This window comes from Elephas maximus, chromosome 4 (assembly GCF_024166365.1).
Source record: "Elephas maximus indicus isolate mEleMax1 chromosome 4, mEleMax1 primary haplotype, whole genome shotgun sequence".
NCBI classification, from domain to species: domain Eukaryota; kingdom Metazoa; phylum Chordata; class Mammalia; order Proboscidea; family Elephantidae; genus Elephas; species Elephas maximus.
Genome location: NC_064822.1, coordinates 50,879,453 through 51,456,168, shown reverse-complemented (window position 1 = coordinate 51,456,168; position 576,716 = coordinate 50,879,453). Strand labels below are relative to the sequence as shown.

Below are 576,716 nucleotides of genomic sequence, written 5' to 3'. Positions count from 1 at the left end.
ACCCTCTACAAATCCCAGCTTTAACGGGCTGCTAATCAAAAAGTTGGCAGTTCTAATCTGCCAGCCGCTCCTTGGAAACCTGACACAGCAGTTCTACTCAGTCCTATAGGGTAGCTTTGAGTCGGAACTGACTCGATAGCAATGGTTAGAACCATATTAGACATGCAAAATATCATTTAAAATTCACAACTCTCTTTGTACAGATAAATAAATTAAGTAAGTTGCCCTAAATCACATAGCTAGGAAGTGGTGGGACCAAGATTGAGCCTCATCTAGTCTAATTACAAGGCCCCAACTTTAAATAGGGTACACTATGCCATCTCACCTAGAAGATTTAATTACGTGTATAAAAGCTTATATAATGAATAAATATGCTAAAGACACAGTCTAGTGGGATGCACTGCAAGTCAGAAGATTTCAATTCTGCCTCCTGGTTTTTCACCAACTGACTGTACAACCTCAGAAACGTCACTTACTTCATGGGGCTCAGCCTCACATCCAGAAAATGCTGACCTCTGAAGCTTATTCCAGCTTTAACTTTGTCTCTGAGCAAGAGTTTAGTTTCCCACTGTGATAGTCTGTTCCCTCTATAAGATATATTATCAAAGTATAACTATTATATAAGCCATGATACAGTTTTGCCTATGTGATTGCAAAGCTCCTTCCTTAACAGAGTTAGATTAGCTCCAGGGGAGTTGGCATGCTCTTTGCAAGTTTGCAACGCTCAACTCGTACCTTTCCTCCACTCCATAGCTGCAGGAGACAGCAAGGAAGTGGGTAGGAGGTTTCTGCATTAAACATGTAGGGATAATGTTTCTCAGGTCAGACAGCCAAGCAGTGGGGAAGCCAAGCACAGAAACCATCGTTCTTGTTTGTTTGCTTGCCTGCTAATCTAACATCCTCTGCAAACTGTAATTTCTCTCGTGTCTCTTCCCTTTCTAATCCTCAAGAACATATTGCATAATATACATTAAAAAAAAAAAAGTTGCCATACAGTTAATCCTGTCTCATGGTGACTGCATGTATTTCAGAGTAGAACTGCACCTCAAAGAGTTTTCAATAGCTGTAATTTGATTGAAGTGAATCTCCAGGTCTTTCTTCCAAAGTGCCACTGGGTGGGTTTGAACCGCCAACCTTTTGATTAACAGCCAAATGTGAACTGTTTGTGCCACCCACGGACCTATACACATAAAAAGTATATATGTACATGAAAATCATAAGACCCTAATACACATTTCACACTGTCACACTTAAACATCAGCATTGTCTTGTCATCCTCCAGAGCTGTAAGTGGTACGGGTGACAAATAGTCAGGGACAGAAAACTTTTGATGAATGAGCAAATTAAGGAAGGAACAGGTTAAGGGCAATAGAGCCGTGAATTGAAATGCCACGCACATGGATAATGTCTGCATTAAAAACAATATGACAATATTAGTCTCATTGTTATTATTTTAGGACAACGAGGAGTGATCACACATTATGGAAGTTAATGACATGTGACGAAAAGGAAATTGCTCAGAAGTGTCGTGAATTGACCCCAAACACATGTTAGCAGGATATGACACTTAGAATACGAAATAGGGATGATGGCCCGTAAGATCCTGTGTAACAAAAACTCCTTTCCTTTGACATTAGGGCTCTGCCAAGGAAAATTGGGGGGAAAACGTCCTTAGGGACAAGAGCACCTGTGCGACTACACTTGCAGAGAAATCTGCCGGTGATGATGTAGCGTGAATTTGCTAATAAAAATGTTTAGAACCGGGGGGACGTCAGCATATTCCAAGCATCACTGATTTCCGTGCTGTGGCTTTTTAAACAAAAATCCCAAGACAGCCTTTGCTACAATAGCCGAAACTGAAAACCCACATCCAAACGTGTGAGGTCTTCTCTTGAACAGGCCCCTGGGGCTGTCAGTTTTCTAACCTGATGAGGATAGTTTCCTTATTTTGTATATGAAAAAAATTGAGATGCAGTGAAATCAAGACTTTCTCATAGTTCTTCAACTCAACCAGTTGCCGTTAAGTCGACTCCCACTCATATAAACCCCATGTGTGTCAGAGTAGAACTGTATTCCACAGGGTTTTAAGTAGCTGATTTCTTGCAAGTAGATCATCAGACCTTTCTTCCAAGGCATTGCTGAGTGGACACCAACTACCAACATTTTGCTTAGCTACTGAGTGTGTTAATAGTTTGTACCACCCAGGGACTCCTGCTTCAACTACTAAGCATTTATTGAATGTGCAACCACCAGCGATAGAGTCAAGAATAGACCCCAGGATTTCTGAAATATGGTATGCCCACTAAACCGCCAACCTAACAGTTACAATCTTCAGCATCACTTTCATGTTCCCTGAAAAGAATTCCAACTACCTACACATGTGAAGTGCATTCGAGTACCCCTTTCCTTGGGCGAAGAAGCCCTGGTGGCATAATGGTTAAACCACTCTGCTCCTAACCAAAAGGTTGGCAGTTCAAACCCACCAGCTGCTCCGTGGGAGAAAGATGTGGCAGCCTGCTTTGGTAAAGGTTTATAGCCTTTGAAAGCCTATGGGACAGTTGTACTCTGTCCTACAGGGTGGCTATGAGTTGGGATCAACTCGATGGCAGTGGGTTTGATGATTCTTAGTTCCTTGGGTGAATTGAAAGGGTTGTGGAATTCAAAAAGACCTGTGACTTAACAGCGGCCTTTTTCTACTAAATATCATGAAGAGTGCTGAAGTAGGCAAGAAAACAATTAGCCTTAGGAATAAAAGTCAGAAGAAATAATGCGTTGTGTGAATTTAGTTACTGTTCTTTCCTTACTGTGAACATGCATTGGTCTAGATCCCTTTCTGGATTAACATGCTTTAATATGTTGTTGTCTCTTAGGTAATTTGGAGGAACAAACAATACATTTCACTCTCACACACAAGCAGAACAAAATTACTACCCCTGCCTTCCATCTAACAAAGTCTTTTCTTGAGTCTGTTTAGTAGCTAAGGATAACAGCAAGGAATGATCTAAGCACAGAAGTATATTGCCTGATGTAATCCTCAAAGCACCTCCCGATGGAGGCAATATTGTCTGTACTTTACAGAGGAAGAAACTGAGGCACAGAGATGTGTCAGTTCTTTCTCTGGGTGACATAATTCACAAGTGGCAGAGCTAGGATTTGAACCCCGGTAGTCTAGCTCTAGCATCCACCCCCAAGCATTTCACCAGGTTAAGTGTTACCTCCGGTGTATTGCTAGTGATTTCTCTCGGGATCCTCCCAGTGTCTTACTACTGTACATCTATAGGCCTAATGAGGTGCCGTTTTCCTTTTTCCATTTTTAAAGAAACTTTTGTTGCTTATGTTCTGGTTTATAATTCCTGGCAAAATATGCATTTTGGGCATAAAACGTGTTCTGAGTGACAAAGGCACTAAGAAGACCATTGGAAACATTAAGGCCAAACACAAATCCTCTGGGGCTATCAAAGTGGGTTTTATTTCCCAATAAACAGGCTTTGATCATTCACCACCAAGCAAAATGGAAACACCAGAAAATTGTGTGGCACGAACACAACGACCAGGGCTATATAACCCAAGACTGTCTAGCATGTGGCCAAATTTATCTTGAGTTCTCTGTAAGAATTTTGCAATTTGGAACCTGGAATCACACAACAAAATTGCTCTAAGCCCTGAGTGAATTATTGACAATTCATTACCTAAATAACCTCCTCCATTTCACAGATTACACTCCATCTAGGTTATCTGTTCCATATAACAAGTTCTCTCATCTCGATTTTATCTAATCCAAGTGGCAGCATCAGTGCTCAAAGAAACAGGGGGAGAGGCATAAAGGACACCTGAGAGTCAGGGACTGAGGTTTGGAGGCTGAAAATGGACAAATCAGTTATTGCAAAGGAAAATCAGTCTTTCTGATTTTACTGATGGGAGCTTTTTAGTTTGTGCTACTTGTACGGCTCTATGAGTATCCATGGAGAATGGGGATGTTTATTTGTACGATGCCAATCATTGCCATGAGTAACTAGGTTCTTTGGACGGTGTACTGTTTCTCATTATGCACATTGGAACAACAACTCTCTAAGGATATTAGAACTCAGAATTGTAGCAGTGTACAATGCACCCAGGAATGCTTGAGATGGAAATGAGAGGAAGTAATGGAATGGACTTTAAAGCCCAGCCTGCTTGGAGCTAAGGATTAACTTTAAGTGGCTTAGGTCCAGCCCTCAGAAAGCCCCTATTTCTCTGTTCTGAGAGTTGTTGAATATAACAACCTAAATGGTTGAACGTGGATTAAAACATGTTAAAATATTTGGAAGACACCTTTACTAGCAGAATGTGACTAATCATCCCTCCCTATGCAAAAGTGACACACCTTGGGAGCTTTGTCACCCATCCAGGTACTTAAAACAAATCCCATTTTCTAACAAACAGGGTGACTCTCTGAAAAGACCAAGACAAGCAGTATTGGAGTTTGCTTTTCAGTTCCATTTACGGTGTTGTCATCTTGTTGTAGACAAACAAGGAGAGATTAAAATAAAGATATGGCTTGGCTAACAGTTAAAAGAACATACACACATAATGGCCTTTCTAAGAAATTCCAAAACACAAAATTCCTCCCTAAGTAGTTACATTTAGGAGACTATTATTTGTGTAGCAAAGTGGTTAAGAGCTATGGCTGCTCACCAAAAGGTCCGCAGTTCGAATCCACCAGCCACTCCTTGGAACCTTATAGGGCAGTTCTACCCTGTCCTATAGGGTCGCTAGGAGTCAGAAGAGACTCGACGGCAATGAGTTTGGTTTTGGGTTGATTATTTATGTCAGGAAAGGATGCCTTGGTTTGAGCTAAGTGCATTTAACATATGATTTAATTGACACAATTACAGCTTGGCAGACAAAGGATTGCATAAAGAGGAGAAGAGCAGCAACAAGCCAAACAGTTCTCTCTTCCTATTTTACTTCTCTTGCCTTTGATCATTCGCCTGCTGAGGGTGTGCTACTGGAGGTTGGTTAGAGAGGATATGTTTGCAGGTCTATGTAAAGAACTACTTGAGTTTAAAAATGCACCTGGAATGAAATCAGGAAATGAAAGTGTCCCTATTGTCTGCCTGGAATCTGGCAAAAGACTCAACTTCCTATTTATTCCTAGAAGCCAAAAAACTGACCCCAAACCAAAAACCCACTGCTGTCCAGTACATTCTGATTCATAGCAACACTATAGGACAGAGTAGAACTGCTCCATATGGTTTCCAAGGCTATAAATCTTTACAGAAGCAGACTGCCACATCTTTCTCCCACAGGGTGGCTGGTGGGTTCGAACCGCTGACCTTTTGGTTAACAGTCAAGCTCTTTAATCACTGAGCTACCAGGGCTCCTAAAAAACTGAACAAAAGACTGAAATTTACAATGTTGCAGTCACTCTGAAAATTGAACAAAATCTTCTGGGTAGTTAAATCTGAAATCAGCTAAAAACTAAGCCCAAATTCAACTTTGTATCCATCATTGGGCCTAGTAACATATTGGCACATAACAGGGTGCAGTAGCTTCGCCCAGTGGTAAATTATTTCCCCAGTCATATTAATAACTAATTGGATTGACCACAGAACCAACCAATTCATTTGTGAATCCAAAGATGATTAAACAATGATCGGTTCCCGGTGATGAATATGACTTACTGTGAGCGTCAGACAAGCAACCCAAAGCTAAAAACACAATGTAAAGAAGAAAAAAAATGTAAAGACTATATCAATGTCAGTTTTGGTATTTACTGTAGAAATACAAGTTGTTACAATTGGGGGAAACTTGATGAAGGATACATGGGACCTCCCTGTAAATTTTCTGCAGCTTCCTATGATTCTATAATCCTTTCAAAATAAAATGTTTCTGAAAATACAATATAAAAGTGATCTAATGAAGATTAAGTCCAGGTGCTACAGGAACTTGGAAGAGGGACCCCATCTGTGTGTGCAGTTGGGAAATACAGGAGTGGCAGACCTCACAAAGTGTACACGTGTACACCACACACCTGTTACATACATCACATCAGGAAACAAAAGTTTCGTACTTTTACTATGCCTGATACTTTCTGATATTTTTCTACTCTATCCTATTTCACTGTTTGAAATGCTAGGCGGAACCTAGTAAATTGATTTAATGACTCACCAATGGATCATAACCCATAATACAAAAACCACTGGTTGAGAGAGAGGGAGAGAGAGAACCTGGCTCTGTAAGGATGGAGTGGAATAGAGGATCACTGAGGATATGAACTGTGTTTTGCAAAATAGGAGAAGTTCAGAAGAAAGTCAAGGACAGGCAGGGCCTTCCTAGCAAAGGGAATGGCATGAGGAAAGGAGTGAGACAACCTGGCATGCCCGGGGTGCCTAAAGTGTGAACAGAAAGGGACGGGGTATAAGAGACAGAGTTAATGAGAGAGAAAGGGCCAGGTCATGGAAAGTATTCATTCCATTGTAATAAATCTGGACCTACAGGCCAAAAGTCTCCTCCAAAGGACTTTAATCAGAGGCTAATGACAATTTTTTGTGCTTTAGAAAGATCACACAGGTCATTCCCTTACTGGTTAATTCAGTTAAGTATTTGTTGAGTTCCTAAGATGTTCCAGGAGCTTTGCTAGGCACACAGGTAGGGCCTATGATGGTAATTTAAACCTGAGTCAGTAGGGGCAGTCAGTACTAAAGTATAGCAGTAGGAAAGGATTCCAGGGATGCGATGGAGCCTGGAGAACACATAGTTGTGATGCAGGTGTGAGGGGAGAGGTCTGAATGAGTCTTAAAGGATGGAAAAGAGTATGACAGTTGGGAAAGAAGGGACGGTATTGCAATGGCTTGAAAGTATGAAAGAGCACAGCAGATTCAGGGACAAAAGAAACATTTAATGTGGCAGTATGTGGAAGGAAGTTGCAAGAGAGGTGCTGGAAAAAATGATTCAATCCTGACTTAGAGAGACTTGCTAGGTTCTTTGAACTCTATCACGAAGTATGTGGAGAAGCATTAAAGCTGCAGATGTGGGGGAGGATTTTTTTTTTTTTAATGTACAAAAATCAAAATTAAAGAGAGTAGTAAATAAGAAATGGAAAGAAATTACTAAGAAACCAGCCTACTTGTAGGCAGTATTTTAGATTTGATAGCTTTTGTTTCTCACTGTGTTGTTATTGCTTAAATGATTGTAGTAAATGGCTTGATCAGACACTCCCCTCCAGAATTTCTAAAACCCACAGTTACAAAGGAGTCAGGACACTAATGAGCAGAGCCTGTTCATTTTGTTGGTAATCAAAAAAGAATTAATCACCTACGAATACAGGTAACAGGAAACCCTGGTGGCATACTGGTTAAGAGCTATGGCTGCTAACCAAAAGTTCAGCAGTTCAAATCCACCAGGCACTCCTTGGAAGCTGGATGGGAGCAGTTCCAGTCTGTCCTGTACGGTCACTATGAGTCGAAATCAACATGACAGCAATGGGTTTGGTTTCTTGGAATACATGTAACACTCATTTTCAGCCACAAACGATCATATTGGCAAGTGTCTTTGTTCAAGCCTTTCACAATAAGCTAGAAGAGCAACAAAGTTAAAAGTATATCATAAATTTCATGAGACCAGCACTCCTCTTCTTGAAATGCAAAGTATTTTTCAGACATGGGCTGATAGTTTACCCTGAAGCTTGGAGCTGGAGCCATTTTAAATCGGTGGCTGGCAGCCCAACCTCTGAAGGGGTGGTCACATCAGGGAAGACATGGTGCTATCATCTATTCCTGGGAGAGGCACCAAATTTCATTGGCATTGGATTGGCTAGGGGCCAAAACTACCACTGGGCTCTCTCCTGGAGCTGAGAGAGGAAGCTCCTTACACTGTCCCATATCCCACTTAAGGAAGTGGCCCATGTACAAGTTATTGACCCATGGAATTTGATGGCTGGAGGAAATTTAGTCAGTTTACCACCTACTACAGCTTGAAATCTCAGTTAAGCAACAAATTCAACTCCCAAAACTCTTTAGTGAACACCTACTATGCATTAAAAGAGCACAGAGTATAAGAGCTCAGCTAGCAGCAGTTGGTGGTTCTAACTTACCAGCCACTTAGTGGGAGAAACGTATGGCAGTCTGCTTCCATATTGATTACAACCTTGGAAACCCTGGGGCAGTTGTATTCTGTTCTACAGAGTCACTATGAGTCAGAATCTACTTGACAGCAGTGGGTATTATGCAATTAAATCAGTGCAGAATAGCGTAATATTTTCTTCCCCCTGGTGCATGAGAAAGTACATTGGTACGCAAGCTGGTAATGAGAAAAAGAGGAAACAGGTTATCAAGAGGCATGGGCTTCTGTCTTGCTTAGGTCACTTACTAACAGAGTGACCACGGTCATGTCATGTTGCCTCTGTGGGCCTCAGTTTAGCTCTAAGCTAAAAGCACCTTTGGCTTTTACATTCTGCAAGTCTACAGAGTACAATCGTGAAGCCAGAAAAGAGAACTCAAGCTGACAATGTCCAATTTTCTTCAGGGTATTCCTGGAAAGTTAAAGAGTAGAAGAATGTTTTGTTTGGAAAAAGGACAGAGAGTGCTTGCTGGCATTTGAGAGAGACAAATGTAGTAGGGGATCATGTTTTCACTCCTGTCACTTGAATATGCAAAGAAAACGTCGTCTTTGATTTGATCAATAAATAATCCGGACTCCTTTCAGAGCTCTTAATTATTTTTCAGGAAAGGAAAGTACTGTCTAATCCAATTAAGGAAACCCTGGTGGCATAGTGGTTAAGAGCTACAGCTGCTATCCAAAAGGTCAGCAGTTCAAATCCACCAGGCACTCCTTCAAAACCCTTTGGGGCAGTTCTACTCTGTCCTATCAGGTCGCTATGAGTTGGAATTGACTCAACGGCAACAGGTTTTTTCTTTTTTTTCCAATCCAGTGAAAACTCAGATCAGCACATCATTTCTGAAGTATCAAAACATTCAAAATGTTTTCTTTTCATATTTCAGATACAAACCAACCAAACCCATTGCCATCAAATCGATTCCTGCTCATAGCTACCCTACAGGAAAGAGTAGAATTGTCCCATAGGGTTTCCAAGGAGTGGCTGGTAGATTCAAGGTGTTTCAACAAATGGATGCAGTACTGGAAGTGCTTACTCATCTATGCCAAGAAATTTGGAAGACAGCTAACTGACCGATCAACTGGAAGAAATCCATATTTATGCCTATTCTCAAGAAATGTGATCCAACAGAATGTGGAAATTATCAAACAATATCACACTCAAGTAAAATTTTGCTGAAATCATTCAAAAGTGACCGCAGCAGTATATTAACAGGGGACTGCCAGAAATTCAAGCCAATTCAGAAGAGGATGTGGAACCAGGGATATCATTGCTGATGTCAGATGGATCCTGGATGAAAGCAGAGAATACCAGAAAGATGTTTATCTGTTTTATTGACTATGCAAAGGCATTTGACAGTGTGGATCACAACCAATTCCAGAATACTTAATTGTGCTCATGATGAACCTGTACATAGATCAAGAGGATACTGCATGATTTAAAGTCAGGAAAGTGTGCATCAGGGTTGCCAATGCCTTCAGTGCAGCTTGGGCCTCTTTCTTCAATACCATTGGTTCCTGATCATGTACTACTTGCTGAAATGGTTGAATGTCAACCAATTCTTTTTGGTACAGTGGCTCTTTGTATTACTTCCATCTTCTTTTGATGCTTCCTGCGTTGTTTAATATTTTCCCTGTAGAATCCTTCAATACTGCAACTTGAGGTTTGAATTTTTTCTTCAGTTCTTTCAGCTTGAGAAATGCTGAGCCTACTCTTCCCTTTTGGTTTTCTAACTCCAGGTCTTTGCACATGACATTATAATACTTTGTCTTCTCGAGCCGCCCTTTGAAATCTTCTGTTCAGCTTTTACTTCATCATTTCTTCCTTACAATTTAGCTACCCAACGTTCAAGAGCAAGTTTCAGACTCTCTTCTGACATTTATTTTGGTCTTTTATTTCTTTCCTGCCTTTTCAATGACCTCTTAGCAATGATAGATAATTTTAATCAGTCATAGTCTTTAGCTGTGCTGTCAAAACTTTATTGATTGTGTATCCATTAATTAATATGTTTTGAGTACATACCTCCAAAATGTGTATTTAAAATTTTTTATTTATAGGGTATATGTCTGTATGTGTGTGTGAATATACATGCTAAATAATGTGTTACACATTATAAAATATATGAAAAATAGAAGTGTTTAAAAGATGAGATAAAAATAAACACAAGAGTTCTAATAATTTCTTCCGGCAACTCTATGCACAGTCCTGTGTGCCTGCTGGGATGTGCAAACTCCATTTTGGAAATCATTGATCTGTTTGAACAAGTAGACATGGTCTCTGATCAGATGTGTTGGAAAAATCCAAGTGACAGACTGATTCTCACACGATGCAGAACTTGGGCTTTTGAAAACTGAAACACAGAAATTTAAATTGAGTCTGCACCCTCCTTCAGATGCTTCAGAGACAGCTAATTTTGGCAGTGTGAGTTTCCTCTTCTACTATGCCTCTCTGAAGAAAAGCGTATAATCTAGACAGTAGGAAGTTAAGAATTTTATGAAATTTAATGAAAGTATAAAGTCGAACAACTATATCCAGTTGCCTTTCATAAGATTCCCATTCAAGAGAATATAAACCAAGAATAACTTCACAAAGTGAAGCAAAAAGAAAGCTTTAAAGCCCATCTTCTTGTTCTAGAAGTCAAGATGTTAGAACTAAGAATGACCAGGAAAATTTGAATAATGTAGCACTGGACTGTCAGAAGAATACAAACAAAAGGAAGGACCTGGGGCAAGAAAACTTAATTTCTTCTCATGGTTCTGCCATTGATTAATTATTTGATTTTATATTTTTTATCCGTAAATGTAATATCCATCACAATACTTAAAAATTCAGTGCAGTGGGAAAAAAAATTCAAATGTCAGACTCAACTACCTCAGCTTGGTGAGTGTGTCTAGTCATTGAATCTCCTGAAGTATCTTCTGCATTGTAAGTACTTGAGGAATTTTTACTGAGCTGGTTTTATTTAATGAAACACCAACATTTATTAACGCTGAGTCACATAGGACACCAACATGACGTAAGTATTGTGTATCTGTTGTAGGTAAAGTACAGAGAGGCCAGCTCACATAAATCCATCCTGGGGAGGGGTAGTATGTGTAGGAGTTGTTATTGCTAGTTGTTTTGCTAGTTGTTGTAGTTAGTTGCTGTCAAGTTGATTCTAACTCATGGTGACCCCATTGTGTGCAGAGTAGAATTGCTGTCTAGGGTTTACAATGGCCAGGGCCTTTCAAAAACTGGTCACCAGGTCTGTCTACTGAGGCACATCTGAGTGGGTTTGAACTACCAACCTTTTAGCTAGTAGTTAAGTGCTGAACTGTTTGTGCCACCCAGGAAGGGGCTGGAGTGGAGTGGAATGGAAATTAGACATTAGAAAGAGGAAGGAGGGAAAACAAGGACAAGCTAACAAGACTCAGGCAAATCAAATCAAATACCAACCTGAATCAGGGCTGGATCCTCAAGATGATGAAAAGGTTCCTCAGCTACATCGTGACTATCTACTGAGTCAGCCTGTGTACAAACACATGAATCCAGTTATGCAGGTAGATAGACAGTGGCTCACCTGCAACCTGTTGTCTGTCAAGGCCAATGACATCACTTTGCCATCCTCTTTCAATACCCCCCATTCCTAAACTACTCTTGAACAATTTTCATTTTGCCTTCTGGGTAACTTTCCATATCCATTTCAGTTTCATTTCACCTATGCAAAATGTCAATGGTTTTTAAAAACACATAGACCCTATTTGATTTATCCCTGGATCCTGCTTTTTTTTCTGACGCACTATTGAGCCCTTGACTGCAGCAAAACGATGCTTCATTTTTATTTCTACCTGATGGAATTTACTTGGCAAATATTGGTCCTGCCTCTAGGGGAAAGCTGGTCACATACATACTAAAAAATTTGTAGACGGGGTCTTCTCCTGTTTACTAGAGTGCTGGATTTGGGGAAGTAAGAGGAAGGGGGATTTATTGTTATGGAATAAATATTTCATAACAACATGAGGGGAAAAAGAAAGAGTAATGGATCATGGAAGGCATTTGCAATATTTTTCCAGGGGGACAGGTAGTATACTGCTAATCATCTAGGGCGATGGTTCCTAACCTGGGGGACTCAGATCCCAGGGAGGGCGTGAAGTTATTGGAGGGAGACATTTAAATCCATATAAACAACTCTTTTTACCTATGAACTGAAGAAGTTATGTCTTAAGTATGCAGAGTAATTTCTAAATTTATATGAATGCTGCTGTGCTCAATAAACTACAGATAATTTAAGAGAGGTAAACAAAATTTTAGTAGCCTGTGATCAATCAAGGCAAACAGAAATATGACTGATACCACACAGAGTTCTGCAAAGTGTTTCCATTTCCAGAATGCAAACAACTATGTCAGGGGTGTAATGATAAAGATACCAGCCTGGAGGGGAAATCAGTCAACTTCCTCTAGTTTGTAATCCCACTCATATGAAAGCCATTAAATTTTCCTCATGTTGGTATTCTTTTTTTTAAGCTGAAGAAATAAAATTATATCATTACTCAGCACTTAAAATTCCCTAAGGGGGAAAACCCTCAGAACTTCCTATTAGGCATTCTTTCTATATATATCACTTAAACATTGGGGGTGAGGGAAATGAAATGAGACAGAGTATATTTTATTTCATTCTAGGGTTGACTCTTTAGACTGGATAGAGCAATTTTCATTCTCTTTTAAGATTCTAGAGTGAAATAATTGATGATATTTATAGGAGGCATCAGCCTTTCAGCCTTGAACAAGCCTTCAAATACTTAAGACCTTGTATTAAAAGCACAGTCATAGGATACCTTAGGTGTTAGAGATGGTAAATGTACCTGATATAGAAACCATGTTGATAAAGAACCTGGGGTTCAGTCATGCATCAGCAGTTGACTTCCAGATTGGCTGGCTGACTATAAAATGGGGTGCCTTGGTTCTCCCACATATAATTTCTCATCTTCCAGCAGAGTAGCCTGGGCTTTTTCATTTGGTAGCAGGTTCCCAAGAGCAATAAGTAGGCAAGTCCCAATGAACAAATGTTTTTCAAGCCTCTATTTGTTTTATTATCGCTAGTGTCTCATTGGCCAAAAGCAAGTCATACGGTCAATAGGAAGGAAACAGATTCTGTCTCTTTATGGCAGGACTTGAGAATTGTGGGCATTTTTACAATCTACCACACACACTTACCACAAGCCTACAGGAAGCATCACATTCACAGTGAAACATCACACCTGAGATCAGTATCAAGACAAGGTTGTCTGCTATCACCACGTCTATTTAACATTAACCTGGAGGTTCTAGTCAGAGCAATAAGACAAAAAAAATATTTTAAATATATAAGAATAGGAAATAAATAAAACTCTTGTTATTTGCAGACAGTATGATTGCATTTGTAGCAATCCAAAAGAATCCACGGATTATGTGTGAGAATTACCAAGTGAGTTTGGTAAGATCACAGGATACAAGTCAATATATAAAAATCTTTTTTATTTCAATATACCAGAAAACAACAATGAGAAAAAAAAATTTAAAGATACTGTTTATAAATCATCAAAATCTATAAATTGTACAGGAATAAAACTAACAAAAGATATTCAAGACCTCTAAATAGAATACTACAAACTTACTGAGAGAAAAAGGAAAACTAAACAAACCGTTTAATTAATTAACATTAGAAATCTCAATATTGTAAAATGTCAGTTTTCCTATAACTAACCTATAGATTCAATGCAGTCCAGTCAAAATCCCAAAGTGTTGTTTATGTGGGTATAAAATGGAAAGCCTATTCAAAAATTTATTTGGAACTATGAAAAGCCAAGAATATCCAAGGCAGTCTTGAAGAAGAAGAACAAATCTGTAGGATGAAAGCTCATGACTTCATATAAAGGTAAAATAATTAAGACCTTGTGGTACTGGTGCTGGGAAAGACAAATGGGTCAATGGAACAGAATAGAGAGTTCAGAAATAGCCTCAGTCACTTAGTTAATGATAAAAGCATCACTGCAGTGTAGCAAGGAAAGATGGCCTTTTTTAAAATAAATTTTGCTCAGTTAACTAGAAAAATGAACTTTGACCCCTACCTCATGTCATATACAAAAATCACTTCACTGTGGATCGTGTCTACGTGTGAAATGTAAAACAATAAGCCTTATAAAAGAGAGCAGAGGCGAAGGTCTTTATGGCCTCTGTACACAGAGGTTTCTGAAACAGGGACATAAAAAAACACTGAGAATAAGAAAAGACTGATATACTGGGCTTCATTAAAATTAGGAGTTTGTTAGTCAAAAGGCATTAAGACCACTAAAAGGTAGGCCACAAAGCAGGAAAAGATTTTTGCAACATATATATATCTATATATATATATACACACACACAGCAAAGAACCTGTATCCAGAATATATAGAGCAATTCCTACAAACCCATAAAACCAATATTCCAATCTTAAAAAATGGGCTAAAGACTTGAATAAACATTTTTCAAAGAAGATATCCAAATGGTCAATAAATATGTAAAAAAGTTACTCAACATAAAACCACAATGAGATACACATTCTTCAGAATTGCTACAATTACAATGACAAACAATAGACATTTTGGTAAGAGCATGGAGCAACTAGAATTCTCATATACTGCTGGTGGGAGTGTAAATTGGTATGACTACTTTGGGAATCTGTCTGGCATCATCTAATAAAGCTGAAAATACATCTACCTTATTTTCCAGCAGTATCTCTCCAAGGGATAGAAACTTGTCTATGCATCCATACTGGATCGGATAGTATGTAACTAAAAGATATATATAAGAATGTCCCTGGAAATGCTATGGATAATAGCCAAAGATGGAAACAACGTAAATATGAATCAACAATATAGAACAAGTGCATAAATAGTATAGTCATGCTTGTTTTGTTGTTAGGCATCATCAAGTCTATTTTGACTCATAACAACACCATGTGACAGAGTAAAACTGCCCCACAGGGTTTTCTAGGCTGGTTATCGCTATGGGAACAGATCATCAGGTCTTTTTCCCAGAGAGCCACTGGTCAGGTTAGAACCGCGAACCTTTCAGCTAACTGCGAATGCTTAGTTGTTGTGCCACCAGGGCTCCTTAGTATAGCCATAAAAGGAACTAATAAAAATGATAACAGTGCTTCAACTCAGGTAAATGCAACTAGTTGTGGGAAAAAAAATCTCACAAATACTTCAACCTCTCAGTCAGGAAGAACCCAGAGGACACACACTTTATGATACCATCTATGTAAATTTCAAAATTAGGGAAAATTATTTGATGGTAATAAAAGTCAAGGGAATGGTTTTCTATGGGGAGGTGGGTGTGACTCAAATGAGGTCTGCATGCTGGTCATACTCTATCTCCTTATCGGGGCAGTTGGTCCTGTTCACATTTTGAAAATCCATCAAGCTGTACATAGGCAATTTATGGATTTTTCTGTACATGGGAAATGTTTCAATAAACGGTTTAATTTAAAAAAATGTGATGGAAAGCTCGTTATCACAGTGTCTCAGAGTGGCTGCACTGTGAAATGCTGAAACTAAGATGATCACTGTTTTTCCTCAAAGCAATCCAAGATTATTAGAAATTCTCAGTAGCTAAATTCAGTTGTGCTGACATGTCCTGTGACGTGTGAAACTTACTCTTAAGATGGTCTGCAATCCTAAAGACAAAAAGGGGTGGGTTGTCTCAGTAACATGAGAATAAACACAAAGAGAGAGCAGTCTGAGCAGGCCAGTATCACAGGAGGATAACTGATTGGTTTGGAGCTTGAAAAACCATCTTATCACCTTTATCTGCAGTTCAAGCAGGGCTCAGCTCAGTTACAGACAATCCTTAGGAGAGGACCATTTCAAGATACCAGTCCTGGTCTTTTGGAATCCTAAAAGGATATTCTGAATATAATGAGTCCCAAAGGATCAGTAACCTTGAATTCCAAGCACCATACACTGGATCAGACATTATATAACCACAACCAACTTTCTGTCAGTACTTCAAGCTTAAAATACACCACGCACACACAGAGAAAACACATTTATTATATCAAAGCCTTTATTGTAGCCATTTCATGGGGCCCATTTCCTCTGTGAAACTTCAAACCAATTTCCTTGGGATGCATTTAAGATGACTCATCCCCATTTTCAATCCATTTTCCCCATTCTTATTGAAGACCTTTAGCTTGCCAGTACAGAAGACCTGGTTTCCCTGTGCGCACTCTCCCTCTCATTTTCCTCTTTTGTTTGTTATATTTTCTTTTTAGACTTTCTGATGAGGAGCAAATTGTCTGAAACCTGCTGATGAATTATTTGTTTGCTTCATATCCTTCCCCCAAAAGTCACATCACAGCAGATGTTTCCAGAAAATGCACTTTCTTCATTACAGTCCATGTGGCACACTGATTTTAAGAGACTCCCCCTCTTCTGAAATTCATGTAAGTAGCTACAGAACAGGATTTTTGGGTTCGGTGGTGGTGCTGAGGGGTGGCTAAAGGCTGGGAAACCCTGGTGGCTTACTGGTTCAGTGCTACAGCTGCTAACTAAAGGGTCGGCAGTTCGAACCCACCAGGCGCTCCTTGGAAACTCTATGGGGCAGTTCTACTCTGTCCTATGGGGTCACTATGAGTCGGAATCGACTCCACGGCACTGGGTTTGGTTTGGTTTTGGTTTTAGCCATCTCTAACATGCTCCCTGGAGTCCCTGGGTGGTGCAAACAGTTAAGCACAGGGCTACTAACTGAAAGGTCAGTGGTTGGAACCCACTCACAGGTGCCTTGGAAGAAAGGCCTGGTGATCTGCTTCTGAAAGGTCACAACTATGAAAACCTTATGGAGTGCAGTTCTACTCTGACACCTGTCAGATTGTCATGAGTCAGAGTTGACTCAACAGCGACTGGTCATGTGTAATGTACGACTCACTTGGAGTTCCTAGCTCCCCCACACTGCTGTCAAGCCCTTTAAGACATCCTTTATACAGAAATTCTGGTTTCTTCACTGTACCCCAGTGGACTAGGAATTCCTCACAGTCTGTGTTGAAATAACACTCACACAATGAAACCAAAGAAAAAAAAACTCATTGCCGCCAAGTCAATTCTGACTCGTAGCAACCCTGTAGGACAGGGTAGAACTGCCCCTAGGGTTTCCTAGCAGCTGCTGGGAGATTTGAACTGCTGACCTTGTGGTCTGAGTGTTTAACCACTGTGCCACCAGGGCTCCAATCACTTGATAGAAGTATTAAAAAACAAAATTGTGGACAGGTGAGCTTTCCCTGTATTCCCTCTTCCTACATCCTTTCTCCCTTGGTACTATCTGTTCTATCCACGTCCTTCATAGCTCAGGCTTCTGATAACTCCTCCCTCTAAGGTGTTTGTCATCCCAGGATTTTAGGTGTGGAAAAGGTTTCATTTATTGATTCATTGGTCGATTCGTTCATTTCACAAATATTTACTACATATTAGCTGAGCTAGAGGCTGGAAATCCAATTGTGAGCAAAATGCCCAGAGTCTAGGGGAAGAGGCCTCATTATGAAATGCTCACAAAGAAATGTGTAATTGCAACTATTTCAAGTGACATAGAGGATAGGTGGCATCGTTAAAGTATATTTCATTTTACTTAACAAATAACTTCAGGGTACTTGCAATGTGCCAGATGCTGGATTAAGTGCTTTTCAAATACTAACTAATTTAACGCTCCTAACAACTCTGTCATTGTTACTGGGTGTCATCAAGTCGATTTCAACTCACAGTGACCCCATGTGACAAAGTAGAAGTGCTCCATAGGGTTTTCTAGGGCTGTTTTTTTTTTTTTTTTTTTTTTTTATGGAAGCAGATTGCAGGTCTTTTCTCCTGGGAGCCACTGGGTGGGCTCTAACAGCCAACTTTTCATCTAGCAACAGAGCTCTTAACCATTGCACCACCATGGCCCCTTACCTAACAACCCCAGGAGGGGCGTATTATGTAAATTCCAACATACAACTGAGAAAACTGAAGCATAGAGAACTTAAGTCCCGTAGAGTCACACAGCTCAAGGTAACACAGCCAGTGTGTGGCAGACGCAGATCTGGAGCCCAAGTAGTCTAGCTTTGGTGACTGTGTTCTGCACACCTATGCTATGCTTGCTGCAGTATAAGGGGTATACCTCACTGTGGATTCCCTGGGTTGTTCAAAAAGTTAATGTGCTCAGCTGCTAACCAAAATGTATGAGAAGGTTGAAGAAGGTTGGAGGTTCCAGTCCACCCAGAGGTGCCTCAGAATAAAGGCCTGGCAATCTACTTCTGAAAAAGTCAGCCATTGAAAATCCTATGGAGTTGTTCTCCTCTGACACTCGTGGGGTCACCATGAGTCGAGCTGACAACTGATTTACCTCCTAATGGAGGTCAGGGAGGCCTTCCCTGAGGATGTGATGGAGTGGGGAGGGGGGCATGTGAATATGCTGGGAGAGAAAGAGGGCCGAAGTGGCTGGGACCCAAACACATGAAGGATAAGTACCAGGTGAGGCTGGAGAAGGAGCAAGGTGTCTTAGGTTGGGTTCTCTAGAGAAGCAAAACCAGTAAAGCATATAAATATACAGAGAAAGAGATTTATATCAAGGAAACAGCTCATACCTATTGTAGCGGTTGGAACACCCAAAGTCCATGGATCAGGATAGAGGCCCCCCCAGTTCACAGAGCTGCAGAAGCTGGTGACTCCAAGATCGGCAGGTCAAAGACCAGGGCTCCCGCTCATAGGCTGTGAAGGTCAAAGAATTCCCAAGGTGAGCAGGCAAGACTGAAAGTTTTCTCCTGATTCACATAGCTCCAGGGGCTGGTGAACCCAACATCGGCAGGTCAGGGAGCAGGACTCTTGCTTGCAGGCTATGAAGATCCAGGAGTGCCAAGATCGACAGGTAAGCTGCTAGCTCCTCCCAGGAACCTGAGGTCAGACAAGAGGCAGCTGCTGGATCCAAAACAAGCCAAAACACCTTGGCAAGGTGAGCAAGAAGGAAGTAGGCGGTGGAGGGCAGAGAGATGAAGGCTGAGGGGGCAGTGAGCCGCCGCAGGCCCTGCTGCCACCGGTACCACTCAGCAGATTCCATCAGGGGGGTGATCACATATCAAATTTCAATAGGGAAGTGATCACAACATTATATGACTGCCAAAACACTGAGAATCATGGCCCAGCCACATTGACACACAATCTTAACCATCACACATGGATTCAGACAATGTCAGTTCTTTTTGGCTTCACCAGAGAAATGTCACTTTGGTAAGGACATTTTAAACTGGTGCCAGGCTACTAGGTCAGTGCGCAGAGAAATTCTGCCCCACCTTCCCAAGTCCCCCGCTCCAGGTTTCTAGCAGCTCAGAAGCCAAAAATGTCCCTAACCCTTTATAAACTAACTGAAGTTCTATGTGAATATTTCTCACCTTTAAAAGAATGACCCAGAAGAGTGCAAAAATGAGAGGCCAGCAGTCTTTCCACCCCTGCCTTGTATCTTGCACTCCCTTGTATTTGCTTTGCCCCCTTGCCAACCCCACTGGTTGCAAGCCTTGGAAATTATTACTTTGATGACGGCAACTTACGTGGGTTTTTTTTTTCTTTTTTTTCCTTACAAAAAGAAATCATTTATTGAAGCAATTAGACAACCATCTCAATAAACCAGAATAAAAGAGTCTGGGGAATTAAGTCTCATGGAAAATGTTTATTTTACAGATAGTTTTTTACTATTTTGGTCATTAGTAACATTACCAGTATTTTCGTCATAATTAGTAACGTTTTAACCCAACAGAGGTTCAGTTCCTCCTAAGGGCAGAGCCCCAGAATGGGGGCACCGACAGGCAGCCATGCGAGAGGTGATGGTGCCGGAGAGCATCTCACTCCGTCGAGCGCGCTTGCTGTGGTCCACCCAACGGGGTGGCCATGTTTCCCCTCAGAGCCCTTCAGCTCAGCAGGAGAGACCTGCGGTGGCTCCGCAGGGTTGATCTGGCCCCTCGGCATCATTTTACTAGACGAGGGAGCAGAAGGATGAAATACTATGAACAGGCTATGAAAACGATCATGAAAGTGTACCTGTTCTAAAGAGGCTGAGGCAGCAAAGCGCACCAGTTCTGTGTGGAGATGTGAAGTCAAACCGCCTGGTATGAATCTTGGCTCTTGACCGATACTGTTGACTCAACCCCGGAAAAGTTGCTTAACTTCTTTGTTTCTCAGTCTCCTCATCTACAAAACTGAGAAAATAGCAGTTCCCACCTCATAGGGAGTAGGAAGGATTAAATGATTTAACAGAACATAGGTGACGTGCCTCCAGCACAGGTGTGTGCAATAGCATGTAAGTTTCAAGAGGGAATGGAGTCTGTGTGTCTTGTTCTTCAGTATGTCCTTGGTGCCTAGAACAGTGCCTAGCACTGAACAGGGATCTGAATAATCATAATAATACCTGTTAGTTGTTGTTAGCTGCTGTTGAGTCAATTTTTGACTCATAGTGACTCGGCGTGAGAGAGTAGAACTGCCCCATAGGGTTTTCTGCTATAATCTTTATGGGAGCAGATTGCCAGGCCTTTCTCTCTCAGAGCCACTGAGTGGGTTTGAATTGCCAGCCTTTTGGTTAGCAGCCAAGTGCTTAACATTGTGCCACACAGGGCTCCTTAATACCTAATATTATGCAATGCTAACACTGTGCCAAGCCCTGTCCTTAGTACTTTATATATATATATACACACACACACACATATATATGCATGTGTGTGTATATATATATACACATATACATACATATAAATAAATAAATATATAAATCATAGCTAGTCCCCACACTAACCTATCAGGTAGGTAACAATACCCTGTTTTTCAGATGGGGAAATTGAGACTTAAAGAAGTTAAGTGCCTTACCCAATAAGCTTCTCACCTGCTTAGTTGCTTCCTGCTGTTGGCATCACCCCTAAGGCCCCACACTTCACCCAAGATGAGAAGGTATGAGGCACACCACCAGGAAGATTTAGAACTGAACCTTCTGTGTCCGGGAGAGACAGACAGACAGAGTCAGAGACACAAAGAGAAAGAAAAAAGGGAGAGTGAAAAAGAGAAAAGGAAGAAAAAATTTTCAGAATCAACAAAGCAGTGTTTTCTTGAATCTCCACTGGCAGCTATTGAATGAGGAGTGAGGAATGGCTGCCATTATTTTGCCAGGTGCCCCTGGGTGTCCACTGAGTGACCGGGTTCCTCACTGAGGCCTCTGACTGGGAATTTTCAATCTCTTTCCAGTTAACTTCAGACCCCTGTCTTTGAACCACATTTCCGTTTGTTAAATAGCAATGGCCACGGTACATGCCCCAGAATGGCACCATTCCTGGCTTCTAAACCACCTAGACAAAATACTTATTGAAAGTTAATGATAAAGATTCCTAGAGCAAGTGAAAGAGTCAGGTACTGGAACATAAAATGAACGTTCCCCTGATTGGCCTCTAGATTGAAAACTCAGTTGTTAGAGTATGCTGGAGCCCTGGTGGCATACCAGTTAGGAGCTATGGCGGCTCAAATCCACCAGCCACTCCTTGAAAACCCTATGGAGCAGTTCCGCTCTGTCCTATAGGGTCACAATGAATGGGAATCGACTCAAAGGCAAAGGGTTTGGTTTTTTTGGTTCCAGAGTATGTTGGAGTTTATCCTTTGCCTTTCTCTAGAATATCTTGCATGGCAGACATCAACCCCTCATCTCACCCTCACAGTTTTTATTTTCTTCTGGCTGGAGTTTTGAACATTTCAATAATAAGATGAAAGCAATGGACATTTTCCCCCAGAACAAAGCATGCACAATTTTGCAAACAATTTCATGAAGTTCATAGGTCTCCTGATGCCCATTCATATGCTCTCCTGGGGCCCATGGGCCCAAGTTAATAAACCCTACTGTCTGTGAAAGAAACAACACTTTCAGTGGTATTATATGAATAAAACATCAAAAATGAACATCACATAAATCCCTCCCATAATTTACTCTAAAGCCCTCAACTCTATGAACCAATATATTAGAGTTTGAAGGTTAGTATAATCTGGGACAACCTATTTGCTCTTCACAATTCTTCAATGGAGGAACTAAAGTTTTTGAGGTAAGCTTTCAATATATCAACTCTAGAAAACCGTGGGTTAAGTTATGATTGTTTTCTCAATTTCAAGGGATGGCATATTTCTGAGCGTTGTTGGAGGCAGTACTTCTTGCCCAATTCTTCCCCTTCTTCTGTGGAGGTAGCTGCATTCGCACAAGTCCTCTGGCCTCTCTCTAGCCTCTCACTCCTTCTCAGAAAAAGAGGGTAATAGTGGTGAGTCTGGAAAGGAAAACTAGACCTGCCTTTCTCAGAAAAGTGGTGAGTCTGGAAAGGAAAACTAGACCTGCCTTTCTCAGAAAAGTGGTGAGTCTGGAAAGGAAAACTAGACCTGCCTTTCCACACCTTCTCTTGGGAGGATGCCACCTACAGGGTGCACACCTTCTCTCAGTAGGAAGTTTGCAGCAATCCAGAGGTGTGTGACTGGGTGGATAATTCTATTTAAACAGAGTGAATATTAGGAAACCCACTTAGCCATAGATATAAGCCACATCCTCCAATATTACTAGCTTTGCCTGTAGTAAGGGCAGTATTTTGAACACATATTTGCCTTACTCTTTTATTCCCTTTCTCAATTGTTTTAGAAATTGAGTGACGAGTAGATGTATTGTTTACTGGGCCTCTAAAACCCAATTCTGGTCGAAGGAACTTTCTATTGAATGCGTAATCCAGTCTTTCTATTAGGAAACGGTTCAAAGCATCACCTGATGAAGGCATATTTAAAAAAAAAAAAAGCAACAGTTGCCTTCAAGTTGATTCCCACTCATGGTGATCTTATGTATGTCAAAGTAGAACTGCTCACAGGGTTTTCAAGACCGAGACCTCTTAGAAGCAGATTGTCAGGCCTTTCTTCCAAGGTGCCTCTAGGTGGGTTACAACAGCCAAGCTTTTGGTTAGTAGTCAAGCACTATAAACATTTGGCCACCCAGAGATTCATTGATAAAGGCATGTAGATGCTGTCGAATTGATTCCAACTCATAGCAACCCTACGTATAACAGAACACAGCACTGCCTGATCCTATGCCGTCCTCACAATCATTGCTATGTTAGCATTGTTGCAGCCACTGTGTCAATTCATCTCGTTGATGGTCTTCCTCTTTTTTGTTGATCTTCTACCTTACCAAGCATGATGTCCTCCTCCAGGGACTGGTCCCTCCTAATAACATGTCCAAAGTACATGACGTGAAGTCTCACCATCCTCCCTTCCAAGGACTGCTCTGGCTGTACTTCTTCAAAGACAAAATTATTCGTTCTTCTGGCAACTAATGGTATATTCAATATTCTTCGCCAACACCACAATTCAAATACATCCCTTTTTCTTTGGTCTTCCTTATTCATTGTCCAGCTTTCGCATGCATACACGGTGATTGAAAATATCATGGCTTTGGTCAGGCACACCTTATTGCTCAAAGTGACATCTTTGATTTTCAATACTTTAAAGAGATCTTTTGTAGTAGACTTGCCCAACTCAATATGTCCTTTGATTTTTTTTTTAATTGTTTTGTTGTACTTTAGATGAAGGTTTACAGAGCAAATTAATCTCTCATTAAGCAATTAATACACATACTGTTTTGTGACATTGGTTGCCAACCCCATGGCATGTCAACTCTCTCCCCTTCTCAAATTTGGGTTCCCCATTACCAGCTTTCCTGTCCCCTCCTGTGTTCTCGTCCTTGCCCCTGGCCTGGTATGCCCATTTTGTCTCGTTTTGTTTTATGGCCCTGAGTAATCTTTGGCTGAAGGGTGAACCTCCGGAGTGACTTTATTACTGAGCTGTAAGGATGCACAGGGGCCATACTCTCTGGGTGTTGTTGATTTCTTGACTGCCTCTCTCATGGGTGTTGACTGTGGATCCAAGTAAAATGAAATCCTTGACAACTTCTATCTTTTCTCCATTTATCATGATGTTGCTTATTGGTCCAGTTGTGAGAATTTCTGTCTTCTTTATGTTGAAGTATAATCCATACTGAAGGCTGTAGTTTTTGATCTTCATCAGTTGGTGCTTCAAGTCCTCTTCATTTTCAGCAAACCAGGTTGTATCATCTGAATTCTGCAGGTTGTCAGAGTCTTCCTCCAATCCTGATGCCCCGTTCTTCTTCATATGGTTCAGCTGCTTGGATTATTCGCTCAGCATACAGATTGAATAAGTATGGTGAAAGGATACAACCCTGATGCCCACCTTTTCTGACTTAAAACCAATCAGTATCCCCTTGTTCTGTCCAAACAACTGCCTCTTGGTCTATGTACAGGTTCCACATGAGCACAATTAAGTATTCTGGAATTCCCATTCTTCACAATGCCATCCATAATTTGTTACGATCCACAGAGTTGAATGCCTTTTCTTAGTCAGTAAAACACAGGTAAACATCTTTCTGATACTCTCTGCTTTCAGCCAAGATCCATCTGACATCAGCAATGATATCTCTCATTCCACATCCTCTTCTGAATCCGGATTGGATTTCTGGAAGTTCCCTATCGATGTACTGCTGCAACCATTTTTTAATTATCTGCAACAAAATTTTACTCACATGTGATATTTATTAATGATGCTGTTCAATAATTTCCACATTCTATCGGATCACTTTTCTTGGGATTGAGCATAAATATAAGTCTCTTCCAGTCAGTTGGCCAGATGAGTTGGCATAGATAAGTGAGCACCTCCAGTGCTGCATCCATTTGTTGAAACATCTCAGTTGGTATTCTGTCAACTCCTAGAGCCTTGTTTTTCACCAATCCTTCAGTGCGGTTTGGACTTCTTCCTTTAATACCATTGGTTCTCGATCATATTGCTACCTCCTGAAATGGTTGAATGTCGACCAATTCTTTTTGGTACAGTGACTTTTGATGCTTTCTGCGTTATTCAATATTTTGCCCACAGAATCCTTCAAAATTGCAAGTCAAGGCTTGACTTTTTTCTTCAGTTCTTTCAGCTTGAGAAAAGCTGAGTGTGTGCTTTCCTTTTAGTCTTTGCACATTTCATTATAATACATTACTTTGTCTTCTCGAGCAGCCTTTTGAAATCTTCTATTCAGCTCTTTTATTTTATCATTTCTTCCGTTCATCCATTCCTTCCACTCTACAGTCAAGAGCAAGTTTCAGAATCTCTTTTGACATCCATTTTGGTCTTTTCTTTCTTTCCCGTCTTTTTTAATTACTTTTTTTGCTTTCTTCATGTATGATGTCCTTGATGTCATCCCACAACTTGTCTTCCGTGTTCAGTGTGTCAAATCTGTTCTTGAAATGGTTTCCAAATTCAGGTGGGATATACTTAAGGTCATATTTTGGTTCTCATGGACTTGTTTTAATTTTCTTCATCTTCAACTTGAACTTGCATATGAGCAATTGATGGTTTGTTCCCCAGTTGGCCCCTGGCCTTGTCCTGACTGATGATACTGAGCTTTTCCATTGACTCTTTCCACAGATGTAGTTGATTTTATTCCTGTGTATTCCATCAGATGAGGTCCATATGTATAGTTGCCATTTATGATATTTTAAAAAGGTATTTGCTATGAAGAAGTCACTGGTCTTGCAAAATTCTATCATGTGATCTCCGAGATCATTTCTATCACCAAGGCTTTATTTTCCAACTACTGACTCTTCTTCTTTGTTTCCAACTTCCACGTTTCAATCACCAATAATTATCAATGCACCTTGATAGCACTTTTGAACAATTTCAGACTGCAGAAGTTGGTAAAAGTCTTCAATTTCTTCGTTTTTGGCTTTAGTGGTTGATGCATAAATTTGAATAATAGTCATATTAACTGGTCTTCCTTGTAGGCATATGGATATTATCTTATCACTGACAGCATTTATACTTCAGGATAGATCTTAAAATGTTCTTTTTGATGATGAATGCAACACCACTCCTCTTCAATTTGTCGTTCCTGGCATAGTAGATCATATGACAATCAAATTCAAAAGGGCCAATACCAATACCAGTCCATTTCAGTTCACTAAAGCCTAGGATATCAATCTTTACGTGGTCCATTTCATTTTTGACATTTACAATTTTCCTAGATTCCACGTTCCAATTATTAATGGATGTTTGCAGCTCTTTCTTCTCAATTTGAGTTGTGCCACATCAGCAAATGAAGGTCCTGAAAGCTTGACTCCATCCAAGTCATTAAGGTTGACTCTATTTTGAAGAGTATTTTGAGCATGTTCCAACCTGAGGGGCTCATCTCCTGGCACTATATCAGATCATGTTCCACTCCTATTCATGAGGTTTTCATCAGCCAGTTTTTACAGAAGTAGACCATCAGGTCCTTCTTCCTAGTCTGTCTTAGTCTGGAAGCTCTACTGAAAACTGTCCCTCATGTGTGAACCTGCTAGTATTTGAAATACTGGTGACATAGCTTCTGACATCACAGCAACAGGCAAGCCACCACAGTATGACACACTGACAGCTGTGTGGTGGCGATAGCCTCTCTGAAAATGTTAAGCAGTACATGATGCAGTAGCTACTAAGTGCATCCTGGGACTGGATAACCTGAGTATACCCTGGATATACTTTGACTAGATGGGCCTCTAATTCAGGAATTTAAGTTTTGTGAAAGACTGTAATTTCATTCTTAATTCTTTCAAAATTAATTCAGATATGTCCACATTTCATTACATATTTTGCTATTCAGGTATGTGTGCTCCCATTTTAGGCTTAGGTTTACTATAATAGACCTGCACCATTTCCCCGTTGCTTTCCAAGACTTATCAACCTGAGGCTTTGTTCTGCAATTTGTTACAATTGTATCTTGGTCTTTAGGTGAGAAGAGCTTTTGCAGCTTGATTGGTTCCCTAGCTGTCATCTTCTTCTTTCTTGGCCTAGCTTTCAACTCGTGGTTAGCTGTTCCTACCTCCCCGTCACATTATGGTTTCCTGAAACCGTCACCTTATCTCAACCAAGCAATCATACTTAATTCCACTTCCGCTTACACCTCCATACTTAAAAATAAAAGCAAAAAATAAATATTCAATATTAAGTATATAACATGAACTTATTAACAAAAGGAAAACAATAAATTAATGCATCATTCCCTTCCTTAATAATTCCACTAGTTCCTGAGACTCATTCTGGTCTATACATAACCAGTTCACATGTTTGGACTTACTTATCTAGTCCATTCAGTCACTATGTAGTCTTATCAGCTGTTTGCCCTTTACTTAAATGTTATGTTATTGGTTTGGTTTCAAATTGATGCTACTAATGGTGATTAACCCCTGAAATGACCCTGCTGGTGGCAGAACATACGAGAGTTTTGGTTGTTTGATAGGTTGGTTGATGGCATTAGCTACTAAGCTATGAAAAATATCTTGCTTAATTCTGTTACATATCATTATTACTCATTATGAAACAACTGGCCGTGGAACAGATCACGGCAGAGAGGTACTCAGGTCTGGGGGACCCTCCATTTTCTTAGCATGCCATTCCCAAATGAAGTCCACCCTGCATTCCTTGTGGGGTGTTTGAGCAAAATTGCTGGCCACGCCCAAAACCACATATAAACACAGATATGTCACTGTCCTCAGTGCTAAAAGAGGAGCTAGCAAAACTAATATCTCTCATACCCTAGGCCATGCACTGAATTTATAAAGCAATCAGCAATACCAATTAAAATGGTGAAGATTACAAGGAAGTCATTTTTCTTACTCAAGCCTGAATTCTAAATTCAATATTTCCTTTAGTTCTTGATATACTGCTTCTAAGGTAAAGTATTTTCTCCAAACTTACTTACTTGCTGATTCTGAGGAGAATTAAATAATTGGATTTGTTTAGGAGAAAAATTGCATCATAAGACTAGAATATTTCATGCTTGCTCCTTTAATGAAAAACACCACAGTTCTTTGTGCTGCATGTTAGCTGTTACACAACCTGGAGCAAACCATTCGCTCATTTGTTCTTCCCTCAATATGTCCATCTGAACACAAGTCAAATGAAATTGTTCTTATTTTCAGGCATTTCATGACGTGTAATGGAAGAATGGTGAATAAACTAAGATACATCACTACCATTTAATGGCATGTCTATATTTTTCACTGGTGTCAATGCTCCAAGACTACCAAATCAGTAATCCATCCTGAGAAAGACGATCCTGCGTCATGGTGCTTTATTTCACCGCTAGAAGATGAAAAGAGCGATGTTAAGCACAACATTAAAATTAGGATCTTCTGTTTGGAGAAGTGTCAGGTGCTTCTAAGAGTTGGGCTGTTGAATACATAGCACCTAGTTCCTTCCTGATGATAGCGGTGGGATCAGGCCAGCAACGATCATGGTGGAGGTGGGCAATATTTCACTTGCCAGTTGAGTTTGCAATAACCCCAGGCTGAATGTATGGTAATTGTAACATTTAACGTTCTATTTCTCATGACCAGGAATGAGTTTTTACTGCAACGATAGTATCAGAGGAAGCTGAAGTCTAAACATAAAAAAAAAGATGAACACAAATGGCAAATCGGCATCTAGGCTATAAAGAAAATGGGGAAAGTCTTGTAAACACAGCAGATTGTCTGAAAAATGAAAATAAAGCTACATCTGTGTTTTCCAGGTTTTAAGAAGCCCCATAGCCAATTTACAAAACCATTGATGTGTAAACTTTTAGTGATTGAATCCAAATCTTGGCTTTTTCAAACTCACTGCCTATTACCTTCCTTGTACAGAGACTTTTCCTTTTTTTGTTAATAACATCAGCTCTTGTGGTATTGGGAAAACTTACAAAACCTTTGAAAATCCTAATAATCCACATGTTGGGAGACATTCCACTAGCCAAGAGAACAACGTGACCAGATGAAATGGAAGTCCAAGAACAAATTTGCTCTGTGGTTTATTCTAGAACTTGCTTAACCTCTCAGATTTGGTTTCCATGATTTAAAATAGGAATAACCCCCAAACTTTCCTTTAAATGGTCCCAATTAGGTCGAGTACAGCCATTCTAAGCAGCACTGACCCTCCACCTGACACTGAACAAGATGAAACGTTCAGATAATTGTCCTTAAGTTTAACTTTTAATCTAGATGTTCTGGCATCAAAGTGGATTAAACCCAGTTTAATAAGAACCCCCCAAAAACCTAGATGTTCCCTGGGTGATAATAATCTTTAACAATATTGACATTTGTCTGAACAATGTGATTAACTACAAATTCCATATCTGAAAGTACGTTTTTCCAATGAATATATACCACTCAATTCTTAAATGATTTGAGGATTTCTCTTCTGCTTACACGTCAGGTTTTTTACACATTCAGAAGCAGAGAGAGTTGTCATCCCAAAATAGGTCCCTGCTGTTTCATAAATACTATGGTGAGTATTAACAACTTGTCAAAAAATATTAAAGAAATTTTAAGGATTGTTTTATGAATGCAGTTCAGTTTGACAACCCTTTCATAGTCAGAGTAAGTCTGGAGAAAAATGAACTATTATTTAACCATTCATTTTTATTTTTCTTCACTTGTAATTTTTGAGTGTTATAATTGGCTTTTGTTTTTTATTGTTCCATGTCATACATGTTTTTTTTTCATACATAGATGAAGAGATAGATGAAGGTGGTTGAAGATGCTCCACCTTACGTAAGTCTAAGAGTTTAGGAGCACAGGCAGGGGATTCTCAAATCTCAGGGCTAACATCAGGAGTAGACTTCAGTTCCCCCACAAACCATATTAAAAAGTACCCTAAAATCTCATAAAACCCAGTGGTTCTCATTCCCGGCCACACGTTAGAATCATCTGGGGAGCTTTTCAAAATACTGATCTCCAAACCCCAACATAGACTAATTAAATCAGATTTTCTCATTCCTGTGACAGCCCAGAGTAGTCATTTGAGACATAGAACCCTTTATTATCACCAAGAATTTTCAATCTGTGATCTTCCCCTCATTTTTGGATTACAGAATAAACTACTGAGCAAGGCAATTTTTTAACTTCATTAGTGTTTAAGTCTCATCGTGAACATAGGCCAGATGATTCTTTCTGAGTATGGAACTCTGATATCTCACAGTGTGTGGGAATCCAAAATTAGGATTGAATCCCTGGCCCAAACCTTTTACCTTCCATATTGTCCTTAATACCATCCCTGAGGCAGTAAGTTTGAATGACTGTTCTCCTGGCTTTTCTGAACACTACTTTAGATTATTGTCCAACCAAAACCAAACCAAACCAGCTGCCACTGAGTTTACTCCAACTCATGTGTGTCACAGTAGAGTATGCTCCATAGGGTTTTCAAAAAAAACAAACCAAACCCACTGCCATCAAGTCGATTCTGACTCATAGCGACTCTATAGGACAGAGTAGAACTGCCCTATAGAGTTTCCAAGGAGCACCTGGCAGATTCGAACTGCTGACCTTTTGGTTAGCAGCTATAGCACTTAACCGCTACACCATCAGGGTTTAGGGTTTTCAAAAGGCAATTTTTTTTTAGAAATAGATTGCCAGGCCTTTCTTCCAAGGTGCCTCTGGGTGGACTCCAACCTCCACCTTTCTGTTAGCAGCTGAGGGCATTAAGCATTTGCACCACCCAGGGACTCTAGATTATTGTACAGGTGAACTAAAAAGAAGATCATTACCATTAAAGATGTCATGAATCTTCAAAATTCACCAAAAGGTTGCTTGATTGGGCCTATTTGACTCAACTCTTTACCAGTTTATCAACTATAGTCTAATCAAAGAGTAACTAATTTTCTTTTAGAATGCCCAGTTGCAAGTGTCTTTGGGTGATATAACAATAAAGCTCAGTATCCTTTTGTTATGCTGAAGGGACAAAGTAAAGAATAGGTTGCCTTGACAGGACTTAGAGATGCAAGGACTTGGAAACTAGTTCCCTAGAATGGTGTTTCTCAAATCTGGTACACTTACATATAACCTAAACAGTATGTAGCAAAAAATACTCTTACAATTTGCTATTCATTCTGATATTTTATACTTTAAAAAAAAATCCTGATTATGATATTAAATTGATTTCTTTACATACAACGAGTCACAATTCTCAGTTTAAAAAAACTCTTCTTTGGGAAATTCGATTATGGAATGGGCATTAGGTCATAGCAAAGATGATACTGAGTATTATTGTTCTTTAGGTTATGTAGGAAACCCTGGTGGTGTAGTGGTTAAGTGCTATGGCTGCTAACTAAAGGGTCAGCAGTTTGAATCCTCCAGGCGCTCCTTGGAAACTCTATGGGGCAGTTCTACTCTGTCCTATAGTGTTGCGATAAGTCAGAATCGATTCGAAGGCACTGGGTTTGGTTTTGGTTTTATGTTACATATAATAAGGACATCGTGATTTTGTAAGAAATGTCCTTATTTTTCAGAGATTTAATGAAAAGTAAATCTGGATGCTCCTGATTTATTTATTAAAGACAAGGAGGCTCACTCCTTTCCTTGTCTTGGTGGGTTTAATAGCCTGGCTCAGCTACGGTGTGAAGAGACACCAAGGCATTGGATTGAAGGCAACATTCCTGCTGCACAAGGCTGGCCCAGGCAGGCCTTGACCCTCAGTATGAATGCCCAGTAGTAGTATTGCTGGGTCTAGAAATTCCTCAGCATGCTTCTTGTTAATTAAGGAAACCAGGCATTCCCTACCTCCTCTTTGGCTAACCTATAAATAAATATGTAGCACAAATAGGGAGCTGGGCTTTCTCTGTCTGTCTGTCTCCCTAGGAGTCCTATCTCTGGTGTACTTCCAGCCTGCTGGCCAAGACAGGCCTCTCTGCTAGAGCTTTGGCCATGGTCCTCCTTGAATCTCAGTGCCTGGCTTATGCTACGGAAAATTCAGAGTACGGAACTTGTTATGCACTCTGCTACTTCTCAGCTCATAAAAAACCTGCCAATAAAGCCTATGATATATTTGCGTCATGTGGCACTAGTTACCCCTCGCATGGCAAGATGCCTCCTGAAGTACCTGATGCCTGGAGTTTGCTTTAAAATGCTTCAGCAAGAAAGAGAGAAAAAGGGCAAATGAGGCCCATTGCCATCAAGTCAATTTCGACTCATAGTGACTCTATAGGACAGAGTAGAACTGCCCCCATAGGGTTTCCAAGGCTGTAGTCTTTACAGCCACATCTTTGTCCTGCAGAGTGGCTGGGGTTCAAACCATCAACCTTTCAGTTAGAAGGTGAGCACTTAACCATCATGCCACCAGGACTCCTTGCCAAATGAGGTAAATGTGGCAAAATCTTGATAATGGTTGAATCTGCATAAGGAGTATATGAAAATTCATTTTACTATTCTCTCTATATTTGTATATGTTTGAACATTTTCATAATGTAAAGACAAAACAAACAAACAAAGAACATTGTCCTAAAATCTCATGCTTGGACGTTGTATCATAACTTTGAGATTCTCGGAGAAAGCTGTCAGTGGATTCCCAAATTATCATTTGCTGGAAAAATACACACAGAGAGGAAACAGAATAACCTATATAGTAAGAAAACTTTTATCCAGAAGCCTTTATTTATCATGTCTGTATTTACATGGTAACACAACAATAATTTGGCTGTTCTCCTATTCTCCTTTGTATTCTTTCATTATAATCTACGTAAACAATCTCTGCAACTGAGTAGGAAACTGTTTAAGGGCAGGGGCACTGGTTAATTCCCTTTTGTTTTTTTCATAAACCTACCAAAAAAAAAAAAAAAAAAAACCAAACCCAGTGCCATTGAGTCGATTCTGACTCATAGCGACCCTATAGGACAGAGTAGAAATGCCCTATAGAGTTTCCAAGGAGCGCCTGGTAGATTCAAACTGCCAACCATTGGGTTAGCAGCCATTGCACTTAACCACTACGCCACCAGGGTTTCCTTCATAAACCTACCACTTGTATATTGCAGGCATTTTTACAAATATGTTTTAATTGATTGAGTTAAGTAAACTTACTTGTAGTTATTATAGTTTTAATAGCAGGCACATTTTCTTTTACACTTTTATTTCCTTGGAAAAAAATGATTATTTACATACGGTGAAACGAAAACTCACTATTAATCAAAGTTTTCAACCGGAATGCCACCACCCTGCTTGTCCGATGATAAGAGTTACAATGCGTTGAACATTTACTGAGTGTCAGTCATTTTGCCAGTCCTTTCTGTAAATTATCCCATTTAATCATCAAGGGAACCCCTTAGAGCAGTTACCATCAGAGCCTATTTGACAGATAGGAAAACTGAGGCACAGAGAGCTGAAGTAACTTTCTCAAGGTCACAAAGCTATTTAGTGACAGCCAGATTTTGAACCCAGGAAGACAGGCTTATGCTGGAATTTTTCCTCTTAGTTATTATAGACCTTTTCCTGCCCAGTCCAGGAGAGGGGGGCCCTAGAAAATGCTCCTAATACTGTATTTGCATCAACTAGGACTTTTGTTTGGTCTGTTTGGCACTGACAGTTGGCTGCATAGAACTGTAAAACCAAAAACCAAACCCAGTGCCGTCGAGTCTATTCTGACTCACAGCGACCCTATAGAAACATACGTTATAGAAAGATGATCTAACATCTGTTGGGTACTGAATGTACCAATCACTATGCTAGTGGCACCACAAATATTATCTGATTTTATCCTCATAAAAACTCCAGTGGAAGAGGCTTTATTAATCATTATAGTAACAATAACTCAAATTATCTACCTAAATGCGGGAGGCAAAGGGAGTCCTGGTGTTTAGTGATAGCTGTATGGCTGAGTTTGCTCCAGCTGTAAACTGAGGCTAATCAAGGAGGCTAAGATGAGTCTAAGCTCATGGCCATGGCTGCCATCAGTGAGTAAATGCATGAGGAGAACTTCTGAGATAATTACTAGAAGGGACAGGGACAAGGACAGAGTCCCTATGAAAAGCAATAGAATTCGATAAATGGAAGATGAGTGCTGAGCAAAGAAGAAACCACAAACAAGGAGGAAAATCAAGAATGCAGAAGTAGAACCAGAAATAGTAATTTTGTAAGAAGCAGAAATGCTGACCAGACAACGGAAGGAAGAAAAACCTCAGTGGATTGGGAATTTAAGTGTCCCTTCAAATTCTTTTTTTTTTTTTTTTCCAAATTCTATGATATATAATAGAATAAGCATCTCTAAGGACAAATTAAGAAAAAAAGAGGCTATTATGGATTGGATTGTGTCCCCCCAAATGTGTATCAATTTGGCCAGGCCATGATACCCAGTACTGAGTGATTGTCTGCCATTTTAAGATCTGATTTGATTATCCTATGTGTTATGTGTTGTAAATGGTAACCTCTATGATGTTAATGGGAGCCTTGGTGGCACAGCGGTTAAGAGCTTAGCTCCTAACCAAAAGATCCACAGTTTGGATCTACCAGCAGCTCCTTGGAAACCTTATGGGGCAGTTCTACTCTGCCCTATAGGGTCCCTATAAGTAGGAGTTAACTCCAAGGCAAGAAGTTTGGGTTTTTTAATGGTATTAATAAGACAGGATTAGAGGCAGTTATGTTAATGAAGCCGGACTCAATCTACAGGATTAGGCTGTATCTTGAGCCAATCTCTTCTGAGATTTAAAAGAGAGAATCAAGCAGAGAAGAGAGGGATCTCATGTCGCCAAGAATAAAGAACCAGGAGGGGAGCACGTTCTTTGAACCTGGGGTCCCTGCACTGAGAAACTGCTAGACCCGGGGAAGATTGGTGACAGGGACCTTCTCCCAGAACTGACAGAGAGAGAAAGCATTCACTGGGAGCTGGTGCTCTGAATTTCGACTTCTAGCCTCCTAGGCTGTGAGAGAATAAATTTATTTTTGTTAAAGCCATCCACTTCTGGTATTTCTGTTATAGCAGCACGAGATTACTAAGACAGAGGACATTAAAAAAAGAAAATCCCATTTCAGAGAAATAGTCCAATAATGTCATCAAACAAATGAAAAGAGGTTTTATATGTTTGCTCTTATGAGTTGTACTAGAAGCTTCTGAAACGTGATGTTAACAAATTTTTTAAGAATCTTAAGATGATAAAAGAAATTACAAGTCAAGCTACAGACTTTGGGAAAATATTTTCCAATCATGTGGTTTTTGGTGGGAGGGAGAAATAGAGGATATGACAGAATGAATCTATTTACTTACCTGTCTCCTTGGGAGTAATACTCCATTTCCTAAGGCACTGTGGGCCTAGCTCCCAAAACTATGCCTAATGCACACTAGATCCAGTGAACATTCATTTTTGCCCAATTAGAACTGACCAAGGCAAAATAATTCAGAGGCCAAAGATGTCTCACAGATAGAAAATAATGGTCAGTCATTTATATCACAAAACAATCAGCAACTCCCTTCACAGCAGGGTGAATATTTCTGAGATGCTGAATGCTTCTTGACACTGTAATAGATCTTGCTGACATTTCCCCATCCTTGTATGATATTTCTACAAGAATCCCTTAATGTCTGTCTCCACCTCCTACCTCCTCCCCACAACAAAAGGCGTTTCAAAAATAAACACTCACACACACACACACACACACACACAGACGCATGCACACACACACGCACACACACCCAATGTGGTAGGTTATTATTATTCACAATTTACAGAGAGAGACAGTAGTACTGAAAGGGCTTAAGTTACAGTGCCAGGATTCCACCCCAGGGGAACTGGCTCTCGCCACCTCATCATGCCACCTCTGGAAATTCCACAAAGGCAGTTATGTTCATCAAACACTGTCATCATTCCTGATCCTCTCACACCACCTTGCTTTCTTTATTGGGCGAATGCTTCCTCTATCTATAACCAAATGAGTTTTATGAACATATGTTTTTAAACAGTCTTTTCTCTTCAAGGGAGTCATAAACTTAGTTGTTTTTTTTTTTTTTTTTTTCCTGATTTACTTGATTCAGTATTACTTTGAAAGAGCTTCACCTCACTGAATCAGATTTGTCTTCAGAAAGTGGGTGAGGAGTGCTGAGGGTGTCCTAACAATATGGGGAGACTTGCCTGGTTGCTCTTGGTGGATAACAATAGCAATAGCTCTGAAAGACTTAGCCCTTTTAGATCGATGCACTCTGAGTTTTCTTATGAGAACCTTCTGGAACATTTATCTTGTAGTCTCATGACATTTCTGGTAAGCTGAAGCCTCAGAGATGAGAAATATGGTGCTGATGGAAGGAATAGAGATGTGCAGAGACTGCCAATGTATTCTCTCAAAGATGTCACACACATAGGAGACTCTGACTCAGAGACTCCCAGTCCTGATCCTCATCTCCTAGTCTAACCACAGCTCCTACCATTGATGAACAGCTTCCCAACTGATGCTTCAGTTATCCTAAATTCTCCATGAAATTAACAGAAATGTCTGCATTAATGTATATACCACCGTGTCCCCATTCCTGAACTGTTAACTTAGACAGAAAGTTCTGTCTCTCACTTATCGTCTTAGCCATTTGTTGTTGCTTACGTGACCTGTCGTGTTGGGTCTTATCATCTTGCCTTCTTCCTGATTTGTCATGGTGTACTTCATAGGGGCAATAGTACCCAGGGATCATTGTCAGAACTGGAGATTTAAAATTGAAAGGCCAAAGAAATAACAACTATGCAAACGTTAAGGTCTTCCTGGGGTGATGCAGATTAATCCAATTCCTATAAGATAAAAATATAAACCAGAAAGGCAATGGAAGCTAAATAACTAAATATATTGTCTACTTGTGTGCACTGGACTTCTGGGCTGGAAAGTATAGGTTTTCTACCATTATCTAATGATGATTATGTTTTAAACCAAAGTTTCTACCCCCTAGGCAATGTAAAGTGTCCTATAAAAGTTACAAGGATGCAACCGTCCTCACTGGCCTCTGTGAGGTGGAAAGACATGCGTATGAAATCCTCCTTCACTACCTTCCAAATTACTTAAGCATTTGCTGCGTGTGGTTCACTCGTTAGCCCCAGAGGCACATCATTTTCCTTTGTATCAGTCATCTCTTAGATGATCCTGTTTTTCTAAGTAACAAATACTTATTTTTAAAGCGTATGCTGTAAAAATATTAAATATACATACACCTACACTTTGACTTTGACCTATTATTTTTACTTTTGAAAATGAGACTAAATAATAACTGACTCATTTCACTAGGAGTTAGCTATAAACATGTCACTAAATTTTCTGATTTTTCAGTTCAACAACATTGGAATTTTCTGGTGATAATGAATTATTAAAGGGTCCATGGTCAGGAAAATGTCAGTGCTGCTTTCCTGAAGTGACATTATCTCTCTTCAGAACGGGGTTGTTCAAAAGATAGCTAGATCAGTGAGAGTTAAGGAAAACATCATCTAATTTTGTTAATGTCAAAAGTTTCCTGAAGTTCAAGTGATTGATTTCTAAATGTGTGTTTACGCAGCAGTGTCCAAATACTGGCAAGAATAAAAAATAATATCAAATGCAAAGGGAACTTAAAAGTGTATAGAGGGGAAAGAGATTTGTTTCTAAAACAACTTGCTGCTAAAATTAAGGACCAATGAGAAATTAATGACAGCTACCACAGGCTGATGGAGATTGGTGGTTCAGTGATATAATTCTTGCCTTCAGTGTGGGAGACCCAGGTTTGATTCCCTGCCAATGCGCCTCATAGACAGCCATCACCTGTCTGTCAGTGACAGTGTGTGTGCTGCTAATTGCTGTGGTCCTGAACAGGTTTCAGCAGAGCTTCCCAACTAAGACCACAAACTAGGTAGAAAGGCCTAGTGATCCACTTCTGAAAATCAGCCAGTGAAAACCCTATGGATCACAATGGTCCAATCTGCAACCAATCATGGAAATGGTACAGGACCAGGCACCATTTCTTTCTGTCATGTGTAGTGTCACCATGAGTCAGAAGAGGCGTGGAGGACAGCTAACAAAGCAACCACAGGCTAGAATGCTGCAACATAGTATCAAAGATGGTTGTCAATTTACTCTCGCTGAAGATCTTAAAAGATAATCACCATCTACCTGAGGCAATCCATCAAAGATTAATATGTAGCCACAGCTCTGCCCTGCTAGTGTATTAATTGCTCATGTCAAAAAGCATGGGGCTTGATGGAGCTTGAAGGCTCCCTGGGGAAAGTCTTCTCTATACAGAAAGCAACTGGTGAATGACTAAGTTTTGCACAGGAAATCCTGCATGTAAGTGTAATAAGGATTCAGAGAAAAGAAACAGCATTGGAGGCAGGAGCAACCCAGGAAGATAGCTGGCCTTGGAGCTGAGATTGGAAGAATGGGCAATATTTAGGAAGGAAGAAGCAGCAAAATCAGGTGGTTCCTTTAGTTAGAAGGGTTAGCACATGACGGGCTCAGAGGACACCAAGAAGTGGAAATAAGTTGAACAGATAAGAAGGAACACAGATGGCTCAGAAAGCAGCAGAAGTATAAAGATTACATGGAACCAGCATTTGGTGAGCCACCACAGTTCTTTGTTGGGGTGTGGCATGATAAAACAATATACTATCATGACATATTCATTAATTCATTACTTCATCAAACATCTATAAAATGCCTACCAGGTGTGCAGTACTGTTCTAGATGCTGGGGATACAGTAGTGAACAGTACAGATAAACTCCTTGTTCTCATGAACTTATAGTCGGGGGGAGAGAATATGCAAACAAATTATACATATACATACACATACATGTGTATATATATAATTTGTTAGCAATTATGTATATATTTTACATATGATGTTATATTTTTACATTTATATATCAGAGTGATAAGTGCTATGAAGAAACACCGAGCAAGGTGAGGGAGAGAGAGACTCTTTTAAAAAGAGACTTTTTTAGATTAGAGGCACCAGGGAAAGCTTCTCTGAGCAGAGACCAGAACGAAGTGAAGGAGCATGCTCAATGAACATTTAAGTAAAAATACTGTAGGCCATGGAAATGGTGACCGCAAAGGCCCTACAGTGGTAGCATGCCGGTGTGCCTGGGGAACGGTAAATTGGGCAGTGCAAACAGAACCGAGGGGCAGGGGAGGGGGGATTGGGAAAGAGTGTGAAAGCCCTTGTAAGGACCTTGGCTTTCACTGTGCGTGAGATGGGAAGTCATTTGGAGGGTTTTAAGCACGGTGGTGACATGCTCTGTTACATTTGACCCTTTCGGCTTCTGTATGGAGCGCATACAGGCGAGTAGCAAGAGCGTAATCAGGACACTCAGTTAGGATTCTGTATTAGACCAAACGTGAGAAGAAGGTGGATTGGACAGAGATGATATCAGAGGAGGAGGTGAGACGGGGTTAGATTTTTGCTATATTTATAAAGAAGAGCTCAAGGCTTTTCTGATGGATTGGGTGTGAAGAGAGATAGAGAAATCTTAAAAGGCCAGTCTGAGAAATCAGAAGTTTGGCATTGCTATTTACAGAAGTGTGGACAATTGAGGGAGGAGCTAGACTTTTTGTGGGGTATTAGGTGTTTTTCAAACTTAGATTTGCAGAAGTATGCAGCTTAGACTGGAGCCAAGAAGTTGACCTTATTGTACTCACCCATCTGAGATGTGGTGATGGGTCTACTGAACAATTACTGGACAAAGTAATGGAAGATAAACAAGGGAGGTTTCTCTACAGTGAAAAGACAACGCATGCCAACAAATTGAAAATAATGAATCAACAAAAAATGTCAAAGAAGACTCCAGATAAGAGACAGAAAAAAGTGTGGGGTGATACTGTTTCTGTCTTGTTAAAATGCAAAGGAACAGAGGAGGGGACAACTGTCCCTTTTACATCTCCATTAATATGTGAATCTAATAATTCTACTTCTAAAATGCAAACTTATTTAACTGTTTTCGTATATTAGCAAGACTTGATGGTAGCATTTTGTTGTAAATAGTGAAAAGGGAGGACTAGATAGCATGTAAATAGGGTCCGGGAGTCTTCAATAAATACAGGTTCATAAACGCAAGTTTTCAATCACTTTTTCAATCACTTGAATCACTTTTTCAATCAAGTTTTCAATCACTTGAATCTGGACAATTAAGCCTTTTGTACAGTTGGATGAGCTGAAGTACGAAGGTATTTCGTACTTCAGCTCATCCAACTGTACAAAAGGCTTAATTGTCCAGATTCAAGTCTCAAGGTTGAGGTGAGCAGAGCATGCAATCAGTAAGGGTGTTAAGCAGATGAAATTCATGTTTTATATGTAATAATGTCTTCCTCTCCTTCCTGATTCTGGAAGACAAAAAACAAGAGAGCAGAGGGATGGAGCACGTCTCATGCACAACAGGTTGTGTCTTATAAAGCAGAATTCATCAAGTAGGATGAAGGTTCGGGAGTGCTCAATAGTTTTAGCCAGCAGTCTCAGGTAAAGTTTAATGTCATATATTAACATCTGCAAATCATAAACTGCAGGCAGAGCATTTCATGGCCCTCTGCTGGTGCTCAATCTCTGTACATGGAATTGTAAAGAATAAAGATAAAACATTACAAAAATGAAATCTATGCAGAGTTGGACAAAATTATGAAAAATGTGAAAGCAGAGAAATCCACTGCATGACACAATAATAAATATCACAGACACTCATATATATTTGGTGCATATCCAAAAGAAAAAGAAGAAGAATTCGGTTCTTTCTATTTCTTTAACTGTTATTCATGTTTATCTCCATACAACGTAACCAAAAAAAAAAAAAAAACAAGTTGCCATGGAGTTAATTCTGACTCATATCAACTCTATAGGACAGTGCAGAACTGCCCCATAGAATTTCCAAGGAGCACTTGATGGATTCTAACTGCCGGCCTTTTGATTAGCAGTCGTAGCGCTTAACCACTACGCCACCAGGGTTTCCATGACACAATATAACATATATTTAAATTGCTCTTCAGCAGTAAGAGGCTGTTTTGCCCATAATGTCAGCATCACAGAACTACCACTGACTTTATCTGAAAAACTGATGGAAGCACTGTACAATGTTTCACCTAATAATTTAGGTAATGTCACACTTAACAATACCCATTTAATCCCAGGCAACAAGGGTCAGAATTGCCAAGGCTGCTCCAACCACATTACTCTCAATATTTGTTAAGATTGCCTCCCAGTAGATGGGTCCCACAAAATGGTGGAGGTCACAATCCTTGATAAAAGCACAGAGAAGAGACTTTCAGATCAACCCATCATAGAGCAATAGGTATACAACTTACCCCCCTCCACTAAAAATTACTATAATACTGAGGGGGAGGGGGTGGAAATGTTTTCAGGCATTGGACTGCAGACAACATAGGCTGTGATTCTTGAGAAAAGGAAAAACTGACCATGTGAGTTCCAAATTCACCCCCACTTTCTGCCTATAGGCATTTTCTAAACCATAGTACTGAAAAGGGGAGCAGTGTTCTCTCTGGGCAGAGAAAACAAAGATCAGAGTGTGGGTCTTCTGAGGCAGTTCAAATTCGTGGGGCAGAATGTGAGAGAGAAATGAGCTCTGTAGAGTAGGAGTTCCTGAAATCTGTGTTTGGGTCCTCCTTGAGTCTTTGGCCAAATGCTAAGCTGCACATGTGCAGGATGAAACTCTCCAAAGTCTGCTAGAAAACAGCTATGATGAAAGAGCTCTGTAAGCTGAATGGCATTTTCACAGGTGACATAGCATTGGGAGATGTTAAGTTTCCACTAGCCAGAATGGAGAGACCGCAGAGAACACCCTGGGAACAAAAATCCATCCTGGGAATAGAGCTATTTTAGCCCTCAACTAAGGTCTGCTGTAGACCCAATCTAACAAAGCCTAAAACAAACTCTAGAGAAGATCAACTGCCTGTAAGAGAAGAAAAATCAACACCTTTTAAAGGAAGACAACAAATTCATACTCTCTACAACATAGAATCTACAATATACAGCATTTAATACAAAATTACTAAGTCACGTGAAAAAGCATGAAAATGAAACACATAACCAAAGGGGAAAACAAGGTTGACAGAAACAGACCCAGAGATGACACAGATGTTGGAATTAGGAATTTAAAATAGATTTTATACATATCAAAATTTTAAACTTCTGTTCATCAAAATGCACCGTTAAAAATATTAATAGGCAAACCATAAACGGAGAAAATATTTACAATACATATACCTGGCAAGGGTTTGTATCACGAATATATAAAGAACTATAAATCAATAACAACAACAACAACAACAAAAGACAACCGAATAAAAACTGGGCAAAAAAAACTTGAAGAGGTACTTCAAAAAGGAATATTTACAAATGGTCAATAAGCAAAACCAAATGTGTTCAATATCATTAATCATAAGAAAAATATAAATTAAAACTACAGAAATATACTATCCTCCCTCCTGAAGGTCTAAAATTAAAAAGATGGCAATACTACCCAATGATGGCAAGGCTGTGGGCACCAGGACTTTTATACATTGCTGGATGAAAATGTAATATCATACAACCACTTTAGAAAATAAAAAATAATAAAAAAAATCATACAACCACTTTAGAAAATAGGTTTGGTAATTTCTTATAAAGTCAAATACAAACCTACCCTATAACCCAGCTTTGTTTTTCCGAGGTATTTACACAAGAAAAATAAAAACGTACATCCACAAGAAAAATAAAAATGTACATCCACAAAAAACATGTTCATGGATGTTCATAGCAATTTTATTCATAAGAAGGAAAACTGGCTATGACTTAAATGCCTGACAACAGGAGGATGAACTTTAAAAAAATATGTCAGTGGAATACTGTTGTTGTTAGGTGCGGTTGAGTCAGTTCCAACTCATAGTGACTCTATGTACAACGGAAATAAACATTGCCCGGTCCTGCGCCATCCTCACAATCATTGTTATGCTTGAGCCCATCCCCGCAGCCACTGTGTCAATCCATCTTGTTGAGGGTCTTCCTCTTTTTCACTGACCCTCTACTTTACCAGGATCCATCTGACATCAGCAATTGTATGCCTGGTTCCACAGCCTCTTCTGAATCCAGCTTGAATTTCTGGTAGTTTCCTGTCAATATACTGCTGTGGCCACCTTTGAAAGATCTTCAGCAAAATTTTACTTGCGTTTGATATTAATGATACTGTTTGATAATTTTTGCATTTGGTTGAATCATCTTTCTTTGGAATAGGTATAAATATGGGTCTCTTCCCATCAGTTGGTCAGATAGCTGTTTTCCAAATTTCTTGGCATAGACAAGTAAGCAAACCCAGTGTTATATCCGTCTGTCAATTCCTGGAGCCTTGTTTATCACTAATGCTGTCAATGGAATACTACTCAGTAATAAAAAAGAATTAATGTTGATATGCATAACTTTATGATTGATCCTTAGAATGTGTTGAAAGAAGACAGAAGCAAAAAAGGGTATATCATATGCTTTCATTTACATGAAGTCCTAGGAGAGACAAAATTAACCTATGCAGAAAAATTCAGAATAGCGGTTTCCTGGGCAGAGGTAAAGGGAATTGATTGGGAAGGATCACAAGAAATATTCCTGGGTTGAGGTATTAGTTACAGAGACGTAGGCATTCGTCAAAACTCACTGAAGTATACACTTAAGATCTGTACATTGCACTGTACATAAATGATATTCCAGGAAAAGAAATGGGAGGCTCATTCAGAGGCAAGTGCATTAGCCAGAAGGTAGCAGGCATGAGGGAATGGAGATGATGCTGTGATCCATCACAGAAAAAAAAATGGCATCAGGAACCCAACCTGAACTTGTTACTACCAGTTCAGTCCAATTCTCAGCCATGATAAGGAACCAGTGGGAATCTAGTCTAGGAAAAATAAGAGAAAGTTGCAACTTTGAAAGTGTTGTTGCTGTTAGGTGCCGTCAAGTCGGTTCCGACTCATAGTGACCCTATGCACAACAGAACGAAACACTGCCTGGTCCTGCGCCATCCTTACAATCGTTGTTATGCTTGAGATCATTGTTGCAGCCACTGTGTCAATCCACCTCACTGACGGTCTTTTTCTTTTCTGCTGACCCTGTACTCTGCCAAGCATGATGTCCTTCTCCAGGGACTCATCCCTCCTGACAACATGTCCAAAGTGTGTAAGAAGCAGTCTCGCCATCTTTGCTTCTAAGAAGCACTCTGGTTGTCCCTCTTCTAAGACAGATCTGTTCATTCTTTTGGCAGTCCATGGTATATTCAATATTCTTCGCCAACACCACAATTCAAAGGCATCAACTCTTCTTCGGTCTTCCTTATTCACTGTACAGCTTTTACATGCATATGATGTGATTGAAAATACCATGGCTTGGGTCAGGTGCACCTTAGTCTTCAGGGTGACATCTTTGCTCTTCAACACTTTGAAGAGGTCCTTTGCAGCAGATTTACCCAATGCAATGTGTCTTTTGATTTCTTGACTGCTGCTTCCATGGCTGTTGATTGTGGATCCAAGTAAAGTGAAATCCTTGACAACTTCAATCCTTTCTCCATTTATCATGATGTTGCTTATTGGTCCAGTTGTGAGGATTTTCCTTTTCTTTATGATGAGGTGTAATCCATACTGAAGGTTGTGGCCTTTGGTCTTCATTAGTAAGTTCTTCAAGTCCTCTTCACTTTCAGTAAGCAAGGTTGTGTCATCTGCATAACTCAGGTTGTTAATGAGTCTTCCTCCAATCTTGATGCCCCGTTCTTCTTCATATAGTCCAGCTTCTCATATTATTTGTTCAGCATACAGATCAAATAGGTATGGTGGAAGAATACAACCCTGACGCACACCTTTCCTGACTTTAAACCAATCAGTATCCCCTTGTTCTGTCTGAACAACTGCCTCTTGATCTATGTAGAGGTTCCTCAGGAGCACAATTAAGGGTTCTGGAGTTCCCGTTCTTCGCAGTGTTATCCATAGTGTGTTATGATCCACACAGTCAAATGCCTTTGCATAATCAATAAAACACAGGTAAACATCCTTCTGGTATTCTCTGCTTTCAGCCAGGATCCATCTGACATCAGCAATGATATCCTTGCTTCCATGTCCTGTTCTGAATCCAGCCTGAATTTCAGGCAGTTCCCTGTCGATATACTGCTGCAGCCATTTTTGAATGATCTTCAGCAGAATTTTGCTTGCGTCTGATATTAATGATATTGTTCTAGAATTTCCACATTTGGTTGGATCACCTTTCTTGGGAATAGGCATAAATATGGATCTCTTCCAATCAGTTGGCCAGGAAGCTGTCTTCCACATTTCTTGGCATAGACGAGTGAGCACCTCCAGCGCTGCATCTGTTTGTTGAAACATCTCAATTGATATTCCATCAATTCCTGAAGCCTTGTTTTTCACCAATGCCTTCAGAGCAGCTTGGACTTCTTCCTTCAGTACCATCGGTTCCTGATCATATGCCACCTCTTGACATGGCTGAATACCGACTAATTCTTTTTGATATAATGACTCTGTGTATTCTTCCCATCTTCTTTTGATGCTTCTGCGTCGTTTAATATTTTCTGCATGGAATCCTTCACTATTGCAACTCGAGGCTTGAATTCTTTCTTCAGTTCTTTCAGCTTGAGAAACGCCGAGCATGTTCTTCCCTTTTGATTTTCCATCTCCAGCTCCTTGCACATGCCATTATAATACTTTATTTTGTCTTCTCGAGAGGCCCTTTGAAATCTTCTGTTCAGTTCTTTTACTTCATCAATTCTTCCTTTTGCTTTAGCTGTTCAACGCTCAAGAGCAAGTTTCAGAGTCTCCTCTGACATCCACCTTGGTCTTTTCTTTCTTTCCTGTCTTTTCAGTGACCTCTTGCTTTCTTCATGGATGATGTCCTTGATGTCATTCCACAACTCGTCTGGTCTTCAGTCACTAGAGTTCAATGCATCAAATCTATTCTTGCAATGGTCTCTAAATTCAGGTGGGATATACTCAAGGTCATATTTTGGCTCTCGCGGACTTGCTCTGATTTTCTTCAGTTTCCGCTTGAACTTGCATATGAGCAATTGATGGTCTGTTCCACAATCAGCCCCTGGCCTTGTTCTGACTGATGATATTGAGCACAGAGGTAGTCAATTTGATTTTTGTGTGTTCTATCTGGCGAGGTCCACGTGTATAGTCACCATTTATGTTGGTAAAAGAAGGTATTTGCAATGAAGAAGTCATTGGTCTTGCAAAATTCTATCATTTGATCTCTGGCATTGTTTCTATCACCAAGGCCATATTTTCCAACTACTGATCCTTCTTCTTTGTTTCCAACTTTCGCATTCCAATCGCCGGTAATTATCAATGCATCTTGATTGCATGTTCGATTAATTTCAGACTGCAGCAGCTGATAAAAATCCTCTGTTCTATTGAAGTGCAGAGCAGCAATTAGGGGTGTTACCAACCAGAAATTCTTGCTGAAAAATAAAGGTCCATTTGGAACAGGGCTGCACCTCCGTCAAATAAAACTTAATAAGATATAAAGTACAATCATTCTCTGCAAAAATTGGCCATGCCAATGCAATGCCAGGAAAATTGCACCTACCCAAGAATAGTAAGTGTAAAGTAGATCAGACAAGGGTTTTGTCCTTCCCCAGGAACACCCAGCAGAGCTGCTACATTGTATCCTTAAAGGACACCTCTTCTGCCCTAGAGGGAGAAGCAGCAATGACTACTTCTAAGTCCTGCTTGCTCACTAGCAGAAAGTCTGAATATGCTGCTCAGCTGCCCTCTCGACCACTCCAGGCAAAATATGGGGTAAATTGTACATTGCTATAATCATATTCCAGGTTTTGATTATTAATAGGTGTTTGCAGCTGTTTCTTCTCATTTTGAGTCGTACCACATCAGCAAATGAAGGTCTCGAAAGCTTTACTGCATCCACGTCATTAAGGTTGACTCTACTTTGAGGAGGCAGCTCGTCCCCAGTCATCTTTTGAGTGCCTTCCATCCTGGGAGGCTCATCTTCCAGCAGTATATCAGACAGTGTTCTGCTGCTATTCATAAGGTTTTCACTGGCTAATGCTTTTCAGAAGCAGACTGCCAGGTCCTTCTTCCTAGTCTGTCTTAGTCTGGAAGCTCAGCTGAAACCTGTCCTCCATGGGTGACCCTGCTGGTATATGAATACCAGTGGCCTCTTTAAAGTGTCGAAGAGCAAAGATGTCACCTTGAAGACTAAGGTGCACTTGACCCAAGCCATGTTATTTTCAGTTGCATCATATGCATGTGAAAGCTGGACAATGAATAAAGAAGACCAGAGAAGAATCGATGCCTTTGAATTGTGGTGTTGGCAAAGAATATTGAATATACCATGGACTGCCAAAAGAACGAACGAATCTGTCTTGGAAGAAGTCCAGGCAGAATGCTCCTTAGAGGCAAGGATGGTGAGACTGCATCTTACGTACTTTGGACATGTTGTCAGGAGGGATCAGTCTATGGAAAAGGACATGATGCTTGGCAAAGTACAGGGTCAGCGGAAAAGAGCAAGACTGTCAACGAGGTGGATTGACACAGCGGCTGCAACAATGATCTCAAGCATAGCAACAATTGTAAGGATGACGCAGGACCAGGCAGTGCTTCGTTCTGTTGTGCATAGGGTCGCTGTGAGTCGGAACCTACTCGATGGCACCTAACAACAACAACAACAACATAATCATATTCAAATAGCACTTACATTTATCTTGTCATTAAACTGCACTGAAAACGATGATGTCTTGCTCCCTTTTTAATTTATTAACCCCAGATATCTCTTGATGCACCTTTTATTATGATATCACAACTAACCAAGAACAGAACAGTGATCTCATATTCAGAATTTTTTGGTCTCTGAAAAGCATATTTAAATATGGAGGATTGACCAAATGTGTTTATCTGTTCACCCAACCTAGCCCCGCAAAATGGAAGAAAGTAAATGATAATGATATTAATTCATAGGGTAAAGGAGATGGCAAATATGAGTAACAGGGAACAAGACATTTCAGTAAGTTTTTGGAAGCCATAGAATGAATGGTGGATTGGAACAGGGCTTAATAGTACAGAGAGGCAACACTAAATACTTGCAAACGGGAGCTACTTATGAAAGGTAACACATTTTTCCTTACAGAGCCCTTGAAAGGGGAAGTTCTAAGAGAAAACATTGGACATAAGCACATAGCTGAAAACAGTAGGACTTGTTTCAAGACTGCATTTAATATCATTGGACATCCCCCGCAGTATTGCTCACCCAAACCCATGCAGCTGGGTCAGCACCCTTCTTGTCTCCCCAGCAGAGACAAGAGGGCCTTAGCTCCAGGAAAACCCCTCTCGTGATCTCATAGATGCTTTCCCAGGAAGCTAAAGACTAAACCAAGAAAGAGAAAAGCATGAGATGGAGAAACGAGACCCTAGGGCGGTGGCACCAGTAAGTCCCGGGAATTCAGCTCTGTGCCAGGTCTAGAGAACAGAGAGCTTGGAGGAGCCCTCCTGTCCCCAATCTGGGGAGAAGCAGGGCAGGTGAAGGGAGTGGAGGGCAGAATAAAACTGATGGACTGTTTGGACCTGTGTTTGAGCATTTGGCAAAATGATTAGTAGCCACGTGCCAGATGTATGAGAGCATCTGGAAAGAGTTAGTGATAAGTGCATAAAAACTAAGCAAATGGAAAAACAAGGCAATCATTAATTCCAAGAATAACAAGTGGTGTAAGATAAGAAATGCGATCAAATGATACCACTTGACTCATTAGTAAAAATCGTTGTGTAGCGTTATTTGATTAATGGGGCCAAAATTTGACATATAACTCTATTGAGAAAAAGGGGGAGAGCAAGAAAATGGGGGTGGTGATAGTGTGAGAGCTAAATCCTCAAACGCACACACACACACACAATAAAGAAAAAGAGTGGTCAATAGATATCTAAAATTCATAAATTAATAAATAGAAGTATGTGCATATTATTTAGAAATATAGAGTCAAATACTGGAAAAACTAAAAGGTTGAAAACGGCTTCCTTAGGGGAGAATGGGGATGGAGAAGATTAGGGCAGGATGGAGGTGTTCTCAGAAAATGCCTGCCCATATTCCCTTAGCCCTCACCTGCCAGTCCCTGTGATTCTTTGTTTGAGGGGTCTCTCTGGCTGTGCTCAGCCTGCACTTGGGGCAGGCCAGAAGAGCTGGCAAGTGGTTGGATACCCCACCCCAGCAACCCTCAGAAAAGTGATGAATGGGAATTGGAAGATAAATACTCCACTCCCTCAACCACTGTGTGGATCAACTCTGAGGTGTGCCCTTGACTGTCTCCTGGAGACTCCAGTTGCACATGGTGTTATCCTGCCAATTAACTCTCACTGAGTTGAGCACTTGACTACTAGTCAAAAGGTTGGCAGTTGAAACCCACCCAAAGGTGCCTCAGAAGACAGGCTGACAATCTTCCGAAAGGTCACAGCCTCGAAAACCCTGTGGAGCGGAGTTCTACTTTGCACACATGGGGTCAATGAGTCAGAATTGGCTCAAGGACAACTAGCAACAAAAACAATGCTCCATGAATTGCCTTCCTCCCTCTCCTTTCCTCACTTCCCACTTCCCTACTGGTGTTGCCTGGAATCACCTCCCAATAAACCACTTGTACTCTAATCCTTGTTGCAGGGCCTGCATCTCAGGGAACCCAAACTAAAACAAGCTGTTTCTCAGTATAAGCCTATCAGAGCTACAGGTATTTGATTCCTTAGCTATGTGCATGTATTACCTGGATAAAGATAAAATTTAATTTTGAAATCGTATAAGGATAATCCAGTGGAATTATGCCATATTGCATCTATTATAATATTAATTACTAGTTTATATATAACTTAGGTGAAGTTGCAATGGGTTCATTATAACATTATAGGTTCAATTAATAAGTCAAATATGACAGTTTACTGTTGGAATTTAAAATAACCTCCTACTACATATTACCTGGCAGTGCTGCCTTCTGAATAAAAACCTAAAAAAGGTAGACTCTTATTCCCAGCATGCCAGACTAGAGTTTTCGGGCAATCGTCTGTGGTGCCAAAAAATATGTTTTCCTGTGGTTTTTTCTCAGTTTCCACATTTGTTCCTCTGTTACAACTAGTATTTGTTTGTTTGCTTATTTCTTTTGTTCCCTCATAGGTTGCGGGAGGTGTCAACTAAGTGTGATGGCACTAGTGCTTATAAAAGTGTTGCTGCTTTGGGAGTTTTATCAAGGACTGAGTGAATACTCTGTTGATTAGGGTTTATCAGCTCCCTGCAACCCCAATCTTTCTATATAATAGCATGATGTTAAAACTTCTAAAATACTCTAAGGCTTATACTCTGATAGTTTTTAATTCTTCATCAGTTCATATAGAAAGAGTAATCACTTAACAGCAGAACCCTATATTCCCATTTGGTACCAAGGGACTCCATTTATTAGAGTGTGGTGACCAAGCCAGGATTGCAGCTCACATGATTACAGTGTGGTGACTGAGCCAAAGTTACAACTCACAAGATCCAGTTAAGTTTGTTAGCCAGGACTGACCAACAATCCAGACTAAAAAAACTAGCACAAAGACACTCATATCCATGGTGATAGGAAGACCTCAACTATCAGAATATCCTCATCTATTTATTTTGCTAATCCCAGAATTTAACAGCTCTTGACCTACCTTGCTAAGAGCATCATTGCAGAGAATGTAAAGCAAGTTATATGAGCTTACATGTAACCACTAACTAAATGATACACAAAGCAGCATCAGCCCCTAAAAGTAGTGTCCAGGAAGCTAAGAGCCAGAAGAAACTATAGCTCATGAAAACTTCCAAGAAAAAAAATAGAAAGGTACATCTTTTAAAATAAAGTTCAAGGAATAAAACTAAGTGGAAATAGATAAGCCCACGGCTTGATAAAATTGATGCAATGCCAACAAGTGTCAAAGAGAAGCAATAGCTACTCAACTCTAAATTTCTGGTTTTCATGTAGGAAAATGAGCAAACATTATTAAAAAGGAAGAAATGCCTGATAAAGGAGGAAACAGAAAAAGAGCTCCTACACCCCTTCACTGACTTCAGATCACCAAGCACCTATCATGGAGAGCTGAAGTTAGTGAATAATCTTACATATTTGGTCTCGGAAGTACTAGCCACAATTATTAAGAGAATGGGAGACAGGCAGAAGACAGATGGCAAAAAAAAAAAAAAAGTTATCCGAGCCCTTTAAAAAAGAAGCAAAGAAGAATTTTAGGAAAGATAAACAGGTAAGTCTGGTGTGTTCGAGAGGAATTCTAGAACAGTTCTCAACAGGTGATTTGGTATATTATTAATTAATACAAGTAGTTAGGAATCAGTCATTTCAGGGAAATGTAAGCAGTCTGGTATATCTTAATTTCCTCCAGGCATCTGATAAAAGCTCTTATTATATCTTTGTTAATGAGGTTGAGAAATGAACATTGGCTGAGAGCTAATTAGATGGCCTTGAAGGTGGTGAACAAATGGGTGCACACGAAGAAGGATGAGTTATTGAAGTTAACCTTTCAAGAGGCAATTAATGGTGCGGTAAATAATCATGATTAAGAACTTGGGTTTTGGATAGGCTTGTGGTCATCAGCTGGTTGGCTCTGGCAAGTTCTAGAACCTCACTCACTGAGTCTCAGTTTCCTCTACTGTACATAAATGGGCGTGATAATAATGCTAAGATCACAGGGCTGCTGAGGATGGTGAAATGAGGTAATCCCTGTAACTATTCAGTGCCAAGTATATTAAACTGTAAGTGCTCGCCAACAATCATCTCACGTGGTTTGTATCTTTGTGAATTTGAAGAAAATGGGCTCAATCATCTTATAAATCCTTTCACTTATCTGTGAAGAATCGAGCTGAGAAAGCTTAACCTCAAACAGTTCTACCCTACCATGATGTCTGCAATATAGAAACCATTTCATAAATGAACTTTTTCAACTTCATGTGGGCTTTGCTCCCTTTGCTCTGTAATTCGATACAATTTTATTTTGTCAAGCAGCCTAGGTAATGCAATCCATTACACTCTTGCTACTAGCCAAAAGGTTGGCCATTCAAACCACCCAAAGGCGCATTGGAAGGAAGGGCTGGCAATCTGCTTCCGAAGGATCACAGCCTTGAAAACCCTATGGAGCACGGTTCTACTTTGCACACACTGGGTCACCATAAGTCGGAATCAAGTCTACCGGAACTGATTCAGTTTTTTGGTTTTTAAATGAGAAAGGAATTTGCAACTTAATTTTTATGTCTATTTTCACATATTCATAAAATAGGTGTGGTATCTGTGGGAGTGTTTTGCAGTTACATAAGCTCAAGCATAAAATCCTGAGCAAAAATGCAAAGTACCCAATTCTCTCCTGAGAAATGGAACAAGAATATAATCAGAATTGAACCACTTGCCTTCTCTAGGGAGTCCCTGGGTGGGGCAAACTGTTAATGCACTGGGCTGCTAGCCAAAATGTGGGAAGTTCAAGTTCACCCAGAGGTACTTCTGAGGAAAGACCCAGTGATCTGCTTCTAAAAAATCAGCCATTGAAGAGTCTGTGGAACACAGTTCTACTCCGACACAGTTGTGGTTTCCATGACTCAAGTTCTACTTGATGCCAAATGATTTGGTTTGGGAGGGGGTTTGCCTTGTCTAGGTAGACACAGAGACCAGCCCCCAAAATCCCATTGCCATCAAGTTGATTCAGTGCTAAGCTAAAAGTATAGTCAGCCAAACATCGTGAGGTTGTTAAAGGCTTCTGGTAAAAGCATGGGCCCCCAAGCAGATGGCCTGGACTTCAGTCCCAGCTCCACCCTCAGCCTTGCTACTTTGGGCAAGTTATTTTGTTGTTGTTGTTCACCTCCATCCCCCCATCTGTGAAGTGGGGATAATAATCTATGTTTAGGACTTAAACCACACCTGACACATAATTGCTCAGAACTTGTTCGCTGTTCCTACTGGTGAAACTCATCCTGGCCGTTCCAGCAGTACCATCCTTGCACCTTTTTCTCCATCAAGGGTTCTTTCCCACACTCTCCCTGAAGGGTTTCCATTCAGGCACCAAATTTACTGCTCTTCCATCAAATCTGTTATCAGGAGAGAAATGAGGTATCAGTCATTTATAAGGATTATGAATTTGTCACACAGCAATGTTTTCTTTTTTAATGTTTGCTTTTTAAATCATCATCAGTAATTGTGAAATACGAAGCTCCACTCACTGCTAAAGGACATCAATGAGCCCAAAGGGAATCGTTTTAGGGAAGAAGAGATCCTTTCCCAGAGGGCCCGAGAACATACTCTGGGGGCAGCTTCTGAGAACATACTCTGGGGGCAGCGTGGACAGCCAGCCAGTTCCTTTGCCCAGGACCAAGGCTGGCCTGGAGCAGAAACCGTGGCTACTTGCAGCAATCATCTGTGCTGTCCTCCTACCCCTGGTCCTTAAGGGGCCCTGAGCAGAGCTGAGTAGCACATCAGTACCTGTCAGTGCCTTGGAGTTGAAGTCAAAAGAGGAGGCAACGTTTCCCTCTCTCAAAAATAAAGATGATATTTAATTTATACAAAACAGTGGACCAGCAAGGGGGTTCTTTTAACAAACTCTCTCTGATATTGCTTTCTATTCAATGGCTTAATAATTAATCAGGGGAAGGAAAGTTACATTTAAAGGAAGTGGATGGGAAATCGATGAGTAAATGTACATCGCTGACTGTGAGAATAAAACAGGCTTCGGCAGCCCAAGCTATGAAAAGCTCCGTTGCAGACATGAATCCATCCAGAGCTGCTCCCTCCTGCTTCCCCACTGTGCAGCAACCATCTGGGCTGAAGAGCTGCAACATTTTCTTATTTGTCACATCAGTAAGTAAATTCCCAGCCCATGAATTAAAAAATAAAAATTAAAACTGATTTGTTTCCGTTGGGCAGCCGTATCTTTGTCTTTTCAAAAGTAAAAAGTAGCAAAAAAAAAAAAAAAGAATAGAAAAAGTAGCAATTCCATTCCCCAACCTCTCAATACCTCTACTCTTTAAAACATTGACATAAAATGGTGAAGCTTAAGAAACATATACTCATCACAGAAATATTTCCAGATACTTCTGGTGAGCACATTTAGGATGCATCTGAAGCCACGCTCAAAATATCGACTTTATGTTTCAGTGAATATCAAGATTTATTGTCCCTCGATGCAATTATTGACCTTCGCATTGCCACAGTCAATATTTTCTGCGCTTCTTACTTCGATAAATCTTGATATTCTCCCAAATGAAAATTCAGTGCCAGCTATGACTAAACTAGCTTAAAGAAAGAAAACTTAGGAAGGGCAGAATACAGGAACCGAATAGCTCCATTCTGTGCTTTCTCAGAAGGGGTGCCTGTTCTGATCACCTCTTACTGCCCCCATTGGTGAGGGATGGAGCATTTTCCTAGAGCTCTGGGGATGGCCTAACACACAACACCTTACACTGGACAGATGAGATGGACGGTGGTTTATTAGTCACAAGTACAGCCTTAGACAGGGAGGAGGACATGCAGAGGTAGGTGGGAGCTGCACTTGGGAACAAAGTGAGCCATCAGGGGCTGTGGGAGGCAAGAGGGAGGGGTGGCACCTGCTTCCCATGGGAAAATACTGCAAGTTGGTAGGTAAGTGAAACCCATTGGCTTGAAGAGCAGGTGGAGTGCTAATAGGGAAACTAGCTGGGTTGGGGTCTTTCCTGCTGGATGGAGGGCATAACTGGCAAAAGCAAGGAAATTTGCAGTTAGGTCTTTGGAGCCCGTGAGGCTCAAAGATGTCAAGACAGCGCATGGAATTTTAGGCTTTACAATGCAGGACCTGGTTAGCAGGACAAATCCCAGAGAAATTTAAGTGGGTGTGGTTTGCATTCAACATTGTCCCATCTCCTTTCTCAAGTCCCTACTTCTTCTATGTATTCTCCATTTAATCCATCCCTAGGTCATAACTCAATCAAAAAGAAGCAATCACTCAGAATCTGTCAGCTTGACATACTGGAAAGAACTTGATCAGCTTAATTACAGCTAATGCCCGACTATGGCTTAATGAAAACTCCCCTTGATATAACTTACTCCTATATTAATATTTTTTAAATGCAGAATTTTGCATATAGGGACACACTCACACAGAACTGTTTTGAGAAGGATGCATAGGATATACTCCATTTTATGGGTGGAGCTCCAAAGAGCACCAGATATTTCTTCAAAGTCTAGATAACCTCTGAACTCTGTTAGAAAGAGTGGAAATCTTGTGTTCCTTAATAAATCTCTAAGATCTATATGTGTCTTCTATTAGAAAGTTAAGGTACGCTCCTTCGCAGTTGGTCCTGATCATCCATGTTCAGAATTGGTACAGAAGATTTGGGACAAAGTGAGAAGAAGAGCAATTAGAACCACCCCAGAGAATAATAATGTCTGGAACATGGAACACACTTTTAAGAAGACCTAAATAAATGGAAGGACATTCTGTGTTCATGGATTGGAAGGGTTAAGATTATTACGATGTCAATGCTACCCAAAGCAATCTATAAGTTCAATGTAATCTCCGTCAAGATTCCAACATCCATCTTTGCAAAAATGTAAAAGCCGATCCTCAAATTTATATGGAACTGCAAGGGGCCCCAAATAGCCAAAGTAATCTTGAAAAAGAAGAACAAAGTAAGAGGACTCACACATCCCAGCTTCAAAGCTTCTGTAATCAAAGCAGTCTGGTACTGGTATAATGATAGACATGGAGTCCAGTGGAATAGAATTGAGAGTCCCTAAATAAACCCATACATCTTGGATCAACTGATTATTGACAATGGCACTAAATCCATGCTAAATTCAATGGGAAAAGAACAGTCTCTTTAATAAATGGTGCTGAGACATTTTCCACATACAAAAATGAAGCTGGACCCATACCTCACACCATATAAAAAATTGAATTCAGGAGGCGGAGCCAAGATGGCGGACTAGGCAGACGCTACCTCGGATCCCTCTTACAACAAAGACACGGAAAAACAAGTGAATCGATCACATACATAACAATCTACGAACCCTGAACAACAAACACAGATTTAGAGACGGAGAACGAACTAATACGGGGAAGCAGCGATTGTTTCCAGAGCCTGGAGCCAGCATACCAGTCAGGTACGGCACAAGCACAGAGACCTGCTCCACCCCCCTGAACTAACCCCGGGAGGGGGACTAGCCGGTTCCACGGGCGGCGTGGGACGCAGCCGTTAGGAGAAGTCCCCGGGAGGCAGTGACTGATCTTGGAGCAGAAAGAGCAGCACCCGAGCCGGGGAACCGTCCCACAGGGATTTGGACTGCACGCAGGTACGCCATAAACACGGAGAGTTGCTCCACCCCCTGAACTAACCCCGGGAAGGTGACCATCCGGGTCGCGCGGGCGGCGTGGGACGCAGCCGGTAGGAGAAGTCCCCGGGAGGCAGCGACTGGTATTGGAGCGGGGAGAACAGCGTTCCAGCCGGGACACTCGGTCGCGGCACAAGCACGGGGAGCTACTCCACCCATCTGAACTAACCCCGGGAGGGGGCCCACCTGGTTCACGGAGGCGGCACGGCCACGCGGCTGGAGGGACGAGAAGTCCCCGGGAGGCAGCGACTGATTTTGGAGTCGAGAGTGCACCGTCCCAGTAGGGGAGCCTTGACGCTGGGCGTGGGGCTGGAAGCGGAGGATCTGACCGTGACTCCAGCGGGCCAGACCCCCCGGGGGCAATCTCCACACAGACAGCACACATAGGCGACGCGCCCGCGGGAATCTCAGATATAATAGTCTTTCCAAGCAAGACAAGCAACTCTGGCTATATTCTGAGGTGCTACTCTCCTATCTCTCTGTTCCCTCCCCCACCCTCCCCAGGCGGCTTCATTAACATCTGAATAGCCTGAGCCAGAGGGAGAACTCTGATAGGGATCTGACTGCAGTTTTTTTTTAGCGGATTTTCTGGAAAAACTAGTTTCCCAGTGATGGCTCGGAGACAACAATCCATATCAAACCACTTAAAGAAGCAGACCGTGACAGCTTCTCCAACTCCCCAAACAAAAGAATCAAAATCTTTCCCAAATGAAGATACAATTTTGGAATTATCAGATACAGAATATAAAAAACTAATTTACAGAATGCTTAATGATATCACAAATGAAATTAGGATATCTGCAGAAAAAGCCAAGGAACACACTGATAAAACTGTTGAAGAACTCAAAAAGATTATTCAAGAACATACTGGAAAAATTAATAAGTTGCAAGAATCCATAGAGAGACAACATGTAGAAATCCAAAAGATTAACAATAAAATAACAGAATTAGACAACACACTAGGAAGTCAGAGGAGCAGACTCGAGCAATTAGAATGCAGACTGGGACATCTGGAGGACCAGGGAATCAACACCAACATAGCTGAAAAAAAATCAGATAAAAGAATTAAAAAAAATGAAGAAACCCTAAGAATTATGTGGGACTCTATCAAGAAGGATAACCTGCGGGTGATTGGAGTCCCAGAACAGGGAGGGGGGACAGAAAACACAGAGAAAATAGTTGAAGAACTTCTGACAGAAAACTTCCCTGACATCATGAAAAACGAAAGGATATCTATCCAAGATGCTCATCGAACCCCATTTAAGATTGATCCAAAAAGAAAAACACCAAGACATATTATCATCAAACTCATCAAAACCAAAGATAAACAGAAAATTTTAAAAGCAGCCAGGGAGAAAAGAAAGGTTTCCTTCAAGGGAGAATCAATAAGAATATGTTCTGACTACTCAGCAGAAACCATGCAGGCAAGAAGGGAATGGGACGACATATACAGAACACTGAAGGAGAAGAACTGCCAACCAAGGATCATATATCCAGCAAAACTCTCTCTGAAATATGAAGGCGAAATTAAGATATTTACAGACAAACACAAGTTTAGAGAATTTGCAAAAACCAAACCAAAGCTACAAGAAATACTAAAGGATATTGTTTGGTCAGAGAACCAATAATATCAGATATCAGCACAACACAAGGTCACAAAACAGAACGTCCTGATATCAACTCAAATAGGGAAATCACAAAAACAAACAAATTAAGATTAATTAAAAAAAAATACACATAACAGGGAATCATGGAAGTCAATAGGTAAAAGATCACAATAATCAAAAAGAGGGACTAAATACAGGAGGCATTGAACTGCCATATGGAGAGTGATACAAGGCGATATAGAACAATACAAGTTAGGTTTTTACTTAGAAAAATAGGGGTATATAATGAGGTAACCACAAAAAGGTATAACAACTCTATAACTCAAGACAAAAACCAAGAAAAACGTAACGACTCAACTAACATAAAGTCAAACACTATGAAAGTGAGGATCTCACAATTTACTAAGAAAAACGCCTCAGCACAAAAAAGTATGTGGAAAAATGAAATTGTCAACAACACACATAAAAAGGCATCAAAATGACAGCACTAAAAACTTATTTATCTATAATTACCCTGAATGTAAATGGACTAAATGCACCAATAAAGAGACAGAGAGTCACAGACTGGATAAAGAAACACGATCCATCTATATGCTGCCTACAAGAGACACACCTTAGACTTAGAGACACAAACAAACTAAAACTCAAAGGATGGAAAAAAGTATATCAAGCAAACAATAAGCAAAAAAGAAGAGGAGTAGCCATATTAATTTCTGACAAAATAGACTTTAGACTTAAATCCACCACAAAGGATAAAGAAGGACACTATATAATGATAAAAGGGACAATTGATCAGGAAGACATAACCATATTAAATATTTACGCACCCAATGACAGGGCTGCAAGATATATAAATCAAATTTTAACAGAACTGAAAAGCGAGATAGATACCTCCACAATTATAGTAGGAGACTTCAACACACCCCTTTCGGAGAAGGACAGGACATCCAGTAAGAAGCTCAACAGAGACACGGAAGATCTAATTACAACAATCAACCAACTTGACCTCATTGACTTATACAGAACTCTCCACCCAACTGCTGCAAAATATACTTTTTTTTCTAGCGCACATGGAACATTCTCTAGAATAGACCACATATTAGGTCATAAAACAAACCTTTGCAGAGTCCAAAACATCGAAATATTACAAAGCATCTTCTCAGACCACAAGGCAATAAAACTAGAGATCAATAACAGAAGAACGAGGGAAAAGAAATCAAATACTTGGAAAATGAACAATACCCTCCTGAAAAAAGACTGGGTTATAGAAGACATCAAGGAGGGAATAAGGAAATTCATAGACAGCAACGAGAATGAAAATACTTCCTATCAAAACCTCTGGGACACAGCAAAAGCAGTGCTCAGAGGTCAATTTATATCAATAAATGCACACATACAAAAAGAAGAAAGAGCCAAAATCAGAGAACTGTCCCTACAACTTGAACAAATAGAAAGTGAGCAACAAAAGAATCCATCAGGCACCAGAAGAAAACAAATAATAAAAATTAGAGCTGAACTAAATGAATTAGAGAACAGAAAAACAATTGAAAGAATTAACAAAGCCAAAAGCTGGTTCTTTGAAAAAATTAACAAAATTGATAAACCATTGGCTAGACTGACTAAAGAAATACAGGAAAGGAAACAAATAACCCGAATAAGAAATGAGAAGGACCACATCACAACAGAACCAAATGAAATTAAAAGAATCATTTCAGATTATTATGAAAAATTGTACTCTAACAAATTTGAAAACCTAGAAGAAATGGATGAATTCCTTGAAAAACACTACCTACCTAAACTAACACATTCAGAAGCAGAACAACTAAATAGACCCATAACAAAAAAAGAGATTGAAACGGTAATCAAAAAACTCCCAACAAAAAAAAGTCCTGGCCCGGACGGCTTCACTGCAGAGTTCTACCAAATTTTCAGAGAAGAGTTAACACCACTACTACTAAAGGTATTCCAAAGCATAGAAAATGACGGAATACTACCCAACTCATTCTATGAAGCCACCATCTCCCTGATACCAAAACCAGGTAAAGACATTACAAAAAAAGAAAATTATAGACCTATATCCCTCATGAACATTGATGCAAAAATCCTCAACAAAATTCTAGCCAATAGAATCCAACAACACATCAAAAAAATAATTCACCCTGATCAAGTGGGATTTATACCAGGTATGCAAGGCTGGTTTAATATCAGAAAAACCATTAATGTAATCCATCACATAAATAAAACAAAAGACAAAAACCACATGATCTTATCAATTGATGCAGAAAAGGCATTTGACAAAGTCCAACACCCATTTATGATAAAAACTCTTACCAAAATAGGAATTGAAGGAAAATTCCTCAACATAATAAAGGGCATCTATGCAAAGCCAACAGCCAATATCACTCTAAATGGAGAGAACCTGAAAGCATTTCCCTTGAGAACGGGAACCAGACAAGGATGCCCTTTATCACCGCTCTTATTCAACATCGTGTTGGAAGTCTTAGCCAGGGCAATCAGGCTAGACAAAGAAATAAAAGGTATCCGGATTGGCAAGGAAGAAGTAAAGTTATCACTATTTGCAGATGACATGATTATATACACAGAAAACCCTAAGGAATCCTCCAGAAAACTACTGAAACTAATAGAAGAGTTTGGCAGAGTCTCAGGTTATAAAATAAACATACAAAAATCACTTGGATTCCTCTACATCAACAAAAAGAACACCGAAGAGGAAATAACCAAATCAATACCATTCACGGTAGCCCCCAAGAAGATAAGATACTTAGGAATAAATCTTACCAAGGATGTAAAAGACCTATACAAAGAAAACTACAAAGCTCTACTACAAGAAATTCAAAAGGACATACTTAAGTGGAAAAACATACCTTGCTCATGGATAGGAAGACTTAACATAGTAAAAATGTCTATTCTACCAAAAGCCATCTATACATTTAACGCACTTCCGATCCAAATTCCAATGTCGTATTTTAAGGGGATAGAGAAACAAATCACCAATTTCATATGGAAGGGAAAAAAGCCCCGGATAAGCAAAGCACTACTGAAAAAGAAGAAGAAAGTGGGAGGCCTCACCTTACCTGACTTCAGAACCTATTATACAGCCACAGTAGTCAAAACAGCCTGGTATTGGTACAACAACAGACACATAGACCAATGGAACAGAATTGAGAACCCAGACATAGATCCATCCACGTATGAGCAGCTGATATTTGACAAAGGACCAGTGTCAATTAACTGGGGAAAAGACAGCCTTTTTAACAAATGGTGCTGGCATAACTGGATATCCATTTGCAAAAAAATGAAACAGGACCCATACCTCACACCATGCACAAAAACTAACTCCAAGTGGATCAAAGACCTAAACATAAAGACTAAAACGATAAAGATCATGGAAGAAAAAATTGGGACAACCCTAGGAGCCCTAATACAAGGTATAAACAGAATACAAAACATTACCAAAAATGATGAAGAGAAACCCGATAACTGGGAGCTCCTAAAAATCAAACACCTATGCTCATCTAAAGACTTCACCAAAAGAGTAAAAAGACCACCTACAGATTGGGAAAGAATTTTCAGCTATGACATCTCCGACCAGCGCCTGATCTCTAAAATCTACATGATTCTGTCAAAACTCAACCACAAAAAGACAAACAACCCAATCAAGAAGTGGGCAAAGGATATGAACACACATTTCTCTAAAGAAGATATTCAGGCAGCCAACAGATACATGAGAAAATGCTCTCGATCATTAGCCATTAGAGAAATGCAAATTAAAACTACGATGAGATTCCATCTCACACCAGCAAGGCTGGCATTAATCCAAAAAACACAAAATAATAAATGTTGGAGAGGCTGCGGAGAGATTGGAACTCTCATACACTGCTGGTGGGAATGTAAAATGGTACAACCACTTTGGAAATCTATCTGGCGTTATCTTAAACAGTTAGAAATAGAACTACCATACAACCCAGAAATCCCACTCCTCGGAATATACCCTAGAGATACAAGAGCCTTCATACAAACAGATATATGCACACCCATGTTTATTGCAGCTCTGTTTACAATAGCAAAAAGTTGGAAGCAACCAAGGTGTCCATCAACGGATGAATGGGTAAATAAATTGTGGTATATTCACACAATGGAATACTACGCATCGATAAAGAACAGTGACGAATCTCTGAAACATTTCATAACATGGAGGAACCTGGAAGGCATTATGCTGAGCGAAATGAGTCAGAGGCAAAAGGACAAATACTGTATAAGACCACTATTATAAGATCTTGAGAAATAGTAAACCTGAGAAGAACACATACTTTTGTGGTTACGAGGGGGGGAGGGAGGGAGGGTGGGAGAGGGTTTTTTTATTGATTAATCAGTAGATAAGAACTGCTTTAGGTGAAGGGAAAGACAACACTCAATACATGGAAGGTCAGCTCAATTGGACTGGACCAAAAGCAAAGAAGTTTCCGGGATAAAATGAATGCTTCAAAGCTCAGCGGAGCAAGCGCGGGGGTCTGGGGAACATGGTTTGCGGGGACTTCTAAGTCAATTGGCAAAATAATTCTATTATGAAATCATTCTGCATCCCACTTTGAAATGTGGCGTCTGGGGTCTTAAATGCTAACAAGCAGCCATCTAAGATGCAGCAATTGGTCTCAACCCACCTGGAGCAAAGGAAAATGAAGAACACCAAGCCCACATGACAACTAAGAGCCCAAGAGACAGAAAGGGCCACATGAACCAGAGACCTACATCATCCTGAGACCAGAAGAACTAGTTGGTGCCCGGCCACAATCCATGACTGCCCTGACAGGGAGCTCAGCAGAGGACCCCTGAGGGAGCAGGAGAGCAGTGGGATGCAGACCCCAAATTCTCATAAGAAGACCAAACTTAATGGTCTGACTGAGACTGGAGGAATCCCGGCGGTCATGCTCTCCAGACCTTCTGTTGACACAGGACAGGAACCATCCCTGAAGACAACTCATCAGACATGAAAGGGACTGGTCAGCGGGTGGGAGAGAGACGCTGATGAAGAGTGAGCTAATTATATCAGGTGTACACTTGAGATTGTGTTGGCAACTCTTGTCTGGAGGGGGGATGGGAGGATAGAGAGAGAGGGAAGCCGGCAAAATTGTCAAGAAAGGAGAGACTGAAAGGGCTGACTCAAGACGGGGAGAGTAAGTGGGAGTAGGGAGTGAGATGTATGTAAACTTATATGTGACAGACTGATTGGATTTGTAAACGTTCACTTGAAGCTTAATAAAAGTTATTATAAAAAAAAAAAAAAAATTGAATTCAAAATGTGTGAAGGACCTAAATTTAAGAACTATACCCGTAAAGCTCTTGGAATAAAACATAGGAGTAATGTGTTGGGACCTAGTTTTTAACAACGGATTCTTAGATATGGCAACAAAAGACAAAACAGGTAAGTGGGACTTCCTCAAAATTAAAAAGCTTTTTTTTTTTTTTTTTAGTTGTGCTATAGGTGAAAGTTTACAGAGCAAATTAGTTTCTCATTGAACAATTAATACACATATTGTTTTGTGACATTGGTTGCCAACCCTTCGATATATCAACACTTGCCTCTTCTCCACCTTGGGTCCCCATTTCCATTTGTCCAGCTTTCCTGTTCCTTCCTGCCTTCTCATCTTTGTTTTTGGGCTGGTGTGCCCATTAAAAAGTGTTGTTCATAAAAGGACTTTATCAACAAAGTGAGGAGACAACCTAAAGATTAGAAAAATTTCAGGGAATCATATATCTGATAAGGGTTTATATCCAAAATATATAAAGAACACCCAGAACTTAATAACAAAATGACAAATAACCCCATTAAAAAACAGGCAAAGTACTTGAATATACATTTCACCAAAGAAGAAATACTAATGGCCAACTAATACATGAAAAGATGTTCAATGTCATTACGAATTTGGAGAACACAAATCCAAACCACAGTGAGATACCACTTCATGCCCACTAAGATTGTTGTTGTGTTAGGTGCCGTTGAGTTGGTTCTGACTCATAGCGACCCTATGCACAACAGAAGGAAACACTGCCCGGTCCTGAGCCATCCTTACAATCATTGTTATGCTTGAGCTCATTGTTGCAGCCACTGTGTCAATCTACCTCATTGACGGTCTTTCTGTTTTCCACTGACCCTGTACTCTGCCAAGAATGAAGTCCTTCTCCAGGGACTGATCCCTCCGGACAACGTGTCCAAAGTATGTAAGACACAGTCTTGCCATCCTTGCTTCTGAGGGGCATTCTGGTTGTACTTCTTCTAAGACAGATTTGTTCATTCTTTTGGCAGTCCACGGTATATTCACTATTCTTCACCAGCACCACAACTCAAAGGTGTTAATTCTTCTTCAGACTTCCTTATTCACTGTACAGCTTTCACATGCATATGATGTGATTGAAAATACCATGGCTTGGGTCAGGCGCATCTTAGTCTTCAGGGTGACATCTTTGCTCTTCAACACATTGAAGAGGTCCTTTGCAGCAGATTTGCCCAATGCAATGTGTCTTTTGATTTCTTGACTGCTGCTTCCATGGCTGTTGATTGTGGATTCAAGTAAAATGAAATCCTTGACAACTTCAATTCTTTCTCCATTTATCATGATGTTGCTTATTGGTCCAGTTGTGAGGATTTCTGTCTTCTTTATGTTGAAGTGTAATCCACACTGACGGCTGTAGTTTTTGATCTTCATCAGTTAGTGCTTCAAGTCCTCTTCACGTTCAGCAAACCAGGTTCTGTCATCTGAATTCTGCAGGTTGTCAATGAGTCTTCCTCCACTCCTGATGTCCCGTTCTTCTTCATATAGTCCAGCTTCTCAGATTATTTGTTCAGCACACAGACTGAAGACGTATGGTGAAAGAATACAACCCTGATGCACACCTTTCCTGACTTTAAACCAATCAGTATCCCCTTGCTCTGTCCGAACAAATGCCTCTTGATCTATGTAAAGATTCCTCATGAGCACAATTAAGGGTTCTGGAATTCTTATTCTTACAATGTTATCCATAATTGATTACAATCCACAAAGTCGAATACCTTTGCATAGTCAATAAAACACAGGTAAACATCCTTCTGGTATTCTCTGCTTTCAGCCAGGATCCATCTGACATCAGCAATGATATCCTTGGTTCCACATCCTTGTCTGAAACTGGCCTGAATTTCTGGTAGTTCCCTGAGGATGTACTGCTGTAGCCGCTTCTGAATGATCTTCAGCAAAATTTTGCTTGCATGTGATATTAATGATATTGTTCTATAATTTCCACATTGGTGGATCACCTTTCTTGGGAATAGGCATAAATATGGATCTCTTCCAGTCAGTTGGCCAGGAAGCTGTCTTCCATATTTCTTGGCGTAGACGAGTGAGCACCTCCAGTGCTGCATCTGTTTGTTGAAACATCTCAATTGACATTCCATCAATTCCTGGAGCCATGTTTTTCGCCAATGCCTTCAGAGCAGCTTGGACTTATTCCTTCAGTACCATCGGTTCCTGATCATATGCCACCTCTTGAAATGGTTGAACATCGACTAATTCTTTTTGGTATAATGACTCTCTGTATTCCTTCCATCTTCTTTTGATGCTTCCTGCATCGTTTAATATTTTCCCCATGGAATCCTTCACTATTGCAACTCGAGGCTTGAATTCTTTCTTCAGTTCTTTCAGCTTGAGAAACGCCAAGCGTGTTCTTTCCTTTTGGCTTTCCATCTCAAGCTCTTTGCACATGTCATTATAATACTTTGTCTTCTCGAGAGGCCCTTTGAAATCTTCTGTTCAGTTCTTTTACTTCATCAATTCTTCCTTTTGCTTTAGCTGCTCGACTTTTGAGAGCAAGTTTCAGAGTCTCCTCTGACATCCATCTTGGTCTTTTCTTTCTTTCCTGTCTTTTCAATGACCTCTTAGTTTCTTCATGTATGATGTCCTTCCACAATTTGTCTGGTCTTCGGTCTCTAGTGTTCAGTGCATCAAATATATTCTTCAGATGGTCTCTAAATTCAGCTGGGATATACTCAAGGTCATATTTTGGCTTTCGTGGACTTGCTCTGGTTTTCTTCAGTTTCAGCTTGAACTTTCATATAAGCAATTGATGGACTGTTCCACAGTCAACTCCTGGCCTTGTTCTGACTGATGATATTGAGCTCTTCCATCATCTCTTTCCACGGATGTAGTCAGTTTGATTTCTGTGTGTTCCATCTGGTGAGGTCCATGTGTATAGTCACTGTTTATGTTGGTGAAAGTAGGTATTTGCAATGAAGAAGTCGTTGGGTTTGCAAAATTCTATCATTTGATCTCCAGCATTGTTTCTATCACCAAGGCCATATTTTCCAACTACTGATCCTTCTTCTTTGTTTCCAACTTTCTCATTCCAATCGCCAGTAATTATCAATGCATCTTGATTGCATGTTTGATCAATTTCAGACTGCAGCAGCTGATAAAAATCTTCTATTTCTTCATCTTTGGCCCTAGTGGTTGGTGCATAAATTTGAATAATAGTCGTATTAACTGGTCTTCCTTGTAGGTGTATGGATATTATCCTATCACTGACAGCATTGTACTTCAGGATAGACCTTGAAATGTTCTTTTTGACGATGAATGCACCACCATTCCTCTTCAAGCTGTCATTCCCAGCATAATAGACTGTATGATTGTTCCATTCAAAATGGCCAGTACCAGTCCATTTCAGCTCATTAATGCCTAGGATATCGATGTTTATGCATTCCTTTTCATTTTTGACGATTTCCAATTTTCCTAGATTCATAAAAAAAAATTCCAGGTTCCAATTATTATGGGATGTTTGCAGCTCTTCTCATTTTGAGTGTTGCCACGTCAGCAAATGAAGGTCCCAAAAGCTTTACTCCATCCACGTCATTAAGATTGACTCTACATTGAGAAGGCAGCTCTTCCCCAGTCATCTTTTGAGTGCCTCCCATCCTGGGAGGCTCATCTTCCAGCACTGTATTGGACAATGTTCCACTGCTATTCATTAGGTTTTCACTGGCTAATGCTTTTCAGAAGTAGACTGCCGGGTCCTTCTTCCTAGTCTGTCTTAGTCTGGAAGCTCAGCTGAAACCTGTCCTTCATGGGTGACCCCGCTGGTATCTGAATACCGGTAGCATAGCTTCCAGCATCACGGCAACATGCAAGCCCCCACAGTACAACAAACTGACAGACACTTGGGGGTCCACTAAGATAGCTATGATTTAAAAAAACAGAAAACAACAGGTGTTAGCAAGGATGTGGAGAAATTGGAATCCTCATTCATTGCTAATTTGAATTGTAAATGGTATAGCTGCTGTGGAAAACATTTTAGCAGGTCCTCAAAAAGTTAAATGTAGAATTACCATATGACCAAGAATTCCACTCCTATGTATATACCCAAAAGACTTGAAAGCAGGAATGTAAAGAAATACATGGACACTGATGTTTATTGCAGTACTATTCACGGTAGCCAAAACATAGAAACAACCTAAATGTTCATCAACAGATGAGTGGATAAACGAAACATGGTACACCCATATAATGGAATATTATTGAGCCACAAAGAGAATGAAGTTTTCATACATGCTACAACATGAATGAACCTTGAAATCATGCTGAGTGAAATAAGTTGGCTACAAAAGGACAAATATTGTATAATTCCACTTAGAATTGGCAAACGTATAGAGACCAAAGTTCATTAGTGGTTACCAGGGGTGGTAGAGATTGGGAAAGAGGGGGTCATTGCTTAGGGGCACTGAGTTTCTGTTAAGGGCAGTGGAAAAATTTGGAAACAGATAATGGTGATTGTTACAACATGCCACACACAATGTCACTGAATTGCATATGTTAAAACTAAAAAAAGAAAAAAAAAATTTTTTAAACCTCCTACAAAGTGGTTTCAGGCGTGAAATGAATATTTTTCCAGAAAAAATCATTCTTTTTTTCTATTTTGGCGGAAAGACATCTTCAGAAGCTTGTGATTGTACACAAGGAAATACATGGTTCAGAGTTCAAACAAAGAAAAATGCTTGTGAAATGAATAAAACATACAAATCTATATGGGTCTGGGGACTGTTTGAGCTTTTTAAGATGAAGGTTGGTGTCATATTCACACAGTAGCGCCACAAAAGAATTAAATAAGAATTTGCTCAGCCTATACTGGATAAAGGAGCCCTGGTGGTACAGTAAAGGTTGGCAGTTCAAATCCACTAGCTGCTCCTTGGAAAATACATGGAGCAGTTCTACTGTGTCCTATAGGGTCTCTATCAGTCGGAATTGACTGAACGACAACAAGTTCGGATTTTTTGTTATACTCGATATAGGGAACATGATGGCACATTAGTTAAGCACTTGGCTGCTAATCAAAAGGTCAGAGGTTCAAACCCACCAGCCGCTCTGTGAGAGAAAGATGTGGCAGTCTGCTTCTGTAAAGATTTACAGCCTTGGAAACCCTATGCTATGGGGTAGTTCTACTCTGTCTATAGGGTCGTGGTGAGTCAGAATTTGAATCGACAGCAATGGGTTTGTTTTTTTACACTGGATAAAATCAAAAACCAAACCCGTTGTCGTTGAGTTGATTCCAACCCATAGTGGCCCTATAGGACAGAGTAGAACTGCCCCATAGAGTTTCCAAGGAGTGTCTGGAGGATTCAAACTGCTGACCTTTTGGTTAGCAGATGTAGCTCTAAACCGCTACACCACCAGTGTTTCCTTATACTGGATAAGTACTCCAATTCTGGCTATAAGAATTAATTCAGTGCCCCAAAAGTTTTGCTTAGAAGTTTTTCTAAAATTAGGTTCATTTGAAGTTGGTTTTCAGTATGAATATTTACACGTCTGCTAAAGAAGTCCCCAGACCTCATTAATTTTTTTCTTCTTAATTATTGCTTTTTGTATACTGAAATTTCTTCTCTAAACCTACATATACGTTACGAAAAATTTTCAGAGTTCAGTGATTTGCTGAACCAGAGTGTTGGAGAGAAAACACTAGAAATTATCTACTTCAATTTGGTCATTTTACAGATGAAATTGTGACCTCTAAAGCTGGCAAATGTAAACAAATTTATGTTCTATTACCTGAGAAAGAAGGAGCCCTGGTGGCATAAATGTTAAGTGCTTGGCTGCTAACAGAAAGTTGGTGGTTCAAACCCACAATTGGCTCCACAGGAGAAAGGCCTGGTGATACGCTCCTGAAAAGATTACAATCAAGAAAACTCTATGGAGCAGTTCTACTCTGTCACATGGGATCGCTATGAGATCAAAATCAATTCCACCACACCTAACAATAATAACATCCTACTCCCACACATTCAGCTGGATAGAAGGGGTTAAAGACAGAAAATGCAGGAATTTCAACAGACAGCTCCCTTATGGCAGCATTCTAAACGTGCCTAAAGCTGTTGAGAACAAGCGAATCAATCAAGTTTTAAACGTGACATTTCCAACCATCTACGTGCACACTGTATGGGGATAGTGGTGGTTCAGTGGTAGGACTCTCCCCTTCCACGTGGGAGACCTGGGTCTGATTCCTGCGCAGTGCACCTCATGAGCAGCCACCATCTGTCAGTGGAGGCTTGTGTGTTGCTATGATGCTGAACAGGTTTCAGTGGAGCTTCCAGACTAAGATGGACTAGAATAAAAATCCTTATGGATCACTATGACCCAATCCCCAAGTGATCATGGGGACTCAGGAGCATTTTCTTTCTTGTGTGGAGACACCACGAGTCAGGGGCCACTCAACAGCAGCTAACAACAACAGCAGCAAGTGCACTAGATTTTCCTTCATTTTTTTGCACATTTCCCTCCATTCTTACTAATAAAAGTATTCAATTTTTGAATAAGAGGTTAGAAGAAGTGATTTTCGAAAGCCAATAATATTGATCAACTGTGCATTCATTTCACAGTGTTTTAGGAGGAAGTGAGTAGTTAGTTTTATAGTGAATCCCTAGAAGGAAGGAAGCATTTGTCCCTGCCCAGCTTTCCATCATCTCATGCATAGTGTTAGAAGTATACAGCATGAAATGTTAGGGGTGTACGGCATGCAGTGTTAGGGGTGTACGGCATGCAGTGTTAGGGGTGTACGGCATGCAGTGTTAGGGGTGTACGGCATGCAGTGTTAGGGGTGTACGGCATGCAGTGTTAGGGGTGTAGGGCATGCAGTGTTAGGGGTGTAGGGCATGCAGTGTTAGGGGTGTACGGCATGCAGTGTTAGGGGTGTACGGCATGCAGTGTTGGGGTGTACGGCATGCAGTGTTAGGGGTGTACGGCATGCAGTGTTAGGGGTGTACGGCATGCAGTGTTAGGGGTGTACGGCATGCAGTGTTAGGGGTGTAAGGCATGCAGTGTTAGGAGTGTACGGCATGAAGTGTTAGGAGTGTACGTCATGCAGTGTTAAGAGTGTACGGCATGAAGTGTTAAGAGTGTACGGCATGCAGTGTTGGAGTGTACAACATGGAGTGCTAGGGGTGTACGGCATGAAGTGCTAGGAGTGTGCGACATGCAGTGTTAGGAGTGTACGCCATGAAGTGTTAGGAGTGTATGACACGCAGTGTTAGGAGTGTACGCCATGAAGTGTTAGGAGTGTATGACACGCAGTGTTAGGGTTGTACGGCATGAAGAGGATGGTTGCGCAGCATGAATAATAGGATTAGCGTCGCTACATTGTACACCTCAAAAATCTTGAATTGGCAAATGTTGTATTTTATTTATACATATATAGTTTTTACAATAAAAGGTATATATACTTATATGTGTTTTTTACCATAAAAATTATATATAATTTAGATAATATTTACAATATAAATTATATATACTTATTTAGATAATTTAAAACAATAAAAATTATATATACTTACATATAATTTTACAATAAAAATTGTATATGTAATTTTTACAATAAAATTAACTATGTAATTTTTACAATAAAAATTATATATATCTATTTTATATATATATAATGTTTACATCAATAAAAAGTCATTAAAAGCATACTTAAAAATCAGGTTCATTAGCCTCAGATAGAGCAGATAAAGGCAATCTGGAGCTGACTTTTTGAATCATCTGGTAAAATACCTCAAAACAATCCCAGCAAGAGGCAGCAATGTCTCCACAGCTGCAGAGAATAAGAACTAGATATCTGTGTTTATTGTCATAACAGACAAAACAGAGCAAACGTGGGCTGCTTCTTCAATCACCTACCGCAATTTAAAGGAGCTAGACAACAGAGATTTTTTTTAATCTACAAAGTTACTAAGAAATACAAAGACGTTGCCAAAATAGAGTAGCCGGCTGGCTTTCTTTGAAAACCTGACAAAATGCATTTATCTGCGTCATCTTGATGTCTTCTACAGACTCTCGAGTTGATAAACAAACAGGAGAGAACATCAATTCATCCATTATTTTCAACTGTGCTTTCTGGATAAACGACTGCCTGTTACACAAAGCTAGGAAGTTGCTCTTTGATGGTGTTCACGTTTGATTAAGAAACTCTGTGCTCGGCAGACCCAACTACACCAAACCGTTAATTGCTTTTTAAAGCAGAATTATGACACTTTTAACAAGCCACATAGCTTACAAAGCATTGTTGGTGTAGATGCTCTCATTCAGCTCAACTGTCTTATTTTGAGATTTGGGTCCCTAATTGCTTATAAACCATACTGTTTATTGAGTATTAACTCTGGCATGGTTGTTTATTATGGGAGCTTATTGCTTAATGCCTATAAAAAGCAGCATAAATGAGCTACTCTGTGCCCGGGGTGTCTCCTCTCCCCAAAACGCACAGACACACTCCCAGGCTCACAGAGCCACACTTAAGTTCATCAGCTGAAAGAAGCAGAAGTATTTACAGAATTTAAAAAAAAAAAAAAATTTTTTTTTTTCAAAGCTTAAGTAGCGCGTTGCTTGGTAACCAGAAAGTCCTCTGTTGATACACCAGCGTGTCGACCATACATTTTCTTCCGTACATTACCTACAATGAAAAGGTCGGTGACCCAAAGAAATATCAGATTAAGTCAAACTATTAACTGGACAAATGCATTTAAAGTGCTCTTGTACCCTGGTTCCCTATGATTAGTATACATTATGTTCTGCCAAGGCAAGCATGAATCATTAATACGTTGAGTCGGCTGCTGTCTGCAACGAAACATAATAACTCAGCGCTGAGTAATGCAGTGTGTTATGTTTGTAAGATGTGGAGCCTGCAGTTTGTGTGATGTACAGTGTTGTTATTTTGTGGTAAGGACACAATCTCCTCCCCCCCCCCCTTTAGTAAGTGGTATTTGTCATTCCCTTAAAAAGACAGAAAAATCTTTCACGGGAAGAAATGGTTACGCATTCTGTATCCGCATGGGGGAGGGGAGAGTAACTGGGCTCATAAATAGTGTATTGTTTTTTGCTCACTCTGTGAAGTTTGTGGGTTTTTTTTTTTTTTCTTCTGCTTCGTACAGTTTAAACTCACATCTAATAGAGACTCATGCCAGGAGAATCTGAATATGCAAAATTAAAGAAAGGCAAGCAATCTCAAGGCAAAATTGCAGTGATTTATTTTGAACTCTGCTCTCTCCTTGTACTCTCTTTTCTGTGGCTGGGCTCTGGAGGCGGTTGGATTTAGTTTGAGAACCCTTAAACCGGCATAGTGTCCAGCTTTGTTTTCTCCCCAGTAGCTAAAACCAGGAATCTAGTATTCTGAGAGCTCAGCCATTTATAATTTGACCTTTATTTGTACAAATTAAGCTTGTAAGGGCAGAAGTGACAGCATGGGGGACCTTGGGTTCTGATACTGCCTCAGTTCCCCAATGAGCATATTTAACAGGTAGGAAAACACTTGGTAGTAGGAAGGAAAAGGCTATGAGGGGAGAGAGGGCAGTAAGATTTGCTGTAGACCCTGAACTCTAAGACTTTCCCTGGAATTGACTCCCACCACCAACTGGGAGCAAACCATCCTTACACTCATCATGATTGGGTGAACTGCAACACAGTTCAGATAAGGTCGGTTCAACAGACATGTGCTGAACACCTATGATGTGCTAAGCCCAGTGCTAAGATTACAAAATGGCAGCCACACTCTCAGCCCCACACATGGGCCACAGTGGCAGAGATGGGGGCTGGCTCAGTTGTACAGTCACATGAGAATTCTCTACTTTGTTGAATAACACCAATCTATCTAATGTCATTTTCTGAAAAGTGAGTTCCACCCCTAGTTCTTAAAAAAAAAAAAAAAAAGACATTTATTTTTCTATGGAAGTTAGGAAGAAAAATCCCCCAACAGAGGGACTGGGTAATTTGGAGAGAAACTTGGCAGTTAACGTAATGAAATGCTGAGCAGTGTTCTATAACCCAGAGGTTGCTAGCCTTACTTTTTTCGACTTTCTCTTTTTGCTTTTATTTTGCTTATTCACCTCTGCTCTCTTTGCACAGTACTGGAGTCCACAGAATTGGGGAGCTAAGAGGTTCCCTGCCTCTTAGATCAATCACTAGTAAGTCCTCCAATGTTTAAAGATATTGTTACTCAGTGGCAGCTTTCAGAACTCAGCTCTCTTTCTTATTTTCTCTGGACTGACAGTAATAAACACCTACCATTTGGGGCTGCCATTCAAGAACGGATATACAGGAGACCCCAAATCTCTCAAATTAGAAAGTTTTGGCTAGGTAAATCCAATATATTTCCTGTGTTAGTTGACTGGGAAGTTTAAAAATCTATGATGAATTTTTCTCTATGGAAATCTATTGATGATGTCGAGTCGACTTCGGCTCATGGGGACCCCATGTTTTACAGAGTAGAACTGTTCCATAGAGTTTTCTTGGCTGTAATCTTTGCAAAAGCAGATTGCCAGACCTTTTTCTTCAGTGTTATTGGGTGGGTTTGAACCACCAACCTTTAGGTTAGCAGTTGAGCACAAACTGTTTGTGACATCCAGGGACCTACGAAAGCTATCTTTACCCCCACAAATGTGGCAGCCATAGGCATGGCAACATTTCAAATTATATTTGTTTTTATGACCAGGTAGGCTATAGGGTCTCTTTTAGCCAGAATCGACTTGATGGCAACAGTTTTTTGTTTGTGTTTTTAGGGTAATGGCCAGACTAAAAACTAATGGGCTTTAGGGTCTATCTTGGCTGTAAAGCAGTGTAAGTAAAGGACCTTGTCTTGCCATTTTGCCTTATTTCTCTTTTGTTAACATCAAGGGGATCTATTTGGAATAGAATGCTGGTTTGCCAGTTAAGGGCATTGGCATATGAACATGGAATTCATTCTGAACATAAAAGGAAATTGAGAATGACAAAGGAAGGAATTTGGGCTGAGAATAAGAGGAAGAGCTGGCATTAATCCAGCTAGAAGATCCACACACTGATAGGAAAATGTGATCTCCAGTAAGTCCTTCATTCCATTATGTGTCTGTGTGGTGGGGGCCATTATAACTCCTTTTCTTATATTAACACTCAGAAGAGAGATCATAAAACAATACAGTGTATTTATTAGGGCAAAGAATGGAATGGAGACTGATGAATGTACCAGGGAAGAATCATTAGCAAAATGACGAATTAAAGTTCTGTTTACATTTCTATTGTGATGGATCATCACTTGTTAGCTTAAGTAATCCCCATCCATTGATTACAGCTATCAGCATATAAAAATAATTGTCTAAGCCTCAACTGGCGTAAGGTTCTAATGTGCTCATAGAAACTCAAGCACATTATCATTCACTGAAGTACTGATGACTCCAAGAGAATGAAGAAGACATTCGCTTAACCAAATAATTAGAGTTGTCCAGGAAGGTGAAAATAGGTCTGCTGTTTATGAATAGGTCAATTTGTATTCTTTGCTAACATGCATCTGCTTTTCCCCTTCAGGTCTGTAAAATAAAATACATGTAGTATCCTCTAGTAAACCTCCCTCTGACAATTTTTAAAAGTGCAGAGAGAGGGACAGAGAATTGAATTGAACATAGATAATAAAGATGATGATGATGATGATGATAACATGACTGGTTTGCATGTGCTGTAAAGTGGTATCTTTTATGTTTTCTTGGACACTAATGTATACAGTTGAAATCTGAATTGATATAAGATGAAGAGTGGGAACAAGAAAGCAATGCCCTTTTTTGAGATGTGCTTTGTTTCTGAAGAAGCTATGCTGTCCCCAAATAGGGACACTGGTATTTCAGTATCTTGTTAGCTATCCTTTGAGCCACTGGGCTTGCTACCCCAGTGCTGTGGTTTGGGGTACTGTGGGAGGAGAAAGTGGAGAAAGACGAGGCAGTCATATGGCCAAGTGAGGAGAGGGCCAGGGCTCCATCTTGAGTTCCCCATTTGTGGAGGTCAAAATAATGGCACCTCAGAGATGTCCATGTCCTAATGCTCAGGACCTGTGAATAAGTAACTTCACATATTTGCATTTTACACAGAAAAAGGGATTTTACAGGTGTGATTTAAGGATTTTTTTTTAATTAATTTTTATTAAGCTTCAAGTGAACATTTACCATTCCAATCAGTCTGTCACATGTAGGTTTACATACATCTTACTCCCTTCTCCCACTTGCTCTCCCCCTATTGACTCAGCCCTTTCAGTCTCTCGTTTCGTGCCAATTTTGCCATCTTCCCTCTCTCTCTATCTTCCCATCCCCCCTCCAGTCAAGAGTTGTCAACACACTCTCCAGTGTTCACCTGATTTAATTAGCTCACTCTTCATCAGCATCTCTCTCCCCCCGACTGACCAGTCCTTTTCATGCCTGATGAGTTGTCTTCGGGGATGGTTCCTGTCCTGTGCCATCAGAAGTTCTGGGGAGCATTGTCTCTGGGATTCCTCTAGTCACAGTCATACCATTAGGTATGGTCTTTTTATGAGAATTTGGGGTCTGTATCCCATTGGTCTCCTGCTCCCTCAGGAGCTGTCTGTTGTGCTCCCTGACAGGGCAGACATCGATTGTGGCCAGGCACCAACTAGTTCTTCTGGTCTCAGGATAATGTAGGTCTCTGGTTCATGTGGCCACAATGTCTCTTGTGTTCTTAGTTGTCGTGTGACCTTGGTGTTCTTCCTTTGCCTTTGCTCCAGGTGGGTTGAGACCAATTGATGTATCTTAGATGGCCGCTTGTTGGCATTTAGGACCCCAGGCGCCACAATTCAAAGTGGGATGCAGAATGTTTTCATAATAGAATTATTTTGTCCATTGACTTAGAAGTCCCCTCAAACCAAGTTCCCCAGACCCCAGCCCCTGCTCCGCTGACCTTTGAAGCTTTCATTTTATCCCGGAAACCTCTTTGCTTTTAGTCCAGTCCAATTAGGCTGACCTTCCTTGTATTGAGTGTTGTCTTTTCCTTCACCCAAAGCAGTTCTTATCTACTGATTGATCAATAAAAAGCCCTCTCCCACCCTCCCTCCCTCCCCCCTTTGTAACCACAAAAGTATGTGTTCTTCTCCGTTTTTTCTATTTCTCAAGATCTTATAATAGTGGTCTTATACAATATTTGTCCTTTTGCCTCTGACTCATTTCGCTCAGCATAATGCCTTCCAGATTCCTCCATGTTATGAAATGTTTCAGAGATTCGTCACTGTTCTTTATCGATGCGTAGTATTCCATTGTGTGAATATACCACAATTTATTTACCCATTCATCCGTTGATGGACACCTTGGTTGCTTCCAGCTTTTTGCTATTGTAAACAGAGCTGCAATAAACATGGGTGTGCATACATCTGTTTGTGTGAAGGCTCTTGTATCTCTAGGGTATATTCCCAGGAGTGGGATTTCTGGGTTGTATGGTAGTTCTATTTCTAACTGTTTAAGATAACGCCAGATGGATTTCCAAAGTGGTTGTACCATTTTACAATCCCACCAGCAGTGTATGAGAGTTCCAATCTCTCCGCAGCCTCTCCAACATTTATTATTTTGTGTTGTTTGGATTAATGCCAGTCTAGTGGGTGTGAGATGAAATCTCATCGTAGTTTTAATTTGCATTTCTCTAATGGCTAATGATCGAGAGCATTTTCTCATGTATCTGTTGGCTGCCTGAATATCTTCTTTAGTGAAATGTGTGTTCATATCCTTTGCCCACTTCTTGATTGGGTTGTTTGTCTTTTTGTGGTTGAGTTTTGACAGAATCATGTAGATTTTAGAGATCAGGCGCTGGTCTGAGATGTCATGGCTGAATATTCTTTCCCGATCTGTAGGTGGTCTTTTTACTCTTTTGGTGAAGTCTTTAGATGAGCATAGGTGTTTGATTTTTAGGAGCTCCCAGTTATCTGGTTACTCTTCATCATTTTTGGTAATGTTTTGTATTCTGTTTATGCCCTGTATTAGGGCTCCTAGGTTTGTCCCAATTTTTTCTTCCATGATCTTTATCGTTTTAGTCTTTATGTTTAGGTCTTTGATCCACTTGGAGTTAGTTTTTGTGCATGGTGTGAGGTATGGGTCCTGTTTCATTCTTTTGCAAATGGATATCCAGTTATGCCAGCACCATTTGTTAAAAAGGCTATCATTTCCCCAATTGACTGACACTGGTCCTTTGTCAAATATCAGCTGCTCATACGTGGACGGATTTATATCTGGGTTCTTAATTCTGTTCCATTGGTCTATGTGCCTGTTGTTGTACCAGTACCAGGCTGTTTTGACTACTGTAGCTATATAATAGGTTCTGAAATCAGGTAGAGTGAGGCCTCCCACTTTCTTCTTCTTTTTCAGTAATGCTTTGCTTATCCGGGGGTTCTTTCCCTTCCATATGAAATCAGTGATTTGTTTCTCTATCCCCTTAAAATATGACATTGGTATTTGGATTGGAAGTGCGTTATATGTATAGATGGCTTTTGGTAGAATAGACATTTTTACTATGTTAAGTCTTCCTATCCATGAGCAGGGTATGTTTTTCCACTTAAGTATGTCCTTTTGAATTTCTTGTAGCAGAGTTTTATAGTTTTCTTTGTATAGGTCTTTTACATCCTTGGTAAGATTTATTCTTAAGTATTTATCTTCTTGGGGGCTACTGTGAATGGTATTGATTTGGTTATTTCCTCTTCGGTGTTCTTTTTGTTGATGTAGAGGAATCCAAGTGATTTTTGTATGTTTATTTTATAACCTGAGACTCTTCCAAACTCTTCTATTAGTTTCAGTAGTTTTCTGGAGGATTCCTTAGGGTTTTCCATGTATACGATCATGTCATCTGCAAATAGTGATAGCTTTAGTTCCTCCTTGCCAATCTGGATACCCTTTATTTCTTTGTCTAGCCTAATTGCCCTGGCTAGGACTTCAAGTATGACGTTGAATAAGAGCAGTGATAAAGGGCATCCTTGTCTGGTTCCCGTTGTGATTTAAGGATTTTGAGACGAGAAGATTATCCTAGATTATCTGGGTAGACCCAATACAATCACAAGGGCCCTTAGAAGAGGGAGACAGAAGGGTCAGAGTCAGAGAATGAAATGTGATGACTGAAGCAAAAGCTGGAGTGATGTGGTCATGAACCAAGGAATGCAGATAGCTTTGACAGGCTGGAAATGGCAAGAAAGAATTGTCCCTCCACCAGCAACAATTGAAAGAGTACTTTTAAAAAAGTCCATGCCCAATAGCAATAAAACCATGAAGTGCCTGAGAATAAATCTAACATAATGTCTGGAAAGCAATTTGGCAAAATACAGTGAAGTTTAAGATGTACTTGCTCTACACTCAGCAAGAGCACTTCTAAGTATATACTGAGAACCCCCACACTTGGGTTACTAGGAGTAAGTGTGGGGTGCTCACTGAAGTAACAATTGTCAATACACACAGAGACAGAGAAACACGCGCAGACAAAAAAAACAACAGAAAAGTCCATACTCTACAGTCCCTGGCTTCGCAAGTAGTTAAGCACTGGACTACTACCTGGAACCTTGGTGGTTTGACTCCACCCAGAGGTGCCTCTGAAGAAAGGCCTGGAAATCTGCCTATGTAGCACAGTTCTACTTGGCAACACATGGGGTCACCATGAGTTGGAATCGACTTGACAGCAGCTAATTTGGTTTTTGGTTATGCAGTAGGTAAAATGAATATTTTAAATCTTTATGTATCAATATAAACAAGCATTAAAAATTTAATGTTGAGTAAATAAAAAAAACACATTGCAACCCACAGTTTATCCCACAGTTTATGGATTTGTGTCCAATTTTGAAAAACATAAAATAATAGGGTACATGCTGTTAATGGATATATTTGATGAATATCTAAAAACATAAACAGCAACACACCAGCATCTGATTCTCTCCAAGAGGGAGGAGAGAGAATCTGATGGAGGAGGAGGTGGCCTGGAATTGCCTGAAACATTTTCTTCTTTTTAGCATCTGAAGCAAAATGAAAAAATGTTAATATTTATTGAATATGGGTGGAAACATATGGTTTGATATGTTATGAAATATTATCATATATTTGAAACTGTTCATGCTTCATAAAATAAACTAATTGGTTTATTAAAAAAGAAAAGAAAAGAAACCATTGTTCCCTAGAGCCTCCAGAAAGAAAGAAGCTCTGCTGACACTTCAGCCCAGTGAGACCCATTTTGAACTTCTGACCTCTAAAACTGTAAAATAGTAAATTTATGGTGCTTTAAGCCACTGAATCTGTGGTAATTTGTTACAGCAGCAATAGGAAACTAATACATTAATCCCGAGACGTATGGACTATGTATCCTGCCCGTGTCTGTAAGCCCAAAGTTAGGCTGTGGAGGAAAGATGAGATTGGGAGTTACAGGCTTGAAGAAGACAGCTCCAATATGGAGTAAACAAGTGCCTGCCCTAGAGGAATAGGACACAAGGCTGCCAGCTTGAGTCTGGCTAGAATACGTAGCTAATCTTCCAAGGGAACTAGCAATGCTCAAGAGAGACCTGGACACCAGGAACTAGATCCCTCTTAACTGAAGAGTCTATTGAAGCCACCACCCATTCATACTGAGCTTAAAGACAAGGGAATAAATCAGGAGAGAGGACCAAAGGAAGAGGACTCCAATCTTACCATAAGCAGCCATGTGAAGACGTGTCTGTTTCCCCTTCTCCTATTCCCAAGACCTCACAGCAGAGGACTAAGCAGGGTGAGGGGAGTGGTATGAAAAAGCCAACCGTATCTCTCTCCAATCCAAGCCTCTAGACTAGAGCCACCAGGTTAGCCTTGGGAGTTGGGTGTTGGAGGGTGGAGAGTGGAGAGTTAGAGGAGGGAAGAAAGGAGAAATTTGCATTGAATGTGAGATTAAGATTTTAAAATAAATGTAACCAATTCCTGAGATTCAATTGCAAATGTTTTAATAACAGAAAGGGACAGAAAAGTTAGGGGAGTTAGCTGAAAATGTCTTAGGGGACATTGCTACCCAGAGTTGGTAGCAGCAATTGGAATAAAACCAATTCATGGTTATATCTCCAATAAAGTGAAATTCCCAATTAAACCTTTTACTTGATGCAATAACCATTATTCAATAAGGCAAATGTCTCAGTGATAGATTATCAAGCATTGGAGAACATATATGGTAAGAAGGAAATTAAGTCAAATAGGATAGCAAAGTAGTTATGGAAGTTCTAGATTTAATTCTCAGTGTGTGACAAAACTTTTAACGGCCTACCCTGTGGCCATATACACCTTCTCCCAGCTTCCTTGCTGGTAGGACCCACCTCCACCCATAAGAACTGAAACTACTAGGTATTCACTTTCCCACGCTCCCTGCCTCCCTTGAAGCTAGGACATGGATGGACATGTGACCCACCCCAGCCAATGAACCAGAATGAAAACTTTCTGAGGGTTTGGGGAGAATTCTAAGAAACATTTCACTCCTTAATAAAAAGAGTAATAGGGGAAATGCTTCTTTTCTTCTTTGGTCATAGCTACACATTATATATGGAACTGGGGTAGTCAGGTTGCAAACATGAAGGCATGAACCTAAGATCCAAGCCATTACACCAAGAATGGCAGCCCCGAAAGATGGAAGGAGCCCTGGTTCTGGAGGACATCAGCAAGCCACAGAACCAACCTGAGACCTGCCTGCCTGGACACCGTGTTATGTTGAAAAATAAATATACTAATTGTTTAAGCCACTGTTAAAACGTGCTTCTTTACTTGTATCTGAAAACATCCTAACATATATGTGGCCTTTACGAGACTCAAAATTATAGATTGGACTAAATTGTGTAGCAGTTTCTCTAACTGGAGTTGGAAATTACAGGATCATCAAACCATGAAAGTTTAGGGCCAATTGAACCTTAGAGCTCATTTTATACATGAAAAAAACAAGGGATGAAGGATTAAATGATTTACATCTTTTCTGCCTCACCCAGGTCCTGGGACGGTTTACTGATTGAAGCTCACACTCCAAGCCATCGGTACTACCCTAGGCAGAAAAAAACTTTTGAACCAAAATAGGCCAGGAAAATCCCCATGATTTGCTAAATATCATTAAGCAGAATTCACAGGTAGTAATTCAGTGATGTTCTTTCCTTCCTTTCTTGCTCCCCTGAATGCATACATACACTTTCTGGAAAAATCCACATCTGTGATTCAGGTCATCCCTCAAGCTTCTGAGGAGATTGAGGAAATAGGAAAGATTACCATTATCCTTTTGATAGCCTGTCCAAGACTGTACATATGAAAAAGTTATCTGGCCTAATTGTACACAAGCTAAAAGGAGTTATGAACTAGATACCAGGAATAATGCTGATAATCATGATATCAATGTGGTATTTATAAATTGCAATAGATATATATAGATATATGTGCTCAGAATTACCTTGTGAGATAGGAAAGAAATTTTCTTTTTGCCAATATAAAGATCAAGGAACTAAGTCTCAAATGCTGAGGATTCAAACCCAGGTGATCTGATTCCAGTTCCAAGCCCAGTTTTTCAGGTTGAATAGGATCTGCCTCTTTACTCCCTAACAGGAGTATCCATTGCCTTCTAGCCAATTCCAACTCATATCGACTTTCCAAGGCAGTAATCTTTATGGAAGCAGACTGCCACATTTTTCTCCTGTGGACCAGCTGGTGGGTTCAAACCATCGACTTCTGATTAGCACCTGAGCATTTCAACCACTGAGCCACCAGGGCTCATCCAGAAGTGTATAGTTATACTATTTTAGAAATAGCCTAACAACATTATTTAGCTGGGACTGAAAAAATGCTTGAAAGATTTTAACATCCTCCGTGGAAACCACTCAAGGGAAACTCAAGTCCCTTCCCATGCTTGGAAGAGGGTGTTGTTTAGGTTCATTCACAAACTGCAGTCAAGGGAGGGCAATAAGACTGGCCATGAGTCAATAAAATTTGTCTCCCTTATCCTAAGTGCTCCTTATAAACAATACAAATTAATGTTCTACTTCATAAGCTTGATGCCTGTACAGTTGCTTGTTATTATGTAAATGTATCATGCATTACAATCAGCAGTGTCAAGACATGAGAAATTGTGCTCCCAAGAAGGGAGCTTGGACATAGGAAGAAGACAGAATAAATTCTTTAGAAAAGGAATGTTGCTGTTAGTTTGAATTTGACTTTATTTATTGGGCAGTACTGGGAACACTTAAAGTAGGAGAGAAATGTTTATTGCCAGTAACAATAACAATAATGAACCTGGCATGTTTTGGCCCCTTAGGCAAGGACTCCCTGATGTAAAACCTGGTTCTCATTGACTTCTTCATTACACAAGTGCTCAGGATGCAATGAGGTTAGCAATGATTTCATTAAGTACGAACCATTCCTGAGTGGTACAAACAACAGTTAATATGCTTGGCTATCCAACAAAATATTGGTGGTTTGAGTCTACCCAGAAGTGCCTTAGAAGAAAGCCCTGGCAACTTACTTCTGAAAAATCAGCCATTGAAAAGGATTTGGAGTGCAGTTCTATTCTGACACACATGAGGTTGCCACAAGTCGGAATCATACTCAATTAGTTCATATTCAAGGCACTGTACTAGGTACTGCAGGCATCTTTTGAGTGTCTCCCATGTCCAAGAATCTTTATTATCATTATTTCTAATTTCCTAACGACTCCTCAAGGTAATTATTATTATCCTCATTTTAAAAAGATGTCACTTTGAGAACTAAGGTGCACCTGACCCAAGATACGGTATTTTCAGATACTTCATATGCATTCGAAAGCTGGACAGTGAACAAAGAAGACTGAGGAAGAATTGATACCTTTGAATTGTGGTGTTTAAGAAGAATGTTGAATATACCATGGACTGCAAGAAGAGCGAACAAATCTGTCTTGGAAGAAGAACAGCCAGAAAGCTCCTTAGAAGTGTGGATGACAACACTTTGTCTCACATACTTTGAACATATTATCAGGAAGAACCAGTCCCTGGAGAAGGACATCATGCTTGGTAAAGTAGAGGGTCAGTGAAAAAGAGGAAGACCTTCAACGAGATGAACTGACACAGTGGCTGCAACAGTGGGCTTAAACATAACAAGGATTGTGTAGATGGTGCAGGACTGGGCAGTGTTCTTGTCATAGGGTCTCTATGAGTCAGAACCAACTCAAAGGCACTTAACAACAATAATAAAAATTTTATAAAAATGGGAAAAAATGGTCAAAGAAGTTAGAAGCCTTGCCCAGTGTCAAAAGAGTCTCTGGATGGTAACACTCAGGCCTTTTGCAAATACCTGGAGGTCTCAGACAGGGTGCCTATCCTTCTAGAACTTGTACTTTTAAACTCACATGCTTCAAAAGCTATGAGAATATCAACTACCACAATCGGTAAACAGGCTTAAACATCATAACAATACCAGTGGGGTAATACTACTTCGAATATCAAGCATGACTAATCTGTTGCTTCCTTTAACAGAGCTTCCTTAGGTTTTATTTTAAGATGATTTTAACACACCTCCTGGAAATCACTCCTCACTCTGAGGAGACCATACCAGTAAACAGTTGTCTTTAAGGCAGCTCTGACTCATGGCAACTCCATGTGTATCAGAGTAGGATTGTGTGCATAGGGTTTTTAACGGCTGATTTTTTTGGACGTACGTTGACAGGCCTTTCTTCCAAGGTGCCTCTGGGTGGACTTGAACCTCCAACCTTTCAGTTAGCTGCTGAACACGTTAACTGTTTGCACCATCCAGGAACTCCAAGGAGACTACTGAGTTGATTCAGACTCATGGCAACCCCATGTATTACAGAGTAGAACTGGGCTCCATAATTTTCTTGGTTGTAATCATTACGGAAGCAGATCACCAGGCCTTTCTTCCACAGCACGTATGGATAGGTTTGGACTGCCAACCTTTAGGTTAATATCCAAGAGCAGACCATTTGCACCACCCAGGGACTTTGAGGAGACTATTGTTAGCCCTTATATGGCCTTTGAACTTTAAATAACCTTGGCCTAGTCTAATACTTTCAGAAGATCAGAGGCACAGCAGTTACAACTCTCCCTTGGAAACAGCATGTCTCACAGAAATGCTTCATAATTAATTTCATGGAGGGCCACCTGATCCTGTTCAATAGCATTTATCGCATTATGAACTCTATTTTTGTTTGTGTGACTGTTTGAAGTTTGTGCCCCACCTAGATTGTTAGCTCCCTGTGGGCAAGGATACCAGGGTTTTGCTTAATGAATTCCCAAAGATCTTAAGGCTTCACTCACAATCATCTCTCATCCACATTTGGGAATGAACGAATGAATGACAGAACCAACAGTTTCTTGCAAATTATAATAAGCCCGTGAAGGATACGTAGTGGTGCATCTTATTTTACAGGTAAGGTACCTGAGGCCTGGGGAGACTTAATTGGTCAAAGACCCTGGAGCTGGTAAATGGTAGATCTAGGGCTCAAGTCCAGAACTTCTTTTCAAGAGCCTTTTCCCTGTTTTAGATTCTATACATCAAAGTCTTAATTAACTTTTCCCTTACTTCAGACCCTCTAAACCCAAGTACTTAACCAAAGAAGCAAGAATATCAATGGGAATTTCAGTTGGTTGTTTCTTGGATGATCACGGAACAAGACCAAGAGGTACTCAGGGTCTGGATTCAGGTGCTCCTAATTTGGCTGAGCTAAGTAAGATTCTTATCAAGAATAACCCAAAGCGTAGGCATGTGAGTATCAGGTACAACCCTCAAGATGTGCGTAGCATACGGTTTGATGATCCTTGTGTTTTAGGGTAACCAAAATGGGTTCATGGTCCTCAAATTCATCCTTGGGGAGCCTGAGCAAGGGCATATTGCAAAAGACCACGGCTTCTTTTTTTTATTTTCCCAGGTGGGTGACCCAAACTATTCAGAGCTAACGGTCAAGATCTATCATTTCAAGCTGCCCTACCATGATGTGGTAAAAGCTGGAACATGGACTCTTTTAAAAGTACTTCTACAGTATTATGTATCAGTCACTTGCCTTATTCACTCTGGCCTCTGTTATTTTCTCATACTGATGGCTCGTATTTCAATATGTGCCCTGTATTTCAACACCTGAGCTTTGTGACTCCTTGCCCTTTGCTCATGCATCAAACTCCATGTAATGGTTTAGAAGATACAAGTTTAAGTTGCAAAATAAATTCACTCCTCATTCCACAAGACTATGATGTCAGCTTTCAATGACCCTGTCTCTGTTACTTTTGTTGTCCCCTCTGTGAGAATGTCAGCACTCTCCTCCTCTTCCTTCTGTTCACCGATTTCCCTGATTGCTCCAGCCTTGCTTAGCAGCCATCTCCCCTAAAATCCTATAGCCCATAACTAAGTCTTAAAATGGCCGTGTGGAGTCATGAAAAGCACATTGGCTTGGAGTCCAAGGGACTGGAGTTTGAATTCTATCTCAGTCACTTAAACTATGTGACTTCAAATAGGCTGTAGACCTTGTTGAGCTCCTACAGTTAATGCATCAGAATAATAAGACTTATTTTTGTTTTAAGAGTAGTAGAAATAATGTGCACAAATGGACTACTCAGCAAATGGCAACCATCATTATTAACTAGTCTTAATAATGTCTGACTGTCTTAGATGGTACACTACTTACTCCAATCCTCATGTGTCCTCAGTGAGAAGGAAAGTTCTAGAAGGCAGGGTACTTGTCTTTCTTTTCCTTTGTATCCTGCAGTATTAAGCACATGGTAAATGTGCTTCAGTGAACAACTAAATTGATGCAGTTTCAAATACCTGATTTGCTTTCTCAAAATGATTCTTCTTGTCTGTCGTTTAGACATTGACTTTTTTCCCCCTTTTCTTGAAATGTTACTTGGTGTTCTAAAGAGTCAGTTTTACGTCCAAAGGATAACAACAATTCCCTGTGGAACATGCACCCTGCAGGCTGACCATGAGGAGTTATGGGTGGGTCCAGATACAAATACTTTTTTTGCTCAGCCCCCTTTACAACCAACATTTGTGCCAGAAGGTTATTTCAAATCTGTGACCATAAATCTTGTTGATCTTGGTGATCTTCAAGGAGCTCAAAACAAAAGGATCCAAGGACAGGTAGAAAGTGAAAAGACAACCCACAGAATGAAAGAAAATGTTTGCAAGTCATACGTATGTTAAGGATCTAGTATTCAGAAGAGATAAAGAACTCTTAAAACTGAACAATAAAAAGACAAATATCTAATTAAAAAATGAGCAAAGAATTTGAATAGACATTTCTCCAAAGAAGATATACAGACAGCAATAAGCACATGAAAAGATGCTCAACATCATTAGTCATTAGGAAAACGGAAATCAAAAACACAGTGAGATATCACCTCATCCCACTAGGGTGGCTATTCAAATGAGAGAGAGGGAGAGAAAAAAAATAACAAGTTTTGGCATGGATGTGGGGAAATGGCTGGCAGGATTGTGAAAAGGCACAGCTGCTGTAGAAGAGTGCTCGGCAGTTCCTCAAAAAGTTAAACATAGAGTTGCCATATGACCCATAAATTCCACTCTTAGGTATATACTTAAAAGAATTGTAAACATAGGATCACATAAAAACTTGTCCATGGATGTTCTTAGCAGCATTATTCATAATAGATAAAAAGTGGAAACAACCTAAACATCCATCGACAGATGAATGGATAAACCCAGTGTGGTATATCCATACAATGGATTATTCTTCAGCCATAAAAAGAAATGACGTTCTGATACATGGTACAACATGGATGAATCTTGAAAACATATTGAGTGAAAGAAGCCAAACACAAAAGACAACATATTGCATGATTCCATTCATATGAATTTTTTTTAGAATGGGCAAATCCGTAGAGACAGAAGTATATTAGTGGTTGCTAGGGGATGGGAGAGGGAAGAATTGAAAGCGACTACTAAAGGGTATGGGGCTTCTTTCTAGGGTGATGGATACGTTCTGGAATTAGATAGTGGTGATGGCTGCATACCATGGGAATATACTAAAAACCATTGTATTGTATACTTTGAAATGGTGAATTATATGTTTTGTGAATTTTATCTAAATAAAAAATTGTCAAAAAAAAAAAAAAAGAAGCATCTGCCCCATTATCGCCAAATCTGCCTTGTCTAACTTAACCACAACTGCACTCCCTATGGAGGCGGTTATTGAAATAGTGCATAATTTTAGCCTCTTATCTTTGTGGAATAAGAATTACCCGACAGGGGTCCAGGCCCTTCTCATTTATTCATTTTACCGCTTCTACGATGCTGCACAATGTTGCTAAATAAAAATGCCGCTAACATCTTCTCTTCCATTTTTCCTGGGGATGATTCTGATATTAAACGCAGAGAGGATAGCACATGTGAATATTCAATAAATGTCACCAATCAGGAATAAATGTCACCAGTCAAGAATAAGAGTGAAGGAAATACAAGCAAGCAGACACCTTGCCTAAGCTCTGGAAAAGACAGGAGAGTAGGTGGGTTTTTGTTTCTTTGTAGTTTGTGTTAATTTATTTTAAAGATGCAAATTCTTGCCACCACATGTGCTTTAAGAATCCTGTATTTCGTGTTCAAAATGGCCCTCAGAAAGTCCCTGAAACCAAGTCTGACCTTCCACACTGGCAGCATAGGCAACTGGCTACCAGCGCGCTAAGTGCTAAGAAGAGAAAGTACAGAGAGTTATGGGAGTGTATAACTCAGATAATCCGGGACCCTCATTTCATGTTTAACTCAAGTCTTCAGATTAAGATTCAAGGAGAGGTAGGTTTATATTCTGGAGGAATACAGCCCTTTTTCAGGCACTGTGCTAGGAGGTTCTATGTAAATTGTTTTACATAAACCCAATTTTTCTTTTTGGGGGGGGCTTCTAGAAAAATCTCTGCCTCCTCATCCCACAGCTTCCAATTCCTGACCCATGACTGCATATCCTCCTTACATATATATCCACTCTTTGGTTAGGGTCTTTCTCCCAGGAGGAAGTAACAGCTCAGTGACAGTGAAGGATGTAAGGGGTGAATTTGTTAGGGGAGAAAAAATGAGGACACTATATTCCCAAAAAGCTGTGGCAAGGGGCACTTGCGCTGCACCTAGAGTTTAGAATTTCAGAAGACAGACTTTATTTACCTCACCATTTTGCCTAAGACTGGCCCTACCCAGAGTCTCCAGAGAGAGAAGATGACCTCAAGTTCCAGACACAGTACATTCCCACCACTTCCTGCCTTGCTCTTCATTCAGCAACTGTTAAAAACAAACAAACCCACTGCCTTTGAGCTGATTCCAACTCATAGGACTCCACACGTTACAGAGTAGAACTGCCCCATAGGATTTTCCCGGCTGTAATCTTTACAGAGGAAACCCTGGTGGCATAGTGGTTAACAGTTACAGCCTTGGGTCGGCTGTCCAAATCCACCAGGCACTCCTTGGAAACTCTATGGGGCAGTTCTACTCTGTCCTATAGGGTCACTGAGTCTGAATTGACTCCATGGCAATGGGTTTTGGAATCTTTACAGAAGCAGATTGCCACCCAGCTACTGGGTAGGTTCCAATCACCAATCTTTAAGTTGATTGTCAAGCGCAAACCATTTGCACCACCCAGGGTCCAGCCAGCAACAGTAAACTGCTGTTTCCCCTCACAAAGCATGACTCTTTTTTTTTTTTTTTTTTACCTTCTTGCCTGTGTGACCTTAGACAAATCATTTAACAGTTCTGAACCTCGGTTTCTTCTTCTGCCAAGTGGGCAAAATAGTACTATCTCAGAAGGTCATTGTTATTGCCAGGGGCAGATTAACCAGTAAGCAAGGTACATGCGGGCTTATTTGTGCTCACTTACTAACCTGTAGTGCACAATTTCCCAAAGTGGTGAAAAACAGGTGAAATTGTACACTACAGATTAGTAAATAAGCACAAATAAGCCTGTGTGTACCTTGCTTATTGGGTAATCTGTCCCTGGTTGTTGTTCTGTACTGTCAAGTCGATTCTGACTCATAGCGACCCTAGAGAACAGAGTAGAACTGCCCCATACGGTTTCCTAGACGAATCTTTACAGGAGCAGATCACCAGAGTGGTTGTGTGTGTTCAAACTTCCCACCTTTCCGTTAGCAGCCAAGCATTTAACCACTGCAATCAGGGCTCCTTACAGAAGGTCATAATGGGCATTATATCAGATAATTTATATTAAACTTCCCAGTACACTGCAGGTGGTCTCTGAAACTCCTTTCAGTTCTATCATTGAAAGCCTTAGACATTTGTCCCTTTGCTGGCTTATGCGATCCACTGTGCTATTCGTTGAAGTCACTCATTTCTCCTTAACTAATCCAAAGGAATTTCATATGAAGTAAAGTGCTGGCCTGCAGCTAGGTCTCAAGGTAATACAACAAGGGTGTAGTAAAGAAAGAATGATTCAGATGTTCCTACAGAAAAAATACTGAACCAGGGAAGAGACTGGAGTTCTCTATTGGCAGAAAGAAATTAAAATGAAAGTACTTTCCCACATTCCCTAAAGAAGAGCTGAGCAAAATGAGGAAATCCATTGAAGGTAACTCAATAAACCCATTTCCTTGAAGTCGGATTTCTCACGTGACCCTTTCAGGCCCTAAGTAGAGATTATGATTTGGCCTATTGACCCAGGATCCCTCCTTCTTTGGTTCCCAGAAATTTCCCACCGCGACTTAAGAAATTGGCAGTTTCCTACTTTTTGTGGCAGGTTTCAGCCAGAGTACAAAGCAGAGAAATTTATCTGTAAGCTTTCCCACAGGATCCTTCGATCTATGTTGTCATTGTTGTTAGGTGGCGTTCAGTCAGTTCTGACTCACAGTGACCCTATGTACAACAGAACGAAATATTGCCTAGTCCCGTGCCATGCTCACAATCATTGTTACACTTGAGCTCATTGTTGCAGCCACTGTTGTCAATCCATCTTGTTGAGGGTCTTCCTTTTTTTTGCTGACCCTCTAATTACCAAGCATGATGACCTTCTCCAGGGACGGATCGCTCCTGATGACATGTCCAAAGTATGTAAGATGCAGTCTTGCCATCCTTCCTTCTAAGGAGCATTCTGGTTACACTTCTTCCAAGACAGATTTGTTCGTCGTTTCAACAGTCCATGGTATATTCAATATTCTTCACCAACACCACAATTCAAAGGCATCAATTCTTCCTCGGTCTTCCTTATTCCTTGTCCAGCTTTCGCATGCATATGATGTGATTGAAAATACCATGGCTTGGGTCAGGTGCACCTTAGTCTTCAGTGTGACAACTTTGCTCTTCAACACTTTACAGAGGTCTTTTGCAGCATATTTGCCCAATGCAATGCGTCTTTTGATTTCCTGACTGCTGCTTTCACAGGTGTTGATTGTGGACCCAAGTAAAATGAAATCCTTGACAACTTCCATCTTTTCCCTATTTATCATGATGTTGTTTATTGGTCCATTTGTGAGGATTTTTGGTTTCTTTATGTTGGAGTGTAATCCATACCGAAGGCTGTGGTCTTTGATCTTCATCAGTAAGGGCTTCAAGTTCTCTTCAATTTCCACAAAGAAGGCTGTGCCATCTGCAAAACACAGGTTGTTAATGAGCCTTCCTCCAATCCTGATGCCCCATTCTTCTTCATATAGTCCAGCTTCTCAGATTATTTGCTCAGCATACCGACTGAATAGGTATGGTGAAAGGATACAACCCTGACACACACCTTTCCTGACTTTAAACTATGCAGTATCTCCTTGTTCTGTTCAAAAGACTGCCTCTTGGCCTACGTACAGGTTTCTCATGAGCACAATTAAATGTTCTGGAATTCCCTTTTTTCACAATGTTACTCATAATGTGTTATGATCCACACAGTCGAATGCCTTTGCATTGTCGATAAAACACAGGTAAACATCCTTCCGGTATTCTCTGCTTTCAGCAAGGATCCATCTCACATCAGCAATGATATCCCTGGTTCCGCGTCCTGTTCTGAATCTGGCCTGAATTTCTGGCAGTTCCCTGTCAATATACTGCTGCAGCCTCTTTTGAATGATCTTCAGCAAAATTTTACTTGTGTGTGATATTAATGATATTGTTTAATAATTTCCACATTCTGTTGGATCACCTCTCTGTGGAATAGGCATAAATATAGATCTCTTCCAGTTGGTTGGCCCGGTAGCTGTCTCTTCCAAATTTCTTGGCACAGACAAGTGAGCACTTCCAGTGCTGTATCCGTTTGTTGAAACATCTCAATTGATATTCCATCAATTCCTGGAGCCTTGTTTTTTGCCAATGTTTTTAGTGCTGTTTGGACTTCTTTCTTCAGTACCATTGGTTCCTGATCATATGCTACCTCTCGAAATGGTTCAACGTTGACTAATTCTTTTTAGCATAATGACTCTGTATATTTCTTCCATCTTCTTTTGATGCTTCCTGCATCTTTTAATATTTTCCCAGTAGAATCCTTCACTACTGCAACTCGAGGTTTGAATTTTTTCTTCAGTTCTTTCAGCTTGAGAAATGCCTAGCGTGTTCTTCACTTTTGGTTTTCTATCTCCAGCCCTTTGCACGTGTCATTATAATACTTTACTTTTTCTGCTTGTGCTGCCCTTTGAAATCTTCCGTTCAGTTCATTTCTTCCTTTTACTTCAGCTGCTCGACGTTCAAGAGCAAGTTTCAGAGTTTCTTCTGACATCCATTTTGGTCTTTCTTTACTGTCTTTTTAATGACCTCTTGCTTTCTTCATGTATGATGTCCTTGATGTCATTCCACAACTCGTCTGGTCTTCGGTCATTTGTGTTCAAAGCATCAAATCTATTCTTGAGATGGTCGCTAAATTCAGGTGGGATACACTCAACGTCATACTTTAGCTCTGGTAGGCTTGTTCTAATTTTCTTCAATTTCAATAGGATGAGATAATTCAATATCACTGCCTTCCTTTACTAAGAAACATACACACATACTGAAGTTATATGTATATTTTCCAAACATATGTTTTCAGTTTTAAGAGGGGAAATAAGTTGTAAACTTTTCATTGTTTTGCACTCAAATTTAATGTTTTATCTTACAGGCACCAGCAGGATCATAACTAAAACGAATGAGCACAGATGTGTTAGGCACCATTAAGAAGAGACTATCTCCTTCCTCTCAACCTTGTCATACACTGAGGAAATTAAGGGAGGAGTCCTTGGGTGGTACAAATGGTTAACAAGCTTGGCTGCTAAACAGAAGTTTTGGAGGCCACCCAGAGGTACCTTGGAAGAAAGGCCTGGCAATCTACTCCTAAAAATCAGCCATTGAAAATCCTATGGAGCACAATTCTACTCTGACACACATGAGGTCACCATGAGTTGGAATCAACTTGACAGCAAGTGGTTTTATACAGTTAATAAGCTGCAAAAAGAAGTATCTCACTCCATATCATGTTCTTCTAAACCTCACTTAGATTGTATGTGAAATGGTAGACAATAAAACAACCTTTTTCATAAGAAAGTATGTTTTCTAAAAAGTTAATGAAATTCCAAGCAAAATGCAAAAAGAAAGGTATTAATAGAAAAAGATAAATAAATTACGACAAAATAACATCTATGTTAGGGGCTTAGCTTGAGCAGAAATGTGAAATGACTATATTTTCTTTAGTCTTCCACCCTCTTTTTAAGTTCCATCTCCTCTTCTACCTGATTTCCCACATGGCTGTCCCCAGTACTTCAGGGTTACCCAGGGTTCTTTCCCACACAGCTTTTCTTCTCCTACTAAAGCAAGGGCTGACCTCTGTCTACTCTCTAATTTTTTTCTCCAACTTCTTCCTAAAGAAAAGATAGGTAACTGTCAATGTAGCTCACCTAGTCAATGAGTTAACCTTTCCCAGGCAATGTAATTGCTGGCTGTAAGTCTGCAACACTGGAGCACAAAAGGGAGGAACCACACTGGTCTCCCTCACCACTATACCCTTAGCACCGAATGAGTGCCAGACATACAATCAACACTCATTATATATTTGTACTAAAATTTATTTAAAACATTTCCAAATTGTGTGAACTTCCTTTCACATACATTTTGCACACTTGCCTAATTGCTGTCAGGGACTAAATTCCTGGGTGGGCATTGCTGGGTCAAAGTGTGCATGTGTTAAATTTTGGAACATACTGTTCACAGACCTCCAGCCTGTTTGCACCAATTCCCACTCCCACGCACAGTATATGAAAGGACCTATTTTCCTCTTGCTTAGCAACTCTAGGTAGAACACAGTTAAGGAAATACAGCGCAAAACAGAATTTCATCTTTTTTCCAGCCACACCTTTTGACTCTCCCTGCCAAAAAAAAAAAACAGATTCCACATACAGTTTTTAAGTCCACTAAAACCTTTGGAAATGACAAATTATGGCAATAATTAAAGTTATTATTCTCCTTGGATATATACCTCTCTTTGCTCCTGAAAGAGGATGCAGAAAGTTAAAAAAAAAAAAAATTCTTTTTTGTTCTCTTGAGGTTTCCTAAAGTGTCCTCATACTTAATTAGTGATGCCATCTTGTTGAGTTATCCATTTCTTCAGTCACATGCTGAGTGATCAGTTGTCATCATACCCCAACCATAACTAACATGGTAAGTGTCCAGAGGAATAGCACACTACTAGTATGATTTTTTTCCACTATTCTCTATACTGAACAGTAAAACTTCATAATTAAAATGCAAGAGGCTGAGAAAAATTGGGCTTTGAAGTAACCAAGTACATATTAGATGGAGGTTTTATGAAAAATCTTAGAACATGCAGTTGACCAGGAAAAACAGCTGTTTTGAAGAATGACTATGCTGATGCTCAATGGTGTTTGTATTTTCAAGGTATCTTTAGTCTCATGTGTTAATGAGGATGATGATTTTTTAAAAATTTGGCAGTTCCTAAGGAGATGCGGAAACCCTGGTGACGTAGTGGATAAGTGCTACTACGGCTGCTAACCAAAGGTCGGCCATTCAAATCCACCAGGTGCTCCTTGGAAACTCTATGGGGCAGTTCTACTCTGTCCTATAGGGTTGCTATGAGCCGGAATCGACTCGACAGCACTGGGTTTGGTTTTGTGGGTTTTAAGGAGATGCAAGGAAACCCTGGTGGCGTAGTGGTTAAGTGCTACAGCTGCTAACCAAGAGGTCGGCAGTTTGAATCCACCAGGCACTCCTTGGAAACTCTATGGGGTAGTTCTACTCTGTCTTATAGGGTCGCTATAAGTTGGAATCGACTCGACGGCAGTGGGTGGGTAAGGAGATGCACACATAACAATTACTGCAAGGGTACATGCAAGTTGCAAAGGCTAAAAGATCCTGCCATTCCACGTGAGGTGAATAGAACTAACACCCTGCCCCAGCTCCATCCATGCTACCCAATCCTAAGCAGATCCTCCCCAGGGGATGTACTGCTGAGCAAGAAGAAAAGGCAAATTCTTTGCCCTTGGGCTTTGCTAAAAGTACTCCCATCTGAGAAACTTTTGCAAAATGTCTGCAGAACAAACTGAATCAGACTGGCGCTTCTCTGAACTTTGAAGACAGTGACTATTTCAGCTTCAAAGTAACCATCTTCATTAGACTGTGTTTTAGCTTCAAAGTCACCTTTTCCCTGCACATCAGATCTTCCTTCCACAACAGGGTATGTTCCAGTTTCACCTTTATCTCCCCTAGAAGACCTAAGAACTCGATGAATAATCGTTGGATGAATGATGGATTGCTTGTCATGTCAGGCTACCTATGTAATTCTCTACACCACTCTTGCAGTCCTCCACTGAATGTGTTTGGATGGGTCCCTCCCCCCATCCCTAGGATGCAACCAAGTTAGATGGCTGCTATTTCTTTTTAGAAAAAGGTTTGACTCATGGCACCTGTGGCTGCAGTTAAGGTTAGGATGAGTCTTGGTGTTGTAGCCTTGGAATGGCTGTTGAGGCTCTGAAAGAGTCCCTGAGAAACTCTTTAGGAGACAGTCTGTTTACCGATCCAGTGTTCTCCTGCTAGAACCATAATTACCTGCTTCTGTGCACTGTAGCAATAAATGAAGAAGTATCATTCTAGGGCTGATATGATATCTGTTGTCAAATATTGGGAAAAATATCTTGATGCACAGGAAATAGATGTGTGGAAATTGAAAAGGCAAAACACTAGTCCATGGACTGGAGTGATGGGCAGGCAGCTTTCAGCTCAACATAAGGTTTTGATAACAATTAGAACTGAAACAGTACACTCTCCATCAAAGAAGGTATTCAATAAAGTTGAGTTAAGATAATGCTATTGCTTTAACAAATAACCTTCAAAATGTCAGTGGCCTAACACTGTGGAGGCTTCTTGCTCACATCTTGGTCTGATGTTGGTGGTCCTGGTTAGCTAGTCCTTTCTTCCATGTGGTGATTCAAGGTCCCAGGCTGTCGCACCTTGTGGCATGGCCCACTTGAGTCTTAGAGTCCTCTGCTTCCAGCCAGTGGAAAGGAAGTAAGAATTGGAGGAAATGCAAACACTTCTTAAAAGCCCTGGCCTGTGTTCGTACTGTGCACATCCACCACCAAGGCCTAATCACAAGGCTGCATCTGGATGCAAGAAGGGCTGGGAAATGTGTGGACCAGCTGGACAGCCTCCTCCCAGTAATGGCAGCTTCATGTGGAAGAGAAACTCATCTTGCCACCTCAGCCTCCTTACAGATTCCTGCATACTGAGTAGGAAGCTGGGCTAGATTATTGCTATGGTTCCTTTCAACTCTGATACTTAATTTAATTAATTAAACAAATATGAATTGAGGGCCTACTCTATCCATGACTTATTGTGTCAAGAAAAAAAAAAAAAAAACTTTTTAAATACTTAGCAGTATCACGTGGAAGCTTACAATCTAAAACGGAAGATAAGACAAACACCCCAACCAAAACCCAGAGTCGTTGAGTCGATTCCGACTCATAGCGACCCTATAGGACAGAGTAGAACTGCCCCATAGAGCTTCCAAGGAGCGCCTGGCGGATTCAAACTGCCAACTCTTTGGTTAGCAGCTGTAGCACTTAACCACTACGCCACCAGGGTTTCCAATGATGTTACACAGCATAATGTGAAATGAGAGCTATAAAATACTATGGAAATTCAGAGGAGAATGAGGTCACTTGAAAAGTTTTCATTGGTGGAAATTGCTTCAGTGACGGGCCTTGAAAGGACAGGATTTTAACTTGTGGAGTTGAGGGAAGGTCTTCAGGGCAAAAGAACCAGAAAGTGCAAAGTCATAAAAGATCTTTGGATCTCCCAATTTCTATTACTTTGCTTTTTTATATGCCTATAATAATATATTTTGCTAGTATAAGTGGATAAATGCTTTAATCAACATTATCATAGAAAACAATAAATGGTAGTTACTAGTAGCTGTAGGTGTTAGAAGTATTTAAAATAAAAGGTATTATGGGTTTGTTTATTTCACACTTCATAATGGAATCATACCTGAGGGCCCTCAAGCTCCCTTAAAGTTCTTTTGCTATTCAAAAAGACAACATTCACAGACTCACCATTAACTCAGTTTAAATCTGCAAGCAACAACAACAAAAAATAATTTTCCTTCGAATGATATAAGTCATTACTTCCCCTGAATTGCTGGGAGAATCATCCCAATTCTTGACTTAGTTTTATTACTGAAGACTAGACACCAGTGTCCCAGATTAGGTCACTTGGCCTTCATATACCTTGTTCATTTTCTTGATAAATGGAAATAATATCCAGCACCATCCATGACAGAATGAGATAATGTCTGTGAAGTATATTGTGCTCCGTGCTAGAACCAGCACCTCTCCCTGCCCCCAGACAATTTCAAACAAATATTTCAATCCTATCTGAGTTTATTGGTATAGGTTTAAATCTGAAAAGAAGCTTCATAGAGTTTTCCTTATTTAATCTGCCTGCTATCAGCTCAAGGTTTCCATACTCTCCTTTATAAACTGATTCACCCTACAAAGAGGCAGGAATTACTGAATCTTCAGGCATGCTTTGCTCTTTCTAGCCTTGCCATACATTATAGCTCAGGGGCTTTAAACCAGTAGCTGGGCTTGACAAGAATCAGCAGCAAATTTCAAACCCTCAAAGCATCCACCCTAGAAGACGACCATAAAACTTAGAATTAAATACTCATTTCCAGGCCCTCAAACTAACCAGGAATTTTCAGTGCCAGGCAAGGAATTAACAAGAAATGAATCAAGCAGAGTTGAAGCTGGGGCTTCAAACCTGTTCAGTTCCAGTTCGAACCCCTGCTAAGAAGTTGCATTTCCACCCCAGATATACTGAGTGCGTTCATTTGTCAAGATCCCCAGGTGATTCTTATGTATAATAAATTTCGAGAACCACTGCTCTACTAGTGGTTCTCAGAACTGGTCCCTAACCAGCAGCTTTAGCATTGCCTGGGAACTTGTTAGAAATACAAATTCTCAGCAGGGGTTCGAACTGCAAATGTGGTTTGAAGCTCTGGTTGAAACCCATTATTCCCAAACCAATTTTAATTTGATAGGCTAGACGCATATTTTTTAATATAAGCATTCAAATTGAAAGTAAAATTTGACCTGAAAATTTCTGGTATTAAAATGTTTCAGTGAATTTTCTTCCACAGATCTCCAGGAAAAAATATGGAACAGCGGTCTCATGTTCTCCTACAGTCTAGGACTACTTGAAACATGAAGCGAGTTAAAAAGATACGAGGGCTGAAGAATGAAGGAGAAAGTGTCAGGAAGTAGAGGTGGATTTTATTTCACAATTAACTAAAAAGAAAAAGTTAAGTTGTTTAAAAAAAGTTAAGTTGTTACATGGTCAAAATTCAGAAAATCTCTGAAGAGTTACTAACAGAGAATGTGTAATCATTGAGTCTACTCTATAGATTTGTTTGTGAAGATGAAATTAGAGAACGTGTGTGAAGCTCTTAGCACAGTCTGGCACACAGTGAGTCCTCGGTAAATCAATATTTTATCAATGTCACCTATGCCAAAACCCAGGAAAAAGGGCTGGCTCTTATTTCTCTCACTGCCCATAAAACCTCACAGGTGTGTTATGGAAGTAAGTGAAGTGACCAAATATATATATATATATTGCCGTTGAGTTGATTCCAACTCATAGTAGAACTGCCCCATAGAGTTTCCAAGGAGCACCTGGTGGATTCAAACTGCTGACCTTTATGTTAGCAGCTGTCACACTTAACCACTGTGCCACCAGGGTTTCCAAGTGAAGTGAGGGGGCAGGAAAAAGGCATATTTGTGCTTGTGTGTGTGTCCGTGTGTTTAAAAGGAAAATGAATGGGTCACGAGATGTGTCTGAAGCCTGATTTAGCTACTTACTCGCATAAATGTTACAAGACCAATGTCAGATCTCTTCTAGTCTGGTCAATGACAGGTTACAAAATTGTATTTCACTCCACCCACTTAAGTTCCTTTTGAATTCCCAGCTGTACGGAATGATCTTTCATTCCCAATCCCAAAATCTGTACATTGATACTGGCCAGCTGTTAAACAGCTATTTATTTCTGAATCAGGTCTGGTCCCATGACAAGGTCAACAAAACACTATCTGTCCTCATGACCAGCACTAGGATGGAGGCTGTCCTGTAAATGGTCTTCCAGGAGATGTTGGGAATGTTTTCTCAAGCTCTGAAGCCAGTGAGAGATGGGAAGAGTGCATTCATTTGTCTGTTGATTTGTAACAGGTAAGGGCTTTCTATAGTTGGAAACAGAGATTCTTAGTGGAATCCCCAGAACAAATTATTAAGTATGTTTACTGAAAGCAGTCAGAGTACACTTGGTGGACACATGGCTCCTTTTTGTTAATGTCTGCATTACGAATAGTGGCTTGGGTTTTTCCAGAACAGCAATATGCTCATTCACAGTCCCAGCAATGGTTCTAAGGACCTGAGAGTGAGGTAAACAAAGGGCTCGACCTCGGAAGGCCTTGCCTCTTTCACCTCACTAGGATCTTCTGAGCCAATCACATTTTCCAGTTATCAAGGACAGCCTCTAGGGTCCAGCAAATCTCTGTAGTCAAATACTGAGCCACCTACTCACATCCCACATATTGGATAAGACCAAATATGTACATTAGAAATACATAGCCCCCCCCCCCAAAAAAAAACAAAACAAACCCAGTGCCATCGAGTCGATTCCGATTCATATCAACCCTCTAGGGACAGGGTAGAACTGCCATAGAGTTTCCAAGGAGCGCCTGGCAGATGTGAACTGCCGACCCTTTGGTTAGCAGCCATAGCACTTAACCACTACGCCACCAGGGTTTCCTAGAAAGACATAGATAAACTAAAATAAATAAGCCAAGTTTTTTTTTTTTTAAAAAAAAAAGCACTCTTACAATGTTCTCCCTTAAACAATTAACTATATGAGACCAAATAGTAGTTACCCAAAAGTAAAGATGAGAAGGCAAGGAAGGGAAAGCAAGCTAGATCAATGGAAATAATGAAAATGCTGGCTCATTGTAAAAATCATAACCAATGGCGTGGAACAATTTGCATAAAAATTGTTAAAGGGGAACCTAATTTGCTGTGTAAACTATCTAAAACACAGTAAAACATTATTATTTAAAAAAAAAGTACTCTTCCAACCCTCTACCCTCCCCACATATCAGACTTCAGATATGTGTGCCTATTTGTAGTTATATTCTACTTTATAATTTGTCAGTTCTTCCTTTGTTCTTTTTATTTTTAAATTGAGTCACGATTCAACTTTTTTTCCTCCTAACAATAGTGTTTACATAAGGTTCAAAACCTACTCTATGGCCCTCTTTGGGGCAGAAAACCAGAGTCAGGTTTAATAAAAGAAGTATTTGGAAGATTTTTAATTTAAGTGTTAGGGAGTTGAAGTATTAAATTTTTCCAATGAGACATGGAAATAAAGACAGGAACTTCTTCTTCATGATTCTATTTGGGGGAAATTTAAAATACATGGAAATCATTACATTTAATGTGAGGTGAGGGCCTAGACTCGAGAAATAATAGCTGATTTTATAATATTAAGGCTGAATAGAGGCCCAGAACAGTAGCAGTCCCCCTTAGAAATCAGCCGCTGTTAATGGGCAAAGCACCAGCTTCACAGTCACGCAGACTGAAGTTGGAGGCTCAGTTTGGCTACTTGTTAATAGTACCTGAGTTACCTCAGATAGTAACTGAGACTTTTAGTTTTCCTGACCTGTAAAACTAGGATAGTAAAATTCACTTCTCAGGGATGTTATAAAAATGAAACAGGGTAATATAATTGAAAACACACAGTAGGAGCTCATAAAAATTTATTTTCTTTCCTCTACTTAGATTCGTTATTTTAGCCTCTGGATTAATGGTTCTTAATGTTGGGTGTGCATGGAAATTACTCAAAGAAATTCTCAAATCCCATTCCAGTCCACTGAATAAGGCCTTTCTAGGTGAAGTTCTGGGGCCATCAAACTCCGCAGGTGATGGTGATATGCCTTTTTTGGAAAACACACATGGGTATTTAGATGGATGAATTGATGGTGGGTGGTTTGTGGACAGAGAGATGAACCAGAAAGAAAGAGACACGATTAGGAGAGGAGACGATCAGAGAAAGGTGTTCTGGTGCCTCAGTGGTTAAGCGTGCTCGGCTGCTAACCAAAAGGTGGGCAGTTTGAACCCACCAGCCGCTCCGTGGGAGGAAGATGTGGCAGTCTGCTTCTGTAAAGATCGCGGCCTAGGAAACCCCATGGGGCAGTTCTACTCTGTCCCATAGGGTTGCTGTAAGTCCGAATAGACATAATGGCAATGGTTTAGGGTAAGAGAGGATAGGGATAGGATAAGACAGGAGTGGCGGGGACAGAAGAGAGTGAGAGAGAGAGACAGAGAAATATTGAATAAGAAAGACATTTTTATTTAATGTATCAGGAATAAGGAACTCATAAAATCCTCTTCAAAGTCAAACTCCAAAGCCAAGGAAATGATGGGTTAGGTATCTGTGTTCAAGGTTAAGGGATCTGAGTGACTCTAGAAGGTGGCTGTCATCCTAAACCATCAAAATGGCTAAGAGGTAATGTAGGGTTTTAAATAAGGAGCAAGAAAGAGGGCTTGTAGTGGGAACAGGGGGGAGTTAGAAGTACCTTTCAAGAGGAAACAGGATACTCCATTATATAGTTCATTCCATAGCATTTAAGTTCAGACATTGAGAGAAAATGTTAGAAAAAATTAAAGCCATTAGTGTCTCACAGAAGAAAACTTCAATACTTCCTCATCAGGTGCTATTCTAATTTAGATAAACTTCCACTTAAAGACAAGACATTTAGTAGATGGTCTCTTGAGATATCTCCCAGCTCGGTAGATCCAGGCTTGGCCACAGAGCTTTCAAAACTAGGGTAAGAAAAAAAAAAAAATTCAGTTTAAAAGGCAGATGTCACCAAATAAGGCAGGAAAGAAATACACAAAACTGCATTGTAGAGACATCAAACACTATTAGGAAAAGCAAAGAAAGAGGATCAGTGCACAGGGCAAAATGACATGTACACCTGATACCCAAGCAACACTGACTATAAGAGCAGACACCATAAACAATATAAATGTCCTTCAATAACTGATAGGCTAATAAATTCTGGTTCATCAATAGTATGGATTAACCCAACAGCCACTAGAAGAAGAAAGGGTATCTCTACCTATTGATGTGTAAAAGTGGTCATCATATATTGTTAAGTGAAAAACAGTACGAGTCAGATGGCTTTTTTATGGGTGAAATTTGTTGTTAGGTGCCATCAAGTTGGTTCCGATTCATAGTAACCCCATGTACAACAGAACAAAACACTGCCCAGTCCTGCACGATTCTCACAATCACTGTTATGCTTGAGCCCATTGTTGCAGCCACTGTGTCAGTCCATCTCATTGAAAGTCTTTCTCTTTTTCGCTGATCCTCTAATTTACCAAGTATGATGTCATTCTCTAGGGGCTGATCCCTCTGGATAATGTGTCCAAATTATGTGAGACATAGTCTCACCATCCTTACTTCTAAGGAGCATTCTGGCTGTACTTCTTCCAAGGCAGTTTTTTTTTTTAATTAATTTTTATTGTGCTTTAAGCAAAAGTTTACAAATCAAGTCAATCTCTCATACAAAAATTTATACACACGTTGTTATACGTTCCTAATTGCCCTCCCCCTAATGAGACAGCACACTTCTTCCCTCCACTCTCTCTCCTCATGTCCATTCCGGCAGCTTCTGGCCCTCTCTGCCCTCTCATCTCCCCTCCAGACAGGAGATGCCAACACAGTCTCATGTGTCTACTTGATCCAAGAAGCCGTTCTTCACCAGTACCATTTTCCATCCTGTATTCCAGTCCAATCCCTGTTAGAAAAGTTGGCCCCAGGAATGGTTCCTGTCTTGGGCTAAGAGACGGTCTGGGGACCATGACCTCTGGGACCCTTCTAGTCCCAGTCTAACCATTAAGTCTCGTCTTTTTACGAGAATTTGGGGTCTGCATCCTACTGCTCTCCTGCTCCCTCAGGAGTTCTCTGTTGTGTTCTCTGCCAAGGCAGTCATCGGTTGTAGCCGGGCACCACCTAGTTCTTCTGGTCTCGGACTGATGCAGTCTCTGATTTATGAGGCCCTTTCTGTCTCTTGGGCTCATAATTACCTTGCATCCTTGGTATTCTTCAATCTCCTTAGGTCCAGATGGGTTGAGACCGATTGACGCATCTTAGATGGCTGCTTGCTAGCGTTTAAGACCCCAGATTTCACTCTCCAAAGTGGGATGCAGAATGTTTTCTTAATAGGTTTTATTATGCCAATTGACTTAGATGTCCCCTGAGGCCATGGTCCCCAAACCCCCGCCCCTGCTACACTGGCCTTCGAAATGTTCAGTTTATTCAGGAAACTTTGCTTTTGGTTTAGTCCAGTTGTGTTGACCTTTCCTGTATTGTGTGTTGTCTTTCCCTTCACCTAAAAGAGTTCTTATCTACTGTCTAATTGGTGAATACCCCTCTTCCTTCCTCTCTCCCTCCCCCATCTTGTAACCATCAAAGAATACTCTCTTCTCTGTTTAAACTATTTCTCCAGTTCTTATAATAGTGGTCTTATACAATATTTGTCCTTTTGCAACTGACTAATTTCATTCAGCATAATGTCTTCCAGATTTTTCCATGTTATGAAATGTTTCATGGATTCATCATTGTTCTTTATCTATGTGTAGTATTCCATTGTGTGAATATACCATAATTTATTTATCCATTCATCCGTTGATGGGCACCTTGGTTGCTTCCAATGTTTTGCTATTGTAAACAGTGCTGCAATGAACATGGGTGTGCATATATCTGTTTGTGTAAAGGCTCTTATTTCGCTAGGATATATTCCAAGGAGTGGGATTGTTGGATCGTATGGTAGTTCTATTTCTAGTCTTTTAAGGAAGAGCCAAATCAATTTCCAAAGTGGGTGTACCATTTTACATTCCCAACAGCAGAGTATAAATGTTCAGTTTCTCCACAACCTCTCCAACATTCATTATTTTGTGTGTTTTGGATTAATGCCAACCTTGTTTTTTTTTTGTTGTTGTTGGAGTGAGATGGAATCTCATTGTAGTTTTGATTTGCATTTCTCTAATGGCTAATGGTCGTGAGCATTTCCTCATGTATTTCTTAGTAGCCTGAATGTCTTCTTTAGTGAAGTGCCTGTTCATATACTTTGCCCATTTTTTAATTGTGTTATTTGTCTTTTTGTAGTTGAGTTTTTGCAGTATCATGTAGAGTTTCAAGATCAGGTGCTGATCAGAAATGTCATAGCTAAAAACTTTTTCCCAGTCTGTAGGTAGTCTTTTTACTCTTTTGGTGAAGTCTTTGGATGAGCATAGGTGTTTGATTTTTAGGAGCTCTCAGTTATCTGGTTTCTCTTCGTCATTTTTAGTAAAGTTTTGTATACTATTTATGCCATATATTATGGCTCCTAGCATTGTCCTTATGGGGCAGTTCTACTCTGTCCTATAGGGTCGCTATGAGTCAGAATGGACTCGACGGCACTGGGTCACTGGGAGCATCGTCCCTGTTTTTTCTTCCATGATTTTTATCGTTTTAGGTTTTATATTTAGGGCTTTGATCCTTTTTGAGTTAGTTTTTGTGCATGGTGTAAGGTATGGGTCTTGTTTCATTTTTTTGCAGATGGATACCCAGCTATGCTAGCACCATTTGTTAAAAAGACTGTTTTTCCCCCCCATTTAACTGTTTTGGGGCCTTTGTCAAATATCAACTGCTCATATGTGGATAGATTTATGTCTGGATTCTCAATTCCGTTCCATTGGTCTATGTATCTGTTGCTGTACCAGTACCAGGCTGTTTCGACTACTGTGGTGGTGTAATGGATTCTAAAATCAGGTAGAGTGAGGCCTCCTGCTTTGTTCTTCTTTTTCAGTAATGCTTTGTTTATCCAGGGTCTCTTGCTCTTCCGTATCAAGTTGGTGATTTGTTTCTCCATCTCAAAAAAAAAATCCTTGGAGTTTGGATCGGAATTGCATTGCATCTATAGATAGCTTTTGGTAGAATAGACATTTTTACAATGTTGAGTCTTCCTACCCATGAGCAAGGCATGTTTTTCCATTTATGTAGGTCTTTTTTGGTTTCTTGTAGTAGTGTCTTGTAGCTTTCTTTGTATAGGTCTTTTACAACTCTGGTAAGATTTATTCCTAAGTATTTTATCTTCTTCGGGGCTACTGTAAATGGTACTGATTTGTTGGTTTCTTCCTTGATGTTCTTTTTGTTGGTGTAGAGGAATCCAACTGATTTTTGCATGTTTGTCTTGTATCCTGATCCTCTGCTGAACTCTTCTGTTAGTCTTAGTAGTTTTCTTGAGGATTCTTTAGGGTTTTCTGTGTATAAGATCATGTCATCTGCAAATAGAGATACTTTTACCTCTCCCTTACCAATCTGGATGCCATTTATTTCTTTATTTAGCCTAATTGCTCTCGCTAGGACATCCAGCACAGTGTTGAATATGAGTGGTGATAAAGGGCATCCTTGTTTTGTTCCCATTCTCAAGGGGAATGCTTTCAGGATCTCTCCATTTAGGATGATGTTGGCTGTTGGCTTTGTATAAACACCCATTACTATGTTGAGGAATTTTCTATTCCTATTTTGCTGAGTGTTTCTATCATGAATGGGTGCTGAACTTTATCAAGTGCCTTTTCTGTATCAACTGATAAAATCACATAGTTTTTGTCTTTTATTTATAATTGTCTGCATAACTGGTATGAATCCCACTTGGTCATGGTGATTTTTTTTTTTTTTTTTTTTGATGCATTGTGGAAATCTATTGGCTAGAATTTTTTTGAGGATTTCTGCATCTAGGTTCATGAGGGAAATAGGTCTGTAATTTTCTTTTTTTGTGATGTCTTTACCTGGTTTTTGTAACAGGGATTTGCTGGCTTCATAGAATGAGTTTGGGAGTATTCCGACCTTTTCCATGCTCTGAAATACCTTTAGCAATAGTGGTGTTAACTCTTCTCTGAAAGTTTGGTAGAACTCTGCAGTGAAGCCATCCAGGCCAGGGCTTTTTTTTTGTTGTTGGGGGTTTTTTGATTACCTTTTCAATCTCTTCTTTGGTTATGGGTCTATTTAGTTGTTCTACCTCTGTTTGTGTTTGTTTAGGTAAGTAGTGTATTTCTAGGAGTTCGTCCATTTCTTCTAGGTTTTCAAATTTGTTAGAGTACAGTTTTTCATAGTAATCTGATATGTTTCTATTAATTTCAGTTGGGTCTGTTGTGATATCGCCCATCTCATTTCTTATTTGGGTTATTTGCTTCCTATCCTGTTTTTCTTTTATCAGTCTAGCCAATGGTTTATCAATTTTGTTAATTTTTTCAAAAAGCCAGCTTTCGATCTTGTTAATTCTTTCAATCATTTTCCTGTTCTCTAATTCGTTTAATTCTGCTCTAATTTTTATTATTTGCTTTCTTCTGGTGCCTGAGGGTTTCTTTTGTTGCTCTCTTTCTACTTGTTCAGGTTGTAGGGATAGTTCTGTGATTTTGGCCCTTTCTTCTTTTTGGATGTGTGCATTTATTGATATAAATTGACCTCTGAGCACTGCTTTTGCTGTGTCCCAAAGGTTCTAATAGGAAGTGTTTTCATTCTCATTGGATTCTATGAATTTCTTTATTCCATCCTTAATGTCTTCCATAACCCAGTCTTTTTTGAGCAGGGTATTGTTCAGTTTCCAAGTGTTTGATTTCTTTTCCCTGTTTTTTCTGTTATTGATTTCTACTTTTATGGCCTTATGGTCATAGAAGACGCTTTGTAATATTTTGATGTTTTGGATTCTGCAAAGACTTGCTTTATGACCTAATATGTGGTCTATTCTAGAGAATGTTCCATGTGTACTAGAAAAGAAAGTATTCTTGGCTGCTGTTGGGTAGAATGTTCTGTATATGTTTATGAGGTCAAGTTAGTTGATTGTGGCATTTAGATCTTCCTTGTCTTATTTGAGCTTCTTACTCTGTCTCTTTATTGGTGCATTTAGTCCATTTATGTTCAGCTTAATTATGGATAGGTATGAGTTTAGTGCTGTCATTTTGATGCCTTTTTTTGTGTGTTGTTGACAGTTTCATTTTTCCACTTACTTTTTTGTGCTGAGAAGTTTTTCTTTGTAAATTGCATGTTCCTCTTTTTCATTGTAGATGAATTCGTTTTTGCTTGGTCTTTATGTTTATCTTGGATTTTTTTTTTAAACAAATCAGTGTTTTATTTTTACATCACTTTCCTGTTCTTCCCAAACGTCAGTCACTGCATTTTAGATACTGCTAATCACAACATCATTCCTTTCACTATGTGTATAACATGCATGTATTTCTTCATGTTTCCTCTTAACGGTAAATGACAAACTACTCAATCACTTTCATCAAAATATTAATTTCAGTAGCTGGCACCAAAATCAAAATTTGGCAGTCAATAAAACATATAGAACAAGCATATACAGCAAATATCCTCAAATTTACCCCCTTTAACACATGTAAGTATGATATTTTCATATTCACAAACATCTGAATTTTTTTGTCATTGGATAATAAGCTACTAAAATTTAACACTTAAATCAGGTAGTATTTCAAACTGGTTAGTATCAAGGAATTCTTTCATTTAATGGCATCATCTTGTTGAACGCTTTCTCTTCTGGGTGTTCTTCTCCATATCCTATCCTGTAATTGGTGGTGCTGGCTTCCCAGTGCCAGCAGTCAGGTAGGTCCACGCCTTCACACCTCTTGCCTGTGGACTGGCAAGCGCTCTGGTGGAAGAAGTGATTCCAATTTCTGCCAGCGCTCTGGAGACCACAGGATATGTGTAGCATGGGCATGTAGAAGTTCCAGGGAAACTGGTCTGACAAAGACTGGAGGAACCACTGAGACCATGGTCCCTGGACACCTGCCAACCCAGAACTGAAGCCACTGCCGAAGACCACCTTTTAGCCAAAGATGACACAGGCCGGCCCAAAAGAATTACTGTCAAAACTGAGTTGGATTTTATTTTGAAGTGTGGGATTGTTAGACTTTGTGGTTACCTTAATATTTACCCCTATTTTTCTAAGCATACACCTAACTTGCATCTCCCTATATCACCTTGATTTCCTCTCCATATGAAAGATCTATGCCTACTATATTTAGTCCCTCTTAATTGATTATTGTTGTCTTTTACATGATGACATCACTGATTTCCTGTTTTGAACTTTTTTTTAATCTTCTTTTATTTTTGTGATTTCCCTGTCTGAGTTGATATCTGGATGCTCTGTTCTGTGTCCTAACATTGTATTGATATCTGATATTATTGATTTTCTAACCAGAGAATTCCCTTTAGTATCTCTTGTAGTTTGGGTTTGTTTTTGCAAATTCCCTAAGCTTGTGTTTATCTGGAAATGACTTAATCTCACCTTCATACTTGAGAGACAGTTTTGCAGGATATATGGTCCTTGGCTGGCAATTTTTCTCCTTCATTGCTATATATATGTCATCCCATTGCCTTCTTGCCTGCACGGTTTCTGCCAAGTAGTCCGAACTTATTGATTCTTATATGTAGGTGACTTTTCACTTATCCCTGGCTGCTCTTAAAATTTTCTCTTTATCTTTGGTTTTGGCAAGTTTGATGATAATATGTCTTGGTGACTTTCTTTTGGGATCTACCTTGTATGGGGTTCGATGAGCACCTTGGATAGATAGCCTTTCATCTTTCACAATGTCAGGGAACTTTTCTGTCAGCAAGTCTTCAACTATTCTCTTTGTATTTTCTGTTATCCCTCGCTGGCCTGGTATTCCAGTCACCCCCAAGTTATTCTTCTTGATAGAGTCCCACATGATTCTTAGGGTTTCTTCATTTATTTATTTATTTATTTTTATAACTTTTATTAAGCTTCAAGTGAACGTTTACAAATCCAATCAGTCTGTCACATATAAGTTTACATACATCTCACTCCCTACTCCCACTTGCTCTCCCCCTCTTGAGTCAGCCCTTTCAGTCTCTCCTTTCTTGACAATTTTGCCGGCTTCCCTCTCTCTCTATCCTCCCATCCCCCCTCCAGACAAGAGTTGCCAACACAATCTCAAGTGTCCACCTGATATAATTAGCTCACTCTTCATCAGCGTCTCTCTCCCACCCGCTGACTAGTCCCTTTCATGTCTGATGAGTTGTCTTCGGGGATGGTTCCTGTCCTGTGCCAACAGAAGGTCTGGGGAACATGGCCGCCGGGATTCCTCTAGTCTCAGTCAGACCATTAAGTTTGGTCTTTTTATGAGAATTTGGGGTCTGTATCCCACTGATCTCCTGCTCCCGCAGGGGTCCTCTGCTGTGCTCCCTGTCAGGGCAGTCATCGATTGTGGCCGGGCACCAACTAGTTCTTCTGGTCTCAGGATGATGTAGGTCTCTGGATCATGTGGCCCTTTCTGTCTCTTGGGCTCTTAGTTGTCGTGTGGCCTTGGTGTTCTTCCTTTGCCTTTGCTCCAGGTGGGTTGAGACCAATTGATGCATCTTAGATGGCCGCTTGTTAGCATTTAAGACCCCAGACGCCACATTTCAAAGTGGGATGCAGAATGATTTCATAATAGAATTATTTTGCCAATTGACTTAGAAGTCCCCGCAAACCATGTTCCCCAGACCCCCGCGCTTGCTCCGCTGACCTTTGAAGCATTTATTTTATCCCAGAAACTGCTTTTGGTCCAGTCCAATTGAGCTGACCTTCCATGTATTGAGTGTTGTCTTTCCCTTCACCCAAAGCAGTTCTTATCTACTGATTAATCAATAAAAAACCCTCTCCCACCCTCCCTCCCTCCCCCCCTCATAACCACAAAAGTGTGTGTTCTTCTCAGGTTTACTATTTCTCAAGATTTTATAATAGTGGTCTTATACAATATTTGTCCTTTTGCCTCTGACTCATTTCGCTCAGCATAATGTCTTCCAGGTTCCTCCATGTTATGAAATGTTTCAGAGATTCGTCACTGTTCTTTATCGATGCATAGTATTCCATTGTGTGAATATACCACAATTTATTTACCCATTCATCCGTTGATGGACACCTTGGTTGCTTCCAACTTTTTGCTATTGTAAACAGAGCTGCAATAAACATGGGTGTGCATATATCTGTTTGTATGAAGGCTCTTGTATCTCTAGGGTATATTCCCAGGAGTGGGATTTCTGGGTTGTATGGTAGTTCTATTTCTAACTGTTTAAGATAACGCCAGATGGATTTCCAAAGTGGTTGTACCATTTTACAATCCCACCAGCAGTGTATGAGAGTTCCAATCTCTCCGCAGCCTCTCCAACATTTATTATTTTGTGTTTTTTGGATTAATGCCAGCCTTGCTGGTGTGAGATGAAATCTCATTGTAGTTTTAATTTGCATTTCTCTAATGGCTAATGATCGAGAGCATTTTCTCATGTATCTGTTGGCTGCCTGAATATCTTCTTTAGTGAAATGTGTGTTCATATCCTTTGCCCACTTCTTGATTGGGTTGTTTGTCTTTTTGTGGTTGAGTTTTGACAGAATCATGTAGATTTTAGAGATCAGGCGCTGGTTGGAGATGTCATAGCTGAAAATTCTTTCCCGATCTGTAGGTGGTCTTTTTACTCTTTTGGAGAAGTCTTTAGATGAGCATAGGTGTTTGATTTTTAGGAGCTCCCAGTTATCGGGTTTCTCTTCATCATTTTTGGTAATGTTTTGTATTCTGTTTATACCTTGTATTAGGGCTCCTAGGTTTGTCCCAATTTTTTCTTCCATGATCTTTATCGTTTTAGTCTTTATGTTTAGGTCTTTGATCCACTTGGAGTTAGTTTTTGTGCATGGTGTGAGGTATGTGTCCTGTTTCATTTTTTTGCAAATGGATATCCAGTTATGCCAGCACCATTTGTTAAAAAGGCTATCTTTTCCCCAATTAATTGACACTGGTCCTTTGTCAAATATCAGCTGCTCATACGTGGATGGATCTATGTCTGGGTTCTCAATTCTGTTCCATTGGTCTATGTGCCTGTTGTTGTACCAGTACCAGGCTGTTTTGACTACTGTGGCTGTATAATAGGTTCTGAAGTCAGGTAAAGTGAGGCCTCCCACTTTCCTCTTCTTTTTCAGTAGTGCTTTACTTATCCGGGGCATCTTTCCCTTCCGTATGAAATTGGTGATTTGTTTCTCTATCCCCTTAAAATATGACATTGGTATTTGGATCGGAAGTGCGTTAAATGTATAGATGGCTTTTGGTAGAATAGACATTTTTACTATGTTAAGTCTTCCTATCCATGAGCAGGGTATGTTTTTCCACTTAAGTAGGTCCTTTTGAATTTCTTGTAGTAGAGCTTTGTAGTTTTCTTTGTATAGGTCTTTTACATCCTTGGTAAGATTTATTCCTAAGTATCTTATCTTCTTGGAGGCTACTGTGAATGGTATTGATTTGGTTATTTCCTCTTCGGTGTTCTTTTTGTTGATGTAGAGGAATCCAAGTGATTTTTGTATGTTTATTTTATAACCTGAGACTCTGCCAAACTCTTCTATTAGTTTCAGTAGTTTTCTGCAGGATTCCTTAGGGTTTTCTGTGTATATAATCATGTCTTCTGCAAATAGTGATAACTTTACTTCTTCCTTGCCAATCCAGATACCTTTTATTTCTTTGTCTAGCCTAATTGCCCTGGCTAGGACTTCCAGCACGATGTTCAATAAGAGCGGTGATAAGGGGCATCCTTGTCTGGTTCCTGTTCTCAAGGGAAATGCTTTCAGGTTCTCTCCATTTAGAGTGATATTGGCTGTTGGCTTTGCATAGATGCCCTTTATTATGTTGAGGAATTTTCGTTCAATTCCTGTTTTGCTGAGAGTTTTTATCATGAATGGGTGTTGGACTTTGTCAAATGCCTTTTCTGCATCAATTGATATGATCATGTGGTTTTTGTCTTTTGTTTTATTTATGTGATGGATTACATTAATGGTTTTTCTGATATTAAACCAGCCTTGCATACCTGGTATAAATCCCACTTGATCAGGGTGAATTATTTTTTTGATGTGTTGTTGGATTCTATTGGCTAGAATTTTGTTGAGGATTTTTGCATCAATGTTCATGAGGGATATAGGTCTATAATTTTCTTTTTTTGTAATGTCGTTACCTGGTTTTGGTATCAGGGAGATGGTGGCTTCATAGAATGAGTTGGGTAGTATTCCGTCATTTTCTATGCTTTGGAATACCTTCAGAAGTAGTGGTGTTAACTCTTCTCTGAAAGTTTGGTAGAACTCTGCAGGGAAGCCGTCCAGGCCAGGGCTTTTTTTTGTTGGGAGTTTTTTGATTACCGTTTCAATCTCTTTTTTTGTTATGGGTCTATTTAGTTGTTCTACTTCTGAATGTGTTAGTTTAGGTAGGTAGTGTTTTTCCAGGAATTCATCCATTTCTCCTAGGTTTTCAAATTTGTTAGAGTATAATTTTTCATAATAATCTGAAATGATTCTTTTAATTTCATTTGGTTCTGTTGTGATGTGGTCCTTCTCGTTTCTTATTCGGGTTATTTGTTTCCTTTCCTGTATTTCTTTAGTCAGTCTAGCCAATGGTTTATCAATTTTGTTAATTTTTTCAAAGAACCAGCTTTTGGCTTTGTTAATTCTTTCAATTGTTTTTCTGTTCTCTAATTCATTTAGTTCAGCTCTAATTTTTATTAGTTGTTTTCTTCTGGAGCCTGATGGATTCTTTTGTTGCTCAGTTTCTATTTGTTCAAGTTGTAGGGACAGTTCTCTGATTTTGGCTCTTTCTTCTTTTTGTATGTGTGCATTTATCGATATAAATTGGCCTCTGAGCACTGCTTTTGCTGTGTCCCAGAGGTTTTGATAGGAAGTATTTTCATTCTCGTTGCTTTCTATGAATTTCCTTATTCCCTCCTTGATGTCTTCTATAACCCAGTCTTTTTTCAGGAGGGTATTGTTCATTTTCCAAGTATTTGATTTCTTTTCCCTAGTTTTTCTGCTATTGATCTCTAGTTTTATTGCCTTGTGGTCTGAGAAGATGCTTTGTAATATTTTGATGTTTTGGACTCTGCAAAGGTTTGTTTTATGACCTAATATGTGGTCTATTCTAGAGAATGTTCCATGTGCGCTAGAAAAAAAAGTATATTTTGCAGCAGTTGGGTGGAGAGTTCTGTATAAGTCAATGAGGTCAAGTTGATTGATTGTTGTAATTAGATCTTCCGTGTCTCTATTGAGCTTCTTACTGGATGTCCTGTCCTTCTCCGAAAGTGGTGTGTTGAAGTCTCCTACTATAATTGTGGAGGTATCTATCTCGCTTTTCAATTCTGTTAAAATTTGATTTATGTATCTTGCAGCCCTGTCATTGGGTGCATATATATTTAATATGGTTATGTCTTCCTGATCAATTGTCCCTTTTATCATTATATAGTGTCCTTCTTTATCCTTTGTGGTGGATTTAAGTCTAAAGTCTATTTTGTCAGAAATTAATATTGCTACCCCTCTTCTTTTTTGCTTATTGTTTGCTTGATATACTTTTTTCCATCCTTTGAGTTTTAGTTTGTTTGTGTCTCTAAGTCTAAGGTGTGTCTCTTGTAGGCAGCATATAGATGGATCGTGTTTCTTTATCCAGTCTGTGACTCTCTGTCTCTTTATTGGTGCATTTAGTCCATTTACATTCAGGGTAATTATAGATAAACAAGTTTTTAGTGCTGTCATTTTGATGCCTTTTTACGTGTGTTGTTGACAATTTCATTTTTCCACATACTTTTTTGTGCTGAGGCGTTTTTCTTAGTAAATTGTGAGGTCCTCATTTTCATAGTGTTTGACTTTATGTTAGTTGAGTCGTTACGTTTTTCTTGGCTTTTATCTTGAGTTATAGAGTTGTTATACCTTTTTGTGGTTACCTTATTATTTACCCCTATTTTTCTAAGTAAAAACCTAACTTGTATCGTTCTATATCGCCTTGTATCACTCTCCATATGGCAGTTCAATGCCTCCTGTATTTAGTCCCTCTTTTTGATTATTGTGATCTTTTACCTATTGACTTCCATGATTCCCTGTTATGTGTATTTTTTTTTTTAATTAATCTTAATTTGTCTGTTTTTGTGATTTCCTTATTTGAGTTGATATCAGGACGTTCTGTTCTGTGACCTTGTGTTGTGCTGATATCTGATATTATTGGTTCTCTGACCAAACAATATCCTTTAGTATTTCTTGTAGCTTTGGTTTGGTTTTTGCAAATTCTCTAAAATTGTGTTTGTCTGTAAATATCTTAATTTCGCCTTCATATTTCAGAGAGAGTTTTGCTGGATATATGATCCTTGGCTGGCAGTTTTTCTCCTTCAGTGTTCTGTATATGTCGTCCCATTCCCTTCTTGCCTGCATGGTTTCTGCTGAGTAGTCTGAACTTATTCTTATTGATTCTCCCTTGAAGGAAACCTTTCTTTTCTCCCTGGCTGCTTTTAAAATTTTCTGTTTATCTTTGGTTTTGGTGAGTTTGATGACAATATGTCTTGGTGTTTTTCTTTTTGGATCAATCTTAAACGGGGTTCGATGAGCATCTTGGATAGATATCCTTTCGTCTTTCATGATGTCAGGGAAGTTTTCTGTCAGGAGTTCTTCAACTATTTTCTCTGTGTTTTCTGTCCCCCCTCCCTGTTCTGGGACTCCAATCACCCGCAGGTTATCCTTCTTGATTGAGTCCCACATAATTCTTAGGGTTTCTTCATTTTTTTAAATTCTTTTATCTGATTTTTTTTCAGCTATGTTGGTGTTGATTCCCTGATCCTCCAGATGTCCCAGTCTGCATTCTAATTGCTCGAGTCTGCTCCTCTGACTTCCTAGTGCGTTGTTTAATTCTGTAATTCTGTTGTTAATCTTTTGGATTTCTACATGTTGTCTCTCTATGGATTCTTGCAACTTATTAATTTTTCCACTACGTTCTTGAATAATCTTTTTGAGTTCTTCAACAGTTTTATCAGTGTGTTCCTTGGCTTTTTCTGCAGTTATCCTAATTTCATTTGTGATATCTTTAAGCATTCTGTAAACTAGTTTTTTATATTGTGTATCTGATAAATCCAGGATTGTATCTTCATTTGGGAAAGATTTTGATTCTTTTGTTTGGGGGGTTGGAGAAGCTGTCATGGTCTGCTTCTTTAAGTGGTTTGATATGGATTGTTGTCTCCGAGCCATCACTGGGAAAGTAGTTTTTCCAGAAAATCCGCTAAAAAAAAAATGCAGTCAGATCCCTATCAGAGTTCTCCGTCTGGCTCAGGCTATTCGGATGTTAATGAAGCCGCCTGGGGAGGGTGGGGGAGGGAACACAGAGATAGGAGAGTAGCACCTCAGAATATAGCCAGAGTTGCTTGTCTTGCTTGGAATGACTATTATATCTGAGATTCCCACGCGCGCGTCGCCTATGTGTGCTGGCTGTGTGGAGATTGCCCCCGGGGTGTCTGCCCCGCTGGAGTCACGGTCAGATCCTCTGCTTCCAGCCCCACGCCCAGCTTCAAGGCTCCCCTACTGGGACAGTGCACTCTCGACTCCAAAATCAGTCGCTGCCTCCCGGGGACTTCTCGTCCCTCCAGCCGCGTGGCCGTGCGGCCTCTACGAACCAGTTGGGCCGCCTCCCGGGGTTAGTTCAGGTGGGTGGAGCAGCTCCCCGTGCTTGTGCCGTGACTGAGTGTCCTGGCTGGGATGCTGTTCTCCCCGCTCCAATACCAATCGCTGCCTCCCGGGGACTTCTCCTATCGGCTGCGTCCCACGCCGCCCGTGTGACCCGGCTGGGCCTCTTCCCGGGGTTAGTTCAGGGGGTGGAGCAGCTCTCCGTGTTTATGCTGTACCTGCCTCCAGTCCAAATCCCGGCGGGATGGTTCCCCGGCTGGGATGCTGCTCTCCCCGTTCCAAGACCAGTCACTGCCTCCCGGGGACTTCTCCTACCGGCTGCGTCCCACGCCGCCTGCGGAACCGGCTGGTCTCCCTCCCAGGGTTAGTTCAGGGGGGTGGAGCAGCTCTCTGTGCTTGTGCCGTACCTGACTGGTACGCTGGCTCCAGGCTCTGGAAACAATCGCTGCTTCCCCGTATTAGTTCGTTCTCCATCTCTAAATCTGTATTTGTTGTTCAGGGTTCGTAGATTGTTATGTATGTGATCGATTCACTTGTTTTTCCGTGTCTTTGTTGTAAGAGGGATCCGAGGTAGCGTCTGCCTAGTCCGCCATCTTGGCTCCGCCTCTTCTTCATTTTTTTTAGTCTGCTTCTTTACGTGATTTGATATCAACTGCTCTCTCTGAGCCATCTATAAGTTATTGCAATAATTTATTTATGTTTGCTCACTGTGTCCTATTTTCTTGCTTTGTTTTGTTTCAATACACCCAAATAGGCTACTAGAGTGCGCTAACTTGATTACTGGAGCCTTTGAAGCACTAATGACCTATTACCAGATGGTTAGAGCTGTTACCAGGTATATGTGCCTATGAGTCCATTAACTATTTTTGTATAGATTCAGCTCAGGTGTCCTGATGTCGGTTACTTATTGTGTGGTGTGGGCTCTCACCTACTATCTTAGAGGAGTAGTGGTGGTGGTTTTATGTGCTGGTTTCTGGTAGTGGCAAGGGGTCACAGTCTGAGCAGGGCAGGGTGCTGACAGCCTTCTCCCAAGTGTCAGTGAAGAAGGAGCATTTCTGTTCTCTAGAGCTCTCTGGTGGGTGGCCTCTGTAGCTGTACCTTAGGCACTGAGTGGTTTTACTTGTAAAGACTGGTAGGCACCACTATCCTCAGACTCCTTTCACGGGCAACTAGGTGGGGCGGATGGAGCCTCAGCCCTCAGGTCCTTGCTGTGGGTTGGTGAGGGCTCTGTTTAATAGGCAGAGCAGTATCAGACCTCCAAAACCTGCCTCTCCACAGCACTGCTGAAACAATTGCAGTCAGAATTCTAACAGATTTGCCCCTGCATTATAATAGCCACCTGGTTCCATGTAGGGGTGAAAGCTAAAGTCTGTGGATCACTTATGCCTGTACTGAAGCCGCTTCTGCTCTGAGCTTCCAGTTTAGGGGAGTTAGGAAGGTATTTTTTCCCTGTTTGTTAATTTGCTCCCTCTCCCAGGCCAGGAGAATGGGTCAGAGAGGGCGTGGCACATTCTATCTCAAGCCCAGGGACTTCAACTGCTAATGAAGCCGGCTGGGGTAGATGTGGGAGGGAGCAGATAGATAGGAGAGAGTACTTTCAGAAGAAGGAGCTATTAGATTTGTGAGGTAAGTTAGACAAAATCACTTATCTTGTGTCAAGAGCCCTATTTCATCCCAGATTCCAGAAGTGTGTGTAGCCTCTGTGTGCTGGCTGGGGCCCTGCTGAGATTGCCCCAAGGGGTTAGGGCTGCGTCCAGCAGTTGCCTTCTTTAGCTGAAGCAGCTTTGTCCTAAACCCCACAGCAAGATCCACCACCATCACACCAGGGGGTCGGGATGCCAGCACTTCATTTGCCTTTTTTCACTGAAGCAGATGCTTCCTGAACTCTGCAGACAGCCATGCTATGAACACGCCACAGGGTCAGGGGTGCACCACTTTGCTTGCCTTCTTTTGCTGAATCTGCCATGTCTCAGGAAACTACCAACAGCCCAGCCACATTTGTGCTAAAGAATGGCGCCAAGTAATCAGAGCTGAGGTGAGGTGCAGGCTCAGCAGCTTGTCGCTGCTTCTGCACTGTCTCTCGCTCCCCTGTCACTCAGATCAATTCCTTAGTTCTGTGTTTGATGGTCAGGGTTCATAGATTGTCATAAATGTAATCGATTCACTTGTTTTTTCGGGTCTTTGTTACAAGAGGGTTCAGCAGAAGCTTCTGACTAGTTAGCTGTCTTGGCCCCGCCTCCTTCCAAGACAGATTTGTTCATTCTTTTGGCAGTCCGTGGTATATTTAATATTCTTCACCAACACCACAATTCAAAGCCTTCGATTCTTCTTCATTCTTCCTTATTCACTGTCCAGGTTTTGTATGCATATGATGTGATTGAAAATACCATGGCTTGGGTCAGGAGCATCTTATTCTACAAGGTGACATCTTTGCTTTTCAACACCTTAAAGAGGTCTTTCACAGCAGATTTGCCCAATGCAATCTATCTCTTGATTTCTTGACTGCTGCTTCCATGGGTGTTGATTGTGGATCCAAGTAAAATGAAATCCTTGACAACTTCAATCATCACTCCATTTATCATGATGTTGCTCATTGGTCCAGCTGTGAGGATTTTGTCTTCTTTATGTTGAGGTGTAATCCATACTGAAGGCTGTGGTCTTTGATCTTCATCGGGTAAGTGCTTCAAGTCCTCTTCACTTTCAGCAAACAAGGTTATGTCATCTGCATAACACAGTTTGTTAATGAGTCTTCCTCCAATCCTGATACCCTGTTCTTCTTCATACTGTCCGGCCTATTGGATTATCTGCTCAGCATACAGATTGAACAGGTATGGTGAAAGGGGACAACCCTAATGCACACCTTTCCTGACTTTAAACCAGGCAGTATTCCCTTGTTCTGTCTGAATAACAGCCTCTTGATCTATGTATAGAGTTCTCATGAGCACAATTAAGTGTTCTGGAATTCCCATTCTTCACAATGTTATCCATAATTCATTATGAACCACACAGTCGAACACCTTTGCATAGTCAATAGAACACTGGTAAACATCTTTCTGGTATCCTCTGCTTTCAGCCAGGATCCATTTGACATCAGCAATGATATCCCTGATTCCACATCCTCTTCTGAATCCAACCTGAATTTCTGGCAGTTCCCCATTGATATACTATTGCAGTTGCATTTGAATGATCGCCAGCAAAATTTTACTTGGGTCTGATATTAATGATGTTGTCCCATAATTTCTACATTTGGTTGTATCACCTTTCTTGGAAACAGGCATAACTATGGATCTCTTCCAGTCAGTTGGTCAGGTAGCTGTCTTCCAAATCTCCTGGCATAGATGAATGAGCACTTCCAGAGCTGCAGCTGTTTGTTGAAACATCTCAATTGGTATTCCATCAGTTCCGGGAGCCTCGTTCTTTGTCAATGCCTTCAGTGCAGCTTGGACTTCTTCCTTCAGTAAAATTGGTTCCTGATCATATGCTGCCTCTTGAAATGGTTGAACATTGACCAATTCTTTTGGTAGTCCATGGTATATTCAATATTCTTCACCAACAATGCTATTCAAAGGCATCAATCTTCTTCAATCTTCCTTGACTTCACTGCAGCTTGATACTTCTTCCTTCAGTGCCATCAGTTGCTGACTATGTGCTACCTCCTGAAATGACTGAATGTCAACAAATTCTTTTTGGTATAGTGACTCTATGTACTCCTTCCATCTTCTTTTGATGCTTCCTGTGTTATTTAATATTTTCCTCATAGAATCCTTTAATATTCAACTCAAGGCTTGAATTTTTTTCTTCAGTTCTTTCAGCTTGAGAAATGCTGAACATGTTTTTCCCTTTTGGTTTTCTATTTCCAGGTCTTTGCACATCTCATTATAATACTTTACCTTGTGTTCTTGAGCTGCCCTTTGAAATCTTCTGTTTAGCTCTTTTACTTCATCATTTCTTCCATTTGCTTTACTTTATATTCAAGAGCAAGCTTCAGAGTCTCTTCTGACATTTATTTTGGTCTTTTCTTTCTTTCCTGTTTTTTAATGACCTTTTGCTTTCTTCATGTGTGATGTTCTTGATGCCATCCCAGAACTTATCTGGTCTGCAGTCATTAGTGTTCAATGTGTCAAATCTGATCTTGAGATGGTCTCTAAATTCAAGTGGGTTATACTCAAGGTCATACTTTGGCTTTGGTGGACTTGTTCTAATTTTCTTCAGTTTCAACTTGAACTTGCATATGAGCAATTGATGGCCTGTCCCTGCCCTTGTTCTAACTGATAATATTGAGGTTTTCCATCATCTCTTTCCACAGAAGTATTTGATTTGATTCCTGTGTATTCCGTCTGGTGAGGTCCATGTGTATAGTCACTGTTCATACTGGTGGAAGGTATTTGCAATGAAGAAGTCATTGGTCTTGCAAAATTCTCTCATGCGATTTCTGGCATCATTTCTATCACCAAGGCCATATTTTCCAACTACCTGTCCTTCTTCTTTATTTCCAACGTTCGCATTCCAATCACCAGTAATTATCAATGCATCCTCATTGCATGCTCAATCAAGTTCAGACAGCAGAAGTTAGTAAAAATCTTCAGTTTCTTCATCTTTGGCTTTAGCGGTTGTTGGTGCATAAATTTGAATAATGGTCGTATTAACTTGTCTTCTTTGTAGGCATATGGATATTATCCTATCTCTGACAGTGTCGTACTTCAGGATAGATCTTGAAACTTTCTTTTTGACGGTGAGTGCAACCCCATTTCTTTTCAAGTTGTCATTTCCAGCATTGTATACCACATGATTATCTGATTAAAAATGGCCAAAACGCATCCATTTCAGTTCACTAATGCCAAGGGTATCGATGTTTATGTGTTCTCTTTCATTTTAGATGATTTCCAATTTTCCTAAATTCAGACAATGTTCATTTCACATTCTGATTATTAATGGACGTTTGTAACTGTTTCTTCTCATTTTGAGTCATGTCACATCAGCAAATGAAGGTCCTGAAAGCTTGACTCCATCCACATCGTTAATGTCAACTCTACTTTGAGGAGGCAGCTCTTACACAGTTGTGCTTTGAGTGTCTTTCGACCTGAGAGGCTCATCTTCCAGCACTATATCAGACAAAGTTCTGCTGCTGTTCATAAGGTTTTCACTAATTCTTTTCAGAAGTAGTCCTTCTTAGTCTGTCTTAGTCTGGAAGTTTAGATGAAACCTGTCTACCTTGGGTGACCCTTCTGGCATCTGAATACTGGTGGCATAGCTTCCAGCATCACAGCAACACGTAAGCCCCCACAGTATGACAAACTGACAGGCACATGGGAGAAAATGTGTTTATATGTCACTTAAAAAGTTTAGAAAGATAAGCACAAGTTTTTATCTGTGATGGTCTTGGTGGTAAATAGGTGATATTTATGATGTTTTCTATGTTCCTCTTTTTTTTTTCTCTTCATCAATGGTTTCTAACTTTTTATTAATGAATATACGTTGCTCTCATAATAAGAAAAAACAGTAAACATTTTAAAATAAATTCACTTCTAAGTAATAATGAAAAAGATCACTCCATGTGTAACAGGGCAATGATCTAGCCTGGCTAGAAACGTCGCTAGGCCAAGATCTTGTCTGGGAGATGAGATAGATAAGTGGGGCAAGCGGAGAATGCTTTTCCCCACTTTCTACCCCCTTCTTTCCCTCCTACACTTATTCCCTCTTCAGGTACCAAAGCCTCCTCAATCTCAGAGCTCCGCCTGTTTCAGGACAAAATACTATCATTCAGACCAAATTTCAAGACTTACTCGGAGATATCAAAAAGGAATGCGCACCCCATCTTGTGCCTGCAGGTTCTGCCAAGATGCAACCCTTCCCTAATGGGTTAGGTAGCTCTGAGCTATATGAATTCCTAGGAGCACACACTGACCAGGAAACATGTCCTCACTCAGACCCATATCTGAAAGGGCCTATCCTGTGCTATTCTGACAGTCAAAACTGTTGCCCAGAAATCTCACTGTGACACAAAGAAAATGTGTCATGTGGTCTAAATTTTGCTAGTGGAGCAAATGACACTCTGAAAACATTAATTACCTCTCAGAATTTTTGACATTTCTCCTTTTCTTCTTACCAAAAAAAAAGTTGTCATTGGGTTGATTCAAACTCATGGTGACCTCATGTGTGTAAATAGAGAACTATGCTCCACAGAATTTTCAATGGCTGGGACCTTTTGGAAACAGATTACCAGGACTGTGTTCCAAAGGGCCTTTGGATAAGTTCAAGCCACAAACTTTTCTGTTAGTAGTAACTATTAAATGACAGTAAATAATTTGTTTTCAATGTTTCTAACTCTCAAAATCTACATTTGGTTCTTCAAAAATTTTTATCATGTACAATTATCAGATCCATTCCTGGTAAGTAATATCTCATATAATGTCAAGGTATATATATAGATATATCCACTTATGAAACAAACTTCAAAGACCTTCAATTAAGAGTTTGGTTGCCCTGAGAAACACAGCCCTTTAAGAGTTAGCTTCTACTTGGGGTTCTCCTTACGAATGCCAAAGTATCAAAAGATCAGACAGAATCCTCTTCCAGTCTAAATTCCAAATCTTATATTCCTTTATGGTGTCAGCAGTGCAGTGAACTACTTAATATGGCCCTTCTAGCCATTTTTTTTTTTTTAGCCATACCTTTTGTGACTCCCACACAGTGATTGAGTGACTCTATGCAAATAAGGTGCTTGTGGCCCACCAAGGGGATTGGACAGCTTGCTGCTAACATGTGTAAGTTGTACAGAACCTGTGATGGTTAAGGTTATGTGTCAAATTGGCTGGGCCATTGTTTTCAGTGGTTTGGCTGTTATGTAATGATGTAAATTTATGTAATGACATATCCATCTTCTGTTTTATGATCTCATGTAATTATCCTCCATTTTGTGATGTGTTATAAATCCTAGGCTCTGTGCCTGTGGTTATGGTCCCGTTTGGGAGTGAGTTGTCTGTTATGTTAGTGAGGCAGATTAGGGTGGGGTATATCTTGAGTCACCAAATCACCACCTTACTAGAGGGTATGACTCAAGTCACCACCCTTACCCCAGTCACCACTGTTACCACCCTTATTCAAGTCACACCCTTGCACCACCTTGCTCAAGTAAGGGGAGTTTCCTTGAGGGTATGGTCTATGTCCAATATACATATGAATGTTCTGACAACATTTTCTCTCTCGCTCGGGATCCTGCATCCTGCTCATCATCATCTGACTTCCATTTCTTGAAATTTGAGCCAGCAGCATGACCTGATTCACCAGTTTCCACAGCCCTGTGAGCCAGCAGCCTGCCACCTGACATGCTGATTTGGGTTCTTCATCCCCTGCAATCACATCAATCAGGAGAAGCCTCCAGCCTGATGACTGACCCATGAATTTGGGACTTGCCAGCCTCTACAACCACATGAGCCATTTCCTTGGTGGTTTGTGAGTTCCGTGAGATGTTGCAGCGAATTGCAGAACCCAAAGACAGGAGGGAAAGTACTAAGGAGAGGAGGAGTAGTAGATGTTGGAGATGATGGAGTGGTACAGCAGTTTGGAAAAGGTGGACATTTGGGACATCTTTGACCTCCCCCTCATAGAAACCATCTTTGTGCTGACCCTTCTAAAATAAGTTATTCATTCAGTGTCTGCTCTTTGTTTGTGGTGAGGAGGTCTAAAATAAAACCAACTCGGGAAAAAAATGCAAAGTAAACAAATGTTCTCTTTGGTGCCTCTAATCTCTCCTTTCTGTCTTTTTGACCTGTATGGTGGCCTCTCTCATTGCAGTGTTTTTCTTCCTTGTCTCTGTCTTCCAGTGTCAAAACATATACTCAGAGGAGAAACAGAGATCAATAACTTTTAGCATAATGGGGATCAATGATCAGTGTCCACTCTCTCAGGGTATTTGCCTTTTGAGTCTTGTCACTAATAGTAACAGCAAGAACCCCCTTACTGCATAGGCCCTCTCTCCAGAATCTTCAGGAAGGACTGCACTCCACATTGTTCTTCTCTCATCTGGATCAGGATCTCAGTTTATAATCAAGAGGTAAAAGAAAGGAAAAGACAGAGTCCCTGGGTGGCACAATGGTGAAGTATTTGACTACCAGCCAAAAGGTTGACGGTTTGAATCCACCCAGAAGACAAACCTAGCAACCTGCTTCCAAAAGGTCACAGTCTTGAAAACCCTGTGAAGCACAGTTCCACTCTGTAAAACATGCGGTCCCCATGAGTTGGAATCAACTCAACGACAACTAACAACAACAAAGGTAGAAAATAGTTTATGAAAAAAGAAAGGAGAAGAAGAAAAGTATGAATTTCCATAGGAAAGTTATGACAATTTATGACTAATAGCTTTTGTAATCACAGTTTCCCTGGTATTAGTCTCTGTGTCTGAATCTTATTTCCACAGGAATCCAAACCAGCACATTCCTGTAGGCTATGCTTTTATTTTATAGCCAGTTGTCATAATAAAATTGCCTAAGTAAAAAGGAAGGAATAAGATTCCAGAGAAGGTAGATAACGATCGTGAAGGAAAATCCCACTTCAAGCTTGAAACCATCAGCAAAAGCTCTGATGCCCTCTAGAACATACCACTAAAAAATAAATAGCATTTTTAATGTAAAGACTAATGCACAGAGGAATGCTGGGTTGTATGTTGAATAATATTACTAAAGAGTCATTACATGCCTCTGTTTGCTAATATCCACAATGCTCTAACTTTGTAAGTGCGTAGATCCCATTAGTATTACGTGTTCCTTTTCATCAGCAATACCAGGTGGAGTGGAATAAATGTTACAGTAAGAGGTTTTCGAATCTCCATCTGGGAAGCTGGGGAAAGTAGTCTTCTCAGAATTCATCAAGGCCCCAAGAGAGCCCAGCGTTCTTCAAGGAATTTCCAAGAAGATTTTAATTGGCACTCACTATCTAAACCAGTGTGAAACGCTTTGGAAATGGAGATCAGCTCTTTTATTTTATTAGCACATGTGGTTGGCCCTCCTGTTTAAGTTGAATTTAATTAAGGTGCCCATTTTCAAGAGTTTTCTGGCCTGACTTCATCACCCCTTTCTCAAGATGACATAGAAATGGCACAAGATCCTGGATGAATTTTTCAGTCATTCAGGGAAATTTAATTTAAAAGAGTTCATCTGTATGTTCCTTGAAATAAAGATAAATAAGGAAAAAAATACAATAATATTAAATCATCTCAAATGCCTTTTTGTCTCTTTCTCCCTACCCTCTGATCTTCTTAGCAAAAAAACTGGGTTATGTGTTTTTGTTGCTATTATGTGTCAAGTCGATTCTGACTCTTAGTGACCCCATGTGACAGGGTAGAACTGCCCCATTGGGCTTTCTAGGTTGTAATCTTTATGGAAGCAGATCACCAGGTCTTTCTCATGTGGAACTGCTGGTGGGTTGGAGCCGCAAACTTTCAGTTAGCCGCAGAGTGCTTAACCATTGCACCACCAGGGTTCTGGCATTTCATAGACATCCCTTTTTCCAGGAAGCCCTCTCTGGCCTTCCTAGACTAGGTCAGACCCCCTTCTGTGCGCTCCCATGGGGCCTGTGCTTGGTTCCAGAACAGCCACTGTCTCACTGTGCTGTCCCCGCCCCCAACCCCAGACCACAAGCTCCTTCCTGTAAGACCTGCATCTTACTTACCCGGGGTCTCCAGTGCCTGACACTTGCCTAGCACAGAGAAGTTCCTCAATACATTTTGTTGCATAATTGAAAAAATGTCATTTTTGGAGTAGGCTATTTTATTGCTAGTCTGGTTAGAAGGTAATTAGGGTCTGAAATAAGATAATGGCAGGGATGATAGGTGGGATTCGAGTCGAGAGATGTTTAAGAGATAGAATTGTCAATATTTAGTGACAGAACATATGGCATGATGGAGAACAGAGAGTAAACACTTTCTAGATTTTCTGACTTAGGTCAGCCCGTGGATAGTGAAATATGAATGAGTGGATGAATAAATTCTCCCAGTCATGCTCAGGTCTGGGGAGGTGGTGAGGACTGATATTGGCCTAGGAATTAGAATATCTGGGTTTCAGGACTGTGCCATAGATAATAATTATTGTAGCCTTGGGTAAGTTATGTATAGTATCTGGCCTCCATTCTTTACTTGTAAAATATAGAGGTTGGATGAGATGTTCGCTGAGGCCCCTTTGAGCTCCATCACCCTGTCACTCTGTCTTCCTTGGAGAGTGATATTGGCTCCCAGCTAACTTCAGTGCAGTAGTGGCAATTCTTCTCTGAGGGCATTTGGGAGACAGTCACAATACAAGCATTCTTAAGCATAATTTGAATGTCACATAAATGCATAAGATGACCTCCATTCTTGCAGCAAGAATGGGAACCTGCCTCTAAAGGCAAAACTGAATTTCAAACCTAGCATCCAGCAATGCAAATCTCAACCTCTGGCTTACAAAGGAAAAGAATCAGCAACTAATAATAATAACACTGTGTGTAGATTTGTGTACACATCTGCTCTTCCTGAAGGGACTTAAGATGTGTCCTCAGGGAATGACACCCACCATCTACCTAGCACGACTCAGTCCTAAGAACACACAGCAGTAGCATCCTGGGGAAGAAAAATATAAAATGAGTTTGTGGTATCTTTTCCAGGGTATGCTCACCACTGAAACCTCTACTGTCCTTGGGTGGTGCAAACAATGCATTCAGCTGCTAACCAAAAGGTTGTAGGTTTGAGTTCACCCAGCATCAACTTGGAAGAAAGGCCTGGCGATCTACTTCCAAAAACCAACCATTGAAAACCCTCTGGAGCACAGTTCTGCACTGACACACATGGGGTCACCACGCGTCAGAATCCGCTCCGCGGCAGCTGGGGGTTTATGACGTACTAGCAGAGAATGTACTTCCAAAGTCCATCATTCTCTCTCTCTTATATGAAGGTTGAATTGAAACCTGAACAATGAGGTGCTTTCTTAAGTCACATACTCTTTCAGTACAAACCAGTTTGCTTAAGCCTCTTATTCTCTACACGTATCAAACTCAGAGTGGGAAAGCACCCTAGATAGGGGACCAAAATCCAAACCCATTACTGTCGAGTCGATTCCAACTCATAGCAACCCTCTGAATATAGTAGAACGGTCCCACAGGGCTTCTAAGGAGCAGCTGGTGGATTCAAACTGGCAACCTTTTAGTTAGCTGCCAAGCTCTTAACCATTGGGCCACCCAGGAAGATGGGACAAAATATGGACCCACAATACAATGGGCAGGAGATTAGAGTGGATGCTGGTAGGCTTGTGAGACCCTTGCCATGTTGGGGAGGAAGTAGTTCCTAAGAGGTGGGAGCTCTGATTTGTCGGGGAGGGAAGAAAAGATTCTCTTAAATTCAGGAATTGAAAACAATAGATGTTAAACTATCCAAATTCTTGTAGAAATGCAGTTCAGGGTGGTGGCTAAGATCAAAGGCTCTAAAATTCATATCAAAGTTCAACCACTATTTAGCTGTGTGACCTTGGGCAGGGGGCTTAACATCTCTAGGCTTCATTTTTCTCATCTTGTAAAGCAGGAGAAATAATAGTACCAACCTCCTAGGGATGTTGTAGGAATCAATTGAGATAAAGGGGATAAAAGTGCTTAGTGCAATCATTGACATCCATAAATCCTCAATCAATGTGAAGGATTAAACTTCATATAATCAATCAAGAGGCACAAGCAAGCACAAAACCATCTTGAACCAGAAATCCCTTTTACACGGAAAACACTATAAATTTTTCTTGGTTATTTGCTATGGGTTCTATATTTTTAGACCCTAAAATCAGGACAAATGTTTCCTGAAGCTCAGAACACTTTTGGAACAATGAAACAGAGTATTTTAAATTAACACTACTAAAAAATTGGGGATACATGGTTGTCATTGTGTTTACTTTTGTTGAACTATCCCTGAAAAGAACATAGAACACTAAGGATTTAACACTAAATGAATTATTCACAATCACATGAAAATACATAGACCGAAAAACAGCCTTCCATTGAACACCATCAATGCCTTAAATTTAACCAGCGAGGTCCAGCTCTTCTGAACAGACGGCTTTGCATTTTATTGTGTGTTACTTCCCCAATGGAAGGTGAAGACAGAGCTCCCAGAGGTGTACTTTGAGCCAAGGATTTACTGTGGAAAAAACAAACAAACAAACAACTACTGCTGCCTTGATCTCCAGAAAGGAGTGCCCCACCACCACACAATTTCCAGTATTCTAGGCCATCGCCAGGGTTTGCAGAGGTGACAGACTTTAACTGCACCTTGAAGAGAGCACGAAGTGCCCCATAACCTCTGATGATGGCCGACCCTAATTCTCATATGTCATAAAAACCCTGGAATCAGACTGCCAAGGGGAGACAAAAAATCTTGACATATAAATTTATACACAAAGTTCTCATTGAGATTTAGTATTATTTTAAAAATATTCTAAGTTGTTTTTTTTTTTTATTTTAACATACGGTATGGAGGGATTTCTTTTCCTTGATGTGTGGGGAGGCTGAGCTCCATGCCCACATACAGGAAAAAAGAAGGAAAAGTAGACTTTGCAGATTTCTGAACACAATAATGAAGTGTTAAGTTCAAAATAAATATCAAAACTAATTTCCACACAGGGAAATCTACTCGCAATGTGTAACAAGGGTGGAGAAGGAACTGAAAGTGTCCCATTTCTCAGCTTCAGCACAATGCATACAAATCCCCAGGCTTGCCAGATGAATCTTTGTACAGATAGCCTTGCTTGGGTGTTAGCATAGAGATGACGGAAAGAGCAATTTCCAGAGAATATGTACAGCCTCCGTTGCCTAAATCAAATAAAATTTGAATAGAAAGCATATTTAGTAAATAATAGCAAGATTCATTAAAAGTTTCTTAGAGGAGAACCAAGTAGTGAATAGGAAGTAGAAAATGTTCTTATCAGGTTTAATCCCAAAAATTGTGTTCCAGTCATCAACTACAGAATTAGATTCAAAACCAAAGTAAGTTTCTAGAACACAGGAAGGTCAGAGTCCTAGAAAGTTGTGCTTTAGTGTCCTCTTTGGGAAAACAAGTATGCTTACTAGGGTTTAAAAGTAAAAACAATATAAAGCACTTAGACTAGTGCCTAGCACATAGTGAGCGCTTTCTACAGTGTTAGCTATTGTTTTATTATTACTGTTGAGGTTGCTGTCCTTGTTATTTTCTACCCCTCCAGGCTTGTATCTGCAGAGAGCTCTCAGTGAGAGCCACAGCCAGATGTTGCCAGACTTCAGAATTTCATCGAAGAGTAGAAGTTCAAATTTGGAATAATGTCAGAGGATTACTACTTTATAGTTTGGTCAAGTAAAGACATTTAAACTCTACCATTTAATAAAACAGAAGAACAGAATCTTGGTAAAGATTCAGTTCTGTAAACTGAATGAATTTATGAAAATCTCATATGCCCTTTTCTCATTTTGAAACAGAACAGTGAAGATTTGTTGTGAGATGCCAGAGAAGCAGGGCCCCATATTTAGGGACTACGGTGCTATAGAGGAAACCCTGGTGGCGTAGTGGTTAAGTGCTATGGCTACCAACCAAAAAGGCAGCAGTTTGAATCCGCCAGGCACTCCTTGGGGGCATTTCTACTCTGTCCTGTAGGGTCGCTATGAGTCAACAAGGGGTTTGGCTTTTTTTGTTGTTGTTCTATAGAAGGAGACTTGGTGCTGCAGGGGTTAAGTGTTCGACTGCTCATCAAGAGGTTGGCAGTTCGAATTCACCAGCCGCTCCTTGGAAACCCTATGGGGAAGTTCTACTCAATCCTACAGGGTCGCTATGAATCAGAATCAAATCGCCGGCAATGGGTTGGGGGTTCTATAGAAAGGAGTCACTGGGCAATGCAACCAGTTAATGCTCTCAGCTGCTAACGGAGAGGTTGGTGATTTGAGTCTACCCAGAGGCATCTCGGAAGAAAGGCCTGGTGACCTGCTTCTGAAAAACCAGCCGTTGAAGACCCTGCGGAGCACAGTTCTACTCTGACACACATGAGGCCACCATGAGCCGGAACAGACTGGACAGCAACTGGTTTGGGCTCTATAGAATAGAATTCCACACAAACGGGCTCTGAGATGACACAGATTACATAGATTCTAAAACAAGCATAGATTAAACCTTATTTTATCTATTTGTATTTCTTCCTGAAAAACAAAAAATTGTTCACATTATAAAGGAATTTTATCCTCTAGGTTACCACAATCATTAACCCCAGAGTTTGTACTATTTGATAAAATGGGGCAGGTAGGACCAAACTAATTCAGAGAGATAAGAAGAAATAAGCCAAGAACTAGGAGTTAATCAACACATAATCTAAACAATCTCCAGCTTTCATTTTTCCTTAACTACTTAATTGGATTATTTTGTTGTTGTTTATTTAAGGAATAAAATTTTATAGGGCTTCAGGGCAACATTCATAGGCCACTCCTCAACGTGGCTGTTATTTCCTCTGCCCCATGTAAGGCACATATGCCAAAACCAAAGCAATTGCAACTAAGGCAAAGGAAAACATGCATGAGCAAATAAGCAAAAAGAATGGAAGAAAATAGACCAAAATGCTGTTGGTATGTGTTGAGAGTAGCAGCAATTTTTCTTCTTCTTTTTCTTTCTTCATAAAATTTTTCTAATGCACCTGGAGTAATGTCATGGATTGAATTATGTCCCCCCAAAAATGTGTGTATCAATTAGGCTGGGTTACTAGAATTGTGTGGTTGTCCTCCATTTTGCGATTGTAATTTTATGTTAAAGAGGATTAGGGTGTGGTTTTAACACCCTGACTGGGTCACATCCCTGATCCAATGTAAAGGGAGCTTTCCTGGGATGTGGCCTGCACCACCTTTTATCTCTCAAGAGATAAAAAGGTAAGAGAAGTGAGCAGAGAGGGGTGACTTCATACCACCAAGAAAGCAGTGCCAGGAGCAGAGCGCATCCTTTGGACCCGGGGTCTCTGCGCAGAGAAGCTCCCAGTCCTGGGAAGATTGATGAGAAGGCTGACAGGTAGAGAAAGCCTTCCCCTAGAACTGACCTCCTGAATTTGGACTTTTAGCCCACTTTACTGTGAAGAAATAAATTTCTCTTTGTTAAAGCCATCCAGTTGTGGTATTTCTGTTATAGCAGCACTAGATGACTAAGACAAGTAGCATGCGGGTTTTGTAGTAAGGCAGACCTGGGCTTGTCATTTCTAGCTCTCAAACCGTTTAGAGGTAATTTAGCCTTTCTGAGTCTCAATTTCCTTATGTGGAAAACTGGGAATAAAAATACCTGCTCTGCCAGGTATGTAAAGTGCTTAGTCCAGCATTTAGCACCTGGTGGCTGTTTGATAAATTATACTTCGAATAGAAAATACAATTTTGTTTTATAAAATAGCTGGGTGATTTTATTTTTTCAAGGCCAACTTTATGTGGATTTTATTAGCACATTTAAGTAAATTAAGAACCACATTGAGGAACTAGGCATAGACTTGGTCATAAATTATAAGGTGGCAGTGGGATGCTGCTGAAGAGCTATATCATCTACAAGGTGGGACCACCTGCAAGTTGATAAAGAAACCCTAGCTATTATCATGGAAGTCAGAAAGTTTCAATTAAGAATTCATATTGATTTAGCTGGACCAAGGGAAAAGCCTACCAACTGTGGTAAGCTCTTGAAAATAGCTTTGAAATACTCTTTGTTCTACTCCCCCGCCCCCGACCTGTACTGTGAAAATAGCTGCTTTCCATCAGTTATTTATAATACCTGGATGGTCAGATACTATCATTTCTGAAAATGGGCCTATATTTATCTCTGTTGAGTTTGAAAAATTTCTGGATAGGAACCCTATCAAAGCTGTCACCAGTAAGCCTCATTGCCTTCAAGCAAATTGTCAGTCTGAAAGGATGGAGTAGATTACCCAGGAACCCTGGAGTGCATAGTTGGAGAAGATTGGTCAACAAGACTCGGCAAACTCTCATCACTCACCTTGTTTGTCGCAAAGAGTCAACCATGCTGAAATACTAGGTTGATTCATGGCTCACCTCCGTAGTCTCCATCTAGACTTAGAGAGATAGTTTGAAAAAGTGCAGAAGTGAATTCTGAATGCTGCCCTGGCTACACCTACCTTTTGTTCATTTAGACCAAGAATCTTTGCTAACTGTGGAATTGCGTTTGCAACTGAGCAGCAAGAACTACCTGTGTCCATCAAGTTCCGATGTGCAATCAGGGCTACATAGCACTGCCATGGGGACCCTAAAGAAAAGGCAGCAGCAGCGCTACTATTAGAAGCTACTCTTCTAGAACAATCCGACATTGACTGTTCAGCTGCCTCTCCTGAGAACTCCATCAAGGCCATGAAACAAACAAACAAGAAAAAGAATTACTTTATTCTGGCAACTGCTGAAGTGGAGTAACCTGACATGTGTACGCCTACTTGAAAACATTTCATAACTTGTCCAATTAAACATTCCACTTTTGCAGTGGTTAAGGTGTCCCCAGCTGACAATATTTTTATGGTTCTGTATAACCTTCTCATGTCACGGACATGTGGCTCAAATTTCAGTACAGGCATTAGTGGGCGTAAAACAGAAAAAGAATGACCAGTCTCCTTTTATACTCCAGGCATCAGCACCTTGAGAAAAGAGCTCATTAGCAAGAAGAGTAGAAAATCCAATTTCCAACTTACAGTCTTTCTGCTGAAAATGTTGATAGTAATTTCAGTCTTTAGTCTCCTTCTGGAGGCTGTACCTCAAAATAGCTGCGTCACCCTGGGCAAGTGACTTAACTATTCTGAATCTCCCTTCAAAAATCCCGAAATCATTATGGTAGCAGAATAGCCAAAGAACAGCCTGATCCCATGCTCACACTGAGTTCCTGTAACCCCTACATAAATATGACTACTTCCTTTTCAAAATAATTACAGGAGTGGTCATGTTGGCCTTGAGAGAAGATGGTGTCTTACAAACATGCTCTTTAACTTGTGTCAGGAAAGTCTTTTTTTTTTTTTGTTAGCTGCTGTCAAGTCCATCCCCCTCCTCCTGCTCATGACGACCCCATGTACAATAGGATAAAATGTTGCCTGGTCCTGCGCCATCCCCATGATAAGTTGAGGATTAGACCATTGTGATTCATAAATTTTTTTTTATTGGCTGATTTTCAGGAGTAAATCACCAGCCTTTCGTAGTCTGTCTTAGTCTGGAAACAGCACTGAAACCTGTTTGGCATCATAGCAACATGAAAGCCTCCACTGACAGATTGGTGGTGGCTGTGCATGGCTGGGAATTGAATCCGGGTCTCCTACATGGAAGGCAGGAATTCTACCACTAAACTACCACTGAACCATCACTGCCCCGTGCCAGGGAAGAGACTGGTTTTATTGTTGTTCCCTTTTTTTTTTTTTTTTGCTAGGATCAAGAAACATGTTTTTTTCTTTATTTCTGTAACACAAAATTCCTATGGACTTTTAGGAGAATTATTTGTGCACAAAAGGAAAGAACAAAGTAAGGGCGAACAACTTTTGTTTTCGTTTTTTCATTGGCCAGATGGTTCTAGCAGATGTTGGAAACATACAAAGATGCCTATAAGAGCCATTAGAGGCTGGTGGTGGATAAGAAGGAGCATCATGGAGTCAGCCATCTCCGCGTTTGAGCTGAAGCTCTACCTCATAACAGCTGCGTCACCTGGGCAAGTGACTTACCTAGGCAAGTGACTGACCCTCTTCTGAACTGCACAATTAATATGCAGGAGTATTTGATTCAAAAAGCTCTTGTGAAGATGCGCTGAGTTATGCATAGCACCTGATCCATGACAAGTGCTCAATAAATACTAAGCTTTTACTACTGTTAGTATTTTTATTATGGCTTCCATTCTTTGTGACATTCTTTGTGACAGCAGATTCTTGCAGAAATCTCTTGCTTCTCTGAGCTCGATGATGGGTCTTCTCCCTTCTCCCTCAACGCCTCTAGAGGGCAGTGCCATGCAGTGCCCTGTGGAGTTTCCTAATAGGAGCTGGAAGCCTAGAGAATGCCCTTCAGGAAGCCCATCTTGTAGAGTTTTCTAGGGGCTTTTGTGTGTTTGTTTTATTTTGTTTGAGATATATACAGAAATAAATCTTTATGACACAATCATTGTCAAACTCCTTGGGAAAACAGATGACAGTTTGACAAAAAATATAACGTTAACAATAATAATAATTAGTGCTATCATTATTGAGGGCCTTCTGTAGAACAGGTATTGTACCCATACGAAAATCCAAACATAATCAATTAGAAAAGAATGTTAAAAAAGAAAAAGAGTCCATTCACAATAGACAAAAAGAATAAATATAACAAGAATTCTATGAAGAAAAACTATAAAAAATAATTATAGGACATAAAACTTGAATAAAGAGAAAATTATATGTTGATGGAAAAAAACACCTAAATCATGAAAATGTCAATTTACCACTAATCAATATGTTAATTCAATTTAAATCCAATCAAAACTCAACAGGGTTTTTGAAGAACTTTACAAGCTTATCCTAAAATTAATATTAAACAGCATTGCGTCAAGATAATTTGTTGTTGTTGTTAGGTGTCATCAAGTCAGTTCCGACTCATAGCAACCCTACGTACCACAGAACAAAAGGCTGCCTGGTCCTGCACCATGCTCACAATTGTTGTTCTGCTTGAGCCCATTGTTGCAGCCACTGTGTCAATCCATCTCATTGAGGGTCTTCCTCTTTTCCACTGACCCTGTACTTTACCAAGCATGATATCCTTCTCCAGGGACTGATCCCTCCTGATAACATGTCCAAAGTATGTAAGACGAAGTCTATCCATCCTTGCTTCTAATGAGCATTCTGATTGTATTTCTTCCAAGACAATTTATTTGTTCTTCCAGCTGTCTGAGCCAGAAGTGCCTCAGAAGACAGATCTGGCAATCTGCTTCCAGAAAGTCACAGCCTTGAAAACCCTATGGAGCAGTTCTACTCTGCAAAATTGGGATCACCATGAGTATATTCAATATTCTTCACCAACACCATAATTCAAAGGCATCAATTCTTTGTGCTTCCTCATTCATTGTCCAGCTTTCACATGCATATGATGTGATTGAAAATACCATGGCTTGGGCAGGTGCACCTTAGTCTTCAAGATGACATCTTTACTTTTCAACACTTTAAAGAGGTCTCTTGCAGCAGATTTGCCCAGTGCAATGTCTTTTGATTTCTTGACTGCTCCTTCCATGGGTGTTGATTGTGGATCCAAGTAAAATGAAATCCTTGACAACTTCAAGCATTTCTGCATTTATCATGATGTTGCTTATTGGTCCAGTTGTGAGGATTTTTGTTTCCTTTATGTTGAGGTGTAATCCATACTTAAGGCTGCGGTCTTTGATCTTCATCAGTAAGTGCTTCAAGTCCTCTTCACTTACAGCAAGCAAGGTTAATTTCTAAAGAACAACAAAGGAGCAACCAACTTAGCAGCTAGCAAGATAAAGCCATGGTAATTAAGATTAACTTATTGGAGCAGGAAAAGGTAACCAAAGAGAAAAGAGACTCCAGAAACAGATCTGTGCGTAAATAGAAACAGAAACTGCACAAGGAGGTGACAATAGAGAGAAGTAGGGGAAGAGTGAACTATTTAATAAGTGATGCATGTATAACTGGTTAGCCATATGGAAAATTGACAAAAAGTCAATTTTTGGTGGACTGAGGAGCCCTGGCAGTGCAGTGGTTAAGCATTCGGCTGCCAACCAAAAGGTCAAAAGTTTGAATCTACCAGCCACTCCTTGGAAACCCTATGTGGCAGTTCTACTCTGTCCTATATCGCTATGAGTTGGAGTCGACTCGACAGCAATGGGTTTGGTTTTTGGTTTTGATGGATTGAAGCTCTGAATGGAAAAAGCAAAGCTGTATAACTTTGCAAAAAATATTGGAGAATAATACCTTTATAATTTGGGGATAGCAAAAGATCTCTTAGGAGTCCCTGGGTGATACAAATGTTTAAGCATTTGACTAATAGCCAAAACACTGGTGGTTGGAACACCGCCAGAAGTGCCTCGGAAGACAGATCTGGCAATCTGCTTCCAGAAAGTCACAGTCTTGAAAACCCTATGGAGCAGTTCTACTCTGCAAAAATTGGGTCACCATGAGTAGAAATCTAACAACAACAAAGGATCTCTTAAAGAAGACACAAAAACAATCAACTGTAAAGGAACATATTGGAAAATCTGAACAGATTAAAAGAAAATATTTGCGATATAGATAACTGACAAAGATTAGCATCAGGAATATATAATGAATTATGTTAATCAATAAAAGCATTAAAGAATATTTCGAACAGCAGCATTTCATTAGAGGAAATACACTTTCTGGTATTATTTGTAACCATGAAAACCTGTTTTAATACTGCTTATGATTTATTTTACATCTGAATGTGAAGAAAATGAAAATCCTTACAACTAGACCAAACAGCATCATGATAAATGGAGAAAAAAATTGAAGTTGTCAGCGATTTCCTTCTACTTGGGTCAACAATCAATGTCCATGGAAGCAACAGTCAAGATATCAAACAATGTATTGCACTGGGAAAATCTCCTTTGAAAGACTTCTTTAAATTTCCAAAAAACAAAGATGTCATTTTAATGACTAAGGCACACCTGATCCAAGCCATGTTTTTTCGATCATCTCATATGTATGTGGGAGTTGGGTAGTGAAAAGGGAAGACAGAGAGGAAGTGATGTTTTCAAATTGTCGTGTTGGCAGAGAATATTGAACATACCATGGAGTGCCAAAGAATGAAAAAATCAGTCTTAGAAGAAATACAACCATTAAAACCCATTTCTGCTGAGTAGAACTGTCCCATACAGTTTACGGAAGCATACTGCCAAATCTTTCTCCAGCGTATCAGCTGGTGGGTTTGAACCACCCATCTTTAGGTTAGCAGCTGAATGCTTAAGCATTGCACCACCAGGGCTCCAGAAGAAGCCATAAAGTTCCTTAGAAGTGAGAATGGCAAGATTTAGGTTCACTTACTTTGGACATCCACTACGTGTCTGTCAGTTTGTCAGTGGCTTTCATGTTGCTGTGATACTAGAAGCTTTGCCACTGGTATTTCATATACTACCACAGTCACACTTGGTGGACAAGTTTCAGGTGAGCTTTCAGACTAAGACAGATTAGGAAGAAGGACCTGGCAGTCTACTGAAAAAATTGGCTGGTGAGAATCTTATGAACAGCAGCAGCAGATTATCTGGTATAGACACACGCAAGCCATGATGTTTTCAATCACCTCATATGCATGTGACAGTTGGACAATGAATGGGGAAGATCAAAGAACTGACATCTTTGAATTATGGTGTTGTCAAAGAATATTGAATATATCATGGACTACCAGAAGAACAAACTACTCTGTCTTGCAAGAAATATAGCCCGAATGCTCCTTAGAAGCGAGAATAGCAACAATAATTATCTAATAAAGGTTCATTTTACAGATGAAGAATATAAAACACAGAGAGCGAACACTGTGTGCCCAGGTAACACAGCAAGCATCCTAATCTAGGTCTTCTTTTCCTATAGCCTATGTTCTTCTCATCATCCAACTCATAGAGCTGGAATTGCCTTGACGGCAACGGGTATGTTCTTCTCATTATGCCCTGATACTCTCAGTTAAGTGCATAAGAAAACATTTGAAAATGCAAGATGCCTTATTCATGTAGAATGAAGGGTCCAAAGATGTAAGTGGAAGAGCAGAGGAAGTAGGCATGACAGGAAGTGGGTCTAATCTGGATCTGGATGAAAAGCCACTAATATGGGGATGGAGGAGTTGTCATCCTGAAGCCATAAGTATTTATAATAGGCATTTGAGGGTCAGGAGGTGAACTGTTTTCAATAAAGGAAGAAATGCACTTCTTGGTGAACCAGATTATCTGTTTTCTGACTCATCTAGATCATATCTTGTCTTTAATCCATCTTGTTCAGTTTCCTTACGAAAACGTGCATTTGGTCAAGTCACATTTATTCTTTATTTACTCATTGAGTCATTTAACAAACATTTATTGAGCAACTACTATGCCCTAGTCACAGCCTCTTCCCTTATATATAGAGTCTGGTGCAAATAATCAAATAATTAAATAAAAGCATACAGTAGCAAGTTAAAATAAATACTTTTAAAGAAAGCAATCCTGGACTATGAGAATGTATCACAGAAGAATCTGATCTAGTCTTCATGGGAGTGGAGCGGCATCAAGGAAAACTTCTCTGGGAAAGTGCCCTTTGAGTTAAAATCTGAAGAATGAAAAGGGGCTGTCTATGCAAAAGAGGCTGAAGGTAGATGTTCCAGACAGCGTATGCAATGACCCTGTGGTAAGGGAAGCTTGGTACATTCAGGGAACTGGGGGAAGGGGGGGGGGGAAAGGAGTGGAAAATGGTATTTGGGCAGCCTTACTGGCCAAGGCTCTTCCTATGTACACTGGAGGTGGTTGAAGGATTTTAAGTGGGGCAGGGAAGTCATTTGCCAATATTGAGTTTCCTGGATAGAGAAAAATATTACCTTGTAGGTCAGCCAGCCTTGGCAGTATTGATGAATTACTAAATGCAAGCTCTAACAACAACTTTTGATGGAGACATTTGTCCAGGAAATATTGATACTTCCTCAACAGGCCACTACAGGTTTGTGAGGTAATATACTACTGAGGTAAAGCTGTCTTCCTCACACAGATTTATAAACAAGCAAGTATTTAAGAGATCTTTCTGAATGCGATGGAAATTTAGATGGCTTCATTAATTACCTGGTGGAACTCCCTTCCTTTCTTTCCACAATGGGACTGCACTGTGTATAACTCAGTGCTGTCTGTGAGGGGTAAATTTTTGTAATTGAGCCACGCACCTGCTGTTCTTTCTAGACATCTATTTGGCTCTATCTGAATAGAGAAAAAAAAAACAATCTCAGTTACCAGTTTGATATTAGAGTTTCTTGAAGTATAATTTAAAATTAGTCTTCAAATTCTTCCTCATTCCAAACACACCCCTGCTATGACCCATGACTCAATCTAACAAAGATTTGAATCTTAACAGGAAATTATCTCATTCTTTCTTCCAAATACCAACAACTAAACACTTCTAAGAATTTAGCTATTTAAAAAAAAAAAAATTGCCATCAAGTTGATTCCAACTTATGGCAGCTCCATGTGGGTCAGAAGAGAACTGTGCTTCATAGGGTTTTCAATAGCTGGTTTTTTGGAAGTAGATTGCCAGGCCTTTCTTCTGAGGTACCCCTGGGTGGAATTGAACCTCTGTCCTTTCAGTTAGCAGCTGATTACATTAACCGTTTGCATCACCCAGAAGTTGGTATCTACTTATAGATATATTAAGTAACCCTTAATCTTTTGAAGCGATTAATGCAGGACATTCGATTGCTCTGCCATTTATATGTCTCGAATTAGTACCACTTGACAGTGGCACACGCTTAAATTTATTTGCTGTGTCAGATGTTAAACCACTTGATACTACTTCGCAGCAGGCTTGATGTATGACGTGCACAGGTTTATAATACTTGAAGGCAATCAGAAAGTTCCCTTTAAGAGCATTTGCTTTTTTCGTCGTCATTACCAACACCACCTCCGTCAACCCATTATGCTCACCGCAGAAGTCTTGAGAATTTACAATAACTTACAGTTTCTACTCAGAGGGTCCAGTCTTACCATCAGCAGAGAAATGAATACACACACATAATCTTTCTTTAATTAACAATTTAAAAAATGGCTAATACTAGGAAACATATGTTTGAAATTAAAACTTGCTTCCTGCTCAAATCATCATGTTTTCATTCAGCTTTGTCGGCAAATGACAGAGCAATTTTGAGGGTCTGATGGTGTTAGCTGACGGTACTCCGGACGGACGACTCAGCCAGCGGAATTTTCCAAAGGAACTGGCAGACCCTTCTCTGAATGAATTTTTCACGTTGACTTCTTTCTTTGGATTTGAAACTAGAATGACTTTTCCATGACTTGCTTTGAAAGTTGGTTCAAATTATACTTCCTCAAGGCTACAAATGTGCACTCCTGTGAAGTGTATCACATCACACCTCAAACTGCAGTCAGAGGGTGAGGGACTGGAGAAAAACTTTGCTGACTAATAAGTGAAGTTTAGACTTGTATCTGCTCCTGTGTTAGGGTAACAGATGGTATCGCCATTGTCCAAACCTCGCCTCTCTAATCATTCATTTGTGTAAATATACAAAAGTCAGTGGCAGACAGTTATGAACAATTTACAGATGGAGAAACTCAAGGAGAAAGTTTAGTAATGTGTGTGAAGCCCCACATTGTCAAGGTCAATGCTAGGGCTGTAATTTAGAAGATAGAGCACCTAATTCATTCCTTAACTACTTAAATTCTCTGAGTTTTAATATCTTCATCTCGAAAATGAAAGCAGTCACATCGAAACCTAGTGTTAATTTTATAAGAAATAATGACATGATTCCATACAAGCCCCCGGCACAGTGTCTGGTACACTGTAAGCAATCAATAAATGTTAAATGCCTTCTATCAGTTATAAAAATATATATGTTCAATACCACCCATCTTTCAGAGCAGGTGCACTCTGAAGTAATGTTGCTTGCTCCAATTATACCAAATTTGAAAAAAGAAGTCAAATTTCCAGATTTCAAGAAGAAAACATATTTTTAAGGAGTAATGATTAGGGTCAGGGAAAGGAGCAATGACGTTGTAAAAATGCTTGTGTGAGCACATATACCTTCTGAAACCCATCTCCAGGAGTTGGTTGGATTTACTAAACCGGGTAGAAAGTAAAACATGCTTAAATTTGATTTCATCACCAATTCCACAGAATAAAAGAAGAGCAAGGTATAGATGGGCAATCCTGAGCTGAGAGTGTAAATAGTCAAAGATAATTGAGGGAATTCCCTCCTGTGGATATTTATAAGTGTATGGAGTGTTAAAGGAAGCCCTGGTGGCGCAGTGGTTAAGAGCTCAGCTGTTAGCCAAAAGGTCGGCAGATGGAATCCACCAACCATTCCTCAAAAACCCTATGGGGCAGTTCTACTCTGTCCTAAAGGGCTGCTCTAAGTCAGAATCAACTCAACAGCAACTGGCTTGATTTTGTTTGGTTTAGAGCGCTAGGTGAATGGGTAGGCTACAGGGGTTGCATGATGCCCTGAAATCCTATGTGAAGTTCCATATGCATTTTCTAGGGAGATGATCCATACATTTCATCAGAATCCAGAGCGATGAAAGACTCCCAGAAAGTTCAAAATCAAAGATTTATCCTTTAGTCTTGGCTGTTTCCAATCATGAAGCACACACATTAGTCTCCTCATAGCTTCTGATGAGGTCTGGAGCCTGAAAGAACTTGTGGGGTCCCATTCCCTATTATTCTCATCTTTCCAGAATGTTCCTGGCATGGGGAGTCAACGGCAGTGGAAAGAAGAAACTAAAATCAAGCATTGTCAACCTGTTGATATTTTAATATGAAAATCACTGAGACTAGAGTGACTTATACAGACAATGTTTGCATGCAGATTCATAGTCCTGCTCTGTTATACACTAGGAGGTAACCTTTCGTGAACTTCTGATGAAATGTTGTTATAAGGAATTATTCATTGGAAGTTATATTCAAAATCAATATGAGAGTTCAAAAGAGCTCTTGAGTGGCGTCAAGTGGTGGTTCTTCATTAACTCATTCTGATAGATGGAGTAACTCCATTTTCCATTCTTGCCTCCATTTCCTCACCTGAAAAATTCAGGTAATAGGCCAGATGGTCTCTAATGTCCCTTATAGTAACCACCACGAATTACTGGGGGTCCACTCTATTGTATGCCAGGCAGCTGACATAAATAATCATGTTTCCCCTAACCCTCACAAGGCAGTATGACTCATCTACCCTCCAGGTCTGGAATTCTATTATGTGACTTGTATAAGATACTATGTCTTAATTGCAGAACCCTAGGAGCCCTGGTGGCACGGTGGTTAAGAGCTCAGTTGCTAACCAAAAGGTCAGCAGTTCAAATCCACCAGCTGTTCTTTGGAAATCCTATGGGGCAGTTCTACTCTGTCCTATAGGATCACTACGAGTCAGATTTGACATCAAGGGGTTTGGTTTTTTTGGGTTATGGAACACAGTTCTACTCTGACACACATAGGGTTGCCATGACTTGGAATCCACTCAATAGCATCTGTTTTACTCTCAAAGTATATATGTGTGTATTTTACTCATAAATTATACATATACACACATATACAAGTTACTTGTAAATTATATGTGTATACACACAACGGTATTCTCATATATTATGTATATTACAAAATATGCACAGATAGAAATTTGAAAGAGATGAGCTGAAATGTAAATTAATGTGTTGTTTAATGGAGTTACAAAATTGTGCTCTTACTAAAAGCAATTATTAGTAATATTTTAAGGAGAGTAATATGGTTGAATATATATCATTATTTTTTTTAATTTTGGGTTAACACTTTGGGATTTAGCAATTTACTGGTCTGTGTCTAAAAATAAGATCCCCTCATTTCCCTGTGTGCTTTTAAGGGCTGTGGTAACCTAGGTGGAGAAAGCCATTGGCTTGACCTGAAAACTTCAATTTTCAATCCCTTCCACCAAGCATACCATGTTTGCTGAACTCCATCTACTAAATTTCTCTTTTCCTGATGCCAATCAACTGTTTTTATTTACTAATCAAAAGTTGCTGCATTTTTATATTCTCAACAAATGGGTTTGAAATGCTGTGAAATTCTTCTGTTTAAAATTTTTGAATTGGCTAGAAAATTCTGTTTCTAAGTTTTATTTAAGTATGAAAATATGAAAGTGTCTACAAATGATTCACTTAAACCATTTTCCTCAAAAAAGTCATGTAATGATAGAAACATTTTGCAGCAAGCATTTTCTTCTTTTCCCCCCTGTTAAGTTACATTTGCCACAAAAGGGCAGATGAAGTGCATTTATTACTGAGAGGTAGCAAGATCAGATAGCAACTTTTCATCACAGGAAAGATCATCAAGTTGGAATTCTTGTGTTTTTGCAAAAAAAAAAAAAAAAATGTGTATCAGAGTAGAACTATGCTCCATAAGGTTTTCAATGGTTCTTTTTCAGAAGTAGATTGTCAGGTTTTTCTTCTGAGGCATCTCTGGGTGGACTCCAACCTCCAAGTTTTCGGGTAGCAGCTGAGGGTGTTAAGTGTTTGCACCACTCAGGGACTCCATCCATACCCTACACTTGGACATTGGATGATAATAGTCTTTCCATTGCACCCTCAGGCCTCTCTAGAACCCAAGATTCATTGCTCCTGAGCTTAACAATTATAGCAAAAGGACATCCTAGGGAGAGGATCTCACTCTAGCTTCCATCTTTCCTCTGTCACCTCCTCTCCTGTCCTCTTCATGGAATAACAGCCTTGTGGTTCTCCTTCATAGGCTTCCTTTGCCCAGCATGGTGGCCTTACTGTGCTATCCCTTAAAGCGATCGTTTGTACACGTGTATTTATAGCTAATCTCCCTTTTAAAGTCTATCTACATATTAAAATCCGAACCACTTTACAAATCAAGGAGCAAAAGCAGGGTAACAGCTTCTCAGAGGATATCCAGTAAAACTTTTTAAACTTCTGTCCTATTTTCAAAAGGTCACAATGTAATTAAAAAAAAAAAAAGAATTGATCAGAGAAAATAGCAGCTGTGTAGAATGAATACCTTTTTCTGTACCCACTAAACTGTGATTCATTTAAAAGCAAAGGTCTCTTGAACTAATGAATAGCTATTAAAGTTAAGGTCTGTGCAGATAATAGCGTGTAGGTACAGTTGAGAGAGTTCTGAAATATAGGTATGCTATAGTTGAAACTGGGGCTTCCAAAAAGCTTTGAAGACCAATGACCTCTGTTTACTTATAGAACAATGAAAGTTTGTAAAACCTCCCTTCCAATCATTCACTCTTTCCAATAAACTACAGGCCTTCCCAGTACAGCCCAGGAACTGCAGCAGAGAGCTTTTCAGTCCAACACATGCATTCATGTAGCACTGGGCGCGGACTGGCGTAGTAGTTTATGTTTGAGGGCTGACAATCAGATTAGATGGAAATCTAAGTCCCTCTCCAACCCCATCAATCTGCTTTATAATAATAACATGCTGTTGTTGTCAGTTGCTATGGACTTAGTTCCGACTCATGGTGACCCCATGTACAACAGAACGAACCTTTGCCCAGTCCTGCACCATCTTCAGGATCATTGGTGTGCTCGAGAGCATTATTGTGGCCACTGTGGATTTCGAGTGCCGGACTCACATGCCAGCACTCTATCAGGCAATATTCTGTTATGATCCATACGGTTTTTATTGGCTGATTTTCTGAAGTAGATCGCCAGGCCTTTCTTCCTGCTCTGCCTTAGTCTGGAAACTGCTGAAAACTGTCCACCATGGATGACCCTGCTGGTGCTTTAAATACCGGCAGCCTAGCTTCTTGCATCATACCAACACGCAAGCCACCACAGTACAACCAACTGAGAGATGGGCGGTGGTGTAACAAAATTCAAGCCCTTTTAAATCAATTTGCTCATCTATGAAATGCAGGCATATGGAGTCCCCTGCTTTTCACCACTTGGATTAGTTTCCAAGGGCCGTCATAACAAAGTACCTCAAACGAGGTGGCTTAAAACAACAGAAATGTATTTGCTCACTGTTCTAGAGGCCAGAAATCAGAAACCAAGGTGTCGGCAGGGCCATGCTCTCTGTAGAAGCTCCAGGGGGGAACGCTTCCTCACCTCTTCTAGTTTCTGGTGGCCCCAGGTATGCCTTGGCTTGTGGCAGCATGACTCTAGTCTCCGCTTCCATCTTCACATGGACTCTGTCCCTCTCTGCCTGTTAGTGTCTCTTCTCCGTTTCTTATAAGGACATCTATCATATTGGATTCAGGTCCACCCTACCCCAGTATGACCTCATGTTAACTAATCACATTTGCAAAGATGCTATTCCCAAAGAAGTTCACGTTCACAGGTACAGGGGGTTATGACTTCAATATACCTTTTGGGGGGGGATGAAATTCAATCCATAATATCACTCTTTTGATATTGACAAGTAAATATCTACACTTCTTGCTGACTACACCCACTTATTCAATGATTTTCAATCTGTAATCACATGTTCGAACTCATAAAAGACAGTAAAAATGCAGTGTACTTTATGGCAATGCACTTTTAACAGATGGCAAAGTACACAGAGTCCTACAAAAATGGGAACCACATGAATATCAATAGTATTTTTCCCACAGAGAGGTTCTGAAAACAACTAGGAAAAAAAATAATAAGCATGACTCTAGTGGGCTAGAGACTGCACTTCCTGAAAATCCCCAGCTGAAGACTTTGCTCAAGGTAAACATGTACGTATTGAGCTCAACTATCCATGTCTTTCAAAAGTCAAAAACGGTGTGTGTGGTGAGCACTTAGAGCACCTCATTCAATGTTCATTCTTCTTCCTTAATTTCTTCATCCAACAACAGGTTATATGTAAATAGATTTAGAGTAGAAATCTAACTTCCTAAACCTTAGGGTTACAAGTCAGTAACTCATTATTTATTAACCACTTACCACCTACATTTTTATAATAAACAGTAAGATAATTTTTAGAGGGTATAATTTAGAATGCTCCATAATAGTTGAGAAGCCCTGATGGTGCAATACTTAAATGCTGGACTGCTAACTGGAAGGTCTGCAGTTTGACCCCACCAGTAGCTCCATGGGAGAAAAGACCTGGAGATCTGCTTCCGTAAAGATTACAGCCTAGGAAACCATATGGGGCAGCTCTACTCTGTCATATAGGGTCTCTATGAGTCGGAATCAACTTGATGGCACACAACAATAGTGTTATGAGACATTTCTAGTTCAGTGGTAGAATTCTCACCTCCCATGGAGGAGACCAGAGTTCAATTACCATATTTTTAGGCAAATAATGTGCACCTTCTACTTTGTTTGCCAACTTCATCCTCCTCCTGAGAGGTATTTTCATAAGCCCTGCTATGCCAATTTTTTTTTGTATGTTACTGTAAAAAGAAAAAATTAGCATAGCTCACTTACAAAAATACCTCTTAGGAGGAGGGGGCAGTTGGCAAACAAACATAGAGAGTGCACATTATTTCCATAAAAATATGGTACTGCCCAATGGGTCTCATGTGCAGCCACCACCCTTCTGTCAGTGCGTGTTGCTATGACACTGAACAGGTCTCAGTGGAGCTTCCAGACTAAAACATACTAGGAAGAAAGGCCTGGCTAACTACTTCTGAAAATCAGCCAATGAAAACCCTACGGATTACAACAGTTCGATTTGCAACCTATCATGGGGATGGTGCATGACCAGGCAGTGTTTTGTTCTGTTGTGCTTGGGGCCACCATGGTTCATGGGCTGACTCAATGGGAGCTAACAACAACAACGATAATAGTGTCAAATCAGTTCTTGGAAACAGACATCATATTCATCGTATCGCAGAATTTTAGAGCTGGAAAGAAACCATCTAGGTTAAACTTCTTATTCGACCAATGAGAGAGAGAGGTGAGAAGGCAGCCTCAAAGTCAACCAATAGTGATTGTCCCAGGAAAGACTCAGTTCCACTGAGCCTGCAACCTTCCCTTCACTACACTGTTTTCTGATAAAAAAAAAAAAAAAATCCTGTTGCCATCTAGTCAATTCTGACTCCTAGTGAGCCTATAGGACAGAGCAGAACTGCCCTACAGGGTTTCTAAGGCTGTAATCTTTACAGAAGCGGACTGCCACATCTTTCTCCTGCCAAGTGGCTGGTGGGTTCAAACCGCTGACTCTTCAGCTAACAGCTGAGCGCCTGACCACGGTGCCACCAGAGCTCCTTAAACATGTACTTAAAGGATCTAAATTATTTCTCTGTGCCTCTTTCTATCACAAAGTCAATTCCTAAAAAAAAAAAAAACAAGATACCAAGGCTATGAAAACCTATTTTGTCCACCTCCTACACACACACACACACTATAGAAAAAAATACCTTCTGCTGTTTACACTCCCGAATTCACTGTTCTATTTCACAATCTCACAGGAAAATTTCTGGCTCCTGGCAAGTTTGACATAAATCCTGGAGCATGTAATTGACACTGTGTGCTACGAGGATCAGAGACTTCGGTGGGATAATGGACAATGAGCCCATGAAGGGCGATGTGACTCATACATCCGATCTGCTGAGGAGGCTTGTAGGTCTAGCACCATTCTGTTCTGTTCAATGAATTTCTTCTCCTCTTTCAAAACCCTGCTCAGTGACTGATCCTCCTCGGCAAGGGCTTTCAACCACAGTATTATTTCACAGTACCCATCTCAAGCCGTATTAACGTAAGTAGAGGCGATAGGGCTTTTGTTGTTGTTGTTAGTTGCCATCGAGTCGACTGTGTGGCTACAGAGATCAAAAGACATCTTTCCTGATTTCTAGATTTCACTCTCCTTTGAAGGAAAACTGAATTGAGATTTAGGTGGTTAAGAGCTCGGCTGCTAAGCAAGAGTTCAGTAGTTCGAATCCACCAGGTGCTCCTTGGAAACGCTATGGGGAAGTTCTACTCTGTCTTACAGGATTGCTGTGAGTCAGAATCAACTCTATGGCAGTGCGTTTGGTTTCTTCGTTTTTTTTTTAAGGGAGATAATGAAGTACAAAAGAAGAGAGGGCAATTGTCTGTGTCCACCTAAGGAAGTCAGGAAAATCTTCCCAGGGAGGTGATGTTTGAGCTGTCAGCCAACAGTCAAGCAGACAGAGGGCAGCACGGACAATGTGAGTAAGACCTGGAGGGATGCTCCGAAGCTTGGGGAATTACAACTAGCTCTAATTCTGCTTCACTACCCATCTGTCAGTTTATCGTACCGTGGTGGCTTGCATGTAGCTATGATGCTGAAAGTTATGTCACTGGTATTTCAAATACCAGCAGGGTCACCCATGGTAGACAGGTTTCAGTGGAGCTTCCAGACTAAGACAGACTAGGAAGAAAGGCCTGTTGATCTCCTTCAGAAAAATAGTCAATGAAAACCCTGTGGATCACAACAGAATATTGTCCCATATAGTGCAGACTGGGCAATGGACACCGATTCCCTCTATTGTACATAAGGTCTCCATGAGCACCACCAACAACTAAGATTGCCAGGGGCTGATTTGGAAAGGAGTCCCAGGAAATGAGGCACCAGGTAAAAGGGGGTGAACCACCACTTCTTCAGTAGTTTCTCTTTTCACAGAGCACTTAGCCCCCAAAGGCCAAACATCACTCAATATGTTTGGTTTGTTGCTGAAAGTAGATTTCAGAGTTCCTAAACGTCTTTGAAACTCAGCTCCCATTCATTTATGTTGCATGCCTCTCCTAAGGACTATGGGGAATTGGTTGCTGGCTTTCTGAATACCACCCTCAGGTTCAAAGCTGCTAAATTCTTACAAGTACAACCAACTCAGCACAGAGGGAACATGAGAAGCATCCCTTTCCCATTCAATGAAGAGCTTTGCAGGGGGCGGGGGGTTTGTCTAACTCTTCTTAATGAAACACGATTTCCCATTTCAAAGAACAGAGAAGAAAAGCTTTACTTTTGGCAATTATTTCTTAAAAAAGCTAACAAGTAAGCCATATTTGTGGGCTTGTTTATGCATTTTGTTTTAGGAACTCTGAATTCTCCTCAAAATATAGGATTTTTTACACAGTTAAATGTGGGGCGGGGGAAGGTTGGTCAGTGGTTCATAAAATTGAAAGTATGTGAACAACATTTTTCTGAGAATACCGGAATCTTCATATCCTTAGTCCAGGGCTATCTGGGAGGAATGGAAAAAAAAAATCTGATATCTTGGTAGGATCGGGTACAACATTTGTAATATCTTTTAGATAGAATACTTCAGTTGGATTCAGAGGAACCGACCTACAACTCTTCGTATGGACAATCTAGGTCATAGAAAGAATGGATAATATAGGCCACAGAAAGAAGGATGAATTATTTAGGCTGGCATTTTTATAGGATATCTGACAAAGCATAACATCAACATCATCCCACAGGTCTTTTATTCGCTGTGCAATCATGCTGGTTTTCTTTTTCTTTTCCTCTTTTTCTCCCCTCCTCTGCTGGGTACTGCTCAGTATCTAGCTCTGGCTTAAATTTTAAAGGCAGTAATTAAGCCCTAGAAACTTCTGGTGCCAGAGCTGTTCTGCAGCACTATTAGTGTACTGTAAATCACCACCCTCTCCCCCTTGGGGCTCCTTCCCAGAAGCTGTCAGAGACAACTCCGTGTTTATGGGAGAGTCTCTTGACGCTTTATACTCATTGAGATAAAATTAAGTCAAAGAGCATTCAGTTAAAATAGCAGAGTAATTAAATGAGCTGTACGGTGTCCCTCCATTTAAATTGCATCAAAGACTTAAAACTGGGGGAATGAGAATGTGGGAGCCATTTTCTTGCTGAGCAATTCTGGGTTTCTGCAGATACTAGTATGCTAATTAGGTCATGGAAGACTGGAGACTTTGCAGTCTCTTCTGTGTGTGCTCAAAAAAATACCCAGGCACTTAAAGGCCCCAGTGTCAGGTCAGAAAGTGGATGAGAATTGATGGAGCTCTGAACTACCTGGTTAGAGACCCAAAAAGGAAAGAGTGAATACGGTCCATGGTCTCAGGGAGTTTACAGATTAGTGGGGAAACCAATTCAACAAACAAGGGTACACTGAAGAAAAGAGAATAAAAATGATGCTGGAGGCTTGGCTCTAAGTTGGTATTAATTAGGGGGAATTTGAAACATTTTGATAGCCATGAAAACCAAAACCAAACCTGTTGCCATCAGTTTCAACTCGTGGTGATGCCATGTGTGTCAAAGTAGAACTGTGTTCCATACGGTTTTCAATGGCAGATTTTTTTTGGAGTAGATCTTCAGGCCTTTCTTCTGAGGTGTCTTTGGGTGGGCTCAAACCTCCAACTTTTTAGTTAGCAGCTAAGCACGTTAACCATTTGCACCACCCAGGTACTCTGGAAAGCATCTCGTCTGGAAGTCCAGACCAGGGCTTCAAATTAGTTAGAACTGATTCAGTCATGGCCAATGAAGTGAAAACAGAACAGACATGAATTGTTAGAAACTGGGTTATCCAGAATGATAACTGGAATGGGAAAAAGTATGGGTTGAACTCCTGGAATAAGAAACTTGGAAGAGGTGCAGTGGGCCCTTTCAGGAGCCTGAGGTGAGAGACGGATTATTGGCAGGACTGTGGAGAGCAACACACACTCAGATTGGCAGCAGGGTTGTCTGCCGTCTTTGAGCGGGGCACCACTGTGTCCAACTCTGCTCCAAATCCAATGGGCAAAAGATTTGGTTGTTATGCAACATGTACGCTGCCCTTGTTTTCTAAGAGGGAGATTTAGTTTCAAGCAGGACGTTGACCCATGATTTTTCCTGTTCCAGTTATCCTGATTCTCCTAAATTGTAAAAATTCGGGTCTGTTCCAGTTTTGCTTCCTCAGTGATGACTGAACCAGGAAGAACCGGTTCGAAACCGTGGTCTGGACTTAGTGGTTTTTACTTGAAGATTTTCAGTCACATACCTTCTCCAAGGTTGCCTGGAGAGGTTAACACGGCTGGTAGTAGCAAATCCTCCTCAAATCACACTGAGACTTTTGTTGCTGTTGTTAATCAATCACCCATCTTCAGCTCAGCTCCACGGGCATTGCACATCTCCACATACATTTATGTGGGGACTTCATCAACGTACTTCTTACCTGGCTGTGCTGCAGGTGTGGGTGTGCACGTCATCCTCTATCAACATTCTTGCTGAAGCCTGATAGGTTAGCTTGCCCTCTTGTTCAGTGTAACTTGTAATCAGTCTTCCTCCAACCATTCTCTGCATGCCCCACCTCATCTTTTGCATTCCAACCTTCAAGCTGGAGCCTACCTTCTCCAATGACCTTCTCTGACCGGCAGCCTCCCACACACCCCAGAATGCACCATATTCAGCTTTTTTAACCTGAGCCAATTGTCCTTTCTGTTCATTGATTTTGGCACTCTAATGTGTTGGTCTTTGAGAATTAGTGTCTTTCATTTTTCACATGCTGTTTAATACTGCAATATCATGCAATAGTAGGTATTTATTGAGTTAAATTTAAATAATTAGTTCATGATAAACAATTTCTGAATCACACACTCTAGTATATTTCAAAAGTACATGGTTTACTATATTTTAATTTACTCCTATCCACTTTCAAGAAGCCCTGGTGGCACAGTGGCTAAGTGTTCGGAGGCTAACTGAAAGGTCAGTGGTTAGGATCCACTGGCTGCTCTGCAGAAGAAAGATGTGGCAGTCTGCTTCCATGAAGACTTACAGCCTTGGAAACCTTATGGGGCAGTTCCACTCACAGTGTTGCTATGAGTCGGAATCGGCTTGATGGCAGTGGGTTTTATCCAGTTTCATAAGTTTAATTCTACACAGTCCACCGAAAATTCACAAAACACTCCCCGTCCAGTCGAGCATTTATTTTGCATGCATTTTAAGCATTACAAAAATAAAGTAGGGAGTAGACATCTCTGAGATATCCTGGCAGGATCTGCTCTAGTTTTGCCAAGTTCCTATTAAACTCTAGCATTCTGCTCTTGATTAGTCTTTGGTTGATGACTGGCTTCTGCGTGTATCAGAAGGCACAGGAAGTCTCCCTGATTAAAGCCAATGTTGACTTAATATCTGGGGGCTCCGTGATGCTTGTGCCCTTGTAGCTACTGCTTATACTGTTGTTCCTGCTTAGAACTACTTTTGGAGGAAATGTTCGGAAATCATTGCTATGCTAAGCACATTCCTTTCCCCTGGCATTTGATACTTGCCTGAGCACTCAGGACATGCTTGACTACAAAGACGACGGCCACTTGGTACGCCCTGATGCTTTAAGTCTTGCCTGTGGTACAGTATGCCAGTTTCAGCCTCTTGCCTGTCTCCACAGTCCAGAAGTTTCCCTTGGGCTGACATACTATCTCTGTAAATATTAAATAACTCATGTTCAATAGAAAAAGTGTCACTGAAAATCATAAGATTCCAGCTTCATATGGGAAGAAACAAAGATTTACACAAACCTTTATAGGAAAGAGTGACAAAGACAGAATTGGTAGTTGCGAGCTGAAAGTAAACCAAGAAAGTTTGCCCACTCCAAATGTTACCTGGTAAACCTGGGACATGAATCCTTGCTTTGACTAAGGCAACTTCAGGCTACCCAGATGAATCAAGGAAGGAAGTTCTCAGTGCCTCCAAGTTTTAGATATTTCCCTTCAGACTTCGTATCAGATTTCCCACATTCATATTGATACGTTTTCCCTTCTTTATATCGTTTCACTGTGGGAGAAAACTGATGAACAGTGAAGTTGATAAGACAGGATCTTAGAAGACGGAAAGATGAGTAAGCTGTTTGAATCACCAGGAGTAGACTGTGAGGATCGATTTTGCAACGAATGCTTTGTGAAAATGAGAAAGCAACTAATGTGAACAACTCTGATTCCAGCTGCCCTTTGAATGGCTATGAACACCTAAAAAGCAGGCCTGTGTGCTGTGCTCACTGCATCCCTCATAACACTGAGCCTGGGGTCTTGTAAAAAGAAAAGGCTCATGAAAGTATTGTTGAATAAAGAATGAATTAATATTATCATCACCACCAGTATTGGATTTCCATCTCATATTCCACAGCTAAACACAATAAGACACAATCTTGTTAAGATAAAATCAAGGTTGGAAAAAACATTTACGGCAGAGCTAAATTTCTCTATTTCTTTAGGATCAAGATTATTACCTATAGTAATAGGCTGAGAACAGATTAGAAAAATTCCCTAACAAAAATAAGGGTCAGCTTTACAGTAAAAAAAAAAGGTAGAGTGTCCAACACAATACATAGACATTTTAAAAGATTTTATGCCATTGGTTGCCAGAGAATTTTGGTACTGCCTGATGGCACTTGTAAAATCTGAACTTTAAAAGAATTTTATAATTCATTTTAAACTTAATTTTGTTCGTTTGTTATTAATGAGAAGTACGCGATTGTGATAAAAGAGCTTCCCAACAGCAGCTACCCGGCGATTACACAAACTCCATTGTGTTACGCAGTTGTTCTTTTGCATATCTCATTTACTCAAGGGGGAAATATTATAATTTGTAATTTCTGTATTGCCAGATTATTGCGTACTCTCCAGGGATTACTCCCTCTATTTGTTTGGAATCTGTCAATTTCTGCACAATTTAGGAAGACAATATGACTTCCCGAACACCAGAAGACTCTCAAAGGGCTGCATTTCAGTTGAAAATTGAGAAGACTGCAGTTATTTCTCAGGAATACAAGCTCGTCACTGCCATTTGTTAAGCCATCTTCCCATTCCATTTTCCTTCCCTTCCCTGAAGTTTAACTATTCGATTTCATCTTGCTACAATAAGATTTTCAAGAATATAATCTTAAATATTATTTTAATGCAGAAATAAGAAATGGGGGGAGATGCAGTTATTATACCTTTGCTATATGTTGCCATTGCATTATATATAGATTTATGTGGGAATTAAACGCAGTAACTCTTTTGCAAAAATTCACAATTTCCGCAGCATTTAACATACTAGCCATATAAACAATTCACAAAAATTATTAAGCTGGAGAAACTCTAGTTTGCCCTTGCTTGTTGTCCACACTTAGCAATGTTCTCCTCAGCTCCCACCTAGCCCAAGATGTTCAAATACCGTTATACTGCTTTCACATCGGCCCATTTCATTTTGCTTTGCGTCATCAAGTTGTTCATAAGTTTTGGCAATTAGTAATCGTGAAAATCTGTTTGTTTAGTTCCATCCAGTCAGCAAGTATTTATTACATGCCTACTAGGAGCTGAGTACTAAAAATACTCTTTTCTGCAATATTCTGAGCTGCTGGCTTGTGGGATTCTTTAAGGATTTTTTAAGCTTCTTTCTTTAAAGTTCTAGTTCTTCAAACTAGGGAGCATAGATCAATAGAAAAACAGATGCTTTTGAGCAATTTCTTATGTGTTCAACACTGTGGTTAGGCACTGCACATGTGTAGCATATTAAAAAATTATAATATAAACATATTTAAATGTGGAAGCAATCTATTAGCTATCTATATGCTAATAACCAACCAGTTGCTGTCAAGTCCGTCCCATGGGTGTCCGATTAAACTGTGCTCCATAAGGTTTTCAATGTCTGATTTTTTGGAAGCAGATCACCAGGTCTTTCTTCCAAGGAGCCTCTACATGAACTTGACCTTTTGACCTTTCAACTAGTAGCCCATTGCTTTACCCATTTGCACCACGCAGGGACTCTGGCTTATTTAAGACGCTGTCTTCAGTGGGAATATATCATGGAGGTTAAGTACATAAACTTTTGAGCCAGACTCAAGTGCTTGATCTGTCAGTTACTAGCTGATGACTGTAAGCTAGTTATTTAAGGAGCCCTGGTGGTGCAGTGGTTAAGAGCTCGGCTGGTAGTGAAAAGTTTGGCAGTTCAAATCCACCAGCAGCTCCTTGGAAACCTTATGGGGCAGTTCAACTCTGTCCCATAGGGTTGCTATGAGTCAGAATCAACTCCATGGCAATGTGTTTGGTTTTTGGTCTAAACCTCAGTTTGGAGTTCCTGGGTGTTGCAAATGAGTCCATCTAGAGGCTCCTTGGAAGAAATGCCTGGCGATCTACTTCTGAAAAATCAGCTATCGAAAACCCTATAAAGCTCAGTTCTACTCTGACATACGTAGAGTTGCCGTGAGTGGGAGGTGACTCAACAGGAACTATCGTTTTCGTGTCTCAGCTTATTCATCTGTAAAATGGCAATAATAACAGCGAATGCCTCATAAGGCTGTCGGAGGATTAAATAACTCCTATAAAGCATTGACAGACAATAAATCTAGATGGCCCTGAAAGCTTATTTTGCAAGTTTAGCAGAGAGCTCTCTCCGAGGGTATGAGTTAGCTCAACGGAGAAGTGATGCAGCTCTTCATCTCCCAAGACCCCCCTTTGTAAAAGGACCATTCATCCCACTGTTACATTGTATAGATGTTCTGGCCCCAGAACTAGTCACTCATAATTTTTTCATTCTATTCTGTCTTTTTAATTCATAAGATCAATATTTAAATATACTTAGCTATGAGTCAGAATTGACTGGATGGCAACAGGTTTGGTTTGGTTTGGTTTGGTTTGGTTTGGTTTGGTTTGGTTTGGTTTGGTTTGGTTTGGTTTGGTTAGTGTGACTAATCTTGTTTGGAGATTTTCTGTGGTGCCACTCATACTCCAAGCTCCCCACAGGAGCAGGCTGATCTCTCCCAGATGAAACTCTCTCTTTGCCCTTCTCTGTCCTATCCTGCTTCCCTCACTACCTTCCAGGCTTCTCCTAAGAGATTCACTTAAGAGAATCCCCAGCTCTGGCTTTGCTTCTATGGCATCTTGGCCTAAGACATGCCCATTTCATTCTTTCTCTCTTTCTCTGCTGACCAGCTTCTTCTACTTACCCACCAGTGTTGGCATGTTCAACTTGACCATGGTTTTGGTTTGCCGTGGCACCAACCTCAAGTCTATTTTTTTTTAACCGATGTAACAATAGTCTCTGAGTCTCTTGGCTCAAATTTTTAGAAAATCAGATTGGCCAGGTACCAACCAATAACTCAGTCAGCTCTGGTCACATGACACAAACCAGGGGGTATAGGTACAACAGTTATCAGAAAAGCTGTGGTGCCTGGGGTATGTACTCAAAGAATATATTTTGTATGGCTTACTTCTGATTCTTCCATTAGAACGCACATGCCTGAGGTCAAGGATTTGCCTTTTAATAATGCCCATACACAATAGAGTTCATGATACATTTTAAGTGTTTATAATATACTGAATAAATGAATCAATAAGTGAATCTTTCCATGACTAACCTCAGCCCACAATGATCTTTCCATTCTTTGAAGTCTTTTCCTGCACATAGGTTGTATACCATGCAATGAAGCATCAGAATACATAACATTTTGTGTTATTTTCCATTTTTTCATGTGTAAGATTATCTTATTTCCCTAAATTTTCAAACCCTCTAATCTGTTGAAATTCATTTCCTACATTGGATAGTACATAATAAGTAATTCATTTATTTTTGTAAGCAATTATGGAGTGCTAGGGAGTCGGAATCGACTTGACAGCACTGGGAATGGGAAGGAGGTAGGCAATGTGTTGGATTCTGGAGATTCAACAAAGAATGAGATACATTTCCTACCTTCAAGAAACTCACAGAGTAGCAAGGAAGGCAAGTCAGTAGCCAGAACTTAAAATATTTTGGGTCCTTGTGCATCTAAGAGGGTTACAGCCTCGGTATTTGTTGTCCTTCTTTCAGAGGTAAATAAACAGGAGCCCTGAGAGTCTCCCACCCCACATCCAACCCATCAGCAAATCCTGACGGCTGTGCCTTCAGAACAGATTCAGAATCCACCCACCTCTCACCCACACCCCACTGCTAGCACCCTAGTCCCACCCACCACCATCTCTTTCGGTTCTTAATGCCTAGAACAGCACCTGCCACATAGATGTGCTCAATTAATACTTCTGAATGAATGAGTAGGACAGGCTGCCTGGGTTCAAATCACATGGTTACCACTTTAGTAGATATGTCTCCTTGACCAAGTGACTCAGTCTGGATATAATAATAGTGTCTGTTCCTTGAGGTTGTTAGGGGGAGTAAATGAGTAAATACATGTAAATTTCCAGAACAGTGCCTGACACAAAGTAAGTTCTCAATGAATGTTGTTGTTGTAAAAATGCAAAAACTTAAAAACATCCTGGGATAAAGATAAGCACAGAGTTTTGGGCAAACAAGGAGGAGGGAAATATACCTCATATTGCCCATTTCATAGGCTGTTGTGAGGACCGATATATAATAAAGAATCTAGTACATGGTATTTGCTCCATAAATGTTAGCTCACATAATCTTCACTGCTTCTTCTCCCAATCTTTTCTGCAGAAGACTCTGTTGCTAGAAGGTAGATTAAGCTGTTTTTATTAAGATATGTTGCACTGGTAGGTATGACTGATTGATGTAGTATTTTTAGGCTAAAAATAGGCCTTATTGTATTAACTTTACTGTATGCCTCCCCAACCCAGTTTGATCATCCTGAAAATAGAGGGAAAACATCTCTCTCAAAATGTCTGCATATTAATTCCAACATAGATTCCTGCTCTCCTATCTCATAACTCTTAGAGGAGTGAGTAAGAACAGTCTGGATATAGAGACACTGCATTTTAATCCTGACTCTGACACTTAATTGTTCTGATCATGGTCAAGTTACTTTTATAAACCTCATTTTCTCAGCTGTAAATGGTGAAAAATAGTACCCACATCAAAGTATTATTGTGAGAATTCAAGAAGATAATGTATATAAAGATCTCAGCTCATTCATTTATTTGACAAACATTAATCGAGCATTTATTCTGTTCTAGATGCTAAAGGGAAACCCTGGTAGCATAGTGGTGAAGAGCTATGGCTGCTAACCAAAGGGTCAGCAGTTCAAATCCACCAGGTGCTCCTTGGAAACCGTATGGGGCAGTTCTACTCTGTCCTATAGGGTCTCTATGAGTCTGAATCAACTCGATGGCAACAGGTTTGGTTTTTTGGTTTAGATGCTAAAGAGGTAACAAAAAAAAAAGAGATGAAGAAGAAGAAGAAGAAACACACAAAATTACCTGCCCAATTTTTTTTTTCATGGAGCTTATATTCTAATGGGGAAGAGAGAAAATAAAATAAATTTATAGTGAATTTTTATATGTCTTTATATATTGTCATTATTAGTTGTTATCAAGTAGATTCCAACTCATGGTGATCCCACGTGGGCAGAGAAGAACTGCTCCATAGGGTTTTCAAAGCTGCGACCTTTCAGAAGCAGATCACCCCGCCTGTCTTCTGAGGCACCTCTGGGTGGGTTTCAACAGCCAACCTTTCAGCTAGTTGAGCGCTTAACCATTTGTACCACCCCAAGGACTCTGTATATTTATATATAACTATAGTAAAATTTGTGATGTGTTAGAGTGTGTAGGAAGGACAAAGAAAACAAAGTAAGGAAGGGGAAGATGAAGTGGAAGGAAGGGGAGTTGAAATTCAGATAAGAAGGCCTATCTGAATAAAGACTCAACGGTGTAGTGCCTGGCACAGGTAAATACTCTGTAAACTTTAGCTCTCATATTATTATATGTTTTTGTTTATTCCCCTGGAGTTGGAGCACAATGTTGGCCAACTTGTCTTCGAGTATATTGATCTGAGATGATGGCTTGGATTTGTCACACTTTACTTTTGTGATTAGATTTAGTTTCATTCATATTACTGGTCTGTGTTACTGACTGCTGCTGTATATTTTTTCCTCTCTCCTTGTGCAGCTCTGAAAATCACATCTGAGATTTCTTTTCTGAAAACAAACATCATTCCCTCTCGGGCAATTTTGCCACCAAATGACTGACTAAAGCATCTGATTTTGCGTCTTTCATAAGGACCCATTCCCATGAAAGGACTACTTTGCTTTCCACAGTTGTTTCTCATTAGATGCTAAATTACATAAAAGAGTGTAATGCTCAAAGCGGTTCCATGGGGAACTGCTTCCTTGAATGTGGTTAGTGGTGCTAATAGAATTTGTACAGTTTGTTTTAAGGATGAGACATTTACCCTATTATAGAAGACGACATTCTAAATGACAATATATACCAGATAGAAATATTTAGTGTCAACTTATTTGGTGACTGAGTTAACACTACAAGCAGAGAGTTCTGTGGGCACAGTGGAGAGGGTTGTCCATGGTGGCAGAGAAGGTGAAAAGAAAGGAAGGATTCTTTCCCACCTCTTCCAGCTAAACAAAATCTCTGAATTTCTAAGACAAGAAAGAATTTAATCTGATCTTTCCTTTTGTATCGTCTTCTCAAACTTTTGACCATGTCACTCTCAGCTCTGGCCAGTAATTATTTATTAATGGTCTACAGTGTGGTCCCACTATGCCAACTGCTGCGTGATCTTGGGCAAGTCACTCAACTTGTCCAGGCCTCGATGGCTTCTTCTTATAAAATAGTAATGAAAACTCTTAACCTGATGGAACATGTGATTCTGTGATTGAGAATTTTGTGAGTGGAGCTAAGATTCAGTGACATCAGGAACCAGATCTTAAGGGGCGTCTTAGATAGCTGGAGAGAAAATGCTAACATGTGAAGAAATATCACCATTGTAATCAGTTGCTAAGGTACAATGATATCAATGTTTCCAAAATGGATGACTCACTCCTAATGGTTCAATAGTCTGTTATGGGTTGACTTGTTTCCCCTCAAAAGATATGCTGGAGTTTTAGCCCCCAGTACTGTGAATGTGACATTGTCTAGAAAGAGAGTCTTGAAGATGTTATTAGTTAACATGAGGCCATAGTGGAGTAGGGTGGACCCTAATCCAATATGACTGGTATCCTTATTTAAAAAAGGAAAATAGATGCAGAGGGAAGATGGTCATGTGAAGACAGAGGCAGAGACTGGACTGATGCATCTACAACTCAAGGAACACAAAGGATTGCCAAGAACAGCCAGACACTAGGAAGACATGAGAGAGGAACTTTCTCTAGTCTTAAGAGAGCATAGCCCCATTGACACTTTGATTTTGGACGTTTAACTTTTAAATTTCTGTTGTTTTAAACCACCCAGGTAGTGGTACTTTGTTACAGCAGCCCTTAGAAATTAATACAGTCTCAATTCAGTACTGTTTTAGCACTAGTACATGAGATTAAGTATGTTACGTTGGATGTGTGTGTGTGTGTCAAGGGTTAACAAGTTCCTTTTAATCTTTTTCAAAATAGAAATATAACTGTCATTTTTTTCAGGTAACAAATAATTTTCATAATTCTGTAATTCCAAGAGTAAATTAAACCATGACCATTTGTTTTACATTCTTTAAGTTTTTTTTAATGCAAACATCATTATAAATTATGTATGTGTGTATGTATTTCTTATACAAAAAAGGGCTCGTGTTGTGATATCATTTGATAACCTACTTTTTTATACATAATAATATCTCACAGGTACAGTTTACTCTTTAAAAAAATAAAAATCCACTGTTTCTTTTCAGCATCTGTACAGTGTTTTAACATACTGCTATATCAGAATTTGGAAACCCTGTGGTGTAGTGGTTAAGTGCTACGGCTGTTAACCAAAAGGATGGCACTTCAAATCCACCAGGCACTCCGTGGAAACTCTATGGGGTAGTTCTACTCTGTCCTATAGGGTCATTATGAGTCGGAATCGACTCGATGGCAACAAGCTTGGTTTGTAGGATTTTTTTTTTTTTTACGTTATAATTTATTTAAACAATCCCCTATGACATATATTTAGGTTTTTCTAATTTTCTCTATTCTAAACAGCACTCCAGTGAGCATCGTTACACATGTATTTTTGTCCTTTTATTTATTTGTTTTTATTTCCTTAGGATAACTTCCTAGGTTAAAGCGTTAAGTCAAAGGACAGGCATACTTACAATTTTAACGCCTCTCAAAAAGTCATGCCAACTGATACTATCAGTATAGGACTGTGATTCTTTTTATACGCTTTCATTGGAAATGGTTATAATTGCTTTTTGATCTATGTCAATCAAGTAAGAGAAAAGAAATTGTGGCTTGCTAATGCTCTGAGAACCCACATGTCTGCCAGTTTGTTGTACTGTGGGGGCTTGTGTGTTGCTGTGATGCTGGAAGCTATGCCTCCAGTATTCAGATACCAGTGGGGTCACCCATGGAGGAGAGGTTTCAGCTGAGCTTCCAGACTAAGACAGACTAGGAAGAAGGACCCGGCAGTCTGCTTCTGAAAAGCATCAGCCAGTGAAAACCTTATGAATAGCAGTGGAACATTGTCTGATATAGTGCTGGAAGATGAGCCCCCCAGGTTGGAAGGCTCTCAAAAGATGACTGGGGAAGAGCTGCCTCCTCAAAGTAGAGTTGACCTTAATGACGTGGATAGAGTAAAGCTTTTGGGACCTTCATTTGCTGATGTGGCACGACTCAAAATGAGAAGAAACAGCTGCAAACATCCATTAATAATCAGAACCTGAAATGTACGAAGTATGAATCTAGGAAAATTAGAAAAATGAAATGGAATGCATAAACATCAATATCCTAGGCATTAGTGAGCTGAAATGGACTGGTATTGGCCATTTTGAATCAGACGATCGTATAGTCTACTATGCTGGGAATGACAACTCGAAGAGAAATGGTGTTGCATTCATCGTCAAAAACAACATTTCAAGATCTATCCTGAAGTACAACACTCTCAGTGATAGGATAATATCCATATGCCTACAAGGAAGACCAGTTAATACAACTATTATTCAAATTTATGCACCAACCGCTAAGGCCAAAGATGAAGAAATAGAAGATTTTTATCAGCTGCTGCAGTGTGAAATTGATTGAACATGCGATCAAGATGCATTGATAATTACTGGCGATTGGAATGCAAAAGTTGGAAACAAAGAAGAAGGACCCGTAGTTGGAAAATATGGCCTTGATGATAGAAACAATGCCGGAGATCAAATGATAGAATTTTGCAAGACCAATGACTTCTTCATTGCAAATACCTTCTTTCACCAACATAAACGGCGACTATACACATGGACCTCGCCAGATGGGACACACAGAAATCAAATTGACTACCTCTGTGGAAAGAGACAATGGAAAAGCTCAATATCATCAGTCAGAACAAGGCCAGGAGACGACTGTGGAACGGACCATCAATTGCTCATATGCAAGTTCAAGCTGAAACTGAAGAAAATCAGAGCAAGTCCACGAGAGCCAAAATATGACCTTGAGTATATCCCACCTGAATTTAGAGACCATCTGAAGAATAGATTTGATGCATTGAACTCTAGTGACTGAAGACCAGATGAGTTGTGGAATGACATCAAGGACATCATCCATGAAGAAAGCAAGAGGTCACAGGAAAGAAAGAAAAGACCGAGATGGATGTCAGAGGAGACTCTGAAACTTGCTCTTGAGCATCGAAAAGCTAAAGCAAAAAGAAGAATTGATGAAGTAAAAGAACTGAACAGAAGATTTCAAAGGGCATCTTGAGAAGACAAAGTAAAGTATTATAATGACATGTGCAAAGAGCTGGAGATGGAAAACCAAAAGGGAAGAACAGGCTCGGCGTTTCTCAAGCTGAAAGAACTGAAGAAAAAATTCAAGCCTCGAGTTGCAATAGTGAAGGATTCCATGAAGAAAATATTAAATGACGCAGGAAGCACCAAAAGAAGATGGAAGGATACAGAGAGTCATTATACCAAAAAGAATTAGTTGATATTCAACCATTTCAAGAGGTGGCATATGATCAGGAACCAATGGTACTGAAGGAAGAAGTCCAAGCTGCTCTGAAGGCATTGGCGAAAAACAAGGCTCCAGGAATTGATGGAATATCAATTGAGATGTTTCAACAAACAGATGCAGCGCTGGAGGTGCTCATTCATCTATGCCAAGAATTATGGAAGACAGCTTCCTAGCCAACTGACTAGAAGAGATCCATATTTATGCCTATTCCCAAGAAAGGTGATCTAACTGAATGTGGAAATTATAGAACAATATCATTAATATCACATGCAAGCAAAATTTTGCTGAAGATCATTCAAAAAGGGCTGCAGCAGTATATCGACAGGGAACTGCCAGAAATTCGGGCCGGTTTCAGAAGAGGACGTGGAGCCAGGGATATCATTGCTGATGTCAGATGGATCCTGGCTGAAAGCAGAGAATACCAGAAGGATGTTTACCTGTGTTTTATTGACTATGCAAAGGCATTCAACTGTGTGGATCATAACAAACTATGGATAACACTGTGAAGAATGGGAATTCCAGAACACTTAATTGTGCTCATGAGAAACCTTTACATAGATCAAGAGGCAGTTGTTCAGACAGAACAAGGGGATACTGATTGGTTTAAAGTCAGGAACGGTGTGTGTTAGGGTTGTATTCTTTCACCATACCTATTCAGTCTGTGTGCTGAACAAATAATATGAGAAGCTGGATTATATGAAGCAGAATGGGGCATCAGGATTGGAGGAAGACTCATTAACAACCTGCGTTATGCAGATGACACAAGCTTGCTTGCTGAAAGTGAAGAGGACTTGAAGCACTTACTATTGAAGATCAAAGACCACAGTCTTCAGTATGGATTACACCTCAACATAAAGAAAACGAAAATCCACACAACTGGACCAATGAGCAACATCATGATAAACGGAGAAAAGATTGAAGTTGTCAAGGATTTCATTTCACTTGAATCCACAATCAACAGCCATGGAAGCAGATGTCAGGAAATCAAAAGACGCATTGCATTGGGTAAATCTGTTGCAAAGGACCTCTTCAAAGTGTTGAAGAGCAAAGATGTCACCCTGAAGACTAAGGTGCACCTGACCCAAGCCATGGTATTTTCAATCACAACATATGCATGTGAAAGCTGGACGATGAATAAGGAAGACCGAAGAAGAGTTGACGCCTTTGAATTGTGGTGTTGGTGAAGAACATTGAATATACCATGAACTGCCAAAAGAACGAACAAATCTGTCTTGGAAGAAGTGCGGCCAGAATGTCCTTAGAGGCAAGGATGGCGAGACTGCGTCTTACATACTTTGGACATGTTGTCTGGAGGGATCAGCCCCTGGAGAAGTACTTCGTGCTTGGCAGAGTACAGTGTCAGCGGAAAAGAGGAAGACCCTCAACGAGGTGGATTGACACAGTGGCTGCAACAATGAGCTCAAGCATAACAACGACTGTAAGGATGGCGCAGGACTGGGCAGTGTTTCGTTCTGTCGTGCATAGGGTCGCTATGAGTCGGAACCGACTCGACGGCACCTAACAACAACCACATTGCTCTGATCTGCCTTCTTTGAATATTAAAAATAATGTAGATTTTTCATATGCTTGTGGACTATTTATACTTCTTCTCTGAATTTCCTGTCCAGGTTCTTTGCCAACTATTTTTTTGTTTCGAGAGTCCCTCTGGCTTAGTCATCTAGTGCTGCTATAACAGAGATACTACAAGTGGATGGTTTTAACAAAGAGAGTTTATTCACTCAGAGTCCAGTAGGTTAGACGTCCAAATTCAGGGTGCCGGCTCTAGGGGAAAGCTTTCTCTCTGTCGGCCCTGGAGGAAGTTCTTTGTCATCAGCCTTCCCTTGGTCTGAGAACATCACAGCGCAGGAATATCAGGTCCAAAGGACACACTTTCCTCCTGGCACTGCTTTCTTGGTAGTATGAGGTTCCCCTTCTCTGCTCCCTTCCTTTTCATCTCTTGAGAGATAAAAGACGGTGTAGGCCACACCCCGGGGAAAGTCCCTTTACATTGGATCCTCTTTAACATAAAGTCACAATCACAAAATGGAGGACAATCACAAAATACTGGGAATAATGGCCTAACCAAGTTGATACACAACATTTTTGGGAGAACATAATTCAATCCGTGACACCATCTTTATCATTTGTAAAGAGCTGTTTGTGTATTAATATTAGCCTTTTGTCATAAATAATGCAAATATGTTTCTAATTTGCATTTACCTTTTTTCAATTTTTTACAGTTACATTTGTTATTTTATTCTGCTTTAGTGTTATATGAAGGCTACTGTTTCATGAAAACATTCTCCTATTTTTGTACACTTCCATTATTGTAACATTTCAATTTTTAACTCTTTTTTAATCTATTTTAGCTTAACAGCTATAAACCAAAGCTGGTGCCGTCAAGTTGATTCCGACTCATAGTGACCCTATAGGACAGAGTAGAACTGTTCCAGAGAGTTTCCAAGGAGCACCTGGTGGATTCGAACTGCCAACCTTTTGGTTAGCAGCCATAGCACTAAAGCACTATGCCACCAGGGTTTCCTTAATAGCTATAGGTGCAATAAAGCTATTGTAAGTATAAATATGTGTGTAGTATCTTGGTAAATAAAAATGTAAGCATTTATGTAGCATTTTATTACTTTAAAGTATCAAATATTACTATTTTTTAACCCTCAAAACAGTTTGAGATTTAGTTTAGCATCATTATTGGTAGATGAAAAAAAATTAGACTCAAAATGATGAAAAAAGAAAATAGTTACTGCCACTTCCAGCCATAAGGAATCAACATCAAGAATCAATCTCCTATTGTAAGCAATTAGAAAATAGAACAAAATATGGGAAACAGCTATTGTCAGACCTACAGATCACAGTAAAAGAATGAGGTGAGCCCCTTGATCACCTAGACTTTCTGTCTAGAGACATCCCCACACTGATTCAGGAGGATGTTATGGATTAAATTGTGTCCCCCAAAAGTGTATGTCAGCTTGCCCAGGCCATGATTCCCAGTATTGTGTGATTGTCCACCATTTTGTCATCTGATGTGATTTTCCTATGTGTTGTAAATCCTACCTCTATAATGTTAACGAAGCAGGATTAGAGGCAGTTATGCTAATGAGACAGGACTCAATCTACAAGATTAGCTTGTATTTTAAGTCAATCTCTTTTGAGATATAAAAGAGAGAAAGGAGCAGAGAGACAGGGAGACCCCCTTCCACCAAAAACATAGTGCCAGGAGCAGAGCATGTCCTTTAGACTCAGGGTGAGAAGCTCCTAGACCAGGGTAAGATTGATAACAAGGACCTTCCTTTAGAGCTGATAAAGAAAAAAAGCCTTCCCTGTAGCTGGCACCTTGAATTTTGACTTCTAGCTTACTAGAGAGAATAAACTGTTTGTTAACGTCATCCACTTGTGGTATTTCTGGTGTAGTAGCACTGGATAACTAAGACAGATGACCAATAGTTCTGGTTTGTCCAGGACTACCCTGGTTTTAGCAGTTGAAACTCCTGTGCTCTGGGATATCCCTCTGTCTCGGGCCAACTGGGTCGTTAGGTCCCCCTAAAAAAGGAATTCAAACAGATCCCATTGATCTCACTAGCTCATGAATTCAGAGACCTAAAAGACTAGAATTTGTGGAGCAGAGTAGTGAGAGATGGAAGCTATGCAGAGAAAGGGCTCCAGAAATCTTTAGAGAATCTCCCTTGGGTCTTTGGCTGAATTCCAATCTGCAAACACATGGGATTTTTTCAAGTTTCCACCATCCCAGGTAGAAAGGCATAGGGCATTCAGTAGAGACCACAGAAAGTTCACGCCTTAGAAGGGGGGCCAAAGTAGATCTAAAGTCCTAACATATCCTGCAAGAGCTTAAAAATAAGACTCAAAAGGATAAAGAAGCACTTCCTAGAAGGAAGGAAAGAAGTCCAGGAACCATGAGGTTTTGCTCTACTTTCCAGAAGTCTGTGTCACTTCTTGGAGTTACACCCTGCACCTAGGGCCAAGTTATTCAACCTGCCAGAGCATCCGATGGCTGTATCTCTTTAATGTTCCTGTGACCTTGCACTTCTCTGCCCCCTTGGCAAGGCTCTTCATTGCCTTGATCTAGAAGTTCCTTGGTTTCTTTGGAGAGTGCTAACTGTTCAATTAAGATCCCATCTAAAGATCTAGAATTTTTCCCCATGAGCTCCTGACAACTTCATTCTTCCTTTCTCAATAATTTCCATTCCTTCCTGATCATATTATTTTTATGGTGTTGATTTTCTTGCTTTTCTTTATAGTTTTGTCCTTAATTATGAATCCACAAAAATAAACAGTTTAACTTTGGAAACTGCCTATTTTTGGACTCTTGTAGAAACAGAATCATAAAGCAACTATTTTGTTGTGTGTGGCTTCTTTCACTCAATATTATTTTTAAATATTCACTCATGTTTTTGCCTTAACAATAGTTCATTTTCAAATATTCTATGGTATACTATTACAGAAATATGCCACAATTGAGTTATCCATTCTATTAGTGATAGACGTTTTGGTTATTTGGGGCTTTACAAATAACGCTTTTATGAACACTTGTGCATATGTATACTGGTGTGTGTAGTCATGCACTTATGAGAGTGTATTTCTAGGAGCAATTACCACTTTTAATTGTCACAGCGACCAAATTGTTTAGATACTATTATTATCCCAAACTTGCAAAAAATGAAGTAGGAGCACACAGATGTTAAATAACTTGCCCAAGTAATAGATCAGGAATTCAAATCCAGACAGCCTGACTCCAGACACCCCACTCTTAGCAATTATTCTATTACCCTCTTCCCATGCTCCATGTCCACCAGTCATCTGTCAGTTTTTTGTACTTAGGTGGCTTTTGTGTGGGTATGATGATAGAAGCTATGCCACCGATATTTAAAATACCAGCAGGGTCACCCATGGTGTACAGGTTTCAGCAGAGCTTCCAGACTAAGACTGGGAAGAGCAACTTGGTAATCTACTTTTTTAAAAATTGGCCAGTGAAAAACTTACAAATAGCACAGAATATTGATACAGTGCCAGAAGATGAGCCCCTCAAGTTGGAAGGTACTCAAAATAAGACTGAGGAAAAGCTGCCTCCTCAAGGTAGAGTTGACCTTAATGACATGGAATAAAGCTTTCAGAACCTTCATTTGCTGATGTGGCATGACTCAAAACAAGAAGAAAGAGCTGAGAATATCCATTAATAATCAGATCCTGGAGAATATGAAGTATGAATCTAGGAAACTGGAAGTTGTCAAAAATGAAAAGGAACACTTGAAGATAGATATCCTAGGCCTTAGTGAGCTGAACTGGACTGGTATTAGCCATGTTGAATTGGAAATCATATGGTCTACTATGCTGGGAATGACAAACTAAAGAGGAATGGAGTCACATTTACTGTCAAAAAGAAAATTTCAAAATCTATCCTGAAGTACAATGCTGCCAGTGATAGGATAATATCCATACACCTACAAGGAAAAACAAGGAATAATACGATTATTATCCAAATTTATGTACTAACCACTAATGGCAAAGATGAAGAAATTGAAGATTTTTACCAACTTCTGCTGTATGAAATTGATCAAACATGCAATTAAGAGGCATTGATAATTACTGGTAATTGGAATGTGAATGTTGAAATAAAGAAGAAGGATTAGTAGCTGGAAATTATGGACTAGGTGATAGAAATGACGCCAGAGATCCATGACAGAATTTTGCAAGACCAATGACCAACCCTATTTATTGGAAATACCTTATTTCAACATCAAAAATGGTGTCTATACACATGGACCTCACCAGATGAAATACACAGGAATCAAATTAACTACATTTGTGGAAAGAGATGAAGGAGAACCTCAATATCATCAGTGGGAACAAGGCCAGGGGCTGACTGCAGAACAGATCATCAGTTGTCCATATGCAAATTCAAGTTGAATCTGAAGAAAATTAAAACAAGTCCCCAAGAGTTAAACTACAACCTTGAGTATATCCCACCTGAATTTACAGACCATCTCAGGAATAGGTTTGACCCGTTGAACACTAATGACCAAAGACCAGACGAGTTGTGGGATGACATCAAAGATACACATGAAGAAAGCAAAAAAGGTTATTAAAAAGGCAGGAAAGAAAGAAAGGACCAAAACGGATGTCAGAAGAGACTCTGAAACTTGCTCTTTAACATAGAGTAGCTAAAGCAAATGGAAGAAATGATGATGTAAAAGAGCTGAACAGAAGATTTCAAAAGGGGGCTTGAGAAGACAAAGTAAAGTATTATATATAAAGAAATGTGCAAAGAGCTGGAGTTAGAAAACCAAAAGGGAAGAACACACTCAGCATTTCTCAAGCTGAAAGAACTGAAGAAAAAATGTGAGCTTTGTGTTGCACTGTTGAAGGATTCTGTAGGCAAAATGGGGCCCTTGTGGCACAGTGGCTAAAGAGCTCGGCTGCTAACCAAAATACCGACAGAATGTACCAGCCACTCGTTGGGAACACTTTGGAGCAGTGCTACTCTGTCCTATTTGGTTGCTATGAGTCAGACTGAGCTCAATGGCAACGAGTTTGGTTTTTGTATGGGCAGAAGATTGAACAACGTAGGCAGCATCAAAAGAAGATGGAAGGAATACACAGGGTCACTGTACCAAAAAAGATCAGTAGACGTTCCACCGTTTGAGTAGGTAGCATATGATCAAGAACCAACAGTACCGAAGGAAGAGGTCCAAGCTGCACTTAACGCATTGACAAAAAACAAGGCTCCAGGAACTGATAGAATACCAATTGAGATGTTTTAACAAACGCATGTAATGCTGGAAGCACTCACTCTATGCCAAGAAATTTGAAAGACAGCTACCTGGCCAACTGACTGAAATAAATCTGTATTTGTGCCTATTCCAAAGAAAGGTGATTCAACAGAATACAGAAATTATTGAACAATACCATTAATATCACATGAAAGTAGAATTTTGCTGAAGATAATTCAAAAACATTTGCAGCAGTACATCGACAACAAACTGCCAGAAATTCAAGCCAGATTCAGAAGAGGACGTGGAACCAGGGATATCATTGCTGATGTCAATGAGTCATGGCTGAAAGCAGAGAATAACAGAAAGATATTTTCCTGTGTTTATTGACTATACGAAGGCATTTGACTGGGTGAATCATAACAAATTATGTACAACATTGTGAAGAATGGGAATTCCAGAACACTTAATTGTGCTTATGCAGAACCTGTACATAGAACAAGAGATAGTCGTTTGAACAGAGCAAGGGAATTCTGTGTGGTTTAATGTCAGGATGGTGTGTTTCAGGGTTGTATCCTTTCACCATACTTATTCAATCTGTGTGCTGAGCAAATAATCCAAGAAACCACACTATATGAAGAAGAATGAGGCATCAAGATTGGAGGAAGACTCACCATCAACCTGCGATGTGCGGATAACATGACTTTGCTTGCTGAAAGTGAAGAGGACTTAAAGCACTTATTGATGAAGATCAAAGACTACAGCCTTCACTATGGATTACCCTTCAACATAAAGAAAACCAAAATCCCTATAACTGGACCAACAAGCAACATTATGATAATATTGAAGTCATCAAGGATTTCCTTTTACTTGGATCCACAATCAACACCCATAGAAGCAGCAGTCAGGAAATCAAATGACATAGTGCATTGCGCAAATCAGCTGCAAAAGGCCTCTTTAAAATGTTAAAAAGCAAAGATGTCACTTTGAGGACTAAGGTGCCCCTGTCTCAAGCCATGGTATTTTCAATAGCCTCATATGCATGTGAGAGGTGGAAAATGAATAAGGAAGACTAAAGAAGAATTAATGCATTTGAATTATGGTGCTGGTGAATAATGCTGAGTATACCATGGACTCCAGAAGAACGAACAAATCTGTCTTGGAAGAAGTATAACCAGAATGCTCCTTAGAAGCGAGGATGGTGAGGCTTTGTCTTATGTACTTTGGACATGTTTTCAGAAGGGACCAGTCCCTGGAGAAGGACATCATGCTTGGTAGAGAGTCAGTGATAAAAGAAGAAGGCCCTCAATGAAATGGATTGACACAGTGGCTGCAACAATGGGCTCAAACACAGCACTGATCGTGAGGGTGGCACAGGACCAGGCAGTGTTTCGTTCTGTTGTACATAGGGCTGCTATGAGTTGGAAATGAGTTGACCGGACCTAGCTACATGTCTCATGTCCATCCCCCACTAGACCAAGTCTCAGAAGAATGCTATTTTATGGTAAGGATCTTTTACTTATGGCACTAGCATAGTGCTTGGCACATAGCATGGTACTTAATATGCTAATTGATTGAATGCATGGAACTCTGCATATACTATAAGGAAATACTTTAAAAAGCTTGTCCTTTTGCCTTGAAGAAAATGCACACTTTTTCGAATAGAAACAATTTAGAATTAATTATTTACTTTTTTAAAAACTTTGAACAAAAAGGTCATTTTTTTTTTTTTACAAGTTATTATCAGATGCTATGGTCCACCCAGAAAACCCAGTGCCGTCGAGTTGATTCTGACTCATAGCGACCTATAGAACACAGTAGAACTGCCCCATAGAGTTTCCAAGGAGCACTTGGTGGATTCGAACTGCCGACCCTTTGGTTAGCAGCCGTACGCTAACCATTACACCACCAGGGTTTCCAAGAACTGTTTCCACCTGGGTTTGAACCAGGGACCTTTCGCGTGTAAGGCGAAAGTGCTGACCACTGCACCATGGAAACAAAAAATATGGAACGCTTCATGAATTTGTGTGTCATCCTTGCACAGGGTCCAAGATAGCTTATTATCAGAAAATAATACTTTTTTTAAATGTGAGAAAAAGACTCAAGAGAGAGAATATCAAAAAACTTATGCAATAACTAGTAAAGGAATGCTAAAGGCTTAAAGTTTATTACACCAACTCTACAGGGCAATCACCCAAAGTAAGGATTTCCGAAACCCATTAGATACCCTCATTTCTTCTAACGGATTGTAAATTCCTTGAACACAAGAACCAAGTATTATTCTATTTTATTTCTCCAGTTGCTCCTAATATATAGGTAGGCACCCAATTAATGCTTACTGAATTTAAATGATTCCAATCTCTGGCTATAAGACTGTTCTTGTGTTGGCTTCTTCGTAGAAGCTGGCACGAAATATCAACTTAATTTGAATGGATTTTGGTCATTGTGTACTCACATTCCTTATGTAGAGGTTTTAAACCTTAACTCTATCCTCTAAAAGTGAACTTTTAAATCTCTTGAGCCTTAATTTTCTCATCCATAAAATGGCATATAATCAGGTAATTTATGTAGTTCTTAGCACAGAGCCCAACACAACCCAGGGCCCAATCATCGTAGTATTCTAATCACCATTTTATAGATGAAAAAATGAAAAAGTAGATAAATTAATTACCTGATGCAGTTCATACGATTAAGAGAAGAATACACCTGCATGTCAGACCTCCTGGTTTCCAGATTCTTCTTTCCATTGGATTGAAATGGGGATAGCCCCCTGTCCCTGAGCCAAATCTATGCAAACATATACGTATAACTATTCAAAGTCAAGGTGGAAGTCCTTACAATATCATTTTATCCTGTTAGTATGTGTGTGTATGTATATATATATAAATGTATGTGTGTGTGTGTATATATATATAATGCATGCATATAAATACACACACATACTTACAGGATATATATGTTTGTACGTATGTATATATGTATGTACATATACATACGTATGTATATATATGTGCATATATATGTACGTATGTATGTATATTAAAAAAAACCCAGTGCTGTCGAGTCGATTACGACTCATAGCGACCCTATAGGACAGAGTAGAACTGCCCCATAGAGTTTCCAAGGAGCGCCTGGTGGATTCAAACTGCCCACCCTTTGGTTAGCAGCTGTAGCACTTAACCACTATGCCACCAGGGGTTCCATGTATGTATATATATATATGTACACATATATACGCATACAAACATATATATATAACATATATATATCCTGCAAGTGTGTGTGTGTATATATATACACACACATAATACTTACGAGATAAAATGATATTGTTAGGACTTCCATCTTGACTTTGAATTGTTAAGTGTATCAGGTAAAGATTCATTCTGATGTATTTTGACTACTGTGAAAATAGATCAAAATACAACTGCTTTGAAAAAAAGTCAGCAAGAATCTCATAGGTAAATGCCTTGCATTTATTATCAAATGTGCTTCCCAGGTGCCTGTCTCCACACTAAGGGGTTCTTCAATGGACTGGAGCAAGGGAGGGGTCTAAACTGGGGGCTTAGAATCCATCTTCAGACATTTCCTTCAGCCATCATCATTTTCTAAATGTTTGAGTTTCTTGCTAGCCCTGGTGGCTCTGTGATTAAGAGCTATGGCTGCTAACCAAAAGGTCAGCAATCCAAAGCCGATATTTGGAAACCGTTTATGGGGCAGTTCTACTCTGTCCCATAGGGTCGCTGTGAGTTGGAATCAACTTGAGACGGCAACAGTTTTTTTTAATCATCATTAAAAAAAAAATGTTTGAGTTTCTTTCCTGCATTTAACAATTTGAAGATTTCACATAAAAACCTGGTTCCCCTTGGACAATCAGAAGGTAACAATTGGCCCATATTCTTAGGGACAGCTGCCTGAGGACAACCTCCTTCTTAGGCAGGCATGTCCTCTCCAGTTACCCGTGGTCCCAACCAGCCTGCTATACTCATTTAAGTTTCCTGGCTGCCCCTGGAAGTATTTGAGTTTTTAGTCCCACCTCTAAGGCCAGTAACAAGGGTTAAGGGAACTGAAAGGAACATAAACATCATTTCTTTAGCTACGGCTTGAACTTTCGTTGTACAGATATCAGCCCTTCTTTGCTTGCTAGCTATTTCTCTGTGTTTTACATCTTCTCCTAGATGGCTTCTCCTCTTTAAGAGATGCTCACAAAGTAACATTTTTTTCCTAGTGTATCTACAACAGTGGATCCCACTTAGTAGGTATGAAAACATTTTTGTTATATGTATTAACATTTTCTCTGGTTTATCATAAGAGTTAGATTCATATTTGCTTAAATGTTTCACAAAATGTTTTCATTTGAATGGATTATTTGGACAGCATGTTATTGTTAAAAAAAACCCAAAAAGTTATTGTTACTTGCCATCAAGTCAGCTCCAGTGCTTGGCAACCTTATGCATAACAGAATGAAATGTAGCCCCGTCCTGTCCCTTCTTCAAGGTCATTGGTATGTTTGAATCTGTTGTTGTGGCTATTGGGTCATTCCATCTCATTGAGGATTTGCCTCATTTTTGCTGACTCTCTGCTTTACCAAACATGATATCCTTTTCTAATGAATGGTCTTTCCTCATGACATGTCCAAAGTAAGCAAGCCAAAGTTTCACCATCCTTGTTTCTAAGGAGTGTTCTGGTTGTATTTATTCTAAGACTGATTTGTTTGTTCTTCTGGCAGTTCATGGTATGCTCAATATTCTTTGCTAATGGCAGCACAGATGAGCCCATTTACATATTAAGGATGTCAGTTTCAAGTGGGGCAGTGGATAGGAGGCACGTAGCACAAACATCTGCCTTTACACAGAGTCAGTACTTAATCAATTATGCCAGCAGAGGGGAGTGAATCAATTTGTCCAAATTGTGATAAGTATAAGTATTATTAGTGAGTGCTATATATAGAACAAAACAGACTCGATCTCACATTTACACCACTCCAACTTCATAGCTCCCAGCTACAGAGATTTATGACAAGAAGTCAAAGGGGAAAACATGCAAAGCAGTTTTTTCAAACCTTTTGTAAAAAACAGCTAAGGTTTTACTAAGAGTTAAACTATGCAGGAGAGACATTTAGAAATGTCAACTTGCTGAGCATTTTGGGAATGGCAACTTCAAAGAACTTCATGCCAATATGAATTTTCATATGCGCTAAAAATCTCATTTCTAAATAGCCTGAACAATACAAAATTTAGCTTCATTCTGAGAACAGTCTAATATCACCTGCTGCTTGGGAGAATTTTTTTGAAAGGTAATATTGGAGAGACTTGCAGCACCATGATTCTGTAAACTTGAACTTGGACACATCTTCTCTGTTTTAAACATAGCACAATCACAGATAAAAGAAGAAAATCTTTAACACATGGCTAAACTCAAATTCAAGGTAAACATCTCTGTGGATTAGAAAAGGTCCAGAAACACAAAGTGGTGAGTGGGGCTGAAGCCAAAGGCTCACTGGGCTCAGAGCAGGACCAAAACAGTTGTAATGGGAGGCTCTGTTGTTGTGGGGGAAAGTGATTCAGGAGAGGTGGGGCATGAGCCAGGCTCAGAGCTGGAAGCTAAGGGCTGAGGTGAGCCTCTTCCAACTGTAAAACATGGCAGAAAAAGAAAGGCTGTCATACAGCCATTGGAATGTCATACATACAATGGAATGAGCGTGGAGAGGCAAGAGGATAAAGACATAGCTTAACTACTACTGGAAGGTGAACCAAGCTGACCACTGGCTTAGTGGCTGTCTATGCAGTAGTCCCAATATCATCAAGACACAGGAAAGGCCGCTCCCAAACAGTGGAAGACTTGGTTCTGTTCAGTTGACATACAGGCTAGTTAGAAGCAAATCTAAAACTGTTAATTCAGTAAACAGAAGGGGGAAAGAGGAATAAATACAAAAACAAGACAAAACCTCCCGCTCAAAAATAAAAAAAATGTTGAATACTAATACCCCAAAAACATAAAAACATCTAATGCCAAGAAAAAAGGCCAAAATAACAGGAAGAATGGAAATTCCTTTCCTATGAGTTCACCGAAGCTTCTGGATAGGCTATTAGCATATAAAAATCAAGAGTTCCTGGTAATAGCAAACAAAACATAATATGGAAAAAAAAAAGATAATCAAAAAACCATAAAAAATATAGGGAATATATTTAGCAAAATATGTACAAGACTTCTATGGAGAAACATAACAACCATTGTAAGTCATATAAAAGACATAAATGCAGAATTATACCAGCACCTGGATATAAAGATTCAACAGGATAAAAGGAGTCAATTCTCCCCAAAATTTTCCATAAATCGGATGCAATTTCAATCAACATCCCCAAAGAGTCTTCTATGGAATTCAACAAATTGAGTAAAAAATTTATAATGAAGGATAAAAGATGAAGAACAGCCAAAAAAATTGAATAAGAAGGGATGACTTCTCTGACCAAATATCAAGGGTTATTACAAAGTCACAGCACTTGAGATGGCGCGGTAATAGCATAGGGAAAGACAGACCAATGAAACAGAACACAGAGCAAGACAAAGACCCGCAGATATACGTAAACTCGAATATGACAGAGGTGGAATAGCAGGTCAATGAAGAAAAGTATAATTGAAATAGGATGGGGGAAATTTAACTGCCTCAAACCATGTATTACCATACCATTTCTACACTTATCTTATTGTCAGTCGCTATGAGTTGGGATCAACTCAATGGCAATGGGTTTGTTTTTTTTTGGTTCTAGTGTTGGCAAGGCTGTAGAGCAGGGATAACTCGCATACATGCGCTACTGGCAGGAGTGTAGACTGGTACCACTGCTTGGGATAACACTGGCAATACTATTCAAAAAACTCATTCTTGGGAGAATGGACAAAGCAAAACATAGATCTCTAATAGAAAATAAACAAGAATTCTTAGACGTTCTCAGGGTAGAGAAGGATTCTTAAACAAGAGAAAAAAATGAAAATGATAAAGGAAGAGATTGATATATTAAAATGTAAAACTTCTGGATTATGAAGGATAAAAGAAAAGGCAAACACAAAGTGGAGAAACAAATTTTCAGAACAAGCAGTTATATGGGATTAATGTCAAGGATTTATGCTGCTGTTCTTAGCTGCCGTTGAGTCGGCCCCCAACTCATAGCGACCCCGTATGTTACAAAGTAGAACTACTCCATAAGGTTTTTGTGGCTGTAATCTTTACCGAAGCAGATCACTAGGTCTTTCTCCTGTTGAGCCATTGGGTGGGTTCTAATGGCCGACCTTTTGGTTAGCAGCTAATCACAAATCACTTGCACCACCCAGGCTTCTCAGGAATTTATAAAGAACACCGATAAGTCACAGGATGAGAAAGAGGGAGAGAGGAAGAGACATGAATGAGAAATTGTAACGTTTATGAACAGGTGATTCACAAAAGAGAAAACATGAATGGCCAAGAAGCATATGAAAAAAATGCTAAACTTTCCTAGTGATGGGTGCTGTTGTTTTGTTAGGTACCCTTGAGTCAATTAGAGAAATGTAAACCAAATCTATGTTGAGTTACCATTTCCACACTCAGCAGACTGGCAGTAATTGAAAACTCTGCTAAGAGCGGGTGAGGGTGGGGAGCAGAGGTAGCCCATACACTGCTGGCAGGGGTGAACTGGAACCACCATTTGGGAGAACACTGGCAACATCTGGTAAAGTTGAATAGGTGCCTATTCCATGGCTCAGCAATTCCGCTTTTAGATATATCCTTTAGAGACACTGCTACATATGTGCGTAAGAAGACTTGTCCAAAGATGTTCATGGCAGCATTCTCTGACATAGAGAAAACTGAAAACTTAAAGGTCCATCAAATGAGAATGGATAAGTAAATCATGATATTCTCAATGGGATATATGCAGCAGGGAAAATAATTAGAATTGGAGATACATATATTAACATGAATCAATCTCAAGAACATAATTTTGAGCAAAAAGAGCAACTTGCGGTATGATGTAAGTAGTATGGTAACACTCATTACAACTTTTAAAACCAACAAAACAGTGCTATACATTATAATGGATATATACAAATGTAGTAATAGTATAAAAATCACGCCTAGGAACAAGACACACCAAAACCAGAATAGTGGTTACCTCTAGGATATGAAGGAAACCGTGGTGGTGTAGTGGTTAAGTGCTACGGCTGCTAACCAAAAGGTCAGCAGTTCGAGTCCACCAGGCGCTCCTTGGAAACTAAGGTGGGGCAGTTCTACTTGTCCTATAGGGTCACTATGAGTCAGAATCGACTCGACGGCAATGGGTTTGTTTGTTTGTTTTCCTGGTATATGATGGAGTGAAATACAGTCACGAAAGAGATAAAGGTAGTTTCAAGTCTATTTATATGATATAAAGTATATAAATCTGAAACAAAAATGGCAAGATGGCAAGCCTTTTAGAAGCTAGGAGGGTGGTGCGTTCACATTTATGCTGAATTATTCAAAAATTATTTAACATTTTATAATAAAAATATTAGCTCTATTTCACAAAATGATTACAAAATAAGTTAGTGAAAAAAACACTAAATGGTTTTTCATTTATGAAAAACTCCTATTCGTTTAACAACCATTCAATGGTTGTTATGATATAAACAACTTGATTTCAATATTGTGTTATAAATACACGCAAATATGAAAAAGTAGCAACTGGACAGTGAGATAATGGAGCAATTTAAATTAATAACATCTTTTACTTTCCAAATTTTCTATAATGTACACTTATTACTTTAATAGTCAGAAAGGAAATTTAAAATTTTAACCTCCAATTCTTATTTTAAAGTCATTCCAAAAAGGATTCATGTTTAGAACAGTACCAATTACACAAGATTGGTAGGCTTCCCAGGCTCCAGATGACTGCTGGATTACAACAGAATATTTTGCCACTATTATTTGTACATTGCATATGTGGGTCTAATAATGTTTTTGTGTTGTTAGGTTCTGTTGACCTGATTCTGACTCACAGTGATCCCATGTGACAGAGTAGAACTGCCCCATTGGGTTTTCTAGGCTGTAAACTTTATGGGAGCAGATCATTCTGTCTTTCTCCCGAAGAGTCGCTGGGCGGGTTTGAACTGCCAATTTTGGTTAGCAACCGAGAACTTAATGGTTGTGCCTGAAACGCCTAATACCTTAGCCTAGTTCCATAACAACATCTTGAGGAAAAGCTTACAAGCTGATGCGATATTGGGAGGAGAGTATAAACCCAAGCTGAGGAAAGTGAGGCATGGAAGGAGAGAAATGACACGCAAAGAGGTGCACTATGAACCAACACACCCTGGGTCAGCAGTTCATCTGGGGAAGGGATGGAAATTATTGCTAGCTACTTCCTGTCTCTCATTGACCAAAAATTGCCCCATGGGACATTACCTCCCTAGCACTTCCAGGTTCTGTCACATTAAACAGCCAAATTGCACACTCCAACACTTCATCTGGATCCAGCAACGGTGGGAGAAGCCAAAGGTTTGATGGGTTTGGTGCAATTGGTCTTGTGGTGCCTGTGGTTCCCACTATGGTGGGTGAGATAGAGGTGATACTGGAGCCAGGCCTCACCCTGGAAGAGGCCAAGACAGCTAGCAGAGTTGGGAGATGAAGTAACAGCATCAGTGACTGGGGCTCTCCATTAAACTAGTATCTAAAAGCCTAGGAGGCAGTTGATGCTTAGTGAGTCTGGAGAAGCACATTAATTGATCCAATACCACCCCTCCCTTGTCGTACTCAGATGTACTCACACCCTCCCATAACATCCAGCTATCATGCTCTGAGGACAAGATGCCTTCATTTCATTGCCAAGAGGGGTAGTGTAAATTCAGTTCTTCATGGTGGTGGACAGTCACCCTCTCCTACAAAGAGTTAACAAGGGTTAACAAACCAAGCTCCAGTTTCCTTTGTTACGAGTACAAGTACTGCAAATAATACTCATCAACCCTTTCCTTTATCACAAATTATGGATTTTCCTCACCTTCGGCTAGCTCACTGGGTCATCTGGATTTTTTTCTGGTGAAGTGATCCAGACCATACTCCCAAATCCTTAGCTGCCCTGTCGTTGTTGGATCGTGTCACAATTATTTACTCAGTTATCCGTGATCACATTAACACTAAGAGATGCCCCAGTGAATTCCCTAGGTTTCAGATATATTCTCTCCTGCTCCTATTGTGCAGTACCACATCTAGCCCCATCACCCAGCCCTTCTAGTCAGCTGCTGATGATGCCAGATCCTGTACCCCATGGTGTGGTATTTTATTTCAATCCAGAAATGGCTGGAGGAGCCCAGGCTTTCAAGGGTTTGATTGGTTCGGGTCTGGGTGCCAGAAATGCTGGAGTTCCTGCTGAAGTGGGTGTGATGAAAGCAATGGCAGTGGTGACCAAGACTTTCCAATGAGTAAGTGGTCTTGGGCCCAGGAGCTGATGCTGCCTGGTAAATCTGGGGATCCAAGTCACCTACATGCTAGGCAATCTGTCTGGAAACGAAAACCAAGCCCATTGCCGTCAAGGTGATTCTGACTCATAGCAACCCCATAGGGTTTCCAAGGCTATAAATCTCTACAGGAGACTGCCACATCTTTCTCCCACAATCTGCCTAGAATTACACATTTCTAATCCTCCTATCACTTGTGTATGGACACGTGTTACCACCTATCTACACTTTACAGAAAAGAACACTGAGAATTTGGGTTTACACACCTGGCAAGAGGTAGAACCAGTATTTGAGCTCAAGAGTATTGAAAACTGCAACATATGCACTCTTTCTCCTAACCAGTCAATGTGCTCTATCCTGGTCTCTCTTTCCCTTCACACCTAAATATAAGACATCTACCATTCCAAAAATTCCAAGCAGAACATGACAAAAACTATCACAAGACAAATTTTGGAGTTGGGTGGGAAGGCACGGTGGTGGTGGTGGTGATAACCATGCATTGATTTGACTTCCGAATAACAAAATAAGAATTCTGCTTATTAATGTGAAAAGCATTTAGTTATATGAGTGCACCAAACAAAATGGCATTGACATAACAAACATTAAATAGGATGTTTTGCTGCTCAGGCTGGGGCTGACATCATAAAACCTCTTGATGAAATTAGTCCCTTGTATGTCTTCGTGGCCCATCTATTAACTTGCTGTAGTATTTTCACCCCATCAGTAAAATGTTCAGGCTAACACAGGAGTCACCCAATGTGGTGTCCATGTAAACAGTATGTTTTATGGTAGTCTGTGAACCTCCAGTCAGCACTGTGCTCCCTCATAGACTTAAAACAGCAGCAGCACCAACCTCCAGTACAGGCAAGTAAATTAACTATATATACACCTATCATTTTCTTTTTAAGTGTCGCTTTCATAGACATAAAGTAGTCTTTCTACTAAAGTACCAGGTAATCACAGAATAACTAAAATGACTGAAAATGGGAAGGTTGGAGGTGATCATGTGAGAATATACAACAATGTTTTAACAACAAAAAAGGATAAATACAAGTTCCTTAAACTGCAAGTTCCAGAGCAGGTAGGTGACGGTTAAAGGTCACAAAGAACTTTGACACTCATGCTTATTATGGTAAAAAACTCCAGAACAAAAAAATCCTAATGCAAACTCTAAAGACAATATTTAGCACAAAGACACAAATACCACCGCAGAATTTATTTGTACTTTATTAGCAATGTGGCTTACAATTTCAAGTAAAAAGGGTTCTTTTCATTAGAATAAAAATTAAAATATAGCTCTGATATAGATTTTCATTTATTTACATGGAAACATATATACAGAATACAATCTTACAGCAACTAATCACATGCCCTTTATCCTGTAAATTTCAAGAGTAAAAACACCAATTTTCCCCTTTTACACACCAAAACATACACAAGATATGAATCAAATTTCAATACAAACTATTCAAACTGTAATGCAAAACAGTAAAAGGGCTTTCAACATTCACGACTAGGGGTAGTTTATGCTTCTAGAACCCATGCTAGCTCCCATTTTGAACAAGAAACAAAATAATCGTGCTTTTCTCTCATTTAAAAAGTCTGTCTCGCATTTCCCATTGTAAGATGGTTTTCAGCAATCCACTGTCCTAGATCTTCACTTTTTCTTCTATGCGTCTCTTTGGCACTGCTCTGCCTTGGTTACGTGACATCACTTACGTATTTACTGGTGCCAAAACTTTGCCATTTAAAACAAAACCAATAAGGTGGAAAAACAACAGCCCAGGAAACTGTTTGCATTGTTATTTATCATTTAAACAAGTTCAACCTCAACCCAAGGCAACACCCTGTGTCAGCAGTTGTAATTTTTAAGTAAATCAAGTGGGTCAAATATAGCGCAATTTGATTTTATCATATTGGGTTTTAGATAAAAAACAACTCTAGTTATAAAAGCTAAGAGCATCAATCAATTTTAAAGTTCAATCAAGTTAAGCAAAGTAAAATGATTTTCAGAAAACTTTTTAATAGAAAAGAACAGTGAACAAAGAAGAGTATCACTGAATTCTAACAGGTGCCAACATTACTTTCCCCTGCTATTGAATTATTGCACCGGAACGACACAGGGAGTATGTATCTCTCCAATAATGTCTTCTTTAGAAACTTCAGGTACTTTAATTTACTATTTTTCCCTTCACAGAATTTCACGCTCGATCACAGTTTATTAAAGACAGAGTAAGTGGAGCCTAGATTCATCATCTTGGCCAAAATGCAGCTCTGGTGTTCAAACTGCATGAAGATTTTAACACTACTGTGTTTTGTTTTAGTTCTATGTACAGAAATAAATATAAATGGGTGCTCTACAAAATGAGTATGAAAGCCCCTAGTGCTTCCAAAACTAAGGGAGAACAGCTCTTAGAAAGGGGTGTTTGGTATAAGATAAAATGCAAATCCCAGAACTTGCCTAATACAACGCTCAAAACTCTATGAGACAAACTAGGAAACTGCGACCGATCTGCAAAAAGGCTGATGAAAATCACCCTTCAAGAGATTGCAGTAAGGGTCCAAGGTGGCAGTGTTCAAAGTCTGGATCATTTTCATTGATCAAGAAACAAATCAAAGAGAACACAGGAAACGATCTTTCAAATAAGGTAAAGCAACCTTCTAGCTGTACAGCTCAAACACTGTGTGAATCAAACTTTAGTCAAATGGATCTAATTGTAAAAGTGACAGGTGAGTTCTCCATGCTACGGAACTCCAGAACTTCGTAGGGAAGGAAACTGTGTTTTCAAAAAGCAAAGAATTTCTTCTGTAATGCTAGTAGTACCCTGCTCTTTTGTGGTTTTATGTTTATATTTTGTATATAGGATATTTCTACAACACAGCATATGTGTAGTCAAGAAATCAGGGGCGGGAAGAAACTCCTTTAGTTTTAGGGAGGGATTAAGCGATAGACTCCTATCATCAAAGCTCTGGTAGCACTTCTGTTTCTCAAGCTGTACACACTGCCAAGTGTCTGCTTGGCTGGGAGGAGAACAAACACACTTCTTGCCAGTTCTAGGAGATAATGAGAGGCATGACATACAGAGGACCGGGTGCAGAGAAGAAAGGAATTCGGTCCCAAAGCATTACCAGAGAGAAGAAATGGTGGCACACAGGGAAGGGATGGTGGGACACCACTTGGAGTATTCAGACTAAGAAAGTTTTGGTTTAGGGGCTGTGGTGGTACTGGGGTATACGTATAAAATAAATTTTCCCTGTCACAAGAGACATGGACACAACACTGCAAAATATTCCCTGGAGGTTGGCCTTGTCTTTAAGACAGAGGTGAATCCTTCTGAAACAAATAACCAGTAAAACCAACTGCCATTGAGTTGATTCCAACTCATGGAGCCCTCATGTGTATCAGAGTAGAACTGTGCGCCTCAGAGTTTTCAATGGCTGATTTTTTGGACGTCTATTGCCAGGCCTTTCTTCTGAGGTGCCTCTGGTTAGATTCCAGCCACCAATCTTTTGGTTAGCATCCAAGAGTATTTTAAACTTTTGCATCATCAAGGAACTATAACCTTTTAATTTTGTAACAGAATTGCTACTGATGTGAAGAAATACTCCCAGGATCACAGAAATGCCCAAAGAATCTAAGCTCAGGGGGACACTGGCAATACTCAGAGGAAAAGCATCTTCTTGGTCCTAAAATGTTTCCTAGCTCTCCCTCAGGGCTGGGGAGATTACATATAGATAACCTTCACGATGACACCTAGAGCTGGGCCGCCTTCTGCCTGTGGTTACGGCCATCTCCTCTTTACCACTCACACACAAAGCTGAAGGTGAGGAACTGACTAGCATCGTGTAGGTAGCTAAAGTAAACTGTAAGGTTTAAGGACAAGGAGAGTCTTGGGCATTTGGCCCCGTGGGAAGCTCTCCAGCAAGGGTGGCTGTATCCTGCTTGAGGGCTTTGGGCACGAGGCTCTAGCTCCTCTGGGCAGGCTTCAGAGATTCTCCTGTGTTCTATTTACTCTAACATAGCACCTCTTCCTCTGTGCCATGACTTGAAAGGGCATGAGAAGGTGACATGCGTTCTGAAAATACAATGTTATGCTGTAGCCACCACCTTCCTGCATCCCTGTTTCAAATGGAACAGAAACAGCTCAGCTTGAAAAGGCCACAGTGAAGGATAAGAAAGGAGTCCATGCTGGAAAAATGCCACAGATCTTGAAATGGATACCCTTTCCAACCATTTGACAGAGTTTAACTCCACAAGACTGACTGTTTAAGGCCAAAAGCATGTGGCTCAGAAGGCAGGGGTGGGACATTGAGAGAAGATCAAAACCTTAGAAGGAGAAATCTGCAAGCCCACCACGGATTACCACGTGCATTTCCATCCTGACAGTGGTACCTGCCAGCACCCAGCACTGTTGGAGACACTGCTCCTTCCATCAGAGGTCCCAGGCAAGTCCATTTGTCTTTAAACCACGACTGTAGAAATTACCTACATGGGAGACCAGAAAGCCTCAACCACAAAATATTTGTTTTCTATTTTCATCTGGAACAGCTAACAGAATACTCAGCAAGATCAGCACTAGTAATCAAAGCGTTCCAAGTCTGATAGGCACTAATGCCTTGAAGTGTAGCAGAAATATGAGCAGCTAATAAAAGCCCACCACATATTACTGGAATTATCAAGACTGTAGTCGAAGAGAAAAGATCAAGGTAATGATTGTAAAAATGCAACAGAAGGGTGCGAAGCCTCTGCTTTTAGTGTCAGCTTCTGAACAATATGAAGATTTAGTTTTCTTGCATAACGTTATAAAGGCATTTTTTTTTAGGCAACCACCATCACAACAAATTATAGTAGTCTATTAGGAAGCATCGGCATTTAAATGAATACATGAACTCATTCACGGAAATACACAGATGAAGTGCTTGGCCAAAAGACCAGCCAACCTCAGAGCCACGCATCTCTCTGCAAACGTCTTAACTTGGCTTAACGAACATGGCCCAAGACATTTTAGAAGTAACCTCAAAGCCAGTGGGAGCTTCGGGAACGACAGTTATAGCTGTTCAACACCGTCCTTTTTCATTTTCTCATTTGGCCAATCTGGAGTCTCCCCTTAAAGGATGAGCAGGATGGAGTCAAGGGGAGACATGGATTCACTGCTACACTCCAAACTGTTTACAGAAATTAAGGCCTAGAGAAGACTGAATTGTACCCAAGGTCACAGAGCTAGTCCTCAGCAAAGCCAGAATCAGAACCGGGGCTGGCTCCAGGTCCAGTGCTCGTTATGACACATTATGCCAGAAACACATGCCTCATTATCCTAGTGTATCAGTGGTGTGCCAAAGCTGAACAAAAGTGGCGCTAAAAGGGAATCTCTTGTGACCTGCTGCAGTGATCCTTCTAAAGGGATGCACCAGTTTATGAAAAGCTTTCCTTAAATCTCTTCGCATTCTTGCTCTCTGATATTAAGCTTTTCCTTCAGTATATCATTCAGTATCTCTCAGGAGACTAAAGGAGTTACTCCCTGATATGGTAATAATTAAAATATAAGAGATAGTTGAGGTTCAATTCAAGTCTGCAAAGAGGACTTGTCTCTATAGACTTTCTAGACTTGAATCACTCAAGAAAACGGTCTCAGTGCAATGAGATGCTGGCCTGTCTTCTCTCCCCATCCTACCTAAACAGCACCCCTGACAGACGATGGAGGTTTAGTTCATTTTTTTATAACTACATTCTGAAACACCAATTATATTATAGCGTGTCTGAGAAATGAGTTACCATGAAGATCAAACTGCAGTGACGGCACAGGTCACTAAACCAGTCACACAGGTATCAATATGAAAGAAGCATCTATAAATGTGCCTGAGAATGGTTATAGCAAAAACTACCAGCAAGGTATCCTCCTTGGTCACATTCAGAAAGACACCAACTTTGCCTTGGTTTTCAAAGGAATGTGGGCCTTGGTTGAGGAAACCTTGTTGAGTGGAAGCTGCCTGGCTTGGGTAGGGTAAAGGCAAGATGTGGATATACATATAAGCTCTTCCATATTCTGGCAGGGTCTGACACAGAACTTTAATTTAAAATCTCCAGAAGCTACTACTATGGTACTATGGTGTGCTTTAAAAACATGGAAATATCAAATAGGCTGGTGGATGAAGGAGGTCTCTGTCTTTTTGCTTTTCAGTGATACCATTTCACATATCCCAGAAAAATAAAAGTTACAGTCCTGAAAACTCTCACAAAATACCGCACCACAAAGGTCATGGGCCAACTCCTGAGAGGTCGGGCTCAGTTGGCATACTGGGCGTAGAACGCCACTTTCACTCTCTCGATCTGATGGCACAGCTTGATGGCAGGGCCCAACTTCAGCTCCATACACTCCTGCACTGTAGGAAGCGTCAGCAGTAGCAGTGCCTGACCATCGATATCCTGCCAGAAAGTAAGACCAGGTTAGAGAAGAGGCAGTGTGCACCAGGAGAGACTGAATTTGTCATAGTAGGCTTGATCGTGGGTGCCAAATACATCAATGGGTGGCTCTTGCTTTATTCAATTCTGAAGTGTGCTGGCCAGAGATATCAACCTGGCTTCATGATCAGCTAATCTTTTCGGTCAATAAAAATCTTTCTGCTTTGCCCTGAGATAAACTTTAAACCTTAAACCAAAAATATTGCCTGAAGTCTTCTTAAAACCAAACATGGTTTAAGTTAACTAGTAGAGAATGTCTGTCTTAAGCATTATGCTCTTTTAAAGGTCTATCCATATGGGATCAAAGTGACAACACCAACTTGAAAGATTAGATAGGAACCTTACAGGGCAGTGAGTTTATGTTAATGGGGGAGGAACAACTTGGAAAGGAGGGTGAGAAGGGTCACACAACTCGAAGAATGTAATCAATGTCACTGAATTGTACATGTAGAAATTGAATTGGTACATATTCTGCTGTGCATATTCTCAACAAAAATGACAAAAACAAATTACGTTAAAAAAAAACTTGCTAATAACATTTTGGCTACTCTGAAATTCATATACTCACCTTAGAGGGTACAAAGATCTGGAACAGGCAGCTACTGCAGGAATTCTTTACCCATCTTATCAACCATGCACTTGCGGGAAGAGCCACCCCCAGCCCAGTCCTTCCTGTGCTTGGTAAGTGCTGAGACTTACTCTGAACACTAGAAAAAGGTTTCTTTACTAAAAGAAAAAGCTGCCTCAATTCCCTGCCAAAGTCTGACATTTCACAATAAGGGTGGGTGAGAAGATGCTAAAGACATATACGCCAACTACACAACAGAGTTTTCCACAGACGAAAAACCCATGCATCTAGACACACACACCTACATACATACATTACCCAGAATAAGACGTTGCTTATATACAGGTCAGCTTCCCCTGTTTTGTCTCATTTAGCCCTTCTGTATCAATACACAGTGTCCACAAAATAAAGACAGTCATTAAAAGACTGTTAAATTGAATTTGCCACATGAAGAAAAGCACAAAGGCTCATCTCAAAGCTTTAAGATGATTTCATTGCGTGTCTTCATCTCTTATCAGCTTGCTTCCTATAATAATCTGGTTTATTTATGTACGTGCCAAAATGTAGTTTGACTGGATTACTGACTTTAACCGCAACTTTTTCTCTTCCTATTTACCAAGATGGTCTTCATATTCTAAAAGAAATAACTGAGGCTCAAAGAGGCTATAGGTCTAAAGTTATGATAAAGATCAGTGGCAGAATTAGAGCATAAATTAAACTTGTTGTTGTGTGCCACTGAGTTGATTCCGACTCACAGCAACCCTACAGGATAGAGTAGAACTACCCCACAGGGTTTCCTAGGCTAAAATCCTTACAGAAGCAGGTTGCCAGGTATTTTCTCCCATGGAGCAACTGGTAGGTTCAAACTGCCAACCATTAGGTTTGCCACCAAGTGCTTAACCATTGTGTCACGAGAGCTCCTTAAATTAAATGTAGTATTCCAGAATTTCTGCCACTTGGAGAAGGAATATACCAAGGACTACCATAGCCAAAAGATTTAACCGTCATGCAGACAGCCACAAACAGGTTAGATATCTCTCAGACATCACCTATCAAAGAATTTCATATAAGTAGCTTGTCTTCTTAAATTAGTGACTTATTTCACTGTATTGAAAACATCTAAAGCAAAAAACCAAAATCTGCATAAACGTTAGCCTTGGGAAGACTACTGTTAAGAGCAAGCAGAACTAATCATATTATCAATTCCAAAAGCCACTTTGATATGCTAATATTCCCTAATGAGCACAGCATTGATAAAAATTAAGCATTAAGTTCAGAAATATCAATACAAGTACAATTTATTATTTTTAAATTAAAGGTGAGTACTAACTACGATATATACAACAAAACGCCATGTCTCAATCAAGACTCAAATTTGACCACGTCAAACCTCAAAGTAGAGAGGTAAGTCTTGTACATATTTTGAAAGTAGGAGGTAAACTAATAAAATCATCAATGAATGTTTTGTGTTATATTTATATCATTTTTTTTTTTCTTTTCCTATAGTGCTTTTACATGTTATTTTCCGTTTTTTCAGAAAATATCTCTAAGGCCGATTGTAGTAGTAACGGGTAACTGCAGGTACTTAGAAATGAAGTGTTTTGCCCAAGGTCATGAAGTAAACAAAGGTATCCACTAGCCTGGGACCTATTTGCTGACTCTAGTTTCACAGCCAAAGTACACAAATATTGCATCAAAAGTGGGCGGAGAGGGCAATAAACTATTTATATGACCCTTTTTGGTGGCTGATATGTATACCACATTCAAGTGCAGAAGTCACTCATTTATTCACTCAACAAACATTTATTAAGCATTTACTAAGTGCCAGGCACTCTGATGACCACTAGGGCTATCACACGGAACAAAGCAAAGACCCCCTTTCAAGTTTTTTTAGGAATCTGAAGGGAAGCACACAGGTAAACAGATCATTATGATATAGGGAGGTTAATGTTACCACAAGAATATGGACACAGAGCTCGGGACTCATATATAATATGGGCTTCACATGCAAAGGGGGAACCAAGCCAGTCTTACAGGAGTCAAAAAGACTTCAGAGATCAGGGGATGCCTAAACCGAGACCTAAGTGACCGGTGGAATCATTAAGGTGAAGAGGATTTAAGGTACACAAGTAGCTCACTGGAATACGGAATTCAAAGACACGAAAGGGAAAATCATGATGGTCACAGACAGCTGTGCTAAAGAACTTGGAACTTATTCTGAGGTTTGTAATAAGAAGTCACTACCTGTTGCCGTAGATTCTGACTCACAGTAACCCTACAGGACAGAGTAGAATTGCCCCATAGGGTTTCCAAGGCTGTAATCTTTGTGTAAGCAGACTGCCACGCCATTTTCCACGGAGTAGCTGGTGGGTTCGAACCACTGACCTTTCCGCTAGCAGCCGAGTGCTTAACCACTGCAATACCAGGGCTCCTTAAGTTACTAGAGGACTTAAGGAGCACTGGTGGCACAGTGGTTAAGAGCTTGGTTGCTAACCAAAGGTAGGCAGTTTGAATCCACCAGCTACTCCTTGGAAACCCTATGGGGCAGTTCTACTCTGTCGTATAGGGTTGCTATCAGTCAGAATTAACTTGATAGCAACAAGTTTTAGAGGACTTAAAGCAGAGAAGTGATATTTTCAGATTTGAACTTCTGAAAACTAATACTGGTCATAATGTATTAGGATGAATTAGAAGGCAGGGTGGAGAAGGTATGAGAGACTGAGGCAAGATTTATGAAGAGGTGATGAGACTGAGAGAGTTGAGAAGTATGATTAGCTAGAACTTGAGGGCCACCTCTGGGACTCATTAAAGGGCACCATAAACCAATTACAAACTTGGGAGAAAAAAAATTGCAACATATACAACTGACAAAAGATTGCAGTAGTATCCACAATATGCAAGGGACGTCTATAAATCAATAACAAAAAGGTAAACGATTTAAAAAAAAAAAAGGCAAATGGCATGAGTAGAAATTTCATAAAAGAAAAAAAATGGTGAATAATTTAGGAAGAGATGTTTAACTTCATCAGGAATTGGAAAAATGCAAATTAAATTCACAATAAAAAACAATCTCATACTCACAAAAATTACAAAGTCTGACCATACCAAGTTTTGGCCCAGGAGTGTGCAAGGAGGAGCTTTCCTACCCTACCGGTGGAAATGTAGATTGGTGCACTACTTTGGAAAAGATCTTGGCATCATCTGGTAAAAGTACGTAAGAGAAAATAAAATGAGGGGACAATAATCACAAAATTCAGAACCGTATTTACCTCTGGTTGAAACACAGCCGGGTACGGTAGGGAAGAAGGCCTTAGGCAGACACAGTGGTACTGTAATGCTCTAGCATTGACCTTGGAGTCCCTGGATGATGCAAACGGTTAACACACTCATCTGCTAACCAAGCTGCCAGTCCACCTAGAGGCACCTCAGAAGAAAGGCCTAGCAATCTACTTCTGAAAAATCAGCTATTGCAAACCCCACGGAGCAGAGGTGGGAAAGAAAAAGACCTACAGAAATTCTGAGCCCTGGAACACATACCCCAACTTGGGGGCAGAGTGAAAACATCACAGAGGATGTACATTTTAACAGGGCTTTAAAGAATGCATGGGCAGAGGGTTTTGTCTGGCTTGTTGCTTCCCTCTGCTCTCTCCTCAGTATCTAGAAAAATGCCTTTGGCACACTGTAAGGGCTCATTAAGCATCTGTTGAATGAAAGAATGGGTAGACCTGGCTCAGCTAACCTTAAGAACAGTCAACAGATGGGTAAAAGGAAAGGGTGAAATTATGGGCTGGTAAACAAATATGGACAGAAATAAAGGAAAAAAACTAGTGGACTCCCTGCTCGGCTTCTGGCTCCTGTAGGACATGTGGTGTCTGTCAGGTGAGCCAGAATGCGCTCCCCTAATGCTTTCTTCAAGGAACCCTGGTGGCACAGTGGTTAAGTGCTTAGCTCCTAACCCAAAGTTTGGCAATTCAAACCCACCAGAGGCTCCGCAAGAGAAAAGACCTGGCCATCTGTTCCCGTAAAGATTATGGTCTGGGAAATCCTGTGGGACAGTTCCATTCTGTCCTACAGGGTCGCTACGAGTTGGAATGGATTTGATGGCACAGAAAAACAACAACAATGCTTTCTGCAGCATGCCCCACTGGGCTGAAAGAGAGTCAAAGGAGAAGCCCCAGAGAATCCTCATTTTTTATGTGGCTCCTACATTGGAAGAAATGAGAACGAGGAGGGTTAACTGTATTAAGCTGTAAATACACTCAGAATAAAAACCCACAACCATGCAGCGGTGAGGGTTAATTCAAGGTCTCCAAATCCCCAAATAGAAACTTCAAAAGGGCCACTTCGCTTTCAGTCTTTTCTAAGTCAGACCAGGGCCCTTGCCCCCTGCAGGGCAGACTTTGTGGAACAGACACGGAAAGTAAATGCAGTGTTTATAGAGCTTTAAAGGTCACTGACTCTTTTCTATACAGCCACAGTGTTTATCCTGGGGGATGCCAGAGTACCTTAAATCAACCATGAAGACATTCCCAGCTCCAAATATGGAGAGTTTGATTCAATTCAATAAACCATCCCTCCAACACCAACTATATGCCTATAGGGTTAAGTGCACTAGATCTGGAGACTAATTAATTGTGTACTCATTACCACAGTGGCTGCTACTGTTTAAATTCTAAGCTCAGTTAAAGGGTAAATGAGAAAATTAAGGCATACGGGATGCATTTGTTACTGCCTGGTACAATGTTTAGCACACAGTAGATGTTCAAATATTTCCTGAATTAATGTTGCTGTTGTTAGGTGCCATAGAGTGGAGTTTCGACTCACAGCGACCCCATGTGACAGAGTAGCACTGCCCACAGGGTTTTTGAGGCTGTAATCTTTATGGTAAATCCCTGGTGGCATAGTGCTTAGGCACTCAGCTGCTAACAGAAAGCGAAAGGTTGGCAGTTTGAACCCATCACCTGGCCGCTCCACAGGAGAAGGATGTGGCAGTCTGCTCTCGTAAAGATTACACCCTTGGAAACGCTATGGGGCGGTTCTACTCTGTCCTACAGAGTCACTGTGAGTCGGAATCAACTCAATCACAATGGATTTTTGGTAATCTTTCTAAAAGCAGATCGCCAGGTCTTTTTCCCCTCAGAGCTGCTGGGAAGGTTTGAACTGCCAACCTTCTGGTTAACAGTCGAGTGCTTAACCATTGTGCCAGCAGGGTTCCTTTTCCTGAATTAACAGATGCTGCAAAAAAAAAAAAAAAAATTTTTTTTTTTAATAACATGTCTGAAATAAAGTCAGGCCTTGAGATTAAGTGTTAAAACTGCCTAAATATTTTAAAAACTGGGTCAAGGAGTTGAGAGAATGGCATCCCCTGATATCTTTTGGAAAAATATGCTGTTTTGATCTGTGTTATCATTTACTATCAGCCACACACACCATGCCTGTGCTCCTGTGGTCTCCCTCCATCCTCTCAGTCCACCACCTGCTCCAGCAGCCTCAGCTCTACCCCACTTCACTCTTACAATTCTGCAAAGACGCCACTTGATTCTGCATTTACTTAGCTGAACAAGGCCTCCCAGCCTGACACCATTCTCATCACCTCCTAAGGCTCTGTTCCATGTGATCTCGACCCTGCCTTCTCCGTTTAAACCAACGTCCTCTCTTCTGCTACCACCATTTTATTCTTCTGTGTGCTGTTGCCAATTGTTTCTGTGTTCTGTTGTCCCCATTTAGAATCTGTGGGCCATCTTATCCATTTTTGTATTCAGACAACTTTTAACAAACTGCCCCCCAGACAGAGGTTATTCTGTACATTCTTGCTGAAATAAGGAAGAGTCGTACACATGACAGGCTACAGGGAAATCAAGAGCCTTCTCAATTATCAATTCTCTCTAGATTAAGGGGAAACTACTCACCAGCAGGTCTTCTGCTCTGACCACGCTCCCATAGTCCCTAGCACAATGCATGCACATAAATAAGTGCCCAAATAACAGCTGATACACTACAGAGGAAGAATAAGGAAAGGATGGAGATCTAGAGGCAGCACTGTGGCAAGGATTAACACAAGTTCTGGCATCTGACAGCTTCCTTTTATTTCCTAGGTCTGAAATCTCTAGAATCCCTGGTGGCGAAATGGTTAAGAGCTTGGCTGCTAACCAAAAGGTCAGCAGTTTGAATCCACCGGCTGCTCCTTGGAAACCCTATGGGGCTAGCTTGGAAGTCTTTTCTCCACTCCACAATGCATATATTTGAGACGTCTCCTTTAGAAAGTATAGATGAGAATTATAGAACAGATGAAGCTCAGGGGCACGCAGCATTTTCACAAAGGTGAAGACGTATTTCTATCAGAAGGCAAGTTAGCAATTTAAAAATGTGCTTTAACTAGAGAATTTAGAATGGTGTTACTAAAAAAGGGAGTAAAAAACATTAAAAAACAACAAGCAAATGCCATCTGCCTGATATACTCCATTAGTTTTTATTTTTAATCTATAAAAAGGTATAAAACCAAAAAAACCCAGTGCCGTCGAGTTGATTCCGACTCATAGTATGAGTATGATAAAAAGGTATACAGGCTATAAAAGGACTATCAGACTTTTGTTTGAGTTACACAGTATTATTGTAGCAAATAAACTATGAGAAATAACAAGCTAAACACTAGCTACTGGTGTGGGTATTCCTTAAATTACGCTAGCCAAACTTGCCCTAGATTTTGGGTATAGTTGCTTCAAACGAAAACTCATGAGATTAAAAAAAGAACCAAGACCTGGTTCCACAATAAGCTTTCATAAAAGATTATCTGGGAACTTCAACATAGAACTTTTCAAACAACTATATTCGCTCTTTTGTTTGAATAGAAAACTACCTTCTCAATAATGGGAGTATACTTTTCTCCAGAAGAGCGAGGATGTATACACATGTATATAAACACAAAGATTTTTGAATATGTGACATTTATATTTCGGTTTACCTACAAACCTTCCATGGAACAAAGAAACCATAGATATGCCATCCCAGTCCAGTTGAGGGTTAGAGAGAGAAGATCAGAAGTGTTTTGTGCCAGCTATTTTTATTTTTTTATTTTGAATCACAACTAGACTATATTCTTGGGAAGGATACTGGAGGGGTCTCAGTTCAATCTCATTCTGTTCTTCATACCCTCACTGAACCCAGGAGAAGGCTAGGCACACAGGACAAGGTGTTCCATTACTTCTTGTGTATCATGCCTGGTAAAAAGTCCGCGACAGAGAGAATTGCACAGTCATGCAGAGAGTTGTTCAGGCTGGATGGAACCAATGAGAACGATGATCAGGGGCCTCTAAATGGTACTTGTCTTTATCAAATCAGATACTTCCCTCTCCTGCCTGACACACACTCATTCCTTTTCTCCTTGGACTTTCCAAAAGAGAAAAGTTAAGAGTGCCTTTTTGGCCCTACTTCTTTGTGCTCAGCCGGCAGTAGAAGTGGACACTCTAAAGTTTAAGAGGTATCAGTTTTGAGGAGTGAAATTGTGAGGTGAGGTGGCACACTCCTTGTGCCATGGACACAAGAACCCGAGAGGCAATTTCAAGCATGGGCATTGTAAAATGGACAGACATCTAATCCACATATTAGAACGTCTTCTCTTTAAGAGCTGGTTTTCATGTGTCTCTTGGGCTTCACTCTATCCCATGTGGCAGTCCTTTATACATCTGGGACCAAAAGAACTGAGGAGAAAGCAGGAACTAAAATTTGTCTGCATAGAAACTCACATTTGCAGACAGATGCAGATTAACGCTAAACTATCTGATTATTTATAGAGATTTTTCACTCTGCTTTTTATCTGGGAAGACTTAACGAACAATTCAGTCTTATATTTGAGGTGGGGCGAATGGTAAAAATGCAGTTTTTCTGTATTTGAGCCATTTATTCAGCCCTGGAAACCTTGGTGTCTCAGTGTAAGAGCTACTACTGCTAGCCAAAAGGTCGGCAGTTCGAATCCACCAGGCGCTCCTTGGAAACTATATGGGGCAGTTCTACTGTCCTATAGGGGCACTATGGGTCGGAATCGACCACAATGGGTTTGGTTTTTTTGGAAGGAGCCCTGCTGGTGCAAGGTTAAGCACTCAGCTGTTAACCAAAAGGTTGGTGGCTGGAACCTGCCCAGAGGCTCCACAGGACAAAGATTTGGCAATCTGCTCCCACAAAGATTGCTGCCTAGAAAACCCTATGGGGTGGTTCTACTCTATCACACCGGGTCACTAAAGTTGAAAATTGCAGCAATGGCACCTAACAACAACAACAAATGGCTACCATCTCTGGGTTCTCAACTCGTTTTCCATTCTTCCTAAATGATGTAAAACAGAATTCCTGAGTACTGACATGTTGAGAAGAATATGACACCAAGAATAAGATCATGCCTCTGGTTTTCAAACACCAAAATTTCACGTTGCCAGTTGAAACATACTAGATTTAGCAACATGCCTATCAAATTGCCACTGGTGTGGAAAAACTGTGTTAGCAGTTCAGTGACATCAAAATACTGGTTGACTGACACATCTAACCCCTTATCCCTCACGCAGCAGACTATCTGTAACCAGCATCCACTCCAGAGGGTCTCACAATAGGGGTGGGACAGAGATGGGTAGTTGGAACACAACTGGGCAAAAGAGGAGGATGACAGGCAGGAAACTGTAAGAAGTCAAGGAATGCAGGAGGAATTCTATCTTACAATCCTGCTCATTAGTAGCTTTTGTTTCAGTTCAAAAGAAAAAAGCTATTTTTTTTTTTTTTCAAGGACTCTGGAGACAACACACCAGACCTCAAAGTTGATTTTTATAAATATTAAAAAAAAAAAACATTGCCATCGATTCGATGCTAACTCATAGCGATCCTACAGGACAGAGTAGAACTGCCCCACAGGGTTTCCAAGGCTGAACCTTTATGGAAGCAGACTGCCACATCTCTCTCCCACTTTATAAATATGCTCCTATATAATTCAGAATTGCTGGCAAATCACTTAAGGTTAAACACAGAATTACCACAAATGGACTGCTAGTTTTTAAGAAATGAGATATGATAAAATACACAGCATAAAGCTATACTCAGTGCATTAAAAAAAATAGCAAAATTAAATTTATTTTGATACAGAGTTCAGTTTAGGACTTGGCAGTTCCTTAATAAGGAGGTATTCAAATCTGTCAAAGCAGAAACAGGTGGGAATGCTTTAAACCTGAACTAAACCTGTGAAGTATGCTGACATTTTTTTTATTAAAGTAAATCACTAATTTGGGTAGTTTGTCTCTGATTCATAAAAGGTGAACGAATAGGCAAAATTTTATTTAGACTTTTAGTTACACGTGTGGAGTTTGCTGCATAATGTACATGTTTGCAGGATGAAATTATAGCATATACATTTTTTCAGCAGTTGCCATAACATTTCAGAAGTAAAATGTATGCATTCCAGTAAAGTTTATAATTTTTGCAAATGCTCCTGGTGATTATGATAATCTCTGAATTTATAACATCCAGATGAGTGAGTGCACATAGCTATTATCCTTCCACATACTGTGATTTCTCTCAATGGTGAACAAAGCCTTTGGTCACCTTCTAGTTCATCTAAAAGCTCATATAACACCTGCAGTGACCCACCGGAGACCATGTGCAAATCAGAACCCTGGCATTTGGGCTACAACAGGATGAATTAGTAAAAATTAGTAATTAATGATCTGATTGAATAGAAAAGGAGTCAAGTGCCCACTCACTTTAGACAGCCTAGTGGGCAACAGCCTTTTATTGCAACAGGTAAAGCTGCCTAATGGAAAATTTAAAATTAAATATGAATAAGACAATTATCAATTAAACCCTACCCATTTTTCTCTTATAAGAGAAATAAGTAGGTATTTAGAACCAAGCTTTTAACCGAGTTAGAAGAGCAACTGAGAATGAGGGACTTGCCCTTTGCTTGATTCTAGAAGTGATAAATGCGCCAGAACATTTCATTTCTTAGAAGTCTTAGCTTAGGAAGGCATAAAACTTTCTGAGATACTGTTATAAACAGCCAAGGAAGACTTAGTATACACAGTATTTTAGTCTTTTTCTCTAATCAGCTTTGCTGTCACTTGCTTGCTTATTACTGACAACTCTGTACAAGGTTGTCACCGCATCTGCCTGTTGTTAAGCTTTCACAGCACAGTCTTCAATTTGGAATCCAGGAGGTAAAATCTGCCGTTTGTTTGATGATAGGGCCAAATGATAATGTTTCTCAGTTAATACTGGGCATTTTAAGTTTTAAAATAAAGTAAAACAAAACTTCAGACTAGTACAGAATGCTATGTTCCATCCTTTTGAACCTAATAATGTGCATAGCAGAACCTCAGTCAGTATATGCTGAATAAACATATGAATGGATAGATACAACACTGGCATATTAAAATCTGTTTAACTAGGATGTATCATGTCTTCGAACACAATGCTTTTTTCACACTGCCACAGTTAATAAGTATCAGGCTGGGAAATGCTACATTAGGCAATGTTTTAACCAGGACTTCAACCTATTGCTTTATTTTGATTTTCCAGATGGAGATGCAGTACTGTCAACAAGCCCCAAATCACACAGACTCTCACATTTCTCACAATTCTCTTTCCTTTTCTGTGTGTTTTAAATGAAGGGACAAGCTCACCATCCAGATTCCGTATGTCTAACGAAGTTGCTCCTGTTTGTCTGCTTTTAAGTTATCACCCAGAGAAGAAGTACAGCTAATGTCAGACTGTGAGGTGGTGACTTTCACCTTCTGGGTAGATTAATATGCGTCACAACCCTCTCAGAGGAAAGTAGTTTTTTACATTCTCCAGAGAAGTCCAGGAGGTAGAGTCGCTAATCTCATCGACCACTAGAATCTTCCTGCCCCTAGAACAGTGCCTAGCATGCTATACCAGTTGCTGCAGAATTGACTCCAACTCATGGTGGCCCCACGTGTGTCAGCGCAAAACTGTGCTCCATAGGGTTTTCAATAACTGAATTTTTCGGAAGTAGATCACCAGACATTTCTTCGAAGGTACCTCTGAGTTGACTCGAACTGCCAACCTTTCATGAAGCAGACGAGTGCTTTAATCTTTGTACCACCCAGGGACTGCGGCATACTATGGACACTTAATAAATACATGCTGAATGAGTGAATGGGGGCCCAGAAAAAGGTATGCTCTAAGAAAAACGTAACAGTTTTTCACCTGCAAAGTTAGAGACGTTGGATAAATATTAACATCCTTTCCATCTCAAAAGTGCTAGAGTTTTACCACTAAAAAGACAGCATGCTCTAAAAGTTTCGCTGCTATCAAGATATTAAGGAAAACTTCCTACAATTTTTTCCTTAAATGAAACATTATATCAGAGAGTTGAAATAACATCAAACCATGGTGTGAAGGAGAGGAATAATATATAGCAGAATCACCATACCTGTTCCTGAAATATTTTGGCCAAGGGGGCGCAGTCTGTCAGTTTAATAAACCTGACCACATCCGTCACCGTCCACTCTAACGGGTTGCTCTCCAGAACAAGTCTCTCCTCCTCCTCTTGTTTTGTTTCCTACAGAGGGAAAGCAAACAGGAGATCACTACTTCACGGCCTGTTCAGTCTTTTCTAAAACCGTTTGGGCCTGAGCCAGACTCTCCTGGACCATGAGTTCTCTCTTCCCTTTGGTCCCTCATTAGGCATCTTAACAAGCTTTAGGGATTTTCATCCTCTCGGGAATTTCTTATCAACTTGTCTGGGTTATGGATTCACCTTCAATGACTTGTGTGCCTTTAGAGGTAGAAAAAAAAAAAGACACAGTGATAGCAGTTCTTGAATCCTAAGTTCAAGAAATCGTGGGCCTACTTATTAGTGAAGCATCTCTGATCAAAAAGAGAAGAGGAGGGATAAGGGGCTTATCCAAACAAACACAAGGGGGAGAGTCTCCCCAGTGCCCCCATTTATTTTTCTGACGATAGTGCCAATTACTTTTTCAGCTGATCGCATTCACCCATGGGTTTGAGGGAGACCTGATACATTAACATTTTATATCAATCCAGAGGTATCCTATAAAGATAAACGGGGATGCAAAATATAAGGGCAGCGATGGGAGATGCTGGGATGGGATTCTGGAAACCCAGTCTTCAAAGGGACCTTGACCTGCTTATTCCCAGCACCTAACTGACTCATGACTGATAAGAATCACTTGCCATTTTAAAGCTTTCCAGAAAAAGAGATGATATTACTTCCCTTAGAACTCCATTCTGACGTTTAATGAATGACCTGCTCTGTCAAGATGTGAAATCACTAAGCTTTTTTGCCCCTGACTTAGAAGCAAAGCCAGAGCAGCTGCTAGTGTTTTTGATACTTTAAATAAGTCTCCTGAAATCAAAGATCTGAACTCTAATGCTTTTCCTTCTTAAAAATGAGAGATAAACACTGTACTCCCTAAAGTCATCCAGGCATGTCAGTTCAAGGGCTCCTTCTGCGGAATTTACCTCTGCTCCTTCTTGTTTGGCTGGCGTGCACTTATCTTCCCCTGCACAGGAGGCAGTTTGTGCTTTTCTGCCCCTCCGAGTTCTCTCCACCGGAGGGCGTCGCTCTGGCTCTGAGCTGCTTCTCAGGGTGACCGCCCTCCTGGGCCGGGTAGAGGGAACCTCCACGGAGGAGGTGTCTGTCTGGTCATCCCGGAGCTCTGAGCCAGTTTCCTCACTTCCTGTGTCATCTTCCACGACATCTGGGTCTTCTTCTTCACTTTCCTAGTAAGATGAGAAATGCATTTATAGGGTTAGGCTAAAAAGAATCTTTGTAAACAAAATATGGTGGACTGAAACTATAGTCTGAGTGTTGGGCTTTAATCCTAGCTCCCGTTTTCCTTCCCAGGTGGCCCTGTGCAAATCACTTGGCACTGTTTGTTCAAGGAGGCCTCTGAAGACTGATTCTATTAACTCAACACAGCACTTTCCTAGCTAAAGTTGTTGGAAATGTTAACCGTCTTCAACAAATGAGGAAAGGGATCAATGTCACTAAAGAATTTGTGAGGAGGTTGTTTAATGGGAACCTGAACTGCTGTGTAAGCCCTCACTGAAAACACAATAAAATATCAAAAACAAACAAACAAATAAAGAGGAGGGCTCTCGTGATTTCCTGTTTCTAACTGCCCACCATCAGGGCTTCCACGGCAGCCCCCGCTGTAAAGCAGTCACATTTGCTGACTAGAGCTGTAAGTCAAAATCAAATGTTGGAAGGTGCTTTTGAATAGAACATACCTCCCCTGACAGTGTCGTGAAGTCTACAGTAGAAGATCTCCGTTTCTTCTGCACAAAAATGGATTTTCGACGTTTCCTACGTCTGGCTGGTTTAGGAGGGCCGCTTTCAACGCTGTTTTCACCAATTGGGGGCTTAATGATCTTCTTTCTCTTTCCATAATAATAGGCTACAGGGAGAACGATGATTAAAAACTTTGTGTAAAAGGCTAGACACACACACATACATGGAAAGAGAGAGGGTAGAGAAGAAGAGAGGAAGAGAAGGAGGTGAGAGGGAAAAAGAAAAGGAAAGAGAGACCATCCTTTCATTTGGGGCAATATAAATTTGACATCTCATTTATATGTCAGGAAATAATTCTGAGAAAAAATTCCACAGAGAGGAGGCATTTCTCCAATGCCCTCTCGTTTAGATAGTAAAAGAGTTAAACATGTGCACAGTTCTTATAGGATTTTCTCTCTGCTTCCTTTCCCTGCCCCAAATACTCCCCACTGGAGTGTTCTAACAACTGTTCTCCAAGTCTGAATCCTAAGAACAGTCAGTGACCACCTCTGGGAGTGTCCTTGTCATGACTGATTTACCCCATCTCTTGATCCAATCGAGACAGAATGGTGACCTTAAACACAGGGCAAATCAATAAAGCACCATTTTTCTTTTCAAATACTGTTCCTTATCTATTACATATTTTATTCTCTTATTAAGTGGAGGTTCATTACTTATAAATTCTATGTTGTTCTTGTTAGCTGCTGTCGAATTGGCCCCTGACTCATGGTAACCTCACTGCCCCCTCTAAATTCTACAGCAGGGATATATATTAACATCAACACTTAGGGCACTAATTAGAAAATTTATAAGCTTTCAATAAAAATTAATCTACTTTATAAATTACATGTATAACCAACTAATTAAAACCACTAATAATCCAGTATTCAGTTATGATCATGATCACGACAGCTTACTCACTGACCAAAGGCTCAACTCTCTTACTATGTAACTTCCATTATTCCATAAAAGAACCAGATTCAGCAAAGGAACCTTTATCTATGGATGGAGTGAGCCAAAAGAAGAACTGAAAATGAAGACATTCAAGTTTACAGTGGCCTCCCCACCCTTCACACTGAAGCATGGTTTCAGCGTATCCTCACGGCTGTGCCATGAGCTGTGTCATATAAATACGTTACCTAACCTTTCTGGACCTCGATTTCCTTTTATGTAAAATGAGATCATTGGGACTAACTAGTATAGGCTTAGAGGGGACAGCGGTGGTTAAGTGAGAATTCTTGCTTTCCATGCAGGAGGTTCCGGTTTGATTCCCAGCCAATGCACTCCATCTGTTGGTGGAGACTTGCAAGCTGTTGAGATGCTGAACAGATTTCAGGGGGGCTTCCGGACTAAGACGGACTAGGAAGAAAGGTCAATCTACTTCCAAAATGCAGCCAACAAAACTCTATGGATCACAAAGGTGTGGTTTGCAACCGATCATGGGGATGGTGAAGGATTGGGCAGCATTTTATTTCATTGGGCTTGGGGTCTCCATGAGTTGGGGGCTGACTGGACGGGAGCTAACAACAACAGTGTAGGCTTCCTTCAGAACTAAAATTTCCTATTTCCCATTCTTCACACATGAATTTGGTCCACAAGTATGGCACTTACAAAAACTGTTAGGAAACCACATCATCACAGCCCTATAGCTCAGAGAAAAGTACACCTGCTGTGGAAAGCACCTGCATGCTCTAATCAACCTCTTGAAGGGGAAGACTGCACAAGAACCTGAAATACCATCCCACCTCCAGTTCTCAGGGGACCACATTCCTTGGTAAGCATGACTGCTGCTGCTTCGTGGTTATCTCTAGGTACTAAGTACAAATGAATAAGCACTTTTTCACACCCAGAAAACCCAAGTGGGCAAACCAAGTCTGGTGCAGCCTGATTTTTTACGGGAATCCAGAATTGGTTTTACTGAATGCAGCTGAAGGTGTAGTACATTTTTAGAGGCTTAGAATTAGACTGGGTGACCAATGTTCTTACTGCTCTCAAGTCTATCTAAGTAAAGTTTTACTATTCTCCTACCGGTGCTTTAAGTTTAACCATTAGCAATCTTCCCTGTAAGATGTCCCAGAGGATTTTAGTATTTTGAAGTTTTATAATACCAGATTCAGAACAACTGTTTAAATTCATTTCAATTGTGTTTGAGTTGTAATAACCTGCCTCTCCCCATGTCCTGAAAGTACAAAGAAGCCCATTTTAAAGACAAAGAGTCAAGGCCAAGTTTAGCCCTCAGTCAACTCCTTTTTTATTCAGGAACATCTGTTACTGAGTGGCCTGCTTCAGTGACTCGCTCCTTTGGCCACATGTAATGTGATGTGGAGACAAGTTCTTCAGGGAGCACTATGACCTGCTCTCCCAACACACCCATGTCTCATGTAAGTGAACATGTGTGGACTGAAAGGAACTCAACGTGACAGAAAAGGTAGCTTTTTGTAGGACTGGGAGTGAAACACAGATTTTACAATTCTGTATGTAACACATACAAAGGTGCGCCTGACCCAAGCCATGGTATTTTCAATCGCCTTTTTCATATGCATGTGAAAGCTGGATAATGGATAAGGAAGATCAAAGAAGAAGTGACGCCTTTGAATTGTGGTGTTGGTGAAGAATATTGAATATAATATCGTGGACTGCCAAAGGAAGGAACAAATCTGTCTTCATCTCACATACTTTGGCCATGTTATTAGGAGGGATCAGTCCCTGGAGAAGGTCATCATGCTTGGTAAGGCAGAGGGTCAGAGAAAAAGAGGAAGACCCTAAATGAGATGGACTGACACCGTGGTTGCAACAATGGGCTCAAGCATAACAACGATCATGAAGATGGTGCAGGACCAGGCAGTGTTTCGTTCTGTTGTACATAGGATCACCACGAGTCGGAACTGACTCGATGGCACCTAACAACATACGTATACATATAATAAAAGAAAATTCACACTCTGAAGAGTGTTTCAAGTATATTCAGATTCTTGGTTGTGACAGACAAGTTGACAAGTCACAGAGGGCTGCGGCTCATGGAGCATTTACCACATTGGGTCCTAGCAGTCAGCCTGAAACACTGGCTGACAGAGCAAACTGCCAGGTCACTGACTGGGATGCAGTCTACCCCTTGGATTAGTGGTAAATAAGGCAAGATGTAGAAAGATCAGAAGTTGACAACCAGAGAGACGGTTTTCAGGGCTTGAGATATCTGAGGTGGAGGCATCTGGGAGTGGCTAAAGTAGGTGGAGAAAAAGGTCATCAGAGTAAAGGAAGGGCAGGTTTTGGAGAAACCATCAACAGAAGGCCAAAACCAAACCAAACCATAAAAAGGTAAGCCAGTTGCCATTGAGTCAAGTCAACTATGCGTGTCTGAGTAGAAGTATACTTTTTTCAAGGCTGTGACCTTTCAGAAGCGCATCTCCAGACCTCTCTTCCAAAGTGCCTCTGGGTGAGTTTGAAACCCTAATCTTTCAGTTTGTAGCGAAGAGCTTAACCTGTTTGTGGCACCCAGGGACTCCATCAACAGAAGGCAGGAGCCACTAAATGTGATGGTGGAGGACAGAAAAGGCAAGTGCTGAAGACTGGGAAAGGCCAGAGCAAGAGTAAAATTCAGGTGGTAACAACTCTGAATTCCAAGTCCTAGTGAAGAAGCAAAATGGTCGGGAGCAAATAAAGTCATGATGGCTTCTGAATCCTCAAATTACTCCACTAGAAACAGTTTTGAGAAATGTGGTATAAGCAGGAGAGAAGTAGATCAAGTCAAGGATGCTTCCTCTGGGTAAAGAAGGGCAGTGATTACTAACCATTACTAATAATTACTTTTATCATGCTTTTCTTTCAGCCATATCATTTTCGAAATCAATTGATCCACTGGAATTCATGACAGTATATACATTTTTAATTTTTTCTTTTCCAATCGTCCCCATCCCTTCCTTATACCAGGCTAAAAACAAGTATCTTGCCACAGCAAATTTTAAAGAATTTTTTCATAGAAATTCCTATGAAAAACTATGTGAAAGGGTCTGAGGGGGAAAAAAATTAAAAAAAAAAAAAGGTCAAGTACCTCAGTTTAGGTCTAGGGACCAATGATTTTTTTCATTATTTGTACTTAACTGTATTTGGTTTTCGTATGAATGGAGCAGTTCTCAGGGCAGTTTTCAGAAACTAGCACAGGACTGAACAAATTTGGACAGCATTCTAGCTTGGCACAAACTCGTCTGCAGAAATCTGCTACTTGGTCAGATGTTCGCACAATCTTGACCACTGCCCTGTAGGTTTTGCCTCTGTACCTGGAAAATAAGGAAGGAAAAACAATGGCAAGACCAAGTTATTATTCAGACTGATTTTGTACAGTATATCCCAAAAGTAACCACTTCTATTTTCTAGCAACAAATCATATTGTTAATGATCTCCATTTTGTTTTATAGTTCCCAACTATCTCACAAAAATATTTTAAGAAATGCTTAACATCGTATACATGTGATAACAATGCTAAAACATAATCCACTGTAATAAAGATTTCCACTTAGCATATTCTCATTGTGTTATACATAATACCAAATATTAGTAGTATATGGTACCTGCCTAATAGGCATGATTCTCAAACTAATGATAATGAAATATAATATGCATCTTCCTGCTGCTGTAATATTTAATTTTTTGGAAAATATGAGTGCATAAAGTACCATGATTCTGCTTTGGAAAACATGCAAATTCAGAACAATTAAATAGTATCTTTATCAAGACCGTATATCATATTGTTGAAATGGGGGCAATTTCCATTAATCATAAATGGCATCTGTGCAGAAGAGCAATAGGAATAACCACCTAGTCGGCAAGGTCATGTTTAAAAGAGAAACACAACGGATTTTAAGGCGGGACCACAAAAACCAACCAACCACAGCAGCCCCGAGTGAGAAATCGGTGGAGTCCCTAAGGACTCCCTGCAATCATGAGCTCAGCAGCCAGCAGCTTTGGTGCTCAGGGAAGCATGACGGGCCTCAGATGAATTATCAATAGTTAAAGGAAGAGACTTCTGTATTTTATAAGTATAAAAGGGGCAACGCGAAATGATCAAGTCCTTAAACATACCTGGCCCATTAGGGCAGCCACTCATCTCACTCACTGGGTTGGAAATGTGACAAACCGCTCAGTGAACAACAACATGCTTCTGGAGAAGCTAGCTGCACTTCCGGTCTCACCTGTCATGCCTTTTGGTTTCCTCTCTACACAGCAGTCTAATCAAGGGGCCTCACTTTCAAGCCACAGGGGGAAGGGAGGGATGCAGACAGGGGACCCCCAGACAGTTTGTCAACCCCTCAACACATCAATAAAGCTGTTTCTCCTTGTGATCCCAGCAGCTGTCACTTCCTGTGAGTTTTCTCCTTTCTTGGCTTATATTTTCTAATGATTCTTTGAGGTCAACCTTAGGTGGGTTTCTCTTTTCTTAGGGGGAAGACCAGTCTAAACAAAGGACATTGAAGTTTTCACAAAAACTTTTTCAATGCATTATAAAACAAGATCCGGAAATGTGAACATCTTCTATAGTATCCACAATGTACTGATTTTAAGGTATGAGAATTCTAAAAAGTATAACTAATATGCTTACAGAGATGGTTACTTTACTGCCATAAAATTTAAGTATTAATTAAACTCTTATGTCTTCCCTAGGGCCTGGTAAAAATAAGTCCAATGTTTTCCTTCTTTGGAAAAAAGCTCAACTACTTAGTAAAGGACTCCCTCAGTGGTGTAAACGGTTAAGCCAGTCAGCTGCTAATCAAAAGGTTGGCAGTTCAAGTCCACCTGGAGGTACCTCAGAAGAAGGCCTAGCAATCTACTTTCAAAAATTCAGCCACTGAAAACCCCACAGAGTAAAGTTTTACCCTGACACACACAGGATCACCATGAGCCAGAATTGACTCAATGACAACTTTTTTTTTCCTTTAGTGAAAAAATTAAAATTACCCTCATCCCCCAACATGATAAAGAATTTGGAGTGAAAGTGCTTCAAGAATCTAGATACTGTCATCTGTTGCTCAACAATTTGACCAAAAAACTTTCTCCTGCCCAAGAAAAACCACATGCCATAAAGTCATCAACATAAAACTAGACACCAGATCTTCTGGAAAGCAGATTGATGAGTTCTTTGTTTGAAACAGGTACTTAAGTTCTCATCCAAATCTCTATGATAATCACATAAATAATGCCTGCCTGAAAAGCTGAACACTTGGAAATAACTGTTTGAATTACCATTCGATTCATTTTTTAAACTAACATTGGTGCAAAATAATTATAAATCTTTTAGTTGGCAACAGATTATAGATCTCTATCTAGGCTCAAGTCTCACTAACGTCAGAGTTTGCTGAAATTAGAACACATCAAAATAGCTGTGCCCATTAAGCTTTGCCCTTGATGTGTGCCCCCAATTTTTAAGTTAAAATTTTGAACAACAGATTTATTTTCCAGAAAAACAGCATATAGTGGTAGCTTTGGCAGATAACACTTGGATTAGTTTCTGGAAAACCAACCAAAATCAGAAGGAATGAAACTACCCAGGTAAACCGACATTGCCAATTCATGAGGTAATGACATGAAATCTTTGTCAAGCCTGCTCTTTCACAAACACATTCAGGTCTCCATCAGTCCACTATAAAATATAACAGGAACACCAAACATGTTGTACAAATGAGTGTAAAATAAGATGGTTGTCATTTTTGTAATGCGCAAACAATTAAATTCAAAACTGGTGATCTGGTTCACAAAGAATAATGTGATGACAGAAATAAATGCGATAACTTCTACTGAGCTTATTTCAAAATTTTTTTAAATTATCTTTTTGGAATCTGGAAAAACATGCTTTTTTTCTCTTAATAACTCATTGTTTAAAATATCAACAGCAAAAAAATTTAAGATTCTAACTTAAAAAACTACATTTTATGTTTATACACTGAGCTTTCATATTCCAGCCCTTCTCTACTCTTTTTTTCCTCAATTTCTCTGATGTGCCAACCTTGACTTTCTATGTAGTAAGAAAAAGCAATCCTTTGTAGATAAGATCATGGTTTAAATCCTATACCCTTGTACAACTGTTGATTTTTCTAGGACCTCTCTTGACCCTAGATATAGAAGCTTGACTCTCCTTTCCCCTGAGGAGGGCCTCTATGATTCATTTTTGGGTGATTCTTGCCTATTGCTTTTATTGTGTTCCGTAATAAAAAAGGCCTGACTCTGTGAACACAGTCTCTCTCTCATGTTTTGGGAAATGTAGAATAAATACATTTTATTAGTACATTTTCCCTTGCAGTTTTATATACTACAGTGTCAGTGTTCCAAGGGCTGTGTACAGAAGAGCTCAATATCAGGATTCTTTCTTCTTTTTTTTATTGTTGCAAATCAATATTGGGATTCTCAAAGTCCCTTAAAAAATAACAGCAAGAGGTAAAAACAAACAAACAAACAGGAGAAATATGGAAACCAGATGTGAATTCAAACTGTGGAACTAGGGCTCAGAGACAGGCATTTATGTTTCCCAAACCTCCAAATAACAAAGCAGATATATCCGGGGACACATTGGAGAGAGGCACAAAGAAAGGGAAAAAATACCCACAGGAAAAGGAAAATCTCAAAAAGTATAGCTTTTTTGGGGGGCTAATTTGGGATGATTCAGTGGAAGCAAGCATTTTAGTGAAATCTTGTACAGCCAGGAGAAGCCAATCTAAATTTATGAAAATAAAAGTTACAGTGTAGACAAAAACGAAACACACTTCTTTCCTCTTCCTTCCCTTTCTGAAAAGTTCTGTCTAAAAGCCATGGTGGTGGTAGAGGGGTAGGGGTAGAAGCTGAGCAAGGAACATGTACAGGTGCTGGGGGGAGGGTGAGGTGCCAGAGCCTGAGCCAGGGAAGGAGGGCGCGTGCAAGAGGGCACGCAGCACAGGGTGTCGGAGCCCGAGCAGGGTGAGGTGGGCGACACCGGGACACGCCGCTTGCATCTCCTGTCAGTGAAGAACTTGCTGCCCCAGCTGCTGTGAGTACTGTTGGCAAACGGCCTTCAGTTGTCAGTCCCTTTAGTTTGCCTCAGCTGCAAAAAGCTGCCTGTTCCCTGCCTTTCTCAGGGACAGCCCTATCCAGTGACCTACCTAATGGCCCAACTTGGGACTACCCTGAACCTCTAACTCAAAAGCTCCTCAAGGGCTAAAGTTAGGCTCGATTTCCCCCTCTGTTCAATCCTGCATCCTTCCTCTTTCTTCCATGGGTAGGTAACAAAGGCTTATTTTAATAAACATTCTGGGAAGAACGACACTCAGGGCATTAGCAGAAGTGAGCATACCTAATGCCAGATCATGGTTTCTAAACACCATTTAGTACAGAAACAAACAACAACAAAACTAAGGCTTCTTAGAGAAATGAATACCAGAACTGGGGCTGGAAAAGGACAAGACGAACTGTGAACATCTTGTTGGGTCAGAAAGTGAGAAACTATCAGAGAATGAGGGAAACGTGAAAAGGCCATAAAAGCTAGCTTGATGTAGCTCCCACTGGCCAAATCTGGGATAATCTGAGAATCAAAGTAAATAAGATAGTAATGGATCACAATCCATTGAATAAAAGAGGAGCCTAAAAATTAATTCATTGATATAAATAAATGAAGAATAAATTGCAAATTTGATGAGGAATGCGATATTTACATAGTGTCAAGGTATCTCCTCACAAACTACCTTTACAGTGGGGAAGTTTGGCAGTTACCACCTTAATGAAGTGATCAAAGTTAGCATAACCAGTAATGAGTCAAACTGAAACTGTGTGCCCAGGATAGGATGTAATGAGAAGAATACAACATCTCTTCTGTGATATTCCTGCTGAACATGCATAACCTGAATCCAATCATGAAAAACGTCAATACCAAAAAAGCTGAAGTGGTATTTTATAAAATAAGTGGCCCATAACCTTCAAAAGTATCAAGGTAATAAAAGTCAAGGAAAGTCTGAGTAGCTGTTTCAGAAGGAGGGAAACTAAAGAGACATGGCAACCAAACACTATGTGATTCTGGACATGTGTGCCATAAAGGACAATATTGGGATAACTGTTGAAACTTGAGTGGAATCTGAGGATTAAATGGTAATAATGTATCAATACAGTCTGAGTAGTATGAGCCATTAACATGTTTGGCTGCTAACCAAAAGGTTGGAGGTTAGAAGTCCACCCAGAGGTGCCTCAGAGGAAGACCTGGTGATCATCTTCTAAAAATCAGCCACTGACAACCCTATGGAGCACAGTTCTACTCTGACACACATGGGGTCGCCATGAGTCTCAATCAACTAGACAGCAACCATTATTTTTTAAATGCATCAATATTAAATTTCTGATTTTGATAGCTGTATTGTGGTTATGTCGGAGAATGTCTTTATTTGTAGGAAATACACAATAAGTATTTGTAAGAGAAAAAGTTTATTCTGTACTTGCACCTTGTCTAAGTTTAAGACTGATTCAAAATAAAAAATTTTTAAAATAAATAATAACTGTATGTTCAATCATAAAAAATGACTTACTGATACATGCTACAACATGTGTGAACCTTGAAACCATCACAATGAGTGAAAGAAGCTAGATATAAAAGGTCACATATTCTATGATTTCCATTTCTATGAAATATCCAAAACAGGCAAATCTATAGTGAGAGAAAGCAGATCAGTGAATGCTTTACGGATACAGGGTTTCTTTCTGGGGCAATGGAAACGTTCTGGAACTAAACAGAGATGATGGTAGCACAACATTTGTTGTTGTTAGTTACTTCAGATTCATGGCCACCCCATGGGTGTGAGAGTAGAACTGTGCTCCACAGGGTTTTAAAGGCTGTGACCTTTCAGAAGCAGACTGTCAGGTCTGTCCTCCGAGGCACCTCTGGGTAGGTTCAAACCATCAACCTTTCGGCTAGTAGTCAAGCCCCAACTGTTTGCGCCACACAAGGACACCCCCAGAATGCCGCTAAATTGTAGACTTTAAAATGTCTAAAATGCAAAAGTTTTATGTGCTGTATATTTCACCACAATAAAAAAATGTAGTTTTATCATATAATTCAAAGTTTATTAAGCTTAATATATGATAAGCTTTCCTTCGAGTAAGTATTTTTTGAGTGCTAGTGGCTCGGTACAGGCAAACACTTTCAGTTATTATTGCAGTGTGGAGGAAAACTGTTTGGAACACCGATAAACTGGCTTATTTTGGAGATGGTCAACAAATTAGGGCAATTTTTTCCATACTAAATATATAAAGATATTAGACTATTAAGAAATACAGGCAACAGGCAGTTCTAAGATTTTACCCAATGGCTGGGATGTAATGGTATGGCTGCATTTATATAATACTGTAAATTATATTTTCTCAAGGACTCTACATCATTTGATCCTTATACAATCTTCCAAGATAGTATGGGTAAGTATTAGTAGCTCCAACTGATAGACATGGAACTGTGGGGTGGACAGATGGATGGCATGCTCCACATCACGCAGAGCACCCAGGTGAAGGTCCAAAGCAACAACCCTAGTCTCATTACTCTACTCCTTATTGTACCAAAAGTACAAAAATTAAGACTCTGTTTAATGTTTTATTTACCATAAAAGGCTTTAAAAAGGTGTTATCAATGTCATAATTTTACAGGCGGGATATGAAAAGAGAAGTACTCAAGAGCATGGGATAATACTCTTCACTTTATTCTGTCAATGTGAGTCCTGAGGGAAAACCACTCAGCCATATCATTTATTAAATAGCCCAACCAGGTGACTGTAAACATTAAGGTAAGATTCTTAAAGTATGTATTACAAGTTCTGAGAAGAAAAGGAGGAAAATATTAAAAGAGACAACCAAGCTAGAAGAAAAATCCTTGGCCTGATTAATCATCTCAGAAGGAAGGAAGAAGGGAACAAAGAAGTTAAAGATCACTGGACTGGAAGTGATAAATAGCAAAGAAAGCAAAAAAGATGGGGGAGGAGAGAATTGTAAGGAAGGTATCTAGTAAGAAAGACATTCTTCATTTCAAGCAGTCCTCAGGGGCTTGAGCATCACTTTTTTCCTCAGCACTTTTGGGTTACTGAGGTTCCATAGATATCTGAAAGTAAGAATGTAATCTCTTCATAGATTGAGCATATAAAGAGGAGGTACTGAAGCCGACACTATTCTCAGAAGTACCCTGTGAAAACCCAGACCTTAGCAATAAAGGAAGCTATAGAACAAGAGAAACAACATGGAAGCATGCTCTTCTTTGGTTGTCAGAGTGGGATGACATGAACTTGGCTTAATTAATATCACTCAATACGAAGCCTGGTGGTGCAGTGGTTAAAGCTCTCAGCTGACTCATATCATGACCTTTTCACAAAATCTTATTAGGTAGCAATGTGGGTGGGAGAAGAGGACAAGTTTCCAGTTCTTCAAGCTGAATTCACATCCTTGAATACTGAAGGAAGAATTAAAAGAAGCTCCACATGCCATAAGCAAATCAGTCTCCTCCTTAAGCAACTGTAAGGTATAGTAAGATAACAAGGCTTTTCGTTCACTGGTCACATCTTCTTAATCATCAGGCACTAGGGTCAATACACTGGCTCACTGGCCTTTGGCCTGGATATGATACTGACCCCTCCAAAATTTCTCTCTTCTTTCTCCTTTCCTGCATTTCAGGTAATGCAGAGCACAATCAATGATCTTTTCCATTATCAGTGGAAATGCTGTACAATAAATGGAATGAGTGTGTGTGTGAGTGTGTGCATGCATGTGTGCTTGCATGGGTGTGTGTGTGTGTGCGTGTGTGTGTGTTTACTTCTAATTCAAACATCCTAAAGCGGTCCCTGTTGGAACTAGAAACACCAAACCAATAGTCTGATGAACTTAAGTGCACACATACACATGAATTCACTCTTCTCTTAGTATTAGATTGGTTCACATGCTTTCTTAGTGTAAATTTGTACCTTACATTTTCAGGAAAGCAAATAGCACAAGTCTGAGCAAAGTAAACAAAACTGAACAAATGAACAAAACGAAAACCTTTCTCAGTGAGAAGTCCCTTGGTTTGAGCCCAGAAAAAACCCAGTGCCGTCGAGTTCATTCCTATTCAAAGCGACCCTATAGGACAGAGTAGAGCTGCCCCATAGAGTTTCCAAGAAGCGCCTGGCGGATTCGAACTGCCAACCCCTTGGCTAGCAGCTGTTGCACTTAACCAATACGCCACCAGGGTTTCCCCCTTGGTTTGGGAATCCTTTTTTACATAAAGCACTTTACAGTCAAATAGTATATCTTACTAGTCATAAAATATGGGCATAAGTAGAAAAAAAATTCAAATAAAAGCACATACAAAAGTAGCCATTGCTTATGAAAAAGAAACAAAAAATATCATTTCCATAGAACTGACCATGTCTCACCTAAAAATGAAGATCTGATTTTATCTCCTTGCTTCTGCCTAAGTGATACTGAAGTTTAATTCAGGTGACATTATACCAGGTTATTTCCTCTTTAAATATTCTGAATAGCTGTAACAAAGGACTAGGAAAATCTATTAAGTTTCTACCTGGCTCTTATTAAAATTACCATAAAAATCATTCTAGGAAGAGTTAACAGAGTCCTTTTTTTTTTTTCTCAAGAAGACATATTTAAATATCTTTAGATACAGTTTTTTGCTTTTTTTTAAATTCCCCTAAGGTATAGGCTAAACTCCTCCTCCTAAAATTCAAAATAATGTAGGTCAATTTAGTACACTTAAATTCATCGGCAAGAAGGAATTCTCTCTCTCGGAAGAGCTGAAATGAACATTATAATCCATTTGTCCCTTTGCAGCTAGTATATTTTTACCTTTTAATACATGTTAAAGACTAATAATATGATAGGCTCCTTACACGTTGTTCAAACACTGCAGTAATTTCTTCAGGAATAGTGTAAAAGGCATGGTTGTTGGATAAATAGGAAAAGTCACTGAGAGACAACCGTAGGTGATAGTGTTAGTTTTTATTATATTTACAGGTCAAATACCTCTTCAATGGCACCTCCATCCTCCCACCTAAATGGATCTTAACTCTTCAGTGGAGGGGGTTAAAAAAAAAAACAGAAATCCTAGATGCTAAGTGACAGCAACCACATCGCCCTATGGACAATCTCATGTCCTTTCTTCCTGAAAACAACCTTTGTAATTATAATTCAGCAACTACAACCAAGACAACTGAATACCTTACAAGCAGGTCTCCCCTCTGCTAAGCTAATTTATTCATGACAGAAAGCATTTCTGCCTTTCAGCTAAATGGAAAGAAGCCAGATCTCTCTCCTTCCATTTGCACCAAAGAAAATAGCAAAGTTGTCAAGATCTAAAAAGTTGTCATTTTATATCAGAAGGAATGAGGTGACTCAACATGTAGTATGACAACAGGAATGCGCCTACTGACTGTAAACCCATCATCATTAGCAGCTTTTTTTTTTTTGAGACGCTACTGTGACGTAACACACTTGAAACCCAGTTTAGACAGACATTTTCTCATTAAAAGTTGCTGTGTAAAATTTTGCTACGGAACCTACTGTCATATTTGATATAATAGGTAATACATTGCTTTTACAATACAGCAGGGCTGGATTTCACAATGTCTGTTTTGATTGTATCAGGCTGGATTTAATAAAATTTCTGATCGGCTTGGTAACATGAAAATGAGTGCAAACTCTGCAAAATGAACTACCCCTGTCATTTTTGTGTCCGGCACAGGTTTCGGGCTGATTCAGGAGCAGGGGAGATTTTAGTGGAATTTAAGATTTTTGTGGTTTTACTATTTCTATACCCACTAGGTGTATTTTCGGACGTACTGAATTTTACAGAGAAGTTTTAAAACGAGAAGAAGCATTTCTCCATATAAACACCTGCAAAAGTTTTCTGCCACTACTAATAGGAATTGACCTTATAAGGAAATGTTCTATTGCTGATGACCTCTCCCTTGGGTAGAATGAAAAAACATGGAACATTAGACACACACACAAAAAAACCTGGTTAATTTTTCAAAGCCTAGGTGAAGCTCATTTACGTATTTCTTTGGAAAGAATGAGTTGGAGTGCTATCTTTCACTGACATGCCACTTAATAAAAATAAACTTGCTATTTACATATCATATTGTATAAATTTAAATATGTTTACATATATTGTGATTTGGCAGAGTATCGTTAGACCATAATGACTTACAATGAATCTAAAATTACGGAGATGTTCAAAAAAGACACCAGAAATGCTGAGTTGATTGCTGACGAGGAATTTTGAAGAACAGTACAATAAGCCTCAATATCTCCACTCAGTACCAGTATGAGTTAACGATAGAGAGAGATATAACCGGCCATACAAATTAATATTCCTCAATTTTCTTTATGCATCAGATACATGCCTTCTTTACAGGTGAGCTGAGATACACTAGCCATGGAAGAGTGGTCCACTCTTTAAAAGAGCATCATTTTCCAAACATTACATTTAAATGATATTTAAGAAACGGTCATAAAACAAGTTGACCAGTCAGATCTATTCTATTTGAAAAGCATAATAAACATTAAAAGCCCTCTCAAAACATTGAAGCTATTATAAAACATAAAGTTATCTTGAAAAATGTATCTTTTCCTATGTACCTCCCCAAAACTGAGTTCAAGCACAGTGATCCAGTTCAGGCTCTCAATTTCAGAGTTCAAGAAACTTAAAGCAAAGCAAAAACAATTCGCCTACTTCCAAATAAGGAAAAAAGGGACTGCCCATGTGTCAACCCAAAGCCCACTGACTGCCATTTTACATAACAAAAGCCACACAAGTGTATTGGTTCTTTTTATCTTCTAAAACTGTAAATTCCCAGAGCAGAGAACATGTTTTTGGCATAAACTCTCTACGGTATCAAATTTTACTAAACGTAGTAAATATACTATAATAATGAAAAGGGATAGCCTCTCTATAATTTTTCCCCTTTTGATCAAATATTCTACTGACCCTGAAACACAGTGTTTTTATTCTGAATGAACCATTCTGATGTTTAACATAATAAAGTGTTAAGCAAATCTCTACTTTAGAAGTCCTAAGGCTTACAGCAACACTGTATAGCAAAAACGTCAATAAATCTATATATAGTACACAGAACTGCAGAGCAACAGTTCTTCAGTTTGTTTCCATTTCTCTGTGCTATGTTAAAAAGAAGAACAAGAAGTTTCAAAGGAGCAGGGTCAGTATTTTTAAAAAAAAACCCTTGTTCTCCAGACGGAAAAAACTTACTTTGCCTTCAGTGTCTCCTCCTGGAAGTTCCAGTTTGGGTCTTCCACCAGCTGTAATTCTCTTAATACCCTTCCAGGCTTGTAAGCGGCATTGATTATCATGCTAAGAACCTGTTGGAAAACAAAATAACTGTAGTGAATTTCAATTGGATTCATTCCTACTAGAACAGTAATGCTTTGAAAACCATACCACTGGCACTGGAAGGAGTGTTCGCTGAACACCTGTAGGAAGTAAAGTACGATTATCAAGTTTGATAGAACATTCTGCAGATGAACACTCAGTTGGCTCACCACCAATGGGATAAAACTGGTGGCAAAATCTCGTCCCTCTGGCTAGGACAGTGCCACACCAGGGGGAGTGGCCGACTCTCATGAACTCTTCCGCGTTGCAGAAAAACTAAGCCATTTCCTCCAAAGAGGAATTTATTATTCTTCTACAGGACTGCTTTCCATAGGATAGGGTATTGGGAATTTTATTTTATTTTTAAAAATAAATTTCAAATGGGAACAACGAAACTGAGTCAATATGTTAATGCCAACGTTTCCAGAGAGACATCGCATCCTGGTAAGAAGGGTAACAAATTATTTGCAACTTTGCTCAATTTACCTGTTGCCGTTGAGTCGATTCTGACTCCTAGCAACCCTTCAGGACAGAGCAGAACTGCCTCATGAAGTTTCCAAGGAGCTTCTGGTGAATCTGAACCGCCGACCTTTTGGTTGGCAGCTGTAACTCTTAACCATTGTGTCAACCAGGGCTCCTTGACTCAATTTATAGATATTTAATACTAAGACAACTCTCTCTGGCGTGTATTTTAAAAGAGAATCTGCACCGTCTTAACCCATTTGATACACTATTTCCTCAAACTACCCCTTCACTCTCAAGCCTCTAGTCCAAAAACATAAGCATGTGGTCACTGCCCATTGTGGGGCTCCCACAAGGACGAGGCATTTCCCTTTTCAACTGCATACTCTGGGGAGATAACACATTCCCATCCTTGCTAACTTCAACATGCTTCTCAAACGAAAAGAACAAGGGATAAAACCCCTGGGGCACTCACCTTTCAATAAACAAATCACCATTAGCTATTAACATTTATGAGTTCTAGCATACTCAGGAGCTGCTGCTATTTGGAAGAAAGCTTGAAGAATCTGAAGGTACAAAGCAGCATACAATGGAACACACAGAAGACCTCCAGTGTTCAGTTCCATGAAATGAGCAATTGTTTTTTTTTTCAGGCACTAGGAACACGGAGAGGAACAAGACACAGTACCCACCTCTCCTGAGGTTTCTCCCAGTCTAGAAGAGGTATAGATGAATAAGCCAGGCCATGAGCACACATTTCATGTTTCAGAACAAAATGCCAATGAGAGAGTGAGGGGGAAAAAAAAAAAAAAATGGACACGGGAGCCTGGAATTATTGCCAAAGCACCCACTATTTTTTGGAGGAGACCAGGACAATACAAATGGACAGGAAGGCAATGAAAGTACATCATGGGAATTTTCATGCTGCAGTTTTTCACGTATCTGATGCACCTTTGCAATGTAACCAACCTGGTTTACACCCTGATTTATTTCTAAAAAACAAAGTCTTCTCGTCTCATAACTAAGGATTCAATTTTAAAATATTTTATACTATGGAGACAGCATGGCAATTGTCTCTTCTTTGCAGGGGTTCCAAGGGCCTTGTAACTCCCCATCAAGAGTGCACGGCTCAGCAGGCGCTAAGCGGCCATGACAATGCAGTACAAGCAGTTTCGGGTGTGTTTATGTTTTCCGTATTAGAATAATCATCTGATCTTACTGTCAGGGCAACTTACAGAAACTGAGTTTAAAAATAAATCTAATTAAAACTGGCTGAAATAATGCACAAAGTGTTTATCAACAGACAATAAAATTTCAACTGATTGTTTTCAGTATTATTTAGCTGAGAAAACCCCAGAGCTATGTGCTATTTGCTGCACATCGACATACATTCTCTGACTGAAAAGAAAATGCCTTCCTGAGTTCCATTCAGTCTGGGAATAGGCAGCAACTTAGTTGAAAAAGCATCCAATACTGAGTATTTGACAATGAATGTATCCCATGGCTTTTCCTGATGCCACATGATTTGTCTCCAAATTTAACAAGCTCTCTATCACACTTTGCAATTGTGATCTGAATAATTTTTATGGATATGACATCTTAATGTACTTTAGTTACCACCATGAAAAGAACATGGACAGCCATTATTACTATTCAGAATTAGACTGTATTATTGTGCCTTGCAAAACAGCAGAATTCAATGCATTATGCCCTTGATCAAGGAGGGAAGCATGGATCCCGACCCTAAGCAACTAACAGGATCTTAGGTGTGAGGCCAGTGAGCACCATTCCCAATAAACTCGTGTGAAGGTTTGGGTAACTCAAGGAGGAAATTCATGCTTTAGAGAGCAACGTCTCACTGGGTTTCTTGAGAGTTCACGACATGTTTGTTAAGAACATACTTCTAAAAATAAATTCTCACAGATTATTAGAACAGAAACGCAGTAACCTTTGTAGTTGGCCAGATCTAGGATCAAATCCCAGCTGCACCTCTCAGGAGCTATAAGTCTTTGGGCAAGATGCTATATTGCTGGGTGAAAACCCCAAGTTTTGCTCTGCATGACTTGTTACAGCCAATAAACAAGAGGCCAAGATGGGAGGTCAGAAAGAAGCCTTTATTTTCTTGGACAAAGAAAGGAGCAATGGGGACTGCTGTCTCCAAGACTGCTCAAGGCAGCTTGGGAAAGTGGGCTTTTACAGAGAGCAGACAAGGCAATGCAAATTCATCATGAATATTCAGGATTGACCTTCGTGCAGGCACTCAGAGCTTGGGAATGACTAGGCATTTTCTTTAGTCAAGGGTTTGATTCTCCAGGATGGAAGAAGAGGTCAATTTTTCTTCATTAACATGTTGAATCTCCACCCAGAGGTGGGTTGAGGCCATCTATGGCCCATTCTGCTGTGATCTTGTCATGGACAATTTCAGAAGAATGTGTGGCCTATTCTATTTGGTTTAGGGGGATAAGCCAGAACAAGTGTCTCTTAGAACGGTTGGGCTCTGAGGCTGCCTTTGTCTCCTTGAATTGCTGAGCTCTGAGACTGCCTGTCTCACTTAAACTTTGACTTTCCTCATCTGTATAATGGGGGCATTGCTATTTACCTGGTGCATTAGGATGTTATAAGGAATAAAAGAGATAACATCTTGGCATACAAAAAAAAATGTTCAAAGGAAGCCCTCTTCTCTCTATCAGAAATGAAAAACACCAATGCAGTCCTCATCAACCCATAAAGTAAACTCTCTCCTATCCCTTCAACCTTTCTGTCCCACTGGCCTGTGGCTGCTTCAGTTCCACATCTTTGAAAAACAACTCTCCTAAGAAGCTCCTTGACTTTTTAGCTATTGCCCTCTTTTCAGAGATCCAAGCCTCTCATTTGTTTAAACTTCTAAATTCTTCATCTTCAATTTAATTGTCAACCTTCCAAAATCTGGTTTCCACTCTAACCACTACACAAAAATGCTTTGAAGAGGTCACCGATGTCCTAATTATCAAATCCAATCTGGACTTTCCTCATCACTGGATCTCTGAGTCATCCTACACTGCATTCCACTTCCCAGTCCTGAAATTTTCCTTTCCTTTCCTACCTCTGCTCTATGGAGCACACAGGTTTGTTCAGAATATAGTGAGTAGACCAGCGTATGCAGATGAGAGGAGAGGATAATCAGGGGGAGGAAAAGACAAAGAGAATAGAGTGCAGATGCTATTTTGTGTAATTTAGCAAGAAAAGAAACTCCAAACAGCAGTTGGTACAGAAGAAACTCCAAACAGCAGTTGGTACAGAAGAAACTCCAAACAGCATTTGGTAGAGAAGCCACTCAATAATGTTAGTTTCCTTCCCCTACTCTCCCCCTTTCATGTACAATGTCAGCACTCAAAAGATTATGCAAATTAAAGGGGATGTTTTTCCTCTTCACTTAGTGAAATCGTTAATACATTATTTCCTTTCATATTCACGTCCATGAAAACGTCTTCTCACAAAACATCAAAAGTCATTTAGATATTTCCATTCCCAACTATATTATATGATTAAAGTTATAACAATGTTGAAAGTGCAGGGAACCACTTAACAGGTGAGTCATTTCCATGAGTGTCGAAATTATGAAATTCAGAGTACAAATGTGGCTCCCATAGCTTGGGATAGATTGACTTAGTGGGAAGAAGAATCCATGACTTTGAGGGTTTATAATCTGTTGAATTCTAGTAACTTGGCGGTGAGGTCTCTTTGGGGTGGACTCTTGGAGGCAGACTAACCTGCAGGACAACACAAGGAAGCATTCTTTTTCTCAAGAGGGTCTGAAAAAGGATCTGGGAAAAAAGACACCCTCACTATCATATTCTGTTTTCTCCACAGTTTACCGGCTCTTTCTGTTGCTTAGTCTATGCAAGGTTCATGGTTACAACTGGCTTTTTATAGAAATCAGGACACATCAAAGGTCCCCGTGGGCCTAAAATATTTCTTCTTTGAAATTTCAAAGTTGGGTGGAATGGATCTAATTTTATAAATAGTTTTCTCTTTTAAATAAAAGGATAAAAAATTTCTCCTGCTTAATCAGTAATTTCTCTACAAATAGGGTTTCACTAGTGAATGGTATCTTATGTGGAAAGTTGCAAGAGAAATGGAAAAAAAAAAAATAACAGACTTCAACACCTGGAATTGTCAGTAAAATCAGAATCCCCATGAGACGCAGAGCAGGCAAGCAGAATAGGCAAGCGGAGTCTGTCTTTTTGTAAGAATATTTAAATGGAAATGTTAATTTTGAAAGGTCTGTTTTGGAAAACGAGCCTATAAGAGTTTCATAAGAATTGCAGCAGCTCTGCCTTTTTTTCCTCAGTTATATCACACTGACCCTACATCTCAAAGGCCTATGGTATCAACAACACTGTGGTCCCATTACTTCTTAAACTCTTATGCACGTAAATGCCATAAAAAACTGGAAATAAAAGAAGACAGGCTTGCAACAAAAAAAGAAGAACCAGGAGTCTTATCTTCTTTACAGTGCAACATAACCTGCTAATAAAGCCAGAGAAAAGCAAGAAGTAGCTATGAAAAAAACACAAAGCAAATGACTCAGAAAGTTGCCTACCCCTTAAGAGTAGGTGTTTTCATTTTGGTGCTTCAAAAACTGACTGTTCTGTGCATGTCCCAAGATGAATGCAATTGCTGCATCTAATATACCTCCGAAATGCCATCGAATGACACCTATCATGTTCATCTGTCCGTTCATGTCCTTTTTCTTTCACAACCCTTTATGATCTCATTTGGTTATTGTTTGTAAAAATTTTAATAATAACAATAATAATCTGACATATTTAACCAAGATTAGAACTCTATTGCTTTGGCCAAAATTGACTTCTACCTTTATTTAGATTCTTAATTTGATGCTGACCTCACTGGTCTGGACAGGAGGTGCTCCTGGGGACGCTAGTACCCTCCCAGATGCTTCCTTCTGCTTCTCCTGGAAGGCAAGCCCTCCCTTTTCCCCTGACAGGTTCCATATGTCATCACTTCAATCTGTTTAAGAAACCACTCTCTCAAAGGAGGTTATAATGTCAGGAGTTCTCCACCTCCCACAGAAGACCAACAGGAGAATTTCACTGTGCCCTATGCCTGAATTTACCTCAGTCATCAGAAACCCAGAAACCCTGGTGGTTAAGTGCTCCGGTTGCTAACCAAGAGGTTGGCAGTTTGAATCCGTCATGCGCTCCTTGGAAACTCTATTGTCCTATAGGGTCACTTCGAGTCGGAATTGACTTGACGGCAGTGGGTTTTGGTTTTATCAGAAACCCAACAATCCTAGAACATCCCTCCCACCCAGAATCTGATTCCCATACGGCTCTTCATTTTTCCCTAGTCTGACCCCCCTCCCTCCCAAACCCTCCCATTATGCACTCTCAGCTCACCTTACCTCACCAGCAAAATACCCTGTACGTTGAATCTCTTTTTGGAATATTCTTTTCTACTTTGTTGCTTTCTTTCTCTCTCCTACATCGCCAGTTTTTTTCCTTTCTGCTGGTCATTTCCCTTAGCCTACACATTTGCTGTAACATCTCCCACCTCAAAAAAACTAAAACAACAACTTCAACTCTCATCTTTCTTCAGCTACCGCCTCATTTCTTTGTTATCTTCTAGGAAGTTATCTACACACACTGCCTCTTCTTTCTCTCCAATTCTGTCTTGAACACAATACTATGGGGCTTCCATGTCCACAACCCCTAGAAACTGGTCTTATATAAGGTCACCTGTGAAGCCTGAATTGCCAAACAATGGACAATTCTCAGTTCTATTCTTATTTTATTGTCAGCAACATGTGACACCATCACTCCCTCCTCTCCAGGCTGTTCTATACCTGGCTCCAACTCCGGTCTCTTCTAGTTCTCCTACTTTGCTGGGTCACTCTGCCGAGTCTCTGTTGTTGAACACTTCTGATCCTCCCAACCTCAAATGATGATATATTCCGGGGATCAGTTCTTGAAATTTTTCTCTTTGCTGTCTACATTCACTCCGTAGTGGATCTGGCTTTAAACAATCTCAGCATTACCAAATTTGTATCTTCATCCCATAATTTTTCCCCAACTCTAGACTCATATCCATCTGTACTTTTGATGTTTCATAGACAAATTTAATCTGTCCAAGACAGACAGGTAAAATATGCCCTACAGGCTTCCCCTTCTCAGTATCTTCTCTCTTCTAATTGCTAACGCCAAACTTTGGGGGCCTCCTAAATTCTCTATTACTCTTACCACCCACATCTCATTTACCAGAAGTCCTCCCTGCCAGCTCTACCTTAAAAATGTATCCAAACCTGTAGTGTTACCCATCTAGGTGTGAACTACCACCTTTGCTACCATCACTTTTTTGCCTGGGCTTTTGCGATTGCTTCCAAACTGTTCCCCTTGCTCCTCCACTTATCTCCTTATAGTCCCTCCTCTATACAACAGCCAGCATGATCTTTTAAAATTGTAAATCAGATCAGGCCATCCACCTGCTCAAAACCTTTCAAAGGTGTTTCTGTCTCCCTCAGAGCAAAAACCACAGTCCTCATCTTGGCCGAGGTAGCCCTATATGAACTTGCCCCCACATACCTCTCTGACCCCTCTCCAGACCCCTCTTCTCCTTGCTCCCTGTATTCCAGCCACACCAGCCCCTGGCTCTCCTTGAACATACTGGCACAGCCTTGCCTCTCAGGGTCTTTGCTCTGTTGTTCCTTTTGGATTGTTTTTCCTTAGCATATCTTCATAGTCCACCCCTCCCCGCATCAGATAGTTCCTCACACAGGCAGGCCTCGTTAGGCCTCTACACAATAGCACCTTTCTCCCACCATTCTATGGCCTCTTTCTGAGCTTTATATAGCACTTACCACCATCTGACATATTATTTATTGGCTTATTGTCTACCCCCATTAGAACATAAGCTCCAAGGAATCAGGGACTTCATTTTTGCTTGTTGCCATACTCACAGTAGCTAGAACCTATAACGGGCCATAGCACATGCTCAACAAATATTTTTTAATTTTGTTCAATGAATTTCAATATGAGTCAATCTAGTTTTTCTACAGGAGTCCCTGGGTGGCATAAATGGTTAAGTGCTGCACTACTAACCAAAAGGTTGGCAGTTCAAACCCACTCACAGGCACCTCAGAAGTAAGGCCTGGCAACCTCCTTCTGAAAGGTCACAGCCTTGAAAACCCTACGGAGCCGTTTTACACTATACACTTGAGATTGCTGTGAGTCAGAAACGGCTCAACGGCAACTAACAACAAAATTCTTCTGTACATCTAAAATTTAACGACTGATTCACTCCAAGAATTTATCTGATAACCCATCTGAAGAAAAGTCCCTGTATGGTGTAAATTGTTAAGCACCTGACTACCATCTGAAAGGCTGGCAGTTTGAACCCACCCAGAGGCACCTGGGGAGACATGCCTGGTGATCTGCATTCAAAAGGTCACAGCTTGAAAACTCTATGGAGCAGTTCTACCCTGCACACAGGGGCCGCCCAGGAGTTGAAAGTGACTTGATGACAACTTGATAATATCTGAATAGAGGCCTGGGAGTTATCAACTGTTACTGTTTTCATTACTGCAAAATCCCTTGCTATGCTATGATGAGAACGTTCAACAAAGATACCTTGTTTCTTCATGGGCAACATGACTTAGCAACAACAACAAAAAAAAGTCGAGCTTTTCCTTTGCCAACCTTCCAAGACATTACCTAGCAACCTGCTATTTCCTGTATCGCAGACTAAGTGTGTTTGTGATGCTTTATGTCCGCCCACTTGATTGGTACGTTATTCTTAATGGGTTAGCTAATGTTCAACATCAGAGGACAACAACAGCAGCCCAAACACAACAGAGTATCTTCAAGAGCCATGGCCTCATTTTTCTTTGGTTCTGATGACTGACTTAACTGGCTGTCAGCTAGGCAAGATTCTCTGGCTGTCCCACATTATCTGAGAACAGTGAGTTCTTGATATGAGACCATGTTTCCACTGCCTCAGCAACGGCCTGCCTCAATTACACATGATGAAGACACAGCTGCCTTGAATCAAAGCTGCCCTCATTTTTAGTACATAATCATTTATAAACAGTTATGGCTGCTTTGGATTTCTTACCTTCTGAGTTCCCACATTGAGGATTTCTACTTTTTAACTAAGTGGCCCTGGTGGTACAATGGTTAAACGTTCAGCTGCTAACCAAAAGGTTGTCGGTTTGAATCCATTCAGCAGCTCTGTGGGAGAAAGACTTGGCGATCTGCTTCCATAAAAATTACAGCCACGAAAACTCTGTGGGGCAGTTCTACTCTGATACACGGGGCTGCTATGAGTCGAAATCGACTCGATGGCACCTAACAACAACAGCAGTTCTTAACTAAAAGTCATTATGAGAGGTGGCTGGAAACGAATGCTCAGAGATATATAATGAAGGAGAAATTCAAACAAAACATCACAGATCTCCCCAACACTGGGAAATAAATGTAATCAAAACAAAGAGACTGACAGAACTATCTTAACGGACCAGCCATGCAGCAGCACTATAAACTACAAACAACAATGGAAGTCAGCTCCAAACTGCCACATCCCACTCGAAACTTCCAAAACTGGGGATGACTAGGAGCGGTGATCATTTCACCCTTGGGGGGAGGGAGGTCACGTCACTATTTGCAGAAGAGCAACGCTGACTGAGGGGCGAGATCAGGAGGCCATCGCATCCACCAAGGGAGAAATTCTGAGCTTCAGAGAGCAAATACGGCTCCGGTCTTGCGTAACACCTAGGATTCCTTTGGAACCTTCTGCTCAAACCTATTTCACATGTCAGTGAAGCAGAGCAGAGTAAGCGCAGGGCCCAGAAGCCTCAGTGACAGCATGTCTGCACACACTCTTTCCACTTCAGAAAGATCCAGCATTCAACATTTCAATTCTCCACTGTGGTGCCTGAAAGCATAATTCACCTGACTGGCTTATATTTGTCATATTCTGTGGAATAATCTCAAAGTCAGAGATAATTACTAGATGCTGTGTTAGGTAGACTTCCTAAGTTTCTATTAGCCAGTGAAAAGGGGGCAGTGAAACTGGGTCCTGAGCTGTAAAAAGTGCATGAAGCACAGTGTCGAAAGTGAGACTGGAAATAAGCCAGAGGGGATCACAGAAAGGGGGCAGCTGTATAAGTAGGTATTTTTTTCTATCCTCTTACTTTCTGCAAAGCAAAAAATGGCACTGGGTTCCAAAACATCACCAACAACTACTACTGACCCCTGGATAACACAAAACTGAGGTATCCTCCTGCCTGTGTATTTGCGTGTGTATGGGCTTGTTAGAAGAGGGTGTGACTTGAGGAGAAAGAGGATAAGCTTCCCTCCTCTCTCTTTACAGAGACAGTCAGGATCCTATGGACTATAACTCAATGAGGTAAGGAACACATTCCTTGCTCACTATGAACCCCCTCCCTACCAGGGGCTAACATTCCTAAAAAACTCGTTGCCACTGAGTCAGTTCTTACCCATAGCGACCCTATAGAACAAATAGAACAGCGCCTAGCAAATTTGCCTGGCAAATGGTTCAGAACTCATTAGTTACTTATCGACTGACTGACTGAATGAATGGGTTCTTTTTTCACATACTTTGCGTCCCCAGTGCTAGGAGAGTATCAGGGACATGGCAGATGCTCAGTAAAACACCTCCTGAATGGTGAATGGCTGGACAACTTGGTACCTGAAAAACCTTAGAGAGGTTGAGGAGAGACAGAAAGAACAGAAGCAGACAGCAGTAAGTAGCACCTTGCACTCCCCATATCAATCACTTCTTCACTTTCCAGGTCCATGGAATTATTAAGACCTCAAAAGCAGATAAAACCAAAAAACCCAAATCCATCACTGTCAAGTCAATTCAAACTCAGAGCGACCCTACAGGACAGAGTAGAACTGCCCCATACAGTGTCCAAAGAGTGCCTGGTGGATTTGAACTGCTGACCTTTTGGTTAACAGCCACAGCTCTTTACTATGTCACCAGGGTTTCCCAAAAGCAGATAGAGGGGAATAAAGATCTTGTTCAATAAAAGTGCACCCCGGTCTCCCCTATGTTTCCTTTACACCCTGGTAGCAACATGCAATACCCAATAGCTACTCAAAACCCTGATATCATTAAACCAAAACTCATGGCTCTGAACCATTTCCGCAGTCAATTTTTAAAAAGTTAAATTAGTTACAACCCATTCTCCTAAATACCACTAAAGGCGTAATTGGTTATGTCTAAGCCTTTGTATCCCTTGACCAGACTGTGATGAGGACTACCAAAGTGACTCTTTTAGCTATTCATAAATGGATAGCTAGACAGAAAGACAGAGAGATGTGTGCATGTGTGTGTATTTGTATTCTCCTCATAAGGAACAAGATTCCTGCCTTGGTATGACAGAAGCTCTATCCAGTCTAATTTGATTTTTTTTTTTTTAATTGGTTGATTTCACCGTATTCACACTTGTCTTTTGTCACAAGCTTGAGGCCACAGGTCTCAAGTCAGTCTCTCTGGCCGTCTCAACTAAATGGAGTAGAAAGTTACGTCAGAGGGAAAGAATAAGCTCATGAAAGCTTATCACTTCAGAACGTTTCCTGAGTGTCCAGGTTTCAGGTTGCTTTTTCCTAAGCTGTCTCCTAAGCACCAGAAATAAGATAAAGGGAGTAGAAAACCAGGTGCTATATTTTTACCTTTTAATGAAAGTGTACAACCTGTCAGTTTTCCCTCTATAAATGTTCACCTCTTACACTACTGAACCTACACTGCCAAAAAGCTGCACATAAAACAAGGTCATCTCTACTGCAGAGCTAATACAATCCTAGAACGACTACCAGCTTAATTCATCTAAACGTAATATGCAAAATATGAAAAAGGACTCCTAAAGGTTCCCTGCTTAAAAGGAAATATTTTTTTTTTCTTTTGGCTAAAAACAGAGATTACATATTGGCAAATATTTCAAAACAAGTACCAGTTAAGAAAAACCATGATGTCCCCCAAATCTCTGTGGACCACCCTATAGTATACCACCTCCATGGCCTTTACAGTCTCTATAAACACAGACTCTATAACTCTTCCCAAATTGGTGTTTCCAGAGTCATTTTGCCAGCGGGATTTCGGTGAGTCTTCTCCCATCATGGGTCTGCATCAGAAGCTAAAGTATCTGTCCCAGAATGCACTGATGTGAGCACATACCTTCTATATTCCACTCCCCTGTTTGCTCTTGTGCCTACATAGGCTTACTCACTTGCTCTCTCTTACACACAGACATAGGCATAAATCAGCCCTAGCGCATTTTATATATATATATATATATAAATACATATATATATATATAAAGGTAAATACCTCAGGCTTGGCAATTTATGAGATTTCACATAAATTATTAAGCAAACATTTGCTGAATTTGCTGAACACCTTTGGGCAATGCACCAGAAACAGAATGGCAAAGAAGACTCATCTATCATATGATGCTAACAATCTCATAGGTGCAGGAGGCTTATGATACAAAAACCTCGTGAGTTTACCAAGGGCCCACATAGATCTGTAGTTCCTATATCTTTTGGAGACCCTGGAATAGTCATGCTGGGGGAAAGGCAGAGGTGGAAGTATTTGGGATAGAACATGACAGTGTTGGTTTGACAACGATCATATTGGACAAGGCAGGTTTGAATTACAAATACCATCATTAATTGTCTATACTTAACAGGTCCCACCTTCCATGACAATTGGGCCCAGCACCCAAGGGTTCTTAACAGGTTGGTCCTGACTTCTCCATTCCAAGGCCTGTTCCATTCTGAGCTTCCTTATGCTATTTGCACCTCTGCTTGGCCCCATGGGATGACTGGGCCACCTGCTTGACTCTGGTTCCAGCCTCTCTGAGGTCACCATCTCCCTTTGCTGTATGCTCTGGGATCGAGTTCTCAAAGTCTCTCAAACCCCACTCAAGTCTAAGGACCAGAACACTCATTAGTCTAGAAAGCAAGTTGTTATTGTTGTTAGTTGACACAGAGTCTATTCTGACTCATGGTGACCCCAGATGTGCAGAGTAGAACTGTTCCACAGCGTTTTCAAGGCTGTGACCTTTTGGAAGCAGATCAACAAGCCTGGCTTCTGAGGTGCCTCTGGGTGGGTTCGAACTGCCAGCCTTACGGCTACTTGCACCACCTGAGCAGACACATATATCTATGACCACTTTTGTGAGAAACTTCCTCCTCTCAAGCACATCTTCCTCTCAGAGTCCAGGACCCCACTGCTCACTTTGCATTAAACCTTTCCCAGTTGGCTCTGTAGCCACACCCACAGACATTATCTATTTCTAGCAGATCAGACAGAGGGAAAACTACTATGGCTTTAATTTTCTAAAGAGATAAAAGTTCTTGATTTCTAATACCACTGATGGCCTGGAAAAGCAAACATGTCTTTGCTTCAATCACCTCATTCCCTTTAAGTAAAGTGAAATTTGAAACCACACAAAGGTTCTGCTGCTGAAGGAGAAGTATTAGCATAAATATTGGCTTGGCAGAACTCACATTTTTCTTGCACTCACAGAACTGAAGCGCTTGCTTTTTTTTTTCCCCTTCCTGCCTCATGCATTTTCTGAATATCAGCAAAAAACTAGTTTTGTCATCAGAAAACTGCTTTGGCCTGGCTTTTAAACTTGGCTGCTGGTACCTACTGGAGTATTTATCAGGGATAACTACTTTTGACTTGAAAAAAAAATCATTTAGTGAAGTAAAATAGCCAGCCTCCTGAAGAGAGGCTAAACTTCCGGTCATCTTATTAACAGAGCATATCTCATTTTAACAACTGAAAAATGTAATGTGAGACAGTCTTGAAGGCAGCTTCAAAATTCCCAACAGTTCATGGTATCTCAGTCAGCTTTCCTGTTCCTTTCCTATCACTCCCAATAAAAGCAGGCACAAACACAGACAGACACCAGCGCCAGAGCAAAAATCCATCCACAGGCTGATGGCTACAGTGGACTAAAGAAAGCCAATTCTTAGTCTAGGAGTCTTATTTTATACTGTGATAGAAATTCTCATGTGTAATCCTAGTTTGATTTCTTTTTGGATGCAGTTTAATATCTGCAGGGATCTCTGATCTGTGCCAATGTATACAGTTACAGTTGTCTTAATCCTAAAAATCACTGAAGCTTTTCAGAGAGGTATGCCCCTCCCCTTCAGTCTCCATTACTCTTCAGCTACAAATTTCTCATCTATGGAGTCTACTTCCCACTTAGGCTGAGAAAGGTCCATACATGAGGTTTCAGGACATAACGACAAACTTTATTAAGGTTAGCTATTTAAATCGAAAGGAGTGCCAAACTGCTGCCGATAAGAACGTGTGTTGAAGGACCCAGTCCAACGCCCAGGCCCACAGCAGTCAATACACATTTGTGTACTTCCATGTCCACCCTTTATGTTTAAAGTGCTTCAAGCTTTCTTTCCTGCTTTGCTTTCCTTCATCCCACAGCACCAGTGATGCTCTTGTCTCCAGGTCTTATACATGCTTCTTCCTCTTCCTGGAGCAGGCTGCCCACTTCACTTTTCCCATAGATGGTCGGTAACTACTATGCAATCTCACAGCAGCTGTGCCAACCCCATCATAGCTCCTGTCATACTTGCTCCCTTGTAATATCCTATTTACTTGCGTTTCCCCCCTTTGACTGGAAGCTAATGAAAGGCAGGGGCCACGTTTTAAACATTATAGATACTCAATTCTCAATTCATATTTATGAACTGCTCTCCAAGAAATAATCACAATAGCCTGATAAATTTCGTACAGTTTTTCTTCTAAACTGCAGCCTCAATTTTCTCTCTAAAACAGTTTTTTTTCCTCTAATATGTGTCTTTAACTTCTAATACCACAGACAGCCTGAGAAAGAAAGGTGTTCTGACTTGGCTTCAATTATCTTATTCTCTTTAAGTAAAATGAAATTTGAAACCATACAGAAGTTCATGTGTTGAGGGAAAAGCATTAGCAAGTCAAACTGATGGCTCCCCACTACCCAGGGCAGGAAGTCCAAATTCCTTAGGATGCCAAAGAAGGACTTTCACATCAGTCCCCAGGTCCTACCCTCACACTGAAGCATCTTCAGGCAAGCCAGGTATCTCTCTCTTTTAAAGTAATAATTAAAAAAAAAAAAAAAATCTTTTATTTTTGTATTTACCCCCAGCCTAAGTACTTATGCTCCAGCCATACATAGCCATCTTCCTTTTCCAAATACACCTTTAGCTTCCACCTGTGTAGCCTTGCCCGTGCTGTGCAGAGTTCAAATTCTACTCACTTTGCCAAACTTGGATCAAATGTCCCTTCCTATATACTTGTCACTCCCTCGTCTCTGACCCTGAATCTAGTTCCGTAAAGATTACAGTCTTAGAAATCCTATGGGGCAGTTCTACTTTGTCATAGAGGGTTGCTATGAGTTGGAATTGATGGCACCGGGTTTTTCGGGATTTTTTTGCCCCTCTGATCCCCAAGCACTTTGCTCCTGTCTCTAGTGATGCACGTACCATACTATCCATCTAGCTTTGGATTATGTTGTCTCCCCAACAAGAACGTGAAATCCAGATGGGCAGAGGGCACGTCACATATATTTTTTGACCTAGTGCTTCATACAGTGCCCGGCTCCTAGAAGCTGCCTAACAAATATTTGTTCAATGGATAAATGGACTGTTGTGTCCAAGAAATTAAAAAACATTCATCATGGTACAGTAGTAATAAAGAAGATATATTTGGTGTCCTCTTTCTTAAGAGAAAGCAGTGATGTGTGTGGAAAAAGCAGAGATAGAGTTCCAAGAATAGTTCAGAAATTGTTCCAAAATTCCAGTCTGTCTCCAAGCACTGTCTGAGGCTAAGCTATAAAAATGCAAGAGAGAGAAAAGCCTCCATCAGTGTAATTAGGGTTCACCTCTATCTGCAGGCCATCTCCTAACAGCAAGAAGAGAAATGGAAAATAATACCACTGCGAGGACACAGTCCATGACACAAACTCCATGAACGTGCCTGATGACCATCTAAACATTTATCAAGTACCTCCTACCAGCAGGGTCCTGTACCGACTACTGCTGGGAGGTAGGAGAAATAAAAGATACCACTCCCAAGCACTCAAGAGCCTATAGGTGCTGAGCAGCACCTATTTTTAGCAATACTCTGTATCACCTCACAAAGTCCTTTTTGCTCTTCCAAGCTTATTTCAAATGTCACTTCTTCTGAGAAACCTTGCTTGACTCTTTAACCCTAAACCCTCACTCCACACACAATTAGTCACTCCTCCGTCTCTCCACAGCACTTTGCTCAAATCTAGAGTAATGTTTTCCCCTAACTCATGTGACTTACTCCACTAGACTGCAAGTCTCTCAAGGGCAGGAACAGCATTTCTCCATCTCTGTATCACCAGCGTCTAGCCCACAGGACTGAGAGACATGAAATGCTTAATCAATATTAATAGAATTTCTAGTATCTCCTTATTTTGCCCACACCGTAAATATTCTTTGACTTGTACCCGTACAAACAAACCAACTGTGATAATGAAAGTGCTTTACCTCTTTAAGAACCAGCACACATTTGCCTGGTCCCACCGACTGAGGTAGCTCTGCAATTCTTCCTTTGTTTAGGTAAGGGCCTGAGAAACACCTGTGGTTGATGAAAAGCTGAGGGCAGCAGTATTTCCCGTTGACAGTACCTGCAGTGGAAGAGCAACACAGCTGATGCTTTAGGATCATAATTCCCAGACCTTAGGGAACCAAAGAAAAACTCGGTTAATTCACTTAGTTGGCAAAACTACCTAAAGGAATTGTCAGACATCTTGGCTGACTGGAAATCTGAAGATAAAAAAGAAATGACCCAAAAGGATGGTTCTAACTGTGAGGCCCAGTGTGCTCAGAACTCATTTCGGTTCCAAATTGTGGCGCAGCAATAGAGAAAAACAGATGAGCTGCTTCTTTTGAGAAAACATGCGTTGTAGTTTAACATTAGGATGTTTTTATATCCATAATAATATCTCAGAAGTTCTGATTATTTGTTCCACTATATAACTGTTTATTATGCAGTATTCAAAACTCACAAAAAGATACAAAGACTAAGACAATGACAGCTCAGGTATGGCTATGCACCCCAAGAAAGAAAATAATAGCTACACAACTAAGTCCTACCTGCCTTCTCAAAGGTAACCATGACCCTCAGCTTAGTGTTTTTCATTTCCATGCAAGTCTATAAATTTTTATTCCATACATATATATGTGTGTATCCATAAGCAATATGTTATATTATTCTGAATATTTTTTTAATGTTCTATAAATGGTTCTTCAGCAAATTTTTGTTTGTCTACTCAATGTTACACTTCTGGTAAATGTGTAACTAAAATGTTCATTTTTCACTTTTTGTATATTATTCATTCCATTATATGAATATATAAAAAAACACCCAAAGCCTACAATCTAATTACCCACTCTCCTACTGATGGAAATTTAGTTGCTTCTACATTTTCATTACGACAAATGGTGCTGCAGTGAACGTCAGTGTAAAAGTCTCCTTTGTAATGGGCAAGAGAGTCCTGCAGGTAAGTAACCTGGAGTGGAACTTCTCAGCCACAGGACGTACATATCCTTAGCTTTACTAGACACGGCCAAACTGTTCTCCACAGTGCCGATGCATACTCCATCAGCATTGTGTGAGAGTCCCTGTGCCCACATCCAGCCAGCACTGTCAGACTTTTCCATTATGCCGATCTCAGGGATGTGAAATGTACCTCATGGTGGCTTAAAGGGGCATTTTCCTGATTATTCGTTCAGCTTAGAAAGTGAATACGGCAAGTAGTTGGTCTTGCTGTGTCTCAAGATGCCATGAAGAAAAAGTGGAATAATTAATAAGATCTCACTTTGAAGCTTCTTGATGTCTAAGAGCAACGGATGAGGTTTCACATTTGACTCACCTCTCCGCCTGCCCCAAGCTCAGCTATACTAACTGGTATTTCTGTACACACGCTGCTGTTAATTTGGAATGGTAATTTAACAGTCTAAGAATGCTTGTCCTCATAAGGATTTCAACTAAGAACCAACAGGAAAGTAGAAGAAATGTTTCTCTGGGTATAGGAGAAAAGGAGCAAAATAACAATTACAGACCATGAAAGAGTAGCTGACAAGGTTCTTCTAAAACCATTCTACTATTTGAATTCTACACTCGAGGCAAAATAAATGAAGTCCTCCGCTGCATTTACATAGACATTTTTTGTTAGGATTACCCTGCCCAGAACTTTGGAAAAAAAGGCCTACTTTTTCCCTGAAGACCAGTAAGTCTGCTCATAAAATTGCTCTCTCTACTACAAAGATAACTTGAACTAACAGAGTTCTTCCAATGGCTTACAAGTTTTAATTCTGGAATTCTGAGCAGGCTTGATTTTGGCTAGACAACAGAATTCTTAATCAAATGTATAAGTATGTTTATTATCATATTTGGTGGTCAAAGGGTAAATCACATTTGTACTCTCAAAGGTTTTTGTAAGATGTAAGACTTTATGCATTAAAAATATATATAGTTCACAACCAGCTTTTCAAACACAGAAGGTTTTAAGGAATAACTGAAAAGCCAGCAGGAACTCAAGTATTAACCACAACTACAAAAAAGCCAGTGAAACTAGCATAAAATGCTTAAAAAGAAAAAAAAAAGAAAAAAAAGGAGTGCCTAATAATGATATTTTCAGTTTTCTTCCTTTTCCACATAGTAGTCCCTGATACCAGGCCCTAACTTGACTTATAATTCCCAAGTAGCATACAGATCGTTTTCCTGCAGATTATGAGAATTATCTAGAGCTCTGACAAAGAGGCAGAAGAGGCATAGAAAATTTAACTTAAGAATTTTAAAAAAGGAAAAGAAAAAAAAAAAATTTTTTTTTTTTTTTTTTTTCTGACAAAGAGGCAGAAGAGGCATAGAAAATTTAACTTAAGAATTTTAAAAAAGAAAAAAGGTAGGTATCTGCTAATAAGGAGCACCAGGAAAAACAGAACAGGCCTCGAAGTTGAGATATACTCACATTCACTGAAAAATATAAGCATACCTCCAACTACAACAATGAACTGAGAGGGGGCAGAGGGACCTCCATGAACTAATTTACCTGTAGTGTCAGGGTGAGGGAATGAACAAAGGTCATGAGGTATTTTCTCAACAGGCACTGTGGACGGCAATCTGTGGATAAAGAAAATAAAACTATCATGGGTCGCAAACTTTAGGAAAAACTTACGTTCCAATCATAATTAAAAGTGGTCAATATGGAAATCTAAGTATAATGATAGGAAGGTGTACATCTAGGAGCAATACCAATAAGAACAAATAAAAAGATCATTTCAGAAAAGTTGTTCTCAAATTATTTTGAAGACCCTAAGGAGTTTATTGGAACATCTGCTCTCGAGTAGTCATGATCAATCAATGAGATTTTCCCAAGCCACCACTGGGCTTGTCTCTTGTTACAACAATCATAATAATGTCTTTGTATTTTAGACAGGAAGAAACATTATCTTGTATTAATTAAAGTCAGATCTCTCATCTTCAATGTCTAACTGAAGAAAACCACTTTTTACTATTATTTCCAGTAACTATGCTTGTGTAGTTTCTGCAAATACTTGAAAGCTCAGCTACAAACCAAAAGGTTGGTGGTTTGAATCCACCCAGAGGCACCTCAGAAAAAAAGCCTGGCTGTCTACTTCCAAGAGATCACAGCCACTGAAAACTCTACAGAACACAGTTCTACTCTGACACAAACGGGGTCACCATGAGTCAGAAATGAATTGACAGCAACTGGTTTGTTTTTGTTTTACTTTCTTTTTTTTGGTGGGGGGTGCTTTGTTCGGGTCATGGCCATACTAGAGAATATCTCAATAGAAGACCTATAAACTGTTGATTCTTCGATTGTGACTAGGCTTATTCTAGGAGAGAGCACCTTTTAAAAGCTTGGGGAAAAAAAAAAGTTGAATAAACATTTTTTTAAATGTAGACTTTTAGACTTGGCAGAAAAAGAGGAGTGATGGGTTCCACAGAAGAATTCATGCTGGCCGCATAAAAATGACACAGTTGAAAACCATGTGGGCTCAAAGTAAACCAGGACAAGGTATCTTGGTGTGGTCATCAATGGCAGTGTTTTTCAAAGTGTGGTCCCCATAAAGGCAGCATCAGCATCTCCTGGGAACTTGTTAGAAATACAAATTATGAGGCCAAACCCCAGTTCTACTGAGTCAGAAATTTTGAGAATGGGGCCCAGGAATTTGTGTTTTAATAAGCCCACCAGCAACTGATACACATACAGTCTTAGAACCACTTCATATCTAGGAGTTATGATTTCAAATTTGGATTCAATGACTGGTCTGTTATTTAATCTTTCTGCTTCAATGTTAACCAGATAAAAGAGAATCAAGTTACTAACCTGAGGCACTGTGTTTAGAAATGAATTTACAAAAAAACCCCACAAAACTATTATTCTCATTAAAATAAAATGCAATTAAGATTCAATTACTTTTTATTTAAATCTAAACTTTGGTACCATGAAAAATGCTGTTTTCAATTCCTTTTCCATCTGTATATTTTTATACACTTAAGAAAATAGAATCACTTAGCATAGGATGTCTATTTCAGTGACTTTTAAGTGTTTTCAATATATAAAAATATTACAAACTGTTAAAACCTTTTCCAAAACACACTGTCTCCATTTAGACACTCTGCCCTAACATTCTCTTTGTTCATAAAATTACAACCTAAATGCAGGGTAGGAAACCCTGGTGGTGTAGTGGCTGAGTGCTATGGCTGCTAACAAAAAGCTGGCAGTTCGAATCCACCAGGCGCTCCTTCGAAACACTATGGGGCAGTTCTACTCTGTCCTACAGGGTTGCTATGAGTCGGAATTGACTCAGTGGCAACGGGTTAAATGCAGGGTAACCCACAGACATTTAACAATTTAGGGGCAATTTTTTCACTTGGCATCTAATCTTCACAAAAACTTTGTGAAGCAAGCATTTTACAGGTGAGAGTATTGAAATGCATAGTATTTAAGCAACTTGCTCATGTTCCTCCAGGTGGGAAGTGGCCGAGTTGGGCATCACTCTGAAGTCTTCTGCCTCCCAGGCCTGGTCACAGAGGGATGGTTAAGAGATAGCATCCTGGATGGGGGACAGGGCAGTTTGTCCAAGTCACACCTGTCAAATGTGTGGCCCCAAGCACATCAAGAATCACTAGGAGAGCCATTACTATCAATGTATAAGTTTGGGATACATTTCAGGTATACTGAGTAGGAAAAAAAGCTTAAGAAATTACTAGCTGGAGTAGAAGTTCCTTGGGAGTAGGCACTGAATCTTGCACTTAATAAATAACAGATACATTTTACTGTCATCTTTACTAGTGTGCTTTTCATTAGCTAGCTCGCTAACAAAAACATCCACGCCTGCCATCCCGTATGAAGACACTCCATAGTTTTTCGTGCAGTTTTTAGGAGAAAAAAAAAAAACTTACTGTTTTTCTGGCTGCACAACTGCAATCTTCCTCTTCATTTGTGCTGTAAAACAGGCCAAGAGGGAAAAAAGAAAAACAGCTTGGTTAGCTAGTTGGACAAATGCATTTACAAAAATGGCTTGGTGTTAAAAAAAAAAAAAAAAATAGTGTTAGTTTTAAAGTAATTTAAATACTGAAAAATTACTTTGCTCCTGCCACAATTTTATATTAATTTTTTTTAGCATAAAATAGACTTTGTCTTGTCCGAAATGAGGTCTAAATAGAACCTAGTACATTTAATCTATCATTACACCGCCTCCTTTATTTTAAAGTGTGCTTTTAATAAAAAAGATGGTACAAATATTGTACTTTGTATAAACACAGAGTAAGAAAAATTGTTGTAAGCAAGATTACCCAGCATGATTCTTTTCCCATAGAAATTTAGTGAGTCAAATAATGTTACTGTACCAGTCCACTCCCAAATTAATACTAGAGGCATATTTTTAAAATAAAGCGTTTTATTATTTAAAGGAAGATTGGTGTCTAACAAACATGTTTGTCAAATACTGACATAAACGATGATTTTTTGGGGGTAAGAAAATGTTTAGTTTATAAGATTAGGATCACCTTAACAAAAATAGACCAGAGATTTTGGCATCTATTAATTTTGGCACAGATAATCCCGTACCTGGCCAACATAAGCATAAATTAATTCCAACAAAACTTCTAAAGCTGTTAGGGTCTAGAGGGTAATAAGCCTCTTTAAAGCAAAATGTATGTACAAGAAATGAAAATAAGAATAAATAAGATAAAACAGTTAAGAAAATGTCCCTCGCTCTTGACTTTATTTAGTATTCGATTCCTGTTATCACTATAAAGAAGTATAAACTTCATGATTTCTAAGTTTAAAATGAGTATAGAAGAAACTGTCTAACTCAGTCTTTGTTAATAAGGGTGGGGATGCCTGCGTTGTATGATAACCTGGTAAGGAGTCCAATACAATGGATCTCGATGCAAAATGCATAACCAAGAGGAAATGCTACTATGTTCCCCTTAACACATACATAACTATGTGAGAAAGGAAGAGGATACAGGACACTAAGCTGTGTCCAAGGGGCAAGGATACAGGGGACTGGACCCCCAACCTGTGACAGAACCCACAGAGGACCTGACTATTGGCTATGCTGGCTGAGAAAGCTTAGAATCTGTATTATTTTAAGTGGAAAAAAAATTTTTTTTCTTTAAAACCACTGAGAACTATTCTAAACTCAAAATTTTATAAATATTTTAAAATGAGGGGAAGCTATTGGTCTAACTGGATCAGACTCCCTGAGCAGTACAGTATAAGGAAGAGAAGAACGTTGTCTTAAAATGCGCCTCTGTCTATAATCTACTTCGTTTCACATAGATAATTGCCGATACTACTCTTAAAAACCCGGAATGTGAAGCCAACTGTGAGATGGAACCTTCTTTACAGTAATGTTCTGAGAACATAATCGTACCTATATAGTAGGATGCCAGAAAAAAGGTAAAGCTTGTATGTATATTACATAAAGAAAATACTAGGGATACAATGTATCTCACAAAAAATTAAAACCCTTTAAGTACTCACAGTTTTAAATAATACTTAGTGATGATACACATTAGGGTAGAATAATAACATCAAGATTATTAGGTTTGAAGATTTTTAAATGGTATTAATTCATGCTAATGACCTACAAAAATATTTTGCTGCATATGTGTAAACATGGAAACCCTGGTGGCATAGTGGTTAAGAGCAACGGCTGCTAACCAAAGGGTAAGCAGTTCAAATCCGCCAGGGGCTCCCTGGAAACTCTATGGGGCAGTTCTGCTCTGTCCTGTAGGGTCGCTGTGAGTCGCAATCAACTGGGTTTGGTTTTTTTGGTTTATGTGTAAACATATGTATGTGTGCACATTGCTGGGTTCTTTAGTTATTAATATCATATTTATTTGGTACTTTGTGATCAGAGGATATGATACAATGCACTTTTCTTAAAGTTCATTTGAAATCTTTCTTGTTAGCTGCTACTAAGAGTAGATTAAGTGTTTATAAATATGTCAGTAAATTGTTGGGACTAATTATGGTCTCTTTGGGGGAAAGGAAACCCTGGTGGCGTAGTGGTTAAGAGCTACAGCTGCTGACCAAAAGGCTGGCAGTTCAAATCCACCAGGAGCTCCTTGGAAACCACATGCGGCAGTTTTACTTTGTCGTATAGGGTTGCTATGAGTCAGAATTCGGTTTTGGTTTTTTTTTTTGGTTTGGGGGAAACCTCGTAAGAAAAATTAATTCTTTCCCAGAAATGGTAATACAAAACTATAGGATTTAACATACAACCTTTCAAATCAATTAGTGAATTGTATATAAAACCTGCAGTGAAGATTTCAGATATTTTATCTCCATCTCTGTCTGTGACTTTCAGTTGTCTTATCACTGTGCCTCAGTTTGTCAATCTGTAAAATGCTTTCACATCTTCATCTCATACAGACATTTAAAGATAAAGAAGATAACAAAAACTGTTGGTGCTCCCTGAAAAATCTACTACCTTTTTTGTTTTCCTAAACAACTTGGCTATACTTTCTTCCCAAAACTGCCTACTTATCCACCAAGATTCCAAACGTAATCACCCCTGCTCTGCCCCAACTAGGCAGTACTTACACCCTGCTTTGTGTGGTGTAGTCAAGGGATAAGAATTTGCTTCACACCAGCCCACAGGGAAGATATCCATAGAGTCAACATCGACAATGAACTCTGGAACAGGAGTCTGCAAACCTGCGTTGGAAAAAGTTAAGACAATAGGTACACCAAAAACAAACAGAAAAAAAAAAGAACTACATGGCACCTGTCTCCTTGAATGTTAAAAACAAATTAAAAAAGACAATAGTAGTATGGAAGATGCTACTGTAAGTGAGTCTACAGTCTTGTGACATGTTCCCTGGGTGGTGCAAATGGTTTACACTTGGCTACTAATAAAAAGGTTAGCGATTTAAATCCATTCAGCAGGTGCTACAGAAGAAAGGCCTGGCTATCTACTTCTGTAAGATCACAGCCACTGAAAACCCTATTGAGTAGAGTTCTACTTTCAAGTAGAAATCAACTCAATGGCAATGGGTTTGGGTTTATATCTACCTATCTATCTGTCCGTCCGTCCGTCCGTCTGTCTGTCCACCCACCCACCCACCCATCCATCCATCTGTAGTTTTATGACAGGCACAAATATAACACAGCAAAAGTTCTAAGGGGTACAAACGAACTGGAAGTTTCGAAAAGAAAGATATACTTCCAACTGAAAATGGGAGGAGGAGAAAGGAATCTATAAAAAATTGGCATCTGAGCCAGATATGCTGGAAGAGGAAACATTTCTCTTTTTATAGGACGAGGTTTCACATTAAGGAAATGTGGCAGAGATTGGGGTAGCGAACAACAGTGCACATTCTGAGCCCACCATGACGTACTTCACCCAACACCAAGCAAAGGTCAACACTCAACTAAAGAAAGTTAATTATAGTTGAAAGAAACTAGTAAACCTCTATAACACCAATCCTGAGCAATGAACTCATTAATGTGTCAGTTTGCAGTCACTTATTTTGAACTCAGTTTGTGGTCTACAGACTTTTGCCATGTCACACTAAAGTCGTTTGTGTAGGAATGTTTTTTTCAGTGGGCATCTGCCTAACTATCACATCCTGTTTCATAATCGCAATAATGCCTTGATTTAAAGCAGCGTGTAACAGTTGAAGGAGTCTGAAAAAGAGATGAAATCTTAACAAAAGTTTCAAGGAGCTATAATTACCGAGAGAATAACTTTGGAATCCAGCCAACTAGTTAAAAGAAGAAAATTCTACACTGAATCAATAGTTCTTAAAAAAAACACGGAGGAAAGACACTCTTGAACCAAGAATCAAAAGATAACAGTTCTATTAATAGATTGTGACTCACTGACTCTGGCTACTTAATCTTGTTGTGCTTTGGTTTCCCCCCTGAAAATCAAGATTAAAATAACACAGTAGAACACCAACTATTACATATACAGATTATCACACAACATCTGATGAACTCTGAATCATTTCCCCCAAAAAACTGTAACTTCATGAAGCTAAATACCAACAGTCAAACACAAAATAGTCCTATCCCTGAAGTTAGCTCTGCTGGCTCGCTCTTACTTCTCATCATAAAGCAGATATTGTAAAAGCAGAGTAAGTTCTTCGACAAATGTGGTTTTCTAATTCAGCGTTAAACCAATGTATCAACGAGTATAAGGCACTCTGACGCCAGATTCTTACACACATATATTATCATCACCTGTGGTCACTTGGAAATTTGATTTGTTCTCAAAGAAACCGATTATTATAGTCATCAATCTATGTTTTCTTTATGCTTAACTCTCATATCATTTGAAGGATATATAAGCTAAAGGAATTCCAACAGGTTTATACTTTCCAACAAAGCTGAATGGTTAGAAATCATTGTCTAATATTACACAACTCGACCAATATTTCACGTAATTGCCAAAGAAACCATCAAATAAAGAAGAGAGAACACATTCGAAACAGACTAAAGGTAAAGAAACTCTCCAAACTGCTTCACATGTGGAAGTAAGTCCTCCTGTCCTGAAGGGCACACAATTTTCCAGAGGACCCAAGGAAAGAGGACCATCGAAGCTGTGGTCTCCATTACACAAGGTCACTTTCTCATCTTCAGACTCACAAAAATACTGTTTCTTTCCCAGCTACTCAATGATTTTACTAACAAGATAAATTCAATTACTAGATACATTTGTATTTCCAGATTTCTGTTCAAGTACAAGTGAGATTTTCAAGGTCATTAAAAGTGATACTTCCAAAGGAAGCATAAAGTGAACTTTGTAGCTTATTCCTTCCAAAAGTACGACTTTCATCTTCCAGTGTTCAAATGTAGCATTACATTCATTCCTTGATACTCACATTTCTATAACAATGTATACTATGAGTCAGAATCATCTCCACTAATGGGTTTGGTTTTGGTTTAGGAGTGTCTTTACCACACTTTAAAATTCTTTTATCATGTTTTCCAGTCAATTAAACAAATATTTATGACTAGTACATTTCAACTACTTTGTCCTCAAGAAAGTTATAGTCCTGCCTTCCTTCTACCCCAAATCTAGTCCATTAAATAATCTATTAAATATGAACTGACAGAAATGCAGGTTCTCATCCAGGAAAATTTCCGACTCCTAGCGTCCCTATAGGGCAGAGAAGAACTGTCTCATAGCGTTTCCAAGGCTGTAATCATTACAGAAGCAGACTGTTGCATCTTTCCCCCATGGAGCGGCTGCTGGGTTCAAACTGCCAAGCTTTCAGTTAGCAGCCAAGAGCTTAACCACTGGGCCAGCAGGGCCCCTTTATGAATCTAGATAAGTAACACCTTTTATCTTTTTTTGAATCAGAGAAAAATCTTCTAAAACATAACCCAGCATTTTCTAAGGGCAGAGACCCTGCACCTGGGTCTCTAAAACAATCCATTAAAAATGGAACTCAAGACTCCTTTGTTATTTTAGGGTTGCCAATGGTGTAATGAAAAGTTGGGTGTTCCAATCCGGGCCACTGTAATAGTCTACGCAGGACATTTTATAGAAAAATCTCTTATGAAAAAGATAAGACCATTCTAAAACTCCAATCCTAAGCTATATCAAGTCAATATGGACTGTACTTACTCATTCTTGTCTAGAACCTACATCTCAAAAACCATCAGGAAGCCTAAATCTCTATCTATGGAAGTGCTTAAATAAATTATGGTGCATCAATACCATAGAATATTCTGCATCTATTATATAAGAAATCTCTTTACATATTTCTATGTAAAGTTCTCCAAGATATGTTGTTGAGTTAAAAAAAAAAAAGCAAGATACAGAACGCTATGCATATATTGTATGCTACCATTCTGTTTAAAACAGGAAAATAATATATATTTCTATGCACATAAAATAAATCTTGAAGAAAATACAAAATACTAATAACTAGCAGGTGGCTATGGGATAGGAACTGGGCAGCTCTGGGGTGGGGGAGGGGGCAGAAGCAGGAAGGAGAATCTGACTAAATATACTTTTATGTTTTGACTCTTGTAAATGAATTACCAATTTTACAACCACCACTACCACCACGATAATAACACAACGAAAGATACTCAGAGCAGAAAGAAATAGTCTCTCACATAAATATGGCATTACTATAGTGGTTAGATTAATGAAGGGCAATTAAAAGAACAACAACAACAACAAATTAAAACTAAAGTGAATCATTTCACTGCAAAGAGAAGAAAAGACTTTCTATATCCAAAAAGTGATATATGTTGTGAGAACACAGACATACGAGTATGAGGGACAACGTCATATTTGATCAGTTCAGTGTGGCTGTAATGCTAGAGGCATTAAAACAGAAAGTTATTACATTATAAGGATAACGCCCATAAGAGTAAAGATGATCACCCTAAGCAGAATATTAACATAAGAGAAAGCACTACAGCAACCCATTGGAAATACACAACCCCATCATCATAAATTGCCCTTGGTAACTATTGGTGGTTTGTGAGAGCCTGAAACTATTTTCAAATATGCACCTAAAACACTATTGCATTAGTCTCATATATTTTACCCTGTCCTAACTCTTCAACATCAGCTCCTTTACAGACACTTAAAGAACTGACTTCAAGAGAAGTCAAGTATTAAACAAAAAATGATTGTTTTAATTACCTAAAAGTGGTCAATCAGCCGTGTGTTGAAAATACTTCACCTCAACTTAATGCATAAAAATAACTAATCAAATTGTCATAAAGTACTTTATAAATGCAAAGTGTCATATAAACGGTCTATAATCAGGGTAATCATCATCATAAAAATAATTTAACAGCCACAAAGTGACCACAGTGATTCTCTATCTTTTTATCCCCGGGACTGGGGAAAGAAAACACTACACACATAAAACTATGACTAATGAGAAATAAGTGCTATTAAGCTGTCACATTAAAAGGTAAATGCTCAGTAAGGGGGAAAAAAAAGAAAAGGAAATCAAAGCAAGACTAAGGAGATTGGCTGGGATTTTACTTTATTTGCGTGTATTACATATTTTTTTAAGTGATGAGATAGATGCATGATTTTGACCAGTAATTCCAGGTAGATGATATTCAACAGATTGTTTAAAAAACACTTTTTAAGAATGCGTAAGGTCTAAAAAACTGGGCAAGCTATCTTCCCATCTGTTTCCTAATGCTGACTAATTTTCATTTATTACAGAATGACAACGCTCTGGGGAAAAAGGAAAAGCTGCCATGAAGCAACTTACATTTCTTTGTGATGAAACCAAAAATTTATATGCCGAAGAAGACCAGCAAAACGAGGAACTACTACCAAGAAAGTTAAATATGCAGAAAACGTTGAGCATCGTTCTTTTAAAGAATGGGACGCTGTGGGGTCTGGCAAATTCAGTAACAGAAGATGTCAGACGCAATGAAACTGAACCCCAGGCATATCTTAATGGCTCAGCTAGTTTCTTCACCTATAAAAATCAGGACACTTTTACTGCTGTCTGTGTTAGGTAATTAACAGCTGTCAAGCACTCTGAAAGTACAAACCGCTAAATAAATAATGACTGTCAGAGAATTTTAACCATAATGTGCTAAATAATAATGACAAAACATGGGCTTCATTTGTGTTTTCAAGTCAATAATGTAAATAAGACTGTAATCTTGTACTATGGCACAGCACCATGTTAGATACCCAGTTAAATTTAGTGATTAGGAATTACAGAAGAGATCTTGTTTTCCAGGAGCCACTCACTCAGCTTTGCTAAAGTCATGTTCTATTCCTGTAACTGCAGAAATATCACCACTTTGCCTGTCTCTACATTTTGGTTAATTCTAACTAGAGCCCACTCTACTTAAAAATTCACTAACCGAGTACTCAGCTTTTTGAGACTTTCCATTTATTTTAAATTGATTTTGAAACCTTAAGCCACAGTAATGTTTTAAACTATTTCTTGGGAATTAACAACGCAAATGACATTTGTAAAATTACTGTTCCCTACCTTTTCAAACCTCTTGGAGTACAATATTTATGAGACAATAGGCCTAACAAAACACTTCCACTGCTTTTTAAACTTGCTTACTGGGGAAATAAGGTTGGACAAGTTATTAGCAACAATTTTATGACCTTCCAAACTTTCTATACCAATGGTTGTACGAGTATGTCATAGGCTTTAAACTATGGATTGGGAGAGCCAACATTATTTTATTATTCACATCTAAGTCTTTTTTCTTATTTTCTATATATGCTTAAAATAACTATTGAACATTATGAAATCAAAAACAAACAATTATAAATCATGGAAAGCTGGAAAAACCTTAGAGAGCCAATCAATTGTAATTATTTCTGGTTGAAAGTACATCTGGAAAACATGGTCCTTTACCTAAATCCAAAAGCTGATAAGGTTCTGTTCACAAAGATACATTGTTCTGTGTATTATCTGTTCACTTGTAAATAAACTGCAGCTGTAAAGAACAACTTAAACAACACCGAAAAAACAAGTCTAAATCCTGTTTATTCTATATTTGGAGAGAAAGCCATTCTCCAGTTACTATTTTGTGAAAAAAATGAAACATCTACAGAAGAAATAAAGGGAATGACTCACATTAAAATGCAAATATATAATTGTATCCTCATAATAACCAAGACCTCAAATACGAGTTTAAGTGACTCATATTAATTTAATTGTGGCTTTAGCTTTTACGATCACAGATGTAAAAAGACCACTGTGTTCCAAACATAATTATTGCTCCAGCATCTCATTTGATGAAATTATTAGTTAAGATGAGAGCCTCTGAATGAATTTATATTTGATTAGTTTCACTTATTTAAGAACACTGAATAATTTAAGATCTGTTTAAATAAAAGGTAGGCAAAAGGGGCACTTCTGAGAAGTGCTGAATTCTTAGACCCTCTGCCATTTTCTGATGGAGACTCCAGTTCTTCAGAATTACTACTAATTGTGCATACCTTCCAGGTGAAGCCACATTAACCTCCCCTTCACACTGACGACAGAGGCCACGCAGAGTTCTCCTGGATTCGTGGGGTTTACAGCTTCGAGTTTCATGTTCTTTGAGAAACCCCTACTTAATAATGTCTGAAAGAGAAACAGGACTAACATTGAGCCAGTAGAATTCACAGCGTGATATTTTGGAGCCATAGGGCTGGCCAGAGGAAGAAACAGAAGTATACACATGCACGTGTATGCACATATTTCTTATTTATAAAAAAGACAGACTTGTTTACCTGTTCTGTTTTTCCTACCATTCATGAGTAAAAAACCATGTTTTTCCTTCTATCCTTCCTTCTTACCTATGTACCTACCTACTTACCTACCTGTGTCTATCTCAAAGAACAGCTATGGTTGGTATACAGTAGGTACCTAATAATATTTGTTAAATGACTGTGAGAATGAAAATACAAATGAATCCAGTCTCCCTTTTTCCAGTTCCATATGCACCCTTACTTCTATGGACTCACTGAAGGACAAAAATTTCTTCTACTTTCCTATATTCCTCGCTAGAATCATACCCGCGCATATTTGAGGGTATTAAAGTAGGTAGATTCAAGTTTCCATCTGTCATCATGTTTCTTCAATCTGAAAAATGTTCTTCGTATTTCTTACAGTGCAGATCTGCTGGTGATAAATGTCCCTGGTTTTCTTTTATCTGAAATTGTTTTTATTTTACCCTTGTTTGTTTTTATTTCCTTTTTAGTTCATTTTTTAAAAAAACACATATAGTAAAATTCATTGTTTTTAGTGTCCAGTTCTATGAGGTTAGAACCATTAGACAAATGCATGCAGCTGAGTAGCACACAGTCATGTAGCCATAACCACAATCAAGACAGAACAGTTCCTTTGCCCTTAAAAATATACTTGCAATGATACTTAACAATCAGTTCCTCTGACCCTCAATCCCTGTCAACCACTGATCTTTTTTTCCCTCCTAAAATTTTGTCCTTCCCAGTATGTCATATAAATGGAATCATACAATATATATCTTTTGAATCTGGCTTCTTTTCTAGAGCATAACGCACTGAAATACATCCATGTTAATGCATGTATCAGCAGTTTACTCTGTTTTACTCCTAAGCAGCGTTCTAGTATATAGATGCAGCACAGCTTGTCCTTCCATTAACCGCTTGAAGAAGATTTCAGCTGTTTCCAGTTTGGGGTGATTATGAATTATGCCACTATAAACATTCATGTACAAATTTTTGTGTGAGCATAACTCTTCATTTATCTAGATATGAGATTGGTGGATCATACAGTAAATGTATATTTAACTTTCTAAGAAACTGCTAGACTCTTTTCCAAAGTGGTGATACCATTTTTCATTCCCACCAGCAATGTGTGAGAGTTCCAGGTGTTATGCATTCTCTCCAGTGCTCGGTATTGAGTATTGTCTATAATTTTTATTTTAGCAATTTTTTTTTAAACAGGTGTGTAGTAGTATCTCATTGTGGTTTTAATTTGCATTTTCCCTAAGGACTAAGAGTGTTGAGCACCTTTTCATGTGTTTCTTTGTCATCCATGTATCTTTTTTACTGAAGTATCTGCTTTCAAGATTTTTCTCTTTATATTTGGTTTTCAACAATTTGACTATGTTGAGTTTCTCCGTATTTACGCTGCTTGGAATTCACTAAGATTCCTGAATGCCTAAATTTAGGTCTTTCAGCTAGCTATTTTGGGTACTTTTTGGCCACTACCTCTTCATATACTTTTTTCTGCATCAGTTTCTCTTGCCAGTTCTCTGGGTCTCCAATACACACTATATTGTCCCTCAGATTCCCGAGGCTCTGTTCATCATTTTTCCCCCAATCTTTTTTCTCTCTGTTCTTCAGATTGGATAATTTCTATTTTAAGGTCACTGACTCTTTGCTCTGTCATCTCCATTCTGCCGTTAAGCCCTTCCAATGAATTTGCTTATTTCAGATGTTGTTATTTCTCAGTTCTAGAATTTGTCTTTTTAGTTACTTCTCTTCTGTAATTTTCTATCTTTTTAGTCAATGAATGATGCATCATTAAACGCATCTTTACATCAATGACTCTCAAACTTTAGGGTACATCAGAATCACCTGGAGTGCCTTTTAAAAACAGACTGCTGGATCTCACCCCCAGAGTTTCTGTTTCAGTTCATCTGGGTGGAGCCGTACAATTTGTATTTCCAACAAGTTCTCAGGTAATGCTGAAACTGCTGGTCTGGGAATCACACTTGAAAACTCTGCGTAACCTCACCAAGCTTAGTTGTAACAGGGGCTTTAAAATTGTCTGCAAATTCTAATCTGGGTCATCGTGGGTTTGGTATCTATTAATTATCTTTTCTATTGAGAATGGATCATGTTTTTCTATTTCTTCATATATTGAGCAATTTTGGATTGTAATCTGGACATTTTTAATGCTTTTGTAGAGACTCTGGGTTGTGTTATAGGCCTCCCAAGAGTCTTTATGTTTCTATTTTAACAAGAAAGTAACTTCGTTGGACTCAATATACAAACTCTGACTCTTGAGCAACAGCTCAAATCTCAATTTAGTTATTGTGCCCTCATCTGGGCTGCCTGGCACATGCACTGGAATTTGTGGTTCCCTTCTCTACCTCTCTCCTTTCTGAGAATTTCCCCTAACTTTCCACCGGCTGTGGTTACCTACTTTCAGTTACCTAGTTCATCAGGCTAAGACTGTGAAATTTCAATCACTGTTTTACCCACCCCACGTGGTATCAACTGTGGCTGCCCTAAGGCTAGAAGCCTGAGGGGAGAGGGGGCAGGACAATCACCCCATGCTATTGCTTTCTTCAAAGAGTCTGCTCCCCTTGAGAATCTGGCTGCTTTTTGTTCATTGTCTAGTACCCTCAGATAACCCATAACCCATTGCCGTCCAGTCGATTCTGATTCATAGTGACCCTATAGGACAGAGTAGAACTGCCACCTAGAGTTTCCAAGGAGCGCCTGGTGGATTGAAACTGCTGACCTTTTGGTTAGCAGCACTTAACCACCACACCACCAGGGTTTCCACCCTCAGAGAGTTGTTTTTAGTATTTTGTCCAGAGTTTATAGCTCCTGTCTATGGTAGGATCAGGTCAGTACGAGCTTACTCAGTCAATATTAGAAGCAAAACTCTCCCCCTTAATATTATTTTAAATTTAAAAAAGCATCAACTACTATAAATTATAATCAGACAAGTTACAATGCTATACAAATATCTCTGTTTTGAAATACACAAATCGAGATAAACGTGTTCCTGTAAGTAACTGAGACTACATCTTTATGTAATTCGTAGAAAGAGACTAAGGTAATACACATTTATGTGTCTTTTTATATAAAGTAAAAACTGCAATTATGTCTTTATATAACCAGAGCACAATTATCCAATATATATTAAGAAATCAATTTCTTCCTTTCCTTTATGTTACTTTGGAAATAGGAATCAGGATATCCTAGGTGGGCTATTTTTCTGCAAGTCATCCTGCCTCATCCACACTTATTATGTATTGAGCTTCTTTCTGATAATAGAGCTCGACAGGCTGCCTGAAAAACCTCTAAGTGAGTTAAAGTGCATTTTATCCTACTTAATAAGGGAAAGCTACAACCACATAACCTATTTTCGTTTCAGCTCCCTGCTTGAGGGTAATTTATAAAGGATCAATAGCAAAACTGTTACTTGTGAGTTTATTTTACTAAGCATTTGGCTATGTCAATCCATTTCATAACTGCCTTTGATTGTTAAACATCCCCGGGGAAATGTCTTCCATGCATCCATTTCCATACTAGCTCTCTTCTGCTACACAGGAGATGTGTGATTAAAAAATGAATTCATAATAAGCATTCCATTAAAGAGCACTTGTAGCAAGCTAACAAACTCACCAGTAATGCAATGCATATGCCAATGGGCAGATAACAATCCTGTCTATTAAATAAACAGGGAGCCAGAAACAAAAAGGGGCATATGCCTAACAAATGCATTCCTAATGAATACACCAGCAAAGTCATTAAAGCAAATTTAATCTTGACAGCTAAACCCTGAAAGCTCACAGGCTACCTGGTGATGTGGCTACTTGCTTCACTATTAAAATGCATTTGGACAACTGTTGGACGAACGTGAGGAGAGGACAGATAAAAAGATGCCTTAGTGGAGCTATGGTTGTCACAGAGGAAACAGCTAGCTCCCTAAGTACAGAACTAGGAGGAGATGTGAGAATTTTCTGCTCAAGGCTAGAGAGTTAGGGAAGGAATATTATTCTTGTCAGGTAGAAAGCACAACCTCAAAGGGGTTTTGGGGTGTGACAGTGTTTCCATGGTCCTAAATGAAAGTCACTGAGGCCAGTAGATTCTGTGACAGGTAATGTCTACACGGTGAAAAGTCGAATAAGAATCCACTGGACTTAATAAGCCTTAAGAGCTAAGCAGCTACTATCCTCTTGATGGTCTGGTTACACAGCTGTCCCCACAGGTCACCTAAACACACACCTACAGTTCAGTGCTACAGAGAAACTACTCTCGTGGAAAGGCAATGTCATCCAATGATTGAAAGACCCCTGAATTTCCATCTTCGCCACTGGTTTGTTTCTTCATTTACGAGTACACATTGACTGAATAATCAACCTACTTCATTCTCCAAAATCTGATTTTGACTTTTGCTCAGTACTGAGTTTCTCTACTAGGCCAACCCTTTATACATCTCAGTTCTCTTATTCTGTTATCCCTGCACTACAAATTATGGATGGAGTGCCAACAAATCAGCAGTTACTGAAGCACATTTAGAAAACAAGTATTTGATTTGGGAGCATTTTACACTGTTGTAACTACAGGCCCCAAGTAGAGGGCTGCATTTTTTTTTATCCCATAAGGAATTAATTTTCATTATTAAATGCATGCTTGGCATATTAAGCTAACATTTATACCTCATTCTTAAAACAAGGATAACAATTCATATCTCTTTTTGTAGTTCCTAGGGATGAAGAAGTTTAAATGAATGATTTTATAAAATACTTTATACAACCACATCCTACAACTATGCAAGTACACATGTGTACAGACATACACACACACATTGCTATTTTACATACCACAAAAATTCCATTACTATACCAATGAGCTCTATTTGAAAAAGGTTAACAGCTTTAAGTAAGCAACAGACAGAACTGTTTGGCTAGCAACCTACAAAGCACTTAAAGACAAAAATTTAAGATCATATTTTAAGACTATACCTCAGGAGCAGAGAATCTCCTATCAATGGGCTTATTAATATTATACCACACAGCAAATGCATATCTCATGGTGGCAAAGATGGCTAGTTGTCCTCATTTTTCCAAAGTATAGAACAGTGGCTGGGAAACAGCTGCCCAGACAGAATACATTTCCTAGTCTCACTTGTAGCATGGCATAGCCAAGTGGCTGGTTCTCACCAATGGAAGGTGTCCATATCAGGCTTTAATTTTTAGAACTAGGGTCACCTTCTCCACAATCTCTTTTCCTATATGTTGACTAGATTCAAAGGATAAAGCCAAATATGGATAGAACCCATGTATCTGACTAAGCATAATGAGAAGAGCTACCCAGTTAGGAATATCCGGGACCCTTCCATAAGTGAGAAATAAACTTACCACCTGTTTGAGCTACTGTACGCTAATTAGTTGATCTGTTACCAAAGCCTAGCATCAACCTAACTAATATACAAGCAGGGAAATGAAATAGGGCTTTTCAAAATCTGTGGAAGTTTTATGATCCTCCATCACAATGTAGTTCTCTAACCTTGCTCAACAAATAGAAAGCAGCTTACAAAATCTATGGTGAACCTCTATAATAAAATTTAAAAAAGAAAAGTAAGAAATAAGCATCTTACATTTCTGAAGCAGAAGGGAGGTGCTGCTTCTGCCCCGTGCTGCTTGTGATAATCTGCCCAGTCAAAGTCCTGGCCAGAGTAACCTGTGTACAACCAGACAGAGACAAAACAGCATTAACTTAAATCTGAGGCAAATGAAGCCCTCTTAAGCCTAACAGCACTTCAGAGTTCATGAAGGTCAATTAAAACATTTTGAAAAACGTAAGGTACTATACACTTGTAAAGTCATTATCATAACGTGGTACCTGAATCCAGGTGAAGAATGGTAGAAACTACCTACAGGAGCTCAAGCCAATGGGTAGATTTGCTATAGGGGAAAACAGCTGAGAAGGGCTTTACACAAAATCCATTCCCACAATCCATTGTGCAGAAATGTAATACTTCTTTGTGTAAATTTTGAGTCCATGTGAACTTACTTCTCAGTATCTCCATGCAAACCATGAGAATCTATATTGGGAAGAAAAAAAAACACACACACACATACACACTACATAGGGATGACTTTTAAGGAGTAACAGAAGATAAAGCAGGTGGCAAACAAGCAGGAGAGGTTTTAAAGACTCCAAAGAAATGAAGGGAGAGGAAGACTATAAATTTTGCCTTAGAACTGAATTGCTGAAGTTGAGGAAAAATGAGAATGGGGAAAGATGGGCTTCTCTGGTGCGAAGCTTTTGGGGTAGATTTTTGAGATATTGAAGAAGGAGTCTGAGAAACAACTAACCATATATGCTAAACTTAATGAAATACAAATGTTACCAAAGTGATTTCTTTCTTTTTTCATTTCTTTTTTGGAGTGAGGAGGGTACAATCATACAATATATCTGCATTATGACGACCAAGGCAAAATATGGCAGAGATGAGGGAAACAGTTATCAATCATAAAATAAGAAAGATAATGGGTGTATGGTTTAAGTTAGGCAGGAGAACATGTCTTCATATGAGTATTATTTTCATAAAGGCAAATAAATTAACAAGCATGTCATGGAAAAAGAAGTAAGCTGCTAAAAGTTTTCCTGTGAACACAGGATGGCAAATGGAAATGAAAAATACAGTACCAATTATGATTAACTGAAAACATGGACAATGTCACCACGATCTTCATTTAGTGTTCTCTCTTCATTGGCTTGAGTATATTTAAAGTAAATCTAGAAGGGATTTCTTAAGTATATTTTTGACCCAAGTCTCTCAATTTCTTTTCTCCATCTTGTTATAAATTCTACAACTACAAATTCACTTAACATGGGGACTTTTAGTTACTAAATCTCACAGCTGTAGACAGGCTACAGATAACATTAAAGAACCTCAAGATACTGGTTGCCTTCTATCTCCATTTGTACACCCTGAGTACAAAACAGATACTATTTTCATTAAGTAAGTTCAATTTATATTTATCCTATTTTTTTTCTTATTGTTGTTTTCTGTTTTTAGTATGGAGGGTGTAACCAGGAAGGCAGCAGTCCTCTTCTGGTCCCAGGGACTCACCCAAGACCCTTCCATAACCCTGCACAGGTGGTCCTCCGCCATTCTATAAAGACTGACAACTGCTAACTTCCTTCCAACAAAGGATTAAGAACCCTCAGAGTTTTGAGACACCATATATTCTTTACAACTACTTTTGAAGACTCAAAAAGGAGATTCTTTAAGTTGTTCCACCTGTGCTTACCCCAACCCCCCTCTCCAGAGTCACCTTTCCAGCTGAAAGGCTATTGCCTCAGAGGCTTCTTGAAGGGACCAAACCAAGTTTCTTCTGAACATTTTTCAATAACTAAAACAGAACATGTCTTAAACAAGGTAATCCAAATTTCTTTATAATTAATATGACCCTCTGCTTTGAGTGTAGTTTCTCTGAAACTGTTTTGGCTCAAGTCTTTGCAGTAATGTGTAAGAATAGAAGAATTATCCTCAAGGCACCTCAAACTGGCAAGGAAGCACATAACAGTACAAAGGGTACTGAACCAGAGAGTAAGACATCTGGGTTTCAGGCCCAGCTTTACTAGGAACTGATGGACCAAGGTAAAAGTAAATTAAATCTTTGCGTCGGGCTTTCCTCATCCACAAATTCACAAAACAAAGAGATCTTTAAAGTCTGCCCTAGATGTTGCACGCTATGATTCTGAGTCATCATTACTAATTATTTCACTATGGCTACTTAGGCTTTTTTTTTCCACTTCTCTCTGGGGCTAATTCCTTGCCCTTCTCCTGTAAGAAAGGTGTGACAGGGTTGGAAGAGCGGGGTTATTCAACAAGGCGTTCCCCTTGAGAACTGCTCAACTGAATAGATGAATCCCTGCAACAGAAGGGTCCTATTTGTTTTGACAGACCTATTTTTTTGAAGTCAAGATCTCCTTTGTTCCAACTCTTCCCCGGACCTCTGCTACTTTAGTTAACTTTGTGAGTTGAAGAAAATCTCATTGAGATCACGGCACAGGTAGGGGGAGACTAGTAAAAAGTCTTCTATACAGATGAATAGAAAACCATTTTCTGGTAACATGGAATTTTGATATTCTTTACGCTCAGTATCTGTACAGATAAATTTTCCAATTTAGAAGTCACCCCTGTTCTCCCTACATATACACATTTAGAGGAGCTAGGTTTTCTATGACTATATTCATAACCTCCAATTTCTAATGGGCTTCAACCCACGCCATAAAATAACATGCACCATGCTTTTCTGGACCTACATTTGACTCTTCTAAACCCAGTCATCAAGTCTCTCTCTATGGGAGCCATTTTCAATCTAATAATTTCAAGATACAATCGGGTTTTGCTGGTTACCTTTCATAAACAACTATTAATTACTCTGCCCCTTGAGCTCTGCCATTTCTCTGGCCATTCTAACAATCTGGATTTCTCCTCCTTCTTCTCTTAGAGACCTCTACTCACTTTATCACTTAAAATTCTTTCCCTTTGGGCCAATAATGAACTCTCTTTGGTAAGGCAGTTTTGTGACAGATTGGAAAATAACTGCTGCATAAAAACAAACTGCTGTGGAGTATAATGGAGACAACAGGGGTCAATTATACTCATTAATCAACAAAGACAGAACAAGTATTAAGGCTTAGCTAAAGCCAGGAAAACACGTTTTAAACCCAGGAGGAAAACAGCAGAAGGGAGAAAGAAATAAAAGACAAAAAAAAACCTCCAAAAATGTAGACTATTAAAATGCACAATAAGCTGCCACGGGAGACTGTTGAGCCACATCCACTAAGTTATTTAAGCTTTTATTAGTGTTTATTCTGAATGAAGTTCCAACTGTAACAGGTCCAAAGGGGATGAGGTCGATGACCCATTTCCTTATGATCCAAATTAATTGACATAAAACAGTTCCACTCGCAAACATTACTATTGGCAGTGTAAACAGACAATTCTTTTGAAAAACAACTTGGCAGTAAAAATGTTCATGCCCTTTGACACAACAATTTCGCTTCTGGGAATTTATCCCATAAAAATAATCCTGAAAACTGAAAAAGTTTTATACATTAAGATACTCAAGGCATTACAACTTTACATCCAACAAGAGGAAATGGTATGAGACTTATCCAAGTCCATGGAAAGTCATACAGGCATGACATTGTGCACAGTTCATTAAAAAAAAAAGGAAAGGAAAAATTATTGCTATGGGTTTAGATGAAAAGACTGCTACAAACATATACAGAGTTATCAGAATTATACAAAAATATACAAAGCAAAAAGGCCAGGAAAAAAAAAAACAGGTAAGAAAAAATAGTAAATATCAAAATAATGGCTTGGGTGGTAGAACTCATGGTTATGTTTTTCTACTACCTCTTTGTATTTTTCAAGTTTTCAATAATGATCATAAATATTTCAATAATAAAAAGTATTGGAAAACATCATTTTTGCTCCATTTTAGAAGATAACCAAGTCACTGGTTAGTCAATCAAGTGTTTATTCAGTATTGTGGAATACATCAGGACTGCCTCCCAACAGTCACTCTCCTGCTGTTTGCCTGCTAACAGAATTCTGATTTTATCCAGTTTCTGGAGGAAGTCGGGCCTCTCCTCAGCACCAGGAAGCAAACTATGACTACCCACAAGCAGTCATGGTGGTTTCACGTCTTTTGCCTGTGGCTGGGGATGAAGGTGGGGGTAGAGCTTAAAAAAAAAAACTTTTTTTTTTTTCTCTAATAAAAGAGACACAAAGGCATAAAGGCTCTTCTTATTTGTGGGTTGATATGGAAAAAATATATAAAATCTTAATAAAAAACAAAAGTAGAAAAAAAAAAATCACGCCTGCCATCTATCTGGTTGGCAAAGATGAGAAAGACTAAGAATTCACCATTGTAAAGGACATTGGAAAATGGGTACTTTCATGCATTTTTTATTACAGTATAATTAGAAAAAACATTACAGATGTTAATTTGGCCATAGGGATCAAAATCTTTTATAATGTGCCCAGCCTCTATTTGTTCATTTATATATTAATTCATTCATTCAAAAATACTTGAGTGCATGCTATATGCTAGGTTCTAATACCACACCCACTGCCACCTCATAGTGACTTACAGGACAGCAGAACTGCCCCATTGAATTTCTAAGGCTGTAAATCTTTATGGAAGCAGACTGCCACAGCTTTCTCTCATAGAGCAGCTGGTGAGTTCCAATTGCTGACCTTTTGGTTAGTAGTCAAGTGCTTAACCACCGCACCACCAGGGCTCCTTGTAGTAATTCTAATACTAAGCACACAGAGGTGAACAAAACTGACAAAAACTCCTATCCTCACAGAGTTTATGTTTCTGTGAGAGGAGACATATAACAGGCAAGTATAAAAGGTCAGATGGTCAACAGTGTTCTAGAGAAAAAGCAGAGAATGGGCAGAGGCACTGCTGCAATTGTGAATAGAAGACCTCAATGAATGGCGGAAATGTGAGCAAAAACTTGAAGGAATTGAGGAAATGAGCTATATGACTCTGGGGAAGAGTGTGTCAGGGAGAGGGAACAACAAGTACAAAAGCCCAGCAGCATGCTACAGTGTTTGAGGAACAGCAAGCAGGATTATGGGGCTGGGGTGGAATGAGCAAGGGAGAGAACAGAGCTCTAAGCAAACAACAGTATCCTGTGGAAATAATAAGACAACTATGCAAACATTTGATTTCTAAAAGCAGAGTTGAAAACAACAAACATAAATTGTTTAAATAAATTATTTACCTACAGATCATGGACTCTCTACAGTCATTTAAAGTGATTTTGGCATGATGTGTCTTCAGAAATAAGCAACAAAAGCCATTTACAAAATAGTGTGTATAAAATAATTAGATAAAGTTACACAGCCAAGAAAAGAGAAATCTGAAAGAATAACAAGTTATTATTTTCATGATAGGATTATTCTAAGTAATTTATTTTAAGCTTTAGTTTTTCAAATTTGTAAAGATTGAATGCATATTAAATCTTTAAAAATGTTTTTAATTCTTAAAAAAAAAAAAAGTGAAGTCCTATAAAGTAATACACTTTCTAAAACAAGGAATGCATCTGTTCAGTAACTATTCACTCGAAGTTTGCCAGACTCTGGTTAGTTGCTGGTAAGACAGGATGAAAATGGCACATCACAGCTTTCACATGGTCCCACAGGCAACAGGGAGTCACAGACACATCTAAAAATTATAACGTGGTGAGGTAAAGGAAACCTTGGTGGCGTAGTGATTAAGTGCTACGGCTGCTAACCAAAGGGTCAGCAGTTTGAATCCATCAGGCTCTCCTTGGAAACTCTACGGGGCAGTTCTACTTTGTCCTTCAGGGTCACTATCAGTCGAAATCGACTCGACGGCAACAGGTTTTTTTTTTTTTCGGGTGAGGTAAAGGCAATAATGGAGAAGGACATGGAGAATTACGGGGAAAAAGTCCTGAAGAATCTCACCATACGTGACTGAATCTCATACAACAGTTGAACAGAATTTAATCTGTATGTCTGCAGCTCTGTGTGTTGGGATGGTGCCCTCAATGGTTAACTCTAGAGCGCCATGAAGGGGTCTTCACCTCAGAGAACGTTTACATTGTTAAAGTGTTATAATATCTTGTGTAAATAGCAAGCTTATTTAGTCTTCAGTTCAACCTCTTTTTAAAAGGGAAAGTGATATAATAATCTTCAAAGATCAGCAAACATCAAGACCAGATATAAGAATTAAAGGTAACAAAACAGAAACTATTTTACAAGAACAATTTCTTAATCCTTTCCTGGAAGAATCCCCTGAATCATTACAGCAGTTCCAACAGGCACTTTTTAAAATAAACTACTCTTTTTATTAAGGAGTCCTGGTGGCACAGTGGTTAAGTCCTCAGCTGCTAACCGAAAGGTCTGCAGTTCGAACCTACCAGCTGCTCAGCAGGAGAAAGATATGGCAGTATGCCCCCCTAAAGATTACAGCCTTGGAAACCCTATGGGCAGTTCTACTCTGTCCTATAAGGTCACTATGAGTCAGAATCGATTAGATGGTTTTTTTTTTATTTTTTTGGTTTACCCTTTTTATTGAAAGATAATCTCTCTCTTTTCAAGCCCAAGGTTTTTATTGTTTTCAAAACTACTAACATTTCTTGAACACTTACTAAGGCTAAGTACTTGGCAACATCACCTCATATGATCCTCACAACAACCCCGTGAACTAAGTATGATATACATACCAAGTGCACACGTGAGGAAGCAAGATCAACCAAACATTAGGTGGCAGAGCTGGCACTGGGAACCCCGTTGTCTATTCCTTAGCAAGTATTTCTCAACATTTTCTATATTAGCTTCATGAAGCAATTTCTGTACACCACAGGCTCATAGGCAGGAAGGCAAAAACACTAGTATGTTTAACTCCATGCTATTTGCTAAAAGCTACAATCTCACACTTGAAATCTGTCAGCTCCATATTCTAAGCTGAGATACAATTTTAAACCTTTCCTATACACTGGTGGTGCAGTGGTTAAGAACTCCACTGCTAACCAAAATGTCAGCAGTTCAAATTCACCAGCTGCTCCTCAGAAACCCTACAGGACAGTTTCACTCTGTCCTACAGGGTCTCCATGAGTAGGAATCAACTTGATGGCAACAGGTTTGGTTTTTGGTTAAAACTTACAAATTAATTTTCAATTCAATGATTCTCTGTTTTTATGTTCATGGATTAACCAAATCAAACCCAGTGCCATCAAGTCGATTCTGACTCATAGCGACCCTATAGGACAGAGTAGAACTGGCCCATAGAGTTTCCAAGGAGCGCCTGGCGGATTCGAACTGCTGACCTTTTGGTTAGAAGCCATAGCACTTAACCACTAAGCCACCAGGGTTTCCGTTCATGGATTAGTACAGACTAAAAAGAGGGGAAAAAAAGCAAAGTAGGGGGGAAACAAATAAGTCAATTTAGTATCAACACCAGCCATGCCACCTCCCTTATCTTTAGAATAAGAATTGTGCTGGGAAGTATTTAATATCGGTCACCGTGTGACAGCATACTTCTCTAGGGGGATGATCACCGTGTTAATATGAATTATGAGCATAATATTAGGAGATGCTGATATGTCACCAGGATAGAGTCTAACATCACATAAATATCAACTGGTCATAGTAAAACCATTTAAAAATCTTGAAGAATGAAATGAATTTAGAAGGTATATAAACAAGAAGGATTCTTAGTTTTCAACACTCAGGAATATTTTCAGAGATTAAAAGTGACTCAAAGAGATTTACTCGCCCAACTCTTTTTAATCACAAATGACTTTCCAAGGTGCTAGAAACAAGACCACACTTCTAAATCCAACAACAAGGTGGACTGACCAGATAGATTCCTCCCAGATGCCAGATAAAACATAATGAAAAAAAATTAAATACATAGCCAAACTTGAAAAAGAATATCCAGGTGCCAAAAAACCAAAGGGCCCTCAAAGCTAGAGCTGAGAAGTCCAGCAATGCTGTGGCAGCCCAGGGCCTTGCACAGGGACAGGAGGTGACACTGGGCTCATGGGACGTGAGCAGCAGGAACTACTATCTGATGCCCAACCCCCACTGGGCTGGCTGGTCTGTGAAAATGGGACTAGACACAGCTGGCCCACAGGGACAGAGAAACAGCAGGAATGGCAGCTACCTGTCCAAGGCTCTAGCTGAGGGGGTAGAAAAAAGAGGCCAGTGGCACATATGGATGTGGGGTTTAAATGTTAGAATTCTCTATGAAATGGACTGAGGAATTAATGTATGATTCAGTCATTCACTCCTTGAAAATCCAGGAACACCTAGTATGTACCAAGCATTGTTCTAAGTGCTGGGGATATAAAAGAGATAAAAAATGAACAAAAAAGATTTAAAAAAAAAAAAAAAAACCCTTAATTCTATGGAGCTTAGTTTCTAATGGGGAGATAGGGACAGCAACAAATTAATGCTCTAGGACTTGCGCATCAGAATAACACCAGAATACTAGCAGAAGCTAATACAAAACTGCCCTACAGACCAACTACCCCCATTCCTCACTTAGTGACTAGCTCACCATCCGACATTTTGCATTTGTGGCAATAGTAAAAAATTTACTATCTGACTATTTTGTGCTTTAACAAGGTGATGGGCATGACGGCGATGGGTGTGGAGTGTCCCCTTCCTCAAGGAGGGCCTCTGAGCAGACTCTGGGAAGCTGGGTTTGGCTGCCTAGCACCCTTCTGCTGGGCTCCTTGTCCAGCTGCTGCTCTAGGCCAGCCTCTTCCATGGCCATGGCCTCCAGGTGGACATGCAGGCATCACCAAGCCAGCGGACGCCTATTCTCGGTTCCCAGCTCCTATGCAGCCTGAGGCCCTGAATCTCAAAACTGCTGTAGGGTGGGAAAGGAGGAATGAACGAGGAACCGCAGAGGGTGTCTGGAAGAAATACATGAGAGTTTAATGATATCCAAAGTGAGCCAAATTGGGCCTGAAGCCTCCGACTTGGTGGGGCCAAGTGCGCAGCCAGGCTCCCAGCGCCCTCGCAGGAAGCCCCAGCCTCTGCCTCAGTGACTTGCCAGGTCTGGAGGGCAAAGCAGGCTCTAGGATCATGAACACAGGGTTTGCAAGGGTGGGACTAGAGCCCTGGAGGTGGCTCCCTGAGGTAAGCTCTGACCCAGAGCGGGAAGAAGGTACAGTGGTTAAGCCGTGGGCCCTCCAGTCATATAGCCCAGCTTTATCCAGCTTTTGTCTCCTTCAAGCCTCCTTCTCCACAGAGGAATAATCCTTAACTGGACTCGTCACGGTGGCGAGCACATCAGTAAATTTTAGCTGTTACTATTTCTATGATCATATTTTCTAAATAAAAAATTAAGACAAATGGATGGTCTGAAAACAGAAAAAAAAAAATTCTTCATTTTCACATAATGCCGATTTTCACATAACAACCTGGTCTTTGGAACCCAGCCATGTAGACAAGTGAGGAGTGGGTGTATTTCAATCTAGGCTGCAAGGAACACCCACAAAAATAACAGTTACAACTGAAAATTAGTTCACAATGAAAAATCACAAACTACATAAGGAAACAAACCAACATAAGGGCAAGTCAGACAAAAAGGCCTTTAATCAAAATGCTTTACCAGATATAAAGAGAATAATCACCAGGAAGCTCTAATAATCCTGAACCTGAATGCCCTAACATAGCTTCAAACACAAAACATAAAGCTGACAAATCCTCAATCTCAGAATGATATTTAACGTACCTTTTTCAAATGTATAGAGCAAACAGAAAAAAAAAGTGAGGATATTTGAACATTTGAACAATACAATTAATAAGCCTGACCCAACAGAATGATACAACAATAAATGTGAAAACACAGCTGAAAGAGACAATTACCAAAACCATCTCAAGCAGAAATGATATCTATGACTAAACTTATCATCGGTAAAGGAAATAAATTAAAAGCTAAAATACCAACTAAAACAGCACATATTCCAGATGGTTTTACAAGCTAGTTTTACCAAACCTTCAAGAATCAGATGAACCATATCTAATACAAATTGTTTTCAAAGAGGGAGCTCAGTAAAGCAGCTGGATATGCAATGAATAGACAAAAATTTCATTCACAACAGTAAGAAAAAGGATGGGGAACCTAGGAAAAATCCTAACAAAAGATTGCAAGTGATAAAAAGATAATGTAATTAAAAAGTCCATTCCATCTCTCTTAAATTAACATATAAATCCAATATGGTACCTATCAAACTGAAACAGGGTTCATTAAAGAACCTTACGAGCTGATTCTAAAATTCCTGTAGCTGCCTAGGAGAACATTCCAAGCAGAGGTAGTATTACATCCCAATGTCCTGAGGGAGGGATGTGCCCAGCAAGTTCCAGGAACAGCAGGAGGCTGGTGTAACTGGAGCAGACCCAAGAGGAGAGCCAAGGGAGATGAGGTTAGACAAGGACTAGATACTACCACTGTTGGGCACTGTAGGCTGTTGTCATGATTGTGACCTGAACACTGAGTAAGGCTGGAAGGCACTGGAGAACACTTCACTCTGAGTGGAGGAGAGATGTGTCTGATTTATGTTTTAACACGACCAATTTCACTACGGTGTTTAGAATAGACCAAGGAAAGCAGGTGGCCAGTGCAGTCACTCAGGTGAGATGTAATGGTGGAATGGATCACGATGAGATTTGGTCAGATTCTGAAGATGCTGATAGGATTCACCGATGGATTAGATGAGGGGTGAGAAAAATAGAAGAATCCAGGGATAACTCGATGTTCAGTTTTTTTTTTAATTGGGCAGCACATAGTAATTGTAATAAGCAACAGAAACCTAAACAACGTAATACATTTGTGGTAAACATACGCAAATGAAAAAACCCAAAATCACCTGCCAATATGTATAATAAACCCTATACACTATATACATAAAGTTAAGAATTTGACTTAGAAGAACTTATGCTCTCCAGTATTAGTAAAGAAAGGCATTTGAAAAAACTCTATAGCGTATTATCTGGCCCTAATGTAGAGACATAAGACATGTAACAAATGATCTCTAAGGGAAACCATAAAATCACCACCACTGTGATCATTACCACTTCTAAATATTAATTCATTTTAATTGTAAAAGTAAATACATTACACTCTCATAAGTTGGTAAGAGATCTCAATAAACAAAGCCATGATTTTTTAAAACACAGACACTTGGAAAATTATTCCCTAGAACTGTAATCCTCCAACTGCTTTGACATAGAGACCTTTCTGGACCATGATGTCATCGTCCACTGACATCAGCTGGTCCTGCTGGAGGCCACCCAGGATCCCTAAAATTACTGAGAAGGGTGGGTTCTGTGGAGAGAGTGTGGACCAGCGATATGTAGAAAGAGCATTAGATTTTGGATCTTAAGACTGGGATTTTAATCTCACCTCTGCCTCACAAGATTTGGATTTGCCAAACCATTTAACACAACTGAGCCTTGATTTCCTCACATATAAAATGACTGAGGTCTAAGGGATAATCTTTAACATCTCTTTCAGTTATAAAATCCTCTACTTTTAAATATACATATTTATTTTTGAATAGGTCATACATTCATCTGGATGAAAAGCTTTAGAAATTACAAAGGTGTAAAAAATTATTCTGTGAAAAGTCTCATTTTTACCTTTGCCCCCATCTTTCCTGCTGTCCACCTCCACACCCCACACAGAGGTAATCATTCTCATTAGTTTCTTATGTAACCTTCAGAGCTTCTTTACAGAAATACGAGCAAAGAATTATCTCTTTTATCACGAAAAATGTATCATGCCATACCTACTCGTCTGTACCATTCCCAGTATACCTTGGAGGGCTTTCTATACTGAGCAGATACTTTCTTCATTCTTTTCAACAACTGTATAGTTTTCATTAAATATATATCCAAACTATTTAACCAGTCCCCCTATTGATAGGCACTTGGATTTTTCCCCATGTTTTAATGTTATAAACAGTGCTTCAGAAAACAAAATCTTACATACATTGTTTATCTATACAGTATATCTTCAGGATAAATTTCCAGAAATGGAACTGCTGAATCAGTAGGTTAACACATCTATAACTTTAGTAAATACTGCCAAACTTCCTTCGTATAGGTTGTCTGAACTCTCACCAGCAATGTATGCAAATCCTTGTTCCTCCTTACTCTCATCTAAACAGACTCTTCCTTTTTTATTTCCTTTTGGATTCCAAGCCCATCTGAGAAGTAAGTGGCACCTCAAACCTCTGTATTATCTGAGGTTCTCTGCTAAAATCTACTCTCCCATAAGTTGCTTCCTCCCCTGAATACGCCTTAGATCTGTAAGTGACAACAAACCACACTACTTAATTACAAGCACAGTACTTAATAATAATGGGTCCTTGGCTCCCAACTTAAATTTACTTTAATACATCCTGGCTCCTGATTCAATTATTTTAATGTATTATAGCATCACATCATTGGATACCTGAGATCAATTTGGACCCTGGGGAAAATCTGACTTAGAAATTATAAGAAATGCATCGTTAGCATTTTGTTGCATTTTCAAAGCCATTTCTCAGACATTTTCAAGTTTTTGACCTCAACCACTTAGCAATACTGCACCCTCCACGTAATAACTGATTGGGAAACTGAGGTTTACAGAAGTTGACTGAGAAGCCCAGGTGATGGAGCTGTAACTGACTTCTGTGTCAAGCTAGCTACAAAGCGAGCTATTTTTTCACTACACCTACATGGTTCACAACATGAACTACTCCAGATTAACAAAAGCATTACTTTAATGACAGTAAGACACCCTCATAAGATACCCAAACCCCATAAAATTTCACAGAATACTAACCTTTGGGAGGTAAGAGATTGACTCCATTTTTAAGGCACCATTGTACTGGTAAAATCCCCAAAGAATCCATATGGCACAGCATTGAGCGTTTACTAGGTTCCGGTCTCAGATCGTCAATAGTCACTTGAAAAAAATGATTGTTAAAAACCTAAAAAAAAAAAAAAATAGAGCCAAAGGTTAATTCCTTCAAATTATAAATAATGGTAACATGAAATACTGGCACAGCTTCCAAAGGCAATAAATGTATTTCATCAAAAAGGATTTGAGTACAAACGGGTAGGTATGACAATGTATACTAAATTAATCCAACTGCTAAAAATTAAACTTGGACATTGTGATCACATTAATGAGAAAATAAATGAGTAACTAGAATATACAGAAGAGAGAGAATAAAAAAGCAAAGACTTAGAGGGAGAAACAAACAGCCATACCCCAAAAAACCAAACCCATTGCTGCGGAGTTGATTATGACTTATAGTGACCCTACAGGACAGAGTAGAATCACCCCATAGGACTTCCAAGGAGTGGCTGGTGGATTCGAAATGCTGACTTCTTGGTTAGCAGCCATAACACTTAACTGCTGCACCACCCGGGCTCCACAGTGGGAAGAAAAACAAACTGATGAAGAGAGACAGAGAAACCTTAGCCTAGATGAAAACCAAGATGGGCTCTGAAAGGTTAATCTGGAATACTGATTCCCACCATCTACAACAGAACCAAACTCCTGATATCTTTCAAGACCCTCCAAGATTCAACCAAATCTTGGAGCGTAGCTGAATCTCATTTTTCTAGCCTTATCATGCAGCACTTCTCTCCAATTTAAATGCCCTAGAAAGACCCTGTCCTGAGCCCAACAGACAATCACTCACTATCCTCACTCAAGAGATCTTGCAGGCTAGAGTGTCCCAACTACATTTTTAGTCTATCAAAACATCACACATTTTTCAAGATGCATCTCAAATGTCAATGCCACTGGAAAGTTTTCCCAATCCCTCTTATTAAAAGAAATGGCTCTCTGCTCCCTAAGTATTGCATCTTTATATTGAAAAATCCCATTCTTTTGGGGGGAGAGATAACATGTCTGTCACCCCCAGTAAAGCATAAGTTCTCTGAGGACAAAACAAAACAAAAAAAAACCCAAACCCATTGATGTCAATTTGACTCATAGCAACCCCATGTGTAGAACTGCTCTATAGGGTTTTCTTGGCTGTAATCTTTACAGAAACAGATTGTCAGCTTTTCTTCCATGGTGCCACTGGATGTGTTTGAACCACGCACCTTTAGGTTAGCTGTGAAGCACAAAACATTTGCACCGCACAGGGACCATCTCTGAGGACAGGGTCCTCTTTTTATTTCATCAGTGTATTTCCACAATGCATAGAAAATGCTTTGTAAAGAGAAATTCAATAAATTACCACTGAATATAAGAAAAAACATCAGTGGAGAAACAGAAGTAAGGCATGCTGATGGGCAAAGCAGACAGCAAAGATCAGATCAATCCCGCCACTAAACAAAGCATGATGGATTTAAAGAACCTAGTAGATAAACCAGGCCAGAAAACAAAAAACACTTTCCCAACTCAACAGACATAAACCAGTTTTTGGAACCTTAATACTTCTACTAAACTATGATTACTGGCTCCATTCATTTACAAAATATTTCTTGGAGGCAATCTAGGGTAAGGCTAAGCAGGAGAGTAAACTTGACTTCTATTCTTCTCTATGTTAATTCCAGTAAATAGTTATAAACTGCTTGAGGTTTGCCTTTGAAATTAAACTTCAAGGAGCGAAGAGTCAAACATCATCCTCCCTATATGGCCTTCCCTGACAACCCTAACTAATACAACATCCTCCCTCCCTCAACCCAACACTCCATTATCCCCTTCCCTGATGTGACATGCTATATTTATTTGCTAATTAATTGTTTACTGTCTGGTTTCTCCCATCAGTTATGAGCTCCAAAAGAGCAGGGTCTTCTGTCTGCTATGCTCCCATTGTCTAGAATAGTGCCTAGCACACAATGAATACTCAGTAAATATTTGTTATAGTCAAGTGATCTAGATTCTCACACATACATACACACTCACAAACACATATATACATTAAAAAACATATAGTTTTATAGACTACTGGCAGAATCTCTCAGTGCCACTGAACCATATAATGATGGACACTAAGGAATCTCCACGCTTATTAAAATGCATGTTCGTGTGTGCATACTTTAGAGGAAAAGGTTAATAAATTTCATCAAATCTATCCAGGTTCATGTTCCCAAATGGTTCACAACCACTGCCTTAAAGTCATCTGGTCCAGAACCCAGAGGTCTCAATACTGAAGCCCAGGGCGGTTAACCGACTTTCCCAAGACCACGCAGCTCAGAGCAGGCAGGAAAGAAACAGAACTCAGGCCATCTAAGTCCAGAATCTTTCCCTCTAAACTATACAGTATATTTCACATACATAGATGATACTGCTGTCGCCACCATCATCACCACCATTATCATCTGTTAATCTCTCAGGCTGTTTTTAAACACCCAAAACATAATCCTGCTACACTGAAAAAGGTTGGTCATTTAATACTGGGTCTACTACATGCTTGACTGTATTCTTTCCGTTTGCTTTAATGCTATTTATTTATTTCTTCAACAGCTGTCTCATGGAGAGAAGGAAAAAAATGAAATTTTCATTATGAAGAGTAATACCATCACAGTTTGTTACACCCTCCAGCACAATATTCTAAAACATTTCCCAGTGTTATTTTCTCTATTAACAATGTTCTGATACCTCATTATATGAAGATGAGTCTTGAACCTGGGGAGATACCTACCGAAGCTCTAAGAGACAGAAGCATACATGACAGGCCTTGCATTGTGCAACATGTGGTTGATAAAACAAGAAGGAACGATACACATGAAACAGAATGACTGAAGTATTTTATCTTGGGTATAAAGTGTAAGAAAAATAAAATGAAAAGGAAGGCTAAAAGTCAGTGAACACCCACTCCTCCACCCCTCCCCCCAAAAAAGAGATCTATTTAAAGAAAAAATTATTTACTGTGAACACCAAACAGCTGGCACTGAAAGTCTATCCAACTAGATAAAGGTATTTGGGCTTGAAACTGATTATAATTAATATGTCACAGTCTAACTTCATTAATAAGCCCAGTCTCCTTCAGAAAAGAAATTAGAATTAACTTTTGAGCCTCTAATTAAGTCCCCCACTGAAATGGGCAAAAAAGCCATTAACCAAAACACACATTGGCTAAGAATGCTAGTTGGTTGGTTTTCCCCACCAATGATAAAAGGTAGAAACACACATTTAGATGTAACCATACATGCCTCCATCCAGATTCCTTCTATGGGGAAGGCAAATTATTATCTTAAAGAGTGCCAGGTCATAATAAAAATACCTTTACATGAAAAAGTAATTTCATTTAAAATCTGCAAGTCTTAGAAGTCTGACTTTTCCTTTAGTCACTAGAAACAGATGAGAAAAAGGAAGCAGATATACTGACACATTAGAGTTGGGAATTTACTTTCCACCATTGTCAGGTTATTTTCAAACATAAATAGATCATACAAGCCACTATCAGTGCAGGAAAAGCAGGTTACTATTATAATGACTACAATAGGCAACTCATAAGTAGTTTGTTTTAATGAGGAGAGGAACAAACTGCAGTTTTAAAGTGATTAATGTGTGTGACTATGGCTAATAAAAGGAGCCGTAGGTGTAGCAATGGTTAAGCACTTGGCTGGTATGCTCTAAAGGTCGGCATTACTAATCCACCAGCAGCATCAAGCGAGAAAAGACTCAGAGATCTGCTCCCGTAAATGTTGTTGTTGTGTGTCATCCGGTAGATTCTTACTCAGAGCAACCTGATAGAACAGAAGAGAACTGCCCCAGAAGGTTTTCATGGTTGTAATCTTCAAAGAAGCAGACTGCCGCATCTTTCTCCCAGTGAGCGGCTGGGGGTTTGAACCACAGACCTTTCAGTTAGCAGCAGAGTGCTTAACTGCTTTGCCACCAGGGCTCCTTCATTCTATGCTACCAGTGATAAAAAGAGAGCTTAAAATAGTGCTGCACTGGAGAAAAGGCAATCTTCTTTCCATTTACTTGGTGTTGCTGCATATCTGTATATTTCATTTGGCTTTGAACTGAATGACTTATCTGATCCACTCTGGAGGCTGAGGTGGGGAGAAAGGGAGGAAAACCCACCTTAGTCACTGATGCAGGACAGATATGAAAGGGCTCACTCATATTCACTGTTTCTAGCTTCATACCAACTGTGAAGAAATGGCTTCGCAAATCTGCATGATCCTGCGGGGGAAAAGAAAAATATTGAAGGCTATGGCACTGTAAATTAACTCGGAAACTGACTGGATGATATCATTGAACATTTTAGTGGGCAACAACCAAAATCTGATTGAAATAATTAACCCTCCCATTTCAAATTTCTAATTATTGCAAGATACTGAGGACTTAATTATTTTCTGCAGGCTAAATTGCTTTTCCAAGGGAGAGGAAACAAGCCTTTGTAGTCACTCTTAAATTTACACTAAGCAAAAAAATTCACATTACACTGCTTTGATCTTCTAGGTGCTATCAACTGAAGCACAGCAGAGTAATAGAGGCAATCAGTCATCTTAAACACAGCAGAAGTAGCTTCAGAAAACGTGGCCTCTTGCTACTGGACTTACTTCATGGGGTTTCAGTTACTACCTTGTAGGTGATACAGTTTGTCCCTGTTTTCTTGTGTTTCAGGGCATACGGCTTACGGTGGTGAGCTCACGAACTTGGAGATGTCCGGACATAAGCTTCCAAAACAGCTCTGCAAACAATCCAAACCTGACCCCTACTCAATAAAGATGAGCAACACCCCCTGTTTAATAGTTGTCTGGCAGTTTTATAACCCACTCACAGCAACCTTATGTGTGAGAGATGGGGCTTGCCTCCCTTCTCAAGAAAACAAATTTCAATATACACTTCAGCTATACAGCAATAGAGGTTGGCTGGACTCTGGATACCAAATTTATCTTGCTGAGATGGAGGTCACCTCATAACTCACAGTCTGTATAAATAAAAAAAAGTATAAATAGTAGTGGATAAATAAATGTATTTGCAGCCTGCCCCTGAGGAAGTTAATAGCTGCAAATAAATTCTGCTATTTCCAAGTACATCAACTGGGTGTGAAGCACAAAATATCTAGAGATCTATCACTTTCTTTTATCTGCAAGTCTAAAGTGGTTTTCTAATTAATTCAGCATTGCCATCCTACTTCTAACTCTGAGGATCGTACACAGCCCAACTGAACAGTGCCTGCTCCCCCTGCAAAAGCTGGTCAATACAGTCAGCATCCACCATTGGACCAGAGAAGGGCAACTGCTTATAAAACAATTCAGCACTCCATTGCTTTAGCAACAAAGGTACAGACTATAAATGCCTACAGAATCACAAGGACCCTTTCGTTTTTCATTTCCCCACAGCAGTTTATAATGGTCTCTGCACTCAATAGATGTGCAATAAATGATAGACCTGGCTGAAGCAAATGAGGCCACATTCAGGGAGGGTGGATAATCAGAATGAGAATGTATGTGGTCAGGGTACAATAACTTCTATGACAAAAACTAATCGAAAGAACTGGCCCATTCTAAGTCTTTATAAATTCCATAAGAGTTTATAATAAACATTTTATAAAAATTATATGCATAAGGAAAAGCCTAAGGAAATACCTTGGGCAAGGGTGACGAGTTTCATTTTTTAATTCCCATTGAAAATAGTATTTATAGAGGTAGCTGGGAAGGATGAGTTGGAAAAAGAAAAGTACACAGAGTTACTGCATTATTAACACACACCAGCCATAACGCCAAGAAAACATTTCCAGTGCATTCCAGCAGAGCCATAAAGCACGAGTGTTAAGACTTAAGAACTAAACAGAAAATGACTAATTGACACCTGAATTAAAAGATTAAAAGTTAATGTCCCTGTCAGACACCAATGTCTCCAGTATCTCACCATGAATGGGAATTGAGTCACATTAGTGGATTTTGCACATAAATATTTTTCCCTTTTAAGCACAAAACCCTTTAACCTTTTGAAAAGAGGAATTATTCTAAAATTATAATATGCTTTCCCTACTTTGCCTGAATATACTTGACAAATTGAAGCAGTCATTATTACATTGTTTTACAATATACAAATACCCTCAAGTACTAACAGCACACTTGTTCCTACAATAAATGGACCCAGACACAGGTAATATCATATTTTAACAGGTCTTCTGCTTTCCTCTCTGCCATCAGCTGTCCTTCCTTTTGCAGCATTCCCTCACTTCTATCCACAGTTATAGGGCTAAACATTCTTGATTTTGGTCCACCAGTAACAGGAAACATGTCAACACCCCTTGGCTGCTTCTACCACCAGGGTTCTTGGAATTGTCATCTCTCACCTATTCTTCCGTTTGCTTCTCCTTTGAGTTTTCACTGTAGGAAAACTGCAGGCTGGATTTCTGCCACACCTGCTGTCTTTAATTCCCTCTTGATCCCATGTACTTGGTCTAATCTGCTCTCTGAGTTGTCGTTGTTAGGTGCGGATGAGTTGATTCTGACTCATAGTGACCCTGTGTACAACACAAAGTGAAACAATGCCCGCTCCTGCGCCATCCTCAAAATAATTGCTATGTTTGAACCCGCTGATGCAGTCACTGTGTCAATCCATCTTGTCAAGGGTCTTCCTCTTTTTCGCCGATCCTCTACCTTACCAAGCATGATGTCCTTCTCCAGGGACCGGTCCATCCTGACAACACGTTTAAAATACGTGAGATGAAATCCTGTCATTCTCACTTCTAAGGAGCACTCTGACTCTCTGATTGTACTTCTTCCAAGACAGAATTGTTCTGGCAGTCCACTGTATATTTGATATTCTCTGCCAACACCATAATTCAAAGGCATCAATTCTTCTTCGGTCTTTCTTATTCATTGTCCAGCTTTCACATGCATATGAGGAGACTGAAAATATCAAGGCTTGGGTCAGGCGCTCTCTGAGTAGAGTCAGTGACTTTCTAAGTACATTTGACCTGTGATCTCCAGGCCCATTTTAAATTCCAGGTTCTCAGTTTACTGACCACTGACTTGCAAGTCTTTAGCCAAGTTCACACTCATCCTATATCCTAGGTTCCAAGTCCCACCTGAAAGGCTCTCAGTCACAGCCCCCTTGCTCTGTTGGAGCCTCCCTGTGGCATCCAGGAACGCTGCACTAACAGTTGTCCTTTCATTGCTGCCTGATTTTATTCACAGTTGTCTAGTGAAGAATGGCTGCCTCTCCTTAGAAATGAAGCATAAAAGCTTAGGACAGCAATTTGCTCCTCAGATAACCTTCTCATTTCAGGGTTGAGTACTGTATTATAGAGCTTACTGTTAATGATTTTAAGTGTATTCTGCTTTGGCTGACTGCATCAAACCACATTTCTAGGTTAAAAGGGGATCAGATCACTTCATGTATGTATTACGTCTTCTTTTTCTTCTTTCCTGGAGGGTCTGTGTGCTCTTATGTCAATCACTGAACTTCTGAGCAGGTCTCCCTGCTCACCCATAAAATAACCATAAACATCAAAATCATAAATGGCCATGTGTGGGACAAAAATATAAACAGCAAGACATTAAAATAGTTTTAAACTATTTAAACTTATCATTATCCCAAAGGTTTAGAAACAAGTGTTCCCTTTGCCAGTCATGTCTCAGATTTCCTACATCTTAAATTACTTCCACTAGGTTTCAGTAGCAAATGCACAAACTTCTTACTTGTGGAAATGCATCTGTTTTTGTTTCAAACTACGCAAAACCCTTTAGCCCTCTTGTTTAATATACTGAAGAAAAAAAGCTAGACATTTTGAGAAGTAGCTGTATCCACACTCAAGCATTCATATTCTGGTCTCAAATATTCACATATATCTACAAAATCCTATTAAATGTGAACTCCAGATTTCAGATATGAATCTGGAAACTATAAAGCACATTTCTGTATCCTCAAGCTCTAACTTCCACTTTCTTACAGTCACTTTTGACTAACATGAAAAAAAAATCCTTCTATGACTCTGTAGAAATCCCACTGGTTTCAAAGGTAAGTCAACGTAACAGAAATTTAAAAGATTCAGATGCAAAGATGTGTAACGATTATAGTTTGACTAAATCTGCTACTCATGTTTATGATACTCATGAATGATGATGTCAGAACTTTTTACTACAAGAGGCAGGATAGTATTTTCTAAAGTGGTTTGCTGTGGAAACCTCTGGCAACTGGAGAACTCTAAAAAAACATGACAGGTAACCATGTTGTATGTACAAAACTTTCTAGGGAACACCAAACTCTCTCATTTAGTGCCATGTGGTTCACCCAAGAAAAGCCACAATGAATATTTATTGCATTAAGCTGAAGGAATGGGAAAAGCTAGATAATTTCTTGACATCCATTCCAATACCATGTTTTATCATTTATCCAATAAGCATTCATTAGGAATCACCAAGGTACCACACCAGGCTACTAGATGTTGCATGGAATAGACAAAAAACCTACGTAGAAGGAAGAAGGGAAAGACAAACATGGAATAGTTACAAGAGATCCATGCTTAGAAGAAATTTCAGAATGATTTTTGGTGTTTTTTTTTTTTTTGCTTCCAGCATATGAAAATTAAAGATCACTATGGTGGAGCCTTGCTAGTACAGTGGTTAAGCACTCAGCTGCTAATCGGAAGGTCAGCAGTTTGAGCCCACCAGTTGCTCTGTAGGAGAACGATGTGGCAGTCTGCTTCCATAAAGATTTATGGCCTTGGAAACCCTACGGGGCAGTTCTACTCTGTCCTATAGGGTCACTGTGAGTCAGAATCAAATTGAAGGCAATGGGTTTGTTTGGGTTTTTTTTTTTTTTTTAAATGGTGATGGTAGTCGAAGGATTTATAGAAATGAATCTTAATTTGGAATTTGAAAAGCATATGATCTAGACTTACGAGGAAAAAATTAAATTTAAGTAGTGAGACAGGGCTTTAAATACCCAATTGAGGCATCTGAGTCTGATCTAAAAGGCAAAGGAGACATTTGACACTTAAGGAATATAGTTCTTTTCGTTTTGTTTTTAAGATAGTTGAAGAATTCGGCATCAGAGAATTCCCAAATAAGTCAGTACACAGACTTTCTGAACTCTGTATGTGTGTGTATACATATATATACACACACACCTATGTACATCCATATTAGTATATGCGAAAAGGTACAGATCTTTTCATTTAAAAACAAACTCAATCACCCCACACTATTTCATTTGAGCTGTTAATACAGTCACAGTACATGTATTCATTGACACAAACACCCAGCTAATCATTTTCAATGTTGAGGAGAAAGAGAGTCCCTGGAGGTGATTCACAAAACCGATCATCTACTGAGAGAATGGAAAACTCACCACGGTTTGAAAGATACATTCTGGCCTTTGCAAACCTCTAGAGAGTTATTCACACCTCACAATTACTGGATCAAGAATGATGTTCCTGAAATCAGGAGGTATTGCTAAATTGTCAGTACATTTATTTACAAATATGCCTGCCACAGTCAAGAAATACCATTTATTTAATTTTACTGGAGTCCAGTTAAATTGCTTACAGAAAAACCACTTTCGTTTTACAAATGCTGGCAATGCCATTTCTATCTACATTCATCACTATACATTTTATTTTTGCCCTAAAGTAGTTTTACGTTGATCAAAAGTAAAACGTCATTCATTTTATCGGAGGACTGTCTTCCCAGGCTACGGTAACATCTCTCTTCGGGGAAACTTATTTTCAGTTCAGTGACATTGTGAAAGAGATATATCAAAACTTCCTTCTCCATTCAGGTTTCATCAGCTTTATTCTCTCCAGAACCTAAGTAGGTCTCACCCTCTCCTACTAAAATACAGTGACTCTCCACTGAGAACAAGTTGGTTAGGAATGTAATATCGAGTAAACAGAAATAATAACTACTGACACATTTTAGGAGCCCTGGCAGTGCAGTGGTTAAGTGCCTGGCTGCTAACAAAAAGGTTGGCCGTTTGAACCTACCAGCCACTCTATGGGAGAATGGCGTGGCAGTCTGTTTCCATGAAGATTTACAGCCTTGGAATCCCTAGGGGGTAGTTTCTGTTCTATAGGGTCACTATGAGTCAAAATTGACTCGATGGCAAAGGGTTTTTGGTTTGTACTAACGTATTTTAAATACTTATAATCGCTTTCCATGTATTATTTTCTCCTCACAACCGCCTACGGAGTGGTATCCGTGTTACAGTAAGGAAAGACAAAGAGGTTAAGTTAACTAAGCAACAACAAAGAGCTCATAAGAGGGGAAATGGGATTCAAACCCAAACAGCCTGACTTGGACGCCAACATCTGTCAGATTAGATAAACAGACTGGGAAGCAAAGAAGACCACCAAAAAGGAACTTTTATTTTTGATCCCTAGTTAGTGAAAAACAAACAAAACCCCACAATCTATATGTTCGTAAATTTTATTTCAAAGATAGACAGTGCCAAGTTAAAAAAAATGTTAGCTACTAATACTGGTCCTTTATTTATAACCTCCAATTTTTACAGTTAATTCATAACAGTTTTTAGTGGCTTATGAAAAAAGTGTGTCAGAGAGAATTCAGATGTTAAATCATTATCCCCAAAATATGTATATATACACTCGATCACAGCCTTCATCAATAACTCATAAATATTTTCACCACTTTCAGGTATTCTTAAACAATAAAGATTTAAGAAATGTGTTTTTGGGTACAGCAAAGTGCCTATGATGCTTCATAAGTGATCCTTCATCAACACCTACTACCTCACAATATTACCAGCGGTGACCAAGACAGGTTAGTCTGATAAACGTGGTTAATCTAGTAAATGCGGCTAGCTGCAAAATTCACACCAATTTCAATCTATCACTGGTATTTTATATACTATGTGTTAAGCAGGGATAACGGTGGTTCAGTGGTAGAATTTTCTCCTTCCATGCAGGAGACCCGTGTTTGATCTAGCCAATGCAGCCACCACTTGCTCATCTGCCGTGTATTGCTATGATGCAGAGACGAGTCAGAAAGGCCTGGCTATCTAGTCCCAAAAATCAGTCAATTAAACATCAATGAAAACTCTATGGATCACAACGAACCATTCCACAACTGATTGTGGGAATGGCACAGGACCTGGCAGTGTGTTCCACTGTCCATGGGGTCGCCGTAAGTCAGCGGCCAACTCCGTGGCAGCTAACAACAACAACATGTGCTAAGCACTAATTACACTGAATGAAGGGAAGAGTAGATGATATGGCTCCTGACATTGAGAAGCTCTCGATTTAGTTAGAAAATAACTGAGGAGTGATAAATATGGAATATTACACTGGAAAAAGAAGTATGAACAACCCATAATATATTTGGTTATTGTGGCATTACACTTCTAGCTTGTCACATTTTTTTTCACCTAAGAAATAGAGAAATAGAGATGATTAGCCAACCTCAGGGCATTTCCCTGGGTGTACTAAATAAACACTAGTTTCCCACTGCTTTAAACATTTAGCTTCTGATGACGTCTTTGCCTTTGAAGTCTTTGCCATTCCTGGACAAAGGCAGTCCGTGGTTCTGGAAGAATCGAACATAGCTATTTAAGAAACACCACTGCCACAGAGCTGCTCAACAGTCGTCATCAGCAAGTAAACGCCAACACAAATTTTTCTGGCAGAGTAATAAAGCTTTGGGGTGACTACTAAAGTTCTTTATAAAATATACAAACTATTTTGAGTTTTAATTTATAAATGGAAATGAAGAGCATTACTAAATGAAAGTCAGAAGACAGAGAAAGAATATGTGATCGTTTTAGGTTCTATTCATCACCCATATGCCTACTCGAACTTAACTAATCTCTCTACATTTATTTTAAGGGCTTAAAGAACTGCAGGTTATGCTCTTATAATTCAGTACGTGGCTAACACAGACTCCCCAAATGGGTTAAGCTTCTCCCTGTTCCTGCTTCATTCAATAAATACATCTCACGCGATATAAAAATATGAAGAATGTGACTCAGGGGAGAACGAGATCAAACTAACTAACACAACAAAATTAAAATGTACTTGGCGAAAATTTTAATGTAAAAGAAAAGCTGTAAATATTCATTCCCCTGTGCAGAAAACAAATTCTTAACCTGAGGGCCACAATCAAATGCTACCAGCAGTGGTAATCTGAGTGTCTGGCTTTAATTCTTTGGTTCTCCCTTTTAGCTTATGTTGATACAAAATAAAACGGACAAAAAATAGATAAGGATCCCCTCCAAAGTCTTTTTAAGTATCAAAATCTTCTAGTGTTTCAGACTTACGCAAAATACTGCACACTGTAATTTTTCAGTTTCAATACGCCAGTTTTTTGGTCTACAGGGAATTCAAACATTGCATACGCTTCTTTTCAAGGCCTCAATTAATTTGCATAATTTCTAAGAATAGGCTTCAGTGAAGTCAAAGGAAGGTTTTAATTAGTATTACATTCAAATTGATACATAATGAACTATGCTTTAATTCCTTTATTCATATCAGCATGACATGTCATGTTAAAGAAAAGATCCAGTACAATTTACCACATTGTTCCTCTTTTTGTTTCACCAATGACTTGGTGCTTATATGTTCATTAGAAAATTACTCTCCGAATAACAGTTCCATCTAAAAATGGCCATTAGGGTGCTGGAATTTATTAAATCAATAGTATTATTACGTTTCAATTCCATTGAACTCAATTAAATTTAGACAATGAAACATTTACAACGAAATGCAATAAAAATCTATAAGCTGAACACAACCATTTCCATTTTCTAGTTATATCTGTAAACTGCAATTTTATTTATCAGTTGGGCATTAAATACAGTTCAAAAATAACAATGAGAAAATGTACTACTATATCTTCAACTTGAACCACAAGATTTACAACGGACAATTGCAGTGGGACTCTTTCACAGTAAGTCCAAAAACTGGTATACTAGGTTGTTAAAATAAGACAAAATAGTGGCGATGAAAATGTTTTTATTGTTTAGCATTTAACACCTGAAATGCACCTTCAAGTGGCAAGAAATTCAATTTCACGGCACCACTAAGAAAAAAAGCTCATTTTGTGTTGGCTGTGCAGGTAAACTGATTACACTGTCTTTCCCCATGCTTAGTTAATTCTCTTCCAATAAGCTACAGTATTGCTTCATGTTGCCACAGCAACGCTCTATGCAGTCTCAGCGCTGTGGGCCGAAAAAGAGCATGGCAGCAGCTCTGAGGGTCAGCTTCTCTCCCTGCTTCACACGCCACTGACAGCATGTGGCTGACGAAATTGTTGGGTGCCGGTTCTGCTGAGAGCCCTAAGATGCAACTAAGCTGTTGTCATGGAAATGTGACCAACTGCCCTGAACTGTGCTGCCTCCACTCAGTCCTTATGTGGATACCACCCTTCAGAGAAAGAATTAAAAGTCGATAACGAGCCATGTTTCTAAGAAAACCAAAATTCTCCACAAAGCACAGTGACTTTTTGTTCTGACCTTTCCAAACACTGTCACAGCAGCTACGGAAACACAAGGGAGCTGCCTATCTTCTGCCACAGGTGCGGGCAGATCCCAAATTGGGCAGTGCCCAACTGCCAGGCAGCATGGAGCACAGACTGAACAGCAGCTCCAGTCTCAAGAGCCTCCTTCAAATCACAGCTTCCTTCAACTTCAGATTCAGCCTGTGTCCAGGTCAGAACAATATTCAGAAAGTGTTCATTCTCTGGACCAGGGTTTTTCAACCTCTGCGCAACTGGCCACTATTGGGATCAGAGAATTCTTTGTGGTAGGAGCTGTCCTGTGCATTGCAGGGTGTTTAGCTGAATCTCTGGCCTCCGCCCACTAGATGCCAGTAGCACTCCCCACTTGTGACTACCAAAATATCTCCAGACATTGCCAAATTCACCCCCAGTTGAGGACTACTGCTCTAGATACAGTTGAGAGAATTCAGGTATAATTAATGAGACACCTGAATTTGACGAGCTTATGCAAAAGTCACTTGATTCTTTTTGTCTCTGTCTCCAGCATTGAGTCACCCTGGAAGCTCTTCAATCCCCATGCTTCGATTAGCCATGCAGACCAACTCTTTCTGTTCTAACTCCATCTCAACAATACCTGAAGATCTGGGCTTGGCATGTGCCAGTCTACACTGCAGGTTCCACTGCCATCACTCTGAATGTAAAGTGTATAAAATTAAAAGATGCTGTTATAGGGCAAACAGTTAAGTGCTTGACTACTAACCCAAGGTTGGCAGTTAGAACTCCAGAGACATCTCAGAAGAAAGGCTTGGCAATCTGCTTTTCAAAGATCACAGCCTTGAAAACCCTCTGGAATCCAGCTCTACTCTGCACACATGGGGTCACCATGAGTCAGAATTGAGTCACTGCCAATTGGTTTTTGTTACTGTTGTTTTTCTGAATGAAGGGAATTACCACAAACACACCATAATGGTGATCACAAGACAATGTTGTACTTGTAATAGTTATTTTATACAAAATTATTTTGTAAGTTATTTTATGTAAATATAATTAATACGAAGATGAGGTAGGCTCAAGTGCTTGTTAACCCACTTGTCTACCAATGTGACAGCAACAGACTCTTAATTTGTAAGGAGTACAAATTTCAAACCCAGAGACAATTATAACCCGTCAACTGGCTGGTACTAGTACCAGATAAAAAGCTTGGAGCCCTGGTGGCACAGTGGTTAAGAGCTACAGCTGCTAACCAAAAGACTGGCAGTTTGAATCCACCAGCTGCTTCTTGGAAACCCTACAAGGCAGTTCTACTGCGTCCCATATTGCTAGGAGTCGGAATCCAATCAAAGACAATGGGTTGAGTTTGGTTTGGTTTGGTATGCAAAGACCAGAAAACCCTACCCAAGAAATAAGTAAAGCACAAAAGGACAAATAAAAGATTTTACTAACATGAGGCACTTAAAATAGGCAAATGTATAGAGGTCAGAGTTTAACAGTGGCTATCAGGAATGGGATGGAAGGTAAAAGAGGGAAATCTTTGTCTATCTTACAGTAAGTTTTTATCTATGTGGATTGAAAATGTGGCAATGGGTATTGGTGATGGTTGTACAGCATGGTTGATAAAATTGGTTTCATGGAATTACACAAGTGACTAATGTTTTATGGACATTTTTTACAACAATTAAAAAAAAAAATCCATGCTCAAACTGGGATAAACCGTAAGTAGATCCATTATCTGACACGACGAAGAGTTCAGAAGAAGGCTGGTTCAAGACTGGTTAACAGTAGTCAACAACATCATAGAGGTTCCAAGTTCTTTCCAACCTTCCTCTTCAATTGTTGGTGTTCAATAACTAAAAGCCATCATCAATAGTACTGCAACACTCTCCACTGCGGAAGGATAATTAGCACTCATGTGAATTATCCATGACCTTAAATTTGTTTTATCTTCCGTCCTTTTGTATGCTGTCCTAAGGGTCTGAAAAGGTTAATACATACTCCAAAGATGTTCCAAAGGTATGTAACATGGCACGTCAGGATTTATAACATATCAGCCCTGCCTTGCTCATTATCCCCTCACAGGTGCACCTGCAGCTGCTGAAAATCACTGGAAGCTTAGAAACAACTGAGATCCAGCAAGTAGACTAATTTCTACAAATGCACAAGTGAAATGACTAAATGTTCTGAATTTCTTTAAAGATTCGCATTGTATCTGTCACCAAAGAAAACATTCAAGCAGCTAACAGACACTTGAGGAAATGCTCCCGATCACTAGCCATTAGAGAAATGCAAATCGAAACCACAATGAGATACCATCTCACTCCGACATTACTGGTCAAATAAAAAAAAAAAAAAAAACAGAAAATAACGAATGTTGGAGAGGCTGAGGGGAGACTGGAACTCTTATGCATTGCTGGTGGGAATACAAAATGGTACGACCATTTTGGAAAATGATATGGCGTGTCCTTAATAAGCTAGAAATAGAAATATGATATGATCCAGCAATCCCACACTCCTAGGAATATATCCTGGAGAAATAAGAGTGGTCACAAGAATAGACATATGCACACCATGTTCACTGCAACATTGATCACAATAGCAAAAAGATGGAAACAACCTAGATGTCCATCAACAGACGAACGGATAAACAAACTATGGTACCTACACACAATGGAGTACTACACAATGATAAAGAACAATGATGAATCTGTGAAACATCTCCTAACATGGATGGATCTGGAGAGCATTATGATGAGTGAAATAAATCAACCACAAAAGGACAAATATTATATGAGACCACTACTGTAAAAACTCATGAAAAGGTTTATACACAAAAAGAAACAATCTTTGAAGGTCACAAAGGAGCGGAGGGGTGGGGATGGAAAAACAGTAAATAGACAACAGATAAGTGGTAACTTTGGTGGAGGGTAAGACAGTACACAATACCGGGTAGGCCAGCACATCTTGTACAAGGCAAGGTCATGTAAACTCCACAGATACATCCAAACTCCCTGAGGGGCTGAATTACTGGGCTGAGGGCTGTGGGGACCATGGTCTCCAGGAACATCTAGCTCAAATGGCATAACATAGTTTATAAAAAAAATGTTCTACATTCTACTTTGGTGAGTAGTGTCTAGGGTCTTAAAAGCTTGTGAGCAGCCAGCTAAGATACTCCACTGGTCTGGAGCAAGGGAGAATGAAGAAAACTAAAGACACAAGGGAAAGATTAGTCCAAAGGACTAATGGACCACAACTACCACAGCTTCTACCAGACTGAGTCCGGCACAACTGGATGGTGCCCAGCTGCCACCACCGACTGCTCCGACAGGGGATCACCATGGAGAGTCCCTGACAGGCCTGGAGAAAAATGCCGAACAAAATTCTAACCCAGAAAAAACACCAGACTTACTGGCCTGACAGAGGCTGGAGAAACCCTAAAAGTATGGCTCCCAGACACCCTTTTAGCTCAGTAATGAAGTCGCTTCTGAGGTTCACCCTTCAGCCAAAGATTAGACAGGCCAACAAAACAAAACAAGCCTAAAGAGACACACCAGCCCAGGGGCAGGGACTAGAAGGCAGGAGGGGACAGGAAAGCTGGTAATAGGGAACCCAAGGTCAAGAAGGGAGAGTGTTGACATGTCATGGGGTTGTTAACCAGTGTCACAAAATAATATGTGTACTGTTTAATGAGAAGCTAATTTGTTCTGTAAACCTTCATCTAAAGTACAAAAAGGAAAGAAAAAAAAAGATTGATGTTATGTACGCATAGATGTACATACACTTGTATTTGCTTCTAGCATGATCAAGAAGCTAGGAAAAAAAAAAAAAATATTAACCCTGCTGGAACCCAGAAATCTTGCCGTGAACTAGTAGTGCCACATGTTAAATATTAAGGAGTTTTAAGTCAGGTTTCTACTGTTCTAAACTCATTTTTTTTTTTACAGAACATTACATGTTTGTGTAGAAGTTTATCTGATTTGTTTATGTTGGTCCTTCTGGTATTTAAACCCATCTTTACATCAGTTTCCCCACCTAAGAAACTGCTACTTGCACTGCCTTTTCATGAAAGGTACTATGGAGACTGAAAGTACAACCCAACCTACAAAGGATGTGTGTATATTTTCAGGAGGAAAAACTGCCTCCATGTAATTTTATTGTGGTTTATTTCAAATCATCCACAGAAGAAAGAATTATAATCAATTTTTGATTATCCTTATTAGTGCATGGTAGCATGGAAAACCTGAAAAACAAAAATATGGCCCAGCAATCACTGCGAAATGCCTCTTTTGATTAAACTAGAGATTTACGCCCCCCACATCCCATATACCATGCTATTATTATCTTGCCTTCACTGCATCTGCAGGAACTGGCAAGAGTCAAAATTATCGGTAGCAAACAGAAGTCATTTGGGAGCGATAACTCTCAGGGTAAAAAACCGAAAGTTGGCTATATTCTTCAATTCTTAATGTTTAGGATGAAAGCAAGTAGCTATCTAACAGACTGCAAGCAGCAGTGTCTGGGCCAGCATAATCAAGCAATTGTTAAGTGAACTCTTTATATCTGTGTTTTGCGATTTTTATAGCTACATTTATCGTTTGACCAAGTTGCCCTCTTTATTATGTCTCTGACAAGATTTTCTCCAACGCTCATAAAAACTAGATGGCCCCTCTGGTCCTTCTTTGGTTACGTACTTCATGAGCTTCAGTCCAAGAACCCAGAACACACAAAGGATAACCACAGCTCTACTTCTCACTGCGGTAAATAGCAAAGGATGGACATTAAATAAACTGAACTTCTCTGCGATTTATCATCCCAAAGGCTTGTTTAGCAAACCTCTTCAAGTCTTTAAAGACATGAGAACCAGAAAAGGAGGTAATGTCACACAAGCCTTGCAAAGATTATAATTTTAGGGCCACACACAAGAGGACCTTTCCCTTCTGCCAGGATGCATAGTAAGGAAAACACTGGTTAAGACAGCCTTCTAGGGGCCACTGGGCAAATGTTGCTTGGTGTTATGGATTGAATTGTGTCCCCCAAAATATGTGTTGTAAATCCTAATCCCTATATCTGTGGTTATAATCCCATTTGGGAGTAGTTTTTTTTAATAAGGCAGTAGTGGTGTGGGGTGTGTCTTAAATCAGTCTCTTCTGAGATGTAAAAGAGCAGATTAAGCAAGGAAGGAAGCAAGCAGAGATGAAGGAAGATAGATGCCATGCCACATGAAGGTCACCAAGGAATAGAAGCTGAAGAGACAGGGACCTTCCCCCAGGGGTAACAGAGAAAACGAGCCTTCCTCTGGAGCTTGTACTCTGAATTCACGCTTCCAGCCTATTAAACTGCGAGAAAATAAATTTCTATTTGTTAAAGCCACCAACTTGTGGTATTTCTGTTATAACACCAGGAGATAACTAAGACACTTGGGAACTCAGAATTTAAATCTACGACATTGAGAGGATCACAGAAGGGCAAGCCATCAGTCTGACGACACAATGTTCTACTGTCAAAGACAGCCTTTCTTTAAAAGAACCGTTTGGATTTAACTTGAAGACAAGGCACTACCAACTATGTGTCACAAAAACATTTACTGCTAAATTAATCAGAAAAACCAGCTGCTGTCAATTCCAACTCATGGCAACCCCATGAGTGTCAAAGCAGAGCTGTGCTCCACAGGATTTTCAATGGCTCATTTTTCTGATGTAGGTCACCAGGCCTTTCTTCAGAGGTGCTCTGGGGAGACTTGAACCTCCAACATTTTCATTAGCAGCCAAGCACATTAACCATCTGCACTACCCAGGGATTCCTTTGTTAAATTAGTTGCTGCCAGATACTCTGCCAGGTGAGACAGGGAATTTCATGTCAAAGAAATTAAGTTCTGTGTCTACTTAGGGGGCATAAAACAAATTCTGGGAGAATCTGAGTATCCCACCTGAAGGCCAAACTTAGCCATGAGTTTCTTAGTGTTGCTGTATTTCGTTGCTGAACAGGAGAAAAAGAAATCAGTCACCACAGAAACTGCAACATCACAATCTATCATAACAGAACCGCTCACATCCTTTCTTACCCCTTTGGCTGTACCAGATGGAGTGAGAAAGAAAAGCTTTTTTCTTTGCCACACTTAATCTTCTCACTCTGGCCTTTAACCTCAGCCTCAGATACTAAAATATAAAAGAGATTCCCTCCTAAGGGTTGAACCTACAATCACACTGGCAGGTACACAATTCAAAGCTAAAAAGAACTGAAGAAATAGCAGGATGAGAATCTGCAGAATACATGATGTGTTGCACGCACTGCCTGAACACTCTTAATAGAGAGCAAACACATGCGTGGAATGCCTTTTTGGGGGGGGGGGGGCTGTGTCTGTGTCCAACAATTAACGGCCTTGTACAGCATTTTCTTTTATCAACTAGTCTTCACTCAGCTGCCCCTTCCCTTCGTTTATTAAACATTAACCTATGGGGAAAGCAAGATACAATGAAAAAAAGTATTACAGGCATAGCTTGAGACTGGATGAGACTAAATTTACTGCTTTGCCACTACTGAAAGTCCTTTATTTACAGATTTCAAGGGTTATCTTTTTACCTTATATCAGTTAAGCCTACCTACATAATTTGGGATTCATTAAGCAGCTACCTATGTCAAAGGTTGGAGCCCTGGTGGCGTAGTGGCTAAGAGCTTGGCTGCTAACCAAAAGGTCAACAGTTCAAATCTACCAGCCACTCCTTGGAAACCCTATGGGGCAGTTCTACTCTGTCCTATAGGGTCGCTATGAGTCAGAATCAACTTGACAGCAATGGGTTTAGGTTTTGGGTTTTTTTTTTTTTTTTATGTCAAAGGCAACCAAAGCTGAGCTATGGGATGGACACCCAGAGACTGGGTATTTTATCTGGATACTTAGACTAGTTACACTTTTCATCTGCTGTGAGTTCTGATGAAGTAAAATCCTCAGGTTATCATAATCATGGATCCCTTTAACTCCCACTATAGCCACAGATATTAAGAAATGGTCAGGGAGGCAATAAAAGAATGGATCGCAGCTATAGTACAAGGTGCACAGGTCACACCAATAAAGCACAACTTCTCCGCTGCCTCAAATAAAACCAGAATAACCCAAAAGCATGGGGTAGTCACTGCCCATCTACATCTCATCTATTCACAGTGATAAAGCATCCCAGGAACACGAGTGTAGTTAGTGAAAGCAACATAATACAGTGGGAAAACAAGCTAACCAGAAAGTAGAAACCAGTCATTTAATGCCCGCTCTATCACTGAACTAGTGTTCTGTTGGGCGCATTCCTCAAGCTCATTCTTTCTCTATTTATCTATTTGTTTAATGAAGAAATAATATATAACAGCAGAGCACCAGGTATATCGGGTGAGCATCTGAAGGGATAATAAGGGACAGATGCTTTCAAATGCAAACACACAGAACACATGTGAAGCAGTGTTAAGGGCAGTCTGTGATCATGTTACGCAAGAAGCAAACATTTCAAGTTTACGAGCAATGGGATTTCATAAGACATGATACACACACACACACACATATACATATATATTTTAAATGCTGAGATGTTTTCTTAATTTCATTTCATTCCTAACAGTCTTCTCGGTGTTCTCAACCAGTTCTTATTCTTAGCAAAGTTTCAACTGACCTGAGGTATTTTTAGTTGATCATGAAAATGCCAGCCTCAGTTGTGAATTCACCGTACCATAACAGTTTCAGTCCTTTTCCCTCTAGAACTGACCATTTTTTAATCAATAACTATGGAGGTTAAAGGGAGTCAAGTGCGAAATCCCTGAAGAGCTGATTCGAAAGTACAAACACACTGCAGATTTTAAACATTTTTAACAGAGAATGGACCAAAAAAAAAGAAAAAAAAGTTGAAACAATTTCACTGAGGATGGGGCAGGACCAGGCAGCGTTTTGTTCTGCTGTACATAGGGTCGCTATGAGTTGGAACCAACTCAACGGCACCTAGTAACAACAAGAAATAAAAATGGGTAAATGGATTTGGAAACCTGGTGGCATAGTGGTTAAGTGCTACGGCTGCTAACCAAAGGGTCGGCAGTTCGAATCCACCAGGCGTTCCTTGGAAACCCTATGGGGCAGTTCTACTCCATCCTATAGGGTCGCTATGAGTCAGAATCGACTCGAGGGCACTGGGTGGGTGGTTAATGGATTTTAGTGACATTACAAATTTTTTTTTTCTTTGCCATTAGAAGGCACGGTTGGAACGAAGTCAGCTGGACAGCACTTGTTTCCTATTATCTAGGAAAAAATACTTTTATTTCCATTAACTGACAACTTGGGAAATGCAGTTTCTCATTTGTAGCTCTTTTTAATGGATATGTGAGCTATCAGTGAAACTTCTTTAGTTTAACATATGCAGACAAGTGGGGTCACAGATGTAGATTACAAACTACAAGAATTGCCGAGAATGAAAAGTAATGGTAATTTTAGAAGGCTCACGAATGTCTAATACAAGTATGTTTAATTACCCATACATGCTCCTTTTCTTTTTATAATTTTTTTTTTAATTGTGAGGATAGCATAGGACTGAGCAGCATTTTATCCCACTTACACTCTGTTATACATACTAGGAGTTGGAGCCAACTCGACAGCACTTAACAACAAAATATAAAACCTAGTGAACCTAGACAACAAAATATATATAATAAAAAAACTTATTTTCTAGTCTCCCTTGGCCCTACTTTTTAAAACTTACTAAGTTCCCCAAAATTCTTTAGTTGTACCATAGTAGACATTTAGTGTGTTGGGAAACTGTCATAGTATAGGCATCACTAGCCAAAACACTGAATTAGCCCTGATATAACTTCTTTCTTCAACAATAGAAACAAACTCTGAGAGAAACCCACCTTAGCAGTTCCTTCATTAATGACAAAAACAAAAAGCTTTTACTGACACTGAGTGAGCCGCCATTTCACTTTTGTTGACAGTGGGATCCGCCACAAGTTAATCAAACGAAGTCTGCAAAGGCTGCGTTGTAGGTAAATGTGACTATGTCAGGTTTTTATCTATACTTTCAGTAAAATATCTTAAGTGGACTCTTGAAAAGATTTCATTCTATTCTGAAAGCTGATCATTACCCAGCTGTGTGAGGTGGGCACACCCGTCCTAAATTGAAAGTCAGTGACAGGCCACGCTGATTGGCAGTGCAGTCACCTCTATCCACTTCCTATTTCTGAAGAGTAAGTCAGTATCAATAGACAGATAGTTCTAGCAAATCTAATAGGTCTCCAAGTAATGAGGCTGACTTTCAGAAAACAAAATTTTTATTTCATCATTTATTTTCCAGTAAGATGAGGCGTTTTTCCCCCCTTTACTTTTTCTTTTTTTACCCATTTTATCAATTATCCCTCTTTCAATTCAGTGTACAGTTTGAGGAAATCTGCATTTTCTAGATAAGGTAAATCAGAATTCCCAGTAAAATATGGTATTCAAAAGCCATTCAGAGTGTTCTCCCAAATCAAGGGTAAATAACAGCAGGCATACTAATTATGAGCTTGTTTTTACACTGTAAAACGTATTTCCTGCCTTGTTTATATTCACAATAGAAGAGGGAGACTGCACATTAGCTCTGTCAGATAGCATGTATACGTATAGATGCATATACCAATATAGATATGAGGACACTTCCCACAAAGTGAGAAACACTTTAGCATAATGAGATTCATTCCATCAAAATATCCATTTTATCTAAAGTGTAAAAATAATAAAAAGAATGGCTTTGAAATACTGCTCATCTCCAACCATTAAATGTGCTTATGTTTGACTTGTCTCATAACAGCTGAACAGTAGGGCAATTTTCCATAACAACATGCAACTAGGATGATTCACTGCTGAATCCAAACATATATTCCTTTTACCATAATGAAAGTAACCAGAAGTAAGTTTGCCTGCTGAGAAAGTGATGATCAAATAGTGATAACAGAGAAAAATACATAAGTTCTATTTTTGGGCTCCACAGGAGAATATTACTTGCTAAAATTTCTAAAAAAACTTGAGAAGGACAGAAAATTTCTCTCTTACACTCCTTTTTTCTCAAAGGTGGCAACTGCTAAGATAGTTTGAGCCTCATCTGCCACCCGTATGCGATGTCTTTGAACTTAATTACCACCACGTAAGGAGACTACTGTACATACATGAAATGTGCCTATTGTCCTATGGAAATTAAATGTATAAATATTCACTCCACACAATGTATGTTTAAGAACGTCAAACTGTCCGTTTCTTTTCCATCTAACTGAAATATGAAAAAAACATCATTTTTAAGTCCCTTGCAAGCATTAAGAATACGTAATATTCAAATCAACCAATTTCCATTAAGTATCCATTCCACGTTTCTTGCCTTGCGCTAGGCCCTGTGGAAGATACAATAGTAGTGTTCAGTGTTTACTCTTAAAGTAATTCTTAATTATGAACATAATATTGAGTAAGATGATAATTCTCGGGTACTCTATAAAAATAATAGCCAGAATTCTAATTTCTAATAGAAAAAAATTAAGGTAAAGAAAGAATCGTATTTTGGAAAATATAAACCATTAAACACTGGAATTTAGGCAACTACACATAACAGACTGGTACAGAGAACAGCTGCTCAATAAACATTGAATGGATTAGTTAATTTGTAATTTAAAACACATTAGAATTACTAACGCTTGTAACTTTTGAGTCTTAGTATTCACAGTAACAAGGATGCACATCCGGTTAATCTGTGATTTTCTTTTTATATTAACTCAAAATTTTTAAATTCAATGAGTTGTATACATATGTCTTTTCAAATTTTTTTTTATTTATTTGACAACTATTTATTGAGTACCTAAAGAACCCTGGAGGCACAGTGGTTAAAGCACTCAGCTACTAACCAAAAGGTTCGAGGTTCAAACCCTCCAGCTGCTCCATGGGAAAAAGACGTGGCACTCTGCTTGTATAAAGATTACACCCTTGAAAACCTACGGGCAGTTCTACTCTGTCCTATAAGGTTGCTATTAGTCGGAATCAACTCGACAGCAACGGGTTTGGTTTTGATTTTTATTATGGGCAAGGAATTGTATCTGGTTCACTGGATTCAACGATCAAGAAGAACGACATGGTCCTTGTGTTCCTGGAGCTTCAAAGTTAGGCAGAAAAAGACGGACAGTACACAAAGAACTGCACAAATGGTTAAGTAAAACTGTGACATGGGCTACACAGCAGAACAGGATTCTGGGAGGGCACATAAAGGCAGCACAAGCTCACCAGAGCTAAGGACGGGGCCAGAGGTTCAGGGGAGACTTCTTTTAGAGAACTTATATTTAAGGCTAAAGAATGAGTAGGAATGAACAGAAAGAATGAAACAGGCAACAGGGCATTTGAAAACAGAAAAAAGGCCAGTGTGTATGAAGCTTCAGTGGCACTGAGGAGGGGCATGGCACAAAGTAAGACTGCACAGGGAGGCAGGGCTAAATCACACCATGCACAGTATGACATGGAAGCATGTGAACGCTTTATCCTATAGCCAAACTAGAAGGATTTTTAAAATGGGAGTGCAGGCTAAAATAGCAGACTAAAATCCACATTAATTTTACTTCCTCCTGAACTCTAATCAAAAAAAAAAATCAAAGGTACGGTAATTTTTTTTTTTCCAAAAAAAGTTACAAATTCACTCAGCAGCAATGAAAGTATGGAAGCTAAAAAGCAGATTAAAAAAGCAACTAATTAAATATATGCAACAAAGCCAAATCCTAAGCCTTCAGGAGAAAAGCCGAGAACCAACCCAATTAATACTACAAAATCCTCTTAAGGCTCAGGAACTAGTACCACTAGGTATATCTGAAACTGGGGATGAACAGGAGCTGATAAAATAAGGAGAACTGTGGGAGAACTGTTTGAAAAGCAGTTTGAGCCTTTCAAATTCTCTCCTACCTGACTCTATGAGACCAGCTGCCTATCCCAGTCCAGAAGACCAGAGATCTGTTCACTGCAGAGGATGAAATAGATGGTCTCTGGTTAGCGGGTGGGGGTGGGAAAGCAATGCTGAATGCGGACACCCCAGCCCTCCACTCCACACTCAGCTCCCAGAACACTGGCAGCCAGACCTTTAGCCCCAGGTTGGGGATGGAAAAACTCTTCTCTGGGAAATCAAGTTCCTGCTCTCTGTTATAGACCCAGCTGCCTGGATCAGACAGGAATATTCATTTTACCACAGAAATGTGCAGTATTGGCCTGTTCCTAAGAACAGGAGTAAGCCATAAAAGCACGTATAAAAGAATATATAAACCAAATGATCCTTGTCCATATTTCTAAGGGACGTCAAGTACCTTTGGGTACCTAAGGGAAGTCTAGTAGTTCATGCTAAACTTTGGCAGATGAGTCAACTGCGATAAAGCCTAATTTTCTTAAGATTCTCTCAGGACCTTGCCTACTGAATTCTCCACAAGAGGCTCTTGTAAACTCTGAGGAAAAGCGAAGCCAGTTGATTACCCAGACACTGTCCAGCTATCTTCCCCTGCTACGAGGAAGAAAACAGCCCTCTCCTTAAACAAGCAGGATCATGCTTACTTCTCATTTTGTCAAAAGAAAGTAATTTAACACTTAGGAACACATCGATAGGCGGCAAAGCTACAAAGAGAACCAAAGGAATGATTAACACAAAAGTCAGGGTACTGGTTACCCCGGCAGAGCAGAGGGAGGAACTTGGGGAAGGATACGTGGAGGGTTTCTAACATACTGGCAACATTCTGTTTCTTAAATTGGATGGTGTGTTTTTGCATTTTTATTTTTATTGCTCTCTAAACTCTTCTGAGCCCTGGTAGCACAGTGGTTACGCATTCGGCTGCTAACCAAAATGCTGTAAATTCAAATGCACCAGCCACTCCTTGGAAGTCCTATGGGGCAGTTCTACTCTGTCCTACTGGGTCGCTATGTGTCATAATGACTCGATGGTAATAGGTTTGTTTTTTTTGGTTTAAACTCTTCACATGCATTTATTTCAAAATAAAATTAATTTTTTCAAAGGAGAATGACATGATCAGATTTGCACATCTGAAATATTACGAGCGCCGCTATGAAGAGAACAGAATGGACAACAACTGTAGGAGTCACGGGAGTGACAGCGGTGAACAATGGGCTCAGGGAGTGGCAATGAAGCCCAATACGTTAGAAAAGATTAAATTATGTTTCTCTGTGTGGTTTTTACTTTATTTATTTATTTTTCTGAGGGGGGGTATGACAGAAGAGTGTAAGAAAGAAAGGGGAGAGAAAAGTATTGACTCTATTTTTTAAAAAGTACTAAGGAAATTCTTCATTGTCAGTGATTATTAACAGCACATCGTATTTATACTCTGCCTCTAATACAGAAGCCCCAAAACACTGGAAGAGTATTCAATTAAACTTTAGAACATAATTACATGAGGAGCATAAGAGGTCTTAATAAGTCCAATTTCACAAACAGGAAAACTGCTGGACAAAAAGGTTAATGATTTGCCGTGACTGGTTAAAATTCTGAGTGAGGGCTGAAGTGTAAATAAAATTCAGGAAGTCAACACCCAAGCCAAAGCCTTAAAGCCTTGTTCCATGTGGTACATAAATACTATTTTAATTTCATTTTCCACGTGAAACTTCTACTAGACTGCAGAAAGGTGCCTGCTCAGAGCTGAAAAGCAAGTTTATGTCAGTCTAATACAGCCACATTTAGAATGCCAAAGGAAAGTACCAGTGAGATCCAGCCTTCTCACCTATGCCAGTCCCAAATCAGAAGAGCTTGCTTTATGACTTCCTCTACCCAGAATTGATCTTTCTTGCCCAGAACTTAACAATATTCTGCTTCATAGAAGTTTTTACACATAGTTTTAAAAGTGTTAAAAATCTGGCAATCCATTTCATTTGAGGGGTGTTTCATAAGTCTTTTATCTTTGCATGAGCTCCTAGTAGAACGCATAGTACTCAGTAGGTGCTAAGGGCAAGTTTCTTGAGCCATTAGTAAAACTGAACCATTAAGAGAAGCGTAATTTTCTATCATTTTTACCAAACTAATAGCAAGATTAGACTTACTATACTTTCTTTGGTTCCACTGGTGGGGTAAAATGAGACTTCTATAGTGATACATTATGGAGAGAGATAGCAAGCCTAAAAAAATCTTAATCAACCAGCAGCTTATAAAATGGGCAATTACGACAATTACAAAACATAGCAAAATGGAATAGACGAAATTTTAAACATTTAAAATTAAAACTGCACAAGAAGGTAGCTTTTCAAGCAGTGGGAATGATTTGATACATCAAACTTTTTAAACAGTTTATTCTTGAAAATGGTAGACAAAGTGCTATGAGTCCACGTCTTACCTTGAATACCTCCATTGGAAGAGGAAACTTTGCAGCATCAATAAGGGATTTTTCTAGAGCATGTTTCCATTCAGATGCCATCTTCAAAGGATAGATTTCTGTATCAACAGCAAACCACACACAAGTTTAGGAACCCAAATGTTCTACTGAGTCATTCTTTCTTGAATTTTATCTTCCCAGGCTTTCATAACATCATCAGCCTCAGCAACCATAAGAGTTCACACGATGCCCACCACAACAGGCCATGTGCTAAAGGGATTTTCTGATGTTAAGTGGCAACCTGGGATCCTGCTATTAGAAATGAAGAATAAATTTAAGCATACATTCCATTGGTATTCTGTAAGTAATTTAATGGTATTAATCACATTAGCAAAACCTTTAGTAATCCATTGCCCCAAATTCCATATTATCACCCAATAAGCAATATCCACTGATGAAGAACTTCTTATCTGACAAATTTCTAAAATAGAAATGAGTCTTGTCTGGCATTTACAGTTACTACAGCATGTTTTTCACTAAATCTCTAAGCTTTCATGTGCTAAAAACAGACCAAGTCATAAAATTATTAAAAGGTAAATTAAAATCTACCAAGTTTAATATTTACACTTGAAATGTTGCTAACACACCACATGTTGCCCATATTTTTCCCCAGGTGGAGGGGAGGGAGGGATTTACGAATGGAGGTTACACTGCCTGAATGCAAAATTAAAAGAAAAAATTGTTGAACACTGTTTTTTCCTATTGCTGAAACTGCAGGGGAATTTTATGACCTGATCGCAACAGATTTAAAACCTTATCAAAATAGGATTTGCAGAAGCACTCACTGGAAGTAGATATGTTTATACCTTCACTATATCAACCCAAGCCACTTCAGACAGACAGCTAGGGTATGAATATGAATTTAAGCACAGTTAAAAGGTAACATTAAACCTATGGGGATAAATTTTTAATTTCTTGCATGTCTGCTTTTTAGCATGGAGCCATATATTTTGATCCTTACAGCTTTTGAACTCACCTTGAGAATTAAGCCCTTAGTAGGAGATATGTTTTAGTAGTATTTTCAGTCTCTTCAGGCCATTAATGAGCGCTGGTGGCACAATGGTTAAATACTCTGCCACTAACCAAAGGGTTGGCAGTTCAAACCCACCAGCTGCTCCATGGGAAAAAGACCTGGCAATCTGTTCCCATAAAGATTCCCAAAACCAAACAAAACCCATTGCCATCGAGTCGATTCCAACCCACAGGGATGCTATACAGCCTAGAAAACCCTATGGGGCAGTTCTACTCCGTCATATGGGGTCGCTATGGTCAGAATTAACTCCACGGCACACGACAACATGAAGATGTGGCTGGAACTAGCCAAGTTATCAATGCACTGTCCACTGTCATTTCAGTTACACAAAGAAACATGAAGGGCTATTAATAACAAAATGCCTTCTACTTGTGTATATTGTTTATAACCCTTTCTAGCACTTCATTTATTCTCTTTTCCCTTTAGGGCATTTTTTCCCTCAATTTGGCATTTCTATGCCAGAACAAAAATAGAATGAGGTTCTTCTTAATAGTATCTCATATATTTTCAGGCACATACCAAAAGCAAACCCATTGCCTTCAAGTCGACTTTGACTCATAGCAACCCTATCTATAGGACAGAGTAAAACTGCTCCGTAAGGTTTCCAAGGAGCAGCTGGTGGCTTCGAACTGCAGACTTTTTGGTTAGCAGCTGGGCTCTTAGCCCCTGTACCATCACGGCTCCTTTGAGGCATACGACAAAACCAAAAACCAAACCTGTTGCCTTTGAGTCGATTCTGACTCACAGCAATCCTATAAGACAGAGCAGAACTGCTCCATGAGGTTTCCAAGGAGCTCCCTTAAGGCACATAAACTCAAAAACCAAACTCACTGCCATCAAGTCGATTCTGACACACAGCGACCCTGTAAGACAGTGTACACCTGTCCCATAGGGCTTCCAAGGAGCAGCTGGTTGATTCGAACTTTTGGTTAGCAGCAGAATTCTTAACCACTACGCCACCAGGACTCCTTGAGGCACATTGTAGGGGCTAACTACAAACACTTAGGCAAAAAAAGAATGTCTCCTCTAACCTCTACAGGTGAGGGAAGGGGTGCTAAGGAAGAAATTGCTTATCACTGGGTCCCACAAAGTAGGAAATGGGACCAGTTCATGGAGGTCTATAAATTGTTCCATGTGGGTGAGAAGGATACCCTAGAATGCACTAACGGTTCAGCTCAGGGGCATTGCACAGAAATCCTAGTCAAGGGGGAGGACTTGGAAGCAGAGGACTCTTAGAAGCAAAGTCACGAGGGCACCAACTGCAGCAATGCCAGAGGGGGTCAGGAGAAAATGCTGAACAAGAGACTAGACTTTCTGACTGACATGAACAAACTCACTTTTCAAGAGATCTAGAAGGAGGCAGACAAGGACTTCAACTATGATGTGGCAGTAGAAGGATAACAGACTCTTGGAAAAAGATGGGAATTTCCAAAGCCAAGACCAAAGGAACAGCCTGAAGACATAAAAAAAAATAAATAAAGGGAGCAAAAAAGGGGGAAAAGTCTACTAGTTGGTACCCTTAGTTCTCTCACTCTGCAATCGTAATTAATTACACCCTTGAACGTGGAATCTGGGTGGGAGAGGGAGTCCCTAAGACAAAGAAGTGGATAAAAGAGTGGTTTTAAAAAAGTTGCTCAAGGCCAAATCAGTTGCCACCAAGTCATTTCTAACTCATGGCAACCCCGTATGTGCAGAGTAGAACTGCATTTCATAGAGTTTTCAAAGCTGTGACTTCTCAGAAGTAGCTCGCCAGTCTTTTCCTCCAAGGTGCCTCTGGGTGAGCTTGAACCACCAACCTTTCAGTTAGCAGTTCAGCGCTTCACTGATTGCACCACCCAGGAACTCCTACTCAAGACCAGTAGCAACGAAAACCCAATATGGCCAGGGTTAGGCTCCAACAACCCCAACCCAGTGAGATCAAGTGCAGACCCCACCTTCTCACGGCCCTTCCTGACCCCATTTTGACACACACTGGCAGAGCAGGACTAGACCAGTCAAGCCATCCCCTGAGTGCTGACTCCTCAGCCCACATGACATCATCTCTCTCTCACCACACTAGAGATAAATGGAGTAAGAAGCCTAGGTTCCAGGTGCTTTTTCTTTGTCTTCTTTCTAACGATATTACATCCTAAAATGGAATTTAACCCAAGACAAGGCATACTTCTTTTCTTAAAAGGTGAAAATTAACTGCAGTTTTGTCACTATGCTCAACCACCTGCAAAAGCTAAATGCCTAATGGTTTCAATAAATAGACAACAATATTCCTTGTGTGCATTTTATTACACAGAGGCACTCTGGTTACATCGGCAAATTTATGGACAATAAATATCACCATTAAAAGAACATAAAACATTTTCTTAACATGATCATGTTGCAGATTATTTAATAGAGTGCATCATGTCAATTTCTGTTTGTGGGAAAGTAATAAGCAATTAAAATGTGTCCCGGTTCACCTTTAACTAGAAGCCCACATAAACATGAGGCCATCTCCCTTTGTACTGTTTGGCAGGCTGTTTCACATTAAGTGCTGCAGGAAGCAAAAGTGTATAAAATAATAATCTTCGGCTCTCAGGCTAAACAAAGGCCTTGGGGGTTAAGCCTTTCTTTCACACTCCTCCCTGCCATCTCCACTCTCTCTGTCTCTAGAGACCCTATAGGACAGAGCAGAACTGCCCCACAAGGTTTCCAAGGAGCGGCTGGTAGATTAGGAACTGCTGACCTTTTGGTTAGCAGCTGTAGTTCTTAACCACTGCACCACCAGGGCTCCTTGGGTTTCTTACCAGTGAGGAAATACTAATCCTTGGTTATTAAGATCTAACTAACATCGGAAAGCAACAGCCCTTTCTGAACTAAGAAGGAAAAAGAGCCCTTTAAATTAGATTCAGAAACTTCCTAACTCCAGGAACTATCTGAAACAAGGCAAAAGGTTGAGAGGATTTCAAAGAAAATTTTTCCTTAAATCTAGAAATAGGTACAAAAACCTCAAAAAGTTTCATCTCCTCGGTTTCCACAAGAACAGAGAGAAGTTTATCTTGCTTTCTAAAACTTCAGAAATATGAAGGTAGGTGGGGCTTCTCTACACGACCCCTGGTCTAAATGATCTACTTAAACTTCTTGGAAAATCAACGTATAACCATGATGCTTGCGAATGCTTAGAGTGCCAATCACTTGATGTACTTTCTACTAGTCAGCGGCCCAGCAAATGTATAATCATCCCATTTTACAGATAAGGAAACTGGGGCTCAAAACAGTACAGAAACTTGCCAGGGGCTCTGGAGCTAGTCACAGAAGTGCAGAACTTGGAAGTTTACTGCAACTTCTTACGTTCTTTCCACCCTCCCAGGTTTCTCAAGCTGGATTCACATGTGGGCCCTTTTTAAAGGAGCAAAAATTCTCACAGACTCCAAATATAATCTTAAATGTCCAAGACTCATCCTTGGTGCCAAACTAGAGATCAAATTGCCAAAGAACATCTCTATTTTCTCTGCCTCTGTTTTAAAAAAGTTTACCTAATATAACAGGGGTAGAGGAGATAATGCAGCCATAGACATTCTAGAGGGTGTCTTCACTCTGGGTACTCCCCCTCCCACATCGGCTCCCAAAGCCCTAGTTGATTATGTGGCTTCCTGGAAGGTGAGCCAGACTTGGCCAGTTTCTTTCTTCTTTGCAGACATACTCGACTTTCTACTCAGTCAATTCATTCAGCAAATATTTACCGAGCGCCTAGTATGTGCCAGGCATTGTCCTAGGCACTGGATATAGGGCAGTGAATAAGACAAAGTATTTCAGTTATGGTGATCAGTAAAGTTCTCTCTGTGAAGGTGACATTTGAGCAAAGATCTGAAAAAGTGAAGGAATGAGACATGCCAGTATCTGGAAAAATGATGTTCCAAAAGAGAAGACGAGCTTAGTAGGTTCAAGGAACACACTGTGCCAGAAAATAAACAAACAGATGAGTGGGGAGTGTCAGGGCTACATGGTTAGAGAAGTGGCTATAGGTCTAATCACAATTTGCTTCCTGCTCAGCACTGAAGAAAAGGTGCAACCATGATTTCCAGTCCTCTACTGACAAAACCTGAATCAGTATGGCTTTTAGGAAGCTACTGCACCCGTCTAGAAGTATCTGTCATTTTACCATTTCTCTCTCTCCACCCACTTCTTCGGAGCTCTGGTGGCACACTGCTTAAGAGCTACAGCTGCTAACCAAAAGGTCAGCAGTTCAAATTCACCAGCTGCTCCTTGGAAACCCTACGGGGCAGTTCTATTCTATCCTATAGGGTCACTATGAGTCACAATCGACTCAACGCAATGGGACCCAGTTCTTCACTGAAACCGGGCTCTACCTACACCTTTGGGAGATAACGTGTCACCTTAACAGCTTTGTGTGCAGTGTGAGGTAACTTCTTTCACTCTTTCCTAACCCCCCACCCTAAGCAAGAGAATGCTATATCCTCTATCCAGGCTAGAAATCAACAAGCTTTGCCCATACTTAACTAAAACCAGTGATGATGTTTCTCACAGGTAGACAGTATAAACTCCAGTACCTTCTCAAAGGGTTTTGAAGACTGTCTTCCTGGCTACTTCCTATTACAGTAAAACCTGCGAAAGCAGGAATCTGTGTAAGGCGGAAATCTGTCAGAGAAGGAAATCTCAAATATTTTCTGCTAAAGCGAGTGACAGGAAAGTGGTAAGACTGCACCCTGTCAAGGGCAGAAAACTTGTTAGATCCGGAAAAACGAGGCAGTCTCATTGAGTGCCGGCTCTACAGGTTTCACTGTACCTCTATCTGTATTTGTTGGTGTTGTTCTTAGGTGTCATCGAGTCAATTCCAACCCATAGTGATCCCACATGACAGAGTAGAGCTGCCCCACAAGGTCTTCCAGGCTGTACTAGTTACAGGAGCAGGTCACCAGGTCTTTCTCCTGCTGAGCCGGTGGGTGAGCTCGAACTGCCAGCCTTTTGGTTAGCAGCCGATAACTTAACCATTGTGCCACCAGGGCTCCTTAACAGTTCAGAAATATTATGATCTCTAAAAAGTCAAAAGAATAAGTAAAACCAAAGGAAGAATTATAATCATTTTTAACAGTGGCAGTGACACTGGGGGTGTACAGCAGAGGGGGCACTGAAAGCAGGGAGAAACTGGCAGGGACTTATCCTCAAATCGTAGCCTTGGCATCACTATCTCCCCTCCACCACAATCCTTCAACTCTACCACTCACTACCAGTGAATGCTGCAAACTTTTCATTTATTTAGTGGTGTTTGGGAATAAAAAAAATTAGACTAATATTTTATATGCAAGTCTGAAATTTAATTCCCACCTATATTTCAGTAGTTCTACACTACGTAAGTCTTACAAGTCACACTGGGTCTTGAAATTAATTTACATAAATCCGAAGTATCAAGTTCTGTCCCCATGTGTAAAACATGGGTAGTAATTGCCTGTCAGGAGTAAGGCTCTGGTTAATGAGGTAAAGAATCCAGTTTTTCATCCCGTAACTGCTGTACTTTAAAACCTAAAAGTTGCGTTTTGAGTGTCCTTTTGCCTTTCATTTTCTTCTTCCCATATACAACATTTCTTGCTAACGATTTAAATGTTGGGAAAATAACTATCTGATGATGAATACCTTTTCCGAAGTCTGTAAGGACTCACGTGAACTCTTCAGTGAAAATGGACAACTCATGTCCAGAAAATCACTAAGACAAGTAAGCACAATTTATGCCTATATTATAAAGGCATCACATTATCTAAAAGAAGAGACCACGATCCCATACATATTTCCTAAGTTTCTACAGTGACACTTTCCATTCTTGCTTTTCAGCATGAGTCCTGTGATTTCACAGTAAAGAAACGTTACGGAGTACCTAAGAAACTAATCCTTTGCATGACTATAAATTTTTACACCAGCAAGTGTATGCTTCTCTGAAAATTTATAAACCAACTAGATACTAAACTGAGATTTAGATACCCAACTTTCTGCACATAGTGAATCTTTCCCAAGAGGTTATGAATCCCAAGGCAAAGCCAAGCTTTAGATCCTTTCTCATAACACTGACAAGCCCTTTGTTTGTCATCATAGTCCAAAATCACTCAGGGTATAAATGGACTTCTTGGCTGCTTTTCAAACATTGACAACAATAATACTAATAAAACACCATGTTACACGTCTCTCCTCCTGTCAAACTTAACACAAATGCAAACACATGGGATCCAGAACCAGGAAGTTTTTCAATTAAAGCCCTTGAGTGACAGGAAAGGCAAATGTAACTCCCTGGCTTCGTGTACTCAAGGCTAGCGCTGGCAACTAATCTGGGAGAAAAATTCTCTGGCAATTTTAATAATGCAAAGAGCCAAGTCTTTGCTCCAAATATACCAGTAAAGCTGACCAGAATGAAGATCTACAATTTCTGAAAAAAAAAAAAAGAGTATTTCTTCCTTGGCATCTTGAATTCTGTAAGAATCCAACATTTTTGTTGGCTTCCCATCAAAAGGCTGATCAGAGCAGTAAGAAGCAGTAGGGGGATGGGGTGGAACAGGGATGGGACCTGGGACTCGGAATCGCAGCACATCCTCCTACAAGCTGGGCAATGTTGGGCAAGTAGCTTAACTCTGTTTTCAGTTTTCTCTACTGTAAAATAAAATATATTCACACCAAACAATCACCATTTTTGTGGAATCAAAATAAATGAAGTTACAGATGTAAAATCATCTGGCACATAGTAAACACTCAAAAATCGTTATTTTGTAAATACTGAGATCTTTGCCCAGTTAGGTATGTCAGATAGCATAATGCACTCTTCTGTTTAATTAAGTCTGTAGAGAGTCATTTGACAGTATATTTGAAGCTAAATGAAATCTATGATGTGCCAGGAAATGAATTTTCTATTTTCTGTGCTATTTACTGGTCAGAACATACATGAAGACAAGTATTTGGTTTCAGTGTTCGAATTGATGGACGGATGGATGGACGGACAAACGGACAGAACGATGGACGAATGGTCCTTTTGGAATGTACTTCTAAGACTATGAAAATCCTTGCAGCAAAAACAGAGAATATTCTCAAATCCCAATCTATCGTATCTTTCATTTCCGAACCAGGGATTCGAAAGGAACTAGATCAACATCCCCACAGCCTGCAAGACTACTTTCTCCTCTTAAAACACTACTAATTGAGGTCTTGGGTTTTATCCTCTATAGAAAATATTCTGAAGTTAAAATACTTAATGTTCACATACTTACACGTCAGCAATAACACAGACCTAATAAACTTTCCAGAAACACATGAAGGAAAATATTACGATTTTTGCTAAAATACTTCAGAGCAGCAAAAGCTTCAACCCTTACCTGAGGGTGGGTCCATTCTATATTTATTCTCTTGACACCAACCAACTGGTCGAAGTCTGTAATCCAAGTAAAACAACCACTGGTCATAGGATTCAGTGTCCTCCAATCCCACATAGCGAAGGCGTAATCTTCCTCCAACATTTTCAATCACACTAACTATCCAGTACTGAAAAGGGTTCTGAGAATCCTGAAGTTCTATTAAGGAATCAACTGTAATGAGGTCTATAGGGCCTTTCCCTCGCAGAGGCTGTTTAAACAGAAGCAAAACTCCTTATTTTAAACTTTAAGGTTCTCATGGAAACAGATGACAGCAGAAGATAATATTTTTTCACACTATCATCCAAGCTATTGGCAAACAGTCTGGTACTTCCCTCCACCCCCATCCTTTCAACAACCATTACCCGATCCCCGTCCCTTCCTCCCACACACACTTTCATTTTACCCAATTCTGTATCCAAAAACAAAAATCACACATAAATAGAAATTAACAGTTTGTGCTAATTTCTCACCAAACAACCACACTTCCCAGATAAAACTGCATTTGTCAGATATTAGTATGTTTTTAAGAATTCTACCCAAATTTCCCTGGGGCTAGAAAACATGTAGTAGTAAAATATCTACTTTCCCAATACATGTATATAAAATGGGGCTATAAAATTATACCAGACATTTGTCTTAAGATGATCACTACTCTAATAGCCAAGGCACTCTCATACTCGGATTATGTGAGTAGAGCATGCATATGTACAGAGGACATGTCTAATACACATTCATAATCTGCTAAATTAGACTATTATGTAAAGTTATTTCTATATTTACCTGATGGTTAGCAGGTTTAGAGAATAGGTAATCACTGCCCCATCTAAGAAAACTTTTCAGCATATGTTATATGAAAAGGGTGTTTATGCTACCAGTCTTGTAGGCAAATATGTTTAAAAATTTTTTTAATATAGAAAAAAAAATTTCCATTTGTAAGGGTAAACAATCATCATTTTGATTTATTAACCAAACAATAAAAATGGGTGTTAAGATTCAATAAACAAATGCAGCAGGCAAAACTTTCACCAAACAAAACCCAGTTAACTGCATTAGGCGGTAGTTCTCTAAAGTATATACATATACGCATTTATGAGACAAGGAAAGGTTAAACTTAAGAGAATAATGATATGGTCAAAATTCATACTGTATTCCTTGTTATTTGTTTGTATTCCCTTTTTTAGGGGCATTCTTAAAACAGATTTGGCAATTCAATAATATTTCTGACAGTACATTTCTCTTCTTTCATACAGCAAATATAAAAACATTTTATCATAAATTATTTTCAAATGAACCATCAAGAGCTCAGATTAACTATTTTTATTTCAGCACCTTAAAATCCACTTAAATGTTTTCAAATATGGTTAGCCACTTCTCCTCTTGTTTTTATAAAGTAGGCTAATTTAATTATTAGTTAACTCATATATGTTCAAATCTTGGAGTTATCCTTCTGAAATGGCATACTTAATGGAGCCATGTATCACAATAATCCAAGAAACCATACCAGAGCACATATATGCTTAGTTGTCACCTCTATAAAACAGTTATTTTACAGCAATTTATTTACACTGACTAACACAGGACCAAGGCTTAAATTCATAGAAGAGTGGAAAAACATCCTAACATACTATTATTTTAAATTGCATTCACATGGAAGCAAGTTTGCCATTTATTAATTTTATCACAGATGAACATTTTTCAGTGCTGTTAGAATCCGTAACCTAAGTAACTCAGGAAAGAACAGGTAATTAAACTGTTCGGATATGAACATCTGTGTGTCCCCATGTTATCTGGAGAAGGATATATGCAAAAATGCTGCTAGATTTGAGCTCAGGTAACTGTGCTGCTTCAGATATATAAAGCTGTAAAACAATAATACATACACCTTCCAGTAAGTTGGCGGGTGCTGTCCGTGAACCAGTCAAATCACGTATGAGAAATTCTGTCCAGTCTGTGTACTTCTCTTTGATTGCTGATGAGACAAAGGAGAAAAAAAGCTTCAACACATCAACAAAATACCTCATAAATGTAAAATCAGAGCACTTTTCTATAAGTATATAATATTCAATTTTTTTTTCTTTTTTTAATTCTAAGCACAGTGCTGATGTACCAATACTGAGGGAATGAATTTATCAACGAGTAATGACTTAACACCTAATGACTTAACACCTGCCGTGTGCCCAGATTTTGGTGTGCATCAAGGAGATTAAAGAAAGGATATATGACCTCTTTAGAAATTTGCTTTTTATGAACAATAATTAACAACCACAAAAACAGAAGATATTATAAAGCATATCATTCAGGAGGTTCCAAGAAGAAAGAGGTCAATGGGGACTAGGAAAATCAGGGAAAATTTTCCAGGTAGGAAAATAAAACGAAGTCCCGAGTTATATAAAAGTTTATACAGGCGAAGAGACTTTCAGACTTGGGGGTAACAGCATACACTAATGAGAGGGATGCTTTGAGGGTGGAAATGGACAGCAACGGTACAATCATCAATCAGATGTTAAATGGTGGAAATAAAATTACAGGCAGCCCAGAAAGTCAACACAGAATTTTAGCAAGCAGGAAATTCCTGCAGAAACCCCTCAGGCAGAAGTTTTGAATGGACTCGAGAGTCTAAAACGGGGGAAACCAAGTAAGAAGCTTCCGCAATAATTTAAGCACAAAGCACTAGGGCCCAAAGTAGGGGTGAAAGCAGTGTGAACAAGGAAGGAATGTATCTGACACAACTTTTGAAAAAGAAATATCCAGCCTTGGATGCCAACATTCTACAAGTGTTTAGAACCCAAAATCTAAGAACAGTGTGACTTCTTAGCATTTCTCCCAAGTTACAAATCTCCAAAGACTCCACTAGGTTACACTGTCAGCCCCTGAGAGGCCCTTGCCTTCTGAGAGTATCACAGGATTTGCAAAATCAGCAAAAGTGAGGACAGCATATTTGCCCCGGGTTCCCATGAGCCCACACTGTGTCTCCGACCTTCACGTCATATGAAGCTCCAGCAGGCAGGTGAGCACCCCTAGAAAACATTCAAAACTTAAACTTTATTAAAGGTGTAAGACTCAAGTGACTTGTATACTGTTTAGGTTCTTCGAAGGTATGATATAGTTATTTCTGGCTCAAACTTAAGGACATGGGGTTATTACAAAAGGGAAAAACACAGTTATGGATTTGGGTTCCGATGCAGGCGGTGCTATCACTGTAGCCAATGTATCCCATGTAGGCGGTGCTATCACTGGTTATATGTCTGACTGATTTACTCAATTTCTCTTATACACTGTTCCCTCATCAGTAAAACGGCGCTAATAACATTTTCCCTATAAGCGTGTTATACGGATTAAAGAATAGAAATAATATAATAGTGCCTGACACACGCTGAGCAATTAACAAATATTAAATTATTACAATTCCTACAAATTCCAGATTGAAACTTCCAACAAACTTTTTGGCCAGTGAGAAAGGGGAACAGCAGCCCTACCTGCTATTCCAATCGTTAACCTACACATGAATCAATATCCTCCCTAAAAAATAAAAAAAAATATATTTTTTTACATGAATCAATATCCTCCCTACCTCCCACCAATTATCATAAGACCAAGAGACAAATCAGAAAAAGGATGCCAATCACATAAGCAAGGTTGGAATGCTGAACTTTCAATTTAAAACAATGTCCTAGCCGCTACCCTACTTATAACAAAGAGCAACTTTAACCAGTCATCCTCTTTTACTACTTGATTTCTTTTCTCAAATAAAATACCATCTTCCTTACTTTATACATACATACTCAGATGGAAACATATATTTGTGGCAAAAATTGTGTTCTCAGCCATCATTAGCAAATCATGTTTAATGATTTCTACCATTTTTAAATCAGCCCTACTGCATGCCTAAAGTGATTGAGAAGACCAAAACAATGGCGAGCAAGATAAATTAATTATAATTTGTACTCATCTTATGCTTTACAAAGGCCTTTCATTTATTTTATAGCTTTTGGAGTTCCTAATAATGCTTTTTTTTTTTTAATAATGCTATGAGGTGGTTGTTCTTAACTTTCGTCCAAATTCATAGAGAAAACAAGTGCCAGAGCCAATCTCAAACCCAAGTATTCAGATTTCAATCTTACATGCAGTCTCTTTCTCCTACAGTCTATGACTCTCCAAAGCTTTTACAACAGATAAATCAATCATTTAAACTGCAGGCATGATAGACATAATAAGTAAATAACGGTCTAAACAAAAGTTTAAGGAATACAACTGTACTCAAAAAATATTCATTCCATATTTTGTAATGAAATTCAGTATCACAAAAGAAGACAATTAGCACACTCGAGTGATAGACGGCCCTATGCTTGACAGAATCTATGTCTATATTCACTATAAGAAGAAAGTTCAATTTGCCACTTACAGCTTGTTTCTAATATGCATGCAATCCAAGGTAATACTTCAGTAAAAATTTTAAAACTATGCAGGCACCCTATGAAGACCTTGTACGATGCTTAAATTGTCTTGAGTCATGACAAAAGAACCCTAGAGAAGGCTCCAAAATTTACATCTTGTGAGCCCTCAGTTCCAAAGGTCCTCTAACTTTCCACTAAAGTGTTTCCGCACAAGACTATGATTCAGTGTTCACGTGCCACAGAATATATGGGCAAATTACTCTCTGTGGAAACTACAAAGGCACACAGATCATTTTCGGTTAAAAAATAGAAAGAAATCGTTCTCAGGAATTTTGATAATTTTAAAAGAAAAACTGTTTCAAGTCAACTTTTAGTTTTTAAAACTCAACTTGCGAATGTACAATAAATCTATCACAACAAATACTGTCATAAATTAAAAACTACATGTGACAAATTTACAATTTCTAGTCACTGGACTTATTTTAACCAATATTCAATTTGGTAAAATCCTAGTACAATAAAAGTTGCCTGTTAATTCCTTAGTATTTATTGCAATAGAAGCTGATTTGCATTGTTCCATTTGTTCACTTTTAACTTCTAACTACAAACAGAAAAGCTATTTACTGTAGAAACACATCTCTCTTCAGGGACTCAAAATCAGAGGAGCATGAACGTAAGAATAATCTCCCGCAAATGTAAAACAATTCCTTGCCCTACGGTCATCATCTTTTCATTTGAACTGAAGGACTGATCCACATATTAAACGTCAGAAAATCCACAGCCTGCCATGCACCTAACTACAACATCAAATGTAAACTTCTGTGGAAGGAAAAATAATAACATAACCTGCAATTTCAGGTGGAGGAAAGTTTACTCACATTGTGGGTGGGGATGGCCATTTTCCCACGTTTTTAGTTTACAGAGGGAAAATCCTACAGGTCCATAAACATAAAATCTTATCAACTGAATATCTACTTACAGCCTTCTCATAAGCATTTTTTTCAAAGCTCTATTCCGTTACAATATTATAAAAACATTCAATTATACCTTTTTAAAACTCTGAGTTGCATTCCAATAACGCCTTACTTGGGGAGAGGAAGCTACATCTCACTGAAGAAAGCAATCGTGAGCATGAGTTTCGGAAAAAGAGAAACAAAGACACATAAACACTTTTTGTAAGGACATTTAGAGATGACCCTAAAAGCCCACAAAAGCTATTAGGATTAGAATGCCATTTGTAAAAAGGGACCCAAATAAAAGGTGGAATATGACCACTATCTTTTTCAGAATTTGAGAAAACAGTAACAATGGTGGATTTCAAGCCCCATCAGGCACATGTAAACATAAATGGCCCAATGATTCATCACTTCTCAAAGATGTCTTCTGTGGAGAATGGTCTGTAGGTACAAAGCACACCCTCAGAACTGCTCCTTAGGGCAGCTCCTGAACAATGAGCCTTGCACTAGTGTCAAATGAAGACTATGTCAGCCCACGCCCCTAAACTCTTCTTCCCCAGATGCCAAGTCCAACAGCCAGGGCCCATGAGAAGACCAGCTGTTTCATGCATCTCAGTTCATTTGAAAAATGAGAAGTACAATAAACAGAAAGGCTACTTTCAGACATATTCCAGGTAAAAGAAAAGGTGTTTTAGCCATATTCCTCTGTTCTAGACTACAAACACTTAGAGGATTTTTTGTTGTTGTTATTGCCCTTTCTGGGCAAATTTCTCAACCCACTTTTAACCAATCCTTCTCTGAATTTATTCTGCCATTATATTTTCATTTACAATGGTACATTCTTGTTTTTTGTTCTTCTATAATTTTTTTTTAACAGATGCAATTTTCAAAATTTCTCATTATGGTAATTAGAGGTCTCCCTCCCCTTTTTTATTCCCTAGATTCTCTCTGATCCCTGGGGACTGTTATTACTGTTTATCTCCTTTCTTTCTCATGTCAGAGGCTTTCTTGAAGTATACAGTGATCCTGATCAAGTATCACTCTTAAATGTGAGATATCAGAAAACCTCAAGGTGAGAACTGTGTACTGGAGTGGAGATGTTTTACTCAAAGAGTGAGTGTTAGGATAACTCTCGTTCTAGGAAGCTAACTTCCAAACTAGCTTCAGTGATTCTCCTCAGACATTACTGTCAATTTCTTCTTAGATTAGCCTGAGGTATAAACATCTGGTTTCTAGTCCTCGGTTTTATCACTGAGGCAAGGAGTCCGTGGACTGTTCTGACCAGAGACATCCCATTAAGCCCTGTGATTTCAGGCCAACATGGGACTCCTACCTACCACCTAACATTCCAAGTCCCCAGTCTCAGGGGGTCTGAGGTAACCTCCTCAGCTGCAGCCCACAAGTGTGTTCTGCGCTGCAGCAGCCTCCACAATGTATCAGCACCCACCAAGCCTTTGTCAGCATTCAGGCTGCCAGAAACTTTCTGAAATTTCTTTTCTGTGCCAGCCCGCCTTTCTTTTGTTTGTTGGTTTATGGGGTCTTTTTTTATTCTTTTACAATCATTTTAATGGGCCCTCTGGAAGAAGAAGAGGTAAACAGGAGTGCTCGATCCACTGAAACTCCTTCTAAAAAAAAAAAATTCTAGCTCACAAGAAAACTAACTGGGCTTTTACAACAAGATGTTGGGCAGCACCCTTCGACTTACCAAGAAAGTATTTTTAACACCAAGTTTGCTAAAGAAAAGAGGGGGCAACAGTGAATCTGGAATCACGAAAGGAAGCATTTCTAGTTACTCTCAAGTAGAAAAAGCTACAGAGCTCTTTTGCTTGGAGGCCTTTAAAGAAAAGAATGGTACATAAATTTTTCTATAAATATACGGCTCAAATTAAATTGTACCTACACAGAGGACTGATCATAAAATGATTCAACAGGATTGGTAAGCTCCTAGTATGTAAAACTGACCACATTAGAGACTATCCAAGTTCACACGTATAAATAAAAGCATTCCTATCTTTTATAACAAATACAACTCAGATGAAAATATAACTTGTGAATGTCATCAAATTATACTGCAAAACCTGTGAGAGCCGGAACTCAACAGGACTGCCTTGTTTTTCTGGATCTAGCAAGTTTTCCGGACTTTGACAGTCTTACCACTTTTCTATCACTCTCTTTTAGTGGAAAATATTTGAGTTTCCCTTCTCTGACAGGCTTTCGCCTTACACAAGTTTTGGCTTTCACAGGTTTTAGTGTATATACATATAATTTTATATATACACACACACACATTTATATACATGCATAAAATGCAAAATAACTAGTAAAAACCAGGTCAAGAAAGTGGTAGAATATAATCCGTAGGAATAATAATATTAGCTCATTAAAAAAAAAAAAAAGTTGCCTTCCAGTTGATTCCAACTCATGGTGACCTCATGTGTTTCAGAGCAGAACTGTGCTCTACAGGGTTTTCAATGGCTCTGGTCTTTTGGAAGCAGTCACCAAGCCTTTATTCCAAGGTGCTCTGGGTAGATTTGAATTACTAACCTTTCAGTTAGTAGCCGAGTGCTTGCACTGTTTGCACCACCCAGGGACTCGACTAGCTCACATTTATTATGTGCCAAACACTATGCTAAGAAGGTTACATTTATCTTCTTATGTAATCAATCCTCATAACTGTCCAATAAAGAAGCTGCTTTATATGGCCCCACAATAAACTAATTTCAATAAAAAGAAAATCTCTTATTCTCATTCCCAATAATAAGGAAAACCCTATGCCAAGAGTAGAAGGTTAAATAGCAACCAAAACCCAAACCCGTTGCCGTCACATCGATTCCGACTGACAGTGACCCTATAGGACAGGGTAGAACTGCCCTATAGGGTTTCCAAGGAGCAGCTGATAGATTCAAACTGCTGACCTTTTGGTTAGCAGCCATAGCTCTTAACCACTGCACCACCAGGGCTTCATTAAGGAGCATAGACCTTTCTTTTTAAAGGTCTATGTGGTTAAATGCTCAACTACTAACCAAAAGGTCCGTACTTCAAGCCCACCAGCCATTCAGCAGGAGAAAGATGCGGCAATCTGCTTCCATAAAGATTACAGCCTTGGAAACCCCATGGGGCAATTCTACTCTGTCCTATAGGGTCACTATGAGTAGGAATCTACTCAACAGCAATGGGTTTGGTTTTTGGTTTGGATATAAATACTCAGGGAACCTGGTGACACAATTGTTAAGCACTTGGCTACTAACTTAAAAGTCGGGAGTCTGAACTCACCAGCCATTCCAGAGGAGAAAGATGTGGCAGTCAGCTTCCACATGGATTACAGTCTTGGGAACCCTATGGGGCGGTTCTACTCTGTCCTACAGGGTTGCTGTGAGTCAGAGTCTACTCAAAAGCATTGGGCTTGGTTTTTTTGTTTGTTTGGTTTTGATCTGTTCTCGTAAAGACTACAGCCCTGGAAACCCTATGGAGCAGTTCTATTCTGTCCTATAGAGTCGCTATGAGTCAGAATTGACTCAACGGCATACAAGAACAACAACAAATAAACACTCCCAAGTTTTAATTATTATGGCATACATACTAAATATGCAAATTATGTAGATTATTCTGAGTTTTATACCATTTATATTTCCTCTTTCACCTCATGTTATCACCTAGAAGTCTCTGCTATTTGCTTCCAATATTGAGCCTTTGTTAAAGTCTGTTCTTCAGAACAAAATAATAATATTCATTTTTGTAACCATATGAATATATTTATGCAACTGAAAGAGTTCTGAAATATTGAATTTAAATTTTTCTTCCTACAATCTACCTATGTCAAGTACTAAGGCAACTTTTTACTTCAGGTAGTATATGATTAATCCTTGTAAAAAGTGAAATATTCTTCCGTTATACAAATAATCATTCCTTCTGTAATTCACTCTAAAGTTTACCTAACATATTAAGCTATATGAAGCATACATCCATTGTCTTACGCTGATATTTTAACTATAGCATAATAATGTCTTATAATCCAAAATTAATTTTCATTAAACCTTTACATCAGGCCAAGGATATAAAATGATTGCCATGAGTATAAAATCATATAGTAATATTTTAATAATTTAAAAAATTATGGAGTCCCCGGGTGACGCAAACAGTTAACAGCGTGATTGTTTACTAACCGAAAGGTTCATGGTTTAAATCCACCCAGAGGCACCTCAGAAGAAACACCTGAATTTTCAAATTAATTTAATTAGATTTAGAATAAAAATTCCTTCCAGAGTATAATGACATTTTTTAGCTTTCTAATCTGTTTGTCCCTTCCTAACTCATGATCACATCCTGAAATGTTTGTAAACTGGTATCAAAATGGAGGATACCTGTAGTTGGTTGAACAGTGTCCCCCAAAAAGGATCAGGATGAGATGTTACTGGATTATGGTGGGCCTTAAATCCAATGAGTGTCCTTATCCACCACCAGCTGCTGTCAAGTCGACTCCAACTCATGGCAACTCCATGTGTGTCAGAGAAGAACTATGTTCCACAGGGTTTTCAATGGCTCATTTTTCAGAAATACATTGTCAGGTTTTTCTCCCAAGGCGCCCCTGGGTGGACTCAAAACTTCAACCTTTCAGTTAGCAGCCAAGCACGTGAACCGTTTGTACTACCCAGGCACTCTAAGTGTCTTCATAAGAGAGAAAAAGACACACAGAGAAGAAGGTCATGTGCAGATGGAGGCAGAGCTTGGAGTTAGGTGGTCATAAGCCAAAGAACGCCAGGAGCCACCAGGAGCTGGGAGAGGCAAAGAAGGAATCTCCCCTACAGTCTTCAGGGGGACTATGGCCTGACTGATGCTGTGATTTTGAACTTCTGAGCTCCAGGATTATAAGAGGATATAGTCCTGTTGTTTTAAGCCACCAAACTGATGAATAGGTGTATGTTCTGCTGTGTATTATTTTCGTCAGAACTAGAACTTAAAAAAAAAGACCAATAAAGAGATTTTTTAAAAAGCCATCACACTTGTGGTCATTTATTACAACAGCTCTAGTAAATTAATAAATGACTTACGGAAAATAATTCCTAATGTAAACTGTTACAAAAATTCAACTCAATTTAGCTTCTATTCCTGAGGAATCACATTATTATAAAATTGATCACTTGTTATAAAGTAGTAAAATGCAATCTCCCTGGTTAAGCTTGGCAACAACCATCTTAACACAATAGGATACACTGTGAAGAAAGATCATTATTCCAGACAGTCACTGATTTTTTTAATGAGAACAAGATCAATAGTGAACAGGTGATATGCAATGCTTACACCAATATGAATGTTTGTGCACACATATTTACCTATTTGTGTTTTCATTTACCCTAGACATTTAGGCCTCAGAGTCATATATTCAACTGCCTGCTTCACAAATCTACCTGAGTTTCTCAAAGGTATCTCAAACCTGTTATCTCTAAAACTGAGCGATGATCTTCCCATTCTCCCGAAATCTGTGCCTCCCAAAATCTTCCCCAACCAATAAAAGGTACTGCCATCTCCCTAACTACTTAAATCAGAAATCTCAATATACAATTCATCAACAAACCTTATCATTCCTACCTCTATAACACATCCATATGCACACAAGGAAGACCTGTTAATAGGACTATTATTCAAACCTATGCACCAACCACTATGGCCAAAGATGAAGAAATTGAAGATTTTTACCAACTTCTGCAGTCTGAAATTGATCAAACATGCAATCAGGATACATTGATAATTACTGGAGATTGGAATGAGAAAGTTCAAAAAAAGAAGACGGATCAGTAGCTGGAAATATGGCCTTAGTGATAGAAACAATGCCAGAGATTCACACAATAGAATTCTGCAAGACCAATGACTTCTTCATTGCAAATACCTTTTTTTCACCAACATAAATGGCAACTATACATGTGGACCTTGCGAGATGAAATACACAGGAATCAAATCGACTAGCTCTGTGGGAAGAGATGATGGAAAAGCTCAATGTCATCAGTCAGAACACAGCCAGGGGCTGACTATGGAACAGACAATCAATTGCTCATATGCAAGTCCAAAAGAAATTTAGAACAAGTGGATGAGAGCCAAAGTACAACCCTGAGTATATTACACCTGAATTTAGAGATCACCTCAAGAATAGATTTGACTCCTTGAACACTAATGACTGAAGATGAGACAAGTTGTGGAATGACGTCAAGGATATCATACATGAAGAAAGCAACAGGTCATCAAAGAGACAGGAAAGAAAGACCAAAACGGATGTCTGAAGGGACCCTGAAACTTCCTCTTGAACTTCAGGTAGATAAAGCGAAAGGAAGAAATGAGGAAGTAAAAGAGTTGAACAAAAGATTTCGAAGGGTGGCTCAAGAACACAAAGTATTATAATGACATGTGCAAAGACCTGGAATTGAAAAACCAAAATGGAACAACACACTTGGCATTTTCCAAGCTGAAAGAACTGAAGAAGAAATTAAAGCCTCAAGTTGCAATACTGAAGGATTCTATGGGGAAAATATTAAACGACTCAGGAACCATGAAAAGAAGATGGAGGTAATACACAGAGGCATCATACCAAAAAGAACACGTCGACGTTCAAACATTTTAGGAGGTACCATATGAGTGGGAACCAATGGCACTGAAAGAAGAGATCCAAGCTGCACTGAAGGCACTGGTGAAAAACAAAGCTCCAGGAATTGATGGAATACCAACTGGGATGTTTCAACGAACGGATGTAGCACTGGAAGTACTCACTCGCCTATGCCAAGAAATTTGGAAGACACCTACCTGGCCAAGCAATTGGAAGAGATCTATATTTATGCCTAATCCCCAGAAAGGTGACCTCACTGAACGGAGAAATTATCAAACAATATCATTAATATCACACACAAGTAAAACTTTGCCGAAGATGATTCAAAAGCAGCTGCAGCAGTGTATCGACAGGGAACTGTTGGAAATTCAAGCCCGGTTCAGAAGAGGACGCAGGACCAGGGATATCGCTGCCGATGTCAGATGGATCCTGGCCGAAAGCAGAGAATACCAGAAAGATGTTTACCTGCGTTTTATTGACTACGCAAAGGCATTCAACTGTGTGGATCATAACCCATCATGCATAACACTGGGAAGAATGGGAATTCCAGAACACTTAATTGTCTTCATGAGAACCCAAAAACCCAGTGCTGCTGAGTCGATTCCGACTCATAGCAACCCTATAGGACAGAGTAGAACTGTCCCACAGAGTTTCCAAGGAGCGCCTGGCGAATTCGAATTGCCGACCTTTTGGAAACCTGTACATAAATCAAGAGGCAGTTGTTCAAACAGAACAAAAGGATACCTCATGGTTTAAGTCAGGAAAGGTGTGCACCAGGGTTGTATCCTTTCACCATACCTCTTCAATCCACATGCTGAAGAAGTAATTTGCGAAGCTGGACTATATGAAGAAGAACAGGGCAACAGGATTGGTAAAAGGCTCATTAATAATCTGTGTTATGAAGATGACACTACCTTGCTTACTGAAAGTGAAGAGGACTTGAAGCACTTACTAATGAAGATCAAAGGCCACAGCCTTCAGTATGGATTACACCTCAACATAAAGAAAACAAAAATCCTCAAGACCTGACCAATAAGCAACATCATGATAAATGGAGAAAAGACTGAAGTTGTCAAGGCTTTCATTTTACTTGGATCCACAATCAACACCCACGGAAGCAGCAGTCAGGAAATCAAAAGACCTGTTGAACTGGGCAAATCTGCTGCAAAAGATCTCTTTGAAGTGTTGAAAAAGCAAAGATGTGACGTTGAAGACTAAGATGTGCCTGATCCAAGCCACAGTGTTTTCAATCGCCTCAGATAAATGCGAAAGCTGGGTGATGAATAAGGAAGATGGAAGAAAAATTGATGCCTCTGAATTGTGGTGTTGGCAAAGAATACTGAAAATACCATGGACTGCTAAAAGAACAAACAAATCTGTTTTGGAAGAAGTAAAACCAGAATGCTCCTTTGAAGCAATGAGACTACATCTCACGTACTTTGGACATGTTATCAGGAGGGACCATCCCTGGAGAAGGACAGCATGCTTGGCAAAGTAAAGGAAGACCCTCAACAAGATGGATTGACACAGTGGCTGCAACAATGAGCTCAAGCATAACAACTGTGAGGATGGCACAGGACCAGGCAGTGTTTCATTCTGTTGTACAGACAGTCACTGTGAGTCAGAACTGACTCAATGGCACCTAACAACAAGAACACATCCCAAATCCTTCTACTTCTGCCACACCATGGCATCTAGTCATCATCCACTCTCATTTGAACAACTGCAAATGCATTTCCATACTGACTCATCCCAAAGCTGTTCCCCAAAGGGGAGTCACAGTGACCAATCTTTAAATTCAATCTTTAATTTCAAAGTATCTGAAACATATAGAAAAGCAACATAGTTATGTAACAGACAACCAATACCTACTACAAGATTTAATAGATATTAGCATTTTAGCGTCACACTTAGACTTATTTTTAAGAAAAAAAAATATATATCTGTAGCTAAAACCCTATGTCTCTATCTCTCTTCCCTTCTTCCCTCCCCAGAGAAAACCAGTAGCCTCCCCATAAACTACTGCCCTGAGAAAATCTTTAAACCTTAAACCAAAAATATCCTCGAAGTCTTCTTAAAACCAAACAATTCTTTAGTTTAACTAGTAAACAATGTCTGCCTTGAGCACTATGATCTTTTATCTTTTAAGATCTATCTACATGGGATCAAATTGACAATAGCAATTCAAATGATTAGACAGGAAACTTAGGGGGCAGTGAGTTTATGTTAATCGGGGAGGAACAACTCAGAAAAGGAGAGTCAGAACGGTTGCACAACTTGAATGTAATCAATGTCACTGAACTGTACGTACAGAAATTACAGCTGTGTACATTTTGAACAACAAAAAATAAAATTAAGTTCAAAAAAGGTTCTATTCTGTCCTATTGGGTCACTCTGAGTGGGCACTGACTCAGTGGCAAGAGGTTTTTTTTAAGCCAAATATTATTTTATGTGATTCCCACGTGTATTTACAAACTTCTAATACACAGGTACATATCCATAAATGATATAGTTTTATGTGTTTTTAATAAATCATATAGAGTATATAATTTTGTAAACTGATTTGAGAAAAATATTTTTGAGATTGTATCCAGGACTACTATATATATGTGTATATCTGTATATATGATTGTTGATGTTAGCTGTCATCAAGTTGATTCCAAGTCATAGCGACCCCATGTGTCCAGAACAGAACTGCTCCCAGGCCTGTCTTCCAAGGCACCTCTAGGTGGGTTTGAACCTCTGAAGTTTCAGCTAACTGTCAAGCACATAGCTGCTTGCACCACCCAGGGACTGACTCTGCCTCTATATATGTATCACACACACATAAAAAAAAAACACATACATCTCATATAATCTACAGTACATTGTCAAAACCAGAAACTGTATTTGGTACAATATTATCAACTTACAGACCAGATTTGGATTTCACCAGTTTTACATGCACTTTTTTTTTTTTAATGTTGTGCAGTTCTATAAAATTTTATCACGTACATAGGTTTGTATAACTATTACTGCAGTCAGGATACTGTTCGACCACTGCAAAGAACCTCCTTGTGCTAACCCTTTATTGTCACAGCCCCTCTCCCAGCCCTAACGCCTGGCAAGGCTGATCTATCTGTTCCTACCCATTCTAATTTTGACACTTAAAGAATGTTACAAAAATAGAAGCAAACAATATGTACCCTTCTGAGGCTGGCTTTTTTTCACAGTTTAATGTCCTTCAGATCCACACATCTTGTTACATGTTCATTAGTTCATTCTGTTAATTCATTCCATAGTTCATGCTTTTTATTACTGAACAGTATCCCACCATATGGATGTACCAATGTTTGCTTATCCATTCATCCACTGAAGAGTATCTGGGTTGTTCCCAGTTATTGCCTTTGACAAACAATACTGCAATAAACATGTATGTACAAGTTTTACATGAACATAAATTTTACTTCTCTAAGATAAGAACCTAGGAGTGTGCTTGCTGGATGGTGTAAGTGGGAGCCCTGGTGGCACAGTGGTTAAGAGCTTGGCTGCTAACCAAAACGTCAGCACTTTGAGTACACCAGTCGCTCCTTAAAAACCCCTTGGGGCAGTTCTACTCTGTCCTGTAGGGTCACTATGAGTCAGAATCAACCCAACAGCAAGGGGTTTGGTTATTGTAAGTGTACGTTTGACTAATGGAAGTGCCAAACTGTTTTCTAAAGTGTTTGTACCATTTTTACATTGCCATCAACAATGTATCAGATACCCAGTTGTTCCATACCATCACTTGGTATTGTCAGGATTTTTCATGTTAGCCATTCTAATAGGTATCTGCCAGACTTTAGTAAGTAATCGTAAGGACTTTCACAGTTATTCTGAGATGAAAAGCCACTGAAGGGTGACATATTTCAAAAGGGTCATTCTGACCACACTTTATTATCTGACGGTAGGAAAGCAAGAGGAGCAACAGGGAGCCCAGGCAGGATCACCGCAATTATTCAGCCAACAGATCGGTGTGGTAACAAAGGAGCGGTGGAAGTGGTTAGGTTCTGTGTTTGTTATGAAGGCAAAACCAACAGGATTCACTGTTGGATTAGGCATGGGGTATGAGAATTTTTTTTTTTTTTTAAATGAGAATTAGGAGTCAAAAATGTCACCAAGCCTTTTGGCCTATGCAACTGAGAGAATGGTGATGCCATTCACTGAGATGGGGAAGGTTCAAGAGAGTCATATATTGAGGGGAGCTCCATATATGCTTATGTTCAGATGAGTATTATATAATAGCTATGTTTTTTGGGGGGGTTATGCTGCTATAGACCCAAAAATACGGCATACAAACAAGTAGCGGTTTCTCTATCCCTCTTTAAACAGCTCAAAGGTCTCAACTCAATAATCACTTCACATTGGTCAGTCTTCCTTGACTTCCATGATATACTGTTATTCTCTCCCACAGTCTTAAACTCTTGCCCTTCATAGACTGCACATAATTTTTTATTACATGTTTGTGTTCATCTGTTAATATCAATCCTCATCTGACTGAAAGTTCCATGAGGCTAGGGACCATGCTGTCATCCACGGTATTAACATACACCCAATATCTAGAATACCTGGCACATACCAGTTGTCATCAAGTCGACTCTGACTCATGGTGACCCTATGTGTGACAGAGTAAAATTGTGCTCCATAGGGTTTTCAATGACTGTGAGCTTTTGGAAGTAGACAGCCAGACTTTTCTTCCAAGGCGCCTCTAGGTAGATTGATACCTTCAACTTCTCAGTTAGTAGTTGAGCACTTAACCATTTGCGCCACCCGGAGACTCACCTGGCACACAGTAGGTGTTTAATAAATTTTTACCACAGGAAGAAAGGACTAGCTGATTAGATGGTTTTATAGACTGTATCTGTCTTATCTTTTGATGCAATAGAATTTGCTGAATTTGGATTAAGAACCAGGGTTGCTATGAGTTGGAATTAACTCAATGGCAATGGTTTGGTTTTGGTTTTGGTTACCATGATTATTCATTACGAACCTATCATTAAGATAAGACTTAACGGCATAACCACAAGCACTCACCAATGTACTGTCATTTCTTTTTATTTCTTTTTTTACTTACCTGGCTTGAAACTGCTTACATATGAGGTAAATTATCATATAAGATTTTAGTTTCAGCATATATAATCCAGAAAGCCAGGCACTTGATTATTTAATTCATCTGGCACTAAACATCTTGTGAGGCAGAGCAAGATATCTAACATTTCTCTGGGAGTTCTCCTTCTGTGTAAATAAACACTATCAGCCCACTACGCAACATTTCAGAAAAAGGCAGCCCCTGGCAACAAAGCAAATCACTAGACAATACTATGCGCCTCATCTCCAAAGGACCAACTGCTTTCTCTGAAGTTCCCAAGACCCTCTTAGCCCTAGAAGCAATCAAGATTTACAAAAGAAAAGCTACAAAGGTAGCAACTACTTATGACATTCTCACGGTGTTACTCGGCATCGTATCTTTAAGGGCCTAGATGATAAAAAGCCTCTAAAAACTATTAGAAGAAATTTAAAACCTTATCATTGTTCACTGGTTTGAAGTTTTTGTCTAACAAAATATGGAATTTCTCTCATTCTCCCCAATTTCTCTCTAGCTGCCAATATCTCACCTTTATAGACATTTCTGCTATTTCCTTTAAACATTTTTCCTGCTTTTAAAGAATACCCTTCCAAAGAGTCGGCAACCTTTTTTTTCTCTCAACAGGAAAAAATTTCCTATAGGTCTTTTATTAGCTCGCTTTGTAGAGAAATCGCCAAGACTGAATTGACATATCACACAGGTCCAGGGCTCTAAGTTTAATGGAATGAGATGCTAGCTTGTTAAAGGTTTTATTCTCCTAGGTCTCTCTCCCTCATTCTTACTACTTTCTATAACGTTACTCCCAGGACTTATGTATAAGTTTTAAAAAGAAAGAGTCACGTTTGCATAAAATTTACATGTCCTTTGTATGCATCTAATTAAAGGAGTAACTATTTTTCCACTGTTTTCAGTTACTATTTTATTATTACTATTCTAAAAGTCTTCTGCAGGTTCTCTGAAGGTCGAAAGAGAAGAACAAAAGTACTCACTGAAAAGGGGAGGTTGTATCTTAAAAGGTGCATTTAAGGAAGCCTGAGATAACCTTGTACCCACTGAGAAAGCCAAAGGACACAGGAATCCCAGCTCCATCCCCATGAGCTGTGTGACATTAGAAAAGATACTTAGCCCTCTCTAGGCCTGTCTTCCTCATCTGTAAAATAAGCTTAAAAACAGTATTCACCTGGCAGGGCTTCAAGAAAATGAAGTGAGAGAGCCCAGTGTTAGGCAGAGACTCAGTTCTGAATAAAGGAGGAGTGGGGAGAGAAATGAGGAGCAAAAAGGGGGAGAATAATAACACAGCATCAGGGGTGGGAGGAAAACAACCATACCCACTCTGATGAGCTGTTGTAGGGAAACAAACCAAATTTTAAAATATATTAAAGAGATTTTAATTTAGAAGTTACATTTTTAAATTTCCAAACTAAAAGCAAACAATTATCAAAGATCGTATAGTTGCTGCAAATATGAACAAAAAGTTGAATTACATTTTAAGTTAATTACAATTTTAGAATTTTCTCTTGCTTGAAAACTATAAGCATACTCAACTAATACACAAGGGTATTAGCTTAGTTAAAAAGATACATTTGAGGGCAATACATTTCAATTCCTACACACTGTGCTACACAAGCTGATATTTTCAATCTCGAGGACTCTCATTTCTGCCTGGCAGTGGAATTCATCCTAATGAAGCTGACAGGTGAGGTCTGCAATTCGTCTTGATGTTGCTGGTTGCAAACCTATCATTCAGAGGCCTTTCTCCCAGTAAACTATACCCAAAAAAATCCACTGCGGTCAAGTCAATGCTGACTCACAGCGACCCTATAGGACAGAGTAGAACTGCTCCAAAGGGTTTGCAAAGCTACAAATATTCATGGAAGCTGACTGCCACAGTTTTCTCCCATGAAGCAGCTGGTGGGATCAAACCATTGGTTATTAGCTGAGTGCTTAATCATTGTGCCACCAGTGCTCCTTCAATAAGTTATACTTTGCCCTTAACCAGATGAGTGCTAGATTTTTGCTTTAGAAAAATACCTAGAACTCCAGGCAGTCTGGAGAGACTGAGTTGCTCACTGATACTCTAGTATCACTGATACTCTTCCAGACTCTTCAGGATGCTCTCCACAGACCAGTCCATAAATGTGCTCTGTACTTTTTTATGAACTACATTTTAAGTACTTATTTTGGTGGCAATATATACAACCAAACATTGGTTATGTACATACAGTACACAGTACATTCTCACTATCTCTACCCATATTATCTCATCACCTTTCACTTGGGCTCTTTCCCTTAAAGTTCTCAGCTCTGCTTTAGTCTGTTGTCAGTTTAAACTCATACAGATAATTTTTTCTAGGAGCACTATGCTCAAAGCAAACATTCTTTATTAATTGGGCTAAACTGTAGTTTAATGATAGCTTCATGGGATAGTTTCAGTTCAAGGTTTAAAGATTATTTCCAGGCATTAGATTCTGGGGTTCTCCAGTCTCAATGCATTCAGTAAGTCTGGTTTCCATACGAATTTGACATTCTTCTGTTCCGTGCTCTTCCTCATTTTGATGAGGGTCCTTGATCAAAACGTTCAGTAATGTGCTCTATACTTTTACCTTCAACTCGGGGTCTTGCTACAAACCCTTACACCACAATGTCATGACTCACTCTTCTAAACTAACTCCAAAAGAGATGCTAGAGATTGAGACCCAGTCTTTGTATAAGACTCTAGTTTAACTCATACTTGGATTCTCCACATCCTGGGCCACCACATTTGGACTGGTAAGAAAAGCCCAACAGAGAGATCAATTCCCTAGTCCCAGAGAGACCCCTTACTAAAGCCTCAGCTTGACCAGTTATTACATCCTCTAAAGCCAAGGTTCTTAACCTATAGTCTATGACAGCCCTCGTGGAGCTCATGAATCCACAAACTCAACCCAAAACTGTCGGTATGTGTGTGTGTGTATTTAAGGCCTTGTCCAAGAAGTTTCAGAGGATTCATCAGATTCTCAAAGAGCTCCACAACCCCAAAAACATGAAAAACCACTGCTCTAAAACATAGAAAATATTTTTATATTAAGATAGGACTTTGAGGGAAGTCGAAAACCCTGGTTGCATAGTGGTTAAGAGCTACGTCTGCTAACCAAAAGGCTGGCAGCTCAAATCCACCAGGCAGTCTTTGGAAAGCCTACGGGGCAGCTCTACTCTGTCCTTTAGGGTCGCTATGAGTAGGAATCAACTTCACCACAACAGGTTTGGTTTTTTATTTTTTTTTTAATGAGAGAAGTCAATAAGCTGCATGTTCCTTAAGGACTACATGCTCTATCTTATTCATTAGTATTTATCCCTAGTGCCTCACAGAGTATCCAATAAATGTTCCCCCATTTATTGTGGGAATGCCACAGCACTCAGGAGCATTAAAAAAAAAAAAAAAAAAACTGTTGCCATCGAGTCGATTCCAACTCATAGCTATGAGTCGGGGCATTACTTTTATGAAAAGTGGAGAAAATTATCATCTTCCCCAAGCCAACAGACATTGGACACTAAAATCCTGATAGCAAAAAATATCTACTGAGTGCTTGTCATGTGCCAAACACTGAGCCAAGCATGTTCGCACACAGTATTTTACCTAGTGTTTCTAATCAAAGAACTAGTTATTCTTATTCTCAGCAAATAAGACTCAAAGAAACTAGGTAATGCCTATAATCACAGTTAATAACGAATATATTAAAGAATATATTTACAAGAGATAGATTTCTCTTAATTTACGTGCTATCAAAAAAAAAAAAAAAAAAACCCCACTGTCGTCGAGTCAATTCCAACTCATAGTAACCCTACAGAACAGGGGAGAACTGCCCCATAGTGTTTCCAAGGAGCTGCTGGTAGATTCGAAGTGCCCACCTTTTTGGTTAACAGCCAAGCTCTTAACCATTATGTGCCACCAGGGCTCCAACTTACATGCTGTGTGTAAAATGTCAATTTCAGAACAGCAACTCTTCCAAACGTATGTATTATATAATTAAGGGACTAAAACGGAAGCTAACCACAAATTATTTCAGAAATCCAAGACACAAACACAATTGCTCAACAAAACCTCAGACTATGAATCAGATTCCCCAAATACACATTCTGTCTTCTTTAAAAAATTTATATCACTAGGTAAGCAAATCCAGCAATACAAAATATCTTTAATTTAAAATAAAAACTCGTGTTTACCCCACCAACTACACCTCACGAAATGTTATTTACCTTAGAATGAAATAAAAAAGAGCAGTAATTTGTGAAAACATATAACTGCAATGACTTTCTTAATACAAATTTAGATAACACAAATACGCCTTATCGAAAAGTGTGTTCACACTGAATACGAACAACACAAAAAAGGATATGGAAGATTCTATCTGTAAGAATCTGATGGATTTACAATATGCAATGAAATTCCTCTTATTAAAGTCAAGTTCAAGAAGATTCAGGACATGTTTTTCATTAGAAGAGGCATAATCCATACATTATCAGTCAGGTTCACCTGAACACCAATATCATGTAACCATTCTGCAAGTAATGGACAAACTTGGTGACCTAACAGGCTAGTCTGAACATAAAACATGGCCTCAGATGTGGTTAAATGCTTTAAACCAGTTATTTTTGTGAATGCTAATGAAACACCCATGCCATCTAGTTGATTTTGACTCATAGCCAACGTATAGGACAGAACAGAACTGCCACATAGGTTTCCAAGGCTGTAATCTTTATGGAAGCAGACTGCCACATCTTTATCCTGTAGAGCAGCTGGTGAGCTTGAATTGCTGACCTTTCGATTAGCAGCTGAGTGCTTTTAACCACTGCATCACCAGGGCTCCTTTTAAAGAAGAACTGATGCCTCTGAATTATGGTTTTGGTGAAGAATAATGAATATATCATGGACTGCCAGAAGAAAGAACAAATCTGTCTTAGAAGAAATACAGCCCTAATGCTCCTTAGGAGCAAGGATGGTGAAACTTCATCTCATGTACTTTGGCCATGTTATCAGGAGACACCAGTCCCTGGAGAAGGACATTATGTTTGGTATAAAGTAGAAGGTCAGTGAAAAAGAGGAAGACCGTCAACAATATGGCTTGACACAGTGGCTGCAACAATGGGCTCAAGCACAATGATTGTGAGGATGGTGCAGGATCAGGCAGCATTTCGTTCCGTTGTACATAGGGTCGCTTGAGTAGGAACCAATTCCATGGCACCTAACAACAACAGTGAAACACAACTCTCTTCTCTCTGCCTCCCAACGGGTGTAAAAAAAAACTGAAATCCTGTCTCTGAAGCACACCAAAACAGTACTCTTTGGAAAAATGGAAACCTTGGAAAATACCACCTTCAAATTAGGATTTATAATTCAGCTATGATAGATTTAAATTCTTTCCATCATTAAATTCTGTGAACACATTATTATTAACTTATAAATTTTTTATGCCTGTGGCACAATCGTTAAGCACTCAGCTGCTAACCAAAAGACTGATGGTTCAAACCCACCCAGCAGCTCCATGGAATACAAACCTGGCAATCTGCTCCTGTAAAGATTATAGCCAAGAAACCCTATGGTGCAGTTCTACTCTTGTCACATGGAGCTGCTATGAGTTAAAATGGACTCGACAGCACCCAACAACAAGAACATTGACTTGTAGTTTACAACCATTATTGACCTGTAACTATTACTGACTTGGAAGGATATGTAATTGTGATCTGCGATCTGGAGAACAATTAAAAGAGATGACCTCACTCCTTCGGGCAATTACTCCTCTCAGAACAGTGTATAGCAAAATTCACAGGTCACATTCTCCCCTGTCAAATCCAAGGGGCTAAGGCTGCAACAGAGCAGGATTGGCTGATCCCAGGATACAACTTCTTGGAAACAGGCTAGGCAGGTGCCATGAATCAGGTAGGGTCAGAGTTCCAGCGTACAAGACAGAGAAGAAAAGACTAAGTTGGCAATAGGAAAAGCTCACCAATGACCTCAATATTGTCAAATCCAGTGGTCAATTCTCAATCTTATACTTACTTGACCCTACCAACAGCATTTGATACATCTGATGACTCCCCTTTCTTAAATAATATTCTTCATTTGGCTTCTGAGACACCAAGCTCTCTTGGTGTTCTTCCTACTTCACACAACAATACTTCTCAGAGTCCTTTACCATTCCTTCTCATTTTTGCAGCTACTAAACATTAGAGTGTCTCAGGACACAGTCCTATAACATCCTTCCTACCCATACTCATCCCTAACTGATTTTATCCAGTCTCATGGCCTCAAATACTATCTATATGCTAACAAAATCCAATTATATCTCTAGCCAGGATCACCCCTTGGAACGCTAAGCCTCATATATACAACTACTTGACATTTCCACCCACACCTCAACTCCTAATTTTTACCCCCACAGAATTTCCATTCCCATAGAATTTCCCAACTCTATAAATAATTCTATCCTTCTAGTTGCTCAAACCAGAGGCTTTGGAGTCAACTTTGACTCTAACACCCTCTCTCACCCATCTCTCTCTGTGTGCATGTGTGTATCTCTGTCTCTGTCTCTCTCACACACATACACATCACATACCATACACACACGTACACATTAACATCCAATGCATCAGCAAATCCTGTAAATTCTACCTTCAAAATACATTCAGAATTCACTTTTCTTTTTTTTTAGTGAAAATACAGACAACAAAACAATTCAACAATTTTTACATGTACAGTTCATTTAGAATGTTACATACTTCATGTTGTGTCACCATGCTATCTCTGTTCACACAGTTTTACCCTCGTTAACTTAGACTCTCTGCCCCTTAAAATTCTCATGTGTGCTTTAGAGTTACTGTTGTCATTTTGATCTCATATAGGTAATTCTTTAAGAGGGAGCAATGTTCAAGGCAAACGTTCATTATTTATGGAGCGCAACTGGTATTTAGTTTAAAGATGACTTCATGGAATAGTTTTGGTTCAAGGTTTAAAAGTTGTTTCCCAGCAACAGATTCGGCAGTTCCTCTACCCTCAATGTATCCAGTAAGTCTGGTTTCCACTAAGAATTTGAAGTTCCATTCCTCAGTTCAATCACTTTTTACCAAATCCACAACTACCACCCTGATCCAAGCCACCATTATTTCTTGCCTGGATTACTGCTACAGTCTTCTCATAGACCTCATCACCCCACACCTCATCACCCCACGGTCTATTCTCAATGGAGCAGCCAAAATAATCCATTTAAAACAAATATCATGATTTAGTTCCTCTTGATGCTTAAAACCCTGTAATTGTTCACCATTTCATTCACAGAAAAAGCCAAAGTTCTTAACCATGGTTTATAAGGCCCCACCAGCCACCACTCTGAAATCTCCTATCACTCTCCCCGACAATCACCCTTCTCCAGCTATACCATCCTCCGTGTTGCTCTTCTAATAAATCAAGTACTCTCCTGCCTCAGGGCATTTGCACTTATTGTTCCCTCTGCCCAGGACACTCTTCCTCAGTATCTCAAGGCTTGGTTCTCCATTTCACTCAGCCCTCTGTTCAAATGTCACTTTATTCTCACCTCTCCACCTTAAAAAATAACTACTCTCAGCCAACAAATCTTTGTCATTCCCCATTCCATTTGCCCTGCCTTCCTCTTCTCCGTGGCTTATTACCAACTGACAAGCTACATACATATGTTTACTGTCTCTTTCCTCTTCTCACTCCCAGAATTTAAGGTCCATAGAGCTGGGACTTTGTTTCCTTCACTGCTGTCTCTCAAGCACCTAGAACATAGTAGGTACTCACCAAATACTTTCTGAATGAATAATTCATTTCAAAGCTTCATATTACCTTAAATAAATTTGTGTATTTATCAAAGAGGGCAAGGAACTTAAAATACTTCTCTACATGTTTCCCATCTGCTCCATGATGGCAAGAACTGAGTGTTTATAACTTGTTTCCCCCAACTCCTACCACTTGGAATATGCTCAACAAATATTTACTAAATAAACAAACAAGATGGAACCTAACATAGCATCATCTTGAAGGGACAAAACCATAATACTACATTTCATATGGAAACCCTGGTGGCACAGTGGTTAAGACTTTGGCTGCTCCTTGGGAACCCTATGGGGCAGTTCTACCCTGTCCTATAGGGTTGCTATGAGTCGGAATCAACTCGACAGCAATGGGTTTTTTAAAGTTTTTTTTGTACTTCATATAAAGGTGCCAAAGGTAAATTAAACGTTCTACCAATGGCCATGTACGTGTAAACTACAACCTTATGTGTTCTCGTTTCCTGTTTATACCCCAATATACACAGCATATTTGATTAAAATTTGTTTAAAAAAATTATTAACAACAGAGGTCAAGCCCATTAAGAAGCCTCTACCAAGCTTCCTTTGTGTTAAGACAGAAGAACGAGTAACAACTCAAATGAGATGCGTTTCAGTGACCTTTAGAACTGTCCCAAAATTAGTCAATTCTTTCCAAAAGACCTAAAATGAAGAGTAAGCAGGTTGAAGTACAAACTCCCTCTAATCCATTAAGCACCTATAATTTATAAAAATACACACATTCAGTCTCGTTTCCTAGGAACTCTCCATTATACTGAGGCTTAATGTGTTGAACTAGTATCGTTCCCACCCAGCAACTGCACATCACCTCTAAGAACTAATCGCATATCATTTGTGAAAAGCATTAGCAGGAGAGCAGATTAAGGCTACGGTCCACTAAAAGACTGAAACAGCAGTAGGATACAAGGGAGTTGTAGACAGGCTTGAGCAACATGCTTATCAGCTCCCCCAAAAGTGATGTCCCAATGGGCTGTTTTGCACCCTCTTCAAGGCCAGATGAACTATCCATGCCCCTTCCCCAGATGGAGTTAAGCTATTCCAAATACCAGTATCCCCAAAGCCAAATCCTTACATCTTTCTTCTGATTCACCGACTCTTATTCTCATCTTACTGAGTCTCAGTTTTTAACTCTTTACTCCAGCTTCCAACCAGCCTCTTAGTCCTAAGGTCCGCTCTATGGCTTTTCATCCTGTTTGCTTCTATCTTATGCTTCCCCCTTAATGCAAAATTTAAAAGACCACTCTCAACCCTCATCTATCCAGCGAAGCAGAACTCCCTCCTGTGTAACCACATTATGCACTACCATAGAATCTGTCCAGTTAGTTGTTCACCTATGTACTCCATTAGATAATATGCTTCATAAGAGTGGAAAATGTCTCTCTTTTCAAACTTTCTGTGCAAAGTCTACCACAGCTTGTGGCACAGAGCAGACATCCAATAAATACTTTGTGAATGAATAAATGTATATTCAAGAATGTTTTAGATTTAGTTTAACAGAGCACTGGATGAAGATTACAAAATGTTCTAGACCTGCCCCTGTCATTAGCTATAAACTTAAGAAAGTTACATTCTCTGACCTTAATATTATAAAATTAGAGGGCTGATAAACACATTTAGTCATCCAACAATTAATTCATTAATTCAAAACACACATGTTGAATGATTCCTTGTGTCATATAAATGCACAGATATTTGGAGAGAAAATAAAGATGATTAAGACATGGTCCCTACTCTCAAGGAGTTCAATTAGGAACACAGGTATGTAAACAAGTAATGCAAAGAGGGGAAGAGTGGGCCCCAAGTATTACAGAAGCCCTCAGGCCAGGAACAGGAATGGTTTCCTATAGGAGATAGTTTGAGAACCTTGCCTTAAAAAAAGAGAAGTCCATTAGGTAAAATACTGGGGAAAAGGTATAATACCGCATTAGGAATGTCATGTGCAAATCAATATGAGATATGTTCTGACACACTAAGATCACTCTGAGAGATACTAGCGAAACGGGTCAAAAGGCTATTCTAATAATCTAAGTAAGAAATGAAGAAAGCCTGAACTCATGAGATGCTCCTGAGAAAACAAGCAGTGGTAGGCATCCTAGAAGTCACTGCAAACAGGTCCGGGTAAGGAGAGATCAGCATGGCTGAATGTCACCTGGTGCCTGAAGCCTGAACTCTATCTCCTACATTTGGTCGTTAGCAATTAGTGACCTCAGCCACAAGTTTCGCTAGGGTAGTAGGGACAGAACCTATTTATGGATGAAGTCACAAAATTCAAACAAGACATTATACTGGGAGGGTAGGGGCCATAGTTTCTAAGTTGTGCCATTCACTTTTCTTAGATGTGTAAACTGGTATTTCAGGAAACAGGATCTCTAAAAGTTAACATCTCATTCATGTCTCCCCCTTTGCCATAAGCATCCACATTCCCCTCTTTCTGAGGCTGACTAATGAGAGGGAAATACAACTTGAATGGGTCTACATTATCAAAGGAAAAAGTCACTGGGAAACAATAAAAAAAAAAAAAAAAAAAAACACAAGTCGAAAGGACTTAAACAGCCAACCTAGTACAGGTGTGTGGACTAGAGCCTCCACTGACCACAAGAATAGAGGATGGGAAGGGAAAGCAAAAGAGAAGTTTATAGGCCTCAGTGTGGTTCCAGGCACACGTAGACAACTCTGAATCAGAGAACATATGGTCTACTCAAAAACAACACAAAATAAAACGAAACTACTGGCAAGGCAATTTCGTGACCTACCTTTGTAACTTGCTTCAAGTTCTCCACTGTCAGGAAGTATTTTCTTAATTCTCCCCTAACTCTGGCACGTGCCACTTCAGCCTATCACCTTCTTTTCCCAAATCCCTGTGCAACCTACATACAGATAGTTATTTACTGCTAATAAGACACTAGGCACCCTCCCTCTTCTACTCACGTGGTTAAAATATTTCAGTAAGGTTTTTATAGTTTTTATACTTTGAATTCATCTTGAAAATTTTAATGACTATTACCCTGGTCATATTATTTGCCTCAATAGAAATGCTGTGGGAATTAATCAAAATTAATTAATCAACCGTAGAGAAAACTACCTGTAATGCTACCCCATAGGCTAAGTAGCTAAGGAGTACCCCGCAGCTCCAAAGTTGGCCATGACACTGATCCTTGGGGTAACTCTGGTGAAGTTCTTGAATTCCAGTGTCCATTCCATAAACAGAAATATTTAGGCAATTAACTGGCTTGATTTTTGTTTTTATGAGAAAGTCTAATAAAAGTGATTTATTATAAGGAACTTTCCATAGTGCTAGAATCATGATTCAAAACCATAAATCAGGTTGTTACTGAAGGAAAACTGTTCAGAAAGAACAAAATTTATGGCATGCCTTTCTCTCCCCAGTGAATAAAAAGCTGATCAGTCACAGTAGCTAAAACGATACTTGCATTTGGTTTTTAGGGACCAGTAGTAATGAAACAAACAAAAAACAAACCCACTGTCATTAAGTCGATTCCGACTCATAGCAACTCTATAAGACAGAGTAGAACTGCCCCATAGGGTTTCCAAGGCTGTAATCTTCACGGAAGCAGACTGTCACATCTTTCTCCAGCAAGGCATTAGTGGGTTAGAACTGCTGACCTTTCACTTAGCAGATGAGTGCTTTAACCACTGTGTCACAGGGCTCCATAGCATTGAAAGGTGGTATATTTTAGAGTGCTGTCTGACTCTCTCTCTCACCAACCTCAGTAACTGAACAGGAAATTTGAAATAAGTAAACTCCTTAAGGTTTTGTCCTCTACGATTCTTAAAACCAACCAACCAACCAACTAAAAATCCTTTGTTATATGATAAATATTAAAATAAGAATTTTGCAAAATATGTAAAAGATTATGCCGCTCCTCTAGCTGTCAGTAATTCACTTTGAGTGTCAGACTATGAATTCTGCTTGCTTTATTACATGAACAGGATTCATGTGGCAGTTCTTGCAAAAGCTGTAAACAGCGCCTGCACAAATTCCTTGAATTTTCCTCTACCAATTACACGAGATCAAATTATTTGTGTAAAAATGAAGCTTTACTAGTAGCAATTATTTTTAAACAATGAAATACAACAGATATTAACTTAGGGTTCTCTTTCTGTTAATGCTAAGACCGCGTTAGGTAAGATTTATAACTGCCTAACAAAACAAAAACTACAATGTCAGCCTTGGAAGCAGCCATTCATCAACCTGTGCGGGGTGAACAATTCATGCCAAATGAGTCAAGAGGAATAAATTTCCAACTTATTTTTCAGCCATTATTTCCTTTCACAGAGAGATGACGGAGTAATTTGAGGAAAAAAAAGAGAGAGAGAGAGGGATCACATCATAATATAAGCCCTTATTCAGACATTTACACTCACCACGAGCTAGAATGCACTTGCCCAATACTCACAAGCCCTTGGCAATGTTTTTCACTTTCTCCAGTGTTTAAACAACCACAACACAGTAAACTGCTGAGATTTAAAACCAGCCCGAAACACAATCTGGAAACAGCCTTGTCTTAGCTTCCTGGTGCTGCTGTAACAAAGTAAGCTGGGTTTAAAGGAGAGGAATTTTTTTCTCTCTCTCTCTCAGTGTAAAGGCCAGAAATCCAAATCAAGGTCTGGGCCACGTCAATTCCTTCCGTGGGCCTCTCTCCCAGTTTCTGGCAACTGCCAGCAATCACTGGTCTTCTTTCTTTGTACCTGGGTCCTCATAAGGAATTTTTCCCAGGTCGTGTAGCTCTCCGTCTATTCTGCCTTTTTATAAAAAGCTACTTAGAAGTGATTACGGTTAGGACTCACCCTACTCTGGCATAACTTCATTGTAAAAATGGCATGGGGGTGCCACCTGACCTCTTCTAACTTTACAAGGGGGAAGGAGACTCAAGATCAACATTTCAAGGCTGATTCCTATGAGGCAGAGGTCAGACATGCCTCCTCTCTCCACCGTCTTTACCAATTCTGACACCAACCGTCCCTCCCACAGAACTCTCTACTTCTCTGCTGGGTCGGTAATTCACTGCAATGGCCACATGAAATTCACAGACCATACTCGCGATTATGGGGTTTATTAGGGAAGTAACAGGTTACAATTGAGGTTCAGGAATGACTCAGGATACAGTTCTTCATCAGGGCAGCTTCTTTTCAGCTGTCCCTGAAGGAATGCCTCTCTGGCCATCTGCCTCCGCCCTGGTCAGGGAAGTGTTACAAGGTTCTTTTAGCTCTGCCAATAAGTGTCCAAAGACACCCCACTCCACCAGTAAGCCTCAGCCAAAGGTGCTCAATTCTAACTCCGTAGTTGACAAACCTAGCTCTGCCAAGTGTCCAGAGGTTGCCCTACTCTGTCAGCAAGCCTCCTGTCCAAAGGCACTTAGCTTTCTCACTCCCTGGGCTAAGACGCACACCACACCATCTCCTGCTAGTCTCTCCTGCCGCTGTTTCTCGGCCACCACTTCCTGCTGTCTTCAGTGTTTACAGCTCTGTCTCTCTCTCTCTCTTTTTCTGTCTCCTGGTTCCAGAAGATTCTCAGTGCAGGGATCCTGGGTCCAAAGAACACACTCCATTCCTGGCTGTTCTTCCTTGGTGGAAATGAGATTCTCCCTCTTCTGCCACTAGGATGTTTCATTTTAAGCCTAGCAGGATGGCAAAACTGACCAATCCCCTTGGTGGGCCACAATTATCTTGTTTGCACAGTCCTGCCCAATCACTTGAGCAGATGCAACAAGACCATGGCAATAAAGGTCACACGAAAGCGATTCATTGCACCACAGACAGATGTATCTGTCTATTTTGCTTTTTTTAATAAAATGCTACTCAAAACTGATTAGGTTTAAGACTCACCCTACTCTGATATAGCCTGATTAACACAACAAAAGAAATACCCTACTTCCAATCTAATTGCCATCAAGTCAATTTTAACTCTATAGGACAGAGCACAACTGCCTCATAGGGTTTCAACAGCTTTTAAATCTTTATGGAAGCAGACTGCCGCATCTATTACCCATAGAACAGCTGATAAGTTCAAACTGCCAACCTTTTGGTCAGCAGCCAAGTACTTAGCCACTGTGCCACCAGGGTTCCTTACTACTTCCAAGCCAGGTCATATTTATAGGTACAGAGGTTAGAACTTCCATATTTGGGGGGGGGGGGGCGCAAGACACAATTCAATCCATAATAAGCCTCTTTTAGTAACTACAGCTAGTCAAAATTCCTATTTTTTAGAATATTTTCTATATGAATAGAACGGGAAAGATATTTCTAGTGTCATCTTAGGGTGATTCAACAAGTAGTTATATAAACATAGTCCTAGAGAAGGGCTAGACATGAACCTATCTTGTGTGGTCATAGTACAAGGAGTAAGGTTACACGGGAACAGAGAAAATCAAAATTATTACATTCTTCTTTCATTTCAGTCCTCTTTCCTAGATGTCACTGAGGATTCTGATAAGCCTAACAGGAAGTGCTGAGAGAATAGTGGGTAGATCACAATTACTGATGTGTTCTTTACACAGATGAGAAGGGGCCACAGAAACGCTCTCCTATTGTGCGGGGATCCATGAACAGAAAGCGCTTGAGCAAATCACACATTAATAAACTTGTGTTTCTTATTTTGGTCGTAGGGAGTCCCCAACTTGCAAACTGCTTCTGTTCCAAAGGTTCATTAAGAGATTAATTTCAGAACTCCTCAACACATTTTTAGTAACGGCAATGATACTGTGAAGGATGGCTGGCTCAGTCAACCCAAGTCTACTTACATAAAATATACTAGATATTTTTCACCTACATCTATTATTTCAAATATCGCCCATCATAAAGAGCACTTCTAATTCCAAACCTTCATGCCAAAAATTAATTCAGGAAAGGCAAAGGAAATTTCTCATATGGAAAAGTGAAGAGGTATACAGGGTACCAAAGTATTGCTAAATCTACACTTACGAATAAGGTACTTCTCAAGTTCTGCCTAAAGGAAGAATGCTCTCCAGAAAGACATCTCACAATTATTTGAAAAGCGAGAATTGGCTAGTTGCACCCTTGAGAGGCGGGGCTCTAGAAACAATATGGAAGAAGGATCGATACAGTTATATGTGCCGTTGTTTGTTGTTGTTAGGTGCTACTGAGTCAATTCCAACTCATAATGACCCCATGTGACAGAGCGGAACTGTCTCATAAGGTTTTCTTGGCTGTAATCTTTATAGGCACAGGTCACCAGGTCTTTGTTCCACAGAGCTGCCAGGTGATTTCGAACTGCCAACCTTTCAGTTAGCAGCTGAATGATTAAACTTTGTGCCACTAGGGCTGCTAAGACATCCACTCCTGACTCAGAGTCTGTCTTTCTGAAAACAGAGTGCATACGTTCATGTGCAGATGTTAAATTGAAAGTTCTTTAAATAAAGAAAATTGTGGGGACAAATGAACTGCAAAAAAAAAAAAAGAATCTACTCCTGTTACTAACTAGCAATTCCTAAATCTTAAGGAATAACTTCAAGAACTAACCTAAACCAACTGATTTTTGACAAGGGTGTTAAGTCCATTCAACGGGGAGAGAAGAATCTCCTAAATAAACGCTGCTGAGAAAACTGGGTTTCTACATGCAGAAAAATGCAATGATCCAAGCCTCATATCATACACAAAAAATCAAAATGAATTGAGGACCTATATGTGCAAATTAAAACCATAAAATTCTTAGAAGAAAATGCAGGGGCAATGCTGTCAGGCCTAGCTTTTAACAACGGATTATCTAATATAATAACAAAAGCACAAACAATAAAAGAAAAAATAAATATATGCGACCACATAAAAATTAAAACCTTTTGTTCATCAAAAGACTTTACCAAAAAGGTGAAAAGACAAACTACGGACTGAGAGAATATCTTCAGAAACCATATCTCTGACTAAAATCAAATAACCAAAATAAATATAAAACTTCCACAACTCCAAAAAAAAAACAATAAGCCAATCATAAAATGGACAAAGGAACTGAATACACATTTCATGAAAGAAGACATTCAAATGGTCACAAAACACATGAAAAGATGCTCAACGTCATTAGCCATCAGAAACATGCAAAGCAAAACCACAATGAGATACCATTTCACTCCCACTAGGATAGCTAACATAAAAAAAAAAAAAGTAAAAAATAAAAATGGAATATAACAAATGTTGGTGAGGATGTAGGGAAACTGGAATCCTTACCCACTGCTGGTGGGAATGCAAGATGGTACAGCCATTGTGGAAAACAATGTGCCAGTTCCTCAAAAAACTAAAAAACAGTACTACCATACGACTCAGCAGTTCCACTCCTAGGAATATACCCAAAAGACTAGAAAGTAGAGACTCAAGCAGATACTTGTACACCTATGTTCACTGCAGCACTATTCACAATAGCCAAGAGGTGGAAACAACCTACATTGCCCAACAACAGGTGGATAAACAAAATGTGGTACATACATACAAAGGAATACTACTCAGTCACTAAGAGGAATGAAGTCTTGATACACGCTACAATATGGATGGAGCTGTAAGACACTATGCTGAGTGAAACAAGTCAATCACAAAAGGACAAATATTGTATGATCTCACTTATGTAAAAAGGCAAGAAAAGGCAAATATATAGAGAAAAAAGTTTATTAGTGGTTACCAGGAGTAGGAGGGAGGTGGGAAAGGGGGTTAACAGTGATGGAAATATTGTGTTGATTGAGGGTAGGGTTGCATAGCTGATTATGGTAATTTATGTCAATAAGTTGTACATCTTTAAAAAAGTTGAATTGGCAAAAGTTGTGTTGACAGATATATTTACAATAACAACAAAAAGTAGTTGCTGAGGCTGCTTATGTACAACCAAAAAACCTCATGGAATCTGCTTTCTTAGTTTGGAGACTTAGGGTCATGGTTTCAGGGGACATTCCAGTTAACTGGCCTAATAACATGTTTAGTGCTTCTGTTCTGCCTCTTCCATGCATACTGCCTGGGGTCTAAGCAACAGAGGAATAAGGAGAGTTAGGAATAGGAATAGGAGCAGGATATGGAATGCAATATGAACAATTGCTTCCTTTGCCATGAAACCAGAAGAACTGGATGGTCCCCAGCTGCCATTACTGAACACTTGATCAAAGATTCCGTAACAGAATGTTGATCAAAAGGTGGAAAATGCAAAACAGAGTTTCAAACTCTCATGGACTCCAAACTTCTGGAGCCATGAAGGTTGGATGAACCGCTGACACTACTGCCTTGAGATAATCTTTAAACCTTAAGCCAAAAACATCCCCTGCAGTCTTCTTAAAAACAAGTAATAGTTTAACTTAAACTAGTAAAAAACACCTGCCTTCAGCATTGTGCTCTTTTAAGAATTAAGTATGGGATCAAATTGCTATCAGCAACTTGGAAGATTAGATAGAAACCTTAGGGAGCAGTGAATTTACGCTAATAAGGGAGAACAAATCAGGAAAGGAGGTGAGAATGGTTACATAACTCAAAGAATGTAATCAATGTCATTAAATGGTATATGTAGAGACTCTTGAACTGGTGTATGTTTTGCTGTGAACAGGTTTCCCAGCTATCCAAAAGCAGAGCTTTCCTATGAAACGTTTCATAAGCCAAAATGGCATAAAGCAAAGAAGCAATTACCATTAATTTATACGGGAAAAATTTTTGAGCATTCTCAGACCCAAAAAATAACCTACCAAATAACACATAAAGCCTAAAACAACACTAATACAGTAAACGCAGGAGTGATAGGATAAAATACACAGCCTATATAGAGTAGGTGCTGAGTGTAAATCCTGGGAAGGAGCGTGGCGATGCCACTCTTGCTGTGCGCTGCCTCTTTAATGCTCGCTGGAAAACAAACACTGAATGCTATTCCTGCTTTTGGCTTTGGATTTCTTCCAGTTAGCGAAAACAGGTACTAATGTTGGTTTTTCATAAAAGCAAAGTGGCATAAACTTTAGAAAGCGGGGGATGTATGTATATTCTCAACAACAAAACATAACTATAAAAAGAAAAAAGCCCTAAAATCAGAGAGGTAAAGTGACCTGTAATTCTACTTTCAATATGTAAAGTACTTAGCATGATTATTAAATAATCCCCTAACATTTAACCCAACCAATGACACTGAAGCTAATGTTCTATGTTCCAAAACCAAACCAAACCCAGTGCCATCAAGTCGATTCCGACTCATAGTGACCCTATAAGACACAGTACAACTCCCCCATAGAGTTTCCAAGGAGCGCCTGGTGGATTCAAACTGCCGACCCTTTGGTTAGCAGCCTTAGCACTTAACCACTAGGCCACCAGGGTTTCTGGTCTATGTTCAGTAAGTTATATTTAGGTACTTAAGTTACTTACATACTCAAATAACCATAGTTTCTCCTTCTCGAAGTTCATTCATTCTCTTTTATTAAAGTATCTGTGGGTCTCCTCCCCTATTTCATAAACTCTTATGAGAAACAGGAATGATTTTTTATTCATATCCACTGTGCCAATCAAACCCGTTGCCTTCAAGTTGATTCCGACTCATAGGGACCCTACAGGACAGAGTAGAACTGCCCCATAGGGTTTCCAAGGAGCTCCTGGTAGATTTGAACTGCCGACCTTTTGGTTAGCAGCCAAGCTCTTAAACACGGCACTACCAGGGCTCCTATCTAACTCTAGCACGTAGTATACTATCTCTCACATGGGCAGTGTTCAATAAGTGTTCATTAAGTAAATAAGCCAAGATTCTTCACTATTTTAGACACTATATTGGAAAACAGGAAACCCTGGTGGCACAGCGGTTAAGTGCTACAGCTGCTAACCTAACGGTCAGCAGTTCAAATGCGCCAGGTGCTCCTTGGAAACTCTATGGGGCAGTTCTACTCTGTCCTATACGGTCACTATGAGTCGGAATCGACTCGGCAAAGGGTTTTTTTTAATTGGAAAACAGCAAAACTGGCCCCTGTCCCAGTCATGAAGGAACATCACTAAGCCATAGGTAAAAAAAAAAAAAAAAAAAAAATTAACATGCAAATAAAACAAATATATAACTGACATATTTGGGCAGCCATATGAATACTGTACTGCTGATTTATCAAAGGTTAACCCTTTACGGAAACACATACTGGGTATTTACACGGATGCAGGAGAGACAATGTGATAAATTGGGGATAGTTCTGGCCTGAACTGGGTTATATTATAAGCTCTGCCACTATCTAAAAACCACCTATTGCCATTGAGTCAAATTTTGACTCCTAGCGACCCTAAAAAAAAAAAAAAAAACTAGCTCAGGTTAAATCAATTAACCTCTCCAGATCCCTGTTTCCTCACTTAGTACAAAATGGAGGAGGAGTGAGGAAGCTGGAGTCCCTGGGTGGTACAAATACTTAACACACTCAGCTGCTAACCAAAAGGCTAGATGTTCCAGTTTACCCAGAATTGCCTCGGAAGAAAGACCTGGCAATCTATTTCTGAAAAATAGCCATTGAAAACCACGTGGAGCACAGTTCTACTGTGATTCACATAGCGGCACCGTGAGTCAGAATGCACTTGAAGGCAAATGGTAACTGGTGGTAGGCAAGCTAAACAGAACTATCTCTAAGGGTTGCCCCCATTATTGAGACACATGATTCCACTCAACTATTTCAGATAAACTTAAAATTGATTCATTTTCTAACAGATTTAGAAAGATAGCCTATATAAATTGACTAAAATTCTGCGTTTCCTGAAGGTCACTGGAACTATTATTAAAACATACCTATACCTTAACAGCGTGAAGATTCAAATTATAGTCAACAGAGTTCAAAAAGAAGCCACTAAAAATACATCAGTCGATTACAATTTAGTAGAGTAAAACTAATGTTAAGAGAATACATACAACACAGGATGCTGCAGAGCAGGAGTCTGCAAACTAAGACTCGAGGGCCAAATCAATTACATCTCCTGTGTTTGCACCCCCCCACAAGCCAAGAATGGTTTTTACATTTTTAAAAGGATGGAAAAGAATCAGTACTTCATGACATATGAAATTCAAATTTCAGTGTCATAAACAAAGTTGTTTTGGAACACAGCCACTCTCATTTGTTTACGTATTGCCTATGGCTGGTTTTGCACTACAACATTGAATTGAGTAGTAACAACAGAGGCCATATGGCCCACAGAGCCTGAAATATTTACTATTTGGCCTTTCACAGAAAAAGTTTGCCGACTCCTGTCAGAGTCCCTAGGAGAAATAGGTATTAGAAAGATGGGAAAAGGAGGGTCAGAAAAAGCTTACAATTCATTAAATTAAGGAGCCCTGGTGGTACAGTCACTATGAGTCAGAATCAACTCGATGGCAACAGGTTTTGGTTTTTCTGGTGGAGCAGTGGTTAAGAGCTTGGCTGCTAACCAAAAGGTCAGCAGTTCGAATCCACCTGATGCTCCGTGGAAACCCTATGAGGCAGTTCTACTCTGTCCTACAGGGTCACTGTGAGTCGGGATCAACTCGGTCATAACTGGTTCGGTTTTTTGGTTAAAAATAAATATGATTATAATTAATAATAACCACCAACTAATGCATGCCACTAATACCAACAGAAAGAAAAAATGGAAAGAACCAGAGAGTGAAGAAAAAAAAAAAAAAAAGGAAGAGGAAAAGAAAATGACAAATTACTAAGAAGGCAAAGAAAAAACACTGTGACTGCTTCAGGACAATCTGTGCAATGCTCTCAACTACTATATTATCATTAAGAATGCTGTTACAATGGTTAAAGTTAAAAGTGCATCTGTAATTTCTGTTGGGTATTGGGAGGAGGGGTGGGGATTAAAATCACTAGTCATATCTCCTCATTCTAAAGCATTCCTAATAATTAATAGTGAGTATTGAATACCACACACCCTAAGGCAAAATTTCCTTGAAGTCTCACAATTTAAAATGAATTTTAAACATATTCACACAAATCTTGCTTTCCACTTCATTACATATCTCCACCTGCTTTAATATAAAAATGTTTTAAAAGGTTTAGTATTAAGTTCGAGCAAGATGTGCAACATCTGTATTATAGCCTTGAGCACCACTATCACTCAATTTTAAGGAGCCCTGGTGGCACAGTGATTAAGAGTTCGGCTGCTAACCAAAAGGTCTGCAATTCGAATCCACCAGCCACTCCCTGAATACCCTATGGGGCAGTCCTGTCAGTCCTACAGGGTAGCTATGAATTGGAATTGGCTCAACAGCAATGGGTATTTTTTTTATCACTCAATGTTATCCAGTCTGAGAAATTCAGCAACATGCTAAGAGTTGGCTGCCCTTCTTTAAAAATTCATTCATACATTCAAAAAACAGTTACAAATCTTTTACAGTGGGATGGAGGAAAGACAATCTGACTCTTCAGCTGAAACCACAAAAATGCCTTTTTTCGAAAGCATAATTTAAGTGTATTAATGAGCTGACAAAAAAAGTAAAGAAGTCTCAGAACCCAAAAAACAACTGAAAGCAAGAACCTAGACAGGTGAGCTAACCACCGGAGCCATCGTTTCCTCCATACGCATTTGCTGAACCAATAGAAATTGGGCTTTGGTACTAACAGCATCATGGCGCTCTGGGAAAAGGAGACAAAGATCAAATGAAGAAGAGCGTCTAACAGAAGACTTTCCCAGTAAGGATAAGGCCCAAGACACACACACACCCCCAGAGGCTACTCCCTCAGTAAAAGGGAGAACTAAATATAACCACATTATCCCCAGGGACTGTAAGAAAACTAACCGGTTGCAATGAAGTCAATTTCAACTCATGGCGACCCCCTGTGTGTCAGAGTGGACCTGTACTCCATGAGGTTTCCAATGACTGATTTTTCTAAAGTAAATTGCCAGGCTTTTCTTCCAAAGTGCCTGTGGGTGGACGCTAACCACCAACTTTAAAGTTAGTGGCCAAGTGTGTTAATCATCTGTACTACCCACCAAACCCAAACTCATTTTATTACTTTTCAAAAAAAAAAAAAAACCATTGCCGTCGAGTCAATTCTGACTCAAAACAACCCTATGGGATAGATGAGAACTGCCCCACAGGGTTTCCAAGGCTGTAATCTTTATAGGAGACTGCCATATCTTTCTCCTGCAAAGCAGCCAGTGAGCTCAAACCTCTGACCTTTCAGTTAGCAGTTAAGCGCTTTAACTACTGCACCACCAGGGCTCCATTAGGTAACACTTATCGAGTGCTTACTACAAGCCAAAGGTGATTCAAAGTGTATTACATGTGTTAACATGTGATTAGTATTACATGTTTAATGTTTAATCATCACAACAATAGTGTAAGGCAACACACCATTACTGTTCCAATTTGACCAATGAGAAAACAGACAAAACATGTAAGGACCATTACAAAGGCCAGAATAAACAAACAGAAAAATCAGACCATTAAAGATTTCACAATCATACTTATCAACAAGGATGCAAAACATATTCAGAAACTGAATCCAACTTTATATTGACCTAGTATAACTGTAAGTTACATTTTTCCCAGGAATGCAAGGATGATTTAACATTAAAAAATCAATTAATAAAATTCATCACATTAACAGATTTAGGAGAACAATCAGATGATCACCTCAATAGATGCAGGAAAAGTATGATAAAATTCAAGAACTATTTATGATAAAACTTACAGTAAACAGGGAATAAAAGGAAATTTTCTTAATCTTATAGACACCATTCTTTAAATTTAATGTCAATTAAAACAAGGTATCCATTATAACAACTTATTTTCAACACTGGACTAAAGGTTTGAGTCAGCACAGATCAATAAATGAAAAAATGAATAAATAAACAAGAGCGACGAAACATAATACTATTCTCAGAATATATAGTTATATAAGTAGAATACCCAAAAGAATGTATAAAACAAAAAACCAAACCCACTGCCATTAAGTTGATCACGACTTATAGCGACCCCATAGGACAGAATAGAACTGCCCAAGAATGTACAGAATAGAAAAATGATCAGAATTCTTGAGAGAATTTATCTCATGATTTAGATATAAAATCCTGTTTGATGGCTATGTATCAACCACCAATGGAAAAAAAAAAATAAGTTTAAAAAGACATTTACATTTGCTTCAAAACACATAAAATAAATAAATTCCATAAAAGGTAAAAGATCCTCATACCAAACCCTGAAAACTGTAAAACTTTATATAGTAATATCACAAGCCAAGCAAAACAAAACCCATTGCCATCGAGTCAGTTCCAATTCACAGCGACCCTACAGGCCGGAGTAGAATTGCCCCATAGAGTTTCCAAGGAGCGGCTGGTGGAGCAATATCAAAGAGGACATAAATAAAATATATACTATGTTCGGGATCGGAGGACTCAATATAACAAAGATGTGCATTTTTCTCAAAATGATCTACATATTCAATGGCATTCCAATCTGAATCACCACACACTGGCTTTATGGAACTTAAGAAGCTGATTCCAAATGTATACAGTATGCCAAGAATAGCCAAAACACTCTGGAAGAACACCAACAAATTAGGGAACTTGCCATACAAACAGCAAAAGCAGTAATACTACAGGAATACGATAACAATTTTTAAAGTGCGGTATTGGAAAAAGGAATAGACAAACCAACAAAATGGAGTAGAGAAGCCATGCAAATAGAGACACTTGATTAATGGGAAAAGCCAGCACTGCATATTAGCAGGAAGAAAACAGACTTCTCGATAAATGGTGCCGGGACAACTGCTTATCCATATGGAGAAAAATGAAATTAGACTTCCACACATGCTCTCCACAAAAGCCAATTCCAACTGAATTAAAGACTTAAGTGTAAAAGGCAAAATTACCAAGTTGTTAGGTAACAATAATGAAGAATTTATTTATGCCTTCGATGTAGGGGAGGAAAAGATTTCTTGCGACACAGAAAGTATAATTGAAAAGATAAAAAATTAAGCTTAGTAAAATGAAGACTTTCTGTTCATTGAAAAGAGAGTGAAACTACAAGCCACAAACTAAGAAGAAACAAGAGTTTCTGCTATAACATCATGTGTGTGTTCCTGAAAAGCTTCCCATTTTACAAAATTATATACTAAAAATAACAGCTTATGAAAACTGAGGTTTGGAGAAGTCTCAAAGCCATGCAACATTGTAACCAAAGGACTGACAAAAATACTACTAATCCTAACAATTACATTGGAGCCCTGGTGACACGGCAGTTAAGCATTTGGCTGCTAACTAAAAAGACGGCAGTTCAAATTCACCAGCTACTCCGTGGAAACCCTATGGGGCAATTCTAGTCTGTCCTACAGGGCTGCTATGAGTTGGAATCGACTCGATGGCAACGTGTTTTTAACAATAACATTACCACATTTTAAAAGGCATATTAAATACCTAACAAATGTTACGGTAAATATAGAACTTTCACTTTTTTAAAAAAAGGGGGGGGGAGGTGACATGATGGAAAGGAATATAAGGAAAGGTGGTTGAATTAATGAAGACAAAGGCAAATGGACAAAGATGGAGGGGAGCTGTGAGATAAACACTTCCAGGCCAGAGCACTTGGTCCACCTTAACCCACAGGAAGAACAGGAGGTGAATGGGCAATGTGACAGCCCTAACCTCCCCTGCAACTTACCCATTAAGCTGTGCTAATGAGGTTTGTGATCAGCTGATATTACCAAAAACAAACCAAATCTGCTGCTGTCAATTCAATTTCAATTCACAGTGACCCTAAAGGACAGAGTAGAACTGCCCCGTAGGGTTTCCAAGGCTGTAATCTTTACGGAAGCAGACTGCCACATCTTCCTCCTATGGAGTGGCTGGTGGATTCAAAACCACCAACTTGTAGTTTAGCAGCTGAGTGCTTAACCACTGCACCGCCAAGGCCCCTTTCCATAAAGGTTACAGCCTTGGAAACTCTATGGGATGGTTCTACCCTGTCCTATAGGATCGCTACGAGTAGGAACCAACTTGATGGCGATGTGAGATCTCTACTGAAGCAGACTGCCACATCTTTCTCCAACGGAGTGGCTGGTGCATTCAAACTGCCGACTTTTCAGTTAGCAGCTGGGTACTTTAACCACTGCACCAGCGGGGCTCCTTCAGCTGCTATTACTTGGTGGAGATTCCGACTCATGGTGACTCATGGTAACTCCAACTGTGTCAAGAGTTCAGTGGCTGATTTTGGGGAAGTGAATCACAAGGCCTTTGTCCTGAGGCACCTTTCAGTTAGCAGCAGCCAGATGTGGTTTATGCTTGGGAAACTTGGGAAATATGAACCAACTTGGCTGACATAAATCCCCTATTTATCCATCACATGTGAGCTCTATTATACAAGCTTGCACCGTAACATAACACACTTGTATTGGCCACACATAACTAACAAAGGATTAATGAAGAACACCAACAAATCAGTAAGAAAAAGAAAAAATGGGCAAGGGATGTAAACAAGCACTGGACAGAAAGGATATCCAAATGACTAAAAAATCATGTGGAGAGATTTTCAAGTTCACTGGTAATTAAAGAAACTCTAATTAAAACTGCACTGATGTATCATTCTACAACTTCCAGACTGGCCAAAACTTAAATCTGTCAAAATAAAGTTTGGAGAAGATGTAGAACAACCAGAACTCTTGTATATTGCTAATGTATCCTGGTAACAAACACCATTCTGAAAAGCAGTAGGAATTGTCTAATAAAGCTGAAAGTGCATATCCTATGAATTACATTCCTAGATACATACCTTACAAAAATCTTACTCAATTTTATCAGGCCAATAGCCAACAATGTTCATATCAACAGTGTTTTCAATTGCAAAAAGTGCAGAATAGGCTTCGTACAATTAATCTTTATACAAGAGAATGTAAGACAACAGTGCAAATGAGTAAGTTACAGCCACATGCAGCAATGGGGATGAATCTCTGACTACAAAGCCAGGAAAGAAAATCAGGTCTCAGAAAAATACTGTCTTATTCCATTTATATAAAAGTTCAAAAGCATGCAAAACTAAACAAAGTTGTTTGGGAATGCAAAAATGAGCAGTAAAAATACAAAAAAAAAATCTATATTATAAATACAAAATTTAAGAGAGTCACTACTTTGGAAGTGTGGGAGAAGGGAAGGAGATCCGGGAGAGACAGATGAAGTAGCAATGTTCTTTTTCAAATCTGGGTGGAATCACTCAGTTGCATCATTAATCCTTCCATATACCTTAACACATACATTTTATAAATATTCTTTGGAGTAATGCAATACTTAATATTATCAATTATAAAAGGAGAAAACTTTAAAAATGTATTCACTCAGCACAATTATATAATGAATACTATAAAATTCATTAACAAAAGGCCCCTTCAAGGAGTTCAGTCTCTAAAATGTATAATGCCTGTGTAAGCATTTATTTCACCGTATATAAGTGTTATAGAAATCTAGCAACAGAGTATCAACTATGCCAACTTATATAATAGTAGACTGGATTTATTATTATTATTGATTTGCAACTAAATTATACTTATGTTTCTTCATCCATCAATCCTGATTTTTGTGCACAAAATAATATGTAACAGAAAACTCAGTACTGCCATATTTTACTTAAGGAAAAAATAAAGCCACCAACTCAATGTCAGTGACATTCTTTTTAAAAAAATAAAACTTTTAAAATTATTTAAAAGAAGCAAATGTACACATCCATCCAAAAGTCTGAAAGGAGCTCATAAATATCTGTTAACTGACCAATAACTATTAACTCATTATATGCTTGGTGTTGTAGAGCCCAATCATAAAGTCTGCTTTTTATTGAGAAAAAAAAAAAATTCACAAATTGGGAAACACAAGGTTGAGAGGCTCTCAACAGTTTTCTGCAGGACTAAGGGTACAAAGGGTTTTTATCGAGTACAGAAACAAGTGTAGGTGGTTACAATCATACAGGCTTGGATTTACATATAGTTATAAGACAGTAACAACTTAAACTTCCACAAGGTTAGCGGACAGATTTCCTGGAGTTAATCTAGTAAGAAATTTTTTGCTACAGATACATTCTTTGTGCTTCCCAAACATTATCTCAAGACTCTCTGGATAAACATTCCCTGATAAACATTTCTTCACAAATGGTGTTCTTGCCTCCTTCATTGTTTGCTGAGAGTAGTTAAAGCGCCATTGTTTGTTAAAGTTTCCCCATTCTTTTCTAAAGGTTACTCATCTAGCAAACACACTGCAAACTTAACAGAAATGACAACCTCAGTCTCACGCTAAAAAATCAAAATGGAGTCTGTCTTCGCACAAGAACATAGTTCTAGCTTATTAATCCCATTGCCATCAAGTCGATTCCAACTCATAGTGACCCTATACGGCAGAGTGGAACTGCCCCATAGGGTTTCCAAGGAGCGGCTGGTAGATTCAAACTGCTAGCCTTTTGGTTAGCAGCGAAGCTCTTAACCACTGTGCCACCAGGGCTCCTCTTATTAATCAGGTGCCTCAATTATTAATTTCAGGTGCTCTTTTTCATTCCTCCCTTGTGATCATGAATCTCTATATGTGATTGTTTGATCAGGACTGATTTTTCACCTTGTTACATATGGAGTCTCATCTTCAGGGCAAGCAGTCTCAGGTCGCCCAAAAAGGAGTAACTCGTCTTCTGCAAGGGCTTTTTGTTGATTTATCTTTCAACCTGTTAGACCTCAGATGCTATTTTGTCAGAGTGTCCAGGCGTACTTGTTCATCTTAGTGGAATTTGAGAGTGAAGTCAAATTAAGAGAAACAACTTGGTATTAAGGAGAGGTAAGATCTATGGAGTAAAGTCAGACTCACTTGAAAAACTGATTTCTAAGTATATAATTCTTTTCATGGGTACAGAATTTGTAGCTCTTTCAAATCTATTAAACATACATCTCATGCAGCATTTAATAATAGATAATTATAATAATAATCAGTATGACTAAACCTGTTCGTATAACAGTACGAAACCTAGACACTATTCTACTTGGTAACTGTCTTAGTCATCTAGTGCTGCTATAACAGAAATACCACAAGTGGATGGCTTTAACAAACAGAGATTTATTCTCTCACAGTCTGTTGTTGCTGGATGCTATCAAGTGGATTTCAACTCACAGCAACCCTACAGGACAGAGGAGAACTATCCCATAGGGTTTCTAGGGAGCATCAGGTGGATTTGAATTATCGACCTCTCAGTTAGCAGCCTGAGCTCTTACTCACTTTACCACCTGGGCTCCTCTCACAGTCTAGTAGGCTAGAAGCCTGAATTCAGAGTGCCAGCTCCAGGGGATGGCTTTCTTTGTCTGCTCTGAAGGAAGGTCCTTGTCATCAATCTTCCCCTAGTCTAGGAGCTTCTCAGCACAGGAACCGTGGGTCCAAAGGACACACACTGCTCCCTGTGTTGCTTTCTTCATATGAGGTCACCTCGTCTTTCCATTAACTTCTCTCTTACGTATCTCAAAAGAGAATGACTTAAGACAAAACCTAATCCTGTAGGCTGAGTCCTGCCTTATTAACACAACTGCCTCTAATCCTGGCTCATTAACATCATAGAGGTAGAATTTACAACACATACGAAAATCATATCACATGACAAAATGGTGGATAATCACACAATACTGGGAATCATGGCCTAGCCAAGCTGATGCCTATTTTGGGGGGGACACAATTCAATCCATGACAATAACTAACTAAAGATGTCTAGAAAGTGGGAATCAGGCATAGGGGTGGTGGAGTGAAGCCAACTGGCTTCTCCATGGATTTTACTGATAGCTAGCTCAACTTTTCTAGAAGTAATTAGCCCAAGTATAACATACAGTGTTAGCAACAGCACATACTCCTTGTTGGACCAAAAGGAAATCTAAAGAAATTTGATTGTCTAGGACTACTTTGACAAGTGACTGTAAAGATCTTTATTGGGTGTCCATTCCATCTGCAATATCCTCTGCAATTTTAGTCACTGTGGCAGACAGATTATGCAGAGATTTTTCTAAGTCTACTACACCATATATATGTGTGAGAGCTCTAAGGAAATGTACAGCCCTACCCAGAGTTTTCTGCTAAAGGACTGGTGCTCTGTGCTCTTTGTTCATAGTCTCTTACACATATTTTTCTTTCTAAAAGTTTTAGATTGCCAGTCCAATGGCAGCTTTCATCATGGGAAAGACTATGTAAAGGAACTCCCAAAACGCCTAGGGTGCACTGGTCCATCATGTTATATCCACCTAAAGAGGGCTATGCTCAAAAGTAAGGCTTATTACTTGTTTTTTTTTTGTTTTTTTTTTTTTTAGTAGGATAGATAATCCAGTCCTCCACATAAAAATACATACCCATAAAAAAAAAAAAAGGAGCACAAATTACGTTATTCCTGGTATAAATATTTGGGAAGGGAATGTTTTGATTAATCTGCTCGAGCCAATGTTTTGCTAAAGAATTGTTACAAATGCAAAACCATCCCATCTTTTAGAGGGTCCCAGAGTTAGTAAAAAAGGGGGGCATGAGTCATTCTTTATGCAGTCAGGTAATTCCTTTGCATTACTCGATAAAATTCCAAAGTATCTAGGGAATTCTCCCTGTTGGAGCAAATAGCTAATTTGGCAAACAACACGTAAACCTCTGCATCTTGCAAAGCAAACCCTCAAGTGTTCCATGGCCTGCTTGAATTAAAGCATGGCACCTAAGGTTGGGCTAACAATCCAGGAGAATGTCATAGCCTAACACATATGTCCCCCCCTTAAAGGTGATGTTGAAGTTAACAGTAACATTGGTTATAAGACTATAATCCAATATAAGGGACGCTAATGGATCTGAGTTCTGATGCAAAGACTTTGGGGAAGGATGACATTTCCAACGGCTAGGTTACTACCTTCGGGATGGGTAGGTTACTACCATTAGCTACTGGTGGAGCTAGTTTAACTAAGTTTAATGCTCTCTAAGCATTAGTGGGGATTATTGAAAGCAGAAAGGGAAAACTTTAAAGGAGGCCTTCATAATAAAGGAAAACTATCCAAAAATTATATAACAAAGTAAGTAGCATAAAAATGATAGCAATAATAAAGTAAGTTCCTTCAGTTACCTGCATGAAAAAAAAAAGCTAAAACCACAAGGCAAAATTAAAATACTTCCATTGTCTGCCAAAATAAAGTTTACCAAGAAATAAACCCAGGTTGACAAAAACAAAGCTATTCCAAAAGCTGTTAGTACTAAGCAGAGTGTGATGATCTCAATAATTTGAATTACCAGAACCACCAGGTAATGAAGCCCACTTGAGGTAATACAGTAAACAGCATAAGAAAGCCAGTAGGTAGAAAACAAAGTCCACAAATTTCAGCCACGTGAATTTGCATGAGGTCTTGCTCTGTGTTCAGATGTCGTCTGCTTCTGGCCACGTGGCTGGCAAGTCCAAAAACATGATTTACTTTCCTTTGGTTAAGTGAAGGGTTTAATACTTTCTAATTTAGCTACACTGGGGCTAGTAAGGAGGACCCAAAAAGGCCCCTTCCAACAAGGAACTATCAATCTTTTTTGCTTATGTCTTTGACAATATACATATCTCTTGGAGCTACATTAGAATTTTGCCCAGGCAAATCTTGGTTATTAAAAGCTTCTTTAATCTGAAAACAGTGCTTTTGAGAAAGTTTAATGATTGACAGTATTTTAACAAATCTACTTGAGTAATACGGGGATCAGCATAAGCAATGCAAGGGAGAAGGACAGGCCTCCTGGTTACAATCTCATAAGGAGAAAGTTTATGTGGGGCAAAAGGAGTAGATCTTAAACTTAAAAAGACTAAAAGGAAGAAGCAAAAACTGGTACAAATGCCAGGTGCTAAGAACTCAATGTCACCAAAAAACTCGCTGCCATCAAGTTGATTTCAACTCATAGCGACCCTATAGGACACAGAAGAACTGCCCCATAGAGTTTCCAAGGAGCACCTGGTGGACTCGAACTGCCAACCTTCTGGTTAGCAGCCACAGCACTTAACCACTATGCTACTACGGTTTCCCAACGTCACCAGATGACACGTATTCTGACCATGGGTAGAGTACTACATTCTGGAATGCACCTCACCTTTCTGATTTGAGTCTCATCTTTCTAATAGGAGCCCTGGTGGTACAGCGGTTAAGTGACTGGCTGCTAACCAAAAAGTCAGCAGTTCAAATCCACCAGTCGCTCTTGGAAACCCTATGTGGCAGTTCTATCCTACAGGGTCTCTATGAGTTGAAATCGACTCAACGGCAAGGTTTTTTTTTCCTAATGTGAAAGAAGAACATCATCATTCTCCCACCTCCTCAAGTAAGGATTCCAACCAAGAAAAACCAAACCCACTGCCATCGAATCAATTCCGATAGCGACCCTATAGGACAGAGTAGAACTGCCCCCAAAGAGTTTCCAAGGAGTGCCTGGTAGATTCGAACTGCTGACCTCTTGGTTTACAAAGGGTAATTTACTAGTATACTATTTCATATGCCAAATAGCTTAATGATGGACGCTATGAGTCAGAATCGACTTGCCAGCCGTGGGTTTTGTGTTTTTTTTTTTGGAGGGATGATAGCTAATTCTCAACTTGTTCTAATAAAGAAAAGCAGTGATACAAACGGTGAAAAGAACAGATAACCCAGGAATCACTAGCATTTAACCTTGGCATGGTCTCAAATTTTCTTTTTCCTCAATGGATCTTCTGTAGCATTCTCTTTTACTAAGTTTACTTTCAAGTTGCTGTGGATTTCCTAACTACACACTATACTAGGTCTAGGGAGGGAAAGGTGAGCCAGATGCAGGCATGGTACGAGAAGGATGTCTGAGTTACACGACTTCCCCTGAAAAATCGCAATTTAACTCTGTTTAAGAAACAAAATCCTATTAACACTCAGAATGAATATCTTCTTCCTAGTCTATCAAACACATGAATTACTAAGAACATAATAGCCCTCTTTGCATGTAACAAGATTAATCTTGAGCTAAATTGTTCCAGTGGTTACTTCTTGGTAGTTTATCTTTTACTGTGACATTCAGTTGGCTGAACTCTACAAACTAACAGATTCTTCTATTGAAGGCGACTCATAATTTTTCTATTTGCAAATCCACCTGCTAGGAATATAAAGTGATTTTTAAAAAGGAACTTGGTTAATAAATCCATCATATCATCTGTCGTCATCCAAGAGTGACTAACCCACCTGGGTTTATCTTGATTGACTTACAACTCTACCAGCAGTCACTCAGCTACACAGAGCAATAAACGATCTCCCTGCAAGCTGCTGTGATTAATCACCAACCTTCAGCTAAAGTCAATATCCCACTCACATCATGTTGACAAAAAGAAAAATTTGGTAATAAGAAATGGCTTTGCTTTATCTAGGCTGAAGATATATAAATTACAATCAGATTAAGTAGATAAAATACATGAGCTAAATTTATCTGCTGTAACTACACATGTCACAGCACTCTTTTAATGCTTCTAAAAGGATTTATGTAAGCGTTACAGTTGGTGGACAATTGAAGAAATACTAGTACAACTCCCAGAAAGATCATTTGTAGTTCGTTCAAATTATTCTTCTCACTCTAGCCATCACTAGCTAAAATCCTTTCAGGTCCCTGGCCCAGAATTTAGTTTTTAAAGCCACTTAAATAAATTGGACTACCTCAAGGCATAAGCCATGAGCAAACCATGCTATTTACTTCAGGTCAGTAGTACCGCAGAAACAGGGCTCTGTGGCTCTGAAGGAGCTATGAGCAGACCCCCAAAGCATCATCCTAGCCCTGTAAAAAACTACACAAATACTTGCTCAATCCAGTGATCACTATCTACATTTTCATGAGATAAAGGACAACGCAGCAGCAAAGACTGATATCAACAGAAGTGCTAAAGCCGGAAGTAAAATAGCTAAAATAGAGGGAAAGAAGAATATGGTAACTCATAAATTTTTCCCTATACCCTACATACCAGACAGCAGGCAAGAAAAAACTTTGTGTTCAAGCGACTCAGGAGTTTTAGCCATGATATACTTACATAAATACCCACCAAAAATTAGCAAATTAGTAGACCAGAAATGCTTTGACACTTCTTTTCTCAACTTAATGGTCTATTTAGTTCATTCAGTTTATAACTGTCTTCGTAAAGGGCTGTGAGCATATCAAAGTGGTATTTACTTAACATTACAGAGTACAAAGTTTTGTTGTGGTTATTTTCTTCCCATGGTTAATTACAAAGCCCTGAAATAGAGATATTAATTACTTATCAGCTGCCGTTGTTGTTAGGTGCTGTCGAGTCGTTGTCAACTCATAGCTACCATAGCACAACAGAACAAAACACTGCCCGGTCCTGCACCTTCCTCATAACCATTGTTATGCTTGAGCCCACTGTTGTAGCCACTGTGTCAATCCACCTCATTGAGGGTCTTCCTCTTTTTCACTGACCCTCTACTTTACCAAGCATGATGTCCTCCTCCAGGGACTGATCCCTCCTGATATGTGAGAGGTAGCCTCATCATCCTCGCTTCTAAGGAACATTCTGGCTCTACTTCTCCCAAGACAGATTTGTTTGTTCTTTTTGCAGTCCATGGTATATTCCATATTCTTTGTCAACACAATTCAAAGGCATCAATTCTTCTTCAGTCTTCCTTATTCATCATCCAGCTTTCACATGCATGTGAGGCAACTGAAAATATCATGGCTTGGGTCAGGCACACTTTAGTCTTCAAGATGACATCTTTGCTTTTTAACACTTTAAACAGGTCTTCTGCAGCAGATTTTGCCCAATGCAATGCATCCTTTGATTTCTTGACTGCTGCTTCCATGGGCCTTGATGGGGGATGCAAGTAAAATGAAACCCTTGACAACTTCAATCGCTTTTCCATTTATCATGATGTTGCTTATTGGTCCAGTTGTGATGATTTTTGTTTTCTTTATGTTGAAGTGTAATCCATACTGAAGGCTGCAGTCTTTGCTCTTCATCAGTAAGTGCTTCAAGTCCTCTTCACTTTCAGCAAGCAAGGTTGTGTCATCCACATAATGCAGGTTGTTGATCCGTCTTCCTCCAATCCTGATGTCCCGTTCTCCTTCATATACTCCAGCTTCTCGCATTATTTACTCAGCATACAGACTGAATATATGGTGAAAGGATACAACCCTGACACACACCTTTCCTGACTTTAAACCTCACAGTATCCCGCTGTCCTGTTCGAACAACTGCCTCTTGATCTACGTATATAGGTTCCTCGTGAGCATATTAAGTGTTCTAGAATTCCCATTCTTCATACTGTCATACATAATTTGTTATGATCCACAGTCGAATGCCTCTGCATAGTCAATAAAACACAAGTAAACATCTTTCTGGCGTTCTCTGCTTTCAGCCAGGATCCACCTGACATCACCTGATACCCCTCCTTTCACGTCTTCTTCTGAATCTGACTTGAATTTCTGGCAGCTCCCTGTTGATGTACTGCTGCAGCCACTTTTGAATGATCTTCAGCAAAATTTTACCTGCGTGTGATATTAATGATATTGTTCAATAATTTCGACATTTGGTTGGATCATCTTTCTTTGGGATAGGCATAAATATGGATGTCTTCCGGTCAGTTGGCCTGGTAGCTACCTTCCAAATTTCTTGGCATAGATGAGTGAGCACTTCCAGCGTTGCATCCATTTGTTGAAGCACCTCAGTTGGTATTCCACCGACTCCTGGAGCCTTACTTTTTGCCGGTGCCTTAAGAGCAGCTTGGACCTTTTCCTTCAGTACCATTGGTTCCTGATCATATGCTATCACCTCTTGAAATGGTTGAATGTTGGCCGATACTTTTTGGTATAGTGACTCTGCATATTCCTTCAGTCGTCTTTTGATGCTTCCTGTGTCATTTAATATTTTCCCCATAGAATCCTTCAGTATTGCAACTTGAGGCTTGAATTTTTTCTTCCGTTCTTCCAGCTTGAGAAATGCCAAGCGTGTTCTTCCCTTTTGGTTTTCTAACTCCAGGTCACTACACAGGTCATATAGTACTTTACTTTGTCTTCTCGAGCCACCGTTTCAAATCTTCTGTTCAGCTCTTTTACTTCATCATTTCTTCCATTCACTTTAGCTACTTAACATTCAAGAGCAAGTTTCAGAGTCTCGTCTGACATCCAATCTGGTCTTTTCTTTCTTTCCTGTCTTTTTAATGACCTCTTGCTTTCTTCACGTATGATGTCCTTCCACAACTACTCGTCTGGTCTTCAGTCATTAGTGTTCAACACATCAAATCTGTTCTTGAAATGGTCTCTAAATTCAGGTGAGATACACTCACGGTCGTACTTTAGCTCTCGTGAACTTGTTCTAATTTTCTTCAGCTTCAACTTGAAGTTGCATATGAGCAAATGATGGTTGTTCCACAGTCGGCTCTGGCCTTGTTCTGACTAATATTGAGCTTTTCCATCATCTCTTTCCACAGATGAAGTCAATTTGATTCCCGTGTATTTCATCTGGCAAGGTCCACATGTATAACCGCCATTTATGTTGGTGAAAAAAGATGTCTGCAATGAAGAAATCGTTGGTCTTGCAAAATTCTATCATGCGATCTCCAACACAGGCCATATTTTACAAAGGCCATATTTTCCAACTACCAATCTTTCTTCTTTGTTTCCAACTTGTGCATTTCAATCACCAGTAATTATTAGTGCATCCTGACTGCATGTTCAGTCAATTTCAGACTGCAGAATTGGTAAAAATCTTCAATTTCTTCATCTTTGGACTTCGTGGTTGGTGAGTAAATTTGAGTAATAGTCATATGGTCTTCCTTGTAGGCATATGAATATTATTCTATCACTGACAGCATTGTACTTCAGGATAGATCTTGAAATGCTCTTTTTGACGATGAATGCAATGCAGGTATACAAGCTATATAACTTCATTTCACAAGAAAACAAACAGTATTTAACATAACAGATGTGAAAACTGGATAGGCTGACCTGAATTCTAAGGAAGCTCCCCTGTTGGGCTAAGACAACTCGCTGAATTGTGAGGATGGGAAGCGCTCTCCTCACCTTTGCAGAACCAAACTAAATAGAACACTGAATTCTGTTCCCAAATAGAACCTGAAGCCAGCATGTTGTCGTTGTTGTTGTATGCTGTCAAGTCAATTCCAAGTCATAGTGACTCTATGGGACAGAGCAGAACTGCTCCACAGGGTTTCCAACACTATAATCTTTACAGGAGCAGATCCTAAGTCTTTTCTCTCCCAAAGCAGCTGGTGGGTTTGAACTCCGACCTTTCACTCAGTAGCCAAGTGTTTAACCATTGCATCACCATTCCTGAAAGAATTATCCTCATTATCAACTGCTTGTACCACCTCCCCTGCCAAGGTGCTGTGCCCAGCAGAACCTAACTGAGTGTATGTCTTATAAATCAAGAAAATGAATTTTAAAATACAACAGGTATAAAACTGCTACTCTCATTGCAGTACTGTGCAGCATTGAGAAAAACTTGGAGCTAATGTTCTATATTGTCTAAACGAATTATGTGGCACATCCATAGTACCCAACAGTAAGGAAGAGAAATAAGGTAGACCTAGTGTTCTAAGGTGGAAATATGGCCATGATACTGAGTGAAACAAACAAGTGACAACAATGTGCATGGGAAGGCCCCACTTTTCCAATTTTAATTTCTAATTTAAAATATATTTAAATGGTTATTTGTCTAAATACAGAATAACATCTAGAAAGATGCACATCTTCCAGTGGTTATTTCTGAGAAGCGAATGTGATGAAGAGGAAAGAGGATTTTCACTAAAATTACTATTTAGATTCAAATATACATATATCAGAACACTTAATAAAAGCCTATTACGGTATGACTTTCTATCCATTAGGGCTTATTCTTATTTCTAAGCACTAGTATTTATTTTCAACAGTAAAAAGAGGGACGAGTCCTCAAATAATAGGCAGATACCATAGGACTAATCAAAACGTAACAGCAGTCAACACTTTTAGTTGTTCTCACTTGTTTGGTTTCAAAACAACTTAATCTGCAAGCCTGATTTAGCAGTTAAATAAAAATCCACAAAAAACATTAAGAATAACAAGTCTACTGTTGCATTACTGCTACTTAATGGCAAAACCATAATGTTGAACCTCTAGGCAACTAAGCAAACACAACAAGAGATCCGTCTTTCTTAAGAATAAACAAGTACTAACCATTTGATTTCTTAACAATTGTTCAATCTCTCGGATTTGTATCTCAAGTATACCTGGTGCAGGATGCAATATTATTATCCCATTACTAGAGCTCAGAGCATGTTTCACCTGAACAATGCATAAAGAACCAGGCTGAATTTACCACCACAAAAAAATAAAAGGTCATGTAACAGATACACTAACCAACCTGTATCTGTTACTAACAAGATCAGAAGCTAGACTACCTGTATTGAAGTCCAGGCTCCTGTGTGACCTTAGGCAAGTTACTTTGCCTTGCTGAGCCTCAGTTTCCATGCCCCTAAAACAAGGGTAATAATACTCCCTACCTCATGAGCTTGTTGTGAGGCTTAATGTAAAGTACTTATAGAATACTGCCTGGAACCTTATAAGCCCCCATATACATATTTGCTATTATTAACATGATGGCCAGGTAGAGAAGTACATAAATGCAGATGATGTACACACAGGAAAAACTGGAGGTATCAGGAATGCCAAAATTTCTCAATTCTTAGGCAAACAGGATGCCAAGTTTGGCCTACTTAATAACAGAGGGAACACACACCAGAGCATGCTGAGAACAGATGATCAGCCTCCAAGGAAGCCAAAATGCATGACCTCCCTTGACATAACTTCAGTGTTTATGCAATGTTCTAATTAGTGAATGGGCCTTGGTTTTCTTATCAGAATGGCAACAAAAAACAGCAATGTTCACGGCTGGTGGTCAGAAGTGCCCGGGACAGGGTTGAAATTCAGATATGAAAGGGGGTGAAGAGCAGACTGCGTCATGCAGGAAAGATGTTACAACCAAAGGATGGAAAACAGTGATCAGGCTAGGACCAGAACAGGTGAACACATCACAAAATCAAAGGGCCAGGTGTGGGGAACAGCAGAGGCCGGTCTGCCCTGCAAACGCAGGAAAAGAAAACTCATCAGTGGGTCAGCAAGTGTCTCAGACAGGCTGGAGAGCAGCCACAGGGAAAACACACAAATGAGAGCAGGGCTGGTGGGAAGGAAGCAGAGGAGGTCAGGCAGGGGCCAAAAGGAGTCCCAACAAAGCCTAAGACCAAAGCTTAATATGTCATTCTCCTCATGATACTGTAATGGAGTTTGAATCCTGGCTCCACAATGCGCTGGCCAAGTCACACTAACCTTTTTTTTTTACCTTCATTACAGAAGCTTAACACAGTGACTCTGTTAAATCTGTCTTGAGCCATAACGTGACATATCAATCCAAGAATACCTACTCAATCTTTCTTTCAGTAAATAAAAAGCCTAGATGCTGAATGAGCACTTAATTGTGCTCATGAGGAAGCTTTACATAGATTGAGAGGCAGTTGGTGGGACAGAACAAGGGGATACTGATTGGTTTAAAGTCAGGAAAGGTGTGCATCAGGGTTGTATTCTTTCACCACACCTATTTAATCTGTATGCTGAACAGATAATACGAGAAGCTGGACTATATGAAGAAGAACGGGGCATCAGGATTGGAGGAAGACTCATTAACAACCTGCGTTATGCAGATGACACAACCTTGCTTGCTGAAAGTGAAGAGGACTTGAAGCACTTACTAATGAAGATCAAAGACCACGGTCTTCAGTATGGATTACACCTCAACATAAAGAAAACAAAAATCCTCACAACTGGACCAATGAGGAGCATCATGATAAACGGAGAAAAGATTGAAGTTGTCAAGGATTTCATTTTACTTGGATCCACAATCAACAGCCATGGAAGCAGCAGTCAAGAAATCAAGAGACACATTGCATTGGGTAAATCTGCTGCAAAGGACCTCTTCAAAGTGTTAAAGAGCAAAGATGTCACCCTGAAGACTCAGGTGCACCTGACCCAAGCCATGGTGTTTTCAATCGCATCACATGCATGTGAACACTGGACAATGAGTAAGGAAGACCGAAGAAGAGCTGACACCTTTGAATTGTGGTGTTGGCGAAGAATGTTGAATACACCACGGACTGCCAAAAAAAAAAAAAAAAAAACGAACAAATCTGTCTTAGAAGAAGTGCGGCCAGAATGCTCCTTAGAGGCAAGGATGGTGAGACTGCGCCTTACATACTTTGGACATGTTGTCAGGAGGGATCAGTCCCTGGAGAAGGACATCATGCTTGGCAGAGTACAGGGTCAGCAGAAAAGAGGAAGACCCTCAACGAGGTGGACTGACACAGTGGCTGCAACAATGAACTCAAGCATAACAACGATTGTAAGGATGGCGCAGGACCAGCAGAGTTTCATTCTGTTGTGCATAGGGTTGCTATGAGTCGGAACCGACTCGACGGCACCTAACAACAACAACAAGAAGATGCTGAGGGAAGTATGGTGAGCAAAACAAAGTTCTTGTCTCTGTGTCCTTACATTCTGGGGTAGAGGAGAGGAGCAGTCAATTGGCAAACATGTTTTATGTCAAAAAAACAAAACAAATTGTAGTCAAGTTCATTCCGAACGCATGGCAACCCCATGTGTGTCACATTAGAACTCTATAGGGTTTTCGATGGCTAGTGTTTTGGAAGTAGATTGCTAGGCCTTTCTTTTAAGGTGCTTCTGGGTGGACTTGAACCTCCAACCTTTCAGTCAGCAGCAGAGCTCCTTAATCATTTGTACCACCCAGGGACCCCAGCCCACGACAAATGCTAAAAAATAAAAATAAATCCACTGAGGTGGGGCAGATTGCAACTGTACACATGGAGAAAAGCCTCACTGATAAGGTGCTGCTGCTTTAGCAGAAACTTAAAAGTTAGGAAGAGTAAGCCATGCAATTATCTGCAAAAAGAGTGCTCTGGGAAGAAGGTACAGCAAAGACCCTGAGGTGGAAATGAAACTTGACATGCCTGAGGAATGATGAGGAAGCCAAACCAACTGAAGCAGAGTCACAAAGAAATGACTCATAGAAGACACAGGCAGAGACGAAGTGGGAAGCAGAATATATATCTGTGGATTCATTAACCATGGGCACAAAAAGACATTTTTTAACTCTGTGTCTCAGAATTTTGAGTCAAAGCAATAAATACACAAGCTGGGGGAAAAAAACAAAACAAAACAAAAAATGTCTGCTTGTAAAGAAGTTACTAAACCAAGATTATTAAACTCACAATAGTCCTGGGGTAAAAATACAGAGCTAGGAACTATACAGCTCACCTTCCAAACTCAGCAGCAATTATTCCCTCTGTGTCTGCAAGGGCATTATTTCTGCTTGCTCAGGTGAGATGTACCCAGATTTTAAACTGAATACTGTCACAACTCTGCAAACAAAGTCCCTGAGAGAACTCTCAAGCCAAGCAGCCTATCTCAAACTGTATGGGAAGCAGGTCTGTTCTTTACTTGACCTAGTCCTTGGGAAAAACAAACACTCTCCGTGAAGGTAAACTTGTTTCTGGATTTCTTAAGAAATCCCAAGTCACAGGTATGTCCTTAAGTTTTTTGTTGTTGTTGTTTGTTTTTATCTTTTTGTAGTATATAAACTATGGGAATTAAATTAGGTATTACCCAAAAAAAACACAAAAAAGAGAGAGAGCAAGCAAGAGAGAAATCAAAGCTTGACAAACCCAAGTCAGAAAGATGAATTGCCCTTATTACTTTAATATGCTGTCATACATGCCAGGCAATTTCAATACACCAAGCTTGCTCTCCTATCCTATCAAACTGGATGTCTAAGTGTGCAGCTGCTGACTCAAATATTAATTAATGACTCACTTTTATTTAGTTCTTTCTCAAAGAACTTCAGATAGCAAAAAGTTTTATTAAGTATTCTCTAGTATCTTGCCCCACCGTATAAACGAAAGCAGAATGATGAGCCGGAGGGTTACAGCCAGTTGTTCTCCAAGTCAGATAGTAAGTCAAGAGAGAACCAGGGCAGATATGCTGCTGCTCAATGATCGGAAGAATAAGTTTATACTTTGAAACCTTTTATTAGCATCTTCCCGGAGAATCATTTATTTTCTTATCAAAGGAGCCATTTCACCACAGGAAGATGAACAATTCCAGAGAAAGACTGAAATCACATTTGCTGGTAGCCTAACAACAACAACAACAAAAAGCCCACTGCCATTGAGTCGATTTTGACTCATAGTGACCCTACCCAAAAATCCACAGTGACCCTAAAGGAGAGAGAAATGCCCCATGGGGTTTCCAAGGCTGTAAATCTTTACGGAAGCAGACTGCCACATCTTTGCCCCGCAGAGAAGCGGGTGGTTTCGAACCACAGCCAAGAGCTTAACCACTGGGTTATCAGGGCTCCTGCTGGTAGCCTACTATATACCAGATCCATTTCAATTTACGGAAGTTCTTTTAATTCTCCCCACCATTCTGACAGGTAAGCAATATTACCCTCATCTGTCAGATGAAGAAAGTGAAGCTTATGGATTCTAACCTCAGGTCTACTCAGTCTTTTAGAGGCTGAAGCAGACTCAACACTTGGCTGTTTCTGATTCCAAAATCCACATCCTTTACTAGGCCAAGCCAATTCCATATACCATTCTTTATTCAGAGACTAAAATTAGTCATTTTGTAAATGCTAACTGCCCTATTACTAAATAATCAGAATTCCTATTTTAAAGGATAAAAGACAAGCACCCAGGTTCCTCTGCTGGTTGGAATGGTGAAGAGAATTAAATAAATAACCTAAAAAAAAATTCCTATTTAAAATTTCACTGAATGCTATTTTCCATAAATGATTTCCCTCAGGGCCCACCATGTGTTCTTTTTAATTAATAATATGACAAGTTTTATTACAAGATTACTTATATATAACCCAATATATATAAAACAAATTAACAATCTTTCTGGAAAGGAAAAGCGAGCTCTCATTTAAAAAAGAAAATGTGTATTTCTCCTTTTAAAAAGGAGAGGGTAACACAGAGTTTCACTACAGCATTTATGAGTGCCGAAACAGTGGTTCCGAGTAGGACAACGTCAGGCATAAAATATTCAATCTTAAAATGCACTATGAGATATTTGCCAAATGATTAAATTAACTTACAATAGGACATGGTCTCTTCTTCCTTTGAAACTTTTGTTTAGAATAAGAGTTTGTGTATTTCTTAGGATAATCACAATACTCTTTCTACATTTCATATACCGTTACTTTGCCTTGTCTGCTTCCGAAGATATTAAACAGTGAACCGCTTGGGGGAGGTTTTTATTGCTTATCTGGGATGCTTTGTACCACTTAGGACTAAGTCTTTCACACTGTAAAGTAGAATTGCTTACATTTGCAATGCCTTTTTTTTTTTTTTTTTAGAAAATGCAAACAGAGCTCAATGTCATAATGATCTCAATTATCTAATTTATGGTAAACCCCATGTAACTCCATTCAAAATTCCAATGCGGTTTTTCAGAAAACTTGACAAAGTGACCTCTGTATGTATGTGGGATACCAAACTACTATGAATAGATGAGGCCAGCACTTTCCAGACTTTTTTACATCATACTGCAAATGGAAAAAGATTATATTTGTACTCAAACTGCAGTAAAGGAGGTAGCTGCCAGCTAAAAGCAACCAGCCCTGAATAAGGACTGCCCCACATGCCCCTCAAGGAGCCCTGGTGGCACAGTGGTTAAGCGCTCAGCTGCTAACCGAAAGGTCTGCGGTTCAAACCCACCAACTACTCTGCGGGAGAAAAACGTGGCAGTCTGTTCCCATAACATTTTATAGCCTTGGAAACCCTATGAAGCAATTCTACTCTGTCCTGGAGGGTTGCTCTGAGTCGGTATCAAGTCAACGGCAACGGGTTTGGTTTTTCAACGTTCTCAAAATGCGAAAGGGGACAAAGGAGTTATTATTTAAAGCAGCAGTAATAACACATGCAGATTGATGCAGGGAAAGGAAAGCATACCAATGGAACAGAAGAGAGAACCTAAAATCACTCCCACGCATACAGGGGAACTATTCGTGACAGAGATAGCACAGCAAATCAGTGGGGAGAAAAAGAACTACTTAATGTATAGTCTTGAGAAAAAAAGGGTATCATGGAAAGAAATAACATCCTATCCTATACTGCTATCAATTCCAGATGGATTAAAGGCCTTTAATACATCAGAAAATTCTAGAAGAAATACACAAGAAAGCTTTTGTGACCATGGAATAGGTAATGTTTGTTGAGGACACAGAAAAGCATGCACATTCAGCAAAGGAAAGGTCTAATAACAAGACTGCGTTAAAACGTGGGGCGGAGGCAACGGGGAGAATGGGCAAAGGAAAACCTAATGGCCAACAGATATATGAAAAGATATAAAACCATACTAGTAATCAGGAAAATACAGATAAAAACCACAAAAAGATACCATTTCACATCTATATGACTGACAAAAATTCAGCTGACAAGGATATGGGAAAACTGGGCCTTGCATGCTACTGATTAGAGCATAAACACCAAGGAAAATAATTTATTATTCTCATCAGAGAAATTCTCTAACATGTAAACCAGAACAATCACCCAAGACTATTCTTTGTAACACTGTTTATAATAGTGAAGATCTGGACAAATACTAAACGTCTACCACAAAGAATATTGATGAATTAAGATATATCTATAAAAGACAAACGGAAAAATTATTTGTATTGATTCCATTTTGATAAAGTCTGAAAACATGTAAAACAATGTTACATAGTATTTATGGGAAAAAGAGACATGCAATATGACACATGGAATCCCTGAGTGGTGCAAATGGTTAACGTGCTCAGTTGCTAACCAAAAGGATGGACGTTCAAGTCCACCCAGAGGTACCTCAGAAGAAAGGCTTGGTGTTCTACTTCTGAAATTTCAACCATTGAAAACCCTATGGTGCACCACCCCACTGCCATCAAGTTGATTCCAACTCACAGCAACGCCATAGGGTTTCCAAGGCTGTAAACCTCTACAGAAGCAGACTGCCACATCTTTCTCCTACGGACCTGCCGGTGGTTTCTAACCGCAGACCTTTGGGTTAGCAGTCAACGGCTTTAACCACTGTGCCACCAGGGCTCCTATGGTGCACAGTTCTACTCTAACACACATCAGGTCACCATGAGTTGGCGTCCACTCAACGGCAACTGGTTACTTGATAATATAAAACATGGATGGGAAAAATGAATACAAAATTCAGGACAGTGGTTACCAATGAGGGGAAAGAGAATGGATATACAGGGGGTTTCAATTACATTACATTGGTAATCTGAAGCAAGTATGTCAAAATACTAGAATTTGACAGAGCTGAATAGGAGCTATGTGGTATTTTTTATTTTCTCCTATGTACTTTTCATACGTCCAAAATACATTTTAAGGGAAGAAAGTATAAATTGAGGAAAAGTTCCCTGAACAATGTATACTACAGAGGTAATCAAAGAAGTGTACAAGTAACTTTAAAAAAAAAAAAAAACCAAAGCCTTAGCAAGGGAATATAATTTTTTGGGAACAAAACTATATATATATATGTAGAACTCTCCTAATAGCCCATCAAGTAAAGGCTGGTTCCATCCATCGCGGTATATACATACAATGAAATTTCACGCAGCTTTAAAAAAAAAAATTTTTTTTTAATTTAAAATGCCAATCCAAAGACATTCATAAAAAATCGTTAAAAGGCAGTGTACTGAACAGAAGATATGAACATAAAATACTCTGTGTATACTTAGGTGTGTGGGTAATGTGGCCTGTCCGGGTATAAAAAGCAATCTGGAAAGATAATCACAAAATGCTAATAGTGGCTCTCTCTATGTGGTGATATTTCATGAACATCTTACTTTCTTTTTCGTCCTGTTCTGACTAATTGAATGTCTTACAATGAGTATGATCCATGATTGTAATCACACGCAAAAAGTGTGCACGTGGTGAGCTCTCTCTACAGCACATTTAGCTAATCAGAAAATAAATGTTTGCAAAACATTGCAGTTCAGTAACAATGCAATGATGAAAAAGAACAATGAAATAAGAAGAATAAGTGGCAATAATGGAGAAAAGACAGACAAGAGTGAAAACAGAAAACCGAGAGAGGAGACCAGGCAGGAGGAACTCCTGAAGCCCACAGGCTGAGCACAATCGCAGCAAAGGAGTATGCTATTTTCTGGTCTAGGTTCCCCGAGTTATTTTCCATATTTAATGTCAAGTTTACCAAACGACTAATACTACCATACTCACTCTGAACTAACTTTCCACGGAAATGGTTAATTTTACCAGCTAAAAGGAACCTATAGGAGAGACGACAAATAAATGAAATAATAAAGCTGTACCTGGAGAAGTATTCACTATATAATCTCAAAGTATTAGTGCTATTACGATGCTCAACTACCACTTCTGTGTAGTGACACCAAAGGACACATGGCCGTGGCTCCTCAATCCTATGGGAAAAATATTCTCTCTTCATTTAAACATTCTGCAATGTTCCCTTTACTATCCTGAAATGAAGTTCATAAGTAATAAAAACTATCTTAACACATAAATTTTTTTATATCAATAAAATTCCCTGATTTTAAGAAAAAGGAAAAATAATTTTTAACAAGGATGGAGCAGCAGCGGATCAGCAGTAGAATTCTTGCCATGTGGGAGACCTGGGTTCAATTCCCAGTCAATGTACCTCACGCACCCAAAAAATCCACTGCCATCGAGTCTATTCCAACTCAGAGCAACCCTATAGGACAGAGTAGAACTGCCCCATAGAGTTCCCAAGGAGTGCCTGGTGGATTCGAACTGCCGATCTTTTGGTTAGCAGCCCTAGCACTTAACCACTACACCACCAGGGTTTCCACCTCATGCACAGACAATTAAATCACCATGCACTGCCAACCGTCTGTCAGAGGAGGCTTGCATGCTGCTGTAACGCTGAACAGGTTTCAGCATAGGTTTTAGTGGAGCTTCCATACTAAGACTATAGGAAGGAAGGCCTAGCAGTCTACTTCTGAAAATCAGCCAACGAAAACCCTTTGGATCACAACAGTCTGATCCCCAGTGGATCAAGGGGATGGCACAGTACTGGGCGTGGTTTCATTTCATTGTACATGGTGTCATCATGAGTTGGGAGTCAACTGGATGGCAGCTAACAACAATTTATAATCAAGTGTGTTTAAGTACATATCAGCTACAACCTTACCAGAGGTTAGAATGTAGTAGTCAAAGCTTTTATCGACACAATAAATAAGTTGGGACTTAAAAGAAGATAGCACTAAGCTTAATATTGTTGACCCTCTTTTCTAGTTGATATTTTGAAAGAAGGGCAAGTAGATTTCTGTGCATGGTCACATGCAGAATCGTCATGGATGCAACTGGTACAAATGTACACTGATACCAGTGTGTTGAGTGTTATTCAAATACCACCAGTGACACGGTAGTCAGTGAAAACATAATTTTCTGAAAGAATGAGCAACTCTCATTAAGATTCCAAACAAAAAAGAACGATCTTCTCGGGTAGTTGCATTCCAAAATAATTCAGATTATTTTCAAACCATACAAACTATACAAAAACAACTTAGAGTTGGACTTCAATTCAAAGCTCAGTTACATACATGTTTTTCACTTTCCTATCAAGCAGGACATTACAAGGTCACATGGAACAATTCTTTACCGTGCGGCACTTTTCCATGCACTGCAGGACATTTGAAATCTGTACAATAGTGACTAACAACAAGCCTCTGCCCACAAAATGCCAGTAGCACTTCCCCATCATTGTGACAACCAGTAACTCCTCCGCAAATTTCCAAATGCCCCTAAACTGCACCAGGGTACCCTTGGGAACCACTGATCTATCTTGCTTAATAGCTTTAGCTCTGAATTCCTATCAGACTTGTAAAAAGCAGTCACAGTTTTGAAGACTGAGAACACTTCTGACATCCTGTGTAAATATTATTAACAGTATGAATGGTGATAACAGCCATTTGCATTGTCTTGAAATAAATCTTTCTTCAAATCACACAGATACCGAGTTTACCCTTTAATTTTATGAGCAGTGCATGGTAATTTAACTGTATGCCTTTGATTGACCTCAATTTTGAATCATGAAGTTAAACACCTACAAAACGGGCTGGAAAATCTTTGGTTTTGTTTTATTGGTCAAGCCTTTGTTTCCTAGTCCCAAAGCAACCTCTTTCTCTCCCAAATTTGCCCTTAAAACCAAATCAAATTCCTTTTTTCTTAGCTGAGGAAAAGTACTCTAATTTCTCCATACAATTCTCATGTAATATTTTAGGAAGGCAACTGTAAAAACAAGATAACCTTGAACCTTGAAGATGTAGCATGCTCTGGTGACTGCCAGGGAAGGAGGCACTGCCACTGTGGATCCTTCATAATGGGGGGGGGGGGGGGGGTTGGTTTTCTTTTTAATTTTTTATGAAAATATATATAACAAAACATATACCCACTCAACATTTTTTACATGTGTAATTCAGTGACACTGGTTAGTCTTCATGTTGTGTCACCATTCTCACTATCTCTACCCATACTTTCACCCCCACTAACTTTAGATGGTCTTCTCTGTGTTTTAGAGTTCCTGTTGGCAATACGAGTTCATACAGATAATTCATTAAAAAAGCACACTGCTCAAGGCAAACATTCTTTAGTAGTTGAGCTAAACTGTTTTGTTTAAAGATGACTTCATGGGATAGCCTCGGTTCAAGGTTAAATATTATCTCCGGGCAATAGATTCAGGGGTTCTCCTAATCCCAATGGGTCCAGTAAATCCGGCTTCTATAAGAATTTGAAATGTTTCCTCTTTTTGATGACGATCCATCCATTGGGCCCTTGAACAAGACATTCAGTGATTGTGCTAGGGAGTTTCACAGCCAGAGCATTTCTCCACCTCTTTCAGTTTGGGCCTTAAGTTGCCAGGGAGAAGCCTGGTTTTCCCTGCATGGAAGTATTCTCCTCATACCTCTCTTGTATCAACAAAAGAAGTTACTAGAATTGTTTAATTTATTATTATCATATAGTAAAATTAACTTTTCAGGAGGTATCCGGTTCTATGAATTTTAACATATATTAAAATTCACATAAGCACCACCACAATCAGGGTACAGAAGCGTTCCATCACCCTATAAAACACCCCCCTCATGTATCCCTTTTAGTCATACCCTACCTCCACCCCAAGCCCCTAGCAACTACTGATCTGTTTTCCACTGCTACAGTTTTGGCTTTTAAAGAAGGTCATATAAATGGAATCAACAGTACGTTAACTTTTTGAGACTGGTTTTGGTTTGTTTTTGTTTTCATCCAGAATAATTCTTTTGAGATTCTTCTAGGTTGTGGCATGTAACATGTATCAATGGTGCATTCTATTTTATTGCTGAGTTGTATTCATGTGCTCCTGCAAAGCAGGTGGTAGCTGCATCCCCTTTTATGACTCCAGCCTTGGAAGTCACCCATTGCCACTTTGGCTGGACTCGCTCGGTACAAACAGTCACAAGCCCATCCGATTCAGGCAGATGGACATGGACCCCACCTCATGACGGGAGAAGCATCAAAGAATTTTGGAGCCCTGTTTTAAAACCACCATAGCTACCAACTGTCAAGGGTCTGACAAGTCCCTGAAGACATTTGTTTGGGGGTTTCTGGGAACCGATGGAGATTTCCCATGACCATCTGTGGTGCCACCAGGGATCACCGCAGCAGCTAGAAATCTCTCTCATTCTGCCAAAAGAATGGTTTGTGAAGGTTTTATAGTGAGGGAAGCTCTCTTTATTATCCTACTTACAACCATATAACAGCCTATTTCTCAAGATTCTGCTTTTGAACAACCTGAAAGACAAATCGATGCCTTCGGCTAACTTTATAACATTTCTCATTATTTTTAAAAATACCTAGTCCAGCGAGTTCCAAGGCTGCTATTTTGAGATTCCCATAAAAATCACCAATTTAAGGTCCACCTTCTCTTCAGCACAACCCCAACATTAATTTGAACTGCATCACCTGCCTTCTTAAAATCGAACGTTAATTAATCCCTTTAGGCCCAAACGGAGGACGCATATAAGCTGAGTAAATGAGCACACCCGGCGCGGCCTTTGGACATACACCGCCCCTCCTTTCACACACGTAATCATGCAACCTCAATACACAGGGTAACCCCCAGGAGGTACATTACTCGTAAGCTTAACATGTTAATTTGTAATTATCATAATTACATAATCAAGAAAAACTCCATCAAGCCACCTTAGGTAAAGCACTTCTCTCCCCCGTTCCTCTTCCTCTGCTTTCCAATACAGCATGCCCTTTCCCTAGTCACATGTGCTTATTCAATTTTTGCTGCTTCCACAAAACCAATCTCTGACTGAAATGCCTTTTTCGTTGTCAAGAAATGGAGAAAAAAAGGACACGGTCTCTCAGCCCTGACTTACTCACTCTATTGGAAGGTCCTTTGTTGATGGGTGACTGTCAGCAGTTAGAAACCATTCTCAAACCAAGTTACAGTCCCACTCAGGCACAGCATGCCTTGGGGGAAAGCACAGCTCGAATCCTTTCCCCCATCACCAAATCTCAATGCAGCACCAAGGGTAGCTATTCTATTTACTTCCTGGAACTCCTTCTCCACTACATTCCTCTGCAACTGCTCGTGTACTCATATTTTAACACAAGTACTCCAGTCTAGCAAATCTTCATTATAAACCAGGCTATTGTATAGGCAAAAATTATACTGTGAGCTGTATCTCACAGATCCCCCATAGACAAAGATTTTGTCTCTATCTTTCATCACTCTGCAACATGTTTTATTAATTCTAAACACGCTGTCTAGCCATGAGTCTGTAGGTGTGTTGTTTTTCACTAGGAAAATAGTTCTCACTATCCATCTTAAGGAAACTCTGGTGGCGCAGTGGTTAAGAACTACGGCTGCCAACCAAAAGGTCAGCAGTTCGAATCCACCAGGTGGTCCTTGGAAACTCTATGGGGCAGTTCTACTCTGTCCTATAGTGTAGCTATGAGTCAGAATTGACTCGATGGCAATGGGTTTGGTTTCAATGGGTTATCCATATTGAACTGGAAAATCAAGTGAAAACTGTGATCATTACAATGATCTCAAAAAACAGCCTTTACACATACGTATTCAACTATGCTCCTCAATCTAATGGTCTTCACTATTAAATACAGTATGCAAGAGCAGGAAGTTATTTTAGTTCATGAAATCCAGGCATTTTCCCAGGTGAGGAAAGGTAACCAGACTGAGAAACCCATGTTGGGAGCTTTTCCAAATTAGCAACTGCTCCCATACCCGCCCACTCCAATCTCATCCATTCTGAGAGTAACTGAATCTCAGGGGGTGTCTTTCAAAAAGATCGTTCATCTATACCCAAATCCTATCCCGTGGTCACCACTGAGAACCAACGATTTACTCTGGTTCTCTCATTTTATAGATGAAGTAACTGAGGCAGAGAAACAGGGCTTCTGCTTCTCGTGTAACTCTACGTGCATTCTTGAGTGAGAATAAAGGAAAACAGTTACAGTTCTTCCAAGAACTACGTGTAACCTGCAACCTATCTTATCTAGGTAGCAGTCCGTAGTGGCTCCTGGGGCAGTTACCTATCCAGGCCACCTGTACTGATTATTGGAGCCCTGGTGATGCAGTGGTTAAGGGCTCAGCTGCTAAGCAAGAGGTCAGCAGTTCGAATCCACCAGCCACTCCTTGGAAACCCTATGAGGCAGTTCTACTCTGTCCTACAGGATCACTGTAAGGTCACTATGAGCTGGAATAGACTCTACCACAAGAGGGTTTTTAAGGGTTAAGACAACAGTGTTTATCCAAGGTGTGACAAGATAAAAGAAAATTTATAACAGTGCTATTCATACGAAGGAGTCCCTGGGTGGCACAAATGGTTAGATGCTGGACTACTAACAACAAGGCTGGCAGTCCCCCTGAGCCGGATGACTCCAAGGCAACTAACAACAAGACGACAACATTCACATAAACAGCACGTTGAAAACTCTACCGTTTATTTCTGGGTATTCTCTAATACCTTGCTTTAACTGAGGAGGGAAGGCTTAGAAAATGTTCGGAATTGTTCAGTAAGTTCATTTTTAGATTAGACTATTTTATATTTATTGTCAGAATCGACTCGACAGCAACAGGTTTGTTTTGTTTTGGTCCTTAGAAAATACTACTTCTCCCATGCTTATAAAAATGCATTTACGGAAACAAGCCCCAAAGAAAACAAGTATACTGGGCTATTTGCTTTGATTCTGCTCAAAAAAAAAAAAAATTGTTTCATTAAAACCCAGATAATAACTAAAACACAATAAAATTTAAAAAATAAACTAAAACCTGGATATCACACAAATGTAAAAACAAACATACATCTAGAGAAACAACAAAACGTTGATGTCAGCATTCAGAACTCAGCCTCATATTTCAATACCTTCCAACCCAACTGAGAGAACTCAGAATAGGCCAAAGGGAAATTATGCATAGAGTCTAATAGAAATAACTTTTCCTGATCATACTCTATTTTATGGCAATGTTATCAATCTCCCATTGCCGTCGAGTCGATTCTGACTCATAGCAACCCTGTAGGACAGAGTAGAACTGCCCCGTAGAACTTCCAAGGACTGCCTGGTGGATTAGAACTGCCAATCTTTCGATTAGCAGCCGTAGCTCTTAACCACTACGCCACCAGGATTTCCATTATCAATTTAAGACAAATAGAAGGCTGGCACAAATAGATAACAATTCAAATATTATCTTTCAAGCCTAATAATTGCTTCAAATAAAGCTTAAAGAACTTACTATAGTCCTGGCACACAAGGATACCTATTAAGTATCCATTGAATGTTGAATGAAGAGAACTTTGAGATTTGTCTGAAGAAGAGTTTTTAGAACCGAGTTGTTTAGAAGTTTCTCAGGGTTACAGTGTCCCTATAGGTTTGTACATATAATAGTCTGTACATCTGTGCTGAGGCACTCAGAAACTAAATGCTCCATGACTATCACATACAGGGCCCCTTCCACTTCTGGAAACTTCTCGCCCATACCTAATTTCCCTTTCAATGCAGTAGAAGAAAAGATATCATGTCATGTATTCCTTCTTTTCTTTCCTTTTTCTGGTCTCTCTTTAAGACTGGCAATATGAAGAGCTGGTGTTTAGAAACACTTGAAGGGAAGAAATGAGTTGTAGGACAAATAAGTAAAGAAAAGCTGGGGAAAACACTGATCTAAAAAGACTCTTTACCCTTCAAAGTTTATTTGGAAAAACTTAGTATTTAAAAACACATTTTGTTTAACAGTCCCCATAAAGAGGACAGTAGAAACATCAAGTGCCTTTACTACCATTTTATCCTTAAACCCTGAGACCATATGCTTTACTTCAGGAAACAATACCTTTAATTGATGACTATGGGCCCAATATAATGATATATAACGAGAAAAAAATCAAGTGTAATTCACAGCTGGCCCAACAGCTACTCACTGTCACATCCACCTGGCAAGGATAACCAGGATCAGGAACTCACTGTGCAACCTCAATGCTCCTTCACAATAACAAAACCACATCCAGAAACCTGACACGAAGACACAGAGTAAGGCTTGGTATCTGCCACCTCGCATTTTCAAAGTAGCTGCATTTCTCATTAACTCTCTCTCCAGCACTTCTGTTTGCAATGACTTCCCTATTCCTACTGTAGCAAACTGGAATCAGACAGTAACACAGAAACATCACTAAGATCACGTAACTTAACTAGGACTCGAATAGTGTATTCCTAAGGGTTCCCAATGATACTCAGGCCAGAAAACTGAGCTTCTAATGAAAAGCATTACCCACAACTGACATAGACAGCAGGATAAAATGATATCCATGGCTCTTCATAAATACAATAATACTGATTCAGTTCAGCTTTGAGAAGCACTCTTCTCTTTACTAACCATTTTCTGTCATCTGAAATTGTAACGCAAGTATTCTGAGATGCCTTGCTGAACTCAGTTTGACTTGTTCAACATGCAATTGGGCCTCAGCCACATCGCAGGTGCCATGCCAGGGACACAAGGAATAAACCCAGTACTTGCCCTCAAGGAGTTTACCAGGGCAATAAACACATAAATAAAAACCTGAAGTAGAGTAAAAGTGCTCCTATAAACAATCGAACAAAAACTATAGAAGAATTGAGAAGGGAACATAATTCACCATGATTTCTTTTGAACTGTTCAACAGGGGGAAAAAAAAAAGAATGTATTTTGAGATTTAGGCAAAGTTTATGACAAATTGATTCCTGAAAACATAAAGCAATATCTTGTAATCTAATGATGCCACATTTTCTTAGGAGACATGAAATATAAAAAGAGCTCAGGGGTATAATCTGCAGTTTACCTAGCGACCCCATCAGCCACACGCTCCTGGTCTAAGAACATAAGTAAGCAAGCACCCCCTCTTTGCTATGGAGAATCTGCAGATCCCCACAATTAAAACTTCAAATAAATAAATACCTTCTCATTCTCAAAAGAGAAACAGCCTTAAGAGCATATCCAGGCCACATACAAACTGCACAGAACCTTTCACTTAACCTTAGAAAAAGGAAGCCACCCTGCTCTATTTTATAGGATTTGCAGTGTTTTATAAATGAGCTAAAATCCTACAGTTTTTTCCTTTTCTTTTTTTCAACAGCAAAAATGACACTTTTTGGATACCAGGCAGAAGACACTATGTTCTTTGTACCATAAAGTAACAAAGAATTAAACCTGAAAGCAACTGGCAGAGGATTCTGAGCTTAGCCCTCTAATCTGACTCTCCTAGTTGGTATAGCTGTGCTCCGAACATTTTTGGCTATATATATATATATTACTGGATGATATATAGCCAAGGTCTTTCCACTGGTCTCTCAGTCACTATAAAGAAAAAAGAAACACCTCAAAGGGAGGACAAACCCTTCTTTAATAAGTATTTCACCTACTAGTACAAAAATGATATCAGGCAAGCCTATATGAAAATTGAAGTACTCGATAATTCAGTCCTTTTTAGTTCACTCTCATTTCCAGCAGTTTTAAAAATCCTTTATCATTTTAAATGAAATACTGCCTTAAAATAATAAAACAGTATAAAAATATGTTAACTGAATCACAAAAGCCTATTTTCCTATGTAATACTGTTTTATTTTTCTCCTCACTAATTTCTTTACACAAGCATGAGCTTGAATTCTGTCCTGACACAGTAACAACACCTAGCTCATACAAGAGGTTTACAAATATTAAAAGCCCATTTCCGAACACAAGCATTATTAGCTCAACTGGCACGAAATTGTGCCAAAGATCATAATGGCGCAGTCATATCACAAACTTTGAAGCTACTCTGGAGAATGTTATATCATATTTTATATTGCTATATTACCAAAAAAAAAAAAAAAACCATTGCCGTCAAGTCAATTCCAACTCATAGCGACTCTGTAGGACACAGTAGAATGGCCCCACAGGGTTTCCAAGGGGCAGCTGGTGGATTTGAACTGCAGACCTTCTGGTTAGCAGCCATGTCTTAACCACTGCACCATCAGGGCTCCTACGTTACATTAGTAAATTAAAATAGCAGCACTATTAGGCAGAAAAGTGAGGGACGCTGCTAGTCAGATATAAAGAGATATCAGGATAATAAATTATCAGAGAACTAAAAGAAAAAGGTAGGGGGCGCAGTCAAATGACAAATACAAAAGACTTATGAGAACGTTGACAGAGAAACACCACTGAACTTAGCAATAAGAGCACTGCTAGTAACCTGAACATGCAATTTTAGCATAAGGATGGACAGAAAATAGAGCACTAAGGATAAAATGGGTGAAGTGGAAATGTAAACAGAGGGCATTCAATGAGAAAAATCTAAGGAAGACAGGCAATTTACTGTTAGGTTCAACTATTTACAATATTAATTTCTAGAGTGCTTCCTGTACCAATTGGATTTAACCCAATGAAAAACATAAAACCGTCCATTTCAATACATTGATAATACATTCATTGGTAATGTGTACACTGACTTTGTAACAGGTACACTGACTTTACACGTACGTTGATTTCATATGTACATTGGCTTAGAAATGCAGCTTCTCTATTTCTAAATAAAATCGTGGTTTATATGAAAGCTTTCAAATATGCAAAGATGACATGTTACTCAAATGCCCCACTGACCATATGCATATCTGATCAAAATTACTGGTATTAGGCCAAAATATATAAAAAGTTGGTTACTCTCTTTCAAGAGAAAACGGTTTCTCCAGCACCCTCACTGTTCCACCAGCTTTCAACCTTGTACTGGGTCCCCTGCGTCTACCCTGAGAAAGCCTGAGGACAAAAGATGGCAGATTTCAGTCTTTAACAACTAGGATCATGATTACACATGTTTTCAGTTTAAGTTGAGTCTTGAACTTTCTAGAACACAAATTCTTGCCAGCCTGAGCTTCTAAAACACAGCTATCCCGTATCTCACAGGTTTAGGACCACAGAAAATTTTGCTTCAGTCTCCCTCGGCTCAGAGTGTTTTATTAAAGTTTTCTAATACTTTTTTGTTTTGATACCCAAACCTAGTCCTCCACGCATAAAATAAGCACCGGTAAACCAATCCAATTCCTCCCATCGTCTCCCACAGTCTAGCAATGACAATGGCTTCAGAAATGAAAGAAAAAAAAAGACCTACCCTGCTACCCTGCTATGGGTTAACCATTAAAGAAATACACTAAGCGGAAAAATTAATTCATATTAGGTTTAGCCAAAGAGAGTCATCTTCACAGTTCCTCAAAAAAACAAAACAAAACTGAGGTCTGCATGGACTTCACTGGAATTGCTTAGTTTTATGATGTTAACATCTTCTAACTTTCTACTCTATTCCTATTCCCCAACAGACCCATCCTCCATCATTCTTACACCCATTCTTCACTGGTTATTTTGTCCCTCAGAATTACAAATAACAATATATCTGGGGCTTTATTTCAGAAAGTACAAGCAATACATTCTTATTAATAAGCCAAGAACACAAAACAATGAGCTGTTTGTCTGCCACATAGTCTTCCTAGTTTATTCTTTACCATATACATTATTCCATCTTTTTCTGGCTCATCTTTAAGAGCCTAGAAAGATTTTGCTGGCCTCAGCATCTGGGAAAGGAGACATTCTTTTTTTTTTTTTTTTTAGGATGCTACCAATGCCACGCCATTTAACAAGAATTCTGAATCTTTAAAAATACAGTGTCTTTATTGTGGGAAGGCTTGTTAAGATAATATCCTATTAGTTTGAGCAAATTCACCTTTTCTTCCCTTAAGATACAGTCTAGTACAGTGGCTAGAAACATGAGCTCTGAAGCCAGAATGTCTGATTTAAATCTCAGCTCCAACATTTACTTAGCTAGAATAAGTTCCTTAAATTCACTATGCCTCCAGTTTTGTCACCTGCAAGATGGAATAATAATAGTACCTCCCTCATAAGGATGTGGGAGAGATTAAATGAGAGCATACTAAAAAAAAAAAAAAATACTTAATAAATTTTAGCAATTATTGTTGCTGTTATACTATTATTGTCCTTACAGCTACTACAGAGTTGCAACAAGTGTCTTCTCACCACTTCCTCAGAGACAAAATTAAGATTCATTGTGATCCTCAGAAGGCATGTAAGTGTGGTCCCAAGCCAGGACTATGCAGATCAGAAAATAGCACATGGAGCTGACAATATGCCAAGTTTGGGAATGTTTACTCTTGTAGAGAGCAACAATTACCACCAGCGTGTGTATTCCTTAAGTTCCCCGTATTGTTTGATACACGCTGTTCAAGCATAGGGGTGCTTACATAATTTGACATTTTCTGTGAAAGTTTAATTGGCTTTTTGTTTCAAATTTACTCAAATCAATTCCAGGCAAAAGAGTTTGATCTTATGTTAATCCTCTTAAGGGTAAACAAAGAAATGCGTATGTTCTTAAGTTTGGAAAAATTCTAAGAGTTTAAAAATACACTAATTTCCTCTTATTTTTAAATAACCAACAATTTCCATTTGGAACAAAATTTCTTTCAACCAGAAATTTATTTTTTGATAGCCATAATTGATAGGATCCTCTCTATAGCTCTCAAAACCTACTTTAATTTAAAGTTGTTAGGCCGTTTATCCTTATCCCTTGTCTCTTCTAGTCTCCACAAATTAGGCCAAGTCCTTAAAAGTCATCAGATAAGAGAGACTTTATAGGAATCTGAAGTTGATTAGAGAACCGCATACTATGCTATCTGCATTAGCCTTAAGTAGGTAAACTCTGTCATTCAGAATAAGCACTGAATAAATCTCCTCCAATGTCTATTAATATGACACGTTTCATGTCTTTTAGCAGCAAGAAATAAGCTTTCATGAATCCTCTGTGCTCTTATGAGCACATTTCCAATAGCAATGCTGCAGTTTGCAGGTGGTAGACACTGACCCAGAAAGTCCCAGTACAAGAGGAGCTAGCGTATAAGTTAAAGGCTCTCATTACCTAGATCAAAAGCTGACACCTTCAACACTAACAATAACTTTTACACTATGCTCAGCAGTCTTCAAGGCACATTGAAATGGCAGAAGTGTTATGCGTTGCAGGAAGTGGTCCCTGACAGAGCCACGGTAGTTGGGGATTATTAGTCGATGGCACTGCACTCACAACAAGGCAAAGCTCAACTGGGGAAAAGTCTTCAATGTGCCATTTTCAAAACAGACGGTAATTCTAAAAAGATAGCTTCCAGGTAAGGCGTCATGATCTTAGTGCCCTGGGCCTACTTGTGACCTCTGCTTCAGGAAGAGCAGATAGGACCATCCTGCCAACACAGTACAGGTCCCAACTTTAAAAAAACATTGTGGAACAGAAATGCAGGGAATCTTCAATTTTACTTCAGGGTACACAGAAACTAAAGGCTGTACTGGGAAAGGGCATGACTCGGTTTAACAAATGTTCTAACAGAAAAACTAAACACATGCTGGTAACTGGGCACACTGCATAACCAAATGCCAGCTTCCAAGTCTCTATGATAGAAGAGGGGTCCCAGGGTGGAACCAATGGTTAAGCACTCGACTATAAGCCAAGAAGTTGGTGGGTGGAACCCATCCAGAAGAGGTCTGCTTCTTCTACTCTGTACACGAGGTCATCCTGAGTCAAAATGACTCGACGGCAACCAACAAGATGATAGAATAAGCTCATCTCTTCTGCAAAGCCAACTTCAGAACAACATGGGGTAGCTTCATCCTTTCAACTCCTAAAAATTTCTCTAAAGGACCAACTCAAAAATTCTAACTCCAGTATTAATGTGTAGTCAGTTCACTCTGGAAGACGAAAGGTCACCCCAGAGAAGTGAGTGAACTTCTTCAGCAGCTTGGTAAGCCACTGTTACAGGCACTCACTGCTACTCTAGCTCACTCCAGGATCAGAGCTCACACATGCCTCCTATGTGTGCTAATGGTTAGTGCTAATTGTATTGGACATTTGAAAATGCAGAACATAGAAACTCTACAGCTGCTCAGTAACACAAAGCCATGGTCACAACACCAGCTGCACTCAAACCTACAACCTTTAAATCTAACATTCATTCTGGATCTACCAAAAGAAGAAAAACACATATTCTCAGTTCTCAAATCATCATTTAATATATAATAACAGCCTTAGTTTTTTTTTTCAAGGGTTGCTAATCTGATTTTAGTTTTTATTCGTTCGACAAATTTGAGGAGGTAGAAGGAGATACATTGCATTTAACTTCTACTAAAAGAATATTTTTGTAATCAATATTTGGTTCTACTTTTTAAAAACTCGTAAACAAAGTCTCCCTTTAAACACTGTAGCATCTCAATTATTTTATACAAGCATGTGTAGAATTACCTTTTAGAGACACATATTGACATATTTACAGATAGAATGATATGATGCCTAGGATTTGCTTCAAGATCACACAGACTGGGGGGAAGTGGGTGGGAGTACTGATTAAACAAGACTGATGCCATATGGGGGTTCACTATTTATCTTACTTTCTCTATGTCTACATCTCCCATAATAAAAAAGTTTTAAAAGTAGAATAGGAGGAGCATTTTGCCATTCACTAAGAAAAAGGAATGCTGTGAACCACAGCAAATAACAGAGCTACAGTTTTAATTGCGCATTCCAATACAGAGTCGAGAAGCTGGAGACTTCAGGCATTAATTCTTTTTTCCTCCTCAGTCTATTTGGGCCACAGCTCACTGCCTCATTAAGAAGAATTTACCATGTGTTCACAGTGAGGGGCTCCAAGGTCTCCAAGTGAAAGAACCTCAATAACTACAAATTGGTACTAATCTAAAGAGAATACTAACGTATATCAGTTTATGACAAGTGAACTGTGGTATTATGTGGGTTTAGATCACATTTATTAGCCTACTACCAATATGTTAGGCACACATAAACGTATATGCCTGAACAAATTTCATTCGTGGATTGAATGGAATGGGGGAAACAAAATATCCTTCTAGAAGTGCATTAGAATGAGAGTCTACAAGATTGAAGTACCCTATAGGAATGAGTCTTTCAATTATAAGAGAAAATATAAGCTTATTTATCAAACTCCAATTTAAAAAATCTAGTCACCAATGTTCATATTTCCTGTTTTACCCAAAATTATCAGAAAATGGTTTTTTTAAGCATAAGCTACTTTGATGCAAATTAAAAACAAAAACGATATGATTAACAATATCTTCTAATGAACTGTATTAGCATTTCTGGGGGGGAAAGGGAGAAAGGGATATACATATCATGGAGTGTCAGGGGGTAAAAAAGAACATTGTACCAGGAAACTTCCTACATGAGAAAACCAACATTGATGTAAGCAGAATGAACTGGTAATTCTCACTTAGAAGCGTACCATAAAGGTCATGGGGACTTTAAGAGTCAAGGTAGCAGAAATTATGACTTTTCCACCACAACTTCTACATTGGTTTCTGCTCTAAGGAATAAGAGTATCTTGGCAGAGTTATTGTATAACGCCTTCTGAGAATTCAGATGAGAAAATGTCCAGCCTTAATAATATTCCCATCCACTGACTCAAAAGATCATCCACCAATTCACAAATATTGATACGCTTCTGAAAGAAGCCATGGTTAAGTTTTGACTAAATTAGTTACAGGCTCTTTCATGCCTTCTTGAAATGGTATAATCCCTTGTACTGTTTGTATTGATCTGTCTACCTCACATGAGAGGAGGGAAATTATTTTGTGTTTGTTACAGATTAAAGTGTATTCCCCCAAAATTTGTGTCAATTTGGCAAGGCCATGATTCCCAGTTTTGTGTGGTTGTCCTCCATTTTGTGATCTGATATATATATCCCATATGTTGTAAATCCTAACCTCTATGATGTTAATGAGGCAGGATTAGAGGCAATTATGTAAGTGAGGCAGGACACAATCTACAGGATTAGTTGTATCTTGAGACAATCTCTTTTGAGATATAAAAGAGCGAAGGGACCTCATACCACCAAAAAAGAACTGCAGGGAGCAGAGCAAGTCCTTTGGACCCAGGGTCCTCGTGCTGAGAAGCTGCTAGACCAGGGGAAGACTGATGACACAAGGACCTTCCCCCAGAGCCGGCAGAGAAAGAAAGCCTTCTCCTAGAGCTGGTGCCCTGAATTCAGACTTCTAGCTTCCTAAAATGTGAGAGAATGAATTTCCTTGTTAAAGTCATCTACTTGTGGTAGTTCTGTTATAGCAGCACTAAATAACTAAGTGTTTTTCTCCCTAATACTCTAAGTATTACAAACTTTTGCATTTTATCAGTCAGGAAACTGAGTTCAATGTATGAGTGTGCCATCTTCAAAGAGAAGAGGGAACAAAGAAAGTTTTCACTTGGCTGTTTTAACTGTAAGTCATAATTAATTTTTTATGAGATATGGTACACAAATGAAGATGTTAAAAGAAAGTTGTGTGGTGATCTCAGGCAATAGCAGAAAATAGGAGGCAATAGGAGAAAAAGGGGACCCACAAGAAAAGTGAAAAAACACAGAGAGTGGGAGCCAGGAGGCTCTGCGGAAGGTATAGAAATTGCTAAAGCAAGAACCACTTCCCTGTCTGTGAGTAGAATAGGTGAACGCCCCTCAGGGTGAGGAGCCAAGAAACCTTAGAATATACCGGTCATTAGCTTTGCCATCAAGTTGTGACCCTACAGCACAGAGTAGAACTGCCCCATAGGGTTTCCAAGGAGCAGCTGATGGATTCTAACTGCTGACCTTTCTGGTTACCAGATGAGCATTTAACAACTGTACCACCAGGGTTCCAGCTAGTGTCTTATAAGAGACAAATTCCAGATTCTAGAATTTCCAGGTTCAAAATACCTTTCTAAACATTATCAAGTCCCTTCAAGACCATTTCAAATGGATAATTATCTACTACCAAAATAAGAAAATCACAGTTTAATAAACTAATGATTCCAAAAAAATAGTTGTAGACTAATATAATGATTTAGTCATAGAATAAAAGATTTTAAAAAAAAAATTGGGGGAGGGGGGAATCATCAGTATTAAACAGTTTGAGTATCAACAAGGTACCCAGTAGTAAGTAACCACAGACATGGAGGTCTGGTCTTCCCCAGGACCCCTACCTCCATCAGATATGTCTTCTTAACATGGTCTTTATCATTTGCACAAATGGTATTCACCCTTCATCAATTATATAATAACTAGAATGCAAATATTATGGAAATGAAAATCTCCTCTCTTTAGTTGACCATTTAACTCCTAGTGTCAAAAATAGTACTTGACGCTATTAAATAGTGAATGAAGGACCACTACGTAGCTGAGCACTACGTTCTCACCATATTTAAGGCAAAAAGGAAAAAGGTACTGAACATCGTAACTCTGTTGTCTTCACATCCCAAACTTCCTCATTCTCCCTTACTTTAAAACTTAAGTCCAAATGGCAGGAGTTGCTACCTAATTCTGAGTCTAACATTCGACTGCACACAACATAACTTCCTCTTTTATCCCTTTGTACGATGTAATTAAATCAAAATATTTTAAAACAGCAGTCTTGGATCTGACCTGTTTTTTTTTGCTTTCTGTACATTTGTTGGATCTTTTTGTCCCCAATGTTCTAAAATTTTATGAAGTTGTATCTTGACGAGAGACTTTTATTGATCCCTTGTACTCATCTAAGAGTTTAAAAGAGTTAACCTCAAGAAACAGGATACTGTATGCGTGGGTGTAAACAAGGGACTCTTATTTTTAAAAAAACAAGTCTTTTAAAACGGTCTCTTGAAAATACTGTACATATATACCTGATAAATTCAAGTTAAGAAAGAATTAAAAAATTAATTTGGACCCAATACGATATGCATATTTAAAAAAAACAACCTGTTGCAGTCGAGTAGATTCCAACTCATAGCAACCCTCTAGGACAGAGGAGAACAGCCCCATAGAGTTCCTAAGGCTGTCAATCTTTACAGAAGCAGACTGCCACATCTTCCTCCCGCAGAGTGGTTCGTGGGTTCGAACAGCCAACCTTTCAGTTAGCAGCCAAGTGTTTAACCACTGCGCCACAAGGGCTCCTTATGATATATGTAAGTACACAGAAATCCAGAAGTAGTAAATGATTTTATATGCTATTCTAGTTGTGATGCAAATTAAAAGCACAGTGAAAAGTGTGGTGTATCCCAACTAGTAGAAAGGCAGTAATACTGCAGGCCATTAATCTCTCGAAAAGTGAATAGAGGGGAAAGTATATATCCTATTAAATCAACAGCAAATACTGCAAGTTAAAAATGTAAGATACTGTATCAACTACAGAAAAATGCAAGTTGACCCCCAAAGAAAAAAAATTCTTTGGTCTTATATTCCAAGCATTATTATATTTTCTTTGAGATATTTTCCAAAGATGAAAAAAACTTTAAAGTTAATTAAATGAGTTGTGGCTGAGACTGCTAATTGTTTCCCAGGACCCTTTCTCCCCTACTTTCTTTTGGTAAAAGAAGTCTCCCTACCCTGCCTCGTCCCCACTCTGGAAGTTATAGCTACATAGTTGGGCACTGCTGGTAGAGAGTACATTTTCCAGCCTCCTTTCCAACTAGATAACGCCATGTGACTAAGTTCTGGACAATGGGATGCAAGTAGCTGACCCTGGACTCTGGCTTTCCTCTTTTTTTGAGGAATGTGGAAGTGAATCAAGTTTCTGCCATGCAGCTGTGTAAAACATTCAGAGGTGGCATAGCAATAAAATGCAAAGAGCCCGGTGCCTGAATAACCAAATGGAATGGAACAGACGCACCCCACCATCCCTGATCTACTCACTACTGTTGAAGGAGAGAGCAATAAACATCTAACTTAATTTGAGCCTCAGGATTTTGGGGCCTTTTTGTAATAGTAACTTCAGTTGCTTCTTAATATATAAGCCATGTGATCGAGCCCCTCAAATGAGCTATAAGCTTAAAATACAATAAAAATAAATTTAAAAATCTCAGAAAAGGGAAATTTTGAGAAAATAAAAAAAGAAAGAAAGAAGGTCTAGGAAGGAGAAAGGATACCCCTATGTTAGAAAGAAGAAAACTTAGAAAAAATGATGAAATCCCCTTGTTTTTAAAAACCACTTAAAAATCTTTATAATATTTTAACACTCAGTATTCACATGAATACAGAATAAAGCTACACTCTTTTAAATGTAAAAGGGTTTCTTCTGCTGGCAGAAAGCTTAGTTAGAGAAACTACACAGGCAAGCATTTTGAGAAAATTAAACTGGATCCAAACATACTGTACTTAAAATGTTAAAGGACAGCTACCAGCTATGTTAATAGAATTTTTAACTGACATTTATTTGCTGTTGGTTATTTATGTTAACATCCTCTCTGCATAATCCTTCACAGAAATCCACCCTAGAACGGCACATAAATACATACACTTAACTGAAAGGACCATTAACAGTACTTATAAATCGAAAGATCCTTGTACATGAGGGATCTAAAATTAATTTTGATGGGCTAACAAATTACATATTAGATGTACAGATGAAGAACGGGATTGCTTTCTTCATTTCACAAAGCAAATCTGTGGTTAAACATTATTCCAAAGACTAAATAAGGCATATAGATCATCACTGGGTTTCAGTAAAGACAATAAAACATTTAAATCAGAACAGAACTTTTCAATACATTTTTATTTTCTTTGGAGATTTCTGAAGAGCTTCGTTTTGTTTATGTTCGAGGGTGGTAGGGGAAGTGGTATGAATTAGGGGAGCTGTTTTGCTTTAGGACAGCCTCAAAAGATACCATGTAGCTTCCAAAAAAATCTGATGAACAGATGCTAATGACTTGACATAACTGTCTATTGTGAAAAAAAAATAACTACAGAATTGTTTTTAATGGCTACAATTTATTTCTATGATCCATGATGAACTTTTGGAGACTGTAACTGCTGTATAAATATGTCATTATGGGCTTTTTTTAAAAATGTGCATTGTTTAGTCAACTACACATAACACTTTTTTAGTTGATAAGAGATAATCAGAAAAATAACTACGAAAACCCTTAAAATCACATTTCTTTTCAAATCTGCAGCACTTCTCTTTGATTAAAGCTCCTTAGAAATAAGAGGCTGACTACTGAAGCCGAACAGTTGGGCCTTATTCTGTATAACATTCTATCCTTAAAGCTGTTGTAGTTATCTAGATTGGGCTAATCTTTGGAAAGCAGGCTTTTTGTTTTTTTTTTTTTAAACCCTTGAAATAAATCCTTGTCGAAGAAAAGGTAATGTCTACAAATCAAGGGCTATTTGACCTGTTCTAAAAGTGAGGTCTTTGGTACGTTGAAGTTCTCACTGCACCTGGTTATTTCTATCGCATCTGCATGTCAGCGTTTACCTTAAATGCTTTTGACGCACTATAACATCTTATCATCATGAAAAAGTTGAGACAATCGCAAGGGAGACTGGTAGGAACTGAAGTGAAAAAAGCACTGGGCTCAATATCAAACACCTGGAGATCTCAGTCCAGTGCCGTCTACTCTCCATTCTCCATCTCTCTGATCCTCAGCTTTCCCTCTGGCTCTACAGTCCCCAGGATCTACGATATTTATGAACTTCTCTATCCATTTTTAAATTTCCTCAATGAATCAACATCAACAAGGAGAATCACAGATCCCTTCCCTAGACCCAAAGATCATAAACGTGACAATCATCTAAAACACTCAATAAATAAAGGCTGTTGTTGCTTAATTTCCAACTTTTATGGAATGGAATGTGTAGTGAAGTTCTCAGCATCATCTCCTAAACTGGCTATGTAACTCTGTGGCCTTTAAGAGTTTAATCCTAAAAATAGCCCCAGGTTTGGTTCCAGGACCACCACCTAGTGTTTAAAGTAGATATAACAACAGGATGGCATAACTGGAATGCTGCTGGGAATCTCACGGCTTTCAGTCCCTACCTCTTTTATCCAGCTTTTATGTTCCTGAGCCCCTCAGAATTGAGTCCACTGACGTCCACCCCCCTGCCAATCTAGGACACCTGTGTTTCAAGGACTGCTGCTGTCAAAGTCGAAAAGTGTACGCCACTTATCAAAAAAGCAGGAAGGCTGTATCACTACCTCAGCAGCCCTCTCACACGCACATCCTGAAATTAGTCACGCAGAGCCAGGACCAGAGAGCCTGGTATTGTTACTGAGGTACCACACACCTGCTCCTCTCTAAGCTTGCCTCATTTAGGCCATCAGTTCAGGGCCCCGGGCAGTTTCATCACATTGTCCCACTTCAAAGCTCTCTCTTCCCGTCTTTGGCTAGGTCAGATCATGCCTCGACCCTTACTAATAAGTTTCTAGGCCTAGTGCCCAATCCTAGGCTCTAGATTTTTTCCAAGGGCCCCATCCTACTGATCAGGGTCTTGCTTTGTTCTTGCCAGTCTTACTCACCAGGCCAAGAGCACATGACCTGAACACACTAGGCACCTGATATGACCTTAATATTTCATCTCAAAAAGCCAATCACAACACATACCTGAACCATCTACAGAGCTTTTCCTCAACTTTGGACCCACCCAGCCACCTCTTCCAGGTCAGCTTACTCTATAACCATCACTTACCCCAATATCTGTCCCCCGCCCCACAGGCTACATTTTAAATGCCTGTCCCAAGTGCCTGGGATAGGCATTTAACCAGCATACCTCACTACATCTTGAAATATAAGAATCTTTAAAAACTATTACTTGTGTACCAAGTCAATAGCCTTAGGTTATAGGCTCACTGTACTGGCTTCAGGTTTTACCACTTTTAAATAGACAGAATAAAGACTATTTCAAACTGGGATTCTGGGAACTGTAGAAGAGTTCTACCATAATAATAGTAATAATGCATTCAACTCATAGAGCATCTAACTTTCAAAGAGTAATAGTTCTTTACAATCTCTGTTTCTCCACACCACAACCCTCTGAGGTTAGCCTTTGCTGTTGCCACCTATTTGGTAGACACAAAGCAAAAGTTTAAAGCTTTTTTAAAGACTGAGAGTCATATAAAGCAATTATTCTTCTTTAGTATATAGCAGCTGACACTTTACTATATAACAACTCCATACCCTCCAGACCTACTGATATGACTACCTGCTCCTATATATAGTAAATGGTATTAGATTGTTATTCCTTTTTACCTTGATACCTACTTTCTCCAGTTTTTCCTTCTCCTCCCTTGCAACTGGGTTACGAATTATCATTGATATGTTGATACAAGAAGGTATGACTAGCAGGTCTTCTCATCCCTGCTAATCTGCTGCTTCTGATATGTACTAGTCTTCAAAATCAAGTAACTGTGATTGTTGTACATAAGTGTTGTAAGATTAAAAATGGTGTCCAATAAATAACTTGCATACACTAGTACCAATTAGTTTTGTTTTGTTTTTAACTCAGAAGTTTTGTTCTTTATCCACTTAACAACTATGAAGCTTTCACTATGTGTAAGGCATTGTAAGAAACACAAAGGTAAATAAAATACCATCCTTAACCATAAGGACAAAGACAGAAAAAAAAAACAGCATTTATTCATTACTTGGACCGTTGGTGGTACAGTGGTTAGGAGCTCAGCTGCTAACCTAAAGGTCAGCAGTTTGAATCCATCAGTTGCTCCCTAGAAACTCTATCAAACCCTATTGGGCAGTTCTACTCTGTCCTACAGGGTCGCAACGCGGGTTATTCATTACTTTCTACAGTCTTAGCCCTGACCTAAGGAATTTATACAAATCACATTTAACATACAAAGCAATCCTATAAGGAAGCTATCATTATCCCTATTTTACAGATGTGAAGGTCACAAAGTTTAGATATCAAGTACCTAGTCCAAGTTCCACACATTTAGTTAAATAGTCGAATGTGGATCCAACATATATCTTTCTGATTACAAAACATTCACGAGGTCTTTCTTTCATAATCAAATAGGTAAAATAGATGTATCCATGAGTAATTGTAACACACAAAAAAAAAATAACTTTATTTTAAAGGAGGTATGACCAAGTTTCTCCAAGATCGCAGGAAAAAAAAAGGCAGTTCTTTATCAGCCTGCTGGAGGGTTGATACAGCTGAGGACATAGCAGCTAAGCAAGACGTCACTGTGCCTTCTGCAGCTGTATTCTATGCTCCCCATCTTAGAGTGCTGGCACTTCCTTATTCATACCTCCCTTTGTCACTGCCTATTAGGGGAGGACCATTAGGCCCTTCTTGCATCAAAAAGAGAGAAACGCGATGAGCATCCTTCACACTTTATAGCGGTCTACAGGTTACAAAGACCTTTTGCATCTGCCATCAAAGTTGCTGCTAACACTACCACTGAAAGAGAGCAAGGTCAGGTATTAATTTATCATTTTAAAGATGAGGAAATTGTGAAGCACAGAGGCTAAGTTCCAAGGTTATGTTTAGCAAGAGGCAGAGCTGAACACTAGCCCAGGCTGTCTGACTCACACCAGGCACTCTCCCGCTAACCTGAAGAGTGCTCTTACTACACAGAGGTCAGCTCTAGAAAACTGCAATTTATTTCATTTAAATACCAGCAGAGTACAGTCCAGAGGGACCTTTCAATTTAGCCACTGGCAGATCGCCACCGAAGTTAGGGGTCAGGGTTTCACTGCCAGGTCAGCCTCTAGCTCTGTAAATTTCCACCATAGGCTAATGACCCTTTGAAAATATTTAACATAAAAGAGGTATGTTTTAAAACTCAAAAAAAAAGAAGTGATGTCTCAAAGATGTTTCCAGACAAAGAGAGGTTACCCATGTTTCTAGAAATCAGAATTTCAAATTAATGTCCAACGCCTCTTAGCATACAAAGCCAAGAATGAAATGCCAAAGCAAAAAGACCAACAACAAGGAAGTCTACAAGGAGGTGCACACAAAACATCCATTTCCCAAAATAAATACTTCATCGGAGTACATGCCATCAGCAATAAGTTTATTTTATTACAAATGTGCTTATAAGAAAGGTTTAATAATGATACTTAATAATAACTATGCTATATAAAACCAAGACAGCTGTTGCCAAGTCAATTCCAATTCATGGTGACCCTACATGCTTCAGAGTAGAACTGTGTGTTCCATAGGGTTTTTGATGGCTGTGACCTTTCAGAAGGAGGCCATCATGTCTGTCTCCCAAGGCACTTCTGGGTGGATTCAAACTGCCAACCTTTCCATTAGTAGCCAAGTGTTTAACCATTTGCACCACCCAGGGACTCCAAACTAAGCCATATAACAACTCTAGACTCTGTAACCCCACCGAAGAAATACAGGGCACATTAGAACCTCCATGAGTAACTCTTCATTGAGTGATATAAGAACGTGTCTGTTTGTGTGACAACAATAGTTTGCGGACCAAAAGACCTGCTGGTAGCCATGAAGGAATTTTTACCCATCAATCCACGATCTTTCTTCCAGATTTAGTTTCCTTTATTAACAAAGAACCTGAATCCAGTGACCTAAATTTGAACTCTGAAAAGCTCAACTTTGATAAATTCTCTAAAATCCCTGAAAACTACTGAACACCTAAATTATGAGGAAAAAAATGTCTTAATGGGTAAACAAGAAGGGCTGTGGAGAAGTCCCATCTGTGAAAAACCATAATAAGGAGAGGCAAGAGGTTAAGGATGGGTTAGGACAGGTTACATCTCATCCCATCCTGTCTCCAGGATGACCGTGTGTGTGTGGGGAGTGGGGAGAACATTCACAATATTTAAGAAATTCACAAGGCTCACGCAGCAACTACTCAGGATGAACATGCTTCTTCTGGATTACACAGCCAACTATCAGCCTTAGAAAGGAAGAGAAATTAATCAGCTTCTCGGAACATCTTTCATTCAACATAGTTGTCTATGGCACTGGTCTTCAAGGTTTCTTGCTCACATGTCTCCTTAAAAGAATTTTGAAAAATTAATACTCCCTCCTCACACATTTTTGATTTGGCATTATAAAAGTTTTCATTCCTTTAGATAGTGGCAAAGGATTAATTTCCTATGTGTTGTAAATATGACATTTTAAATAAAATTGTTCTGTCAGTCCCAGAAACATACGTAATAGAATGATCTGATACCATCCATCATGCATTCTAAAAAACACATGAACACCCACTACTTTAACAGTCAACTCATAAAGCATTTCTTTTTTGCCTTGAAATCACAGATTCATTCCACATTCCCCAGACTCTTATCCTAATGTAAGATCTTTTTACTTCCAAAAGTCTTTTTATTACTCATCCTATCCTACTTCTTCGCAACAACAAAAATGTAGTACACAATTAATTTTTTTCAAGTTTCTCTGACTATAAAGCTCTAAGTTCTAAAAATATTCTTTTGATTTGGTCTATTAAAATTATTTTTAGTTCTGATCAAGGCAACATAAATACATTATAAATTCTGATGATGAAACATTTAAAAAATAAACATTTATATTTTAATACCATGGCTGGGAGAGAAGGTAAGATGCCTTGAGTAAAGGAGGATTCACTTGAGAAAGGCAGCATAGTGTGGCAGAAGGGGCACAGACTTTGAAATCAGACAAACCTGGGTTCAAATCCCAGCTCTGGCACGTACTAGCTATGTGACCTTAAATAAAGCTCTCTGACATAGGGAGGATTTACTCCAAACACCAATATTTTGTTCAGTGCCACAAAGGTGTTTATACTTCAGGGCAATGCACCATGGGAAGATCCCTCTCTAAAACAGGAGAAGGATGACTGGGATGGGGAAGGTAGGAAAGAACACAGTAGTACAGTCTCAGGTAGATCAATTTTAGGAAAGAGACAGAACTTGAGGGTCTGGAAACCGACTCCCTAAATCTACCCATGCCCAAGTACCTCTTAGAAGGACTTCATGTAAAAGAAAAAGAAAAAAGACTTCCTGTATACAAGGGGACATGAGAAACTTAACTTGAAAACTCTTAACAGGCCTACCTGTAACATTTATAGGGCCCAGGGCAAGAGTACAATGTAGGCCCACGTACAATAGGTTTAAATATTCCACAGTTGCTATCCAAGCAAACAGGCTGTTAAGTAACTACATTCTACCCTCCTACATTAGCAAATACATATTCATAATGACTAAATCAAAAAATATGTAAAAAGCTATGGTTTATATATAACTGAAAGTTGGCAAAATACCAAAGAAGACTAAATTTAATTATTATGACATTTGTCTGGGTCTTCAGTTGGTGAGCCAGGAATATCTGAATGAATAATAAAGTCTTCCATAATTCATAAATTATTGTGAATTTACTCCATAAAGCTTATTTTCTTTGCATTCATTTCACCAAAATCATTACCTACATAGTTAAAGATCAAGATTTTCCCATAATTGTGTTCTACTGAGAGAAATCATCTGAAGGATTAAAAAACTAAAATGTAATTTTATGCAGTCTACGTAATTTAAATACTTTTGTCAAAAATGTAACTTAAAGAAAATGCAAAAATCAAAATTTTAAGCTATTTTCACAAAGCTATTTTCCTTCTACATATTCTAAATTATCTATTAAAATTAAAAGTAAAATATAAATTATAATCAGTAAATACAAGAAATTTTAGTTTGGAATTTAATCTTATTAAATGTGCTTATAAAAATAAAACTGTTCACAGTTCTACTATTTAATGTCCAGTTACCAACGTAAAAAAATTAAAGTCACGCTTCATGTATGTCATATCTGTTGCGGTTGTTGTTGTTAGGTGCCACTGAACTGATTTTCAACTCACAGTGACCCCATATGAGAGAGCAGAACTGCCCTGTAGGATTTTCTTGGCTATAATCCCTACGGAATCATACCGCCAGGTCATTCTCGCATGGAGCTTAGGGAGGCAGTGAGTCTGTATTAATGATGGTAAAACAGTGTAGAAAAGGTTGTCAAGAAATGTGGCACAACTTTAAGGATGTAACCAATGTCACTGAATTGTACATATACAAATTGTTGAAGTGGTGTATGTTTTGTGGTATATATTTTTACCAAAAAAGGAAGAGCCCAGGCCATCCTCACACAGGTTTAAGTGTAGTGCTAACATCAAAGACAACTGGTCTATGATATCCTGATTTATACATTTGTTATTTCTCAGACTTGAAGACAGGCTATATACTTGTTAAACATGCCCTCAATGAAGCTGAAGGCAATTCATTGTAAAGGCACATTAGCTACAATCTTTTAAAACACATGCCACAGAATTCTGTATCCCAAAGTGCACTCACATTAGTAGAATCCCAATGGGCACTAAGAGAGTTGCAAGAAGCTATACAAATAGGCACAGAATTTAGAAGTGTTCTGTCAGCTCCTTAAATAAACCCTAATGGTACTACTGAAAATTAGGCAGTAAGCCTATGAACTGTATTATGTATCTCTGCCTCTTCTTCCTACCCATTTCATGTAGGTTTTCAAGAGATCTCTGCCCTTCACATTGGCATTTATACTTTCATAGAATTTAAAGGTAACCCATGTATTATGTTTACTCCACTGGTTTCTACCAGAGGTTTCTGCTGAGAACATCTATATTCTGAGATATCAACTGAATATTGTCTGTTAAGGCAAAAACTACTGTAGCAATTATAAGTGACTATAAAACTTTCCTGCTCCAGGGAAGGTATTAAGATGATACCAGAGGATAGCAGGTCTGTTGACTCAGCTGTAACTCTGAATCCATACCAAACCCACCTCTGTATCACAACACCTAAGCAAAAAGAACTCTGAATTGAAGTTATATTCACTAAGCTTTAACACAATTCTAAGCTCAGGAGACAACCTGTTTACAAGCCAATCATTCTCTTAGAGCTGTGATCAAACAAGGCAGACTCTCTGGAGGACCTACAGAAGCTGAAGGACTCTAGCAGGAAGCACGGTCCTGGAATGTCAAGCCATGATCGGAGACTTAGTAATAAGCAGTAATCGAGTCAGAGGCTTGTTCAGGAGGCCAGAGCAGAAACAGAAATGGATAGACAGAGTTCAGAGACACGATAGAGAGTGGACAGATGGGGTTGGGAGCTCCTGGCTCAGCACAAGGAAACAAAGAAGTTCAACAAGGCAGAGACAGGCCTAGGAATAGTCAGAGATCCCAAGAGGGCAAGCTGTGCCAAGAAAAACCTGTCTGTTTAAAGGTGACATGGTACTTTGCTTGGAAGATCTACACTAGGATCATGTATGGAAGCAAAGAGCTCCACCAAGAGCACAAAGGAGCCCTGGTGGCACAATGGTTAACCGCTCGGCTGCTAATCCAAAGATGGGTGGTCTGAACTCACCCAGCCATTCTGCGGGAGAAAAGACCTGGTGATCTGTTCCTGGTAAAGATTACAGCCAAGTAAACCCTATAGAGCAGTTCTACTCTGTCACATGGGGTCTCTAGGAGTCAGAATCAACTCAACGGTACCCAACAACAACAACCCAGAGCAGAACCTGGGGCTGGATAGGACTAAGCCTTCACATATCCAAGGCCATCATTATCAGAATCCGGAGCAGGTCAGAGCCAAGATCCCTGAATTTGCGGGGTACAAAGGAGCAGACAGATTGGACTGGGGCTCTGACAGTTCAGGAAACGAAGGATTTGACAACGAAGAAAAAATTCAGAACAAGAGCCCAAGGAAACACATAGAATTAACTCACCCTCATATTTCACACAGAATTAAGCACATACTTGATACAAATTACATATGTTGCTGGATTAAAAAGCAGGAGAAATAAATTCATTTATGACTTAACACTGAAAAGAAAAATCTTACAGTCACTGCTTTGTGCTTAGGGTTTTCATGAAGCGCAGAAAAACCCAAATAGCATCTGATACAATTTACATAACTTTACATAATCTCATGATTACCATTTGGCAAGGAAGCATCTCTTCCATTTATTTGCCTCTGAAAATGACAAAATGGAAAACATTCTGGACCCTATCCTTAAGAATCACAAGAAGCCAATGCTACAACTTTTCTAAGCAAGATGTTTCTAATATTTCAAGCCTGAACATTCTAAAAAGTCTTACTGATGCAATTTAATCAATAAACAAATATTTACTGACCCCTTGCTATCTTCAAAGCACTGATTTCCAAACTGGAAAGACTCACCCTTAGCCTAAAATCTACTTCAAGCTATATGACCTAGGGCAATTTATTTACCCTTTCTCAGCCACATTTTCTTCAAACATAAAATAACAGTATCAGTTTCTTTAGAAGGTTGTTCGAAGGCTAGGACTGAACTTAGTCACTTGGTATATAGTAAGCACACAATAAAAATATTTTATGGATGAGAGAAACTGTGTTTCACTGGAAAACTATGATGATATAAGCATGATACAATTCATGATTCATTTCTTCACTGCATAAGACAATGATCAAGGGAGTGTGTCCCTGGGTGGTACATATGGTTCATGTGCTTGACTGCTAACAAAGGCTGGAGGTTAGAGTCCACCCAGAGGCACCTCTGAAGAACGGCCTGGGGATCTACTTCTAAAAAACCTACCACTGCAAACCCTATGGAGCACAGTTCTTCTCTGGTACATGTAGGATCACCATGAGTTGGAGTCAACTCAACAGCAGCTGGAACTCAGGGAAAAAAAAAAAAAAAAAAAACCAAACCCGTTGCCGTCGAGTCAATTCCAACTCATAGCGACCCTACAGGTCAGAGTAGATCTGCCCGATAGAGTTTCCATGGAGCGCCTGATGGATTTGAACCGTCGGCCTTTTGGTTAGCAGCTGTAGCACTTAACCACTACGCCACCAGGGTTTCATGGTATATACCAAAAAAAAAAAAAAACCTTTAGCCGTTGAGTCAAAACCAACTCATAGCAACCCTGTAAGACAGAGTAGAACTGCAGCGCAGCTGTAATCTTTACAGAAGCAGACTGCCACATTTCTTCTGTGGAGCAGCTGGTGGGTTCAAACCACTGACCTTTCGTTTAGCAGCCAAGAACCTTACTACTATGCCACTTGGGCTCCTTGCTAGTATATAAAACCCATTGCCATTGAGTTGATTCTGACTCCTAGCAACTCTACACGACAGAATAGAAGTGCCCCATAGAGTTTCCAAGGAGCGCCTGGTGGATTTGAACTGCCGACCTTTTGGTTAGCAGATGTAGCTCTAACCAGTATGCCACCAGGGTTTCCTGGTGGTATATAACCAAACCAAACCAAACCCACTGGCATCAAGTCGATTCTGACCCATAGTGGCCCTACAGGATAGGGCAGAACTTTCCCACAGAGTTTCCAAGGAGCGCCTGGTGGACTCCAACTGCTGACTTTTTGGTTAACAGCCCAACTCTTAACTACTAAGCCACCAGGGTTTCCTGATGTTATATATACTCAGTGTCAAAAGACTAATACAAACACCAACCAGGGATTTATAGGAGAAAAGATCTGATTTTTTACTCATGAACAAATAGCTATTTACCATTACCTATTCAAAGGTTTTGATTAAAGGTTTTTGATTTATATGAGGACCATTAACTCTGTCTTCATTTTTTCGCTTTGTTTTTTTCATTCCGCAGGCTAAATGGCCACAGTTTCTGAGGCTTTTGTTCATAGAGCCTATTTATTTCAGGAAAAAAAAAAAAAAAAAAAAGCCCTTTCATAAATCTCACTTCTTGCTCTTTTCTGAATTCTTATAATTAGAGCATTTTTTGAGCTGAAAGACATCTTAGCAATCATCTGGTGTACTTCGGTATGTTGTAAGATGAGGCTCTGGAGTTCAGCAAGGTTAGATGACACCTCTGAGGTCACATGCACAGAGCAGCACAAGGACATCTGTAACTCCCATCTCCAGATGCCTGGTTCCATGCCTGATACGTGGGGTATAAACCCAGATGCCTACAGGGCCCCCAAGCAGATAAGAAAGATGAGTGGGGACAGAAGATCCAGAGAGCAAACAAATGACAATCTCGAAGAGGCAGGTGCCCCAGCCAACAGCTGTCACGTGACATGCAGCCCAACATGCCTACATCTGCAAGTTTTTTTAAGAGACTTAAATGTAAATGACATGATTTGTCAAGTGGTAGATGCTAAAATTGTTTTAAAATATTTTTTAAATACACACACACACACACACGCCCCTACAAGCCAAGTCCATGCAGGTCTACACCTTGCAGAATCCCCATACAGGCTCTCCCACCCGATCAGATAAGATTCAAAACCAGGTGAACTGTTCTAGAAAGTCCAGTAAGTACCTACAGAGAAGAGATTACTTTGTTTCCTACCTGAATATTCCTTCTTTCACACACCACTGTCAAGAATGACTTTTGACAATAGGACTCATTTTTTAATACATTACTATGGCTTTTAGTTCATTTACTGCCATGCATGTAAAACATGGCCCTACACCAGTGGCTCTGTGGGAGAAAAGACCTGGCGGTCTGCTCCCAAAAAGACTACAGTCTAGGAAACCCTTTTGGGCAGTTCTACTCTGTCTTATACTGTATTATGCTCTGTCACTATGAGTCAATTAATTCAGTGGCACACAACAATCCTTTCTTTTAACAGTGTGTGTGTATGTGTGTGTGTTCTTTTCACATCAAGCTATCTAATATTTAGCAAGCCCTCATTGCGCAGTGGTTAAAGCGCTTGGCCGTTAACCAAAGAAGTTGGCAATTGAAACCCACCAGCAGCTCCACGGGAGAAAAAACGTGGCAGTCCGCTTCCGTAAAGATTACAGCCCTAGAAACCTTCTGGGGCAGTTCTACTCCGTCCTATAGGGTTCCTACGCATTGGAATCGATTCAACGGCCGTAGGTTATCTAATATTTAGTGAGCCTCTGTCTGTTTTCCTCAACTCTGAGCTGCCAGTTAGGATTTTAATTTTGCATATCAAGTTTTTTAACCTATATTCTTAATTTTCTTCTTAAAGAACAAATGGACTTCCGGTTACAAATTAAGACTGCCAATGAAAATAATCTGATTGTTTGGGTTTCATTAATATTATTTAAACGGTATTTAAATAATAAAAAACAAATTTAAAACCTGACGGTCAAACACAATCCAATTTTGCTCAGAGTCTACAGTTAAACAATGATCATCAATGTATTTGGCTGCTAAACTAAAGGCTGGAGATTCGAGTTCACTGACCGGTGCCTGAGAAGAAAAGCCTGGCAATCTACTTCTGAAAAGTCAGTCATTGAAAGCCTTACAAAGCACAGTTCTGTCCTCACACTCAACGGGGTCTCTGTGACTCAGAATCCGCTGACGGCAACTAGAGAGACTGGTAAATCCTGCTGTCCAATCATCCCACAGTCACACGCACCACCTACTAGTATCTCTTATTTTACAACTAACTACAGTAAAAACACCAATTGCCCAAAACAGTCCTAGGACCAGGCTGTATAACTTGGCAGGATCTAACCGTGTAACGTAAGGCCATCTTCACACTTTCTCCTAACACTTCATGAATAAACATTCTTTTATTTGAATAAATTATATATTAACCAACTCCAGTAATTTTGATTCAACTTTGAATGGTAAATAGAGTCATTCTGGCAAGACTACTCAGTTTGCAATTCCAATTACAGAAATTTTAATAATGGGGAAACTAAAAATTACTGGCATGATTCCAAAGGCCTTGTAATTCCAATACTTTTATCACAACAATAAAAAGCACACATAAATAGCTCTCCATTCACAAGCCAAGGGGTTTTACCTGGATCTGCACTATCATACCTATTTACCTGCAATCTTACAGGACCATTTCTTCCAGAGACCCAGCAGGCATCTGCTAGAATCCCAAAACTGCCCAGCCCGAAGAGACATGAAGAGGTAATATTGCTACTTCTCAATAAATAACAATGAAACAGTCGCTGGATTAAATGATTTCCTTACGTTATCCCCATAAACAATAATTATTTGGCAGCTGCCCTTTGAAAGCTTTGCATGTGCTTATTAATAAATCAGGCCTTATTGATTTACTAAAGCCAAAACGTTTCACATTTTGCTCCTCTATTAAGAGCCAGAATCCTCCACTGTACTTAGTGATGCTGTAAAGTAGTATGTTTCTTAATACTTTTAATATGAAAGATTAGCACTGATTAGCTTGTAAGTAGGAACACTGCTCTTTGAACAGCCAATTGGCCACTAAAACCAGGTCTCTCTAAATACGTCCTTATTAATGGAGTTCTCTTACTGCTGACTGGAGCCACATCTTAATAACATATAGTTGAGCTGTTTCCTTCCTCATAACATTTAGCATAGTAATGACAGCTCACATTAATTCAAAAATTAATTTAAAATAGCAAGGCAAGAATATATGGGACTGTAAAGAACTCTGCATGCTTTGTAAAACTAGCACCTGAAGTAATAAAATTCCCCTCTTTCAATGCAGTGACACCAGACACCAGAAAATATAAGGCTACTTTGGATAATGCAAACACATCCCTAAAATACTGAGTGCTACAGCCTTAGTCTGACAAGGAAAGGTAGCCCTCTCCTTCTCCCACTGAACAGAATGGGCAAAATCACCGAACACTCCCACCCCCCTGCTCAGTCCAACTATATTTTGAGGTTGTCATCCACATGCTCATCAACTCAGCTTCCCCTAACTACTCAGTCAAGGACTAATAACTCTTAGTTCTCTGATTTTAACAGGGAACAACCTACAAGTCTTCGTTACAGGCACTCACAGCAATTTCCTAACCTAGTTTATTCCATTAAAATTTTATCACCCCCAAGAGCCACTTAGAAATGTTTCTTCTGTGCTCCATAGACTCCTGGGCTAGACTTCCATGGATCTTAATTCCAAAACAAATCCCATTCCTCATCTCTCCTGGCCTTTGAGTACACAAAAATAAATAAACCCATTGGCATCCAGTCAATTCCAATTCATAGCAATCTTACAGGACAGAGGAGAACTGCCCCATAGGGTTTCCAAGGCAGCAGACTGCCTTTACGGAAGCAGGCTGCCACATTTTTCTCCCTCGAGGAGCTGGTGGGTTCGAACCACTGATTGACCTTCTGGTTAGCAGCCAAGTGCTTAACCACTGAGCTACCAGGGCTCATGCATACAACAGGAACGGTAACACCCACTCCTGCCTTCCTCTACAAGCATCACAAACCAAGGAATTTCAGAACTAAAGGGCTCTTTAGAGATTATATACCATAACCCCCTCACTTCAAAGATGAGAAATCTGGGAGTTGACTCACCAACATAGCTAAGTTAATGGTAGAGGCAAGATAAGATCCCAGATCTCCTGGCTCTAAACACAATGCTTCTCCCTTTATACCACCCTGATCCCTAGGATCAGTAAGAAAACCTCACTATCGCCACAGAGCTTCCCAAACGAAAGCACTGTGTGTCACGGATTGCTGTAACGCGTGTTAATATTCTGTGATGCCTTTTAAGTCTAACCGCAACAAAGATCGACCAAGTACAGTTGCAGAATTTACAATGATATTAGCTCTCTAGGACAGAAAAGCACACAAACAAGAATACTTGTTCAAAAAATAGATTCTACTATTCCCTCTGGAACAACGGCCGCCGCTGGCTACAAAGCGATAATTATCCTGTACTACAGCAATCAATAAAACCTCTTGCCCCATGAACCTGCTATTTCCTGACTTTGTTCTCTGTACTACAGATTTCCAAGTCATATTGATTAGCTACTAAATTTTTTTTTAAGTTCTTTAAAAAGAGCAATAAAGAAACCCTCACATTAGCATAACCTGCTATTGTTTAAACAGACTTTACACCTTTCAGTCACATTAATGGTGAATGATTGGTTTCCCTTTTTACAGGGTTTTCCCATTTTTCATTTTCAATTTGTCATATTAAGTGTATCTGTGTCTTGCCTAATAGCACAAGTCAGTAAGATACAAATTTGATGGTGCTTCTGAAACTGTGACTGCTGCCACATTTTTCATCCAAGGAAGAAAGGAGAATTGATTAGTAAACTAGGCCCTGTTCTCAAAGAGCAGCATGGATTTTTACCAAATGAGCCCATTAGTTCTTAAGAGTGTTAAAATTCAGTTCCCTGGAACTTCTCTCTACAACTGTTCACTAGAGAAATCTATTATAAAGTGAAGCCATCTTACATCCTTTGCAAGGGCATTTAGCTACGAACGTGTCAAACGTTAAGGGTCACGAGTGAGATGATGAAAGCACCAGCAGCAAGGACAGTGACATGGCAGGGGCTGCAGCCAAGAGGCAGAGCCTGACTCTCTCTCCCTCTGTACTATCCCCTTTCTGCACCCCCGAGTATGTACGTCTCCCGGGATAAACAAACATCTGTCTGTGCCCTCCTGCGTGTGTGTGCGCATCTTCTTCTCCTTCTTGAGACCACAGGTGGTCAAGTTGTTGCCTTTTCTGAGCAACACATGCCCCTCTACGTGAGTGTCGTTCTGTTCACATGGGTCTCTGACTACACAGTATTCATAGGCAGAGTGGGGATTGGGGTATCTCTGCTTCTCTAAGAATTGTTATTTTTCCAATATTCTATCAGTACAATTAATCCATCAAGACTGGTTTATAGTTCAGAACTAACCCAGAAAAAAAAATAAAAACATTGCCATCAAGTTGATTCTGACTCACAGAGACCCTACAAGACAGAGCAGAACTGCCCCATAGGATTTCCAAGCCTCTAAGTCTTTATGGCAGAAGACTGTCACATCTTTCTCTCACAGAGTGGCTGGTGGGTTCCAACCGCCAACCTTTTGTTTAGCAGCCAAGTGCTTTCACCACTGTGCCACCAGGACTGCTTTCAGAACTAACGGGAAAATTAAATAATCATATGTTACATCTATCTTTTTACCTCAGCGACTGTTTTACTTGAAAGTCAGCTCAAAAAGTGTCACATATAGCCAATGTAGGCTGGGTCTGGGGCTAAGCTAAGCAAGCACTACCTAAAGCATTACAGTGTATTGTTTAACACAAAACTTCTTCACTGACTATCTGCTTTTACAGAACTAGAATGGGAGTTAAGAATAAAGCCAGACCCGTTAGCAACACCCACAGCACTCATCTGAAAAGGTATCCCTCAATACAGATGTTAGAAATAACATCTCAGATATAAAGATGCAAACAATGTTGACTCAAAATGCAAGGAAGAAAGGTTAAGGGGAGTTAAGGCAGTGCGTGCCTTGATAACAGCACTGATTATTTTCCTTAAGGGCATCTACTGGCATTTTAAGCCTTTGTCATTAGATCATTCAATTACTCAATAAATATTTACTGAAAACTCTTCAAGCACAGGCAGTATGTGTTAGCACTGGGGTAACACCAGGTCCCCACACCCATGGATCTTACTGTCCAGAGGGTAAAATGGACTCTAAGCAAAGAACCACACAACTAAATGTTCAAATGAACCCAAATGTCCATAAACAGATGAGTGGAAAAACAAAATGTGACATATCCATACAATGCAATACTATTCAGCCTTAAAACGGAATGAGATGCTAATACATCGGAAGCATTATGCTACGTGAAAGAAAGAAGCCAGAAACAAAAGGCCACAAAATGTATGAGTCTGTTAATGTGGAACGTCCGTAAGAGGCAAATCCATAGAGACAGAAAGTAGATTCATGGTTGACTGGGGCGAGGAGGGTAGAGAAAATGGGGATTGACTGCTAATGGGTATGAGATTTCTTTCGTGAGTGCTAAAAACGGTCTGGAACTAGATAGTGGTGATAGTTGCACAACTTTGTGAATATACTAAAAACCACTGAATTGTATGCTTTTAAAAGGTGAGTTCATGATATGTGGATTATAACTCAATTAAGAAATAAGGCAGGGGAAGTACAGTTGCAAACACGGTCAAGGCTAGAGGTACACAAGGCCGTGTGTGCATGGGACAGGGCTTGACCTTGGTTTCTAGCAGAAGAAACAGATAATCCGACAGCTGGGGGGGGGGTGGTAACTTGAGGGACAGGGGAGGAAAGGAGTTCCAAGCACAGAAAAGAACAGGTGCAGAGACCCGAAGCAAAAAGGAAAGAAATAAGGCTCTTCTCTTTCTCCTGAGACTATAAGCGGTCCAGACCTTAGCTGAGGCCAAAGCACTGGATTCAATCCATACAAATGTCACCCAAATGCAACTCTTTTTTTTTTAATAATTTTTATTGTGCTTTAAGTGAAAGTTTACAAGTCAAGTCAGTCTCACACACAAAAACCCATATACACCTTGCTACACACTCCCAATTACTCTCCCCCTAATTTTTTTTTTTTAATGACACAGCCTGCTCTCTCCCTCCACTCTCTCTTTTCCTATCCTTTTCATCAGCTTCTAACCCCCTCCACCCTCTCATCTCCCCTCCAGGCAGGAGATGCCAACATTGTCTTAAGTGTCCACCCGATCCAAGAAGCTCACTCCTCGCCAGCATCCCTCTCCAACCCATTGTCCAGTCCAATCCATGTCTGAAGAGTTGGCTTCGGGAATGGTTCCTGACTGGGCCAACAGAAGGTCTGGGGGCCGTGACCACCGGGGTCCTTCCAGTCTCAGTCAGACCATTAAGTCTGGTCTTATGAGAATTTGGAGTCTGCCTCCCACTGCTCTCCTGCTCCCTCAGGGGTTCTCTGCTGTGTTCCCTGTCAGGGCGGTCATCTGTTGTAGCTGGGCACCATCTAATTCTTCTGGTCTCAGGATGACGTAGTTGCTGGTTCATGTGGCCCCTTCTGTCTCTTGGGCTTGTAATCACCTTGTGTCCTTGGTGTTCTTCATTCTCCTTTGATCCAGGTGGGTTGAGACCAATTGATGCATCTTAGATGGCCGCTTGCTAGTGTTTAAGACCCCAGGCGCCATTCTTCAAAGTGGGATGCAGAATGTCTTCTTAATAGATTTTATTATGCCAATTGACTTAGATGTCCCCTGAAACCATGCTCCCCAGACCCCTGCCCCTGCTACACTGGCCTTCAAAGCATTCAGTTTATTCAGGAAACTTCTTTGCTTTTGGTTTAGTCCAATTGTGCTGACCTCTCCTGTACTGTGTGCTGTCTTTCCCTTCACCTATAGTTCTTATCTACTCTCTCATTAGTGAATACCCCTCTCCCACTCTCCCTCCCTCCCCCGTCTCGTAACCACAAAAGAATGTTTTCTTTTCAGTTTAAACTATTTCTCAAGCTCTTATAATAGTGGTCTTATACAATATTTGTCCTTTTGCAACTGACTAATTTCACTCAGCATAATGCCTTCCAGGTTCCTCCATGTTATGAAATGTTTCACAGATTCCTCACTGTTCTTTATCAATGCATAGTATTCCATTGTGTGAATATACCATAATTTATTTATCCATTCATCCGTTGATGGGCACCTTGGTTGCTTCCATCTTTTTGATATTGTAAACAGTGCTGCAATAAACATGGGTGTGCATATATCTGTTTGCGTAAAGGCTCTTATTTCTCTAGGATATGTTCCAAGGAGTGGGATTGCTGGATCGTATGGTAGTTCTATTTCTAGATTTTTAAGGAAGCGCTAAATCGATTTCCAAAGTGGTTGTACCATTTTGCATTCCCACCAGCAGTGTAGAAGTGTTCCAATCTCTCCATAGCCTCTCCAACATTTATTATTTTGTGTTTTTTGGATTAATGCCAGCCTTGTTGGAGCGAGATGGAATCTCATTGTAATTTTGATCTGCATTTCTCTAATGGCTAATGATCGTGAATACTTCCTCATATATCTGTTGTTAGCTACCTGGATGTGTTCTTTGGTGAAGTGTCTATTTATACCTTTTGCCCATTTTTCAATTGGGTTATTTGTCTTTTTGCAGTTGAGTTTTTGCAGTATTATGTAGATTTCAGAGATCAGGCACTGATCAGAAATGTCATAGCTAAAAACTTTTTCCCAGTCCGTAGGTAGTCTTTTTACTCTTTTTGTGAAGTCTTTGGATGAGCGTAAGTGTTTGATTTTTAGGAGCTCCCAGTTATCTAATTTTTCTTCTACGTTCTTTATAATGTTTTCTATACTGTTTATGCCATGTATTAGGGCTCCTAACGTTGTCCCTATTTTTTCTTCCATGATCTTTATCGTTTTAGATTTTATATTTAGGTCTTTGATCCATTTTGAGTTAGTTTTTGTGCATGGAGTGAGGTATGGGTCTTTGTTTCATTTTTGTGCAGATGGATGTCCAGTTATGCCAGCACCACCAAATGCAACTCTTAAACTCCTTGCCGTTTATTACGATCCTCCTTAGCAGGCTTTCAATTACACATAACAAAGTATAGTAAGAGCCACCAATCAGAAAAACTACGTCAGAACTTAAAAAAAATTCAAAATTAAGTTTGAAATGGTGTAGAAAACTCTAAAACTTACTTTTCTATGTTATTTCAAAACTAAACTGCCAATTCAAAATAAAAATATACAGCTAGGTACTAAGGAAATATTACACAAGCTCGAGAGTTAGTGTGAAAAGTTTTCAAGTACAACTGTTGCCACCATCATATAAACAAACAGAGAATAAGGTCTTGAGATTCAAATATCTAGTGATTCAGTGATTCTCGCTTATAGGATCAGATGAGTTTCTTTAATGCATGTGTAAAATGCAGTTCATTCTTTCTCAGCTTCCGGACTACTGACAGCTTGAATCAAATAAAGTCTTTGTCGCGGCGGTGGGGAGAGTGGGAGGCAGAGAGGTGAGAAGGGGAGACTGCTCTGTACACTGTAGGATGTTTAGCAGCATCCACGGCCTCTTCCCACTAGATGCCAGCAGCACACGCCCTCTCCTTCCCAGCAGTGAAAACCCAAAATGATTCCAGACATTGCCAAACGTCCCCTGGGGAAGAACATTGCCCTAGTGGAGAGCCACTGTTTTCTAGCAAAGAAACTGATCTTATCTGCACAAGCTTTGACAACTCCCTTGAGAGTGATGTCATTTCTCCTCATCTGTTTGGTTTTCTACATGTTTCACACCTTGACAGTCTCTCCACCACCAGACAGATGAAAACTTACTAGAGAGGCTTATTTAAGATGTTCTATGGTACTTTTTTTTTTATGGTACTGCTCAAAATGTCAAATATCTAAAGCAAAAGAAAAGTAACATCATCAATCAGCAAAGAGAAAACAAGACCTCAATCATTATCACCCCTTCAGTCTTCCTTTCCTACCCTCAAAAAGCAATTTGGGGATTATGCTTAAAAGCTTTCATCTCCTAAAGGCCACTGTTGGCTGAACTGTCAAATCTAGCTCTGACATCTGAATATGCACCCACTTCCCCCTCGCTCTGGTGCCCTCTAGCTAATGAAACTCAGGAAGCGGTTTCTACAGAGAAGACTCTTCTACTAAAGCAGTCATCGATTGTCTACAAGGTTCTCTCTGTCCCCACGGTGATTACAGGAATTAAAAATGATGATTGCTTGTAACTCAAAAGCCTTTGAAACATGGCCAGATTGCTGCCTGGGTGCACAGAGCTTACCGTCCGGGGGCATCAGCACCTTGTTGTTCTGTGTGCACCACCCCACCGGGTGGAGATCTGCTATCACCACATCACACCAGAAGTCGGCCCTGCGATCCTCCCCATAACCACAGTAACGCAGCAGCAGCAGCTGCCCGCACGTTGTGATGATGGTTGCCACCCAGTACGTGTCTGGGTTGTTCTTATTGGCAACTTCCAATTTCATTCCTGGCTGAAAGTTGCTCTGAATGCTGATTTCAACCTTAAAGAATAAGACATATAGGAACACCATTATTATACTAGATACATGCACGCAGAAGATTCCAAGAACTATTAAAAACACCAGATTTAAAAACAGTATTTGTTTCCCTAAAGTAGCAATATCTAACAGAAATGCAGTGGTTAAGAATTATGGCTGCTAACCAAAAGGCTGGCAGTTCAAATCTACCAGCCGCTCCTTGGAAACCCTATGGGGCAGTTCTACTCTGTCCTACAGGGTCCCTATGAGTCGGAATTTACTCAACAGCAACAGGTTTTTTTTAATGGAATATAATGTAAGCCAAAAAATGTAATTTTAAATTTTCTAGTAGTCACATTAAAAAAGCAAAGCTAAGCAAATGAAATTTTACTAATACATTTCATTTAGCCCAATATATCCAAAGTATTACCATTTTACCAAGTAATCAACTTTAAGAATATTAATGAGGTATTTTACGTTCTTCTTTTAGAATGAAGTCTTTGAAACCCAGTGTATATTCTACGCTTACAACACATCTCAATTTGGACTAGAGAATTTTCAAGTGTTCAATAGCTTCATGTGACCCATGGCTACTGTGCGGAACTGCACAGCCCTGAAGAATGTATTTTTTTTTTTTTTTTAATTAGGGTCACTCACTGTTGTGAAGTACCATCAAGTCCATTTCAACTCACAGCAACCCCATGTGACAGAGTAGAACTGTTCCCATAGGGTTTTCTAGGCTGTAATATTTATGGAAGCAGATCACCAGGTCTTTCTACAGATGAAGGAGCCTGTGGGTAGGTTCAAACCACCAACTTTTCAGTTAGGAGCCAAGCACTTAGCCATTGTGCCAGAGTAGAACTGCCCCATATGGTTTCCAAGGAGAGGCTGGTAGACTTGAATTGTCAACCTTTTGGTTTGCAGCCAAACACTTAACCACTGTACTACCAGGGCCCCAATTATAGCCTACTAACATTTACCAATTCTACCCCACTCCACCCTCACAAAAAAAAAACTTTCCAGTCTGGTGGAAAATAACATTCCAAAGCTAACATATCTGATGTCCATGAGAAGTGGCTGCTTAAAGGAGATGATAGGATTATAAATTACTTGTCTATGGATCCAATGCTATCTTTCCTTTTCATCTCAGCATATAGGCCTGGTAAGATTCTAAACCCTGAAGGAAAGACTTTAGCCCTCTCCTCCAGGATACTATATTGAGACTGAAAGGGAAATGAGAGAATTGATTGGATTAAAGAGAATAGGAGTGACTCCATACAGAGAGATACTGATAACTTCTTGGTGCAGAAAAAAGTAAAAATAAAAAAGCTGTCCATCGATGCCTCTTTCTAAAATGTCTTAAGAAAACCAACAAATCATCACAGTATCTTAAGATGTAAATGTTAAAAAGGCTTTTGGAGGATACCCATGCTGTACACCTGGAGGAGTTTTGCTATGTTTTAATATTTGGCTCTTGATTTTACTAAATGGCTACAATCACATTTGTAATAAACTAGTAATTATACTACTACGTGTATCAATATAAAAAGAGAAATGGAAATATCTACATTTATAAAGTCACACAAATTTTTAGAAAGGTCTTAAATTCCTTTTCAAAAGGACATTTAACCTTCAGAAAGAATCAAGTATTTTATTAAAATAAAGAAACCAAATCTTGACTTTCTGGGTCAGCAAAGGAGCCAAAAGGTTAAGAAAGTACTCCAGTCTGCTCATAATACTCTGGTTAAATCTCTTGCCCTGTGCAGCCTAGTAAGAAAATGTTTCTCAGAATTAAAATTTATTTCCGTTAAAGCAATAGTAATGCCTAAGATCTTGGGTTCTGGAAACTCGGTCTTCTCTTTGCTAATGATACAGTACCAAAATCTCATGCCTAAGCAAAAATCTGATAAAAACTCGTTTTTTTATTTTCCCAGACTTTACTGGAAGAAATATTGTTGATGAAAGTGACTTTTTAATTTGATTTAAATGTTTTCTGAATACTCAGGGTTATTTCCTAAATATTCATCAATCTACAAATGTCTCTAAAATGTTATGTGTCATTTCAAGATAAAAATATAAAGCAAAGTACTAAGAAGACATAACACATTACAGCTACTTGCCTAGTTCTCTGGTTTTTTATCAAATTAACCTTACCTGTCTCAGACCGTACGCGTAGAAGGCAAGGGCCACATCTAATTTTGCTTTCTTAGGCATACAACCCATTGCCATTGAATCAATTCCAACTCATTGAGACCCCACAGGACAGAGCAGAACTTCCCCATAGACTTTCCAAGGTTGTAACCTTTACGGACACCAACTGCCACATCTGTCTCCCATGGAGCAGCTGATGCGTTCAAACTGCCAACCTTTTGGTTAGCATCCAAGTACATAACCACTGCACCACCAGGGCTCCTTTCTTAGGCACATAATGAAGTTAAAACTGCACACACAGTCTCACTCACACTGAGCACCCACCCTGAGCCCAGCCACAGATTAGATGAGATGTCTTCCTGGCCAATGTGCTTTCAGGAGCCAAACCCATCGTGGTCAAGTTGCAAGAGCACGGTCCATCTTACCTGCATGAAAAATAACCAACCTTCCACATTTCCTCTTTACTTCTAAGAAATCTTGGCTGAATTTCCCTCTTTTATATTCCTTCCCTTCTTCTCATCAGTTGTTCGGCATCTCTCTATAAATTCACTTCCAACCCTCTAACGCAGATTAGAAGAAGGGGACAAAATGCTTTACGTACATGTTTGAAAGACGTGTGAGGAGCCGCAATTGCACCTGTTTCTTCCAGATATTCTCCCCAATTAAAGCCAATTTCCTCCAAGCTTGAACCTTCTTCTGTCAAAAAAGAAAGAATATCAACATTATAGTGAAGAATGGAAAGGTGTTGGCCTTTTAAGAAAAACAGAAAATCCTTAATGAAAGAGACAAAATAATTCAAGGATTTTAAAAAGACTTTATTGAATTCTTTGCATAGCTTCAGGTTGCTGATTTAGAGATCCTGGATTTAGAGATGCTGGCTGAAGAAGGGAAACGAGGAAGAAATTCTGCCTTAACTACTCTGACAAAACTAAGGGTAAAATTAGGTGCTTTTGGGTGACTGAATGAGACTTGTTTCAAAGCTTAGTTGCTACATTTTAGTGTATTAGTTTGAAATTAGCCGTTGTAGACACCTCAGTCTTTGGGAAGGTTGGAGAACAAGGTGAGGGAAACCCTTGGGAAATGAGAAAGCACCGTGATAGAAATACAGCACCAGTGCTATTTGTCCACTGGCTCCTTACTGTGCTCACAGCCGTTTAATGGAAGCTGGAGATTACAGTGTTACAGATCATTAGAGCTACAGGGGTTTTAGAGAGCACTGCATATGATGTCATCTTACGGAAAAGAAAAGTGAGGCCCAGGGGCTCTGCAAGTACGTAAGGCGGCACAGCAAGTCAGCAATAGAAACAGACCCACTGGTTTTCAGACAGGCCCTTGATGCCCACCTGGTCCAAGGCCTACACTCCACCTGCCTTCTGCCAGGATAGAACTCTCAGGGCAAGACACACCAGCAGAAACCAACAGGACATGCATTTCTCCAATTACAAGAAACAAAGAAAAACACAATCAAATGCACAACACAGCTCTTAAAATCTTAACTTCCTCTTGACCACACCCAGTGCCGTCAAGCAATTTCAAATTTGCACAGGCCCACAAACCCTGTTTCTAAAGGAAATCAAGCAATTCCCCAAACACTTAAGGCTCTACATAAGATGTAATCTGCATAATTGAAAAGCACCAGATAATGTATTTTAAGTGCTATATCATAGTTTCAAATGGAAAGAAGTGGTAAGCTCTAAACATTATTTCAACCTGTTCGCTGGGCTATGATAAGGAAAGAACATACAGTAGTAAGGGCTAACCAAATCTCCAAAAAGTAAGAGGTCCAAAAGTTTAGATTCTCTTCTCTTGAAATAATGACCAATGGATGTTCAGCCCATACATCTTCCACTAGTAACAGCTTATTGCACTGGCCGAGAATAATAAACCGTGTTTTCAATATGTTGTTAATGTTAACGTTCTTGTTATTTGCTGCTGTCCAGTTGGCTCCGACTCATGGTGACCCCATGTACAACAGAATAAAACGTTGCCATCTTCACGATCGTTGGTTTGCTCAAGTCCACTAATGCGGCCACTATGTATGTTGTGTGCCTTTCAACCTAAAAGATTCATCTTCTAGCACTGTATCAGACAATATTCTGTTGCAAGCCACAGGCTTTTCGTTGGTCAATTTTTGAAAATATATTACTAGGCCTTTCTTTCTAGTCTTTCTTAGTCTGGAATTTCTACTGAAACCTGTCCACCAGTGGTTACCTTGTTGGTATCTGAAACAGTGGTGGCATAGCTTCCAGCATCACAGCAACATGCAAGCCTCCACAGCATGACAAAATGTCAGACAGGTGGTGGGTTATTAATGTAAAAGTGGCACGTCCTACTCCAATAACTGGTTTACAATTAAATGACCAGGGGGGAAAAAGCCATCTGAAGACAAAAACCTTTCCTTTGTACCTCTCCCAACATTCTGCTTCACCCAGGGATCTATGCATTTCAAGCACAAACGTGCTCCCTAAAGGAAATCACCAATTCCTACAGCCACCAGCTAACAAGGGATGTCAGGGGGGCCAGAGCTGCTAAGACACAGTGAGTTACATGTCCGAGTATAGTGTGAGTGGTTTGCAATTGGCTGCTAACCTAAAGGTTCGAACCCACCCAGTGGCTCCACGGAAGAAAGGCCTGGTGAATTGCCTCTGTAAAGATTACAGCCAAGAAACCCTATGGAGCAGTTCCATTCTGTAACACACAGGGTTGCCACGAGTCAGGGACCAATCTGAGAGCAGCTAACAACAATACGACATGATGAAGCAAACCCAAAGACAAGGCAGCCCTATTCTGGAAAACATCTCAGGGTGTTCCCCAGCAGCTCTGCTTACAATTCTCCCCCAAACAGTGCTGGACATTTATTTTTATATCATTACCTTCAGGTTTACCAAGTTGTTTTTTTTTTTCCCCTCTGATCCACTAGTCACAGGTGTCAACTCAGCACTATTTATTTGCTAAAGTGACCAGGTGCTGTGTCTGTTTGATAGCTAACTTGGTGCAAACAAAGTCCAGGCTCCTTTACACCCTGCTTTTCTAGTCAGCTCAAACCACAGCCTCATGTGGGCCCTGCCTGTTGCCAGCTATGGCGGACACGTCACCGAGTGACCACACACTGTCACAGGAATGTAGGAAGAGCTACACTGTATCTGTGTGTCCAGCTCTCTGCTAAATGCTTTACATGCATCACCTCATTTAATCCTTCCAAGAACCTTGACAGATACTATCACCCCCACTCACAGGAAAGATGACTGGCGCTCAGAGAGGTTAGATCATTACCCAAGCTCACACAACTGTTCAGTCTCAGTCAGGAGTTCAACACAGGCTGTTTGATTTTGAAGCTGGCACTCTTAACTTCATAACATAAGCCCCTTACCACGTCATTCCTCTGCCCTCACCATGTTTTTTCTTTTGCATAGAAACCACCTCCCCAAGACCATCCCTTTCCCCACCCGGAGAATTCAAGGTAACCTTCGAGGCCTTATCAGCCTCTCTGAGTTGGTGAGCATTAAACACTCCAAAGCCAAAATCAGGCAGAGAGAAGACCCAGGAGACGGGACAGGGCGAGAGGCAGCAACCATCCTCAAAGAGGAGAATGGAGTGGACAGAGGACCTGAAACCTGTGTAAGAAAGGAAAATAGAACCCAGGGAGAAGGTGTGGGCATAAAACTCAGCCCTGTGCCTAAGGAACCAAAAGTCCTGGGTCAAGGTCCGGGATAAAAGTTTTCTGAATGGAATAGTCTCTCCTGTTGAGTGATTGGTTCCTCCACATTGAAAACATCCTAATCAAGACTGAATCGTCAGACTTGCCTGCTGTGGCCATCATTTCAGATCAGAAGGCCTCAATGAATCTCTTTATCATTACCGCCTAACCTCGATACGCTATCACTTCAAATCAGTGGTGAGGGGAACACCACAGCCTAAAGTATCAACCTCAACTTTGAGACCTTTTCTTGTAGTTCTTTACCCTTTACACGATTTTAATCTAGGTTATGAGTATTTTACCCAAAATTTTGTTTCCATGAATTTTTAATTCACTACAAATTGTATTTCCAGTCTCTTCTCCCGATATAACAGGCTGTAAAATGCTTTCGCACTCCGTCAAGTACTCACTCAAGCTAACCCTGTGGTCACAGAGTACTGCTGTGTCTCTCAAGTGGGAGTCCGTAAGAACAGAATATAAGAAAGCACTGTTGCTCTCTGTTGGTCTTAAAAAAACACCTTTAAAACTACCCCCAAAAGTCTGACCTAGAATGGGATTTAAAAAATTAAAAACATTCACCTTTTATTTTTAACGGTGCGAGGACTAGCGACTTTTAACTGTGCTGTTTTAACAATAAAACCGTATACAAAATTTAAGGTTACTCACAGTAGAGCCTTTTAAAATCTGTAACATATAGCACTTCATCAGGTGTATGTGCCCTAAGCAGCTGATTCGCTAAAGACATTTGAATGAGCAATAGATAAACACGCAAAATGTTTATGAGTAGAGGTCTCATAAACCCAGAGCAAATATTTACAGCTGATTCATAAACCTCTTAAACCCATAAACATTTTATCAAGGAAACTCTGACAATCTCCCTCCTCTGTAAATGAACTACTAGGAGGCACTTCCCCATGATGTAATGAAAACAGGCTATGAAAAGCTACTAAGAAAATTTTCACAATTTAAAAGAAAACAGGCATGTTAATTAGTGGCAATCCAGTTTTAGAAAACAGAAAAACTATTTATACAACCAGATTATTTCATAATAAATACAAAAAGAATATCTTACTCCAAAGTGACTTTACAGTGAAAAATGGAATAAACAAACTATTCATATGTCTTTTTTAATTACATCTTGGGTTCGAAAATTTTACAATCTGAAATTAGGCCAACTTTGTAAGATCGAACATTAAAGACCATAACCATGTACTATTCAGTAAAAAAAATTAAGAATTGGTAGATTGAGAATGAACAAAATCTTACCGAGCACCTTCTTTATACACTAGATATTTTTACAAAAGTGGAAAAAGAAAGAAGACAATAAATCTTTATTATTTTAACTACTAATAGTCAATTCATACTATCACGAAGTTTAGAAAACAGTTCATTAGTCAGTATGTTAAATAGGAACAATAGTATGAACAACCAGACAGGAACTGGAGCCAAGACACCAAAGCTGACTAGCAACTGCAGGATTGACCCACAAGGAAAAATTCTCTGCACATCTGCTGAGAAGAGGAGGGAAGCAGGGAGCGGGAAAGGAATGGTTGGTGGTCAACTTAATTCAAAGGCTCCTTCGGCTATCCCAACTACCCAGGTGACCAAATAGTTTTTCTAAAAGAAGGGGAAAAAAAAAGTAAAGATCACCTAGCTGGGAGAAGCAACTACTATTCAAAAGAAAGTTAGTTAGCATCAGACATGGAAGGGGCTGGACAATGGGTTGGAGAGAGATGCTGACGAAGAGTGAGCTACTTGTATCAGGTGGACACTTGAGACTGTGTTGGCATCTCCTGTCTGGAGGGGAGATGGGAGGGTAGGGAGGGTTAGAAACTGGCAAAACTGTCAGGAAAGGAGAGACTGGAAGGAGGGAGCAGGCTGACTCATTAGGGGGAGAGTAAGTGGGAGTATGGAGTAAGGTGTATATAAGCTTATACGTGACAGGCTGATTTGATTTGTAAACTTTCACTTAAAGCTCAATAAAAATTATTTTTAAAAAAAGAGAGAGTTAGAAAACAAAGAATATCGTAGAGGCACAAAATCTAAATTTTTCTAGCGAAAATGTTGACTTCTTTCCTTCCAAAATTAAAGGTGCTATGGTACTCCAGGTGATGTATTCCAAACAACAACAACAAAAAAAAAAATCAAGCTCACAATTTCAGCGTAATTCTTTTCACTCAGAGGTTGCCCAGTCTAAATTTGCAACACCACTTTATCTACAGGCTAATCAGAAAATTGTATTTAGCAGGACTGTAAAAATAATGTCAAGAAATCTCCTCATCACTATGCCAGCATACTGTTTTGCTTGCTTTGTCACTGCAACTGAAGAAGCCTAGAATTTCAGAAATCAAATTTTGGTACATTTTTCTCCTTTGTGCTCCTTGTGATAACACTGTCAATTCTGTCTGCTGGGGAGGTCTTCTGTTCCTAGGCTGCCTCATCTCTCTGCGCTCATTCCAGTCACGTTTTTCTGTTCAGGGGAGGAGGAGTCATTTGATGTCGTGCCTATTTCATTTACAGGACTTGAGTGTCAGTTATTGATCCCAACTTTTATTCAAGCTTTCCGCAGAAAATGAGGCCAGAAAAGCTAGCAATGAGATTCGAAGTCTATTGTTTCAAGCTTAAGTTTTCATTTCTGAACGATCATCATTGTAAAAGAATCACAGCAGCCAGGGCGGGAGTAGAGGGAATTAAAGGGCCCAAGATAAAAACACCCTGGAGCAATCAGGTAGGATTTTCCATTCTTTCGCCGCATAATTTTGTCAAAGAGCTGCAGACACACATGGAGATCGTTACGGGATGCAGTAACATACCATGTAAGACAGAGGAACAGAAAGAAGAAAAAGAACAAAGAATGAATCTGAGCTGTGCCTATGTCCTAGAAGTCCCATAAGCCCTGTGGCGCACGCATATGCGCTCACGGGCCTACGTGCGACGTGGATAACTGCACACGTTCGTACGTACAACGTGCAACTTGCGTACGTACGCACGTTCGTACGTGCACACGTGTGTACGTACAAAGCACGTACGTGCAATTGTGTTTACTTGCGTGCGTGCCTACGTGCGTACGTGTACACGTACATACGTATATTTACGCATGATGGATTTCCTGATGTCTTATCCTTACTATCCTGAAGGGGCAGTAGAGCCAAGTGTTTCAGAGCTCAGGCTCCAGAGCCAAGATGTCTGAGATTCAATCTTGCCTCCAACACGTTAACCAAGTGACTTAACCTTGCTATCTGAACAGTGTCCTCATCCATAAAATGGGCGGAATAAAAGCAGCTGTGTCACAGGATTGTTCAAAATTAGGTGTGTTAACGCATGTAAAGTACTTAAAAGAGTGTGTGCCACATAATTTGAACTAACGATAATAATATAGCTATTGTTCCTCACATGCAAGTCAATTTAGAACCTGCTGAAGAACACTGACTTTGCCTTCTCTTGTACATATGAGGAAACCCTGGTGGCGCAGTGGTTAAGAGCTACAGCTGCTAACCAGAAGGTCGGCAGTGTGAATCCACCACGAGCAACTTGGAAACCCTATGGGACAGTTCTACTCTGTCCAATAGGGTTGCTCTGAGTCAGAATCGACTGGATGGCTATGGGTTTGGGTTTTTTGGTTTTTTTTTTTTTGTACATATGGAAATCTCATCTGAAAACTCTTCCAGGGAAAAGACCCTCAGCACTAAGACTCTAAACAGTACTAAACATGTCACAGTTGGTCCCAGAACCAAATAGCCCCACAATTGATTCCAGAAGTGAAAATATTTTATATATTAACAGGTTAAAAGTAAACTGTTGTTAGGCGCTGTTCAGTCAATTCCCACTCATGGCGACCCCATGTGACAGAGGAGAACTGCCCCACAGGGTTTAACTGGCTATAAATCTTTACAGAAGCAGATCCCCAGGTCTTTCTCCCACGGAGCCACAGGGTGGGTTCCAACCACCAACCTTTCCATTAATAGTCAAACGCTTAACCATCTGTGTCACCAGGGCTTCTCTAAAAGTGAACTATTATTTAAAAAATAATAAAAAGTAAACTGATCAAAGAATCACACTTGATTCTGTTATCAATGGTTTAAATGCCATTGGATTTGAGTCTCTAGAATTGAAGTCTGCCTATGTTCTCTATCAAGTTTTTGACCCTACTCAATCTATTTTTTATTTAAGCGAGTCTGCCTTTGTGGTATCATCTGAGAGTCCTCTTGCAGTAGAAGTAAACATATCGCAATTCCAAGGAAAAAAGGTCAGATCAGCAACATGGGGCAGGGCGCCAAGAGCAAATCTCTGAAAAATATTAGTTCAGAGCTATTTAGAAAAACTATTTCTATTAAGGATCCCTAGTGGCACAGTGATTAAGAGCTTGGCTGCTAACCAAAAGGTCAGAGGTTGGAATCTACTGGCTGCTCTTTAGAAATTCTATGGCGCAGTTCTACTCTGTCCTACAGTCCTATAGGGTTGCTATGAGTCGGAGCTGACTTAGGTCAACAGGTTTGGTTTTTTGGTTTTTGTATTTCTAAAGACCTTAACGTCTTCCATGATTTAGGCAGTCCCCTACACAAGAGCCAGTAACTAGAAATGAAGTATATGGTGGGCTTTCACCATGACATACCCCAGCCAATGATACAATGAATCAAGCTCTAATACCTCCTCATACGTGATATAGACTCATTCTCAAGGAAAAGTCAGTACAGATGATTTTCCTGACACCAGATTATCATTAATGAGTTTCTGAAGCTACTTAAGCTCGTGACACATATTGTACCTGCGTGAAAATGAAAAGTCAATAAATACTTGGCCTTTCAACAGTTTTGAAAACGTACCATTGAAAAGGATGCAGGAGTAAGCGTCGGATGTGTTGGGATGACAGGCTACAAATAGTATGAGGAATGCTCAGAGACTCCACAAGTGGAAAAATAACCTCACTCAGCAAATGTAAGAAAGGCTTTTTTGAAATGCACATTTGTAGTTAAATAAAAATAGAATAATTAGAATGAACCCTTCAGCCTACAGGACTAAGCTGTCTCAGAAAGGAATTTACACACTTCCATGTCCAAAGGAAAATGATTCATCTTTACTGTTAGACGTAGTTGCTTCCTTACTCCTGCTTTATGTGCAGAAGATCTGAGAGGGGGAGGGCTGAGCGGATTGTGAAACAAACGCGAACATCTTTAAACACATCTGCTCATTTCAGGGTTTTCCAGATATTTTCCAGATAAAGATTAAATTTGAGAAACTTAATCTAAGAAATTCAACAACAGCAAGCAATCTATAATTGTGCCATTGATTGGTCTCATCCAAATGTACAGACAAACTTCATAACTTCTTTGGACAACAGTCAAATATCCAACTTAGTCAATGATCAACTTCTTTTTTTGACATGAATTCATTCTACCAAATGTTTATGATCCAAACAGCTCAGTGGTCCTTATTTAATTTGCTGCTATGTAAAAAACTAGTTTTTTTTTTTTTTTATGTAAATAGTACAATTCTTTATTTTTTTTTAATCCTTTTAAAATAAACCCTCTTATGTAAGTTGGAAGCCCTGGTGGCGTAGTGGTTAAGTGCTATGGCTGCTAACCAAAGGGTTCGCAGTTCGAATCCACCAGGCACTCCTTGGAAACTCTATGGGGCAGTTCTACTCTGTCCTATAGGGTCGTTATGAGTCGGAATCGACTCGACGGCACTGGGTTTGGTTTTTGGTTTGGTCTTATGTAAGTATTTAGAAAAGAATCCATTTATAAATAAACGTATAAGTTAAATATTAAAATTCAAAGGCTTTTTTTTCTTTTGAATTTCTCAAAGGAAGAAACACTTTACCACAAATTGACATGATCTAAATTTCACATTATGTACTTTGCATGAAAGATACGCTCAAGAGTCTGCAGAAGGGTTTTGTGGTAGCGGCATCTAATGTTTAGGCAGTTCCCGTTCTCTCCTTCTGGGCACATGAATGAGAATTACACATCCCTGGCTCCTTTGCAGTGCCAGGAACATCTAACATGGAGCTAGAGCATTTAATTGCTAGTCCCAGGCCCTGCAGCTCTGCTTTTCTGCTGTTATGAAAAACCCTAAAGCACCATGTTGAGATGGCAGCATTGAAAGATGGTGCAGAATGACTCTGCAGAACAGAGTACCCCACTGATCTATCGGATAGAATGTGAATGACTTATACAAACTCACTGTGTTAAGCCGTTGAGATTCTGAAGTCATATGTCATCTCAGTATAACCCAGGCTGAGGTAACATTAATTTTGAACCAAACCTTGCGTAACTTTAAAGCTACTATGTGCTTATAGATATGACGACAAATTCTAGGAACAGGCAGTATGTGAGGTTAGAAATATTGCTCCATTGTTTCCTGAATATTTTCAGGAAGATATTGGTCAATAAATCAAAAAGCCAGATAGATCTAGAAAACATAGTCCTACCTGAATCGAGATCTCCATTGCCATTGGCTGAGCTGTGATGCTTTTCCAAGGGTGAAGATGAAGGGTCTTGCATACTGGAAACTGACAAACTGCTCTCCATTCCTAATTAGTCAGTACCCTTTTCTCTTAATTCATCCTGCATAAAGAGTTACCTAAGGGCCAAAAAAAAAAAAAAAATCAGAGCACTTTAATTATATTATCATGTTTTTTTAACCTCTCCAAAAACAATGTAATCCTCTCAGAGCTGCTACCATTTCATTATAACATTTAGGATGCAATGTAATGTTGACAACAGCAAGGACCAATAATAAAGAATAAAGACTACATCTCTACACAAGATCAACAACAAAGGTCACAACATAGCAAAACCATCAATTTTTATAGGTCATTATCATCCCTCAAATGGACAAATTTGTCACTGACAAATAGAGCCTATGTTTCAATTCCAAATCTACCCTGGTAACATCAGGCAAAGCACTCTACCACCAAAACTGTTTCTTCCTCTTTGGCTCAATGTTGCAAAGCAGCAAACCCATCTCAACTTCAACATTCCCACGCTGGGATACTGCAACACTCCGGGTCCTGATGTTCAGTAAGAGACTCTGGTATGTTACAAGTGATTTCTTACCAAAAATACTTAAAGCGTCAACATTTGCAAATACTGTGCTTTTTACAAATTAGAAATGGTGGCAAGGCTTTTCCTATAATAGTAATGCTATCCCTCACTGCACTGTGATATAACTGGGGGAAAAGTGGTAAACTTACAGCCAGGTCTCAAAGAATCCTACACTCGAGTTCATTAATGTCAGAGCCCATGAGTTGCCCAGGAGCAGTCATTACTAATGAGCAGCCATTCACAGTTGTGGTAATGAGAAACAACCATGAGGTGTTTTTAAATCTTTCACTCAACAAGACTTTTCACATTCTCTTTTCTTTTGCACATAAATTGTTACATCGGCAAAAGGGCAAGAACAGATGAAGAAAAGAAAGAAGACTGCATCTATGCCTATAAATAGCATGTTTTATTACTCATATACCAGTAAAATAATTTGTGACAACACTACACTCTTCTTGATGCCTTTGAATTATGGTATTGGTGAAGAATAGCGAATATACCACGGACTGCCAGACGAGTAAAATAATCTGTCTTGGAAGAAATACAGCCATAATGCTCCTTAGAAGCAAGGATGGTGAGACTTCGTCTCATGTAATCTGAACATGTTATCAGGAGGGACCAGTCCCTAGAGAAGGACATCATGTTTGGCAAAGGAGAGGGTCAGCAAAAAAGAAAACCCTCAATGAGATGGACTGACACAGTGGCTGCAATGATGGGCTCAAGCATAACAACAATTGTGAGGATGGCACAGGACCGGGCAGCGTTTCGTTCTGTTGTGCATAGGGTCACTATGAGTCAGAACCAATTCGATGGCACCTAACAACAGCAACAGTCTTCTTAAAACATATACACGTGTACACACACACACACACACCCCCTTTGATGCTATTTGGTTTACCTTCCTGAAAAAATATTTTGAGCTTTTGCCCAAATTGAAGGTGCATAAAGGAGTGTGTTAATCATGTGAGTAATGGTAGGGAGAAAGCTGAAAACTACTGCTGCAAGAAGTAGCCAGGAAAAGACTGGAAAACGTACCAGATATACAGCACAGTAATTTAATTCAAAGCCTATTTATTTTTACCTGTTATATATAAAATATCATGGTAACACTGTGGGGGAGATACAAACCTATTTTTCAATCAAAATACAAAGCAAGAAAATACTCTTTCAGAGTAAGAAGTAAAAAGATACCTGGACTGGTTCATTAAATATCAATCAAAGCACCTTGCTACTTACAAACGTAAGTAAATAAATAAGCAAATAAAATGAAAATCAAACATACAAGGCAATTGTAAACAACTAGGAGAGTATTTTTCATTCATTCAACAAATACTCTCTAAGCATCCGACAAAAACCAACTGCCATCAAGTCCACTCTGACTCATAGGAACCCTGCAAGACAGAGCAGAACTGCCCCGGAGGGCTTCCAAGGCGGTAATCTTTACAGAAGCAGACTGCCACATCCTTCTCTTGTGGAGCAGCTGGTGGGTTCGAACCACCAACCTTTCAGTTAGTAGTACAGTGCTTAACCCACTGCACCACCAGGGATCCTTTCTCTAAGCACAGGGGCTTATTATATTTTCTGAAGCAAAAATAAGGGGATCCCTGGGGTGAAGGGGGGGGGACAGAAAATAACAAATGATGGCAAGGATGTGGGGAAATTAGAATCCTTACCCACTGCTGGCAGGACTGCAAAATGGTACAACTGCTGTAAATACTGTGGCGGTTCCTCAAAAAAATAAAAATAGAACTACCATTTGACCCAGCAATTCCACTCCAAGGTATATACCCAGGAGACTTGACAGCAGAGACTCAGACACTGTACACCAATGTTCACTGCAGCACTATGCACAATAGCCAAAAGGCAGAAACAACCCAAATGCTCATCAACAGATGAACGGATAAACAAAATGTGATACATACGTACAATGGAATACTACTCAGCCAGTAGGAGAAATGAAGTCTTGATACATGCTACAGTATGGATGGGGCCAGAAGACACTATGCTGAGTGAAATAAGTCAATCACAAAAAGACAAATACTGTATGACCTCACTTTCATAAAAAGACAAGAAAAGGCAAATGTACAGAGAAAAAAGTTTATTAGTGGTTACCAGGAGTAGGAGGGAGCGGGAAAACGGGTTAACGGTGATGGAAATGTCATGTTGATTAAGAGTAGAGTTGCATAGCCAATTATGGTAACTGATGTCAATAAGTTGTACACCTTTAAAAAGTTGAATTGGCTAAAGTTGTGTGACGTATTTCCAAAAAAAGAGCTGCTGCAGAGGCTGCTTATGTACAACCAAAAGCCTCATGGGATTTGGTTCTTTGGTTTGGAGGATTCTAGTCATGGCTTCATGAGACATCTCAATTAATTGGCCTAATAACATGTTTAGTGCTTCTGTTCTACCTCCTAGTTCGATGCATAGTGCTTGGGGTCTTAAAAGCTTGCACACAGCCATCCAAGGCAAAACAATTGGTCTCTATTCCCCTGGAACAACAAAGGAAGAAGGAGAGTCAGAAATAGGAGCAGGACACGGAAGGCATGGCTACCTGCCTCCACAAACAATTGCCTCCTTTGCAATGAGACCAGAAAAACTGGATGATGCCCAGCTACCATTACTGAACATTTTGATCAAAGAGTCTATAGAAGAACCCTGACCAAAAGAGGGAAAATGCAGAACAGAATTTAAAATTCTCATGGCCTCCAGACTTCCTAGAGCCATGTATATTAGATGAACCCCTGAAACAATTACCCTGACATAATCTTTAAACCTTAAACCAAAATATCCTCTGAAGTCTTCTTAAAACCAAACTATAGTTGAACTAGTAAAAAAAAAAGTCTGCCTTGAGCATTGTGCTCTTTTAAGTACTATCTATATGGGATCAAAGTGACAACACCAACTGAAAAGATTAGATAGGAACCTTAGTGGGCAGTGAGTTTGAGTTAATGGGGGATGAGAAGCTCAGAAAAGGAGGGGCAAGAATGGTTGCACAATTCAAAGAATGTACTCAATGTCACTGAATTGCGCATATAGAAACTGTTGAATTGTAGGTTTTGTTGTGTATAATCTCAACAACAACAAAAGAAAAAAAGTTAAAAAGGGCATGTGGGCTGAGGAGCAGAAGTCAGGATCAATGATACAAATAATTTAAGTCAGGGCTGTCCCAGAAAATATGAAAGCTATGGTTGCGAAGCAGAACATTGCGTAAAAAATACTTTCTTTGCTTTGTTTAAAAATCACATAAAGGATAGGCAAATACCATGACTAAATATCCACTTATTACAAGAATTTACGTATACTCATTATAGCACTATACAGGGCTTAACAGAGAAAACAAGTCAAAACAGTCTTAATACAGCCCTTTTGCTTATATCTCAACGAGTGTAAGGCAGAAAGCATAAGAAAATACAGTGTACATATAAGAATGACTTGAATCTAAAGACAGACTGAGCTTTTTTTTTATTGTGGTAAATACATATGTAACAAAACATTTGCCATGTCAACCGGTTTTTTTTTTTTTTACACGTACAATCCAGTGATATTAATTACTTGGTTCCCCCCCGCCCCAATAATTCAAAAAAAGAAAGCTATCTCCTATCTCCAGTGAGTCATTTGATGAGTTTAGTTCCTGAAAGCTTAGGTGGAAACAACACTAAACAAAGGAATCTGTTTAATGGATAAAGGCACTGTAAGATGGTTTAACCTGGAGGACACTGACACACAGCACCGTAATATCGAGGTTGGCTAATATGACGGCGCAATTATCAGTTTTCTAAAATAATCCGCACAATGATGTGGTAAAACTGCATTCTCCTGAAAGCATTCCTTCAAGGTCCCTGTTAAGACACGGACGTGTGATTTTGTGCATAGCTCTAGGGTCAACTATGAGTAGGAATCTACTGGACGGCAACGCCTTTTTTTTTTTTTTTTTTTTTTTGGTATCACCCTTTTAAGAAGCCCTGATGGCACAGTAGATAAAGGTATCTATTGCTAAACTACAGGTCAGTGGTTCGAAACTACCAGCGGCTCTCTGGGAGAAAGGTGTGGCAGTCTGCTTCTGTAGAGCTTTGTAGCCTCGGAAACTCTATGGGGTCCTATGAGTCAGAATCGACTCAACAGAAGTGTTTGGTTTTTTATCACCTTTTTCACAGAAATTAATCCATTCATGACACAGATACAAAATTAAATATTACCTAACACAAAATATTAGTACCCAAAGCATCATGAAGGAGCCTACACTTGGTCTAGGAAGCCATGCCTCTGAAGATTTTCTCCCCAAGAAGCCACACACGGCTGACATGAACAGTGGAGAGAGAGACTGCCAAGAGAACTTGCAAGCTCTTGTTTTCTGAAGCCTAGTATTTCACAGTGGACCCACCAATCTATCTTGATTGCCACTGGTGTTCAAGGAGCAATCTCTGAAGCAATCTGTATACAAACCACTTGTTGGTAAACAAGTGTGTCCATCCAGTCAAATATCCATCAACCGACAATGGTACAACGTTCATGGGGAGCCCTCGGAACATAAAACGAAGGATAAAATACAGACCCTGTCCATCAGGAAGGAAGTGTGATGGTGCATTTACTCCACCACCAGGAACTCAAATAAGTACTTAGAGAAGTAATAGTCACCGACTCCCTAAGAAACAAGATGGCGTGAGCACAGAAAGGCGAAGAAGGCAGAAAACTCTGGAAAAACCACCAGTGTCTGGCATGATGGGAATTTCTCATCCTGTCTGGTAGACGTGACTTTACACAAACACTGCCCTGCTCACAGCTCTTCACTAGGTAATCAATCAGGGAAATTACCAGACCCTGAACTTGCAGGGGTGAAGGATAAGCAACTGCAGGGAAAAGATAGGTAGGAAGACACTTGGCCACTACCCTCTGTCAGTTTGTTGTGGGGGCTTACGTGTTGTGACGCTAGAAGCTATGCCACCAGTATTTCAAACACCAACAGAGTGACCCATGGGGAACAGGTTTCAATGGAGCCTCTAGACTAAGACTAGGAAGACGACCTTGGTGATCTAATTCCAAAAATTAACCAACGAAAACCTTACAGATCACAACAAAACACTGTCCAACTTGCCTGCTTTGAACTCATCACCAGGAGGGATCAATTGCTGGAGAAGGGCATTATGTTTGGTGAAGTAGAGAGCCAGCAAGGGTGAGGGAGACCCTCAATGAGTCAGAATACCATAGCGGCTGCACCGATGGACTCAAACATGCCAGTCATTGGTGAGAATGACGAGGAAGTGGGCAGCATTTCATTCTATTGTACATGGGGTCACCATGAGTGGGGATTGACTTGACAGCAGCTATCTAAGACACTCGGAGCAAACAAGGGTAGACCAGGAAAGAAAAAAAGAAGGAATGGAATGGTCAGAGTGGGAGAAGGGGCAGGGTGAGGCCTGCCTGAAGGAATATTATGGAATCCTCAAAAATGATGGTCATACCATATTGGTACATGAGAAGAAACTTAGAAACATGAAAAACAGGAGTACAAGAATACTTACAGAATGACGATAGCTGTCCAAAAAAAGTACACAGGGAACAAAAAAGAAAAAAAAATAAGCCTCTATTTTTACAAGCTCTCAAATTTCAAACTTTACATCATAGATAAGAGCAAATCTATAGTATAGGAAAAAAAAATAGGTGTTCACAATGCACATTTTTAGTTTGACTATTTCAGATCTCTGCTAATGATCTTTGTCGGCCTCCCCTGTGCTGCTGTGTGTTTATTTTGTGTGTATATGTGTTTATTTTTGAGGTGTTTAAAGAACACAACTCCATCCTGTACAATAAATATAAAAGCAATGACAGTGTTCTAATGAGAAGAGACAGAGGATTACAGTGGGGAAAATAAACCATCAGTGTAGGTACACCCACTGCGGATGTGTATAGTGTTATTTGGACTTAAATCAAATGGACTCCCCAAAAGTCTCTGAAAACCTAACTTGTTGGTAAGAACCACCAACAAGTTCTGTACCTCAAAATATAAACAATGGCAGTATTAGATATGGTAAGTGTATTTTTTTATTTACCTTACCAACAGTGATTAAGTATTTTATAAATATTAATTCAATTAGTCCTTATAATAACTCTAGGATGCAGATATTATTATTTTCCCCATTTTACAGATAAGGGGCCTGAGGGGTTAAGTAACTTGCCCAAGGTCATATATCTGGTATTTGAACCAGGGCAACCTGGCTCCAGAATCCATGCTCTTACTTACAACCATTTATTTCCCTCTCCCCCATTTTCCAGATTTCCTATAATGCAGCTATTACTTGTATACATTTATGATTATCACTTTTTAATAACTGAGTACTTGTTACAAGTGAAGGGACAATGAAAAAGAAATGATACTAAAATATCAAAGGGGCAGGGGACCCACATCCTGAGATCTGACAAGGAATACTTAACACCCCTAGAATATGATTTTTTTTTTTTAATTCATCCCTCCTGAAAAGGTTCCCTAAGAGCTTGCATTATAATTTCCTTAGGAAATTCTAAAATACACATTATTTTTAACCAACAGTGAACACGGGCGTGTTCATAATATACCATTTCATTAAGTATTAATTCGACACCTAATTTATATACGCCAGACACTGGCTTGGGTACCGGGGCCAGAGACATATAAACATCAGTGGCTGCCATAAAGGAGCAATGTTCTAGTCCAGAAGTCCAAGACAAAACTCACAGTTAACTGCAGAGTGATAAGGATACACAGAGGTACAACAGAGAATTAGGAAACAATCAATAGGAAATCATCAGCAGATAGGCTTATGAGACTTCAGAGGATAGAAGAAAGTACCAAGGATGGAGGCCCCGACAGCAAAAAGCATGGCAGTCCATGTGAAAAATCACAGGGTGCCTCAATATGAAGAGTGGAGGATAGGATTATCTGGGCAAGTGGCATCATATCCATTTCTTCCCAAGTATTTACTGAGCCCCTATTAAGTGTCAGGCACTATTCTAAGCACAAAGAATAAAGAAATATTCAACAGTGGAGATTACAGTCTAATTGGGAAAAGGAGCCAATAGAAGGCAGTAAGTATTAAGGGGAAAGGGGAGAAGGCAAGAAAGAAGGTACAGGAGAGCAAGGGGGAAAGGTTACAATTATTTAGAGGATGGTCAGGTAAAACCTGAGAACATGATGATTTGAACAAAGACTTAAGGATGAGAATCAAGAGGCAAGCTGAGCCCAGATGAGGACAGGAGGATGGTTTGCCAAAATGGAGAACCAAACCCTGCACTTCAGTCTGCAAGCACGGAGTAGACACTGCAGGATTTTTCCAGGAAGTGAAATGAGCAGATGTGTTTTAGAAAAGTTACGCTGGTAGCTGCATGGAAGACAGAGGGACACAGGCAAGACCAAATGGAAACAGAGAAGCTGAAAACAAGGCAATGCAAATGAAAGTTTGAACTAAGTAGAGAAGAAAGGAAACGATGAAATTTAAGAAGTACTTAAAAGGTACAATCAACAGAACATGGTGAAAGTGTAGAGGAAATTATCCAAGAATCTCCCAATACTAATAAAATGTACTCTTTTCACAGCATGTAGTCAGGATTCCTAGAATAAATTTATTACTTCACTTTCCATGACTAGTTCTCAGCAACTCACAGAATCTATACAGTGCCCATGGAAAGAGATAGTTCTATTAATATATATATATGTGTGTGTGTACATATATATGTTAATAGAATTATATATATTCATATGCATATATATTCATATACATAAATATATAAAATGTGAGAATGGCATACCATTGCATGGAAATTTCTACTTCTTTCAATGGGATTGCAGGGGTGGGGGGGAGGAATCCAGTCTTACTGGTGACAATTGGTCCAAGAGGCTTTACAAAATAAAAACAGGATTTTAAAAAGCAAACCTTTTTCCTATCTATAACATCATAACCCAAAACAAGGCTACTTTTAAAACGAAGCATATCTCCTTTTGATTCTTAAAATATACGTAATTTTAAGTCTGAAAGTAAATGTGTCCATTAATTAAATCAGCATTTTTTTCCAAAGACATAAGAAAGTTCAGAAGACTGGGTTGTTCAGGGGTAATTTCCTGTTTTTTACAATACAGTTTGTGATCATGTGTAAAGTTCCACAATAATCAGCTCCTCTTGCCTCTAAAGCTGTTAACAGCAGAATTATGGCGCTGGAACTTCTTAAAAATATTGTCTTGGCCCAGTGAAAAGCACAATGAATTTGAAGAGTAAAGAATAACAAGGCCACTATCTAGCTGTGTGACTTGAGCAAATAACTTCTCTGATTTCCTTATCCATAAAATAAGAAGGTTTGATATGATGTAATCAATGACCCTTTCCAAATCCAACATTCTATGATCCTATCAGGCTTCTTTCTTTTTTTTAGTACTAACTGTATGTACTCTGCTTTCAGATTATCCATTTCTCTACGTGACATTTTTTAAAATAATAAGCATCCTCTCCTACCCTCCAAAACTGTTTTCAATCTGCCTCCTCCAGTCATTTGGGATGTTGGTATTCAAAGAACATAACTAATTTTCCCATTAGGCTAAGGAAAGCCTTGTTAGGAAGGAAACAGGTAAGGAGGAAGATGCATTATACAATATGCTAAAGCTAACCAGAAATTATTGGGGGTTGTTAACTATTTTGAATCTCCAGACCAGCTCTGTGCACAAGAGCTTTCTACAATGATGAAAATTTTCTAAAACTGCACTAATACGGTAGCCACTCAGCCACATGTGGCTATTTAACACTTTTAAAAAGTGGCTAATGCAAGAGAGGAATTTAATTACAACTTTAATTAATTTAGACTGGAATAGCTAGCTATATGTGGCTAGTGGCTACTACTGGAGGGCACGTCCTAAACCACTGCCATAGTATGTAAGCTGGAGTTTACTGTATCTGAGGGTCTGAAGCACGGTCCTAAATAACCAGTCATTCTTGGCTCTCTTAAATGTTTTAATTTAATAATGTCAAGCTACTTAATGGAGAACAGAGGAATTTTAAAACATAAGAAATTTCAAAAAGAGACTTAGTAGTTTTCCTAATAATACTCCACAAACGATTCATGTCAAGCTTCTTAACGCAGGTTTTTACTGAATGTGCTACATTTTTATATCGATACAATTTCAGAGGACAAGCAATCTTAGAGTAAATTCTGAATGTCATACTGAGATTATTTTCTTTTTCATTCATCTGTACATTCAAGAGGAAACCCTGGTGACGTAGTGGTTAAGTGCTATGGCTGGTAACCAAGAAGTCGGCAGTTCAAATCCGTCAGGCACTCCTTGGAAACTATGGGGCAGTTCTACTCTGTCCTACAGGGTCGCTATAGGGTCACTATAGGGTCATTATGAATTGGAATCGACTCGACGGCAGTGGGTTCGTTTTGGTTTTATACATTCAAGAAAATCACTGCACCTCAAAAATACAATCAGGCACAAGGTTTTTCTGTAAAGAAAAAAAAAGCTCATGAATGTAATTATTAATAAATTAGTTAATGGCTTATCTAACAGTTATTATAAAGGAAAAAAAAGTTTTGCTAAAGTCTTTTTGGGTCCCTAGTGGTTCAACTCTCTATCCACTGGCCTCTAACGGAACACTTACAAAGGCAATCTGAGATGGTGAAATTAGACACCAATTTAAATGCACCAAATCAGCCGTCAAAAATGGAACTCAAGGGTAACAAAATAAATACCAAAGAGAAAGCCACCTGAACAAGTGGCAGAATTAAATCTTGAAAATCTCACATGGTTTTGTCTGAACGCAGTGACACGCCACTCAGGCTTTACTTCCACTCACATGGCTGCATTTTTTTTTTTTTTTGAGGAGGGGGCAAATGAGTCACACTTTCGCTTGTCCAGTAATGTTTGCTTATTTTTCTTAATAGAAGATACACTCTTTGTAGAAATCTTGGAAAAATAAAATGATAAAGGAACAAATTAAAATCACTTTTAATTCTAACATGCAGGGATAATCACTTTTATATTCCTAAGAATTTCTCTCTCGATTTTAAGAGCTCACACAGAATGCTAAACTTTAATCCATTTTTCATTTAACATTACTTAAAAAGCATTTTCTCCGTGTCATTAAAATTCTTTGAAAAATGAATTTAAGTGGCTAAAAAAAAGCTGTTTTTTGTTTGTTTTTTTCGTTTTTCATCATTATAAACAGTGCTGTGCTGATCACCCTCAGTCATAAATACTATTTACATTTCCAACGTTTCCTTAATATAGAATCCTAGGAGTCAGAGTAGCCCACCCAGTGCCGTCGAGTCCATTTTGACTCATAGCGACCCCATAGGACAGAGTAGAACCGCATGAAATCAAAATACAGGAAAACGTTTAAGCCTTGTGGTTCATACTGCTAAATGCTATTCAGATTGCTATGCTCACACATTAACTTGCAGTGTATGAGAATGTACGTCTAAACTTAATACACTCACTAGCCATAAATACTATTTCCTTCCACCTTTTTCAGTTTGATATTCAAAAAATGGTATCCCGTCATAAAAAAAAAAAATAGTAATGTATAATTCTCGTGTAACGTCTCTGTTCACATCCCTCCCCACGGTGTAACTCCGTTATTTTTTATGAATTTTTAAGAACTCTTATCTTACAAAGTTATTGTAAATATTTTCCCCAACATAGCAGCTCCTTTTGGCATACAAAAGTGTTTGTTTGTTTTTAACTTACTCAAAGCTACCCATTCCCTTTATTTCTTCTAGGTCTTGTATTCTCAAAAAGCCCTCCCCCAGGCAAATACCAAAAGTCTAACTTCTTTGGGATTTCAGGTTTCACATTTAACTTTTTATCACTTGGAGAATTTATGCTCAAATATTTTGTGAGGTGTAGCTCTGAGTTCATTTCTCCCCAATAACAGATAGGACCAAAATCATTAAATAATCCATCCTTATCCCACTGGGTTCTTTTTATCCTGTTTTTACCATAGACCAAAATCTTACATATACAAGGCAATGTTTCAGTTTAGCAAACTTTCATTTACTTACGAGAAAAGTCACAGAAACAGGAACTATGACTACTGTTCACATATTCCCATTTCCCCTTGCCCTCTAGTCTATTCTGACCCATAAAGACCCTAGAGAACAGAGTACAGCTGCCCCATAGGTTATATCCCCATTAGTTAAGCAATAATTAAGTTTGGGGTCATACAGGTAGGCTTATAAAGGGATAACTGGCTTTTGCATGGCTTGGGAATGCAGTCTCATGATTTTATCGTGATAACACATTCTACTGTGAACAGAATATACGTTTATACGCACACAGATAGAAATTACGATGGAGACTGTTAATTGTTTCCCCAACAACCTTTTTCTCCTTCTTCTGGCTAGCCAAAATAAACATTTCTTGGCTTTCCTTGTAGTTACATGTGTTCCTATCATGAAGTTCTGGCCAATGGGATGTTTAAGGAATTAAGGTGTTCAACTTCTAGGTAAAATTCTTCAAGGGGAGGGGCATGCCTTTGCCATCCATCCTTTGCAGTCGGTCACCTTGGATCAGGCAGAAGGAGGCCCCCATGAAGAGTGAGCAAAGACAATGGAAGCTTGATCCTGAGACTATAAAGTTGCTCTGTCAGCTCCTGACTACAATTTCAGAGAAAAATAAACATATCTTTTTTACACCACACTAACCTTGGGTCCATTTCTATATGAAGAAGAACAAACGGGGCATCAGGATTGGAGAAAGACTCATTAACAACCTGTGTTATGCAGATGGCACAACCTTGCTTGCTGGAAGTGAGGAGGACTTGAAGCACTTACTAATGAAGATCAAATACCACCGCCTTCAGAATGGATTGTGCCTCAACATAAAAAAAAAAAAAAAATTTTTTTTTTTTTTTTTTTTTAAACATAAAACAAAAATCCTCACAACTGGACCAATGAGCAACATCATGATAAACGGAGAAAAGACTGAAGTTGTCAAGGATTTCATTTCACTTGGATCCACAATCAACAGCCATGGAAGCAGTAGTCAAGAAATTAAAAGATGCATTGCATTTTTTTTTTTTAATTGCATTGGGTAAATCTGCTGCAAAGGACCTCTTTAAAGTGTTGAAGAGCAAAGATGTCACCTTGAAGACTAAGGTGTGCCTGACCCAACCCACAGTATTTTCAATTACATCATATGCATGTGAAAGCTAGACAATGAATAAAGAAGACCAAAGAAGAATTGACGCCTTTGAATTGTGGTGTTGGTGAAGAATATTGAATATACCATGGACTGCCATAAGAATGAACAAATCTGTCTTGGAACCAGAATGCTCCTTAGAAGCAAGGATGGCGAGACTGCATCTTACATACTTTGGACATGTTGTCGGGAGGGATCAGTCTCTGGAGAAGGACATTATCCTTGGCAAAGTACAGGGTCAGCGGAAAAGAGGAAGACCCTCAACGAGGTGGACTGAACAGTGGCTACAACAATGAGCTCAAGCATAACAATGATTGTAAGGATGGCTCAGGACTGGGCAGTGTTTCGTTCTGTTGTGCACAGGGTCGCTATGAGTTGGAACTGACTCGACGGCACCTAACAACAACAATAACAACCTTGGGTCACTGATACACAGCCAGTCCTAATAAATATATCCTAGAAGTACTGTGCTCCTTTTTCATAATCTTGGGGTGATCATGAATCTGGAGTCAACTTGATGCAATGGGTCTGGTTTTTGGTTTGGTAGTTACGTTTGTCGCAAATGGTTAAGCGTTTAACTACTAGCTAAAACACTGGCAGTTGGAACCCACCTAGAGGTGCCTCAGAAGATAGGCCTGGCAATCTACTTCTGAAAGTTCACAACCTTGAAAACCCTACGGGACAGTTCTACTCTGCACACATGGGGTCTTCATGAGAAATAATTATAAGCAGGTTAAAATAGTATTTACACTATTACCAGCGAACTCAATAATTGCTTGTTCTAAATTTTTATCATAATCCTATCAATAATATAAATACTGTCTTTGGTTTGTTTAAAAATCACAGCTCATATTTATACTGACCAAGGTGTTTTTAAACTTCAAAGAGAATGAAGGGTGTAGGAAAATAACAGGAATCCTCTACTTTGGAGAGTCTCAGCATGACCTTAACTCCTAAGTGAGAGGGCGGCATTACCTAATCTCATCAGCTATCTCAGTGGATCTCAAACTTTTAAACTACATCAGACAAAGGCCCCATCAAAACTCAGATTGCTGGGTCCCACCCCCAGAGATTCTGACTGAGTAGATCTGGGGTGGACCTGGTAATCTCCCAGCCCAAGGACTACCGTTTGACAATCACTGCTTTATGGAAAAAAAAAAAAAAAAAAATTTATCTTGGTTATTTAGAAAGATCAAAGCAGTTCTTCACCAAAAGATACCTATCAGTGCCCTAGAAAACGCAGTATTTCTGCAGTCATTTAAATGTGGAGAGAGGAAGACTGGTTTTACTAGAAATCGTTTTGCAAAGCAAAAACTTACAGAATGCCAGTCATCTCAACTGTTTCGCAACCATCTTTCCTATACCATCCGCCTGAAGTAGGGCACAACTGTTCTCCGTAAAAGTTCAGTAAGAATGACAATATTAAGAATTTACCACGTTGATTAGTCATGGCTGAGATATTCTCTTAATAAAGTCTCTGAGCAACTTCTTTTTCCAGACACTGGTTTTCTCATAAATGAAAAAGGAACCTAGATGATATAAACTCTAGGAGTCCTTCTCATGATGCCTCTCAGTTCTTAGCAGATGATTTTTTTATCAGAGTTGTGCTTGCATGTAATTTAGAGAATCAAATAATTCCATAAGGCTTAGATTCCTCGCCCCCTCCCCCACAAAAAGAAATCAGCGCTCTCTGTCCTCTTCCCTCCCCCATTTCCTGCTCCCAGAGGCCACACTTTTAATTCTTCCAGCTAAGGGTTCTGACATTCATTTCCGAATCTCCAAATAATATGCTGTTTTTTAATTTTTCAAGGATCCCTGATGGCACAGCAGTTAAACACTCTGTTACTAACTGAAAGGTTGGTGGTTCAAACCTACCAACCACTCTGCAGAAGAAAGATCTGGCAATCTGATTCTGTAAAGATGATAGCCTTGGAAACCCTATGGGGCAGTTCTACTCTGTCCTGTAGGGTCACTATGAGTCGGAATCGACTTGATAGGAACAGGTTTGTTTTTTTGGTTTTTTTTTTCCTTAATTTTTCAGTTTTTGCCATTTTGCTTGGTTCCCAACATTCTCTCTCTCTCTCATAAGCTCATCACAGCTGAACCATGTAGTATATACCATGATATGATTACTTTTCCTTTCTTATACAACTTTTCCCTGGAGTTAATAATGATCTTGTTTTTCCATGTCCTTAGTTTTCTACATATGTTTTTTATGGGTTTTGGATCACCAATTCAAACTCAAATTTTCCATCAGTTGTCTAAATCTGCTCTCAATAAATTCAGATGCACGATATTTTATCAATTTCACCTTGAAGTAATTTCAACTAAGGTCTTCTGTTCTAACCTAGAGTGACTGCCTTCTATGCCTGGTACACAAGTGCTATCCTGAGATCTCTCCTCACCATCACCCTGAGGATTCTCTTCACCTCTCTCTTCTGCAAAATCTCCTGTTTTCTGTATCCCATGTCTTCCTCTCTCCTGGTTTTCTCTCCTTTTCATGGAGCACATTCTTAAGTAAAAAAAAAAAAAAAAAAAACTAGTGCCAAAGTAGCTTCCTAAAAAAGGGCTTAGAGGAGTAAAACTTGTGAGGCCTTATATGGCTAGAAATGTCTTTAACCTACAAATAGTTCAGGTGGGTATCAAGTTCCACCCAGAAAAACATCTTCCCTCAGGTATTGAGGGCTTTGCTCCATTGTTTTCTGGCTTCTATTGTTAAGAGTTTGATACCACCCTATTTACTAATCTTTTGATGTTCTGAAATTTCAAAAATGATGTGTCTGGTGGCAATAAACTTTTGAGCTTGAGGCCACTCAGAGACTTCCTTCAATACCACAGTCCTAGGATTTTTCTTGAATTATTGCTGATTTACTCACCTCTGTTTCCTCTGTTCTTTCATTCTAAAATCCTGTTCAATCAAACACTGGATTGCCTTTAATTTCCTTCATTTTCTCTCACTTTTTGTTTCTTTTTTAAATCTACCATCTAAGATATTTTCTCAACTTTCTCTTCTAACTCTTCTGAGTTTTATATTTTAATTTCCAAAAGTTCTTTTCAGTTCTTACAACATTCCCTTCTTCATGCTATTCTACTTTTGTTTCATGGATGCAAAATATTCTATTATATCCCTGAGGCTACTAATGATCTTTTAAGATGTTCTTCTCTCTTTTTGAGAAGTTTGGGTTTTTTTCCTCTTTGTTAATTTTTGTCTGTTTTTATATTAGCTGCTTTTCTCAGTAGTCTGGTAACACCCTTTAAAAAGCTGATTGATATCTCTGAACACACGGGTAAGAGGCTGTTGTCTATGGAATTCACTGTCTAAGTGGCCTTGCTGGGTCATTATGTTAGGAAACCCAAATGTATCTTTTAAGTGTTTTCCTTAGCCTTGTCAAATGGCACAGAAAAGGCTCATCCCATACCCCAATATATAAAGACTTGAGGTCTCCTGGCTACTCTGATTGGTTTAGCATCCAGCATCCCAAACTCACACAATCAGTTTCTTCCCTGAGATTAGACAAATATACTCTGTAAGAAAGAATATTTTCCTCTTAGCTCCAAAGCAGTAAAGACATGTCCAGCTCCTACTTTGGATTTCTAGTTATGAGTCAATAAATTCTCTTCTTTAGTTCTGATTCACATTCCATTTTTTCATCTTGATTTTGTTTTACTGAACACAGATGTCATACTAGCATTGCATCCACGTATAATGAAAGTGAAATTAACCAAACTCAAGTGAGAAAGTAAAATTTTACATTGTGATAACAAAGCTATCTTAGCATTAGAAATCATTCTTAAGTTCTTTCATTAAAGCAGGGTTCCACAACCTCACTATTTAAGAAGGGCTCACTATACTAGTGATAAAAGAAATGTTATATTTCTTTTAAAAATTACCTGATTACTCAGACTTTTCAAACTGATCAGACTTAAGGTAGCTCAAGAAGCTGTATCTTTACTAACTAATAACTCATAATCTCAGGCTTGCGACTCTAAACTGGGAAAAAGGTTTGCTGTTGTTTGTTTTTTACAAGACTCAGGAAACATCCTCTTGATAGAAAATAAAATGTAAAGGTCTAAACTAAAAGCTTATGAAATTCCAGACATGCTCGGACTGCCCTTGGAAATCTAGTATGTCTAAATCACAGAGAAAACGGCCTCATTTCACATTCCAGGAATTTCAAAATGAACAGAGGAAACCTAATCTAAGACTTTTCAAAATACTTCAATCAAAATGAAAAATCTCAGAAGATTCTGAGGGATGTGCACCAAATTTGTGACCAAGACTTGATCTCGGAAAATCACTGCTTCCTTTTTCCAAAGAATCAAGATGTAAATAACACCCTCGGATCACAAGGGTATATGGAAGAATCATATTTGTAAATGGCTTTGAAGAGGAAAAGCAGTGTTAAGTGCCAAGCGCTATTATCAACATGAGCGTCCTTCTATTTATATTCATCCTGTCACCCAGATCACTCTGCTAATAACGCCTGAGTAAGTACGTCTCCTCCCCACTCTTACCAACCAACTCTCAGCCCTTCTAAGAAGAGACAGGCCCTGCCTCATTCCATCATCAGATGAGATGAACTGATTGTTTGGGGCAGAAGGTTTATGGAATTTTGCCATCCACCATATATTCAGAGCTTGATTTACCCTGATTAGGACAGCAATTTGCTCACCATTTTTCAACCAGGCTTCATTGGTTTTCACTCAAAATAGATTGAAATCTGACACAAACTGCCGCCCCATAAGAAATGCTAATTTTTTACTATCAGATTCATACCTCGATACTAGGAAGTAAGAAATGCTGGGGATAATAGGCCGTCCAGGAGAAGATACCAGGGCTGGCAGCAGCCTACTATTCCCACAATAACATATTGTGTCTTCTAATTCGTGGTTCCGTCACCTTTTAACCTTCCAATCAAACACCATGTATTTACACATGAGTATACAGTGAGTTAAATCAGTTGTTCAAAAATGGATATGCGCAAAATAAGAAAAATAAAAACCATACACGTTGCCTGCTCCAGAGAAGAGAAAGCCCAGCGAAAAGTGCAGACCTCCTGTGCACCATCTTGAAAGTTCTTTATTTACTTACAAATATTTTTTTGTACTATTAACTACTTCGTTACTATAAAAACGGATTAGGCTTGGAAATACCCAACTAAATACTACTCTGCAACAGATCTTTGCATCAAGATAGCAGTATAGGTTTCCGGCAGCCCAGTGGTTACGAGCCTGTGCACTAACCAAAAAGTCAGCGGTTTGGCAATTCGAATCCACCAGCCACTCCTTGGAAACCCTCAGGGGCAGTTCTTCTCTGTCCTACAAGGTCACTATGAAAGGGAATTGACTCGAGGGGCAACGGGATTTTTGGTTTGGTGCCATAAATTTGCATCCAAGCCACAAAGATAAACACCATCTGTCTCAGGCTGGGTTCTCTAGAGAAGCAAAACCAGTAAAGTGTATAAATATATATAGAGAGAGAGATTTATGTCAAGGAAATGGCTCACATGATTGTAGAGGCTGGAATGCCCCAAGTTTATGGGTTAGGATAGAGGCTTCTCCTGATTCACGGAGCCACAGGGGATACCAAATCCAAGACTGGCAAGTCAGAGAGCAGGGGGCTCTTGCTCACAGGCTGCGAAGACTGATGAATCCCAAGATTCATCAGCTGCAGGATCCAGAGCAGGCAAAAGCCCAGGAGCCTTGCCAGAATGGCCAGAATGTCTACTTACATTTGATGGAGGCCACATACCCAAGGAAACTCCCTTTCAACTAACTGGCTACTCACAGCAGATCCCAACATGGCGGTGGATCACATTATGTCAAATCTCATCATGGAAGTCATCACAACATCATACGACTGCCAAAGTATATCATAACTGCCAAACCACTTGAGAATCATGTCCCAGCCAAGTGGACACACAACATTAACCATTATACCATCCTGGGTAAGCAAATGACTGAGCTACATGAAACACATGACACAGAAATGCTTGGTCATAGTGTCTCATAAAAGAAGCAGAAGTCTTAGAATTAGCACAAACATAGACACACCTGGCCCTGACATCCTGAACAAACCAGAAACATAGGATTTTCCCTTTACTTACAAGTATTAAAAAAGAGTTATTAGGAGGAATAAATTAGAGTATCGATCCAAGTGTGTAACAAAACTAAGGAAACCTGCTATTCCACAACAGATTTGTGTTTCACATCACACACGTGTACAGAAGTCCTTTTAGACCATGTGTTGTATGCAGTCACGAGAACACGAAAGATAAAGAAACCTTACACAGGATCCTTCTGTAACTTAGACATGCAGAGATAATGTCTAATAATCATTGCCTAATTTTCTGAGTGGAAAGGCCAGACAGATGCACAGCACTTATGCCTGAAAGATGCCACAAAGCTGAAGATGCCTAAAGAAGCACCTTCTACGTAGTCAACCAAGACACAAACAATGACAGGTAACAACTTCACGCAGCCAAAAGAGTAAGCCCAGCCTACAGAGCTCCGCAATCCAGTGAGGGATTCATAAAACAACTGAAAAGCATTTCAGATTTTTTATGTTTATTTTAAGCCAAAGACATAGTCTTAAACTTGGGTATAAATCAAATTTTGTAAATTATATCATTTAAATGCATGAAGGAAGCTTACTCTTTACTGGAGTGTGACCGCAAATCACTATGTAAAGTAAATAAAAACACTCTAATTTACTTTGGCTATAAAGCACACGGGAAACGTAACAAACACGACATGGGGAAGCAGAAGACATGGGCTTGTACTGCAATATAAGTTATCACTTATCGGATTGTGCTCTTGGCCTGTTAACCATACAAGCAACACTGTTCCTTATCTGCGAAACAGAAGGACTGCTCTAAATGCCTCCTAGTCTTATCGCCCCCGCAAACATTTCAGGCAATCTGGATTTTCACCTGCCTTCCTTGTTAAAACTAAGTGTATATGATTCTATAGCCATCAAGTCAATTTCGACTCATAATGACCCCATAGGGTTTCCAAGGCCATAAATCTCTATGGAAGCAGATTGCCATGTCTTTCCCCCGCAGAGTCGCTGGTGGCTTCGAGCCACCAACCTTTCGGTTAAGAGTCAATCACTTTAACTACTGTACCACCAGGGCTCCTGGCACAGTGGTTAAGTGCTCGGCTGCTAACCTAAAAGTCAGCAGTTCGAATCTACCAGTTGCTCCTTGTAAACCCTATGGGGCAGTTTGACTCTCTCCTGTAGGGTCACTATGAGTCGGAATTGACTCGACGGCAACACGTTAGTGTATATGACAGAAGAGAATAATTCTACATCCACTAGAATGGAATAGTGACTCAAGGAAGGAAACAGTCACCATGGCTTGAGTTGGATTACAAAATTTTTCATGGAAGAGGGAGGTCCTGAGCTGGGCCTTGTGAAAATAAGGCTTGAACAAGGAGAAGTAGGGAGCCCCTCAGGCTTGGGAAGCTTGGACACTTGAGAGAGATGGACAACGGGGAGATAAGCCTCACTGGTCCCAGAGTCTGAACTGGGAAATGGCCAGGACACAACAGACAGAAAAGATGTGGCTAGTTGACAAATAGTCCTAAATGCCCAGCTGGCTACTCAAAGACTTAATCTGATAAATTGTACTAAGCCACAACAGTTTAGTCAGAGAAGGATTAAAAAAAAGCAAGAGAGATGAGAATGTTCTGTGTTACTATACAGCTAGCTGGGAAGACCAAAGCATAGTTAAGTCACAGTTTTTTTATTGTTTTTTTTTTTTAAAGACAATGAATGACAAGCACCAAATCTCAATACTTTATATATTGCCTGCTACTTTACATAGAGCCATTCTCCTGCCTCCAAACAGGACAGCAGCATGGAGTACAACCCTGGTACCTTCAATTGCAGAGTTGGCTATAGTTAAATAATAGTGCTATAGACACCAGATTACAGAAGAGATGCAGAAGAAAAAAAAAAAGTGTTCTACAACTGTCAGTTTTTATGAAAATGATGGCATCCAACTGTTCATATCTCCTCGCCTAAAATCAAGAGAAAGCACACTTGGCAGAGATTAGCTATGCCAAGGCATAAGGCCTCAAAGGATCTCGAAAACTGTCATCAGCTTCAGTATTAAACCTTTTACTTAACTTTTTTTTTTTCCTTTTTAATTAGCACATTGATGTTACTGTTACTCAGAAGAGTCAGCCTAGCTCTCTCCTTGGAAATGTCTATATGAGGCAGACAGAATCTGAATAAAATATTGAATCCTTAGGAATCTCACCTACCACAGAATAAACACCTGAAAAATCATCCCTCCCCAACTTCTCCCCACCTCCAAAAAAAAAAAAAAAAAAATGAACAGCAAGTCTCTCAAACACACCCTTGAAACTCTAAAAGCCTCTTCTTAATTGGGCTAGAATATTGAAGCTGAAGGCTCCAAGCAGGGTGAACAATGACAAAATGCGTAGGATAAGGACTACGGCTTTCAACAACTAAATCACGTTGACTTGTCAGTGTAAATCTTAGGAAACAAATTTCGGCAAAATGAGCAAAACATGGCCCAATCTACGGCTTTCAACATATACCGAGAGTTGGAGCAGTGATTTTATATCTACTGCTAACGATGACTTGAACTTGCTTGTTTATAAATAAAGTAAGCATTAAGAAAAAATAATTATGATCGAAGCGTCTCTATAAGCAGATGAAGTTCAACTTAGAGAGTTAATACCAACAATGATATTTATCACTAAAAAGAGCAGACTGCCTGGAAAACTAAACCTTGGCCCTCTAGATTTCTTATCCTGACCTCCAGTCATACAACTGCAGGTTAACTATCTCCAGGTAAACCCTCACCTTCCTCCCCAGCTCCCTCTTTGTAAGATTCCTCTTCCCCGCCGCTCTGCCTTTAGACAAATCAAGTTTCTTCCCTGTAGAAAGAAATGCCCACACCACACCGCTGCTGTGCACCACTGAGTCAATTCCAACTCCTAGCAGCCCTATAAGACAGGGTAGAACCGTCCCATAGGGTTTCCTAGGTTGTAATCTTTACGGGAGTGGATCACCAGGATACAACCTAAATTTTAGCAGTGTATTTTTTGCTCTCTCCCCGACTTGCCAAACCATTTGCTGCCGCTATCTCGAGGACATGCCATTTTACGGACCATTTCTCCAAGCTCTCCACATAAATAATGTGTCTCTTTCAGAAAATGTACCAACTGGAAGGCTGTTAAGAACAGTTCTTATGAATGTCTGTCTTTTTTAATTGAAGAACTCTAACCTAAGCCACGCACCAATTGGCACCATTCATATCAAGTGACAGATCCCCTTTTATGTTACATGCCTGTGTTTTCTGTTTAGTACATAGACAAGATGACTATTGAGTACATAACGCTTTAAAAAAATTTAAAAAAAAAAAAACCACCCTGAGGTAAACATCTTTTCCAACCTGGAGATGTTGGGGAGGGGAAAGAAAAAACGACTGTGAGCACAAAAGTTTCCTCTGCAATTGTTAAGTAGGTACCTTGTAAGGGAATCAGAGGTTTTTCCCTAATAAAAAGAATATTTGTCACAAAGCTACAAAGGTAATTACACATATCTTTTACCTTGTAAAGCAGGTTTTTAAAAATACATTTGTACCCAGAAAGAATTCTATTCTGCCATTCATCACAGGAAGAAAAAAAAAAAAATCCAAACATGGGAGGGTTGAAGATTAAAGTTAAATGACTTAGTCGGGGTCACACCAACACTCTGAGCCAGAACTGTTGCTCCTGCTGTTGGGTTCCATTGAATCAGTTCCGACTCACAGCAAGCCCACGTAACAGAGTAGAACTGCCCCATAGAATCTGCCAGGTCGTGATCTTTATGGGGGAAACGCTGGTGGCATAGTGGTTAAGTACTACGGCCTATAGGGTCGCTATGAGTCAGAATCGACTCGACGGCAGTGGGTTTGGTTTTTTTTGTTTGTTTTGTTTTGTTTTTAATATTTATGGGAATAGATCACCAGGTCTTTCTCCTGCTAAGCGGCTGGGTGGGTTCCAACCTTTCAAAGGTTTCCAATTGCAGCCAGGAACTTAACTGTTGCTCCACCATGGCTCCTTGAGTCAGAACTAGGGCTCTGAAGTCCCAAGATCTGGTTCACTATAACCATCAGACTACAGTTTATTTACCTCCCCCCCCATATTAAGTGAATTTCTAAAATAATGCCAAAAGCCAGTTTCTCTGAAAATTCAGCTACCTGGATTGGGCAAAAACGGAGTTTTTCCTCTTGTGTTTTAAATGAAGGGAAATTAATTTCTACTCATATAGAGTAAAGAACCTTTGATTTGCCAGCTTCACAGCCTGAGGTCAACTGTACTAGGAGAAGGGCCTGTGACCAACTGCTCAGAACAGAGGAGGCATAGGACAGCGTTTACATAGCGCTCACATGAAAAGTAGCTTTTGATTTTTGTCTTCAGTTTTCTACAGGAGAAGAAAATAATTCAATAAAAGATCAAAAACGTAAGTTGAATCTAAAACTCTACTCAACAGTGGCCAACACTGTTTAGAAGGGAAAATCTCATTGGTGTCTTTTTTGATTTCTACCCTCCACTTCTTCGAAGACTTGAGAATGTTTAATACTTATTCTTACCCACGTTGGTGTGACAGCATCTTTCCCAGAAGAAGTGTAAAAATAAAATTGATTCATATATACATATATATTTTCTTTTCTTCCTAATCGAGATGAGATTTCAGAAAGTCAACACTTTCAAAATCTTTAATGATCAGTTCACATACCAGTGAACAACGTTCTAATCTAACCCACGAACACTGAGTATTTTCACTTCTACATTTAAAGACTGATTTACGCTTCATTTAAGAGCTCTGCTCTCCTACAGCCATCTGAATTTACATGCAACAAGAAAACTGTCTAGTCTTACTCCCTTGCAAAATTAAATACTAGAAAAAAACCGATTTAAATAACCTTGTATAATGCCTCCAAAGACTCAATTTCCTTATCAAAAAAATGAAGATAATCGCAACCACCTGTAAAGATTAAATAAACTAACGCATTCAAAGGGCTAGGCATACTATGCATCACACATAGTAGTTAGCTATCATCGAGTTGCCCCACCACCACTCATGGCAACCCCACACATAGTAATCACTCAGTATAGAGTGCTTACAATTTCAAGACTATATAAAAAACTCAAACCAATCCCATTGCTACTGAGTTGATTCCAACTCATAGTGACCCTAAAGAGCACACCAGAACTGCCCCATACTGTTTTCAAGGAGCAGCTGGTGGATTCGAACTGTCAACCTTTTGATTAGCGGCCGAGCTCTTAACCACTGCACCATAGTCAATATACAGTAGTTACAATTTCAAGACTATATAAGAGTAGGATTCAAATCCAAGCTAACTCCCTTGCCAGTTGTGTCACTTTGCACAAGTTACTTGGCCCCTCTAAAGCCTCAGCCTCCTCATCTATAAAATGCAGGTGGTAAAACTTGCATAAAAGTAGATGAAATATAAAAGTAAAGCAATAAGAACAGTGGCTGCTAAACAGATGTTTAGTTAAGTAGCTATTAGTTTTATTTTTTTTAATTATTTAGAGTAAATAGATAATTCCAAATCAGATTAATCCCACAATCCTTTCATCTTTAATCCCTAGACCTACAGACCCAAATGCTTTAAAATGAGCATCTTACAGGTGTTCATTTAAACTGTATTTAAAATGAGACGTTATAGGAACTTACACTTGGAATTTCAGACTCATAGCTTACAGTGATTCAGTTCACACTTTAATTTTTACTGAAATGAAAAAGAAAAAAAACTTGCCAAATATAGCTGAAAGTAGAGAAGGTATACTTCAGTATCTTTTTATATCTTTTTCTCAGCCAATAAAACTACAGGGGAAAATACACAGGATAAAAATGTGCTCCAAATTACAGTGAATGCAAATGGACTAAATGCACCAATAAAGAGACAGAGAGTGGCAGGATGGATAAAAAACAGGATCAGTCTATATGCTGCCTATAAGAGACACACCTTAGATTTAAAGACACAAACAAAAATGTGCTCCAACTTCACCTGCCCCACCATACTCCTCCAGTCACCACTACGGACAGTATTTTCCTACTTTGCAGAATTTACCAAATGCTTTAATAACAAGCACTATGGGTACTGTATCTACCAAAGTGTATCATTTTTTTTTTTTCTAAATCAAAAACGAATGAAACAAAGCACAAAGGATTCTTTCTTTAATCAGTGTCAAAGACATCTCTGTTATCATATGAATGGAAACCTATGTGGCAAGACAGCAAAACTTTTTGATTAGTTTCATCTTATGGATAATCCAAGTGCCCTTAAACTATCAATGTATGCTAAAGTATTACCAGTTTTCAAAATTCACTACAGATTAACCAGATGGGTAGTGTGATGGTGGCACGTTTTAACCAAACCACTGTTGAACTAAACAAGCAAACCCAATCCCTAAGAATTTTACTTGGTAACTTTATATGAATCCTGTAACATTCCTTATTATACTGAAAGCTCTAGGCTGAGGATCTTCCCATATTTACAATCCTACCTGCAAACATCTTGCTTACACTGACCTAAACAGAGCCAACACTTGTTTTAACCAAGAAGATAATTTTTCTTATGAATTAGCCCAGGAAATTTTTAGTCTTACAAAGAGGAAGTACTGCAGTGTGGTTTGGCCTAAAGGGAATGGAAAGCGTTGAACTTCAGATCTGATTCTCTCATTCACTAGGTTACCAGAAGGGCTGAAGTCATCAAATTACACTATGAATATCACCAAATGAGGTCCAAACACCATCCTATCTGGAAGTTCTACTGGAACGGTTGGATACAGAGTTCTATTTGGAACGATCCCTTTTAGTCCTAGGAACTGTAGAGCAAAATCAAGTATTTCTTCATGTCTTGTATTCAAAGTCATGCTGACTTAGCCCAGTCCGTGCCATTATTAGGGGTGGGTTGTGAAAGCTACATTTGTATATGCCTCAATTTTGATTTCTCTACACTTCACCTTGTCCAGAACACAAATGGAATCATGACCCCATGTGGAGCTTATATAATTAACAATACAGCATTTCTGCAGAGCGAACTACAACTCATCAACTGCTTTCACAGACATCCTCTCTTCTTAATGTCAACCGGGACAGCAGTGTTTTCATAACTCTTCAGAGGAGAGTCTGAAACATGAATCACTTGGGTCTATTATCACCGATGTATCAAATCACAGATTTTTTTTTCAAGATAGACATCAAGATCTTTGCATGAGAGTCAAGTCCAATGACCTTATAACAAAGCTAAGGCTCAGAAAGGTGATGTAAATTATCCAAGGTCGCACAACTAGACAGAAACATCTCTGAAACTAGAAGCCAGGCCTCCTGATTTTTCCTCTCCCTTCTGCCAGGAATCTTCTTTACAAGCTAGGGCTTATAGATTCTAGATCACTACACTGAATCCATAGGTTGACATTCTTTTTTTTTTTTTTTTTTTTTTGGTGACAAGCATAATTTCCCTAAACTTTATTTCTAGAACGGGAATAAAAAGTTGCTACGGAAGCAATGTCGACATAAGAACAGTTAGAAAAACTACAAGCTGTATCTTGAATTAGAGATCCCAATTTCGTGTTGGTAAAACCTTACGGTTTCTTATTTTAAAGTGGGTAAAAATTCATTATGACCACTACAGTTACACGAACTCCGAAAGTTCCAAATAAGGAAATACTAGGAGAGAAATTATGTTGAGCCTAGTAAACTAGAACTGGAGGTAATTCAAATTGCATAGACCACTTCTGTTCAAACTACTAAAAATAAATAAATAAAGTCTTTTACTTTGATATTCTGACAAAAACTTTTAGGTTTAAGTGTAGGCCCTAGAGAGTTTGCATTTTTATTGTATGGACTTCTTGGATCCCACGAACATCCTGTATTAATGACAGGGACTCCTCATTCACTTGCTGCTGAGAGCAATGTTTCCATCACTCTGCATTTCTTCTCAGATTTGGTGAGTCATTTGGGGTCACTGGAATGTAGAGAAAGAAGAAACATGCCACCTCAGCTGGAATGAGCAGAAATGGGATTTGATAAATGTTTAAGACTCCCAGGAAAGTAATGGAAGGTCTCATGATAAAAAGAGAACAGGGTGGAGAGGAGAGCCCTAAGGTCACCAAGGCATTGCTCCCTTCTTCAGGAATCAATTTTGGCTTTTTTTTTTTTTTTAAGTTGAGAATCATGAAGCTTATTATTTATAACTATAAGTTTTGTTTTTTTTTTTTTAATTAGCCCATGATTTCTGCAGGAAAATGTCAAGAGGAAAAACTCTCTAATCAATTACCGAATGCAGTGGACAGTTAGGCCTTTTAATAAGCACCTCCTCGCTCTACTCGGGGCTTTAACCGCACAGGATTCAGCACACAGCCGGGAAGAAAAAGAACTCACCTCCAGGAAAGCCGAAATAAATTATTACCTCTACCCTCATGTATTTTTCACCACTTGTCAGCAGTTTGTCACATCAAGTCATGGCAGGGTCTAGGGTCTAGTTCTAAGATGCACAGACACATTCAGGGTGGATCTCTTCGACACCCCCCCACACCCGCCCTACCCCCCCCCCCACACAAACACGCACACTAACCTAAACATTAGTGAAATTCCCATTATTAGTGAAACTCATCTCCCAGAGGGATGGCCTGTTTGAGGTCCAAGGTGCTTGCATCCTAAAGGAAAATGGGGAACAGTTCTCACCTCTGCAGGCCTCAGTTGGCAATTCTAGAGAAACACGTGTCAAAACAGAATAGTTGATCACACTCTCTCGGACGGGGGCTGTCGAATCCCTCTGCCACTGGGCAGTGCTTTACATTGACCCAGAGATGAGTCCTGCACCCAGCAAAAACTTTGGAGCGGGAATCGAGGATTTGGGGTGTGCATGGGTGTGTTTCTCCCCTCCTTTCAGGCGGCAGCTTAGTTCCAGCAACGAGCTGAGATAAAGGTTTCATACAGTATTTCTTTATGGCAGGGAGGAAAAGGAGTTATGTGCGCTTTTAATGCTTAGGTAGAGAGAAAGCAGCAGATCTCCTATCTCAAAGGACAGGGTAGCCAACAATTCCTTCCCATCGCCAAGGCCTCTCCCCTCCCCCACCTCTTTGCCCGTTCAATATCCGTCCCCACCCCCAAACGCATACCCAGGAAATGATGCCAAATTTAAGCCTATTTGCCGGTTCTCCAACCTGGATCCATTCACTTGGTGTAGACACGCCAATCACTCTCCCAGTTCCCTTAGCTACCGGACAAGTCAAAAGGTGAGGAAAGAGCAAAGGAGGGGTGAGAAAGAGCGGAGGGAAGGGACGATGGATCAGGATTAAAGCAGGTTCGGCTCTCATAGGAAAGGCGTATTCCCACCAATCCGCTCCGGATCAGCCGCGGCTGCGCCGCTGCTGCTGGAGCTGACAAAACGCGGCGCGGGGGCTCCGCTCTTCGGAGCGGGGGCGGCAGCGCGCGGGGCGGAGGGGGCCCCAGTCCTTCAAACGACGGCTGGCGGGGTCCCGAGTGGCAACGGAGGGGAATGTCTCCGTGAAAAGCAGAATCCGTGAAAGGTCTGACTATTGCACCGAAAGGGGAAACGAGAATCAGCACAGCCCCTAGCGCCTTACTCTTCCCGGAATCCCACCCCAACTCTAGAAATCCAAAGATTCCGAAAATTCCGAAAGCGAAACTGCAAGCAGGTCTCTAGAAGTTTGGGAACAGTTTTCCAAGCTTCTCGGCGTTGTCTTAGGACTCCCGGACACCAAAAACGCCATCAAAGACATGTACCCAGTGAGAGTGGCGATTTCTCCCACTGCCAACATCCACGTCCGCGGGGGATTTTAGTCGGTAATTTACGCGCGAAGGTACTCCAGCCCCGGACCGCTGGAGGGTCCTGAGCCCCCTCGGCTCCAGAGGCGGTGGTCGGCCTGGCTCCTACCCTCGTCTCGGTTCCTCCCTCCTCTCTCTCCTCCGCACAAGAAAGGAAAACTTGGGCCCTGCAACAATCTTGTGGAATGTTCTTTGTAATCGATTGTGTATTCACTTCCAACGGCATAGCCGGTAAAGAAAAAAGAAAAAAGAAATCGCGGGTTTCGGGGCGTTGGAGTTAATTGTGCGCTTGTCAGCGCCGACGTCAGGAGGAGGAGCGGAGGGGTTCCCGGCTGAAACTGCAGTTTACAAGCAAAGAGCCATTTTAGGCTGGTTTCTACTTTAGCAAAGCCGCCAAGGCTGCCCACAGGAGAGCTGTGCCGGGGGAGGACGCGCGGGAAACGCAGGCTGGGAGGGGCGGGGGACGTGCCGTGCGGCTTTGCCCAAGGTGGCCAAGCGCGGTTTTGCCAGAGCTTTGCCAATCGCTCAGCCTCGCCGCCCAGGTGGGAAAGGGAAATCTGCCGATGCGTCTCCAATCCCAGTGACGCTTTTCCCTCTGCCCCCACCCACGGGCATCTCGAAGGGGCAGGCCCTTCGAACAACGCGGCGTCCGTTTAAGTGGGAGGTAGAGCTGACCCTTATCGATCCCTTCTCCAAAGCCCCTGCAAATGCCCAGAGACCACGTTACTGCGGTAATTATAAACCTGGCCAGCAAAATCGTTTCTAGCCCTATGATTTAAAAACATCTCAGGGAACTTCACAGCTGCGTGGTCAGGCTCGCAGGCCGGGAGAGGGGCCCCGGGATTTGCCCTCGCCAGGCTGGCCAAGCCCCGGGGACCACGCAAGGCTACCGCGGCCGCGCGGCCCCCATTACCCCCCCCCCCAAGTCCCTCCAGCTGACACCGCCGCTCGACCTCCGCTAGGCGGCCGCGTCCTGGCCACGGGCGACTCCTGTCGGGGACCCCAGTTCCCAGCTAAGCTACCTTCCGACATACCGAGTGCCTCTAAAGCCCGGGGGTGCGTGCTTACTTTCCCTCGAGCTCTTACCGGTTCTATTTTGCTCTCAAATTCCCCTCCAGAGCCCTGTCCGGCACCATATACCGGCCAACAGCCCCTGCTCGCTCGCCCGCCACAGCCTGAGAACGCCCCACTCAGATCCACCACTATAGGAGTCCAACCTGAGAAAGAGACACTTTCTTTTGAGAACGTTTTCCCCATCCCCCATCTTCTCTATAACGCAACTCGGAAAAGTAACGAGGGCAACTCCTTGTCCCGACCCTAGTGGTCTCTCTGCCGAGGTCCGCGCGACCTTGCCTTTCTGCCTCTCCAGTTTTGCCCTCCCCATCCCTCCGCAGCGCGCCCCCCACTTCCCACCTCACCGAGGCGCGAAGAGAAGCAGAAGCCTACCGGTAAGCGCAGCGCGCCTCCCTGCACACACAAAACCCTACTGGCGCCTCAAGCCGGAATGCACTGAATACCATGGTCAGTTAGCCCTTTTAATAAGCACCTCCTTGCTCCACCTATTCGGAGCTTTAACCGCACAGGATTCAGCATACAGACCGGGAGAAAGAGAACTTGTCTCATAGAAAGCCGAAATAAATGATTACCTCTGCCCTCGTATTTTTCACCATGTGTTATCAGTTTGTCACGTCAAATCATGGCAGGATCTGGCTATAAGACGCACACACATTGGGGGCGGATCTCTTTGACACCCTCCCCCCTCACTGCACACTGACCTAAACGCTCACATGGCAGTGGTGCTTGCATGCCGTAGTCCGAGCCACCGGCACCCCTCCTACCACCACCTCTCCACCCTTTTCCCCTCTAGCAATGGACTTTATACACAGGCACTCTTACCACGGAAAAAACGAGGGCAGCTCATTCCCTCTCTTTTTTCCCATTTAATTCGCTAAAGTAGCTCCTGGGGTAACCAAAGAGAGTCAAAACTAAGGGATGGCAACTCTAGTTGGATTTTTTCCCACCTCAAAACCTTTATTTTCAGTTTTTAAAAGACACCTTGGCCCGCCATATTGAAACTGACGCGGTGTATAAATACTCATTCACCGCAGTTGTAGCGCTTCCAAGAAAACACAAGTGTGGATCAGGCTCTGAACATGTCTCCGGCAACCGTGTCTCAGCCACTTCCCACCCCCCACTCCCCCAGTGCGCCCCTTTCCCCGGCTAATCTCCTCCCGCAGCCCCGTGTCAAAATAAATAAATATATCAGGCAGTTTGAACAGTTGTTCTTTGGTGGATTTGACCAAGATATACACACATAAAAAAATAAACTCCGGAGCCAGATCAGGTTAGTAATTCTGAAAGGAGGTCATATGAGAGTAGACAACAGGAAAGCCCCAAGTAACAGGATATTACTTTAAAAAACAAAAAGATCATCCATGCTGGAGCAGGCTACGAAACTACTATTGAAAATTTCATTTTGGCTGCATAGACAAATGTTTCCAAAAGGGCGATTCCACATATATACTATTTTTAATCCCCCTGCTGTTCTCCAATCCTCCCCACCACCACCACCACCTTCTAACCCCAACACAACACACACACCCCCAAAAGAAAAAAGAAACCAAGGAGGGGAGGAGATGAGGGGAGCGAGGGATAGCAGGGGGTGCTGCGTGGCTAAAATGAGGGAACACAGGAGGAAGGTGAGCCGTGGGTGGGGGCTCCGCTGCGCGGCAGACGCAGGCTGCACACGGCGGAGAACACTTTGCAACTACGGACGTACTCCCGCAAGGCTGAGCTTTTCAAAGCGAAGAAACGCGGTGGAAGGGGAAAAGGGAAGCAAAAATGACAACCTAGGGCGCAATCGGAGTTTGGGGCTTCGCTGAAGTGGTGTCGCTTTTTTCTCCTTCCCTTCTCTTTTCCTCCTTCCCCCACCCCCGACTGGCTCGAGCTACCCTTTTTTATAAGCTGGAAAAAAAAACTGACCGGCGCACTCAACCTGCCGGCCAGAGACCTCGCGGGCGGGCTGGGCGCCTGGGAACTGCGGCCGGAGCGGCGTCCTACCTGGTGAAGTTTTCTCTACCCCTCGGTGTGGAAGAAGGCCCCGCTCCTTGGGCGCCGCCGTGGAGGGCGGCCGGGCTCGCTCGCTCGCTCGCTCGCTCTCGTTCGCCCGCGCTCTCGCTCGCTCGCTCGCTCGCTCCCCGCCCGCTGCCTTCTCTCTCGCACGCCGGCTCTCGTCCTCCCGCTCCCACTACAGTCTCATTCCAATATGGCATCCTCTCTGTGCGCATGCCCGACACTCTTTTTTAAGATGATTATTTTTTTTCTGCAGCGAACTCCTTCAATGACCTTTTCCAGCGTTTGCAAAATTTCTCAAGCCAATTAGCCTGCATTACGTTCTCGACTTGCTTTCTCAGCCCCTACCGCTAAGCCCTTCTCTCCGCATACGACCCCCCCCACCACGCCACACACTTCACACACACAAATTTCATGCTCACATTCTCTCCCTCCCCGCCCCACTCCCCCTTTCTTTTTCTTTTTTTTTAAGCTCCATGTATAATCTGCAGAAAGTTCAAATCACAAGCGTTTCAGCAAAAACACCTTCAGGGAAAACTGGAAAAACAGCATTTGACTGAACGCTGTTTTGTTTTCCTGTTTGCTGTCCCTTTTCTCCTTCGAGTAATTCCTCTGTCAATACAGCGCACGAACTTGCACTTTATGCACTGATGGATCCTTTCGAGGGGAGAGAAATCAAATTATAATAAGCAATCTTCGCCCCCCCCCCCGCCCTACCCTGAACTTAAATGAGCGTCTTCTATGGAGATTCAAACGTTTCCTTACTCCTTAGGGATGACGGGATGGGGCGGAGGAGGATTTTCCAGGGAAACATGCCCCAAGGGGGAGAAAATTAAGTTGGGGCTGCTGGGGCGAGCAAGCAGCTGCGTTCTGCTGGCCTGGGACAGGACCCAGGTAACAAAGATCGAACCGGCATCTCCTGGGACTCCGCCTGGGGCAGGGCGAGCCTGGTTAGGGCTGGTTATTGAAGGGCGGGAAAAGAATCCTTAGAGAATTTGGAGAAAAACGTGCCCCCCGGCGAGCTGATGGAGTGAATTAGAGGTGGCGTAGCCACGTCCAGAGCTTAATTTCAAGGCGGCGTCTGCGAGGCCAGCGAGCACTTTGCCAGGGGTGTGTGGGGGCCGAGCGCAGAGGACCGAGGGGAGAACCCTGTCGGGAGTCAAAAGAATTCCCGGGCCTTATTGGCAATTGATGGGACAGAGACTGAACGAAACGCCCTCAGGGCCGAAAAACTGCCAACTGCTGAGTAGCCAATACCAAGATCTTGGAAGGAGGGCTTTGCCTTTAGTAGAGAGGCGGTAAGATACTGGCTTTAGTTCGGCGTTTATCTTCCTGGGAATAGAGAATGGACACGTTTGGTCAGGTTTTTTGCTATATTGCAGAGGGTAAAGTTCTCAGAGTCCACCAATTCTATGTCCACCTCTTTCTCCCAAAGCCCCGATCCCGCCCCAGGCAGGGGGCCAGCGGTCTTCGAGGCTCCCGCGTGTTCGCAGCTCCACCCACCATGCCTCTCTGGAGGAAGGAAGGCGCTCTGGCCGCTGTGGGGCTGACCTTCTCAAGCAGGGGCTGCTCTGACTTTAGTCCTGCCAACCCAGCGCCGGCCTTGAGGACAAGTGGAGTCTGGGTTGAGAGGTCGATGCCGCTCCGAAGGGTTGCAGGCAGTTCGGGGACCTGCGATGCCGCGAGGGGAGCAAAAGCTGACCGCGCGTGGAAAGGCGCGGGAGGGGGGTCCTGCCCATGCCAGTCCTTTCCTGGACCGCGGGGCCCAAGGATGCGCCGCTCCTGTCCCCCACCGGCTCACCGCGCCCAGACCCACTGATCTATTACCACCTCTGGAGGGGCTTGCCCGGAAAAAGCTCTCGCCAAACCCTGACCTTAGGGAGCGCTCCTCCACCGAAACGATCAGGAGAGCTCAGAGATCCAGAGCGCGCACGTCCAGTCTGCGGAAATCGCATTTCTTTCAATTTTGGATTGAGCTTTAAGAGGTCTAAAACGGCTTCACCCGTCCTGTCACTTGGTTCTTACATGTCCCAACCTCCATTTGCCAGATAAATCGCTTGAGACCTAGAAGAATCAAGCGACTCACAGCCAAGGTTAAACGGCGGCAAAGTTCAAACTCCAGTCCGAGTTGGCGAACCCTCCAGGTCCCTAGTTCCCTCCTCTTAGGGACACCAAGACAGAGTTCCGACCTTTTTGTCCTGAAGGTCCCCGAAAGCAGAGACTCCTCAAACCAAACTGAACCCCGTCCCCTCCCCCCACCCATTACATCACCCTCGGGCCTCCCCCCCCCCCCCGCAGCCTCCCTTTGTACCCGCAGGCAGCTCCAAATTCAATCCGATTAACAGAGACTCCAAGGAATCGAGGGTGTGAACTCCAGACACTGTTTAGCTCTGGTCCTTGGTCTCAAACAACCCAGCCACCTCGCTCCTTCAACATACAGCTTGTCCAGTTGGGAGAGATGGGAGCGGGGAGCGGGCCCATATAAGGAGGACTTACAGCCCCAGAGACCCGATCAGCGCGCCCTTCTCCTCGCCTGTTGCGCGAGCTATTGAATGACCAAAGCGCAGAGCCCGCCGCACCAGTGGGGCGCCGGGTGGCTCTGAGTGCGGATCCCCTCCCCCAAAGCAAGCCCAGTTCGGACCCCGCTGAGCCAACAGGTTTGGCAGTGGCCCTGCAGGACGCGGGCTGCGGCGTCCCTCCTACGTGCGTCGCAGACCTTGCGGCCTCGCTCAGTCAGGGGGAGTGTGGCAGGCGCTCATTTCCCGCCCCTCGGCAGGACTTCCGGGCGGTTCCTGTTTTGAGGAAGAATCAGTGTCCACGAGCTGTGACGACGTGTGCTGCAGCCCGCCATTGCGCTGTCTCCAGGCTTGTTTAACAGTTTTAATTATTATGCACAGAACGTTATCTCATCAGAATGAAAACAAATGCAAAAGAACACTTAATGCCTAACTCGATGACTGTGTATACAATCGTCTGTGATTGTTCCAAAGTAGTTGAGCCTCTGTATGTTTCTGGTACTCAGACTCCTGCATAACTTTGCCAATGCGTCTAGAAAGCAGTGTGTAGGAGTTACGTTTTTTGTACTCATCATGATTAAGGAACAAAATCATGAAGCTACAATACACAATGACGGCATTGTTATAAAGAACCTAAACGTCGTCTATTACGAAGTTTCTGGAAGTTCAGTTCCCTTCTACTTTCGCATGGCTTTTTCCACGTGGCTTCTTAAATCTTATATATATATATTTTTCTTAAATGTTCCTTGGCTTTCTGTTTTGCATTCTCCCTCCATTCTCTTTTATCCAAGGATACCAATGAGGAAAATGAAAATTGGGTAGAAGGTTCCCTGAAACACTTAAAGTGGCCCCTTCATCCCACTGCGATACTTTCCAACTTTCATTTTTATTTCAAAATGAGACGCTTTTTGGGGACACGGGTACCAGAAGTAGGAGCCACCCTAAATCAATTAAAGTTGGGGGGGGAGGTGGATAGGGAAATCCAGGGTATTCAGTCAAGGGTAAAACCCTGGTGCAAACTGTGAATGCTTTTTCAAAAAAAAACCAAAGTAGTCATAATATCCTCCAACTCAGGGAAATTTAGCCATGTAAATCTCGCTGTGATTAACACCGTGAGATCCCACCACACATTGTTAACATTTACTAAAAATCTTGGCAAAAATAAGCTTTTAATCATACCAGCTTACTCTAAATGTTACTTCATTGTAAACAATGGCTTAACCGTGAAATTCACAACCTTTAAAAGGTAGCTACATATCTTAAATTAGGGCTTCAAGGGGGCTTTGGAATTCTTTAATATGAATGAGGCTAAATTATTTTAGAAAATATTAAAATTGTATTTATTGATTGTAAAATATTTAGATACTGTTGCATTTTTTTGATGATACAACCCAAAAGCACCTCATCAGGAATGTAAAACAACAATTTAAAAGTTTCTCTGTTGTAATCTACATGTTCCTAGGTATTATTTAACAAAAATTATTGCAAAAGAGTTGAAAATTAGAAGTATATTATTTTATGCTATTTAGAAAAAGACATATGACCACTTAACTCTTGCTGCATTAATGCGCACACCAAGGAAAAAGTTAGGCAATTTGCTATATCTACTCCATCTTCGGCATATAGCTGGACTACATGAAGAAGAACTGGGCCTCAGGATTGGAGGAAGACTCATTAACAACTTGTGTTATGCTGATGACACAACCTTCCTTGCTAAAAATGAAGAGGACTGGAAGCACTTACTGATGAAGACCAAAGATCACAGCCTTCAGTATGGATTATGCCTCAACATGAAGAGAACAAAAATCCTCACAACTGGACCAATAAGCCACATCATGATAAACAGAGAAAATATTAAAGTTGTCAAGGGTTTCATTTTACTTGGATCCACAAATAACACCCACGGAAGCAGCAGTCAAGAAATCAAAAGACGCATTGCGTTGGGCAAATCTGCTGCAAAAGACCTCTTTAAAGTGTTGAAGAGCAAAGATGTCACCTTGAAGACTAAGGTGTGCCTGACCCAAGCCACGGTATTTTCAATTACATCATATGCATGTTAAAAAGCAAAGATGTCACCTTAAACACTAGGGTGTGTCTGATCCAAGCCGTGGTGTTTTCAGTTGCCTCCCATGCATCCGAAAGCTGGATGATGAATAAGGAAGACAAGAGAAGAATTGACATCTGTGAATTGTGGTGTTGGCGAAGAATATTGAGTATACCATGGATTGCCAAAGAACTAACAAATCTGTCTTGGAAGAAGTACAACCAGAACGCTCCTTGGAAGCATGGATGGCAAGAGTACGACTCACATACTTTGGATATGTTATCAGGAGGGATCAGTCCCTGAAGAAGGACATCATGCTTGGTCAAGTAGAGGGCCAGCGAAGAAGAGGAAGACCCTCAATAAGATGGATGGACACAGTGGCTGCAACAATGGGCTCAAGCGTAACAATGACTGGGCAGTGTTTCATTTTGTTGTACATAGGATCACTATGAGTCGGAACTGTCTTAACAACACCTAACAACAACAACTCCATCTTTAAATTATCATTTGCCAGTGAGTAAAAGAATGGCTAAGAAGAGTGAGCCATTATGCTTTCTTAATACAGAGAACATCTAATGAGATATTAGACATACCAGCTTAACACAAAAGCAAAGGGTAGGAGAAGGCCAGCACCAAACACGTGAAGAATTTGTGCACTCTTCTCTCTACGCAAGGCTTTAAACCAGAAGGTGTTTTCTGCTCAGCTACTTAAGATAGTACTTTTTCATCAGCCTCCTAAGTCACTCAGTGTTAAGTCTAAAGCTACTCCTTCTCTTTTTCTTTCAACGTTTCTCCTTGATACCTATCCCCAACTGAAGCATTTGGCTGGCATACTGCAAAAAACTATTGGACTGGAAGTCAAATGATCTCACTCACTGTTTTGTCACTACTTATGTGACTTTGCGTAAGTCAAGCCTTACTTTTCTCATGGGTAAATGAAGGGATTGGACTAAATTTTCAGTAAAGTCCTTTCAGACTCTAAGGAGTATGTATTAATTTGCTCCACCTCGAGACACGAATTGCTTTCTATAATATTTTAACACCATCTTTAGCAATTTGAAATGGCAAAAATGTAAACTGTAGGCTCACAAAGAGAAAAAAAATCAAGTAAACACCTGTAGGGAAAAGATGTGAGGCCTTCCTGTCCTACTGCCCTGTAACGAAAATGTTGCTCAGGTCATCTTTCTGCCTCGTCTGGATTACTAGTGTGTTATTGTACTTCCCGTATGGGTTTTTGATTGCTCATATAAGTATTGAGCCTGAGGGGCTGAGGTAAGAGTGCCTACAAGTGTCATTCTGAGGACAGCCTAAGGTAATGAAGACTATGATGTATTTAAATGGATTAAGATTACTAAATGAGTGTAGTGTTGAGTACTGGTCCACAAAGATACATACCATCACTATCTAATAGAGCAGTTTCCTGACATTGCTAGACCTCTCAGAAACCCATTACTGCTTCTTGGATAATTTGAAGGAATTTCAGGCTTCCTTGACAACAAGAGAAAAAGTAACAGTGTACAGGGCATATAAAAAATGCATGATGTCTGAACTCTCCTGTGACACTTATTTAAAGAGCTGGGATGGTTTACCTGTGGATATGCCAGTTTTGACTGATGGCTTCTTTCTCCACTCAGGGAGATGAACATCCTGACAAAAATCACTCTCAACTACCAAAGCTTCGAGCAGGTATCACTCATGTTGTTTCATTGCCCAAACACAATCTGGATTTCTTCTCCACCACTGCATTGAAGCCACTAATCTTCACATGGCCAAGCCCACCGGCTCAAATTTCTGTAATTTGGGCGTGTATTTATATGTCCGAACCAAGTATGTGTGAATCACATACATCACTTGTGAATCTTTAAATTAAAACGAAAACCAAACCAGTTGCCATCGAGTCGATTCTGACTCACAGTGACACTAGAGGACAGAGTAGAACCACTCTATAGAAGTCCAAGAAGCAGCCAGTGGATTCGAACTGCAGACTTTTTGCTTAGCAGCAGAGCTCTTAACCACTGTGCCAACAGAGCTTCTAATATTTTAGATCTTCTTGCTTCCAGCTATAAATATATTTATAGCCTATATGAGAGGTAAGAAATTTGAAGTCCAGAGGGGTTAAGTGATAGAGGTCTCACACCTAGGCGTAGATCAAGGCCTGGATCTCAGTTATTGGATGTTATTCCTCCACTCCACTGAAGGCAGGAGAAAGGGGAGGAAGGATTTATTTAGTACCTATTTCATATCAGACACTCTTCTAGTGTTTTTACATATATGATAACATTGAATATATTCTAGCATATATTATATTTAAATCTCCTTTAAGTCATTTTAAAATATACTTAAAACACATATTCCTTTACATAAAAAGCTGGGTTCTGACCCATTGTCACTAGACTACATGTCATGCCCCATTATTTACTGTGGAGCTGAAGAGTTGTCTGAAATCATTTACATTCTTTAATCCAAGCCCCTTATGATGATATTGGCAAAAAAAAAAAAAAAACTAACACAGGGACAGCCCTGGAATGTTTTTTTTTCTCTGTGGATATTAACTGGCCTGAATGAGATTGAATTTGGCACTGTGTGAAAGTATAGAGTCCCGTTGGACTTATGACATAATATAGACTAAAATAAACAAGCAACCAAATTCCCACATCAAAATGAGGGTTTCATGTGTAAGCACAGTGGGCAATTTATATGTACCGGCTGGTTTAATAAGTGCCGAACTATAATATATAGAGATCAGTGTTGGGCACTGCCCAATCCCAGCTTTGTTGTAGCTTCAAAATCCCCAACCTATTGTTTTAAGTGTAGAATTTGCTTTAGATGATCTAAGTATGGAATAAGTAATTATTATCATGATCAAGGAAGTAATAAAAATAAAACTTTATTTAATAGATTGGTAAAGACTTGATTTGCAGTGCCATCTACTGGAAACAAATATTGACTTGTTCAGATTTTTCTGGATAGTTGGATTTTGCTTTGTTTTGTTTTAATGGAAAGAGGGTTGGGGATACTGATCTCAGTGGAGAAGAATTAGATCCTTACTATATCTGATTACAGATGATTACTTGCAAGCTCTAATTTTAAATAAACTGAAATATTTTTATAGCAAATTATGCATCCTTTGAGTGTTAGATGTTATAAAGTATGTTTTTTGAAAAGTAAAATCTCTTCCATTTTTAAAACTGACTCATTAAACTATTTTTAAACCAGTTTTTTTAATACAGCGCTATGATTTTTCTCTTGTCCGAGTAAAGATTTCTTTTAACTCTGAGATGGGTGTGATGGATGAATTCTAAGAGGCTTCAATTTGAATGTTACACCTTGAGGGGAAACACTCAAAGATTTTTCAAGGTTTTCCAAACCAATATTTTGAAGAATTAAGTATTTAAAGAATAGATATAGAAGAAAATTAACTAATGAAAAATAAAAACAAACCTCTGCTTACCTTTATGCATTTAACACATATTTATTGAGTACCTCCTTATGTACCCGGCACTGTTCTAAGATCTGAAATAAGGTGAACAAAACAGACAAAGCCCTGCTCCCATAGTGCTTACGTTTCATCAAGGATATATCAGCAATTAACAAATGAAGCTATAATATGTCACATACAGGTCAGTACAATAGGAAACAATACAAGCAAGGGGAAGTACAAAAAGTGATGATGATAAGATTGGGGGACATGACATTTTACACGGGAAGGGAGTAAGAGAAGACCTCTCTGATAAGGTGACCTTTGAGCAAAGGCCTGAATGAGGAAAGAAGTGTGTTCCAGGCAGAGAGAATAGTACTACAAAGACCTTAAGGATGTCTTGGTTCCATTTGAAAACAAATTATATAAAACTTTGATATTCAATAGCATAAACATAAGCTGTGAGCTTGTCATTTCTAAAATAAGCAAAAGTGCTCATACTCCCAGATGGGAAACTACGAGGTGATCAGTTCAAATACTTACAACAAGGGATCGTGGGTTCCAAGGGATCAAACCCATTTTCCTAGAATTTAATTAGATTCCTAGGTTGAATGGAACTGTAAAAGTCATCTGGTCTAACATCTCTCTCACACCTGACTCCTCCCTACATTATCCCTACCAAATGATCATCCAGTTTGTTTTTGAACACCTCACTCCTCACTCCATCCAGAGATAGCCCACTCTATGTCTAGACTGCTTCAACTCTTAGAAAGTTCATTGTTACGCTGAACTGAAACCCGCTTTTCTGTTCTATACTGCTTGGATGTGGTAAGAGAAAGCAGAAGGGTCTCTTCTTCCTCTTCTTGAATGGGCAGGCACCTTTATAAACAGAAGCCCCAAAAAAGGATCCAGGAATTTTGCTTATGTGTTCTGGAACCTGTGGCCTTCTGGCTAACTCTTCAATGGACTTGTAACCCTTTGCCATCAAGTCAATTCCAACTCATAGCGACTCTATAGGACAGAGCAGAACTGCCTCATAGGGTTTCCAAGAATCAGCTGGTGGATTCAAACTGCCAGCCTTTCGGTTAACAGTCGTAGCTCTTAACCACTACACCACCAGAGCTCTAGTGAGTATTATACCTGGAAATGCATCTATCTGTCATCATTCATCAGTCTGATCTCGCTTACATAAAAATTCCTCAAGTACAGGATGCTTTTTTAGCATTGTATTCATAACAGTGGAACTGTATTTCTCTCAAAGTCTTTAAGCCAAAAGCAATAGAATAGTTCACTTAACTGAAAGACCGCCATGTTTTAGCACTCTTACCTACCCTTCATTTTTTGTTTGATTTGAATCAGAAATCAGTTGCTTAGGGATAGTATTTTTTTTTTTTTAAATCTCAATAAACATACTCAGTTACAAATGCACCTGAGTAAATAACATAGTACAGTTGTTAAGGGCAAACTTCATTTGGTTAGAGAATTAATAACAACAGTTAACATTTATTGAACACTTACTCTGTGCCAAGCACTCTTCCAAGTGTTTTACATATATTAACTCATTTAATTCTCACAGCAATCTTATGGGGTGGGCGGTGTTGTTATCTCCACTTTATAGATGAAGAAACCAAGAGGCTGAGAGCAATTAAGCAACCAGCTCATGCATGCATGGCTAATAGGTGTTAGAGCCAGAATTTGTGTCCAGGCAGTCTGGCTCCAGAGCCTGGACTCTACAGTCCTAAACTACACTGTCAAATCACCCCCTCCGTTACTGATGAAAGCAGAGATTCTAGAGACTAAGGATAATCTGGAATGGAAGACTGAAGAAACTTACATCATATAGCAATAGAAGAAAAAGCAAAAATGAGAAGGATAAACAGGAACAAGTTCATAAAAAACACAATGTAAATAAAAAATGTATTGCAAATAGTTGGAATTGTGACCATGGTCTTATAGGACTAAATTTGAGAAGAAAAGTTAGGTGATGGGGATATTTGAAACGTGGCAATAGCAAAAATTAAAAAAAAAACAAAACTGAAGTTTACTGCCTGCATGTTACATACCAGACTCCATGCTAAGTGCTTGACATTCATTTATCTTAATCTTCATAAAATCTTATGAGGTAGTTACTATCATCATATCCATTTTACAAATGAAGAAAAAATACAGCTTAGAAAACTTATATAATTGTTTAATATACCCAGCTAGTAAATGGCAGAGCCATTACATTATATAACATACATACACATATACATATATATATACCTCCTCCTCACTTATCAGCTATCTCGTTCATTATCCCACATTTCACATTTATGACGATAATGAAAAATCTGCTATTGACTATTTTGTGTATTAACAATGTAGGTCTGGCAGTAACGATAAATACTAAAGTGCGAGACTAGAGTAATGCTGGCTTTGATGTGTCAATTTGACTTGGCCATGATTTTCAGTGGTTTGGCAGTTATGCAATGATGTAATTCAGCAGTTATGTAATGATATAGTCATCCTTCATTTTGTGATCTGATGTAGTCATCCTCTATTTTCGCATAATGCCAATTTCACATTATGACCTGATCTTTGGAACCTAACCATGTCAGTAAGTGAGAAGTTTATATATATATATATATATATATATATATATATATATATATATATATATATATATATATAGACACACATATATATGCATATATGTTTATATGAGTACGTACATACATATATGTATATGTATAAATATAAAACACATTGCCATCCAGTTGATTCCGACTCATAGCAACCCTATAGGACAGAGTAGAACTGCCCCATAGGATTCCCAAGGAGCAGCGGGTGGATTCAAACTGTGGACCTTTTGGTTAGCAGCCAAGCTCTTAACCACAGTGCCACAAGGGCTCCATATACATACATACATATATATATATACATATATGTATGTATTCTAATATAGCCAAAATAGTCCATGTAAAAAACATTAAGGCACTAGTAAAAGATAGATAGATGATAGATAAAAAGAGAGAGAGAGAGCTGCCATTCAGTTGACTCTGACTCATGGTGACCTAATGTATAACAGAATCAAACATTGTTCAGTTGTGCACTATCCTCACAATTGCCACCATGTTCAAGTTCATCTTTGTGGCTATTGTGCCAGTCCATCTCACTGAGGGTCTCCCTCACCCTTGCTGGCCCTCTACTTCATCAAACATGATGTCCTCCTCCAGTGATTGATCCATCCTGATGATCTGTCCAAAGCAAGAGAGAAAAACAATGTTCTGTTGTGATTTATAGGGTTTTCACTGGCTAATTTTCAGAAGAGGATCATCAGACCTTTCTTTCTAGTCTTTCTTAGTCTGAAGCTCCACTGACTCCTGTCTACCAGGAGAGATAATGCTTGTATCTGAAATACTGGTGGCACAGCTTCCAGCATCACAGCAGCACATAAGTCACCATAGTACAACAAATTGGCAGACAGGTAGTGAAGCAAAGGCTAGTGGTTATCTTTTCACCAAACTCACCGGAAGCCATAGGGAAAACCCCTAGTTCTGTTGAATCAACAGCTGCCCCATGAGGCAGGTGTTAGAATGGGAAGAAAGTGCCCTAGGAAGCCAGAAGGACTTGTATTTAAATCCCAGCTCAGCCATTATTAGTTTCTCTCTCCCTTGCCCTCTTTGCTCCTTCTCTCAATTTCCTCTATTAAAAAATGGGACTAAGAAGTCCAAGCCCTCTGAGTTACTGTAAGGATTAAAACTTTCTTCTAGAGAAAAAGGAGACTGGCACATACTAGAGGCTTAAGAAATATGACTTGTTCCATCCCCGCTTATTTGACCATCTACCACCTGCTCAAAATGTACATCATTCATGAACTTTCATGTTTAATAACTATGTATTAAATGATTGAATCAAATCATACTCCAAGTGTGTTTTCTCTACTACCATGATCTTGCACCCTGTCTTAGTTATCTAGTGCTGCTATAACAGAAATACCACAAGTGGATGGCTTTAAAAAAGAGAAGTTTATTCTCTCACAGTCCAGTAGGCTACAAATCCAAATTCAGAGTGTCAGCTCCAGGGGAAGGCTTTCTCTCTATTGGCTCTGGAGGAAGGTTCTTGTGATGCATCAGTCTTCCCTTGGTGTGGGAGCATCTCAGCACAGGAACCTCAGGTCCAAAGGCTGTGCTCTTCTCCTGGCACTGCTTTCTTGGTGGTATGAGGTCCCCAACTCTCTGCTTGCTTCCCTTCCCTTTTATCTCTTGTAAGATAAAAGGTGGTGCAGACCACACCCCAGGGAAACTCCCTTACATTAGATCAGGAAGGTGACCTGAGCAAGAGTGTTACATCCCACCCTAATCCCTTTTAACCACAGGCAGAGATTATGATTTATAACACATAGGAAAATCACAAAATGGAGGACAACCACACATGGCCTAACCAAGTTGACACATATTTTGGGGGGACATGGTTCAATCCATTACACACCCTATGTGGTCACTATTTCAGCCTTCTTCTTCACTTTGTATCTTCTATTATCTTTATCTTTGCTCCATTTCTCAATAGTTTCATTTTCCTGAAAATACAAATAAAATATTCCAAAACAAGAATGTGACCACTGATTCATGTGATTAAAAAAAAAAAGCCTAAAATTATATTCTACTCATTTAAAAAAGCATTCAGTCAACAATGTGAAAATGTCAGTTCTACCCAAAGTGATCAACAGATACAATACAATCCTGACCCAAATTCCAACAACATTCTTAGCAACATAGAAAAATAAATCACCAACTTTATATGGAAAGAGAAGAGGACCCAGATAAGTAAGGTATTACTTAAGAAGTAAAGTATTACTTATGAAGAGGAACAAAGTGGGAGGCCTCACACTACCTGATTTTAGAACCTACTATGTAGCCACAGTAGTCAAAACAGCCTGGTACTGGTACAAAAACTGACACATAAACCAATGGAACAGAATTGAGAACCCAGATGTAAATCCATCCATCTATAAGCACCTGATATTTGACAAAGGCCCAAAGTCCATTAAATGGAGAAAAGACAGTCTCTTTAACAAATGGCTATTTGTTACCCATCTGTAAAAAAATAATGAAACATGAAAAATGAAACAAGATACATACATCACACCATACACAAAAACTAACAAAAGGGAACAAAGACCTAAATGTAAAATCTAAAATGATAAAGATTATGGAAGAAGAAAATAGGGACAATGCTCAGGGCCTTAATACAAGTCATAAATAGTATATGAACCATAGCTAGCAATGCACAAATATCAGAAGAGAAACTAGGTAACTGTGAGCTTCTAAAAGTTAAACACTTATGCTCATCCAAAGGCTTCACCAAAAGAGCAAAAAGAGAACCCACAGACTGGAAAAAATATTTTGGCTATAACATATCCAACAAGGGTCTAATCTCTAAAATCTGCAAGATACTGCAACACCTCAACAACAAAAAGACAATCCAATTAAGAAATGGGCAAAGAACATGAACAGACACTTCACCAAAGAAGGCATTCAGGCAGCTAACAGACACATGAGGAAATGCTCTCAATCATTAGCCATTAGAGAAATGCAAATCAAAACTACATTGAGATACCACCTCACCGCGACAGTACTAGCACCAATCCAAGAAACACAAAATAACAAATGTCGGAGGGGTTGTGTGGAGATTGAAACTCTTATGCACCGCTGTCTGGAATATAAAATGGTACAACCACTTTGGAAAACAATATGACGCTTCCTTAAAAACCTAGAAATAGAAATATCCTACGATCCAGCAATCCCACTCCTAAAAATGTACCCTAGAGAAATAAAACCCACCACACGAATAGACATATGCACGCTCATGTTCATTGCAGCACTATTCACAATAACGGAAAGAAGAAAACAACCTAAATGACCATCAACAGATGAATGGATTAGCAGATTATGGTACATACACAAAATGGAATACTAGGCAACATAAAAGAACAATGATGAATATGCGAAATATCTCACAACAAGGATGAATCTAGAAGGCATTGTGCTGAGTGAAATAAGTCAGTCACAAAAGGATAAATGTATGATAACACTATTATAAGAACTCAAGAAAAAGTTTACACACAGGGGAAAAAAGCAGTCTTTGGTGGTTATGAGTGTGGGGAGGGAGGGGAAAGGGAAATCACTAGTTAGAGAGTAGATAAGGATCAACTTCGGTGAAGGGAAGGACAACACACAATACAAGGGAAATCAGCCAGTCTGGACCAAAGCAAAAGCATAGAAGTTTCCTAGACACATCCAAACCCTTTGAAGAACTGAGTGACTGAGGCTGGAGGATGGGGACCATAGACAGTCTCGGGGGACATCTAGGTCAATTGGCATAACATATTTCATAAAGAAAATGTTCTGCATCCCACTTTTGTGAATAGCATCTGGGGTCTTAAAAGCTTGCAAGTGGCCCATCGTATCTGGAGCAAAGGAGAATGAAGAAAACCAAAGACACAAGGAAAATATTAGCCCAAAGGACTAAAGGACCACATGAACCAGAGACCCCACAAGCCTGAGCCCAGAAGAACTAGATGGTGCCTGGCTATTACCAGTAACTGCTCTGACAGGGATCACAACGGAGTGTCCTGCACAGAGTGGGAGAAAAATGTAGAACAGAAACCAAATTCCACGAAAAAAGACTAGACTTACTGGTCTGACAGATACTGGAGGAACCCCCGAAACTATGGCCTCCGGACACTCTGCTAACCCAGAGCTGAAACCATTCCCAAAGCCTACTTTTCAGATGAAGATTAGACAGACCTAGGGTTTTTTTTTTTAATAAAACAAAAAATAACACACGTGAGGAACATGTTTCTTAGTTCAATCAAATATGGGAGACCAAATGGGCAACTCCTGTCCAAAAGCAAGAAAAGCAGGCAGGAAGCAACAGCACTGGATGAAGGGGCACAGGGAACCCGAGGTGAGAAGGAGGAGCATGCTGTCGCATTGTGGGGCTTGCAACCAATATCACAAAACAATATGTGTATAAATCTTTGAAGGAGAAATTAACTTGAGCTGTAAACCTTCACCTAAAGCACAATAATTAAAAAAAGCTTTCACATGTATCAATGTTGTACTAGCATTGTGAAACATAATTTTTGTCAGTACTTAAAAGCATAACTAATTTTAATGTCCAATTTGAAAAGCAGATAATGGTTTTTCATGTTCCAGTAGCATGTTGCTAAACTAATAGTTTTAAATTCACATAAGATGGATTAAAAAAAAAAAAACATGTTGCCATCGAGTCATTTCCTACTCATAGTGACCCTACAGGACAGAGTAGAACTGCTCCATAGAGTTTCCAAGGAGAACTTGGTGGGTTTGAACTGCTGACCTTTTAGGTTAACAGCCGTAGTGCTTAACCACTATGCCATCAGCATTTCCATGAGATAGATAAAAAAAAAAAAAAATAGTCATGGAAAAATACTGCAGAGTGAAGTAGTACAACAAGGAATAAAAAATGTAGATACTTGGATTCAAATCTTAGTGGTGTTCCTAAATAGATTCTTTTTACAAGTCAACAAATTTCTCTAAACCTCAGATTTACCATCTGCGAAATAGACATAATAACTTCTTCATAGCTTTGAGAGGATTTAGGGAAATACAATATGAACAGTAACGAGTGCAGAGCTTAGACTTGAGTGCTTGAAAAATATTTCCTTTACTTCCTCATTTTTATTTAATAGTAACTAAGTTTCCAATTCTAGCTCAAACCATGAGTGAAGGTATACCATAGCAACAGGCTAAGCCTGGATTCAGAAGGAGTCTAATAAAAGTCAAAAGATCCAATTTTAAGCCTGATTCATCATAGATCATGTGAATTCGAACAAAGGACTTAATCTGTTTTTGTCTAACACAGTCCCTTGGCAAAATGACACTGATAAAGATGGTAATCTTGGCCCTTCCTATCTCAGGCATGTTGTAAGGCAATGCTATTATCTAAGTCATAGTTAATTATTGTCTGTTTTATTCCAGTCATTGCAGTAGGCATTAGTGGCTTTCATATTTGTACTCTTATTTCAAAGTGCCTTGGGCTCCTAGAAAGAACACAGCTGCAAAAATTTAAAGTATGGGTGGTGTTTCTTGTGAATCTTTTGTCAGCGGGCCTTTACTTCTAAAAAAAAAAAAAAAAAATGTAAAATCAAAAAATTATTTGAGACAGAAATATCTCCATCTTTTTTTCTCTTGACTCTAAGTAGCATAAAATCATGCTGAATGAGTCAAAATTTTCTAATCTAAAAGAACACATTTTTTTCTTCATTCCCCTTGTAAGCTAGAAAAAAAAAAGCTCTTAGCAAATTTTTACTAAAGTGAAAAAATACAGATCTCAAAATTAATTCCATGAATCTGACACTTAAGACAGCCATTTGTGTATAGGAGGAGTACAATAAATGTTTGCTGAAGTAAGTCCTGGCTTTGGCATTGACGTGAAAGTAATCTTTATAGTCATGTGCCTCCTTTTCCACTTCTGTACAATCAATGTGTTGTCATTATCTGTAAGCCTTTGGAAAAATTACACGGAATTAATTAAAGTGCTGTTGCTTTTTTAGCTTCTTGGAAGAAAGGGACAATAAGGACTTTGCTTTTTGAAAGCAAAGGTTGTTTACATGGCTTCTGAATGACTGATGTGCTCCACAGACCATTGTTTGCCCTCTCTGGGGGTTTATTTACTGTGTTTTGTAATTCTGGAACAGGAGGAGGGAGACGCCCTGCTGGGTAGAAGACACAACCATGGACTGCTGCAGCTTTTAATAAGAAAGCTATTTTCATAAATTGAATTTTAGTGACCCAGCAATCTGGAGGATGGTGAGACCTGCAGTGCGGGTTGTACTTCTAAAGATCTGTTGATAACATGGCCCTCAAACTAAAGAACCCCAGGAGTGGATCTAGAGGCATCAAAATCTTTCTCATTTTGAGCTCTGCCATAGTACTTGTACTTAGTACATAGCTTCAAAGAATGAGTCAGATTTGAACCATCATTAATATTGCTGTTATTCTATCTTGATTCTCAGTCCTGGGCTTTTGTTGAGAGTACTTGGTAGTGCACCGGCAACTTTAGCTCGAAGCAACATTGGCTGTGCTGCTTTAAAAAGTAAGGTGTCCATCTCGACTGACACAAGTAAAAAGAAGAAGTTGTTGAGAGGCATGGGCCTTCCTCTCCACTAAAAATATAAGATACACTATTGTGCCTTCCCTCCAGCAAGCAATGAACCTTTCCATTGTATTTTATTGTGGCATTTTTAAAGTTTCGCCTGCCATCCAAAGCAATGGCCCCATGCCAGGAATTTTTAATGGTATAAATGTCATCGACAGTCACAGGACCAAGGGAGACTAGAATTTCACTATTTATCATAGGATAAATACATTCATTCATTTATAAAACAGGTATATCCTTAGACCACTAGCTTGAGGATACACTCAGGTAGCAAATAAAAAACCAGTATTGTTGTGCCTGAGCCCCTCTATTTCCTTCATGCTGTTTCAAAAGTGTGACTGTATGGAGGTTTGGCGATGGGTGGTTATAAGAGATACTTCATAAATGCCACTTTCCTCTAATTCCTTTGTGGCTATAGAAACAGCCCATTGATCCCATTTCTATGAATCTAATCAAGCCACGCTACTTTATACTTGAGCCTTCTTCACCCTAGAAGAAATTCTGGGAGCCAGGCAGGAGTCAAGAGAAGCTGGAATAACCCATCTTTGATGACATGGGCCTCGCATGGCCGCTGCCATAATTGGCCATTCCTTGGTGAAGTGTTGAGGCAGGTTCTTCTGGGACCAGCCAGTACTTAAGGGAGTGAACCCTTGGGTATGGTTTATGATCCAACTATCCCTCCTCTGATTTCAGTTTTCTGCTCTGGTATATTTTTATATTCTTTTATCATATCCTAATTCATTTTTATTTTGTTGCTGTTGTTAGGTGCTGTCAAATTGGTTCCAGCTCATAGCAACCCTATGTACAACAGAATGAAATATTGCCCAGTCCTGCACCATCCTCACAATCACTGCCATGCTTGAGCCCATTGTTGCAGCCACTGTGTCAATCCACCTCATTGAGGGTCTTTCTCTCTTCCATTGACCTTCTACTTTACCAAGCATGATGTCTTTCTCCAGGGATAACATGTCCAAAGTACATGACACAAAGACTTACCATCCTTGTTTCTAAGGCGCATTCTGTCTATACTTCTTCCAAGACAGATTTGCTTATTCTGGCAATCCATAGTATATTCCGTGTTCTTTGCCAACACCATAATTCAAAGGTATCAGTTCTTCTTCAGTCATTAATCACTGCTGTTAGGTGCCATGGAATTGGTACCAATTCATGTGACAGAGTAGAATTGCCTCATGGGGTTTTCTAGGCTGTAATCTTTAGTGGAGGTAGCTTGCCAGGTCTTTCTCCTACGGATCTGCTGGGTGGAAGCAGCTGAGCCTTAAACATTGTGCCACCAGGGCTCCTTAATTAATCACTAAAGACAGAAACATCATTTTTTAATGTATCAGCATATTAGTAAACTGCTACATTAGTGGAAACTATAGTTAAGAGCTCAGCTGCTAATCAAAAAGTCAGCAGTTCAAATCCACCAGCCACTCCTTGGAAACCCTGTAGGGCAGTTCTACCCTGTCCTGTAGGGTTGCTATGAATTGATATTAACTCGATGACACGGGTTTTTTTGTTTTTTATAGTTTAATAGGAATTTATGATAATTTCACATTGTACATTTGAGTTTTGTTTCAGGAAACATATAGCAATGTGGTGTAGTGGTTAAGTTCTATGGCTGCTAACCAAGAGGTCAGCAGTTCGAATCCGCCAGGCACTTCCTGGAAACTCTATGGGGGCAGTTCTACTCTGTCCTATAGGGTCACTATGAGTCGGAATCGACTGGACGGCAGTGGGTTTGGGTTATAGCAATGTCCTAGTCAACTGATACTGCAGGGTGCTTTTGGTCCCACCTTCAAAAATTAGAGCACGTGTTCCCTGCTCAAAACTTTCCAATGATTTCCCATCTGACTCAAAATTAGATCTAAAGTGCTTGCTAGAGCCCATTTGCATCCCTCCCCCCTCTCCAGTTCAGACTGCGTTGTCTGTTGTGCTCGCTCACTGTGCTCAAGCCATGCAGGTCTGTTGCTATTCCTTAGACAGGTTGAGTTTACTCCTTTCTCAGGGCCTTTACATTTGCTGAAGGATCCCTGGGGGCACAGTGGTTAAGAGCTCAGCTGCTAACCAAAAGGTCAGCTGTTCGAACCTACCAGCCGCTCCACAGAAGACAGTTGTGGCAGTTAGCTTCCAGTAATAACTTACAGCCTTGGAAACCCTATGGGGCAGTTCTACTCTGTCCTCCAGGGTCACTATAAGTAGGAATCCACTCAGCAGCAACAGGTTTGGTTTTGGTTTTGGTTTTGATATTTGCTGTTTCATCTGCCTGGAATACTATTGCTGAAGACATCGGCATACTTGTTCCTTTATTTCCTTCAGGTTTCTGCTTCCCTGACCACGCTACATTTTAAAATACTCCATCACACAAAGCCCACGTATCCTGCTTTATTTTCTTCGGTGTACTTATCATCTTCAATATCATATTGTTATTTTTTATGAGTTTATTGTCTCTCCCACTACAATCGTTCCATGAAAGTGGGGACTTTACCTTCCTTATAGCTAAACCTCAATACCTAGAACAGAGCCCAACACACAGCCTATTTGTGAATAAGGCTGAAATGAACATACTTGCATAAATTATATATTTTACATAACCTGAACTAGTTCGTAAAGCGGGAATGTATTTCAGTGCAGCATGTTTTCTGAATACTTGAGTAAGAATGAGATGGTGCTTATTATAGTCTAGGAAGGCTCTTGTATGTGAAAAACCATTTTGCCTAATGAAAAAAACAGGTTCATTTGTTTGACCCTTGCTATGGTTCCAAAAAGAACTTGAGGCCAAAACTGCAAATTGTCTTCATTTCTGGCTGAAGCTTTCACCATCTAAAAAAAAAAAACAAAACATGAAAATGTTTAAAGTACTTTTTGCTTATATAGTGTGTGTATCCAAAATTGTGTATATCTTTTAGTGTATTTATTTTTCCAGGAATGGATCCATTGCTTTCATCAGTGTGCATGTATTCCAAAGTAGATTACAGGCATTATCGCATTAGTTACCTTAATAGTCCTTTCTGGTTATAAGGCCACTTTTATAAACTAGCACTTGTAGACAGCGAATCCTGAAAAATAACCCATTAGAACTGAAGAAGGCTGGTAGCAATAAGGGTTGCTGTTGGATGTTAACTCAAATCTATCTAGTAACTCTACTGTCTTAGAGGGTCATAACTCAGCATCAAGAGATACATGACTTTCACTTGTTGCACCATTCAGCAGAACATGATTCTAAATGGAAAACTTGCAAACTTAACTGTCAAGAAATTGGCTTTCCATTTAATCCAGTTGTAAGTTAAGTATCTCAATAGTCATCTCAATGTTTTTGCAATGAAAGCCATGCCCTTTCTCTTATTTCGTAGGTAAGTATAACTAGAAGGAAGCTGGAGCGTTAACTACACAAAAAGGCAGCTACAAAATACATTAGAAAAGCATAATAATATACACCTCTTTGGTAGCTAATGCCTAGTCTTTAACAACTCTGTATTATCATAATTAGACTTGCATGGTGTAATGCAAATAACACTGAACCACAATTTAGACCTTCATTCTGCTTCTTGTTCAGCCTCCTACCAGCTACAGAATCTTGAATGAGTAACTTCACCTCCTTCAATCTAGGTTTCTTTGTGTTTAGAAGGAGAGAGCGTGACTACATTCCCGTTTAAAAACCCAACAGTGGAATACCATGTAAAGGTAAAGAACAATGATGAACCCATGAAATATCCCACAACATGGATGAATCTGGAGGGCATTATGCTGAGTGAAATAAGTCAATCACAAAAGGAAAAATATTGTATGAGACCCCTATTATAAAAAAACCAAGAAAAGGTTTACACACAGAAAAAAAAATTTTTTTGATGGTTATGAGGGAGGGGAGGGGTGGTGAGGGGAAATCACTAAGTAGATAGTAGACAAGTGCTAACTTTGGTGAAGGGAAAGACAGCACAGAATATAGGGGAAGTCAGCACAATTTGACCAAGGCAAAGCCATAGAAGCTTCCTAGACACATCCAAACACCTTGAGGGACTGAGTTACTGGGGGTGAGGACTGGGAACCATGGTCTGGGGGGGTTGGGGGGGGCATCTAGGTCAACTAGCATAACATAGTTCATAAAGAAAATGTTCTACATCCTATTTTGCTGAGTAGCTTCTGGGATCTTAAAAGCTTGCCAGCAACCATCTAAGATACCTCTATTGGCCCCAGCATGTCTGGAGCAAACAAGAATGAAGAAAACCAGACACAAGGAAAATATTAGTCCAAAGGAATAATGGACCCCATGAACCACAGCCTCCAGCAGCCTGAGCCCAGAATGACTAGATGGTGCCTGGCTACCAACACCCACCACTCTGACAGGGATCACAATAGGGAGCCCCAGGCAGAGCTGGAGAAAAATGCAAAACAAAATTCAAATTCACAAAAAAATACCAAACTTACTGGTCTGATGGGGACCGGAGGAACCCCTGAGACTACAGCATCCGGAGACGCTGCTGACTCCAAACTAAAGCCACTACGAAAGTCCACCTGTCAGCCAAAGATGAAAAAAAAAAAAAAAAAAACTTATTGCCATGAGTTGATTTGGACTCCCAGTGATTAGACAGGTCTGTGAAACAAACAATAACACATATGAGGGGTGTGCTTCTTAGTTAAATCAACGTACCAAATGGGTAACACCTGCCCAAAAGCAAAGGCAAGAAGGCAGGAAGGGACAGGAAAACTGGATGAATGGACACTGAGAACCCAGGGTGGAAAGGGAAAGGGGGAGAGTGCTAACACATTGCAGGGATTGCAACCAATGTCACAAAACAATTTGAGTATAAAATTTTTGAGTGAAAAACTAATTTGCCCTATAAATTTTTACCTAAAGCACAATAAAATTAAAAAATAATTCAATAAATAACCCAAACCAAACCCACAGCTGCCCAGTTGAGTCCAACTCATAGAGGTATAGTGAAGGGGAGCAGTGGGGGGCACTTGCACTAGGACACAAGTCCCAGGGGACACCAGACAGGGCAGATTGACCAGAAAGGTGACTGAATGAGGCAGCCAGACAAGAGGAGGGCAGATGTTTCTGCTGCCACGTAGCTGCTATCATCCTGTATTCATCTTGAAATAAGAGGGTGGGGACTCAACTTAGAGATTGCCCCTGGCTACTCCTTATACTCCCTAGGCTACGGGCTGCATAGGGACCCTGTAGGACAGGGTAGAATTGCTACATAGGGCTTCCAAGGCTGTAATCTTCACCAAAGCAGGCTGCCACATCTTTCTCTCACAGAGAGGCTGCTGGGTTTGAACCACTGACCTTTCCATTAGTAGCTGAGTGCTTTAACCGCTATACCACCAGGCTTCTAAAATTCCCATTAGGCCTTATAAATCTAATACTTTCCATTTCTCTCCTCTACTTAGGTACAAGGTGTTTTCTAAGCTTAGAGATCTAAAAAGCTATTCTGATCCCTTTCAAATTCCACACCCAGCCTCCCATTAGGGAAAACATTAATTTTGATGTTGACTGCTTACGAGTCCATTAGCAGAAATAACTCTAATGCCGCTTCAAAGATGAAGTAAGGAATTTCCTTTTAGAAAGCAGAAAAACAAATATAAAATTCAACCAGTATGTCAATCATAATTTATTGCCAACATGCAATCTCATCTTTTCCAACATTTCCCTACTTGACACACTGAAGATGGTACTTGAGGTAAATACCCTCCACCCCTTCCAGTCTTGGAGAGGCAAGAGTGATTTTATCCGTTTCCATCCTCCATAAACCACAATGCACCTCTCTTCCATGGAGGGAGAATTGGGGGAAAATAGGCCACTTCTTTAACTATGCTCCTTTTCACTTTCAATTTTACATGCATATCCTTTACCCAGCAATTGAGCTTCTGGAAGGGTATTCTAAGAAAATAATAGTACCGTCACACAAATGTACATGCACAAAGATGTTCGTCAAGAGCTGTTGAAAATACTATCCACAGGGGGGTTGATTAAATCAACTAAGGTACATGCATAAAGCATAATACAGACATTAAAAATTATGTTGTAGATTATATTTGTGGACTTGGAAAGTATTTTTAAAGCCCTGTGCATACCGTCATCTCATTTTTATAAAAAGCGCCTTTAGAAGGAATCTGGAAACATGTTACCAAATTGTTCAGTGCATGGTACCATTATGAGTAGTTTCATTTTCCTCTTTATAACGTTTCTGTACTGTGTTATGTCTATTACCACATTCATCTGTTCATTTTTTAAAAAACTTATTTTTAATAGATAACACTTGCACATAGTACAAAATTTGAAGGCTATCAAGAAGTAAACAAGAAAGATTAAGCTCCCTTCCTTTCATGTTCCCTTCCAGAAGGCAATTGCTGTTACCTCTGTCTTCTCTAATCTTCCTGGAAATAGTGTATGATTTTCCATGTATTTTACAATTAAAAAAACCAACAACACTAATTCCATTCTGAAAAAAAAAGAATATATTTTTTAAGAAGATTAAGTCTTAGGTAGTTCAACTAAACAGAGGAACTGAAGAAGTAATACATGGATTTTCTTCTTTATTTTGTAGTTGGGCAGTGGGCAGGAAATACTGAACATATTACCCAACTTAAGGTAGGTAATAGGTCTTCTTAATTATATTAAATTTATTTAAGTACATATTTTTCTCCCCCATAACCCTGTACATTTTTTGAGGGCACAATTGGTGTCACATAACCTTGAGTCCTCTGCAATGCCTATACAATATGAGATCAATTAATCAAAATAATACTTTGTTATTAGTTATCAAGAATTTATAGCTTATAAGTCTTTATTAATAGTAGAGGTGGTTATGATTGTTAAAATAATACTTCATGTACAGCTAGCTGGAAATATGTATTTGCTTAATAAATAAATGAATGGTCTGAAACAAGATTTAACAGTTGGATCTTGAGTAGTAATGTTAGCAAACTCTTATACTCCTTATGTGCTAAATGGTGGCGCAGCAGTTAAGAGCTCTGCTGCTAACCAAAAGGTCAGCAGTTTGAATCCACCAGCCGCTCCTTGGAAACCCTATGGGGCAGTTCTCTACTCTGTCCTGTAGGGTTGCTATGAGTTGGAATCCACTTGACAGCAACTGGGGAGGGGGCGGTTATGTGTTAAATATACTTCTAAACACTTGGCCAGTATTAACTCACTTAAACTTCTCAATAGTCAGAGGAATTTTTTTTCCTATTTTACGAATAATAAAACCAAGGCACCGAAAGAATAATTTGCCCAAGGACATCGTATGGTCGTAGAGGGCAACCTGACCCAGGCAACCTGATTCCAGGGTTGTGTTCCTAACCCCACAGAGCACAGCCTTTTATACTAGTAAGCCAGTATCTTTCAACTGAGTATCTTAAAGTATTTCATAGTGAATAATTCTCTCACTGCTTCCATAAGGTTCTTGACACCAATGTAATTGTAGCTGTAGCTGTTGTTATTAGGCATACGAATCTCAATATCATTAACAGAATTCAGAGCTCTGAATCACAGCCATCTAGACAACACACCCTCACCTGAACACTTTAAGAGTTGCCTCATTTGCAGGTGAGAAACAGTAATCCAAGAAACTGAAAGGATATATAGTGAATATTTGTAATTTAATGGGGGTGTTAATTGAGTATTGGAAGAACATTTAAGGTTATCATAGAGAAAGTGGCTGGAGAGTGAGGTAATTGTGTAAATGTCAGGGTCTGTGGTCGTAAACATAGGTGAGTTGAATTTGTTTCCTGTGCCTGTGGTCTTTATTAAAACTTGATTCTGTCCAGCATCTAGTAGAGATATCAGAGAGACACTACAAAGAATTAAAAGTTAAAACTGAGGCAGACCTTTCCCAGGGTGATTAGAAAGGGTAACAGGTAGTGTCCTGAATTCAGGTAAAGTGATGTAGAAAACAGGAATCCTTGGGTCATTTAAAAGAAATATATCATTTTAGAGACGAAAGGAAAGACATGAATTGTTATCATCACCCACAATATGGCCCTTGGACCAGCATCATCAGCTGTTACAAATGCAGACACTCAGGTCCTATTCCAGAAAAAAAAAAAAAGACCTACCTAATTCAAATTTGCATTTTAACAGGATTCCCAGATGGTACAAATGCACTTTAAAGTTGGGGAAACACTGATCTGGTTTAATCCCCTTATTTTGCAGATGAAAAAACGGAGTGCTATTTAGGAGTCCAAGCTCACAGAAAAAAAAAAAAAAATTTTTTAATGGTGATGAAAATACACATAACGAAACATCCTCCATCTCAACAATTTCTAAATGTACAATTCAGTGACATTGATTACATTCTTCAAGTTGTGCAATGATTTTTGTTAGCCTTTTCCAAATCATTCCACCACATTAACATAATCCCAAGACTCGTTAGCAAAAACTCCCCTGTTCTCCCTTCCTGTTATCCCTGGTAACCACTAATCTTTGGTTTCTATACATTTGCTTCTTTCCTATAGGTGAGATTGTACAATATTTGTTCTTTTGCAACTGATTTATTTCCCACAGCATGATGTTCCCAAGGTTTGTACAAGTTGTAATATGCATCAGGCCTTCATTTCACTTTATGGCTGGCTAGTATTCCATTGTGTGTATATACCACATTTTGTTTATCCGTTCATCTGTTGATGGGCATTTTGCTTGTTTCACCCTTTTGGCTATTGTGAAAAGTGCTGTTCGCATGACTAATTTTTCATACACCAAAAACCAACTCACAAGAGTAAAATTCAAATAGGAAAACATAGGGGAACTAACACAAAATTGGTCTGCATATTTGGTTGTAAACTGACCTCTCTGTGTTAGTAATTTTTTTGTGATCATAAGTGAGTTTTACAGCTGATTCTAAAATAGGAATAACTTTAGTTTCTACGTAATCAGTTGAATTCCATAATTAACAAAAAAAAAAATTTTTTTTTTTTTTTGTTAATTAACATACCCCTATAAAAAAGCAAAGACTTCCCGTTGAAGACTAAGGTGCACCTGACCCAAGCCATGGTATTTTCAATCACATCATATACATGTGAAAGCTGGACAATGAATAAGGAAGACCAAAGAAGAATTGACGCCTTTGAATTGTGGTGTTGACGGAGAATATTGAGTATACCATGGACTGCCAAAAGAACAAACAAATCTGTCTTGGAAGAAGTACAACCAGAATACTCCTTAGAAGCAAGGATGACGAGACTGTGTCTTACATACTTTGGATATGTTGCCAGGAGGGATCAATCCCTGGAGAAGGACATCCTGCTTGGCAGAGTACAGGGTCAGCAGAAAAGAGGAAGACCCTCAACGAGGTGGATCGACACAGTAGCTGCAACAAGGAGCTCCAGCATAACAACGATTGTAAGGATGGCACAGGACTGAGCAGTGTTTCCTTCCGTTGTGCGTAGGGTCGCTGTGAGTCGGAACTGACTCCACAGCACCTAAAAACAACACCAACAACATACCCATCCCCGGAAACCCTGGTGGCATAGTGCTTAAGTGCTGAAGATTTCATTGTTTTGTGTACCCATTACCCATCACAGTCAAGTCGATTCCAACTCTTAGCAACACTACAGAACACAGTAGAGCTGTCCCATACGGTTTCTAAGGAGCAGCTGGTAGATTCGAACTTCCAACCTTTTAGTTAGTAGCTGAGCGCTTAACCACTATGCCACCAGGGTTTCCAATATATCCCCCCCCCAAAAAAAAAAATATATATCCCTAGTGAAAAATCCCTAGCCACCCTTAAAATCCAGCTGCTACTTCCTGGGCAAAATATATTTCCTCAGTAAGGATAATATTTCCTAACATTTTTTTTTCCTCCAGCCCTCAGGTGCAACTTAAAAAAAATTAGGCCGTCTTCTCCATGATATGATAATTACTGCCATATTTAAGATGCAATTCTCTTCTAAAAATATAAATGCTAAAAGCAACATCTTAGCTGTACACTATGATTATCCTTCATTTCAATTTCTCAATTGATTTTCCAAACAGTTCCAAATCAGCTGGGTATTTATTAGAGGAATTTGTTGTTGTTGTTCCTTTTGAAAAAAGACGCATTTATATTTTCATCCACGGGAGAGAGAAAACAATTGTAGATTTAAACATGGTTGATCTCAGTTCTCACCTCTTGGTAGGGCTTAATGATTAGTTAGTATATAGAAGTAGATTGAAAATTGAAATAGCTACTTACGTGCTTAAAGATGGTAATAGAGTATAATAGTTGGCCTGAAAAATGTGAGACTTGTTAGTTTACATTAAGGCTGAATAAAAAAATCAGTTAATATCCAACTCTGAATTCTTATCCAGGTTGTGTATGAGACTCTTGCTAGATTTGCCTGTATCCTGTAACAGCATCTATCAGCCTTGCTTTTGCAACACATTTCCTCTGTGCAAAGGATTCAACTGGTAGTTTTTGAGCTATTACAGTGTACCAGGCACTGCCCTAGGTGCTTTTGCTTACGTTACCACACTGACTGCTCAGTCAGGGTTTATTCAAAAGAAACTTTATTCTCACTTAAATGGCTTACTATTTAAGAATCCCTAATTTCCTCTGTCTAAAAAAAAAAATGATCAGCATATTGGGGAAAATACACAGACTTAACACACTTCTAGGACCATACGGATCCACATGGAATACAAAGCATTGTCTAGCAGTTCACAGTGCCTGTAGTAAATATAAAAAAATAATAATAATTTTTTTAAATTTTTTAATTTTTTGCGGAGGAGATTTTGAAGCCATGTGAGAAATTAGCATCAGAGCTGGCATTATAATCCGGGAGCAAATCTCTCAGGGTTTTCCTCCGAAAGGATCCTTTAAGTAATTTTTTCCCTTGACAAAATGAGACATGGTATTTCCCAATACTTTTTGAAAGCTTGATGTTTTCTATACAAAGTGCACTGTGTATTTATAAAACTGCCAAGCCATTTTGTGAATGAGAGTTATCAAGCAGCACGCAAATGAAGGGACAGAATTTATATTTAAACTGAAGTTATGGAGACAGACTTATGTACCAATTTTCCAAAGGACGGGAGGCTAAGAAGGAAGAAAAGAGGGATACAGGGAGGAATTCGACATATATTCCTTGATTGTCTGGCTCTTCAGGTAGGAAGGATGGAAAGGGGTTATCTGAGTCAATAATTAAGTATCAACCACGGTATGTAGGACCGGATTACAGGCGTGAAGAACACGTGAGTCTTGAAAGGGTTGGGGGGATTACTAGAGGCCCTTACATTTTAGGTTGCAATTTAACTGATCTCATTTCATTCAGTTTTCTGGATCATATTTGATTTAGAGTTTGTACAATATGAGTCTCAGTAGTCTTGGTACTGACATGGTGCCTAATTCCCAGAAGGCTTCATCAAACTCCCTTTTAATATATCTTTCATCATAGCATTATAGTCTGTCTGGTGATATATGTCTTTCTGAAGATAATTATATCCCTCTGGTATTTTTTTATTCTTCAATAACTTCCACAGTGTTTGAAATCGACAGTCTTTTCTCTTTTATCTTATACGGCATAACATTTTCACTTGTGAAGAGGTTTTTCATAAAGAGATCTTAAAATTCTTTACAGATGTTAATTAATTCTCTCACCAGGGAATTACCCTCTCTATTTTGCATCCTCGGGAAACTGAGGCAAAAGCCCAGTGAAACAAAGTCATGTCAAAAATTGGCACCAGAGCTTGAATTACAATCCAGCAGATAAAATTCTCAGTGTTCTCTTCAGAAAAAGATCGTATTTTTAATTTGAGATAAATAATGATCAAAAAAAAAAGCATAAAATACAGGAGGCCTGTGTAATTTCTCTTTGCTGACATACAAACCTGAAGAATAACGTATTCTTAATGAAGATTTAGCAGCTAAGACTTAGAGTGAAAATCATATTGCCAAGATTTTATTACCATACACATATATACACACAGCAGGACTTTTAGTATCCTACGACGAAGTGTTATTTGAAATCATTAAAACTAAACTGCACCTGTCAAAATAAATCAACCAATACATTTAGTGATTCAGAAACCATGAATTTTTATCTTTTCTATCTACTCATTAATTCTTAATACCCTTCCCCATCATTAGTGTTTAATTTCCAAGTATTCCTGTCATATAAAAATAGTACATTAAAATGAAATTGAATATTTAATGCATGATCCTGCCTTTGGATTCATCTGGGTTAAGCCTTGTGACGCAGTATACGCTTATAGGGCTGCTATATGGTTTTTCCTACTATAAAATGTTTTTACAGCTTTACGCTGTAAAAGCCAATCCAGCTGACAAATCTTGGCTGTGGCCTTTATGTATGTCTGTTTGATTTAACATGCTTCTGATTAACAATGGAGCTTCCTGATGCTGTCAAAATAAGTAAGGTATGAAATGCCTTTCTAGAAATGACTGTTTTTAAAAGAGAGATTAAGTAAACAAGCCATTCCTGCTGGTAAAATAATTGATTATGTTGCTGACTGTTTAATATTATGTTTAGCTAGAAACTCCCTAGGGACAGTTTATTACATTAGCATAAACAAAGAGAACGGCGGAACGGGAGGCAGCAGTAAGTAAGCCACGAGGGAAGCAAATGAGGAGACGCTGCAGATACCTGCGTTCAGGAAGGAGACAGCAAATACTTTCCTTGCTGAAGTAACCAACGGATGTCATGAAAACCTATGTGTGGATTTTAAGTGTCACAAGTTTATCCGTGCTATATTTAAAAAAAAAAAAAAACAGACCTAAACATAGACGAACCTGGAAAACATTATGATGAGTGAAATAAGTCAATCACGAAAGAACAGATATTGTATGATCCCACTTATATGAAATAACAAGAAAAAGCAAACGTATAGAGAACAAAGTTTATTAGTGATTGTCAGGGGGAAAGAGGGAGCCATTGCTTATGAGTTTCTGTCTATGGTGAAGGGAAATTTGGCAATGCTTATGGGTGATAATTACACACGATTAATGTAATTGGTATCACAAAATCATGCACCTGAAAAATGTCAAATTGGCAAATGTTGTGCTACATATATTTTACTACAATGAGAAGCAGACCTAAATGTTTTACAGAGAACTTTAATAGTTCTCCAATGAAGTATGCAATTAAGAAAGTGGTTTAATAAACAAGGTTTAAAATCCTGAATCCAGCAGGTAGGAATCTGAACGGTGTTAACCTTTATTTTGCTTCAGAACAGTACAATTTTTTTTTTCAATGTTCTGGTTACACTGGGGAAAATCTATTAACCTATTTTCCATGGACTCCTTTAGTGAGAGCATCATAAAGAGAAATTGATTCACTCTCCAAGGCTCCCTTGCTGAGTTAGGCACAAAATGTATTAGTAAAAGGGCCCCAGCTAGCCACTACATGGTATTATGCTTATATCTGCATGATGTCATACGATGGCTCTGTAATTTTTTAAGCATGTAATTTTTTTCATTTGGGGATTAGGAGACATTTATTTGTCCAGTTATGTTGCATTTTGAAAGAAAAAACAGAAGCCAGCGTATGTTAAGTGCTTCCTATGTTTGCACTGCCTGTTAGTGAAAGCTAGTTTTTATAAGCATTATTTTCTTGAATTCTCCTTAAACCACGTGAGATCATTATTATCTGCATTTTGACAATTGGAGAAACAAAGACTAAGGGAGGTTTAGTAATTCACTGTAGGCCACACTACTAGGAAAAGGCACTGCCAGTAATGAACTTGAGTCTCCTTGATGGCAAAGCCCGGGATATTTCTGAGCACCAAAGGTGCCATCTGGGAATGTAGACTGGAGCCAGGCAGGGAGGCTGGCACCGAGGAGCAGGTGGGAGAGAAGGGTGAATGACAGTGCACCCCAACAATGGCAGACCCCCCATCATACCACCCCTCATTATTCTGTTTTAATTATTTTCTAATATTTATTGAGTGCACTAATATCCTTCCAATTTTCACCATTTTCAGGGGGAATAGCCAGCAGAATGAAAGTGCTGAGAGAATTGTCTCAGTTTTAAGGGCTGCGTTTATTTATTTGAAAAATTGGACTACAGGCATAAGGGTTGGGGGAATAAGAATAGTGGATAAAGGGATTAATAGTACTTGTTTCTCTTCTCAGATATTCAAATGTGTAGATTTTTAATTTAAGGATATGACATTTGAGAGTTAGATATTTCTTCCCAGCTCCTTATTGCTGGTATACTTTGGCCCGTATATTGGTCAATAGAAATGTTTTCTCCCTTAAATTATAACTTATAATAGCTACCACCATCATAGTACTCATATCCATATAAGCTGCTTGTCTCAACACTCATCATGGCTCCAGGCAGATATGAAGAGTTGATGAAATGGTGACCTTGGGCCAAAATTATCGTAGATGACACAACTAAAAAAAAAACTAGTATGTGTTATTTTCTATGCTCTGTAGAATATAGTTTAAAAACCATGGATTTGAGAATAGAAAAGGCTTGTATTTATATGTTAATTAAGTAATGAATTAGATGAACTCACAACTTTTTTAAGATTCAAATTCTGGCTCCAAAGCTAGGTGACCTTGAGCAACACTTTTGTTTTGTTTTCTCATCTATAGCAGTAGGAGAGTATTTCTTACCTTATGTAGTCCTTGGGTGGTATAAAGGTTAATGCACTCCGCTGCTAAACGAAAGGTTGGAGGTTTAAGTCCACCCAGAGGTGCCTTGCCTCCAAAAGACCTTGCTATCTACGTCTGAAAAATCAGTCATTGAAAACTCTATGGAGTGCAGTTCTACTCTAACACACACAGGGTCTCCATGAGCTGGAATTGACTTGGTGACAACTAGTTATTTCCTACCTTACTGAGCTGAGGTGTGTTACCTGGATCATGTTTTCAAGTCGAGAAAAATCAGGTAACAGTGCCACCTGTGGGGGCAGCTCCTGGTTAGGACAGGTAAAACAGTCTAGAACTGGAGGAGGGGGGACGGAGGTGGGTTTGGGGTGACAGAAGGGGTGGGGTAGACAATCTGAGAAGAGCCAATTGTTTAACTTGGAAGACAACAGCAGATGTCAAATCCACGTGGCAAGTCATGCCGCAAAAGATGAGTCTAGGTAGAGAAACAGAAACAGAACAGGGTACGATATTGCTCAGGGTAATGCAGGGGCTTAAAGGGCTATCTGCAGATGAGGCAGTTGAGAGAATTAAATGTGATAATATTAAGGAATCTGGCCTGGAGCCATTTTTTGAGTGAGTGTGTCTGTGCTTTAGGTGAAAATTTACAGCTCAAGTTAATTTCTCATTCAAAAATTTATGCACATATTGTTTTCTGATGTTGGTTGCAAACCCCACAATGTGACAGTATGCTCCCCTTTTCACCCTGTGTTCTCTGTGTCCATTCATCCAGTTCCTGCCCCCTTTCTCTTCCTGCTTATGGGTAGGAGTTGTCCATTTGGTCTCTCATATTTGATTGAACTAAGAGACATGTCCCTCACACGTGTTATTTTTTTGTTTCATAGGCTTGCCTAATCTTTGTCTGAAAAGTGGGCTTCAGGAATGGTTGCAGCCAAGTTTATAGTTGTTGTTGTGTGCCCTTAGGTTGATTCTAACTCACAGAGACACTATATTACAGAGTAGAACTGCCCATAGTGTTTCCTAGGCTGCAGTCTTTACTGGAGCAGGTTGTCGGGTCTTTTCTCCTGAGGAACCAATGGTGTGTTCGAACTGCTAACCTTTCAGTTAGCAGCTGAGCACTTAACCATTGTGCTCCTTTAAATTTATAGTAAACTCTCCCAAATCTCCCTTCTGTTTTTTTTTTTTCCCTTCTACTTCCTATAAAATAGAGGATCAATTGCTCATAAAACTGCTAAATTCCATCTGACCCAATTACTTTGCTTTCAAATGATGAGTCATTAAATCAATGGTATCTCTAAAGAGGAATGCTCTAAATCCAAATGCCGCCAGATGTCCCAACTATTCAAAATGACTCAATGTTCATTTGTGCACATTTTGAATTTTTTTAAAGTGATCTCATCTGTAATGATTTATTCAAGGATAGAAGTCAAAGCTAGGTTAACTTTTTAGACTCAGGAAATCCACTGTTTAAGGAAATGAATGTTTAAATCATTTTAAATCCCTACTACATTTTCTGAAGCTCAGTTTATATCATGAGAGAAGAAAATTGAGTTATACAATTAAAGTTGACCGTAACAGTATTTTTTTTTCTATTTTTAACTTACTCGCAATCAATTAGCATGGGTCTTCTACCATGAATCCAGCTCTTGTCTTCCTCCAGTACTATAGATTGCCCAAGATTGATGAGTACTCCTCTTAGAAGCTACCACCAAGATTTTTATTAATTTCACCATCACTAACTGACAGTCCTCATTTGACCAGCCTCTTCCATTGCTCCAGGTCATAGGAGACTCGCTGGAACAGCTCTGTTCCACCACTCAGGACGGCACTTGCTAACTCCTCTAGGTGGCATGGCAGAAGCCTGAGACAGCAGACATGGAAAGTGACTAGGTATTTATATCATGGGCTTCAATTTCTTCCAAACCCAAGGCACACTGCTCTCAGAAACCACAAGGAGGCTACCCTGGGGGCCTTCCTCATCTGTGAGCTGTGCCAGTGTATCCAGCACATGGAGGACATGGAGAACAAGATCAAGGAGATGCTACAAGAATTTGAGAAGAGAGCAGCCAGGCCTTCCTGCACACTATCTGCTTCAACTGACCATGCTGTGGACCTGGAGCGTCTTTGTGGCCAGGTCTTTCTGCACACCATCTGCTTCCACCGACCTGGCTTCATAGACCCCCCAACGCCTAGGCACTTCCTTTGTGAATACTCTTCCTTCCTAATTTTGTTTTTACTTTTAGCTGTTCAGCCAGTGGGCGGTAGTATTACCAAATAAATTGTGCATATGAAATGGGAACATATACATAAATGCCATATTAGAAACAATCAAGTTCTTTTCTATCCCACTTGTAACTGCTATGAGTGGGATATTGATTATACGGATTTTCATCTGTACATTACATAGGTCTTCACCTGAAGAAAGATACAGGCTCTTGCACTCATGATGGTGTAGTGGGAAAATCCCAGGCATTGGTGATAGACAGCTCTGGGGTTCAACTCTGGTTCTGAAACATACTAGCAAGTTACTTCTTCTCACTAGTTTTCCCATCCGTAAAATGGGGATAACAATGCCAACCATGCAGAAAGTTGTGAGAATTAATTAAGATCGAGCATAAAAGTACCTGTTACACAATCCAAAAACCAAACTTGTTGCCGGGAACTTCCAACTGATAACATCCTTATAGGACAGAGTAGATCTGCCCCATAGGGTTTCCAAGGAACAGCTGGAGGATTAGAACTGCCAATTTTTGGTTAGCAGCCAAGCTCTTAACCACATAACAACAACAACAAAAAACCAAACCCATTGCTGTGGAGTCAATTCTGACTCATAGCGACACTAGAAGACAGAGTAGAACTGCCCCAAAGGGTTTGCATGGAGCACCTGGTGGATTCGAACTGCCAGCCTTTTGGTTAGCAGTTGTAGCTCTTAACCACTAAGCCACCAGAGTTTCCAACCACATAACGGTCACCTAATATTTAACGGGGTCGCCCTGAGTCGGAAACAACTTGTTGGTTGGTTGGGTAACTAGTGGGTATAGACATAAGAGCTAGTATTTATGAAACACTTAATATGCTCCAGGCACTGCAGTAAGTGTGTTATAGGTATATATTCTCTCGTTCTCTCAAAGACCCTAAGAAATAGCTGCCATTATAATACTTTTACAGACAAGGAAACTGAAATATACAGAGTATATATGATTTATTTAGCATCCTACAGATGGTGAGTGATGGATTGAGGGTTCAATCCCAGTTTGTGCAAACTTCAATTAAATATATCAGAGTAAACCCAGAGGAACCATGAGATTCGTAAATGGTTTAGAGCTTCACGGAGAAAGCTGCCATGTTTATTATTAATTATATATACATATATATATGAAGTGACATTCATTTGAATTATAAAATCTAGGGAGCTTTTTCAGAATCTGTTTTTTTTTTTTTTTGGAACCAATTAATTCCAATTTTATTAAGTTATATCTCAGTATGGAAATAATATTTTGATGAGTATAGTGGAATCAGGGCTTCAGACCATAATTTTTTCTGATCTTGTTATTATTCCAGTTCACCAAAAGTTGAAATATTTGGTTTTGTTCTGGTTTTGCTCTGTCGACCATGACTGAACCAGTTCAAACTGGCTCAAACCTGTTTTTACTCTCTGATCTCAAATTTCTATTCTGCAAATGAATAACCTGAAGCAATTTCATCTGAAGACATATGGCTACCAAATTAGTTTCTCGTATTGAAATAATATTGCATTTTATATATTAACTTGAATTTTGTTCATCCTAAGATTTCATTATTAGTTTTGAAAGTAGCAATATTAAACTATTTCTTTCTATAATTTCATTAATAATTAAATCTAAAGTGACAGTCATGTTCAACTTTAATCACTGCCTCAAAACATTTCAATACATAGAAAAACGTATTACGAAACAAGTTATTTTTTAATTCTATTTTTTTTTAGAATGCACTGCATCAGTAGGTCACTTTAAAAATTGTATTTTAATAAAAACACTCCTAACATACTGTATAAATATTAAACTGAAGATTTGAAATACTATTTTAGTAGGAAATTCTCAACTTAATACCATAAAATACACTGAAAACAACCTTTATTTTGATGCAGGTGACATTTCACTACTAACAATAGTCATGTAACATTGATAAGAATTTATTCATGAAATACTAGAAATACAAAGTGTGCTTTCATACTTAATATGTCGATACATAAAGGCAAAGCACAGTATTTAGTACTTTAATATTCACCCCAATTCTAAGCCGAAGAATTGCCATAAAGTTCCATAAAATAAACATTTTATTACAAGTATAGATTTAATTCATATACAATTAGACAGTTCATTTAGAAAACATCATTGCAATAAAGCATAATTACACCTCATTAAAAGAATGTCCTCTAATCTGTTTTAAGTTATCCCTGTTGTCTCGAAACGTGAATTTCAAACCTGAGAAATCTCTCAGCACTGATCTGAGTAGCTGGTGCACCCAAAACTACCATAGTGATTTCATACAACTGGGATATTATGAACGAATTTCTTCGCAAAATTCAAGAATTTTTTTTCTCTCAACTCTTTGTACACCATCAAAGCTTGTTAATATAGAGCCATTATTAACAGTACAGTCGTTTGAGCTCAATTTAACTTTTTTGTTTCATTTTGAGAAATAATTTCATCTCATCAACATCAGCATTTGAAAAGAGAGTATTTCCTGAATTGCTTTCCTTTGTTACACTGTCAGTAGGGCTCCTTTTCAGATTTTCTATTATTTCCCAAATGCTTTTTAAATGCAATCTGGCCTTCACCTTAAGTTCGGAACTAATTAGAATTTAATAACAAGGATCTAGATAAACCGCTCCTAATACAATATTATTTTCAATGATAACTTTTTCCCTGACATTTAAAATTTTCAATCAATGTGTTTCCAAATGTATTATTAAGAGTTCATTTGAGCTTAGTTTCCACCCACATAGCAAAACAGCACTCGTGGTTAATTGTTCACTTTGCAATCTTACCATAATTTTCTCTAAAGGTTTTAAAGTTCCCAAAATTAATTTGTCATATGCCCATTTGTCATTAGAAAAGTAATATTTCATATCATTCTTAGTTAATACATTGCAGAGATATTTTGCATCCTGGTAAGGTTTCTAATACTGTGTATATACTGCTTCATCTTGTTGGGCAATTCAGTACAGGTTTCCTTAAATTATTTCCCAAATATTTGGTAGACAACATTGGAATACCTTCAAAGTATTCAAACAAGTTCATGATATTCTTCTAAAAATTCTTCCAGTTCAGCATCCTTTATTAGGTCTTTAATAACTAATTGAAGTGTGTGCACAGCACACTTTATACCAGTGAATCTTTTCTCATAAACTGTGTCGCTTTCACTGCACTCTGCGATAGTTAACGTCTGCAAGTCAGAGTGCGCTAAATCAGAGTCTTCAAAATTATCATTTTGCCCTGACATTTGCCCTTTGATTTCACTATCATTTCTGAACAAATCAGCAAATTTAATCGTATTGGAGCTGTTTCTGTGGTTACAGAATAAATGTGTTGTAAATCAATGTTGTACCTTTCTAACATTTACCGACAGTGTTTTTTATGTACAAACCTGTGTGTCTTTCTTTCAATTCTTTCATTCCCAGTGTCAACAGGTGTATCTTACCGTCTTGTGGAAACTGAGCCTTAATTCCTACAATTGACCAACTCATTCTACTGGCAACATCCGCTTTCAAAGAGAATATTCATTTTTCTGGATTACTACTAATTTTGGAGCTAAGTTTTAAGGACAAGTGAGGCATCATTTCCCAAATACTCTATGAGTTAACTGAAAATTTTTGATCAAGTGAAGAAATAATTGGATTTAAAATTTTACAGAATCCTGAATATTCAATTAACTCAAACGAACAACGGTTAACAGTAACTAATTTAGCACATGCTTCAACAATTGTTTGCTTACCGAATTTCACCTTAAGGCATTCTGGGACAGCAAACTCATCTAATGTTTTTCGTTGCTTATTCGAAACACATCTGACACTTTCTTCAATCTTGTCTTCTTGTCTGCACTGCATTGTATTCATCTATATGGTAACACTTCAGGTGCCTCTCTAAATCTGATGCGTGGTCTCCAACCATATCTATGTTGAATATTTTACACATGCTTTCGTTTTCAATCTTTTCATACTTGAAAAATTCTTGATGTGGATTTTCTCTGGTTCGTCCAGTACTAGAATTCAAGGGATAAGAAATAATGTTAACATTAAGGCATATTTTATAGTCACCTTTATATTATATTTTTTACAGAGTCCTGGTGGCACAGTGGTTGTCATGGATTGAATTATGTCCCCCCCTAAAAATGTGTGTATCAACTTGGTTAGGCCATGATTCCCAGTATTGTGTGGTTGTCCTCCATTTTGTGATTGTAATTTTATGTTGAGAGGATTAGGGTGAGATGGTAACACCACCCTTACTCAGGTCATCTCCCTTATCCAAGGCAAAGGGAGTTTCCCTGGGATGTGGCCTGCACCACCTTTTATCTCTCAACAGTGGAGGACCTCATATCACCAAGAAAGCAGCACCAGGAGCAGAGCGCGTCCTTTGAACATGGGGTCCCTGAGAAGCTCCTAGACCAGGGGAAGGTTGAGGATGAGGACGTTCCTCTAGAGCCAACAGAGACAGAAAGCCTTCCGCTGGAGCCGACACCCTGAATTTGGACTTGTAATGTACTAGACTGTGAGAAAATAAATTTCTCTTTGTTAAAGCCATCCACCTGTGGTATTTCTGTTACGGCAGCACTAGGTAACTAAGACAGTGGTTAAGAGCTCGGCTGCTAACCAAAAGGTTGGCAGTTCGAATCCACCAGCCACTCCTTGGAAACTATGGGGCAGTTCTACTCTGTCCTATAGGGTTGCTATGAGTTGGGATACACTCAATGGCAATGGACTTGGTTTGGGTTTTAATGGGTGTGTTACATTACAATAAAAACAAGTCTTAGACTTTGATAGCATAAAGAAAAAAGAATGCATAAATACATTTGTAGAAATGAATTATGGCCAGTAGGTATTAAATGCTCCTAACCATGTATTAACCATGTATCATCAGTGTATTAGAAAAACTAGAATAACTTCAATTTTACATTCACAGAGTCTGCCAATTTCTTCCATTCGAAGACCCACTTTACAACATTCTCATACACTTGTCCAGCATCTTTTGAAGAAAAATTTCACTTCATAGTGATGCTATCAAGTTGTTTTCAGTGAAATAATGGTATATTGCAATTGAAACATTAATTTTCTTCCCACTAACCGCTGATGTTTGTTAACATTTTGATTTCTGAGATAAATATCAAATTTAAACATATAAGTACAGTGTGTCATGGTACATTTAAATCAAGATTGAATACAAAAATGGAATCATCAAGTGGCCATCTAAGATACAATGATTGGTCTTTTCCCATCAGGAGCAAAGGAAAGTGAAGAAAACCAAAGACTCAAAGGAGCAATTAGTCCGAAGGACTAATGGACCACATGAACCATAGCCTACAGGACCCTGAGACCAGAACAACTAAATGGTGTCCAGCTACCGCTACCCACTGTTCTGACTGGGATCACAATGGAAGGTCCTGAAAAGGGCAGGAGAAAATTGTAGAACAAAAAATCAGGTTCACAAAAAAGACCAGACTTGCTGGTCTGACAGAGACTGGAGGAACCCCCGAGACTATGGCCCTAGGACGCCCTTTTGACCTGGAGTTGAACCCGTTCCTGGAGACCACCTCAGAGCCAAACAACAGACAAGTACATAGGATGGATGATAACACCCAAGAGGAGGGTGCTCGTTGGAACAGTCGATTGCGTGAGCTCAAAAGGTCAATATCTGCCCAAAGGCAAATATAAGAAGGCTGGAAGGGGTAGAAAATCAGAACGAAAGGAAACTGGGAACCCAGGGGGAAATGGGGAGTGCTGACACTTTCTGAGGAATGAAGCCAAAGTCCTCAAACACTTTATGTACAAACTATTGAATGGGAAACTAATTTGCTCTGTAAGCTTTCACATAATGAAAAAAAAAAAAAAAGGAATGGAATCATCAAAAAATTATATGCTGTTTTCTATTTCCTGAATTCAAATATCACACTTAAAAATATGAATAATGTACAGTTAAAATGTTTACACTTACCTGACAAATTTCCATTCACATGAAACTGTTCAGAACTCAATGCAGTAACCAACTCTTTTGAAATTCTGAGTGTGCGTGTTCTCAATCACTGAGAGTTTCTCACGGCTTCGGTAGGCACAGCTCGCAGTGCTGAGAGGCCAAGCTTGGAGCAGAAATAGGGAACTCTGACTGGCCTGTGAATCGTCTCATGTAACAGCAGTCATCACCTGTAGCTGCGGCCGCACAACTTCACTTGCCAAAGCGATGAACTGTGCCCCTACCAGCCATGTGCCAGGGGAGCATTCCACAGACATGGGCGCCAGGTGCAAAACAAACATAAATGGTCCTATGGTCTTGCTTACAACTTAAAAATTATCATTGAATTGAAAATAGCGGAGTGAAAAAAATAACGGTTTCCGATTTCAGTTCAGGCTCAGGAAAGCATTTGTTTTCAACTCAGGTTTTGGTTGCACTCTGGCAAAAATTTCAGGTTTTTTAAAAAATTATTTTTATCGTGCTTTAGGTGAAAGTCCACAGCTCAAGGTAATTTCGCATTTGAAAATTTATACACTTTTTTTGTTACATTTGTTGCAACCCTCACAATGCACACTCCCCCTTCCCACCCCGGGTTCCCTGCGTCCATTCGTTCAGTTCCTGTCCCTTCCTGCCTTCTCGTCCTGCTCCTGGACAGGAGCTGCCAATTTGACCTCGTATATTTGATTCACCAAGGAGCACATTCCTCAGGTATACTGATTTTGTTTTACAGGTTTTTTTTTTGGTGTCAGTTCTCAGTTCCGTTCTGGCTCGAAGCCCTGAGTGGAATCAATCCACAGGCAGGTACAAGTGGTTTGGAGAGAATAACCCGTGGAATAAATGCCAATACGTAATTTGGGACTGTTACATCTATTAACAGCGCATTAACATATAAGGGATGCTATGAGTCAGAAATGACTGGACCTTACCTAACAACAACAACGTCTCTATTAGCCTGGAGCCCTGGTAGTGCAGTGGTTAAAGTGTTTGGCTGCTAACCAAAAGGTTGATGGTTCAAAACCACTGGGAGCTTCTTGGGAGAAAGATGTAGCAGTCTGCTTCCACAAAGATTTACAGCCTTGGAAACCCTACAGGGTTACTATGTTGAAATCGACTAGATGGCAGTGGGTATGATCTGGTTATCTCTGTTAAGTCTGTGACATAACCATTAACTGTCATCCAAAAACAATACTACTTGCATGCAGCACTGGAATTCAACCCCTGACTAAATTTTTGGTGGTTGTTAATCAGCTTGTTTCTAGAGAAATTAAACTTAGTTATGAGAGTAATGTGTGTGTGTGTGTTTTAAGAAAAAAGTGTTATTAAAACTATCTGAATGGGGACTGTGACTACGGCAGACTGAGAAGACGTCATATGAAATAGAAGAGGGAGAGCTTTCTATTAAAAATGTGGTATTTGATAAGATATAAATGGAATGTGGTGAAAAGCTGCGCGTGCTAAGGGATTAGGGAAAGAGAGCGTTTCCCTTGTCTGTTTGCTTGAGGATGTTAAGTAGAATCATCAATTGTGTTCCAGTAATGTACTGGCTACCAGGGCCTAATGTCCACGTTAAGCAGTATGCAGAGCTATAGCAATTGAAAGATAATAAGAGGAAAATGAGTAATGAATCCGTTTTATGGTATGCTGTAAATGGCCTCCATTGAAAGAGTCTGTGTCGGTAATAAAAATGAGTGATGAAGGCAGACATTTAACATGGGAATTGGTTCAAGCAAGGTACATATTTGCTTTTTTTGTTGTTGTTGTTTTTAAACTCACAAATAATTTGAGTGGTGGAGAAATTCCTTGTTTGGAAACTTTCTGTAAATACTGTACAGTTTTTACAAGCCTTGGCAAGGTGTATGTGTTTTTTCTTTTTGTGGCTTAAAATATTGGCAAGAGCTACAGCAGTAGCTGGAGAACATAGGATTTTGTTTGTTAATGTGTCAGTATGTGGACATTTGTTTCTCTATTAGCCAAATACAGGACCTTTAGGAAGAACAATGTTCATATAACATTTGGCATTTCTTGGGTATCAAGGAAAAAGCAAATATATAGATCTGTTATTCAAATGCTCAAACTGTAGCCTCATCAAAGCCATGAAACCATTAATCCAAAAACTTATCAGTTCCTCCTTCTTGTTTACACTGCCCCTAAAAGAAAATAAATCTGATTTACTTTTTTTTTTTTAAACTTGTCACAGTTTAAGAACCTGAACACTAGAATAGCTCCTTTTTTGAGAACCTAATATATGCCTGGCGTCCTACACATAATCCTCACTAGCAAGGTAGTTATGTTTTCTTCAGTTTTTATTTTGGTGAAAAAATACACAACAGGACATACACCCATTCATCAGTTTCTGCATGTATGATTCAATAACATTGGTTACATTCTTCACATTGTGTCTCCATTCTTGCTCTCTCTACCCATATTGTTCTACCAGCATTGACTTGAACTCACTACCCCCTAAACTTCTCATCTATGCTTTAGAGTTACTGTGGACAATTTGATCCCATATAGATAATTCCTTACAAGAGCACAATGCTCATGCTGAAGATTCTTTATTAATTAAGCTAAACAATTGTTTAGTTTAAAGATGACTTCAGGGGAAAATTTCAGTTCATGCTTTGAAGATTTCCACAGAGCGATAGATTGGGGGGTTCCTCTAGTCTCAATAGGTCCAGTAAGTCTGGATTCGGTAAGAAGGATGGGTGCTTTTATCCTCATTTTAGGGGTCAAAAAGCTAAGCCTCAGAGAAACTTAACGACTTGCTCATTCATAATAACAGAGCCTGGAATTCAAAGCTGAGTTTGACAGACTCTGGAGGCCCATGTTCTTTCCACAGCACTGCACTGCCTCTCAGAGTGGCATGCTGCCCAAGTTATGATCGCTGTTGCCAGTTGCCTCACTGGAAACAACAACAACAACAAAAAGACAAATGGGTTGGCATAGCTATCAATGCAGAGAGCTGGGAGCGGGGATGCCTGCACTCTCACACACGCACATACCCCTAGATCTTCATTTTAGCTGCTCAGACCTTTGCTATATCATCTAAAGCAAATTTCCTGGGTCCATTTTGAAGTGGAAAAACTACGCTAGCATCCCTTGCCAATTACAGAGGAAACTGTGATTGGGAAGATAGAGAAGAATTTGCAGAATGGGACAAAGATGAAATTAAATCAGAGACTGGGAAAAGAAAACTGTGGGGTCCTTCCCTCCATTTCCCCCTTGCTGTGAAGTGATCCATCAGGGGCTTACCAGTGTAATTTACAAAGGTTTCAGTCCATAAAAAGCAAACTGCACTTCCACATTGGTCTTTGTCACAGGAAAATTGAGGTGATGGCATGGAAGAAAAATGATTCTCTTGCTCTTCCCATGTTGCTTCCACCTTGAGATCATGTACGCCATATCCTTGGATCACTTGTATTTCTTGGAATACTTAGAAATTACTAGGAGAAAGACAGGACTTTTGTAGGATGTTCTATTCAAAGTTTGCATCATTTTTGTGACTAAAGAGCCAGAAGTCATTAGTAAAAATTAGAAGTTAAAGAAAAATGATTTCATCTTCAGAGCAAAAATCAAAACAAAACAAAAAACTCTCAATCAGGTATCTGCATTCCACTGAGTACCATACTGTGTTAGAACTCAAAGGATCCAAAAGTTACCTAAACAATTTCTATAGGTGGACTATGGCTTTCCTGCATTCTGAAAACAGCATTTATCATCCTCTTAACATGTAAAACATTGATATGCCATAAGCTGGAGATGAAATATAACTACACCTGGGAACAATCAATCAGCCCACCATACCCAAACAGTAAGTCTGCAAGGACATTTATCGAGAAGGATTATAGTGGGAGTTTAAGCAGCAGCAGCGTGAAACCCGAGCACATGATCTGGCCTCCTGCTAGCTAACAGTCAAAACAAGAGTCCAGCAACACCTCTTTCCAACCTCATTGTGCCTTACGTATAGTCAGTGGCACACGTCTCAGGATAGTCCCATCTTCTAGCAGGTTGAATCACTACCTTGCTTCGTGTGGGTAGTGATTTAATTGTTGCTTTATCCATCCAATTTTGTTTACCAGTCTCCATGACACTGGAGTGATAATACCTCTATTTACTCAGATTCTTTAAAAGAAACTTCCCTTTGGGTTGGTTTGCAAACACATTGTAAAAATGGCTTAGGAGGTTGATGTCTGACCTCCTCTAACTTGATGAGGGGGAAGGAGAATCCAGATCAACAGCCCAAGGCTGATTCCTACAAGGCAGAGGTCAAACATACCTCCTTGCCAGTACTTTTTACCAATTCTGGCACCAACCATCCCTCCCTCACATGGCACTCTTTACTTCTCTGCTGTGTTTGATAATTCGTTGCGATGACCACACAGAACTCACAGACAATACTCACAATTATGGGGTATATTAGGGAAATAAAAAAAAATAACAGGTTATAAATCAAGTTCAGGAATGCTAAGGATACAGCTCTCCCATCAGGACAGCCTATTCTCAGCCATGCTGGCAGGCACACCTCTCTCTGGCCCCTGGCCTCCGCCCTGATTGGGTAAGTGTTTCAAAGCTCTTTTACCTCCACTGTTAAGTGCCTGGTGGTAGCCCACTCCACCAGTAAGCCTTGGCCAGAAGGAATTCAGCTCTAGTTCCATGGGCCAGCAAAACTAGCTCCACCAAGTGCCTGGAGGCACCCTACTCCACCAGCAAACCTCCTGCCCAAAGGTGTTCCATGGGCTGGGAAGCCCACCACACCATCTTCTGCTGGTCTCCTGCCAGGCTGCTGCCTCTGCTGCCCTCTTTTCTCTGCCACCACTTCTTGCCACCTTCAGTATTATAGCTCTCTCTCTTTCCTCTCTCCCTCTCTCTCTCTCTGACTTCTGGTTTCAGGAGCTTCTCAGCACAGGGATCCCGAGTTAAAGGACACTGTCCCCTCTGGGCTCTTCTTTCTTGGTGATGGGGAGATACTCTTTTCCTGCCTCTGGGATAGTTCATTTTAAGCCTAGCAGGATGGCAAAACTGACCAATCTCTTCATTAAAAAAAAAAAAAAACTCATTGCCCTCAGTCAGCTCCAACTCATAGTGACCCTATAGGACATAGTAGAACTGCACCATGGAGTTTCCAAGGAGCTCCTGGTGGATTTGAATGGCCAACCTTTTGGTTAGCAGCCATAGCACTTGACCACTATGCCACCAGGGTTTCCATCCCTTCATTAGGGTTCCATATACCTTATTTGCATAGTCGCACTCAATCATTGTGAGTCACAAACACTATAGCTAGAAGGGCCACATTAAGTAATCCATTGCACCACACACATTTTGCTTTCATATTGGATGTTCGTCTTAATTACGTTTTTCTTAAACTATGAAATAAGTTTACAGCCCCAGGTTGTGCTTGGGCTTAGTGGGTGAATGAGGAGAGAGGTTATGGGGAAGGGAGAGGCAACAGCTGAAGGTACCTAGCGACGGGGAGATTCGAAACTCATCATAAGATATTCAACAAGTCAAAATGGTGAGTACCAGATTGGAGAGGAGTTCAGTGCCACGACACACAAGGGAAGGAAGTATTTGGGGCCCAACTGTGCTCTTGCAGTAAAGCTAAATTATGCTGCATAGACAGCCAACTCCAATGAAGAGGCCATGAATCTGCTAATCCACAGGCGATGCTTGTTCCACAGCTTCACAATTCATTATTTATTTCCCTACCATAGCCCAAGGGGGAATTCAGCATAAAATACCCTTGCTCTACAAACAAGTCAAATGACTTCTAAGCGAGATGAATTGAAGGCCCAGGAATGCGCAATGGGTTGGGCGAACCGTTTGCAAGCTTAACATTCCGTAGACTCAGTTCTCTGCGGGCCTATAAGCCCCTCTGAGGATTCTACTCCACCATAGTAGAAAAAAGACTTCTCAATCCTCAAAAATGGCTACTTATATTTGTTAATATTTTATAAGTAAACTAAGCAGTTATGTAACCTAGAAAGAGAAATTGTTTTAAAGCCTACTTTTACTTTAAACATTTGTATTCATAACTCACATTGAGTCTTTCTTTTCATTCCCCCTTGAAGTCTTATTTTTGTTGTGTTTGCTCATTTTATTTCTCAGCCAAAACATTTCATAACATTTGAATGGGTTCTACAGATACCAGTATCACAATATCCAGTGTTTCCTTGCTGCTAGATGTCATTTTTTAAGTAAAAAGGAGCAAGCGGTGGAAGCCAGGATCTATACTCTAGATTCTAAGGCTGTGCTCACTAAAAATCTGCATTGCCTCTTAAAAAAAGAAGAAAAAAGAACCTGCAGTCTCTAATAAATGCATGTTTATTTATTTATAAAATACAACCATACATACTAATGTATTAAGTACATTATGAAACACAAAAAAAGAAGAAAAATCTAAAAGATAAGAGAAAAATAAACTTAATTTTCAGCTACAGTTTTTGAAAAAGAAACAAGAAAACAAAACTGCTCTTTAAGAAACAAGTTTTGGCATTGCTTTCCTAAAATATACCGAAAACTACCATGTTGCTTCAAGTTCATTTTCACTGGCTAAGAAAACTGCCTAGGTTTGCACTGGTTTTGTCCCCCAGTGGCTTCACTGTAGGTCAGGGTTGGGGGCACAGACTCATAGGAGCATTTGCCTTGGTTGCTTTGCAACAGCCCTTTCTAAGGCCATTCAGCCTGCACTTTGATATAGAACCTCCTCCCTCCCTCCTCCCCACCCCATTTGTCTCTGCCTAAATGGACTTCCATTGGCTGTGTTGCAGCGCAGTTCTGTTTCACCTACTGGTAAATGGGCTTTCATTTCCACGTTTTAGAGCTGAACTAACCCTTGGAACGAACCTCTGTTCATCTTAACTATGTCCCCAGCGCAGGGACCAGTGCATCAAACGATCAATGTGTATTCACAGCAAATTGGCAGAGTTCAGCAGCTATTTGCTGGAATGTCAGAAACACAGATATGGAATGGCTTTTCTGACAATGGCATTACCTTTCCCAGAGTCACTGGGGAACCTTGTTTAAAGTTTTAAGATAAAGAACTTGAGCCTTATTCTGGCTTCTTGCTAAAGCTTACGAGTTCTAAATGATAACCTGATGAATCCATCAGATAAATATTTCTCCCCCTAAATAAATGAATGAAATTGGACATAAAATTGGTACAGTAAAACCTGTGAAAGCCAGAACCCGTGTAAGGCAGAAACCTGTCAGAGCAGGAAAACTCAAATATTTTCCACTAAAACAAGCAATAAGAAAGTGGTATGACTGAGCCCTGTCAAAGCCGGAAAACTTGCAAGACCCAGAAAAACAAGGCAGTCTCAATGAGTTCCAGCTCTCACAGGTTTCACTGTACTGTATATGTGTCTGCATATCCATAAATAATATAACCCAGTAATATACAAAACCAAAAAATGTATTTAATACATGTCTCTGGGCTTACATATCTCCAGTAACCAAAGTAACCAAAGCTTAGAGAGCCAAGAATTCCATGGATAATCAAAAATCAGATTCAAGCTAATAGGAGCCAGGATCTTACTGGCGAAAAGAATTAGTAATTATGAAACACCCCCTCCCAAACACACACACAAACAAAAAGAAACATTTAAAGGATGAGAGTAAAATAAACTTAATAAGAAGTTCTCAATTTTCTTCCCGCACTTCATTAAGGTATCTCAAACACCACATTCATTTTTAGAAATAATTGACCAAATGAGATTATTATGTGGAAATAGAAATAAGTCTAAAAGGTGGGATGTGCTGCTTACTTTTTTGTTTTTTGTTGTCCTTTTTCGAATACATAACTTTACAGAAACAAATACTCTTAGCCATCAGCCAACATTTACCAGTGTGGCCCAGGTAGGAAAAGTAACTCATTTAAGGTTATACACCAACAAACCAACCAACCAACCACCCCCCCACCCACCCGCCCACCCACCCACCAACCCACCAACCAACCAATTGCCTTGGAGTCAATTCCAACTCCTGGCAACCCCATGCATGTCAGAGTAGAAATACACTCCCTAGGGCTTTCAATGATTGGTTTTTCCAAGGTAAATCATCAGGTCTTTCTTCCAAGGCACCTCTGGGTAGACTCAAACTGCCAACCTTTCGTTAGCAGCCAATCACTTAACCATTTTGTTTGCACCAAGCAGGGACACAGAAGCTTATATGCTGTTGCTGTTATATGCCGTCAAGTTGATATCTACTCATAGTGACCATATAGGATAAAGTACGACTGCCCCATAGAGTTTCCTAGGCTGAGATCTTTATGGGAATAGCCAGGTCTTTTCTCCTGTGGAGCAAATGAAATGATGGGTTTGAACCTCCAACCTTTTGGTTAGCAGCTGAGCTGTTAACCTGCTATTTAGTAGTAAAGCAAATGCAACAGAAGCTAGACTCTTGATTCCCAGACCAATGCTCTTTGATTTCAAAAATGCCATTAAAATACATGAAAAGATGTCCTTTTTTTCCCCCCTAAAATCACAGCTCAGCCTCACCCAAAAGCAAAAGTTCTTTTTTAATTTTTCAAAGCTGTTATGATTATCAGCTCTAACTTAAGGTGTGCAAAATAAGCCATTGTCTAGCCAACTTAAAAATAAACGAACAAAAAAACCCCAACCCCGTTGCTGTTGAGTTTAAAAAAAAAAAAAACCCTATAGGATAGATTAAAACTGCTCCACAGAGTTTCCAAGAAGAAGCTGGTAGATTTGAGCTGCTAACCTTTTGGTTAGCAGCCAAACTCTTAACCACTGAGCCACTTCCTGAGGTTATCAACAGATTCTGCAAACTTGAAAATTTCACACATACTGTCAATAAATGCGTAGTTTCATTTGCTCACATAGTCAACAAATATTTATTTTGCTTTTCCTATGTGCAGGTAGGTTCTCTGAGGATATTCAATATGACATGGCCTGTAATACCACAGAAATATAAATCACTAAGTAATATGCATTTCTAAATACTCTATTTAAAACACAGAGATAATTTACTTCTTTTACTTTATGAAAATGCTGAAGCCCTTGATTTTAACTTCTAGTTCTACTCTTCAACAATTCCTTGTGTACATTTCAGACATTGTCCCTGCAGACACACATCCATGGATCTCTCTTTTTTTTTTAATATGCAAATGGGGACATGTAAACCATATTTTTCTATATCTTGCATTTTACACTAGACTACATATGTTGGGGAAACCCTGGTGGAGTAGTGGTTAAGAGCTACGGCTGCTAACTAAAAGGTAGGCAGTTTGAATCCACCGGGCACTGCCTAGAAACCATATGGGGCAGTTCTACTGTGTCCAGTAGGGTGGCTATGAGTCAGAATCAACTCGACAGCAACAGGTTTGGTTTTATATATGCTGGCAATCATTCTATATGAGCTCACACAGCTCTACTAATTTACTTCTGTCTGTGGAGTATTCCATTGTGGTGATATACTATAAATTTTTAACCAGCCGCCTATTAAGGATATTGAAGTTATTTCCAGTTTTTGCTCTTGCAAACGATGTAGCAATGGTTATACTTCTGTATTCATTTTATATGCACTTTCAGCATATTTGCAGAATAAATTCCTGGAGCTGAAATTGTTGGGTCAAAGGGCATATTTTCTAATTTTGTTAGATATCATCAAATGACATTCCAAGACAGTGTCTTAGGCTGGGTTCTCTAGAGAAACAAAACCAACAAAGCATATAAATACATATAAAGAGAGATGATGTCAAGGAAATGGCTCACATGATTGTAGAGGCTGGGGCATTCCAAGTGGTGGGTCAGGCTGGAGGCTTCTCCTAATTCACATAGCTGCAGGGGCTGGTGAACCCAAGATCAGCAGGTCAGACAGCAGGGTTCTTGCTCACAGGCTGTGAAGACTGACGAATCCCAAGATCTGCAGGCAAGATGGCAGGTCAGCTGCTAGCTCAAGTCCCAGAAGCAGAGGTCAGACAAACAGAAGCCAGCTACAGGATCCAGAGGGAGCAAAAGCCCATGCATGAGCCTTGCCAGAAAGTCCACCTATAGTGGATGCAGGCCACACCCCCAAGGAAACTCCCTTTCAACTGATTGGGTACTCACAACAGATTCCATCATGGAGGTGATCACATCATCATATGACTGACAAACTACATCATAACTGCCAACCCACTGCGAATGATGGCCCAGCCAAGTTGACACACAGCCTTGATGATCACAGATAACATGAAACAAACACATCTAAGGACGCCATGCTAATTTATACTTCCACCCACAGTGTACGAGCATGCATACCTATTTCCTATACCACTTCTAGCATCTAACTTTGTCAATGTAATAGGTAAAAACAGTGTCTCAGTTTAATTCGTTGTCTTAATTCTTAGTGAGCTGGAGCACATTTTCATGTTGGTAATCTGTTTATATTGGTTTTGTGTTAACTACCTGCTTTGTCCATTTAAAAAACATTATTTGTAAAAATCTTAGTATGGTTTTTTAAAGTAATCTTTGTCTTATGCACTGAAATTTTTGTTCTCAGTTTGTCATCTGTCTTTGGTATATTTGGCTATCCTGAAGTTTAAGATATATATAGATAGATGACAGATAGATAGATAGTCACTCCCCTTACGGCTTCTGAGGTTTGAACTTTGCTTTGAAAGGACTTTCTCCACTCTAAGATTATAAAATAAATTCTCCTAAATTTCCTTCTAGTGACTTTATGGTTTACTTTTTAAAAAATTTAACTGTTTGATTCACACTTCCATTTCAGATCTTCAAATTAGACTACAGAAGGGCATGAAAGACATTTGTTCCTATGGTAGCACAAGAAATCCCAGACAAAAGAAAAATCATGCTTTCCCAAGGGAGTAACAAACATCATAGCAATGGAAGATTTAGTGAACTGAATTTTAGAGCCTTTCATTTATGAAGAGAAAGCCAGGACATGTTCCATACCTAGGGGAAAATGTCTGGTATGTCTGGTCTATGTATGGCAGGGTTGTCCTCGATAGAGAGACTTTACAGGGAGGAGAAGAAATCAACTGAGTTTTAGATGATAGTGTAGGTTGGAGGGGTGGATTGGAATCTGGAATTCCAAAAACAAATTGCTTGGCCCAACAATTCTTGATATATTTACTGTCAAATATATTGACATGGTTCCCCACCCTTACCCTCAAACTTTGACAAAAAAGTGGCAGCAAAAAAAAAAAAAGTGGGGAGGGGGAGGGCTAGAATGCAGATCAAAAAATTACAAAGATCCGTGCATTCCCACACCATTTGGATTTCAGGACTCTGGTGACTTGAATCCAAAGTAAACAAAAATATCTAACACTCAAGCCCAAACCCCCATCAGCTCAAATATTGATAATATAAAAAAGACAGCAGCAGTGTGAGAGTTTGGGGTCTACCTTAAGTGTAGGTGACCTCAATCTACTTAAAGCTTCAGCCCTGACCCAGCTTAATTTGAATCTAGAAGGAATCTGAAAAATTAGAAGTTCACCTTAATTGTCGAAGTAAAAGAGCCTTTACACTCTGGGAAATAAATGAAAAACACATTTCAGTCTTCATTGTGCTTTTATACACATATCTGAGATACAATAAAAACTTACAAGACATACAAGAAAAGAGGAGATGCTGACCAATAATCAGGAGAAGACGAAATTAATTGAAGCAAACGCACAGATAAACCTAGTTATTGGAATTAGTAGACAAGAATTTTGTATCAATTATTATAAAATTTTTAAGAATTTACAGGAATACACGAACATAATGGTTAAGATAAGGGGGGCTTCCATTAGAGAAATGGAGATCAAAACTACAATGAGATTTCATCTCACTCCAACAAGGCTGGCATTAATCCAAAAAACACAATAAATGTCGGAGAGGCTGTGGAGAGATTGGAACACTTCTACACTGCTGGTGGGAATGTCAAATGGTACAAACACTTTGGAAATCGATTTGGTGCTTCCTTAAAAAGTTAGAAATAGAACTACCATACAATTCCAGCAATCCCACTCCTTGGAATATATCCTAGAGAAATAAGAGCCTTTACATGAACAGATATATGCACACCCATGTTTATTGCAGCACTGTTTACAATACAAAAAACATGGAAGCAACCAAGGTGCCCATCAACAGATGAATGGTATATTCACACAATGGAATACTATACATCGATAAAGAACAGTGAAGAACCTGTGAAACATTTCATAACGTGGAGGAACCTGGAAGGCATTATGCTGAGTGAAATTAGTCAATTGCAAAAGGACAAATATTATATAAGACCACTATTATAAGAGCTTGAGAAATAGTCTAAACTGAGAAGAAAACATTCTTTTGTGGTTACGAGAGGGGGGAGGGAGGGAGGGTGGGAAAGGGGTACTCACTAATTAGATAGTAGATAAGAACTACTTTAGGTGAAGGGAAAGACAGCACACAATACAGGGGAGGTCAGCACAATTGGACTAAACCAAAAGCAAAGAAGCTTCCTGAATAAACTGAATGCTTCGAAGGCCAGTGTAGCAGGAGCAGGGGTCTGGGGAGCATGGTTTCAGGGGACATCTAAGTCAATTGGCATAATAAAATCTATTAACAAAATATTCTGCATCCCACTTTGAAGAGTGGCATCTGGGGTCTTAAATGTTAGCAAGCAGCCATCTAAGAGGCATCAATTGGTCTCAACCCACCTGGATCAAAGGAGAATGAAGAACACCAAGGACACAAAGTAATTACTAGCCCAAGAGACAGAAAGGGCCACATAAACCAGAGATTACATCAGCCTGAGACCAGAAGAACTAGATGGTACCCATCTACAACCAATGACTGCCCTGACAGGGGACACAACAGAGAACCCCTGAGGGAGCAGGAGAGCAGTGGAATGCATACCCCAAATTCTCATAAGACCAGACTTAATGGTCTGACTGAGACTGGAAGGACCCCAGTGGTCATGGCCCCCAGACCTTGTGTTGACCCAGGACAGGAACCATTCCCAAAGCCAACTCTTCAGACATGGATTGGACTGGACAATGGGTTGGAGAGGGATGCTGGTGAGGAGTGAGCTTCTTGGATCAGGTGGACACTTGAGACTATGTTGGCATCTCCTGCCTGGAGGGGAGATGAGAGGGTGGAGGGGGTTAGAAGCTGATGAAAGGACAGGAAAAGAGACAGTGGAGGGAGAGAGCAGGCTGTCTCATTAGGGGGAGAGTAATTGGGAGTGTGTAGCAAGGTGTATATGCGTTTTTGTGTAGAGACTGACTTGATTTGTAAACTTTCACTTAAAGCACAAAAATTATTAAAAAAAAAAGATGAGTGGCTTCAGAAGAGAAAAGGAAACTCTGAAAAAGGATAAAATGGAAATTCTAGAATTATAAAATGCAATGTCTGAAATAAATTCATGGATGACCTTAATAGCAGCTTGATTCTTCAAAAGAAAGCATTAGTGAAAGTGAACACAGGTTGACAGAAATTATCCAACTTAGTCAGGGAGTAAAAAAAATTAAAAAGAAAAACACACTGGAGTGTCAGTGACTTGTGAAATAATATCAGGCATTCTAACACATGCATAATTGGAGTTCCAGAAAGAAAGAACAAAGAAATTAAGTAGGAAGAAAATATATATATGTATATATATATATGTATATATATATATATGAAGAAATAATGACTAACATTTTTCCAAATTTAATGAAAGCACCATCAATGGACAAATCTAAGAATGCCCCCTCCCCAAGAGCCTTAGTAGGATAATTATAAAACAAAACAAACAAACAAAAAATAAAATAAAAAACAAAATCAAAACATCTATGGGCATCCTAATTAAATTGCTGAACATCAAAGCAAAAAAATCTTTAGAAGAAAATCTTAAAAGTAGTCAGTGAAAAAGACATGTCATGTACTGGGAAACAACAATAAAAAAGATTACTGACCTCTCATCAAAAACAATGCAAACCAGAAGACAATGAAATAGTAACCTTAAAGTGCTGAAAGAAAAAAAAAAGTCAAACTAGAATTCTATATACATTGAAACAATCTTTTTGAGGCAGTACTTGGACAAACAAGATATAAAAGAAACAAAGTCACATATGTGGTAATCCTAAGTAGGGAGTGACAGATGTCCAATTCTGAAGGCACAAAATGGCGTCTAATCCCTAAAGTTCCTGTTGGGTAGTTAATATGGTTACTGTATCCCAACTGACGAGAAGCCATTGTTCCTTTTTCTCTTGAGTAATGGCTGTTCAGTGGCTATATTTTCTTGATTCCTCTGTTTTGTTTCTCAATTACAAGTCACCCAAGTAAGAGGAAGTATCTGTTCCTTGTAATCTAAGCGAGCCAAATTAATATAATTCCTTAAGACAAGATGATTTTTCATCTATCTGGTACATTTCTATAATCATTTAATTTTAAAACATAGAGAAGTCAGCATGGCAGAGAAAAGAGCACTGGACTTTCCAGAGTCTCAGACCTGTAGGCAATAGTTTCCTTACGGCAAATGAGGATTAAACATCTTTCAATTAAAATTATGTAAATTTTCATAAACTCTCTTCAGAGAGAATGCAAAGAGAGAACAAAATACTATCCACTGGCTTATTAAAAAAAAAAAAAAAATCAAAGAGAACAGATGGTTCGCTTTGATGAGAGAGTCCAAATTTCTAATGTAAAATGTAGACAGGTGTCCTGGGGGAAAGTCTACATATAGCTATAGAGAGAGGAACAGTAGTTCCTCTTTTCACTGGTTTGTGCATTCTAAGCCAAATATGTTTCTAAGAGTCTTTTATAAATTACCATAATTACAATAAACTGGCCCCCTGGTAGTTATCATTTAGCAGTGTGTTTTATCTATAGTTTGTATTCAACAAATAGCAGTTTAGCTATTACTGGGAACACTTATTGTAGGAAAAGCTATACACCTGCCACCCTGCAGTGGTTCAGTGTCACAAGTTATCTTTTGGACAGTGGTTTATTAAAATGCAGTTTGGATTCCATCCTCTTTCAAGAGCTGGTCCAAAAGTGGATGTCCTTCATTTGGCCCTTAAACGTCCATTTTACATCGTTTGAAAGAGCTGTTTTGTAGTAACTTAATAAGGAAGGTAGTAGGTATAACAAAATTTGGTATTCACAAACTACCGTTAGCAGTTTCTAGAGTTTACCAAAGACCGTAGTTCAGAATTCTTCTAAAATTTTGACTGCATTATTATTATTATTATTATTATACTTTAGATGAAGGTTTGCAGAACAAACTAGCTTCTCATTAAACAGTACACATATTGTTTTGTGACATTGATTACCAACCCCACAACATGTCAGCACTCTCCCTTCTCAACCTTGGGTTCCCAATCACTAGCTTTCCTGTCCCCTCTTGCCTTCTAGTCCTTGCCCCTGGGCTGGTGTGCCCCTTTAGTCTTGTTTTGTTTTATGGGTCTGTGCAGTCTTTGGCCAAAGGATGGGCCCCAGCAGCGACTTCATTACTAAGCTAAAAGCATGTCCAGGGGCCATACTCTTGGGGTTTCTCCAGGCTCTGTCAGGCGAATAAGTCTGGTCTTTTTTTGTGAGTTAGAATTTTGTTCTACATTTTTCTCCAGCTTTGTCTGGGACCCTCTATTGTGGTCCCTGTCAGAGCAGTTGGTGGTAGTAGCCAGGCACCATCTAGTTGTACTGTATTCAGTCTGGTGGAGGCTGTGGTAGTCGTAGTTCATTAGTCCTTTGGACTAATCTTTCCCTTGTGTCTTTAGCTTTCTTCATTCTCCCTTGCTCCCGATGGGGTGAGACCTGTGGAGTATCTCAGATGGCCTCTCACAAGCTTTTAAGACCCTAGACGCTACTTACCAAAGTAGAAGGCAGAACATTTGCTTTATAAACTATGTTATACCAATTCAGCTAGATGTTCCCCGAGACCATGGCCCCCACAGCCCTCAGCCCAGTAATTTAGTCCCTTAGGGAGTTTGGATGTGTCTATGGAGCGTACATGACCCTGACTTGTACAAGCTGTGCTGGCCTCCCCAGCACTGTGCACTGTCCCACCCTTCACAAAATTTGCCACCAATCTATTGTCTATTTAGTGTATTTCCATCCTCACCCCTCTCCTCCCTTGTAACCATCAAATCTTGTTTCGTTTTTGTTTAAACCATTTCGTGAGTTTTTATGGTAGTGGTCTCATACAATATTTGTCCTTTTCTGACTGCTGTTTTAACGCTTGCAAATGTTGCAAAAAAAGGAGTGCCCGAGTGGTGCAAACGGATAAGCGATTCAAACCCACCTCAGGAGAAGAGCCTGGCAATCTGCTTCTGAAAGGTCACAGCCTTGAAAACCCTATGGAGTACAGTTCTACTCTGCAACACATGAGGTTGCCATGAGTTGGAACTGATTTGGGAAACACCTGAAGGGTGTTTTGTTACCAGTGCTGATCACTTAAGGTGTGTCACCGTATCAGGAAGATTTTGGTAATAACAGAAAGCTGATTCAAATGGCTTAAACAATAGGGACATTTATTATCCCACATAAAAAGAGTACAAAGTTATGGAAGCTCTGGGCAAGATCTGATTAGAGACCTGGGTCTGCTTCTTTGAGTCTCTTAGCCATTCTTCCTCGCTGTATAAGTTTTGTCCTCAGGCTAGAGCCTCTCAAGGTTGCAAGGTGGATGAAGCGATTTCAGACATTGAATTCAGGCACAACTATGTCCAGGAGAAGAACATTTGCATAAGCAAATTACCAGCAAAGAGAACTAAACTTATTTATATAAACTAGAATCTACCACCTGGAGCTAGGGGTGGACTAGATTCTCCTAACATGTTTGGCTATGGAGGAGAGTATATCCCTCAATAAAATCTGGACTCTCTTAGGAAGGAAGAAGAGTGAATGGATTTTAGGCAACATAAGATAGTCTTCCCAAGTTGTATTTTTCAATTGCTGATATTACTGCTATTTAACTGTGAAACTCTAGTTTGTTTAGTTTCATCATTATTATTTGTTTGTTGTGGGTGTAGTGATGCGTATCTTTACCAACAATATTGTGGACTGTAATTTTCCCATAAATATATTTAAAGACGTGAACACTGGGGACCAAGAATAGATTACATCCAATTGCCAAACCAGATAAATTCATAATTCTCACTATTATCATTGACACTTCCAAATATACTTCTACAGTGACCCTTGCTTTATCAGAGTTCTTCCGACAAGAAGAGAAAAAGTGAGTCGTGTGCTATGGCGAAAGTTTTTCTGAGTAAGTGGGCTGTGCCCCGAAAGATCTGAGAATCTCTGCTTTGGATGGAGATCCTCTGATAGCTTTTCTCCACTCTAATTTGCCATGATGATGAAAGCAGACAGAGCTCCTCCCTGAGTGTCATATATGCACATCTCAGTCTTAACGGCGTGGAGACCCAGCTCTCCTCCTCTGTCTCTTCTATCTGGAATTGGCAAAAACAAGATCAGTTTATTAAGTTAACTTTCTCACAGTTCTTTTACAAAGTAAAAAGACCAAACCAAAGCAAACCCTTGCCATCAAGTCAATTCTGACTCATAGAGACCCTATAGGACAGAGTAGAACTGTCTCATAGGGTTTCCGAGGCTGTAAATCTTTATGGAAGCAGACTGCCACACCTTTTTCCCACGGAGCAGCTGATGGGCTCCAACCTCTGACCTCTCCGTTAGCAGCTGAGCACTTTAACCACTGTGCCACCAGGGCATCTTAAAAAAAAAAAAAAGACTAGTACTTGAGAGCTAAATATACAACTCCTCAGGCTGAAGTAATTCCAAGCTAATTACCTACTATCACTAAAAAAAAAAAAAAAAGCCCAATGCCTTCGAGTTGTTAGGTGTTAAATTAAAATATTAGCGCTTAAACTGTACATGATACAAAGTTTAGATCTTCATCACATCTTAGGTAGATTACTCCAACAACTTCTTTCTTAAGTTCCCTGGCCCCTACAATTCATCTTGCACACTGTTCCAGGGGGATCTTTCCCCAAAACACAAATCTGATCATGTCACTTTTCTACCTAAAATATTTACAATTATTTCTACAAGGTAAATGGGCACACATGCTCATTTATGGTCAGCTGTTTGCCTATTTTTTCCTACCTTGCCTCTCGCCCCAGCCCTGAGCAAGATTCCACTGGGCACTGCGGTCTTAAAATACCATTCAGGCAATGACTTGAACATACTGTGTGCTTCCTTTCCAGCCTTTGTACATGTTGCTCTCTCTACCTGGAATGTTCTTTGTCCCTTATGCTTCTGTTAATTCCCATTTATCCTTCAAAATTCAGTCCAAACACCACATTCTCTTTTAAAAATCTGCCTTTACTCTATCAAGAAAATTTAATTACCTATCTATTATTCAGTATTAGTAGTGGGTTTCAAAGCTAAATTACACAGGTTCAAATTCAAGTGCCATTACTTACTAAGTAGCCCTGTCAAGAACTGTGCAGGGTTTGAGATTTTACTCTTATATGCTAACAAGTTATCCTGTTAACTGTTTCACAGATGCTGGCAGAAGACATGAGACTCTGTGTTAGAGACAAAGAACTTTGTTACTTACGACAAAAGCAGTAGATAGAACTTCATGTTTGTTTGTGTTGGTCCCCCGTACCTCCCTAGTCCCATGGTGGTGATGCAAAGTGCCCTTCATAGCTGGTGGCATACACAGTAAGTTGTGTTACAAGGGAGGAACACTGAGCTTAGAGGAGTCACTGCTTTTGTAATAAGTGAAACAACCCTACTCCTTGTCCAGGAGAAGTTACCTCATCCCTCAGGGTTGCTTGCTGCAAATGTAACCCTGAGAAACAGCCCAGTAAAAGGGAGTTCAGGACTTTGGCATACCCAGCGAGAATTTTCTCCCAACAGCCTTGGGCATGTTATTGAACCTCTCAGCACTTCAGTTTCCTTGTCTTTTGAGTTTGAATAATAATAATTTTTTAAAAAATGCCATTGACTCAATTCCAACTCCTGGTGGCTCCATGGGTTTTCAGAGTATAACTGCTCTCCTTAGGGTTTTCATGGCTGCAAGCTTTTGGAAACAGATCACCAGGGCTTTCTTTCGATGTGCTTCTGCATGCATTCGAACCACCAACCTTTCAGTTAGTAACCAAGTGCTTAACCGTTTGTGACACCCAGGGATAGAAACCAAACCTGTTGCCGTCAAGTCAATTCTGATTCATAGCGACCCATAGGACAGAGTAGAACTGCCCCATATAGTTTCCAAGGAGCGCCTGGTGGATTCAAACCGCTGACCTTTTGGTTAGCCCCCGTAGCTCTTAACCACTATGCTACCAGGGTTTCCGAGTGACAGTAAGTACTAGTTACTAATATTTCTCCCCCAATCTGCCTCTTCCACACTCTCCACATATTTTATTTGTAACTTTCATAACATCTCATGGTAAATATTTGTTCACACATTTCACTTTCCTAATGGCCTGAGAGTTTGAGGCATATTCTACTTTGATTCCTAGTACAGAGAAATTATTACATTTGTTGAATGAAGGAATAGATGGATAGTTTTCCTATATGTCAAGCTACATGAACTAAATAGAATTCTCTCTATATACTTTTAATCAAATTTGATGACTCCAAACTGTTCAGTTCTTTGGGGGCGGGGTGGGGGGGACATTCTCTTTTATGTAGTACTCTTCTCTGACTAAATAACATGGAGTGGTAATTGTGGCACCAATACAAGAAGATTGAGTAGTTCCTCCAACTGTGGAAAATCATCTATTCTCTTCTACTTTCACTTCTGTAAAGTGAGGATAATAGTAGCATCTACCTTATAGAGTCGTTGAGAGGATTGAATGAATTAATGTATGTAAAATGCTTAGAATAGCACTTTGCACATAGTAAATCTATGTGAGCGATTTATTTCTCTTTAGGTCCCCTATCCTGTTATACTCACTGAGTTATGGAAAATAATTGTTAGAGGTATTTAAGTCACTTATGATGCATAAGAGAAAAGACAGAAATTTAGTTTTGGCTATGACTGCTTTAGGAATCCCTGGGTGGTACAAACAGTTAAGCTGAAAGGTTGGTGGTTCAAACACACTCAGAGATGGCTCAGAAGCCAGGCTCGGCGATCTACTTCTGAAAGCCACAGCCTTGAAAACCTTACAGGGAAGTTATACTCTGCGTGTGTGGGGCTGCCAGGAGTTGGAATCAACTGGACAGCAACCAAAACCAACAGAAATGCCTGCTATAATTCAGGAAACCACGTATCTAGAGACAGGAGTCAGATAGGTTCCACTGACTGCTACTCAGAAAATAATCCAGGTAGATCAACCCACTGTAGCAACTCTTGTCACGCCGGCCAGACCTGGCAGGCTTCTTCTGTCCAGGCAGAAGAAGCGAAAAGATGTCACCGGGCACCTAGCACTGACTCTGGTCTACGATCGGCACGTCACAAATCTCTGAAGAATGAGGATATTACTCTGAATGAATGCATGAATAAATTAATGAAAAGTGAAAAAAGTTACTGCAACTGATTAACATGTGCATTGCCTCATGTATCTGACAGGAAAATCATCACCTAGTATGTTTTTCTGAAATAAACTGGGCTCTAGGTGGATGACTAAACTCTCCCTATTATACTGTCATATTCTTTTAGATGAGTGTGTCGTAATTGTTATCCTTCAGCCTGCTGCCTTGACTGTGCAAACCTCCTGAAAAAGCCTTCCCTGTGATTTGGCACCATGCACTGCTTTGTTAGCTAGAAAATGCAGCCTTTTAATCGTTATGTGCTTTACTAGTCTCTGGTGCATAATAAATAGTCAAAGCCCCTCTCACCCTGGAAACGTTAGAACTGAGAAATGCTTATGGCCCTGTGGGTGAGACAAGATTGACTACAGGTCTGTGCTTTCCTTGGATTCCACAACAAGACCTGTGTTGTTTCTTCTACCACAGTCTTCCTAGGACGGGGATTTAGCTCACAGCTGCTGCCAGTATTCACTAACCTCCGATGACACACACCTGCCTCACTGGCCAGCAAGCCACAGCATTAATGTACTTCTTCTCCAAGGGGAAAGCAAGAAAATAAAAAGATCTAATAGACAGAAAGGATAGTTCAACAAGCATACAACATTCAAGAGTATAAATTCTAATCCCAGTTCTAACCCCACCTGGCCTTGCTATATACACATAGCTTTTTACATGCGTATATGTGTGTATATGTATGTAAAGGTATATATATACACACACATGTATATCTAAAAGTTTATACTTGAAATATGAATTAATACATTTAAGTATAAATATTTTTAAAATATGTAACCAGCAACTCAGCTTAAATATTCATGTTGTTGTTATTAGGTGCCGTCGAGTCAGTTCCGACCCATAGTGACTCTATGCACAACAGAACGAAACACTGCCCGGTCCTGCGCCGTCCTCACAGTCGTTGTTATGCTTGAGCTCATTGTTGCAGCCACCGTGTCAATCCATCTCATTGAGGGTCTTCCTCTTTTCCGCTAACCCTGTCCTCTCCCAAGCATGATGTCCTTCTCCAGGGATTCATCCCTCCTGACAACATGTCCAAAGTATGTAAGATGCAGTCTCGCCACCCTTGCCTCTAAGGAGCATTCCAGCCGCACTTCTTCCAAGACAAGATTTGTTTGTTCTTTTGGCAGTCCATGGTATATTCAATATGCTTTGCCAACACCACAATTCAAAGGCGTCAACTCTTCTTCAGTCTTCCTTATTCACTGTCCAGCTTTCACATGCATAAATACTCATAGGATAACTAAAAAGAGCTGTATTATTTTTCAGATCAAGGGACTAATATGTCTCAAAACACCGAGTTAAAAGCAGATCCAGAGTTAGCTCTTGAATGTTCTGACTCCCATAATCAAGTACTTGCCAAGCTATACCATAGTTTCTCTTTTGTAGTCCTCAATATCAACTATTATGTAGAATCATTTGCATTTGAAATAGACTATTCTAAGAACCCAAACTCAATTTTGCCAAAAAAGTATTCAATAAGGACTAGTACCAGATATTTAGAGAACTTTCAGGAATGCAAACAAGGAAACGAGAAGCACATCAGAGTATTGCCGGTTGCTCACCAACTTCCTTATTGTCTACATGGAGGAACACTACATTTTCAAACTTCCTCTGCAGTTAGCTGGAGACCACACGACTGAGTTTTGGACAATGGAATATGTGCAGAAGTGATGTCCTCCACTACCAGGCTGGACCATAAAACATCCCATGTGATCTCTACAACCTCTCCTTTCCCTGTCTGTGTGGCTGGAAGCACAGGGCTCCAAAATGAGGGAGCTGCATGATAGAGACATAAAGAAGAGCTACCCAGGAAAGTTGTCTGGCTTGCAAAAGTGCTGATGTGAGAAAACATAAACTTGTATGGTGTTAAGCCATGGCATTTTTGCAGTTGTTTGTTACATAAGTGTATCAAACGCTGTCAGTGCCATACCCACATCCCCTCAATCTACCCCACAGGTCACCTGCAGCATCAGTCTATGGCATTCTACCTCAAGGAATGGTCTCTCTTTGCTCGTGAGTTTTCTTTGGCCATAGTAAATTGCTCTTCCTTCACATGAGACTGGCAAGAAATGCTAGGAAATTAATGCCTTGAGGAACAATCCTCAACCAATAGGGGATGGAAGTTGCTGGAAAAGTATCTCAGCTTCCTTGTCTCTTGTTAAAAGGTATGTTCTATACATTGTCTCAGAGCTCCCAAGCAGAAGTGAGCCCCAGTTTCTCACCATGGTTACCTTCTTATTGCCACATACTTTATTGACTTTTATTCCTTCCTATCTGTCTTAGTTTGATAGTGCTGCCTTACCAGAAATACTACAAGTGGGTGGCTTTAAATAACATAAATTAATTTTCTTATAGTTTTGGAGGCTAAAAATCCTACTCAGGGTCTTGGCCATATCAATTACTTCCTTGTCAGTAGCCCTGGGAGTTCCTTGGTTCCTTGATATTCCTTGACTTGTGTGTATCTCTGTATTCATTCTTCTCTTTTTACAACTCAGAAATGATTAGGTTTAGAACCCACCCTACATGGATATGACCTAATCAACTAATAAAGAAAACAATTTCCAAGCAAGATCATATTTATAGGTATAGAGGCCAGGATTTTTCAATACACATTTTTGGCAGACGCAATTCAATCCATATCACCGTCTTACTTCCTCACTCTCTCACTGAGTTTCCTAGGATCATTTCTCAAATAAACTAGTTATATCCGAATAGTTGCCTCAGGGTCCAACTTTTGGGTGAAGCCAAACTAATACATTAGCATTAATTTCCCTGTATGAGAAGAATATAGTTGAATGAATAAAATATGTGTTCTAATGTCTTTAGGATTGTTAGTTCTAACTCTATGTATGGTTCTAGTGCATGAACCAATAAATTCCAGTAGTTGTGAAATGGTAGTAGTATCATCAGAACCTATCTAACTTCATGGCGGATAATGAAAATAAGGGTCAACACAAGGCTACTTCCCACGAGGTGGAGGTCAGATGTAGTACCTCCACTCTGCAGACTTTTTACCAATTCTGACACCTGCAATCCCTCCAACTTTTTACCACTTCTGACAACAGCACTCTCTACTTCTCTTCTGGGTTTGATAATCCATTGCAATGGCCATACAGAACTCACAGACCATACTTATAGCTAAGTGGTTTATTAAGCAAGTAACAGGCTATAACTCAGGATGAGGATCAGGAAGCATGTAGGCAAAGTCTCTCTTCTTCAGTGCAAGACAGCTCTCTCATCTCCTCTTGACCACGCAGAGCTCCTCTCAGGCCCCTCAGGACAGGGTACTCTTGACCCTGCCATCAGTCACCATCAGCTCTGCCACAGGGCCCCTTCTAGGACTTTTACCGGTGGTTCTACTCCTGGGCCGTTTCCAGGCCTGCTGCTGTCTTCAGTGTTACATCCTTTAACCTGTGTTACAGCTCTTTCAAGAAGTTCCTTGTCTCCTTTCTCTCTGCTTTTCTCTTGCCTTTTCTTCTTTCTGTTTCTTGCTACTTTCTATTTTCTTGCTTCTTTCTGTCTGAAAAACCTCTGTGGGGTTGGCTGCTTATATACACAAATTCCTCATCAATTGCAAGGCATGGCCCCCCCCACCAGGGTCATGAACTGACCAATCCCCTCTCAGTAGGCCACAGACACTTCATTTGCATAGTAAGCTACAAATATTTTGTTTGCATTGTCTATTGACCAATCCCTGCAAGTTTCATACCAATCAGTGCAGGCTGCAGCCCAGGACCAGACAAAAAGTATCAAACCAAGTTGTTTACAGCTTACCCAGGAAATGTCAATCAACCTGGACAAAAGTAAGAAGCCCTCTAGGGTAGAAAACTCAGAGCTTAGGGGAAAAAAAAGTCTCTCAAGCTGTTTTTCCAAAGAACCAAGGCAAAAGGCCACGTAAAGGAACTCCTTTCGCCACAGTTGTCATAATTATCTGATACTTGAGAGAAAGGGCAAGGAATAATTCAAAATCTGGAATTATTTCCAAATGGTGCTTTTAAAGTAATTAGCAAAAATATATAGTTTTAAAACAGCGAAAGGCATTCACTATATAAAATTTGGAAAACACAGAAAAACCTAAAAAGGAAAATAAAATGCCCTCATTGTCCACGGCTGCTCTTAAAATTTGGGTGTACAACCTTTTGTTACTTTCTTCTATGAATATATCTTTTTATAAAATAAGACTATATTGTATTAATACCATTGTAACTTGATTTTCTCATTTACCAAAAAGAACACATAGCCTTCAATGGCTTTCCAGGTATATTTTAGGAGGTGCACTAGCTCCATCGCTCCTCAGGATACAGACTGGTGTGCTTTATCAGTATTGTATATTAGTCTATCCCAGGTCACGTCTGATATACCGAAATGAAAGTATACGTAGGTCAGAAAGAATTTATACCTGCTTTGGCACTTTTTTTTGGCAAACTCAATGAGATCAAGGACTTCCTTTTTTCTGCTTTTTTGTCTCCAGAATTTAAAACAATGCTTGGTAAATAAGCTTTCAAAAAAAATTTATTGAATAAATAAATGAATAAACAAAGTATATGAAGCCATCTTACCAACCGAATTACATCAACTATGTAGTCAGTGTGAAACAAAAATCAGGGTCTAATAGCAAGTGCTTTTATGAACACCAGGTTTCTGGGATGATTGCTTATTGCATTTATTTACTTTATTCCTTTATTCATATGTCAGGCTTTTCTTAGTACCAACAGCAATCAAACCCTTTCATCCCATAAACGCCTAATGCCCCAGAACAGGAGTGAAGTTTCCCAAAGGTGAGACACAACTCATTCCTATTGCTAGAACTTTCCCTTTTCTATAATATCATGCCCTGGTAAATCATTCATATTACGTTACATATGTCAAGAAAATGAGAGCATTTAACAATCATGTAGCCTGGATTTTATCATAGAGACTTACTCTGTTGCCAGTTCTCAGTCTTTATAATGTGGCCTTATGCCTGCCATTCAACAGGGGCCAAGGAATCATTGTCAGAGAGTTTATGACCAACAGTGTCACTGACAGTCTATACTCTGAAAACCATCAGAGGCACTGAAAACCATCAGAGGCACTGAACACAGAGCCTCTCCTGCGAGTCTAGACAAGATTTTCCCGGTTTATTCTACTAGCGGTTCCTGTTTCTTTAGGGTCAGTAGGACTTTGAGAGGTGTTGAAGTAGCCTTAGAAACCTAGCTCCATGACCGAAATGCAGTTGTTACCGTTCCAGTTAGTTGATGATTTCAGATGTCACCTGGTTGAGCTGACTCCACACTGAAAATATTATCTCGAAAGGTACTTAGTTGTATTTTTCGCTTTGAGGACAAGGGGAAAACCATCTTTGGTAAACTGGCTCCGCAGGTGCAGCATTCCACAAGGTGTGTCTCAAACCCTTAACACACATCCAGCTTGAGGTAGATATCATCAGTAGACTTGCTCAGCACCCTTCAAACCTCCTTCTGACCTTCCTGTACTATAATGTGCCATCTTCTTTTGAGATGATGTCTACCATTTCCTTCCCTAGATCATTAACTTTACAGAAAAATTTAAGGGTGGTAATCCATAGAGAAGAAGAGAGGGAAATTATTCAGAAGGAAGATACAACAGTTACCACGTCAATACTACATTCATTTTTGTATCTCCAAGTAGCCATCACAGGGCCTTGAATGTAGAGGGCATTCATTCCACATAAGATAAATTGAGCTGAAGAGAATAAGCCATTGATTGATGTACTTTTTTTTAAATAAATATAGCCAACTACATTAGCCCTGAGAAAACAAACAGAAAGAAATAGTAATTACTTTCCTATCTAACCTGGTCAGAAAATGAAATGCTCCTAGTAATTAAACATGGTGCTAACTGAGAGTTGTAGAATTCTGTGCAGGTTACTAATTTGCAATAATGAGAACACAGATAGTCCCTGGTTTGAGTGTTGGCACAGCCAGCAGTATCGGTGCAGGAGAAGGTGGCTGCAAAAGGTTGAACAGAGAGCAAGTTCAGTGAGCATAACCAACAACTGAAACTTTCCATGCCTCAATTTCTTCTTCCATAAAGTAGAGTGGCTAGATCAGATAATTGTTGAAGAGTTGTCAAACTCTAAAATTTTTCAAGGAATCTTAGCACAGTAATATATTTTACATAAATATATATATATATTTTACACATAGACATTTAAAAATAGGAAAAAGAGAAGAAAAGTTCATGTTTTATAGTGTGGTGTGTCAAAAATATCCTTTCTTTTACAGCACAGTTTGGGTAAAGAGTTGACATAGATGAAATTTCAGGAAAAAAAATGAGTGGATCCAGTATAATTAAAAATGGAATAACATTTAAGTTTTCCTGATGGTCTGCCCCTCTAAAAAGAGTAGCAGAAAAACGTTCCGTCTGAACTATCTCAATGAGTGAGTTTCAGGTGAAAGTTACTCTCAGGAGTCCCCCCACCCCCACTGCCGTGGGGCAGTAAATCTCTCCGGAAGCAGACTCCTGTATCTTTCTCCTACAGAGCCATGGTGGTTTTGAACCACCAACCTTTCAATTAGCAATTGATCACTTTAATTGCTGCACCACCAGGGCTCCTTACTCTCAGTAGCAGTATGCAGTGTGCAGAATGTGAACACTACCTAATACGGAGCTGCCCCTAAACTCTCCGCCTGACGTCCTGACATCCTGGGTATTTCTCCAAGCTACTCTAAGAGTCAGTTTTTGTTCTTTTTATTTTGTTGTTGTTGAGACTACACACAGCAAAACATACACTAATTCAACAGTTTCTGCGTGTGCAATTCAGTGACATTGAGTACATTCTTCGCACTGTGCAACTATTCTCACCCTCCTTTTCTGAGTTGCTCCTCCCCCATTAACTTAAACTCAGTGCCCCCTAAGGTTTCTATCTAATCTTTCCAGTTGCTGTTGTCACTTTGATCCCATGTAGATAGTTCTTAAACGAGCACAATGCTCAAGGTAGACTTTTTTTTACTAGTTAAGCTAAACTATTGTTTGGTTTTAAGAAGACTTCAGGGGAGATTTTTAGTTTCCTCTCAGAGTCAGTTTGATCAGGGTGGAGTTTTTATCTTTACAAAGGAAACTCTCAGAGTTTAAAACAGATAATCTCTTTGCCTAAAAATTACCCAGGAAAAAGAATGGTCTTAAAAGTATACTCTTAGTTTTGCAGGGCACTGGTATAAGGGTAAGAGCACTGTCTGGGCAATCAAAAGACCTGGATCCAATCCTTCAACAAATATTTCTTTAGTATTTACTGGAGTCAGGCATTATGGGAAGCTCTGGGTCATCAGATTAAGAGAAAGAAGCAGTCCTGTCCCCAAAGAATTCACAGTTCAGAATGTGAGACTGACAAGTAAACAAAAGGCACCACATGGTGTTAAGTGTTAGACAAGTAAGTGCAGGGCCCTCTGGGAGCTTATGGGTTTGGAGGATTTTCACAGAAATTATTCCAAGGGAAAGTGACCACCAAGCTGAGAAGGGCCAACAGAACTGTGTGTGTGTGTGTGCGTGTGTGTACTGAGGGGGAAGGCGGTAAGTGTTGACAATCTATTGGAGTAGCCCCTGGTGGAGAGTACAACACATGCCGGAGCCTAGCAGAGGGGAGACAGGACTAACCTGTGTGCAACTTTGGGAAGATTTTACATACCCTTGGGTCTCAATTTCCTCATCTGTCAAATGAATTGGAAGAATAAGATGGTCGCTTTTAGCTGTTGTGTTAGTTGTCTAGTGCTGCTGTAAAGAAATGCCACAAGTAGATGGCTTAAACAAAGAGAAGCTTACTCTCTCACAGTCTAGTAGGCCACAAGTCCAAATTCGGGCATCACCTCCAGGGGAAGGCTTTCTCTCTCTGTTGGCCCTGGAGGAAGGCCATTGTCATCTATCTTTCCTTGGTCTGGGAGCATCCCTGCACAGGAATCTGCTCTGCTCCCAGTGCTTCTTTCTTGGTGGTGTGAGGTTCCCATGTCTCTCTGCTCGCTTCTCTCTTTTATATCTCAAAAGAGATTGGCTTAAGACACTACCTAATCTTGTAGACCTCGTCAGTATAATTGCCGTTAATCCATTTTATTACATCATAGTGATAGAATTTACAACATATAGGAAAATCATATAAAATGGTGCACAACCACACAATACTGAGCATCATGGCCCAGCTAAGTTGACAGATATTTTTGGGGGCACAATTCAATCCATGACAGCTATGAACTGATGAGGAATTCTACTACATTTCATGGCTCTCTTCCTAATAATTAATTCAATACAAAGCGTTTGCTCACCCTCATGCAATACATGATAATTTGCAATGTCCACGTTTATAATTAACACTAGAATTAATGTTAGGGAAGTCAATGGACAAGATTGGAAATTAGATGCCTATGCAAAACAATAAACAATTCTGAAGTTATTCATCAGAGTATAGAACATGTGTTCATATAATGAAATTACATTTTAAAAACTTCGTTTAACTTTGAACAACCAGGGCATATACAAAATAATGAGCCAAAATGTTGGTCAAGTGACTTTGGAGCAAAAGCCTTACACAGATTCCAAGGACATTCTGCTACAAATCAGAAAATTTTACAGAGTAGGTTATTTGTTGAGAGTGGATGGCACTGTGCTTCAGTACTTTGGAGGACGTAGTCTTGGCTTGAAAGAATTTGCCTTGAAAACATACCAGGGAGGCAGCAGAAGGAGGTGAAAACTGCTAACTTCGAAGCTGTGCTGTGAGGCCCTAGGTTGGGAAAACGGTACAGATTTGCCCCATTTCTTTCTGTTAATTCCTGGGTGTCTCGTTTCCACTTTTCCATCACCTCTTTCCACCCCTGCCTCCACCAAGCCTTTTCACAAACTTGAGAACACTAGCAAATAGAGAGAAAAAATGGGAAATATTTATCGTTGTTAGTTGCTGTCACATTGATTCCGACTCACGGTCACCCCATGTATGCAGAGTAGAACTGCTTCATAGGGTTTTTAAGGCTGTGAACTTTCGGAAGCAGATCACCAGCCCTCTCTTCCTAGGCACCTCTGAGTGGGTTCCAACCTCCAACTTTTCGTCTAGTGTTGCTGTTGTTAGGTGCTGTGGAGCTGATTCCTATTCATAGCCAACCCGTCTGACAGAATAGAACTGCCCCATAGGGTTTCCCAGGCTGTACAGGAGCAGTTCAGCAGGTCTTTCCTCCTGTGGAGCCGCTGGTGGGTTTGAATCATCAACCTTTCAGTGAGCAGCTGAGTGCTTAACCATTGTGCCACTAAGGCTCCTTTTTCAGCTAGTAGTCCAATGCTTAATTGTTTGTAGGTAGCTGTATGTTGTAGGCTGAATAACATCTACCCAAAGATATCAGGTCCTAATCCTTGTAACCTGTAACTGTTACCTTGTAAGGAAAAAAGGTCTTTGACAATGTGATTAAATCAAGGATCTTGAGCCAGGAGATTGTTCTGGTTTATCTGGGCGGTGCCATGTTCCATCCTTGAGGATTAACCAGTCCAGAAAAGTGTATGTATTCCAAATGCCTACAAAACACCAATTAATCCAGTGCTCACCACTCTGGCTAGACAGGCATCTCAGAGTCACCTACCTGACCCTTTCTAAGCAGGCACAAATTGGACATATTACTTCCAAATACAAGGGTGTCAAAGGAGCCAAAGATAATTATCAAGATTCCCCTTCTACCCCTGGAAGCAATATGGTTGGCCTTGAAGGGGCTGGTTCACATGGCTCTGAAGATCTGTTACACAGTCCATTCATGACACTTGCTGCAGTTAGAGATCCGGATGCTATCTTTGTAATGCAGCTAACGTTGTGATTAAAAGCTGTGAGCCTGCCTGGATGCCCACAATCACACAGAAAGCTTGTTCACTGCCACTCACAAAGTCTGCATCTTTTCAAAGTCTGGACTCCCTGAAAAAAACCTACACCTGCTTCGGCTTTTGTAGGGAAAAGGCAATTTCTTAGGGTAAAGCAGGAGCAGCATTGTCATGCTGGTCTAGAAACTGGTTTAAATATAGCCTAGAGTACTTTGTATCTTTATAAACAGAAACGAAACTGGGTTTAAGAACTGCCAATACCAGATGGCAAAGAGGTTCTGATCATCCCTTTCAGAGACCCTGAAAGAGGAACAAAAAAAAAGAGAATCCTTCCCAAGGGAGTATGTGCAGCTGCTGGTGAGCGGTGGGGCTTTCCCTCAGCACTGCGAACACTTCACAGCCACGGAGCATCTGTTGGGGTCTACGTGCTGAAAAAACCCATTCTCCGGATTATCAAGCAGTAATACGGTGTGGCAGCCGCAGTCCTGATAAAGCAACGTGGACTTCTCCAACAAAACTCTACTTCTTAGCTCTAGCGTTTGCTGAAATGTGCAACAATATGCAATATGAATGAACTAAAACTTCTTGAGTGTTTACTCTGTGCCAGGTACCTTTCTCAGAGAGTTACTTGTATTAACTCATTTAATCCTTACAGCAGTCTTATAAGATGGATCCATTTCACACATACACATACAAAAAAAGTAAATTGAGGCCCAGAGAAGTTAAGTAATGTATCCAATTCATAGTGCCACTCACTAGGTTTGGATTCAGGTCATATGACTCCAGAGGCTGCACATGTAACTATCGTTCTCTTTTGCCAAGTTGCCCAAATAAAACTGTAAAATGAAATTGTTCCTTCTGATTATATTAGTTTCCTATTGGTGCTGTAGCAAATTACAACAAAGCTAGTGGCTTAAAACAACACAAATTTATTATGTTGTAGTTCTGAAGTTCAGAAGTCCAAAATGGATCTTAAGGGCTAAAATTAACGTGTTGGCGTGGTTGTGTTCTTTCTAGAGGTTATGGGAGAGAATTTATTTCCCTGCCTTTTCTAGCTTCTAGGGGCTGCCTGCATTTCTTGGCTTGTGGCCCTTTCTTCCATCTTCAAAACACATTATTCTATTTCTTCACTTACCCAGATCTTCCTGCCTTCCCTTGTGATTATATTGGGCCCACCAGGAAAATCTTCTGATTTCAAAATCCTTAACCTAATCACATCTCCAGCTCTCAGGCTTAAAGGGAAGGCAACAGAAATTTTGATGATGACAACCCTAAAATATCTTTTCTTAGGTCATATTGCTCCAGTGCCAACTTGCTGTTTTTGTTAGGTGCTGTTGAGTTGATTCTGACTCATAGAGGCCCCACGTGATGGAGTAGAACTGGATGCCCTCAATGTCTCGCGCTTACGTATCACCCTGAGATGTTCCTTTAACCTTCTGTTGGGTATTTCCTTAGCCTCCCTTCTGAGTTGGTCTCCTTTTTCTTATTTTCTTTGTGTTCGTCTTTCTTCATGTGTCTTATTGTTTTGTTAGAGTACATCCTCAAGTAACTTCTTTTGAGAAAAGATGGTAGAGGGATTAGTTTTTGATACCCATTTGTCTAAAAATATCTTCGTGCTACTGTGATACCTACTTGATAGATTAGCTGAAAATAGAAATCAAGGCTGGAGATTTTCTTTCAGAATTTTCTCTCTCGTTTTGTTTGTTTGATTCCGTTTTTCTTCACATCAGTCTCATTTTCCTTCTCGTTTATACAGCTATTCTAACGTGTATCTTTTTATTTAAATTTACTCTTCAAATTTTGTAAATTTGAATTTTTTTAATGTGTATTTTTAATTTCTATAACTGGCATTATGCTATCTTCCTCATTCTGAATTTCCTCTTTTTGTTCACCAAGCATATGTTTTGAAGATCTATTTGTGTTGCCTCTATATCCATGTACTTTGATCTGTTGCTTCTAACTCTTACTGTAAACCAAACCCATTGCCAGGGGGTCAATTCCAATGCATAGTGATCCTACAGGACAGAGTAGAACTGCCCCATAGGATTTCCAAGGAGCAGCTGGTAGATTTGCACTGTTGACCTTTTGGTTAGCAGCTGTAGCTCTTAACCACTATGTCACCAGAGCTCCTCTTACTCTTAAAGGAGTAGACATATATGAAGGGGGCGTATATGAAGATATTCATTGCAGTATAATGTTTCTATTGACAAAAACTGTAGGAATCTAGTTATCTGTCTGTCAATGGAAGAGTGGTTAGATAAATTGTGATGGATGCACTTCGTGGAGCATACTCCATGTAGTGCACTAGTATATTCTATGGAGAGTACTAGTACACTCCATGGAGTGCACTAGTATACAATACGGAGTGCACTAGTATACTACGTGGAGTGCACTAGTATACTACATGGAGCATATCTATCACTATTTATACTAGCATACTACATGGAGCATACTAGTATACTGTTAGCACATACAGTATAGTATATATAGTAAACTCCACGTAGTATAAAATAGTATAAATTTTGATGGATGCATACCATATAGTATACTATACTTATAGTATACTAGTTTACTAAATGGAGTGCATCCATCACAATTTATCTAACCACTCTTCTGTTGACAACCAGGTTCCTCCTGTTTTTTCAATAGAAACATCATACTGCAATGAATATCTTCATATATGTCCCCTCATGAATCTGTGTAAGAATTTTTGTGGAATTATGCCCAGAGATGGAATTAGTAAATAATAAAGTATATACACACTTAATTTGACTAAATAGTACCAGAAAAACCAACCAAATCAAACCTGTTGCTGTCAAGTTAATGCCGACTCATAGAGACTCTGTAAATATAGATAGTTCCAGACTGGGCTCCAAAATACTGGCAACAGTCTACCTCCTGCCAGAAGTGCATGAAGGTATTTAAGTCCTCACATCTCCACCAACTCTTAGTATTATGCAATTTTTTAAAAAATTTTGGTAGACTAATAGAAGACGTCTCATTTAATTTTATTTACATTTTTCCTGATTTAAAATTTCTCTAATTACCAATGATTTTGAATATCTAATTATGTTCTCATTAGTTTTTAAATTTTTTCTGTAAAATACCTGTTCATATCCTTTTCCCATTTTCCTGTTGGAGTTGCCCTTTCTTATTCTTTCTTCTTATTGAATATTCTATATAATTGTTTTCAGTTTTGAAAATACCTCTTCCATTTTGTCAGATTCTATTAATTTTCCCATGATATCCTTCATTGAAAATAAGTTCTTTATTTAGATATAATCAAAGTTATTAGATATTTTGCCTTGTGACTTGCTCTTTCGAGGTTTTTTTTTTAAAGTCCTTCATCCTAAGTCACAAAATGTTTTCTATGTTTTTGTTTATTAAATTATAGTTTTACCTTCTACATTTAATTTCTTAATCACATAGATTATGCCTTTGTTTATAGTTTTAGACACTGCAGCTGCAATGGGAATGCCTGACATACCTCCCACTACAGGGAGCATGCATTTCTGATGACCAACTAATGAGTTGATAACTCTCCATTAGCCTTATTCAGTTTTTCTTAGACTGCATGCAGTCCAGAACACTTCTACCTGACCTTCATTTGGGTGATCAGACTTGGATACACAAGACACACAGATTTATATTGTGGTCTGACCACTCTCCTTTACTTGGGGTCAGACTTACATGGTGGTCTGATAACTTTTTCCTCACCGTATCTGGTTCCTTCTTCCCCATTTTCTTTCATAATCATTTCCCTTAATAATGATCTTGCACTTTTAATCCCACCTTGCTTTCGGCTTCTCAGAGGACCCAGGCAAATACAGGTAGAGATTCCATTTATTTCCCTATGCATTCATTCATTCAACAAATATTTATGGAGTATCTACTAAGTGCCAGGATAGTGAGCCAGTTTTCTCAAAACTCTCTACTAATTAATCTTTCCCTTTGTTGTGTCACTATTATTATTTTGCATTCTATCTTTGTAACTGAAAAGACAATTCCTCTTCTTTATTTAAAGTTGATTTAGCTATTCTTGGACTTTTAAACCTTCACATGTTTTAAAATAAATTTAGAACCTGCAAAAAATCCAACTGGAATTTTGATTGAGATTAGATTAAAGTTACAGATTAATTTGGGAGAGAACTGACATTTTTGCAGTATTAAGTCATCTCATCTAAGATCATGGAATGTGTCTTTATTTATCCAGACAATCTCCGTAAAGGTCTTGTATATACTTGGTTAACTCGATCATTATGTATTTTATAGTTTTGAGATCATTGTGAATGATATCTTATTTTTAAAATTGTGCTTACTGGTAAGTTTTGCTGATTTAGAAAAATGCTATGGATTGTTGTTGTTGACGATCCCTCATCATTTTAAGGAATCTTCTTGCTTCAAATTATTGAGAAATCTCAAATAGTTCTGAATCCTGATGGTACATATGTGACCAGTTATTTCTCTTTAAAAGTTTGTAAACTCTTCTTTATTGCCAGTGTTCTGAAATGTTACATATGATATACTTTGGTATGGGTCTATTTTTATCCATTTTGGGGCACCTGGAGGGAACTGTGAATTTGATAGTTCCTATCTTTGGGTTTTGTAATTTATTGAACTATTTATAGATGATTCTTTCCCTCTTTTCTTCTGTTCTTCTTTTCTAGGCTCCTGGTATTCAAATTAGGACTAACTGTCTCATTTTAAAACATTTTCTCTCCTTTTTTCCATGGCTTTGTCATTTTGCTCTACTTTCTGAAAGATTTCCTCAACTTTGCTTTTCAATTCTTTTAGTAAATTTTCTAAGGTTTTCTATTAAATGCATTTAATTTTCAAGAGCTCTTTTTGCTGCTGTTGTTCTCTGATGGCTCCTTTTTTTAATAGCATCCTGTTCTTATTTCAGAGTACTTTTTTTTTTTTTTCTTGGTCTTTCTGAGACTATCAACACAGAGTTTTTAAAAACAGCTATTATTGGCCTCTCTTTTCTAAGTTAAAGGATTCTTCAGATATCTAGTATTTCTTAGCTGTGTGGTTATGATTAATAGTGAAGGATTAAAGCACTCATTGGGACTCTGTGTGTACAAGTGGGGCTCTTCAACTCGAGCCTCACCTTAGTTTGATTTGGGTGGGCTATTCGTTGGGGAATCCCTACTATCAATATTTTACAATTTTTCCTTTCTCAGTAGTGATCTTATAGTCTGCACAGTGGGGAAGGGCTGGTGCTTCTCAAACAACTTTCACCCTAGCCTTCTTTATTTTGTCTCCTTTACCCAGTTCCATGGGAATCTGCAGCTAGTTGTTGAGCCTTTTGAAGAGTTAAATGGAGTTGATTCTCAGTAAATCTCAGTTGTTTTGGAATTTGACTTTCTCAGTTCTACTAAATCAGTTACTCACTTGCCTGCTTTCCAACTTCTAAAATCATTTGTTTTTGTCTTCTGTTTTGTTTTCCCACCCATTTGGCTTTATGTGTGTTTTTAAAAATCTCTTTACTCAGTTTTATTGGTAGGGGGTAATAGCAGTTGCTTGTGCTCAATCTGCCATTTTAACCTAAAGATCTCCACCTGTGCTTTTGATCAGCTTTGCTTCTTCCAGGGTTCTGCTTTATCAGTTATCTCCATCCCACCGTATTTACTTCATTAGCATGCACAGGAACCCTGTATCTTACAGCCTCTCTCAGTTTTTCTTTTCTTTTCTTTTTTTTCCCCCTACTTCCATTTATTTACTAATTAACTGGAACACTGTTTTTTTTTTTTTTTTTTTTTAAGCCTCTAATTTGTCTTCTTGTTTCCAGTCCAGCACACAGCTACTATCTCTATCTCCCCAAAGCACCACTCTAAACTTTTAATGGTTCCTCATCATCTTCTGAATAAATTCCTAAATCCTTAACAAATTGATGTCCAGTCAGCTCCAATGTATGTGTCAAAGTAGAATGGTACTTGATAGGGTTTTCAGTGGCTTATTTTTCCAAAGTAGACCACTGGCCTTTCTTTTGAGGAGCCTCTGGGTGAACTGGAGCTTTCATCCTTTCGGTTAACAGCTGAGCAGTTAACCATTTGCATTGCCCATTTGTTTTACAGTATCTGTTATTGTGTGTCCCACAAGTCCATTCTGATCCTTTGTGATCCCATGTGACAGAGCGGAACTGCCTCATAGGGTTTCCTAGGCTGTAATCTTTACAGGAGCAGATCACCAGGTCTTTTCTCCTAGGGAGCTGCTGATGGGTTCAAAACACTGAACTTTTGGGTGGCAGCCAGGCACTTAACCACTGTGTCACCGGAGCTCCTTTTACAATCTCTGCTACCTAGTTATCTGAATTTACTCTGCACTGCCCCCTGTATATGCTACCTACCCCTTAGGCAGACCATTTGACAATTCCTGAATATGCATTCTATTTTTCTCCTCGTTACATTTGCCTGTGCCATTCTGTCCTCCCGTAACATTCTTTCATCTATACCTCCAGTAATTCTGTCCATTCTTACAGGTCCCATTGAAAAGATATCTCCTTCATGAAACCTTCCAGAAATCTTGCCTTCTCACTCCTCCCAACCCTTCCCCAGACTACCACTTTCATGTATCCCTCCACTAAAATTTGCATCACTCTTACCAAGTATTTATTATAAACTTTCTCACATTAATTAATTCTGCATTTGTTTTATCATTCCTCTTGGACAGGAGGAAACCCTGGTGGCATAATTGTTAAGAGTTTGGCTGCTAACTATAAAGGTCAGCAGTTTGAATCCACCAGGCGCTCCTTGGAAACCCTATGGGGAAGTTCTACTCTATCACTGTGAGTCAGAATCGAAGGGTTGGCAACTTTTTTTTTTTTTTTATTGGACAGGAAGATGCTTGAGGACAAGAGCAATCTCATTCATCTTGGTATTCCCCATTACACCTAATATGATTTCCAATGTACTTATCACAAATGCAGATTAAGTGAGAAGGAATAAATTTTAAACATTATAGACTTAATGTAGACAGCAAAATATTAAAACAAAAAAGTCTTAGTTACAGCCCAGCCAGAGCGGTGTGTTCTAGTGACAAGTTTCAATGAACACAATCATTAACAGGTCATTCCCGGGTGCCTCTGAGCCTAATTAGCCAAGCGCACAGTTGGGTGCTAAAGATATTACAAGAAAATAACTGTGGATTCTACTTCATAGCAACAGGTTAAAATTGCTGATTTATGACTCTTGGCAGAAACAACTGGCCTTATGCCAGGGGTGGGCACCACTGTGGGCAGCCAGCCATTGGCTATCTGCCACTGCACCCCACTGTGCTCCAGATTCCCCAACTGATATGGATTTGCGTAAAGCAAAATAGTCAAAAACTCCCCAAATTAAGTATAAGGACCATCTCTTGGGAACAGCAAGGGCCAGCCCTGAGCTAAATCAACACTTAGGTGTTTTGCCTCAAACCTTAACTCCCCAATCTCTTGCCCACTTTAGTCTTCTGCCAATTGTCTAGTGCCTTCCTGCTGATCCCAGCTGTTTCTTCCTAGAGGCAGTCTGGCATCCATTCAAATTTCAGATTCTTTTCTTTTAAAGGCCACCAGTCTGCATCCTCCCCTCAGGGTCCTGGAAGGGGGACTGGATAACACACCCTGATAAGAATATTCACAATGAGGTGTTTATGGTTTAATGTATTCCCCTCCCAAGGGTGTTTGCATTTTAAACGCTGGCTTCTGGAGGCAGCCTCAACCCAGAGAAATGAACATTTAGTGAATATTTATTTTCTAGGAAGAAGGGGATAGAAGTGAGATCTTTTGGCATTTCTTAAAATTTCACTTTGAGATAAACTTTTGGATAAAGTAAGGCCAGTCTTGCTGGCCAGCTGTGAAATGTGTGTTGGGAGAAAAATAAGGAGCTCTTACAATCCTCAAGCAAGTATGGGCAATCATAGGACTGGGAGTAGACAAGTGGGGAGTTGAAGAGGACAGATTTTTTTTTCTTTTTTTTAATGAGGACAATATACATAGTTCCTAAGAGAAAAGTTCTTGTCCCATCAACTGCAGCATTTTACCTGACTATAAAAAAACCAAAAAAACCAAACCCACTGCCGTCAAGTCAATTCCGACTCATAGCGACTCTATAGGACAGAGTAGAACTGCCCCGTAGAGTTTCCAAGGAGCGCCTGGCGGATTTGAACTACTGACCTCTTGGTTAACAGCCATAGTACTTAACCACTACGCCACCAGGGTTTCCACTAACCTGACTATACTAACCTCAAAATGGAGTTTTGAGCCCCAAGATAGCAAACGGAAACCTAAAGTTTCTATTTCTTGTAAATGCCTAACTCTGCCAGGAGCCAAAATCCAAGTCAATCACTCTTCTGGAAACAGAAACCTAACTAGCCAATGAGGACTTGTCTGCTCAGTTTAACCTAGTTCAGCATTTCCCCTTAATCCCAAACAAGGAAATAAAATGCCCATCAGCCAATCCAAAATTTGCCCAGTATGGCATTCTTGTTCCTGTGAGGTTATAAAAGCCCTTCTGCTTCACTGCCCTTGGGAACTCATGTCTGACTTCCAGACCAGACATCCCAGTTAATGAACTGAAAAATAAAGCTTATGACTTCACACACAAATTTAATATTGTGAATATTTTATTTTTAACACTTATAAAAACACACATTTTTCCCAATGTTTTTTAGATTACTAACTTTAATAGACCTATAAAAGTTAAGAAAACCCTTATAGGTATTGAAAAATTTCCCATAGATTAAATATATTCTTAAATTCTCACTGCTCCCATCCCCTATGTAAAAACATAATTGAATTTGGACTCCTTACCTCAAAATACCCAGAATATATCCACCATGATTTTGTCAGATTATAAATAGTCTCCCATTAATATGGATTATTATCTTTTCATAAAAGTTAGTTTAGGATCCTAAGTGCTTTCTATCTTCTTAAGACTTGTATGCCCTTACTATGTTTATTTTTCTTTATTAAAATGTATCTTTTTAAAAAATAGAACTATATACCAAAAAAAAAAAAGAAAGAAAGAAAACCAAACCCTCTGCTGTCAAGTCGATTCCAACTCATAGTGACCCTAAGGTCAAGAGTTCGAATCCACCAGGCATTCTTTGGAAACTCTATGGGGCAATTCTACTCTGTCGTGTAGGGTTGCTATGAGTTGGAATGAGTATGAGAACTATCATATGGCTCAGCAATTCCACTCCTAGGTATATACCCAAAAAACTTGAAACCAGAAACTCAAGCAGAGACTTGTACACCAGTGTTCGTCTAAGCACTATTCACAATAGCCAAAAGCCGTGAACAATCTAATTGCCCATCAACAGATGAATGGATAAACAAGACGTGGTGCATACGTTCAATGAAATATTACTTAGCCATTAGGAGAAATGAAGTCTTGATACATGCTACTATATGGATAGAGCTGGAAGACATTACGCTGATGAAATAAGTCAGTCACAGGACAAATATTACATGAACTCATTTATATAAAAAGACAAGAAAAGACAAATGTATAGAGAACAAAGTTTATTAGTCATTACCAGGGGCAGGAGGGAGGGAGAGATGAGGGGGGTTAATGGTGATGGAAATATCACGTTGATTAAGGGTAAGGTTTCGCAGCCCATTATTGTAATTGCCATCAATAAGTTGTACACCCATAAAAAGTTAAATCGGCAGAAGTTGTGTGATAGATTATTTACAACAATGACCAAAAAAAAAAAAAAAAAAAAGAGTAGCTGCCAAGGCTGCTTATGTACAATGAAATACCTCTTGGGATTTGGTTTCTTGGTTTGGAGGTTTAGGGTCACGGTTTCATGAGACATCCAAGTTAGTTGGTTTAATAACATGTTTAATGCCTCTGTTCTACCTCCTAGTTCAATGTGTAGTACTTGGCTCTTAAAAGCTTACAAGTGACCATCCAAGGCACAGCAATTTGTCTCTATTCACCTGAACAACAGAGGAAGAAGGAAAGTCAGGAATAAAAGGAGGATATGGAACATGTGACTAATTGCCTTCATGATACCAGAAGAACTGATTGGTGCCCGGCTACCATAACCGAACATTTTGATCAAAGATTCCATACAAGAATCTTGGTGAAAGGGAGGGAAAATGCAGAACAGAATTTCAAATTCTCATGGACTCCAGATTTCCTGGAGCCATGAATGTTGGATGAACCCCTGAAACTATTGTCCTGAGATAATCTTTAAACCTTAAACCAAAAAAAAAAAAAAATCCCCTGAAGTCTTCTGAAAACCAAACAATAGTTTAGCTAAAACATGTTTGCTTTGAGCATTATGCTCTTTTAAGAACTATATATGTGGGATCAAACTGATAACAGCAACTAGAAAGATTAGATAGGAACCTTAGGGGGCTGTAAATTTACGTTAATGGGAGAGGAACAACTCAGAAAATGAGCGAGAGAATGGTTACACAGCTTGAGGAATGAAATCAATGTCACTAAATGGTAAATGTAAAAACTATTGAATTGGTGTATGTTTTGCTGGGTATATTCTCAACAACAACAAAATAAATAAAATAATATTTAGAAATACTAACAAAGTATATCTTTTTTCTTATTACTAATGCCATGCTAACTTATTTGAGAAAATTGAGATCATAAAAAAGAAAACAAAAGTCTTCCATAATCCCACCACCAGAAATTCTTCCAGTTTGTGTATATATACATATATATTTTTAAATAGGGGTCACATTCTAATCTAGTACAATATTTCTTACATTTAGTAGAGTGTGAATATATTTTATGTCATTAAGTATTCTTTTGTGTAATAGATATGCCAAGCTTATCTCTGGAGACTTTAATCTTTCCCCCATCTGAGAAGAGGTAACCTCATCCATGTGCCTATAACCAAAACTCATAACATCTCATCACTCACTCCTCTCAACATCTCGCCTCCACAGCACACACATACACACATTCTAACACACGCACTATAACACACACACATACACAAAGAAACGCACACCTGATTAGTGCCCCCCCACACCACACATGCACACATGTCCATACACCAGTACACATGTACACACGCACACACAGACCTGATTGCATCAGGGCTGGATCTGACTCAAATTGGGCCAATCAGATACCCTCTCCCAGTAATTTGGAATAAGGACCTGAAAGAACGAATGTTAGACCATGATGAATACATGCTACTGTATATCAAACAGTCATGTAGAATCTGTGGGGCTGGTAAAACAAAAGCATGTGCTACCTGCAAACTGAACTTACAAGGCAGCAGAGAAACCTTGAGATGATCAAGGGAGCTGATCTACACACAGCAACAGGATAATAGAGAAGGCTTGTAGACAGAGGCAAGGACAAGGGTGAAAAAGTGATTTCTACTTCCAGTTCCCAGTGACCTGGGGGGACTTTAGATTCTATAAATGTTCATGAGTTTATTTGCCTGTTATGGCCTTTCAATAATTTATACTTGACTCGTTTCAGTGGATTTCAGCTGAAGAGCATTGATTAAGACAATCCATAATGTCATTTTTTATAGCTGCAGAGTTTTCTATTGTATGAATATACCATAATTTATTTAATCAATTTCTTGTTGGCTGGATATTGCTGTTTCTATATTTTAACGATTCTGAAGAGCTCTATAAATTACCATTATAACTGCTAAATCTTTGCAAATATTTCCTTAGAGTAAATAATTACATGAGTAATTGTGGGTAAAGGGAAGTTAATATCATTTGTTTGTTTCCTTCTCAGTAAAAAAAAAAAGTATATAAAAAAAAATTCCTGTTTTGTGCATCCTTACCGATGTTGAGTATTGTCAATTGAAAAAAATTAACTCTGCCAATTAAAGTAGTTAAAAACGTTATCTCATAGTATTAATTTACATTTCTTTCATTACGGGAGTCGCACATGCTTCCATATATGTATTATTCAATCACTCCTCTTTGGTTATAAAATGCTTGCCGGTGTCTTCGACTCACTTTCTTGCCTTTGTTCATTTCTGTCTCCTTGATTCGTGAGACCTTGCTTTTTAAAATTAAGAATAATAAACTTTTGATCCTCACATATTTTTAAGTTACCTTCTTCTAGTTAGCTGGCCTCCAAATTTTATATCTGAGATATTTCTATATACATTTATAAAATATTTGTATAGTCTCGTGTAGCAATCTTTTCCTAATGATTTATTCCTTTGATCTCATAGCTAGAAAGTAGTTGATGTCTCTAATACTTCCATTTTTTTAAGTGGCCACATTAAAAAAAAAATGACACTTAAAAATCAAATCCTTAAATGTCCTAAAAGTCACAAAGTTCAATGACACAAAGCAACATATACCAAAAGAAAGACAAAAGCCACCACCAAACCATTTAAAAATTTTAGGCACACTGAAAATCACCAATTATGAAACCATTTACTTTGGCCTATAGGAAAAAAAAATTTTTTTTCTTTTTTTTTTTTTTTATAGAAAAGCAAAGCAGGAGTTTTATCTCAGAAAAATATTTTACTTGAAAATTATTTCCAATTCTGCCTTGGATTCACCTGTATTATTTAAACCATTAAAAATTACCAGGGGCAAGAAACAAAATACAAGAAAAAATTAAGTAATTCAAGTAGCAGATTTTTAACCATTTCTCCATCTGTTGGGGACACAATTGCAGAGAGACAATGCATGAAAGAAACCTCTCTCTTGGTCCTCAGAAGTCCTGTCCCCATTCCTTTGTATGGTGAAATTAGAATGGCTGCCATTTGCATGGGAAATGCTGTCATCTAGTGGATTGTAGAGTTCACCATTGACGTGGTTCCCATTCAGAAATATTCCCTAGAGAGTCTGAGTTATTGTCTGTAGAAAACTGCAGCCCAGAATTCAGATGATTATTATTATCTTCATCTTCTTGTGGCTAAAGAGAGAACTAAAACAATGCAATTGAGAAGTGACAAGAGGTGTTCAGTAATGAGCTATAGCTCAAACTGGGGATCAGAGATTTGAGAGAGGGGAGTAGAAGGGGAGATTGAAACCAATATTAAGAAACTCATTGCTGCCCAATTGATTCCGACTCATAGCGACCCTACAGTTATCAAGGACATATTGCAAGCTAGCTGTGGTGAGGTGACCTGTATTTGATGTATGTATTATTGCCCATTTTGCAGGTGAGGAGACAGAAACTCAAAGAGGTCTGACAGCTTCCTGGGGTCATACAGCCTTGGGTCACACAGAGTGAAGAACCCAGAATTTGAAAAACAGGACATTGGAAATATCAGTGCTAAGTGAAGACGCTGAGGAGCCCTGGTGGTACAGTGGTCAAGCACTCTCAGCCGCTAATCAGAAGGTCTGTGGTTTGAACTCACCAGCCGCTCCTCAGGAGAAATATGTGGCCGTCAGCTTTCATAAAAATTATAGCCTTGGAAACCCTTTGGGGGCAGTTCTACTCTGTCCCATAGGATTGCTATGAGTCTGAATCGACATTCCGCCAGCTTCTGACCCTCTCTGCCCTCTCATCTCCCCTCCAGACAGGAGCTGCCCACATAGTCCCCTTTGCCTGCTTGATCCAGGAAGCTCACTCTTCACCAGTATCATTCTCTATGCCATAGTCCAGTCCAATCCCTGTCTGAAGAGCTGGCTTTGGGAGTGGTTCCTGTCTTGGGCTAACAGAATGTCTGCGGACCATGACCTCTGGGGTCCTTCTAGTCCCAGTCAGCCAATTAAGTCTGGTCTTTGAGATCTGCATCTCACTGCTTTCTTGCTCCCTCAGGGGTTCTCTGTTGTGTTCCCTGTCAGGGCAGCCATTGGTTGTAGCCAGGCACCATCTAGTTCTTTTGGTCTCAGGCTGATGTAGTCTCTAGTTTATGTGGTCCTTTCTGACTCTTGGGCTCATAATTACCCTGTGTCTTTGGTGTTCTTCATTCTCCTTTGTTCCAGGTGGGTTGAGACCAATTAATGCATCTTACATGGCTGCTTGCTAACGTTTAAGACCCCAGAAGCCACTCTCCAAAGTGGGATGCAGCATGTTTTCTTAGTAGATTTTATTATGCCAATTGATTTAGACATCCTCTGAAACCATGATCCCCAAGCCCCTGCTACGGTGGCCTTCGAAGTGTTCAGTTTATTCAGGAAACTTATTTGCTTTTGGTTTAGTCCAGTTGTGCTGACCTTGCCTGCATTGTGTTGTCTTTCCCCTCACCTAAAATAATTCTTATCTACTATCTAATTAGTGAAAACCTCTCTCCCTCCCTCCCTTCCCTGTCCCATCAAAGAATATTTTCGTCTCTGCACAAACGACTTTTGTGTGACGTGGCAAAAGTCTGTAGACCACAAACTGAGTTCAAAATAAGTGACTTCAAACTGACACGTTAACAAGTTCATTGCTCAGGATTGGTGTTATAGAGCTTTACTAGTTTCTTTTAAATGTAATCTTTAATTAACTTTCTTTAGTTGAGTGTTGACCTTTGCTTGGTGCTGGGTGAAGTACGTCATGGTGGGCTCAACATGTGCCCTGTTGTTCACTACTCCAAGCTCTGCCACATTTCCTTAATGCAAAACCTAGTCCTATAAAAAGAGAAATGTTGTTTCCTCTTTCGGCATATCTGGCTCAGATGCCGTCAGGGATACACTTCTCAATAAACCTTCAACCGGTATATTAATTTTCTCTTTTAGAGGTGCTTTCACTTAAGTTGCCTCATTTTATCTTGACAACAAACCTAGGAAGTAACCCAGGACCAATATTAACCTTTGGCTTTAGTCCCTCAGTGGTGCTAACAGTTAACGCATTTGGCTGCTAACCACAATGGTGGAGGTTCAATTCCCCCCACAAGTGCCTTGGAAGAAAGGCCTGGTGAATTACTTCTGAAAATTCAGTCATTGAAAATCCTATGGAACACAGTTCTACTCTTACACACATGGGGTCACCATGAGTTGGAGTTGACTTGACAACAAGTAGTTTTTTGGTTTCAATGTTAAAAGTGCTTGCTAATTGACTTTTTGTAAGAATGTCTACTTTTTATAAATATGCTTAACTTTTGTGCTCTAGTTATCTAAGCAGACCCAAGTCCAGGCAGGATCTTCCTCTATTGAAAATTGAGAGATATTAGCCTTCTCAATAAAAATATGCCTCTAATTAAAGAAAGCTACGCTCTCCTCTCTACCGCATGGTGCTGCGTACCAATGCTTTCTGTAGCTTTAGTTCACTTATTTCTATTCAAAGACTATGTTCTGCTTATTCCCCAGAATAACAACATTTCCAGGAACACATCTCTTTTTTGTAGACTTCCTTTTGGCAGGATCAATATTGTTGACTTATAAATTACATGTAGGCATGCAAAATGCATCAAGGTCCAGTGAATGTGGGCCCACTTACTATGCTTCCCGTATTATCAGATGTCGCCCTTAATTCTCAGCTAATCGCTTTAGCAAACACTGTTAGTTTTGGCCACTCAGTCTGCACTCTGATCAAAGCAGCATTAGTCATCCTCCTCTTAGGGGGAAATGGGCACCTTCATTTTGAAAATTACTGTGTACTCAAAGCACTACTTCTCTTGTTTAATTTTTTGTAATCTGTATTTGAAATAGGTCCCTATGTCTGCATATTAGGCCATTTTCATTGGTGAAGTAATTTGCCTTTGTCCTTTTTCCTATCAGATTTAGAACTCTATTTGAATAAAATCTTTACAGGAAAGAAAAAATGTCTGCAGTGACATTCCTCTCTCATACTCAGATGCTAGAATGCAGTTGAATGGAATGGATGTTGGTTGCCCTAACAGATAGCACTGGAGAGGAGAATTTGGAATTGTGGACTAATTACTGGAGAGATGTGTATACGCTTGTGTGGTGAAATTAGAGTACTTGTTTTATACAAAATTCTAACACACAAAAAGACTAGACTTACTGGTCTGACAGAGATAGGAGAATCTCTGAGAGTACAGACCCTGGACACCCTCTAACTCAGTACGGAAGTCACTCCTGAGGTTCACCCTTCAGCCAAAGATTAGACAGGCCCATAAAACAAAACGAGACTAAATGGGCACACCAGCCTAGGGGAAAGGACCAGAAGGCAAGAGAGGACAGAAAAGCGAGTAATGAGGAACCCAAAGTCGAGAAGGGGAGAGTGTTGACATGTTGTGTGGTTGGCAATCAATATCACAAAATAATGTGCATTGTTTCATGAGAAACTAATTTGTTCTGTAAACCTTCATCTAAGGTACAATGAAAAAAAAAGAATATTTGTCTTATACGTGTGTGTGTGTGTGTGTGTGTATGGAAACCCTAGTGGTTAATAGCTACAGCTGCTAACCAAAAGGCTGGCAGCCGAATCCACCAGGCATTCCTTGGAAACTCTATGGGGCAGTTCTTCTCTATCCTATAGTGTTGCTATGAGTCAGAATTGACTTGATGGCAAAAGGTTTGGTTTTTAATCTGTATATATATATATGTGTACACATGTATGTGTACATATGTATACACACACATATATATGGGGCCCTGGAAACTCTATGGGGCAGTTCTACTCTGCCCTATAGGGTCACTATGAGTCGGAATTGACTCAACGGCACTGGGTTTGGTTTTGGTTTGGTTTGGTGACTCAGTGGTTAAGAACTCAGGCTGCTAACCAAAAGGTCAGCAGTTCAAATCCACCAGACACTCCTTGGAAACTCTATGGGGCAATTCTACTGTGTCCTGTAGGGTCGCTATGAGTCAGAATCAAGTCAATGGCAACAGGTTTCGTTTTTTTGTTTTTTTGTTATATACATATATCCCAGCCACTTCCATCCAGTTGACTGTGACTCATAGTGACCCCATAGAGTTTCTAAGGCTGTAAATCTTTACAGAAGCAGACTGCCACATCTTTCTCCTGCAGAGCTTCTGGTGGGTTCAAACCACCGAACTTTCAGTTAGCAGCCAAGTGTTTAACCACCACACCACCAGGGGTCCTTCATATAGATAGATAGATAGATAGATAGATAGATAGATAGATAGATAGATAGATAGATAGATAGATAGATAGATAGATAGATAGATAGATAGATAGATAGATAGATAGATAGATAGATAGATATAATTTAATCTATTTTACCATCATACTCCTTGTGTCTAAATGAATCAAGATTACCTCTAACTCAATTATACGTATATGTATTTCCAATAACATGATTCCTACCATTTAAGAATTGGTCGTCTAAGACATTTCATAGTTCCTGAAAGACTAATGCCAGCACTGTAAACTCACACTGGAAAAATATTCCTCTACAGTAGTGCTGAGTAAAATTTATGGGTCTTTGAATCATCCTGACTATCCAAAATACAAAAATCACACTGGCACTATGTAGAGTGTGATGTTTTCTCTCTCAGCTCTCCTGAATAGTCGCCTCACCATTTAACGAATGAGAGAAGGGAGAAAAGGAAGAGGATGAAGAAGAAGAGAGAAGAGGGGGTAAAGGGCAGCAAGCCCCAGCACACGGAGCACTTCTCACTGACTTGTTGCCCATGCCTGCTTTTGTTCTTTCCTTCTTCTGTTTCTTGACTGCAACCCAAACTCTAGGACTCTAGACTGTTGGTGATGCAAGTCTAAGGGATTTGACAGCCTTTAATCTTTCTGGCACCTTGAGGTAGAAAACTACAGTCAAAACCCATCTTAACAACAGAATGTAAGAGTTAGGAGTGATCTCAATTCATTTAGACACCAGGAACAGGACGGTAGGACAGATTAAATGATTTTTTCCATAAGCACGCAGCTACCCAGTGTCAGGGCCAGGCGAGAAGGCAGGTCTTCTGACTCTCAGCCCAGTGTCCTCTGTCGAACATCACCCTATTTCCCTTGACAAGGATCACCTTCCCAACTCTAGAACCAAGACATCAAAGTCAGGCCTTCTCCCACACTTCTTCCCCCTTAGCTCAGCCTTGCCTCCTTGGCAACACCCTACTTTTGGTGACATATGTTACACAAAGTGGGGAGCAATGCCACCATGTTATAGACACAGAGAGCAGTGGCTCCCAACTGAGGTTGATTTTGCCCCCTGCCCCACCCACCCAGGGGACATTTGGCAATGTAAGGAGACATTTTTGTTGTCACACAGAGGGGAGGGAGTGCTATTGGCATCTAGTGGGTAGAGGCCAGGAATGCTGCTAAACAAACTATAATGAACAGAACAGCCCCCCAAAACAAAGAATTGTTATTGGGTGCTGATGAGTCAGTTCCAACTCATAGCAACCCTACGTATTACAGAAGGAACACTGCCTGGTCCTGCACTGTGCTCACAATCATGGAATGCTTGAGCCCACTGTTGCAGCCACTGTGTCAATGCATCTCGTTGAGGGTCTTCCTCTTTTTTGCTGACCCTCTACTTTACCAAGCGTGATGTCCTTCTGACAGCATGTCCAAAGCATCTAAGACGTAGTCTCACCATCCTTGATTCTAAGGAGCATTCTGGTTGCACTTCTTTCAAGACAGATTTGTTCATTCTTTTGGCAGTCCATGGTATAGTCAATATTCTTAGCCAACACCACAATTCAAAGAAGTCAATTCTACTGTCTTCCTTATTCACTGTCCAGCTTTCACATGCACATGATGCAATTGAAAATACCATGGCTTTGGTAAGGCATACCTTAGTCTTCAAGGTGACATCCATGCTTTTCAACACTTTAAAGAGATCTTTCGCAGCAGATTTGCCCAACGCAACGTGTCTCTTGATTTCCTGACTGCTTTTTCCATGGGTGTTGATTGTGGATCCAAATAAAATGAAATCCTTGACAATCTCAATCTTTTCTCCATTTGTCATGATGTTGCTTACTGGTCCAGTTGTGAGGATTTTTGTTTTCTTTATGTTGAGATGTAATCTATACTGAAGGCTGTGGTCTTTGATCTTCTTAAGTAAGTGTTCAAGCCCTCTTCACTTTCAGCAAGCAACGTTGTGTCATTTGCATATCTCAGGTTGTTAATGAGCCTTTCTCCAATCCTGATGCCTAGTTCTTCTTCATACAGTCTAGCTTCTTGGATTATTTGCTCAGCATACAGTTTGAATAGGTATGGTGAAAGGATACAACTCTGATGCACACCTTTCCTGACTTTAAACCACTCAGTATTCCCTTATTCTGTTCGAAAAACTCCCTCTTGATCTATGTACATGTCCCTCGTGAGCACAATTAAGTGTTCAGAAATTCCCATGCTTTGTAATGTTATCCATAATTTGTTATGATCTACACAGCTGAATGACTTTGCATAGACAATAAAACACAGGTAAACATCTTCCTGCTATTCTGTGCTTTTAGCCAGGATCCATCCGACATCAGCAATGATATCCTCGGTTCCACATCCTCTTGTGAATCAGGCCTGAATTTCTGGTAGTTCCCTGTTTTTACACTGCTGCAGGCGCTTTTGAATGGCCTTCAGCAAAATTTTACTTGTGTGTAACATTAATGATATTGTTCAATAATTTCCACATTCGGTTGGATCACCTTTCTTCAGAATAGGCATAAATATGGATTTCTTTCAGTCAGTTGGCCAGGTAGCTGTCTTCCAAATTGCCTAACATAGACGAGTGAGCACTTCCAGCGCTGCATCCATTGGTTGAAACATCTCAGTTGATATTTCGTCAATTCCTGCCGCCTTAGTTTTCGCCAATGCCTTCAGTGCAGCTTGGACTTCTTCCTTCAGTACCATCTGTTCTAGATCATATGCTACCTCCTGAAATGGTTTAACATCAACCAGTTCTTTTGGTATAATGACTCTGTGTATTCTTTCCATCTTCTTTTGATGCTTCCTGCATCATTTAATATTTTCCCCATGGAATTCTTCACTGTTGCAACTCAAGGCTTGAATTTTTTCTTCAGTTCTTTCAGCTTGAGAAATGCCTAGCATGTTCTTCCCTTTTGGTTTTCTATCTTCAGGTATTTGTACATGTCATTATAATACTTTCGTTTTGTTTTCTCGAGCTGCCCTTTGAAATCTGTTCAGTTCTTTAACTTCATCATTTATTTCCTTTTGCTTTAGCTACTTGACGTTCAAGAGCAAGTTTCAGAGTCTCTTCTAACATCCATTTTGGTCTTTTCTTTCTTTCTTGTCTTTTTAATGACCTCTTGCTTTCTTCATGGATGATGTCCCTGATGTCACTCCACAACTCATCTGGTCAGTGGTCATCAGTATTCTAAGTGTCAAATCTATTCTTGAAATGGTCTCTTTCAGGTTGGATATACTCAAGATCGTACTTTGGCTCTTGTCAACTTGTTCTAATATTCTTCAGTTTCAACGTGAACTTGCATATGAGCAACTGCTGGTCTGTTCCACAGCCCCTGGCTTTGTTCTGACTGATGATATTAAGCTTTTCCATTGTCTCTTTCCACAGATGTAGTTGATTTGATTCCTGCGTATTCCGTCCGGTGAGGTCCATGTGTATAGTCGCTGTTTATGTTGGTGAAGAAAGCTATTTGCAATGAATAAGTCATTGGTCTTGCAAAATTCTGTCATGCAATCTCCAGCACTGTTTCTATCACCATATTTTCCAACTATCAATCCTTCTTCTTTGTTTCCGACTTTTGCATTTCAATCACCAGTAATTATCAATGCATCCTGATGGCGTGTTTAATCAATATCAGACTGCAGAAGCTGGTAATGCCTTCAATTTCTTCATCTGTGAATCTGTAGCCTTAGTGGTTGTTGTGTAAATTTGAATAATAATTGTATTATCTGGTCTTCCTTGGAGGCATATGGATATAGCCTATCACTGACAGCATTGTGCTTCAGGATAGATTTTGAAATGTGCTTTTTGACAATGAATATAATTGCCATTCCTCTTCAAGCTGTCATTCCTGGCATAGTAGATCATAAGACTATCCTATTCAAAATGGCCAATACCAGTCCATTTCAGCTCACTAATGTCTAGGATATCCATGTTTATGTTTTTCATTCATTTTTGACAGTTTCCAATTTTCCTAGATTCATACTTCGTACATTCCAGCTCCCGATTAATAAGGGATGTTTGCAGCTCTTGCGTCTCATTTTGAGTCTTGCCACATCGGCAAATGAAGGCCCCAAAAGCTTGACTCCATCTGTCATTCAGGTCAACTCTACTTTGAAGAGGCAGCTCTTCCCCAGTCGCATTTTGAGTGCCCGTTAACCTGAAGAGCTCATCTTCCAGCACTATATCAGACAATGTTCTGCTGCTTTTCATAAGGTTTTCACTGGCTAATTCTCTTCAGAAATAGACTGCTGGGTCCTTCTTCCTAGTCTGTCTTAGTCTGGAAGCTCAGCTGAAACTTGTCCACCAAGGGTGGCCCTGTTGGTATCTTAATACTGGTGGCATAGCTTCTAGCATCACAGCAACATGTAAGCCCCCACAGTATGACAAACTGACAGACACATGGGGGAAAACAAAAAATTACCCAGCTCAAAATGCCAATAGTGCTGAGGTTGAGAAACACTGCACCAGAGCACCCCACGTGTGGACTGCTAAATCAAGAGCCAGATCTGTCCCTGGGCTGTGAGATTCAGCAGGAGCTTTTGCAGATGTGTGGAAATGCGAGAAATCCTGCCTGTAGACTGAAACCAGCAGACTGCTGCAGGGTGTAGTAGGAGAGTTAAGACACCTGGCTTGCCAACCTAACTCTTCTCTTAACCAGTATACAGTGGAAGGCCCCAGATTTCACTGGAAGACACCTGTGCCCCTAGAGTGATTATAGTTGCAGAAACATGGAGTAATTCAGATACTGCCGGTAGGAAGTGCATTAGAAACATCTGAGCCTGCTTAGCGAGGCTTGGCCACGGTTGATGCCCTACGCATGTCATTGTTGTTCCTGCAGCCCTCTGGATTTAGCTCCACTAGGTAAAAGTCTCAGCTAGAGCACAGCCCACTGTGGCCAAGAATACCTGACTTGGCTCCATCAGCTTCCTCACCCACCCCTCCCAGGCAGGCAGGAATGGAGTGCCAAGAGCTCGGGGCATTTACACTCACCTTTATACCTACCTACAAGGAGCCCTGGTGCCGCAGTGGTTAAGAGCTTGGCTAACCAGAAGGTCGGCAGCTCAAATACACCAGCTGCTCCTTAGAAGCCCTATGGGGCAGTTGTGCTCTATCCTACAGAGTTACTTTGAGTTGGAATCAACTCAACGGCAATGAGTTTGTTTGTTTTTTTAAACCTAAGGTTTCCCGATACCATCACTTATTTCCTACCATTTGTTTTACCCCATGCTCTTTCCTCAACTCCCAATTCCTCCCTTTATAATCATCATTAACAATATTTGTGGTTGGTTCCAGACCAGACCTAGTATTAAAAATAGGAAATGGGGTGAAAAAGAAGAAAGAATAGGGGAGAGAGGGGCATGAAAACAAAACTCAGAAAGATGAAGAAGGGATGAGATGGAACCAAGCAGAAACTTTGGTACTATTTACCGCTGACTCCTAATCTAAATTTCTGAGAACTCTGCTCTGATCCAAATCCTATAGTTACTTTTCTTTCACCATTGTCTATCCCTCAGGGGTACTGAATTAAAAATTAAGCAATAAGATATTTGGCTTTTGTTTTGTTTATTTAAAAATATAAACAAACATACGTATATGTATAAATATACCTATATATAAATACACATATATACATATGGAAACCCTGGTGGACTAGTGGTTAAGAGCTACAGCTGCTAACCAAAAGGTGGGCAGTTTGAATCCACCAGGTGCTCCTATGGAGCCCTTCTACTCCCTCCTACAGGGTCGCTGTGAGTTGCAATCGACTCGACGGCAGTGGGTTTGATTTTGGATATAGCCCGTTGTGGTGGAGTCCATTCTGGCTCATAACGACCCTATAAGACGGAATAGAACTGTCCCACACGGTTTCAAAAGATCGCCTGCTGGATTCCAACTGAAGACTTTTTGATTAGCAGCTGTAGTTCTTAACTACTACGCCACCAGGGTTTCCAGTTTGGGACACACACACACGCACACATGCACGCACGCACCCACACACACACACACAAACCCTGGTGATGTAATGGTTAAGAGCTACGTCTGCTAACCAAAAGGTCAGTAGTTCGAATCCACCAGGCACTCCTTAGAAACCCTATGGGACAGTGCTACTCTGTCCTATAAGGTTGCTATGAGTCGGAATCGGCTGGACAGCAATAGGTTTGGGTTTTTTGGTTATATATGTATATTTATTGTTTTTAGTTGCTGTTAGCCGATTCCTACTCATAGAGACCTCATGTATGCAGAGTAGAATTGCTCCGTAGGTTTTTAAGGCTGTGACATTTTGGAAGCAGATTGCTAGGCCTGTCTTCCAAGGTACCTCTGGGTGGCAGTTCGAACTGCCAACTTTCCCACCAGTGGTCCAGAGCGCTTAACCATCTGAGCCGCCCAGGGAACTACATACATACATATGTACGGGTGGGATGAATGGTTAAGAGCTGGACTACAAACCAAAAGGTTGGCAGCTGGAATCTACCTAGAGGCACCTCAGAAGACAGGCCTGGTGGTCAGCTTCCAAAAGGACACAGCCTTAGAGAAATGTGTTTATTCCTGAGGAGTCCACCTATTCTCCTGCTAGCATTGGACTAAGTCCCCAACACCATTATGGAAACCTTTCTGGTTACTCTGCTTCTTAAAAAAACCAAAAAAAAAAAAAAACCCTTGCCCGCCCATCATGTCCCCTGGCTCTAGCCAGATCACTCTGCACGACACCTGTGCCTCTCTGAATGTACCTTCTGCCCTTTATTTCCCTGGGTACCCTCTGCTAGAATAACTTCCTGGAGCACCCTCGAGTTTCTTTGAGAATTACTGTTCAAAGCAGCTGTTCCCTTTCAGAAATTTCTTGAGGCTCATTAATGAGTATACATGGTGCCTTTCATATAGGAGATGCTCAACAAATATTTGCTAACCCGAATCAGCAGCAGCAGCCGATAAATGTAACTGTATTTTATTGTTTTTTGTTATAATTAGCTTGTGTCTCAGGAAAGCCAACGGCGCATCAAGTTCTTAGTTTCCGTTTCATCTCTGCTGCAGAGAGCTGTTTCTTACTTTTTCTCATCAGTGTTCGTTTCTCACCTTGTCACCAGAAAGTCACAGGAGAGGACAAAAAAAAAATAAAATTAGATAGATGACGAAGGGATGAGATGGAACCCAGCAGAAACCTTGGTGCTATTTACTGCTGACCCCCAATCTGAATTTTTGAGAACACTGCTCTGATCCAAATCCAAGTTATTTTTCTTTCACCGTTGTCCATCCCTCAGGAGCACTGAGTTAAAAATTAAGCAATAAGAGATTTGGCTTTTGTTTTGTGTATTTTAAAACATATACCCACAGACACATCCTTTGGGAGTCTAAGTCTTTTAAAGGAGAATCAATTTCGGTAAATTACTGCCCATCTGGCAGTTATGAATGGGAGTGTGTTAATGTGCAAAGCCCTACTTTTCCATCAGGTCTGTTCTTTTAACTGATATGACTGCCTTGAACAGAAACCACGGCTACAAAATGTCACAAGCAGGGAGTTAAACACCTTGGGCACTTGGTAACTCAGAAGTTATTACATCTCCGTTCTACAGCGGCAGCTGTATTTGCTAGAACTGTGTGGCAGTAAGATTTTCATTAATTGTGTGAGGCCCCAGGATGTATTTTGGTTTTGCAAGCTCTTTTACAAAGCCTGCCTTCCTGTTTGTCTCTGGCGGTGTGCTCTCAGTGCAGAATACAAGTGGATGTCTTTTACAATTCAAAACCAGAAAAGACCAGAACATTTTTAATTAGACTGAAAGGGAAAAGATAAAGCAGTTCTGGAAGATGGGTTCCCCTACCTCCTTTCTTTTCCAGGCAGCAATTAAACACATTTACAGAGAGAACTGATTCTTATAATTCCAAGAAAAGTGGGGATATGAACCCAATTATTTGGCAGTCAACTTTGCCCCTAAAATAAATGGAACTGCAGAGCTGTCTTTTACCAGATACCCAGGCACTGACAGACAACAGCTTGACCTCAGCGTCATATCCATTCCCTTGGGGCGTGATTTAAACCAAGAAATTCATCCTCTGGAGGGAAGTAGCAAACAGCTCCAGGAACAGCTGAAAAGTCTTGGTGAAGGGTTTTTGTCTCCCTCTCAATCCTGTAAAACTGAGTGAAACCGATCTCTGATTGATTATTAAACACTTTGCATTAAATGGCTGGGGATATTCTGCTCATTAAATCCATGATTCTTAGCAGAGCTATTTCTGCCCTATCTCATCACTGGGGGAGGGTATATAACGAGAAGGAAGTAATAGTATCAAGTTGGCAAAACTCCTGAGGAAGTTAAAAAAAAAAAAAACTTCTGTCAGCAACATTGCCTGCAAGATGGATGCCATTTTTTTTTTTTTTTTTTGAGATCAAGGAGTCAGGTGTTCACCTGAATAGCAGCCCATCACATTTACTATGGGAAGCAGTTACTCAATGTGGCAAGTGGAAAGATAATGCCTCACAGAATTATTTTTTGCTATTTGGGAGAGGTCATATATATGGGACAAAATTTCCCGTTCATCTCAGATTGATTCTTGTAGGCATTATTGGTAATAAAGGTTAATGTGTTTCTCTTTATTTAGGTCATGAATTATTCATTATTTCTCGCCTCACTTTTTTGTGCCTTTTAAAAGATTTTGCACACCAGGTATCTTCCAATATGGTATTTAATATAAATGGGGATTCCTTGGTTTTAAAAGATACTCGATCGACTCAAAGATGTGAGTACAGGAGGTATCATTATGTCTTTATTTACTAGATGTGTTTTCTTTCCATTTACATGGTTTTTATTTTTTTCCCTCCTTCACTTGGAATAACATTGTCTCCTATCTATCTGGGGATAAAAGATGATTACCTTTTTTGTTCGGAATCCACTAAACTAATACAGTTATTCTGTTTGTTGCTAAGCAACCAAGCTGGGTTACCCAGAAGAATCTCACTCCACTGTCAGTCTCTTGTTCCCTTTTTGATAACAGACCATGGAGAGAGTTTGCCTGGTGGAGAGGAAGAACTTGTAATCAAGAGATTTGAGGGGAAAAAATTTCAACTGTCCCAAGTTGTGTCAAAAAATTTATCTTAGATAAATTGTAGTATATTCATACAATGAATACTTGTTGCTGTTGTCGTTAGCTGCTGTTGAGTCAGCCCCTGACTCATGCTGTCCCATGCACAAAGAAACAAAATGCTAACCAGTCCTGCACCATCCTCATGATTGGTTGGGGATCTGACCATTGTGATCCCTAGGGTTTTCATTGGCTGATTTTTAGAAGTAGATCACCAGGCCTTTATTCCTAGGCTTAGTCTGGAAGGTCCACTGAGATCTGTTTAGCATCAAAACAACACGCAAGCCTCCACTGACAGATGGGTGGTGACTGCACTTGAGGTGCTTTGAACGCAGGTCGTCTGCATGGAAGACAAAATTCTACCAGTGAACCACCAATGCCTTCACTCAGTAATAAAAGGAATGAACCATTGGTACACACAATGACATGGGTGAAACACAAATGCACTAGAAAGAAAGAAGTCAGGCACAAAAGAGTACATACTATGTACATAATCACAAAGCTCTAGAAAAGGCAAATCTAATCTATAGTGATGGCAAATAGTCAGTGGGTGCCTGGGGCTGTGGGTAGCATCTGTCTGAGATGGTGCACAGGAGAATTTTTGGGAGATCATGCAGATGTTCCATTATCTGTATCTTGATTGGGATAGTGGTTGTACAGGTGCAAATCAAATGCAATTTAAATTGGTGCATCTTATTGTATTTAAATTGTACCTCAGAAAAGTTGATTTAAAAAAGAGAGCTTTTTCATTTAGGAAAACACGGAGGATGAACCTGAAGGACCCCTTGGTTTTTATGCAGGGCTTTGAACAGTTTTGAACCGGTTCAGTCATGGCCAACAAAGCAGAAGCAGAACGGACCGAATTTTTACATTTTGAGTGATTTGGATCAATAACGAGAATGGGAAAAATTACGGGTCAAAGCCTTGGAATGAGAGACTCGGAAGAGGCGTAATGGGCCCTTTCAGGAGCCTGATGCACGAGATTAGATTATTGGCAGGACTGTGGAGAGCCACACACATTCAAGGAGGTGGGATCTGTCGCCATCTTGGAGCGGGGCACCACAGTTTCCAACTCTATATAAAATCCGACAGGCAATGGATGCAACACATACATCTATTTGCACATACATTGCGTAGCTGTCCCTTTAAAGTATTTGAGTTACAATTTCAAATACAGATTTCATTTAGAGTTAGGTTTCTATGCAGTGTATAAGCTGCCCTTGTTTACTAAGAGGGAGATTAAGTTTCCAGCAGGGCTTCGACTGGTAATTTTTCCTGTTCTGCATATTGTTCCACTTCACCCAAATTTTGAAAATTCTGGTCTGTTCCGGTTTTGCTTCCTCTGTCATGACTGAACCGGGAAGAATCTGTTCACAGCCTTGTTTTTATGTGAATTAAAGGAGATTTCCCTTGCAGAGAGATTGAAAGGAGTATTCAAGTTTGTGACCACATATACTGGTCTTATAATAGTTCTCTCAACACTTTTCATGATTAAGGTGGTGTCCAAATGAAACCTATTCAATTCCCAGAGAAAATCAGTACCCCTAGGTCTGGCACTGTCAGGCACTATGAGAAGAGCTGGGCTTACAAGTTGTAGCTAGACAGTCTCGACTTTGGAGCTTCATTGTCTTAGAACGACTGGCCTTCTTGCCCTTCTCCTTCTCCTGCACCCCACCCCCTAAACCAATCCACCCCTTGAGCTAATTGTGGCTAGCAAATCTGTTTTGTTTCTCCATCACAGCAATGATTTAATTTTTGGTTGTATGAATTGCAATATCCCTTGGGCCCACTCCTCATTTTGGTATTCTACCTCCTCTGTTTGCATATATATTGCCTACCTGGCCCTTAAAAGTATTTGAGTTAAAATCTCAAATAGAAATCTCGTTTAGAATAGCATTTCTTAAAGTGTGGTCATAGGCTCACTCAAGGAGAGTATTAAAATGAGCTGATTCTTGTACCCCAACTCAGATCTACCAAATCAGAGAGGCTGGAAACTTGCATTTTTTCATGTGCTTTGTATATGATTCTGATGAACTACAAAATTAGAAAACCTCTGAAAAGGCCAAATTCAAAAATATGGCGCTCTTCTTTAAATAATATGCTTTTAAAGTCTCTGGATACTTCTAGTGCATCTGTTTAGTTTTAATCACTTGATATTCGATTATCTGCTCCTCTGTTAAAGTGGTATCTTGATTATGGTGATAAGCAGCCTGGATACTGGAGCAAAGCTACCCAGCTTCAAATACCAGCTCTACCACTTGACTCTACCACTTAGTATCTAACCATGGACAAGTTACTTCACTTTGTGCTTTACTTTACTCTCATCTCTATTATTGAGATAACAATAATATCTAACTCATGGAACTGTTGTGAGATATAATGAGATAATTCACCCAAGGTGCTTAGAATTGTGCCTACATTTTGAGTTCAATAAACATCAGAGACCAGTTTCTTAATCTGGTGTGATTGCTACAGTTTTCCACAGAGCCCTGGTGACATAATGGTTAAGTGCTCAGCTGCCAACCAAAAGTTCAGTGGTTGGAACCCACCAGCTGCTCCACAGAACAAAAGACCTGGTGATCTGCTCCAGTAAAGATTTCAGCCTAGGAAACCCTATGGGGCAGCGCTACTCTGTCCTATAGGGTTGCTATGAGTTGGAATTGACTCAACAGCACACAACAGCAACAAGTAGAAACTAAAGGTATTAGTGCCAACCATAGTTTATTAAAGGAGCCCTGGTGGCACAGTGGTTAAGTTCTCAGCTGCTAACCAAAAGGTCAGCAAAGATCACAGCCTTGGAAACCCTATGGGGCACTTCTACTGTTTTATAGGGTCACCATTTTTTTATGAGTCTGAATTGACTCAGTGGCAATGGGTTTTATAAAGTTTATTAAACTTCGACTCAGTCTTTATTATCTTTAGGATGAGGAATATCTTTTTCTATTGAAAGTCATTTTTTTCACAGGGGAAAGAAATTCATGTTACATAATTAAAATGCAACTTTTTCTCCTTTCATTTTAATTTTTATGAAGTCATACATGCACATAATTTAAAGAGTCTTATACGCCACAGAAGCAACTACTTTCAACTCTTTTTAGCTATTTTTTGGAATTAATTTCACATATCTATTTAAATGCTTATATTGCTACTTCCTGATTTTTCATATTTTGCTTTATGAATTGATTTTCCACTGTGGAAAATGAGAGTTTACTATTTCTTCTCTCTCTCACACACACATACACACAGTATCTCAAATATATATATATATTTCCAGTCCCACATCCTTTTAATCACGGAGCCCTGGTGGTGCAGCGGTTAAGCGCTCGGCAGCTAAACGAAAAGTTCAGCTGTTGGAACCCACTGGCTGCTCTGTGGGAGAAAGATGTGGCAGTCTGCTTCAGTAAGGATTACAGCCTTGAAAACCCAATGGGACAGTTCTACTCAGTCCTACAGAGTCACTCTGAGTTGGAATCCACCTGAAGGCAATGGGGTTTTTGCGTTTCCTCTTAATCTAGTTACATCATAATTTTGTTTAGAACTGTATTTGGAGTTTACCCTATTGTTACCATGTAAATTTCATTCATTGCAGGAAAAGTAGTAAAGCCTGAGTGCTTTCCTTTCCTGCACTGTTTCTTGTTTCCCTGGAGTTAGTTAATAAGTGGTGGGGTTTGGTTGGGTTTTTGTTTACTTGCTTTGCTCCAGTCTGGCCCCATGTTCTTCAGGCCCAGGCACAGCTGTCATCTTGGGTTCTCCCTTTATCATCAGCCTGTGGAGTCCCTTTACCTCTCAACAGATTGATTGCCTGTCTCGAAAAAAAAAGGATAAACAGCAGGCTGGCATGACCAGAAATTTTTTTTTTTATCTGCCTTTATACTTAATAATTTCTTATCTGGTATAGACACCCAGACTGGAATTCATTGCCCTTTTGAATTTTGAAGCTATTTTTCCATTTAATCTCAGTTTCTAGTGTTGTTTGAGAAGTCCATGTCATTCTAATACATGATGCTGTCTGTATGAAACCATTTTTTTCCTCTGGAAGATTCTTGTAGAATCTTTTTTGTTGCCCAATTATAAAATATCATAATGATGTGCCCTAGCACTGGTCCATTTTCATACGTTGTGCAAGGAACTCAATTATCCCTTTCAATCTGGTGACTTATTTCCATCTGTTCTAGGAATTTTTTTTAACCATTTCTTTCATTTCTTCTACCCTTATTATTGAATGTTTGGATCTCCTGCACTCAAATTCCAATTTCTTATCTTTTCTTTCTTATTTTTTATTTAGTTGTGTGTTTTCTCAACTTTATCTTCCAACTCTTCTATTGAGTTGTTTATTGCTGTCATATTTTTATTTCCAAGGGTTCTTTTTTCTTTCTTTTTTTAAACAGGGAGTGATACAGTCTTTTATTTTTTGGCATGTATTAGTAATTGTTTCTTGACATTTTCTTCTCCCTGTGTAGTTTCCTGTAAGTTTCTTTTTTCTGTATGTTTTGTTCTCTCTCTCTTATGACTGAGGCTTTCCACAGACGTCTGGTGATCCTTGACTGTCTCTTATAGCTAAGATTGGAGTCTTAAAACGGGAAGAGATGTGTGGGTGGGGCTTGTGGAGTGTGGGGCTTGTGGAGTGTGGGCCTTGCTTTCCATCTTCTGCCAGAGTTGGGGAGGAGGAAATAGAGATCAGGGACTCTAACTGCTCCTTAAACAGGCTTTGAACTAATCTTTTGGTTCTCAGCTCTACTTTCAACACCCTTTGAGGGGTGCTAGTGCTGCTAATTCCTGAGGTCTTTGGGGTTCTGCTTCTTGGTTGTCCTAGTCGCTGGCTTAGAATTAAACTTTCTACAGAAGAGATACCTTTTGTTTTCTAGCTTACAAACCACCCCCCCCACACTATTCTCTATGTTCTTTTAATCTATGTTTTATAATAGTTCTTTATTATTTTCTGATCCCTTCTCAGTTTTGCGAGGTTTCAGGATAGAATGGAGACAAATTCATGAGATCAACCTGACATCTTTAACTAGAAAAATTCATTTTCAAAGGGAATGTAATTCTATATTTTGGATCAGTAATAGAGGAAAAGAAGGGGTTAGAAGATTAGAAAAATATACACATGTAGGCACACGTATAGAAAAAGAGAACAGTTGACAAAGTGAAACAGACAACAGAGAAGGACCCTAAGACCAATAGAAAGGCATAGACTGTTAGGAAACAACAGGTTTGTGGGCTAATACTGCTGTTAAAGTGATGCCCTAGTTCTGCCACAGAAAACATCAACATCTATTTTATGTTGACTCTAGCCACTGAACAAAAGTCATGACATGAAGGGCGCTCGTTCCATAAAAAAGACTCTGGGTTTATACCTTTAATGTAACTGAATTTATCCCCTAATATATTTACCATCCAAGAGCCCTAGTGGTGCAATGATTAAGTGCTGGGTTGTTAACCAAAAGTTTGGTCGTTCGAACCCATGTAGCGCTCCGCAGGAGAAAGTCCTGATGGTCTGCTCCTGTAAAGAGTTTACCAATAACATGTTTACTATCATAGCGACCCTGAGTGCTACATAGTAGAACTGCTCCATAGAGTTTTCCTGGCTATAATCTTTATGTAAGCAGATTGCCAGGCCTTTTTCCCATGGAGCTGATGGGTGAGTTTGAACCTCCAACCTTTAGGTTAGTGTTGTTGTTAGGGTGCCATCGAGTTGATTTTTACTCATAGCGACCCCATGTGACAGAGTAGAACTGCCTCACAGGGTTTTCTAGGGTGTCAGGTTTATAGGAGCAGATCATCAGGTCTTTTCTCCTGCAGTCTTCTGGGTTGGAACTGCCCACCTTTTGGTTAGCAGCCGAACACTGAACCACTGCACCATCAGGCTCCTTTAGGTTAGTAAAAAAAAATTTTATTTATTTTTTTTTTAGCAGAGTGCAAATCCTTTGTGCCACCCATGAGTTGAAATCAACTCCATGGCAACAGGTTTTCTGTTTGTCTGTTTCCCATTGCCTCTCCTCCATCCCTGCACACCATAATCAAAGTGAAGATACACTGCTGGTTACTGAAGAAAGTGAACTCCTGAGTGGCTCATAGCCAATAAGCCCGAAGATGACCCCAGTACTTTTGAATTGAAAAATCTTTCTGCTCTAAGATAGTGTAGCCTAATATTATTTACAGCGATGAATAATCAAAAACAAATAAAGTATATGACAATACTGAAACCCAAAAACTGGTTGCCATCTAGTTGATTCTGACTCACAGTGATACTACAGGACAGAGTAGAACTGCCCCAGAGGATTTCCAAGGTGCGGCTGGTGGATTCGAACTGCTGACCTTTTGGTTAGCAGCCAAGCTCTTAACCACTACACCACCACGATAGAGGGATGCTTTTTAAATGCTGTATTATTGTGCTTCGGGCATATATTATCGCTAAACTTTGCAACAAATCTGCAAAGTGGATATTTGTGTTCCCATTTTATGAATGAAGAAACTGAGGTTCAAATGATGATATGAGTTAATTTTTTTCTTTTTTTAAATTGTGCTTTAGGTGAAAGTTTACAGCTCAAGTTAATTTCTCATATAAAAATTTATACACATATAAAAATTTATAAGGGTTGCAACTAGTTAGTTACGTGACACTAGTTGCAACCCCTATAATGTGACAGCACACTCCCCCCTTCCACCCCTGGGTTTTCCGTGTCCATCCAACCAGCTCCTGTCCCTTTCTGCCTTCTCATCCTGCCTCCAGACAGGAGCCGCCCATCTGGTCTCGTGTATCCGCTTGAAGTTCACTACTATTATTTTATGTTTTATATAAAAAAAAAAATCCCAGTCTAATCTTTGTCTGAAGAGTTGGCTTCAGGAATGGTTTTAGTTCTGGGTTAACAGAGAGTCCAGGAACTGTGTCATTGAGGGTTCCTCTAGTCAATGTGGGTTAAATTTAATTCCAAAGGCATTATTTTCCTATATCATGCTAAAAAAAGAAGCAAGACACCCTTTTCCGATATCCTATTCTGGGATTAATGTTTTTATTCCTTGGGTCGAACTACACTCAACAAATTCGTCTTAATTATTTAACCAGGAAATCAAAAAATAGCAGCCTCCTAAAGCTCCCCCAGACGGGGCTAAGCATTTAAGTAGTCAACAGGGCAGATACATAGAAAACCAACGAACTGGCCACATCGTCAGAATTTCCAGGGCTCTGAGTTAAAAATGCAAACAACACCAATCTATTGGCAGACAGCCAACAAGCCTGTCTGACCTAAAGCACCAGATTTTTAGAACTGCGTGCCCTTGGATGATGGAAACACTGCAAAATACTTTTAAGTATCACTATTTTGAAACTTGAGAGGACCACAGAAAAATTCAGATGGCTAGTTCCCAAGAGAATTTTCAAGAAAGCATAACAAGAGCTCAAATGCAAGGATTTTTCTTTTAGAAAGTATAGTATGTAGCAACTTGTGACACTTAAAAAAAAAAAAAAAAACAGCTGCTCCTTTGGCTGCCAGTGCCATAATCTTGCTTCCTAACTGTGGCTCAGTGGAAGAGATTAATCTTCAAAAGCTTACTTTGAAATCAATCTACACAAGAACCAAGACTAAAATCAGAGAAAACATGAAATAGTTGGTAATTATACTTCACCATTTCTGAAGCAATTAGGCTGCAGAGGACTGTGTAAACCATCCAAGCAGTGGTTTGAAGTAGAATCCTCTCTGCAGTAGATTAAAACAAAAAACAAAAACCAGCCATCTTTGCAAAGTTACCTATAGTATGAGTGATAAGGCTGAAATGAAGGTTTTTACAGACTCATTAACCACAATTCTAAAAATAATTCACAATAACGTGTAAACTACAAAGGATGTATGAATATTCTAGCCTTATCGTGGGCATTTGCTTTGAATATTCTGAAGCTGGAGACAATGTCAAGAAATCTTAAGGCAAACACGCAGCATTTTCTTTACAGAATTTCAGCTTGGAGGGAATAGAGTCAGAATCATAGAGGTGGAAAGAACCTGAACCCTCATCTGCTCCAATTTCCTTGTTTTATAGAAGTCTCAGATTTAAAAGCAAAGGTAATTTGCTGATTTTAGGTCTTGGATTCCTTGACTCTGTGTTCATTCCAATTTGCCAGTATGTCTCTTTCTATGGGAAGGGAAGATCTGCTTTGTGCCAGAGGGCCCCTCTAATCACGGGACCTCGGTAGATGACTATTTCATTTTACATCTGCTTAGCGTAAGCTCTAAAAGTGTCTACAGTTCTTTTTATTTTTAGGGAGGGTAGGTTGGAGGTAGAAGTCCTGGGTGAGGCAAACAGTTAAGCACTCAGCTACTAACTGAAAGGTTGGTGGTTTGAATCCATCCATAGTCACCTCAGAAGATCGGAAGAAAGGCCTGGCAATCTACATAGCCATTGAAAACCCTATGGGGTGCAGTTCAACTCTGAGACACATGGAGTTGCCATGGGGTCACTGTGAGTCAGAATCAACTCAATGGTAGCTGGAGGCTGAGGGTAGGGGATGGGGTGGGAGGCAACATTGGGAGAGAAATTTAACACAAACTTTTTTTGAAGAGGGCGGTCTTCTACCCAATTGTACTCAAGGTGGTGAATAGGAAAGGCCATTTTTAAAGAACATTTTGGCTATAAAAGACCTTTATCTGTGGGCTAAGCAAACCCTTTCCTGGGACCTGAGTGCTTTTATTCTAATAATGATAGAAAATAACCCCAAAATTATAAGTTGGTATATATATCATTTGAAGTATAATTAATTCCAATAATTTGTGCCCTCTGTGTCACAAGCTAAAGAACATTATACTCGCTTTTTGCAAATGGCTCAATATACAGACCCCTTAACGAACACTCTGAGCTGAATCTACAGATTTCCAGAAAATTGCCTGTCCTCTTCCCTTTTTCGCTCTATTTCTTTTTTCTTATTCTCCCTTAGGTATATACTATTATTGCTTGAATAACAAGGACTTACCAAATTATTACTACTAATTATTCTTGCGGATTCTAACTTTTGAAAAAGCAGCCAAAATAATGTATTCATTCACAGAAAAAAAAATGTAATTTTAGAGAAGTTATTGAAAAAGTGTCAGTAACCACATTTTGCCTGAAGCTTGAATAGTTTAAAGCTGGGAAATGTTGTCATGGTATTAATCCAAGTAGAATTAGATTTCTAGCAATAAGATTGGCCTCTCAGGAAGAGAAAAACTCCTGAAAGACCATGATTCCCCCCACTTAAGGCACCTTTAGATACACCTTCTTTTTGCTAAATTGGCATCCTGAGTCTCTTACCCATAAATTTCACTGTGGACCAGGCACAAAGAGATTGGAGAGAAAGGGAAGGGCCACTGGCAAGTGTCTCCCTACAGATTATACCAATTAGTGAGTCTTCCAATTGCTTGTGCACTGAGCCGGGAGAGAGGCAACGGATGGAAATCCCAAGGGGAAGCAAGACTAACTTTGTCTCTGCAATTTTGCCTTGGGCTCTGTTTACTGCTGTGTTACCAATGCCTCAATTAAAATATGAAGGCCACGCTGGATAGTTGAAATTTTTAGTTAACCCCAATTCAGTCCTATTCTCCTCCACTTCTAAAGAGGAGAAAAGGTGAGGGGAGAGGAAAAAGAATAAGGAGAAGGAAGACAGGCACAAATATTCCTGACACTCTGCCTTTTTGAGTGGCTTTTTATTAGTAGGTACTGAGAAAAAAGATGAATAAGACACTGTCTTTCCAGAGTAACAGATTTCATGAGCTGTATTCTACACAACATGTTGACCATGGCCCTGAGAATAAGGTACATTAAGGTACTTAGCATAGCACTTGGCACATGGTATGTAGTCTAGAAGTTTTTCTTAAATTCCCATCCAAACCTGGGTGTCTAGGGACTGCTGCGCTCTATTGAGGGAATGTGACTTTCAGGAGGTGGAGGAAATTTAGAGGAGTGATAAGGGAGTAGGGTACTATAAAGGACAGCAAGGTAGTGGGATGGAATTTGGAAGTCAGAGGGTAGCCCAACAGGCCTAGGCTCTGAAGGTAGAAGGATGGGGAGAAAAGAAAATAAGACTTTGTAGTAGAGACTGCCAGTTATTACCCAATATCTGTTATAGATTGATTTGTGTCCCTCAAAAGTGTGTTGGAAATCCTAGCCCCTATACCTGTGGTTGGAAACCCTTGGTGACGTGGTGGTTAAGTGCTATGGCTGCTGACCAAAAGGTCGGCAGTTTGAATCCACCAGGCACTCCTTGGAAACTCCACGGGGCAGTTCTACTCTGTCCTATGGGTCGCTGAGTCAGAATCGACTGGATAGCAACGGGGTTTTTTTTATACCTGTGGTTATAATCCCATTTGGGAATGAGTTTTCTTTGTTATGGTAAGATGCCATATCAGTGTAGGGTGCAGATCAGAATAAAAAAGCAAGCAGAGCTGGGAAGATAGATACCACACCACATGAGAGAATCACCAAGAAACCAAGGAACAAGGACCTTCCCCCAGAGCCAAAAGAGAGAGAAAGCCTTCCCCTAGAGCCAGCACTGTGAATTTGGACTTCTAGCCTCCTAGACTGTGAGGGAATAAGTTTCTGTTTGTTAAAGCCACCCACCTGTGATATACCTGTTATAGCAGCACCAGATAACTCAGATACCATCTACTCTCCCCTTCCTAGACATCAAATCTTTATTTTTAGCTGGGCACTAAACAGGACATTTCCCAGCCTCCCTTGCAGTTTGACGTGGCCAAATGACTACGCTGTGGTCAATGACATGTGAGTAAAAACCCTGAGTGAGACTTTCAGGAAGTTTTCTTGAAGGGCATACTCTGCTGGGAGGAGTTCTTTTTGCATTTCTGTTGTGCTTCTTTCTCCTTCCTTCCTTGAGGATGTGATAGCTGGAGCTCCAGCAGCAATTTTGGTCCATGAGGTAGCCCTGAAAGTGAAAGACAGGCATGCACTAAAAATGTCAGAATGGGAAGATAGGAGGATGGGTCCCTAACCACCACCTTACAAGCTCTTTACTGCCCGTCTGCAGCTTATGTGACAGAGAAGCAAACTTATATCTTGTTTAAACCACTGTTATTTTGTAGCTTTTCTGTTATCTGTGACCAAATCTAATTTTAGCTGAGTAAGAATTCTATTCTTCTTTCCCCTTAAGTGACCCTAAGTGAATGTGAATGCCTTACCATTTAGTTACTTACATGAAGTATGATGACAGTTTTTATGTCATTAAGTGAGTTAAGAATAATGTTGATTTAGAATTTATTTGATTAAAATATTCATTTCTTTTTACTCATGCTCTTTGTGGTTTGCTGTTGAGATTTCCAGGAAAGCAAAACCTGTTTTCTGTGAAGCCAGTTGTATCCTCAAACCCCACTGGCCAAGTATAAAGCAGGATCACAGAAACAGGAAAAACCCAACCCTCTAAATTCCTCCACTACTAGTTGTAGAAGTCCCAAGAGGAGGGTCTTGTGTTTGCTCATGGCAGGGTCCCCTTATCTAACGACATTTTCCTCCTCCTGTGCTCCGGCTCTCTAAAGCTGCCTAGAAGGAGTGAGTGGCTTTTGCTGTAGCCCAAGACTCCTGACCAGTGAGAGGTCCAGGATTGCTTTTCTTCTATCCTGCCCAGGGGTCAGGTAACTCTTTCTCCACGTTCTAGTTTGCTCCAAAGATATTCTTTACATCTACCTATATACCTTGTCAAGGAGCCTGGTGGCACAGAGGTTACACACTCAGCTACTAACCAAAAGGTTGGCAGTTCAAACCCACCAGCTGCTCTATGAGAGAAGGATATGGCAGTCTGCTTCTGTAAAGATTGCCCCATTGCTGTCGAGTCGATTCCAACTTGGAAATTCTATGGGACAGTTCTACCCTGTCCTTTAGGATCACTATGAGTTGAAATCGGCTCAACGGCAATGGGTTTGGTTTTTATATAGGTTTTTTGTCAGAATTCCTAGGTGGTACAAAAGTTAATCTACTCATCTGTTAACCAAAAGGTTGGAGTTCACCAAGAGGCACTTCAGAAGAAGAGCCTGGCGATCTACTTCCAAAAATCATCCAGTGAAACCCCTATGGATCACAACAGTTCAATCCTGCTGTGCGTAGGGTTGCCATGAGTGGAGGGGAGGGGTGACTCAAAGGCAGCGAGCAACAACAAAAGCAGTAATAGGGCACTAAAGGTGTCTCTGGGTGGTGAAAACATTTAATGCACTCAACTGCTAAGAAAAGCTGGAGGTTCCAGTCCACCTAGAGGCACCTGGCAATCTACTTCCAAAAAACCAGCTCTTGAAAACCCTATGGAGCACAGTTCTACTCTAACACATTGGGGCCACCATGAGTCATATTGACTTGACAGCAACTGGTTTTATATACCTTGTCACACATTTTCCCCAACAAAGAGAGCTTGTGCTTTCAATATCTTAAGTAGCTTATAGTAAGTTTACTGAAAGAACTCTTATAATATTTACTTGAATTTTCATCACAGACCCCTTTCCCCAGAACCTAAACTGGAGTGCAAAGCCCTGAGGGGGAGGTTTATAGCTTATTGTTCTTTGTATTCCTGGCACTTAGCATAGTACTTGACACCTGGAAGGTATTTATTAAAGGTTTTGAATGGATGAGGCCTCTGGAGGGCCATAACATGCATACTTAAAATTAATCCTCTTCTAACCCTGAACAATCATCCTGGAACCAAACCCATTGGCCTAGATCCCGACTCATAGCAACCTTTCTGTACAGAGTAGAACTGCCCCATAGGGTTTCCATGGACTGGCTGGAGGATTCGAACTACTGACTTTTGGGGTATACCCCAGCCCTCTTCTTATGAGTAAATTTTTCCTGAAGATCCCTTTTTACCTCTGAATATCAAAAGGATTCATCTTAGGTTCTCAAGTTGTTGCTCTATCCCTCACCCCAACTCCTGGCCATGCACAGCTAGGTCAGTACTAGGCATCCCAGCGGGGCTAGGGGAGGAAGAAACAGTTTGTTGTCTCTATGACCTTGGTATGCCCTACAGTCCCATTTTTTCCTACTTCTGGATGTCCCTACAGATGGGATAAACATAGCAAATGTAAGGGTCAGCATATAACTTTGGAAGCACAAGCCTAAAGCATCACAAAATCTTCAACTTCCTACTTGCCACTACCCCTCTGTACTTTCACCATCCCTCTAAACAGAGAGAGAAAAGGGAGAAGTGCAAGAAAATACTAGCATTGTGACACCCATTTGAGATTTGACAGATGTAAGACAAGAAGACAACTTTTGGGTGCTTGGGCTAGATTCCCTAGTAGGACAACTTTTAAGGTATGGTGTGGGGGGAGGCTTACTCCCTTAGAATCTCATAGCAGAAGACCTTAAGATGGATACATAGCTCACCTCTTGAATCTGGAGGCTGGAATGAGGAGCGGTACCACCTGTTAGAGGAGCCAAGGTGGCGCAATGTAAGCGCTAGGCTGCTAACAAAGGTTGGTGGTTCAAACTTACCCAGCAAGTCCAAAAGAGAAAGACGTGGAGATGTGCTTCCAGAAAGATTACAGCCAAGAAAACCCTATGGGGCAGTTCTACTGTGTCACATGGAGTTGCTATAAGTCAGAATCGACTGGACACCACCCAACAACAACTACCTGTTAGCCTCCTACTGCAAACAGCCACTGTGCCATCCAAATAGAAGAAGCAATGGTGTTAACCCATTACAAAGGTATTTAAACTATTTCTAAGGAAATAGGTGAGAGGCAATGGGCTGCTGTGCAACAGAGTCATTGAGAAGCATGGTGGGGAGTTCAGAAATTATGGGGACTACAGGAGCAATAGAAGGCAAGGGAAGCTGGCTTAGGAAGAGCCCCCTAACACCCAACCTCCTATGTTTCTCTGCATCACAATGCTTTCAATCCCATTAAATCACAATGGGAAGTGAATTTGTCTTGTTTTCTCACATGGCATTGATTAGGAACCCGGTAAATATTTGTTGAGCAAATATATGAACGCACACATAATGAAATTGCTTATCTGGGGATTTTAGAGCAAATCTTGGGAAAACTTCAACTACTTAATGTAAAGCAGATGAAAATTAGGAAGCTTTGGTATATAAATTAACATGTGTTTCCTTTAGTTCTAGTCCCTGGGGTGCAAACATTAACTCACTGGGCTGCTAACTGAAAGATTGAAGCTTCAAGTCCACCCAGAGGATCCTTGGAAAAAAAGCCTGGTAACCTACTTCCAAAAAATTAGCTATTGCAAATCCTATGGATGGGGGCTGGAGACTATAGTCTTGGGGGACATCTAGGTAAATTGGCATAACATAGCTCATAAAGAAAATTATTGTTTTACATTACTCTTTGGTAAGTAACATCTGGGGTCTTAAAAGCTTGCGAACGGCCATGTAAGGTATATCTATTGGTCCCATCCCATCTGGAGCAAAGGAGAATGAAGAAAACCAAAGACACAAGGAAAATATTAGACCAAAGGACTAAAGGACAATGTGAATCATGGACTTCAATAGCAGAGTCCAGAAGAACTAGATGGTGCCCAGCTACCACCACAGACCACTCTGACATGAATCACAACAGATAGTCCTAGACAGAGCAGGGGAAAAATGTAGAACAAAATATGAATTCTCAAAAAAAGACCAGACTTACTGATCTGACAGAGACTGGAGGACCCCTGAGACTATGGCCCCCAGACATTCTGCTAATTCTGAACTGAAACCACTTCTGATCACTTTTCAGACAAAGATTCCCCAACCCAACCGGTCGAGTGGATTCCGACTCATAGCAACCCTATAGGACAGAGTAGAAATGCCCCACAGAGTTTCTGAGGAGCGCCTGGTGGATCCGAACTGCCGACCCTTTGGTTGGCAGCTGTAGCACTTAACCACTACGCCACCAGGGTTTCCAGACAAAGATTAGACAGCCTATAAAACAAACAATAACACATGAGGAACGTGCTTCTTAGTTCAATCAAATATAAGAGTCCAAATGGGCAGCTTCTGTCCAAAAGCAAAGATGAAAAGGCAGGAACTGGACAAATGGACAAAGGGAACCTAGAGTGGAAAGGCGGAGTGTGCTGTGACATTGTGCAGATTGCAACAAATGTCAACAAACAATGTGTACAAATTTTTAAATGAGAAACTAACTTGAGCTGTAAATTTTCATCTAAAACACATAAAATTAAAAAAGAAAACCCCATGGAGTACAATTCTACTGTGATACACATGGTGTCTCCATTAGTCAGAATGGATGGCAACTGGTGTTTTGGGACTCCCCTCCCACCTTAGTTCTAAGAATTCTGATAAACCAAATAAGAAATTTGCAATCCAGCATTTACCTTTATGCCACTTTCAGCCATAGACATATAAAACCTATACAGGATCACTCACAGCCACAAAGACTTTCAAAGACTCTTACCTTTTTTCTTCCAAGCTGGCTCCTTGTTCTAGTGGGAAGAGGAGCAAATAAGAAGTTGAGACACATGGCTTCAAGTCGCTATTTTGGAAGCATTTTGTATATAAGTGAGTGTGTGTGTAACTTTGGTCAATTTATTTAATGTCTCTATGCTTCAGAGATGGGGATAATGGAGATAATTATTCCTGCTTGACTTAACTCACAAGTTTGTGTAGATATCAAATGGAGTAATTAGTTTGAAAAGCACTTGCAAAAACTCACAGTCTAAAATGCAACAAGAGCTACGGCTGCTAACCAAAAACGTCAGCAGTTTGAATCCACCAGCCACTCCTTGGAAACACTGTGGGGGCAGTTCTACCTGTCCTATAGGGTCGCTATGAGTCGGAATCGACTTGACAGCCACGGCTTTTTTGTTTGTTTTCCATTTTCTAGCTTTTTCCCTTTCTTATCTTCTTAACAGATTTTTTTCTCCTTTTCCATGTTATTCTTATCTTTCTTTGTTACGATTACATGTATTTTATATTTTTAAGGAACACTGGAGAAACTCTTCTGACTCATGAGCTCTGTTTTTGGTTTTTTTTTAATCTTCCGTCAAACCAAGCAGAAGCCTTGGCACAAATATATGCTCAATGTATTTAGTGGCATGGAACAGGATTTTGCAATGGTCTTGGCTAGAGGCATGTGTTTGGGGGCATAAAGGTAAAGACAAGCTCTTTGAGGGAATACAGCAGCCTCAGCAAGGCATCAGTGGGTTACAATATTCTCCATACTTTACAGTTTCGACAACTGTGTTCTTTGCTCCACTAGGAAGGTCCTACTAAGATTCATGCAAAATTATTCCCTTTCCTTCCGCCATTCCTCCAATTTCCTCCTCAAACATTACATGAATAACGACAATACACAATCTCTATGGGAACTTCTGTACAAAGAGAAAAGAAGCTAAAAATATAGATTGCAAACCACGCCAAGGCAGGAAAATAAAAGCATGGGTCAAAGGAGGGAAATGACTTGAGTTTCCCTCAGGACACATAATTTCATTTTGATTAAATATAGAACAATACTTTGAATTATGAGAGGGCTTTATCCAGCCAAGCATCTCAGCACAGTGATTACCACCACGGTTCAGATGGGAGAGTAAAATGCTGAGAAAGCTTTTCTCTCCCAGCTTTCATGTGTTTGACAGCCTCCTGTACAACAATGAACAATTACTACGGCAAACATTTAGTAAGTCACTCTACATTTGTTGTATCATTTAACCCTCAAAAAAAAAAAAAACCCACACACACAATTGATGTCATCAAATTGTAAATGTGGAGAATGTCAAAATGGCAAATGCTTTGTTACATGTAAATTTAGCATAATTAAAAACAAAACAAACAAAAAACACACACACACACTCATAAGGACTATTATTAACACCATTTGACCAAGAAAGAAATGGAGGCTGAGAAGGCGTTTACTAACTTCCAGAAAGTCACCAACTAGTAGTGGCACAGCCAGAATTTGAACTAGATTTTCTGGTTCGTTTTACAGTTTTCTTTGTAGTTAATTTCTACATTTATTTTGGTTTTATAATTGTTGAAGTACCACAGGCATATGAAGTTTATGCTTACTTTTATGATGTTTACACTTAAAGATTATAATTTAGATGACGTAAAAAAAAAAAAAAACCCTTTTTTTTGGGTTTTTTTTAAATCACCAATGGGATCCGTAAGCATTTTTTCTTTAGAGTTTGAAAAGCTGCCTTGGTTGTTCACACTAATGGTTCAAATCCAGTTGTCATGAGTCTGAGGAGGGTTTGGATTGCTCCACATGAGTACAGAGCATGGTGCTATCCTGTGGTTCAGCGCATCTTGCCTGGTACTGGTCTATACCGCAGCCTGTGTGTAAAAGTGAGAAAATGAATGTCAAATCGCCTTAGTAAACGGGAAGTCATTTTTATAAAACGCAGAAAGGTCTTAGTCAACCAACGTCGTTTTCCAATTATAAATGTAGTTTATTGTGAATAATTCAGAAAGTAGAGAATATAATAGAAAAGTTGCTGCAAACCATAAGCTACAGGAGTTTCATCCTATATTTCCCTCCAACTTTCTTTTCTAAGTCCAAAATTGGCCTCTTGCTTTGTACACCAGAAGTATACTACTTGTTTTCACTTAATATATTTTTCCATGTCACTTAAAATTACATGGAAACATTTTTATACTTTTCAATGGTCCACGATCTGCCTTGCAGTAATTTATTGAACTATCCCCCTCTAGTTGGACATTTAGATTACTTCCTTAAAAAAAAAAAAAAAGACTAATTTTTTAATAATGACTTTTTTTGCTTAGCACATATTCCCAAAGTAGGCAGGAACATTTTAAAGGTTTTGAATGCAATTGGTTGCCAGCAAATAGCTTTATAGAAAGGCTGGGTCCATCTGCACTCAGTGAGGTGGGCACTGCCCATTCTGGGGCCCCCTGCCTTCCCAGCAATACACACCTTTGGCCTTCTCTGGGCACCCTGACACCACCTCAGAGAACCAGTTTCCTGACTTAATAGGTGAGAGCTAAAGAAGGATGTCCCAAGTCCCCTTCAAAAATCTAGGTCTCCACCTTGTAAGCACAGGTTTTGGGGCTCTTGCTGGTTTGGTATCACACCCAAATCCACCTCCTTGACCCCATTTTCTCGTCCACAGGGCTCGTCTGCGCTCTCAGACTCTCGGGGCTCCCCCTCCAGCACACCTGTCTCCCGAGCAGGTGGGATGGGACTTGGACGATTTCCACAGTAAGGCGACCTGTGATTCTCCTCCAGGCTCGGTGCTCCCACCCTCCCAGGCCTTCGCCTGGCCTTCGAAGCTCGGGCGCGCGGGGTTTCCCTTTGCCCGTAGCCCCCCCTCCTCCCGCAGCCCAGGCTGTCCGGGCGGTGGGACAAGCAGCGGCCCCCTCGGCGCGGCGTCCGGACGCGGGGCCACCAGCTGGCGCGCCTTTGTTCGCGCCGGTTGCGCTTCTGGGACACCGGACCCCGTCTCTACCTCTGCACCCACTTCACTCGTCCTCCTTCCGGCCCAGGACAAGGCCGATAGGACCCAGGCGCCCGTCCCACCCCGCGGCTGCAATAATGTGGCGCTGTTGGACCGATTTGGTATCTCCTTGCAAGCGTTTGTGACTGCGGTCGCCTTTAGCACTTTGATGGGTAAGTAGAGAGTTCCGGTTTGTCTTCCTCAACTGCTGGGAGAGACCTGTTACTTCAAAACCCCGAACACTCGGCAAGTTCTGTAAGTTTATTAAGAGTTCACCCTAGACTTGGGCTGTTTGCAAACGTTTCCAGGTGGTTAAGGAGCTATTGCTTCCGGCTTGTTTGTACTTAGTCGGAGAGAGATGGTGGGCGTGGCCTGAACCTAGGCAGTGTGGGAGGGGTCCTACTTGGGAAGGTTCCTGTTGATCAAATGATGCAAAGTGGAGGGGGCGAGAACCGTCTGGGACTGGCCTGTTAGTGTTCCAGCATGGGGAAGCAAATTGCCCAGCCCCACCACAGAAGTGCGTCTGCCTGCAGGTCTGAGCCAGACCGACTCCTTGTCTAGGGTCTTGAATGCACCAGCTGGTTTGTGATGTGAATGGAAAAAATCGATGTTCCAGAAGGTTTTTCTACAAAGGACCACAGACTTGTGGTCCTTGGCTCAGTACTAAATTCAGAGAGGGATGATTGCCTCCTTAAAGTTGGGAGCCTTCCAGCTAGACTAGAATGAATAGATCTGATTACGTTCTTGTTGCGAGTGTTCCTATCGCTTGTTCTTAGAAGTCAATATTATTTCCCAAATTGTGAAATGAAAGCCAGCCAGCTTTTTAAAGCGGAACTGAATGCAAATGGCTTAATAGACACTGCTCTACTAAATGATGGTTATTAAGTCCATCTGAGAGGGTCACCTAAAAAAAGGAATCAAGAAATTTTTTGTTTGTTTTACAGAGTCTGAATATGTGGTCAATTATTGATCAGATATAGCTCAAAAGTTTTTCAAGACTAGGAGTAACTGTGTCATAACATCTGAAATGGAGGGAAATGGTACAACTATGAGAAGTTTAACTTTATTCTGTTGTTCCTTCAGAAAAGGAGAGAAGACAAAGCTGGATTCCATAGGGCTGAAAGCAAGGCCTGTAATGAGGAAAAAGCAAAAGGCTATAAATACTCAGGCTGACAGAGCAGCAGATGTCTGGGAGGGAAATGCACTAAGTGGTATTGGCATATGTTTCCTCAAGTTTTTGACCTGCTTGTTTCTCAAAAGATTTTATTAAATGTTTGGAAAAATAGATTGGAAAGTTGTGGCAGCAAAGTGAAGTTAGAAAAAGAAAAAAGGTTAGCCAAAACATGTTTGTCTCTCTCCTATGCGAGCGATTTGTGTTACAGGTAATCATTTTATTCACTTTGAAGAATATCAGAGCACCACCTCAGCTGTTCCCTCCTTCTCTCCACAGCTACTCTCTCTCTCACCGACCCTGGATTGCAAAGCAGAGCACTGAGCGAGCATTTGGGTTGCAGGCCTGGGGTGCAGAGTTGATTTGACCCCCACAGAAACTTGGTTGACTCCCAGCTTAGGAATGCACCCGTCCACAAATGTATTGATTATGTAGCCCTGTTGGTAAGAACAGCTATAGAATTCTGAACTTTTTATTCAATAAAATAATATATTTCCCAAGTATGGACCAAGACTTACGTGTCTGGTTGACTCAGATATTTCCTTTGAGAAGTTATCTGTTGATCTATTTTATGATTTATCTATAACGTAAACCTCCAGAGAGCAGGACTCTTCTCTTTCCAGCACCTAGCATAGAGCTTGGTACAAGACAAAGCTCAGTAATTGTTCAGTTGCCTTGTTTGTAAGTGTCTCACTAGATTATAAACTCTTTGATGCCAGGGGCCTTCTTCGTATCTTTTTAATGCCCCAGAGCAGCCGGCACAGTGTCTTACACCTCTGATGCTCACTAAATGTGGGACCTGATAGTCTGCTGATGGGGAGGGAGAAGACCATATACACTTCCTTATCTCCCCAGTGGAAGAAAGCTCCCAGGATGGAAAATGGGCTCCTGTTGATCCACTTGTACCTACAAGCTATGCCTGTGAATTGGGGGCATGCAGAAGGGCAATCTGTGAAGCCAGTCTTTCATCTGCAGCTGGTAAGGTGCACATGAAAGAGCTCTGACACTTGGCATTCATGAAAGTGATGCAGGATGAAAACAAGAATCCCACACCCAACTCAGAATCAGAAACTTGGGTCTACTGCAGTTAACCAACCAGTTGCTGTCAAGTCAATTCCGACTCATGGACACCCCATGTGTGTCAGGGTGGAACTGTGCTCTGTAGGGTTTTCAGTGGCTCATTTTTTAGAAGTAGTTTGCCAGGTCTTTCTTCGAGGCATCTCTGAGTGGACTTGAACCTCCACCCTTTTGGTTAGCAGCCAGGTGTGTTAACCATTTGCACCACCCAGGGACTCCACTGAAGTTGACAGGGGTTCAAATTCTGGTATGAGGACATAGAGAGGGAAGAGTGGCTCAGAGCGTTGCCCGGGATCCTGACCTTCTTTCTTCGGGTGTTACTGGTCTAAAGCCAGTGGTAACTGCTTGCCTAGCCTTACTGGAGGCCCAGTCTTAGGTAGATCTGTGCTTTTGGATTGGCAGCTGATGTTCTGCCTCCCAAACCGGACCTCTGCATCCTTAGTAGCAACACTAGGGCCTTCTGTCAGCAGCAACGTGGCATTGTCTAGCTGTGCTCCAGGATTTGGGGTTAGCGTGACATCTAAGCACTTCATGGGTGACTGCTACCTTTGGTTCATGATAAAGCAACAATTTTCATATTTCCCCACCCTTCTGCCTACCAGACACGACTTCCTCTGATCCTGAGGAATAAGCCATATCATATCATTGAAGAGGGTTTTTCTACCTCAAGGTGGTACTAGGACATTGTGAACAAGCCAGAACTTTAAAACAAGCAAATCACAATATCAGCTCTTGGTCCTGTCCAAGAGAACGTCTTTGAACCCTGCTGCTTCTTGCTCTGGAGTCCCTGTGTGCTGCAAACGGCTTAACATGTTCAGCTGCTAACTGAAATGTTGGAGGTTTGAGTTTACCCAGAGGCTCCTTAGAAGAAAATTTTGGCAATCTGCTTCCAAAAAATCAGCCAGTGAAAACCCTATGGTGCACAGCTCTACTTGGACACACATGGGATCGCCATGAGTCAGGGTCACAGTGATTACAACAGGTTTTGGTTTACTCCTTGCTCTAACCTCAAAGACCAAGGAATCTTTTTTCTGTGGTTTGCTTGTTCGGTTCTTTTTCTTTGTTTTGGCATAGAGTCGTAGAATAAGTAGTAAAGTAGGAATTGTAAGGCACCTTCAAAAGGGTGGATTAGTAAAACCTAGCAATTAGGGAAACTTGTTTGAGCTGCCAAATAGAAAATCTAAGTACAAAGAGAATGCTGATATATGCTAAGGCAGCTTCCAGGCAGGTTTCCCTGCTCACATCCTATCAGAGGACTCTCTCTAAACCTTTTCTGTATGCAAATTCTGAAGTTGCTTATTTTTCATAGTATATTCTCTCTCTGGATCCTGACATTTCAACAATCCAAACTTCAAATCCGCTTTTGCTTTGTTTACCCAGAACCCCTTCTAACTTAGAGCAAAGCTTCACCAGAAACTTTGTTCTTCTGAATCCTCTTGCTTCTTCTTGCTTCTAGCTCTTGGTAATTCTTTTGTATATTCCCATTAATTGACCCCATAATGTGCTAAGAGCAGTGCCTCCCAGATCTTGGACAATCCTGAATCCCAGCCCCCTCCCCCTTGTTCTGCCCAGCACCACTCTTCTCCCCATTCTGATTCTGCAGGGTTTTCTTCCAGGTGAGAAGCATGAAGACAACCATTTCACTGTAGCCTTAAAATAAATCCACAAAAGATAACTTGTGGTTGACAAAAACTCAGACGATGGTCTAAACAAAAAAGTGTTTGTGTGGGGAGGAGTTATAGAAGTATGGAAGAACCAATTCTCAAGTAACCTCTCTGTTTGGTTAGTGCTAGGTAACCTCAAGGAAATACATTCTCAGAAGAATGGGTCTCTAAATAAGGCAAATACATTTCATGCATTGGGCAAGTCTGCTGCAAAATACCTCTTTAAAGTTTTTTAAAAAAAACAAAGCTGTCACTTTGATCCCTAAGGTGTGTCTGACCCAAGTCATGGTCTTATCAGTCCCCTCATATGCATACGAAAGCTGAATAGTGTTAAAAGAAGACAGAAGAAAAACTGACGCATTTGATATTTGTGATGCTGGAAAAAAAATTTTTTTTTTTTTTTTTTTAGTGAAGATTATTGAATACACCATGGTCTGCCAAAAGAATGAGCCAGTCTTAGAAGATATACAAACAGAATGTTCCTTAGAAGCAAGGATTTCGAGACTTTGACTCATTTGCTTTGGATACATCATCAGGGAAGACCAGTCGCTAGAAAAGGACATCATGTTTGGTTAAGTAGAGGGTCAGCAAAAAAGTGAAAGACCCTCAATGAGATGGATTGACACAATATTGGCAACAGTGAACTCAAACATACCAACAGTTATGAATGCGGTGCAGGACAGGGCAATGTTTCCCTCGGTTATAGATAAGGTCGCTATGAGTCAAAGCCAACTATCTGGGCGGGAACTAGCAACAACAACATTTCATTCTGGGTAAGTTACCCTAAGTGAGAAAAAAAAAAGCTTGTGAAAATTGACCTAAGAACTTAATTATGAAAGATTTGACACAGGTTATTGGTGTTCTAATATTCATAATACAGATTTTCCATTTAGTGCTTTGCATTTTTGGGGGAAATATTCAAGTGCTTGAGCTGATACTAAATATTTTTAAAGGAAATCTAAGAGAAATAGAGAAAACTAGATTATTAGTAATGAAGGAGAACTAAAATTAAGGTAACAGTTTTCTTTTTCTTTCTTTTTTTTTTTTTTCACTTTTCATAGTAGAAACCAGATCACGGAGCATTAAAACAAAAGAGAAACAATTCCTAATTCTGCTATTCCATTAAGTGGACCTGTTGTCCTTTGTCTGTTTTCTTCTCATCTTGACCATACTTATGTAATTTTTCGTTGTCATAGTCTTATCTTAGAATTAATTTTTTTTTACCCCCAAAAGATTGGATAACAGTGACAAGTGAATCTGAGTTTGGTTTATTTCCTAAGAGTCTTATAAATCCCCAGACGTGTGAATATGAATACCTCTATCTCGATGGCAGTGGGTGGGATAGGTACATAGCAGCACAAGCAAATACTTTTCTTTGGGAGACCAACGAGACTCCAAAAAAAATCTACTTAAAAAGCATAGAAGTTTAATTCTCCCTCATGTAATAGTCCTGAGGTGACTCGCTCAAGTTATTAGGCAAGTTCTGCTGTCACCTCTGGGGAAGTGACATTATGAACTCCCGTTTACTCTCTTACCCCCTGACTCCCCCTTCTTGGCCTTTCTTAGGGTTAGCTTTCATCTGTCCCTTACAAGTTATTATCCTCAAGGCTCAGTGCTGAGCCCTTTCCCAATCTCGATTTTCCATCGTCGTGGGCTTCTCATCCATTCTCAGAGCTGTAATGACCACTATGCTGATGATTTCTAAATACATGTCTTCAGGATAGCCCTATCTCTGGAGCTTCAGACCCTATGTGCAGTTCTCTACTGGATCTCCCATTAAGAGAATAGCTTTTGAAGACCTCAAACTTAGCATGTCCAACCTGAATACTCTTCCTTCTTCCTGAGGTCCTCAGTCCACTAATGGTAGCGACTACCTACCCAGTTCTCCCAGCCAGAAAACAGACCACATGCCTGACTACCGGCTCAGTTTGGGAGTTCCCAGGAACCCCCTCACTTCTGATACCAACTGCAAGTTTGGGGGTCCCCAAGACTACCCTTAGGTTCAATAGTTCGCTAGAAGGACTCATAGAACTCACTGAGAGCTGTAATACTTATGGTTGTGGTTTATTATAGCAAAAGGATACAGATTAAAATCAGCCAATGGAGGCGGCACGTGGAGCAGCGTCAAGGAGAGTTCTAGATATGAAGCTCTTAGCTGCCCTCTCCCAGTGGAGCCCAGGACAGCACTAATTCCTTCCAGTAATAAAGCGTGGTAACATACATGGAGAATTGACAACCAGGGATGCTCACCCGAACCTTGGTGTCCAGAATTTTTACTGGGGCTTGGTTACGTAGACATAGTTGACTGCTTTCATGGCTGACCTTGATTTGCAGCTGAGTTTTTTACCTCATGGTCCAAAACTTCCACCATAAATCAACTTGTTAGTATAGACTATCTGATGTGGTCCAGGTGCCCCAGGTAAAGAGAGATACTCCTATCAGGCAGGATATTCCAAGGGATTAGAAATCACCTCCCAGGAGCCTGAGATGTCTCTTTGGCCAAGGTTAATTCTTTGCTGCACAATCCCCACTTACCTTTACTGCCATATTCAGTCAGTCACCTGGGCCTATCTCTTTTATCTTCTAAAAATGACTCTAATCCATTGATTTCTCCACACCGCCACTGCAGCCATTTCCTCTTAACTAGATGCTTCCAAACTGGGCTTCCCTTCTCTGGCCTTACCCAACTCTAATCCTTTCTTCACTGTTTGGCCAGAGTGCTTCTTCTAAAACGTAAAGTCGCCCTGTCACTCCCTATTTTAGACTGTTCTTGCCTTTCCTGTGGCGCTTAGGGAAAGTGGACCTACAAGGCGCTTTGTGATCTGGCTCCAGCCCCTTCTCCCCAGTGCTCCACCCAAAGAGAATTTCTTGAAATTCCTGAAATGGGCTAAGCATGCTGCCTTCCATCCCTAGGCCTTTGAATTTGCAGTTCTGCCCTCTGGAAGCCCTCTTCTAACCTTCTGTCTACAACTCTGCCTTCTCACCTTCCCCAGCAAATTTCTACTCATTCTTGGTATAGGCTTCTCCCTGTGTGCTTGTACCGTATCCTGTGCTTTCTGCATCGTAGTACTTAGTGCTCTGCATTATTGTTACTGGTGAAATTGTACCCTCATTAAACTGTGCATTTCATGAAGGCAGGTGCCACGTTTACCTTTTTTACTTTTACATTCCCTGGCACCCAGCACAGTCCCTGACATACAGACGTGCTTAAATATACATATATATATCTCCTTGGAAACTCTATGGGGCATTTCTACTCTGTCCTATAGGGTCGCTATGAGTCGGAATTGAGTCGACGGCAGTGGGTTCATGGGTGTATATTAAATAAATGCATGAGTGAAAAACAAAGCCAAACTACAACACTAAGGTTTACTCACCGACTAAGTGACTTGTGCTAATGCAATAGGCTGCCTGTTCAAACTATCCAAAATCATGCCTCATTAATACGGCAAATAAATGTTTGTCACCCACTTCCAGTATCACTTGTGAAAAGTCAAATAGAAAATTATTCTTTTTTTTAATTGTGCTTTAGATGAAGGTTTACAGAGCAAATTAGTTTCTCGTTAAACAATTGATACACATATTGTTCCATAACGTTGGTTGCCAGCCCCATAATGTTGGTTGCCAGCACCATGACGTGTCAACACTCTCCCCTTCTCGATATTGGGTTCCCCATTATCAGCTTTCTTGTCCCCTCCTGCCTTCTCTTCCTCGCCCCTGGGTTGATGTGGAAAACTGTTACTTCTGAGAATGCCTTAAGTCTATTAGAATTTAAATCACAATTAATAAGACTAATTTTTATTTTTCTGTTAATAATACCGATAATGACTACAGTAAACATAGACTTCTAAAGTTTATGTACATACAATATCATTTAGTTCTCGCAAAAGCCTTGTGTGGAAGGTAGAAAAGCTATTGTTGTTATCACATTGTTGCATAGAGTGGTTGTTGTTAGGTGCCATGAGTGAATTCCAGTCATAGCCACCACATAGGATAGAGTAGAAATGCTTTGTAGGGTTTGCAAGGCTATAATCTTTATGGGAACAGATCGCCAGGTCTTTTCTCCCTTCTCCCTCCTCCCTTAGAGCAGCTGGTGGGTTCAAACAGCCGACCTCTTGGTTTACAGCTGAGCGTTTTACGATTGTGCCACCGGGGCCCCTTACATTGTTGCGTAGGTGAAGCAATTCATGCCCAAATTGATTCAGACAGCTAGAAGTTAGGGTTCAACCTTAAATGTAATGACCCAGATCTTTTTGTTAGAGTCTAATTTATTTGGTGTAATTTTAATCATTTAATTTTTAATATAATTTAGAGACAGCTGTATCTGATTAATTCAGAACTTAAGTGTTTTTTCCTAATGTGACTTTTTTTTTATAACCTCTCAGCAAACTTATATTTCTTGTTAATATTTTATGAGCCTGTAAAGATTATCTTGCACAGCAGGCTTTGAGATAACAAACTGAATGCAGAATAACCTATTTTGAACAGATTATAATTTTTTTCTAAAAGGAATACATGAATATAATTGCTTGAAAGAGTAATATATACTGTAATTAGAGGCTATAATGGCATTATATCTGAGTTATAATAACGTCACGACTTCATATATTCTTAGGTTTTGTGTTTTAAAAGCCTAGTTAAAAGGCAGTTTAAAAACACTGATTTTGAAATAATTTATTTTTATACATTTTGAAATAAATACTGTGCTTTCAAATACCACATGAGGCAGAGAGAGATTGGGTCAGACAGAGTAGCAGGGGGAGAGAGGGGTGGGGAAAGGGAAGAGGAAGGAGGACAACAAAGAGAGGGAGCATTAATCGAGTCGACCAGATCTCTCATAATTACTAGGGCAGGGACTACTCCTAAGACTGCTGTCAGTAAATCTCCACAGGGATTCCAAAAGCCAAAGGCTGCTAGAGTTAACCATTGAACTCTATGGCATACAGAACATGCCCTTTAGATTAGGAGTTCCAAGATAAGAAGCCTGTCCATCAGAGTCCTTCTAACTCATCAGTAAGTCTGTGCTGGTGATATGCCTGAAGGTCACAGTGAACTTCTGCTGTATTTGTATTTAGATTCCAGGGGCTCATTTTCAATCAAAGTTGTCTCTATGTTTTTGCCAGTTCTCTCCCCATACACTCTGATCTTTACATATGGCAAATCAAGGTGTTTAAATTACACTGAAGGACCCCTCATGGCACAGTGGCTAAGCGCTTGGCTGCTAACTGAATGGTCAGTGTCTCAAACCAACCAGCCACTCTGTCAGGAGAAAGATGTGGCAGTCTGCTTCCATAAAGATTAAACTTAACCAAACCCGTTGCCATCGAGCCTTGGAAACCCTATGAAGGAGCAATTCTACTCTGTCCTATAGGGTCACTATGAGTTGGAACTGACTCGAAAGCAATGGTTTTTTTTGGTTTGGGTAATTACTTTTGGGCGAGTGCTTTCAGTAAGCAAAAATTTCCAGGAAGTTACCAATACATAGTTTCTTCCTTTCTTCCCCCCTGCCCCCGCCCCCAATTCTTTGTGCCAAGAATACATTACTCAGGGAAGGTGGGTTTAACCTCACTAGGGTGGACAAGATGCTTGGAAGGTTGTTTCTATTCCTTGCTTGAATGAAGGAGAATTTGCTCTCTGATCTTTGCTTGGCAGTTACCATTTTTCCTTCCCTCCCTGTCTTCCCTCCACCCTTCCCTTTCCCTCCCTTTTTTCCTTTTCTTGTCTGTGCCAGATGTCTAGGTTAAATCGCCTCAAAGCTGTTCTAGTTTGCTTGAATAGGCACCACTCCTCAGTCCTTTCCAAATAGGCTCATCTTTTCCTTGCATTGTTCCTCAAACAATGAAAACCAATCTAAATCCCCAGGAAGATGAGCCTGTCTAAGTTTTATCCTTCCTGAAAATGATGGAGGGGCATGAGATACAGTCTCCTGGTAGTGTATTCACAGTCAGGCTTTTCCTGTGTGTTTATTATATGGTTTCATGTAACGTATCCTGGAAGAGGAAATCTTTGTTTGGCACTATCCTTTTCCACTAATAAAGTTTTGACAAGAGATAGGTATCGTGGCATGTAATATATGCTTGGCAAAAAGGAAAGTACAACATTCATAATTGTAAACTTCATTTGTTTTGTAGGTTCTACCCATTTTGTGATGAAATATGTTGTTGTTAGCTGCCATCCAGTGGGCTCCAACGTTGTGTTTAACAGAACAAAATGCTGCCCAGTCCTGCACCACCTTCACAATTGTTGTTATGCTTGAGTGCGTTGTTTCAGCCACTGTGTACTTTGAGTGCCTTCCAGCCTAGGGTGCTCATCTTCCAGCACTGTATCAGGCAATATTCTGTTGTGATCCATAGGATTTTCACTGGCTAATTTTTGGAAGTAGATCACCAGGCCTTTCTTCCTAGTCTTAGTCTGGAAGCACGACTGAAACCTGTCCACCATGGTTGCCCCTGCTGGTATTTGAAACACCAGTGGCATAGCTTGCAGCATCATAGCAAAATCCAAGCCGCTACAGTACAACAAACTGACAGAGGAGTGGTGGTTATGAAATATAGCACATACGTAAAATACATAAAAACACAAATGTACAGTTTAATAAATACTATAAAGCAAACTCTGACTCAGCTACCATCTAAGTCAAACATTAGAAATTGCCACCACTCCAGAAGGCGTACCATCTTGGTTATCCCTTCCCTATTACAATACTATTTCTTTTCTCTAAGGGAACCTCTATCCTGATTTTCCTTCTTTATAGTTCCTGGCACCGACATGTGCATCCTTTCCTTGCTTACCATTTATATACTCTTAGCACTAAAGCATCATTGCAAAACACAGCTTTGCAAGTTTTTGACCTTACATGAACAGATTTGTGTAGTATTATTCTTTTATGTCTAACTTACTTTGTTCAACATTATGTTTTTAAAATTCAGCCAAGTTCCTCTGTATACCAAAAGCTTGTTAACTTTCCTTGCTGTACAGTATTCCACTCAATGAATACGCCACTCTTTATTTATCGCTTTTATTACTGATAGGCATTGGGTTGTTTCCAGCTTGGAAATACTGCCAAACATACTAATAATAATATTCTTGCCCTCCTTGATAAGGAAATGCATAGGGACACATTTCTCTAAGGTGATGCTCTCAAAGTATAGTCCCAAAAAGCAGCATCAGCATCACCTGCTAACTGGTTAGAATGGAAATTCCCAGGCCCCACCCCAGACCTACTGAATCAGGAACTCTGGCAGTGGAGCCCAGCACAGGCTCCCCAGTCAACTGTGAAGCACACTAAAACCTGAGAGCCACTGCTCTAGGGATTATCTGTCTTAATCTAGCAGAGGAACTGGTTATCTAGGAAAAGCATGCATATCTTCAAATTTATTGCATGATGCCAAAGTCCTTCCCAAAGTAGGCAACCAGTTTATATTCTCATGGTACAGTAGAGAGATCCCACTCCCCCACATCCTTAACATAGCCTGTGTAAGGGTTGTGTAGTGGCTAAATTAGCATTTCCCTGATTACTAATAAGATTGAGTACTTTTCTTACATTTATTGTCCATTTGGATCTCCTCTTTTGTGGAGTAGCTTTCCCATTCTTTTGATCTTTTGTTCTGCATACAAGTCCACTATTACTTATAGGTTCCAATTTTCAGGGTTGGCAAATGGCCTCAGGACAAAAACATCTTCGGTGTTACCTTGTCTCCTCTAGGTTTCTGGATTTTTCCTTTCACTTGTGATCTGATAAAGAAGCCCTCATGGTTCAGTGGTTAAAGTGCTTGGCTGCTAACTGAGAGGTTGACAGTTCGAACCCACCACGTGCTCCATGGGAGAAAGATCTGGTAACCTGCTTCTGTAAAGATTACAGCCTTGAAAACCCTATGGAGCAGTTCTAGCCTGTCCTGTAGGGTCTCTATGAGTTGGAATTTACTCCATGGCAATGGGTTTTGAACAGGTGATCTGATAATTCTTTATCACTTTGTCTGGTCTTAGTTTCTTTTAAGAATAGAATTTTAAAATATTTCACTGCTTTTATTTTTGTTGTTTTCAGTACACAGGTCGATGAAAATAAGCTTGCCCATCGCTCCTGGAGGTCTACCTGTGTGTTGAGAGGAAGGGGGGACACATGTTTTAAGAAGGAAGGTGACCTTATTGCATGAAAAATATAGTAATACCAGGATTTATAGAATTTTTCACACCTGGTTGAAAAGTTGAGATTGAAACCTGGTTGAGTAACAGGAGGAAATCTTACTTTTGTTTTTATATATAATCTTTACTCATTTATTCATTCAAATACTATTGTATGAGCTGCTACCGTGTGCCAGGTTACACAAGGCCTACATCCTTGCAGACAGAGCCTACAGTCTAGTGGGAATGACAGAAAATTAACTCATAAACTCTTGCCGTTGAGTCGATTTCTGACTCGTAGCGACCCTGTAAGACAGAGTAGAACTGCCCCATAGGATTTCCAAGGCTGTAATCTTTATGGGAGCAGATCGTCACATCTTTCTCCTGCAGAGAGACTGGTTGGTTCTAACTGGCGACCTTTTGGTTAGCAGCTGAGTGCTTAACCACTGTGCACCATACCTCCTGACAGAAATTTAACCAAGCAATAATAGTAAAATGTGATGCATTTTATCTTGCAAAAGGCACAGGGCTGAAGGTGCATATAGTAGAGGCACCGAACTCAATTTGGCATGGGAAAGTCAGAGAAAGTTTGGTGTGGGAAGATCTCAGGGGAAGTGACATAAAATGGAGAGCTGAAGGATGAACGGCAGGCAAAGAGAAAATGGAAGATTGTCCATAGTCGGAGAAACAATGTGTACTAAGGCCTGGACCCCACAGATGACCCCGAAATCAGAGCACGGATCCTGAAAGGTTTGGAAGCAATGTGAAAGGGTTTGGTCCATATCCTAAAAAAAAATCCTAAGGGCGGCGTAAACCGAATGAAGTGTTTAAGCAAGAAAGTGATATGACCACATTTGTATTTTACAAGGGTCAGTCTGGCCACAATGGTGAATGGATTAGAAGGAAACCAGATGAGAGATATAGCAAGAAACAGAGAGAGAGAGAGAGAATGAACACATGCCTGCAGTTAGGAGGCTTGCACTAAACCAGTTAAGAGACAATGGTGGCCTGCACTGAGTTAAGAGCAATAGACTTGGGGAGAATAGATTAGAAAGATAATCAGGAGATAGAATAGACAGGACTTGGTAATTGATTAGATGAGGGGGTTGACAGAGAGAAATCAGGAATGATTTCCAGGTTTCCAGCTTGGCTAGGTTGACTGTTGGTGCCATCTACTGAGATACGAAACCTTAAAGGAAGGGCAGGATCTCAGGTACCTAGTGCTGCTGTAACAAACTATAGCACAAGTGGGTAGTTTAACCAACAGAAGTTTATCTTCTCAAAGATCTGAGGGTAAAAGTCCAAATCAGAGTCTCACTATGTCAGTTCCTCCTGTGGGCTTCTTTCTAGTTTCTAGTGGTTGCCGGCTGCCTGTGGTGTTCCTCTGCTGCTAATAGATGCATCTGCTTTCAGCATCACGTGGCCTCTTCCCTGTGTGTCTCGCTGTCTATTCTGCTGTTTTAATAAGACACCATTCAGAAGTTATTAGGTTTAGGACCCACCCTTCTCTGGTATGGCCTCTTTAACACGAAAAAAGAAAACCCGTATTTCTAAACAGGATCACATCCACAAATACAAGGGTTAAGATTTCAATGTTGGTTTTGGGGGGACACAACTCAATCCATAACATGCAGTTTTGGGGAAGAGAAGAGGTGAACTTGATATTGCACGTATTGAGTTCGAGTTGTTTGTAGGATACCCAACCAGAATTAACCAGTAGGCATTTAGGTATAAGAGCATGAAGCTCATAAGAGAGCTTGATTAGGAATTATCAGCCTATTGAAGTCATTTGATGCCCTGGTATTGATGAGTTCTGAGATTATCTATGGAATAAAAAAAGATGACTTAGATGGGAACCTTTATGAGCTAATATTTAAGGAATAGAGTCAGAAAAACCTACATAGATATATCAATCTGAGCATCCAGAGGAGTTAGGAAAAACAAAACAAAACACAGGCAGTGTAGACTCAGAAACCAAAGAGAACAGTGTTTTGGCAAGAAGAGGCTGTTCAACAGTGTTAAATACTACTGAGAGGGACAGTATGATAAGGACTGAAGAGTGACAAGGTCATTTATAACCTGGGCAGGAGAATTTCAGTTGAGTGGAGGTTGGGGTGGAGGTTAGGGTGGAGGCTAGATTATGGGTGGACTGAAGAGAATGTGGCAGAGATAACACATTCAAAGAAGACTGACCATGAAGCAGGGCAGAAACATGGGCAGTAGATAGAGGATGGGGCAGGGTTCAGGGAGATTTTCTTAAAACAGGAAATACTTAAACATTTTAGAAGATACTAGTAGAGGGGGACAAGTGAAGTCCAAAAAAGATAAGAAAATCAAGAGAAGGTTCCTGATGAGACAGGAGAGATGGGATCTAGGATAGACGTGGAGGATATCATCTGAGAGAGAAGGGACACCTTATCCATTGAGACAGAAAGGAGGAAGGAAAAGGGGACAGATGCAGTTACAAGTAAGTGTGTTGGCTTCACGGCAGGAGTTGATGGAGACTTACGGCTTTTATTGTGTCTGCAAAGTAGAAATCGAGATTGTCAACAGATGAGGGACCAAGTTACTAGGCTGAGGGCTGGGGACCATGGTCTCCAGGGACATCTAGCTCAATTGGCATAGCATAGTTTATAAAGAGAATGTTCTACATCCGTTTGCGGTGAGTAGCGTTTGCAGGTCTTAAACACTTGTGAACAGCCATCTAAAATTCATCTGTTGGTCCCATCCTGGTTGGAGCAAAGGCGAATGAAGAAAACGAAAGACACAAGGGAAAGATTAGTCCAAAGGACTAATGGACCACAACTACCACAACCTCTGCCAGACTGAGCCCAGAACAACTAGATGGTACCTGGCTACCACCACCAACTGCTCTGACAGGGATCATAATAGAGGGTCCCAAACAGAGCAGGAGAAAAATGTAGACAAAATTCAAATTCACACACAAAAAAGACCAGACTTGCCCGTCTTACGGAGACTGGAGATACCCCAAGAATATGGCCCCTGTGCACCCTTTTAACTCAGTACTGAAGTCACTCCCAAGTTTACCCTTCAGCCAAAGATGAGACAGGTCTATAGGGCATACAATAACATATGTGAGGAACGTGCTTCATAGTTCAATCATGTATATGAGACTAAATGGGCACACCAGCCCAAAAGCAAACACAAGAAGACAGGAAGGAACAGGAAAACGGAATGAATGGAAAAAGGGACCCCAGGGTGGAGAAGGGGAGAGTGTTGACACATCACTGGGTTGGCAACCAATGTCACCAAACAATTTGTGTATTAATTGTTTAATGATAAATTAATTTGCTCTGTAAACTTTCACCCAAAGCACAATTAAAAAAAAAAAAAAAAAAGGATTAACGACAGAGAGCAAGGAGAGGGTTGGGATTGCCGGAGGCTTGAGGAGGGTGAAGAATAGCTGCTGAAGAGAATGGAAAAGAGAGCCGAGCATGGTCACAAGAGAGTAAGTGTCAGTGTGGAAACCCCAGTTGAAAAGAGGAAAAGAGAAGTTGTGAATTAATAGTGGCACCAACCTGAACTGCAAAGTGGTTGTCTTCTGCAGGACTCAGCCACCCAGGGGTAGGAAGTAGAAAGTGAAGAGTGTGTCACACGGGCAGTTGAGGCTTTACCAGTCGGCAATGTGTGAAAGTCATGGGAAAAGAGAGTTAAAGGAAGAGGCAAGAGAATAGATGAAGTGGTAGACTATGAAATCTATGGAAATTAAAGGAAATGAAGGAAGGAAGGAGCTCAGAAATAGGAAAAAAGTAAAGGTCCCAATAGATTGTAGGCTCCACTAAAGCCGAAGAACTGATTGGAGAGGCTTGCAAGAATGCATGCAATAAGGTAAAATTGAAGAGAAAAAGTCCCGATACATGCTACAACTTGGATGAACCTTGAAAACATTATGCTAAGTAAAACAAGCCAGTCACAACAGCCCACAGTCACAACGGTCTACACATTGTATGATACCATTCATATGAAAGCCTGGAACAGGGAAATCTATAGCTGGAAAGTAGGGTCGTGGTTGTTTGTTTACGGTTGGGTAGATTGTCTTAGTTTCCTAGACCTGCCATAAGAAAGTATCACAAAATGGGTGACTTTAAAGAGGAGAAATGTATTTTCTCACAGCTCTGGAGGCTAGAAGTCTGAATTTGGGGTGTCGGCAGGGTTATGCTCTTTCTCAGTCAACTGTAGGGGAAGCTCCCTCCTTGTCTCCTCCGGTGTCTACTAGCCCTGAGCTTTTCTTGGCTTCATTCTTTAGCTTGTAAAGGGATCCTCACATACTGCCTTCCCCCAGGTGTGTGTTGTGGATTGAATTGTGTCCCCCCTCAAAATATGTTGTAAATCCTAACCCCTATACCTGTGGTTTTAATCCCATTTGGGAATGGGTTTTCTTTGTTGAGTTAATGAGACAACATTAGTGTAGGCTTTGTCTTAAATCAATCTCTTTAGAGATATAAAAGAGATTAAACAAGTGAGTGAGAAGCCAAGGTAGGGGAAGATAAATGCCATGCAACGTGAAGATCACTAAAGAGCCAAAGACCTTCCCCCAGAACCAACAGAGAAAGAAAGCCTTCCCCTAGAACCGGCACCCTGAATTCAGACTTCTAGCCTCCTAAACTGTGAGAAAATAAATTTCTATTTCTTAAAGTCACCCACTTGTGGTATTTCTGTTACAGCAGTACTAGATGACTAAGATAGTGTGGAACTCTTCCCATGTCTATCCTTCCCTTTTATAAGACAGTACTCACAAAGGATTAGTAATAGGACCTACCCTACTCCACTATGATCCATGACACTATTTCCCCAAACAAGATAATATTGACAGACACAGGGGTTAAAACTTCAACATATCTTTTTGGGGTTGCAATTCAATCCATAACAAGGGCGGTAGCTAATGAGTATGGGGTTTCCTGAGGTGATGAAAACGTTCTAAAATTGACTGTGGTGATGGTTGCACAACTCTGTGATTATACTAAAAACCATTGAATTGTATACTTGAAGTGGGTGAAATTGTATGATGTATGAATTGTATCTCAATAAAGCTGTTTCTTAAAAATGAAGAGAAAT

At 39.8% G+C, this 576,716-nt stretch overlaps 1 protein-coding gene and 1 non-coding gene across 10 annotated transcripts; both read right to left on the bottom strand.

Annotated features, from left to right (window-relative positions):
• Positions 1-170,138: 170,138 nt before the first annotated feature.
• On the bottom strand, positions 170,139-170,211 carry TRNAV-UAC (transfer RNA valine (anticodon UAC)). The gene has a single exon. It is a non-coding gene; the product is annotated as a tRNA-Val (tRNA).
• Positions 170,212-179,887: 9,676 nt separating this feature from the next.
• SFMBT2 (Scm like with four mbt domains 2) lies at positions 179,888-447,444 on the bottom strand. 9 transcript variants are annotated; one of them, XM_049882021.1, is made up of 21 exons: positions 447,420-447,444; positions 413,420-413,571; positions 403,894-403,988; positions 400,925-401,165; positions 301,165-301,253; positions 299,246-299,492; positions 290,831-290,928; positions 267,165-267,266; positions 262,953-263,100; positions 250,202-250,284; positions 244,330-244,456; positions 237,963-238,076; positions 235,307-235,349; positions 232,926-232,996; positions 230,359-230,498; positions 214,229-214,338; positions 203,089-203,264; positions 198,951-199,117; positions 198,180-198,440; positions 197,128-197,256; positions 179,888-185,098 (listed from the first exon to the last, which is right to left on the bottom strand). In XM_049882021.1, exons 2-21 carry the CDS (start codon positions 413,517-413,519, stop codon positions 184,958-184,960), a joined length of 2,682 nt encoding a protein of 893 aa, XP_049737978.1. In that variant the 5' UTR covers positions 413,520-413,571; positions 447,420-447,444; the 3' UTR covers positions 179,888-184,957. The 9 variants fall into 9 exon arrangements, with proteins under 9 accessions (XP_049737978.1, XP_049737972.1, XP_049737977.1 ...); XM_049882015.1 differs by lacking the exon at positions 447,420-447,444 and adding an exon at positions 445,097-445,295; XM_049882020.1 differs by lacking the exon at positions 447,420-447,444 and adding an exon at positions 445,019-445,071.
• Positions 447,445-576,716: the final 129,272 nt, after the last annotated feature.

Excerpts from the sequence above, each read along its gene's own strand:
- SFMBT2 (XM_049882021.1), bottom strand. The coding sequence starts at position 413,519 with ATGGAGAGCAGTTTGTCAGTTTCCAGTATGCAAGACCCTTCATCTTCA. Across the intron at positions 290,929-299,245 it reads TAGAATGGACCCACCCTCAG|AAATCTATCCTTTGAAGATG; the intron begins GTAAGGGTTGAA and ends CTGTTGATACAG. Across the intron at positions 197,257-198,179 it reads CCAAACAAGAAGGAGCAGAG|GAAACAAAACAAGAGGAGGA; the intron begins GTAAATTCCGCA and ends TTCCCTCTGTAG.